Source organism: Fusarium sambucinum, chromosome II (assembly GCF_050947815.1).
Source record: "Fusarium sambucinum isolate potato_lamoka chromosome II, whole genome shotgun sequence".
NCBI lineage: Eukaryota > Fungi > Ascomycota > Sordariomycetes > Hypocreales > Nectriaceae > Fusarium > Fusarium sambucinum.
The window spans coordinates 2,256,017-2,740,801 of record NC_139293.1 but is presented as its reverse complement, the minus strand read 5'-3'; the positions used below and the strand labels follow the sequence as shown (position 1 = coordinate 2,740,801).

Here is a 484,785-nt window from a genome sequence, read left to right as displayed (position 1 = left end):
TATTATTATTTTAATCTTTAGCTTAAAGTATTTAAATTTATATTTAATTAGCTAATTATTATATTAAGCTTAAATAATATAAAGCTATTATATAGCCTTAGGAATTATAATAAAGGTATAATCTTAATATATATTACTATTAAAGTATTTTTATTAAAATTTATTAGGCTTTAGGCCTAATATTTATATTATATTTAATATAAAGGTTTTATTTATTATAGGTAGCCTTAGTAAAGGCTAAGTTAATTCCTAATATAATAATATTACTATTCTTATTAACCCTAGGTTAAGATAATATCTAGGTTAAAGTATAATAATTAAAGAATTTCTTTTTAAGCTTATATAATTCTAGCTTAATAATAATAGCTTAATATTAAGATATTACTTTATTATAATTATTATAAAGAATACTTTAGCTAATTAAGTAATTATATAACTGCTTATTTAAGGTATAATATAATTTTATAAGCTTAATATTATTATTTTAACTTAATTCTCTTATTATTATAAGCTTTTAATTAAAATAAATATAAAACTTAGTAAATTCTTTATTAAGGCTTTATTAGATATATTTAAGTTTAATTTATATAATTTCTTATTAATATTAATTATTATATATATTTTCTAAGTAATTAAAAAACTTCTAGGGGTTATAATATTAAGAAAGTTTATCTTTAAAGAAGGCTATTACTTTTTATTATACTTTTTCCTTTAAATTAAAGAAAATATAAAACTATTAATCTTTATAGTCTTTAATTTTATAAGCTAAAGTATTAATTATATATTTAATTATTATTTTTTATATAGGCTATATATTTTTATTTTTATTAAAGATATAAATTATAAATAATTACTTTTATTAATAGGTCTTATTAGTTTAAGGTATTATTAAGACTATTAGGTTTATATATTAAGGTATTAATATTAGTAAATATAATAGTAAAAAGGCTTTAAAGTATATCTCTAGGTTATTTATATTATTATAAAAGGCTTCTTATTAATTTTATATTAATTTAGCTATAAAGGCTTAGATATTATTAAATAGCTCTCTATATTTAAGTTTAGCTTAATTAAGTATTATATTTAGTATTACCTCTAGTTATTATTTTTTCTTTATATTAAAGTCTAGGGATATTTTAATTAAAGGGTTTTCTTAGCTTTAAATTAAAAGAAGCTAAATAATTATAATAAACTAGACTTAAGCGGCTATTTATAGGTATTAATAAATAATATTATTTAGCTTAAAGAGAAAGAGGGATTTCTAGATAGTTATTTCTTTTTCTTTCTTATATAGAGATAAGATAAGTTATTTAAATTCCTTATTAAACTAAGGTATAAGTATAGCTTAAGCCTATAATACTAATATATATTTATACTTTTTATAAGTATATTATTATTTATAAAGTAATATATAATTAATTTAATTTTAAAATTACTAGATTTATAATAAAAGTATATATAATAAAAAGATTAAAAGTTAATAATATTAATTAAATAAAAGTAAAGTAAAGTATTAATATATATATACTTTTAGATTATTTTATATATATATATTAATTATATATAAGAATACTTTAATAAAATTACCTTTTAAGGCTATTTTTTAATAAATTCTATTTTAAATAAAATTATTATTTTTTATCTTTATATACTATTAATATATATAAAGCTTTTTAAGTTTATATATCTTTAAAATATATATTAGATTTATAAATAGTATAATAGGTTATATATTATTTCTAGTTAACCTTTTATCTTATATTATTAGCCAGAGATTTAAAAGGTAATAAATTATATTATTTCTATTCTATTTACTTAACTATAAATACTTAAAGAGCTTTTTAATAATAATTAAGTTAATATTTATATATATTTACTTAAAAATATAATTATAATTTATAATTAGCTTTTTAAAAAATAAGTCTTTTTTTAAAATAACTTTAATAATTTAAAATTCTTTATATACTTATTTCTATAAGGCTATTTAAAAAAATATATACTTAATAATTAATAACTAGTAATTAGATTTCTTTTAATATTTATAGGAAAGATTAATTAAATATAAGCCTATTTAATTACTTATAATATTAATATTATATTACTTAATAAGAGGTTAAATAGTAATTTTAATTATAATTAAACTTGGAGTTAAAAGAAAGTATTATATATATATATTATAGCTTAAATCTCTATAGTAATCTTATACTTTACTTTAAGTAAAATATAGCTTTTATTACTTTTTCTTTTTCCTTTTTATATACTTTTTCTTTTATATTATTTTAATTTTCTTTTATATTATTAAGAAATACCTTAAATATAGGTATAATAATACTCTTAATATTACTTTTATTCCTTTCTTTTTTTACCTTTTAAATTATAATATTTTTATATTTAATTTCCTTTTTAATACTTTTTTCCTTCTTAAGAGGCTATAGAGCTTCCTTTTTAACCTTTTCTCTCTGCTTAATATACTTAGAAATACTACTTTTTACCTTAATTAATTTAATTTATTTAATTAATCTCTTTATAAAATAAATAATATTATTTTCTTTTAAATTATTTTATTTTTTAAAATAAAAGAATATAAGGCTAATAGAAATTTTAATCTTTATAAGAAATATAATACTTATTTATTTAAAAAAGTCCTATAGTTATATTATCTTATAAATAATTTTATTAAACTCTTAAGGCCTATATATATTCTTTATAATATAAAAAGAAAAAATAAGCTACTATTTAATAAAAATAAGATTTATAATAAAGGTAAAAATAAGATCTTTAATTATATTAATATATAATAAATATATAATATTTAATATAACTTTAATTTTACTTTTAAAGGTATAAGATATAATACTTTTAATTAGCTTATTATATATTAATAATAAAATCCTTTTAATAACCTTTTCTTTATATCTAGTTATAATATAAAATCTAATATATAATTTAATTATAAGAAGGCTATTATAGGCTATTAATATAATATTCCTTTATTAACTTTTAATAGCTATATTATAAGTATTAATATATATTAATAATATTAATTAAAATTATTTAATTAATATTATTATTATATTATTTTATATAAAGGCTAATAGAATTACTTAAAGGCTACTATTAATAAGGTTAATAACCTTAATCTTAATAAGCTATTAGCTATAAGATAAATAGAAATTAGCCTCTATAAAGCTATTAAGCCTTATATATATATTATTATAGTATTTATTACTTTTTAAATAGAATTTAATATATTATATAAAAGGATTTAAAGAAATTAATATAATTAAATATAAAAAGTTAAAGTAATATATTATATAGCTTTATAGAAAGCCTTATAAAGTATTTCTAATATTTTTTATTTATATAAAGTAATAGCCTTAAATATAAAAACTATAATAATTAAATAAATCTTTATAAGATAATAAAATACTATATAGAGATATATTTAAGCTAGTATAGCTATATTAGGGTATATATAGTAAATAAAATCCCTTATTTTAACTTTTAAGACAGTAAGCCCTATTGTCTTCTATAGAGAGTTGTCTCTGAAACCCTGTTGCTATTATCAATCGATTGCTTAGCACCCTAAAATTCTACCTAAAGTCAGCTATTTAAGTCACTGTCATTGAGCTTGTTATTTAGTACTAGACTTACCTCTTCATAATTAATGACAAATAACACAGCAATCTTTGCATTATTAGGCCATTTCAGACCTTGTAACCCTTTCTCTCTGTATCCTTTAAAATCGCGGGGGAAGCTGTAGTCACGATGTGATGCACATGTCTTAGACATTTCTTGTACTCGATACGTCGGTGTCGTTAGTGGATGTCGAACTGGATGATGTCGGACTGGAACTGTACAAATATTCTAGTGACTGTCTTATGCTTAGTTTTATCTCAAAACATATCCAGACTGTCTCCACGTAGTTCATGATTGCTTCCCTTTGCTCAACTGATCAAATCTCCAATTACCTTCCGTTTACGGCCGGTTCTGGAAAGGCGCTGTACACATTGAGTCAGGACTTGCATCAGACCAAATGCAAACGCCATTGACGATATAGAATGTGGAGTGAAATGCCTATTGACATTAGTACACATGTTTATACCCTGTCGTCTATCTCCCTTATCTCAGTTCTTATCTACTGATACGATAATGAAATATTATATTGATAATACTAAGCTTCAGGGTAACAACGAGGAAACTGAGGTGCAAAACAGACTTTTGCCTTTATATATTTTAGATTATTAATAGACTGTTATAAATGTCTTTAGGTATTTATCTCTTTTTCTCTTTTTCTTGTCTTATAGTTAAGAATTTTAAAGACAGTGGTAGTAAGAATTATAATAATAAGTAGGTTAAGAACTATTTTAGAAAGCTCATTGTAAATAATTAAGAATGAACCGAGAGTCTAGCAACCACATCGTTCTAGCCAAGGTACTTCCTTTTTAGTGGCCAGTGCACCAAGTCATAAGTACTGCGGGGCTAAAGGATGACACGACAGACAGTATGAAAACAAATCCCCACCACGCGTCATCAATTTCAGCTTCCCACGCGTCGCGCGTTGATTTTCATTCCATAACCTCGTATCTCGAAAAGACGCATTAACTACTCCGTACTGTTCTTTTCTTTGGCCACATCGAATAAAAAGGATAGTGAATAAATAACAGCACCAGGGTATAAATACTTGAGGCGCCGTACTTTGAGAAGACTCTCTTTTTACCAATGAATAGTATCTTATCAATCTCTCCAATAGACACTGATAGTCCGTAGTACCCTAATAGATCTCCCCATTATCGAACTCCACAATGTCCTCATCATCAACCCACTGATAATCCGTCATAGGTCTATGCAAGGGTTCTACCATCTGACTGAAAGTATACATGTCGTTCTTGGGTTCAGAAAACTCTATCCCTTCCAAAGTGAATCCCGGATGTGCACCGACCTTCAATGCCTTCTTCCCCTGAAGTATGCATGAATCGAAGTCAATAATAACAGCGTTGCCATCGTCATCCAGCATCACGGTAGAATAGTTGATGTTATTGTGACAGTAACCCAGACTGTGAAGATGGCGTAGACCATCTTCCAAACCTTGCAGGAAGTGTTCAACGTCTAAAGGCTTTTCTGCCCGCAAATGATCGTACAGAGTCATGGGCATATGAAGTACTTCGAAGGTCATGAAAAGGTGTAAAGTCAAAGAGAGACAAAGATGACAAGGACATCCTGATTTATGCTTCGAATTGCGTCGCAAATCACACCAAAGTCCCCTCAACATAGAGTTCAGCCTTTGTTGTCAATCACAGCGCACGTGTTCTTGTTGGGAAAGTTAGTCATTTATTGAGGAAATATGGATTTGATCTATTGGGTTTTTGATACGTGCACACGTTGGGTTTAGAGTTTAGTTAGAGTATATTGACAAGGACCAGTCTTGAAATTATACTTCGAATAAAAACATTCATCCAAGGCATCCAAGTTTATATTATCACTGACACATAATCGGGCGCCACAATAGGTATCCGGATAGATGGTCACCTCCTTCTGGACTGTAGCAATTAGCTCCAGATGTTATCTGCCATTTTGTCTAGGTACTCTGCCTTTCGGACATTGCTCCACTTTCTGCTCCCGAAATACGGAGCAAACAGGCCGAATCATATCCGACTCACAAATCAACAACAGCCACTTCTCCGCACTTGACCAGCAAAACATTGACCAACGATAAAATGACACCAAGAAAAGGACCATTCAGACTTGTCACAGTCAACACGGCACCAGAGCGTGCTAAGCGTCTCATTGGACGTCTTATTGTCGAGCTTCAAGATGATTACGAGATTATTCACGTTGACAACTGTCAGAGTAGGTTGGCTGGTGAACTGTGTCTTGTGACTCACTGACAAGGTGCCTAGGTATAGACGAGGTGATCCCTAAAGTGACTGAACATAAACCTGATGTACTGGTGAGTTGAATATCTGAGGCAGGGCAACTTTGACACATCTCTAATCATGCCCTTCTAGTTCTCCGCTTCCATGTGGTCACCAGAAGAGGCACAACAAATTCACGCAATGGCAAAGTCTATTGTACCTGACATTAAGCTTCATGCAATCCCGACTGGTCTACAAGTTGAAAGAGGACCAGATGCGATTGTTGAGTATCTCGTTGAGAAGGTCCCTGCACTGTTGGATAGCTAAATTTACGTCGGACTCGGAGAATATCTTCGGTTAAGCGCACGTACAAAGCATGAATTGAAGGACTTATAGATGCGGTATTGAAGTACATGATCTGTCATATTCTTATTCCCTAATTTATGGTGCTTGTACTTAAACTATTCTTCATTCTCAAACTTGCTAACCAGTGTTCCGATGAACGGCAAAATCTCGACCTTGAACTCGTCACCAAGTTCCAAGTTTTCTTTAGGACTCTTGCCCATTCCTACTCCAGCAGGGGTACCCGTAATGATCACTGTACCAGCTGGAAGCGTGGTGCCTTGTGACAAGAAACTGACAAGCTTGGGGACACTGAAGATAAGATCACTGGAAAATGTGAGCAAGTGAAGGAATATACAACAAAACGGGTACTCACTCTAAAGAGCAGTCTTGGAGAACCTTTCCGTTCTTCAAGCCGCGAATGTGTAACTTGGAAGGGTCTGGAACAGCTGAAGTTGAGACAAGAACAGGCCCTGAATCAATGGTCAGTCATCTGCCTTCGGAACAAAATGATGGAACGATTTACCAATAGGGCATGCTCCATCAAAACCCTTGGAGAAGCACCACTGAGACTGGTTAAGCTGCGAGACACGGCTTGAGACATCGTTGGCAGCTGTATAGCCAAAGACGTAATCCATTGCATTCTTCTCAGACACATTCTTGGCAGCTTTGCCAATGACTACTGCCAGCTCCGATTCGTAATCACCACTCCCATCATTTTGGGTGATTTTGGGAAGCAAAGTAGGAGCAGGCCAAGGATCACCCAAGGCTGTGCTAGGCTTCCTGTCATAAATATTTAGTTTGGTGTGTCTACTAACAAGGAATTGGGGACTTACAGGAACAGGGTTGGGATCTTTGGGATGTCCATTTTGACCTCATTCGCGTGTTGGACATACTGCAAAATGTCAGGTTTCTGTCAGTCTGTTCTGTTGTATTAGACCTACGTTTAATCCAATGCAGCGAATAGTTCCAACTTCCTCTTGTGCCAATGGTGACAAGATCCTTTCGATAGATTCGGCCCTGCCTGTTCGGGCACCAGGAGACAGGACAGAAGATCCCGTAAATACCTCGACAGTAACATTCTCCCCATCGCGAGTGGCAAGTCCGATGTCTAGATCTTCTTGTGATGGTTCACCGATTAGGATACTCGTAGAGTCTGACTTGGGTACAAATCGCACAAGACCTGGCAAGTTAGTTATATCGCAAGTAATCGTAACATCCGGAATGCTACTTACGCTTGAAAGTAGTAGGCGTCATTCTAGTTATTTTACTATGTGCAAAACGACACAGAGGACTGTCACTATAGGCCTCAATGTCTACTGCGTGGTTGATGCTTACTTCGACTGCTGACCCTCCTGTATCGGAGGTATTGGACCTCGGATATAGCACTTTGAATCCCCGCACTCGAATACAGCGGGGAAGCCAGCAAGAACGATGACAGCCAATCAGTGATCACCACTACGGACGACCGATACTGGATGTGAAAGATATATCCGTCCTCGATCGAAGACATTGCCTGATGACGACTTCCAAGACCCCCAGTCTTGGATTTAGATCACGTCTATCACCGTATCTTGAGTATCCTATGCTAAGAGGCGCTGCTGAACCTTCATCGTATTGACCATGTCTAACTCGGGCCATGTTGAGGGCTTTCGCCAGTACCTCCCAGATCTAAACCAACCGCGGTTCCAGGACATGAAGAAGCAAAATGCTTATGAGTACGCGGAAAATTTCAAGAAAGGCGGAAATCCCCCCTGGCTACACGGCTTGTATCTACACTGGCGTAAGCTATTCAACGAGCCTTATCAAGGCGTCACCTCCGATGGTAGGTACCCTGTTCAGGTTTCACATGAAGTCTCGGCTAACGATCTTCAGGCGCCGTGAGAGATGGCCTGTTCGAGTTACAGCATGAGGGAATTTCCATCGAATCTATAGTAGAGGCCGCGAATAGTCTTTGCAACAGTCTGAGTGAAGAGCAAAAGGAAAAGACCTTCTACCATATCGACAGTCCAGAGTGGCGCTCATGGTCCAACCCTGAGTTCTTGCTTAGTGATAAAGGCATTCGTCTCGACGAGGTCACAACTGATTTGAGAGAAAAGGTTCTCAAAGTCTTGGAGCTTACCCTCTCTCCCGAAGGGTACGAAAAAGCAATCGGTGCCATGAGGGTAAACCATTTTTTAGGGGAACTTGTGGAGTCGCCTTCCATCATGAACGAATTTTCATACAACTTTGCTCTTTTTGGGGACCCCTCCACGACTCGTCCTTGGGGCTTCTCATTCTACGGTCATCACCTCTGCCTAAACATCTTCCTGTATAAATCCCAAATTGTGGTGTCGCCATGGTTCACAGGCGCAGAGCCAAACTTGATCGATGACGGACCATACAAAGGGACACGAATTCTTCACCTGGAGGAAGACCTGGGTCTACAACTCATGCAAAGCCTATCGCCTGACCAGCAGAAGGCAGCTCAAGTTTATGAACTTATGAAAGACCCTACCATGTCATATGCGCGGTGGAACCACGATGACCAGCGACATCTGTGTGGCGCCTATCGTGACAACAGAATTGTTCCATACGAAGGCATCCTTGTAACAGAGATGACTGCTGAGCAGCAGAAATACATCCTGGACATTGCAAACGAATTCCTTCTTTATCTACCTGCCACAGCGAGGCAGGTACGTCTGGAGCAGTTTAAAAAGTGGTTTCATGAAACATATTTCTGCTGGATCGGCGGCTACAGCAATGAGGATCCATTCTACTATAGAATCCAGAGTCCGGTGGTCATATTCGAGTTTGATCACCACTCAGGCGTGTTCTTGAACAACCAAGAGCCCGCCAAGTTTCACATTCACACGCTGATGAGGACGCCTAATAGAGGGGACTATGGTATGGCATTGAGACCATTGATACCGGGAGTTGAGCAGAAGTATCTTTGGGAAGGGTAGTGTCATATAACAGATAGATGAAAATGCGAAGCATGCCAGTCTTACTTGGCACCGCGGATCACAAAATAAGAAATTGCTGCCCCAGTCAGTGCCACCGATGTCCATGTCCAAGCTGACAAACCAAGATTCTGGCTTTCTTGAAGTCTCGAGTTCCAGTCAAGCTGATACCCAATTCCTTTGTCAATTGACCTCTTCCACGCAGGTCTCGCCTCGCATCGCTTCAGCCATGCATTCACCCTTGGCCACTTGTCTATCTTGATAAGGTTTGGCTGAACTGCCATATCCAAAGCAATCTTGAGTGCCATGTCGGCCCGAGAAGGCGCAATGCCTCCCATAATCCATTCTCGACCTTCAAGCTCCATTTCCACCACTTTCAAGGCATTGTGGACCTCCTCATCCAGAAACGCTTTGTTGAGTCCATACCCAAGAAGCTTTATTACAGGACTTATGAAGAAAGGCGTTACAGAACCCAGTACCATGAATAGATGCTTCGTTCCCAATCGCGCGACGAGATCAGTCGTGGCAAGGCTAACGAGATAATCTTCACGAACTCTGTATCCAACATCGGTCTTGTGGAACGTCTGTTTGGTGTCATACGTGAGAAGGAGGTAAAGCATGCAAGTGGTCATTTGTGTGATAACCTGTCCATCAGGTAGGATGAGCTGTGGGGCGTGACCCTGTACATGTGTCTCACTGAGGCCGACTGGTCGCTTATCCAGAGGACGGTCGAATCTTGTGATGTCGTATTCTATTCCAAGTTCTTCAAGGAGCCAAAGCACTGCCTGTGTACTTGGAGAGTGCTAGGATGGTGGTTAGTGGCTACACTTTGCTTGTAAGTGTTTAACTTACTGCGAGATAGATGAGCCGAGGTTTCGATAGCTGTTTTGTCCCGTCCATCTTTTGATTCTTTAATGATTTACTGTATGTCGGTCGTGCGTAGGACAGTGAGAGTTTGTAGAGTTGTGTGAGGGGGGTACGCTCGCTTATATAGCATTGTGCTGACACCTTATACCCAGAAAGAGATATGACTGTGTCTTACCAGTTGGCTTATCATTCCAGTCTGACCTATCAATTGGACTCTCGATGGCTTACACCTCATCAACCTTAACATTTTAACGAACCCACTCTGTATCCCCGGCGGCAATTGGTTATCTATCGCATTTTTGATATGTTGATTCGCTACGTACTCGCGCTGAAATTAGTCACATAACCTACACCTTTGCATCGCACGGATGGTGGTGCACGTGAGTCTACTGTGCTTCACGAGTTTCCTGTATTTAAATACTACTAGATATACACTCTTTACTGCAAAGTAGAGGTATTTGGTGCAGAAAAACGAAGTTACGTCGCAACTCATAGCCTGGAAAAAAAGAAGCATGCCATCTGTGGAGACTGCCTGTGGCTAGCTAGGTACTAAAATACCACTCAGAGCTGTAACTAACCCTAGTTACAAATAATCGTCACAAAACCGGATTTCCAATGTGTCGCAACTGGAAGAAGAAATATGATCGGCGTCGTATGTAAACCAATCCACTGAATTACGCTGGAGCTCGGCAAATGTGTAGTTTAGCCTAGTCTAGGTTCTGTCTCCATGCCCCCTCATCCCAAGACCCCAGCACCAAAGTAACAACTTCTTTCAAGACAAAGAAGTTGGCAAAATACTCCAAGATGCCATCTTCTAAGTCTTCTATTGCAGGTCCAAAGACCCTGGCTTTATCTGCTTTCGCCATTGGTCTCGCTGTTCTCCTGGCCCGTCCAATTAACCGCTTCACCACCGTCCTTGGCGTCTTTCGCCAACCAGCCAACACTGTCGTCAAAGATGGAGATTTCGTGACAATTGAGGACACGATGCTCTGCGAAGACTTGCATCTTCACAAGTCTAGCGGCCTGCTATTTACTGGCTGTGAGGATTCTTATGAGTCGCGATTTTCGTGGTTTCCTGGACTTAGCGTGCTCCATGATCCCCTCACTGCGAGCAAGTCCCGTGGGTCTATCCACGTCATAGATCCTACAACATTCAAGTCGAAGAAACTCAATTTTGAAGGTTTTGCTGGCCCTTTCATTACACATGGTATCGACGTTATTTCGGATCCCGAGGATGCTTCCAGTGTGTATATTTTCGCTATCAACCATCTTCCTCATCCCGAATATCTGCAACATGTGGTTGATGGGGAAACCCATGATAAATATCCCGGAAACAAAGCGGCATCTCAGATTGAGATATTCCATCATCAAACAGGGTCTTCTACTGCTCGATATGTTCGCTCTGTCAGTCATCCGTTGATTCAAACACCAAATGATGTTGTCGCTCGCTCTCCGAGTAGCTTTTACGTTACCAATGATCATCACTACCGGGAAGGCATTCTTCGTCAGATTGAAGATGTATATTACGGCGCAAAGTGGTCAACCACTATATTTGTGCAAGTCACAGATGTGACATCCCAAGATGCTACTGCTGGTCTCAATGCGACTGTTGCGCTCACTGGGCTTCACAACAATAACGGTCTAGGTCATGGCAGGACACCGGATGAGATAGCAATCGGAAGTGCTGCAAGTGGAGATATTCATTTAGCAACCGTCAAAGGCAACCACTCCCTGGAGGTTTTCGAAACCATCGACTTTGACACGGCCGTGGATAACCCTTCGTGGTACTCGGATTCTTTCTCCAACGTGAACGGTGACAGCAGTGGTTATGTCTCCGCGGGTTTATCCAAAGCCGGGGATCTCGCAAAGTCAGTTGGAGTCGCATCCGGAACTGAACCCGTCATGGTTTGGCTAGCTCAGCCAAAGAATGGGGAATGGGAGAAGAAGCTTCTCTTCGAGGACGATGGAAAGAGGCTGCGATCGGCAGCTACAGCAGTATTGATCGGTATTGACCCTGAGTTGGAAGGTGGTAAGAAAAAGGGTTGGCTATTTGTGACGGGTTTCTATTCTCAAAGTGCTATCGCTGTCAAGGTCGATCTTTGAGGTGATCTGTATCTACGCATCGAGTGGCGAGTTGGCAATGGGCCACGGTGAAGGGCGAGAAGATAACAGGAAGCACATGTTAATAGGCGGACAATTGGCGGAGTAAAGGAAACCTCCAAAATGCCGACACAGGTATTGTAACGTCATTATATTAAAGGTCCGCCTACGTCATGGATATTAATCCATACAGATATATCAACACTCTAATTGTCTCAAATGTCGTTATTATCACTTCTTACTCATAGCTCCTAAAAACCCGATTCCAGTTCATCATGTTTGACGTCCAAGTTCTTTCCATCACCACCGCCCTTCTAGCATCAGGTGGCATCGCCACTTTGACATTCTTCGACATTCCCGAGCTTCAATCTCAACCAGCATCTCGCTCCCTTCCTGCAGTGAGATGGCTTTTCAGTCGTGGATCTCATATCTTCCCCTCCGCTTCCCTTGTCTCAACTATCGGCTTCATCTATTCCGCCTCAGCAGATAATGGAACCTTCAGCTCCCTCTATTCCATGACAAGTAATACTTCTAAAGTCAATGGGTTTCTACTCGCTGCAGCACTTTCATTTAGTATCGCACCGTTTACCCAACTTATGATCCCTACGAACTTTGCTCTCATTCGGGAGAATAATAAACTGGGCGGAGCTAGAAGTCAAAAGGCCGCCGCGCAAGGTGACGCCTCGATCGACAGAAGTGCTTTCGATTCTGTCAAGGGAAGTGGTGAGGGTGTTGAGTTTACCGATCTAAGTGGGCCTCAAGAACGTACAAAGGAAGATTCAGATCAAGAACAAGACGAAAAGGTGAAGGCGTTGTTGGAGAAGTTTCGTTGGCTCAACCTTGTGAGGGCTGCGCTTATTGGAGCTGGAGGTGTTGTTGGTCTTTATGCTGCCCTGAGCTGAGATGAAGCGAGGCAGAGACTGTTGATACCCATGCAAGAAGGTTATTGGAATTAATATTGCCGTATTGCGACTTTCTCGAGTACTGTAGAATTACTGATAGCACAACATGTACAGATGAAATGATCAAGGCGTTACAGTGTGTGAAATTAGGTATGGATGGTGCAATAGTCTTCCTCTATCGTGACAAAGCACCCAGTTGACTTATCCATGTTGACGTTATCATCTTATTAATTATTCGCCATTGGCATCAAACTGCCATTGGAGTTAGGTATTAATTCGAGAGGCTGTTCGCAATAACAGTATCAGTTGGTAAAGCAGCGAAATAGAATAAGATTAACTAATGATATTCCTTTGTCATGAAAAAAGTTCCTAGTTTAATCTGTTGACGAGACACCTACTAATTGAGGTAAGTCTCGGTGTTCGGCTCTTCGCTTGCTGAGAAATGCAGAAGACAAATCCCTCGGAACTCTCCAAACTTACGAAGACGATCTTTTTGCTTTTACAAATGAAGGAACTGATTGGTTGAATATGACGAAAAGATGTAGGTAGATCAACCGTCAGCACTAGCCCACTACATTTGTAATTGACCCAAGGCTTAACCCTAAAGCATGATTGGTTCAGTCAAGTTCCTTTCCAAATCAAGACTACGGATGTTAGGACTGGTGTGATGATCACGACGATATTGGTAAGTATTTAACTGCTTGAAATTACAACATATGGCTTTCCAACAAACACTTTCAGTCATAGCATCTTGATTCATCTCATTAAAACACCTACGTATCTTTTATCATGTCGTCTTATAAGAATATTGTTGTTGTCGGTGTAAGTCACTACAAACTCTCTGCTGGAACACTCACTGACATGGTCCAAAGGCTAGCGGAAGCACTGGCAAGATAATTATCGACGGCCTCACAGCAAACTCCAGTTTCAATATCACTGTGCTTTCTCGCAAGGAAAGTAAAGCAACTTATCCAGCGAATGTGAAAGTCCGAACCACAGATTTCACTGAAGAAGACCTATCAGAAGCGCTCAAGGGCCAAGAGGTTGTCATTTCTGCCCTCGGAGTCGAAGGATTCGATCAACAGCAAAAGCTAGTTGATGCATCTGTCCGTGCTGGTATCGAGCGCTTCTTACCTTCTGAGTTCTCATCTAGTAGCGAGGATCCAGTTGTTCTGGAACTACTACCATTATTTGAGGTCAAGAAGAATCTTATCGAATATCTTAAGTCCAAAGAAAAAGATGGATTGAGCTGGACTGGTCTCGCGACTGGTCTATTGTTCGACTGGGTATGATCCATTTTCCAGTTACAGAAAGAATCAATGCTGATTAGGAGTAGGGACTCGCAAATGGATTTCTTGGATATGACATCCAGAACCGAACCGCCAAAATCTGGGACGACGGCAACAAAAGGTTTACACTGACCAACGAAAAGCAGCTTGCACAAGCCGTCATCTCAACTCTTCAGCATCCTGAAGAAACTCGAAACCGCTACCTCTACGTTTATTCAGTTGTGACTACACAAAATGAGATTTTGAATTCCCTGGAGCAAGCCACTGGTGAGAGGTGGAATGTCGAAAGGACTACCACTGACGCAGAGGTCACTGAAGCGAGGAAGAGGTTGGGTGCTGGAGACTTCAGTGGTGGATTTATTCTTGTGCACGCGACTACTTATGGAAACACGTATGGTCTGAGAGCGAATTATGCCGAGGAAAAAAGTTTAGGGAATCGTGTGTTAGGTCTTGGGACAGACAGCGTCGACGAGATTGTGAGAAAATTGGTCAGAGATGCAAACACTGCTGTATGAGCATTGAGACAGCTTGAACATGAGTTTTCCTTTGCAACAGTTTAATGATTGAAGAAGGAAATTGAACCTCCATATACACGCGCATTAAGCACGCACACACCATAGAGGGTGTCGGTAGTAGATACTGAATCGCGTTTCTTCCTTTCATCTTGTTGGCTCTGTCCACGTTTACAAAATCTTCATGACAATTGGCATCAGAAGCCGTCCGTTCAGAAGGGCCCTTGACATATTTATATCAGAGTAAATGACGGTTTGTCGATTATCCTTTCGTGTAGTTTGTTGTAGTCGACTAAGCCAGTTTCTGGATAAGTGTTTCAAGCCCGCCAGGATCAGCTCCCCGGAGACTATCGAACTTCTCTCCTTTTTTAAATGCGGTGAATGTGGGCATTGCGCGAATCCCAAGTTCTTCCGAAACATCAGGTACCTCGTCCACATCTACCTTGGCGAAATAAATGTTACTGAAGGTTTCGGAGAGTTTTTCGAAAACCGGGCTGATAAATCTGCAAGGACCACACCATGGTGCCCAGGCGTCAATGATGACATTGTCGTTGTTTTCAATGATCTCCTTGTATTGAGCCAAGCTTGTGATAGCGGTGACGGTCATTTTGGCGGTGTTATTGATGTTATAAAATGTGTTTGAAAGTTGGGTAGGTAGGTAGGGAGAGGTGATTAGCATCGGCTACGAACTCATGATATGGGAATCCTCGGGCACTAAATACTCAACCCCTCCTCCGCCTCTGACATCATGCAGTTGATCGGCCGATACGTGTTCAGTGCTGTTAGGCTTCCGATCACATGATGGGCGCAAATTTAGAGACATGTCCGGATCCGCTACACAAGGCTTGCATGCTGACAGGCACTGATAATTGGTGATAAAGCTTGTTCGGGGAGTTGGAAATCAGTGGTGTCATATTTCCCTATTCTGCAGCTAACAAAAGGAATAACAACATTATTAAAGGTATGCTCGCGTCGATGAGGTTGTGAAAAGAAAGATTGGAGATGTGACTATAGTTTATTTTTAACTCAAGACCTCCTCCGCGTTCACTCTTCCATCGCGTGTGCCTGGATAAGCTTTGAAATAGCGGGAGGATTAGCTCCCATGACGTCACCAACTTTCTCTCCGTTTTGAAAACGATGATTGTGGGCATCGCGCGAATCCCATATTCCTGTGCAATATTGGGACATTCATCCACGTCAACCGCGGCATAAAAGGCACCGGGGAACTCTTCAGACCACTCCTCGAGCTTCGGCTTGATAGCGTTGCAAGCACCACAAGGTATTGGATCTTGAAGTTTCTTGTTTTCTTTAAGCTTTGGATTGCGTCCAAGGCGTAAACTAAGACATTCATAGGGACTGGGATCGGCAATGTGCGACTATCATCTTATGGGAATCTCTGCTACTAGGATGCGGTATTTATGATAAGAACGTCATCGATGAGAAGCCAAGGACGTGCTATGCATGTGATTGACGAATCTGTGCTCCATCGAGACAATTGAGTCGATTGTTCATTGTAAGACGGGGCGGCTGCTCGTAATAGTACCCAGGAAGGCTGTGTTACCATGTCAATGACTGACTATTGGCTCCTAACTATCGATCCTAGTCCAGAAATCACGAATCAGAGTTGCCACTTCATTCACTCTATCCCTTACCACTCCGTGACCTGCCTCAGAAACAACAAACACATTTTTGAAACCATGCTCCTCGAGCTGCTGTGCGTTCACCAGATCATCCATTTCACCCAGCACGGCAAGATTTGGTATCCCCAACTGAGACACTTTAGAAAAATGCACATGTGAATCCATCACACCACCGTCTCTGAAAATCGCTACCACAGAGGCCAGGTGCCCAGGATGCTCTTGTATTTGCCAGTGTCTCAATGCTTCAGCGACGACTTCACCGTTTGCAACTCTTTCTTTCCAATCCTGAGGCACGACAAGTTCACCGCCCTCAAGGAATTCCAAAATCCATCTCCTCGCTGCTTTTTCATCGTCACCTCGGATGTAAGATTGTTGCTCAATTGTGAAATCAGAGGAACGTAAAAGACCAGCTGGAGCAACAAGTGTGAAACTCTTTACACGAGTTGGTCTGTTTACAACATAGCTAACCGTGGTAGCTCCACCAAAGGAAAAACCAACGAGGTGAGCGGAAGACCACTGGAGATGATCAAGCAAGTCATCAATCAATTGATGGAACAAGGGCGGTTCATGAGGTCGAATAGGCGTGTCGCTAAGTCCATGGCCCCAGAGATCTACCAAAACCAGGTGCGCATGGGGGAAAGACTTTTCGAGAGCGCGGACGAGAGGAAGCATGCCTAGTGCCGGAGTCTGCACACCATGTATGAAAAGTACACGATCGATTGGCCCCTCGGACGCTGCAGGGAGGGTCTCATAATAAGCAACTTTACCGCGGCCAGTTTTGAGAAACTTGGCAGGCGGGAGGAGGGCTCCAAAAGCTTGGATGAAGGATTCTTCCGAGGGGCCTTGTACCGGCTCTTGGGATGAGGTTTCTGCACCAGGGCGAGGAAGAACAAGATCGTCTGTTATGGGTGCCATGGTTGGTGATGTTTGTAGAGTTGAGTTGATCGTCGCCTCATGAGCGATTTGGAAGTACTCGAGTGGAGACAGTTGTGTGGACCAATCGCATGATTGTACTTAATTCTGACATTATCGAGATAACTGAGGCCACGTATTGTGAATTGAAGTATCATCAGTAGCCCATAGTCCAAATCCTTAAATCAGGATGTAAACGATGTCTTCTTGCTCGCAAAATGCCGCAGTGACATGTCACATGGAGGAGCAGGAGGTGGAAAAATGAGGATCAGATGTGGCTCGTTAACACAATCACATAGACATCTCGTCAAAGCGATTTCATTCTTCACACGATGGCCGATACGTGTTTCAATACACGAGAATTTGTAAAGTTGAACCAACATGTGATGATGGCATAGATCAAATAAAGATCACACGAGCACTTGAGCTCACTTTGCCACACACTTGGAGGCTCGACGTGGTTGAAGGCTATCGCAGCCAGCGAAACTATCTTATGCCATGAATCAAGAGTTTTCAAGACCATGGAAATGGAAAATATATTGGACTTTGAGCTAAGTTTCAAAGCTACCAAGAATCTTTGGGCATGAGTCTCCCCACCTCATGTATTGCAAGGTATCTGAAATAGGTTTGATAGGGTCTTTGAGAACTTCCTATCCCACGACTAAAGGTTTTCGAAACTCGCACACTTAGATGTAACAATATATCCAATAGTAACAGAGTGTCAGTTCAAATCTCTACCTGGGCCCCATGCCTTTAAACTGAGAAACGTGTTACTACGCTCAATACGAGAAGGGCGATTTGTGACACTGGCTCCGGATACAACTCATGCATAGGCTTAATTGATAGGAAGGTGACTTGCTTGTCTGGAAGCGTCTCTGCCTTAAAACCCTATTATACAAGTGTATTCTGACATGTATATCCAATAACTATAACCGAAACGGAGGCTATAGCAATTCTACTATCACTATAGCTTCTTTCTGTCGTGCTTATCATCAATTCCCCTCCTACTGTCAACCTTGTGAACCAACACGCCCCGCGGGTACCTCAATGGAAACATCAATTACTTTCATTTCGCCCAGGCCAGTTACTGGTTGGGAAGGCTAGATGCCATATCCGTCTTGATTTATCTCATTCACCTGCCGCCGCCTTGTACCCTTCCTCTCTGGCTTTGTCTATTCTTTTTATCGGGGAATCTACTTTGGAGATTATTGACCACCAGAATTAACTGTGTGGCGTGATCCCCGTAGGCTGCCTTGGAGCGTGCGTGACGGCTGAACACCGACAGGGTTTCATCCTGCCTATGCGCCGCATAGGCAACGGTGTTTTAATTAACGAATGACTTTATGTAGTAGATAGCCAGAACCTCAGAGCCAACAGGAACTAAGCTAGCAGGGGTTGAATGCTACCTTGATGCGACACAGCCCGGGGCGCAGCTTCGAAAACAGGCCTGAACCAACGGTCGATTTACAAAATGAAATGGTTAAAAAGGTAGAAGAACCATTCAACCCAACGTAGATAGATGATAACTTACCCCAAAACAAAGTGCAGTCATATTGATTGTATATTTCGACCCAATGTCATCTATAAAAAACGTCGACACTGAGTTTGCTGAACTTACAGCATACGAAGAACCCAGCAGCTTCAGGAGGAGCTTCAAGACAACATCCATTGGGAGATCTACTGCTACGCTTGTTCCGGTCTCCGAAACCATCATGCCGTGCTTCACTTCCAGCTGGGAGCACTCCGACAGCGGAAAGTTCATGAGTTTTACCCTGGGTGTTTGTCCATCAGGTTGGCATTGTAATACTATCTCCCAAGTATCTCAATTGTCAACAGTGGTCACAACCGCATTGTGTTGTGCAAGGTTAGTGCACCATTCAGACTAGATGCGAAGCACACTAACACGGCAATTATCTCAGCGGCTATCAGCTAAGGTCGCTCAGTGAAGACCCCCATTCAACCAGTTCCGCAGTCTCAAACCAATGTGAACAATGGTTAAGAAGACCAAAAAGAAATCTCGCCAGTGCAACAGTCGCTTTACAGAATTGCGACGGAACACTCATGGTCCATCAGGCATGGGCCATCACTTGGCATCCTTCTGACAAGACTACCTTGTCCCCAAGGCCACCTACAGTGGGCAGAGAACCGACTATTGAATTTTGGGAGGCTCCCCAGCCTATGAACAGCCAAAAACTACTTGCAAGATATGAAGGCAATGATACCCCTTTCAATGATCCTTATTTTACTTTTCTCATGGTTGGCTTGCCTATTATCTTTGGAGCTATGTTCACCTGTCTCTTTTGCATGTGTTATTGGAACAGGAGGAAGATGAGGAAAGAGAGAAAAAAGGCGGAACAGACACAACTTGATTCTCTGCCACCATACTCTAATAACGACACTCCTCCTGTGTATTCGAGTTGATAAGACATTGAATAAATATAGTTGATACCCATTAATGTCTCATAAACACAGGATGATCCCCGTCTTACACTACCTGCTAGCCATATGTGCGTGTTCGAATATAATTCACAAGCTTAAGACTCAAGTGTATGTTTTGGGTTATTGTCGTCCCTTCCGTATTATAAAGGTTACGTCGGTTCTTCGTTTGGAGTACTGTAAGGCGTCAGAGGCTAGTGCCAAGACAGACAAGTGGTTGATTCGAGACTCATGATAGCAGAACTTGCTCTTTGAGCAAAGATACTATCTGCTTGGAAACGAATCATTTACTACTATCGTTCTTGAAATCATTCCATTCCAATTGAAGAGGTAAGAATTGGGTTCATCAATGTTTGTGGGGCTGTGACAACGAAGGATCCAAAGTAAGCAACATACCCCTCATACAGAATATTCATGAGTGGAGATTTAATGTTACCGTCAGACAGACAAGAAACACATTTGCCTTCTTCTCACATCTTTGTATATCAGGCTAATTGAAGCCTGTTCAGGTTGAACAAGACATGGACTCTGAATCTTTTGCGTACACTGGTATTCCACCCGGGCGAAACTTTAGGTTGCTCAGAATTCTCCCAGGCTCGTCTGATGATGCCTTGGCATGCGAGATTTTCGTGTCTGACCTGGACAACTCGACACCATACACAGCTCTCTCATATGTCTGGGGAAATCCAGACAAGGTTGCAGATCTGGAGCTATCAGGACATGCTTGCAAGATCACACGAAGTCTTTCAGATGGGCTGCGTCGTCTTCGAAAGCCTGACGAGATGCAGATTGCCTGGGCTGACGCAATCTGTATCAATCAAAATGATTACGATGAGAAAGGCCACCAAGTCGATTTAATGGGTGCTATCTATGACAATGCCAACCATGTGGTTGTGTGGTTGGGCCCTGATCCTACCACCTCTGCATCAGAGGCATTCCGCTGTTTGCAGACCATCAACTACAAATTGTATACAAAGACAGACAAGGAGTATTTCTACCCCGATGAAGGAGAAATGCCTACCGTATACATGAAAACCGAGGCCAATCCAGAACCTCGAGAAATGTCACGACCCGTTGGAAGGCGATCAGTCCATGCATCTGTACTGGGTGAAAAGGGAACCGATTGTGTTGGAAAACTATTTGATCTATCTTGGTTCTCTCGCGTGTGGGTTCTCCAAGAAGTTGGCCTCGCAGGTTCAGCAACAGCAATCTGGGGAGACAGTACTATTGAATTTGGCGAGATTGCTTCCTTCATATGGAACGTTTACTACACCGAGGAGCTAAGGCACGCATTGGGGGCTGAGATAACCCAAACTCTCTCGGGTGCACCCCTCTATGCTGTGTGGAACGTCTGGTCCACGTACGAAAAGACAGAGTCATGGATATACCGAACTCCATTGCTAAGGAGTTGTGCCGAGCTTATCGCCGGCCAGTGCAGTATCGACTTCGTCCTTGTTCTTGAGGCTTCACGTTATTTCAATGCCACTAATCAGCTAGACCATGTGTATGCCTTTTTGGGTCACCCCAAGGCTAGGAATCCTGTTACAAAGGCTCCATGGCTACAGGCAAACTATTCTCTGGACGTCCAAGAACAACACCGACTGTTAGCCGCTAGCTTGTCTCAAGACTCCTTGAATTTCCTGGTACAGGCGCACCAGACTGGAGAAAGCCTTAAACCGGGGTCTGGTTACCCAACATGGGTGCCAATGTGGAATAAAAAGACGCAAAACCACGCGGACGCTTTTTGGGAAGCATGGGACGCTAGTCTGCGAAAGGAGGAAGGGAATCCTGCCAAGGCTTCTGTTGATGGGAATCGACTCAAAGTATCCGGTATCATTATTGGGGAGGTTGATCAGTTCACAAGGACGATGGAATCTTCGGACTTCGATGTAGACAAGGAATTCGGCGGCCTGCTCGTTGACTTGTGCTGGGATCTAGCAGGACGGAGACCGCACCCATATGTACAGATAGAGGTACTAGCGGCGTTTGCATCGACACTTTCCTGCCACTACAAGATCAGGGGTAACCAACCCATGGACGGCCGCGAGCGGGTGGTCGAGCAGTTGGCTGGATATTGCATGCATCTGAACAATGGTTTCTACCAGGCCCACCTGGTGCCAAAACAAGGCGATGGCTTCTGGAACCTGAGCACTGTTTTAGAAGTCGGAAAGTCATTCACGCCTAGTTTCAAGTCTCATGCTGTCAACAGGCGGTTCTTCAATACGAAGGAAGGGTATTGGGGAATGGGGCCTTCAGCTATGCAGTCCGGGGATATATGTGCTGTACTTCTTGGTGCTGATGTCCCTTTTATACTGAGGCCCAAGGGGGATCCTGGGGAGTACCAGGTGGTAGGGCAATGCTATATGTACAAGTTTATGGACGGTCAGGCGGTTATGGCATCTCGAGCTCAGCAGGCCGGTTACGAAGAAAAAGAAATTGTTCTTGTATAGAGACATACTAAGCTACATCTATAGACTGACTATTTCTCTCCCAGCTCTCAAGAATAATTAACAATGTCTTTGCTTTGTCAAGAAAATCCTCTTCGCCGTCCTTTTCAAGCTGCTCTTTGCTTTTACTTTCCAGCGCTCGTACCATCCGTTCCACAGGAGGACGCATGGGGTACCAGGCCTTGCCAACAGGCACACATTCTGATACAAACTCAAACAAGTAGTGCTGATGCTCGACATCGTTGATTGCCATACTCATAACCTCAGCAGCAACAGCAGCAGAAACCTCGGGGAACCGCGCCAGTTGTTCACGGCAAGGATTAAAAGTCGGATGACATGCGTCTACTTTCCATTTGAACAGATCATGCATGTACGGTCTCATTTGATCCGCCGTATACACGCGCTCCCACAATGTCCTGTAAGCAATCTGACCGAATTTGTTTTCGGGGACCCAGACATCATGTGGTTTCTCTATAAATCGGTCCAGTAACCTTGCTTTATTGATCATATGCACAGTTTGCGCATAGTGGCTAGACCGGGACTTGAAAGATGATATATCGAATCCCATCAATGTTTTTATAGCGGGTCGATAAGTTTGCAATTGCTCGAGAGATAGTTTGGAAACGATGGGATAGAAAACGAGCTGGTGCATGTGAAGTGAAGTAAAATCGCCGTCCTCAATCGACGACTCGAGAACGGATGAGAGAGATGCTATGGCTGGGGGCTCTATCGCACGCAGCCTAATGATATTGAAGGATTCGTCTTTTGAAACATCGCCATCTTGGACAGAGTCCGCATAACAAGCTGCCTGGAGGATAGCTGGTATTTCTGCAGCAAATTCTTTTACTTCTAAAGTTGCCCATTCCTTCTTGACATCCATATCTCAAAATGCGGCTTCTCTAGATAATTAAAACGAGGGTTTTGCTTATATCGGACGCTATTTCTTTTGTCTTTCTATGATAGCTTGTCTGGATACCAGCCAGTGGTCTGTTCCCCTCTCTGAAGTTTGAAGAGCGTCAGCATGATTTTACTTCCATTTGCTGGCAGTTACCTAGATATGTTAAGGTTAGCGTGGAACCTAAACGAACTCGTAAATCCGAACCGCCGATCCTAACCGTCTGAGACCGGAATTGGGACCCAAAGATCCGGTCACTCTCCGAATGCCGACCTGATCAGATCTAGACTACCGTGCAGTTCACCGTCGCTGGCCTTGTATCTAGGACATTGCACACCGAACCAATATGGACTCACCGAGCACGTCCCAAGCCGACGACAAGAATGCTCCCATCAGTGAAGCAGAGAGAAAGTAATCAATAGCCCTTCCCTTCCCCGCATCATCGCTTGCTCACATTAAGTTTTGCAGGAAGCTCCGTAATCGGCTTTCACAACGGGCTTTCCGCCGGAGGCAAGCGGAATGTATCAGAGAGCTACGCAACCGCGTAAATGCGGACCAACGGCCTGATAGTGAGCGAGTGGAGGCGCTGCAGAGAGAGAACAAGATGCTGAGACAGCAATTAATCGAGGTTCAGGCCAAGATGTCTAAGATCTTGGCTTCTGTTCAGCTATTAAGTGACTCTGTTACTAAAACGCTGGACGACACCAAAGACGGGAGTCATTCATCGGAAGAGGCGGACCAGGAAGCAGATGTTTTGAGTCAAAAGAAAGAACAACATATATCAAATTCTTCGATGAATTCGTTGGATCTCGACTCTTTCGACCCGTCCATTCTTGACTTTGATGTCCCTTTTGTGTCAACAAACACTACGCGTAAGTGATGAAACAATTGACACATTAAGCGTAAGGCCTAACTGAGAAAATGCAGAATCAGCTCCAGAGCCAACAAATAGTCTCACCTCAGAGCTCATCAATGTCACAGGAACGAATCCGTTATACTCTCAGATACCCAGCATATGGAGCCACGAGTATCAGATGGGCCTGGAGCCGTATCTCACTGCCATCAACGCAACCGAAGAATCAAGTCTGGTATTGGGCAAAGATTACGCATTCACAAACTCTCCCTTTTCGGATCACATACAGTTGCTTCAAAAAATGTTGAAAACTAAGCTTACCACGCTCGGTTTTGTTCCAGAGGGTCATCATCCTGTACACAGGTAAACTCACTCTTTTAGATGTTGACCGTCAATTACTAACTATTGAAAGTGTCTATCAGCCGGTATTAATGGTTCTCTCCATGTTTAATAGTATGACTCGCCCAGACGTGATGGCATGGTATGCCAAGACACGCTTCTATCACATTATCGAACTCACCGCCTGGCAACTATATCCTTCAGCAGCAACTTTTAACAAACTTCATCCCCGATACCGCCCTACCAAAGCACAATTGGAAAATCCTCACCCTGGAATCATTGATTGGATACCTTTCCCATCGATCCGAGACCGGTTAATTCAGTTACACTCGGCCAATCCACACATTGACCAAATCTTCTGCGATGCAGTGACAGGCTACGTGGTAGAGGCGCTCATGTCAGACCTGATACTAGGTGCCCCGCCGATAATGGTGTACGTACGTGTTACAGATCTTATCAACACAATGGCTCGATCATCTGGAGATGAGTCCATGACTGCTGTTCTACCTGCTCCGGACATTTCAACCCTGTTTTCTTCGCCCGCATACGCAAGCGCAGCATTCAATAAACTGAATATGGACAAGGGAGCAGGTTATTACAAGATTGACCCCGCTTTCTTCGAAAAGTATCCGGAGCTGTGGGATCAAGCGGGAGACCTGACAGCAACTGGTATGCCTCTTAAGCCAAAGTATCAAAAGATACTTACGTATCCGAAACCGCTGGATCCATCTACAGTGGAGACTTATCGAAGCTTCATCGACTTTTCTCTCGATGCAGCGAGTACGATTTAGACGGGGCTCGCTGTATGAGTGAGGTCCCGTGGGCTGTTGTAACCGGGCCGGTTGTCGTCAGCAGCGCAATTGAAGAAATTCAAAGAGACCACATGATACGATTGGACGAAAGTTATTATCAATACGAAATACACGGTGAAGAATTCGGTGCAATAGTCTGGCAAGTGTCATGGAATGTTGAGTAACAATTGACCCACAAGTAACGGTTGACTAACAACGCCATTACTAACAACCCCATTCTATGCATCATCGAGTGGAGATGGAATAATCTATATAGAAATGCCACAACTGATTCATTAATTAGTCTGCCACACTAAGAGAGATCATCACATCTTTGGAACCTCAATCACATTCAAGATGCCTTCTCAACTACCAACCCCAATCTCTCGTTATGGTTTCATGGACGACTATAGCGAAGGCGCACATCCAGCCCTCCTCAAAGCTCTTATCGCCAGCAACACCACCCAAGAAACCGGTTACGGCAACGATACATACTGCGATCTTGCACGGAAGCGAATCAGAGCCCACCTCGGTCGCGACGATGTCGGCATCTTCTTCGTACCCAGCGGAACATCAGCCAATGCCATCTCCATTGCCGCATGCCTACGTCCCCACGAAGCAGTCATTGCCGCAAGCTCTGGACATATCGTGACAAGAGAAACAGGTGCCGTGGAAGCCAGCGGCCACAAGATAATAAATGTTGCTCCTGTCAATGGCAAACTTACCCCTCAAAGCATTGAGCGGGCGTTGGACGATAATTGGCATTTTCCTCATATGGCCAAACCCAAATTGGTATACATCTCGAATGCAACCGAGATCGGCACGATTTACACAAGGAACGAAATGGCTGCGATAAAGGAAGTTTGCGAAAAGAATGGTCTTATCCTGTTTCTTGACGGAGCCCGCATTGGAACTGCCCTTGCATCAAAATCCAACGATATGACACTACCGGATATCCTCGAATTAACAGACATATTCTGGATCGGAGGAACAAAGAACGGTGCTCTCTTAGGCGAAGCAGTCGTAGTCAAGGACGCCCGACTGGCTTCTGAATACGAGTTTTATGTCAAGCAACATGGATCGCTGTTAGCTAAGGGAAGGGTGATTGGCGCACAGTTCGCTGAGTTATTCGAAGGAGATTTATACTTTGACCTTGCGCGCAAGGCAAATCTGGCAGCTGAGGCACTTTCCAATGGAATCGCTGACGCTGGCTTCTCGGTATATGCTGCGACAGAGACAAACCAGGTGTTTGCGGTGCTTCCACTGGGATTGATCAAGATGCTGAAGGAGCATTTTAACTTTTATGTGTGGGAGAAGTGTGGCGATGATGAGGCTGTTATCAGACTATTAACAACCTGGGCGACTGATGTGATGCAAGTCCAGAGGTTCGTTGATATGGTGCATGGTTGGGCGAGATGAGAGTATTAAAAAGTTCAAAAATTTAGTTTGATATCAATCCATAGGGAAGTAATACTTGCTATTTAGATCGAAATGAATTATGAGTATGGCTCCGCAAATAATTGTAGTCTAGCATTTCATCCCTGCATTTGTTCCCTCGACATAGGGTGTTCTTGAGCTCCAGATTGATGACCTGTTGATAGATATCCCAGTCTCAAACTTTCGATATCGATTGCCAACTCACATGTTCATCATACTTAATCGCAATCTTGCCACATCGTGTCTCATGACTTGGGTAGGGTAGCCTTTCCAGCAGCCCGCGCTGCCTCGAGAGCACCATGAAGTCCATATTGAGAGCAAACCCCATCAATGCGATGAGTCGAGTTGAGGTTCTTCACCACAACAATTTGAAAGCATGTAGCCGATCCTTGACGGGCACCAATAGTGGAATAAGCCAGAAATATTTCCCAGATCTTGATGTGAACAATTTAGCAAGTTAATATCGTGAGCATGGTGTGATACTTACACGGAACCAGCGCTTTCCATACTTGGCCTCCACCTTGTCTGCGTTACCCAGCCAGTTTCTGTACCATCGCCAAATTGTGCCAGAATAGTGAACGCCAACAGTATCAACACTGGAGTACCTCAGTCAGATATCTCTCTTGACAACTGTTGTAACCACTCACCTTTTAATCTCAAAGCCAGCACTCTCAAGGCATCCGACATAATATGACAATGGCGTAGACGCATCAGCTCCCGGGAAGATATACTTGTTTAGAAAGAGCCCCCAAATAAAGTCTTCATACTGCCACGCCTTTCTGAAACCAGACACCTGAACATACATAACTCCATCGTTCTCAAGCATCTCATAGCACTGTCGGAAGAAGCCTGTCAGGCGTCGAACACCCACATGCTCAGCCATCTCCAACTGTGTGATCTTGTTGAACTTCTGCTCTTCGGGAATGTCACGATAGTCACAGCATAGAAGCTTGCTCTGCTCATCCGGCACACCGGCTTTTCGAAGCCCGTCGTTTCCCCACTCCACTTGATTGCCAGCGAGGGTCACGCCTGTGACATTCGCACCGTAGTTTAGGCTGGCAAATCTGGCCAAGGTACCCCAGCCGCAACCGATGTCGAGAAGTGTATCCCCTTCTTTCAGGCCGATCTTTTCGCACACGATAGCAAGCTTGTTATCTTGCATCTCCTCCAAAGTTTCCTCCCGAGTAGGATCTGAGATAATACCAGAAGTATAGATCATACGAGGGCCAAGAAACCAAGCGTAGTGATCATTTCCGCTATCATAGTTTGTACGCACCTGCTCTTCGTCCTGTGAACGAAGGTGAAGGATAACGTCGGGGAAGAAGGTAAACAAAATGTACCGAAACGTTTCACTAGTAAAATTAAATGTTGCCCAATCATGCCGATATTCAAACACCTCGAGCGCATCACCATTGAGATCCACTTGGCCTGTGAAGTATAACTCAAAGAATGTTGCCATTGGTATCTTATGCCTCCCCGTCCACCGTGCGCGATGCGAATCGCTCTTGAAGGTAAGGTAGAATTCCACAGGGCGGCCAGGTAATTTAACTTCGTGATTGATACGGGGACTGTAGCTAGACATAAATGTCCAGATCACAACTAAAATGGGGATAGTTGTGAATATCGAGAGGAAAATAGCCGTTTTAAAGCCGCCGCCCAGTTTCCATGACAGCCATTGGGGAATGCCAACGAGAGCAACGGCGAGGAAGATATTGGACCATTGTTCGTATCCCGGACCATCAGCAGGGAGAGGAGAGTTTTTGATGGAGGGGAACTATTGAATCGCATTGCCATGTCAGCAGATACATAAGATAGGTGGGAGAAACATACATTGGTCAACGGAACACCTGGGTTTCTACCCGTTGAGAGGGTTTCAGCGGGCGCTTTGGGAGTCTGGATAAAATTGATGTCGCTGCTCAAATGAGCTCCACCATTTTGCTTTAGAGCCATGGCTATAAGATAAAGGTGAGACAAGGCGCATCCGATGTGGAAGGGGGAAGTAAGGAGTATTTAGATGGTACATTTGATCAGGTGCTTTCTCCTGATCTGATATGATGCATTAAGCCACTCTGGATGAGGCCGGATACAGCGGGGTTTGAGGATGCATACCTACTCTCGGTAAGCAAATCAGCCGAAAGCTATCTCTCGTATCACTACTTGGCGTAATATTACTGCTGGGTGCGACGTGGTAACGGGTTTGAGGAACGAGGCCGCGCAATTGACTTGATCCATCCAATTGCGCAACGCTAAATATGATTTCCGATACAGCCTGCTTCGCATATCTTTAGACTTTACTCATCTTAATATGTACATATATACATTGCCATCTGTCTAATTACATGGTACGGGCTTCCAGACCATGCTTCAACAGTCAGATCCAGGATATAAAGGGACTGGTTTATAAATGCTTGGCGTGTTATCTGCTGTCGCGGGGCTTTTATATTTAAGACAATCCGGGATAAGAGCCACATACTCTCATGGAAGACCAGGGGAGCCGATTACCTGCTTTTATGCAAATCTTGAGATGGTATGGTGTAGGTATTGTAAGAAATAGATAAGTTCCACCTTTTTGCCCCTCCACTTCGTAAGTGCCACTAAAAATTACAACGACCTCAGGCAGTGCAGAGGCCAAATGTTACAGAATAGATCAACGACCATTTACTTGTAAGGGCTGGTAATTAATCAACCTACGATGATCTATATTTCCTTCGTTATATGTGTTTACGTGAGTTTCTCAGTTAGTAACGCGTCTGAATTACGCGTCGCGTTATACAGACTTTGCCTTGAAGTGATCGTAGGGTAAGTCGACACGTATAACAAGTTATCGCAACAGTATTGCAATAGTTATACGCTCAATTGAGAGGTATCAGACAACCCTACAGGTGCCCCCTGTGTTTAGTCTAACTATGCCCTTATAAGCGAATTTATAGTAGGTTATTATATTAATAACCTAGATAGTAATATAAGGCTATTTAATTAGCTTATTAAAAAGTTATAGTAAAATATAATATAAGTTTAGATTTTTAATTATAAAATTAATTCTAATTTAAATTTACTTTTTATATTAATAAATATATATCTAAAGCTATATTTAAATAATAATTAATATATTATTAATACATTAATTATTTATTTAAAATAGTATTCTTTAATTTTATTTTAATTTTATTTAAGTATTAATAATTATAAATTAAATTAATATAATTATTATAAAGTAATTTTATTTTAAATAAAAAAGAAAAATTATTTAAATTAATAATTAAGCTTAAATAAAAAGTAAATTAATTATTTATATTTTAAAAGTAATTATTAATAAATTAATAATATATTAATAATATATTATATTATAAAGATTATAATACATTAATATCTATAGACTTTAGCTAATTTATATATTTTAGCCTATTTAAATATATTATATAGATAAAAATATTTATTTATACCTTAATAGTATTAAATTAGCTAAAGTTATTTATTAATAAAATAGCCTATATTATCCTATTTATATTATTATTATTAGTAATCTAGGAAAATTTAATTAAGTAAATATATATTTTCTAAAGTAATTAATATATTATTAATATTTTACTAATATATTATAGACTTAATACTATATAGAAAATATATTTAAATTAAAGATATTATTTTTAAACGTTTTTAAATTAAAAGAAGTTTATTTCTTTAAGTATAAATATATAAACTTTATTAAAATTATTAATAGTATAATTATATAAGAATTAAAATAATTATATAATATAATAAGAGGTTTAATTATATAACTTAGTTTAATTAACTATAGTATTAAGTTTTACTTTAATATTTTAACTTTATATTAAACTCTTAACTATATATATAAATTTCTTTCTCTATAGACTTCAACTTAAATAGAGTTTCCTATTTAAGCTATTATAGCTAAATATATAAAAAAGCTATTACTTAAAATACTTATATTTATCTTTAATAGTCTAAATAAATACCTCTAATTCTATTAACTATAGCTTATATTAACTTATTATATTATAAAATATAATCTCTCTTATTATAAAGATATCTCTTTTTTTAATTTTATAATATAATATATAAAGCTATTGCCTTTTCTATTAAATTTACTATAAATCCCTCTAAGGGATAAGAATACTAGGGAATTATAAGACCTTATAGCTAAATATAGCTAATATTATACTATCTTTAATTAAAGGTCTTTAGCCTATAAAGATATATTTTAGCTTTATTATTATAAGGTTATATAGATCTTAAAATAAAGCTAGGCTAATATATAATACCTTAATAATCTTACTATATATATAGTAAAATTACCTTATATATTGCCTAGTTATAAGGCTATAGTTATAAGGTTAAATAATATAGTAATATAGTATTAATATTATAATTATAATCTAGGTTAGCTTAATGTATTAAATATTAAGGGCAAAATAACTTACTTTTTTATTACTATTTTTACCTTTCTTTACTAGTAGTTTTATTATATAAGGAAAAAGAAAGTATTTACTATTATCTTATTATTTTATATAACTTTATTTTAATATAAAGTTTTATTAAAAGCTTATTTAAAAATATAGCCTTATAGCCTTATAATATTATTAAATTATTAAATATTTACTATTTAAGCTATTTTATTTCTTTATAAAATAATTAAAAGTCTTAAAGATATAAATAAATAAATATATAAAAGTAAAGGTCTATAAATATATAATCCCTGAATTTTATTAATATAATTATATTAAGGTTATAAAGAATTAATAATTAAGAATATTATTTTTAAAGAATTAACTTTAATTACTAATACTAGAGAAAAAGGCTTTAATATAAATTATATTTAATTTATAATTAATATATTATTAATATATTAATAAAAACCTTAATATAATTTAATAATTATATAAATAGCTAAATTAGCCTATATATTAATTATATACTTAAGAAATATATAAACTTATACTTTTTTAGCTATTAACTTAGGTATATATTAATTATATATTATTAATATATTATTAATTATTTATTTAATTAATAATAGGTTATTTTATTTAGGTTATTTAATATATTAATTAATAAAAGTAAATATAATATTAATATTATATCTTAAAGCCTTAAGAAATACCTTATATTAATATATTAAAAAATACCTTATTTTCTCTTAATTAATAGTAATTACTATTTATATTAAAAGTCTACTATATTATTAATATATTTAAATATAAAAGAGAATATAGTATATTATTATTACTAATATATTATTAATATATAACTAATATATTATTTAGGAATTATCTATTTACTCTTAGGCAAAAGCCTTATTAAATATATTTATTATAATATAACTTTTTAAGCCTAGGTATTATAATCTGGAAATATATTATATATAATTTTATTTTCTTATAGAATTTATAGCTATTTACTTTCTTTATTATTAAAGGTATTACTAGATATTTTAATAGATATTAAATAGATTTTAATATAGCTAAAAAGAGCTCTCTAGATACTAAGTATATATATTACTAATATTTTATATATATATTACTAATATATTATTTAAATATATAGCTTTAATTATTAGCTATAAAAGGACGTTTTAATAAATATAATATAATAGTTCTCTTAGATATTTACTTAGCCTTAATTAATTTAAACTATTTAAAGTATTTTTTATAAAAAAATTAAATTAATTATTTTTTTATTAGTATTTTTTACTTAAGAGCTTATTATAAATATATAACTTACTATTAAAATAATTTATATAAAGTAAGACTATTAAGCTATCCTTAATATATTACTTATATATCTATAATATATTATTAATATATTACAGTATATTTATATCTTTTATTAAACTTAAGATAAATTCCTTATAATTATATTTTATTATTAATAGGCTAAGCTTTTTAAAAATCTAAACCTTAAATTATTTTAAATTAATATAAATTTTAAGTATATTACTGCTAATAGTAAAAAAGAGATTATTTAAGTATTATATTAAAAATATAGTATTATAAGTATATATTCCTTATATATTATTAATATATTAAGTATAAATTAATAATATAAATAGTTATTCTTTTTATTTAGGCTATTATTAAAGGGCAATTAGTAAATATATACTTTTTAATATTCTCTAAGGTCTTTAAGTATTTATTAAAGAAGATATTAATTTATATTAAATAGTAATATATTTATAATAAAGGACTTTATAATATTACTATTAATTAAAATATAAAAGTAATTATTAGTATTAATATATTATTAATACCTTAGAAATATATTATTAATATATTATATAAGATTTAATTATTATCTCTATAAAAGGGTTAATTTAAGTAAAGATAAACTAGAGTATTTAAAAGAATCCCTTTAGCTTTATTATATTTATTTTAAATAAAAAGTAAATAAATTATAATTAATATATTATTAACATATAAATAATATATTATTAATATATTATATTAATTATCTTTAATAGATTATTTATTCTTTAAGGATTAAATATAATATAAACTTTAACTTTAAATTACTTATAGATTTAATTAGAAATTCTTTTTTATAAGTAATAAATAGTTTTAAGTATTAGATTATATAAACTATATTAAATTAATATATAAGGTATTATATTAATAAGATAGGCAATATATTAATTTATTAAATGTTATTTTTAAGTATAATATATTACTAATATATTATTAATATATTGCTAATTTAATATCCTAGCTATAAAAAATATAATCTTAAGTTAATTTAAAAATTAACTATTTCTAATTACTATAATAATAGCTAAGGTTATATTAATATTTTAATCTAGGTATAAATAGAATAAAGTTAAAAGCAGAAATATATATATTATATATCTTTTATATATTATATATATATTAATAATATATATAGGAATAACTTTAAAGTATAATAGCTTACTTATTAATATACTATTAATATTATCTATATAAGGTAATAATAGTTTACTAATAATACTTACCTTTTTATTAAAAGCTTTAAGGGGAAATAATTAATTCTTTAATATATAACTAAGGGGAAGATTAAAATTATAAGTTAATTCAACTGGAATATTATAGTAAATATAAGTTATTTTTAATATATTAATAATATATTATTAATATATTAAAGTAGAAGTTTTTAATTATAGTATTTAATAATACTTAATTAATTAATTATTTAACTTTTTATTATATTAGCTTTTATATTAAATATTATACTATTAATTTAAGCTATTATAAATATAATATTAAATTTTAATAATTAGTCTTTAAAATAAGTTCTTTAATAGTAAAAGTAATAAATTAAATTAATTAAACTTATTAATAAGAGTTAATATATTAATAATTTATTATTAATATATTAAAGTCTCTTTAAACTATATATAGGTTATAAATTATAGCTAAAATAACTTTTAATTTTATTAATATTTAAATAATATATTAGCTAATATAATATTAATATATTTACTATATATTATTTATATATTAAAAATACTTTAATTTAACTTTTTATTTTAATAATATTATTTTATTAATATATTATAAATATATTAATTACTTATTACCCTTTAATTTTCTTTTTTACTTAGCCTTATAATCTTTCTTAAGCTATTTTTAAACTTTATAAGCTTTATTAAAAATTAAAGGTAAATAATCTAGTAATATATTAATAATATATTAGTAATATATAGGATATATATTAAGGATTAAACTTATTAATATTTATATTATAATAGCTATAGACCTAGGTAATAGTAAGCTTAAGCCTCTTTTCAATTAAAATAAAATTAAGCTAAATAGATTAGTAATATATTAAGTATATATTATAAATATCTTACTTTACATTTCTTAATAGAATAGGTATTACAATCTTAATTAATCTTCTAGTCTTTATTATATATAAAAAGGTTATAAATAAGATTTACCTTATTAATTTCCTATAGATTATAAATATATTAGTAATATATTATAAATATATTAATAATAACTTATAGATATATTAGTAATTACTTAATAAGCCTTCTTTATTACTATAGTATAGCTATCTGCAGATAGACTATAGAGAGCTATAGGGGGTAAAATAGGGGCTATAAGGGGCAGATTAAAAGCTATAGAGAGTATAAGTATAATAGCAGTAGCTTTAGAAATAAGCTTATAATAAGGCTATAGTAATATATTAATAATATATTAAGAATATATTAGTAATATATAGATTATATACTTTATATTATTTATATAGAGGATAAATAAGTTTCTCTTTAAGCCTTTCTTTATTTTTATTATTATTATTAATAATAATTAATACCTAATTAATATATTAATAATAAAGCTTTAATATAATAATAATATATTAATTATACCTTAGATTTTATATTACTTTTATTATATTTCTTAGGTATTATAGTATTAAGTTACTTTTTAATAAGAATAATAAGGTAAATAGTAAAGTTTAAGTTATTTGCCTTAAGCTAAGTAAAATAATTATTATAGAATTCTAAATAATTATTAATTAATATATTAATAATCTTTATTAAAATTATTAATAGTATAATTATATAAGGATTAAGATAATTATATAATATAATAAGAGATCTAGTTATATAACTTAATTTAATTAACTATAATATTAAGTAAATTTATTTTACTTTAGTATTTTAACTTTATATTAAACTCTTAACTATATATATAAATTTCTTCCTTTAACTCTAATTTAAATAGAGTTTTCTATTTAAGCTATTATAGCTAAATATATAGGAAAGCTATTATTTAGAATACTTATATTTATTTTTAATAGTTTAAATAAGTACCCCTAGTTTTATTAACTATAGCTTATATTAACCTATTATATTATAGAATATAATCTCTTTTATTATAAAGGTATTCCCTCTCTTAATTTTATAATATAGTATATAAAGCTATTGCCTTTTTTATTAAATTTACTATAGATTTCTCTAAAAGATAGAAATACTAAGGAATTATAAGACCTTATAGCTAAATATAGCTAGCGCTATATTATTTTTAATTAAAAGTCTTTAGCCTATAGAAATATATTTTAGCTCTATTATTATAAGGTTATATAGATCTTAAAATAAGGCTAGGCTAATATATAATACCTTAATAATCTTATTATATATATAGTAAAATTGCCTTATATATTGCCTAGCTATAAAGCTATAGTTATAAGATTAAATAGTATAGTAATATAGTATTAATATTATAACTATAATCTAGGTTAGCTTAGTATATTAAATAGATAATTAGAGATAAGATAATTTACTTTTTTACTATTATTTTTACTTTTTTTTATTAGTAATTTTATTATATAAGGAAAAAGAAAGTATTTACTATTATCTTATTATTTTATATAGCTTTATTTTAATATAGAGTTTTATTAAAAGCTTATTTAAAAGTATAGCCTTATAGCCTTATAATATTATTAAATTATTAGATATTTATTATTTAAGCTATTTTATTTCTTTATAAAATAATTAAAAGTCTTAAAGATATAAATATATTAATAATATATTAATAATATATTAATAATATCTTAAATATAAATTATACTCTTAATATAGATAAGGTTAATAATAAAAGTATTACTTTAAATATATCTTATAATTATATTAATATAATACTTTTTAATATATTTAATAAGATTTTAAAAAAGCCTTATTTAGCCTTATAATATATTAAATATTATTAATATATTATTAATATATTAGTAATATATTAATAATAATTTATATAATAATAAAGTATCTTTTTATTATAAATATAAGGTATTTAATAATAAACCTTTCCTTAAGGTATAATTATTACTTTATTTTAAATATATTATTAATATATTATATATATATTATTAATATATTAATTATACCTTAATATAATTAAATTCCTAGTTATTAGCTTAATATATTTTATTACTATTTTAACTAATAATATATTTAATAAAAGAAAAGTAATATTATAATTAACTAATAGTAATATATATAAATATAATAAATAAATAATTAATAAATAATATATTAATAAGTCTTTAATAATATATTAAATAATATATTAATAATATATAATAAAGTAATAAGAAATATTTTTTAAAAAAAGTAATTAAAAATAAGTTTAACTATATTTTATTATAATATATAATTAGTATTAGGCCTATTACTATCCGTATTACCCTTTAAAAGGCCTATATAAAATTCTGCTTATAGGGGCACCGTTGAACTAAACACAGGGGGCACCTGTAGGGTTATCCCTTACCACCTCAATTGACTGTCGGATACGGACATCAACCACCGAAGATGATCCCCAGTTTTTGTCAAAGCAATTCGGCAATCAAATGTGACCCCCACGCCCTTGACTTGACAGCACGCTGCTACTTTTGGAGATGGCTTACCCGAGTGAGGGGAAGCGTGAGTGACTCGGAAACGCACCACATAAAGTCTGTCCTCGACCCTCCACCTCAACAATACCTTGTCGTCATTGTCAAAATGAGTGATAAAAAATTGGAAGTGCTAGTCTACGGATTAGGAGCGTACGTGAAATCATTCACGTTCGAGTTGCGACATTGGTACTGACACCCTCGTGAAGCATCGGTTCCTTTTACGCCTTCATCCTCAGTCGCAGTGAACAAGTTCGCTTAACAGTCGTCGCCCGATCCAACTACGACGCCGTGGCCGCGAATGGAATCAGTATAAACAGCCAAAACCATGGGAAACATCACGTGAAACCTGACAGTGGTAGGTTCCATCAATTGACCAACATTACACATTACTAAATAGTCGATAGTCCTTAGACACGTCAAAGATGCTGGTCAAAAGTTCGACTTTGTCATCTGCACCAACAAGGCAGTTGATCAGGCCAGTACTGCAGCCGATGTTGCACCTGCCATTGGCGATAATACGACAATCATAATTATCCAGAATGGTGTCGGCAATGAAGACGCGTTCAGGGAGTCTTTTCCCAAGACAACCATTATATCATGCGTAGTACGTTTATGGCTCTATACTACTCTATGTATGTTAATCTATGACTAACAATGTATCAGACATGGGTGGGAGCAAGGCAGCCGCAACCTGGTATTGTCGAACATACCACATCCGAAGACATGCAGATGGGGTTGTACCCGAATAAAGCCGGCGACTCCGCTCTCGACAAAACTCATCTCTCGCAGTTCGAGTCACTGCTCTCCATTGGTAAAACCATCTTCCAAATCGTTCCGGACATCCAGGTCCAGCGGTGGGAAAAGGTTGTCTGGAACGCAGCTTGGAACTCTCTTACAGCGCTCACGCTCACGGACACCCATTCGTGGTTGAGCTCTTCAGATTTGTCGACGCCAATGACGCGAAGACTGATGAAAGAAGTCATTGATGTAGCTAATGCTCTCGATGTACCTCTTCAGTATGAGCTAATCGATCGGCTTTTGGAGAAGATTCTAGGTATGCCACCGATTGGAAGTAGCATGAGGACGGATTATGAGAATGGAAAGCCGATGGAGGTGGAGGTTATCTTGGGATATCCTGTTAGGAAGGGCAGAGAGTTGGGGATCGAGGTGACGACCATCGAGACTCTTTATGTTGTTCTTTTGGCCATCAACAAACGTCTCATTGCTGCAAACAAGTAACATAGCTAAGGTGTATATATCTATGCATGCAAGAAATTAGATCTCCCTTTGTTTGAACCTGTATCTCTATGCCTTTGTCCCTCTCCATCACCAACTTCGGTTATACCGGTAACAGTTCTCCGATCTGTCCCCCACACCCTCCGGCAACAACATGACGAACTTTAATCCCGGCATCAAAATCCGGGCTTCCCCGCAGATCGTGGGATGCACGCTTTAGGGCCGATTTCTTACATTAAAGAAACCTCAGAGTTGGCCGATTTGTTCCTGACTTGACCCCCACGTCCCCTCTCGGCCTTGACACCGAGGCCTTGTCGCGGGGTCGTGTGAGCTGTCTTGCCGGTGGCAATGTCCTCGTGAGAATGCTCAATAAAATGGGATTTTCACAGGTAATCCTGTTCTTTTGTCCATCTTATCTTTGTATACATAAATCCTATCTAAAATGTCGGGTGCCCGCAGTCCTCATCATGACTCAAGATCTCACGATCTGCATCGCTCTACCCAGTCAGCCTCAGCTCCACCAGGAGATGTCTCCCAACTTCCCAAAGGCCAATGCCGTTACATCCTCACAATACCCGAACTAAAAGGCCACAGATGCGGATGTATGGGGTTTCATCATAACACTTCCCTTCCTGGTGCAACATGCTACTGCGGCCATTTCGCATGCTTCCACTCTCCTCACTCTATTCAAAGGACGGGCGACGACTTGACAACTCTCAAAAAGAGAGTAAAGGACCTGGAATCAATGCTGCACCAAAAAGGCAGCTATCAACCAGAAAGCTTGGTTTGTCGGATCAGCGATCTCGAGGAAACAGTGGAGAGTAACGAAGAAGAATCAGCCATGCAAATGAAAGCTTTATATCAGAATAGCTCAGCGGCATGGGAAGTTATAGAAGCCCTGCAAGAGCGAATCAAGACTCTCGAGACATATTGCGGTCTGTATCGAGAGCAGATGGCGGCGACGAGGAACGAGTTGAAAGAGCTGTATAACAGACAGCTGGAGTTGATGGACGGTGAAGAGAGCTTGGAGGAGAGACTTCATAGGCTGGAGGATCCAGGTGATATACTACCGACGTTTCCAACTGCGAATATTGGCTCTTTACGTATGGATATCCGGTAGGATCAGAGTCAGATGAAGGTAATGTTTGAGATGAAGGTCTTTATTGATCATACTATCACGACTAGCATATAGCGCAGACACTGTAATTAACGAAGGAGTATGTAGTCATTTCAATTTTAGTCGTATTTCACATCATATGAATCGGAATCACAATATAAACATTTTAGTCGAATACTTATAGAATATTCTAATAGTTTATTATCATTACTTCTTAGTTGGCCGTAGCAGGGTCTCGTCTTTGTCTTCCACTGAGCTCCATATACGCATGGATACGTCTAGACCTGCGCGGTTTCAAAAATGCCAGCTCTCCTGACATTCTCCGACACAACAAAGGGTCATAAGAATCGAAGTTTTATCTGTCATGGTGCATTCAGAGCTTAAGAGCAGTGGACAACACCGTCGTCGTGAGTGTGGCACTCCTTAGGAGCCTCCTTAGTAGCGCTAGGCTTGGAAGAGTCGGACTTGGTAGCGGTAGGCTTCTCCTCTTCGTCATCTTCTTCAACCTCACCAGTGCATCCCTCACCGGGAGCAGCGATGTCATAAGCCCACACATCAATAGCAAAGTACTGCAGGGCGTCGCTGTCGATGACGCTCTTGGAGGGGTCGGACTTGGCAAGCGCGAGAGCATCGGTGTAGTTCTCGGCGAAGTGGTCAACGGTCTCCTCGCTGATGATAGGGACGTGCAAGACTCGGTGGAGAAGGTCTGTGGCCCAGAAAGTGTTCAACTTGGAGTTGGCGACAGTGTAACCCAGATTGCAGACAGAGTCGAGGTTGCGGCGGATCTCGAAGGAGAGGGGGCAGATGACTGTCTCAGAAGTGGCATTGTCGCCTCGCCAGTGTCCAGCCCAAGCTGTAACAGTTAGATCAATTGGTCAAAAGGATTTAATCATGATTTACTTACCGTCTTGTGTAGCACAGTTCTTGTCGGGGTCATCGCAACGGAAGAGTACGTCGGTCTTGTCGGCATTGACGACACGGTCGTACCATCCAATAGGCTGAGAGGTAGAAGCATTGCCAAAGTACTTGGTGAAGAACTCCGACTTGTGTCCATGTCGAAGAATGTGGTCCTTAGCATGCTGAGCAAGCTGGACAGTCTCATCCAAAGCGTTGGACAACTGGCGACGGAGCGTCGCGTTACAGGACTGGTGGATGGGGTAGTCCTTGGTCCAACCCTCTGACCAGTCATAAGCGCTGCTCTCACTTGTCTTGGAAGATTGAGAGGCAGACTTGGTCTGGCTGGCCTCGGCACGGCCAAAGATGGGAGTGGCAGTGGCAGCTCCAAAGAGGAGCATGGCCGCGGTGGTGGACTTGAACATCATCTTGAAGAATTTTAGTTGAAAGGATGTGATCTTTGAGAATTGTCGGCTCAAGAGTGGTGTTGTAGTCTAGATGAGGCTGAGAGGCTGGAGAAACTAAGATGCAGGAGGTGTTTGAGGGTATTTATACAGGTCTATTGACAGGCCATGACATGTTTATCGTAACATCCGGGTTCCCATAAGGTGGAAACAAGGACGGCCAACCACCTACCTAGAATGGCCGGAAATCCTTTCAATTCTAGCCGGTGAGAAACTGATATGCAGCGTTTTGTCTGTTGGAGTCGTGGGGCAAGGATATGAGCGACAGGGCTCAACCGTGCAGGTTGAGTTAACCCAAAGAAACATGAAGAGACCGAGGCTTAGTGGCGTCATCCAAGAACAATGGACGAATTACAGTTCGTTTGGCGCCGATAAATCTGCTGCTAGAAAACCCTTCACTGTGGTGTTTCTGGGATGATGTTGTCTATCCGGGTTCGCAACGTCCCACTCAGCAGTATCTATCAAGGTATCTTGGCATTGCGCATAACCTGTTCGAGCGAAAACGCCGCAGATCTAGTCTCCATTTATTGTTTTCATTTAAGGTAAAGTATATGCTTAACCAACTACTTACTTCTGGTAATGGCGCAAGGGCCGATGTTCTGGATCGTCGGCTAACCGTTGCAACCTTGTTGGGTAGGCCGCTAACAAACGCTGCGTTGATTTCAATCGACAATCGCTGTTTTTCAAAACCTTGCTCACTAGTCTCTATGAGTGCATCGGTTGAGGGATTTATAACAATCCTGACTGGCCGAACACCTCGAAGGTGAGCATGGACTACATCGGTGCAGGTCTTGACTAAGCTTCCTTGATGATTTTGTGCAAATATATCACAAACGCGTGAACACTGTAAGATCCTGGTTCGTAACGAATTTCTTCTATCAACAGAACAACCCAATAGGTTGACACCTATCAATGCTATCTTTACCATTCACGAATCCCACCATCTGGTCCATGAAACGTCTTGCACTGCCAAGGCTCAGTCTCCTTTGCAATCCGTATCACCATTTCCTCATCAATGTCAATACCAAGTCCATAGCCAGTAGGTGCCCTGATATGTCCACTGTCGAGCTCAAATACGCTGGGGTTCTTTAAGTAGGTAAGCAAATCAATATCGCCTGCCTCAGTGTTGTAGTGCATTCCCAAGCTCATCTCTAGGATCGCAAAGTTAGGCGTCGATAACGAAACTTGCACTGATGCTGCGAACGCGACTGGTCCAAGAGGGCAATGAGGCGCAATAGCGACATCGTATGCTTCTGCCATGTTGGCTATGCGCTTAGTTTCGGATATTCCGCCTGCGTGCGCGATATCTGGCTGTAGAATATCCACGCTTGAGTCTTCCAAGAACCGCTTCACGTCCCAACGGGTATATAACCTTTCGCCAAATGCGATAGGAATAACTGTCTGATCTGAAAGCTTTTTGATAGCCTCAGGATGCTCACAAAGAATTGGTTCCTCGATGAACAAAGGTCTATGGGGCTCTAGCGCTCTGGCAAGCTGTTTGGCCATGGCTTTATGACATCGTCCATGAAAATCTAGACCGACGTCAAGACCAAGTGCTTTCACTTGCTTCAGACGTTCAACAGTGCTGTCAAGGGCCGATGGGGAGTCGATCCATCCCAGGTCTTCGGTCGCGTTCATTTTTACGCACGTCAGACCTTGTTCTAAACGCTTTTTGCTGCCGAATTGTCAGATCAGATGAGTTTTGTAAGGGCGGAACAACTTACGCAGCTGCTTCAACGTCGGAAGGTCGGTCTCCTCCGATCCAACAGTACACTTGCACCTTGTTCCTCACCTTGCCACCCAGAAGTTCGTAAATCGGGACTTTAAGATTGCGACCTATCTGAAGTTAACATGTGAAGTAGAGACGAGGTTAAGTGCCAAACCTTTGAGATCCCACAAGGCAATGTCAATTCCTGACATGGCTGACATGAAGACCGGTCCTCCACGGTAAAAGCCATGGCGCCAGAACGTCTGCCAAATATTCTCGATGTCACTGGTTTAACGTCAGTTCAAGACTCTCCCATCTGTCAACCTGTTTCTTACGTTGCTTCCTGACCAATGATTCGAGGTATCATCTCATCAAGGCAACCTTCGACAGCAAGATCGTGACCTTCAAGTGTTGCCTCGCCCCATCCGTGCTGGCCATTCTCATCAACGACCTTGACCATCAGCCATCGTGGCTTCACACGGTAGTATACGATAGATGCGATTTTAGCCATTGTTGATAGGATTTTCAGAAATAGTTGAGTATTCTGGAACTGAATCAGGTGCGTTTGCAACGGTTAAAGAAAGAGAATATTTCTATGAAATGACTCGGCTTCCCCGCCGACGGCCTTGGGTAACGTAATCCTCCTCATGATCCATCAACTCCACTAAACTAAACACGAGATGGATAAACTGAACCCCCACGCGTCAACACCCCCACGTACTCGAAAATCCGGGGTAAGTGAAGCCGTCGTCGGGCCGCTTCCTTTAGTGAGAAAACTTTGTTAGCATAAAGTCCGCCGTATAACCATCTCTTCAGGCTTTTACTTAGACAGACTTCTCAGGTAAAGTGGGAATGTTTATCACTGTTCGAATGACACAACCCAGCCTACCGGGTAACTGATCAACATACGCATGCATTTGACGTATTCCAATTGTTATCTATGCGAAGTTACATTCACATTGGATTGTACCGATCTATACTGCAGCCTTATGGTAAGTATGTAGGTAGTCTAGAGGATGAACATTGGAGATGTATTTCGGTCTAAACACATCTTCACTCTGGTCCATTTTAATGTGCTTGCTTTCCCGCTAATTCATATCCAATATATCTACTTCGTCTCTTTTATTCTATATAAAAGCCTAAAGATGTTATTATTACTTAACTACTTGACTTTTATCAACAATATATAAGGCGCAAAAACTAGGTGACGATAGATCGTGGATATGACTGTTATCTGGAGTCGTTAAAAGGACAGCCTGGCTAAACCTTCCTGTCTCAAACTCCAACCCCCACGTTTTCATCATCGTCGGTATTCACTCCGTGGCCAAGGACAAAGGCTGTGGCATAGAATGCGGGGAAATCCTGATCCTGCTCTAAACCTTCAAGTAACTGACATGTCGGACATTAAACATGGGGGGAAGCGGCATACAAAACAAGAGCCCAAAGACAGAAACCCCCACGCCTCATCACCAGATCAAGAGACAAACAGAATCGGCCCTTTCAAAGGTTGACAGTCAACCTTCCCGCGGCTCACTTCCGGTCCGTTTCAAGGTTCCGTACTTAACCATTTTGGATTGCCGACATATTGTGAGCCCCCACGTCTTCGGCTATTGAAGAAGTGAAGCTAGGCAAATGACGTCTACCAAACCCCGCATGCATGACTCGCATCACAGCCCGAGGCCTTGAAGAAACTCCAAGGAAGTGAGTGTCTAGATAAGCAATGATCTTCATACTGGGTGACTCTCAACTAACCGCTCGCTAGTCAATTGATTAGGCCAACCCCGCAACATTTATCGTTCCACCTTGTTCTCCTCCCCCAGATTCCCCAGGCTTTAATATCGTGGGGTTTCTCCATACTTCTTGATTTGCTGCAAGGAACTTTAGACACCATTGAATACTGATTCCGACAGGCGAGGATAAAAGGACTGTGATTGCCACTCAGTTCCTATACTCTCACCTACACCCTCACCCTTGAAGCTATCGCTTCTTCGCCGCAGACATGCCACGAAACTCAAAGTCCGACGATGAACCCTGTCAACAACATACCGAAGACATCGAGTCTAATATCGCGAAGCCTGTCCCCGTATCCAACCATGCGGACCGTGCAGCTGAGATGATTGGTGCTCAGCACATTCAAGTCTCAGAAGAAGATGTAAATGCACTTCCTCTATTTCATCCGTCAGACCTCTCAAGTTAACCTGTTTTAGAACAAACGCCTCCGTCGCAAGACCGACAAGCACGTCCTCTCCATTCTAGTATGGGTCTACTTTCTTCAAATCCTCGACAAGTCCGTTCTTGGATACGGTGCTGTCTGGGGCATGCGCGAAGACACAAACCTCACGGGAAATGAGTACTCAATGGTCGGCTCCATGGCTCCCATCGCCCAACTCGTCTGGCTACCGTTTTCGTCCTGGCTCATGGTCAAAGTCCCGCACCGCATTTTTATGAGCACCCTTGTGTTGGGTTGGGGAACTGCACAAGCCTGTATGGCAGCTTGCACAACCTATGAAGGCTTGCTGGCCACGCGTTTCCTGTTGGGATTGTTCGAAGCAGCCTGCCTTCCTCTATTTTCCGTCATCACATCCCAATGGTACCGCCGCGCTGAACAGCCAATGCGTGTGGCGTGTTGGTATGGTACCAATGGTGCAGCCAACATGTTTGCTGCTGCATTGTCATTCGGACTCGGCCAGATCAATGGATCTCTTGCGTCGTGGCGTATTCTGTTCCTCTTCGCTGGTCTCATCACCGTCCTGACAGCACCCGTGGTATACTGGGCCCTCGACAACGACATTCCCTCGGCGCGTTTCTTGACTGAACACGAGAAGCTACAGACTATCGAGCGTCTTCGAGCCAACCAGACAGGTACTGGTAGCCGTAACTTTACATGGTCCCAGGCCTTTGAGGCTCTTATTGAGCCCAAGACGTGGCTCTTCATCGGTATGGCGTTGTGCCTCAACGTCACTGCTGCTGTGACAAATACCTTTGGACCCATCATTGTTGGTGGCTTCGGTTTTGACAAGGGTGTCACATCGCTTCTCAATATTCCCTTTGGAGCTGTCCAACTTCTCGTCATTTTCCCTGCGTCGTACCTTGCCCATCGCTTCCGTGTCAAGTCGGCCTTCCTAGTCGCAGTCATGCTACCTGTCCTCGCAGGCGCCGTTATGTTGCACCAGCTCAACCGCGACAAGACAGCTCCCCTGCTGGCAGCATACTACATGCTGGCCTTCCTCTTCGGTGGAAACCCACTTATCGTATCCTGGATGATTTCCAACATTGCTGGCACCACAAAGAAGTCCGTCATCATGTCGCTGTACAACATTGGCGTCTCAGCCGGTAACATCATTGGTCCGCTACTCTTCAGCTCTAAGGACGCACCTTACTACAAGCCCGGTCTTACCAAGACAATGGGCATCACTGGCGCTATGATCGGAGTCATCCTCCTTCAGCTGGTCAACTTGATGTTCTTGAACAAGTTGCAGGAGCGCAAGCGAGTCCAGAATGGCAAGCCTGCCAAGATTCGGGATCTCAGTATGGAGCATCGATATGTGGCTAATGCGGCGGAGGGTGAGGATGATCAGTTGGGACAGAATGCGTTTATGGATATCACTGATTCCAAGAACGATGAGTTTGTGTATGTTTATTAGGTAGTCCTGTGTTAGCGTATGTTTATGTCACACTTTTAATTTGATACCTTTGACTTTCATAATTTACCTGTGATTTACTTAAGCGTTTTAAGCTAAGATGGCTGGTACTACTAGTCATCACATTGCGATCTGGCCCACTTGATTGATACGAAACGGAGGCGAGAATGTTATGTATAAAACACTCAGAGCTCAAAAGGCTCTGCAACAACCGGGATCTCTAACCAACTGTTGTAATAGTGAATAAGAAAGGCACCGCATAAGTAAATTAATCATAAAGGTATGTCAATTTTAATATTTACTCAATGGAACAAGATACCATCATGAATACATCCAACCATACCAGACCCTGTTCAATTGACAAGGTATCGTCCCAAGCACCAATTCTCGTGATCATCAACATGCTCAAGCAGAGTCATTGGACTTATCAGCTCGCTCAATGATTCTTGGGGGTTTCTCAATCTTCTTACGGAGGATGTGGCGCTTGATAAAGTATGGCAGCCACACCTTGGTCTCGTAAGAGATAAACTGACTTGTCGGAACAGAAAAGACCTCTGCACAGAATTGTCAGTAAATGAAGAGTAAATGTGAATGGGATCTACTACTTACGGTCAAGTTCCTCAAGTGTGAGCTGCTTAGTTTCACGGACAAAGCAAAAGATCATGCCCCACGCAATAAGGTTCAGTCCTGCGTAGAAGCCGACTGTGCAGTGTTAGCAGGTGAGCAAACGAGTACGTTTGGAGAATCACTTACAGGCTCCAGTGGGTGTCATAGCAGCAGTCATTCGAGGAAAGGTTAGACCGAGGATACCAGCTGTAGACATGGTTAGCACATATAACTTTGTCTCATAGGCGGAAGTACTCACCAAAGGTGTTGTTAATGCAGACAGCCCAAGCCATACCCTGCTCACGCTGGATTGTGGGGAATACTTCAGCAGAGTATTGAAAGGCGACAGGACCTTCACCCAGGGAGTAGGCAATTGTGAAGAGGTAGACAAATCTAGACTCGGTTAGTGGGGATCTGACCAAGAAACAGGATGACTTACAGAACAACAGGTCCAATCTGTGCACCTCGGCTGCCACTATGATTGAGGAGAGACAGACCAGCAGCGAGCAAAAAGACACACATGAACGGGAAGGTCTGGAGGGAGTTAGTATCAAAGCCAGAAGGTGAATAAAAATACTTACGATGAGACATAGAGTTCTTCGTCCCTTGGTATCGATAAGGAACAAGGTTGGGATCGTTGCAATGACTTGAATAGCACCGTATCCTAGCGAAGCATACAGAGCTTGGACTTCGGTGTAGCCAGCATTGACGAAAATGGTAGAACTGTAGAAGGAAATAACTACAATGCGTTAGTCCCCTGTAGTTATGATTCAGATGTTTTGACTTACTGTTGATGCCACACATCTGCTGTGCAATCATGACAGTCGAAGCACCATAGTTGGCTCGTCTAATTCGTGGCACAGCAAAGCAATCCCACAAACGCTGGAAATATCCAGCGCCCCTTGCAACAGTCAATTCCTCCTCGTAGATAACCCAAGAATAGTAAAAGTCCCTCGCGGCGATAATGTCGTGCGCTCGCAGCTTTTGCATCGATCGGAACCCCTTGGCATGCTTGCCGTGCTTCATGAGCCAACGAGGCGACTCGGGACAGAACCAGATACCAAGGCCGAGAAGGAAGGAGGGGATAAAGGCAGAGCCGAGTTGCAGACGCCACGCGATTCGGCCAGTGTCCTTGACGATGACGTTGGCACAGAAGCCGAGGAAGATTCCGACGACGACCCACAGCTGCCAAAACATGACGAGGGCACCACGAATGCGTGCGGGAGCCATCTCAGCGGAGTAGATAGGGACGGTAGCGTTTTTGGCACCAATGCCGATTCCCATGACGAAACGCACGGCGAAAAGTGTTTGCCATGAGTGGGTGAAGCCGGAGGCGATAGGCGTGGCAGTAAGACAGCAAGCGGTGATGAAGATTTCACCTCGACGGCCGAAGTAATGATTGAGGGGATCAACGATGAATGCGCCAATGAGACCGGCGGTGAGAAAAATGATGGAATTGACAAGACCAACGATCCATTGGTCCCGAATACTGTTTTTCTCATCGAGACCAAATTCTTTGGGGAATGAGAGATTGGCACCGTTGGAACCGGTCTGATCCCAGCCCTGGGTGGCGGCGCCAATGGCGCAAAGAGAGATAGAATACCAGAGCATCCTTGGGCCGTGCCACTTGTGATCTCTCTCGTACTCGAGGGCTTGTCGCTCGTCTTCTTGGAGTTCTTTGACCATGTTGAATCGTCCTTGGTCACGGGCTACGAGAGCAGCGCGACCAAAGAGTTCTGCGTGTTCCGGCATACCGTGGTTCTGGGCGAAAATGCGACCATCGTGGGCGGCTTGTTCAGGAGTTACGCGCTGTAAGCACGATTAATGTTAGTGACCTGATGCAGTATTGGAGAGTTGTAATTGATGACTTCTTTTCTTAAAGCAGGGATCAGATCTGCCAAGAAGCTAGGCGATCTTCGCCAAGACATAAACCACGAGGCCAAGAGATATACCCGCGGCCAAGGAATCGCCAAGATGATTGACTTCAACGTACCTGCAATGGGTTTTCAACGATATTGAGAGCAGTTGAGCCGCGTCGACCTCCACTGGCGTGAGGAATGTCGCTATGAGCTCCATCAAGGGCATGCTTCTCGTCGTGAGACGCTTGAGGGACGTCGGGACCCAATTCTTTGTTATCCATCCTAGTATTCAGTGGTGTGAGAATGAGTAGAAGAAGGATTTGATGGATTGCGCTGGCCAAGAAAAAAGAAACAAGGAGGGATCAGCGCAATGTTAAATACCCTGGTGAGACAAATATCTTTTGCTTGCTACTGAGCCGAGGGGCAAGAGCCATTGAGGAGATTATTGAGTCAATCCTAATCCCCAGACTCACTAACATTTCCCCGCTTGTTTTTTTTTCGCAGAGTGTCTGGGGGAAAATGTTAGTCTAGTCCCAAGTAAGCATCAAGTTTGGGGAAAAGATTAGCAGAGATAGGGTCATGTCTCAGTTCTCATCCCCGACCCATCCCCGTACTCCAGTTGTTCTGAGCGTGATGGTGTGCTAGTTTGTAGTGAAAGAGAGCTTCTTAGTGGTAAGTTTACAAGGAGAATTGTGGAAACTTAAGGTTATGTTGAGAAGCAGGGGTCGTTTCTTGTCTTTTGCTGCCGTGTTCAAGGGATGAGGTTACACTGCGTGATGCTATGATGGTTGGACAAGTTTGAGGTACATTGTGAGTAATTGACATTAATGAAGCTGTAGCGGTCATGTCGACCTCTTTCATTTTCTGTGCAACATGTATCACAACTCAATTCATTTTGTTTTCGATGGCTGGTATTCGCCTCCAGTATCAAAGGCAACGGGTCAAACAGCTCCTCTTTCCCATGACGATCCGCTACTCCAAGTTGGAGAAGCAATCAATTCCCTTGGCCAATTGACATCAGCACAATCACACCTCTATTCATTAGTGCTCTACTGTAAAAAAAAAAGCCACTTAACACCTTGAATTTGGGTTTGGGTTGGGGTCTCCGTGAAAGACTGCAGGTAATCTCAGTACGTACCAATTAATTCGGCTGCCTAGATGTCACCGGATAAACGGCACAAATGACGTAGTGGAGCTGATGCCAAGGCAGCAGTATTCTGTACCTAATTCTTGGCGCTAAATCCCAGGCATCAGAATAAACCACAGACTACTCCGTAACAGTCTCTCCATTTGCTTCATATTAGACTTAGACAAGAATCTGTGGCTCCATCATGACAAAGATATCCCTCACTCTACTCAACGGGCGTCTGTGAGAACTAATTGACTCTGCGCTGTTACACAAACCAGGCCCTTCAACGTTGCACCACTCTCTGGCCCCTCCTCGAGACAATGAACTAACCTCGTCTTTCCCCGATCCCCCAGCTCCAACGAAGCCATCATTGACGCTCAGTCTTGCCCTTTTGGGATCTCTTACTGTAACATCACGGAACCATCGGGTAACCTTCTTTGTTTGGCTTTGCCCGCGTGATATCTTCGGTCCCGATCTGTTTCATTTGTTCCCAACTTTTACTCCAATTGAGTTTTCTACGCGACCTTATTTCAGCATGACATTTTTACCTACCTATTCAATCAATACGTACCCTGCACGTATATTTTCATGTAGTAATGCTAAGTTCTTAACCAATCTTCACGTTCACCAGGGTCAGCATGTTCATCGGGATGATTATCGTTGTAGGACTATCTGGTGACTCAAATCGATCCGATGCCGCTGAGAGCCCTATAGAAATCAGAATTATGGACCAGTAAATTGCTGCGCGGATAGGAATAGTGATTCAGGTGTTAGTCAGGCTTAATTATGGTTGCGGAATAGAACCAAGTACCGAAGGAACTTGGTTGTTTGCTGACAGCAGTCATCAATCCCCTGGATAATGTTAAAATGTTTCATTCCCTTTTGTTGGAAACTAAGCTATCTGAGATAAGGCTACTTACTCTAAAGAATCTGAGGACTCTTTTTAACAAGGTTATCGGTGAGTCCAACGGTCATGGAGGGAGGCTATCTTGTGCCGAACGACTACACTTACCACATTTTCCAACGATTTTCAAAAATGAAATCGATTGAAGCTGGGCGTCTCGCTGCCTTATTGGCTCTTCCATTCCTCCGTCACGGCGTCACTAGACACAGTAGACAATGATGGCGGCCAGGCCATAGCCAATGCCATTTCCAGTGGTCCAGGAGTGCCCGTGGTTAACTGGGACAGGACTACCGTAGCAGGGTCCGTAGGAACATTTACCGATGGTCCCTTCGGTATTGTAAATGGTGCTTTCCTAATTACAGGTCAAGTATCTGGGGCCTTGCCTGGTGGGGACGGAAGTTTTGATAATAAAGGCGGAGAGTCAAATGACTACTTTGGTACCGGTAGTAAAGATGCCGCTGTTATATATGCGAGTGTCCTTCTTGATGCTGGGTACAATGGGCTTCGAATTGAGTTGCTCTTTGCCACCAATGAGCTGATAGGTATGTAGAGCCATCTCTCAAGGTTGGCGCCGCAACTGACTTGGTCGATTTAGAATAGTGGCAACTCCGATAGTATCGACATTTTCGCCTATACAGATAAGTTTGAGCAATTTGCAAAGTTCAACGGTCAAGACATAAATTCGCAATCTCCTATCCAAATTCCCCCAATGCTATATCCCTATCAAACAGCGTCACAGGATATTTAGGATCGATGCCACCTCTAGTGGTCACTATACCGACGGTGCCCAGATCACAAGTCGACGTATTCATCGTGGTATGTGACCAGAGGGAGAGTGGAAATGGCTCTGCTTCCTTCATCAAGGGGAATGCTTACACCGAAGGCGAGTCTACCCTGATGGAGCAGAGATCAATTATAACAATCAGACCACGACGCTGAACGACGAGAGCAACCGTACACACAAACAATCCCGGCCTCGGATACAACATCGGGTAGATTCATCGACTTTGTTGCCTTGCAGAGACAACCACCACTACGGCTGTAGACACAACTACATCAGACGCCACTACTATTACCATTTTTGCAGAAGAGGCCACTGCCACAACTACCGCTTCTGTAATACTGACAGAGACAAATACTACCGATGAGTCAACAGCAACGAACGCCGAGACAAGTGTCGGAAGCACGACTTCAAGGGAAACAGACACCGCGGTCACTATTTAATCAGTGCAGCCACTGAATTCACTGCGACTGATGAGCCAACTATCACTGTCGAAAGCACCAGCGATCAAACTATAACCAAGCGCTCTCGTTGTCGAGCAAGAAGACATCTCCACTAGATAATTGACAATGTGACATTGAATAGAAGCCAGAGTACATGATATGGCTGAATTGGACCATAATACATATTTTATCATCTTCTGTATAATGCTTCCATTTCTTTCTTTCAGCCTTCCGATAAGTGTCTACAACGTTTCTATGCACTTGGTATTTCAGCTTTGATGGCTGTATGCTTACGACACCTACACCGAAACTCTGCGCGTTGGTAATGAAAGTACTTGTGATGGCTACTACATCCTATCTATCAGTCTCTTATTATATGGACAACGCTATTAAGTATATTGTGTAGTAGATATAAAATGTAGGCTGTTAAGCAATTGTAATAATACAAAAGAAATGGCATTCAGGTATTAACCCTAAGCCTCACGCTTCTGTGCGTTGGAGACGAATCATATCTCCCTAGTCGAATAGCTACGTTACATCTTACAATATATAAATATCCTACTGTGTCTCTTGATATCTCCATGCTAGGCATCAAAAGCCTTTGGTCGCCGTTCTTCCAGTTCAATATAATCATCGCTCACCTCCGATCTTGAAGGGACCTCTCTGACAGTGTGACGGAATTCTGTGACTGAGCTATCATCATTTAGGACCGTGAATGGGTTGGGATCCTTGATGGTACTCTTCTTAACGTTATCTGTCGCTGTAGTGCCGGTTGTCCTGAATCTGCTAGGGTTTGCAGGAGTGCCGTAAGATGTCATCTTAAAGGTCTTGGGCAGTAGTGGACGCAGCCCAGGGAGGCATGCGGAGATGATACCTGCCACTGGCTCGACGCCTGCAAGGCTCCATACGGTTCCTTCGTCGTATAGATTCTTCCATTGATAGCCATGTGTAAAAACAACCCGGGCAAGGGAGATGAAGCAGGTACTAGTCAAATGATGTTAATTACAGTTCATAGTTCAACGGCGCGCTTTTCCTGATGTATCAGGGATTGAAGGCAACTTACATAAAGCCAAAGCAAAACGATACAACAATGCCAATCTTTTTCGGTCGGTTCATATTCAGTCCCCAGATTGACTTAAGCGGGAGTACAAAGATCAAGAAGTCGGTAAAAACTGTCAAGCTGTCATAGGCGATGTTGATGTTTTGCATGGCTAGGAACTGTTCCGCTGTCGCATCGCCCCATGCCCACCATTTCTCGATCGGCCGTACCGCTGCGAGGTAACCGATGAAACTTCCTAAGAAGCATACCATGGTAATGGCTGATGCCGTGTATATAATAATTGTCATCCGGCCATTGAGACCTGTGAAGACGCGATGATATAGAAAGAGGATGGAGGCTTTGCATGCGTAGACTGCAAGTACAAGGACAATGTTGTTGGCGAAGCCGATCTAGGAAGCCCCATCCAAGTCAACTAAAGGGTCACTAAAACCGTTATCGATCTGCACGTACCTGATCGTGGATTAAAGACACGTCGGTTGGCGCCGTAGTGCTAGTATATGGATATCCAGGGACGCCGATGCCTCCGTATATAAGCACTGTTTTGCAGACACATGTGTTAGCTGTCGAGCTTTGGTAGACGTCCGTGCTTTCGTGTACACGATGGAAGGCCTACTCAGAAGAAGAAGAACGAAAAACAGGTCCGTGAAGAACTATAAAGAGATCAGATCATCAGTGTCACAAACGATGCTTCAGAAGACAACACAACTCACAAGAGATACTAGAATCATCCAGTCAGTCCAGCCATAAGCGGCCCTGGTCTTTGTCTTGGCATAAAACCTGAGCCCGACGGTGATCGTCGATAACATAGGCAGGATTATCCATGTTGCCGTCAGTTCTCTCTGTCTAGGCAGGTGGATGGGGAAAGCTTGAACCATGGTTGACAGCTGTCAAAACAAAAGTTCCTGAACGAAAGAAGGGAACTCATGGATGATGCAGATCGCATTACAAAAGTTCCATGCGCATTTATTTAGGGATGTGGTTTAAGCCCAAATAAAGACCAAGAGATCTATCGCTATCTCAATTCGAGTTAAGTGTACTCCAGTATCTTGAGTCAGTCGACGTCCGTTCACTGGTGTGGCGTTCTCAGGGAGAAGTAGTGAGGCTAGTGCTGAAGATACTTTACACTACGCATAATATAAAACAAGCGACGCGACATCTAAATGGCAGTTGAGCCTGTTCGATATGAACGGCTTCTCAAACTGCGCCTGGGATCGATTGATTAGACGTTAGGCCTTGCAGAATTGATCAGCCTAGCGTTGATTTATAACCGCTAATAACTCATTAGCAGTGTCTAAAGTCTGCTGTTAACACAGACTGAGCTTAGTATATTCAGCTCGTCGGGACTATCATGAACTAGATATGGAGCGATGCTATGAAGCGTAGATAAATCGCTCAAGGTAGAGGCTGAATGAACCATATCCAATATCATGAGGTATTGCAACACAATGCGAAAATTATTGTCAAGAATAGGGATATCACCTTTGATTCACATAGACAAGATGGCTAGGATGGTTTATATGACAGCATCTATCTTTTCTCATATTATCATCTCTTAGAGGATTGTATAGCTAACTTTTTGTCTCGGAGCTCTAGATAAGTTATAACAAAGAGAAGCCGTACTGGTTTTGGAAAGATAATTAAGGGGTAGCGCATCCACCATGCAGCGTTGAGAGTGCGTTTATTTAGGTCAAGTCTTATGGAGAACGTCGCCATCTCATTGTACAAATTAATCGACGGTATTTTACAGGATACTAGGAGATTTATTATAAAAGCTAAAAGCACATGTCATCAACCTCTGGAAGTTGAAAGGGGGCTGTAAAAGATAGATAAAGTACATCACCGCTGAGTGCGATTCAGTTCCCGGCCACATTTCTCAAATGAATGATTGGTTTGTGATACCATTCGTTCAGTTCAAACGCCAGCTACAATTTAGCTCGCTGTGTGTTTCATGGCGTAGTCTGGACTCAGGCTAGAACTACCGCGTATGCTGGAAAGTTCGAAGCTTTAGGCTTATTGGAGTTAGGACTCGGGGGTACTCGAGTCTCTGGGAGAGCGTTGGTCTGGGGTAATGCCAGCCTTATCTCACTGCCATAAATTAAGCAGTTTCCAGGCAATTTAGTTTGCAGCTAAATTCGCTTCCGCGTCCAATGGTAGAGACTTAAAGTCAATAGAGAGGTGATAGTTTCGACCCATTGAGTAGCGCTAGTCTTATTTGAACAATGTGCTGAGTCGTTATCTTTGGTGCATGTACGGCGCAAATTCCGTCATCCTTCGGTTAACAATTGCTATCACTGTTTAACTACAGAGTATGTCTATATCTCGATTGCCGTTCAGGAGGATCCCGCAGAGACCTTAGATTACACGACACACTTCAATGCCCTGACACAGGAATGGGTTTGACGAGAGATTAGCAACATCGCAATGAACTTAGCCATTGCAAGTCGTCTCCCGGGTGGGCTTTCCTTATCTATTCAACTGGGGTCGTTTTAAGTTGCACAGGAGAGCGGAATAGGACCGCTGTGAAATCAAGGACATACGGTACATAGCCAGTATAGGGGCTTAGACACAAGTGAAACTCCCTACTTACACTACAGTGCTGGCTACCACGACGACGCTATCCGATATTCTTGGCAACGTACAGAGTACTTCTCCTATCAACCTTTATATGCTTTAGATCTCTGGTCCTGGCTCTACCCATTGTTGAGTTATCTTACAAACTCAAGAGAAATTCCCGCTTGTCGAGGTACCTGGCATTGACATTCATCTTATCGCCCTAGAATGACGTTATGGGGTTGAATTGCGAAAGTCGCAGGGGTCTCAGGTCGGAGGGTTTTGTGATGTGCATTTTACTCGTAGCCTGGTATTCGGTAAAGGGGTTGGTAGTTGCACAAGACTGTCATATGTATGAAATACAAGAAAGGGATTGTGAAGAAGGCCCGAAAGTCTCCATAAAGCGGACAGAGCTATATTTAACCTTGAATCTTACTCAAATTCAGTATCGTAACTTTCTACACTCACAGTGCCTGGTCTCATCCGCGCCAACCTGCCTCTTTTAGGAACTTGATCTTGAGGTAGTGTTCTGTAGTTTGCACTCTCTTTGGACGTATTATGCTCCTAGTGGTAAAAATGAAGTCTCGTTAAGACTAAATCGATTTTTATTTTCCGGTAAAGTGACTTCTTCGCTGTCCTCTAAGTCGCTTCTTGGTGTTTTGATTGCCCAACAAAACACTTTGACTAGAGACATTGCCACACAAGATTGCAACGCAGTCTTATGATGATTTGTATATCGTTCTGGGGGATTGTATATTGTGTCAACAGTTTACCTGCGGTTAGTACGTTATAGTAACGACTTGGCTCCATTGATTAATATTATATGGTCTATGGGATGTATAATGATGGATAACTAATAATTGATATCACTAAACTGCAGTGCAGCCAATAGCAACTAAGCCACCCTGTAGAAATACAAGTCAATACCGTTTACTGAAACTTTACAAGGGAGAAAGTACTCACATGGCTGTTATCATTGCAACAAACTGGAATATTGGAACAGGCTGCGGGATTAGGAACAGATCGGCCTGAAAGGAAATGTCAGATGGCCGAACAGGACGATTGGAGGGGAAACTTACATGTCAGTCCAACAGGAATGCTCGTATCTTTGATGACAATACCAAGCAAACTCAGAACCATGCCGACCGGGCCATCGGTTGCCTTTCCAACACTCACGCAACATTGTAGGGACGCCGGCGCGATACATTGGCCAGAAGAAGCAGTCGTGGATGAGGCGGTGGCGGCTGATTCTGTTGTAGATGCCGGTTCGATCTCAGTTGTAGGTACAGTAGTGTTTGCATCGTCAGTTGTCAAAGTCGCGGTGGCAGTGGTGGCGCTGACAAGTTAGGTAGCTTCAACGCTACTCTCGGCGCTAGAGGGTCGACAGGGACCCGCCGAAGCAGCACCAAAAGCAAGAGGCAACAGCAAAGCAGTGAGTCGCATCTTGGAGGCTTAAATGAGTTTGACACTTGCAAGAGAACAATTGTGTTGAGATTGTGTGGAACAACAGAGGAAGAAATGCATATATTAGCTCAGAGTCAACAAGTAAATAAGAGCTGAAAGTAAAAATAGTTAGCCTATGCCGCTAGCTTTTCAATAGTCTGTAGGCTAGCCAAACGTCAACATTGAAGCGAGATTAGTTAAATGTCTGTCACTACGCTCTTTTCGGCCAAGGAGTTAATACAGGCCTTCGAAACGTCAACAGGCACTCAACGAGGATGGAATTGAGTGAAGGCTCGCCATTAACTTCATTACCTTTTGTCGTAGTGTTACTACCCTTTCGCGAATGTAGACCATAGCATTACATATTGTCCGAATCTAACTATAGGCACGATTATCTACTTGTCGAAACACGGTCTCCAGCGACACCGCTCCCTCATCATGGCCTGTTAATATTAACCGTCGTCTTCACGCAGCGTATATCTCGCATCGTTCAGAAAGTCTCTATGCTAATACTATAAGTTAAATACTCATGTATTTCTACCGTATCTGGAATGCCCTGTAGGTACTACCATTACCAGTCATCCATGATTCTCGAGACTCATGATATATGTGAGTTGTGATTTAGGGTAGGCTAATCTCCAAATGATTATCAGGAGCCAGTTCGGCCGAGTTGAAGCCCAGCTCGGACGTGAAGTTTATCACCTTATCTTATCTCTTATCTTGCTAATGAGATGATAAAGATAAGTCGTACATCACAACCTCAACCACTAACTAACCCTCCTAATCTTGAATCGGATCGGCTTCTTAGCCTTCAAAGTCAAACTCGGGTTCCTAAACTCGACATCCCTTTCATCGTCATACAACTCCATCTCAAAGTCCCTGATCAATCCCAACAATAATACTTTTGTATTTAACATGGCTAGCGCTTTACCAGGACATATCCGTGGACCATTCGAGAACGCCTCCATGGCATAGGGACTGGATGCGTTACTGTCCATATTTTCCCACCGCTCGGGTCTGAAGACATCTGCATCGTTGCCCCAGATTTCAGGATTGAGTTGAATCATGGCTGGTATGATCTGCACTGTTGTTCCTTTGGGAATATATACTCCAGCGATGGTTATGCCTTTCTGCGCTTCCCAGGGTATCATTAGCGAGGGCGAGTAGACGCGCAGAGATTCGCGGATCACGTTGTCAAGAAAGGGCAGTTCGTCAGTTTCTTTGGCGGATATTTCTGTGCCCAGTGAATGAATCTCTGTCCGTAGGCGGTTCTGCGATGCAGTGTCCTTGGCAAGTGCATATGCTGTCCATACTAGAGTACTCGCGGTCGTCTCATGCCCAGCAGCGATGACCTGCATGGTCTTAATCAAGAGTTAGCAAACTATACCAGACTTAAATCACACACTTCTCACAATATCGATTAACTCCTCTTTCGAAAGCCTCTTACTTTCTCCAGCGCTTGCCTCAATCATCCTGGTCAACAGGTCATCCGAAAGGCTACCACCACCCTCTTGTTGCTTCGCAGCCGCGACTTCGGCCCTGCGCTGCTCAATCAGACCTTCCATCATGGTCTTCAGAGCAGATTTGGCGCGAATAAAGTCCAGGTTAGCAGACACAGGGAGCCATCTCAATGGGATAAACGGGTTGATGAAGCTTATGATTTGCCCAGCAAGCGGCTGAACGAGGATGGCGTTGTAGCATTGTTCAAAGGATAGTGGTGATGACTGCGAATGGAAGTCACGCAGTTCTCTGCCGAGTAATGAGACGCCAGCGATGTCGAGTGTGACGCGAGTTATAAGGTCTTCAACTTCAAGGGGTCAGTGAGGAGTACAGATAGAGACATGGGATCGGTGGCAAATACTCTTGAAAGTTCCACCATTGATTTCTTCCAAAGACTCTCCAATCTCGCGATTTAGCTTATGAGAGTAGGTGACAAAAGTCGGAAACAGCTTTCGTATATTCGGCCTTGACAAGGGTCCTAAACAAATCAGCGTAAGCACGCACTGGAACCTTTCCGCTCTGACCTGTGATAATCCTCCTCAGCCTCTTGTGCTGATCTCCAGCACTAAACAGTAGCCCAACACCTAAGAACTCGCCTATCAGCGTGTGAAAGAAACCTGGCTTGGCGAAAGAATATATATTGGTCTGCAGTACATCGCGACACGCTTCCAAACTATTCACCAGCAGGATCTCTTCATTCAGCCACGAAAGAGTCCCGATGAAGGGTGCGTTAGGCCACTGTCGCATCCATTGCAGATACAGATCATGGGGACCTGAGGCACGAAGAATGCGTAAAGCATGGCCAACAAAAACTTGATGGCCCTGCATGGGAGGAAGTGTCAGTTAATTCTAGAACCGAATTGTAAATTGGATAAGCTCGACACTGTACCTTTGGCCGTGGGAGACCGCGAAACTTTGGAGAATGCCAGCGAAGGGCAACTGTGAGGATGCGAGGGGTGTAGAAAACCAAGACAGCCAACGCTGCATACCAACAAAGTGTTTTGTAAGAGGTCTCCATCATCTTCCTGTTACATATCATCTGCAAACTTGAAGACGAAATTTATTAAAGAAGTCTACCAGAACGCGAAAAAGGGTTCTCTTGAGCAGTACCTGTTTCATTTATCCTTCTTGTTATGCCCCTCACTTACTAAAAGCCGACTGGTTGAGCCAAGTCGTATGCAGGGATCCTTACCATTATTTCCAGGTCGCCGCTTACTCCAGTGTCTCTGTCAGCCATTAGCTGATTGGGAAATAATTGATAAGCTAAGGGTAGTTATGATTGGTGTTGGACATTGGAGCAGATTGCCATGAATTGTCTGTTTACGATAATGGTGTGGTGATGCTAGCTGGAAGACAAAGATAGGAATGAACACTGTGTCAAGATGTGAATCTCTTCAAGATTGAGTCTATGTCTAAAGCGTGAGACATTAAGCCGGTCAGGCACATAAAAACCAATAAAGCCTCTTCCATTTAGGCCAGCCTAACCGTTCTTCCCGCTCTTGCGCCGCGAAGATATGTACACGGAAATATCGTCGCCCCGTCTCAACATCCATTTCTTCTAGTCGCACAATCTGCGTGCGATACCACACCTTGTGGAAAATATAGAATAACATGATAATAGGAATGGCCAGAACCTTCAAGAAGAAGTTCTGCGCAACGCCAGAAGGGCCATCATCGGTGTCGGGCGCATAGACAGGAGACGCAGCTATCCAAATCTGCGACCCAAGCACCAGTATATAGCCGATCAAAGCTATCCATGCTCCTGTGATGCCGACGTGCGACTTGAACGGCAGCTGCTCGATCGTGTGCGCGTTGTAGCTCCAGGCTGTGCGAAATCGGATATAACACAGACAGATACTGCCCCAGGTGAATAAGGTGCTAAGAGCGCTAATGGAGAGGAGCCAGTTAAAAATGGCATCATGAGAGTTCACATCTGCAAGGAATGCTAGAACGCCTATACAAGATGCGAAGAGGATGGCCATGAGTGGGCGACCTTGTCGATCCACATAGGCAAAGATCTGAGGTGCATGAGATTGCTCAGCCAAAGCAGCTAATGTCCTCGAAGACCCAAAGACAGCCGAGTTGCCGACGCTGATGACAGCTATCAAGATGATGGCATTCATTATTCCAGGAAGAAGAGAAGTACCAGCCTTCTCTATCGCAATAACAAAGGGACTCGCTGTAGCGTCTGCGACGTTATCGCCGCCGACAAGACGTTTATCGTCAGAGGGTACTAACAGACCCACGAGCAATAGTGCTACTAAATAGAAAATCATAATACGCCAAAACACCTGCTTGATCGCTGTAGGTAGAGATTTTCGGGGGTTGGCCGTCTCGGCAGCAGCCAGGCCGATCAGCTCTGTCCCTGTAAATGAAAAGGCAGACGTTACCAACACACTGCAAAAGCCCTTGAACCCGTTCTTGAACGCGCCCGGGTTTCGCCAATACATGCCGCCTATGTATTGGCCCTCTGGCTCGCCGGCTATGTTGATCACAATAGCCAAGAGTCTGCGCGATCGTTAGTAAGAGACATCAAAAGTGAATAAGATTGACCAACATGAAGCCAACTATGGCAGTGATTTTGATGAGAGAAAAGATAAACTCGGCTTCTCCGTACGTCTTGACGCCGAATAGGTTGATAACGACTATGATAAGTAGAAAAATGGCGACAAAAACTGATCTGCTAATGGCTTCATTCCAATATCCTATTGTAAAAGCACCAGCGATTATCTCCAAAGGCAACACGAACAGCCATTGCAAGCAATAACTACATGTTGTCAGTACTGTTCGAAAAGACGAATGCTGTGACTCACTTCCAACCCATGGCAAACCCCCATGATGGATCCAAGAAACGCGTTGAAAACGCCGAAAAGGAACCAGCTATTGGAAAAGCTACACACAGTTCGCCTAAAGACTGCATTGTGCAATACTGCATTCCTCCGATAAGGATATAAGATAGTAAAAGGCTGGCTGGACCACCTCTGTATAATGAGCCGCCTGACGCGACGAATAAACCAGTTCCTAGACTTCAATTAGCCAACTGTTTCCAATAGCGGATGGACTTTGGTAGGTGAGAGGAATTGCATCTATGGCCGAGGACGATAGAGGTAAACACTTACCAATAGAACCTCCAAAAGCAATCATCTGCAAATGCCTCCCTTTCAATTCCCGCGCAAGCGCCGTATTTGCTGTCTTTGCATTGGCAGCTCTTATATCGTAAAACCTCTCGGGAGCATCGGTAGGCTCATATCCTGGCCTTAGATCGGCGCGTCTGAATCCATTGATCCAATTCCCTGCGCCGGAGAGTATCGGAGGTTCATGTTTTATACTATCACTTCTTGGTAGGGAGTCCAGTTCTATACGTGTGTTGTTCATGCTTTGTGTGTCGCGTTCCTTCATCGTGAGGTTTTTTTTTTGAGTTTGCGGTCCACTGGGATGAGTAAAAATGGGAAGGCGGGGGATCGGGAGATATGGAGATTTATGGTTTCGGAGGGAGAGTAAATAGAGACACTGTGATGGAGCTAGACATGGGGATGATGTTTGACTGAGATTGGGGTAACGAATGACGTTGTGAGACGAGAATGATCGTGTGAGTGTAGTTGCGTAACCAGATTGCGATGCAGATTATTCATCCTTGAGAGATAAGGAAGGGGAAAAAATCTGTTTATCGGCTTCTAGAAGCCTTCTAGAAGACTATTTCCGTCGATGGCTTGAATGGACGGGTTTGCCACGGGTACAAACGCGTATTCTTCTGTTTGGGTGGCAAATAATGGACAAGATCGTCAAAAGGTAATAATTGAGATACAAGGAGAGTGGGACACCATCAGCATTTGCTAGTGATGGAGAAATTATGTATGTGAGATAAGATGCATTGAAGAAAGTGAAATGGTGATGTGAGATTACCCGACTGGTGAAATTAGTGTACCCCGTGCAGCGCAGTAGTCTGGTCTGGGTGACAGAAAGTGGAGGAAGTCTGCGGGACGTTTCAACGGTGACGAGATCAGTAAGTTAGCTTCACAACCAAGATCAAGAGTTTATCACTTTATTTTCACTCTGATCAATGCTGACAGAGTCATTGAGTGTCCTACACAAGTCAAATCTCAATTCATGACCATCAATCAAAGGAAATCAGCAACTCTCTCCCCAAGATTATGCTTTCTGCCCATGGGGAGCACAGCCATCTCTTATCCACTCTGGGTCTGGGGTCGACCTGGTCCCTGAAGCTATCGTGGTGGGTTTGGAGTTACTATTACGTACATGAATTGGGTCAACATCACTAACCCGTGGGGAAATTCATCTCATGTTTGACAAAGTAAAGTTCATGATTATCGTGGTATCCCAAACAATATGTATGCATATATACAGGAAATGGTCCAGACTTAATTCAATCGCAAATTTCAACTGCTCGCCTGCGCTCGTTGCACTTGTCTCACATCTCCAGCAATCACTGCTGTTGGAGGTTGTTGGTATTTAAAACCATCTCTCGGGATATCCATCGACTCATCTGTATGATCACGTGTTATAAGTGAATCATGACTTTGAGTAGGACTCACAGGCCGTTCTCCAGAGGTTTTCGAGACAGAGTCACTAACATCATGCGACTTGGCCCAGATCCCCTCCGTCGTCCTCACAGGAATTTCGTCTTCCTCCCACTGACTCTGTCCATTCGTGCGTGTGAGTCTCGTACCTTGAGACTGTGATCTCGAGTTGGAGTATCCGTCGTAGCTCTCCGAGTCCTTGTACTTCTTGCGCTTGACACCGCTGTCGCGCAAGAATGACCCCAGCGCAACGATATTGCCGACGGCGGTTGCGGCGAGGATCTCGATGGACGCCCACATTGTGCGAAGTACTTGACTGCCGCCCGCTTCCAGAATTCGTGGGATGCGGTACAGAGTGATGCCAACTGTCAAAAGTCCAAAGCTGAAAAGCATAATAAGAAGAACCTTTCGCTTGGTCGGGATTTGAGTCGAGAGAATAATGGGAATGGGAAATGCGATAAGAAGAAGATCGGTAAGGGCGTTGCACGAGCCCATGGTGAGCATTTGCACAAATGCTTGACGGCATTGAGGTCCAGGATCGGGTGTGACCTGCCAGTAGTGAGGGAACGGTTGACACTCGGCGAGATCGCTTATGAGGACGGCAAGAAAAGTGGCAGCGAGGGTGCCGCGAATAATGTGAATCATTATACGATGTGACTTTCGTCTGGTGGCACCAGCAAGACGCTCAAAGAATTCAAGAGTGGTAAGTTTGAGAATCCAAAGCCTGGTTCTTGTTAGCAACATGGTCCGGTCCATCAACAGGTATTCACCTACACAGAAGCGTAGAATATCCTACTGGCCATGACCAAGCGACTTCCCAAAATTCTCTTGTTGATATCTTCATCACTCAGGTCCAAGCCATCCAAGTTCACATTATTCGTGCCGTTCTTGAGCACAAAATGTACGCACACGGCTCTTAGAACGAGTGGTACGAGTGCTGCCGCCACAATCTTGTCCTCCTTGAGTAACTTTTCGACGCGCACATATCTACCGGCCATTCGAGTCAGGATGATGGCCATGCAAAAGGCCGTGATCCACCACGAGACAAGCAGGGTTGGCTTGTCTTGATCAAAGGTCCGGGCATCGGGAGCGTCCGTGTAGAGCGACATGACGGAAAGGTCAAGGGCGGTACGCCCGGTATCAAGTTACTGGTGAGCCAATTCGGATTAGGTCGATATGAGTATAAAATCCTGGGATGTTGGTAAGTCGAGAAAAAAGCAAAGAGTGTAACGACGCGGGGAAAAGCAAGAAAATGGGAAACATGGTTCCTGCATTTGAGGGATGCGGGACATTAATGAGTTCTCAACAGATCAAGAGCTAAAGGAACCAGGGGCTTGATGGAAGAGACCCTGGTCAATCGGTCTAGACAAATGGTGTCAACGAAGCAGGACAAGACAAGACGTTAGCTGTGTTGGATGGTCAGCGAAAGCGGCGCAGTTCAGCCGCCACTGGTGATAGCGCACGTCAATGGCCAGCCGCTCACTAAAAAGAGCCGAGTCTAACTAGTGTCAGGGGCATGCCACCCATTCATTCCTCCTACCAAGCCTGTCAGGCCTGTAAGCAATAAAATGAGTTTTCCTTCGATTGGAGGAGCAAGGTTAATCTGATTGTAGTGGTTGCGGTCAGATATGCACAGTTATCAAGACTTCAATCCTTTGATCAGATAGAACTGAAGACTTTTCAGATGGGAACGACCCCCATTCCCAATGGCTTGGAGGCTATCCATGTCGCGATGGTATCATGAATGAGTGCGAAATCGGTACCGTTACATTGGGGGAGGGTTGACAGCCAGGGGTATCGTACTGTACCGTATTCTGTTTTACTCTTGGCTGTTGAGCTAACTGCATTCTGAATAAGGTGCAGATTGCGACGTCGGCGTAAAAAGATAGCGGTTTTGAGCGCGGAAAAGGTTGTTTTGCGCCGGGTCTTGGCCTGTTGAAGAAGTCGCCTAGAATGTGGCGCCAAGGATTAATCTCTAGAAGTGGTGTCATGTATGGAGTATTTATTGTTTGATGTGAAAGATAATACTGAGTGTGGACTGCTGTAATTTGACCGATAAGACGCAAAGGATGGGCTAATAATGGAGGTCATCACTTGTAAAGATTGTCCTTGTACAAGATTGGACCCCTTGTTGACCAATAGTCAAACATGTTGGCTCTGCCTGTTGATCTTGCACCGAATGGATTGCTACAGTGGTTGGCTCGCACGTGGAAATAGCCCCTAATCACAAGCTCAAGATCCAGTCCCGTCGCTAGTCCGAGGGAAGGATTCTGTCGCGATGCATTTCTCACATGTCGTCTTCGCAAGCTCTCGTATCAATTCTCGCTTGACAATCTCAAGTCTGGGGAAATAAACATTGCTCTCTAAAGCTAAACGAATTTCTATGTGTCGTGTACTCTGGGGAAAGAAATGTCGCCTTGTAAGGCCAGCCAAAGAAAGTCTTTGTCGTTACATAAAGGAGACGTAACAGTTTGAGATTGGGAATGTGGTGGCAGCGCTGGTTTTTTTCACCGGTCTCCCACTTTTAGGTCCCAACTGGCGTGTCAATATCCCTGCAGCACCAGAACTTTCAGGGGATCCTTGTTCTGACAGTCAGCCATTCCCTGGGTCTGATCATGGCTCCTTTCCACCGTATTCTCAATTACCTGATGTTCTCTTCCTGCCTGAATTAATCTAGACTCGATTTTTAACTTTGATCCTTCTTCTAGACCATCAAAAACAGACTTGGCAACTAAGGAAAATGTGGACTGCCACGTTTCTAGGCCGTTCTATCAAGACTACCTAGCCTCAATCGAGCCCATATTCCATTTCACAATTAGGTAGCATTAGACTCTCTATTATTATAACTCATTCGTGTATCAGCTGAACTCCCAAGGTCTCACTATCCATAAAACAGTATCCAACTCGCAGTCTCCACGTGAAATAATTCCGCATTAACATGTTCAATCTCCTTATCGACGTTGTGTCCTGGTACCATTCCACTGGGTCCCGGGTCTAGCGTCGGCCGTTCGGCCATTAACTTCCCTGAAGCGGTAGATCCTCCGAATTGGCGTCTTCTGAAATGTTCTGAACAAGACAGGCTTGCGATTCAAGATTTCACTATTGATCACTAGCGACGCCGACAACGGACTGCACTGCTTTATCAGATTATCAGTCGAGATGGAGTGTTGGCCGGAAATAGCACCTTGTCCATCAGTTAGCCCGGGCTTGTAAATAAATTGTAGGGTGGTAGCCGACGGCGTAGTCGTTCAAGGTGACAACGAGTTATCGAGCACTTCAACGCTCGACACTGCACAGTATCGGGCTGAATTCTTGCAGAGATATGTGATTTAACATATAAGAGCATAAGAATACTTCACAGGGAAAAAAAGAAAAAGAAGACAAAAAACATACAACAGTGAGGATTCCCCAGTCGTCACCGACCTGAGTACTAATTCACCGCTTCTCGGCTTGACTCTGGGAGAGCAGACGGGATCCCGTATTTTCCAAGAGCTATGGTCGTATGTGAAAGAATGACCAAGAGTTACAGATCATCAAGCAAGCGACTGGAGTTGTTGTGGCAGCTGCACTAACAAGCCTGGCATCATGTCCATCTCGAACCAGTCAGAGGCACAACGCCTTGAAACTCACTTTTCTCCACAACATCACGGAGACGCAATGAACTTGACAGATTGTTTTATTCTCATTGTACTCGTTACAATTTCTTTGTTGTGACCAGAGTGATGTATAGTCGACCTTGACAATCCGAGTCGGCCAGTGCGTATGCTCTTACAGCGAACTTTGAAGAACGGAGTGGACAATTCGAGCGATGGCCAGACATTTCTCTTCCTCAAACTTTCGTCCAACAATCTGAATCCCTACAGGAGCTTTGTCATAAATAGCCGGATCATCTACGGGAGTCAGCATAATCACTTGCACAAGATACAGAATAGCCAAAAAGCTTGCATTGTAGAGTATGACTTACAGGCTTTCCAGTTCTTGTTGTCCAAGTCACCCAAGGGTTTGTAAGAATCGTCAAAGACGTCGATATTCGCATCAGCTCGTATGGTGGGGATGACAACAACTGAATAGTTGGTCACATTCATTGCATCAGTGTAGGCTGTGGTTCTGTTTAGCGTCAAATTATGCAGCCAGAGCAAAGAACACTCACCTCCATGATAGAACTTTCCAGGTATAACAGCTGCATGTGGTGCAACAGGCATCAAAACGGCATCCACAATTTGGCCTACATATATCAGCCTCTGACTGGATACTATGCGTGTTGATATCTTACCGTCTTGACTTTCGGTTGAGTTCCAATAATCAGAATACTCTCGCTCATACGCAAGACCTTGCAAAGTCAAGTCTTGATACTTGAGTAGCTCTGCGGGAGTTTTGAGCTTGAAGCCGTCTTCAAGGTCTGGTATCAGTGGTTCACCCGATCGATCTAAATGACCGTGTACATCATGTGCTCCATCTGCACTAAAGAAGCCACCCTACAATGCCACAAGTGTCAGTTTGTGCATGTTGCTAAAGGAGAGACCAACTTACGATTATGGTCGTAGCTCTTTCTTGCGATGGTGGTTCCCAGTCTATCACCTGCCGCATGTCAGCAAAAATACGCACCAGTGTGAGTGCGATCACTCACCTTGTGTCCAGCCTTTTTTAAAGCTTCAACCACAACCCGAAGCCCACGAATAACAGGAGGATGAGGCCCAACCACCCCATCTGACCAAAGAACACCCATCTTCAAGGGCTTCCCGCCTGACTTGGCATTGCCCTTTGAGTCGGCTCTCGATAGATACGAGTCTACCATGTCCTTTCTGAAAGGGATCGGCAAGACGGCTGGATCCTTAAGCCATGGCTCTGCACCAAGAACAGATTTGAACACAATCTCGAGCGCATCAATGGAAGTGCCCATGAAGCCAAGCGATGACCGGTACGTGTCCTGTCCTGGATTCGTGTTCGCAGCATCGCGGTAAGAAAGTCGATTCGAAGTCGGCTTGATGGAATAGATGCCGCAGAAACCAGTTGGTATACGTAGTGATCCGCCGATATCTGTGCCAACTCCAACAGAGCTCCCTCCCAAAGCCATCAACGCAGCCTCTCCTCCTGACGAACCTCCGCAAGACAGATTCTGGTTGTTAGGATTCAAGGTCTGACCGATGATATTATTCTTGGTCTCTCCGAAAAGCAGAGTTTGGGGCAGACTTGTCTTGCAGAATAGTACCGCTCCGAGGGACAGTAGCTCTGTAACGATCTGGCTTTCAACCTTGTGAGTCTTGTCCGGGTCCGATACACCAAGGTTGCCCCCAATCCAACCGACGTATCCCATAGTTGTATCGACACCCTTCACGTGGAACTGGTCTTTGAGACTGATAGGTAGCCCGTGAAGTGGCCCAACTGGCTTGTTATGCTTAGCGAAGTAGTCATCCAGATATTTAGCGCGCTCCAATGCTTGATCGAAGAAAACTTCATGTAGACAATTATTCTAGACCTACAATTAAGTAAGGGTAATTGACGATCAAAGGACTAGATGAACTTACAATTTGATGTGCCATAGCAGCCCTTTTGCAGAAGGCCGTTGCGACCTGAACCGCCGACAACTTCCTGTCACCCAACGCCTCCAAAATGGGTGCGCTTGTCATTGAGGTAATGGAGACCTCGTCTTCGTTCAAGAACTGTTGAATGAAAGGGCCAGTGATATCGCGCTGTTGGCGGGCGCGTTCAAGGTCTTTTGGAGATAATCTCCATTCCGGATGGATCTTGTCCAGAGTCTCAGCGCGCTTCGTAGCGGCTCGGCTTTCCCAAGAACGCTTTCCCATTGTGAAAGATCGATAGACTTTTGGCTTTAGGCTATTCGCGATGATATGCATTCATGGATAGTATAGATTGGAAGTGTCGATGCAAAGACCTGCAAAATATAAAAAGGTTATAAATGCATGACGATGACATCTGATGTTTTTGTGAAAGATGAGACATGTGACCTGGGAGTTGCTTGGCAGTTAACCCAATTAGCCTATTCACAATTGTGTAAATCTATGGAATATTCTTTGTAGATCTTATCACATGCTGATATATTGAAACTCTCACTCTATGTTTGTGTGAAATCTAGTCTAGGTCCTAAGATAACGATGTGTTCGACCAACCAACGTTTTCTGTTCAAGATACATGATCGAATCTGTACTTCGACCTTCGTGCCAGCAAGCACCTCAGTAATTTTCTGAGTAATAGCCCCGACAGGATCCGTAGCATCCATATCAGCCTGAATGCTGTTCGCCCCCTCTGTATACTTGACATTCCACAATAACTTGTCAAACCCATCCCAAAGAGCTTCACTTCCTCTTCGTAGGTTGACAGCGACACTGGCCCACTCGATGATAGAGTATCTCTCTGGCTTATCCTCGCTGTTGCCTGCCACGACAAAGGGAATTCCATTTGCAAGACTGGCACGAACTCTTCCATGCCCACCATTGCCGACGAATACCGACGCAAGAGGGAGAATTTTACCAAAGGGATCATAATCTCATGATCTCCTCGGTCTCTTCGAAGTCGTAAGTTCGCCATACGAGCCACGATGGCGTTACCACGTCAGTCTTGCCAATACACCTTGGCTTCGTGACCATCTTTTTGAGGAATTCATGATCTTCCCCGGAGCGGACTATCTGGTCATGGTTATTGAGACCATTAAGCAGCTGGGAGCATCAGTTCTTTAAGGATCTGGAAGGTCTTTGGACTGGGAGCAAGAAGAAGTGATTGCTCGACTTGGCCAATCACAATCGTGACTTGTGGAGAGCTCTTGTTGAATAAACCGTCGAACGCATGCACAGTACTGTTAAGGCCCCCTTGAACTAGAGTTCGCGAGAGGAATTGGCTCAGAGCATCTTGACCTGCGTCGCCTGAGCCTCCCAGAAGGAGCTTCACAATCCCGATGGCCTGTTGAGCGGCGTCAGAAGGTAGCAGTCGGGTCACCATGAGCGACGCGGCATGGCCGCTGTCATCGGTAAAGACACGGTCCAAGCCACTTAAGCCAAGTTCTCTGAAGCTGGAATCCCATTGAGTTGAACTCCTAGACTGATCAAAGACATGACCATCCGAAGTGGCTCCATAAGAACGAGTCGACCACCAGGTTTCATCAAATTCTTGATGTGGCCAGACGCAGTGTCGATTCCAGTGGAATTGTATGAAACGTTGGATGAGACAACAAGATCGAAACTATTTCCAGAGAGACTCTGGGCGAGAAGATCTTGAGAGATGTCGAGCTTCTTGGAGTCAATCGGATAGGTCCAATCGCCGAATTTTCCGCGAGGTTATTCAATCATCTCAGGCGACATTTCTGTGTAGGTGTATATGGTGAAAGGTGATTGACTTTGCGATTTCATGGCCTGCTTCAATTCCGTAGTCGCAGCGCTGGGTCCAGTGCCAACCACCAGGACGTCCATGTTGAGGCTTTTGTAAGGAAGTGCCTCAATGTAAGCAGCGAGCTGGGCAACGAATCAATATCAATGTCCGAAGACAGAGACTTCAAGTGCTGATTGTTCATGAAGCCAATGCCTTGCTTCCAATTAGCACCATGTGACTTTGCTGTTGGCTTCATCGTCCGCATCACACTCTCCAACAGCCCGAGACCTTGCGTCGTTGCATGTGACGACCGGACAGTATGATCCATATTGCATCTTCTGGTATGCGTAGAAAGTACAGGTCGAATCACGAAGCGTATACTGCCAATACTGCAAAGCAACCACCATCTATGTGCTGGGCGCGCTGCCATGTGCACAGCGACAGAGATCTGGCCAAGATTGGTGGGCACAATTGGAGACACGAGACCCTCTCACCGGAAACAGACGGCTCGAGTTGGAAGAGCGAGTCGGACGTGCTGGGGTGGATAGTATGAGGCTGCATATCCTGACATGAGGCGACGCGAGAACCCAAGCTTGCGATTAATCACGGTCGATGTTCAGGATCCTATCCAGGCTTCCATTGACCAAGCGCAGGCCTAGAATATTATCAAGATGGTAGCAGACGTGGCCTTTACCTCTTTCTGGTCTTCCAACGGCCTTGACTCAGTGGAACATGATATGTCATCCGAGACAGAAATGCTATATCCCCAGAGTCATCCCCGATGATCGTCTCTCGACACACATCAACAGTCGCATCAATCCTCAGCGCGATATGAGCGGCGGCTCAGCTCTCTTCCCTTGATCCAACCTAGACAGTGGCATTCCTATCAAGCTCGATATCCGTATACCTAGGCTTCTCAAGACTATCTGCTTCATCGACAACGATGACCTACTCAATCCCCTCGGCCCAGATAAAGTATAGATTAAAGTTCGCGCGTATGTTGTCAACTTCAAGGACGTTCTCGTCACGTTGGGTCAGATGCCACCTGCGACACAAACAACGAGTGAGATTGCGGGTGTCGTCACTGCTGTTGGATCCAACGTTCAATCGTGTAAGATGGGCGACAGGGTCTCCGCGGTCTTCGTGACATATTTGGGCAACCAAGTCCGTGTCAAGCAACGTCGCTACTATTCCCGGCTCTATCAGCTTCACCGATGCTGCCTCCATACCTCCCATTTTTGTCACCGCTGGGTACTGCCTTAACCAGGTTGCGTGACTTGAGAAAGGACAAAGTGTCTTGATCCATGCTGGTTCAGGCGGTGTCGGACAAGTCGCCAATCAGTTTGCGTAATTGGTTGGAACCGAAGTTTTCATCACTGTTGGTACAAATAATACAAGCTCCCGAGAGGGCGCCCAGAAGCTAGCACTACTTGGCCTCCCGCTTGTTCCAGGCATTATCCAGAACGCGATGGGTCTTACGTGACAGGCTATTAGAGAATATGCAGGTTGATGACTGAAATGATTCTGTAAAGCCCAGGTTCAGGACACATTCAACATGAATTTATTCTGCTCTCCCCAAAGCACTGACTTCTTCGTCATGCTTTCGTCCGTGGCAAGTATCGTTGGCTACGCTTCGCAGAGTAACTACGCCGCTGGAAGCGTATTCCTTTAGGCCTTTACGCACATCCAGATACAAGCTTCACGAGGGATCACCATGTATGCGACGGTCAATGTTGGTTCTGTCGAAGGTTCTACACTGGTATCAGGTGTCCAGGGTCAAGGCAGTGGCATCACCAGCACCATCGGCTCTGTCTCATTTGATGGAGTCCTTGCTGCGCTAGAATACGTCATGAACCCTCAAGCTCGAAGTGACCCGACCGTGGTTCAGCATATTATACATTTCAGCCGTGGCAAGCTGGAGGTTTATTCTGGCCCCTAGGCATTGAGCGACCCTATCTACGACCATGTCCCCGTCGTGGCCCTCGGACTTGACTCATTGGTCTCAGTTGAACTGAAGAACTGGTCAGACGTTCAAGACACCACTTCAGATCTCAGAACTTACCAGTGCGCCCAGCATGCTTGCGCTTGCTAGACTGATCATTTCCAGTATGGTTCATCACTGCTCCTGTTGAAGCTGAGAAGACTGAGAGATAAGTCCCTGCTTCTCGGTTACCATTAACTGAGCCAGCAGTCTCATCTGAATCCTCTGATGCTACACTGAATGATGACGCGACCGATGAGACTAACCGTGTCAGCGAACTAGACTGACACGGGAAGACTCTTTGCAAGAGCTACACGGAGCTTCCAGTCATGCCTCTCCCTGACTTCGATAAGACACTCGATTACTGACTCGAGTCTAATGAACACCCCTTCAACGCCGAAAAATTTGAATCCATTGATAGAGATATCCGATCTATGCGTGCTACCGACAGCACCATCCGTCCCGTCCTGCGGGATCTGTACTCGAAGTACGTCGATGGCTAGATGAACACCTGGTTTACCGACATAGTCACTAACGTCCAGTTCCTTTGTCGAAGCGCCCCTGTCGCTCTATAGACGAGTATTGTGATTTCACAGTATGATAACCCCGGTAAAAGACACACTCAAATTGAGCGCGCCGCCATTATTACATTATCAGCTGTCTTATTTGAGTGTGCCATGAATGCTGGGAAGGTTTAACCTCTCGAAATTGCTGGTAAGCCAGAGCGCACTTGGTGAAGGGCATGACTCTTTAACTCAACCCGTGTGTCGCAACGCATCTGCTACAATTTCTTGACGGTTCAACCGCTACGGGACTGCTGGATCTCAAAAGCCATGGACACCCACATTTCTAGTCAATCGACTGGGCAACACTCTTCCGTTGATGTTCCAATTGAGGAGATTGTCTTACAAATGACGCCTGAGCTTGAGCAACGTGCAATTGCTCTCCTTGAGCATTACGTACAGGCTGCTTTCAGGTCAACACACGTCCTCGATTAGCACTGACTTCCTCCTTCAATCGTGTGTCCCCGTGAAGGGAGTCATCGATGTGACATTCCAGCTGGCCATCTGTCCCTTGTTCGGTAATAACATGTTATCATGGGAGCTAACCAGCGAATCACCATGCCACACTGGTTGTCCCGATGCCATGCAGCGCTCTACACTCGCCGTCAATGCCTTCTGCGACGCTGCTTCTGAGTTGTCGCAAGACTACACTCAACTTCGAGCTCTCTTGCTAGAAACCACAAAGTCCATCAATGCAGCCATAAATACACAGCCTCTCTGTCGCGGTTTGCAGCGCCTATTTGAGGTTATGTCCTACTCTTGGCCCGAGAGTGTAACCAAGCCTTCTCGAGTGTTGAAGGGAAGCCCGCTAACAGACGCACTAGATATTCAGGTACACCTACACGTTTTTAACCCGAAAAGATACTTCTAAGCTAACAAAAGTGATAGTGTCAATAAGCAGCCGCCTTGGTGACAAAAACAAAACAAACTACAATCAACTTACGATTTAAATGTCAATGTAGTTCATTTATCGACTTAACTAACTCGAATAAATATTTGTTTACTAATTTCTTTAGTCGCTCTGGTCGAGTTGTTTTCCTGTGATTGGATGCGGGACAGAATTTGGCTTAGTTTATCTTATCTTGTCTTGTCTTTTATCATATCTAATCTCTTATCGCAGATCAACTACCCTAGACATGGACTTAGAACGATACAATAACATTTATCACGACATCTTTTTGTTGTACAGACAGTTGAGACAGTGTAAAGCAATTCTTAGAGACACTTTTTCAGTGTTATTTGATATACCTCAGTTTTAAAAAAGGGGTGATACTTTACAATCTCCAACTCAGAGCGATATAGCCTATAACACGAGGCGATTATCTAGGTGTTACAATACATTTTACATCAGCTCCATTCCACAAAACGCCAAGAGGTGAAGAAACAAATTACGAATACAACCTCGTCTCCTTCTCCGCATTTGGCACGGGTCAGAAAGGAGACATTGTCGACTCCGAATTCGACGTACCATTTTCACTCAATACCCTGTAGATCTTGTAGATCCCATATCGGCAACGATTCGTCTAAGCCGCAATTAAAATTAACCTCTCGAGAGCCGAGCCCCAAGCACCAGACATTCATGAAGCGAGGCTGTCAGTGGCTTCTTCGTACAACAACGCCAAGCTGAGGCAACACCAAGGAATTTGGTGCCGACTTAGCCGCCTATTGGCCCCTTCTGACGAAAGACAAGCCTTGGCCAAGTGGATCAAGCTGACGTGGAAGTAATACAATCAACGGAAGCTGTCTTTCCAACAAGCAGTGGAGAAGAGGAGACATTCTTTTCCTTCCATCTCTCCTTCCATCAAAAGACAGACACAGCCTCAAGTCGTCAACAAGCTTGCTGTCAATCATTATCGCAGGTTGTGTTGTGCTGCTTCGGGTATGTTTCGCCGGACAAGGGTTATTTCTTGACTAGACCGCTCCAGAACTAGAACTAAGCCTAGAACTACCACTTCATCGCCCCGCAAGGATCTCATAGGCTGGAAGATGCCTTCCACAGGCCTTGAAGACAAGACGACATACAATGACAAGTATGTCGTTCTTTACGATTTCAGTGAGATAGGTTAGCAATTCCCCCATGAGGTACAAAGAGTAATACTAACAATGAGAACGAGACCACGATACTGCCGTCAAGGAAGTCAAAACCTTGCTTGAAGACTTGGAAGAAATTGGTCTCCATACAGAGGTCAGAGCAGGATATGAGCAGAGTCTCCTCGTCTTCATCAGAGCTCCCCGTGAGTTGCTAGGAAACTGGGTCTACAAATCAAGGCAAGTCACCTCACCGCCTCAATCAACTCACTCTAACTCAGGAATACAGGGTCAAAGATTGGCTCTACGGAATCGTGCCAAATCACCCTGGCGGTGATAAAACCACTGTTGTCGATGGAGCATACGAAGCCGAGGACATTCTCTCTGTCTATCATCTTGTAAATTGGTCAAAGGATCTTGGTGGTGCTGGCATTACACCCGAGAATGGGCAGTGGGAAAATGTCAAGGCCATTTTCCCTTTGCACAATCCCAAAGTCAACCAGTCTCTTCTCAGTTACCTGAGTAGGCGGTTCTTTTTGACACAAGATGATATTGACTCTATCCGAAATATCCACGGTTCAAAGGTATACCAACAATCTCTTCATTCCATTCAAGGCACTAACACTCCAAGGTTGCATTTTACTTTGCCTTCATCCAGGCATATCTTTTGTTCCTTACCTTCCCCGCCATTACCGGAGTCATCGCATGGCTATGGCTTCCACAGTACTCTCTCTTCTACGGCATTTTGACTAGTGTCTGGTGCACTGTATTCCTAGAATACTGGAAGATTCAGGAAATCGACTACAGTCTCCGATGGAACGTCAGAGGAATACATCACCTTAAAGTTAATCGCCCGCAATACAAATGCGAGACAGTATACACAGATGATACTGGACGCAAGCACTATTACTTCCCGCGCTGGAAGAAGGTTGTTCGGCAACTTGCCCAAATTCCCTTTCTTCTTTTTGCGTTTTTGGCTTTGGGCGTCACCATCATCGCTGTGTTTGCTATTGAGATTATGATCTCGGAGACATACGCTGGACCTTACAAGGAGTATCTGGTAAGTCCTTTCACCTTTACTGACCTATTTGTGACTAACTTGGCTAGGAATATCTCCCTACAATCCTTCTCGCCGTGTCTCTTCCTTACATCACTTCAGCCCTCGAAGACGCGGCCGAGCGAATGACCGAATATGAAAACCACCGCACAGCCGATCTTCACGAGATGTCACTCACTCAAAAAGTATTTGTTCTCAACATGTTCACAAACTACTTACCCATTTTCCTTACAGCATTTATTTACATTCCATTCGGTGGCGATGTGGTCCCCAGACTTGAAAGTATCCTCGTTAAAGCATTTGCCAGCGTTGGCAAGAAATTTGTACACCAGCCGTTCCATCTTGACGCAGACAGGTTGAGGAACGAAGTTATTGCGTTGACTGTCACTGGCCAGATCTCAGGATTCTTTGAGGAGAACATTGTCCCAATGCTGAAGCACAGACTCTCAGGATGGTACAGAGATTACCGACGATCGCGCTCACAAGGCGATATGCTACTGGCTGTTGTCAAGGATGAGCCTGAGGAATCAGATTTCTTGTCGCGTGTGCGCAATGAATCTATCCTTCCCAAATACAACGTTCAGGACGACATTGCCGAGATTGTGCTTCAATTTGGCTACTTGGCTCTATTCTCACCTGTTTGGCCCATCATTCCAATGGGTTTCTTAATCAACAACTGGATTGAACTACGATCTGATTTCGCAAAACTCTCTCTTGAGCATCAGCGACCTGCTCCTGTGCGATCAGACGGAATTGGACCTTGGATCTACTCTCTCGAAGCTCTTACCTGGCTCGGCAGTATCTGCACCGCCGCCATCGTCCACCTCTTCAGTAGCAACAAGATCAATGGCACATTCGGCAGCTGGGCCGCCCTCCCAGTAACCGTGTTCATCAGCGAACACGTTCTCCTACTCCTTCGCTCCCTTGTACGCTTCATTCTTCAACAGATCGGTTCCGAACGTATCAGAGACGATCACCATCAGCGCTACGCGAACAGAGTCAAGCATCTTGAGGAGATGGAGACAAAGAGGCAAACAGGTCTTGCGGTGCGTGAGGCCCACCGGGAGCGTCGAAAGTCAGTTCTTGTAATGGAGCAAGATCCATTCTGGACAAGGCAGGTTGAGAGCGGGGCAAGCGAGGTGGCAGGTATCACTTTGATCCAGCAGGTCAAGAAGAACGAGTCCTCGGAGGTTCAAGAGAAGACCGATTAAGTGTCGAACAGGTGCAAAAGGACGAAGGGCTCGATAGAAAATGATGATAGAACTGTACACTAGACTAGAAACTTTCCTATGTATGTAGAATAAATGTATTTACCGAATTGTCTGGATATTCTCATCAAGGCAAAGTGGATGTAGTAATTTATCGTGCCTTGGTATTGGTACATGCTCAAATTTCATCCTTGCCAGTTGCCGCAAACTTGTCAACCCTTGATCTTTATCATCTCACCCAGTGCGTGCTGCAGAGTCAAAGACTAGCGAATTATTGCCAATCATGTTTTGTAAAACATATATTTGATACAAATGAATGGTCACACTGCAGGCAGACCGAGTCATAAGCTGTGTCCCAATATTCAAATATTGTCGAAATCACTCTTACGAGAACACTCTGTGACAAATCTGTATGGAAATCAACCCTAATTCTTTCTCCTGATTTGATATCAGTTATCGTTCGCTGTAAAAATCACGATAATGAGTTGCTGCACAGAGGTTACATACGACTCAGTGTTGTACATGGCTCCAGTCATTGACGTAGGAGTACTGTTTGCAATATTTACATGGGCTATAAATATGCTTCTGTTGGTAGTCAGCTTCAAGCAAGACTCCATAGTCTTTGCTCTGTTCTTCAACAAACATGAAGCTTTCCGTTATATCCTCTCTAATTATTGCAGTGCCTTATGTGGCGGCATACGTTGCACAGCACCGCCTCGCACCCAACACTTCGATCGTTGACGAGAAACACGAGAGCAACAGTCCTCGTTGTGAGCTATCACCACTGGTTGATCCATCGCGCGATGGTTTGGCAAACTCTCACCAAATATTCTCTTGGGATAAGTCTATCGAGACAATGATCGATCGTCTCTAGTCGATTGTACGACTTCCCACAGTCTGCTATGATGATATGGGAGGGTTTGACGAGGATGAGAGATGGAAGCTATTTGCCAAATTTGCTGACGTTCTAAATGATTCTTGACTAAATATGTAAGTAGTTCATGTGTCCAGCACAAAATTGTGAATATTAACGACGGTGATGTAGACACAAGTACACAACTCCTGATGTCATCAACGAATTCGGCCTTGTGTACACTTTCAAGGGTCTGACAATGACCTACAGCCTATCCTCTTGGCAGCTCACCAAGACGTTGTCCCAGTGAGCGAAGATACACTTGATGATTGGGACCATCCACCCTTCGACGGCTACTACGACCAATGCAGCGGATACTTTTATGGTCGCGGTGCTGCGGATGATAAAGCTGCCATCACAGGCCTCATGTCCGCTGTTGAAGGTCTTCTGTCACAAGATGACTACAATGCTCGGCGCGCTGTTGTACTGGCATTTGGCTTCGATCACGAGTGTTCTGGCAATCATAGTGCCGGCGAGATAGCCAAATATCTCGAGCAAAATATGGAGAGGACGGAATTGCAGTCATACTCGACGAGGGCGGCGCAGGACTACAGCAAATTAACAGTGTCCTGTACGCTCTGCCTGCAGTTTATGAAAATGGTTACATGGGCATTTGGTTCAACCTGAGTGTTCCTGGGGGCGATAGCTTTACTCCACCACCCCATACTGCAATCGGCATCATTTCTGAGATAGTTACGACGCTGGAGCAGAGCCAATTTGACCCTAAGGTTGAGTGGAACAGCCCTGTTCATCAATGCTTGATGTGCTTTGCTCGATACTCACCTCTGCCTGTCTCGAGTTGACGAGATCGATTTCCCGGGAAGATCTTAACGGGCTGCTCAGTTCCTGGCACAACTTTCGCCCGAGACCCAGTATCTTGTTTAGACATCCCAATCCGTCGATCTCGTCACTGGTGGGAAAAGAGTGGACGCTTTACCCGAGCATGTGTCTCGTTGGGCGTCAGCCATGGCTTGGCGCCGCAGGATACGGTGAGAAATATCGAACACGGAGTCGTTCAATTGGTCCAAAGTATTGTGAACAAGTACAATCTCCGTTTTGAACCCTTTGAAGAAGATGATGACTACGACGATTACCTTTTGTCCGAGGGATTGGCTCGAGAAGCGCGCAAACAGGGGTCTAGCAGCGGCACGTTGAACATGGAAGCCATGAGGAAATATTTCCCAGCGGCACCAGCACCTACCAGTGGTCGTGTCTGGGATACATTTGCTGGGACGATAAGATATACATGGGGTACTCTGTAGAGAGTCCCCATACGTGGTGGTGGCTCCCGGTGCTATGACAGGCAATATAGATTCTCGTCACTACCAGAGTAAGTCGTTCAGGATAAATGTCAATAGATTGTCTGAAAGCTAATACGATCAGAATTGTGCAAAAATATCTACAGATGGAACCCAGGTACTCGAAAGTCAATTGCTCATGTTCATGATGTTAATGAACGGATGGCGATGATGGTTCAACTCAACATGGCCAAGTTCTACTATGACTTTATTCGCAATTTTGATCAAGCAGATATCTAACTGAACAATTCATGAGTAAAGGATGACCAGAAGACAAAGACAGGGTTCAGGGATGCTGTGGTGATAAAGAACGCCAAGACACTGGTATAGAGTGCCCAACCATCCAGAGTACCACCTAGCAAGACTTGTTTGTGTTAATAACGATCTATTATTACCCGATCGTCTGATCTTTTTGAATGTGCGTATAATAATTGTAATCAAGTAATGAGAGTGAGCGCTTCCTTCACCAAGACCCGCTCACCTGTTACAGTTCGCTAACCCTTGAATGTCTATCCTTGCGAATATCTATTTCCACCAATCAGATGAATCCAATGTCCGAAGTCTCCAATTTCCAATCTGTAGTGCATTCAATGTTGATTGACTTTTATCTCGTTTGTTAGACTGTACGATTGAGTTTACATCGTGAAAACTCTATGAAGAGCACAGATAGTATTTAATAATTGACAATACGAAATCAGCCTTATTTAGAAACGCCAAGTTTGTTTCTTTGAACAAGTTTCGTTTTCTTTCTTTCTGTATGATCGCCCCAAATATGTTTAGCCGCACCATGATTTGAGACGTCTCAAGTAACTCCCAGACAAGGATCCTTCCCACGTCAAACACAACACCCATGCTCAGTTCTGTCAGTTGAGCCTATAATTCTCCCCCGGACCCAATAATCAACTTCGGCGTCTATGTAAGGAACGGTTTCAGACTCCGGCTCACAGTCAATCATCGACAACAGTACCGAATTTTCCGAGGAAGCGAGATTCCAGCAATAATGTCTTCCGATTCTGACAGGCCAGGCCACGAAAAGGGGACCGTCCGGCGTCTACAAGTTTTGATATAAGGTCGACTTTCTTCCTCCATCTTGTATTCTTTTCTCCCTTCCTTCTCATCCCATTCTTTCTACTCCATTCAGAGACCTGATCCTTCATTCGCAGCTGTTGCTTGCGCCTTTCTTTCTTTTTCTCTACGAGACATTACATTCTTTGCAAGCCCTGGTGGTTTAGCTTCACTCTCTACCAAATTACACAAATACAATCCTTTTTTAACTCAAAAACAACAAAGCAAAGCAACATTCAAGATGCGCACTTCATTCTCTACCGTCCTGGCCCTTGCCGCCGCTCTCCCCACCGCCTTGGCCCACTACAACTTCGATGCCCTCATCGTCAACGGCGAGGTTTCTGAGCCTTACCAGTACGTCCGAAGGACCACCAACCAGAACAGCCCCGTCACCGATGTCACCTCCAAGGACATTGTCTGCAACGCTGGCGGTCTCGACAAGGACATCCGCGCCGCCACCAAGACCATGAAGGTCTCCCCCGGTGACGAGGTTGGTTTCACTGTTGCCAACGATATGGGTCACCCCGGTCCCCTCTCCGTCTACCTCAGCAAGGCTCCCGATGGCACTGAGGCTTCCGACTACCTCGGAGATGGCGACTGGTTCAAGGTCTACGAGATGACCTGGAAGAAGATTGGAGCTGAGGGTGTTGAGTGGGCCAACTACATGAACGGCCAGTCTAATGGTATCCAGAACTTCACCTTCACTCTCCCCAAGGATACCCCCAAGGGTACCTACCTCATGCGCGCTGAGCACGTTGGTCTCCACGGTGCTGGTGAGGAGAACGGTGCTCAGTTCTACATCGGCTGTGCCCAGATCACTGTTGACGGTACCGGTGCCGGCAAGCCTTCTCCCATGGTCAAGCTCCCCGGTGCCTTCAAGGCCACTGACCCCAGCCTTCTCCTCAGCATCTACTACCCTCCCGTGACCAAGTACGATGCTCCCGGTCCCCGAACCTGGCCTAACGCCTGCACTGATCACACCCCCAACTTTGCCGGTCAGGCCAGCGATGGTGACTGCACTGGTGAGAAGGCTGGCTCTGGTTCCGACTCTGGCAGCGCTGCTCCCGTTGCCAGCGACGCCCCTGCCACTGACGCCCCCGCTGCTTCTGCTCCTGCTGCTAGCCCTACTGCCGCTGCTGCCACCACCGAGGCTCCCGCTGCTGCCGCCACCACTGAGGCTCCCGCTGCCCCTGTCGCTACCAAGGCTCCCTCCAGCAAGTGCAAGGCCAAGCGCGCTGCTAAGAAGGCTGCCAAGGCCAAGCGTGCTCTCAAGAAGTAAGCTCATTCATCTTTAGCTGAATGGATGGAAGTTTTGAAGTCAAGATTAGATCTTGGATCTCTTCGTGGTTGAATGATGGATACCCAATTGTACCCCACGTACGATTTGTTCTTTGTACATATAGTTAGTCACTGTACTCAATACACCTACGAGTGAACATAAACAATTTCCTTCCCAAGTTGTGACAGTCTTTCAATGTCGATAAAAGTTGAGCTTACAACATTAGACAAACAGTCATGTCGGTTACTTATAATCGAAATGTCATGAAAGCAGAATGGAAAGAAATGTGATCCGCGAAATGTCCTTGATTTAAAAATTATCAACTAGAGAAGTAGAAATATATAAGGAGTGTAGAAGAAAGTATGTTCCATCGCTGCAAAAGTCTGCTTATGTCCAAACCAGCCAGTTCCGTAATTTTACTAGACCATCCCCAGCTGTTAACCCCCTTTCATCTCAATCATCCCCTACTCCTTGACATGCTACTAATTCTTTAGTAACCGCCCTTCTGGCAAGCACCCTTGTGCTGGTCGTAGTAGTAGCCCTGCTTGCAAGAGCACTTCTTGGAGTGCTTGTTAAAGACCTGGTTGTCCTTCTTGCAGACGCAGGCACCGTACTTGTACTCAGCCTCGTGGCCGCAGTCGTAGGCGCACTTGTGGCCGTTCCAGCTCAGGTCCTTGGGGCACTTGCAAGACTTGCTCCAGCGGTCGTAGTACTGTCCCTTGGGGCAGTCCTTCACACACTTGCCATAGACCTCAGAAGTGCCCTTGGCGCAAACGCACTTGTGAGAGTCCTTGTCGAAGTACTTGCCCTCGTCGCACTTGGGAACACACTTGCCGTACTTGAGCTCAGTACCCTTGGGGCAGACACACTTTCCAGCGTGGTTGTCGTAGTACTGAGGGTGCTCGCACTTAGGGACACACTTGCCGTACTTGAATTCGGTACCCTTGTTGCATTCACACTTGTCGGAGTGCTTGTTGTAGTACTGACCCTTGGGGCAGTCCTTGATGCACTTTCCGTACTCGAACTTCTCGCCCTTGGGGCAGACACACTTGTTGGCGTGCTTGTCGAAGTACTGGCCGTTGGTGCACTTGGGGACACACTTTCCGTACTTCCACTCAGTGCCCTTGTTGCATTCGCACTTGTCGCTGTGGCGGTTGTAGTAGGTTCCAGCAGGGCAGTCCTTGACACACTTTCCGTACTTGAGAGAGGTACCGTGAGGGCATTCACACTTGTCAGAGTGCTTGTTGTAGTACTGTCCCTTGGGGCAGTCCTTCACACACTTGCCGTACTTCTCAGATGTTCCCTTGGGGCAAACACACTTGCCAGCGTGCTGATCGTAGTATTGTCCCCACTTGCACTTGGGAACACACTTGCCGTACTTGGCCTCGTAACCATCCTTGCACTCGCACTTCTTGGAGTGCCAGTTGTAGACTTCGTTGTCCTTGCAAGTGGGCTTGACACACTTGCCGTACTTCTCAACATAACCGTTCTTGCAAACACACTTCTTCCAGTCCCAGTTGTAGTACTGGTTCTCCTTGCAAGAAGGCTTCTTGGCAACGCACTTGCCATACTTCTCCTCGTAGCCGTCCTTGCAGACACACTTCTTAGAGTGCGAGTTGTAGTACTGGTTCTCCTTGCAGGATGGGGGAGGGTAGTAGTTGCGCTCAGCGAGGAACTCGGACTCATCACGAGCCTCGATAGGAGCAGCGTCGTCGCGGGCCTCGAGACTGAAGTCGGTGTCGACATCAGGGATAGCCTTGACCGAGACGGTCAGAGCAAAGAGGCTGACCAAGACGTTTTTGAAATGCATGATAGGCGATTGTAGGCCTTTCAGCAACGAAAGTGATGATTAGAGTTAAAACGAAAGATGAGGAGCGAGTGAAGGGAGGAGGTCAGTCGAGGATGAGAGACCAGTGCCTTTCTTAACTTGAGAGTGATGAAGAGGATGGTAGATTCGATTTGGGGAGGAGATGATGAGGTTTAAGTAGCCGTCGTGAAGTTGCTTGAGTGCCATCAAGAACACGAGATCATGTTGACCAAGTGTGGGCCATGCCATGCCATGCTACGCTGATGCTCGTCCAGGTCATCCGAGCATCCAGATAGGAAGTCAGCTCAAGCTACTTTGGGAACGACGATGATCCCGATGTCAATAGTGTCAAAGCTAATTCTCCCTAGGCCGGGTCGTCGCTCGTAGCTCTTGGTACTTGGCAGTGTGACCTGCATGCCAACCCCAGCCTCAACTGGGGCTGCCAGTTGTCGAGCTTCAAGGTTGCATATACATCTCCCAAAGAACAGGGAAGATACAGCCCTGGCATGGCCATGGGTGCGGTGGTTGGGTTCAAGGCAAACCACAACATCAAAGAACAAGGGTGTTGAGGGTGAACCAAAGTTAGCCCAAGGTTATGCTTACTGGTAAGTGTGTATCCATAAGACGAGGTTGATCGTGATAGAGCCCAATCTGGACTCATTTAGATTTCAACTGTCACATAAAAAAAGAAAAGGAGACTTCCAAAACGAGCTTAGCAATATTCTAATTTTATGTTCAGAGCAGCTTCTTTGGGGAATGAGAGGCTTGAGTGACAGTTGATTTTCTCCGTGATTCGACGGCTGAGAAAGCCCCATCCGCGTTGTATATCGGAAAGCAACGACCCGGCTGAACTTGTGGTGGTAGCCTGTCGCACAAGATGAGTGCAACCTCTCGCAAAAGAAAAGTGACAGTTGTGACGCACAAGGCTTCGCGCCAGCAGGTACTTTCCGGCTGCAGCTGAAGCGCGAAGAGCGTGGAGCATCACACTCTGCTTCTGGAATACGAGGTTGCTCTAATGCAACCTATGAGGGGTACAATTTTCTATGGATAAAGTGGCAGATATTGTTGGAAATTCAAGCTTGTTCCAACTCTGTCTTGGATGGTGATGCTAGCTTCCCGTTGGACACCGTTCGAGGGGCCGTTATTAGCTCTGATAGCGGAGGCTCAAAATGAGTACAAGCTCGCTCTTCCTCTCTTCCTCTCTTCCTCTTGGACTAAAAACCAAGTCAAGCTATTTAGACGAGCTCGTAAGGCTGGCTAATGCAGGCCGATAATCTCTGGTCTGACCATACTTGGTAGACTCAACAGGGGGAGTCAGAGGAGGAGAGTGAGACAAGCATAATCCCTGTCATTGATTCTTCGGAGCCGTGCTCTTGGTTTCCTTCCCGTACCTTGCTAAGAATGCCTACAGCTGATCCCAACCCCTGAAAGCGTGAAGAAAAGAATTGCCGGTTATGTTTGTTTTTCAGCACCGTGATTACCGTAACCGCACGGAGGTACATACATGGTAGGTAAATCACTTTTCAATGTTGCCAAGGGTAAAAGAAAAAGCTGATATTGAGAATACGAGGAAGGGAAATGGATAATTAACCATTCATTCATAGAGGCGTCATACGAGAGACAAAGTGATTGGTAGTGAGGGCAGCCACGCAAAAGGTACGCCCCTTGGGTGTGAGACATTGTACCCTCGTTATATGTAAATATAGCACAGCCCGGTCGTTAAGGAAAGCTGCAGGAGCATTGACATTTGTTGGATGCAGCCACAAAGACCAGGGTAGTTAATTGGAGCTTGTCTTACTGTACGGGACGATACAGTAGCCAGTAGAACCAAGCCAAAGGTGCACAAACAAAGGTACGTATAGTCGTGCATCTGCAGCCATGCAGCCACATCAACGTGTCGTACCAGAGAGAGGGGACATTAACCGACCGACCGACCGATGGTCCCGGCCCCCCGAGACCCGATGCATACCGAGCAGAACAAAAGAAACATGCAATGACATGCCATGTAACGCAGTTTGTTGCTTTGCTTTGCTTTTCTCCTGCAGAGATCGAACAGCTCAGCGATCGGGTTGACTGCCTCGTGTAAGAGATAACATCAATCTTGCAAAGCTGTACTGTAACGAGACGAGATGAGATGAGAGAAGCCAAAAGAGACAAAAAAGCGAGAGATCCGTCGTGTCGATTCGATAGTGGCCACCAGTGCAGAGTCAAAGTCTCAGTTGACAGGGGACCCCTGCATCTAAATAAAAAGCCAAGCAAAGAAAAGGGGGGTCACCAAGTGAGCTCGATCGCGGGGAAAAGAAAAAGAGACAAGTCTGACACGGCACAAACAAGCTTGTTTAGTCTCGACTTGTTCTGACTTGTCTTGGACCTGTTTTTAGTGACTTGAGGACCTGAACAGATGCAAATATCGTGTCAAGTATGATCTCAGCGTTGAACCAATTGGCATTTATGATTGGCTCTATCAAAAACGGAACTTATTCTCGCCCGCTAGGATCAAGGTCTAAATCATTCCCGGCTAGAACCGTCTTGTTTTTTTTTTTAGACTTGCACTCCAACTACGATATTTTTAACTTTCATAGTCTCTCTTCTCCCCTTTCCAAACGGTAGGTGCATCTGCATGACGGTGATATTTCTTATTTTCTTTCGCAACAACTGCCTTAGATGGGGCATATAGAGAGATTCAGAATCCACACACACACGTCGCCAAGGGTGGTTTGATAAATACGTTTCATAATTGTGACGTGCCTACACTGTCAGCTTTGCTCTGCTGTTTGTGCGGGGAAGTACCTAGGGCTCGTGTTGCATTTTTCATCGCAGTCTAGCTGGGGACTTGGCAATCTCACCCGCAGCCTAGCATCAGGAGAGCGACCAGCTCATCGGCCGTAGCGTAGCGGACAGTGATCATCATGGTCAGGCCAGACCAGACTAGACCAGGGCACAGCAGGGGGATTAAAGTTGGGCCGTTGATTTGCGGGGGTTGATCTGACCTGAACTTACCTGATTATCCCCAGCATCCGGTAAGAAGAGGATTGAATGAGCTTGGCCTAATGATCCAGGGAATAACAAAGTCTCATTCGTCAAGAAAGATCAGAGAACAAACCAGAAAACCCCATCGACCCGGCTTGGCGATCGTACAATTGTCACTGTACTAGTCTAGTTCAATGGATCATCATTCATACTCGTCTCTTTTCTCTTATCCTTGTAATTGAATTCTCTAGGAATTATCTCTCCTGCTATTATTTGTAACTTTAATTAACGCCGTGCAGTCAATAGTCAATTCGCCACAACTGCAACATCCTTGGCGATAATTGTCAGCCCATGGGCCGCCGATGAGTCTCTAGACAATGCATGTTGGCTGGATCCAGTCACAAAACAAAATTCACGATCCTTGTTCTTCTAATGCAGACGAAAATGTGAATGCAATGTTCATCTTTTTCTCATCTGGGAGTTGAACTGAATCCTTTCTCATTACAACCACCCCGACGTTGCTTTTTCTCTAAAGTCCCATTGTATCCTAGTCAGGCCATCATTAACTGTCATCATGCATGGCCTGAACTTCGTGTAATTCTTTCCCCGCCTAGATACAGCAGCCCATTGTCGAATGTTGATCCCATAGGTTGACAGGCTATATCACTATCCGTTAAGCTTGAATGGAGAACTGCCTTACCGTACCAACACCTCTTGACATTACCTGGAATCGTACTTAGCCCACGTGTAGTAAGCGTCTTACACAACTGTCCAATAGCTTTAGCTCTCGTGTAAGACGGTCTGAGAAATAAGCACAACCTTCAGGTACTTCTCAAAACTAGCCACTCGCAACGGGAGTCGCTCGGAGCTACCTATATCCATGCCGTCATATTGTTCTCGCCCGACATCCCATTTCCATGCAGGACCAGCACAAAGTAAGCAGAAGAATCTCTTAGCAGTAACAATTTTCAACAGAATCTACTAAGAGCACAAAAAGCCATTGCATGCTGACCTGATCCAAAGTCTTACAAGCATGACAAGCTGGAAAAAAGAAATGAAAAAAAGAAAAGCCACCAAGCCGCGGGCACACCGGATGTAATCGTGTGGACTAAAAACTTTCTTGTGTGACATCGGGTCCTGCAAGCCTCTTCAATACTTTATTCTGATGGCCATGTTAAAGCTGCATGTGTTAGTTGGACTTCATCATACATTGTTGAAGGCTGGGGATTTCTGGGTATCAAGCTATGCCCCCTCAGATTTCATTGCCAAGTCAGAAATTCAGATCGAAATGCTATCAGGGTTGAGACTACGGGAATAGAGTTTGAAGAATACGAGCCTAGAGCTACCCGATATCTTGGTACAGTAGGTAAATCCCGTGAAGATGATTGTGTGCTAAGGGTCTCGTATATCGTCTCGTATCGTTGTGGAAATCCCAAAATCTTGGTGTCATTCAAACCTGCGGCTGTGTTTGTCCTCAGTGGTCACTGGCATTAACTACTGGAAATATGGAAGAATGATTTTGAAATGTGCCTTGCATATTGGCTGCATCACAACCAGAGTTTTGTGACCACCCTCCACCAAAGACTCACACAGGATTTTATTGTGTCCTGAAAACCCCTTCTTTCAACGTTCATTTGTGAAAGTAAAATCAGCCATAAGCACCTGCGCCTTTGATTGAGATGTCAAAAAGAAATGGCACGTTCCTGGCTGTCAAGATTAGTGCAATTCGATTCCGCCTCGCTCCAGATTTCGCGACGGCGCCAAAGTATCCAGCCACGGTGGAAATTGCCGCTTACTTTTGTTCTTTATTCTGGCCAAACTGCCGCTTCTGAAAGGAGAAGAGGGACCCAGACGAACAAACGGTACAGTACTACGCCAAAAGTCTAACCCTACCTAACCAACCACCCGATTACTTCGCGACTTTAATGCGATAACCCTTTCTAATTATACCACTATAATAATGTCTTAACGATATCGGAAAAAGCCCTTCTTGGAGATATTATTTATCTTAACCGAGGAAAAAATAAAGAATTTTCCCTGGAAGTAAAAACTGCAATTTTTGCCCTTTTTTATATAGGCATATTAAAATAGGCTATTGCATATAAGTTTAAAATAGATTATTATATAGTTAACTGTATTATTAAATAATTTACTAAAATATATATATTTAATAAAAATATATATATTAGGTATCCTTTAAAGCTAAATTAAGTAGAGAGAAGGAATATACTAAGGTATATTTAATAGGACTAGTTTATCTTATAGGATTTACTCTAAGAATTAATAGGTAATTCTATATTAGTTAAGACTATTTAATATATTATTTCCTTTTACTATAAGAGAAAATAAAAGTTAATAAATTAACTAAAGCTTAATAAAGAAAAAGTATAAATCTGGCTTTATTTTTATTAAGATTAAATTAATAAAATTAAAGAATTAAAGGAGGTATACTGTAAATTATAGGGAGGGTAGTTTTAATACTAATAGCTATATAGATTATTAACTTAAATAAAGTCTCTATAGCTAATAATAGCAGTAACCCTAATAGATATTATTTCTATTTCCCTTAGGAAAAGTATAATAAGGATCTTATAAATAAGAATAATTATATTAAATTAATAATTTCTATTATATTCTAGGCTACTATCTGGAAAATAGGAAGATCTTAAATTATTACTATAATAAGAGATTTATTAGCTAAGAAGAATAGATATAGCTCTTGGTTATATTAAAAAGCTCTCTGGGAAGGTCTCTTATCAATATATAATAGTTCCTAATAATTCTAGTAAGATAATGCAAGTATTTATACCTCTAATTCTACTATAGAATAGCTGCTTTAAAATGCAGTTAGTTAAATAGATTAGCTACTAAATTTGCCTAATTTAAGCCTAATTAAGAATATTTAAGCTATTTTAAAGAAGTAATTAAAGAAATAATTCCTTTTTTTATAAGATTTAAAGAAAAATAAAGCTTTAATTGCAGAATTTATAAGATGCATTAAATTAGCGTAGGAGGCTATTCTATAGGCTAAGATTCTAAAGTATATTAATTTAATAGAGAAAAGACTAAGAGTATATATTTAGGCCTGGGGTTAGTATATAAAATATTAAATGCTAGAATTAAGGCTTTCTAATAATATATAAATTATCTTAATTGACCTTCTATTAATAAATAAATAATATATTAAAATATTATATTAAAATTCCTGTATGGATAAAGATGGTGTGGTGGGGTTAGACTTTTGGCGTAGTACTGTAGTTACCGCATTCCAGTCCTTCCGATATCCGGGTTATCGGTTTGACTGGCATGCGGGAGTACATGCATGGCTTGATAAGAGATAACCTTTGTTTTTGATCATCACGAATCTGAGTTTATATTAACATGAGAACCCGTGATCTGTTTACGGAACCTCGCAGCACAGATATCATTCCCGATTGAATTGTGGTTGTAACTGCCGTTTATAATCAGTGTCTTCAAGTGTTCTGGTGTTTTGGTGTACGATGCGATGACTTCAAGTGTCTAACCTCACTTTACAATCTCACCACGGCACTTCATGAGATCCGGTGAATCCGGGGAAGTCGTATGTTTAATTGCCAAACTCGATATCGAAACGTTGAGGCCGGTACAACACTCCCTTTGACAGTACCCTATACTTGACAAGTAGATTCAATACAAAGGGGTCCAAAAGCAAAGTGCCCCGTTAAATCAAACCAGTAGATTGAAGGCTACAGGGACTTTTAACTGCAGTAGCTTTCTATAAAAGATATATGTAGTCTAGAACGTACTATAGGGAGTGTTCTCACGCCTCATTCAAACACAACTCTGGAACTTCGATCGTTGGTTGCGATCAGTATTTGCTGCAAGATCCAAGGGCTTTTCTATACGTATTATTCGTGGCTTATAATGTCTACATTGTGGCCTTCGTAGGTGAGATGGTGTAGTGTTTAGTTGTACTGCGGGTGTAAATTAAAGATTCCACTGAAATACTCTTGTAACGGCTGCCTCTTGACGCATGTATGTCTAGCAGCATCGTACAGCACGTTATTTGCTGTTTCTTTACTTTGATTGATAGGTTGCTATACCTGGAGTTCTCCCACTGTCCAGTCATGTCAATCACTCAGGACCAAGGTATTTCTAAAAGGTTTGTCCTTACTTTATCTCACCTGAATAAGCAACACACTATCATCCTTAGCTGAAAAGACTGAGCCTGTACTGTTTGGCTGACATTGGTATTTATTCCGAGATACTGTGTCTGACTTTATCTCATCATGAACTCTTATCTATATAATCAATATGTTGTGAAACCCGACAATCACAACCTTTTTCCCCATTCAGACTAATATTTAATAGACAAGTCCAATTGGTCGCAACATATTGCAACATGAACTACAAGATGACGCCATCACCAGCAATGTCGTAGATGCATCAGACGCGCGGCCATTGCAGCTACAAAGGAGTGTGCAGCCACCTGTGGGTGTGTTGAGTGCAGGATCTCGCATATTCATTTCTTTGCAGAAGATCATAATGACAGAGGCACTATATCGATGTGCTGGAGGATCTGTAAAACATGCATTCAACGGTTGGCGTAGAGACAAGGGTGTCAAGCAGCTTTCCGCAATGCCACCTAGGCGTTCTCCTTCTAACATTCTGAGATCCTTCTAGCTCATCGGCCTGTTTAGACTGTCATAACACAATAGGGGTCCAAATCCCAACATCAATAATATACTTCCACTTATGCGGGCTGTTTTACCACCCGTCGTTGAAATTCCCCCAATCACCCAAATTTATCAAATCAGTACGCCGAGACTTCGCATTCAAAAGACAATGTAACTGATTTATGAAGTTGTAGAATAACTAAGAACATCAGGGAAAGCTGCCCTGACTCATGGTAAAGTAGTGAGGCAGTAACATGTTTTCTCGGTGGACTGATGTCCCAGATCATGAAGTTGACAATACTATACTGCTGAGTCATCCAATTCCTCGATATCTTGTCACGATCAGCATGGTGTTGAGGAAACAAACTGCATGACAGCCTCACGGGTTTCAGCCTCGCGTGGCGCTATTGAACCTCGTTAACTACAGGTCAATCATTCCTTCGCTGAGGCTGTGCTAAAATTGAGAAACCCATCGACTGGATCGTTGTCGCAACCCTTGTTTCCCTCAACTTCTAAAGACATATCACAATTTCACGGACCTCAGGATTCGATTCATCTATACAAAGTTATTCCTCGTAAGGCTATGAATTTTACTCACGAACTATCGTGACGGTTCCCAAAGAAGAACGAGCTTTTCCACAGATGCTTCGTATCCTAAGAAATGAGACGTCTCAGTTGCGAGGTTTCTGGTCCTTCCTTCGTAGCAATCACTATTCATCTTTACGAAGGCTCTCTAACCGATCCGTGGTCTACCGTCTCATTGACTTTCAAGAACAAGAGAACAACACATATGCTCTGGGCAGTTATGAGTCCCAGGCTTCGCCCGACTGAGCACATTGTTGCACAAACATTCTATATTGATTGATTGGAAGGATGTATGAAGTAATATATACTTATTATGTTTGTTTCTAGGACTCTGTACCCAATGATTTGATAGACAACGTGTCTATAAATCACAAACTCAACCACATCCACTACACTTGAGGCTCTCGTCCCGGACGGGTTTAAACAACAAGCGTGCAGCGGTCTGTCACTCGGCCCGTGATCATGAGCCAAGCTAGTGCAGTGGTCTTTCGACTCTGTGTTGGTTGACAAGAAAGGTAATGCGATTAGTAAACACATCTTGACCTATTGCGGTCAAATCATGGATTACGTTTGAAAGCCACGTATCGGCATACAAGCTTTGAGTCAAATCATTTCCCAAAACATCCGCACAATATCGCAACTGTATTAACCCACAACGTCGACACGGTGGGCAAACAAAATGTATACTTCCAGCTGACAACACGGATAACGTCGTGAGATGTTGTCGCAGCGCCACTTGCACTGTGACAATGAGGGGTCTCGAGATCATCGTCAGACGTTACCCCGAATGTCTCGACATGACGTTGGTCAGCATCATTTCAGCCTTGGAGGATGGAAAGGATGACGACAATAAGAGCTGAGCTGTGAGCTTATATGAAGCGGTATTCCTAGGGACCCAAACTGAGGAGCTTTCCCGGTAAGCAACACCAAAATCACAATACTAAAGACAATACATTGAAGAACAAACATCATGCCTGAGAGACGAGCTTCTCACCCCAAAGCACCGACTGGTCTCAATGATGAGACAGCCGAAGAGGTGCACGACATAATTCACAACGCTGAATTGGAGGAACAAAAGGTTGGCAATAGTGGTCGTGGACTAGGCATGTAACTGACTGAGAATAGATGCATGGCAAGGATGCGCTGACACAGGAGGACGTTGGTGTTGACGAGGGTAACCAACAAAAAGATCAGTCGGCAATGGGCAAGGTCAAGGGAGCATTGAACCTAGGAAAATAAGTGTACATGCTTGAGGACGGATTGTCTTTTGTAGGCCGGCGTTGATACCAGATTGTCAGAATAATTAATTGATCTTGTGTTTCACCATTAACAGGTAATGCTAAGTGTATTAAAACAGGCATTGAATGAAGCATTAGGGTATCTTGACATTAACATCGACTTCGAACCATCCACCCCCAGGGCATTGATCGCATCGCAGAATACAAAAGCTGTCTATATGCCAAAGACAAGACAAGCCGAGAACAGAACCACCAATGCCAAAACGTTGCCGCTCGGCTGCTTCACCCCCGACGCGCCATCCTCGTCTGCAGGCTTTCCGTCTGCGGCGCTAACCTTTTCTCCACTGGGATACCGAATGTTGTATACCGTCTGGCCCTTCAATTCATCTGGGACGCCCATTGTATGCGGACACTCGGCCTGATTCGCGGCGGGGTAGTCCAATTCGCACTTCTCGTCGTGACCCAGCGTACAAATGGAGTCGAGTATGTTATACAAGACGTAGTTATCACCGACCCAGGTGCTGCTGTTGCGATCGAGGCAGCTTGTGAGGAAGTTCATGCTGTTGGCGGCGCTGAGGGGTAATTTGCTACCCTTTGTATCGATCAAGTGCTTGCATTTAGAAGCGTCGACGTTCTCGTATGTCATTTCGATGGGGCCGCCAGCTGTGGGCTTGTCGGTGGCGCTGTAGCCAGTGTAGAGATAATTCCACGCATCATAGCTAACGTCGTGCGCGCCTTGGGATTGATCGATGCGGAGGAGATGGACGGAACGGTCTTGGTAGGTCAAGGAGATGCAGATGTTGTCGCAATCGATGGAATTGGGCCAATAAGCGATGCGATTCGTATCGACTTTGCAACCGAGAACGCCTATTGACGACGAGTAACTATCGTGGGGCGTGGCCCAGACTGTGCCGCTGGTCGCGGCATATTGACTGGTGTTGTTGTTGTCGCGGGCGATGCAGAGAGGGACAAACAGAGAATGGAAGAGTAGCGATAACCTTGGCAGCATTTTGAACAATAAAGAGTGACTGATAACTGCTCGGCTTGGCTACAAAAAGCAATGAATGACTGGAAGCATCTTGCGACACGCCACGCGACAATGGAATGAGAGAGAGTGGAGGAGGGAAATTAATTAGTTGGCGAGTTATATTAGGGGTTCGCTGAAGAATCCAAGCTTGGCCCTGAGACTTGGAGAAATCGAGATTAGGCTCTACAGAACTAAACTTGATTGGGGATGATGCTGCGAGAAATGACATGGGGTAGTTTAATGGACCTGCCAGTCATTTGAGATGCGAACATATACTCGCAGTATCTTGCGCAATTGGGGTTAAACAGTGGGTTAGCTAACTGTCAGTTGATCTCCATAACTACCTACCTACTAAGGTAAGCTGTGTTTTATGATAGGTAGTTATGGAAAAGAGTCAGTCGTATACGCCTCCCTCAATGAGATGTGCAGTAGCATATCATGAAGCACTACCCCAAAGGGAGGGTTAGTTAGGAGTGCCGAATAAAACGGTTTCAGTAGCCAGGCGTAAGCACCAAACATCATCCAGCCAAATGATATCATTAGCTGTCGTATCTCGCGTTATGATCCCCATCCGAGCCACCTCCACAGTCTGTCCACACAGACCTGGATCAAGGTCAGGCTTGGCAGGGCTGAGCGACGACTAAACAAATAAACGAGCAATACGGGTCTTTTTAACTGGACAACTTGAGCAAATAATATCCACCGATTACCTCTTAGTCTCGGAACATGATCCCTTGTTCAGTGTCAGCTTGTGAGAAGTCTACTTCAACATGCGATGGACTATCATTTCACTGTGATGGAATGGGTATATAAGGTGTGACATTATCTGCCATCTTGATTCAAATCAAGTCGCTCGTCATCCAACTCATCATGACTCCCCTGTGTTCTATCATCATCTCAACCCTCTTCCTTCTACCTTCTGCCTTTGCAGGCCAATCCTGTAAAGCCTACCCTGGCACGCCAGATTGGCCCTCCCACAAAACATGGTCTCATCTCAACAGCACTCTCAGCGGGCGCTTACTTGCACCTACATCACCTGGCGCAGTCTGTCACAAAAACTGGCCTGCATACAACAAAGACACATGTGCGAATGTCGCAGCTGCTTGGAAGAAATACGACTTCCACACTGAGAACCCAGTCTCAGTGATTTATGATCAGTATCCCAACTGGACTTGTCTCCCTGATGCAGATTATCCTTGCAGCGACGCTGGATATCCTGCATATGTGATCAACGTCACCAAGGCTGAGCATGTCAAGATTGGTGTTGACTTTGGTAAATATGAATCAAAGCTATCTTTCAGATGGACATTGTTAACATCCAGCAATAGCCCGAAAGCACAACATCAGACTCATCGTCAAGAATACGGGCCATGACTACATGGGTCGATCAGTCGCACCGGGCTCTTTATCACTATGGACCCATCATCTCAAAGATTTAACCTACCACAAGGGGCATTTCAAACTCTATAACTCAAAGATCACTATTGACGGCGACGCCGTGACTGCGGGGGCTGGGGCTCAGATGTACGACGTGTATACATACTTGGACAAGTATGATCGTGTTGTTGTCGGCGGCGGTGGAAAATCAGTTGGTCTTGGAGGATACCTCACTGGAGGAGGCCATTCGCTCCTGTCGCCGAGGTATGGCCTTGCTGTTGATCAGGTTCTGCAGATGACGATTGTGACTCCCAGTGGGAGGATTCTGACCATTAACGAGAACAATCATCAAGATCTCTTCTGGGCTATGAGAGGCGTAAGTACCAATCTACATTTTGATCTGCAATTACTAACAACCCTTTAGGGCGGTGGTTCGACCTTTGGTGTTATCATCTCCATGACTCTCAAGGTCTATAAAACGCCAAAGATCTCTGCATCAGCTTGGACAGTCGGAACATCTGCCGAGGCACCTTTCAAGTACGATCTTCTCGCCTACATTCTCTCACAATTTCCATCTCTGGCGGATGCAGGTCTATCTGGGTATGCATCTCTCAGCCCGCGCGTTCCCAACCCATCTCCCGGCCCAGGCGCACCAAAGGAAGTAGCTGGAATATCAGGCATCTTTGCTGCGCAAGACGTACAAGATCCCAATTACATCCACAAACTTTTTAAGCCTGTCAATGAAACCCTTCAGAAGCGTTGGCCAGGCTTGGTCCAGTTCACTGCCACGTCGGAGAGTTACTCTTCATTCTTAAAGTGGTACGACGTCTACTTTGACCAGGGTGCTGCTGGAGAAACGAATTACATTGTCTCGAGACTTTTAACCAAGAATTCTCTCGAGGAAGATGAATCCAAGTTGAGCTATGCGCTTGAACAAGGTTGTGTACCATCTGGTGGGATGATTGCCCACCTAGTTTCGGGTAAGGGAGTTCACAATGCGAAGCCCAGAGGGGGAAGTGTTGCAGCAAACCCTGGTTGGAGAGACACATATGTCCATGCCCGTAAGTCGTATTCACTCCCGTATCAACTTCCTACCACTAACAACGACTACTTCAGTTGCTGGACATACTTTCGAACCTTTCAACCGTACGTCTGAGATCCAAGCTATCCAGAGCTTAGTAAAAACATGGGAGCCATTCCGAGAGTTATCTCCCAAAGCGGGCGCTTATATCAATGAGGTATGAGACATTGCTGTCATTTGTATTTCTTCGACTAACTTTTGGTAGGCACTTCCATTTGAACCAGATTGGCAGCATGATTTCTGGGGCAACAACTACAAGCGACTTTTATCCATCAAGAGAGCAGTTGATCCGGATGATGTGTTGTGGTGCTACCCTTGCGTTGGAAGTGAAACGTGGAAGCAGAAATCCAACGGTCGTCTTTGCAAAGTGGTTTGAGGTCAGTCAGCAGTACAAACATACTTCTTCAACACGAAGTATGTTTTCTTTGAGTTGAGACATCTAGAGGAGATTTCGTAAGAGATAGTGTCGGTATTTTTGGTAGAATGATTTACATCTGGAGCACTCAAGCCTTGGGCTCACAAACTGCGATCCACGGTGAAATAACACCTATAAACATTAGTCACATCCAATTCGTTGGTGGAGTCCAACTTACTGCTAAAGAAGAGTCTTCCGGTTTTCGCGTCATGCAAAGCTGTGGTAGCAGCCGGCAAGATTTCTCCATCCTTGTCCTCAAGTACCTTATCCACCTTCCACTCCCCGTCAACCTTCCTAACTCTCAAAACAGCGGATGGTGGGTGTGCATTGTACGGGTCTTGGTTAGCTTTGTAGATCTCAATGCCTACGGGGAAAGCAGCGATCCAAAGATCACCATTCTCATCGATGGAGACGTTGTCTAGTGCGTAGTTGAGCTTGATCTCGTCCACCTTTTCAAGGTCTTTGTTTGGCAGGATGTTGTAAATTGTGAGCGTTCCAGCCATCGAATCTGGCACGTAGAGGGTGCTCTCGTGGACAGCAAGGCCATTGGGGAATTTGAGGTTGCTGGATACTTCTTTGCAAGGGGTGTTGGGCTTGCAGACGTGGATGTCGGCATGGCCCAGGATAGCGGACATATGGTGACGCTAGATAGTTAGTCACTTGCTCAATACGGTAATAGTCACTAGTTGACTTACCCAGCCCATCTTGTGAGGACCATGATCGTTCGAGACATAAAACGTCTTGTCTTCCATAACAGCAACACGATTCGGTGTAACGATACCTCCATCGGCAATAGTACGAACATGCTTCAGCTCGTTCGCTCCAGCGACAGTCGTAAAATATTCAATCGTGGTGTTGGCCCCATGAACAAACTGATCGAGATACTTTCCGCTCTCGGCATCAACCGAAGGTCGCATGTTGGTCACCAACAAGTCAATGCTCCCATCAGCATTTTCAATGCCTGTAAAACCAGCGACATTGATAAGCCCATCACCAGATGTCCCGGAGAATCCTTTTGTCTTGAAAACGCGAGGCTCAAAGCTGCTACCAACGGGTGTATCAATGTCTAGAGCCACAATAGAGTCTCTCTGCGAACGACCCGAGATGTTAAGCGCACCAACACTGTGCTCACGTCAGCATCTACAATGAGGATCTTGGAGTTTCTGATTACTCACTGTGGAAACCAGGCACTTCGTGCCAGTGGATCCGAACAGGCCAGGAACAATTGCCTCGTAGATTGAGACAACCACATATCCTCGCACGCTTCCATGCGTGGATCGGCGATCTTGCGGCATGTATAAGGGAAGTCACTAATTGGCTGCATGACCCTTCCAATACCTAAACCAAGCCATACTGCCTCTTTGAGATAAACCTGGAAGAGAACAGCAAGAATAACAACGACCGAAAGGCCAATCTTGACAAGTATGTTAACCATTTTTGATTATCATGTCATGTTGGAAAAGAAACGGAGAAATCAGTGAGATATAAGCACAGTAGATATTTGGGCTATACTTGATCCGGTTAGAGACTTACTCAGCGAGCGGTGTGTTGCACTCGCACTCATAGTCGAGGGCTGAAGGATTATCCTACCTGTCAGTGTATGATTGAGAATGGGGACGTAGATCAAAATTATCGTACTCGTAATTATCCGACGCCCTCCATTATGCGTTCTATATAATCTCGGTCTGTCCGAGTTGCTGGACCAATGCGAGAGAGCCCTTTTTCTATTGATAGACCAAGGACAACAAGTAGTATAATCCAACGTCATCTAATCAATCACAGTATTTACGCACCCGCCCGTTAGACATGGGAACACTATTAGGCGAGAGGTCTCGAAGCCATGAGCGGAGTGACTCGATGTCCCATATCTCTCCAGCATCAGCCAGCTCACACAAGTTCTCGAAATGACTCGCCCTTTCAATCTTGCAAGAATACTTTGGACCACAATCTGCAAGTGCCCTGATACCATCCAAATCCATCTGCGCGTGAGTCGAAAATGGCTTCACAATGTCTTCCAGTGTCTCTGGAACACAGACGATGTCATCACCAAACCTCTGCTGTCGAAAAGTAGTGAAATTTTCACCTACTTCCCCCCTCAATTTCGACATGAACTGATCTTTAACATCGCTGAGGGTGGCTTTGAACACTTCCTTGTTTTTCCGATGAAAGTCTAGCTTATCGGCCTGACTCAAAAGAATACGCAAAGGGCGTTTGTCATCGCGATTGAGCAGCGATTTGATAGCTATGCGCAGAGCACTCTCTGTTGCCTCGGATCGTGTACGTTCCATAGGAATAACGATGATTACAATGGCAAACAGCTCTTGGTAAACGTCGGCCATATACCTGATCTGTGGTTTCTGGTCATCAAAGCCAGGACTGTCGAGGAATATCGCGCCTAGCTCGCTAGAGTTATAGGATTGAATTCCCAACGTCCTGCATAAACTGCTAGATCCTGGTTTGAAGTAGTTCTTTGACGCCCCAGTGAGAACCGTCAGCATCTGACTCTTACCTGCTTCCGTGGAGCCCTGCACCCCGATACAGATCTTGTCCAAGAGCTGAATACGAAGTTGGGCCACCTCAGTAACGGTAAAGAGCCATTTCGCCCAAAAATAATCAGGGATAATAGACCATTGGTTTTCCTTGGCCCCAGGATACTTTTCGAGGCCCTTCTCAAGTTCTACTCTCCATTTTTCCAGCGTCTCTGATGTACGTGAGGTCAGTACATCTTCCTCCAAGTGGTTCAGCAGTGTTTTCTCAACCATGTCGCCTGGCTTAGCTGGGGGAAGTCCAAGGGCTTGGAGAGTGGCAGCCAGCACTCCTGGAAATGACAAGTCGAGATACTCGCTGTGGAGATGGAGAAGGTGGTTGATAATGCGATAACTGTAGTACATGGCGCTCATACCTCCAGCCACAGCCAAGCTAGAGACAGACAAGGCGCTTAACCCAACGGTCTCCAACAGAGCTGGGGCAGAGCTCCATGAGAGATAGCTCGGCAGGATGCCCAATGCCGCCGAAGTCTTTTTGCGCCCTTCGGTCGATTTGCAGTACCATTCGTATGGCGCATCAAGCTGAGTGATTATGACCAGGTGACACAACTGGATGACTCCCATGACGTCTTGAAACTGGGAAATCGCCTGTTCCGTGCGCTTGGACGAGTCTGTTGGCCGATGATAGAGATCGTGACTGAAGGTTTTAAGTGCGCCGGCAAGGGTGGGTACGTTCGCGAATTGCTGTGTCAATGTCGGCCTCTTTGCGTTTGTCCAAGCCTTGAGAGAAGCTCCAGCTTGAGTGATCGTAGAGCCGTTTTGATTCTTGAACATGTTGGTAATGAGCTCCCTGAGCACACGCGGACAGTCGACAGGGACATCCCGAAGAAGCCCACTATCAGATTCATCGATCTCCCATTGCCCAGGGACAGAAACGATGTAATCTTGATCAGTTTCGAAATCTCTAGGCCAAAGAGCTTTGAGGATTTCGAAGGCGTGCCCCATCTGTTTGACGACAAGATGTGGGCTGGCGTCACTGACTAGGTTGTCGATACGATCCACCACGGCTCTGACCTTCTCATCCAACTCAATAACGTCACCAGGGGTATCGGCATTGATAGAGGCGTCCTGTGTCCTTATACTTTGCACCTTGGATGTCTGGGCCACCAGTGCACGTACCATGGCAAGTCGAATACTCTCGAATATTTCTGGCTGACTAGCCTTATCCAGACTCAGGTGCTTCACGCTACCAACTCTAACAGATGTCGATCGACCAAATATATCACGGAGCGTGATGCCTTGTTGAAGAGCGATGGATGCTTTTCCAACATGATCAAAAACTTTGTTGTCCTCAATCCTGTATTCTAGCACCACAGAAGCCTGATGTAGGTGGTCAGTTAGAACTCCTAAATTTGCATAGCGTGATACTCACTTGGCAGTGGTCTTCGGGATGTTGAATGCAGCCGATGACAGTAAGAGGAATCTCGTTTTTGCCCTTCATAAAGAACGCTTCTCTAAGAAGGTACTGAATGATAGCAGTGTTGACATTAAACGACACAGTAAGTCGATCATTCTCGACCACGCAGGAGCAGTTCGTCACAGTGGCAGGCATCGGGAGTATCATTGATGGAAATTCTTCGGGGTCCATATCACAATGGCTCTCTGAAAGAGTCTCCTGCGGTAGTCGAGCACCAATGGATCCCTTGACGCAATGAAAGTAGTGTGACATCTTGTGGTGCTCATCCACTTCCCTTGGGCCAGGGATCTGGGGTAGATCATCGACACTTCGTATTTGGAGGCAGTTCTGAATACCTGGTGTTTCGGTGGCGATGGAGTACATGCAGCCAAAGTGGCAGAATTTGCCCTTTTTCTCCAGAAGAAAGTCCAGGCAGTTTTCGAAAATCGGCCAAAACATTTTAATTGTAGGTGATATTGTCTCCAATGGTGTTCTAATGGCATTCAAGTTTTGTTTAAATCTCCTTGAGGCGTCATTGAGTGCAAAAGGGACGTAATCATGAGGATTGATGACATGGTGAAAGTTCCTACTGAGGTGCATCTTCCAGGAAGTCGAAGTTCCTTGAGGCTCAGCAAAATGACACGAGGGTGATCCGAATGTGATGACGGAAATGCCGTGTTGGCTATCTTCCCATGCATTGGGAACAGATTGATGGTCGAATACGGCGAGGTAAGATGAAGCGGTTGCTAGAGCACCCCTTCAACGCAGTCATTAGCATTGTCTATATTGATCATCAAGATGTGCTGGCTTGAGAATTCTTACCCGAAGCTGTGGCCACAGACAACCAATTTGTACTGTCGCGTGAGCCATTCAATAAGCGGTACAAACTCCCTGCCTCTGTCAATAAGGCCTTGATAAAAGCGAGAGCCAACAGCATCTGCCGCCTGAGCCCGAACATTCAGGTTCAGCTTGGGATCGTTCATATCGCGAGTACAACTAATGCCCAAGAAGACTGTTTGCAGGCGATCAGACCATGCTAGAATGGGAGGCGTTGACTTGATCTCCTTCTGCTTGCTGATCGGAGCAGTAGTGTAGACTTCTGAGATCAAATCGAGTTTTTTCACCAACTTGAACTCTTCTTTTTGTTGAAGGCACTCATCAATGTTGATGCCCTTTTCCTGCTCATCGCAGAGACGGCTGACTGCGGCAGCGGCGCAAAAAGTGAGCTCCTTGTTGATCAATTCTTGACCACTAAGACCGACATTCTGGTCATTGAAGTTTATGTAATCGCTGAGCAAAGTCTCTGTTTGCGCCATTTTGATGATAAGATGATGTATCAGCTTGACGGGTGGGTGTGTACAGAGCCACTGGATGTGTCCTAGGTAAGGTCTTCGATAGTTGATCGAGAAAATGAGGGGGTATCTCCAGAATAAATAGACAAGACTACAAACGAGGCTACGAGATACACTGTGGTGCGGTTCTGCATGGCAAGTCCAGCTTGTAAGCGCCAAGGGATCGCCCAAGGTCTTCTCTAATAGGTCATGTGGCAGGTTGAAAAGCCGCAGCGTCTGTGGACTGCATGAAACTATTGGTCGTGGAGGATTGTATCGAGTCTGAAACTGATAACGCTTTACCTAAAAAGCATGACATTGCATGAAGCGAAGTTGACTATGTGGAAATAAATGGCACAAGCAAGGCGACTAAGAGTGTCTTCCTATCCATGTTACCGTTTGGAGAAGACGAAAATATGAGGAAACAGATGGACTTCACTGTCTGTACCTAAGTTAGTACAGCAGGTCGGACAAGTACTACAATCATTATGTGAATACAAATAAAATTAATTTAACCATATCTACAGTTCAAAAAACTATGTATGCGCTCTAGCTCTTTCCCAAGGCCCTATTAAAAAGAAGTATTGTATAACCACTCATCATCCCTTTATAGGGCTGCAACGAAAGCACCCACAACAACAGCGGCGACAACAGGCACGTTCCAGCCTGATGCACCGTTGATGACCACAGGGGGAGTGCCTGCGGGCTCAGAGGGTCCACCGGCTTGTGGTGTGCCCGTGGGCTTGACGACTGTCGCAACAGTGTTGCTTGCGGGGATCTGAGGGTAAACGTTTGTGGGGAGATAGGTGTGAAGCTCCTCGAGAGGGTTGGGCTTGGGCTTGGGGGAGTCACCATTGGGCTTGCTAGAGTCACCACTGTGCTTGGGGGAATCACCACTAGGCTCGGGGTAGTCACCACTAGGCTTGTGAGAATCGCCAGTAGGTCTGGGATAATCTTGAGTAGGGTGAACCTGGGTAGGCAGGTCATAGCCACCAGTCTGCTTACCGGGGGCAGTGTAGCCGCCAGTAGCAGTCTCGTCGTTGTTGTTGTTGTCATGTCCATGACCCTTGTGGAGAGGACCACAAGTAGCACAGTAGCCAGGAACAGGGGTGGGCTTGGGAGCCTTAACGACGGGAGTGATGGTGATGGTGCGGTATCCCTTGGTGGTAGCCTCCTTGCAGCCAAAGTTGCCAGCGCCACACTGGATGGCTTCGGGAATGGTGAAGATGCCAGTGGGTTCTTCGGGTCGGGCAGCCTGTGTGTTGTGAACGATCTCGGTGATGACGTTGGTGTGGCAGGCTCCCTCTCCGGGGCAAGATGTGACGGTGCGCACATTTGTGGCAGTGACATAGGAAGTGAGGTGGACGGCGGTAGGATGGGGAGCACCCTCGCCCTCGACTGTGGTAGGGTGAGAAGAAGAATCGTCTGAACCTGGGCAGTAAGTCGTGAGAGAAGTGATGGTCTCTGTAGTGACTTGGCCGACAGGGCAGTTTGTGACACTGGGAGGGCATGCAGTGACGGTGTAGACCTTGCTGGTGACAACGGTGGAGGTGATGGTGGTGGAAGCAGCAGAGTCAGTGTAGCTGGGAAGCTCGTAAGACTCGCCTGAACCGTCAGTAGGCTTCTTGGTGGAAGAAGTGTCCTTTCCAGTGAAGGTAATCGTGGTGTTGGAGTAGCGAGTGGTGGGGAAGGCGGTAGTGGTATCAGCAGAAACTGTCTCAACAGAAGTGACGTCCCCGGTAACAGTCGAGGTGACAGCCTCAGTCTCAGACTCGGTCTCAGTCTCGGTAGCAGAAGCCGTCTCAGAAGCAGAAGTGGTGGTAGCCTCAGAATCAGAACCACACTGGCCAACCAGGTCAGGCACAGAGTCGGGGCCAGTACCAATGGCAACAAGGTTGGTGCCACAGTCCTCGTTGTTGGCGATCCAGACATTGCGGTTGTCCCAATCGTACACGACGTAAGCAGCGCGGAGGAAGGTGTCGCCAAGAACGGGGAAGTCATCGTCCTGGAAGACACCCAGAACACAGCGCTCGTCGTTGTGCCAGATGAAGTCGGCGTAAGGGACCTTGATGGTCTTGTCACCAAACTTGAAGTCGACAGAACCCTTGATATCGGCGACAGAGCAGTCAACATCGACGTAAGCGCCGCCGTTGGACTTTGCGGTAGGGAAAGCGGCGACGATCTTGTTGAAGATGGCTCCGGGCAGGGCGCTCACGGTGTAACCACTGTCGAGGAGGACAGGCTGGGGGGTTGATCCAGAGAAGGCAGCGTCAACGGAGCCATCCTCTTGAACGAGGCTAATGCCATCGAGGTTGACCCAGTATCTAGAAATGTTAGTTCATTGAACTTGATGTGGACACTGAAATAATTACCGGGTGAGGCCATCGGGGGAGGATGAGGCGGGGATGATGGGGAGCTTCTGGAGACGGCCAGAGTACTTGGCGGTATCAAGACCACCGAAGATAACGGCACCTCGGTCGCTGTCAATTGTGCGAATATCGAGCGACAAAGCACGGCTCTTGATGAGGCCCTGCTTGACCATGCTGTCAATGACCAGAGGATAAGGTGCATCCCAACCGTTTAGGTCAGGACCAGCACCCATGATACCAACACCAGTGAAGGAGCTATCGTATGCGACACCGAAAACTTGGTTGCGAATACTGGCAGCTGAATGTCAAGTCAGCAATAATTTCACCTCGAGTGGTTTGTAGATACTCACATCCAACAATAACATGATCGTAGCCATAGTTCCAGTACGCATAGCCGGTACCGTAGACAACACCACCGGTAGTATTCAAGTCGACAAAGGTGCTACTCTCTCCAAAATGTCCAAACTGGGCGCAAAAGGCAGGCTGCTGTGCCTTTTCGCACACGGGATTGACCCAAAGTTCGGCGGAGCCAGTGTCGAGGTTGACGGTGACCTTTTGGCCGGGTGTTCCCAGGGTAACGTCAATGCTGTAGAAGAAGCCATTCTGCTGACTTTCTAGGGCGACTTCGTTTTGTCGCTTGGTGACGCCCTTTACGACGGGTGCGCCGGTGCTGACTTTGAGGGGGAAGCGGATGAGGCCATCTTGGTTGTCGTCGTTGCTAACGGGGACGTTGGCGCCGTTGAAGGCGGTTACCAAAGCGGGGGCCGCAACGGCGAGGAAAAGAGTGGACAACATCTCTACAAATGCAATTGAGATATTCTAGAGATCAAATCATAGGGAACAAGGTAGATAGATAAATAGGCAAAAAAGGGAAAAAAGATCAAGAACTGGAAATAAGATATATTTTGTTAACCCGGCGTAGTGAGTGACCGGGATAAATGAAACAAATGGCAATACCCTCGAAAAAAAAGAATGAGGGAGAGGGAAAAGAAGGGTTGGGATGAGGGAAAAGGGAATGGCGGGACTGTTAGCAGCCAGTGGTTTCTATATAAAACACTGACACTGCAGCGTGCATGCATGAGCAGGGGGGTAGTCACACAGCTTGGTTAGCACAAGTCCACTTGGTAACACTCGCTAAAGCATCGTGATTTCTCACTTGTTCCTGAAGCTAGACTCAATATAGACGGCACAGAGTCTGAGCGGCCAGTGTCAAATGTCAATGGCATGTCAATGGGAAATAAATCCAAAGAGAATGGAGGATATGTCTTAAACATGGACAATCCATAAACAATGCCTTTTCTCAGTCAAAGATACTTGTGAACACCCCTTTCGACAAACTCTGCTGTGCTATACGGGAGACGGTAGTGAATACGAGGCTCCCTCATGCATGACAAGTTGTCACTCTTATTAGCTCTTAACCCTCGGGCCGGGTCAGGTCAGATGTCAGCAATTAATTGATTTGGCCCTTTCAGCTTACGTAGATCGCAACCAACTTGCTTTGTTTTAGCGCTCAACCCTCTACTCTCCACTCCTCAGTTTTCCCTCAAACGTCAATTCGCGACACGAGCACAAACACGAGCACGTAGCAGGTTGAACAGAAATATGGGGTTTGTTGTATTTTTATTCCCAGATCTGATCTTCCAAAGCTGAGAAGGAGAGGGATGTCCAACAAGGGTAGACCCAGACATGATTTGCACATTTTTACAGATGTTACATCCATCTGCGGTGCAACAAGGGTGATCAACCTCCTTTCAATCAATTAATTGATCAACCTCCTTCACTGCACCCGAGACATTGATTATCTCCTCGGCTCCCGATTCTTTTTTTAATCGGATGAGATGAGATCAGGTGAGGCGAGCGAGATATTCATTGTGTTTAATCTCGGTCGATCACTTTCGTTGCTGCAATTAACCGCTTGCTCCATGTGTGCTAAGTGTCTGAAACGTCACCAAGGCGCTGCCCAACCTGTCGTCCTTTGCCAGCCTACCTTGGTACACAGTGTTGTCGCCAACAGCTGTACCAATTATTCTCATCACGATGCGGCTTACAGATGTATCCAATTGACAGATCCAAATTGTCGCCAAAGTTTAACGGTCGGTGGCGGGTGCATTAGTTCTGGTGGTACAGCCATTTTAGATTGAATAAAGTCGAGCCAGCCACCTCAATACCTCTCGTTGTGTTACAATCGAAGACGAACTGCTCCTCTGAGAAACAATATTGGGGGCGTGAAGGTCGTCTGGGAATGAATTGGAGAGCCGATCGTGGGGTTATGGTTGTGCGATTGAGCCATGACGCGGTTGAACGTTGTTGATCAAGCCAACAAACAATACCAACAACAACCGCGTGTCAGCTCATCGAGTCTAGAAGTTAGATGTTTGTTTTTCGATACAGAGTTCTTCAAAGTGATGCATCTGATTCCTTGCCATCCAGTCGCGTAGCCGCGGAACTCTTGCGTTCCCAGCCCATACTCCAGTTCACCGATGCCTCAACTCCTACCCTAAACCACGGCGACAGCATGTTTCTGCCGTTGCTATAGCTAATACGTTGCCAATTGTGCGAGCGCAAAGTAAATGGCCGTGTCTCATTAATCGAAAAGTTATAGATATGATCGATGATTAACCTCCTAGAATTGCGCTGATTGCAGCAAAGCCTCATTTGGGATACTTAGACCGTCCAAACGTCACTCATAACTTTAGTGATGGTTATTTAATTGTATGCTCCAACGTATCAAGCAATTGTTCTTCATGTCACTCTTGGGGTGGGAAAACGTTGCATTCAAAATGATGTTCTCTCTAGAAAGCTACCTATGTTATGTCTATGGACTCCCGTTGAGGATTTAGTGATTTATTCTCCGTTCGTAATCTTGAAGATTCAAGCTTTCAAAAATGCATCTGAGGCTCAATATCCACCAGAGCTTCTTCCAATGGCCCCACTTTTGACGCCGGCCAGCTTTTCTGACCTGACGTAACAGACCATCTTGAATTGTAATTTCTCAATTATAACACAACAAAACATCACAGGCCAATCCATAATCATCTACAATGGACGGCCTAGACGAGTTCGAAAAGACACTAGCTGCTGAGAAAGCAGAGAGGGAACGCGCAGAGCGACACGACGACGAAAAGCGTCATCGCAAACACAGACACCATCATCGACACGATTCAGAACGAGACGGAGAACGCGATAAAGATAGACATCGACACCGACATCACCGAAGACACGACGACGACGACGACGAAGGCCACAGAAGTAAGCGATCGCGACACTCACGCGATGACGACCATGGTCATCGGTCGCGACATAGACATGACGATGACCGATATCGCAAGACGAGAGACGCAAAAGAGGATCTCCCCATCCCCGACGAAGAGAAACCTCAGAGCCAAGACACCGTCGATAGACCCAAGCCTACCCAGAGAGATGCTTGGATGACCGCCCCTTCATCTATCGAAGTCGATTACATCCACCGCCCAGACAAGAACAAGTCGCCGTCTCCAAAGCCAGAGCCGAAGCGTGTCGTATCTAAGCGCGAGATCAACAATCACATCCAAGACATCAATGAGGGAAAATCCCTTGATGAGCTTGATATTCCATCAGAACCAACCGTCGACTACAAATTTGGCGACGCTGGTTCTTCCTGGCGCATGACAAAGCTTAAAGCTGTGTACACCGCAGCCGAGGAAAGCGGCCGGTCAGTCGAAGAGGTCGCTCTCGAACGCTTTGGCGACTTGCGCCCCTTTGACGAAGCCCGCGAAGAAAAAGAAGAGATGGAACGACGAAGGATCTACGGCAAAGACTATAAAGGCCACGAGAAGCCAACCGGCGATCTATACCGCGAGAGAATCAAGAACCAGCACAAAGACTCACCACCTCCCGAACCCGAACAAGGCACTATCGTTCCAGACGCACACCCCCAAACAACAACCACTCCAGCAATGGACCAAACCGCTCTCAATCGTCTCCGCGCGCAGATGATGAAAGCCAAACTCCGCCGCGCCCCCAATGCTGCTCAGCTCGAGGAGGAATACAACAAGGCAGCAGCCATGTTCTCTGCCGCCCAGTCGAATCCCGAAGCTGTAGTCCTCGGCGTCATGGACAACCGTCAACTCGCTGGTAGGAGAAACGAGGCCAAGGTCATAACCAACAAACGAGGCCGCGAACGAGGAAACGTCGAGGAGAATACAGAAATGACGATCGACGATATGGTCCGTGAAGAACGCCGTACAAAGGGCCAAGCAGGCGGCGAAGGTCTCCGTCTGGCGGAGCGCATCGCGAAAGATGGCAAATTCGATAATGGGCTGGATTACATGGACGAGAATGCCGAGAAACTCGCAAAGCGCATCCATAAGTCCGACATCAACCTTAAAAATATGGCCGTCTCCGAATTCCAGAAGATGTCCCGCGCGCTGGATAACTGTCCCCTGTGCCATCACGAAGACAAGAACCAACCACCTCTTGCACCCGTTATCGCCCTCGGCACGCGCGCGTTCCTCACGATCGCTACAGAACCTGAGATCTCGTCTGGAGGTGCAGTAATTGCACCTCTTGCGCACCGATCGAACTTGTTAGAATGCGACGACGATGAGTGGGAAGAGATTCGTAACTTCATGAAGAGCTTGACGCGCATGTACCACGAGCAAGGCCGTGAAGTCGTCTTCTACGAAAATGCCGCGCAGCCTCATCGTCGCATGCACGCCGCCATGGTCGCCGTTCCCATCCCCTATGAAGAAGGCGCCATGGCTCCCGCATACTTCAAGGAAGCCTTCCTCTCAGCTGATGAGGAATGGAGCCAGCATCGCAAAATCATTGACACAGGTGCCAAAGCGCGCGACGGTATGGGACGCTCGGCATTTCGACGCAGCATTGCCAAGGAGATGCCCTACTTCCACGTCTGGTTCACGTTGGATGGAGGCTTGGGGCACATCGTTGAAGATGCGGGGCGATGGCCCAAGGGTGACCTTTTTGCGCGAGAGGTTCTGGGCGGTATAGTTGATACAGAGCCGCATATTATCAAGAAGCAAGGAAAGTGGATGAGAGGCGATCCAAGAGTAGAGGGCTTCAAGAAGGGATGGAGGAAGTTCGACTGGACGAGGATGTTGGCTGAAGGATAGTCATGCACAGCAGGAACTGAAGGTGTAAATGTGGTGGTATCATTATCAAGTTGTCATTATAGCGTCTCCGCCATGATATGTATAAGACATTACCAGGACATGGCGTCCTCAAGATTAATGTATCTAAGAAAATACAGAGATAACACCCCCACCCTGGTCCGGTATCCAAAACAGAGCAAAGAAGTCATCTCTGGGGTATCAAAATGACATTATCCAAATCACAAAAGAAATGTTCCCTTATCGCACAAGAGTCCCTCGCCGACCCCTCTCGCGATCTTTCCTCCCCTCGGTCCCTGTGACCTTCATCCAATCCTCCCACTCTTTACTCATCTCCATGAGCACTGAGCCCATGACACTCGCGCTAGCCATGAGTCCATGACCTTCACCCTCGAGGACTCTGACTTCGCAGCGACGCATAGTCTTGCCAAGCCATTTGACATTGTCAACGGGGACGCGAGTGTCTCTGCTGCCATGGTGAATGACAACTGGTCTTGTAATATCGACGTATCGGAAACCGATGGTGTGTCGTCGTTCAAGGCAGACCAAAAGGTCCACGGCAGGATTTGCTCCTGTTGTTGCAAGCTCCCAAATAGCATGGGTAAGTCGTAGGTCGTAGTTCATCTGACGTTCCTTATCCGCCATGGCGTCACTCGCCGCTGTGATGACATCTGATTCACCTCTTGTGCCTTGTGGAATACTCATCCTATCCATATCTGATGCAGCGGGATGGTCGAATTCTGTATCACCATGCCCATTTGTAGTAGCCTTGTTATACAAATTCTCCTTATCGATACTTGGTGTGACATTCCGTGAGCTCCCCGTGCTTTCGCGGCCGTTCTTTTTCTTTCCTCGTCGTGGTGTCTTTGGCAACGAGCTTGTGATGGAGCTGCTTGTTGCCGTCATGAAACTGCTATTGGCAGCCTTGAGGATGGGCGTGGGAAGAGCTCGAAGGATACGTTGGGCAGTCGGGATGGCGTTGGTAGGGGGCAGAGCCTGTGAAGTACCGAAGACGTTCATTTGGGATGGAGGAATCCACGGCGCAAGGAGGTGTATCCTGCCTCGAATATGTTGAGGCATTCGGAGTGCCGTGGCCAAGGCGTAAATGGCGCCAGCTGAGTGAGCGAGAATCGAGAACTTGGTGATCTTAAGCGTTTGGCAGATAGCGTAGACATCATCTATCATAGTTAGCACATAGTTGTGAAACGTAAAGACATGGACTTACCAGGCCAGCTCAGCGGCGTCGCAGTTCCATCCGAGTAAGCTTCACTATCACCAACACCTGGTCGATCCGGAGTAATAAGCCGCAACTTCAATGTCAATGCTAGCTCGTCGTAAAAGGCAGTGATGTATCTCGTCAAGCCCATTCCGACACAGCAAAAGACCGCAGAACCCTCAGAATCACCGACTTCAGAGAAAGAGATGACGCGACCCGTCTGGGGATGTCGGATCTTTTGCGACAGCCGTGGCGAGCATAAATATGAGTCAACCGCGCCATCGACAGAGTCGGCAGATTGAGGTCGATCGTGGTGGTTGTTGCGCGACTGGTTCTGAACTGGCGGCTGAGGACTAGGGGAGCGAATTCGGTCTTCCGATTTGAGGTGTAGAGGCTCAGATAAGCGCTTGAGACGTGAACTGCTACGCTTTATCTTGACCCCTTCCACTGGCGCTGGACTTGGCTGCCCAGATCGTCTCCGATCATTGCGGTCATTACTTGGATCTCGCTTTCTGTTCTGAGCAACGGCAGGGAAGGGTGCGCCTTCGTCTTCGTCATCGCTTAAGCCGTCGTCGTCTCGACTAATGTCAAGGAAGCTCCTACCAGCCACACTAGTGGTCTTGGAAGGGGAAGCTTCCTTGAGACCATAGACGGGAGATCTTGTGGACGACCTCGATTGATGCGTATTATGCGCCGGTCTCCTTCTATCCGTTTCCCGTTCTCGAGGTCGCATATGTTCATCTCCTTCTGGTATAACATCAGTAACTGCACCTTCCTGCCTTGACCTCCTCCCACTCGATCGCAAGGGCTGGGTGGTCTTTGCTAGACTTGAACCCCGCGTTGGGATAGCGCAAGGCCCATCCATTGGACGCTCGATTGGAAGATCGTACTGAGACTCTTCCCGAATGGCTGTTTCGGCGAAAAAGGGATCGTTGCGACCGTCGCTGTGAACACTCTCTCCAGCAAATGCACCTGATGATGAAGCTGAGACTCCACCAGATGCTCGTTTTCGCTCTGCCTCCTTCTCGCGTAGGCGTTCCCTCGAGCTCATGTACATAAGGCCCTTTGCACTTCTCGATGTTTTCTTGCCCCAACTGTCGTGCGACTGTTTGTGATTCAATTCGGGTGTCACCACACCGGAGCGTCGTTCGATTGAAAGGCCGCCTATACTCTGCGTATCATCGTTCTTGGAAGCTTGGGAGGATCCTTTGGACGAAGGTCGAGATGTACTATTCCGGATAAACGATCGCAGGCCACCTTCACGGCTCGGGCTTCGAGGACTCTTGGGGCTCTTTGTCGCGGTTAGCGCAGAGTATCCGCTGGGAGGTTTCGAGGTGCGAATAACGGGAGGTAGAGCGGCAAGTTCGTCGAGGGAGACGGGATCCTGTCGTAAGTCGTCGAGGCTCGGTTGGTGGAAAGCTCCGTAGTCGACGCCAAAGCTACCCTGACTGTAACCACCTGGACTCGCTGGCAAAGAAAGACTCTGAGGAGATGCCTCGAAGTGGGAGGTCGCGGGCGCGGAGATGACGCTCAGACTGGTGATCAAGTTTGAGATAACCTCGGGACTGGCGGGAGGGACATTTGAGGAACGCTTTGACGAGGGGCCTTGCAGTGAACGACGTCGAGAATGACTGTATCCATGAGCGTGATGGCCGTGGGCACGATGAGGGATAGGGGGGACATCAGCCGAGTCAAAATTCATGGCTGGGGCCTCTGCGTGCCACCGACTTGGGTGATTTAAAGTAGCGTAGTAGGGCGTTGAGTCAGTTGTGAATTTGAGAAGTGGATGTCAAGGGATGCTAGATATCCCAAAGGCTTCTTTGTGTTTCACAGAAACCGGACGGCGATGCGTGTCTCGCGCAAACAATGGGGTGGCACGCGCCTACCCTCTGATTAAAGGGATGAGATAGTGTAAAAGTTTCGGATCAAAGGCAAACGTCGTGGGATATTAGTTTGTTGGCGGGAAATGGTGATGGTGGATCAGTCCAGAGGCGTGTAATAACTAGGATCGTAGTAGTAGATAGGATATGGAGCTAAGTGGGTTCGTCGCGCGTAGAAGAAAATATGGAAGAAAGGAAGGGAAAGAAGAAGATGAAAAGGAAGGAAGAGACAAAGGAAGGGTCAAGGATTGAAGCGGTAAAGGTAAAAGGCAAGGCAAGGCAAGGCAAAGGAATTATTTCGAATGGCGCGCAAATGTGGTTGACGAGGAGAAGCGAGAGGATGGGAAGAAGGAGGAAGAGGGCGAGAAAGGATTATTGGACGAGAGGCTAGTAGAGAGAAAGTGGGCCAAATCAATTAATCTATCAATGAATAGCAAGGTCGCAAGTTTATTATTGAGGCCCAAAGTGTATTATTACTTTTTTCATCATAAATACGACAGACAGAGACGAGTACAGAGTAGTACTGGACGATAGAGATTGCAACGTTGACGGGTCGAGAATCTGGAGGAGGAATGGTTTCAATGTGCCTAACCTGAGGGGGCCTAAGATTTGTTCTTTCGCTATGTTACCGAGATCAGAGGCAGTTTGGGTTACGTTCCGATGGGAGACTGCAGTACCAGGACATGGATTGCAGTGAGTTTCCGACCAGCTTCAACTTCAGCCCTTTTGTCATTTGTGTTTCTATTTTCTTCTTCTTCTTGACGTTCAATTGTCACTGAACCCCTGAGCATTTAGTCTAGACCCCTGAAAATGCAAGTTAACTTTTTCCCCTGGATCTTGCGACCTTTCCCATTCGCTTAACTAGCATATCCCCTGTCTATTGCCATTCCACAGTTTTTGCATTCCATCAACAATTCCTTCTCATCGCAAACATTTCAGCGGCAACTAAAAGTTTAGCTGATGAATCTGAAAAAAAAAAAAAAAAAAAAAAAAAGCTTAACAGTGATACAATTCCAGACGGACTGTAGGCCACGAGCAATGGGCATTGTGCATGTAGATCCTCGTGGTCATGGGGGAGGGAGGGGACCAATTAATGACCCGAACTCCACAGACTCCCGAGCATGATCCACAGTGGATGGATGTGCGTTTTAGTTAAAAACTTGAGCTGAGAAAGTCTTGAGAGGGAGACTGCTGACTGGTTCAGAACAAGTCACATTGTTTATTTATTGAGGGGTCTTTTTCTTTTTCTTTTTGAATGGATATCGATCAATTTATTCCAGTCATGGCCAAGAAGATGCATGATGCATTGTCATGTCAGCGTCTGTACTCAGTTGCATGTACCTGCATTTAAGTTCATGCATTGTTCTGGTCGTTGTTCAATAGCTTTAAAAAGACAAAGTAAGCGTATTATTTTGTCTGCTTATCTGCGCAACGAAAAGTCAACTCTACAGACAGTCAGTTCTAACGAGATGAGATGGCACTTTTGACAGCTTGCAGGGTTCTTCTGTTTTGTGGCTGCAGTATCTCTCATGTGGCTGTGGGACCAGCGCCACACCTACGTCATTCTTCCCTATCGCAAATCTCACCCCAAGTTCAAGGTCGTGTTCCAGGATCAAGCAATTTTGCGACGTCATGGCATTGCAAAACAACTCTCCTCAAGATCTGCCAGTAAATCATAACAACTCGTGATAATCTCTGCATCCCCCTCTTTTTTGACTTTACATCCATGATGAGAGTGATGCGCCACTAGCCAACGCCAAGTCCAAAACACCAAAAACATCATCACCACTATCACCACTTTGTCTGTTGCTTACATCATGGACGTCCTTCTCTCCCTCCCCATCTTATCATACCTGCTGTCACCTGCTTCCGCATCATGGTCTACATCTCTCAACCTTCTCTTCTTCTACATGACATGGACAACTCTCGTCCTGTCCCATACATCTCTTCGCATTCGCGTCCTCGGCACACTTGCCATAAGAGTCGTCCTGTATCTTGTACCGTCTCTTCTGACCCTTCTTCTCGACGCCTCCGTACCTAGTGCTGCAGAGTCCGTCAAACTTGGTGGCCGCGCTTCACTTCCACAACGTAATGGCCGTTTGATCGTACGCCAGGTTGCGCTAGTGCTGGTGAACCTGGCGCTTGTGACTGCGGCTGAGGGCACGTCAAATCTAGGCTTCAAGTATATTCTTGGAGAGGATGACTTCAAAACTGCATCAGTACTTCCTTTACCATGGCAGTTGGCTAAGCATATTCTGCTGATGCTGACGGCGAGAGAGGTGCTGACTTACTACATTCATCGCAATATACTACACTCAAAAGGCGCAATTGCGAAATATCACAAGCAATATAGCCACGCGAGGTCAGCGGCGCCTTATAGTCTTCAACTATTTGCGGATCACCCAATCCCTCTACTTCTTCATCGCTTTCTGCCTATCTATCTGCCATCTATTGCCCTGCGCCCACATCTACTTACATACTTCCTCTTCCTTGCCCTGTGCACGGCTGAAGAGACTCTTGCCATGTCAGGATACAGTATAGTCCCTGGCATCATCATGGGTGGTATGACACGACGCACAGCGGTGCATTATGCTAGTAGAGGTGATTGCAATTACGGCGCATGGGGTCTGTTGGATTGGATGAATGGCACTGGTCGTGGGCGTGATGTTCTGGATGATGTGAAAGCTGAAGCAGAGAAACATCACGTCAAAGAAAGGTCTGCCAAAAAGTTGGATAGTGGTATGGGGGCTGTCAAAGGAGGAATTGACAAGTTTGCAAATGGCGACGAGGGTGGCAAGAGAAGGAGTTCGAGACTGCGATCCAAGCGAACTTAGTTAATGTCCATCATCATAACTTCATTCTTCAATTGATGCCATGACCTTCCCATCCCACCCAACCTAAGTGATTGTTCCCCATCTCTTCCCAAGTGAATGAAACCATTCTATGTAGACAAACTCCCGTTCCGATGATTGCTGCCGAGTCTATTTGTATCCCATCTTCTTTGCGAACCAGTTGAGCGTCTCGATACCGCTCTGCACCCTCATACCAATTCTAGTGTCGAGGACAAACGTCTCCCACACCTTGGCAATGTCCATCTGCTTGACACACTCGTCATATTTTCCCCGTCGGTACGCTGCAATCTCCTCGGGCGTGCCCTCTGGTGGATTGCAGCACTCGGACCAGGCGATGGCGCCCTTTTCGTATACTCCTGCTGCCAGGACGTAGTCATCTTTTGTCGGACCCTTGAATACAAATCTGGAATGGTTAGTCGACGTTCGTCTTCATAATTGATGCGACTTACCGGTCGTGTTTCAAGACGTGTGCCTCCAGCAATTCCCTGGCCTCGACAAACTTCTTCTGGTTCCTGTATAGTGACGCTGTGATGAGCGCCCATGATCCCATCTCATCAATCTCGGCCTTGATCTTCTCCGCCACTTCTGGCTTAGCAGTGCATCTGTCCCAACTCATTCCACCCACCGCCTTCTCAAGCTCGGCCGGGCCCATACGCTTGTTGGTGTTCCACATGTAACTCATTTCTGCCGCGGGACTCGCGCCAATAGCATCAGCAAGGTCCACACTTAAGCTCTTAGCGCGATCCTCCCACTTCTGGATCTTGCGCTGCACGAACACCTCAAAGGGCAACTGGCGCGCCATGAACCGTTTCTTACCCGCTACACCGGGCGCTTTGCGGAGGTACTCTTCAGCCTTGGCCTTTTGGCGACGGGCCTCATCCTCATCTCCCGCGGCTACGGCGTCACGGTAGAGTTCCACAGAGGCGATACCGGCCATGTAGTAGTACAGAGCATGACTCCAGTCGTTGAGCTCCAAACAACGCATGAAAGAATCCCGCATAAGGTTCCAGTCCTGCATGGCCATAGAGTTGAGGGAGAGCTCAAAGTTGTTGAGGGCGGTGACTTGCTTCATCTTGGACTCACCCTCAGAATTGAGGACACCAACAGCCTTGGCGACGTCACGCTCGTTGCTGTACAGTCGGGCTTCTTCGATGAGCCACAGGCGAGAGTCGGGGTATCGAGATCGCATGGAGGCAAGAAGCTTCTCGCATTTTGCGCGAGGAGGACCAACAACCTCGGCGCCTTCGTCAAAGTCCTTGGCATCGGGGAGAATGTCGACAGCGCCGAGGAGAGCGTTGTAGTAAGATAGCAGGATGAGACCGGAGATGGCACCGTTAACGTTGGAGTAGGCCGTAGAGCGCCAAAGCATACGGACACCACGCTCGCGGTCACCACGGAAGCCGACGACTGAGAGCAGACGGTTGAAAGCAGGAGGCACGAGGGTCAGCATAAGAAGGATCATACCAAAGCACATGTTGGCGCCAGAGTGGACGAAAATGTCGAGAGGGTTCTCGAGAAGAACAGAGTCGGACTCGGTGGCCTTTGACCTGGCTTCCTTGAGTGGTGCGCCTTCATCAACCTTTTCGTCTTCATTTGTTCCTGCGTTTGAAGAACTTGAAGAATCCACATTAGCTGGTGTTTGGGTACCAGATGCGGAGTCAATGTCGAGCTTCTCCATGCTCTTTGTGACATCGGTGACTGGCTTGGCGGATAGAGATGTTTGGGAAGTGGCTTGAGGCATGGTGGCTAAGATCTTTGTCTCAGCTTCAATGATGGCATCGAGAGTCATGAAGGCCTTGCGCAGCTTGAGGAAGCTCTTCATGGCATCAATGAGACTCTCGTGTAGAACACCAACGACGGCACCCATGAGCTGCGTCTCAGCACGAACAAGCTCAAACTCGGTACCAGGAGGGTACAATTTACTTCCTGCACGAGCCTTTCCGTGCTTCTGAGCCTTTTTGTAGTCTGCCCATGCCTTGGCCTCGCACTCATCTAGCTTGGTAGTGGTCTCTGTCATGACCGCCTTTTCGAAACCCAGGACTGAGCGCATGAAGATGGTGACAGCCAGACCGAGCTGATGGAAAGATGAGTCGCCCGTCTGAAGTCTTTCCCACGCACCGTCGATATCGTCATTCATAATGAGACCACAGGAAGCCATGGCGTCGTCAATGTCCTCCATTTCCCTAGCCATGTTATCCTTGGTGGAGATGGAGCCAGCATCACTGTTTGCATCTGTGGCTGGGGTCGCAGTGCCCGAGCGGAACCAACCAGCCAGACGACTCATTTTTGCGATTGAATTGAAGAGATGATGAGTGAGAGAGAGAGAGAGAGAGTGTTTAAGGCTGATGCTCCCTTGTATAGCGTCTTGCTGAGCCTCAAATGCTGACGTCTTAGGTCTTAGGCTGAATGAGATTGAGCCCCTCTTTGTGGCGTCTACCGTAGTCGTGAGTGGTTCGAATTGAAGGAGAGACGCCGCCAGTCCAAGATCTGGGGGAGGTTAGGGATAGTGAATAACCAATGCCAAATAAGAATGATGTCTTGGAAGTGAAAGATGAAGATCAAGACGAGTGAGATGAAAGGAAAGGGAAAAAACCTCTCGCTTTAAGAAATGGATCATCTTCAGGTCCATCATAGGTACGTTAGTTAGTGGGGGAAGGAAGGTAAGCTAGGGAGCTCCATAAGCTCCGGACCCGATATCCGCGGACTTTAGGCGGTCTTACCGGCACCAATCGGAGTAAGAAGCTGACATCATTAGCTGCCTCTACTCTTTATCTATTCAATTTAATCTACCTAGTAAAGTGAATCAATGTTTGGGAATCCATGGGCCGTGTTGAACAGATACCACCCAAGTAAATGTTTCCATCATTTTGAACAAGAACAAGATCAACCTGTCCAAGCTGACCAGGGTTGCACTGACGCTCTTAAGACACTGGTAGGCCTCGAGTTGAGTGCCAGATTGAAGAGCATCGCCAATAGATATAAGCGTGGAAGTAAATGAGACTGGTAATTGATAGGGGCATGTGACTTGGTTCTAGGCTAGAAGTAACCCTACAGCTTTACAGGGCATCACTAACGCTATATACATTGATGACTACTTTCTTTATTTCTTGTAGTTGTATCGGCTGGGTAATATCATCTTCTAAAAGATATATTCTAAATCTCATAACCTACACGCTCCCGTCAATGTATCCTAATGTTTCTGGAGATACCCGTATAATGCAGTGGTCTAACATTTGGCAGCACACTTTATACAGGTGTCTGATAACAAAAATGTGTGAGGCTTAGGGTTCTTCATACTCATTGAATCGATCTTTTCTTTATTCTCTTGTAGATTTTATGCAATAACCTGACTATAGAGATCATTGGAGCAAGAGGGAAGTGAAATGTAAAGCAGCAAAGGTGCACAGCAGCAGTACTAAACCATCACTCATCAGCCCGAGAGATAGTACTGTGTAGCCTATGCTCTTTTAAAAAGCTTACTGCTACCAAGCCCAGCGTGGCCAATCCTAGCCCAGTCAGGAATACTCCCCTCAGTGCAACGGCATATGCCTCATATACACCTTCATTCCACCCCTGAGGGAGGTGCTTCAGTTCATCTAGTGAGTCAAGGATTCGTTTTATAACATCCGCAGATCCCTCGCGGTTATCGAAACGTTGGTGTAGTCCTTTTTGGAGCAGGTTCTGATAGACTGTCGAGGCGATTGTGACCCCAATAGTAGAGCCCGTCGATCGGAAGGCGTAGTTGGCCGAGGTAGCAACGGCCTGCTCATCGTGTGATACGGCTGCTACAGTCGCCAGAAGTGCGACAGATAACATACCGCCATACCCAACTCCAATCAAGAAAACATATAGCAAGATCGGAAGGGTAGGGGTGTTGATTGTCACAGTACTGAGGCCTGTGAAGCCAAGAACAGAACCAGCAACAACAACTAGACCCAAAGTCCAGTATTTTCCTGTACGTTTCATGATATATCCACAGGTGAGAGAACCAATGGAAGCACCCACGCTCTGCGGCAGGAGACGTATACCAGAAGCCGTGGTAGACAAGCCGTTAACCTGAAAGAATATGGGTACATAGAATGTTGACATGAATAATACCATAGTTATGAGCCAGTTCATCAAGCAGGCGGAAAGAACAGTCCGATCAAGGAGCAGATGCATTGGGATAATGGGTTCTTTCGCCGATGTCGTTTCGATCAAAACGAATATCCCGGCGGCGGCGACCGATAGTGATATAGAGACCAAGACAAGGGGATGTGTCCATTCGGCCACATTTCCCCCAGAGTTGAGTCCTAGGAGAAGTAGAACTAGGGTAAGACATAACGTGAGGGCCCCCAAGAAGTCCACTCTTGATAATTTTGAGTCATCATTCGGCTTAGTCGGAGATGTTTTAATTTAGGGACCATTTCCCGACATGCTATCCTCCCAACTCAAAAGCGAGACGCCCTCTATCTGCATCAGATGCATGTTGAGACAAAGTTCGGGACCGACATGAACAGTCCTTACCGAACTTACTGGGAATTAAGCAAAGCAGCACTAATCACCGTTTAGAGATCGCTAGAAAAGAGCCCGATAAAATCCAAGACCTCTCATCAACCTTTGGTTTCAAGAATACAAGGTTCAAGGATCCTATCAACGACGTTTCAACTTCTAAAAGTGTCTTTCGAAATCCTTCGCGTTCAATGTCATTTGCCATTCATCACCAAATCAATGCAAGGATTTGGAATTGGGGACTTGAATTTTATTTGCGGCTGTGCTAACAGCTGTTGATGAGCTCGTTAAGCCAATCCGATGTTATGTCAGCCCTACTGTTGCGAATTCGGTTACTGATCTGCTGATGTTTCTGAAACAATATAGAATTGAATATTGTCGCCCAAAACATATATCTAGGGAAGCCTTCTCACTGCCATATCCAGTGCCTTTGCCACATACTCAACATTCTTGGTGTTTACTATGAAAGCATTAATTATACTTCGTCACTAATGTAAAGAGTCTCGTGCAACTTACGTCCTGCGACTGAGATACGACCCGACTTTAAGATGTAAACGTGGCTATCTTGTTGAATAGATGCAACTTGATCAGGAGTCAATCCGGTGTACGAAAACATGCCAATCTAAACAATCAAAAGTCAGCCTTGATCGACAATATGTCACTTCCAGCACAACGTATGAAGCTTACCTGCGAGACAATGTGATCCCAGTGTCCTGGCGTTCCAAGTACCATGAGGTTTTCATGGAGAGCCTTTCGCATCTCCTTGATCCGATTGCTCATTTCTTCAAGATCTACGATCCAATCTTGGAACAATTTGGGGTCTGAGAGTATGGTTGCTGCAATTTTCGCTCCATTCGTCGGGGGCTGAGAAATCTGACCTCGTTGGAGGCGGCAGAGATGGCCTCGGACCTTCTCAGCGTCTGTGGATGTTGCACAAAGCATATGCAATGCACCAACACGCTCTCCGTATAATCCCATGTTCTTGGAGAAAGATTGACAAACAGCGAGTTCCATAGTACCACGGTCGATAAAATGGCGAATGGCCCATGCGTCGTCATCAAGATTTCCAGTGGCGAATCCTTGACTTGAAAAAAGCATTTCAGCATAGAATCAGCAGTGGAGAGCTTGGTAAGACTTACTAGGCACAGTCAAAAAAGGGGAAGAGTTGCTTTCTTTCACAAACGTCGGCAATCTTTCTCCATTGCTCCTTGGTAGGGTCGACACCAGTTGGGTTGTGAGCGCAAGCATGAAGCAATATGACTTCCCCAGCAACAGCGTCAGCCTCAAGCTTCTCAATCATGTTATCATAGTCCAGCTTCTTGGTCTTTGCATTCCAGTAAGGGTATCGTTTCACGTTGACATTAACGAGTCCCCAAATGTTAGCATGATTAACCCAGCTGGGATCTGAAAGCCAGACAGCAGATGGCTTCAGGGTTTCAGCCAGGAAACGTGCTCCGAGAAAGTTGGCCCCTGTTCCTGAGATGGTTTGGATTGAGACCAGACGACTTTCCTTGAGACTCTGAGGTCCAAAGAGTACCTGTCGAGCTGAAGAAACAAAGGCAGGATATCCTGAAATAGGCAAATATTCATAACGTCCTGAGTCTTGCGTTGTTTTAACAACTTCTTCAGCCTAGAGATATTTATTTCATATCAGTTTCACGAGCAAGGCCAGTATAGTTTCAGGGGGTGAAGTTACCTTCTTGACTGCTGGGAGGACCCAAGGCTTTGAATTGTCGTCACGATATAAACCCGACCCAAGGATTACCTTTCTTGGGTCCTGATCGGCTTGGAAGGACTCTTTGAGGGCATAATGGGGGTCAAGAGGGATAGTATCAAGATTTTTGAATCTGGAAGTTGGTGAATAGGAACCCATCTTTTCTGGTATTAGACGAAGTAGTGGTGTAATGAAGCTGATATAAGTTGTTGAAGTTAGAGTGGGTAAGGTCTAGGTATATATAGTTCAAGACATACCTCCAGACACGCCATCTAAGCTACGTTGACGTTAGTATCCTAACATTAAAGATAGATAACCGAGGTATACGATGCCTTCGCCTTGGCTTGCCTAGCGTTGTCTCCATTTCTTGCTCATACGACCTGCCAGGCCGTCGTATCTTCACTTGATTTGGAAGAAGGAAATGCACTTGCTTACCCTCCGGTCTCTTGAGAATACTTAAATCTGACTAGTCGAATGTTAAGGGTTAAAGATAGCATCAGAGGATAACCGATTGGTGGACTTTTGACAACATCCGACATCATAGAATTACAAACAAGTTCTGAAGAATCATTCTGCAGGATGTGAGACAAAATGATGAATTGTTGTCGCAAGCCAGTGCCTAGAAAGAGCATGAGATCAACAAAATGAGTATGCACTTTCAGTATTGGGAGAAAATACGTGATATGTGAAAGCATACACGAGCTTCTTGGCTGCAGAAGGATTCATACCGCAGACTTGCTATAGACATTAGAAGTCATCACAGTAACACCTTCCTTGATCAGAATAGTCAACGAAATACTATTCTTCTTCAAGTATATAATCTGCAAGGTTGTCAAGTTTCAGACTCACTCAATATCCATCAGTAAGCAAACAAGCAATTTCCACAACTACAATCACCTCTCAGTACAGCACAACTATCACACAAGCAAGCCATCATGTCTACTACTTTCCGAAAAGTTTTCTCCAAGAACAATGGACCCATTCGCATCTGCGAGGTCCATGATCGTGCTTCAACTGAGCTCGTCCGAGATTCAGTCGCCAACAACGGCCAAGCTTTTGATGGCGTCTGGATCAGCGGCCTTACTCAGACAACCATTCTTGGACTACCTGACACTGAGCTCATCTCGCCATTGTCACGAGCAATGCTGGCTACACCCGTGTATAAGCCACTTCAGGACAATGGGCGACCCCTTTGTGCAGCCTTCGATGCCGACAGTGGAGGCGATGTCAAGGATATCCCCGCCCTTGTGTCGGTTCTGGCGCTTAAAGGTGTCTCTATGATCATCATTGAAGACAAGGCGGTTGGGAAGCCTGGAGAGAAGGTGAACTCTCTTCTTGCCACGTCTGGCCAGCAGGGCCAAGCCGATCCTGAGGAGTTTGCCAAGGTCATCCGTGCTTTCAAGGAAGCATCTCAAGACAAGGATGTCATGATCACGGCCCGCATCGAGAGCTTTACTACTCGCACCACCAGCAAGGAGACTGAACAGGAGAAAAAGTCAGTTGATGCTGCACTCTCAGATGCTTTAGAGCGAGCTAGGATCTATTGCCAAGCCGGGGCCGACGGGATCATGATCCACAGTAAGAGCAAGGAACCCAACGAGATCTTGAGTTTCCTGCGGAGCTTCCGCAAGAACGATAAAGAAACGCCCCTTGTAGTTGTCCCTACAGCTTATTCCGAGACTCATCGTAGCGTCCTGACTGATGCCGGCGCTAATGTCTTTATCTACGCGAACCACTTGGTCCGGGCAAAGATCAGCGCAGCGACGGTGACCTTGGAAGAGGCACACAGTCAGAAGTTGAACTTGTTTGACAACGACCATGATCTTGGCCCTTCGCGCAAAGCACGCAATTACGCATGCCTTTTGCGGAAGTTGGCAGAGCAGCGTTATCTAGGGGAACATAACGGGAGTAGCGAGATGCATCGTTGCGGACTCGAGGCCGAGAAAAATGCGCTGGAGAACATCCGGGCTACTATCATGGACCTTGCTGGCGGAGAGTTGAGTGGTTGCGAAGCCGACCATCGCATTATCCCAGTCAAGGAACTGCTTCATATCAACGCCAAGCAGGTATCTCCTCTCTGATCGGACGGGTAACGGTGTGTTAGATATCTTTCTTTAACAATGGAAACATGTATTGAGTATATTTACGTAAACTGGAAGTCATACCGCGTAATCTCACCTATATCTGCGAAGCCTGTCGTAGGAAGGATTCTATCCGTTCCAAATGAAGTCATATTGTTCCTTGTGTCGCGTGCCTGTTTACTCAAAGAAGAATAGACACGGCTCATCCCGCACGGGTAAGAACTTTTGCTTGTCGGTCCTGTCCTTGCAGATGCAGGCTGACACTTGGCTCTTGGCGGAGGTGAGAACTCAGTTTACCCCTCAGCCTTAAGAGGCATCTGTTGTGTTGCTCCCTGCCAGATTAGTCTAATCTAATCGCTCAAGCGAGGAAAGAGTAGTTACAAATGCCCGAGTTTTCCCCAGCTTGTTGTCTCTCTGGTTAACCCTGCCGAGAGAACTACTCCGAGGCATATGGTGTGCCATTTATGTCTCCCCTCTTCTTCCACAACCGACCTCAAATCTCTTCACAACTAAGCAACTTTACCAATGACATCCCCTGATCTTTATCCTGTTCTTGCCATGTCCAAACCGGATGATAAAATCCATGGCTCCGGCGAGAAGAATGCTCAGCCAGCCGGGATTGAATCTGGTGAGACCACAGATAATTCTGCATCATGTGAACTACAAGATCAGTCACAGCGTTTGCCTTTTGTTCGTCTCATGGTAGCTTATCTCTGCCTATGCCTTGCCTACTTCATTTCATATCTAGATATGAATTCTGTCACCACCTCTTTACCAACTATTTCCGAAGCCTTAGATGCCGGTCCTACCGTAACCTGGGTAGGAACAGCATATCTCTTGGGTCAAACAGCCTTTCAGCCTCTCTATGGCAGGATATCCGATATTACTGGTCGCAAGCCAATCCTATTATTCTCTATGGGTTGCGTAACCATTGGCGGCCTTCTTTGTGGTTTTGCCCGAACCCCAATATGGCTATATGCATGCAGGACGATCAGTGGCATTGGCGGAGGTGGTATCAGCTCCTCCATTGCTATTATAGTCAGTGACTTGGTCAGCCTTAGGTCGCGGGGAAAATACCAAGGATTTATCAGCTTGGCCATCGGTACTGGTGCTGCATCAGGACCATTTGTGGCTGCCAGTCTTATACAAACACGTGGGCACAGCGATGGATGGAGATGGGCTTTTTGGGTCCCTTCTATTCTCGCTGCCTTCTGTTTCACACTTCTCCTGTTCTTTTTACCACTGAAACCAGTTTCTGGTGGTTTTGTTGAGAAGATCCGCAAGATCGACTGGCTAGGTGTCATCACTTCGGTCCCTGCCATCGTTCTGGTAGTTGTAAGTACCGTTCCACCCTGTGATGATTTAGAATCAGTCTCTTCCTTGTTGTTGACCTTTGACGCTAAAAACTTTGCTTTCTAGATGTCAATAAACTCGGGCGGAAGTATTTGGCCTTGGGACAATATCAAGACCATCTTGATACTGTCTATCGGCATTGTTTGTCTTCTTCTTTTCATAGCAATTGAGGCTTTTGTAGCCAAGATTCCTATTATCCCGTTGCGATTGCTCAAAACGAAATCAGCACTAGTACTGATTCTTTCGGGCTTTCTTCATGACTTTGTCTGGCAGACAACGCAGTATTTCATTCCTTTATTCTTTCAAACAGTCTGCGGATATACACCGTTGGAGAGTGCGACGCTCATAGTATCCTTTCTCATTGCCCAAGGTCTGGCAGGTGCTGCTTCGGGACCTGTCATGGCTCGCTATGCTAGGTAAGCCCCATATGCATATATATGAGTTCGTAGAACCATTACTTATCCATGCTATAGGTATATGCCCGTGCTACGATGTGGCCTAGCAGTCTGGACCCTCGGTGCAGGGTTGAAGCTCCTCTTTGGTCAGAAAACTCATGTCTCCATCTATGTAGTTGTCTTAGCTATTGAAGGAGCTGGAGTTGGATGGGTACATCAACCAGGTACGTACGACAATTGATACGTCGTGTACAGCTTGCTAATCGTAGAGTAGGGCTTGTAGCGTTACAAGCAAACTCAACAGACGAAGATCGTGCTGTAGCAACAGGAACTAGAAATGTTTTCCGTTCCCTCGGCGGCGTGGTCGGAATAGCTGTATCTACTGCAACGTATTATGCAGTATTGAGTAAGTCACTTGGCGAAGCAGTCCCAGACTGGGTCCGTGATGCTGTTTTAGATGGAACCTGGAGAGCCGGTGACTCGGGCACCAGCGAATATGAGAGCGACATTTTGGATGCACGTATGGAAGGATTTCGAACAGTCTTTATTATGTCTGTCCCTCTTATGGCAATATGTCTCATAGCGAGCCTACTAGTTGCAGACATAATACTAAAGGGCGACAATGATAATGTGTCGGAGGAAACCAGGTCTCGTAATAGCGAGCAGCGGATTGAGGCACCTTGAGTCGCACTGCTGTTCTCAATCCTTTACCTAGATATCATATACTATCTTCCCAGCGAGGCTACGCATTATCATAAATATGACCCGAGGGATGACTCCATTCTACAATTCATGGTAGCACGTTAAATCGGGTCAACTACGTCATCCATATGAACCAGTTTTGACAAACCTTGACGACAACAAATCTATTAAAGTGCGCAACAAAGTGTACATTGGAACAAGGCCAAATATAATTCTAGTACTTTGGACTCGAGACGCTTGTGGTATCTAGTGACTGTTCGGTAATACCGCTCGAGGGATCTGAGAAATAGTAGAAGAAGAGATCCGAGATATCCGCAGATATGGCACCATCTCAGACGTCATTATGCTTTAGATCTTGCTTAAACCTGATGGACTAGTTTGATAATAGGTAATAGAAACGACACCAATGGCCGAGGGAAAAGCCGAGAATATTTATAACCAGCAGAGCCGCATTTTTCAGAACTACCAGACACAAACACACATCCTTGTCAGCAATCAACCATGACTCCTTCACCAAGCGCCGACGTTCTGGCCTACGAGAAATCAATCTTCGATGGAGGCCTCCACTTTGCACGACCTGCATTTACTTTCCAATCTTCACAATGGGAATCCCTAGCCAAACAGACTCTTTCAGCTACATCATGGGGTTACATCCATGGTAACGCTGGTAACGCCTCAACATACCAGAAAAACATTGATTCATTCTCTCGCTGGTCAATAATTCCAAACAGACTTGTGCCAAGCCGGAAAGACGAGGACGGAAACGAACAATTCGCTGATACCACAACAAAGGTACTGGGACAAACCCTTCCCTTTCCGGTGGCCATTGCACCAATTGGTGTTCAAAAGATCTTCAACCCTGAAGGGGAAGCTGCTGCTGCTAGAGCTGCCGCTTCACTGGGGATTCCCTACACTCTGAGTACGGCGTCCAGTACCAGCATCGAGGATGTGGCCGCAGCAAACGGTGAAAGCGCACCGAGATGGTTTCAACTTTACTGGCCAAGTCGGGAGCACGACGACATTACGATATCCATGCTCAAGAGAGCTAAAGCATCTGGATACACAACACTTATCGTCACGCTCGACACATACGTTCTGGGATGGCGTCCGAGCGATTTGGACAATGGCTACAACCCCTTCATCCACCCAGATCATATCGGTGTCGAGATTGGTCTGACCGATCCTGTTTTCAAGAAGCAATTCAAGGAAGAGCACGGCTACGATATCACAGATGCACCCAGTGGAGTATACCAGGCGGCCCAAGGTGGATCAGCAGGAGCCGGTCTGGGCGTTGCAGCTCGCGAGTGGGCCAAGATTGTGTTTCCCGGACACTCACATTCCTGGGAAGACATTGAGTTCTTGAAAAAGCACTGGGATGGACCTATCGTGCTCAAGGGCATTCAAAGTGTACAGGACGCTAAGAAATGTGTCGAAGTTGGCGTCCAGGGAATTGTGGTAAGCAACCACGGCGGCAGACAACAGGACGGCGGGGTTAGCAGCTTGGGTATGCTCCCAAGGATCGTCGATGCTGTTGGTGGCAAGATCGATGTACTTTTCGACATTGGTATCAGATGTGGTGCGGACATCATGAAAGCCTTGGCTCTTGGAGCAAAATGCGTTCTTGTTGGCAGACCATATGCGTATGGTTTGGCACTTGGTGGAGAGGATGGAGTGAGGCATGTTTTGCGAGCCTTGTGTGGTGATTTAACCATGAACATGCATCTGGCGGGCCTGAGAGACATCAGTGAAATAACGAATGATATTTTGGTAAAGGAGAGTGACTTGTTCTAGAGGAATGTGAGCAAAGTGGCAACGCATGTTAATATTCACCAAGATACTCAACTACAAAAGCACCCTCATCTTAGTTAATAGATACATAATTCTTCAAAGGCAGTATCAAACAGGGTATCATTCCGTATTTCTATCTATCCTGCCATAAATCATTTATGAGATCCGCCATTAATCAACTTTCGTGACTTTACTTTATCTTATTCAAACAGAAAGTGCAGAATCTTCTCAAACCAGTTCCTAAGAAACAGTTAGCAATATGAACCTTGAAGTTACAACCATATCGTACTTTGGTGGTTGAGAAACAAACTTCTGTTCGTACTCCTCGATAGGCGCCAAGTTATACTTGAGATCAATCTCGGTCGGTTTATGAACCTTGGTCTTGTGTACAATCTTCCAGCCAATGTACAGAACAGGGAACAATCCGACAGAGGTATACCTGAAAGCGTCAGCTCAAAAATCCATGGCAAGATAGTAGTGATTACTTACGAAAAGAGAAAGTTAGGGACATTCCACATGCCGGGCAGAAACACGGTATATCCTCCAACGAATACCATAATGAAGGTCGCCACAAGACCGATGTATGCAGCATACGGCATGAACCAAGCTCTATAAGGAAGCACTGAACGATCGAAGTTCTGTACCTTCATGGCTCGATAGAAGCAAAGGTATGTGAAACAAATGACACAAAAGTTGATCAGCTGCGATGCAGTGACCAGAGAAACAAACCAACTCAGGACAACCGCGGAGCTGTTTGATAGCTGGAGGAAGGATAGCAATGCGATGGCTAAAACCACAGCAACACAGTAGATAGGAACACCCGTTCTAGTGCAGGTCTTCAAAAATCGTGGCGCTTTACCCTCCAGGGCAAGACCATACAGAGATCTTGTAGCGCAGAAAACGTATGAGTTGCCAGCTGAGAACGCCGAGACAAGAATCATGGCGTTGACAATATGAGGCAGCACTCGAATACCGAGACGGTCCATGGCAATAACATATGGTGAAGCTGCAGCGCCAGACTTTCCATCTCTGAAAGCTGCAATCATGTTTGGGTCGTCATATGGTACAAGGATACCTACGCACAGCGATCCAAGAACGAAGAAGCATGTCAAGCGATAGAATACCGTTTTGAATGCTCGTGGCAGGATCTTGCGTGGGTTCTCTGCTTCTCCAGCAGCCATGGCAACATAGTCAGGGCCGGAGATGGAGAACGCGGCTTGGATAAGACAAGATAAGAAGCCGACGAATTTTCCAAGAGCACCATCATAGTACAGTGCGTTGAAAGCACCAGGACTCTTCCAGTATGTAAATCCGAATGCGTCTCCTTGAGGATTGCCGCCGACCATGACGATGAAAGTGAAGAAGATGAGTCCAACGATCAAAACCACTTTTCCAACAGAGGCCCAGAATTCTGTCTCACCAAAATACTGAATCGCCATGAGGTTGATGAGCGCGTACAAAACGATGATCACAGCGATAGTCGCCCCCACAGGAATTGCATCTGTCCAGAATTGGAGAATAAAGTGGCATGCTGTTACTTCGAATGGCACGAGGGCAGCTTCAAAGATGAAAAAGTTCCATCCAGAAGCAAATCCGAGAGCCTCATCCACGTAAACACCTGCGAATCGGACGAATGGAGATGAAATAGGCGTGTATGAGACCATTTCTGCAACGGCCATTGTTATTGTGAGGACGATGAGACACCAGAACGAGAACGCAATAAAGAGACTGCCAGGGCCGCCTTGCATAAGACCTTTTCCGATTTGAACCTATGAGATACACATGATTAGCCATGAAGCCATTTACAACTGATCCAATCGCACATGTAAATGGTGACGTTGGGACATACAAACAGGACAGTGCCGATAGTACCTCCGATACCAATCAATTGAATATGGCGGCCCTTGAGCCTTCGGTGCGTCTCATCACCAAAATCATTTCGCTGTGCGATTTCTCCATTCGTAGTATTAGAAGGAGCTGCTTTGGAAGACTTCTCTGCATCATGGGAATAACCCGGGGGCACGTCAGAACCTGCCATGATCAAGGTTTCCGGATAAAATGAATGCAACCAGGAAAAACACTCTTTTGGCAAACGAGAGAAAAGAGAATACTACCCCAGTAGATGCCGTCTAGGGTTTACGGATAAAATACCGCATTTCACAAAGCCGAGGGTGCTCATTCCCTCGGTCCCCTCTTGACCAAGACAAGCAATCGCCTGTGTAACTTTTGTGCCCCAGTTCCCCGTACGGAGTGAGCCGATAAGGGGATTCCTTGTGAGTGAAAATCTTTCCTGTAATTCATGTGATTGGATCTTGTCCCTTAAACCTTGCTTGGGTGGCGGGATTCAGTCTTAAAGAGATATAGCCTGCGGAGGAATAGCGGGTCAATGGTCGAGACCAACAACATATTGGATATAGGAGAATTTCACTCGTCAGCAAAGGTGCAATGGGCAAACTTGGCATTCTTGGAAGGTTTCGCAGGGTTGTCGAAGAAGAAAATTGTTTGGGTTGCGGTGTAGGGAAGGACGATTCTTGTTATGGATGAGTAGCCAATGATCCAGAGGATAAAGTCTTGGGGCCTATCAAGGACGTAGGACATTAGAACAGGTTTTTAAGGAAGGATTATAGTATACATCATTATGGAAATGTACTATTATTTTACTCAAATGAAGTCTTTACATATAGATAATATAGCGGGTTTTATTGTTCAATTCAGTGACAGTAACCTGGGCTGCTACAAACGACTGACCTTCCAAGACTTATATTAAACTTTGAAATATGGAAACATTAGGACTCAACGTACATAGTCCTGGTCATTTGTGGCAATATTAACTCATTGAATGACTACGGAAATGTAGAGTCTGGTGTCCAATTCTTATCCCGAAATATTCAATCGGTTGTGAAAACACATTCGTCTTGCTCTATAAAGACCCTTCAAGGCTCCAAGGACGGCAAAGCATTAACGACTCCGGCTCATTATGATCAAAGTCATAACAGAACTCCATACCAGATATAATATTAACGCATCGCATCCTATTGTCAGCATAGTGTAGTATAACTCTTCGCTGTTTCGAGCGTAATGCTTTAATGCCCAGTTTCCAGTGCACGGCTTGGCCATGCCAAATCAGTCTTGGCTTCACGGCTCGGACAATTAAGTCGACGGAGTTTAAACATGCCAAGGTGTGCCGTGGCTGACGGGAGATCTTCGCGCCTAGGCAGGAATAAGATATGTGCTTGAATACGAATAAGTCCTACCATCTAAAGCCAAGCGATCACAGACAGTTTATCTCGATGTATTCTAAGCTTCGATGTAGCAAAAAGAGGTGTGTACAAATAATATTTGCAGAATTTCGAGGCCCTGACGGCCGGTGCTCAACAAGGTAATCTCCATGGTGACATCGATTCTTCGGATCATTCGGATCGATGACTATGAACTGTCAAAATCGTGCCAACGTAGCATTACCCTACGGTTTAATGCGTTGATGGTGTTGAGCTCAGCTGCCCAGGGATATCAGATTGCTGAAAGGCCTCTTGAGTGGACGCCTAGATAAGGTCGCACATGTCAGAGTTGGGGGCGAAGACCAAGTCAACGCGTTTATGTATGGTTGGCGTTAGTTTGGAGTTCCATTCGCTTAACGGAAGCTACCGGTTTGGACAATCGGAGCGCTGTATTGTTGTGTATTTTTTGTGAATTTTCGATGGGGGTCTTCTCAAAGTCTAATAGATCTTATTGTTTGAGAATATTCCTCTCTTTTGATATTGTCACCTATCGGGCACACCACCAGACGGGCAGATTCATGAAAGTATCAGCCTTGCGAGGTCAGAGTGATGTAATTCTTAATGTTGGCGGACGACATTGGTTCTACTATTAGACGTTGAAAGGCTTGGGATGAGGCATATTTACATTGCTTCACAACGCAACGAGCCTTAGCCAAAATGATGTTTCGCAATTAGCTATGAGCATAAAATCACAAGTTTTCGCTATCGGGCTATACCTCCATTCTTACAAGGCTATTTTGAGCAAGAGTTGCTGGAATTTAACTGTTTCAGGATGGCTCAAGTTGTGGTCATTCTATAGGAATATTTTCATTGTTCAAGCTATGTTATGCTACAGAGTAATTCCCAGATCCGAAACCTGTATATCTACCGAATAGCCTCCAATATCAATGTTACTATCCTATCACTTTGCAGTCGACTGTGGCGATTCCCCACTCTGTCTTGTCTGTCTGGTGAAAGCGGTCTGTGGTAACAGACACGGCTTAGCCCTGGAGAGCAAGGTGGCCTACAATGATAGGTTTATTTCTTCTTGGCATGTTTTATTTTTGCATAGGCTCTTCATAAAATTTGAATTGTAAGCTTATCAAAAATGTGACTGTAGAACAAGGTATGATGGTGTTTTGCATAACCGACAACCCAATCTTGGCAGGATTTCCTCTCACACAAAAGAGGGGGAGGGGCAATTGCTGTGTTACTATCTAAGCAGTTCTATAGTAATGGCCACAGTGGAACGTCAGACAAGAGTAAAAGGCAAGATTTCCGAGACTGTTGAGAAAAAGACATTTCCTCACCGGAGTATTCTCCGTTATCACACGCATGTGAGTTGATGGGTTACAGCGGGTGTGGCTACCGGCAGATCATTTCCTTCCCACGAGGCCGCGATCTGATAAGGCTAAGGCTGCGGCATTGAGAGTAATTGAACCCTTATTGTGCTTTGGCTGTGGAGGAGAGTCAGTTGCAGAAGATCGTCGTGGTACAGAGTCTCAAACAACCCAATCATGGTGCACAAAAGTAGCATTACCGAGTCACGATGGCGGACGATAGGGAGTCGGATGATTAGAAGAAGAGTGCTCTATGGTAGCATCGCAGATCATCTACGGTAAAAAGACGCTGCCTCTAACCGTGTGTTTCTTTGCAACGTGCCCATGCGTAAATACTCGTTTAGGCGGTTTGAGCCGCCGATCACCCCAAGACCAATGCAGACGTCTCACACGTCATCCGCGGCGTGGCTTGAGGGGGTTCAAGCATTGGTCCAAGCTAACCCAACACTAACAACACTACCCTTGTCCGGTAGAAACTTGGCACGAGATCCAAAGGTCATTCCCTCGTCTCTCTCTCTCTCTTTCTTCTTTTTTCCTCGCCCCCATTCGAGAAACAATATTTGCCCTCTGCTATTGATTGAAACCAAGGTAAAAAAAGTATACTTATATGCTGTGAAATCTTCTCTTTTTCTCCTCTCTCCTGTGCTTGTGAGAACAATATTCATTCTATCTTGACTCTCTCTTCTCAAATCGTGCTTGGCGTACGTAAATCATCTCACGTACCTCATCCTTCTGTCCTCTCTTGGTACCACAACCATGAGATTGTTCAGATCCCCCCTCCTCACAGTCGCTTCAGCCCTGTGGCTAAGCCTCTGCACATCAGTCCAGGGACAAAATCCTTCAGCCTCGGGCTCTTTATCCCTCAACACCAACCAACCATCATGGACCTTTGACTACTCAACTGAAAATGCCAACGACCAAAACTGGATCGGTCTGTACTACAGCGCCGGTGGAGGTCCCGTCGAGCAGAAGAAGGGCTCTTCCAACTCCATCAAGTGGAAGTGGGCGCCTAACTCCCAAGGCTCCGTCCAGATCGATACCGGAAGCCTTGAGCCTGGTAACTACACGGCTTTCTTCCTCGCTAACAACGCTTACACGTGGCTGGCGGAGCCGCTGCAAGTCATAAAGGGCCGTGAGTTTGGTGGAGATGTGAGCTTTATTGTGGCTGATGTCTCACTACCTAATGCTCGCGTCGATGATAAGTACTCTCACAGCGTTCGCGGTCTTGTTCGCGGCGGTACCAGTGATGTGAGCTTTTCAAGCGAAGGCTCCAACGTCGACTGGATCAAGGTTAGCTCTGATGGTATCATCTCTGGAACACCTACCTCAAGCTCTGGTGAAGCCGTCGTTACCGTCCGTGCCACTGGTACTGATTCCGCCTCATCCGCTGTCTTCACCATCAATGTCGCTGCTTCCGGCAAGGCTCTTCTGAGCCAGCTCAAGGTCCTTTCTCTCAACATGTGGAACGGCGGTACCGGCGTCACAAACTACCACGACAAGCAGGTCAAGTTCCTCGCTTCTTCCGGCGTCGATATCGTTGGTATCCAGGAGGATCAGCAGGGTCGCCACGTCCCTCGTCTTGCTGATGCTCTTGGTTGGTACCACTGGTCCAGTGGTGGTGATGTCGGTATTCTGAGCAAGTACCCTATCACTGCCGACTACGGTGTCATCAGCGGGCCGGCCCGTTCTGGCGGTGTCAAGATTGCTCTTGATGGTACCAACAAGGAGATCAACTTCTTTGTCGCTCACTTGGGTTACACACCCTATGGTCCTTACGACACATGCTTTGACCACTATCCCGTCGACAAGATCATTGAGCGTGAGGCTCAGTCTGGTCGCACTCCTCAGATGAAGGCTACCCTTGCTGGTATGAAGAGTCAGCTTGACAATGCCGACGACACTCCCGTTTTCCTTGTTGGCGACTTCAACGCCCCCTCTCACCTCGACTACACCGACGGTCTTAAGGACAAGAACTGCGGTTACTCTGGCATCAAGTGGCCTACTTCTGTTCTCCCTGAGGAAGCTGGTCTCATTGATTCTTTCCGTGTCGCCCACCCCGATCCCGTCAAGGAGCAGGGTATCACTTGGTCTCCCATTTACATCTGGAACGGTGGCCGTCGTCGACCTGAGCCTCTTGACCGTATTGACTTTGTTCTGCACAAGGGCAAGGGCCTCAAGGTGACTGACTCCCAGACTGTGGTTGTTGGTGAACCGAAGCCTCAGCCCAACCACAAGGAGAATGAGTGGTTCTCTGACCACCGGGCTGTTTTGACGACTTATGATATCTAAGAATTGGACTCAACATCCATCTTGGAAACGACCTCAACGACGTTAATGAATAAGTAAAAAAATCAAATAAATAAATAAATATTCTTCAACAATGTTACATACCTGAAAGCTTATCTCTCGCTACCTTGTTATTCCTTGTGAAACGAAGGAGAGGTCTGATGGATAGTGCCAAGTGCCAGAATGTCTCACCAGGGATAGTAACGCGCATCAAAGTTCTCCGTGAATTCTCAAGTAAATTAATAGTATTCCACATTTTTTAAAGGTAATCATTTCTCATCAATTTTATTTCGCTATTTTTTAATTCCTACTATCCTAAAGAATGGACGTTCCGACGAACCTTGAACGGCCTTTGATATCTACCGTCTCCGTCGGCCAAGAAGATTCGCAACCAAAAGAAAACAGCAGTATTGCAATCGTCGTCATTATCTTACAAAGCGTAAACCCGGGCATCTAAGTTTGTCTAAGTTGATTTCGCCCGTCTTTTCCACGCGTTTCATGTCTCATTGACTTTTCTTTTTCTTGAAACGCGTTTGACGTTTAAGCGAAAGCACCAACGACGGACATACCAAATGCTAAAGTCCAAAGTTAGTGAATGTATAGACAAGCAGATCAAGAGGATGCTTACCTCCAAGGAAGATCCAGCACAGAGCAGCGATCTGGTCCTTCTTCTTCATGAGATGTTGAGCCTCCTCGGAAAGGAAATCCTCAGCTAAGAGGTTGATGAGGGCAGCGTAGATGAGAAGACCGGAAGAGCTACGTCGAGTAAGCATTTGTTCACAGAGATGAGCATGCTCAGAAACTTACATAGAGTTGAAAACACCGACCATGATCAAACCCATCTCACTCTCAGGATCATAAGAGTTTCGGCTGGCAATTCCAATAGCTTGACCAATTGGCGCTGTGCAGCCGAAAGCAAAGACAAGCAACCAAGGTCGGACACTGCCCCTGGGGTAGGGAACAGCAGCGATACGAGATCCAAGGCCGAGACCCTCAAACATTTGATGGAACATGATGGCAATGAGGAAAACGAGGAGACCGTCGGTGGTCATGGCAATGGTCATTCCGACAAAGACGGAGTGGAACAGGATACCACCTTCGAGAAGAGTGATGTTCATCGACATGCGCTTAAAAGTCTCTTTGTCGATCGAGTTGTTCTCCTCATCAAAGTAAGACTCGCTGACTTCGGCGTGAGACTTGGAGTCGATAGCAGCTTGCGAGTATTGAGACTCCTTGATCATCTCCATCATCTCGGAACGTTGTCGGACGTATTGCTCGTAAAAGACGACGAACCAGGCGGGCATTGTAGAGTTGCTGTCGTCGCGCGAGTAGGCGTGGGGTCGCTGTTCCTTCTCGTACATCTCACGAGCCATGGCCTTTTCGTATGAGACCTCATCGTCGGAGTAATCGCTGTTAAAAGAGTCGTTGCGGGCGTGGCCTAAGTTCTCATCGTTGGGGAAGGGACGTTGAGGGCGCTGAGGTCGAGGAGGAGGGTGGACGGTGACTGACGCACCCGTGGGACCACCGTGAGAGTGTCCACCGGTTTTGGCGTTGAGGTAGAGTTCGACCATGAAAAGCATGAACATAGAGGTCATCATGATAACACCAGGCATAGCGGGATAGATATCGGTAAAGAGTTCGGGGAGGCAGGGATTAGTGAGGGATCCGAAGGCTGTGGGGAGCAACTTCAAGCCGATTCGTTAGTATGGATCTAGAGATGATATCAGTTATAAACTTACATGAACGAATGCAGTAGCAACCAAAACGCCAGTACCGAAATGCTTGCAAGCGAAAAACACCTTGGGGGGCATCTTGAGCCACTTGATTCTCTTAGCGGCGACAGGAAAGCCAGCGCCCATGCAAGAAACAGCCAAAACAGCAACTATTCCACATTGTTAGTTTCCAAAGAATTGGGTCTGGATGAAAATCCGGGGTAATTAGTCAACGTACAAAGACCACCGACGTGCATGCCAAGAGGATATTCCTCCCCAGGGCCGTCAGATCCACATTGAGGTTTGGCTTCCTCCATTTTAAACGATAGAAACTAAAGAAATAGTCGAAAGGGAAAACTCGAGTATCGTAAGGATTGTCGTAAAGTAGTAGAAAGAGAAAAACAATTAAATAATTTTCTCAAGAAATAAAAAAGAACAGGGAAACCAGTTCCCTGTCTTGGCGTGTATAGTAAGAATGGAATTAATGGATTTCTGAGTAAACAGGAACCCAAATAGGAAAATTGACTAAACAAAATCCCTACAGAAAGGAAAAATGGAAATGAACAAAAAAGATTCACTCCAAAACACAAACAAGGAAATAGACAGTACAAAGGAAACAACCAGGTACCAGCCTAGGTGCAAAGAGAAAGCGTATGGAGAGAGAGAATAGCGAGTAGAGAAAGAAAAGCCTCCACTCTAGAAACCATAGGCGTCTATAAGTATTCTTGGCAATTCGCAGTGTTCAATCTGGTTTTGCCGTTATAATAAACTATTTTAAGGTTGCGAGGCAAAACGTGATACAAAACAGACCACGTCTTGTGTCAGGCTTCCAGCGACAGGGCCTCTCAAACCGATGTGACTGTGGTGTTTCAACAATCTCTTTTCCCCCATGACTAAATCTACGGATACAGAATAGTCAATAATTGCCGGTTCTGGACCTTGGGGAAGATTGCCAACCCTGGCTCTTATCTCGGAAAAATAATTGAAATTCCCTTAGCTCATTGGTTACTTTCGCGTCAGGACACAGCTACAAGATCTGCGGGTTTCGTGTTTTAAGCTTGAATAATAGGGAAAAGATCATTGTGAGCCGTAACAAGGGGCCTTGTATATATCCACCTTTTGCGTTTTGTCATTAATGCTCAGTGCGCGGATGGCAAGCGATCCGGAAGACCCTTTTTTTGTTGTTGTCTCAGTCTTTGGTGATCTTGCTCTTTTTTTCTCGAGAGAGTTCCTTTTGAGGACGTAATCGCACTGTAGATGCATGCCGGTAGTTACGTTGTCATCCCTGATTACAACGTAAATCCTCTATTTCCACTGAGATCTACATGGATTTGCCATCTTGCCGCTTCTCCGACCTCCACACCTTGGCGTCGAGGCAGGTCATATTCAGCAGAGAAACAAAAGCTCCATCTCGCGTAATAGCGCCCCAAACCGTTTTTGCGCCCCTGCGATTCATGTCTCTACAGTGATATTCACTATTATAACCCTTTCCAGTGCCATATACGGTAGCCCTACCCGCATATTTGTCTTGGCTTCCTATTGTTTTGTCTTATCATGCCTCATATATCGTTTCTACGAGATCTGATACTACGAAAAGGCTTGGCGTGACCGTCCGGAAATCCGCTTATCAAATCATGGTTGCCATTTGCCGAATAAACAATTATTGTTGGGATGAACTGTGATTTACTCTGGCAATATTTCAGAATATTGGTTACGATGGAAAACCCCCTGGATAGTCTGTGGTGTTTTGAACACGCCAAGACGCGATCCAACCTGGAGTAAAATGTCACTTTGCCAAGCTTCTCAAGTACCAAATTTAGAGCTAGCGAATTATTAGGTGGTCCTCTTCTGTGAGGACTTTTGTCTTTCTCTTGGTCGCGGAATTGACCCTTCAACTCCGCAGCGATTGATCCATATTTTGACCGAAACAAGTAAACATTCTCAGGTTTTACATGACCCTTCGGCTATCGGCTCGAGATCAGCTGAGTTCTTGTCTCACTTCAAACATTCTCCACGTCGCTACAATTGCGATTTCGTACCGCGACATGGCTGTAACGTACATTGTCAGCATTAAACTCGACCCACAGAAAGAATTACGCAAGGCATTCTACCCTGTGGTCTCCATGTTTTACTGCCGTCTTAACCGCCCTACTCTGAAAGAGACTACAGTGTCACGATAGACGCATTTACCCTAGAAGATCTGATAAATGGAGGGCTTTCAATTTCTAGACTAGTAGCCTGTTAGTGCAGGCGACATCCGAGATAATTTATACAGAACGGCTCTCAGTTATTGATCTACTGGTTCATATGTTAAGGAAATACTTCAGCAATTGTCGGGCCAATCGCTCTTCAGCGGGTAGTTCCTATAACTGACTGAAGAATAAAGAGCATACATAACATACCCTATAGTTCTCAAGACTGTGTCCCGCGGAGAGTGAGTCATTCTGCAATGGCATGTCATTAGTTATGAATCCTCATTTTTACGTCGCCGGCATTCGCCTGTTCACGAACAGCACGTCAGCTCTCCAACTCAGCCCACAACTTGCATCTTTTTGGACCCAACTACTTCAGTCAGCTCTACGTACCGGTTCATCTTTCAACGTGGCTGTTGTTAGTTTGCACTATCTATTTCCTATTTGAAGTTTGGATGTCTTACGGCCCCGCTCCTATCTTTCCAATATCCATCCACAACCAAGGACTGGTCGTAGATCTTTCAGCTGGAGAGGTCAAAGCACCACAATGAGGTCAGAAATAAGAGTTGATGTCATCCTGTCATTAAGAAAGTGCCACTCCATTGATTGAATTTTGACGTCTTGGGTCAAATTATATTAGAACGTCTCAATCATTCATCGTTTGGAGACGTCACCAGCTGGAATTGTGTTTATAAACATGCCCCGACCCTCTCCTCCTCTATCACATAACTTTCCTTTGATAATCCCAATATCGGTTCAGCTCTACTATTCCCACTCAAACTATTGAAACACCAGGCACCCAACATGAGCAACTACACCACAATTGAGGACGGCATAGTGGTGACCGATAATGGGGTACATTATGACTTCCCCAGTTCTTGCCGCCCAGCGTGACTGACAGAATACAGATCCCTCCCCCAGAGAACTGGGTGAACTCCTACGATGACATGGGAGGAGACATGCTTTGGGGTCAAGGTGGTCAAATGGAGGATGAGGTTCGTGGACGTGGCATTGACGGGGACATTAGGCCGCACTATGGCATGGCACCCTACACTGGAGAGGCACTTTACCTCTTTGAGGTCGGTAACAGCCAGTTCTATTTCTTCAATGCCATAGATGGGTCTATGTTGCAGATTAGGGATCAGACGGATCTGAGGAGCATCGTGGGTATCCTTGATGATGAAAACCGAGGCTTACCTGCACTGGATATCGAGGAAATCTAGATTTGCACTTGATACATTTGTATCTAAGAATATGAACAGATGAACACATTCTATTGCGCTTGAGTCTCGTCTCTAAATTTGTGGATATGAATTCTCTCTCTGAGTATCGCGCATTCATTTCTACAACACGCGGCAAACAGAGCAACCTTGATGAAACAAGGTAGATTGATACAGGTGCAGATGCAACTGTGATTCCATGTAGTGTTGAAAAATCCATTTGTAGTATCACCACCCATCGCTTAGAACAAGTTCTAAAAGTATTCAGATACTAACTATCATCCTTCTGCATCCGCGCCAAGATTCCGTTTCTAGATAGTTTCGCTTGGCATAAACACACCTTTTAATGGGTTGCCAAGTCAGACTCTTCACTCTTCATCCTGTATACTCCGCGTCAAACGTACAACATAGCCGCCCAGCTCAAACAAACACACCAGATCGTACATCCCTGCTATCTCCATGCGCCTTGGCGCCTTGGCGTTATATCCGCCACAGCAAAGGTCGTAGAATACCCTGTCACACTTGACACTTAACCTCACTATTATTAGATGGAAGAAGTTGAATTGACTTTCGGGTGTCTAATAGGTGTGTTCAAGATCTTTTGATTTCCGCTTACTAACTCAAGTAGAGATTGATTTTGGGTTTTTGAATGGGTGTACTGTCTCGGGAGATGAGCAGCCGTTCATAGATCTGTTACCGCGACCTAAGGCTGATACCCTTGACTCGCAATCGTGACATAGTGACTCAGGTCCAGTTGTTCTTAGAGTTTCCCTGGCGAACTTTTGTCTTGCATACGCCGACATAACTCCTCGATACACCTGAAAAGTGGTAATCCGTTACTACCCACTTTCTGTTTACAGAGGCTCGAGAGCTTAGACTCCAGCTGGGGGCGTAGCTGCGTACCTAGTCAAAGAGGGGTACAAGGAACAGACCCGGGCCATGCGAATGAATAACTCGCCCCCTGATTGATAAGACACAATGCTCATCCAATCGCAAACTAATTACAACTATTTCAACGCTCGAAATGTGGAATATTGACAAGGGTAGGTGGGTGGCTGACGATATGTCGTATCATCCACCCGAGCACGTATACTGAAACGTCAACTGCTTCAAAACGAGTCGGAGAATTCGGCTCACTTCCTCATCGATTTTTCTTTTACATACCTTCCTTCAAACTTACTTTCCACATAACCAATATGTCTCAAACATATGTGAATTTCGCCAAATCGATTTCTATTCTTTGAAGAGAAGCCATTCATATGCTATCGAGGAACGAGATCTTCACCTCTATGTCGAAATGAGTCTTACACATGCCTTTCGACTTTTATGTCTTGACATAGAACTCATCACTTGGCAAAGGTCCAGACAAAGCCCAGCAAATCCCACCTTCAATAACCTTATCCCAACGCTCTGATGCGGAAAGTTTTTCTTCATAAGATCGAAATCCATGCGGCAGTCCAATAAATAGATTAACGTCAGTCGGAACCCTACGACTTGTTAGCCACTTCACTCTCAACAAACACAAGCTACTTGCCCAACTTCCGTCAACATCTTTGCATACAACAACCCTTCATCCCTCAGAGGGTCCAATCCAACTATCCCGATCACGCTAGGGGGCATGCCTTTGACCTGTTCAGGTGTGGCATTGCCGGGATTGATCTTCAGATCATCAACACGTGGACTCTCTATCTTGAGAAGACTAGTGTACCAACGGAATTCTGCGAGTGAAAACATTGGTGCTAACTCATTCTGCTTGTATGATGATATCGATGGGTCTTTCATCTTTTCCAGTTGTGGTTCGTAGCAGTCGACGTGTGCCAAACATGGTATCATGAGGACTTGACCAGCAATAGGTGGTAAAAGATCTGATGTCCGGTTGAGATGTCTTTGAAGAGTGAGAGATGCAGCAACCCAGGCACCTGCTGACACTCCACCAAGGATGACTTTTCGAGGATCGCACTTGAGGTTGTCCATGTTGTCGTGCGCCCACTCGAAAACATCCTCGGCATCATTCCATTGTGTAGGATATGTATACTGTGGAGTATGTCTGTAGTCGACGTTGAGGACTGTGACTTTGGAGCCAATGGCTATCCGAGCACATACCGCATCCTCGGCGTCGAGTGTACCATACATGAAGCCGCCGCCTTGTAGATGGACGTATAAAGGGAGTAGTTCTTCTTTGGTGGCTGTGGTTGGTCTATAGCTTCGCACCTGAATACTGCTACCATCTCTAGAAGTAACTGAGTAGTTGTTTATCTGAACTTGAGGTGCCAGCTTTATCATGGACTGTCTCACAACGACTTCTCGTTCTTCGTTGGCCAGCCTTACCATGTCCGCTGTAGGCATCTCAGGCTCGGTTATCGGTGGAACGGTCTGCTGTAAGGCAATCCATTCTTCACAACTGCCTCCGTAACTCGAGAAGTCGCACATTTTAATCGGCAGAGCAAAAGAAAGTCAAGATCCAGGTATGCAAGAGTGTTAAGTTCTGGGCCGAGGGTATTTGCCATTGACCCACCCAGCCGATCATCCAAGTGGGGGGTTATAAAGGCCTACCATCTTCGCAGTATTGCAGGTCAGTTAACAAGCCAATAGGCTTTCGCAGAGGAAATATTAACTACCTAACTGTATGTATTGCAAAGATAACATCACGAAGTTCATTTACGCATTCACTCCAGCTACCTATGCAAGCTTATTATATTTACAACAGTAGTGTCTCTATAGTAATTAACTTGTAGAATGCAGTAACAGTAAAAGCACATACAATTAGCCAAAAATTATAGAGATGTCAGAAGATATATGGCAATTATATGGCAGTTATATGATAAGTTAGGAAAGCTGCTGGTTTATATTAGTTGTTGTTTTTGGTTTTTGGTTTTTATTTTATTTTGGATGTGTGTGTGTAAATACTGTCTTTTTTCCTGGTGCTGTTTGTTTCTTATATTGTCTGCTCTTTTAAATATTTTTTTTGTTTTGTGTTTTAATTCCTTTTTTTTTTTGTCCCTAGGTACTGGAGTTGAACCTGAACACTTGCTTAGGTTCGTTGACTTACCTGCAGAGCTCAGGATGTCGCCCTTTGCGCCATTCCATCACTGCCCTACGTTGAAAGGTAGTAAGTTAATTTTTTATCTAAGGGTTACTCCTCCGTCTTCTTTGGTATTGGCACGTGAGATGTGAAAGGCTGCGTGAAAGTTTGTTTAGTGTTGAGTTTGGATGCCTCACAGGTGAGGTTGGGTAGGTCACGAGACGTGGGTGGGTGTGCAAGTGCGACGTGCCTGAGTCATCTTAAAAAAAGATACGTTCCTTATCTTGATTGATGGTAGTGCTATATTCTTGCTGTGATTATTTACTTGAACTGTTCCAGACTAGTTGTCGTTCAAACGAGGAGTTATATCAGATGCCAGATACCAAGATAACGATTCAGAACTTTCTCCGTTTGGGAGATATTGCCATGGGAAGACCTCTTCCAACTTATAACAGCTCTAAGTGAGATGTCCGTAGGCAGCTTTACACCAACGTTCTGCTTGTTCCTGATCGTTCCCTCTCAAAGGCATAAGGCGACTGAGTTCTCGGGTAGACTCCTAAGTCTCAGGGAATAGAAATAAGTAAGTAGTCTAAGAACTATAGTCTAAGGATCATATAGTGACTTACTAGTTTCATCTCGTACTTCCAGCGGTCAAATTTTTCTGATACCCTGAGGGAGGGGTCGCTCTTTTCATGAACCGGTGGAGCAGGTTGAAAAACAACATCCTCCCACTCCCCCTTTGCATTCTTTTTCCTTTCATCACATCACCATTTCAACTCGGGTCATCTAGAAAGGCCGCAAATCACCAGCCAAACCATCTGCAGAAATGACCCTCACCAAGAGACACCGTCGTTCGTCTGCTAGTGATTCCGACAACGAACCCGGACGTCTCAACATTGAAACCAATGACAAGGCCTTGCGGAATCTTGATCAGCTAGATAAGCTGGATCGAGCACTTTACGGACGAATCGCCACCCGCCTTAGGCTGCTTTAGAATTGCGCCTGGCATTCTTGGCCTTAAAATATCCGGTATTCATTTGCCGACGCCATTTAGGAGTCTCGCATCACTAAGACTATGAACCCGACTAAGCACGTACTATGGAAAGATGCTGTAGCGGCCGACAATTTGGACTTCGACTGGGGCGTATGGCTTGTCCTACGAGCTGTTTATTATGATACTGATTCAACAGCTAACCGTCTGTCTTTCAAGAATTCGCTTGCGGCAAAGAAGATTACTGAGCGCTACCAAGGAATTGATGTTTTCTATGCAATTTTCCCCATCACCTATGCACCTCAACCAAGTAAATGGGGCCGTATTGCCAATCATCGCGCTTCGAATCCTGAGTCTCCACCAATCTGTCATGGTGACAATCAGCCAAGCACCATCAATCCTTCCATCCAGCCATCTAGTATCACCCACCCTGTCCCTGCTCTCAATCATTTCACGCCGATCGATCGACAACCCGACGCAGATAAGGCCGTTGCCAACAATCAGCCCGCTGGCGGGGTTACCGTCACACAAGTGCAGAATCCGGGATCTGGGGACTTCAGTTTCGTGGTCAATATCCAGGCTGAAAAGTTTTTGCAAAGACACCCACCATCGACCACCCACGAGACCGAACCCATCGTTGAACAGGCCAAGACGGAAATACAACCCTGGATCACCCGTCAAATCCAGTCAGCTATGAACACGGTCAAGGAGGATCTTATCAAAACGATCAGTGAGGAAATTGCCGAACGTTTCAACGAAGCCAAGACCGATCTAGAACCTTTGATCACCCAGAAAATCGAGACTACAGTCACCAATCAAATGAACCAGGAAAGGGCCAGGAAGGCTGATCTGAAGAGAAGCTTTGAGGCCTTCCAGAAGTCGCAACAAGACAACTAGACGAAAGTCGATGATGCTAGCTGACTGGTCGAAAGATGGAGACGCCAACTGTTTTCTTTTCCCATCCTCTTCCATCTTAGGCGCCAATCGGCAGGTTCACCTAGACCAATCGGTAAAGTCAACGAAGAGTACTTGCACGGTATTTGACGGTAATTTTTCATGGGAAATGCATTTTGGACGTGAGAAACAGCATCGCAATCGATGGTGAGGTTGTTATGCATGGGGCAATTAATAAACACAATGGGATGGGTGCATACGGGTTGAGATTACCCAAATAGTCATTCTCAATTGAAATCTTTCTTAATAATTCGTCTAAAATAGCTAAGTGATTCATTAACTGTAATTCATAGTATCTATTTACTTCTGTCTTGAGATATCGATCTATTTGCTCCTGCCCGGGCTTGTAAGCTGTGATCACATTCTGAGTCCCTCAATTACATCGATCAACCCATTTGTCGCTGTTGACAGTCCTAAGTCTTTCTAGATCTCCTGTCGCCTTGAGCTTTGGTGAAGGTGGTGGCGTGCTCCTCGAAAAGCTATACACGCATCGCATCATCGTCATCTCCATCGTCAAAAGAGGTGCTGGTTTGATGTTCCAACTTCAACAGGTATCGTGGACATATGTTGAAGTCAGACGGCATTCAATATTCTGACAGAAAGGAGCTCCCTGCGACCATACCACATGAGAGTATCCCAGGTGCTGCCCGAGGATCTGGGCCACCGAAAAGGGCTGATATGCCCGGTGTAGGTAGTCTACTGGCTCCAGTTTGTGGGACATTGCAGCTGTTGATCCCGAGTTCGCGCGGCTCAAGGCTAGCCAATGCGACAGAGGGCTTCATTGGACACTAAGCAAAGACGGTTCTTATTTCGAGCAGATCTGAAGCGGAACACCATGAAAGTTTACCATGTTAGTATTCTATCGTAGCAATTTGTTCCAGAGGCTAGGCCGTGGTTTGGTGGTGGTCAAGGGATGGTTGTTTGCCGAATGAGTCACCCTTGGCACTCTTCCCTGAGGAACACAGATTAGAAAAACCGCTTTCTGCCGTAATAACTTGGATGATGTTTTGTCCTCTTTCATACACGCCTATCCACCGTCAAAATGCCAGCACCGATATTCGTACTAGAGGCGACAGCCCTCAATGCTGTCAGATCGCTTCCGTCAGACGTCTACCTGGTCCACGCGACCAACTGTATAGCAGAGTGGGGCGCTGGCATAGCGGCTGAACTTGCACGAGTCTTTCCAGCTGCATACACAGAATACAAGACATTCTGCCGCGCCGACGCGTCTTCGCGATGGCCATCGCCAAAGCTCACGGGGCAGTGCTACATCATTTCACCACAGACTTCAGACGTTGCTAGCGGGGCGCCCAAGATACATATTGTGTGTTTATTTACCAGTTACGGGTACGGTAGAGCAAACGCGAGGACTGGAAAGCCGGGAAAAGATGCAGCCGGGAAGATCCTGAAGCAGACGAGGATGGCTTTGAGGGACATGAGGACACAGATTGATGCGCAGGCAGGGAAGCGAGAAGATGGGCATGTGACGATATATTCGCCCATGTTCAATTCGGGCGCGTTTCGTGTACCGTGGGAGAAGACGTCCAAGGTTATAGAAGAGGAGTTTGATGGGTTTGAAGGGTGTTGGTCAGTGATGGCACCACCATCCTCTGAACTGTGAGCAGCGTGAGCATCCACCTGAAGCTATAGGTTAATCTAGAAGGCAGTTCAGCGGGTGGCAGAAAGCCTGGCCTTTGAGCTTTCGGATATGGAAATGAAAACTATCCGTAAGATCTAATAGAAATAACAATCTGAGGGAGACATTTCGTTTCCATCGGCTATTTTTTCTGACAGTTGTTGGCAATATGAGCACTGGTCAATTGGGTCTACAGTGGCCGAGAAAGCACCTTGGATTGGTATTTTTCCTTCAGCCTTGCTTGAATCATGGTTTTTCTCACAAAGTATTGGCCATCCGCCTTTTTGTCGCCCTTGTTCCTCAATTATCATTTCCAAAGTGTTATCTGGTCCGTCCAACCTTTTCACTGCTGTTGCTCTTGTTCTCTGTTGTCTTGCCACGGATATCGCGAATCACATGACTGACCCCGTTCCCGTCCCAGTCTGCCATCGAGCTCCATTTCTCTTTAGTTCCTCACTTAGATGGATCTTTTTATTTCCCCGATATCATGAACCACAGTCAGCGACGGTGGTGTAGCGGTTAGCATTGGTGCCTTCCAAGCACTAGATCGGGGTTCGACTCCCCGCCGTCGCAGATTTTTGCGGGTAGAACACAGCGATTCTCTTTATGAGAGGGGTTCGATTCCCCTCGGTCGCATTTTGCCGTCACGAGCCTGTCTTTTTATTACACATTCATCTCCTCTTTGTTATTGTACTGTCCTTTTTGCCTGCTTTACAACAGTCTGCGAGCTGTTCGTTGAGGTGCGTTGTAGTCCAAGTTCTTGCCCCACAAGCCTTTGTCGGTGGATATTTCTTCCGTAGCATTCCCGCCAAACTACAGGCTACAGCTACCGCATCATCACCGCTGAAGGTCTCCACAACCCGTCTCTACCATCAGCTAAACACAACAACCATCATACCTCCAGTCGATCATACTACACTCTCATTAGACAACAAATCAATTACCACAAACACAAACTCCTCATCATGACGTCCACAGACCCCAAGACCACCGACGAAAAGCCTGTGGAGCAAAAGCCAGAGCAGAAGCCCACCGCCCTTGGCGAAGACGACGAGTTTGAGGACTTCCCTGTCGATGGTATGCCCGCATTCATCACGCTCTCTTTCCTAAATATAGCTAATGAATATACAGACTGGCCTGAGGACCAAACCGAAGCTGCCAAGGGCAGCGGCGAGACGAAACACCTCTGGGAAGAGAGCTGGGACGACGACGACACGAGCGATGACTTCTCACAACAACTTAGGCACGTGAACAGTCAATACGATACTTCTTCCATACAACAGCTAACCATTATACAGGGAGGAGTTGAAGAAGGTTGAGGCCAAACGCCGATAGATGACGACACCCACTGCGCGACGAGCCGGACAACTCCCGTGCTTTCGTCCACTGCGATAACTTAATGACGGAACATATAGAAGAGTATCAAAGGAGCGATGGCAATACAATGGCTAGGGAGCTATCATCAATGGAAGAAGGCAAAGCTGCTGGTACCATACCTGTACCCGAGAACCTTCTGTGTATGATGGTAGGATGTGGGCTGGGCAGTCTTGTGGAGACCAGTCCAACCTCCTCTGAGTGCGGGATGCTGCAAGGCAGGGCAACAACACATATATCAGTCAAACACGAATCATTATGACGACTTCGATAACACGGAAGCCCCAACAGCTGGTGAATATGTGACTGCCGCCGGCCAGGGTTCTGGCAAGCCACCAGAAGGTCCAGGAGCGTCCGGCTGCAATTGTGACTGCGAAGGACAATTGAGTGACTCCAGTGGACAAACGAATATGAGGGCCTCAGGTTATCCGAAAAATTGACCACTGGAAGCATAAGGGACAAAATCAGTAGTCACTTTATGCTCCTTAGACTATAGTTCTTAGGCTACTTATTTTATACCCCAAGACTTAGGAGGCCATTTTTCTGCTACCCAGTAGGAGGGATAAGTAAAACAGTTTGAGCATTGTCGTTCGGTAGTTAAGTCAATCAATAAAGTGCACATAGAAATCCTTTGGACGCGTGTGATGTTTTTGTTGCGGTTTTACGCCTCTATTGGTATTTGGTATTCAATTACTTTCTTCTGGTTTGCTACAGACTAGCCTTGCCTGCCCAACCTTTTTCCATTTTCATTCCCCGTCATCAACAGGTTCATATACTTCGTACTCCAACAGTATTGGATATTATTTACTTACTGGACAGAGCAGTAACACCGGGAAGCTCCTTGCCCTCGAGGAGCTCCAAGCTGGCACCACCGCCGGTAGAGACATGGCTGATCTTGTCCTCAACACCGTACTTCTTGGCGACGGTGGCGGTGTCACCACCACCGATGATGACAATCTTGCCGTCCTTCTGGACAGCGTCGACGACGGCGTCGAGGGTGGCCTTTGTGCCGCTGGCGAACTTCTCGAACTCGAAAACACCGGCGGGACCGTTCCAGAGGATGGTCTTGGCCTCGGCGATGGCCTCCTTGTAAAGCTTGACGGACTCCTCACCGCAGTCAAGTCCCTGCCAGCCGTCGGGGATACCGTCCTTGTCGGTAGCGTAGCCAGTGTTGGCGTCCTTGTCGAACTTGTCGGCAGTAATGTAGTCGACGGGGAGGACGAGCTTGACGTTCTTCTGCTTGGCCTTCTCAACGAGGGCACCGACGGTCTTGGCGCCAGCCTCGTCGAAGAGGGAGTTTCCGATGGAGACGTTCTCGAGGGTCTTCTTGAAGGTGAAGGCCATGCCACCGCAAATGATGAGGGTGTTGACCTTGTCAAGGAGGTTGTCGATGAGCTGGATCTTGTCGGAGACCTTGGCACCACCGAGGATAGCCAGGAAGGGGCGTTGAGGGTTCTCGAGGGCCTTGGCAAAGTACTCGAGCTCCTTCTTGACGAGGAAACCGGAGGCCTTCTGGGGGAGGTCGACACCGACCATGGAGGAGTGGGCACGGTGGGCAGTTCCGAAAGCGTCGTCTGTTGTCGTCAGCAATGTGCCGCAGTCATAATGGAGAGGAATTGGGATACTCACTGATGTAAACGTCACCAAGAGCGGTCAAACCCTTGCGGAAAGCCTCAACCTGAGCCTTGTCGGCCTTGGTCTTGTTGCCCTCCTTGTCCTTGGAAGAGCCCTCCTCCTCAATGTGGAATCGGAGGTTCTCGAGGAGGATAACAGAGCCATCCTCGGCCTTGTTGACGATCTCCTCGACCTCGGGACCGACACAGTCGGGGGCAAAGGTGACCTTCTTGCTGAGGAGCTTCTCGAGCTCGGCGACAACGGGCTTGAGGGAGTACTTCTCGTTGGGGGAGCCGTTGGGGCGTCCGAGGTGAGACATGAGGATGACGGACTTGGCGCCATTCTCGAGGGCGTACTTGATGGTGGGGAGAGCACCGACAATTCGCTGGTTGTTGGTGATGTTCTTGTCGGCGTCGAGAGGGACGTTGAAGTCGACCTAGGAGGGGTTCTATTAGCTTTGAAGATTTGGATGGCGGGGTATTGTATTGTTGAGGGTTTAATGGGAATGTGACTGAGAACAGGCGATTGTGTCAATTGCAGCTGTAGTTGAGTATTTATGGTACAGCTCGATGTCTATTCCATGAAAATATCTCGTCTGATGCTTATATCATCTGATGATGCAGTGCGGGGAGCTCAACCAAGCTCAACAATCATGATCGCGGGGTCAATCAGCGACTTTTTGCTGTGTGTACTTACTCGGATGAGGACCTTCTTGCCCTTGACGTCAACGTCAGCGATGGAGAGTTTGTTGGACAGCGACATGATTGCGATGTTTTGTAGGAAGTAAAAGAATTGAGGATGAAGGGTTGATGAGGGAAGAAGAAGAGAGGGGAATGACTGGCTGTAAATGCTGCTAGAGGTACAGGCACTGATACTGCGGCAGAGTCTCAGGTGGGGGTCAATCTCAACGCGATGACGCTGGCGGGGCTTTCGCGGCTGGACTCGCAGGTGGTGGAATGATGGAAACCCCTGGACAAGACGCTCCAACCGTGAATCTGGCGTGAGATGTCTTGTTATCTGTGACCTTTTACCTCTAATTCCCATGACAATCCTCAATCTTGTCTATGCCATGACATGACACGATCGGTGCCGTCTCGGTCTCTACAGTGAAAGAACCCACACATTCCCAGCACGGACTTCAATGTCCAGACAAAACACGGGACATCGTGTTTCTGTTTATATGTCGCCGGGTTACGGCGATTCTCCCGACTTCTGGCTATGCGGGTGCAGATATCCCCGGAGAGACGCGGACCGGCTCAAGATACCTTACGTTATATACAAAAATGCCGAGACACGCGCTGTTTGAGCTCTTACGTACAATACAGACCTACCTTGTCGGCCTGTGAATGCATAGTGAAACAACAAGACGATCAATCGGGTACTTTCAGAACATGATATGACCCCACCAAATTTACCCAGTATTACGATTAGGCAAGCCGTTGACAATAAACTGTTGGCATAACTGTAACGGTGGTAGGTTGAGCCAATGCGATGTGCATCAGATATGAGGTATAAGCTAGCAAATAGAATCTAGAAGAATCCCACGTTGAGAGGTGATCTGATAGTCTTAACTCGATACATCATAACCTTGACATCTACTTATTATGCTCTGCAACCCAACCGTCGCCACAGATTTCTCAGACCACTTACATCTCGGTCAATTGTATCAGGACAGGCCACGTCTTGACTCCTTCGCCTTGCCAGGTTCCCTTGAAGCGGTGGGATCGCATTTAATCGCCGAGTTCAATCCCAAATCGTTGGCCCTCTCGATTGACAAAACAGATCTTTTCTCGTGACAAGATCACTCTTACAAAACATCAATCACGCTTAACCGCGATATTTCACCATGACACGTCCAACGAAATGATACGTCAAAATATGTAAAAACGAGGCCAGCAATTGTTTTATGTTTTCTTATGACCATCCTAAACAAGAAACTCCTTTATCTTTTTTACCATCCCAGACAGATCATTTTACTTATTCATACATGTCATTTCGTCTATGACCTCTGAAGATCGAAGTGGAAAGAGCGGATAATTGAGTCCGTATCGTCAATAGCGAGAGGACGCACATCGGCCAGGTCCTTGATCTTGGCAGTACTATCAAGTGTGTCAGTATATTGTCCTTCAAAGTTCGAAATTGTTGACCTGTAAAACTTACACTTGCTTGATCTGGTCGTCGGTCATGTTCAATCCGAGCTGCTCAACACGACTCTTGATGGCGTTCCAGCCAGTCAATCTGGAGGCGAAGTGAACATATCGGGACATGCCGAAATCAGCAGGGTCGATGATCTCGTATGTGCTAGGTTGGTTGAGGATAGCCTTGGCGTGGATACCGGCCTTGTGGGTGAAGGCGCAGAAACCGGTGATGTAGTTGTTGAAAGGGACGTTAATCTCGACGGCCTCGGCGACGAGATCCTCAATCTCCTTGAGCTTGTGGAGCTTGTATCGGGAGGTGACGTAGTCGTGGCTGTTGACGATCATACGGGCCAAGAGACCTCCGAGAGGGGTGATACCGTTGCGCTCGCCGATTCCAAGAACTGAGGTGTCGATGTGGGTGGCTCCGGCCTCGAGGGCAGCGTGGGCGTTGGCAATGGCACAGCCAGTGTCGTTGTGGACTGTCGATGTCAATTCCTGTCATTCGGAACGTTGGTTTGGAAATCTTACAATGGCACTCGATGTCGCAGCCGACAACACCACGTAGGGTGCGGACAAGGTCATAGACCTGGCGAGGAGAAGCGCAACCGACAGTGTCAGCGACACCAACACGGTGAACACCCTCCTTGTCAACAGCCTGGTAAAGGCTGAGAAGGTCGACAAGGTCACTCTATTGTTTGTGTTAGCCACTGTTTTTGCGCATGAAAGTATAGATCGAGACATACTCGGAAAGAGTCCTCGGAAGAGAATCGGACCTCCTTGCCTTGGCTAAAGGGAGTCAGTCAGTAAAGTGGATTTTCGAAAGTACGGTGGTAAGACGAACCTCTTGATGTATCGGATGACCTCAATGGCAGACTCCTTGATGTAAGCCATGTCCTTTCCGTGAGAGTGCTCTCTCAAGTACTGAGAAGTGCCAATAACGACATCGACACCTATAGACAATCAGTTTTTGTGAAACAGTATGTAAAGCATTGGGATAATTACCGTCAACTCCAGTCTCGACAGCAACCTTGGCGTCTTCCATCTGCGCGATTGTCAATTCAGGCCCGGGCTGCCTAGCATCGAATGGTAACTTACTGTGCATCGCACGTCTAAGATGATGTTAGCAAATTGTCCAAAAGTTCATTCCTGTCGCAATTGAAACTTACGGGTGAGGATCTTGGCCTTGAGACCGAGCTTGCAGATCTCCTCGCAGTCCTTGCGGGACTGGGGAGAAGCGAGAGGGCTGGTGAGCTCAATGTACTCGACGCCAAAGTCAGAGAGAGCCTTGGCACTGTAAAATTGTTAGGATATCGATCGCTGACGGGGACATAGAGTGAGGTTCGTCGTACATCTTGATCTTGGTCTCTGTTGGGCACAATCATGTTAGTTGATCACGTTTCTCCTTTTGTGATAGAATAAAGGTAACATACCTGTGTCAAAGTAGGCATTGGCAAACTGCTCTCCCTCTCTCAAGGTACTCTCAATGATCTTGAAGTTGTTGGTGTTGGAGAGGAAGTCGCCGACGGACTGGTAAGGCAGAGCAGCATTGTGGTGAGGCTTGTGGACGGTGGGAGCAGTCCCGTTCTCTGTAACCTCGACGTTGGACATGATGGGCAATTCAGGTGTTATGATATGGTGTTCAAGAAATCTGGGGTATCTGGAAGAAGAAGGAGATTCCGAAGCAGAAGCTGAAAGGTAAGAGAATTGGGAAGTTGAAAAGTCAAAAGTTGGGGCCTCGTTGGGTTAAGTTATTTACTACCAGAAGAGGCGGGCAATGACTTGGGGACCTTGGCTTGGTTATTGGTTATTGGTGGGGGCGGGGACAGAAAAAAAGAAGATGTGTACCTGTACCAAAGCAGTATACTAATGGCTAAGCTCCGAATGGCGGAGGATGAAAAAGTTTCCAAAGGAGTGACGCACTTGAGCATCACACTATCAAATGATACGCCAGCAAGAGGGCAAACTTTGCTAGTACGGTACATACAAGACCCTGACCGGGATTAGTCCGATGGGAGTGCGGAAAAAGAGAAAGAATTAGGTACTCGCGGTTAATTATCAGGTAGTTGTTGCTGTTCAATTGAATCACCAATTGCTGTTGTCAAGTCAGACAAGGACGGATTACTGCTCCTTCAATGTACATGTGCAACACCACTCTGCTCTACAATAATTAGAATAAAAAAACCCTTCACAGTGCTATACTGTACTCCATTCCATTTCCAAGCTATGACGAACTCAATTGCCCTTGAACATTGATCAACAGTCTGATCTTTATTCCCCACTACCCTTGCCCCCTTGGATTCTTGAGTCAGACGCCGAATATCGGTCTCCAGCATCACTCACTCACAGGGGGTCCCTTGTTCTTTGCGGGGTTAGCATGGTCCGTATTCCAAATCCGTCTTTGACTGAGCTTCCCTTCCATTTGTGTAGCTGTAGCTGATGCTACTGCATCTATTTTTTCTTTCTGCAGTTGGTGTCGCGTGATTGTTTGCTTTCTCGCTGGGACTTTGCAATTTTCATTGTGGGAGGCACAAAGTACCAAGCCAGAGAAACTCTAACTCGCACGCCACAACGGTATCATCTACGAGCTATTGGTTTTGTCAACGCAAAAACGACGCCCAGATGCATCAATGGCTGGAGCTTGTGTGAGCATCGACTTGAGCTTGCGGTGCTCCCGTTACACTATTGAACATCGATTACACTTGTCGGCAAGTTATCGCACAGATGAATGGTTCGTCAAGCAGGCAGATTCGTGAAGAAAGACCAATTCATATCATTTAAAACATCTACCAGCCCAAAACTCCAAACGAGACGCAAGTTATTTATCTAAACATGGTCCGTAACCCAAACCCACAAAGACAACAAGATGCCATGCCAGGCAGTTCCTGCACGCAATACTGAGGTTCTAACCTCTCGCAAATCGCAGGGCTTGCAGTATATGAACAAAGAAAATCCTAACGCCGGTTTTACGTGACGACCTGGACGATCATCATAGACGATATAATCTGATACCATCGACCTGTAGCTGGCTCAACGCCGATTGGACGACGTTCGGAATACGTGATAAGTTTACTCAGAGGCAGAGTTGGTCAAGGAGAGGTATGCTGTCCAGGCAATACCGATGGTAGACACGAAAGGCTACAGAAAACGTTAGCGATCTGTTAAAGGTCATATTCAGCGAACTCGACATACCAGCTGGAACTGAACAGGCATCAAACGGAAGTTGACAATCTGCACAGCAGGCCACACAACGTAGTTAGCCTTGAGTGTAGGGATGTACATGTCTCGAAGCTTGTTGGACACAGCGCGACGGCCGCCGCCCTCAGCAATTGTCATGGTGGTGTAGAAAACAGCCAGACCGAATGGCGCAAAGATGAGCTGATCGAAAGCAACACGCTTCATGGCGGGGACGAAAGCGCTCGTCTTGGTAACGGGGAAGATACGCCCGAGGAATCGGAACCACTTGAACTGCACAGGAGCCATGCAGAAACCGTATGCCATAAAGCGCGTGAGACGCTCAAAGTCAAAGGGCGGGGGAAGGCCGAGCGAGTCGGGGATCAGGTCGCGCTCGTAAAATGGGTTCTTTCGGTCGAGCTCGTGGATCTCAATAGCGACGCCGTCATTCTTCTTAAGGCCGCCTGGCTGGCGGATAGCTCGTTCGCGGATGGCGGTGATGGACTGGGCAACTGTGTCTGCGACGCCTCCAAGGATGGCGTTTGTGACCATCATGGTCATGACTGCGAGTGTTTGTTAGCCATGCTATGCCATGATGTTGCTCTGGTCGACATAGGCGATAGTGAAAGGTGACATACGTGGTCGCTCATCATAGTAAGAGTTGAATCGCGCGGTAAGTCTAGCAATGAAAGCCATTTCGATTAAAAAGACAATGGTATGCAGTAGAGGCTGTCAAAGATGATGTCGTCAGCGTCAGGCCTAACAGCACAAAAGAGGAAACAGAGCCGCAACAAAGTTTAAAGGAAATAAAAGGGAAGTAAGAGTGCGCAATGTAACAGTAGCAACATGCGCATAAGAAAAAAAAAACGTCAACAATAAAAGAGATTTGAAGCGATGACGATAGAGCTGGATACGTAGTTGGGGAAAATACTGGGGAAGCTAAAGTGGCGACTGATCATAGAGTTGGCAGCCCAGTAAAGAGACGGAGCATCAGGTAAGAAAAAAACAGGGCGCGAATAAAAGGACTTACGATGCGACCGTAAATGTACTTTGAGTTGATGGAGCGGATAAACCGCCTCTGAGAGAGTTCCCATGTCATATTGAACAAGAGGGTATCGCGATAACAGATAAAGTAAGAAAATGAAATAAAATAAAAAGGAGAGATGATGCGATAGAGGAAAGAAAAGAGTGGAAAAGAACAGCTCAAAGGTGTCGTCAAAACCTGAGGTAATAGTAATGCAAGGTAAGACGAGGCGAGGAATGACGGTAAAATGTGGAGGGCGCGTATCAGGTCTGTTTGTTCTCAAGGGCGGGTTTCTTTCGTATAACAATATGACGACAGGTTTTCACACACAGTTTCGACGACTCGTGGGGCTGAGAGGACTTGGCGACGATTCAGGAGAGAAGAGACCTTTACTTCTGATGCCGCTGTTGATATGAAACGAATCGCACAAAACAAAAGAGTAAAGAAGAATGGGAAAAGAAAAGAAAAAGGGAAACAGGAATTGGAGAGGATCTAAAGTGTCAAGTCATGCGACCCAACCAACCTCTTGAAGAGAGGAGGTAATATTCAGCTGTCAAAGGAAGAAACAGTGCACCAACATTTCTTTTCAAACGGTGTCACATAAAGTGCACTTTACGCTGTTCTCCACGTTTCCCCTCTCATCTGGTATTTAACATTAGACACTGTATACTACCCATTGTTTACGCCTCTTACAACAACTAATTTGACAATCCTGTTGGTATCTAAATATTGAATTCTTCATCAGCTATTTTGCCAGTCAAGTTCTATTTCAGTGGCACTTTATACTTTTGCTGCCTGAAGGGTTGATATGTACAACGTCCACCCCTGTCATCCTACAGTGGACCATCTTCAAGGATCCTGCTGGACAAGAGCTTCACGGGCTCCCACCCGTTCCGAGGGTCCGTAGAGGTAGATCTGTAACAGGACCTCCTACCAAGGGACGACACATAAACCAAAGAAACAGCCAAGACTCGAGCATCTGTACATGTGGTCAAACAACATCAATAAATTCGGAGGTAGCACAATGTACCTAGCTTAGACAGTCTTACTGCTGAACGAAGAAACGGAACCAACCGCTTGCTGCGGGCACTGTTGTTACCATTACGTTTCATATCGAGGCGGTGCTACACTGGGCACTGGGCGCTGGGCTGCCCGCTTGGCAAGGCGTATCGCCAGCTTACTCTTGGTCTTGAAGCTTATTGTACCACATCTACCCTGTAATACGATGATTTACCTTCACGCTTTGACCTGTAAACATCAAGAGAAGCAAGTCTATGTCTGTGTTCTCACTTGCCGGCCCAGTCACATAGTAAACGTTCAGGCTTTAGTCGAGAGTATTGGACTAGCTTTGATGATTGGCGACTCAATTCAGTCAGCAAATACAACGCTGCTCGGCTATCCAAATTGCTGATTACTGGCTGCTCTGTAAACAATCGGTCGCTTCGGGTCAAGTTCAAAATTCAGGGTCCAGTGTTGATGCCGTGTTAATCCCGCTCACATCACTCTGTTCTTGCTTCCTCATAAACAAATAAGACAAGTGATTGATCACCAGGTAGCTCAAATCTCATGAACCGACTCACTCGCCAATAACCTCCTATGCTCTCAATACCCAGGTTTTCCAACCCAATATGACGCTTCTTTTTGTTATCCTTCTAACTTGAGACTGATGATAATGACGCGGTATAGGACGAGACCGTCGTTGGTGTGTAATATGAACTCGCGTTTGAGTATACTTTCACCACAACCTCAAGCCGAGCATCCGGATCTGACTTCATACGCTTAAGGCATTGGTACGCTTCTTCCTCGTCGACATTTAATGAAGCAAGCTTCTTTGCTGTTTTGACTGTTTTGAGATTGACCTTGGCCCCCGCGTCCACCATCTGACGCACACATCTCAGCACATTGTCTTTATGCTTGTTGTCTTCCTCATATGCAACACAATATCGGAAAGCCTGTGCCAAGATTTCTTCCCAGGGCGTCAACCGCTTTATAGTAATACCACCAGTACTCGAAAATTTTGCGTTTGGCTTTGCTCCTTTACTGAGCAAGTGTTCAATTATTGGTGCGCTGTTGCGTCCTGAGAAGCAAACAAGAGAGAGAAGGGGAACCCTGTTGTAGCCGAGCAATTTATATATCATCCGCCCGGCTAGCTGGGTTAACCCCTTTTGCGGCCGACTGGCCGTTGTGTCTAGTCTGACAACGTAGCCTCGTGGCTTTGCTCTTGCCCTAACATACTCTACCACTGACATTGAAGTTGCCAGGCATAGCATCCTTTCGCTGGGTCCCAGACCACTGAAGCCGTAAAAAGAGCTCAAGTGGCCCGTCCAGTGGTTGTTTGGGGCATCGTGGTTTATGTAAGGCCTGCTGTCACTCACCAGTTGCCATATGTCGGGAAGCATGAGATTCGTGGCGCTGGTCAGGTGGTCCAACAATCGTACAACTGGTTTACTTGAATCGGAATGTACAGCAGAAGCATGATCCAAACAGGCGATGAGATTTGTAGTCAAATGACTCCTTTGAGTGTCAACGTCTCTGGATCTGGCTTTGAGTTTTTTGCCATCCCAGTTGGCTGCACTCTTAGTCAAGACACCATACGCCGCCGCGATTCTGAGGTTGGCATCATATGGCTGTTTGAGATACTTCCGAAGCCTTCGTTGAGTTTTGCGGCTACAGACAAACTCGTACACCGTCTTGTGTAGATAATCAACAGTGCCTCCAAAACGCGAACTAAACGGGAATACAAAGCCCGGGATTGTGCCTTTGTGGACTTCCAGTAAGCCTTTGCATCGGCTGTTAAGGCGACGACGAATGTCTTCTACCCGTTCCGATGCCTCATCGCGCGATAAGTTGCCGGATTCCCCTTTGATCGCTCGGTCCATAAAATCCACCTCATCTGCGTACCAAAACAATAGTGGCGAAGGCGACCTCTTAAATGCCACCATCAGCTTGAGGAGCTGGGCGGTATGCTCACGGTATCCAGGATCAATATTCTCAAGTATCCTTTCGTAAAGGTTCTTGATTTCTGCCGGAAGTAGACCAAGCCGCTTCTGGAGATCTTCAACACGATCGCCTGCTCCTATGCCCGCCAGGAGGGAAGCTACAACGATGGTGACCCACAAGAACACGCCACTGGACTTCTTGACGATGGATTCAATGAGCTCCTTGGCGACACGGGCTTGCCTTCGCTGTAGACCTTTGAACTGAGCATCGGCTTCAAATTTCGCCTGGACGTAATCCGAGATATCCTGGTGAGTCAAATCCTCCATTTTAAGCCTCGGACAGTCCCCAAAGGCCCCCTCAAACTCTACCCAAGGACGGCTGGAGACGCATATCTTGATGGGGGATTCCACACAGCTCTGCACAAGTGAAATGAGATCATAGCAGTTGCCGTCAAACTCATCCAAGCCATCGATAAACATGGCAAGCTTGGCATGAGTACTGATATAGACAGTTGCTCGTTGAAACATATCGCCCAGCTCGATCTGGCTGAAGCTCTTGGGATCAAGGTTGAACAGGCACAGAGATTCCCATCGCAACGGAGCAACCACGGGAATGGCTTCTGGATGGGCACGGAGAAGTTGTACAAGTAGTGTCCGGAGGAGACCCTCTTGGGATCTTTGTAGCTTTGATCCCACGGCCCAAAAGTGAAAGGAGACGACTGTGAGCTTATTGTCATTCCCTGCCCATTGTTTTAGATGTTGCTCGCATCTACTATGAGGGAGAACTGCTCTCTCTGGGTCCATGGACCCTGTGGCTGATCCACTGTTGCCGTGTTGGTTTTGATCGACAGGTTGAAGTAGATATCTCATTAAAGTAGACTTGCCCGATCCTGGCTTCCCGGTAATCCAGTAAAGTGTTTCATCGGATTCGAGCCAGTCCTTGAAGCCGGTGATATCGTTATCCTCAAAGACCCAGCGAAATGTGCCCTCGTGGGCATCTTTGATGGTCAATTCCCTCTCTTGCATAGTGTCGTAGCAGAGTCTGGAGATGAATAGTTGCTCCAGCTTATTCCTCCTTTCATCTGGTAGCTGGATGTGAGAGGCATCGGAAATGCCCGAATACTCCCCTTCGAAGCTGTATATATTGGCAACCAAATCGCCAATGAGCTCTGACTTGATCTTATCATGAAGCTGAAGGCCGTTAGTCAAACACTCGACTATCGAAGCTCCATAGCCTAATGTCGAGTTAACTGAGCTTTCCACCTCCTCTTTCGAGTTCTTTGAGCCTGACTTGCGAAGCTCTCTTAGTATTTGGTCCTGTTTTTCCGCGCTGTCTCGTACGACCGATCTGCGATTGACTGTCAGCCGCACTCTACAGTGTGAAAGACGAGGGATCGAAGAGCTGCTCAACCAGAAATGACACAAGCCAGCTCACTGATCTCGTCTCTTATAGCGGCCAAGTTCCATGATCCTCTTAGGCTGGCACACCTAGGCAATCTCTGACTAGCGACTTACCTGAGGTCGACTGTCATGTGAAACGTCAAATTCAGTTGTACATCTCTCAGCCTCACTTCGAGGGTCTTGAGTTTTTCCTCCTTCCAAAGCGCTAGCCAGGCTTTCTTCAAAGTGCTCCTCCCGCGACCGATCTTGTCCATCGAATTCGTCATTTCTTCCGAGATCGCAATGCTTTTCTGCACCAGCGAGTCTATCGCTGTGCTCGGTCCCGGATTGGTGCTCTGCAGAGTGCGCTGAGCATCTCTAAAGTTTTTCGATGTTTTGCGTAGGTCGTCGAGACTCATGATAAAAGCGTGCTCGGATTTACTGAGCTGCCAGGCGGTAGCAATGAAGCGAGTGCCAAAGTCGATCACCTGCAGAATGCTGGCTGCGACTCCGACAGCAGCGAACTCGGCCATTGTAAAAAGGGTTGATGGAATACATAGACGTAGATACGCTCATTTCGATGTGGGTAGGCGACGCTTCTTCTATCTCGTGGTAAGCTTTCGGCTGCTTCTGCTACAGCTGAGAAATCAGGCTGCAGAGGCATGGCCACGCTCAACTATTCGCCGGGCAGCGCAGTATGTGGCGTACATGCTTGTATCTAAAGCCAGAATTGATGCATCCTAGTGATGATCTTGAAGTTCGTGATTGGAGGAGTAGGTTGGTTTGCAGGTGATGAGTTGTCTGATGTGCATTTGTCATTCTGCCTTTGGGGTCAAAACGCTCCGCCTTGCTGCCTTCTTCCGACTCAGGGAACGGAACAGAATTGCTACTGCGACAGGTCTTGATCAACTATCACCATTTCAAGCAGCTGCTGTCTTTGGGTGGTAGAAAAAGGTAACGAAACAAATCAATATTCTAGGCAAAGCGCAGGTATGAAGAAGACAAGAATGAATTATCGCCTGAAGCATTAAAAAATATCATTACACAAGGGTATACTCCTGCCAGGTCATCCCATACTAGACCAGATCTATAAACCGAAAACCAACCGACCGACCATCCCAGATATTAACTGCGAAATCACGCTAAAGCTTATAGATCCTATTCCAAGTCTTCTTCGTGTTCCCATTTCTTGGTTCCCAACTTGCGCATCTTCTTGGGACTGCCACTACCAACAGGTACAGGCTTTGCCTTTTCACCACCAACGCGCATGCGCTCCAGTTTTCGTCCTAGGTTTGTAACGCTATCACCTCTGGCATCGCCTCTTGGTGGTTTTGTGGCAGGGGCAGCAAAGTCCTCCCGCTCTTCGAGAGGCCTACGCTTTGTGGGACTACGGGAGGCGAGTTCGCGCTTGAGAATGCCGTTCTCGCGACGGAGTCTATCAACTTCTTCTTCGAGGTCTTCAATAAGAACATTCTCTTTATCACCATCCTCGTCGGTAGCCAGGCCACGTTCAAGGACTTCAATCTTGCGGTCCCAGTGCTCCTCAGTACGCTCCTGCTCGATCGACATCGAATTCTTCCAGCGAGCCATTTCAAGAGCCAGGCGTTGCTCAAACTCGTTAGCGCACTCTTCGCGAATAGCTGCTTCGAGGTCCAACATGCGGTCTTCCATAGATAGGAGATGAGCTTCAGCGGCGAATCGTGCTTCAGCTTGTCGATCGACCTCTTCACGCAATTGATCGGCCTCCTCACTAAGTCGAGCAATCTCAAGCGCAGCAACCTCCATGGTCGCACGGTCATCAATGTTCATCTGAGGGGTGTAATTTCTATACGATACATGATGCGACGGCACCATTGGGCGCAAATGGTTATGGTTGAGAGTCGGGCTAATCGAACGATTTTGGGTCGGCGAAACAATGGTGCTTGTAATGGAGGGGACACGAGGTACTGCCACCTCGCGAGCAAGAGCACTGTATCGAAGGATCTGTGATGTAGCGTTAAAGTCTCCCCTGGGGTCGGCCGTGACGATCATTACACCTCTTTGAGGATTACGACGAGGAGCTTGAGGCTGTGAAGAAGAGGATGAAGGAAATGAGTTGGAGAAGAGAAGCTCAGTGAGCTTGCATTGTCTGAAAGGGACGATGTTTGGCTATGGCATGTTAGCTGCTGTTGAAGATGGCTCTGTTGTTACTCACCTTGCTAGAGCTGGCAGCCTCGCTTTGCGTTTGAAGGCATTGGCCCAAGTACATCAAACTCTCGTTGATCTTGCCAGCCTCTACGAGTGTAGCACCAGCCGTCTTGGCCTCGCGTGCTCTCTCGCTACCAGCCAGATCGACAATCGTAAACTTGCTTCCTCCCCAGGGTCCAGGCTTTCTGCCACGAGCTCGCTTCTTGACTTCGAATACGAAAAATCCGTGGCTTCGACTCGAAACACTGTTGCTACCGGTACCAGTAACTCGGCGCTCCTGCAGACCAGTCTCGATGACTGTCAATGCCTCTGTATAGTTCGAGCAGATGACCTTTCGTAGGCCCGCAACAACCTTTCGGTCAGGTGATAGCTCCGTCGATTTGAATAACAAGGCACGGCGTCGTGGCTCTTTAGTGGTGGCAGATTTGACGGCCGGGGTCAGGAGATCATATATACGGTCGTTGTGGACTTCATACATAGAGATGACAATAGCATACTCCGCTGAAGGGTCGCAGGGAACATCTGTGTTGCTGACGTCGGGTTGATCGGGAAAGGCCGAAGGGCGCGCCGTCGCTCGTCGAGGGGGAGGAGGAGACATGATATTGCGTTCGCCCTTTAAATCTTGTTTAGCAATATTCCTTACATGTGTGGCAGATCGAAGCGACATGAAGTGCCGCGTAACCCGCTTGGGTGCGGCCGAGGTAGGGGAACAATTCATCATGCTTGCAGAAGCTACGATTGATCCAAGGGGTTGCCTGTCGCGGCCAGGAGAACGATTCTATCGCTCACTGGGACGCGTTGTGCCATCTCCTTCGGTGACAAGCCGTACACTTTTCTGACTTGGTGCGCATTCTGCAGACAATGTATTGGCGATATTCGCGACGTGTTGGGTTATGGGAGAGTTGATGTAGGAGAGGGCTGAGGTCGGGGGTCGTACAAGACCTGGCGTGGCGGCTCGTGAAGGCGCTCTGGATGCCACTGAGTCGCGGAAGGATGGACTTAAGAAGTGCGACGCAATGGTCAAAGACGATTCAGCCCCGTCGCACTCCTGAAGAGAATCCTGTGCTGTAAAGATATCGTTTCCGTCGATCATATTTTCGCCAATGGAGCGGAATAGAACGTCCATCGCAAGTTGGGTCATGCCGCGTTGGGATTTGCTGCCGAGTATGGTATGTGTCTACAGAGGTTAGTACAATCCTGCTGGCGTTAACGTGAAGCTTACCTTGCCAGAGCCAGTGACTCCTAACGTAGCAACAACCGCATCGGTTCCCTCACCACCTTCAGGAGCGAGAACCCCCTTCACAAAGGGGACGATTTCTGTGCCGTGGAACACATCGAGCTGGCTGGCTTCTTCCTCAAACACCTGTGTAAACGCGAACTTCTCGATAGCTCTTCGACGATCGGTAGGGGGGTTCAGGACGACATGTGTCGCTCTCGAGTCGTCCTCTGGAGATTCAACTTCGAGAATGCGCTCTCCGTCACCGTTTCGTAAGGGCGGCGGTCGTAGTCGTAGGTAAACCTCAAACAGGTTGTGTGATGCTTTGCGTGAAGACTCCATGTCGCTATGATCGCTGCGGTAGCTCTGAAGATTTCGCTAGGATGCAGGAACAGATGCAAAACAGAACCAAACGTGGAGAAGACGAGACGAGAACTGTTTAGCCTGGTGGATTCTAGATCTTTGACGTTACAATCCTAGCGGGAGCGTGTTTACTCTATTTCGTTGGTCCGGTTGGGCTGGCAGGACAACGGTAACTATTTTGGCTTTGATAAGATAAGATTAGATAGAGCTAAGCGCTATCCGCGCGGATGTAAGCACAGACCAACGACGGAAACATTAGGCCCCTCATAAAAAAAAGTTGAGACTGTGGAGAGGATTTCCTCAGGCCTTCAATTCTTCACGGTCGCCTCAGGGACCAGGATTCAAGCCATTGATTGAGTGGTGTCACTCAGAGTGGTACATCGTAAGACTTAGCATAACCGGCTACAGCTCGTCTGAAAGAACGGCTGTCACAAATTACAACTGAGCTTTGGAAGTTTGTTGATCAAAAGATTATCTTTGGCACTAAGTGAACCCGAAGCAACTAATAAGCTAGGATGCATTGATTCACATGTAAGAAAAGTTGCCAAAGGTTCGAAGCTTCGTGGCAGCTGGGATGCGTGGCAGCAAAGAGTCATCAGTAGCCTGGACTACGACTACCAGGGTAGGCAAAGGGGTGTGTGAGTGTGACAGCGGGACGAATCAGCCAATAAACATTTCTCTAGAGCTGCTGATTCCTGGGGGAGGTCATGACTGATTGACTCATTGAGTTCTCTGTGTGCTCCTTTTCCAAAAGTGTCATCTTAATTTCAGAACAAGGGAGCTGCGCCGCTTTATTCTGCGACATGCCTCGTTCCTGGAGATACCAAGTCAATGCCGAGGTCACGATTGGTAACTCCGCAACTCGAATCGAGAAGTCAGAAGAGAGAAAAGTTTGAGGATGATCCGCGAGAGGGGCGCCGTAATACTGAGCAATGACAATGCTGCGCTACGAGGATATTTTGACTCTAAAAATTTGGCCTGGCGCTAAAAGCTACGGATGACGGCAGTGCCTTTTTTTTTTTCGAAGAGGAGGGGGAATGAGGGGCTCTAGGTTTGGTTAAATTGCTGAGATGACGGTAACAATGAATAAGACAGCGTAGAATGGGTGCATTGGCTCAAGTACTATGTACATAGTAGAGACGCTTCTTGTTTCGAGTTGAATCCGTGTCAAAACGCAGAAGTTCTATGGAGTAGGCAGACATGGATGGACCTGAAGAACGATAGCATCAAATCTCGGTCATCTTGTCCCAAGTCAAGCTATCTACGTAACGTTCAACAAGATCGTCCAAATTCAGGCACAAAGACAGCGCGTAATGTCATTTATCCATTAGCTTCCCTCATCAGAAAAATTCTGTTTCAATTGAATGGATATCTCATTGCGTCGAGACTCTTGCGTACTGCGGGTTCTCGAGTAATTAGTCTTCGTCAACTCCGGTTGTCGCTTAAAAAGTTGAAGAAAAAAATGGTTGCCAAATCATCCATATGAACCCCACCAGTGTCCGTGGCAACATGGGGACAACGGTTGAAGCTTGGAAGAAAAGATTTTTCTTATTCTTTTTCGGCCTTTCTTACTCGCCTTTTTCGGCAGACGTCTAGTACCAGCGAGAAGTCCGACGATACTTCTCTGGATCTCGTCCGATAGATGCAAGCAAAAGCTCCTCTTTTTCCTTTTTTTCTGGGTCTCTTTCTGCAAGTCTTGTCTGGTCTTTTGGCACTTGAGACTGGGCCACTGACATAACCGCCTCAGTTTAGCTCAGAAGACCCCCTGTTTGATGGTGGAGATTATCGACTGCGGAGCTCCAAGCTTTGAGAAATGCTTGGCTTCGGTTGGAGGCAGCAAAACGAGGGGTCTTGATTTCTTACTTGGCTATCCCGGCTCCAGCGTCTGTTCTACCGTACCTGGATCAGGATGGGTCTCGATTGCGCGGCAAACCGAGGACTTCTCGTACGAGATGGGTCGTTGCAGTGGTGTTGTGCCTGTAAAGATTGGTTCCTGAAAAGAAGGCAAAGTCTAGTTATCGGCCTTCAACTTATGTAGGTTCAGACAAATATAGTCACGACGTGAAGCCACCTCACTCTTTATTTTTCCAGCTGTAGCTAGGATGTATCTTGCACGTAGGTAAAACGTCTACCAAGGACTGCACTGCTCCGCTATCCAATATTATTTCTTGCATTTCCCTAGTCGTACATTAGATTGATGTCCCATGCTCAGTGTCGTGCTTTCGCTCCGGGGTTTGACTGGTCCCCTAATTCGGACTTTGCTCGCCTCACGGACCAGGAGATATGGGGCATTTGTTTTTGAGGTTACTTGAGCTTCAATTGGGCTCAAAGCCCGAGCCATTGTGAGACCTACTCCCAACGCTTGTCTCTCAAATACCGGCTTGATAACGACCAAACTCGTTCAACTGCAGTTAGTTTTCCACATCGTATTATATGTAGCATGCCATGATACCACATAATAGTCTCCTTGCATAGTGTCTCAGTCAACACACCAGCGCTTCTCAGTATATACTCGTCCACGGTTGGGCTTCTACCTAATGGCTTCAAGTAGCGGTGACGGTTAATGGACACCCTAGAGTAGACTAGCGCATCGTGTACCTTCCTCCCGCACTCACACTCCCCCCCCGGTAACTTCAAGATCCACTACCCACTGGGGCTGCCTCGAGATACTTTGCCCAATCCCCAGGATAAGAAAAATCGAGCTGGAAGCCTGAGAAACGAAATGAGTAGGTCACTTTATGCCTGCTTGGTAATAGCTCTTAGACTGCTTTTTTTTATACCCCAAGACTTTAGAGGCCATTTTTTCTGCTACCCATTAGCCAATCAAGATTGACCCCACTTAGAGTGTGGAAAAAGTTTGGGACATTTCTCTCCTCCTCTCCCCTCGCTTCTTTTTTCATCATCAACCACCAAAACCAAAACTCAGACAACGAAGTCGACATTTTTACAATCACCCGGAAACATCCATACCAAGAACTAAGTCGAGTAACCATGCCTTCGGCCGTCGCTGAGCTGTAAACGCCCACTGCGGGCCGTGGCTGTCTTCCCTGTCGCGGCTCGCAGTCCAGCAGTTCTCCGAGTTAACCAGTCAATCTTCTCTCGACATAGTTCTTTACAGGCTTTCCCGCTCTTGAAGCTGAATGCTTCACCGAGAGTCTGTCTTTGAAACCAACAATTCTGCGATTTGCCCGATTGTGAAGGGCTTTTGATATAACCGATTATTAACACTCAGCCTACCTCGACACACCCACCTACCTCCCCTACCTATCCTTACCCAGCATTACACCACAGTATACTTGTTGTTCTTGATTCCTTGATCAAAAGATCAAGTCTACAGCTATCTTCAACCATCACCTACAACTGTTGCAGTTTTCTGAGCACCATAAACTCTAAGATCGAGTTGGCTCCATCTGACAGCACTAAATTTTTACAAACCATCTCAAAGACATTGTTGCAAGGCGTCTTCAAAAGAAGTAAGATACAACATCTTTAACTCCATCAACACAATGTCTCGCAATATCAAGCGCAAGTTTGCGACCCCGGTCAAGACCAAGACCGCCAACCGCCGCCGCCGGGTGTCTGACACTCCCTCCACATCTTCTTTGGATCTGTCCGACGACGGCGGATACTCTGCAGTAGAAGACATCAGCGACTCGTCTGACGACGATGAAGATGATGTAGCTGCGGCCGAGGAGGAGAACATTTTCGAGGAGGCTCTTCCCCCGACCCCTCAGCCAGCTCCTCGGCCGCAACCAACCATTGAAGAGGATGACGACGACGAAGAGGAGGAAAATGTTGTCGATGATGATGACGATGATGATGAACAAGAAGGCTTGGATATTGACGACGACGATGCTGGCAGCTGGGGAGGCATCGTCTCGGATGTTGAGGATCAACCCGATGTCTACCAAGATGCAAACATCTTTGGCTCAGACAACCCTGTTGAGCGCCACGTCCACTTTGACGTACCCTCAAGCGATTCTGATGACACCGATACTGACGACGAGATCGGGGGCTTCTTTCCTGACATCTTTGTTGCTCAAAATACACTGGATCCATCATTTCGCCGAGAGATCGAGAACGACCCCGATGAGTCTTCTGGCTCTGGATCCTTCTGGGACTTCAACAACCAATACGAGGAACAAGAGCAGGAGTCAGATACTGAGGAGATCTTTCGCCAGATTGACGAGACTCCACTTGCCACTCCAATGGCTTCCCAACCCGCCACTACTGCTACTACTCCCACACCCTTCTTTGAGGAGCCAACCGAATTGGACGGCTATGAGAGTAAGTTTTGCAGCGTGCCTTCATCAACCATTACTAACATTTTCAGCCGATGGAGATACCACCGAAGAAGACGAGCCCGAACCTCCAGTCCGAAGAAAGACTCGACGTCCTTCCCATCCTATGAGCGACATCTCCGACTCAGAAGCCGATAGCCCTGTCAAGGCCGAGCGTGGCCAGCCCCGATTGGGGCGTTACAACCTGGACCGTTCAGACAAGAAACCTATTGCTGTCCTCAACCCCGTCACCGGAAAAATGATGATCTTCACTCCTCATCGCCGACACCAACTGGATCTGTCGCCCGAACAGTTCAATTTCCCTTGGACAACAGAGGGTCCCGAGTCTCCTATTATGAGCAACTCTGCCAACCTCATGCTCAGCGCCATGTTCTCTTCCAACACTTTCGGCGACTTCTTCAATACGGCTCAGGTCATGGGTCCTGCTGAGGCCTTCTTCCCTTTCCCCTCAGAACCCAATACCGCCGACGAAAGCTCGACTGCACCTAGCTTACAGGATGAAGAGGAAGAAGACGAAGAACTGAACTTGGATCTAAATGACTTCATTGCCTGGGAGGAGAACGACTCTTCTGGCGAAGAGGATGGTGGTGACAACTGGGACCCCACCTCAACCCCAGGTAGACCCAGCACCGCCAACAGCGAGAAGGAGGTCCTCGGTCACCTTAGACCTGAGAATGTCGGAGCATTCCGTCGTAACCAAATCAACCAGCAGCTCATCCTGAGCAATCAAGCTACCCAGGACTCGCTCGCATTCAGCGGTCCCTACAACTATACTGCACTCAAGGGTCTCAAATCGGACCGTTTCGACACTGCTGCTATTCCCCTAACACCCGCTCGCCGTCACAAGCGACAGATGAGCGATACCACACGCAGCCCACTTGAGAAAGTATCTGCCAAACGCAAGGCACCTACTGAGGTTGGTGACAGTCACAAGAGGCACAGAAGCATCTCTGATGTGAACTATCTACAAATATGATGCAGTGCACTCACCTCCCAAAAACGTACGAGGACGGCATAGTTGCCGCTATCCCTGGCCTCGACACTACCTTCTTTTTACAACTTTTCCTTACTTGATTTCATTCGGGTTAATACGACCCATGTCTACAGCGTGCTCGGGAGCGTAGAGCCCCTCCCCCAAGGGACCGGGACGCATTTCTTATGGAGATGATACCCCACCAGCTTCAGCCTGGCCGAAAAGCCGGGTGAGCATATCGGAGGATCAGCGACTCACCTTTCTGATAATTGAAGACAGAGGGTGACGTCCAGGCAGCCGACGAAAAGTCGATGCCACTAATGTTTTGATGGTCTTGATGATGGAAACGGATTAAAAGTTTTTTCTCATGTACTTTCTTTACTGGTGTTTCCGTCCATGGGTCTAGAGGTAGATAAAAGCCGCAGCGACCAATTTCATTTACTGTTCAAATGATTTATCAACTTGCTTGTCAATGTGAAGTACGATGAAGCGGCGTAGACATCTGGTTCTATGAGACTCGGGCCAAAACGTCCGCTATCCTGGCAGGATCCTACGAAGTTGATGAAGCAGTCCTGTTTTCTCAGTCGACTGTTTTTGGCTGTAACTATTACACACAGTAGTTACACCAAGCATGTGCACTTCGGCCGCATACTTACTTGGCTTTCGCCACTTGTTGACTCATTGATCCCGTTGCCAAGGCATGTTTGCTTGGTGGTAGGTGACAGTCAGACTGGCCGAGTCGCACAGGTACCAGCGCTTGCGCCGCTTGGCTGGGCAACACACAATGCGATGTTTGTACAGGCTACAATGACTCACAAGTATTGTTGATAATATGTGATGTTTCCAGTCAACGTTATCTAGTTCTGCCTCTCTTTCCTGCGATTCGACAGAAGGGCGGGCTTAATGTCGAGTTTGTGTTTGGCATGTCACCAGGCGAACGACGTCTGACAAGGAAAATCGATGTATTGGAATAAGTCATAGTCCAACACCCAAATCTTTCCGTATAGTGTACAGCTGCAGTTGTCTAGCTGTTAGACATGAATGTCCAGTGTATGTGTCCAACATTTGGCCCCCGACGAAACTGCCACGATGACATTATCTTGATCAAGGCAATCAGGTCGATCCGATTCTTTGAGCTTGACAACAGGAAATCTGAGCGTGATAGAAACACGGTCATCCTCTATATTGCCAATTCACACGAGAGGGCCAATACAGATACGATGAAGCATAGGGCCGTTGCAACGGGAAGTTGACGCGACCCACCTGCGCAAATCCGTCTAAGATGATAGGCTGGAGGGCTTGACACGCCTGGGCTTTACCTTGCTCAACAAAGGGTATTACAGAGGCGGGAGGAGCTAGACTTGTCGTAAAATATTGACCTGAAGAGATTTCAAACTGAATTCTATTTAAAGGTTTGGGAAGTTTAAGATCTTCGATATGGTTGGTCATGGCCATAGGTTCAGTCTTGTCAAGCTACCTCAGTCAGTTTCAGGTCCCAATGAAAGATGCCAATGGGTTCCGAGACCTAAGTCAGCTGAGCCATTCAGTTTACGGCGCTTGCCAGCCAAAATTAAGGTATACTTTGCAGCAGGATGATAAGGAAAGGAACTGAGGCGCATAGTGACACAAGAACACATCCCTACCAGGGCGGGTACTGGCACATTAGGTCGTATCGGCCAGCCAAAAGACCAAAACACCGAGGCCTCGACAGACGTTATTGGAGCAGCTGTCTCGTATCTGATTCACATTGAAACACAAAAAAAAGAACAATGATACCCATGACAGGCATGCAAAACTTAAAGTAAGCTGCACCCAGGACTCGAACTTGGAACCTTTGCCACCGGAAAGCAACGCGCTAACCATTGCGCCAGCGCAGCGACTTTTATCAAACTTGCTCGAAATAGCGTGTTATATTACTTACCACCATAACAATCGTGACAGACGACTCCAGATTGCACAGCATACACGGTTTTATAAACCAAGAATGACTTAAGATTCAGTCCCGTATAGTTTGTATCGGTGTTCCTGTTTTTTTTCATGTCCAAGTTATGGCTTCAGCACTGTTGGCACGCGAATCTAACACCGGTGGTTGATGTGGTGTAGGGTATCCTGATAAAGACGGAATGCTTCCACCACCGACACAGGCGCCACGCATTCAGATCTTGACTTGTGGTTTCTTGGTAGTTGAGAGGCAATAAATCAAATCGAAAAAAAAAAACACTATCTTTATCAATGATGTAGGTGTGGTGCCAAATCCACATATATAGCCTCAAACTTGCAACTAGAGTGTCAAACCCATCATGTCAATCAGGTCTGAAGCGTCGTCAACACAACCCAACTTTGATGAATGGTACTGGCATCATTACACTTACAACTAAACTTTAAACAACGGCCTTCCTTGACCTTGACCAACGAAACGCCTGTATCAAGCTCAGGAAATTTGCCGAAACGACTTATCCTATCCGTGCACTCTATACGATAACGCAGCCTCAGACATAAAATTCGCTGAACACGCTTTGGGCCGAACTAAGTTGACCATTTCTAGTTCTTCAAGTCATATATGGGCACATATAAAATTCCTCGATTATAAGTAGGTATCTAATACTGATAAATTGAAATGGTCTTCTATCTCTTTCACTTTCCCCTTGTATTTAGAAGGGAATATGTCACAGCAAGCACTGTACTATTCTTGTTACTTAGCCCATGGCTATGGAGTATTTGAGGGTATCTGAGTTCATGAGGCATAGTGATCCCAACAGATCAGGCACTGCAACGCCTCAACGGAATCATGAATTGGGGGGGCGTGGAATAAATGACCTTGTCTAAAACGCCAGATCCGACGAAGTCGAGTGAGCTTCTCACTTCTTTATCACCTTGTATCCCCATTCTTTAAGCATATCGCTCTGCCGCAGGCTGAGGTTGAGTCATAGCCGCTGCCTCCTTGCCATTTCCAGAAGCATTCTGTGGTGGCGCCCAGGTTTGCATGGGAAAGCCCTGTCCCTGAGGAGGCGCGTAGTATTGCGGCATCTGCTGGAAACCCTGCTGTCCAGGACCCCAGTAAGGAGGACCACCCCATACCATGACGGGCTTCCTCAAAGCAGCGTTTCGCTTTTGCGTATCGATACAGGCACCAACAAAGAGAACGAACTGCCAGAGCCAGAGAAGACAGGTGAAGACTGATAGTGCCATAAAAAGCGCTTTCTTGCTGGCAACGCCTTCGTTACTTGTGCAAACATATCTTCTCTGTTCGCGATTGTATTCGCAATCCTCATCAAGGTAGTCAAAGGAGGAGTAGTAGGCGCTGAAAGTGCTCTCCAGTCCACCAACGATCGCGGCACCGAGCCAGAGGAACAGATGGATAGCGACGTGAGCACCAGGATGAATGCCAGCCTTCCACTTGCGTCCGAAGCGAGTGAGAAGTTCTGCAATATCCCAGACAATAGCCATGACAAACTTGTCGAGGTCAGTACACGATACGTCAATAGAAGTTATAGTCATTCATACCAGAGGGCAAGCACCAACCGCCACCAAGCCAAGGGTCTCAACGTTCTTCAAGGCACCTGTAAGGGCCAAACCAACAATACATGTAACGATGTCGATACCGTGAAGCGCCAATTTGGTGATCATCCAGGCCTTGGTCTCTTGAACTCGAGGAGGGACCCATTGTGGTGGAATAGTTCCTTGTTGCGGTTGCGGGTAGGGCGCAAAGGTAGGACCATAGCTTCGAGGGTCTTGCTGGAATCCGGCCTGTTGCTGTTGCGCTTGTTGTTGCTGGTCAAATGTCTGGACAGGGTGTTGCGCATTCGGAGGGACAGTAGGATTAGGCGATGTCGGCGGCGCGTTGTCCGTTTGAGAAGAGGCTTCGGGTGCCATTTCGAGATGTAATTTTCGACTCAATGTTAATCAGATCTGGATCGAATTGTTGTATGATGCGAGGAACTATCCCTCGTCGTTGTGTATCGTAGTAGTGACCCTTCCCTTGAGTAGCTTGAAACCTCACACTACGTGAGGTAATTGTCGTTTTCAACAAGCGGGCGTATTGTTTTTGCCTTGTGTAATTGTATAGTACAAAATGAATAAATAAGAGACAAAGCGAAAAGAATATAACAAAAGGTGGAAAGAACAAATGAGCGAACGAATGACTGGGTGACGGAAGAACCAAATAGGAAAGAGCAAAAAAGAGGTCCTCTGCACAATAAGACGGGTAGTAAAAGAAACTTATACCTACTAATAAACTAGTTGCTCGCCTACTCGCTCTACTAAAACCCAAGCGATGAAACCCCCCAGGCAGGCGACATTGATCAAAAAGCAACCGACGACATGACATTGCCTGACCCTTGCAGGGGCTGAAAACAGTGTTAGTTCCTGCGTTTCATTGGTCTCAAGGATGCGGTAGCGCGATGGATGGAGTCTTTAATCCCGGAGTGTTGATCTAAGGGGTACACGAGACACGCCTAAGCGCTGTTTGCATGAGGCAAAAGCTGTTTTTCTAGTCAATCGAGAACTTGCCCAGTCTGCGTTGCATCGTATTGTAGTGTTGCACGTTGTTCCTAAAGGCACAAAGACCCTGATGCCGCATAGCCATGATCCTAGTTGCTGTTGGTTTGGAAGATGTTGCATCCCTTTTCTTAAAACAGCCGGAACATGAAACATGGATCGACTCAAGAACTCGCGAAAACCTGCAAAGCCACTGCCGGAGATAAAGACCAACCAAAATCCTTCTAGAATAGAACTCGCTAAAAAGAGAATTACATAGTAAAAGGCCTTGAAAATTTCCATTGATCCTTGGCGGCCGCCGTTGAGATTCCTTTGGGACGATGATACCTTTAGCCCCTTTTGGTATCGGTCCATATGCCGCTGAGATTAGTCCAGGGGATGTGAAGGGGAAATCGCCGAGTCGAAAGGCTCCGATTTCATAGGGCTACAGCCTAATAGTAAAGGCTATTGAACTCAGCCAACCAAGAATGAGTCATGTATTGATCCAACACAGGTTCTGGTAGCGCTCTCACTAGACCTTTCGCGCTTCCTTTGCTCTATCCAAGACGCCTAATGATACTGAGAGAGGCTGCCAAGCCGGCGACCGGCCTACCGATATTGTTGTCACTTCGTCTCTGCCGACTTGGCACCACAATTTATCACGCTTTGATCCTTCATCTCTGTCCTGGTAGGAAATCACCGACACGTGCTTTTGCGACACAATCCTTGTAACGGGTATCAATCGGCTCTCTTCTTTGCTGGCATGGCACACTGACGACACTGTGACACTTCGCTTTCGTACAAAATATTCGGATAGTGTCCACCATATATACACCCCATCAAATTCTCCATCTTTCGTCTTAAAGGTTCTATTCTCGCTGTAGAACGACCAAAAGACCCATGATACCCAGCATCACCGTCTTCAACCAAGGGTACTCAGACAAGAGAATCGTCACATAGCCGACAAAGGGGATGTAGCCGACAACACTGCCAATAATATCCTTGCGTACCAAATAGTCCTGGTTTTTAGCGTAGAGCTCGGTGTCGTCTGAGAGGTTGTTATCGCCCTTGGTGAGAAGCTGTGCCTTGTCACTGCGCGCGTCGTTAGCTATTGTATCATTCCTTCTGTATCGAAAACGTACCCCTTGCCAAACTTGCGCACAACTCGGTGCACAATGGGGATGTCCTTGTCCTTGACGTTATAAACCACCACTTCGCCCACATCGGTCTCGGCCATCAGGTTTCGGTTCCAGAGGAAGAGGAGATCGCCTCGCTGGAAGGCAGGCTCCATTGAGCCAGAGAGGACGACGACGATCGGTGACGGCGAATCGCTAATGACGGAGAGACCCTTCCACATCTGCGACGAAGTTAGCATGTGTCCCAAGCATCAGAAGGAGCACGGGTTTGTACCATAAAGGCCGTGGACAGGATGAGCGCGAAGTTCATAAGCTGCGCAGCAGCCTGCCGCGGGTTTCCAAGACTTGACAACATCGTGACTGGTGTATAGCAATGGCGTGACTTGGAGCGATGTTGTTGGAGAGCTTGATAATTCCACGATGCAGCTTATGGAGTTCGCGCAGAGGACATGTGGCTCATGGGAGCTCGACAAGCACGGACCACCCACGGCCGAGACAGCTGGGGCGTTTGAGGCGGAAGATGTGGCTGCACTGGAATAAGGTGTACCCCATAATTCCAGGGACCTTGTCGCTATAAATGGCCTAACGCGGAGAGTGTCACGCTGAAAGAAGGTGATGTCATGACTACATGCGAAGCATGAGATCGATGTCATCGGCGTTGTAGGCGAGTAAGGAGCTTGGTATTTAAAATGGTTGCTTGGGGACTTGGTCCTCTATTCTAATCTTTCCTCAAATACTTCACTTTACAAAATTATACTCAATTTCTAAAGCAGAACCACTTTGCACCGTACAACCCAAACCACTTATACCCAAACATCCACAATGGCCGATAACAACAACCAGCAGCCCGGTCTTATCGGCAGCCACGCCCAATACGTCAAGGGTGCCGCAGAGGTAAGTATCCTTCCGTGTTACCCGAAGCTCCTTCTCACGAATCCTAGGCCACCATTGGTGTCCTCACTGGCTCTGAGCCTTGGAAGGCTTCAGGCGAGCAGGACAAGGCCGCGGGTCTTGCCGACATGAAGAAGGCTGGTGAACTTCGAGCGCAAAACGACCCCAATAGCCAGAACGGATATGGAAAGGCCGAGGAGCTTGCTGGCAAGCTCACTGGCTGCCAGGGTATGGAGCGCGAGGGTCACGCCAGCACTGCCCAGAAGAAGGATTGAATGGTCTCTTTAGCGTTGAACGATTGATGCCCGTACGATATATATACCTTGGACGAGTTCACCTCGATGACTTTGTCGATAATGCTAAATATTCATAAGTCTTGGTGGCCCAGACGCCAGTAGTGACCGTGAAGATGATGTTCTTGCCTCTGCTCCTTCCCTGTGTGCTCTTCACAGCATCTCTTAAGGCAACTGCCTCACTCAAAGCACACACTGGGAAGGGGCGCCTTCCTCATTCCCAACCCAGCGCGACTTCTTCGTGTATGCCATTACAATAACCTCCGCTGATTATACATCTGGGCTGTTCTGCTTCTCCATCCTTCATCATCACGCATCCTTGCTGTTTTGTTCAGCATCACCTCTTCGACGTCTGACCTCCTACGTATTTTGGCTTCATCAGACATCTTCACCCCAATACTTCTATTGCTATAACTAATCATCCGCATTATCTTTTACTATCACCCTGCCTCTTGGAAAGTTCAGCACTGATCTTTCGCGATGGACTCGGCTCCTCTTCTTCAGAATGCTGACGGCCTTCCAAGCCCCAATGTCATGCAAGACCATGTGAGTCTCATACACAACACTCTGCAACTGATATTTGCATCTAACTTGTGAAAGCCTGCCTTCCTCCGAGCATGTCATTCTCCATGGTCTTGTATACCTCAGAACGTTCTCGTCATCTTGCGAGGCCTGGTGTTGACGTTTCTCATCGCCGTGGGCATTCTCATCCTGAACTTCGAGCTCCATGAGCACAGCGAATACTCCAAGTGGCGCATAATCTTCGACTTCGCCAACATCAGTTTCTTCTTCATCTTTCTATACCAGCTCCAGACCTTTGTGAGTTACAGCAGAGCTCTTCTTCTATTCAACTCGCTGACTAGGTCTCTAGTCCTGGACTTTTACTCACCTGTACTACCCCCACCACCATGATCGACACATGGGCGGAGTGGAGGGATTGCTCATCAGATGCATGTCGCTTCCCAAGCACATGGGGAATCTCCGAAAGCAGTTTCACTTCACCTTGTTCTACACCATCTGCGTCGTTTTCGCATTCGCCAATTCGACGATTTACTTCTTCATCACCCGCCAGCAGAAGGGCGAGGGCTCCAGCGGCGAGCCTCAACCAGAGCTTCGTCTTCCCAATAGTACCGGCATACCTACATGGGCTGGATATGCTGAGGAGCATCCTAAGCCTCCATGTAAGAGAACTCCCCCTATGTCGCAGTCCAATTACTGATCATACAGTCACCGACATCTTTGGCGAAGGATGGTTCCGAGCCTTTATTATCCTGTCTCTGTATGCGTTTGGAACATTGATCATGGTGATTGAGATTCTTTGTCTCAATAGTATCCGACGTCCATATGTAAGTTGTTGTTGTTGAGCAGCGCAAGTCCTTTGCTGATAACCCGATGTAGGCCGTCGGACTGCACCTCATTGGAATCTTCTTCTTTGCTACCGCTTACCTAGGTTGGGCTGCCTTTGGCCGTCTGGTCACAGACTATTGCCCCTTCTTCTGGCTCGACAAGAACCAAGTTGGTTCAGATGAAGCGATCACCCTCTACTCGATTGGCTTCGTGCTGTTGATGCCCATCAGTAAGTCAGCACCACACTCAAAAGAACTTATGAGGCTAACAAGCACAATAGTGTATATCCTCATGCAGGGCTTCATCGCTTCCCGGGAGAGCTTTACACGATCGAAGAACGAGGCTCGAGCCATCGCTGCTGCACAGGCGGCACTCGACTCTTGAAGGGGAAATAATTGGGATTGGTGACTGGTACAGAGTGTGTCCTCTGAGTATGGGTTGTTGAACCTGAGACACAAATTGGAAGCATCTCAATTGATTTCAAGAAGCTTGACGAAAGTAGATTGTTACTGGACTGAGGCAGGGCCTTGGCATATTTTACCTGGCAACAACCTCATCGAACCTGGAATTGACCTAACTTCACGACGATAAACTTAAATGCAAAATGATTGATTCATTCACAACAGTGTGTAATACTATTTGCCAAGTCGCCTACCTGTCGAAACATCTGAGTTCGAGGCCATGAACCTAATTGACAGTTCGAATCATCAAGTATCTCGGTTGCACCCTTATCAACTGAATGTTGCGGCGTCGTGAAGCGGCGTGCGCCAGGGACTTGACAACACCATTTTGATGCAACCCGACCAGCCCCCGTTGTAGAAAGCTCACCAATCACAACCCAGGATCTGCTAGTACAGATGGAACGGCTCGGTAGCGTCTTCACAGAGCCTGACGATTGGGTACCAGACGAATGAGTTGGTGAGGTACAACGACAGGGCATTTTACCGAGTGACATTGCACTCTATGCTTGAGAGGGGTTGGAGTGGCTACAGCAAGGTGGAATTGATTGACGTAGAAGTCAGATGAGGCTTGTTTATTCAAGATCGTGCAAGTGATGACCAAGAAAACAACCAAGAAAGAAGCTAAAGATGACGGTGAGCTGTTGGGCGTTAATATTGAAAAGCACGGTGCAGCTATATCTAAGCTTAAGGTTTGTAAGAGCATTTACAAGAGGTACCTATGATGAAAGATGACCCAAATGCGAGCCTGATATTGCAACGTCCGCATCCGTTCAATGCAACAGAATCAGGCTCAAAAGTGACCAGGGCCTTGAAATAGATCATCAAGCCTATCAAATCGCAAATAACTCAGGTTGCAAAAAGCTGCACGTCGCTGGCTGCCTCACACTTATCCCTGGACCCCGCGGCGTTTAGACCCTATTAGGGCCTTGTATGAATGGCTAGCTGGTGATGACCTCTGCATTGAAATAAATACAGGTCTCTCCCCCCAGACCCCCGATCTTCTTCTCTCTTCCTCCCCCCACACACAACCAAAAAAGGGTCGCAAAGATTCACCTGGAGGATATCGTCTTGTCTTGTCTCCTTTGAAAGAAGGACATATTTCTCTGCCCGGACCCATTTTGTCAATCTTTTCTGTTGTGCGTCACTCTCTTTTTCTTCTTCTCTTTTGCTCTCTATCTCTACGCTCTTTTCGTCACTCTCTAGCCAAGTCCCACGATACATAAGAAAGCCCGGAGTCGTTATTCTCCCCGTATTTCTCTCGTCGAAATCCCCGTTACGAGTCCATTCTTTATCTACCGATTCCCCCCGATAAAAACCGCAGTCATGTTCAAGCGCTCGTTCAGGTCGCAAGACCCCGGCCGCGTTGACAAGTCTGCAAGATTGAAGAGATCGGGCTCCCACAGGGACCACACGAAGATGTCGAAGCTGCAAAGATCACTCAATGAGCAGGACTCGATTCCGCAAAAGTCCGCGCCCGTACCCCCACCCGCGCCCGCGCCTGCACCCTCGCCCATCGTCACTTTGACCGTTGGTCGAGATGGCCGGCTCTTTGCAGCACACGAGGAAGTGCTCCGCCAGTCGCCCTTCTTTGAGGCGGCTTGTCGCGGAAACAACTTCGAGACACAGAGCAAAAGAATCTCCCTTCCCGACGAAGAACCCGAGGTGTTCTCCGCCGTCCTCGAATATCTCTACAAGGGTGACTACTACCCACGTCTGCTTCACAACAAGCAGCGCAACTCTTGGGAACTAGAGGACCAAGGCCGTACACCTCACACATCACCCAACCCCGAAACTGGAGGTGGCCGCGCAGACACCACGTCTGAAGCCACTATCTATCTGTCGAGTCTCGACATGGCCATTCTCCGCGACACGGTTGTCTACTGCGCCGCGGACCGATACGGCCTCGAGGAGCTAAAGCGTCTGGCCTTGCGCAAGCAGGGACTGCAATCCGGCATCGATGTCGGGACCATTATTCGGTCAGCTCAGTACGCCTACGCCCATACCCCCGACTCAGACAGCCGTCTGCGCGCTCACTACCTCGCCCTGATCATCCGCTGCCGCAAAACCTTTAAGCGCAGCGGGACTATGCAGGCCGAGATGGAGGCGGGCGGCAGCAAGCTATTCTTCGACCTGTTTGTGGCTATGTGCAATCACCTCGACGACGTCATTGATGTGAGCAACGCTCGCACGCCCAAGACTGTCTGAAGCGATTCAAGCCAAGCTCAACACACACATATACCCACTGAGCAGGCCTCCAGATGCCTCGTGTGTTTGATCATAGCTGGAGGACATGTACTAAAAGGAATACCGCCAAAGCCGCGAAAAAGAACAAAAACCACAAAAAAAGTGATGCTTACAGGAACAGTTGGAATTCGGCGTTCGGTTGCTTTTCGTGCTCCATCATCAGATTGACGTCCTAAGGAGCTTTGTTTTATTACATGACTCCCCTTCTGCGAGGTTGGCCGACCGAGTTTTGATGATACACGAGCTGAGAGGATATAATCCGACGCCTATGAAGTCCTTCACATCCTCTGCTCATTTTTTGTGCGTTCTACTTGATCGCGAGTTTCCTGTTATTTGTCTTGTCATTTTACAACTCTGCTCTGATACCACACACCCAACAGCACTGGGACATTTTCTTTCCTCTACACTCTACTCTGGCGTTTTGTTATCATCCAAAAAAGACCAGGCTGTCTTTGGTTCAACACCAGAGTTTTGGAAGGAGAGATTTGGGAAGGATTGGAATGCTTGACTGCTTTTCCGCACCCGCGAGCAAATGCCCCCGAAATTGGCAACATGCTTGCATTTGTACCATCTTGGAATTTTTCTTTTCACTGAAAAAAGAAGAAAAAAAGGATCTCGTCTGGTTATGTTGGCTGTTTTTTTGGCTTTCACGTTTTTTTGACAGGCGTTTTCTTAGTTGAACAATGCTTAGAACGCGAAACGGATACAAAAACATCTCCTACTCTGGATTTTGCATTACGAAGGGGGCCTCGAGAACGAAAGGCTTTAATGACTTACTCTACCTTGATCACATACTGTGTGTGTGTCCTCGCCTTTACTAGTACTGAGGGTCCCCCCTGTTTGCTTTTGGTTCGCATCTTGAGACTGATACCTCGAACCTTGTCCTCTTTTTTTGAGCTGCTTTCTATGCTATTTTTTTGTTTGCTGGAGGAGATGGGAATTTTTGGAGATCCTTCCTGCATGGTTTATTTGGAGCGGCGAAACGCCGATGAAAATGAAGTTACGATCTTGATGATTATTAACAATTTGGGATCGTTGAACGGTCCTCCCTGGCGCTTTGCACCGTCAGGGTCGAGGTAATGAGAAATTCGGCCACCTCACTTTGTGTTCATTACATGTGATGTCTTATTGTGTATTGTCAATGCGTGTGAAACTTGTGAGTTTGTCTACCTAAGCTGTAGGCTTCTCCCATTCGACCTCCAACTTGTCGAATGTAGCCTCAAGATGCTCCTCGATGTTCTTGTAAGGGTCTGGTCTAGCCACAGCCGCTGAGACCTCGAGCTCCCATCCCTCACCACCTTCGTCACCGTATACCCAGTTTGTCTGTCTCAACGGTGTCTTTTCGCCATTCTCGTCAACCCTGTAGATCCAGAGACAAACACCCAGCGCATCCTCCACCTTCATCGCCTTGATAGTAACGCTCTTCTCGCCACTCTTAATACCAGCTACATGCTTGGGTCCTACCGCCTCAACGCTCCAGTCGGCCCATGAGTCGCATGTTACCGTTGAATAGCGAGGGTGCTCATTGTACAGCTCGATGCCCGTCTTGATCCACTTCCTGGGGGTACCTGGGGTGGCAGGCTTGGTGAAGGTGAGGAGAAGACAGGCTTGGTCGTATTGGTGAACGTAGGTTGTACGGAAAGTGATTGTTGCTGAGATGAAGTGCTTTAAGGGAGCGATGGAGTGAGGGCGGAAGGGAGCTATATGAGTCAGTATGATGTTTTGCATGAATGAGGGTGGTGATGGTAAGGGATTGAGAAGACGGACCCGTGAAGACGTCTGTAGAAGGAGGCTGCTTCCAGATATCAGTTCCCGGCTGAGCCTTGACAGTAAAAGGAGTCTCCATTTTAATAATCACAGAGAAGGAAGATGAGGATAAGATACTGTTGTATTGTATTGAGAAGGATAAACTGCCATCTTTATAGTCTTGTTGAAACGATGTCTTTCAATACAATCGCGGGGCAGTCGTGACGTAATTGGCCAAACACGACCTTCCTACAGCGGAGATTCCGCCATGCCTGTTAACGCGCAGTTTAGCTACTGGTAAAATAGCAATTATGTAAATCGAATGACTTTTGTTTACGGTTAATTATGGAAGTCCATGGTCTTGACAGGGAGTGGAGTCTGGGACGTGAAGCTGAAGACTGGGGGCGGGTAAAAGCTATGGTGGGGATGAGGATGGTTGAGTTGGGTTTGTTGCTGCTTTTGGAACGGGGTTTGTTGTGTTGCCTGAGTTGGCAGAACAGGCAGCGTGTAGTGGAAGATTAAACGGGAATTGTACGGGTAAAGAACCATAGGGATTTGCTTAAGAGTTACCAAAGCATTTATACAGGTATCTTAAATCTTGTACTCAATTTGGTCATCGCTGAAAGTGTATTTATCACAGCCTGAACATTAGTACCCAGTAAGCATTAACGGGCAACCATCCTGTAGACTTCAAGAAGAATAATGATTGAATGTTCTGGTCTATTATCCATTCAAGCAAAGGTTCACAGCTATCCATACTGGTTGGCGATTGATAGACAGACATATCCTGCTTCTCTTACCCTACGCCTGGGCCTCGGCATGTTCACCAAGCTCTAAGTTTAGGCAGGCCGAAGCTTATCGTGCGCGGTTAAATCACGGCACTCAGTCGTCACCAACCGCTTCAATGAAACCACATATTGTCGTACAAAGAACGATATCAACCTTTCCTTTCTATTTCTAATGGAAAAGCTGACTTTCGCAGTAACAAAGTGTATTGCAAAGCAGGAAATGGAAGGCGCAGAAAAACCTTGAAAAAAGACTAGCCACTGGTTTCGAACCAACACTACCCCGACCTCTGACTCAAGCGAAAGGGACATTATCCACGGAAGTGAAAACTCTTCCCCACTCGACCATCACTCTTCCTCACAAAAAAACCACCCCGCTTCACTCCTCAGTCACGATTTTCTTTGGCAGTATCCTCCCGACCGCGCCTGTTCTCACTGTCTCTTATCGCGATAATCTTTTTTCTTTGCTCGAACTGTCGAAGCTCGCGCTTCGTTCAAAAGCGCTCGATATCGCCATCTTGGCCTGATAGATTGGCCGCCTTGACGGTCTAGGGGGCGTTTGGAAGAAGGTATTTGCCTGATAACTGACTGACTCGAATTCCGAATTTCATCTCACTTACACTGCTACAATAGTGTTTACAATGTCGTCGTTTCTTACACCACCAAAATCGGGCCCTTCTGGGCGGGCGCCCGTCAAACCGCGATTCGCAAAGCCCAACCCTGTTCGAGCTATGCGCGAACGAGAAGAACGACGAGCTGCCGCTGCCCACACACAATCAAATAACCTACGGGTCGCTGCTGTCAATCGAAATGCTGCACTCGCCAGACCGAACCGCCCCCAATGTCCTAATAAGGCTTGCCCGAAACCGAACGTCGTTGATGGCACATGTCAAACTTGTGGTCGTATTTCTGACGATAGTAATATCGTGGCAGAGGTCACCTTTGGAGAGTCGTCTTCAGGTGCTGCTGTTGTACATGGTTCTTTCATCGGCGCCGATCAAGCCGGTGTTCGCAGTATGGGTCCCGCGTTCCGGAGGGTTGGTGGATCAGAGGACCGGGAGAAGAGCATTCGTGAGGCAAAGGGTTTGATGCAAGGTTATGCTCAGCAACTCAATGTCAGCGATAGTCTGGTCACTGCAGGCACACAAGTTTTCAAGCTGGCTTCCAGTGCAAACTTTATCCAGGGTCGCACGCTAGCCAGTGTTGCAGCGGTTTGCCTATACGCTGCATGCCGCGCAGAACCACCTTGCAAGGTCATGCTTATCGACCTGGCGGATTTGGTACAGCTCAACGTCTTCAAGCTGGGCCGAATCTTCAAGAAGCTCAACGAAGTGGTGCCAATTGGCAACGATGGTCTCATTCCAGTATACCCCGAAGATCTCATTTGGCGATTCGCAACAAAGATGGAGTTTCACCAAGACACGGCCAAGGTCGCCGAAGATGCCGTACGTTTAGTCAAGCGAATGAGTCGAGATTGGATGGTCATGGGTCGCCGACCTTCAGGCATTTGCGGAGCCTGTTTGCTCATGGCAGCACGAATGCACAACTTCCGACGAACAGTGCGCGAGGTCGTGTACATCGTCAAAGTCACAAACCACACAATTCAGAACCGTTTACAAGAATTCAAGGTCACCGAATCCAGTCGGATGTCTGTGGAGGATTTCTTGAAGCAGGACTTTTTGGAGAGCTCTCACGATCCACCGTCGTTTTACAAGCAGACCGCCGAGTACAAAAAGCAGCTGGCTGTTAAGAACAAAAAGCGAAAGCGACTCTCGACAGACGAAGACGCTGAGGCGGATGATGAAGATGATAACTTGGCCGACAGGATTGACCCGCGATTAATAGAAGGAGGCGCCGACCTTTCTAAGGCACCAGTTTACGAGTATCGTCGTGATGACGATGGATTCATCATTCCGCCTCTACCATCCAAAATCGCCAAAGACCCGTCGCTTGTCAGTAGACTGAGTGAGAATGCTCAAGATGAGGAGAACGACGGCGGGGAAGAGGAAGAGAACCATGTGGTCGGACTCGACAGTTTAGTCGAGGAATTTGGAGATGCTTTAGAAGAGGAGATGGCGGAGGACGGAACTCAAGACACCCGTACACGAAAAGGCGACAAGCCCCAACTACCCATCAACGAGGAATGGGAGCAAGATGAACAAGAATTAGAGGGTGTTATTGAAGAGATCTTCAACGACCCATTGACTTATGAGCATGCTATGGCCTACACGACTGCCGAGCAGCGAGCGCGGATACACACAGTCTGGGCTCTCCAGCAACGCCCTCAAAAAGAAGTTTCCATGTCAGCCGATGTCACAGAAGACGAATTCGCCGACGACCCTGAAGTTAATAATTGTCTATTATCACCCGAAGAGGCTCAAATCAAGGAAATGATCTGGGTGAATCAGAACAAGGAGTGGTTACGGAAGCACCAAGAAAAGGTGTTCCGGAAGAAGGTCGAAGCTGAGCGGCCGAAGCAAACACGAAAGCGACGAAAGCGCGCCCGAATGGGAGAAGGACAGACCAGTCCGGCTAGCTCAGCCGCCGAAGCAGCCGTCAACGTTGCCAAGGATCGCGCTTGGTCGAAGAGAATCAATTACGATGCTATTCGTAACATATTTGACTTGCCCAACATAGATGGGCCTGGATCAGAAGCCACAAGCCGAAAGACGAGCGCAGCGGGGAGCACACGAGGCGGCGAAGATATCACGGAGGCGCCCGAGGAAAGCGTCGCAGGAGATGAAGCCGAGGCACCCCAAGAGGATGAAGAGGAAATTTACGAGGAGGAGGAGGAGGAGGAGTATGACGAGACGCAGAATTATAACGATGGAGAAGAATTTGGTGGTGGAAATGAGGAGTTTGGCGGTGGCGGATATGATGAAGATGATCCAGAGATGGATGCAGAGTACGGGCTAGAGGAGTATGCCTAAAGGCAAGGCAATTGATACCCACATTAGACAGCAGGATTATTTTGTAAAGGGTTTTTTCATTAGCATAAGAGATGAAATAAATTTAGTCAAAGTTCAATCTGAGCCTTGGGGTTTCTCCCTCTGTCTTTCATGTCGCATGTAGTGAGACATTGAGGCGGTTACTCTCGGGTTAGGAGACAAATCAACAACAAAGATGCAACACAAACCGGCTTTGTTCACAATAATGAAAGCATTGCGTGTGGTTTCTCTACTTGTTTTAAACCCCGAGTATCGATTCTTCTCGTGTCAAGTTTCCTACCACTCCGATCCGAGATAGTGTTTTTGAGATTGCCAGGACCTTGTACGTTATTGTAGAAGTGAAATCGGAAAGAATAAACGCTCGGGCCACAAATCTAGTCAACTGTACTTGTGGTGTATGACACTTAGCTGGGCAGCTGGGAAATGGACGGACTTATTCTACAAATAGTTGCACTAGATATAAAGATAGGTCATTATTCGTAAGAGGTATATGAAACGTTCTAAGCCCGCGGGCTATCATGCCTGTTACTCCAAGCATCGGGAGAATGCAGCTCTGCCTCACTTTCACTCCTAAAGTGAGTTGACAGATTGACCTCCCATTTTATCTCCCTTCTGATGCCAGCTTCGCTATCGTGTAAGAACCTCGAGTTGAAGCCCAGATTTCTTTTATCTGCAGCTTCTGGGCGACTAAGAGACGGAAGCGAGAAAGCTTCACGACCCGAAAAGCGTCCAACAAGGTCTCCATGGTTTCCAGATCCGATACTGCGCTTGTGGCCAGATGTACTGAATGTTGTGGGTTGACTGGCAAGACCCAGATGATATCCTGCGAGTTTGAATAAAGGTCGTAGCGTTGCCAAGCTGGTAGCAGTTATTGCTAATCCTTGTTCAATTATTGACCATATTGCAACATCTATGGTATGCCCTGACAAGAGTTAGTAAATTGACTACCAGGAAGAAAATTATTGGGCACGGCTTTAGCTTAAACTTACAGAGCCAGTCAGGTTCCTTAAACCCAGCAAGATATGGGAACCGAGCTACCACAGCGGCGCTTGCACTACAAGTGGCATTAGTATGATAACGAGAGCAGGTGATTAGGTATAGAAAACACCTGTGGTGTTTGACTTACACACAGCCCATGGCCAGAAGAGGTATCAGGGAGTACTTTGTCCTCTTCTTCAACTGCAGCTTCCAGATGATAAGTCCTGGTAGAAGTGCAAAGATGAAATCGGAAACAACAGCAGTGATACTGTACATGATCGTTAGGGAAAGAGTGACGTGGAGGCCGATACATTTGCCTGTCTGATCTTTGTTCCAAGCAAAAGATATAGGCTGACATTGGAATATAGAGATAAAGAAGAAGAGAACCCCAGAGACTGTAGAGCAGAACATGGTTATGTAGATGATCCATCGGTGTAGTTTGCGAGTTGCTACATTGAGCAAGAAGAAGCCAATGGATAGTTTACAAGCCATCATAGTGAGCCTGTACCAGATATAACCAAGCCACCAGCACTATAGAGGCGTAGTGTCAGCATAGAGACAAATAGTTCGAGATCAAAGTGTCTTACCATCATGGTTTGGTGGATCTGCTCCAGACTTAGATCCTCCATATGTCGACCACTCCCTTGGGTAAGGCCGTAAATAAAGAAAGAGGCATACATAGTGTAAAACACCTGAGAAGATCTTAGCAAAATTCGGTATTAGCAATCCCTGCTAGGATCCTCCAGGCAGGGCAGGGCACAAATGAACATACCATAGCGACAAGCATTAACCAGTCATCCCCTTTGAACGCCTTGATCATGAAAAGTCGAACGTAAAACCGCAATGCACAAGAGATGAATGATATGGAAAAGAAGGTTACTATGATGGCCATGAGCTCTGGTACTCTAGTCTCAGCTTCTTGAGCCATGGTGGGAGATGCTGGTTTCTGCCAAGTAGGATGCTATGCTACTAGAAACACAAAAAGCAAACAAAGGCCCTCCCCTGTTGGCAAGATCTGGGGCGAGGTGCTTTATATCATAGTTAAAACGTTATTGCCTGGGACTGATATTGGCCCAATGTAGACATATGAGTGATAGTGGTTGCATTATGCAGGCACTATCTGCATGGAATCCATTTGCAACTGTATCAACCCCGCCGATGCTACCCAGATAATAGGGCTATATCCGATGCAGATTTCCTATGAGAGTGTTGGGGATGTTGATAAAGGCTTTTTGTAAAACCAAGGTAGTTGAATTAAGCTGGTGCATGTAAGTACTCTAGGACTTTCCATATTGGGGTTGCGTCCGATGTATTCGGTGAGATCTATGTTTCATCCAATGTACCTATCTGAGGACTGGAAAAGGCAGGTGGGCGTAATATGACCGCTACACTCTGCATTCAAAATGGGATCTGGACAATAAAATTACTGGGTTACTCTTGCTTGTGTATTTCTGCATATGGCTTGTTTGATACCCACCTACCAAAATGGGTTGAGTAAGGTAGTGGCCAAGACGCTTTTTGGTCAAATTGAGACTTTAGTCCGATTAGATGACACCTGCCCTGAATAAATTTAGACCAAGTCAATTACTAATCTGCAATGGGAATAATATCAGACAAAGGCTGGGTATTCCCTTAAGGCTGGGTATTCCCTTTCCAAGGTCATAAAGTCAAGACTACAAAGCTGTATACGAATTATCCAATCTTGATATCTTGGATAAAGATCTTGTATCCTTTGCGTGTTATATTCTTCCACTTAGATGCAATAACATACTGGAACACAATGCAATATATAAGCTACCCAACTTAATAAAATATAACTCCGACATGTCTTAGAATGATCATATACCGCATACCGCAAAGCCTTGGCCAGGAGACAATTGGTCACCTGCGTACCAGGGTCTACATATTTCTCGGCCTTTCTCTTTCTCCCCCACTCACTTGTAACTCGAAAAAAGTAACATTGAAGTTTCAGACTCTGGCACGGAGCTTTTGCCCAGTAATTAGCGTCGAGTCATAGCCCACGTTCTGATTAGAAGCTCAGGCGCTGCCAGCTCTATTGCACCCTGATCCTACGAGGGAAAAATCCACAAGGTTCCCCTCATCTTTGGGATTATCCTTGTACAACCAGTTACCTCTCTTGAAACAGGTAGCATCTTTATACTTGCATGCTTTTAGTGATCATGTCGGCCTAGATCTGCTGAGGGCGATTATATAATGCTGGCCAACAGATGATCGCAGGACAGCAATAGGGAACAAGTCTGGTCGGTGTGATGAGATGGTTTACTTGAAGAGAATTCATTCAACAATACTGACTGAGCTTATAAACCATCTATATTCCTATAATTCGTTTTCAGAACGAAGAAGGCGAGATCTCATAATCCGTTTTCCTTCCTTACCAAACCGACCTCAGAAACTGTCGCCCAAGTGGAGCATAGTTCATATCCTTTCAAATCATTAGGAGTTCCCGAGATAGCGTCTTGTTTCTTAGCAAATTTCAGTCACCGTTCACGCAGCCCCTGGCGGTAGAGCTGATGCAATGTTCACGCCTAGCTCGCCGAGGATCTCATCGCCACGCCTCTGGATACCTGGTGTTGATGGTTAGCAAATGTTGCACAGCTGGAGACATCGTATTCCTCATCACACTTACACTTCATGTTGAGGCCGTCAATCTGGTACACTAGGTCATAGTGAAATTCCCAGTACTTTCGACTGCCTCTTTGATGTCGCCCTTTTCCCTTTACGCGCTTGCACAGGAAAGTGTTAGCAAGATGAGTAACGTCTGCGTAAATGTAACCAATGAACTCAGCGTCTATTGTCAAGTATTAGATGGGCCGGTGATACACCATGATGAACACACACACACCTTGGTTGCGCTCGTGATCAATACTGTAGTCGTCTTCACTGGCAAAATCAGATAGATAAATCTCATCTCTGATTATGAATTCCTTTTTCCGTTTCCCATCAGAGTCGTGATAGGGAAATTGGCAGCAGCGGATGTAGGGATTCTTCTCATGCATGGGTGGAAGCACTTCACCCTGCTCCAGTTAGCCTTGTATGTTCCTTTTGACAATAGTAGTATTCACTGACCAGCTTTGAGACCCATTGAATAGTTTTGATCCATTTCTCACGAGGGTTCTGTATGCCATCTATGGGTTTTTGAATCCCATGGAGTTTCTTATCGTAACGTACGAAAACACCCAACCCGTAGGCGGTCTTGGCCACTCTGCTCGGGCCATCTTCTTTGTTAAGGGCTCGTAGGACGGCCCCTGAACCAACGGCATCAATAGTTGCCATCCTAGGGTTCATGTTAGACTTTGAAGTTTAGTCATATATTGGGTAAAGCACACCTGTCTTCATCAGCGTGGTTAACGATCCGATATGTGCGACGATGATCTTGGCCGAGGTGGTCCAACTTCACTTCGAGATGTTGGCATAGAGACATTGACAATGCGAAACCACCCATGAGAACGACTGTCTATACATTTGAATTAACAATAGACTCATTTGGTCACGTAGGTATCGACTGACATTGATGTTGATGCCATTGTTAAGTGCCGCTTCTAGTTGCGTGGCTATGATTTTGTAAACCTTTTTAAACACGCCTTGAAATATTGTTTGCATTTCATTACTGGAGAGATGTTAGAATGGTTTGTAGGGATGCGTCAGAATACTTACGCTGTGACGGTGAGTCTGTTAGGATGCCCCTTGTCGTGTGGAAAGCTCGGGTCGTATTTTATACCGTGAACCTCGAAAATGCAGTCGGGTTGTTCCATATCGAAAGTGTCCCAACTTTTTTTGATTCCGTTCTCAAAAGTATCAAAGGCCATCTTCTTTGCGATGCCTTCTATGGTGACACCGGGTTGATCCTCCAAATACTCGTGCCCATCTAGTTTTTTGAGTATAAGTTTGAAAAAGGCTTCGTTAAGGGCGTTGGAGCCACAAGAGTCTCCTTGATAAATGGTTAAGAATATGTAAAACATTGGACAGAAATAAAACATACCGCTATGACGGATGGGTTGTCTTTTGAGCCTTAGGGGATAGGTCTTTGTCAATTCGTACGTCTGTGCGTCCACAGTACCGCCTCCCTTGTCTACGATGAGAATTGTCTCTCCAGGCTATTTAATCAATGTCGATTAGTAAAGCCCCCTGGATATTAGAAAGAAGGGCGCTAGAATACTTGAAGATGATGTAAATATCTGGGCAGAATCCATGTAGCCCCAGCCTCTGGCTCTGCCATGATGAACACATTATCCATGGACTTGTTGTGTACTCTCAAGCCTGGGAAGCCAGATAGCTTTGCGGCAAGCACCATACACAATTGCATGTCACGGGTCGCCTTCTGACCCCAATTAACAGGGACACAGATGATTATCTCTGTGGAGACAATCGTGGAGGTGTTGCGGCTGTCGTATATGCGGCGTTTTAAAAACTCCAGAAGTTTGGTTAAGAAGTCAATCGTGACCAGCAGAACCATTTCGTTGACTGGAATTTCTTTCCGACAAGATCGATTCATGGAGAGTAATCGTAGATCCGACGAGAGAGATTGCTTGTGTTGCTTGTGGTTCTCAGATTGATCCATGAGAGTTTTGAAACGATGCACTAGGGTTCCGTCATGCTTGGAATGGGATGCCACATGGGACATGTGTTGGCTAACTTGATAACCCCAAAGTAGCCTGGAATCGCGCGACTGGCTCTTTATATTCAAAGTGTTGACAGGGCCTGGTGGCGCATCCCAGAGCTCATCCAGAGGCCGAAAAATCCAGCCCTTGGGATAAAAGAGCTGCGTGGGTACCTCTAGGCACATCGGGTCCCCTTTACCCAAATCGATTCCTGATGGATATCCGCGAATCGTTCTTATCCAGCTCGTCGGGATATGTTTGGAATCGACTGACATGGGGACCTGAACATGCGAAACTGCTGTGTTTGTTTCACCGAAATCTATGCCAATGAGCAGGTTATTGTCACCTGAATAGGTATCCATGTTTGAAGACTGGTAATGAGGTCAGGTCGAGTGAAGTGAGTACAGATAGTAGAGGGGGGACAAGGATATATGTAACGATGTGACGAATGCATTTCGACAGAACTGGCAAACACTCCAGGTCGCCCAACAGGATTTCTCATCAAAACAAGGGAAAAGAAAAGCAAACAGCCCTGGTTGGTTCAATGAGAGAAGTGACCAATTACGCAAGCCTAAAAAAGAAAAAAAAGTAAACAATACAAGCTCGCTTATGAGTTGGTCACTCCTCCCATCAAACCAACAAGTAGGCTAGGCTATTGGCTACATGTCTCGCCATTCGTGGACGGCAGACCCCAGCCTCGTTTCCTCGACATGCACACCCTCTTTTTATTAGCTTGATACCCATTCTGCTCCTTCTTTCACAAAAGAGAATTGTATGAATAGAAGGGGCTTGTCAATAGTTTCAGTTTCTTTCAACTATCAAAAGGTGGCAAGTCTCCTGCGTTCAATAGTTAACCGATTTGGATATATCAAGAAGAGGGTGTCGATATCTGGAGGCGTCATGTAGCCTTGGGAAATGTTGCAGGTGAGCCAACAAAGAGGAAAGAGGAAAGAGAGAAGTACTTTTGTAATGAAACAGCCAAGACATTAGTCTGGTAGTCAATCTACCTATAACACGGGCAGATTCCCGAGTACCCAGTCGGTGGCAGCCATCTCCCCTCTTCTCTCCTTTCACCTTCACATCCACTTGCAGCCTCCAGTTCAGCCTACTTCGGGACTTGGCTGCCTCAGGATGTACCTGTCTCATACAAACTCGCCCGCGGTAAAATCACACATCCGGACCCTGTACCGTCCCAAAATACTAGTCTACAATCTTCTTCCATCAACAACCTCTATCGTCACAATGCCACCCATCACTCGCAGCAAAAGTGTCAAAGTGGACGAATATAAGCCCAAGCACAAATTGGCAAATGATGAGTACTACAGGCTTCTTGCCTTTGTGAAATGGAGCTCCGAGATCTACATCAACGGTAACAACGGCATGGACATTGATATCAATAATGAGATCCACGACAAAGACTGCGAGCTGCTACCGTTCGAGCTAAACTTTGAACAAAAGGGTTTCCCAAACATCAATAGCGCCGTGTATCCGACCTACAAACAGGTTAGATCTAAACTTGAAACGGAGTGGAGAAATAGATATGCCCAAACCTATGGCCGCAAATTCGGCTATCTCTGCAAGTATGGGCTTAAAGCTCTGCAACTGAGTGAAAATGAGTTGGAAAAAATTCAGAGCTTTTACAAAGACATTCTAAGCCAATTCACACAAGATGCTGCAACAGCACCCTTGACGCAGGAGACTATAGAAGCAGCTGGTATCCCCCAGCCCGCTGCAATCACAGCATCAACCGACCTGGCTATCCCACAAAGGCCATCAACCACCCCGACTCCAATCAAGGACGAGAATACCCATCCAAAGATCGCAACGCTCAGATTGAAAAAAGAGTTAGCCCGCTTCAAGACTAGAAACTTCGATTTGGAAAACGAGAACGCCCGTCTCAAGAGCGAAATGGACAGACTTAGGCGAACCTGCTCGAACCCCTTTGACCCTGAAGAGATAAGAGGATTAAGGTACCAGGTGGAACTAGCTCACTGCATCTCACGGCTAGAGGTGGGATTTAATCCTGAAGGTCCTGGTATGAAAGCGGACCATATTTCTCGAGAGTTTCACACACTGTTTCAACGTGTTCAGGATACATGTACGGGTGTCGTCAGAGAAAGCAACGCTGATTTTCAGTCTGACTTTGAGGCGAGCGACGTGATCAATTCCTGGTCACTCAAGACATTCAAGAGTGGACTGAACGCATGGCTTCAAACACAGACTGGGGGGTCCATGACAACGGAAAACCTGCTTGTGGGAGTTGTGGGTGCAGCGGTGATCGACCTTGCTTTTCAGCCTACTTTCCCTAGGATTCTAAGCGGGGGGTCAACTATCGCGAGTATATACCGAGAGATATTTCTGCAATGGGGTAAGTCTTGTTCGTGTCTGCCATATTACCCCACGCTCATAAGCCACTCTAGGGGGACCAACATCTCTGCGCAAGGCAGATTTTCTCATGTTCTTTAAGCTTATCGGACCTCGAAAAAAAGACATCATGAATGACTGTGCGAAAGACATTGCATATCGCATCGCAGAAGAAGGACTACTACAATACTTTCGGCCCCATCAGCACCAAGAGTCAGAAGATTTGGCCCAAAATGATGACGAAGCAATAGAAAAGTCTGTCAAAGACTCAAAGATTATGTCTATGCTCACAATGGCCCTTAAGCTCAAGTTTGCTTTGACTGAAAGTATGTCACGACTTAGGTTTATATATTTCAACCCAAATGAGCATTACCACGACATGTACATGACGAGATGCATAGGCTCTGACCACGATACCTCAACAATCAAGGCCTGCATGTTCCCTGCTTTGTTCTTGGAACCACGCAGAGATGAAGCGGATGAGCCAGGGGGGGATTACTTTCTTCAGTACAACGCTGACTACAACACGTACTTTACCGAGCTTGTGGGCGAGATTTCTCCATCTGCATTGGTGGCTAAAGCGATGGTACTCACCTGAGTACACCGCTGGAGGAATAGTTAAATGGGCGATGATTTTATATGTATAGCAAACAAGTGATCAATGAATGGTGTTTATGCTTTGACAGTGTTCGGCATAAGAGTAAGAAAATACAAGATAGCTTGTGAGAGCATACAGTCCCTTACCAGCAGCCACTCTCGCCAACAGCCTCTTGCCGACAGCCTTTCTTACAAACAAGTGTCTTATTTACCGTGCGGCACCTCCTTGGTGCTTGCGTACTACTCAGTCATCGGACCCAGTGACGTGACATCACAGCCCTTCTGAATTAAGGTTGCATATGACTCCAGACTAACATCAAAAGGTTCAAATAGGTAAAAGTATCTTCTGCAATCATGTCCCTAATTTGAATGCCTGATATTGATATTTGCCTGATTAGCCATACGATGTTCCATAGTTATCCTATTACTAACAAAGTTATATCGTGAGGTAATAGACAAATTGTCGGAAGACAAAGATAAATAATGGTACGAAAAGGTTGTTGAGATAAAGGTTCAAGGGTTTAAAGGTTCAAAGCACAATGGCCACCACGTGTATCAGTCTGGCCCAGGTTTCAAAGGGAACATAGTTAGTAATAACTTTGGCAGAGTTCTCCTGATTAAAAAGTTCCCTTTCACCCAATTTAAATGCGAATTCACTCGTCTCTTTTCTTACTACTTGCTATCATCGCACTAAACAAGCTAGACTTGCCAAGGTCAGATAGATATACCATACCACTCCGTAATATCTTAACAAAATGGGAGGCACATAAACAGGGAAAAAGAAGCATAGGTCAACGCTTAAGAGAGAAAAAAAAGACCGAGAAAGCTTCCAACAGTGTAATAATGCCGCCAACGGAATCTTCAAGGCCTGACGCCGAAGAAGTCAGGACAGCCAACGAAGCCCAGGCGACTAGTGCTGCCACCAACACCAGAAATCATGCGGCAACTGTCAGAGACGTTCAGTGAAAGGATTTCAACAGAGCACAATACTGGGATCCTAATACTGTGTTTGCTCCATGCGCCATGAGGCAATACTCATGGCTGAAGCAACAGCATTCTGCTGCGGGCCAGATGAATGTTACTGGAACAAATAGTGTGAGTGGCTCTGGCGGCATTAATCGATAGAATAGTATTCCTTTACCTCATGGTACCCCCCGATATGAATCCTCAATCGATGACTGGTCAAGTATTACTAACATGTTAAAGCCGGCGTTTGACCACGGAACGAATATCCATATCTAGATTCCTTTCGGATGCAAGACTTGATGCTGGTGGTTCAATCTGGAGACACTGTTGGTTAATCAACATATGTGAGAATTTGATCGAGGAGTTTTCTACTGCCATTCTTCTTATATCGTACTTCTCTAATGTCAACGTCACTGCTTCAATTAGTTGATACAAAAGTGACTTGCTGTCGTATCATTATATCCAGGCAGTCGCCTTAAACCCATTCAATGGAGGCCTTCCTTATCGTTGTGATGTACTTGCATGGCCGTGTTACAGATGTGGGAAGGTATCAGCCAATCGACTTTGAGTGGTGTTCATCTGCAGCACTCAAAAACGAATACTAACGCAAGGCAGACACAGGTCTCTGGAAGTATCTGTGAGTGAGTGAATGTTATTGGATATGTGTGAATGATGTTGGTTATGTTTGCGGCTTGTTGGCCCATGTGGGAGGCCCGCCGGTCGCGTCATGGAGTGGTGTTGGGCGGTAACTAAACGTATTGAAAAGACGTGTGACAGTCACATAGATGTTGGTGAATCTTTCTTGTAATTTTAAATTCTTCTCCAATCTCTTTTGGAAACCTATCCATCGTATAACCTATAAACTGTAAACACTCACAACATGAGCTCGCGCTACCCTAGCCGTGATGGAGACTCGTCGTAAGTGACCTATCCTTTGATTGAGAGCATATCAATATAACATTTTCTCGCAGGCAATATAAAGAAGATGTCTACATGGCACACTTCCGAGATGGCGACCCTTCATGGATTCACGCCAGAGTCCTCGAATCTTGGCCGCACCTTGGGAAACGAGTTTACAAGAATCCAGATGAAGATTGGCCACTTTGTGTGGACTTCAAGGAATTTGATCACCATATTGGGCATGCTATCATCCACTATCTGTACACTGGCAACCACAGAAACGTCGAACATCGTGGCCTAGATTACCAACGTGAGCTTGCGGAAAGCATTCGGGTCTACGTTGCAGCAGCATCCATCAGTCTATCGATCCTAAATTATCATGCGGAGAAAGAGATTCTAAGACTGTGCGATCTGCTGAGCCTACAGAACATCTTTGATGTTCTTGATGACCTCAGGATTGAGCTTGACCAATTTGAAGCACTGAAAAAATACCTGCAAAACCGCATGGCGAAGGGAAGTTTTGGTGCACCAGGAGTTACGACGCAAGACGCTCTGCGTGACCTTCAGTCAGCAAACACAATCAGCACACTTGCCCTCAAGACTGTGGTATTACAACACCAACGCCGGATGAATGAAAAAGAAAAGAGAAAGAACGCAACAGTGGCAGATGACCATGCATCGATGCACAATCAGCCACAGGCACTTGATACTGGAGCTAAGTCGGCTCTACAGTTCATGGAGTGTGAGTTGGAGTCTCTTTTGGTGAAGAGGGCGGGAACGGGACGAAAGCTTGCGAAGTCTGACAAAGAACGTATGAGGTCACTCAAAGCAGAAATCAAAAGACTGAAAGATCTGCGCCACGTCAAAGACATCTCTGATATCGAGAGAAGTACCGATAACTCCGCGAAAACAAACACCCGAACCTCCTCGATTGAAGTAGCCAGACAAAGCCGAAACGAGAGGGCGAAGTCGTTTGTACAGAAACCAGCAGATACGTCTAAGAACAAACTAAATAGACTTGGTATGTAAACAACCATCCTCGACATTGAAACCATCCAGCTCACCACGCTAGCAGCAGGCCTGAAGCCAGACCATACCGGTGCGGTATGGTTGGGCCGCAAGGGCAATTCTAATCACTTTTATGTTGATGACTTGGAATCTTTTGAAGACGATATGTCAATCACGTCAGATTCAGTTCCATGGATGACGCCAAGCTCAACCGGTTGCTCTTGTGATGAGTGATAGAGAGGGTCTACTGAGTAAAGTTTGTTGTTTTCTTTGTCATAACGGAGCAGATTCATGCACGCAGGGTGTTTTGACTTTCCACTCTTTGAGGAAAATTTGTTGGGATTTAGTTTTGAGTTGCTTGTTGATGTGTGTGGATGTTTAGTCTAAGTTTGAGTCGCCATTATTTAGCCTACGCCCTGGAGGGCTATCATTGAGTAGCAAGGTTAATGAGATTAAACTGTGTCTCGTGGATTGTAAACTCTACAACATATGTGAAATTCAAAGCGAAACCTTAGCATCAAGGTGGTATATTAAAGGCCCCGTTCATAATTATTTTGCACTTCCAAGTACTTCACCATCTCGACTACAACTCCCCATCTTCCACGATCACAAAATACAACTACCATGACTTCCGACAATAAAACCCCGCCACATAACGCGTAAGTACCCTTACACCCATCATATCTAATGACCAAGTGAGGCTGATATATCTCCAGGTCGGCCGATGACGACGTCTGCCGAATTTACTTCCAAGGCAAAGGCCCTTGCCTTGTCCCCAGAAAGGCCATTAGCAAATGCCCGATATTAGCAGCACGAATGGCCGCAAAGCCCTTCTTCTCAAAATCTCTTGATAGCATTGACGTCAAGGAAATACCATATGATGTAGGAGTATCCGTCATCTACTTCCTGAAAACTGGGACATATCGATGCCTCAATCCCGAACTCGATTCACAGGACGCGAGGAACTGCTCGGATCTTGGAACTGCCTTTCGCGTCTACGCAGCTGCAACCATGTTTGAACTGGTTGGACTTAAGAATGCTGTTCAGAGTCGTATGGCGTATCTCGAGAAAAGGATGGACTTGGCCTTGGTTGCGCGTTCATTGCAAGAGACTGGGCTGAACTTGGAGGAATATCCAACGCTGGCGATGCATTTGTATTCGTACATCCAGATTTCGAAGGATATATCTTCAAAAGAAGATATGAAGTTGATGATTACCGAGCTTGGATTTCCTGAAAGTGTCAATATAGATTCTTTCCAGTCCTCTTTGGCATCGAAGGGGTTGCCCATGGAAGAAAGGGATGCCAAGCCGACATCTCCTCAGAAAAGTCCGCCAAATCCTGCGCCAAGGTCTATATCGGAGCCCGAACCGGAGGCTGCGCCAGAACTACCTTGTTTCTCAACGGACAAGAACAAGGTAGTTACTACTGTTGTCACGTCTGCCCCCGAGAAAGACCTACAGAAGACGGCCGCCACGAAAACTTGGATGAGTTTGTTACCAAAGATCAAGTTGGCAATGGTTTTTGGGCGAAATAAGGCCGCCCCCGAGGAGTCTATCGAGCTACAGAATACGAGAAAGCCGGTAGATGAGATAATGATGCCAGCTCAGGGTCTTCCAGAGGAGTCACTGGTTTTGGCACGAAAACTTGTTCTGTCAGTTGTAGGACAGAATTTGGAAGAGGGTGATATTGGTCTTCAGGAGGGCACCTTTCAAGTTCCACCCCTAGGTGAGTGACATGGTAATTATGAGCATGGATTATTGCTAACGCGAATTTAGTCAAAGATTTGTGAAACTGAGAGGAGATGGAAGACAGATCTTGACAGAATGTTACGCTATGGTAGCAAAGACGTATCCACCTGTAGATTGGATAGGATTAGTTAGTCTGAGACACTATAAACCATGGCATGGACTAAATAAACTCTTCGAATGCACACCGCTAATCCAATCGTGGATTTAACTCCGGCCAGCCACGAGATATTGACGTGGTGACACGGCCACTCCGATGGTCCCATTTAATTACTAATGTTTCTACTGAAGACGCCGAGGGATATTCGACGTCACAGAAAGACATAAAACCTTGGAGATTTGATCCTCTACTCTGGTCTAACTATCTGATATTCCCGCTTTCCATCTTGATCTTTTTTTTCGTTTATACAATTTTTCTATTTTATCTCTATAGCTAATCACTAAAAATGCCTTCCAACAACGCTGCATGGCTTGTCGCCGCAAAGACGTCACCATTCGAGGTCAAGGAAGCTCCCCTCCCTGAAGTCGCCCAAGGCCACATCCTCGTTAAGAACTCAGCTGTCGCCATCAACCCCGTCGACATTGCAAACCAGCATGTTGGTATTTTTATTTCCGAGTCTCAATACCCCGTCATCCTCGGAGAAGATGTCGCTGGTACTGTAGAGGCAGTCGGCTCTGATGTCACCAACTTCCAGCCTGGCGACAGGGTCTTGGGCTACGCCACTTCGCTCGCCAGCAAGGACAATGCAAACAGCGCTTTCCAGGAGTATACATCTATTCGAGCCGATTGCGCCTCAAAGATCCCCGAGGGCCTTTCTTTTGAACAGGCTGCTGTTCTGCCCCTCTCTCTCGCCACAGCTGCGTGGGCTTTATTCGGCGATGCCACGCTCAAGATGAAATTCCCCAGTCTCAACCCCGAGCCTACTGGTGAGACAGTCCTCATCTGGGGCGGTGCTGCCAGTGTTGGTGGAACTGCAATTCAACTGGCCAAAGCAGCTGGCTACGAAGTTATTACCACTGCATCAACCAAGAACCATGAATACGTCAAGAGCCTCGGCGCTGACCACGTCTTTGATTACAAGTCCCCACATGTGACCAAGGACATCTGCTCACTGCTCATGAGCAAGAAGCTCGCCGGCGCATTGGAGGCCAGCGGTAACGAAGAAGCCATGAACAGCGCCAGCCAATCCATTGCTCACGGCGATGGTCTGCGCAAGGTTATTTGTGTCCGCGGTCCTCAATCGCAGCTGCCGGAGGTTAAGGCTCAGCCGATCATGTCAACAAGCATTATTGGTACACCAGTTGCGAAGGCTGTTTTTGGAGATTACGTACCTGATGCTCTGGAACAGGGCAAGTTCAAGGCAGTTCCGGAAGCGGAAGTTGTTGGAAAAGGCTTGGAGTCTGTTCAGTTGGGTATTAATACTTTGGCCAAGGGTGTTTCAGCAAAGAAGATCGTCGTTAGTCTATAAACTTGAAATCGCTATAACAGAAAATTTATAGCATTCAAAAATCTATCCAAAAGAAATAGGAATTGTTGGCCAGGACAATATGCTCCAGTATCATGACTCAGCGTAACCTCGGGTACTTCCCCTCCTCCACCAGAAATGATTGACATTAGAACGTGGAATCGGCACCTTTCACTTTCAAATTATCTCCCAATACAACATCACATAATGTCAAAAGAACAAGAAACTATTGCACTCATTGGCTTGGGAACCATTGGTCTCTCTTTTGCCGCACTGCATCTTCGCTATTCAAATGCTAACCTAAGACTGTACGACGTCCGCAACGATCTGCAGCAACACATTGAAAGCCTCTTACCAGTGTACCTCGACTCAACTAAGAAAGAAGGCAACAGCACCGAAATATCTGCCAAACAACTGCTGGCTGATAGTCGAGTTGTGATATGTTCTTCCCTGGAAGAAGCTTGCTCAAACGCGACGATAGTTCAGGAGCAAGGGCCGGACAACGTTGACTTCAAGAAATCGACCTGGGCTCAAGTCATTGAATTCGCTCCGCCTATTGCAAATCTATGGAGCTCAACATCTGGCATACAAGCTTCGAAGCAGGTGGAAGACCTTGAAGACAAGTCAAGACTGCTCGTGGTTCATCCTTTCAATCCAGTACGTGCATGCGACTCACTTTCACACTCCTTACTAATGAGACCGAAGCCTCATATAATGCCACTGATCGAAGTAGTCCCTTCACCGTACACAGCACCTGAAAGAACCCAGTTTGCAATCGACTATTTCAAAAATCTAGGCTCAGGTCACCGTCCCGTGAGGATTAACAAAGAAACCCAAGGCTTCGTCGGCAACCGTCTAGCGTTCGCTCTTTTCCGCGAGGCATGCCACTTAGTTTCCAACGACGTCGTCTCTGTACAAGATTTAGACACCATTGTCGAGGCCAGCATAGCGCCGCGATGGGCTGTGGCCGGCCCTTTCAACACTTACAACAGCGCAGGCGGAACAGGCGGTATTGCGGCATTTTTGCATAATTTGGCTAATACTATGGAAACATGCTGGGATGATGAAGGCAAAATCAGTCTGAAGGGAACGTCTGTTACCAAATCGAGTGATGACGGAGATGGGAACGAGGATTGGACAGATAAGATTTCAAAGGAAACGGAAGAGGTTTACGGACGACCAACTGCGGAATCGCTAGCAAGGCGTGATCGCAACTTACAAAAGATTATAGCAGCTCAGCCTAACGAGGCTTAGAATAGTTAAATGATGACCACGTTGTATCAAGACCATGGGTTCATGGGTTGGTTATGGATTCAGCCTGAAGAAACCCCTGTACCTAAAGCTCAGCCACGAAATCACGAACCAAGTGACAAGCCAAGATCATTATCTTGAGAATTAGTTAGTTAGTTATTTGTTCGTCTTGTCTGTTTAGAGTGACACCTCCTCTCAACGTCTCATCTTAACATCTAAACAAAAGTTCCAATTGCCAGAGAAAGGTTAATGTCAACTTTTTTCTTCTTTAGCTGGATATCTACATCAAACAGAAAGAATCCAAGTCAAACCCACTGTTTGCGAGGTACTTGCTTCCTTTCTTTCTTCATGGTCTACACTGACAGTGACTGTGGCTCAGAAAACTCATTCGAATCTCATTTACACTTCACAGAAACCTAAACATGCCAAACACATCAGAAGGCGACGAGTCAGGCCTCAGAGGCATGGCCATTGCTTTGATGATCGCTCTTCCGATTATCATCATTCTACTCATGACCTGCGGATGTTGCTACTTATGGCGAATTCGGAAAGCAAAACAGCGAAAGAGAATCCAAAGAAGCATGAGACCAAGACCGCCGGCTTATAGCAAAGATCCTCCGATTAGTTTACCAGTATACCTACCTAAGAAACGGGAACAGGCCAGGAACGGGGAATGTGTTTAGAAGTTTCAAAGATGACCATCTACATCTTTCCTGTCGCTTTACTCTCAAGGATCCTTTAATACAATTTTTAATGTTAGTGGAAGTTAGTGCGCCTCGATTTGTTGGAGCTGAAACTCGGCGTCAAGTTGCAACCCACTAATTAGGTATTTATATCATGATGCTGAACCAGCTTTAGTGCTATTCAAGACATGCTAATATCAGATAATTGTAAGTTCCACCATACTACCCTTCAATAGACGTAGTCTAACTTCGTTGTTGGACCCATTCCACTATGGTGCCTCAGTGTAGAAAATAGGCCTTAATGATCACATACTGTTAATATTTCCTGTCAACTGCTTCGCAATAGGGACAACACTTTTTACGACAATGTCTTTGGCAGAGTTTCAGGAAATCACTCCATTAGTCATGTACTCCTCCATTGATAGAAGAAGATGACCTGTTCTCGGATTTATTTATTATCGTGATTTACTAAGCTTTTAATCTGTCCCCATAATCATATCAGTCAACAGTTCGAGGTACTGTGGAGATGTGACATTGGAATATACATGATCGAATCAATTATAGAGGGCGGTGAAGAAACAGGCGGTATGGATGGACTCACTAAAATGCTTCGTCAATGCCTGAGAAATCAAGCCTGTTTTCGGGCCAACTATTGCACCGAATCCCAAGGCTGGTTTTGCCACTATTTCTAGAGGAAATAAGACGCGAATAGCGAATCTGCTAAAGATCCTTCAAATTCTGTCCCGGTACATACTTGGAATGACGTGCTGATCTTTTGGCCTCCACGGCAATCGGCTGGCTTACAAATAATACATAAAAACAACGTTAAAACCGCACGTTTCATCAAAGTTAGTTTTGGGCTTTCGATCGTGTGGCTAAAATAAGTAAATTCTCCGTAAAACTAGCACGAATGATTCGTGTACCGAGGTAAAATGCTCCATTACAAACTCCGCAAGTGGGTATCGATATTGGTCTGTTCGTACGGGCTTTCGTAAGGGTCCGTGATGAATTTTTACGGGCATTAGTAAAGATCAGATATATAAGAGAATGCTATACCATATCGTTTTTCTTTTTCATTATCCAAATTATACCCTCTTACATCAATCGTTTTAATTATACATAATATCATAAAAATGGCTCCTTCACGATACGGTTCAGAGGTCGTTGACCCTTCTCGCCTCCTTGAACCTCTCGAATATGTCTTTGCTGGTCAAAAGGCCCCCAATCGCTTCCTCAAAGCTGCCATGTCTGAGAAGCTCGCTACATGGGACGCCAACGATGTCTCTGCCAGAGGATATCCCACACCCGAACTCATCACCCTCTACAAGAACTGGGGAGCTGGAGGCTGGGGTTCCATTCTCACCAGCAACGTTATCATCGATGGAACGAACCTGGAAGCTCCCGGTAACCTCATCATCCCCGCTGATGAGCCCTTTGAGGGTCGTCGCTTCGATGGATTCAAGGAATTGGCTACCGTTTCTAAGAAGACTGGTAACCTCTTGATCGCTCAGGTCTCTCACGCTGGTCGTCAGGTCGAAGAGTGGATTCAGCCCAACCCCATCAGTGCTTCTGATGTTCAGCTCGTTAGCAGCAGCCCCGGAAAGACATACGGTGTTCCTCGACCCGCTACCAAGGAGGACATCGCCACTGTTATCAACGGCTTCGCCCACGCCGCCGAGTTCCTCGACAAGGCCGGTTTCGACGGCATTGAGCTTCACGGTGCCCACGGTTATCTTCTTGCCCAGTTCTTGTCTCCTCGCACCAACAACCGAACCGACGAGTACGGTGGCAGCCGCGAGAACCGCATGCGTCTTGTCCTCGAGGTCATCGCTGAGATCAAGCGCCGCGTTAGCCCCAAGTTCATCGTTGGTATCAAGGCCAACGCTATCGAGTACACCCCCGGCGGTGTCGACGCTGAGGACGCCAAGGCTCTTGCCATTGAGCTTGAGAAGGCCAAGGTTGACTTCCTCGAGCTCTCTGGTGGCAACTACGAGAAGTTTGCCTTTGCTCACGTTAAGGAGGAGAACCGCAAGCGCGAAAACTACTTCCTTACCCAAGCCGAGGAGATTGTCAAGGGCCTGACACGAGACATGAAGGTTTTCTCCACCGGAGGTTTCAAGTCTGTCAAGGCCATGGTTGACTCCCTCGACATCATCGATGGTGTTGGTCTTGGACGCGCCAGTGCCCAGGAGCCCCGATTCCCTGAGCTCCTCAAGAAGGTCGCTGTTACAGGAACCATTGAGCAGTGCTTCGATCACGATGATGTTATGAAGCGATTCGCTGCTGCCGGTGTTCAGATTTCCCAGATTGCCAATGACCAGGAGCCCGTGGACCTGAGCAACCAGGAGAACACTGACGGTCTGTGGAACGATTTGTTGCAGTACTTCCAAAAGGCCGCTACGGATACAGAGCACAAGTCATTCAAGTGGCCTGCTGTCTCCCAGGTTGTTTACCCTTACAGCCAGGAAATTTAAGAACGGCAGGGATATAAAATAAAATATTATGATGTTTTAGCGCTTTATAGACAATAGAAATGATATCCAATCACTTGCACCTTGTACCTTTCGTATGATTATCGTATAATTTGTAAAAGACAGTCCCGCTTCTGCACTTTAAAGATAAGCTTCTCACATAAGCTTATCCCCTCAACTTGATCAATTTCGGCAGTTATCAACGCCAAGCCCTACCCTGTCGCGACCTTTGAGGAACGATTCCGCCTTGACTCTGACTATCCTCATTTCGTCTTTCTGTTACATAGCCGCCCGAGCTAAAAACGCCATTCCGCTGTGCCCTTCCCCTGTTGACCACTCACGACCCGCCAGTGAGTTCAGCTTGCAGGGGTGAAGCCGTTTTTTTCGATCATTCGTGTATGCAGGCCCCAGGGTACAAGAAATATTAACCGCTGGAAGCACAAAAGACGAAATTATCAGGTCAGCTTATGCTCCATATACTATAGCTTTTACACTACGTATTTTTGTATCCTAAGACTTGGGGCTGCAACTTTTCTTCTACCCACCAGGCAGGCTCTGAGAGAAAGAGATTAAAGCTGAATACATGGATACTTGATAGCGACAAGATCGTCCACAACTGGGCGTTTTACTGGTGATTATGTAGGATACTGTCTTGGCGGTGCTTCAGAGTAATAGTATACGTTAGACCCTACTTGACCGTTGTTCTGGGGGGGTTCATGCCAACCCTTTACAAAAGGGGACCTCGTCCTTGTGGAGGAGTCTAATCATTTTGTTCTGGTCTTGGCTCGTAAGGCTGATGAACACGATGAAAACCGTTCTGTGGCTTGTTTTTTGGAACTTGGGTACAGTAATCTATCGCCTGGTTACAATGGTTTGGATGTACTAACCTTGGATCCTCTCCAGGCCTTATCGCCCTTTCGATATGTGTTCTCGCAGGATGTAGAACATCGGCTGAGAAGAATTATGCTCTCGTCCAGTGGCCAAGATCAACAATAGCTCTTATATGGGGAGAAGAGTGTGAAGCAGCCACGGCCGATATCATACCAGACTGGTACAAGTTTGGTGCATCAGGCAAGCTTATCTCCCACACCTACTGCTATGGGGGATATTTGTTAACAGTTTATTAGGAGTGTGCAGAGTCACTGATGGACATACATCATGCAAGAGCAAATTCCCTCCAACATTCAACCTCGCCCAAGCCGTCCTCAAAGACCTCGAGGAAGTCGAAACATCAGACACGTTGGAAAAATGCAAGGAAGCCATTGACAAGCCCATCGATCACAAAACTCCCAAGAAACTCGGCGCAGTCATGGTCGCGTTCCTTATCACGTCCATCTTTATCAGCATCTTCTCCATCGGCATAGCAGCCGCGGAAGGCAGCGCCTGGGCCCTATGGACGACTGGCATACTAGCGATTGATATGCTACTCATATTTGCGAGTCTTATCCTTTGTGTCGCCATGATGAACTTCGAGGGAGGCGGATATCTTGCTGATGTTCATGCGCAGGAGTTTTCGGATAGAGCCATGATGGGGATTGCCCTTTGGATGTTGCTTGCCATGCTTATTGGACGGCTATTGTCGAATCCCTGGTTAATCTTCCTTTTTATCGCGATTCTGGTCACCATTATAGTGGTTTCGCTAGTTCTTATTCGAACGAGGGGCTTCTTTTACGTCGTTCGTACAATGGCTACAATGGATTAGGATAGCAAGCGAATGCAAAGGAGTTTTCTCTCCCTCGGGAAACTTTGCGCCACTTTCAATAGCATTGAAGTAACATGGAAATGGCTGAATGCACATTCTTCTATCCCATCACATTTCCCACCTGATTTGCCCTTTTAATACAGGTTCCAATAAACGCCACGAGATTCACTTTTTGTCCACGTTCCTTGCATTCAAGGGTAAGCCTATGCTTAATTTTTAACCTTTGTCCCCTGGAATCAGGAACAAAAGCTTAGTTCCACGAATCATCAGCCACAATTCCGTAAACTGCCTGATATTGGACACTATTGCCAACGGTGGCGCCGAGGAATCTGGTATAAGTACTGCGTTTGGCATAGTCTCGTTGTTTTAACGAACCAATTCGGCTGAGACATGTTCCAGATCCTGGACCATTGTTCACTACGAGGGAGTCTATCAGTCTAGACAATATTTCGTCCTTGTGATGGAGGGGTAGAAATGAAGCATATCGATGATGGGAAGACGAGGAAATGTATATAACTTTAGGTCCATTTCCTAATCTTTGGGGAAGGAATCTACTACAGCAAACCATTAATACTCTGTCTTCTTCGACTCTCCTTCAGTGCACTTCTTCCATCCCCCACGCGGAAGCACCGCTCAGCATTCCTTTACTCCCATTACCCTTCCTTGTAAAGTAACACCATCATGGTATCTTCTTGGCTTGTCGTCTACACCTACTTGCTCGCCGTAGCAGTAGCGGCAACTCCTCCAAGCTACACCGGCTACAAACGCGTCTGGCACCAAGGCTTCGAGGGTCAAGAAAACACTCTCCCCAGCACAAGCACATGGCACATTATCCAGCGTCAAAAGAACTTCAACAATGAAGTCCAAGCCTACGTCAAGAGCACCAGTAACTTGCGCAAGACTGGCAAGAACTCCCTCATGTTGATCCCTCGAAAGTCCAACGGAAGATGGACCTCTGCTCGCATCGAGAGCAAGTACACCCTCACCCCCAAAGCTGGCAAGATCACTAGAGTCGAAGCCAAACTGAGACTCGGTGGTAACTCTGCTAGGAGCAAGCAAGGTATTTGGCCTGCCTTTTGGCTCCTGGGCGAATCCATCCGCCGTGGTGTTGAGTGGCCTGCCTGTGGAGAGATTGATATTCTCGAAAACATCAACGGCGAGAAGATCGGTTATGGTGCGGTCCATTGTGATAGGACACCTGGGGGAATCTGCAATGAGCCTAATGGTATCTCATCCAACATTGATGTTCCCGATAGCAACTTCCACACGTGGCGAGTCCAGTTTGATCGCCGCAGCAGCAACTTCCGATCACAAAAGATTACCTGGTACCGTGATGGTAACGTCTTTCATCGCGTTACAGGTGCGCAGATTGGAAACTCAAACACATGGAAGACACTTTGCCAAAGTCCCTTATTTATAATTTTCAACGTCGCCGTTGGTGGAGACTGGGTAAGTAATACCTTCATACTGTTCAAGATGTTGGCTAATACGATGAATGACAGCCTGGCTGGCCTAACAGCAACACCAAGGATGGAATTGGAAACCACATGGAGGTCGCCTATGTGGCCCACTACGTCTCAAAGTAGATGTACCATATCATCATTTCCTATGTTATATACGTATATCAAGAATAACAACAATCAACTTTGCCCAAGCGTTCTGCATCTTCAATGTGAATACTTCGCAGTCATTTCTTTCCAATCGTAAATTCATAGCAAATTTGATGCCAATTCAAAGACCAACACATTGAAACCTAAATTGCGGAGCGGTTGTTCACATTTATTCACTCACTCGCTCTCCAACAACACTCAACTTTGGCGTCCCTGGTCCTGAACTGCTTCTCTTCTTCAACTTCTGCCTCTCAGTTCTTGGTGTCATGGGGTCCGCACCTGGCTGAGATGAAGCCCTTACGCTACTTTTGCCAAACAAACTGCCCAGCCTGCTGCGACGGCGGTCTCTATCATTGTCTGTCACGGCGGGACTTCCTGTTGTGTTGCCCATATTGAATGGCGGGTCATCGTACTGTGCGTCTGGGATGGGCGGTGCGTCACTTGAAGGGCCGTTGTCGTCATGTGGTCTTTGTAAACGGTATTGATTAGGGTGGTAAAACTTTCCCTTGTCGATCTCGTAACGGCCTGCTTCGATAGCGGCTTGGTTCTTTTCGATGGCTGCTGGGGTGCCACCAAAGTGTCTGTCAACGGTCGAGTTTAATGTTCCACGGAGTGTTTCACCAGCGCCCTGCATATGACGATTAGCATGTTGCACAAATTGATCTCAGTAGTCAGTGACTTACATGAATACCTGCCGCAGCGGTCCTGAGATTCGCAAAAGTGGATTTACTAGCAGGCCGGGAATAATTGACGGCTTTATTATCTTGTGGAGGTGGTGGTGGAAATGCGCCCTGGCCGATCTGCAACGGCGCGGGTACAAACTCGGCCGATCGTCTGACATTCCGCTCGGGAATTGCTGGCGAATTGAGATTGTCTGCAGATGAGGGTGCGATTGATGGAGGAATTGAAGCTAGTGAAGGAACAGGATCGCGAGGTGGAATAATTCGTCGACCTGGTGTTTCTAGACTCTTGCGACGGGCGGTGGGGGTGATTGGCGATGGCTCCACAGGCGTAGGTGTCGTCTGAGGCACAGACACAGAAATAGGGACAGGCGGTTCAACAGGCGGTTGATACTGTGGTTGCAGGGAGTTGTTTTGGGGTTCAGGAATTGAAGGAGGAACTGGTGGTTGCTGCTGTGGCGGCGGATGCGGGGAAACTGGGGTGGCGTCTTCATTTGCGACAGTGGGCAGTTCCATGACGGGATGAGGTTCTTCGATGGTGGAGGTTGTGCCATTTGAATTTGTTATAGTGGTGGTAGTAGTTGTAGTGGTAGTTGTAGTTGTTATCGTTTGCCCAGTATTTGGGTTGGTGACTGTTTCTCTCTTGATGGTCGGGCTAGTCCAAGACTCTGGGCCTGAGTTGAGATAGGAATTGGTGTTGGTGTTGGTGTTGAAGTTGGCATTAGCATTAGCATTGGGGTTGGGGGTAGGCGTTGTAGTGTCTGGCGTCTTGCCAGGGCTCAATCCGGTACTGTTGACATTGCTCCTTGTGTTGTTCAAATCGCCGCCATCTGTGGTGAGCGAGTGATTGGGTTCACTGCTTCCATACGTCGAATCTCCTGAGGTCTCGGCTGCTTCTGCTGCTGCAGCTGATGTTGTTGCAGCTGGAGGTGTTTGGAGGTCCTGACTTTTTCTTTTGTCTTTGTCTTTATCTTTTGAGGAGCTGAAGATCTTCCATTTCGAACGCTTCTCTTTATCCTTGTTGTGGTCGTCCTGCATGGTTGTATAATATCTGTCGACGTTCAATATTGGATTGAAGAATTGAATTAAAGTTGGAACAAGAAACCAAGTCTAAAATGGTCGGGATGTAAATCACAAGTCAAGTAAAATAATAAATCAGGCTTGGTTCTTGTGGGATTCGTGGTGCAAAATGACGATGATGATGAGGTCATCCTTCCTGGTCGCAACTTGGAATCCTCCAGCCACCGCCGATCACATCTTGGGAACTCCCACTAACGCGCAATGACTGTTCCATGACTTCAGAATCTGTGGCGTCAGCTCTTTTTAATATCTACTCAGCCACGCAAGTTGAATCAGAGCTGACGAGTCGTGGTTGAGTATGGATAGTATTCTAACATGTTTGCCCTCTAGTTGGGTGGACAACTGTTAGTAATATATCGCACAAACCTTGCATGTCGTAACAAACTTCGTGGAGAGGTCTCACCTACTTTCCAAAACCTACAAGGATAATGACACTACGATATTGACTCTAATAAGCTTGCAGACATCTTCGATCCGACCACGTTCGGTAACTGCCGTATATCTCGCCTAAACAGCCTGAAACTCTCTTTCAGGTGTCATTCTCACTGTTTTGGCGACACTACCCGGTTTACAAGATATTCGCCAAGAGTACCTAACGATAAGCCGTTTATGTAACGGTTCTTAGGCTGCTATCCAGTATTTTTAGTCTTTTGCAGTAGAAGATCAAAGTGGGACTTTCATCTGCGCTGTCAACAACGATAGAAATACCGCCAAAACGAAATAGACAAACCTCAAAAATATTTCCATGATACAATCTTGACTGCTGTTAAGCGCCCAAGAAAGCAGGGCGAAACATGTCCAAACAAGGGACAAAGAGACGGAAAAACCGTAGATATCTTCAACAGGCAGAGTGCATGTGAATCGATGATTTATGTGTATAAAGAGGGAAGAAATTCCCTCTGAACCCTCACTTTTTATCTCCTCCCTCGTAGAACACATAATTGATCAAACACATCTCTATACCGTCTTTCTTTTATAAAGGCATGCCCCAATCTACACTTTATCGCTTTCAGTTACGCTTTTGTCTCGGTTCAAGCTCAGGAGAATTATTACATTTCTTCGGGACATACTTCATTATTTTGCTTTCGGATACCACACACTGGCTTGCAGAGAACGGAACCGTACTGGACATCGACAGTGGCTCTTTGGGCTTCACCTTTGGCAAAATACTTCTGGACGGCTTCCGTGGAAAGGGCTTTTCTTCTTCTGAAGAGCTGGCCTGTGCCGTTGGAGTATAGTGCATCATTACTGTCATCTCATCAAACAGAATATGAAATAGCCACATATCGCTGCAGTCGATGGCCAAAAGGCAAATCGATTATGAGATGCAAAAGTTCCTTGCCCCCATATATCGGGCGGCCACATTGCGACTGTGCGTATTGATAACAACATACCCATCATTTCTGGTCACATCTTCACTGTGTTCATGCCATCAGCCGACGTTCAGCTCAGTATAGTCATCGGACCGATGACAAATATCATGTCTTTGACACAAGATCATTGTGGTATCTGAAACTACAACCGCGGCGACCTGCAAGCTCTCGTTGAGGGAGAGAGGGCCTGAACTCGAGACCACCGTCCCCCTCCACCAGGCTGACAGTTTTTGCTAGCGTGTTAATATTAATGGTTACGTAGCGAGTTAATTGCGCAACGTTGAGTTTTACCTTGACGAAGTGGAGATTATGTCGATGAACTTCCTCGCCCCGGCCGCGAGTTTCCTCAATGTGGCACCAACTGTAGACTTTGAGAGGATATTGGAGCTTGAGTGACGCTTCACGGCTTAAATATCTCAATATAAGTGCTGAGGTGTTGTCTGCATTGGACTGTGGGGAGACTTCTCATAGGGTGATCGTTTTCACGAGCAAATTTCAGAGAATCGGATGTTCCATCCACTCGGATCAATCTTGCAAACATCCTAAGGGAATGTGCATCGACAGATGCAACGAAATACACGTCCACCTGTCTGTACGCTGAATATCTTACTATCTATCACCAAGGTATCCAGGCGCGCCGGTATTGTTGCTGACGGCATACGGTCTTGTCACTGGCAAGAGGGCCCCACGGACGAGGGAAAGGTTGTCAGTGCCTGTCAGGTCTAAGTCTATGTTGCATTCAGTGAATTTTGGTTGCGAAAAGGCATGGCAGCATAAAGCAAAGCTGGACTCGAAGGAAGATGGCAAGTGACAAGAGAACATACCTCCTCAGCAAGAAAAACTCTATCGTTTGTAGCCGTAAAGGCTTAGCAATCAGATGGGCAGCAGGTTAGATTCGACATAGACTGTGTCACAGCCGCCCAGAATACTGGTTGTCAGGTAGATTACTTTCCTTTATACATAAAATTGGCGTGAAGTGAATGAGTTATACTCACCGATTAATTAATAGCTGGTCTTGGTGATCAGTACCGCTCGCGTTGACTGTAGAGAGCCACCAGAGAGGTTGATCGGCTGACGTAATCGTTTTACTCTGGTGGAGATCATCAAAGCACAGAATTGATCAAGAACTTACCCTTCTACGATTGTCCTGAAAATCAATAAATCATGTCAAAGCGAAATCTCCTACTATGCTTCGATGCATTCGGTACCCTTATAAGACCTGTCAAGCCAGTCGCGCAGCAATACGCACAAGTCGCTCGTCAGTGCGGTCTTACCGACTTTAGCGATGAAGAGCTGCAATCGACTTTGATATCGACCATCAAGCAAGAGTCCAAGAATAATCCAAACTTCGGGAAGGAAACGGGCCTTGGGGCTACAAAATGGTGGACAAATGTTGGCTTCAGCGTTGATGTCTAGCTCGGAACAGTGCTGATGTTCTTCAGGTCATCCACAATACATTCACACCTTTGTTGAAAGACGGCCAAACTCTCCCCCAAGATCTAGCTCCCAAACTCCTTCACCGATTTGCTTCTAGGGAGGGGTATGGAACTGAGACAGGCCTTATCGATGCCTTCAAAGGCTTGAAGGGCAGCCCATCTCGGCATTACGACCAACTTGTTGTCGGCGTCATCACCAACTCTGACGATCGCATTCCAAGCATTTTATCGTCTCTCGGCCTCAGCGTGAGCCCTTTGCGCTACGGTACCGACTCAGATGGGAACATTACCAAAAACAACATCTATGACATCGACTTTCACTGTATGTCCTACGATGTTGGTGTCGAAAAGCCAGACAAGCGTATCTTCAGCGCCGCCGAATCCATGCTTGCCCAAATCATCAGCGCTCACAGTGGGCGGAACTTGGACGAGTCCAAGGCAGAATTAAGTGGCTGGCGGAAGGTCTATGTTGGTGATGATTATTCAAAGGACGTGATTGGATCGACAAATGCTGGGTGGAAGCCAGTTCTTCTTGATCCGAAGGATGATTGCGAGAGTGTTTCCGACCTAAAGCGCTGGCGATTTTCTCCAGAGGGTGAATCTCAAAAGAAGGCCTGCAGAATCGAAGACAATCCTACGGAGACCGTTGAAGGGCTGTTTAAGGGCCACGACTTTGCAACCGTCCATTCAGTTGGAAATCTGTTGTCTTGGCTCAAGAACGGTACATCGGGTCCAACGGCATGATACTTTGAATGTTCTAGCATGTCCGCGCTTGAGGGATTTAAACACGTTGTCACATCGCAATTCAGTCAGATATCTAGGTAAGATATAAATACGCGACTTTTCCTTTATGCACGCCGAGATAGTAGGATTGTGGAACTATTACTTAATCGAGCTCGCCGAAATGAATCATCTTGAACCATCCCCGAAACGGTTGGGCAGGATCTTGTTTTGACAACACGAACAACATGTCTTTAAATACTGGTATATAATGCGCATTGTTGTGTTGTTACCTTGTTCCCGCAGAGTCTTTTCAGTACGCCGACCTTCAATATTCTGACATCCAACTTCAATCATGGCCCATCAGGATATATCAATCGTTGAATCAACACGACTCGTTGCTCAATGTGAAGAAAAAGCCGTCCCTTTATCTCTTCTCGACTGCACAGCCGCCAACTTTTCCAACACGACCGCGATCTGGCTTTACGAAAAGCCAACCCTACTCGCCCGTAACGAATACCTGTTTGGCCGTCACCTGCGCAGAGCATTATCCACCACTCTACAGTCTTACCCCCAATGGTGCGGACTTTTGAAGGCTGTTGAGTCTACAGACGGAAGTGTCCCACCAGAAGCTAAGCACTTCCCTCCGCATGCGCGACGCTTTGGACGCTTGTATGCGCACTTTGGAACCGAGAATGATCCCGGTGTGGAATTCGTCTACGCCAAAAGCACTGTTGCGCTCAATTCTTTATACCCCTCCAACAGAATCTCCAAACATCCCATTTGGCCCTGCCAGTCCACGCAGTTCCAACAATTCCTACCATCAGTGCCGATAGCTCAGCCACTAAATCATGTCATCAAAGATGAAAGCGGTCGATTGTATCCTCTCCTAGCAGTCCAGATAACTGAAATGACCTGTGGTGGATTTGTCCTGGCTTTGAACGGTTCACATCCTCTCGCTGATGCTACAACCTTCATGTCTCTTCTCAAAGATTGGGCCTCCGTCAGCCAATCTTTACTTCGCGGAGAGTCTACCATTCGGCTGGCACCCATCTTCGACCCTGCAATCGTTGACAAACTCGCCGCTGGAGATATCGATGTTGTACATACAGACGAAAATCTTGTAAAACAAGCCAAATCATTACCGATGCACAGATATGACTGGTGGGCTCCTGGTTCAGCACCTCCCTGGCCATTCAAGATTCCGGAGCCTTTCGACAAGCCCGATCTCGAACCAGTAGGTAACGTCATGCCTTGGGAGGACTGGGATATCACTTCTCCGGTATCCAAATGTGTTGTTCACCTCAGCAAAGAACAAGTCAACATTCTATGGAAGAAAGTAAATGAGGGCTCAACACAAAGGCTCAGCCAGCACGATGCAATCTTGGCTCATATATGGTCCTGCATAGCCCGCGCACGGTGTCTGGAGAACGACACGAATCCTTTCCACTGCGACCTCGTCTATGGTATCAGGCCATCCTTTCAGCTAGATAGCAAATTCCTGGGGTCGCCTATTGTTATGATGGACATCGAACTTCCTGCATCACGAGTCTGCGATCGATCCAACCCGACTGGGGTGGCCAGTCAGGTTCGCGATACCCTCAAGACAATCTCTAGCCCGTCAAACATATCCGCTCACCTCTACACACTCGCCTACGAGAAGTCTCCTCAGCGAATATGGCAAGCGTTCCTGGGTCGCCGTCATGTATTGGTAACGACTTGGGCACGAGCCGGAGTTTATGGAATCGATTTCGGGCTTGGCTCTACATCTGTCTATGCAGAAGGTATTGTACCTGAGATGGATGGCAATGTTTTGATCAAGGAAGCACCTGGCCCCCCTCCAAATTATTGGACTGATAATGGTGCCGATATATCAGTCAACCTCAGAACAGACGACATGGAACGCTTAATAATGGACCCCCTGCTGCTCCCACAGGTCACGCCTGATGAAAAAGACGTGGATTAATCGTAGCTTTGCCCAATAGACTACAATCAAGAAACGAGAGCCGTACTTTACCTTCTTCCTCTTGTTTGGAACGTCCACAGTGAAGCTGCAAACTTCTGCTCCATTCCGAGCAGAGCATTCATAAGAACGCAATATAATTGTTGAAAAGTTCATTTATGATTTGAACATAATGATACAAGCAACATATGTTCGTGGCCCGTCTTAGATGAGAGCAATGATGGTGCCAAAATAGGCTACCTTAGATACCTACCTAGTAGGTCGCGGTAAAGTGAACTCTTGAAACTTTAGGCTATAAGACAAACAGCACAAGAAGAATAGTCTAAGTAGCATGGGCTGGCCTGGTAATTTGGTCTCTTATCCTGACTGCCATCTCTTCTATAACCTTGGTGATAGGAGAAAACGCTGACCTTGAAGCCACCCAGGGGTGGTTCCATTCCATGATGATTCTAAAGACGTGCCATCTTTAAAAAGATTCGAAGGCTACCTGTACCTAGTTAATTTTACCCGCATAGGCATGCAGCAGTATGTAGATGATTGTTTGTAGCAAGCTAAACAATGGTGGGAATTGTCACTGCCTAAATGATAAGACGGGTGTTTCCACCTGCCAGCAACGTAGTACCAAACATCTTGTCCGCTGGAAGCATGAGAGATTAAATTAATAGCTGATCTCTGACACTGAGGCTACTTCTTACGTTATTTATTTTTATAGCCTCCACGTTCAGGGCAATTATTTCTGCCACCCACTAGTCTAGATTGCGTGCTTACACCTGCACCTGCACCTGCACCTGCATACACCATCTCGTCAACTCTACCTTCTTCACAACACAGAGATGAACGAAGAAAACTCCGAACTTCAACATTTTAGACGTCCACCCTTCGGATATCGCTTGTCACGGCGGCAAGGAGGTTCTTCGAATCAACCTCATGCCTAAGCTCTATTCCCATTACTCTCTAGGATAGCGCACCCCGTTCGTCGAGGATACCACGGATATGTCGCCGGAGGCATGGGGCTATCACTTTCATTCGGCATGCTGGAAGATGCTGATAGCGTTCCGACCACCAATTACACAACAGGATCTGCAATCGTTATTGAACCTTGGTCGCGCGATGCCAAAGCAGAAGGGTATGATAAACTGGGGCCACAACTACGGTGGGAGAGCAAGCCAAAGTCATGCCGAGGCACCCGGAGAAGAGAGCATTCTTTTGGCGCCGGTGTTTGTTACGGACTATGACTTTGACGTCGACCTTGGTGACATAGAAGTATTGCACCAAATCTTTGAGAATCACGGCTTCATTTCCTCACGAAATAACGATCAACTGAAAACCAAGCTACGACAAGTGACACCATCAGACGCTTTCGCCAATTTTCCGAACGAGATTCTATTCTTGATTGTCGAGCACCTTAATTTGGATGATGTCTCTCTACTGAGACAGGCCTCTCGTACAATAGCGAATCTTGAACTTCCAGCTGGCTTTTGGCGCAACATGTTTCAATTGGGACAAGTGTTTGATTACATCATAGAAGCTCAACAGTACTCGAAAGTCGATTGGCGATCCATATGTCGAGCGATCAAAACCGCGATAGACAACGGTATGGTTCATCACTCTGCAATCTGGCTAAGGAAACACAGCTTGGATATGTCCTGTTTACTCCACCAAACTCTCGAATCTATACATGACAAGAGTGCCTGTCTTGGGGACGTCATCTTTTCATTTGGCGAGTCGAATGCACCTGCAACTTCGAGCGACTGGTTCAGAGTACGCCGTCTACAAAGGGTTCCAGGTGATACTGTAGACCGAGGATGCATAGTGATTCAAAGTCGCGTAATTTCACTGCCTACTGACATCCGCGAGATTCATGTTTCTACAGTGGAACTATTCGGGCGACGATACATATGCGGTTTTAGGGTAGTAGATCAAAACAAGCACGGCTATCCAATTGGCTTCCAACACCCTAAATCAATTGAGGTTGTGACTGGAATCCAAGGGATCACGGGGTTTAATGTTGCTCTAGATCAGCGTGGTGTGAGAGGGCTTTCGGTGATCGATGAAAACAAAAACGAATCTCAATGGATTGGAGATCACGAGAATATTCCCAAGCGAAATCTGCGTTCCGGTTTGTTTGGAGATTTGGCTACAGACCTCAGCTGTGAATTTGACGTAAGTGGTCATTCTGAGCATTTTCTCCGGACAACACAAGAGGCAAATTAAGAATATCTCAACTGACATGGAAATAGGGTGTTAAGCTTGTAGAGCTCGGGGTCAACAAAGCCAATTCTTCCTACCTCCACAACGAAGGGCTGAAGTATCCGATTTTATGACACCCCAGAATTCCTAAGCCGGGTTTGATCTTCCCACGTGTTGATGGCTTTATGAATATTGACGCCGTAGGGGAAATGGAACTTCCGATATACTTCGCAACATTCGCGGAAGAGGACCCAGGAAAGGTTACCCGTATTCGGGTTCGACATAGAGTTCATCAAACGAATGTGTTGAAAGTCGAATCCATTGCAGTGGAGTCCTCAGGTGTACAAGAAGCCGCGGAATTAGGGTTGAGACGAACAGACGGTCTGTCTTATGAGCACGAAGAGACCTTTGAGATTGACGGGCAGGGCGGAGAACGGATTAACAGAACAATAACATGGTGGTTGGACAACATGACGGTGGGATTGACGGTAAGCCTATGATTCTACTTGTGAATCAGGAAGACTGACCTTTTTCAAGATACAAACAAACCGTGGCCGAGGACACGATTTCCTTGGTTTGATTGATAAGAACCAACCCCCTGATGGTTTGAAATCCTCTCCCGAAGAACCCGGCAATCGTACAGTCGTCGGCTTTTGGACAAGTATGGTAAGTTGCAAGAAATACGTCTGTTACCTCATATCAATGCTAATTCATACACAAATATAGACCACGGAAGAGGGCTTTGATATTTTGGGACTTGTACTTCGCTAGACAAATCTACACTCTAGCAATGATGGAATCGAGCAAGGCTGTTGTGAACAGACGTGGGATGATTATTACTGGCGATTAGGGCCATGTATCGCATTCGAATGTAGATATCTACGATTTCAATAGGTTAAAAGCCACCATACCGTTTCGGATAGTGTCTTACAAGGTGTCTCGTGGTTGGTCGTCCGTCACCACGTAAGCTTATGTCTTGAGAGTCTTCAAGATAGACATCTTTACACAATGTGGCTCTTTCTCCTCTAATTCAACAACAAGGCATCTTCAATCAATCTGATAGCCATGGATTTCCCTTCTCAACCAAATCAAACTGGACCGGACGGCTATTTTGTCATATCATCACGTGTTCACGGTCAGAGTCATCTCCCAAATCCAGTGTGCGTAGAGACAAGTCGTTGCCGAGCATGCCTCTTTCCTATAGAAATAACGAAGGAGTCTATCGTGGCTTGTAAGCAATCTCGGCTTCAGTTTCAATTTGTTCGCATGACACTAAGCGCAGTTGCAGTAACCCCGGATGGCCAAACATCTACGCCATTCCTCATGTACCAAGAAGAATGCTTCTCGCCTATCTACTTCGACAAAACTCTCAATACGGCGTTCCGATTATGCTCCCACCCTTCCTGCACTCACAAAAGGGGTCTTGCTGTCGCCTTCCATGCTGATTGTGCCCATAAAGCTGCTCGCTTCGGAAACCCTCTCATCAGATACTGTCCGTTTACTGAATACTCGTATCAACCAAGCAAGCACTATAAGAACAGGCGAAGGGAGACAATACGTATCCTGATCGAGAATGCCCTCCACAGAGAATATGGGAATCTGTCGCCAGAGTTGTGGCGCATTGTTTCCGATGATGATGAATTGATCAGACTTTACACCATAGCTGAAATCGCTTTGAATTGCCATAAGAGCGAATGGTCTAACAGCCTATCGACTACGGTCTGGGTCACCTATACCACTGTTGATGGTATAAGATACGTGAGCTCATTGTCCGGATCGCCTGTACCTGGAACCTGCCTAGCCTGGGACAGCATTTCTTTGCCAGACGCCCGGCATTTATACGTTTCCAGTGATCATCTCGGGATTAGGCAAGTCGTTCCCGACACTGCCTTGGCCCAAGTCAATGAATCAGTTCCTGCCTACTGGCAAACACTATCGATTGAGAGTCAAAGGCTTTCATTTACAGGTGATGTGAGTTTCAACAACCTAGAGAATAGTTCTGTGATATCTAACTCATAAAAGGGGTACAAATTACGAGAAGTGTCGATTCCTTCTCTTGTCCACTGGCCCCGCCCAATGTCGCCGTCCATTCTTGACTCTCTGGCCTTTTACTACGCTGGTTGGGGAGAGGGAGAGGTTATTGCAAGGATGAAGACACTCACTTTTAATCAGGAAGGGACGATTGGTTACTCTGTCTGTTGGTCTGGCAACGAAATGGTTTCCATTCATGCAAACCGGACTACCCAGAACGCCATCAATTACGATGCCATGAGCGACGAGCATTCCGAATATAACGAGTACAGCAATTTTAAATGGACATATCATTCTATCGAACAAGGCGAGTACATTCAGCAGGTCTGGTTGCGTGGGTCTACCAAGTACGATACTTCCAGTGCTCTTCCATGCTGGGGTGAAGGGGGTTTAGGGTTCCATCTATCTACGCCCTGGGGCATACAAAAATACAAGAGACCCAGCGACATTGCACTTACGGTAAGGGATTTGTCTTTTTTAAGCATCTCGGATTACTGAAACTTTCAAGCTTGTTACCAACAAAGGGAGGTCGATAATATCTGGAAGCTACCCAGATCACCATGGAAAGAACACTCCTTACTCAAGACACCGCGAGTGGCTGATGATCGCTGAAACGGAGACTCGAAAGCTTATCACGATGTTCTTTTCTCCTTCAAGTCATGGAATCCCTCTCATTGCTTCACCCAAGTTACAGGACAACAGCAAGAACATAACTTTACTAAAGCAAACCCCACTCAATCCCATGCCACGATTTAACCCTCTCCATACGCTGCACTATTCTTCAGCCTCTTTGAAAGATATCGTCAGTGTCACAGTATGCAGGGGCAAAAGCAAAAAGGACACAGGGATCATTCGAAAGTTTGATCTGGAGAACAGTTGTTTTATTGACACCAAGTACAGCAAGGTTGCAGGACTTCTATTTCGATACGGAAATGGCTACGAAGCCAGTGTTGGATGTTTTCGATGTGATTCAAGTGAAGAGTCACTCGGGACGACTGGGTCTGGAGGGTTATTTGTAGGAACTCGGCCTGGAACAATAACGCAATTACCACCCCATGTAGCAGCTGTTGGCTTTGAGCGCCCCGAAGATGAGGAAGAATGGACTTGGAGGGAACTACCTTGGTCTGGCACACTCGAATGGTGGTTTAATCCTGATAACCTTGATACCAGCATCAACCATGTTGGTTGAGTTGATCAACTCGGGGCGTTTGATGGTTAGTGTTTTTTGTGGCATGAATGTTTTACTGGCTTATTTCTCACTGTCATTTGAACTCACCATTTGTTTCCGTTAGTGAAACAAAATTGTGCTTGTAAATGGGCTGTTGGTCAAATTAACATCGGCCAACACGGTTTCGAATTGAATGGATTTACCAACAGCGTCAACCCAATTCCGAAATAGTGTTGACTCGTTTTGAACAATTTCCATGTTAAAATATCCCCTTTCCCTCCTGTAAGACACACCACCAGAACTCCTCTTTCCTTAACAATTTTATTCTTTGGCATATCGTTATGTCTCTCGCTCTTACTACATCTATCCCATGGCCAAAGAGCCTTCCATCTGGCTGTACTTTGACTGGAAAGGTATTAACTTAGTACTAAATCTTTCACGGCCACATATCTACTCCAGGCCAACGATGGTGGAGACGCAGACCCTGTCTCTGTTACCGTAACCGTTGAGCCACGACACACAAAATACAATTATGATTCTGTTTACACAAATAGTCATAGTCTCTCTTCATTGCATGAGCGATAGAATGGCTCAAGAATGCACCATCAGCGTCGGAGGAAATGAGTCAACGCAGGTCTCCTATACAGCTGGCGCGATGGATGAGATGCTCACAGAAACATTCGCTGATATTCCTATCATCATCACGGGTGGCATAAAGCATCTCACCGGAAGCCCATCGACCTCGGTTGCTGCCAGTGTTGCGTCCGATCCCCTGTCTAAGAAAGGAATGCAAAGCAACCCAACCGATGTTGATATTACAAGTCATGGGATTAGTGTTGGAAACGTTGAGATCCGGAGGGAGCAACGTCGATGGTGCCTAACTGCCCCTTTTGTCTTCGAAATAGTTTTTCTATGAAGTTTATTTGTCTTCCCAACAATGTTTGAATCAAATTTCTCTGCTCCATCGTTCCACAGCTACGTACCCCGGTGACATTATGATCCGTGAGGCGAAGGCTTTATTGAAAGTGACCTTTTTCAACCGTATCTGGGGTTGGTGGGTACAACACAAACATAGACTTATATCATTCATATGAGTCAATATGACTAAAGTTTGCTGGATGTGGTTTTGACGCAAACCCTTTTTCCCGTGAATATGATTATATACTGCACAAGACTCCCACTACCACAAAAACCTTTCTTTGTTGCTTCTCAATTCACAAAAAAACGCGGTAGTGGTCGTGAGGGGTCGCTTGTTCGGATGCATGTAGAAAACCTTTGTTCCTTCCCATTCACACAAGAATGAGTACGTTTAACGAACAAAAAATGCTTCACTGGAACACGATGGTTTGGCCTATATATACCTCCCTCCATCCTTTCCCATCTCTTTCTCTCTCCCAACAAACATCTGCCTGCGTATTTTGATCAACGCAAACAGCAACTCGTTCCCACAAAGAATCTACACAACCTGCTATCCTATCCTATCCTATCATGCCTTTCCGTGCTCGCAGCCGCCAACGGGTCCAGGACTCCGAGCGTCAGGTTTATGAATACCAGATAAATACTACTCTCGTCTACAATCTTGATCGACTACGCGACGGTCTTGAGATGAACTGCGGTCGTAACAATTTCACTGTATACGGAGACATCATGCAGCTTACCATTCGAGTTCACGCATACCAGGCTAAGAATCTGGTCGCGCAACTTCAGAGTGAAGGCGCTCTACGTCGCGAGGCAACAGAAGGGCTTCCCAAAGTTCTTAGAGAGAATATCATGGCCAACGGCTGGTACCAGATACAGCCTCATGATCGAGAGTAAGCGAAAAGCCCCGAATTGCGGTATGTCCTTTGTGATTGTCAATTTCTTAGCGACATATTTCGTTCCGAGGTGAGAGAGCTTCCCTCGTTGGATGCTTGACGTGAGTATGTCCTAACCATCGCAAGCTGCAGGCCGATTTGGCTGGAAGAGTCAAGGCCAGGGTGCAAGTAGACAATAGTCGCCCCCGGAGGTGAACAATCTCAGATAGTATAATTGACAATTGTTCTACTATTCGATAGTTCCCCAAATGCATGCCACGTTGTAATGTAAAGTGAAGTGAAACTTTTGATTCGAGGTGCTGTAACACAATGTTGTTTGTGACAGGATGCCTGCAGCAAGAGTAATGCCTAGCAGTGAGATAGAAGAATGGCCTATTATAGCATATGCCCTCGAATGGACTTCATTCCTTTGAGTGGATTGGTGCATTCTATCAAACTCTCTTCATATACACCAATTGGAGATAACCTGTCACTCCACGGTCCTATAGTTTAGTGGTAATGACGTCGGATTTTGACTTGCATCAGAAACCTTCCGAAGACCCCGGTTCGAACCCGGGTAGGACCTCACTTTTTGCGCTCCACTCTATAAATCCCTTTCTCGTCGCCATTCATTCTTAGGCTTCTATCTTGATATCCTAAAGCACTACAGGTCCTATAGTCTAGTGGTTAGGACGTTGGATTTTGATGACGCATCGAAACTACTTCCGAAGTCCCCGGTTCGAACCCGGGTAGGACCTCTCCTTTTTGGCTCTGTCCAAGCTTGTCCACATGATTCATTGTTCTCTTTCTCCGAGGTGAAACTTTAACGGTGTCGTGTTTGCCTTTTTGGCAGTGCAAAGTTGATCCCCTGTGAAAACTGGAAACAGTTACTACGTACGCTCTTTCGATCTAGATACGCAACATCGGATCAATTATAATCTACATCATGCATTTGACTGTCACAGTCTACCATTTGAGCCTGTACATATGACAAAGTTTAGTGGAATTCCACATTAAATTGTATTACAATTACAAGTATATACCAATCCTACATCCAAGCTAAATCGCCTTCAAATCCCTCTGTACGTATCACATAAGCTTAAAAGGGTACCGGGACATTACGTTCAAGATACCCAAGCCACTTAGGCAGACGACGCTTCGATGAAGCATCAGCGCTGTGTTGCAGGTCTTCAATGGCACTGGCCCACTTGATAAGCTCGGCTTCGGCCCAAGCAGTTTGCATGATGCCCAGGCCAAAAGGCATGCCGGATTCCTTTGAGTAGCCGCCAGGGATTGTGATGACCGGGTAACCAGCCTGGGCGGCAATCTGAGGGGCTTGAGCGACTTGAGGAGGTACGAGAAGACCAGAGAGCTTTTTGCCCTTGTATGAAAGGGCGTCGTTGATACCCTTGCGGGTCGACGATTGACAGAATTCGAGGGCCTGCCAGTAAGTTTCGTCTCTTTCCCCATTGGTTTCGAGCGAGGCAAGGAAGCCATCTTGGCCGGACGCAAAGGCAGGATGGCCTTTGCCGTCCTCATAGGGGTACCCACCCTCAGTTCCATCGTACTTCTTGTTGAACCTAATGACTGTTAGAGTTGTTGCTCAGTAGGTAATGAAGGGAAGAGTCACTTACTCAACAATGTCCTCTAGGTTCCGGATGTTGGTGTTTGTGACCTCGCTCAGGTAGGTTTTAATGTTGCGGTAAAAGTCAACCTTGATGTAGGTATACTCCGACTCATTAGGGAATCCTCGCGTGGTACCGTAATCCCAGTTCCAACCATCAGGGCTGACAATGGTCTCGTAATTGGTAATCTCGGTGCCATTGATGATAGTCGCACCAGCAGATTTGATCAAGTCAATAAGCCCCAGAAGCTGAGACTGCATGTCCTCATCGGCATGAACCCAGAAGCTCTTCCAAGGAAGACCAAAGGTAGCCCCTTTGAGGGCCTTCTTTTTGGACAGATACTGCGCATAGCCACCCTTGGGTGTTTTGTCCTTTTGCGCAGAGGTGTAGTTGTCGCGACTGTCAATACCGTAAATAGCATCGAGAACCAGGGTAGCATCCTTCACAGTACGCGCAAACGTTCCAACAGAGTCCTGGTGCTCACTCTCAGGAATGACACCAGCACGGGATGTCAGGCCAACAGTAGGCTTAATTCCCACGAGGGCATTGCGGTTTGCGGGGTTGATGACTATGCCAAGGAATGTCAGTGGGAATGTTTAAACATGGCATCTACCTGAAGCTTAACTTACCACTGCCGTCAGTTTCAGTACCAAGCGAAAAGGCAATGGCATTGGCTCCAACACCGACAGCGCTGCCTGTAGAACTGCCACCAGGATTGATGGTAAAGTTGTAGGCGCTGCGAACCTGGCCACCACGGGCAGAGTAGCCTTCTGAGTAGTCATTGCTGCGCATGTCGGCCCATTCGCTCAGGGCAGCCTTGCCGAAGAGTACGGCGCCTGCGTCGCGAAGCTTCTTGACGACGTGCGCATCGCGAGGGACGATGCTTCCAAGAAGTGCCCAACTTCCTGCAGTAGTCTCGAGACTATCTTTGGTTCCGATGTTGTCTTTGACAGTGAATGGAATACCATGGAGGGGTCCTCGAACTTTGCCCTTGGCTCGCTCGGCGTCGCGCTCAGCAGCAATTGCAAAAGCATCCGGATTGATCTGCATGATGGAGCTGTACGATGATTAGCTTTAGTAGCAAAGTGTATCTATGTTGATCACGACGCCATTCCCGAATTGAGACTTATTCATCGCGAACTCACTTGATGTACTCCTCAGTCTGGTATGTCCGGATGAGGTAGCATGTGACGAGCTGAACAGAGGTAAGCTTCCCAGCTTTCATGGCGTTCTGCATCTCTGTGGAGGTCGCCTCTTCAAGCTTGAATCCATTGCAATCTGCCATGGGGAAGAGATCAGAGGATCCAGCATTCTTCTCGAGCGGCAGCAGGTTGGCATTGTATGAGAAGAGAGGTTCGTTCTGTTGGTTTGGTTTGGCATTTGTACCATGATTGACAATGAGGCCAGCGGCCAAAGACAAGCTGAGGAGCTTCATGACGACGACAGTAATGAAGATGCAGTGAAGTCGAGGAAGCAAAGCAGAAAAGGGAGGATGCAGGCTATTATTATGTTTATTCCCTAGAGACGCAGCTATCCTTAGCTGGAAGGAAGCTACAGGGGTTTATCTCCGCTGGAGGCGCACCTTTCTTGGGGCGGAAAAGGCGGCGTTCTTCAGTAGCTGAAGTCCATATGGGAGAGCGGGCCGAGAGGCTATTTTGGACGCTAAATAAATGACATTACTGCATCAAATGTCATGTCACTAAGTAATCTTGACAAAGGAAAACATGGGTTGAAGAATTCCATGTCCTGGTTGATCCTCGACAGAAGCCCCGAAAGGGTTGGGCATTTAGTGAGTTAGGGCGGGTCTGCTCCCTGTAAACTTAGTGGATGTAAACAGTTTAGGGATTTACGGTAGGCCTAAACTCGATCGAGGCATTGCTTGACGGCCAAAGTATGATGACCTGATGGTCGCATTCTGTTTGAGATATCGATGAGAACTTGCAGATGAGATTCTCAGATTCACAAGCGTATGTAGACTATTGAATGAAAGATAATCAACCTTTTCTGAAGACAATTGCTGGTGGCTGGTATGACAGACAGATCTCATGCAACCATCAGCGCCACGAAGTATAAAACATCATCATTCACAACGTGCCAGAACCTCATAAATGGAACGGAACAAAAGCAATTTAAGGACTTGAAATTATTAAATGTTACACATTTGGTATAATTTAAAAAGATAGTATTTAGTATCTGATTCTAAAAGGGAATGTAAGAACTGCGAATAAGTGACAAGATGTACAGGACCTAAGTACTTCTCGTACAACCACAATTAGGTCTCATTTCCATGCTCTTTCTGCATCACTCGAACTATTCGCATCTTGTGTATCCTCCTTTAATCTGAAGTCCACCTGTACCAAAATTCCATCTGCGCTACTCTCGCTCCTGGTATCTGCTGCTGTATTACTCATTCGATGTACATTGGTTCCCTCAGCTGAAGTGTCGCGACTCGTAAGAACGTCGTGCTGGGGTCGGAAATTGAGTGATCGCAGCGCTGTGCCTCCCTTGGAACTCTGCAGCTTTGCCGATTTCGATTTGCCCGTGCTGTCGCCCTCGGTGATGTCTCGCCGCAAGACAAACTTGTCAAACAGTGGCTTGAAGCCTGGCACCGAGAGGGCAATGAGCGTTGCACCAATTTCACTGACTTCAATCACCAGCATGGGATTGTCTATGGAATGTTAGACAGTAGATAATCAGCAGTGTTTTTAACTTACAGGCCCATGACATGTCCATGTTCCATTGTCCTTCAATAACTAGCACCAGGCGTGCGATAGAGATGGCAATGACACTAATACACTATAAGTCTCCATCAAAATTACTCTTGGGGTAAAACTCACGAGATACCAGGCAGCAAAATGCATCCCAGCTGTATTTTTCTTTTCTTCGGCATCTCCAACACCCGAAGCATCACAATCGGGATACCGAACAACAAAAAGTCGCATATAAGCGACACTGATGAGTTGACGCTGTACACCAATCCCCATTGCAAACACGTATAATCCTCAAAGCCAGTCTGCCACTCATAAGGCCATAGTCCCGTAACAGGTGTGCAATGGAAGATGATAAGCAACAGCTGAGGGATATATCCAGCTATTAGAATGCCGAATACGACCCAGATAGCTAGTCGAAGACGATCATGGACGGCGCATAAACGATGGTAGAATGCAAGACCGGACATGCGACAGAGTAAAAGTGCGGTGGTGTATATGATGTGAGCTATAAAATCGAGGACTTCGGTGTCTTCGACAGTCGGCATGTCGAGAACATATTGGATGTAGGCAAAGTGTCGTCCGGAACCCAGCCGGATGAGTTCGATGCACAGTCCGACGAATGCAACGAAGCACATCTAAGCCGCATCATAATCGTTAGCCTTTTTGACGATGTTGCACTACTCAGTGGAGAGATCGGAGTGATCGACGTCCGCGATGGAGCCGCCAAGAAAGAAGGAAGAATAGAGACTCACCCATGATATCAACGTCAAGGCATCATCAAAGCCAAAGCGGTGCATCAAAAACGCTCGTGAAGCAAGGCGACCCAGAACAATAATACTGGTCAAAACCGTAACAAAGATAATACCCGCTATGGCCGATGCATCTCTCGTCTCGTTGAGATAATCGGCTGTGATGCCCTTGGGAACTCTGCCATCCTCAAAGGCCTTTGTAACTTTGGGGTCCGGCATGGCGAACAAACACAAAAGACCAAGAGATGGCTCTTGGATTGGGGTGAGCCTGTATACATTAGATCCAGGTATCAAAGATGCACAACACAAAATTGGTAGTGGAACATGTCCCTTATATGAAGCTGCTACCCAACGTCTCGACTAACAAGTATCCCTACTGCAGAGTGCCCTCTTTAGGCACACTTTTTCTGCTCCCATCAAACCTCGGGAAGAAAAAAGAAACGTAACCAAAAGCGGAACAGTAAAAAGCCGTTTCATTGTCTGCGTGTGTAATGCAATCGTCCTCAAGAGGTTTCTGCAACAGTAAATTAGCTATCTACCCTCCATCCACCTGCCACCCAACTTTAGCTTTCAGACTCAACCAAAATAGTCTGTCCATATCAGTTCTAGTCTAGTAGGTAGTCTCAACGTATCGGGTCACAGCGGAAAGTGTGGGATCAAGGAACCCGCGCGAGAATGACACAAATGGCGCTCAACTTGACTTTGGCAACAAGTAAAGTTTCGGAGTTGTAACCTAGATACATAGATAGCTGATTTGACCAGAAACGCTCCGATGTGTAAAGCCTGGTTGAGAATAAAGAGATAAATACAGAGAAAAAGTCCTCATCATCAATCACAATCTGATAGCGCCTTGAACTTTAATCTGTGGTGCTTGAGCCACAGCCATGGGACGATTTGTCCGACTTGCAGGGATCTCGCTCCCCTGGAAGCACATCAAACACCAACAAGCAACAGACAGAACGGTTAACTGTGCCGCCGCTAGCCCGTTCATTCCCATCACATATTCTCCTTGGTTGATCTGGGGGTGGTAAATTACTTCCGCCTTCCGTAGTTCTGTTGGTTTGCTGGAATGGTCCCTGACATATTATTGGCGTGCGCCAAGGAACATTCGCAGCCCCTTCTGGACCAACATGTCCTGATTAGACTAATTCGCTTGAAAGAAACACGCAAGACAAAAAGCCACTCATTCCTTTGTGTGCTGGTGGCTGCTCCCTTGCTGCACAAATGTCAAAACTACGTTTTGATCTGCGCCAAGACGATGCCGAATTGGCTTGTTTAGTCTCCCGCTTTTAGTCACCGGCATTTTTTATAGGTAGCGTACAGCCGTTGAAAGTTTTTACCTCCAGTTGTGGTTTTAAACTCTCCTTGTTGTACATCAATAGGGTCTTGTCCAAGATTAATAATCCCGATAGACCGGTCTGTAGATTCCAACAACGTCAACTCTCTTCAGGGTCTTACGTACCTCCAACTCGAGTTGCAATTCCTTCACAATCATAGGATCGCCATCCTGGATTTATGTCACCCTATCTAGTCCTAGAACCACTAGCTCGGTACTAACTTCAGCCGCAGTTTCGATTTCGTTGACAGCTTCTCTTCTTGGTCAAGTTCAACAACAGGGATTTGAGCAAGTATAGTGGATGGGACGGAACACTCGGAACTGCAGCAGACTGCATTCATGTGATTGTGGCCAATGCTTGCCAGTTTCATTTCAAAATTCTTCAGCTTCTTAAACGAGATTTTATATGACTAACGGGAAGAGTGAGATGTAAACCAATGTTCTTTTAACGTCTAGCGTGGTATCTTGAAATTTCTAGCGCCTGGACTAATTGCATTCTTGGCTGATCCTTTTGTAACGTAGCAGATTCTAAACAGCCTTACAACTAATAGTTCAACTACAGTGACTTGCTAAGATAATCTAGAAAATCTAGCCTAAAGCCCCGTGTATCACTGCTTGTCATGCGGTTAGGAACGGCCAGGCTGACATGTGAATATCCTTCCTGGTTAAGAGATACACAGGTAACAGAAAGGTTGGCCTCTCAACTATCAAGTGCAAGGTTATTTTAAGAATCCGATACAGCAGCCTGTTTTTTCGGGCAGTTGACAGGAGATATGGGCGTTCCGCTCTTAAACAAGGCCTTGATGTTCTCAAAGGCTTCCCTCTCTCCTCTCTGAAACGCCAAGTCTGTCAAACCAGCAACGTGAGGCTGAACGACTACCTTGTCACTCGTCTTGAAGTACTCTTTCAGGCCAGGCTCGTTCAGAAAAACATCCAATCCGGCCCTTGTAATCTTTCCGCTTTCTAAGGCATCGATAAGAGCTGTCTCGTCGATAATAGCTCCGCGTGCAGTGTTGACAATGAAGGCTCCGTCTTTCATGATCCCAAACTCTTTAGTCGATATCATATTCTCTGTTTCCTTCGTTAGGGGACAGTTGATAGAGACCACGTCTGACTGGCCGAGTAGCTCGTGCAGTGATGAGCAATAGGTTACCTGGTACTTTGCCTCATCATCTGCACTTAGCTGTCGGCGGTTGTAGTACTTGATCTTCATGTTGAACGCAACCGCTCGCCTAGCAAGAGATTTTCCAATGGCACCCATCCCAACGATTCCCAGTGTCATGCCCCAAGGATCCCTACTCGGCACAACAGGGCCTTGCCAGTTACCCTCTCGCAGCGAACGTTCACCACGGTATGTATCTCGGATAACAGCCAGAGTAAGGAAGAAAGCCATGTCTGCGGTGGCTTCGGCTACAGCATCAACACTGTTGCAGAGCCATATCCCTTGCTCAGTGCACCAACCGGCAGCTAAATCGTCGTAGCCGGCTGCTGACGATGCGATGATTTTACAGTGAGGGACAAGAAGTTTGAAGATCTTGTCGAATGGACGATAGGGAGGTCTGCCCATTCGAATTATGAAAGCATCTATGGGGCCATATTCTTTGAGCATGAGTGTTAATTTTTCCAGGGCTTCTTGGTGATTAGTGACATCAAGAATCTGTGAGGCATGTATCAGCATAGAAGCTAGAAGTTTGATACGCAGCGTCTTAAAAGAATTATGGAACAAGATAGTAGGTGACTAACATCATAATCAAAGTCTTTCTGGAACTCTTCGATATATTCTTCACCAATGAACTTGGGTCTTCCTAACGACACTACACGAGGTTTCCGACCCATGCTCACGTCTGTTGACATGGCCAAATAGTCGTTGGTTTGAGGCTGATATCTTGGATAGTGCAGACAAGACGTTGTGAAGACCGTTATGAATTACCGGTTGACAAGCTAAGGGATGACAGATGTAAGAGGCATTTATTGTTAGTCCCCAAATGAAGTGGAGATGCCCTCAGGACATCAGTTCTAGAGCCCGACGTCGAATATCACGTTGATAATCATGAACTTCCAAACCTACAAGATTATACTAAAAATCTACCAGAGTGCATCCATCCTTACTTACCTACTATATGTATTTTGTAGACCCTTCGAAGTTAATTTTCACTTGCTCGGTATAGAACAGGTATATAAACGGGAGTTGCCGAACTTCACTAGAATTCTGTAAGGATGTCTCAAATTGTAGCGGCACAGCGGTGGCTATGTTTATGCATAGAAACTTACATATAGTTACGGGACAAACATTGAGTGACAATCCTATTCAACGCCCCATTTCATTGAACATCTGGATATGAAGCCATGGCTAGTTCGAATACAAACTCCGTCTGGAAGGAGAACTGTTAGGTTTGCAAAAATAACTCTGATAACTGCTTGAGCCATCGTGTTGAAGAGACTGGCGAAGATGCAAGCGAGTCATTAATGGCTGAGCGGCACCAGAAGACATGAGACTGGCTGTACTCTAGACATCGCAACAGGGTTACCAGGGTCTGGTTATCTGGCGGCTTCCGGTTGCTCTTTGTCTATTTTTAGTTTCAAGATTGTCCAAAAATGATCTGTCATGCAAAGGTCCAGGGCGCGTCGATGCAGCCAAGACCGGGCCGTTGCGTAGGAACTAGTTATGTAAAGTTCCGATAGCCTTCGAGGCAGGGAAGTACAGAAACAGAGGCCTATACAGCGTCTATTTGTATCGGCGAGCTAAGTAATCAGAATCGATGATTTGTCTATTGTATTCTGAAGACATCTATGGCGATAAAAAGAATGCCTGGTCTATTTCCAGCTCCATTCGACGATGACGGCATCCACGGACAAATATACACTGTTCAGTCGTCTTTACCAAGCTGTATTCTAACATCACTACTCACTTCTTCTCATAAGGATCCTTGAAGAAAATAATCTGCACGGTAATGTCATCTCTCACATTTCGGCTCATGGGCGCATAAGTTGTCATCGCTCCAAGAAACAGGCCCCGTCTCGACCCTCCAAATGCGTTCTTCACCAAGCACACGGCCGCATTATCGAGATCTTCAATTACGTGATGCTCCGGCGTGGCCTGCCATCCATCTTCCAGCTTGCCCTCGAACTTGGTCTCCTTGAACGGCTCAGGCTTGCCGCTTTTCTTGGCGGTTAGCCAGCGCGAGATGCATGTCACGGCGTCCTCGTTGCTGATCATGTCCCAAAGACCGTCGGAGCCTAGGATGACAAAGTCTTCTGTTTGGATCTTTCGAGTGGTGACTTCTGGACGGGCTGTCAGGTACGGAGGTGTGGTATAGTTGGGCCGGGGTGGGGTGCCGTAGTAATCGTCCTGGACTTTGCGAATAACATCTACTGGCCATTTCAGTCGATGGTCGCCAAATGCTCTTGTAACAGCAAGTCCAAAAAGTCGGCCAGAGTTAAGGTTGAGCATGCTGTGAAGCTGACCGGGGTGTTCCTTATCAAGTCTCTCTACTTCAAGCTCGTTGAAGCCGGTCTGATCGATGCTCAGAATGTCTGTCTCGTACTTGTTCGTTTTGTTAGACCATGCACCACGAACTGCTCGCGAGTCGCCTGCTACAGCGGTGCGTAGTGTAGACGTGGCGGGCTCGTAAAGAGTGAGAAGCGCGCAGGACCCAGCAATGGCGGGTGCGACGGCCGAAATGACAGATGCAGTGCCTTGGTCCTGGCCCGATTCAACAGCTTTGAGGGCTGTGTCAAAGATGCGATCGTCGAGACGAACAAAGGCCTTTTCTATGGTACCGTTGACTGATTCGGTAGAACTGGTAGATGTGAGGCTTGACAGAGCGCCTGATACGTACGGAACGAGAGCGTTCCTCAACACTTGGGAAGTCGCCCATCCACTCGGGTGGTGTTAGCATGTCTCGCACAACTCCAGCGGGCTCACTCACGCATGTCCATCGTAAACACCAGCGTACAAAGTCGTCGCTCCCCCAACACCTTTGGCAATTTTAAGGTCCCAGTCATCCTCAATGGGATTATTGCTTCCCAGACGCGCAAAGTCTACGCGTCCCTTGACTCCTGCATGCCCCTCAAAGACAAAGGTATGGGCGTCCTCGCGCAGTTTAGCGTTGGCATCCTCGATAATGATGGACTTGACAGGCGAGTTGACAGGGATCTGTTCTTCTGTGAGGTAATCGCTCAAGCAAGGAACCTCGTTATTTGAGGCCTTCGCGGTAGTACTCTTGCCGCTGAAGATGTAAGCTCCAGAGCCAGCACCGAGGATGGCAGCTGCTGACCACAAGTATTTCGCGTTGCCAGACGTCGACGTTGACGTCTGCGTGGATGAGAAGCGCACATTAAATGGGACTCGCTTGAGTGCCGAACTTGGAGCTCTCAAACTCCTGGTGGTTACGCGAAACATGATTTCTTGTGCTGCTGTTGATTGTAGATGCTACAAACGATCAATAACTTTGAATAAGACAGGTGGCATGACCATGTGGCTCCTACCTTGACAATAGAGCCTCGAGGCTATTGATGAATGTCCCTTTCACTTGAAGCTTTCGGACTCGGGCAGGGAGTTGGGAAAGGGAAGAAAGAGCTGGATCAAACAGGGCAGGAAGAAACCTGAATTGTTTAATATCCGGGATCTATGATGCGATGTCGATAACAGGCTGTCTAAGGGCTTCTGTAGCAGCGGTATCGATGGTGAGCTTACCCTGAAGCGTATGGTGGATTTTCCATCAACATAGCGGGATATCTCAGTCACGACATTTGAGTATCGACACAACAGCAAGTCTCTCGCAGGTTGTAAAGTTTTGGGAACAATATAGTCTGTGTAGTTTCAATCATATAGAGATTAGGTAGGTAGGTATGTTTTGAGTTCTCGTGATGCGATTCTATCCTGACTTCAACGGTACTATACTTGTCACCTTATAAAGTGATTATGTGCAATTTGCAACGATGAAAACTTGACTAAGAACCGTAAATGTACCAAGGTATTCATTGCCCAATTCCAGATGTCACAGTACATACAACGCCAAACTAAAGCATGCAATCCTCAACCATCTAGTTAAATGCTTCCCACTCAGCTGTTGGCAATCTCCTCCTCCTCATCTTCCCACTCTCCATCCTCCTCCATCTTTTCATTGACCTTGAACTCGGCGTCACCAGCGAGCCCCTCGCTGTCAAACTCATCAACGTCCATATCACTATCATACTCAAACTCGTCCTCATCGTCCTCATCATCCTTGCCCTTGTTGCCATCATTGGCCTTGGCGGCCTTCTTGCGCTCAACGTTGGCTTGTTGCTCCTTCTTTCGCGCCTCCTTTTCTTGTCGGCGCTGCTCCCATCGCTTCTCGAGCTCCTTGATCTCATCCTTGTTCTTGTGGATGTACTCGTGCCACATGACCTTGCCGGATGCAAGACCCTCCTCAACCTTGGTTAAGCGGAGGCGCATTCGGGGACCAAGCTCGACAAGCTTGACAGCGCGACGTTCAACGTTCTCCTCTTCCGCTTCGGGCTCGGCTTCAGTCTGGGCTGCTGCTTGTCTAGCCTTGGCAGATAGAACCTTTCGGGTTGTGGAGTCCAAGATCTCAACCTCGGCGTCTGTATCCATCTCACTACCGCTAGTTACATCTGTCATATAACCATCGCCGTTTGCGCCTCCGATCAGGAAATCTGCGACATCCTCGAGCTTGCCCAAGTTGGGCATCTTGCCCTTTCGGCTGGTTTTTGTGGTAACAAATTGCTCGGCAGCGTTCAATCTCCTTAGAGGCTTGGAAACGGTGGTTGACTTTGTTGTGATAGCATAATGTCTAAAGTTGATGATGAAAGTGCCATCGTCTTCCTCCGACTGCTCGCGGTTCAACAATAGGACTCGTCGAATCGACTTAAGGGGTGTAGCTTGAGGGTTGATGGGAGGGAATAGGGACTGGAAGACCGTTGTAGCAAGGGACTCGAGATGTCTGGGAACTTTTGACTTGTTGTCTGAGTCTGGGCGGGTAAAGTTGTTCATGACCAACTACGAACGGTTAGCAGGATAAACTAGGAGCGATTGAAGAGTCTTCTTACCAGAGGGGGAGTGACAAACTCCTTGCCGCCACCCTTGGGGTGCTTCTGGGCTCGCTGAACATCCTTACATAGCGAGTACTTTTCCACGCGAAAGTTCAGAGTAGGTCCTCGAGGCGTCAAAGCCATTCGCAGGTTGGTGTTTCCGCTCTCTGATCTCGAAAACAGCATCAAATGAGTGACACCCAAAGGACCACACATGGCAGCGTAATCCTTTAGTCTGTTTCCACGTCTCTCCTTTAATCGACTCGCGGTACCAGGCTCCATGACCTTTCGCACGTCGGCCGCAAGCTGGCTAACGCTGGAACCAACTTCGCCAGCGCCGATTCGAATAACCATGCTCTTGGGGTCCTTTGCGGAAGCATGTCCGGCAGAGTCCACATCTGGATTGCTGGCACCCAGATGGGTTCTCTTCTTTGTTCGTTTGCGTGCCATTGTTGTGATTTTTTGTTGTTGAATGTATCTTTAAAACTTGCTTGAATCTGGCTGTCGCAAATCCCAATGGATAGCAGAAAGAAAAAAAGTTCGGCGGGGCCACGATAAGACTAGCGCACGTGCGATAAGAAGGTCTCCACTAAAATATTTTGAAGTCTTGGGGCAAGTTCATCTTTCCATGAGTTAGAGTTTCGTCTTTACACAAATTGCCCACCATGAACAGCGCAAAGAGAAGAAAGGTTGCGCAAGATGCGCCCAAAAAGACCAGGCCGGTGGCCGAGGAAAAGCCTGCCCGAGCTGAGCCCAAGCCTTCCAAAGACGAGGAATCTGTAGAGGAATCTGAAGAAGAATCTGCGACTCTAGAGGAGCCTTCGGCTGAGGAGACGGTTGTTGATGCTCCCAAGAAGACCTTTAAAGATCTGGTATGACTCATCGACTTTTGTTCAAGTCTAGATATCTAACAATTACCAGGGAGTCAACGATGCTCTCTGCGAAGCCTGCGAGAAGCTCAATTACAAGCACCCCACGCCCATTCAAGAAAAATCCATTCCCGTTGCCCTCGAGGGCCGCGACATTATCGGTCTCGCCGAAACAGGTAGTGGAAAGACGGCTGCCTTTGCTCTGCCTGTTCTCCAAGCCCTTCTCGACAAGCCTCAGCCTCTTTTCGGTCTCGTCCTCGCCCCGACTCGTGAATTGGCAACCCAGATTGGACAAGCCTTCGAGGCCCTCGGTTCGCTTATCTCGCTACGATGCGCTGTGATTGTCGGAGGTCTGGATATGGTTCCTCAGTCCATTGCACTTGGAAAGAAGCCTCACATCATTGTTGCGACACCTGGTCGTCTCGTGGATCACCTTGAGAAGACCAAGGGCTTTTCTCTGCGAACACTCAAGTACCTGATCATGGACGAGGCTGATCGTCTTCTCGACATGGACTTCGGACCCAGCATTGACAAGATCCTCAAGTTCGTTCCCCGAGAGCGACGCACATACCTTTTCTCTGCAACAATCAGTTCCAAGATTGAAAGCTTGCAGCGTGCCAGTTTGAGGGATCCTGTCAAGGTGAGCATCAGCTCCAACAAGTACCAGACCGTCTCGACTCTGTTGCAGCATTACCTTTTCATCCCTCATCTCCAGAAGGATGTCCATCTTATCTACCTGATCAACGAGCATGCCGGACAGTCTACAATCGTCTTCACACGAACAGTTTGGGAGACTCAGCGTATCTCTATCCTACTGCGAACGCTTGGTTTCGGTGCTATTCCACTCCACGGTCAACTTTCTCAGTCATCCCGTCTAGGAGCTCTCAACAAGTTCCGTTCCGGTACACGAGACATCCTTGTCGCCACTGATGTCGCCGCCCGTGGTCTGGATATTCCTTCAGTCGATGTTGTCCTCAACTACGATTTGCCGCAAGACTCCAAGACGTACGTCCACAGAGTCGGACGAACTGCTCGTGCTGGTAAGTCCGGTGTTGCCATTAGCTTGGTAACCCAGTACGATCTCGAGATCTACCTTCGAATTGAGGCCGCTCTCGGCAAGAAGCTTGTGGAGTACCCAGCAGAGAAGGAGGAGGTTATGGCTTTCCAGTCCCGAGTCGAGGAGGCTCAGCGACATTCCAGAGTTGAGATGAAGTCGTTTACCGAGGAGAGGGGTAAGAAGGGCAGCACACTGAAAGGCGGCCGCGGCAAGAAGGGTGGCAAGAGAGGCAGAGACGACATGGACAAGGAGGAGGGCTAAGTCTCTAGCTCACTGTTCTGGAGTTGCGGCGGTTTGGCGTTGTTCAGGTTGGGGTAAAATTGTCAATTTTCAAGGATTCTTTATAGGTTGTTTCAGTGATTGAAGTGTACAAACGGCGGTGTTTGCTAGCTGCGATCACCATTAGTACATATTGGCTAGACGAAAAGTACGTCGATGAACCATGCTCCAATTACTTAGATAGTGACTTATCTAGGTAGTCGGCTAGTTTCTCACTGTTTTAATGACCAAGACGTTATTTCGTATTTCCTTGTTTCAAACAACTTTCATTATCAACTTATTCATCATCTTAATTACTGTAAGCCCTAGCGAAGGAAGCATGTCTGAAACGCCGATGTTCAGCTGTTCCTCGGCAAGCGGCCGCCTTATACAGGGATATCGAAGATCACCACAAGTTTCAACCACCAGACTTAACCACGAATGGCTTCGCGGCATATCAGCTTGTTTCGCCGATTCTTTTGACGGCAATTTGTAAGTCCGATCCCTGTTACTTTAGCAGCGGCCGCTTGCTGGGAACGCATGAGGATGAGATGAAAGGACCCGAGTCTTGGGTAACTGTCTGGGGATACTTGCACGAGTGGCTTGGCTATTGTATATAAGTTGAGGGAGTGAAGTACAATGAAACAATCTTTTGGTCTCTATTCATTCTTTTCTTGTGCGTTGATTGCACTGTCCATTCATTCCATATAACTGACATTCATTTTACTTCACTTCATTCACCATGTATACTTCAACTCTACTCCTCGCTCTCGCTGCGTCTGCGAGTGCTCACATTGCCTCTTGGAACAAGGGAATGTATTGTAGAGTAAGTAAAGTCCGTTGTCTCCTTGATCAACACTAACTGTTCAGGGCGGCAATGACTCTTCGATCGACAACGCAAACACCAACCTCGCAGTAAACCCTCTCTACGACCTCCCCCAGTCCAAATGGTGGATGCAAGCCGACCGTGGCTGTGATGTCGTTCCTCCTCCCAAGGGCGAGTTCCTCGAGCTCCCAGCCGGAAAGTCCTTCATGACTGAGCTTGCCAACAACCGTGCCTTCACCACACTTTCGTACAATGGAGACCTGACCACGGATTGGCAGGACGGTAAGAACCGATCCATGCCTTGGAGAGGTCCTGAGGGTGGTTGTCTTATGGACGGCGGTGATGGCTCTGGTGGAGAGTTACACACCAAGAACATCGAGTCAACTGGTGGAACGGCCTGGGCCATTTCGTATGAGAGTGATATCAGCAAGGTCACCATGGACAACCTTGTTGTCTTTTCCGTGCGATATTAGTAAGATAATTCTGCTTCGGGTGTATAATTCAGTTGACTTACTCATTATAGTTCTCCTTTCTTCCGCGAGACTTGGTACGAAGTTCCAGCTGATATGCCAGAGTGCCCAGAGGAGGGTTGTTACTGTGCCTGGCTTTGGATTCCCGACGGCTGTGAGTTTCATAACAGTCCCTCCCACTTCAAGCCATTGCTAACTGCAGTTATAGGCGGCCAGTCAAACATGTACATGCAAAACCACCGCTGCAAGGTCACTGGTAGCATATCCACCAAGAAACTAGGCAAACCCAAGCCCGCCGTCTACTGTCGCGACAACCCCACCAAATGTGTGCCTGGACCTAAGCAGATGATGGTTTGGAACCGTAAGTCAACTACCCCTCGACAATGGTTTTGTCAACGGTATTCTGACTCTTTGTAGAAGCTGAAGGCAACAATGTCAGCCCTCCTAACGGCAAAACACCTACTTACAACCAACGAATGGGTTTCATGGACGGTGCTCAGGATGACATTTTTGTCGATGAGTCGACTTGATTTGACGGAGACTCGTGTTTGAGTAGTTTACTATACCTTTCTGGAAAGGCAGAGTTTCTCTTCTTAGCTGGGATGTTATATTGACTTTTTTCATATTGTTGCAGACCAAGGCACAGCAGTGTACTTTGTCGGTGTTCTATAGTGATATGACAATAGTCATTCCAAATCTTTACCCATAAACAAACCAGCAAAGTTATTCTCGTAACGCCAATTCGCTATTAACTAAACAATATCGTTCACCAGGACACAGCCTGTATAGAATCGTTCGCTGCCCAGCTACCCGATCTTCTGGGCTGCTCCTCATCTTCCTCATCATCGTCATCCACCAACTCTGTGTCCTCGGGGCCCAATGTTTCTTCACCTTCGGCTACCTCCTCGGCCTCTTCTTCGCCGTCGCTCTCCTCGGCTTCGTCGTCTCCTTCGCTTTCACTATCGGCATCTTCTCCGCTGGACTCCTCTGACTGATGCTCAAGGTTAGAGAACCGAAGTCCCGGAGGCACTTCATCATCGTAGTCGTCGGGCACGTCACTGAGGTCGCTCTCGTCATCAGCCGAGTCGTCGATACTACTGTCGGCCTTTTCCTCAGCGCCATGCTCTTCAGCATTCTCATCTTCAGCAGCCTCGTCATGCTCCTCATCATGTTCATCTTCGTGCTCTTCATCGTGCTCCTCTTCTCCATGATCTTCCTCATTTTCATCGCCAGCATCCTTCATATCCACATCAACATCATGGCCAGCCTCACGCCGGAGCTGCGTATCGGCTCCCTCTTCCTCACTGCCAGCATCACTTGCACGTTGATTGGGTGTACGGCTGCCACGCTTGCCACTTGAAACGCTGCCCACGCGACTCTTGCTTGACTTGGGTGCCTCCAGAGCTCTCACAACCGCTTGTTCAGCCTTTCGTAATACGTCTGGCCGCCTAACGCCGGTTTTCCTGGAGCGTGGCGCGGCCTCTTGTTTTTCTGTTTCCATGGGAGTCGCTGTGCCTGTGATGCTCTCCTGTCCGTTAGGGGCATTAAGGATACTAGCGAGAGAGCTCGTGACCTTGGTCTCTGCCTGTGCCGCTTCGAGTTGAGCTGCAACTTCCTTCGCGTGATGCCGCTCCTCCACAACTTTGCTGGGGTCAGGTCCAGGCAGGGTCTTAGCTATCTCGGAATAGATTCTAGAGTAGCAATCATTGAGAAGGTCGTCGATAGGTGCCACTTTCATAAGATTAGCATTAAGCTTCTTCAACTCGATTGTTTCCTTCATGCAGTTGAAAAGCGGAACTTCAGCGCCATCGCTTGCAGCCCAGTCGGCAATCCTCTCGCCCACAACCTCAAACTCTTCGCTCGACAGTGCCTTGAACGCGTCGTCAACGACGGGCGACACGCTGTAGCCCTGGCGCAGGAGCTTGAGGTAGGCCATGCAGCAAGATTGCCAGAGATCAGTGAAATGGTAAAAGTCGGCACCCTTTTTCCGGAGGCGTCTCAAGAGCTGTTCCAAATTACCCCGGTCGTTCATGATAACCAGCAACTTGGTCATAAAGCGCACGTATTGTTCTGTGTATACGTGATGACGGCCGGGTCTCTCCGCATCACACTTCCATACGTTCATGACCATAGTCTTAGTAAACATACTATCCCTGAGGATACCGAATGCAGCCTTCGCTTCCACGAGTCTATCGCCGCTTGGCGCTTCGGTGGCCTCTTCAAACAGTATCCTAGCGTGTCTGATGATGATTCGATGCTGCCAATTAGCCTTATCCTTCTCTTTGAGCTTAGAAAGGTTGCGAATAATATATTCTTCCCAATCTTCAGGTTCTACGAAGGAAGCAAAAAGATCATCAGGGTTGACTTCTAAGCCGAATGGCTGTGCGGATAAGATCCCAGCAGCCTCCTTTGCTGGCACATCACCTCGCATCACCAACTTGTGGAGAACAGAGACGATCTTGTAGTGTGGTTCAAAGATGGGATCCGTGTTCCTCCCTCTTCGAGCATTGTGTGCCACCTGCACGGCTTTCTTGAGGGTATCGATTAGCGTGCCTAAGCTGATCTTGGAGCCCACGTCCTTGACGTCGAGTTGGTCATCGGGAGTCTGATACATCTTCCAATAACACTTAGAAAGCATGTAAGGGTTTCTACTCATTGTTAGATGCTGCATTGAATGTTCTCAATAAACTTCACTTACTTCCAGTTGTCTGGCTTTCGGTCCATGGCCATCCTGAAAAGCTTGGCCGCATATTTCCAGACCTTGTACTCATTCATCTGGGAGTGTAGAATCCTCTTGAAGGTTCCTATACCCATATCCTCGATGAAATATCTCTCCTGATCAGAATGTTGAAATGGTTCCATGGCGAAAGGCTCTCGGCTTGATGCATACATCCTCATAGCAAACTTGTGGTAAAGATCATGCAGAGGATCTCCATCGTGGGTTTCAATGTCCACATTGCGAGAATGTGAAACTGCGAGTGTGTAGCAATGGATTGCATTTCGCTGGAATTTAACCAGCTCGGGGCGCTCTTTGTTCATCTTGTCGGCAGTCCAGAGAACCGCCTCATCCAGCTCGTAGTCAAAACATTCCGCTAGACGGAACCAAGCATCCCATCTGTCTGCAGTGAATTGAAGTTGAAGTCGCAGGAAGGTCGCGCCGATGCGCAGATCGTCGGTTGCGCCAGGGGTCTGACGACGGTTCAACTCAACGCCCTTGAACTTTGTCAATGCCATCATACCCAACAAGAAGAACCAGCCATGTGTTGCAAGAATAGTCTCGGGGGTGTTGACAGACACAGCGTCTACCGAAACGTCCCCAATAAGAGCGCGGTACAAACGCAGAGGGTGAATTGGCTTTTTCAGATACTCGGTAAAATTACGCAGGTTGTGATACATCTGCGGTGTTGACTTCGTCTGGCCAATTGTCTGCTGCATGTGATCAATCGTTGTCTTGAGATCTGATTTGAGGAGGTCTTTCATGGGCATGCGGTTGGCAAGAATGCAAACTCTCTCCACGAGCTGCATAGTCTGCCGTTTCTCAAGTTTCTCGGGGAGGCAAGAATGGTCCTGAACCTCCCAGACGCCTGCACCAAGCTTAAGACCGTGCAAATCGTATAGGACCTGGCCAAGATAATCTTCCCAGTTCTCGATGTTCTTGAGCTTGAGAAGTTCAACGCGCATGACCTTGAGGAAGATCTTATTTGAAGCCTTGCAGAATTTGCGAATGCCAATTACTTGGTGGATAGCAGCAAGATAATCAGCAAGGTCGGTCTCAGGTCCGATGATGCAGTTATCCTTATTAATGCCAGCCTTGAACATGGTGTATTGGAGACACCATGCGCGAATCTGCATCTCCTTCAGCTTGTTCTTTAGTGATTGGAAAGCAGCTTTAGAGGCGGCATTTCCAGTCTTTTCCTGCCTGATGCCGATTCGAACCTCATCTTCGCACAAACTGGCAACGTGTAGTAAACAGTTGACTTTGGCAAGAGCAGCCGAGGTGGATCTAATGTGGGCATCATCAATAATTTCGAATGCGGTATTGTCGTTCAGCGCAGAACCGAGAGCTGTGATCAAAAGCTCGTCTAGTGACTTCAAAGTACGCATGAAAAGCAACCGTCGAGATTCAGGTGGGGTGTTGGTATAGGTCTCGCCTTCCAAGTCTGAAACGATCAGCTCGATGCTCTTGAGGCAGCAAGAGAATTTCTTGGTTGAGTATTTGATAGCATCATAGGCATCCCCCAGACGTGACCACAGAAACAACCTAAGCTCTGTGCTGCTGTTGTGAAGGAACTTCCAGAGATCTTTCAGGCTTTGGCTTGCGCAATCAGATATGGACTTCTTTTGCTTCTCGTCGTCGGAGCTTGCGTCGGAGCTTTCATCGTTTTCGTTGCTATCATCACTACTATCATCACTGCTATTGCCACTACTCTCGCTGTCTTCACCTGACTCGGGATCGGTTTCTTGGTTGGGAGCGCACACTGTAGATGGGTTGAGAACAGGCTCCAGTGTGTCAATCACAAATACCGGATCGTCCATGTTATCTTGGAATAGTCCAAGAAAAAAGTCCATTGTCGTTAGTTTTGAAATCTCACGATCAGCAGCAACAGGAGAAATTGTCGGCATGACCACATTATTGGGAAGTGAGATGGCAGGGACCTTCTCATCTGCAAGGTGGTCCCGTAAAGATGTCCACATAAGGAGGATGTGTTCGCGTAGGGGCTGTTCCGCGTGTGAAGACACAAGAACCGAAGCCCATAGGAAACGTGCTATAAGAGGGTCGTTCGCTGGCCGGTCTACCAGTTGAAGGTAAGCTGAGGCAATGTCGAGCCACCGTCCCAGCCGATATTTGGTGTCCATTCGAGTCGCATAATCCACAACGCTACTAGGGTTGGTGATGAGTTCATAGATGTCGACATGAAGTTCGAAAAGCATAGGCACGATGGTCTCCAAATCTGCTAACCTCTCAGCAGAACCAGTAGCCAGTTCCATCTCCTCGGTGATCTTCCGATATAGCACAGAGTCAACTTTGTTGAGCATCTGAACCACAGATAGCTTCATTTTGTCTGACCACTTCGCTGTCGCATAGCTTTGGCTGGCAGCTCTGACCCATTCGTAGGCAACGTCTTCGGTTGTCATCCACGACCTACAACCTGCCATCTTTCTGGCAAATGATCTCAAACCTTGTTTTTCGTTGAAAGGGGGCATTGAAGGCTGATCTTGCGAGCCCGTTTTAGCGTGCTCAAGGAAAGATGATGGTCCGAGACTGGCTTGTTCGTTCTTGTGTAGGAAAACCTTAGCAACCTCTTCACGGAAATTAACAATAACACTACTCAAGTCGCATGCAGCAAGATTTGTTATTTTCCCAGGTCGGTCTTCAGTGGCACATGAATCAATGAGCTCGGCAATGAAATCGAAGGCTGATTTGTCCTCTACGCCCAGGTGTTCCAAGACGCTTTTTGTCATTTGGAAGAGGTTTTGATCAGCTCCTTGATAGGGCTGTAGTTGATTAGCAATTAGAGTGTTGGGGTCTGTCGTTTCCTCAGCTTGGAGAGTCTCTCTTCGTCGAACTCGCTTGCTGCGTTTTTCCGTCGCATTTTCTTCTTCCACGCTATCTGGCAGTCCTGCTACAGATTGCGATCGTTTCCTAGCTGATGTTCCATTCGACTCTTTCTGAGATTGGTCCGCAGCTTTCTGGCTATCTTCGGTCGCTTCAGACCCTGCCTTTTGCTCTTTTGGGGTGGTATCTTTCTCTTGTGGTTTCTCTGTTTCGGTAGGCTTCGGGGCTGCGACCTCGATTTCCGACGCAACACTGTCGATTTCGGTTGGGGGTGTTTCTATTGGAACATCTTCCAGGCTACTTTCGACGATTCCGTCGCATGTATCGAAAGCTTCAGCTGTAGTCTCGAGGCAGTTGATGAGTTTCGCACCAAGTTCAGCCCAAGATGACACAGATTTTGGCTCTGCAAGGCTAGAGTTATCTGCATCGCCCATTTCTATATCTTCTTGGGTCTGGTCCTCTGTAGCAGAAGCCTTTGGTGGTATTAATGATTTGGTTGGGTCGGGAAGAAAGGGAATGGGATCCAAGTGGCGCTTGAGGAGCGCAGGCATCTTTTTCTTGAGCCATGGCGCCATAATCGGATGTGACAAAGCCATGTCGTCGCTGAGGAGATTCAATTGATCTTTCAGCTGTTCACCCGCCATTCCCTCTGCTAATGATGGAGGGTCGAGTTCCATCACAGCAGGATCGTCATCCAACTCAATCGCAGCCTCGAGGCAGTACCGCTTAATGCGGTTGCTATTGATTGCGCCAGCGAAACGAGCAGTCTTTCTCCAAAGCTCCGGATCTGATGGATCTTGATCCAGTGCAGTCATCCAGCTATCCAGCACCTTGCGTCCATCGTCGTGGTATTTCAGTCGAGCCTTTTCCTTCCATGCTGTGTCTGAAGTCGATGAGTCCTTAAATTTGTCGACAAAGAATTGGCCATAGTTTTTGTAAGATAAGTAAAGTGCCTGGGCCAGGCTTGCTGCTACACCATCTGCTCCTCCAGCGTCCACATCTAGTCCTCCGTCTGTGAGGGAGGGGTCCAAGTTGGATACATCTGGTTGACCGTCTGCTTGTCGCTCTGCTCGCTCGTAGTCTGTTTTCGCTTCCCGGTACTTGAAGATTTCGGATTCGAAGAGTTCGTTGTATGCGGCTTCGGCGGCTTCGCGTGATCGAGGGCCTTGGGCATGGAGCTTCAATGCATGCTGAAATCGCTTGAGAGCTTCGTCGACCTGCAAAATGTTATTACTCGTCCCTTTTTGAGATATCTTACAGACACTCACATGAATCTCCTTGGTGGTGTCGATTTGCTCGTCGATATTATCCTCGGGTTCGAGGTTTATTGCTTGGAATGCCGGCTATCACACATTAGTTTGGAATTATTATAGGATGTCGACAATCTACCATATTGGCGGTTGCAATGCTCTCGAGGCGACGGCCTACATTCGTATTTGTAGTAAAGGAAACAGTCTACCTCTGTCTGATTGATTTGACGTTAGGAGTGAGTTTGGAGACACTTTACTTTCTTGGCATCCATTTAATTAATGAAAGCGCGTTCTCAGACGCGGATCAGTTCAGCCCCATTTAGCCACATGTTGGAGCTGTTCCTGAGCAGAGATGTGGCGGTGTTTTAGTAGAGCTGCCCAGGCCCGCATAATCCAGGGCAGTTTAGAGTACGTACATCCTGAACTGTACCTAGAGCTCCCTATCAAGGCCAGATCTTAGGGAGGGACCAGCATCCTTTGTCTTTGGCATCTCACTCGAAACAAGGGACCCCTCAACCGGTCTCGACTGTTTCTCTTCCTACACATCACACGAGGCCAATTCTGACGGCTCTCATCTGATATTCTCCCCCGATCCTCAATAGCGAGTACAAGGAGCTCGTCATTATGGTCGCGCCAGCGGTTCCCGAGTAAGGCGCAACACTACCGAGATGCTTAGCATCCACATAGCTAATCTGGGACCAGAATTACCGAGGAGATTCTCCACGAGTCGATTGACGCCCGAACCGAATCTCTCGCTGGCCTTCGAGAACTTGGCCCTCCCGATCTCGTTCATCTTCTAAAGCACGGCGTCCGAAACCCAGCCAAGCAGGTACACGACCTCGATCGGCGCAAGGGAGATCAATAGCTGACTTGTCCAGACTGGCGTCTACCACCATGTCACCGGTGTCGACGCATCTTCATCAGCTAGTCTAGCCGCGTATATCAATACTTTGACCTACAAAGAGTCAGGGCCGAATGCGACAAACAAGATTGTTGAAGGTGTCTTCTGGTACGTCATAACTCTTCTGCGCTTGCAAGAAATTGCGGAGGCTGACCTTTGACAGCTGTTACAATGCCTTTTCACGACTTGACATGCGTGTGCATGTATCGATTCCCGGAACCGTAGAAAGTTACTGCGTCGACGAGCGTGGCGAGAAGCGAAAGGCTTCGGAGGATCTCTGGTTGGAGACATACCTCTGCAGTGTTCTTCGAGCATACTCATATGCAGACGATGGCAGCGGCGACACGATTCGAAAGATTATGGGCGTTCGAAGATTCAATCCTGTCACAAACACTGAAACCGAGCATCGTTTCCTTCATGCCGCAGAACAACTCTTTTTCAGGGGATGGCAACTGGGTTCCGACTCGGTAGTTCAGGTGCCTACCAACGTATCTAACCACCTGACCACTGGCCTTCTAAAGTATCTCGAAACCACCGGTCGATATGCCTCTGGAATCAATCTCTTTGAGAAGCTCCGAACACAGAGTGTCGAGGTTTCATCTCTGTTGGCAAAGGTTATGTTCATGGGCCATGAGGAGGTTGCTGGCGTCAGAACGTTACACCAGTCTTTGCAGGAAACCCCTATGGACTATGTTATGCTCGATACTCAAGCTGAGTTTCTCTTGCACAAGGCCAAGGGCGCAGCTGCTCCTGAACTCAAGGAGGAGAGGCTCAAATTGTCCCTGGGTTGTGCGGATCGAGCGACAGTTGCCGCCCCGACTGAGTTCAGCACATGGGCCAGACTAGCTCAGGTCTATGTGGCTATGGAGGATTGGGACAATGCGCTTACCATTCTCAACTCATGCCCTATGTTCACCTACCAAGACAAGGATACTCCCTTGATGCCAGAGCCAAAGGAAGTCGTCCTGCCAACTCTTCCTGAAACTCGCCTTGATGAGATCGACAGCGAGCCTGAGTCACGATACTCGGAACAAGTTGACCCCAGTTTGCTCAACCTACGAGCCGCATCCTACAGAGGTACCTTCAAGAAGGCGTATGAGATCCTGACCGAGATGACTGCAAAGATTGGCTGGGATCAACTCCTGAAGATCCGCAGTAATGTATTCGTGATGGAGGATGAGTATCGCACAGAGAAGCAAGAATCTTCTCACCCAGGTGCCTCGAAACGGACCCCGAGCACCGATGGTCTGCGAGGTACACCCGATCAAACTGTCAACCGGGACAATGAGGCAGAGGGCGAAAGCTCGGAAAAGCCTGCTGAGGAGGTTCCCGAAGTAGTGGTCGACGCTGTTGCTGACGCTGACACTCCTGCCACCAACGGCAACGGTGAGCAGAGCAAAATTGAGAAGCCATCGAATGTTATCGATCCAGGAGAGGCAAAGACAGACCCTGAGGTAAGTTCTGTTGATATCATCTCTCGAACCAGCTAACAATTGCAGACCACCAAGAGTGACGAGAATCTGTCAAAGCTCAACACCAAGCGCCTTTGTGAACGCTGGTTGGATAGTCTCTTCATGGTTCTCTATGAGGATCTTCGTGTTTACACAATCTGGCGCACTCAGATGGCTCAGTACCGCGCCCAGCAGATGCAGTACAAGAAGTCAGCGGAGGAGTGGGAGATTCTAGGCTCTCTCGCCGAGCGCCTCCAGCACATGGACGAAGCCGTAGAGGCGTACCGTGCATGCCTTTCCATCCGCTTCAGTCCCAAGGCTCTAGCAGGAATCCTACGTGTCTTTGAGAAGACTAAGAGCACACGAGAGACAGTAGCTTCCGTCATCCGACTAGTGACATGGCAGTACCGATGGTACAGCGAGTTCAGTCCCGAACTCCTGCACACGATACGTACTCTGATCGAGGATGAGGGAGCAGTCAAGGTCCGAAGCATCATCCAGGCGACAAGCTTGCCTCAGAACGTTCTGGACCTGACACATCACTATGCTGCGCTATGCGCGACATTCAGGAGCAGCGGTACCGACGGTTAGTATCGAGCGTAATGATTTGTTTCAATGGTGTATTTGTTGTAGGTATGGTTAGATATACAACAGTGGATGTGTGGTGTAGCGGAGCAATTTAATTCAATGAAAGTCTCTCTCTTGGAGAGTCAAAGGCTGAGCTTTGAGGGTTTCTGTTCTAATGATTAGTTATTCATAACGTTGAAGCGATGTGATCCACGGTGCAAGCAAACAATCTTGATAAAAACATAATAGACATAAACGAGTGCATAGTATACAATCAGCAAATGGCTATCAGCCAATTCTTTTAGTATTGCATGCGGCCGACTGCAGCTATCCATCCATTCACTAGGTCTTTTTTCTCTTGTTGGTGTAAGTGGCATGCTGCTGTAAAATCTAACATGCAGTTGCTCTTTTGAAAGAAGATAGATAATCTGTACAACCTGGGTTTATTAGGTGTCAAAGTTCTTTTAGTTCTCTCTGCCCTGTGCTTCTTGTCTTGTTTCTGGTGTCTATAGACGAACATGTATGATGAGATAGTCCGCACACTCAAGCTAGCACGTTTGACATTGAACAATAGTTCCCTCCTGAAACTCAATCAATTGCTTCTCTATGTTTTTCTTTTTCTAGAGAGTAGGGAATCTTGGCCTACCGCAAATAAATTGCTTGCCGTTTCCTACCGTTTCATCGTGGTTTTGCCCCACACAAGCTGTTGTGTGATACACGCTCATGTTTATACAACAAAGAAGCTACTACCTACCTAGGTACCTTCGTAGGTATTTGGCCAGAATCTAATCAAATAAATCGAGTACTCAGCTCGATTGCATGATATCAGCACCTTCCTAAGAGTTTGTCTTTTGCTACTTCAAGTGGTACTTTCACGGGTTGCTGTTACCGCTGCTGCTGTTGCTGCTGCCTCCTGCTTCTTTATGCTCCAATACCCCACTATCGTCATACCCCTTCTAGTGGGTAGCAGAAGAATCGACTTCAAGCTGCAGACGACAAAAATAAATAGCCTGAGAAGTATGGTCTAAGTAGCACAAAGTGGCCTAATAATTTAGTCTCTGCTCTTGGCGGCCAACTTTTCTGGTACCCTGATGCTCTTCCACTCTCCAATCCCAACTTTCAACATACATCTGACATCGAACAAGCCTCTTTTTATCATCAGTCTATTGCACTTGTCCGTCGATCATCATCAACATCGTGGTTTAACAGCACATCATTAAATAACAAGATATTCCCGAGGAAAGAACTGCGAGCCATCCTTCTCCAGTTTCTTACTTAATTCTACTACACCTTCACAATGGCCAAGCGCATCACCAAGGTACGTCTTTCATTCTTGTCTATATTGCTCCTTCTCCTGTCATCTAACCCTTTTTCCCCTCTTAGGAATTTGCCGAAATTTCCCAAGATCCCCCTGAGGGCTTCTCGGTGGCTCTGCCTCCCAACGATACTATCCACACTTGGCACGTCACCTTGACGGCGCCCCCCTCGACCGTCTACCACCCAGGCAAATTCGGCATCCTCCTCAGCCTTCCCACCGACTACCCCTTCAAGCCCCCGGTCGTCAAATTTGTCACCCCCATCTACCATCCCAATGTGACAAACGATAATCTCGGCAACATCTGCTTGGGTCTCCTTAAGCCAGATGCCTGGAAGCCCAGCACCAAGCTCTACGCCGTTCTGGAGGCGCTTCGCAACCTCCTGGAAGAGCCCCAGCTCGACAGCCCTCTCGAAGATCGCATTGCGCAGCAATACCAGACCGACCGGGCTGCGTTTGATCAAGCGGTGAAGCAGCATGTCCAAAAATACGCTATGGAACCACCTATTTTCTCTCCTGCTGCTTAGAGGAGCAGTGTCACGGAGGAAAGCGAGGTCAGCTCTCCGGGCCCAATCTATTCTGACTGGAACTATTCACCAAGAACGGAAGATACATAGAGCGAAGGGTCCAACGATGGGAGTAGTTTCAGTGGTTAGACCTTCACGGCCGACGAAGGGGCTTGTGGTGAGCCTCTGGGCTAGACAGAATGGTGGGCGAGGAATGCCAGAGCATGGGCGACTTAACCGGAAAACTTATGAGATGGCACTAGCCACGAGAACACTTTCGTCTCGTGTCGGCTCATCTTCGTCTTGAGCTGTCAAGCTCTTACCCTGATACAAAAGTACATAAGTATTATCTAGGGTGTCAAATATGAAACATCTTATCACATGCAGGCTGCGTACGTTTAACGGTCGTGTAATTATCTTTCATTCCATTAGGGTATCAAAAGTATCCCCCAAATCTACTCCTCGGCAGGTTCTAACCAGTTCGTGCGTAATTTTCCCTCGCCCTTCTATATGAAAACCAAGCGCCACCAGGACCTTTTGCCAGTCCTTGCAACCTTGCCGTGTGCCTTGTGCAGTGAGCCATTCGCCTCTCGCAAAAGTGCTTTTGGGGTATGGTGGTGCGTTTTGTCTTATCGCAATGCAGCCGTAAACCATCGTCATTAAGTAAAACAATGTTCCTTTTTTGGTACCATTCCATCCTGTACATTCCAACCGTACCAACGCTGATCCCTCCTCGCTCCTTAAAGACGTACATAGTGAACAAACAACTCCCCATCGTTAGGGGCAGTTGAAGAATAATGAAAATGAGAATGAGAAAAGAAAGTTTTTGTGTTTGAAACAGAGTAAAGGAGAAAAATGCAGACACAATGCGGGCTAAATCGATAAATAGACCATGCCTTCCATTGAAACGCCGTTCCATGATAAAAGTCGGCGGCTTCCACTACCGTATTGGTGTGGGCCAGTGTGTGCCGAAATAAGAAAGTAGCTGAACAGTAAATGAGATGTTGAAGGAGTGTCGTGTTGTGGGTGTAAGAGATGAGAGGTTGTGAGGTATGTTGTTAAACGTGGCTTGGATATCTAATTTCCTAGTTGTTCCATGTCTTGCCTTGGCGGACTCTATCCAATTGTGCCTTGGCTCGACGTTGCTGACGTTTCTCGTCAATCTGGATCTGGCTAAGATGCCCGAAGCCATTCCGTCGCTTGAAGCAAGCCTCCATAAGAGCGTTGGCATCGATCAAGCGGCGTGGCATCGATTGCACCACGCCAAACATCTCCATGGGATCGCCCACAGATCGGATTTCGTTCTCGCCTAGCTTGAAGATGGCCAGTGCGATGCGGAAAAGAGTCTTGGAGCCCTCGTAGAAGAACACGTCCCATACGCGGAGGGTGGTTTCGATGGGTAGTGTTCCGATGAAGCAGCTCATAAACCAGGCTGTCATGCAAAGGGTGATTGGTGGGAGTCTGTCGGTGGGCGTTGACATGCGTGCCAGTTCCTTGCGACGGGAGCGAGTAAGACGAATCGACTTGCTCGTTGAAGGTCGAGAGTTGGGATCAGCCTCAAGCTCTCCGCCAACCTTGTCCCAGACAGCAGGCATGGAAGTGCGCATCTCAGTCATGAGCACTCCCAAGTCAATCTTGGAACCCTCAAGACTCATCTCATGAGTACCGGGAAGATAAATGCGCGTAATCACGTTGAGTAGCCAAAAGCATTGTTCCTCAGTGTCAACAAAAAGCAGCAGAAGACCAGCCAAGAAGTTCAAACTTTGGCAGTAGCCAATGCGAGGATTGTATACAGCGAATGCGTGAAGTACACGGCGAAGAGAGGTAATGATAGGTGTCTCGCCCTCGACGCTTTGAGGAGCCGGGCTGGAGCTGCGAGTGGAATCCGTCATTGTCGACTCTCTAGCGCTACTTGACGATGTTGTGTCCATCCCGCCGGGAGGCTTAAACTTAATGTTATCGGGGAATGTGCGATGTAGATCTCGCTCGATAGCCTCAGCATCAATGTCCTTAGCTCGCTTAGCTGTGAGCTTATCGTAGAGACCCGAGTGCTTGGCCAGAATAGCTGGTCCGCCAGCATAGTAGAACCAAGCGGCACCGCGCCATTCTGGGGGAATACCCTTGCGAACAAATCGTTTCGTCTTTGCGTTGGGGGCGGGAAACCGGTTCGGGTGGTCTGTCATCAGGGCATTGTCCTTCAGGTACTGGTTCCACTTCTTTCGTCGACGAGCGAGGTACTCAGTGTATCCAGTATTCCAGGTGTCATACTGCTGTCGCTTCACATACTGGTTTTCCTTCTTGAAACCGTATCGATCACGAGCGCCAGGATCTTCCGGCTCAACTGGCTCAGGGATAGCGACTGGGGGAGGTGGAGAAACTGGCTTGGGTTTGAGCTCAGCCTCGGCCGCTCTCGGTTCGGGCGCTGGCTCTGAGGCGTATTCAGAGTTATTCCTTGACTCGGGAGTTTCGGGTCGATCTTTTACTTCAAAGACGGGTGCCAGGGTGGAGCCAGGTGGTGAGAGAGGTGCAGCAAATGACCCTGAGCGCGCAGTGTCGGATTCAATAAGGGAAAGAGGTTTTTGGGATTTGACGGAAGGCTCTGAGTCTAAAGACTTGACCGAGTCTCGCTTTTCGGGGATTTCACAGCTGTAGTTTTCAACAACGTGCTTCTCGGCAATGTGAGGAACGGAGGATGTAAAGGCTGGAGATGTGAAGATCATCTTGGACATTCGAATTTCCATGTCAAGCGTTGAGGACTCGGGGACCTGCTCCTCAGGGAAATCCTCATCGTCGTCGTCTCTGACGCTTCGTCGCGGACCCATATCGGATGCTGATGATACTGGTCGAGCGTTGGTAGTATTGTTGTTCGAGTAGTTCACCTCGTCGTCGTCAGTGTCAAAGCCTTGCTCGTACATGCCCATAACATCCTCAAGGCTCGGCTCGTCGTGCTCAGCGTCGGGCTCGTTGTGTGTATTAGGATCGCGCTCCGCACTCTCTGGGCCAGCGTATAATGAACCAACGGAGCTGTCCTTTGTGAGGACACTGCTTCGCTCGGTAACAGCGGTGCCGGGACCAGTTGTGTCTGTGAATTGAGAGCGGAAGCTCGAGCGCGATTCTTCACCACTCATCCACGGGGCGATGACAGGGCTTGGCGAAGCTGAGCCGCCGTTGTAATTTAAAGGAGGTCGTGCTGACGATGTCGCACCAGCAGCCGTCCGAATGCGAGGCGCTCTTGGATCATAAAAATCGTTTCCAGGAGGAGAAAGTGCTGATTGATATGTAGAAGAAGATTGACAAGAAGATATCGAAGGGCCACGAGGTCGTTGAGGAGCAGGCCAAAGGGGATGTTGAGAAGATGTAACAAGCTCGAGGTACTGGTCGGCGGAATTGAAACCGGGGTTCGATGTTGCGGTCCCTGGGGCGTTCTGGGCGGGTCGTGGCTTAGTCGCGTCGGTGATTGGTTGGCGGATACTTTGCTTCCGCGGCCGCGAGAAGTTCTCCACGGCGGGTGGCAGGGTGTCGTAGGCGCGAAGGTCAGCCAGTGACGATTTGGATGTCAGAAATGTCGGAGATGTGTTTCGGGAGTCAACAGGAGTGCTTGCTGCTGTATCGTAGCTAAGAGGTGATGGCGAGTGGGGCGAATCGAATGGAGATGCAGCTCGTTGCGATATTGATTGTCCGGGCATGAACTTGGAAGGGTTGGTGACGGAATCCCATCTTGGCGAAATCGGCAAAGGAGGTAAATGTGACAAGGACTCGTCTGACGGTTGACGAACATGTCGGTACATGGCACCGAAAGGCTTGAGCTGCATTCGAGGCGAAGCCATGGGCGACATCATTGGTGAAGTCATGGGCGAAGCATAAGGTGATGCATCAGCTGTTGAAGTTCCCGGCATAAGGCTGTTCTCGCTGTCCCGTTGGCGATTACCATAAAAGGCAAATTTTGTTCGGGTTGCGTTTGGTGAGCCCGGAGCGTCGGGTACGGAGATGGCGAGTGGTGACATGGTGTGATGTACTTTTTGTGGTCGGAGGACTCGATTTGTTTCGGGGACTGCTGCTGGGCGCCAGAGACTGGCAAAAACTTTGGTCGCCCAGCGGGCAGGAGTATAGTCGCTTGCAAAATGAAGGTTTGTTCTGAAACAGAGGGTATCAAAGGTCGTTGTCGTCGTTTCGTTGCGTGACGTTCAATTTGTCACTTTGTCTGATCTGATGTTGCTTCTTTCCTGCAAGGTGAACCGAAGGCAGCAGCACAAAGTTGTGGAGTTGAAAAAGTTGGATTTGTCAAAACGTAGCAACAGCTCTTGGCCATCGCTGTCGGATCTAGAACAGAGGATAGGATTTGCGACTGGAATTTGGCCAAAGTTGAGCCAGAGCGAATGTAGTATCGATAAAACTTAAAAGGATCGGCGAATCGTGATCGAGGGTCGAGTATATTGTTTCAAGTCTAAGTCGAGCTGCACTACCAGCAAAAAGAAAGAAGGCGCTTCGCTTCAGTCAAAAGCAAAGTTATCTAACCAAGAAGTCGGTCGGTAGTTGGTCGGTGTAGAAGAAGACAAGCGAGAATAGTCGGTCTCGAGAATGGGTTTCCGGTGTGGTAAAGTAGTAGGTATCTGGTATGTAAAATGATGGGGCACAGTCGAGACCCCACGGACGGTTAAAGAATTGACGCCGAATCTCGTCTCAGACAGACAAGACAACCAGCCGGCGTCCGAGAAGGTGAGTTGATGATAGGAACAAATGATGGCCTCAGCCTGTGCTTGGAAGAGAACGAAAAAAGTTCGCAGCACCTACGCAAAGAAGCACCTTGCGCGCAAGCGTTGACTCTTTTGACTGGGAACTGGGACTGGGACGGGGAAGCCGGATTGGCAGGGCGGGTAGAACGAATTTCAATAACCAGGATGTTCTCGCAGCCTGGGCCAGAAAAGTACCGGGGTATCGTCGCCTACCAGGGGAGCTCGGGCGCTGCTGTAAGATGAATCCGTCTCTAGAGGGAGACAGTGGACTCCCAAATGAGTTATAGAACCGATGAATCGGAGGGTGCAATCGATCACAAACTTGGAAAGTTGACAGGCTAAAAAAGAGAGAAGCCTGAGCTTGTGCTTGAGCTTTTTTGGTGGTTTGTGTTGGTGTTGGTGATGCGCTGATGCTCGCTTGATAGTAAGGAGAAAAAATCTCTTGGACGCGGTTGACAGCCCGGTCTCAATTGATCCCACCTCAGGGACTAGAAATGAGACAAGGGAGAGCGACTGCAGAGTGACAGGAACTGTACTGTCTAGGGGGTTTAGCAGAAAACTAAGACCTGAAGCTCAGTATGCAGGAAACAAATAGCCTCAGAGCGGGTCTAATGTGGAATAAAGTGATTAAATTATTTTGTCTTTTTAGGCAGATATGCACCTACAAAGTACCTACCTATCAAGAAACCCCAAAGACTGTTGCAGGTGGCGCGGGGAAAAGAAGAAATGACCTAGACAAGACCCTAACCAGGACCAAGGCCAAGACAGACTAAGACCAAGACCAAGACTTGAGTGATACAAGAAAGCACGTCAAAAAAGAAAAAGTCCAATGTCCTCGAGATCCTTCCAAAGGGGGCCAGGAGGCTGACAAAAAGGATACAACAGATTCGCTTCAGTACAGGGACCATACAAACGAGGCCTACCAAAGATGGGTGACGGTTACAGTGCATGTAACCCTTAGGTGCTAATGTGTCTCGTGGCTTTCAACGTCCCCAGCAGGCGGCGTCTTTTCCGTTTGGCTGTTTGTTATTTGTCTTTCTTGAATCTCGGGAAAAGCCAGTCGACCTACGAGACCAACTTTTGCAACGCGATTGGCCGAATGAAGTCCCCCGGGGAAGCAAATGCTGGGTCTTTTTTCAGCTGGTGATGGCTCTTTTTGCACGCTAAATTCTTGGTTCAGAGGGGCCCGTTGTTGAGTCAGTTAACACCAGGACCAAGTAGCAGGGGTTCCAGGTGCCTACATAGGACAGTTCAAGAGCAGTTGCTCTGATTGAGAAAAAGGAAAGAAAAATACGAAAACTATAGATCCAGGTAACAGGTATTATAGAGATTGATTAGAGATGGCGCAGGTGAATGCGGTGGCAGATGGGTATCTCATCAATATGCTTATTCCATGGTGTTGCGATCTTGAGGGAATAATACAGGGATAGTAAAGTCTAACTGTGCCTTACACGATGGTGGACAGATGGATGTTTGGAACAAGGGAGGAGAGACGAGTCTCTAGATGAATTACTCTTAGCCAGCTGGCCATCGACACGGGATGCTAAGCCGTGAGACAAGTTTATCCCTAATGTGTGTGATGGATCTCACAAAAGGGCAAAAGATCAACAGAGGAGCCTTCTCACTTCAGGTACTCACTGTAGTACAATTCGAAATATCATGTGTACATACTACGCTATGATGGTCGACGATAGTCTTGACTATGGCCTAAAAGTCTAAAAGGCATCTTGTCAGATTAGATCATCCAACCAACGCAATTACAACATCATCCCTTAGGTTCGTCTCATTCCTTATTGGGCTTTTATGCGACCTTCCCCTCTTGAATATGGGATGCAAATTAAACCTGCCCCTCACGCCAATACTTTTCTGTTCGTCACATCACAGTCATAGTGTTTCACGGCGCTGTCGGTCCCATGTGTTACAGTGCCACCACTTCAACAGTCGCCACCTGAGACTGGACGAAAGTGGTTCTCGCCGAGAAAGAAAAAGAAAAATTCCTCAGGCGACCCTGATATTACCCATTCGACTTGACCGCGTAGAGTGTTGAGAGTGTCAGTCCGTTCTCGCTAATGAGTAGCCCATGCTCATGCTCCGGCAAAGGGGGGGGCATAGTTCAAAAAGGCGCTGCACCGTCTCTACGGGTTCCTCCCGTCAACGTTAACGTCCCTCCGCCGTTTCCCTAAACAACACAAGCGGCGCCGCGGCCTGTTCGCTGGGCGCCCGACTGGTGTATCTGCCCACATCGGGTAATCATGTCCCCCTCTGCTAGTCTGGCTAAAAGACTTTGCTGAACAGACAGACGGTGCGCGCTTCAAGGCCTCCAAGCACTGCAAAAGTCAACCCACCAGTTAATGGCGTCAAGAGACATATTGTAGTGGAGGGGACAAGAGAAATAACCAATTAGATGCATTTCGTTCCTGGATCTTACTGTGGCTGTTGTACCTGCATGGACATGGTTGCAACCCTGTTCTTAGGTCTTTTTTTTATTCTTTTTTTCTTCACTCCCATGCACAATTTAGCCATTGAACCAAACATTTGGAAATTAATTAAAAAGTATTTCCGCTCAGCTGCATTAATTACGTCGATGAACAGGAGAGACGTGCACTGGCGAACTTCCAAGGCACAAAAAGAAACATGCTTACCATTAGTAATTACCTACACATTGGCTCGCATCCATGGCCCCAGTAAACTTTAGTGAGCTGCTCCGAGAACAAGTTCTCTAGGGCCATGTTGTGTTGCATAGTGTCTCTGACGCATCGCAATATCAAAAACTGTGAATAGATCACAAATCTCGATTTACGATGCCAATTTGTTACTACTGTCCCAGCGATTGAATTTCGATTTTATGCGGAGTGGAAAGGGACGATCACCCAGGCAGGGCAGGATTCAACATCCTTGTTGTTGTTATTCCGGTGAAAAGCTTCTGGTTGACTTCGAATTCTGGTGATCTACAGAGAATCGAGATGACATGCAGGGATTATGTAACCGTCAACTCGTTTCGACTCGCTCCGGTCCCCGTGGTCATTTCGTTGTCGGTAATAGTTCTTGATGCCTTGAATTGTTATGCTCGGTGATTCTCTGCAGACTATCCACTCTGTTCTCGTTAATACGTAGTCAGGGGAAAAGTGACCTCACAGGCACACCAAATGCCGTCAGACGAAAAGGAAAAAACTCAACCGTGTTTACAAACTCCATCTCTGCGCCTTAGTCTAGATAGTGCATGTGATAAGCAGCCACTCACGCAGTGGCACAGAACACAGTGTCTAAGCAATTACAATTTCTACGTAGTTGAGTGCTACGCCGTAAGAAGGAGCAAAAGTTGAAAAGCAAACATCATTGTCCAGGTTAGGCCGCCTATGAGCAGAGTAGAGAGGTGAAATAATTAGTCCAACAGGCAAGCAACCAGCATGTGTCTCTGTCATTCTGGAAACTTGGTGAAGAACAAGTTAGCCTTGTCTTTCCCCCGCTTTTTGGTGGAAACCCTGCCATGACTTGGATGGGTCCCTTGAAAGGACGGACTGACAAGCACAAGGCGTTCAGTGACAAATGCTGAGCCGAAGGAGGCTTACTGGGAGATGATGCTGACGACGAGTTGTTGGCTCAGCGGGAGCGTCGAGTTAATTGCAGGATCGTGAGGCTTGGACAAGAACTCGTCATTATTCCGTGTAGATAGAACAAATTCGTGATATTGACTTTCACATTCCTGTCCAGAGACATGCGTAAATAGCATGTGCGGCTAGTTAATTAACTGCACATGCTATCTATGCATGTTTCTAAGATTCATGGGGTCCCTAAACTCATCTCGGTAGGTCGTCATCTTATTTATGCCCGCTCCGAGCAGCTGGGACGGTGATATATCCCCGTCGTCATTAATAACCGTTACCCAGGGAAAGTGACATATTGTTTGTATTCGAATACAAACAAACGCCACTACGCGTTATGGCTTGCGACTTTTGGTTAAGGCATAATTGATACCATGGGCCCGTTCATTCAATACACGCTAGCAATCCAGCCCGATGGCGCCTCGTTCAATAGAAGACAGTCAGTCTCATCTCAATTTTCGCGATTTAGCCCAAAGCTATTTCGCGTTTCGAGAAACGGTTCCCGGCTTGGCTGCGCGAATGTGGCAGACGGTGACTGAGATGTGTCTAGACTTGAGTTGGCTTGTAAAGGATCATGGCCGAAAGACAGGGTCTTTCAGCTTCAATTCCAACCGAGATAATTCGCTCAGGAACGCCGTCTGTTTCATCATTCTTGGAAAGCAAGTAGTTCACCAATGAAGGGTCTTCTTGATACATTTCCACTCATGAGAGGATCGTCGGTGGTGGCTTGGGTGTATCATCAGCATTCGATCCTCCAAGTACCGTCGTTTCCCTCCCTTCGGTGTTGATACTCCCAGTATACAATACAGTGGGTCTGACCCTGCATGAATAATTCATTGTGGTTTGGAAGAGCTGCGATGCTTCATTTCTTTTCGGGATTTCCATAGCGACTTGATACGACTCGTTCAATAGCATAAAGATGTACCCTCTTGACGTCAAATACTACAAGCTACAGATCAAGGGCGAACGGAAGACGGGAAGCAACGCAGGGAGGAATGAGACATCGAGGTCCGAGACTGTCCGTGTCAATGTTTCGGTCTCGATCGCCTCTTTTTCGCCCTTGATTTGGTTGATCCATTAAACAATCTTAATACTCTTTTTTGGGCAATATCAGGATTGTTATTTATCGTCGTCCAGCCAGCGAGGGCAGTGGAATTGACCACATGGTTGTAAGAAAGCAGAGTCGATTTTGAGCAGCGTCATTGGATACCACGACAACTTGAACAACACGACACGGTCAGTAAGGCAAATCAATAAATAAACCGAAATAAACAAATACTTATAACATCAACAGAGGGAGCATTTTCGTTTGACGTTGTGAATCCATCATCAACTTTCGAGGGATCCTACCCTAGACCATAAGTGTGCTGATTCAGCATCACGTGACTGAGAATTGACATCCCGAACTTCCTCCTCATACCTACCTAGACCAAAGCTCACAATCACATCACTACGCATCAATGACACCAGTCCTAATTGTGTTAGCCAACTTGTTCAAATCGGATGATTCAATCTCCGACTTCGGTTCGGCCAAGAAACGGGTCATTTCCGTCTCACTTGAAGCAAACAACAAAACAACGGAGAAACTTGTACCGTCTTCCGCTCCATCTTCAGGTTCAGCTCCAGCTCCAGCCTCCTCTAGTCTTAATGAGGGGCCCGAGCTTCCCCTTACCCCTACCACTCCCCTCAAGCTCCTGTTTCTTGGGGGGGGAAGTGAAGTGATGGACATGTTACAGAGCTATCTACAGCTCCGTTCGTCCTTGTTTCGAAAGTTGATAAGAGTTCGTATATCTGCTTTCTTACAAGGGGCATTTATCACAAACAATTATCTCAATTGTTGCTGCAGCTTCTGTCCGTTTATCACTCGCAAAGATGAACCTACCAACAATAATACTCAAAAGGTCCCAACTTCCGGTGATTACTTGAGTTTCCGAGACACTCCCTTCCAACTATGGTCTACAATATGAAAGTCCTACGTCACATATTCCGGGGACTGGGAGTAGTTGCTTGCCCAGCCCCTCGAGTGCCCGCGTTCCCAGTCTGGCTCTCTATGTACTGTACTGTACGTCAGACTGAGTTCCCCGCTCTCTATCGTTCTCTGTGCCTGGTCCCTTTCTTGTACGTACTTGGATGAACAAGCCGGGAAAGGAAACCCCAAAGTTAAAGTATTACTTTGATGCTTTCCAGGTACATGTACATTTAGCCAGGACCATATCTACATCTTGATTGGACAGAAACTACTTCTGGTCCATTGCGCGTCTTTCGTTGGCTTCCGTGGCCCTGATCGACCTGCCCTGGAGGCTGGACTGAACGGATGCACGCTGGTGGTGGTTCGCAAAGGAGCTTGTTGACCTGCCTTGCAGCGCGCAACGCAGCTTACCTCCGGGAAGCTTGTCCACACCAAAAGCTGGGCCGCCCAATCCGTCCTTAGATGGCAAGCTCGTGGGACTGTACCTCGACTTGTCGCAGGCCTTCCTTGCATCGCATTTCTATGTATTCGCTACTTGACTTTTGTTATGTATTGATATACCACCACCATACAATCATGGAGTGTATCCAGTGATGGGATGACTACGGCATCCGCAATTGGCTGGGCTGGACTGGGCAGCTCTCTGCCTCTCTATCGCTGTCGCGGTCATTGTTACTGTCGCCCTCCAGCTCCTCACGCGTAGTCTCTCTCCCGCCCTCTGCCCTCCCCTAGCTTTCCTCTGTCTCTCTCCTCTCTTCCGTTCTATTCTTGTTTTGTTTTGCCTAGCTCTCTGTATCTCGTGCTATATCTTGACCAACCTTTAAAACCCTCTCTCGCCCCTGAGAGAAACGCCTTGGCCCTTTGAACTTGTCAATCGCATCTTAAAAGACTCCAATACACCACAATTGCCATGTCCCGCAAGAGAAAGCAAGACGAAGAGGAGGAGCTCGTCTCCCTCCCCGAAGACTCCGATGGTGAGGAGGAGGAAGAGTAAGTGCTATTCGCTTTCTTACATGTTGTTTTCCGTGATTTGTTTGCGGTTGTCAATCACCCAATCGCACGTTTGTTGGCTACGAAGCTGGCGCGATTCGTTGCGCAGCTTACCAAGTATGCGCGCGCGCATCTGATGTCGCATGCCATACATTGAGGGGCGCCTCGACGCGATGCGATTCAACGCATGACACCCATTCATACGCTCCATTCGCGACTATCTCTGATCGCATTGCAACTTACTTACCGTCTGAATATGGAGTCGCTCCCTGCGATACCGGACCGGCATTTTGTTCATGACTGTTATGTTGTCGCGATGACGTTTGGCTGACATCAAGCGAATAGGTACGTCTCGACCGCAGACGAAGAGGAACAAAGTGAAGAAGACGAAGAGGTCGAGGAGGAAGAGGACAATGACGATGAAGAAGATAAAGAAGCCGACGCAAAGGGTAAGTCCTCAATGTGTAGATGTACTTGGGTCAGGCATGCAGTATCGACACTCATGCACAGTGTCTGACCTAGCCCATCTACACATTTCCGAATCAGTTTCGGATAGACAACTTCTTATAAAGAGCAGAATGCTGACAATATTATTCAGTCGAGCCTCCTGTAAAGAAGCGCAAGACGGCCGAGGCGGACGACCAAGAACTCAATGGCGACGCTGAGGACGATGAGGAGGAAGAAGAGGAAGAGGAGGAGGCAGAGAACGACGAGGAGGAGGATGCCGAAGGCGATGAGGAGACAGCTGATGTTCCTGCCTCAGCCAAAGAGACCGTTAAGGCCGCCGAGGCGCCTGCTGCCACCGAGACTCCAGAGTCCAAGGCGGTTACGGCCGGCGGTGACGAGTAATACTGAAGAGGTAGCTTATTTGTCGTATAGTAATTCGTTCTTTGTATTCGGTTCATCCATAAATATTCAGATCGTTGCTTCGAGAATCTTTTGTGAGTGATCGAGTTATCGTCATCCAGCTATGTCACCAGTTAGGTTACAGGATGAGTTGTCCGTTGTGGTGTTGGGGGGAAGCAAACCAGAGCTCGTCTATAAAGGGGGACATGTCAGGAAGTTCACTCTTACGTATCCCCTTTCCTTGACAGATCAGTCAACTCTTTTCTTCAAAGCACGTGCAATACGGCATAATACGGAACAGGAGGAGATCTGGCCAAGACAGATCTTTATCGTTGATCTTGATCTACCCGCGCAGTGTCCACTTACCGATCAACCGAAACCACGTTTTAAGTACGTAGATGCTCTAAAATAACCTTAGAATAAACGTTTCTTTCTATCTGGGGGAGGGCGAAAATAGGATGTCATGAAAAAAAAAGCGCGCAGAGAGAACCCCTGCCATGGTGTTGTTATTGGTGCAGATGGTTTTCGTGACTCCGCAACGGGTAGGGCTGAGGGAAGGTTGAGGGTTTGACTGAGGGTCATGATGTTTATTCTTGGGGTTGAAGTGAAAAGGGGGTGTTGTTGTAGAGGACGTATCTGCTTGGGGTTGTTTATGTCTGATGGGAGATGTGGTGAAGGACACTCAAGATGTTGACCTCGATATGGTAACTTGTCGATGTGGCATCTCAGCTAGAGTATGGCAGTTACACTGCCTGTATTAAGAGAAGGCGACATTATTTCGATATGTTAACTGCCAGCTTAGAAGTCTACTGTGTCTGGTACAGAGACGTTGAAGGACTGAGATGTTCCATGGAAGCCAAGGAACACCACTACCAATGACAGAAGACAGCAGATTCGTGAGGAGCCCCCCTACCCCGGATTCTTTCATCTTCTGGAAACCAAATGAACAGAAAAGGTAAGGTCAAAGCCTTTGCAGGGTGGTCTGATCTGATGCACGCCAATGCTCCTTACCACGCGTTCATCTCACAGAAAATAGCAAAGCCAAGCCTGACCAGCAGGATCTAAACATGTACGCACTTGGTACAGTCGTGTTGAACACATAAAACTTTTCACCAGCTTGACAGTGATGGCATGGTGACATAGTGAATACAACTCTTGTTGACGCAATTCTTGATTCCTATTACCCAAGAAGAACAAGAGAAAAGAGAGAACCAACACACACACACACACACACACAACAGCCGCGGATATGCCATGCTATCCCAATAGGTAAAGGTGCAATCCTGTTAGGTCCTCGTGACCCAACCTGCTTCAAAAAACCACAGGGCGAAAAGTAATTCTAAACATGGCCTTTTGCCCATCGTCGATCTGTATCATCCTCGGCAACAGTCAGAGTATTCTTTCTGTAACTCAACATCTCACTCCCCACGGCCTCTTCCAAGGCAAACGAGATTGAGGTTAGTCAACGATACCCCATCTTACAGGGGTGAGGATCCACTGGGCGCTCTTTAGCTCTGGGGATAAACTCATACCACCCCCAAGTTTTCTTAAACTCTACAACTACATTTTGCTCTTTTGTAGTTTAAGCAGACGACACGTCTTGGGTACCGGGTGGGTTGATTATACTCTTTTCCCTCCTCGAGAGTCACTCAGTCAAGGAGACTATATATCTTGTTACTATGTTTACACGATACAACACAATCTTTACTCGGACTTATCGAGAACCTCAGACAGTTCCTCTTACGTGGCTATTAGGTAGCCAAGTGCCCGGATTACTAACAGAATGCCCATCCTTGACAGGTGCCAAGCCCAGCTGGCTCTTGGCTATTGGCCTCCCGTAAACAAGACCTGACAGGCGTCAAAGTTCCCAGGTTCCCCTTCGCGGAATGCTTTACCGTACATACTGCTCCTTGACCTCATGCCATGCCCGTGTTTGTGCCTGTGGCCCTAAGTCCGAGCCCTCTAAGCGAAGGATAACTTAGCTTTTGCAAACTTGTGATGCATCACATTGGTCCATGTCCCATACATATCCATGCCAGGTCCCCGTCCCCTCCGGTCACGGCTTCATAGTCCGTGTGTCACGGCTCTTGGAGTTGCGTTGCAGCAGGTGTCGTAATGCGAATCGCTGTTGGGCCGCGCCCTTTCTCAATTTCTTACAGTCTTCTTACTTTGGCACCCTCCCCCCCCGCCAGGCTTGTTTTTCTTTGCTACACGACTCGTTGGATTTCTTATGCATGGAGGTGGTGGTAGTTTCGAGTAATTTGATCCTTGGCACTTCTATTTGGGCACCGGGTGCTGGGTCTGAAATAGAAAAAAAAATAGTAGTATATAAGGGGACCTTCTCAGCCCCAAGACTGAAGTTGTGAACCTGTCCTCTGCTCTGTAAACCTCGGGTCTTCCGTCCTACTTCCCCCCAAGCCAGCAAGGAGAACAGACGAAGAAGAACGAAGAAAACCGCACATACGAACCAGAAAAGAAGAGAAACAGAGTAGCTCCGTTATGGCTTGTGGTTTGTCAACAGTAAAAGACAACCGACCAGCCTCGAGACTACGAGTCTGCCGCCTTCTCAACTGCCTATAACAAGAACCCCCCCTTTTACTCTTTACCTCTTTTACCCAGAAGCAAAAGAAGAACACAGACAGCATAGAAGAAACCGAAAGAACCTCTTCGGGAATCGTTGTGCCAGAAACTCCCCTTCCGTGATGACGGGGTTCAAGGACAACCTCGTGCTAGTTCTAGTATTTGCGGGTAGCCGTTAAACAAAAAGCCAAAATGATGAGCTCAAATTTCCTCGAGACCGCCGGCGACGGAGACGGAGCAGCACGCTTTGGACGCATGCCCGATGACTGGATGAACGGCATCGATGCTGCCGCCATGCCCTTCTCCAGCCTGGACGCTTCATACGAGACTTCTACAGTAAGTACCCCGTTACCGACAGCTGAGTTCCAGAGACATAGCTAACCAACATGTCAACTGCAGAACCCTCTTCAGTCTCCAGAGACGCCCAGTCTCGATAACACCGTCTTCCCCTCCCCCCTGACAGACCTTGCCTACCTTGATCGTTCCTTTGGAGACTTCTCCTCCAACTATGCCATCCATCCTACAACGCCGGGACAATTCCCCGTCCACCCGCCTCATCGTACCTCATCCAGCTTCTCTGAAGGCTACGACCTGTCCTCTGCCAGTCCATCCCTTGGTCCCGTGTGGCCAGCTCACGTCTCGCCGGCGGCGACTTTCCTCCCCACGCCGCCCATGGCAGACGAGCTCTCGGCCGCTTCGTCCCCACCCGAGGAAGATAACCAGGATGATGATGACTACGACGATGACTCGTCAGAGCCCGCGAGCAAGAAGCGCAAGCGTTCCACGGCATCCAAGATAACAAAAACAAGGGGTAGCAAAGACACCCCCAAGCGCAACCCAACGCAGCTGCGCACCGCTTCTCGTGCTCCCAAGAAGCGTGGCGCTGCGGCTGCTCAGCCTAGACATCCCAGCGAGACGTCTGAAGAAGTTAAGGCAAGGGCTGCGCACAACCAGGTTGAGCAGCAATACCGCAAGCGCCTCAACACTCACTTTGAGCGCCTCCTTTCTGTCCTGCCTCCACCGGGTACAGAAGGCGGCATTGCCAATGACCGCCGAGTGAGCAAAGCCGAAGTGCTTGATCTTGCGCGCGAACGAATTCGTGCGCTCGAGAAGCAAACGGCTAGACTTGAGAGAGAGAGGAGGGAGCTCCGAGGAAGAATCGCTCCAGATGGAAGACGGTGTATGGTTTAGTTCAGTTTACTTCGGTTAGATGATGAGTTGATTTATCTTTGGTATGGTATGATTAGGAGTGAGGAATTGGAAAAAGGAGAGGATAAGGATTGGGGCGTATGGGAGGCAATACTTAACGGGCAACCATGATGGCGAATAAGGAATAAACACAAAAAAATGGCGAGAGTAAACAAAAAGATAGATAGAAAAGCACAAAAATAGGTTCAAGGGCTGGAGGGTTCGGGGATTTGTTATGGACGCACCATGGTTTAATTGGCTTGGAAGGAGTTGCTTGATATCAGTACCAGAGTTAAAGGATTATCGGAAAGGTTTATGTTGAATCAAAGTCATGTATCTTAATGGGAGGGAAACCGATTCTGCTATGTATGAGTAGTAACAGGAGCCCCAATTCGCGTGAACAAGTTTCTCAGTAACATATAGTTGCGCGACAATGAAATGCTAATAACTCAATCTGTGGCAATGCTGGAACTGTCTTGTCCAACGTCCGCATTAACTTCATTAACAGATTCGTCATAAAACTGTGAAGTATGCTCTGGTCATCGAAAAGAGGCTTGTAAAGACGTGAAAGGACCCTTGTTGGGTATACTAAAGAGTACCAGGGTGCCTATGCAGACCTTTATCGACAAAGAAACTAAAGTAGTATGACCAGGGGCGACAAGGTGTTGAATTATCTACAATGTTACTGATATTGCAAAGGTCGATGGCACGCTGTAGATATGAAAGAGTATCTTTGTCGATATCAATATAGGCTTGCCATACCACCTTGTCTTTCTAAGCAGGCGAACAAATCATTGCTCCCAACAAAGACTGCCACAATGAATGCCGAATGGATCACTTGAGGAACGTACCACTTGACAAACAAGCCAGAATACCAATGAATGAATGATAACTAGGCTGGCATGTCTATTTAAACTGATGGAGACCATGTTGCCCAGCTCAAGCTCAATAAAACAAACAGCAACGATCTATCGGGCCTGCACAAGAAGACTTACGTCCTTAGCAACAGACAAACGACAAAATTTGGCGAAAGCAATTCGAATACCGTCAAAATGGCCCCAGACGTGTAAGTCAAGTTGTACTGGCTTTGGCCAGCCTGCTGATATCTCACTTAGACGCACTTTCACCCTCAACACGGGTGATGAAATGCCTGCCGTCGGCTTTGGCACATGGGGCATCCCCCGTAGTCAAGCTGCAAAAGCTGTGGAAACAGCTCTCCGTGCTGGCTACCGTCATATCGACACAGCACTCGCCTATGGCAACGAACGCGAAGTGGGAGTTGGAATCCGCGCTTCTGGTGTCCCTCGTAATGAGATCTGGATATCAGGCAAGCTCCGAAACAACTGGCACAAACACGCCCCACAATGTCTTGAAAAGAGTCTAAAGAATCTTGGTGTGGGATATCTTGACTTGTACTTGATTCACTGGCCCTGTCCCAGAGATGCAGACAACCCGGCGGTCTGTTACGGGGATTGGGACATTGTTGATACGTGGATGGAAATGGAGGGATTGCTGCACGAGGGCAAGGTCCTGAACATTGGCGTGTCCAACTTTGGGATTCAGCAGTTGGAGAAGCTGTTAGAGAGCTGTTGGACTGAAGTGAGTAGAGTATTCTGGCCTCGATGAAGCTCATGGCTAACTGTGTAGATTGTGCCCGCTGTCAACCAGATCGAGCTACACCCTTGCAACCCATCGCCAAAACTTGTAGCATACTGCGCCTCTCGAGATATCCATACGGAAGGCTATTCATGCTTGGGATCTGGTCGCTCAGCCCTGTACCGCAACGAGACCTTGGTCGACATCGCCGAGACGAATGGGAAGACAGTACAGCAGGTGTTGCTCCAGTGGGGCATAGAGAAGGGCTGGGGTGTGGTTTGCAAGAGTGTCACTCCCTCCAGAATCAAGTCTAACATAGAATTGGACGGATGGGAGCTGATAGACGACGAGATGGAGGCGATCGATGGCATCGAAGAGCGGTTCAAGGCCGTCAGCGATGGGTTTCTGCCGATACGAGTGTTCTTTGGAGATGATGAGTGAGGTTTCAGGACATCAGTGTGTGATGACGATAGAAGGTGCAATTTGAGTAACTTGTTATAGATTGATAAACGGCAGAAATACTTACAGGAAGGGTATCAGATGAACGAATAACATTTGGAGAACATGCTTGACCAATGAGATAACACGATGTAGATCCTCAACTCAGAGTTTAGACTTTTCCTCATTTTGAGATTCATCTTCCTCCTCCCTCATCACAGCAGCGATGCTTTGCCTGAATTCTTCCGCCAAAACAACCGCCTCATCATCGTCCAACTCCTCTCTCTTTCCCCTTCCAAACATGGTAAAACTCTCACTGAAACGCCCACTGGCTCTAATTTCTGGCCGCGGGATGATATGAAAGTGCATATGAGGCACGACCTGGGCAGCAGCAGCGCCATTATTTTGCACCACATTCCAATCTTCTATACCAGTTGCTCGTACCATGGCCTTTGAGAGAATGCGTAGATAACGACCCAGGTGAGCGGACTCTGAAGCCGTGACGTCGCTTAGCTTAGGGCGATGCGGTCGCGTGCAGAGAAGAAGATGACCTCGGCTTAGAGGCAGGATATCGAGAAAAGCGACGAGAACAGGCGTTGAAAGAACAACGAAAGATGCTGGAGATACGAGCTCAGGATTGATGAGTGATGATGTTGATGGCGGCGGATTCAAGGGGTCGAATGGTTCATAGACCGAGGAGATCATGCAGAAAGGGCATGTTGCTGTTGGGGGAGGAGCTGAAGGGTCAAACATGGTTGAGTATGAAGCCAAGAAGGTGGACTATGAAGGGTTTCGAATAGAAATATGACTAGAGAAAGAATTGGTGATGTTGCAAGTTTGAGATCGGAAAGAAGTTTGATGAGATCTAGGAACCGAGGTTGAGATGAGATGAGATCGAACATGAATGAATGCAATCATGATTGACCAGGGATAGTCCAGGGATTGGGGATCGAGACCGGGGCTGATTTTAGTGTATTTATTAGTGGATGTGGTCGCTGTGGGGTGCTTGAACTATCAAAACGCTTGTTTCTTGATCAGACTGGCAAGGGACTATTGGAGATGATGAAATGTATGTGATGTCTATTGATTGAGGGCTTTTAGAAAATGCCTGTGATGAGATACAAGCGTAGTATCGACCATGTCTAGCTAAAAACTTGTCTAATAACGCTACTGAACTTTCTGTCGTTGGCCTCAGCTCGAGGCAACTTCAGTGTTCACTGGTTAAAGGGCTTGATAGTATTGACATATATCGTCGTGAAAGGAAGGGTATGTCGTTACTCAGAGGTATTCTGTTCTTGAATAGAGCTACAGGTGTAATTCACATGTTAACGTCTATGTTTTGCATATCTTGGCTGTTTTCATAGCATGTCGTCCCTCAATAGGAAGCATGACTCTGATGTTGTGCAAGACAAGAGCTTTCAGACACCCCATGCTACTTAGGGCCGAGTATTAGTTGGATTTCTTTCACCTTCTCAAACTCAGCTTTCGATAGAGTTGATCATATAGATACATACCCGCTAAAGCACTTCTTCACCGCCCAATTCTGCCGTCCAAACTTTCCCATCACCGCCTTCACGCCCAAAGCGTCTCTAATCTTTTCCTTCACTACCAAAAAACAACCTATCGCCCCAGCTTAATCAACAACCCACCATCACAACCACACAACCAACGTCACGATGCCTCGCGAAGAGTACCAAATTCCTACAGCCTCTACCGGCCAGCGTGGCGGTACACGCGACGACCACCAGGTTCGCCATGTCATGGCCTACATCTGCGGCGACTGCGGCGGCAGCGTCACCCTCGGCAAGGATGCTCTTGTCGCCTGCCCTCACTGCGCCGGTCGCATTCTTTACAAGGAGCGAACCAAGCGGTAAATAGCCCCATACTCTGTTCGACATATGTATGTTACTAACTGCGACGATAGTATGGTGCAGTTTGAGGCCCGATAGACAATAAACGACCTTTGATTACCAAGCGAAAAGAGGAAGACGAAGAAGACGACCTTGCAAGAGAACAAGCATGAGGTATATTGATTTCATCAAGATGGGAGTTTGGGTCTGGGAATTGCGTCGAACGAAAAATAAATAGACAATATGACACGGTTTGCGCCGCGCGACTGAGACTCAAGTCTGTGTGATTGATTACTTCTTGGTTTTGTCCCCCTCAAGCCTCAAAATCGGCTTGTAAATGTCTAAGCTGAAAATTCGAAAGTGAACATAATAAATCCTAAATTTACCCCCTAAACGCCACTGCATGCTTTTTTCTTCTTTATCATTACCTCTGGGTATGGAGGTACTTTGCGAAACTTGCGTCCGCCATGACTGAATCATCCTGATCACCCATGGCAGCTTCGTATCGATCTTGCAGACCTTGCTTTTGGACTTCCTCGTCGGAATCAGTATCATCGCCATCATCATCGCTGGCAACATCGGCATCGTCCTCTTCCTTGGCTACCGGTAGGCCACCGACTGACATGCCTTGCATCATCTTGTCCAGCTCCTTCTCACGGGTGGCCTTCTTTTGATCCTCGCGCTCTGCTCTCTTTCGCTCAAGCTCGGGCTGATAGTCGCGTAGGAATTCCTGTCTCTTTTCCTCGACAGCCTCGAAAAACTCGTCCACACCAGTGCCCAGTCGTGAACTCACACCGACAACACTGAGATGAGCGTAGAACTCTTCCAACATCAGACTCATCGAGTTGAGCAGACTACCCATGTATCCGCTGCCACCATGGCCACCGCCCTCAACACCACCCAGCTCATCCGACTCCTCATCCTTTCGTAGGGCCTCCTGGAAAGCCTCAAAATCGGTCATCCACTCCTTGGCAAACTCAGCGTCCTTGACATCAGTCTTGTTGAAGACTAGAATCATAGGAAGCTTTGTCTTGTAGAGAATAGAGCAGGCGTAAAGCATGTTGGACATGAAAGTCGAGGTAGACGCAGTTCGTGGAGTATCGATAACATAGGCGATAACAGTAGGGAAGGAAGAGGCAAGCGACTCGAGGAGAATAGTTCCAGAGGCAGACCAGACAAAGACCTCGATTTGTCCGGGTGTGTCGACCAGAATTCTATCAATGGGCTTGCGATCGGGCTTCTCGGGATCGGGCTGGGCGCGCTTCTCGAGCAGGTTGACAACTTGATCAACCTTTGTAGCAAAGAGGTTAAGAGATGTCAAGATTCCACCGTTGGGGCCGAGGTTGTATTGCTTCATGACCTCTTCGTAGTTGACCGAGTCGCGGATATCGATGTTGGACTCGAAAGGCACAGACAGTACGGCAGGATCGAGGTTGATGACATACGGAGGAGTGTCGTTCTGGTGAAGATGAGCGTTGATGCGTCGCATGAAAGTGGTCTTTCCAGATCCTAGACGAATGGTTAGATATGGAGATGCGCGACGGTCAGGACTGTAGCTTACCCGCCATGCCAACGCAGACGATGGCGACGGGAGGCGAGTTTGCCTTGGGGGCTTCGCCAGCGGTTGTGGATGATTCGGCCATGGTGTGTTGGTTTCCTCGTATCTTTATGGAGTGAGAGTTTATCTTGAGGCTGGTGGTTAGGACAGAGCTGGAGGTTGAAGGGAATGAATGGAAGAAATGAAAAGTGACGAAATGGAGACACTCAAAATTTTGGGCGCGGTCAACGTTGGAGTGGATGCCCCGCGCGGGGTCATTCGCTGGAAGCCAGTGGTTGCAGCATATAAATCGACTATAGCTGAATAAGCCTGAGTGTCTGCGGCGGAAATTAATATAGATCATTAATTATTCTACATCTACGAGTATTTTAAGTTGGATATTAAGTTTGTCTTGTGGCCAGTCAAGTCTTGTTGAGAACCGGAGACTGGAAATCGAACTTTCACAGCAGTACTGGACAGCTGTAAATTTTGTCAAAGTACACTTAGACAAAGTGTAGCTTATTCAACGGAATGAGATAGAACCATAGTACTCCTCAAGGAAATAATTATAAAATTCATCCACATCTTGATACAAGCTTGCTATAACAAACTGCCTCTTCTTCAATCTCAAAAAAAGTCCCTTGCAATGCAAGACCCAGCAAACCAGGCGGCCCCACTTCGAATTCTCGGTGAAGCCCCCACATGGATCCGGCATCCCACCCTTCACCTTGAAAAAAAGTTGTCCATCAATCTATAGGCGTTGCATCTTTTACATCTTCAACACCAACCAAACTATCAACATATTCTCTCGTTTTGACAACCCACCCCCTAAGAAGATATACTATAAACAACACATAGAGCCAAGTTAAAGAGCCATTGACGCTCTAGCCTTTTCAAAATGGCCTCTCAAGAATCTCAAATGCCATTTATTCGCAACCTCGCTTCAAGCGGTTTGTCTCTTTTTCCTTCTTTCTCGACGATTTGTCTAACCTGCTCTCAGATCGCAAACTCCGAACAGCTTCTCTAGAGACCCTCACAACATTCCTCGCCTCCCGTTCATCCCTTTCCGACCTCGACGCCCAGAAGCTCTGGAAAGGTCTCTTCTACGCCCTCTGGATGACCGACCGTCCCCTCCCCCAGCAGCGTCTCGCAACCGACCTCGCCAACCTCCTCTTCACTCTGAAGCCCGTCTGCGTTATCCCCTGGTTGCGCGGATTCTGGACTGTCGTCGGAATTCAGTGGACCGGCATCGACGTCCTCCGCCTTGAAAAGTTTCTTCTTCTCGTCCGTCGCGTTTTCGCCTCGCACGTGCGATTCCTGAGGGAGCGCGACTGGAAGGACGGTGACGTTGAGGCCATTGTAGGAGTTCTGGCCGAGTTTCCTTTCGATAAGGAGGGCGATTTGCGAAAGAACCCTGTGGGTATTAGACTGCATGCGCTGGATATCTGGGTTGATGAGTTGGAGCGCGAGAAGGCGCTGGAGCAGCCAGAGGCTGAGGCTTTTGTCAAGAGCTTGGGAGATGTCGTGATTGCGCTGAAGAGGTGTCCTGTCAAGCCTGTGAGGGCGCGCGCAGGTGATAGCTACGAGGATGAGAGATTGCCATGGGTCCAAGCTGCCAGCGGTGATGAGGAGAAGGAGGATGACGAGGAGTGGGGTGGTATTGACGATTAAGAGGCCGGTCTTTTGCAGGCGCATGGCGTTGGGTTATGGAAAAATGCATTACGGTTTAGAGCCGACTTCTTATACGTGGGCTAGAGGTTGATACCATCTGAAAATATCATCACCATCTATTGTCATTACTGTTAAACGAATTCGAAAATGCGACTTCAAACGCCTGCTTCCGGGATATATTTTTAGTAGTAATATGAATTGTCCTCGAGTACATAATGTACCAAAACTCTGATTAACGAGGATAGGTTGGTATTACCAGACCCTCTGGTCTCCTCCGATAGTTTCGTCCTCATCCCCTGAGATCTCATAGCCCATCTCTCTTGCTTCCTTCTGTCGCTCTTGCTCTCGTCGTGCCTGTCGCCACGCATCCCACTTGGCCCGTTGCTCTGCGGTCTGCACGCGAGGCTTCACGAGTCCCTTCTTACGAAGTCGTCGACGATGCTGACGCTTTTGTTCAAACGAGAGCCTGTTGATGTCGATATTGGTGATTTCGCGCTCGTAATACATGTCCTGCATGTCTGCGAACCAATCCTCAACTTCTTCCTTGAATTGCTCAGCAAAGATACGTCCGCGACCGCCTGTGGCCCATTGATCCAGCTTCACAGGTATAGCGTTGCCAAAAGTAGGATCGTTGACAGACCAGACGCAGGGTGAGCTGCTACAGCGAGTAGGACGGCAGAATTGGGCGCACATGGCGGACTCAGCAACATACCAGGACCCAAGGAGAAAAAGAACGAGCCCAAGAAATGTGAAGCGGAAGAATGGCTTGCGGCGGTAGAGTTGTGGGACGGGAAATTGTATGTACGACACTGTTTTGGCATCAGGGTGCGTGATGTAAGCGGGGCTTGTGCCGTGGCTGTCGTGCAAGGCAGCCATCTTTTCAGGGACCGGCTCGGGCTTGATGATATCGAGGAGATTCTTCTCGATCGGCTCTTCTTTCGGTATCTTCAGTGCTATTGGTTTGTCTTGAGCGGCAATTTCTTCTAATGCTTTGTCTTCGATAGCCTTCTCTTCTGCTGCTTTGTCGGCGGCCTTGTTCTTGGTGCTGACCTGGTCAGATAGACGTTCAATGCCCCTTGCTGCAGTGTGAATTCCGTAGAGGCTACTTTTGAGTGTCTTGTTCATGCGCGTGAGCCGATCCAGATCGGAGTTATCGTTATTCTGGGGGTCGATCTGGTTGGTGCGCGTGTTGAGTTTAGTATCAAGTTCCAGTTCGAAGTCAAAGTCGTCGTCAAAAGATGAGTCTTGGGGTAGCTTGTCGAGAAGCGCCTCAACTTGTCGAGATGGGGCCCTGCGACCAAGAATAACTTCTTCAAGATCATCCAATGTGGAATCCTCAATGTGGTGTGTGCGTTGGAGCTCTTTGAGATCGTCCTTGACTGTTGGAAGTCTTGCCGAGTTTTTAAGTGTGCCTCTGCGGCGTGAGAGAGAACGAGTGCGCCGCTTTCTCACCCCACTCGACGAAGTTTTGGTAGCAAGTTTGTCGTCTGTCCCCGGATCTGATGCTGTGTCCCTATCGCTGCCACTCATCGCACGATCCGCCCTTTTATCACGGAACGATGCAGACCTTTGTCGCAACGGCTTTTCCTCCCTCTTTGGCTTTTCATGTTTGTCCTTGACTTCAAATTTCTCAACCTTGACCGTCGCAGGCGTTTCCACATACGCGCCCGTAATCTTAGGGGTGGGCATAGTCAGGGGATCTGGCTTGGACGGCCGAGGTGTTACCTCAACATGCTTCTCATCTTCAGAGTCATCGTCAGAGTCAGGCTCTGGCGAAGGGGCTTTAACAGATCCCCTTTCAGAGTGATTATCGCCTGGTGCAAATAAACTGGCCTCCGCTTCGAGGCGAGCTGTAGGGTCGGCATCAGAATTCATGGATTTCTTGCTTTTAACAGAATCTGTAGAACGACTTCGAGGAAGACCAGTAAACCCAACAGTAGGTTTTGTATCGGAATCTTTCCTGCGTTGTTGACGACTTCGGAAGCCATTGCTGGTGGGAGGTTGCGGAATTGTAGATGCAGTGTCGGGTTTGGGATCCTGGGGTACAGATGCGGGTTTGTCACTGTCGGCCACCTGCCGCGGCTCAGTTTCTGGCGCAGGACTGGAACTGGCAGCCCTGGCCAAGCGTCGCAGTAGGTCTCGGGAATCAGTACGCATGTGCGACAGACCCAGTCGTGCAGGTTCTTGATCGTTATTTAAAACATCTCCTTCTGTTTGATGCGCTTCTACATTTGCTCGTTGTGACTTGTATATTGTTACAGGCGTGTCTGGAATTCGTTCACCAGCCGTTTCAAATGCAGACTTTGGCCGAGGCGGCGGTTCCTGGGTTTCGATCTCAACGTTGGACTTTGTCTCTGGGACCATCCCTCGGCTTGTCTGAGGTCGATTCTCTTCTGGTGAACGTGAGCGAGTCATTCCATTTTGCTCTCGAATCTCGTCCAACTTGATTGAAGCCATCGATCTTCTAGGGATACCATTAACCTCCCGTTGTCGGATAGCATCTAATTTGGTATTTCTCGGTCTTGGCGCATTGCGGTCAGGAATAGGTATTTGGTGTTTGACTTGCTCCTCACGCGCCCGTATCTCGTCAATTTTTGTATTGTGAGATTGCCATGGCTCAACAGGGAGATCACTTCCTGTCTTGACTTCTCGCGATCGAATCTCATCGAGCTTGGTGTTGCGCGCTCCAGGATGCGCCACCCTTGTCCGCGAGTTTATATCGATCTCACTGCCTTCGTCAAAGTGGATTCGGTTCGCAAATGGACGCTCGCCCATCCGAATTCTTGGACTATCCGACATTTGGAACTCCCCAGCTGTAAAATCGTCGTCTACCTGCCATGCAAAACTCTTTTCAGGGGACGCTTCGGCTGGCTCGGGTTTGGCTGGTTCGTTTTGAGCATCAGGCCCCTCAATTGATGGAAGTAGGTCCTCTATACCAGGGACGAGTTCTGGAATTCGTCCTTGTTTCGTCAAATCATCTTTCGAGGGCATATGCCTTAATCCCCAGCTTGAACTTGGTCGTGGTATTCCACTCGGGCTGGCTGATCGTCGTATTGCGGCTGTGCTTCCCGGCCGGCTCCCCCCCTGAACTCCATTGATCTCTGGCGTAAGCTCCTTATGCTCAAACGACAATCCCGCTCTCGACTTTCCGTAAAAGGTGCGCTGTCGCGGTGATGCGGTGCCAGGCGAATTTATCGCTTCAGGTATCCTTGATGCTGCGAACGAGCCTCGCGAAAAAGGTCGGTTAGGCGCTTTTGTATCCAAGTGGCTCTGGTTCTGGTTGTATACTTGTCGTAGCTGACTCTCGTTTCCCTGGTTTCGTTCACGCCAGGTTCGGGGCGCTGGGCTCGGCGATGCATCGACAGCTTGACTCCCTTCGCTATCCTCATCGACTTCTTTGGCAGCTAGAGCGAAAGCATCGGACATGGAGAGTCGTTTCCGAGCGGAAGAGGAAAATCTTGGTGTAGGTAATTTGCTGTCGCGAGATCCAACGCTGCCGACACTTCCCCTCCTATCGGCATCCGAAGTTATCGATCGCCTAAATCCATTGCTTCGTATACTATAGTCAAGCTTCGAATTGCTTTGCACGGCTTCTTCGTTCTCCTTATTCCTGTCGCTTCCCCGTGGTATGTTGCTTGCGAAAAGTGGTTTCCTCCCAGACTGCTTGACAACGAGCTGACTCGACCGGTCGAGCAGCGAACTTCTGTCGCGATCCATTGAGTGAGGCAGTTGTATGCGATTATATGTAGTAGTCCTAGCGTTGTCGATAGTACATTATCTGTCGTGTCGGACGACGTCGCGTTTATTGCATGGCGGCAGCGATTGTAGTAGAAGAGTCTAACGGGCAACCGGTCGCTGAAAGAAAAGGTTGTACAAAACGGAATGTATGGGTAAAGCAAGTAAATGTTGGAATGGGTATCGTATGTTTGTGCAACAATAGCGAAATAAACATCAAGAGCGCGCAAAAAAAGGGATTGACTGATTAAGTGTTTTTGTCGGGTTATGGATTAACGCGTCGCGGAAATGAAAGCGAGTGATGGTCCCGGACATGGGGGGTCCCCTGGTCATGGCGTCTGGTCCCTTTACCGTCTTTGATAGTGGGGTAAATGATAATCTTCCTGTTTTCGTCATTCATCATTGCTTGCATCTTTCCATCATGAATGTGTAGTTGTATAACTCTTAGTAGTAGGAAAGGGTTACTTATTTGTATATTCCAGAACTCTTACATTTTTAAACTATAGTCCCGATGTATGTCCATCACCTAGAATTTTAAAGCCAGCAGCGTCTCTTTCTTTTCTCAAGCCTCATCCTCAGAGTCCTCTTCATACAACCAGTGCATGCACAAGTCTCCCTCCTCATGTAATTGCTTCAGGGCAGACTCCAAATCTCCTCTCAAACCCTCCATAAGCTTTTCATCCACACTACTATCATTCCACGTTATTCCCAAAGTCAGCATCCCATTCTTAACGCTTACAATGCTAATGCTCATCGGATCGCTCGAGATCATAGGCCCGTTCGTAAACATTGCATGCAATATGGTCCTCTTGTCAGGTCCATTCTCGGCAGGTTCTGCCAGCATACCGAGATTGCTGACTTCCCATGTCCTTCTGCGCTTGCTACCGTCTCTTTCAATCAAGAACTCGGTCCAGTCTTTGATACTGCGGAGTGCTTTGAGGCCATCGGTGGCTGGGAGAGTAGATGTCTTTTGTTTGAGTTCCTCTTTTATCTTTCGTGCGTGTGACCAGACTAGATCATCAAGTGCCTCGCCTTGTGCGTTTCGAAGAGCAGCGAGTTCTGCAGAAAGGTGTTCGTGTGCAGTACCAGTCACACATCCAAACAGGGCTTCTTTCTGAGCAGGGTCAGCCGTGGGAGATATATAAGGACGCATGCTCATAGGTGTTGAAGACGTAAAACCTGGTGCGTCAGGAACACGTCGAGATAGTGATGCAAGTGCAAGAGCGTGCAGCAGGCCTGTAAGAGATGTTCTATAGGAACGAGTCGCCGCGAGGACACTCTTCATCACATCGGGAGGAATATCCACGACAGCCAACCGAGCCTTGTGAGGACGACTGAATTCGACAGGTTCAGCAGACCAAATTTCGTGAGTAGGCGTAAAAAAAGAAGGTCGCATCCAATTCAATAGGCCTGAGAATCGGTGAGACAGAGTGGTTGTATAGTCGATGACATTGTCTTGCGGTTCAGGCAGCACGGGGCATTCAGGAAAGGATAGGACCGCTGGCGGCGATGGGTTGGGAGGCAACGAGTTCAGCTTTGCGAGTAGTTTCTCATGGAACAACCTCCCTCCCATACCATCCATAAGAGAATGGTGAAAGGCAAAAACAACAGCCTCAAAAGCAGGAGATTCCCCGTCTGGTCGAAGAACAAACACCCTCCATGGTGGCCTCGTCTCAACATCCTGGAAGATTTGATCATGGCACCAGCAGTGCAAATGTTTCAAATCTTTACTAAAGCTAAGATCGGAAGCAGAAGTGCGGAACTCAACAAAGTCATTGAGCTTCATCTCGGGAATGTGAGTAAAGTAGGCGACAGTGCTACCCTCATCTTTGATGCCAACACGCAGCATAGGGTTATCATTGATCAAATCCCCCAGAGCTGCGAGCATGGCTTCTTTAGACTGCTCGCGTGAGGGAATACTGTACGTCGCAGATACTACCACTGAGCGATATAAACCCATGAGGTGAAAAGCAGCCGAGCCAGCCTCTCTAAGCAACACGTCAGTACTGCGGTCAAGTACTGCAGAGATGACTTACAAGAGACCCAGGCGTCGCACTGTTTGCATTTCGGAGGTCGTAGTCATTTTGATTCAACTCTAGGCTTGAGCAAAGCTGATACTACTGTTCACAACTCTGGCGGAGAACCTGTTCTTATGAATGCTTGAATAAAATAGTCGACTCCCGTATTATAGCGGTGTCGTCATGCACGGCACAACAAGTTAAGTAATGGGATGAGTTGTATATCAGAGATCTCATCCACGTAAGCAAGCGGGCATCTGTCTTTGAATGCATACTAGAGGCACGGTTGATGGGTCCCTTGCTTAGTTGGCTCCCCTCCTGGTAGCCCACGAGTATTTTCCGGGGTAGCTTATCAGTTTTGTCTCCATTAAAATGACTTGAACACAAAAATAGACCAAAGAATGAACGTCTCTAGTAGTGAAATGGTAAGGGCTGTTGTGAATTAAAAGCTATAATCCAAAAATGTTCTATTCATTGCAGATGTACCAGGTATGTACCGGATCATCTCATCTCGTAGCAATTTCCACCTCATTTCACAATTCCAAAGGGTCCCTGTCCCATTCTATCCAAACGCCGCGCAAATTTTATGCAATGAAAAGATGTGTCTTTTTGAATGAATATATATCTACCACCCTTCGCCAGGATTTCTCCTAGGGCGAGTGTTGCCACGGAAGTAGTCATATGATTGCTCAGCTTCGTGCTGCGAAAGACCGCTATAGCCTTGAGGCCCGCCGCCCATAGCGCCGACCGAAGGTCCGGGCGATTGTGCAGGTGTCATGCGGCCTGGAGTGTTGAGATTGCTGCTGTACGCTGGAGCTGCAGCGTTTTGGATGAGTCCAAGACTGGACGAGCTTCCATTGTTCTGGGCATACAACGGGCTACGACCTCGTGCAGGGGGCTCTTGACCCAAAGTCATCTGCTGAGTGAAGCCGGTATTGGCGCCTGGTCGGTAAGACGAGTAACTTGTGTCACCGCTAACGTTGCTGGCAAGAGACATCAATCGTTGCTGCTGGGCTGCTCCGCCGGCAAATGCAGCAGGAGAGGCAGAACGGCCGCCACCAACAGGAGTGCCGGGACGTGAGAAATCGCTGCCATCTAAAGATCCTGGGGTGCCAGGACGACCAATCTCTCCCGGGCGACCGTAAATTTCACCTCCACCGTGGTTCTCTGCAAACTCGGCTCGATTCTTGTAATACTCAAAGTCCATCTGAGTGTCGTTCACGAACTCGAATCCAGGAACATTGTTGGCAAGTTTGCCTGGTTTTCCGCCCTGCATAGGATCGAGCACAACCATGTCCGAGTAGCCACTCACAGTCATCATGTCACCGGAATCAACTTCTCTACCATCAGTCAGGCGACCCTTGTAAATGGCAGGAAGGAGGTTTTGCGCTTTGGCGTGCACCATGGGTGTGATGAGAGGTCGGTAGAGGGCAGGATGACCGAATCGGTTTGCCAATCGTTCACTTCTCATACGATTCTCCTTGGGGTCGACTCCATTCTCGGGCGACTTGGTAACGTCCTGAATGCTGTAGTATGTGATCTTGTCGTTGAAAGCCCGGTTGCAGTAGATCTTGAAGATGAGCATGATGAAAGGCAAAGGTACCACACACCAGAATTCGATGTGAGTTCCAAAGTTGCCGTGAGCCCAGCAAGTCAACATGACGACCAGGTTAGAAAGAATCGTGGCGAAGATGAAACGGTTAAAAATGACACGCCAGAACATTCCTCCAGACTCAGTCTTGGTGACAAAGCGGTAGAGTAGAAGGTACTTCTTGAGCCACGAATCGATGACAAAGTAAAGAGCTGTTGCCGGGAGGACCAGAGGCTGGATACCAGCAAGACACATGGTGACTGTGGCATAGTAGAGGAAATAGTTGTAGTAACTGGCGTACTCAAAAGGAGGTGGGGCGGTAAGCTCGATAAGCTCTCTGGGTGTCGGGCTGGAGAACTTCTTGAGGAAGAAGGCTTGAATGAGAGGCCAGGCCTGGGCGAGGTCGATAGCCGCACCGAGTTGACGCTGGAGTAGATAAGTGACCCAGAAGAGACTGTTGTTGCAAAGTGTTTCAAAAAGACCGCTAGCAATGTTCTGTTTCTTAATCGATTCCCAAGCATCCTCTTTCTTAACGCCAGTTGTATCTTGGACAACGCTGAAGACAAATGACCAAACTGTACTGAAAATGGAAAAGATGAAAAGGTTGTTGAAGACGAAGAAGAAGTAAAGCTTGGCCAAAACGTGCCTCTCTCGTCCAGTCTTGGTCTGGTCACCAGCCTTGACAGAAAGTCGACGGAAAAGCATAGGGAGAACAAGGTAGGTCAAAGACATGATAGCTGGAGAGAGAACACCCTGGATAGCACCCCAAACCTTGGGGTGAGCGGCGAGTTCTGTTCGGAAAGCAGGCCAGACCTTGCCCAGGTTTTCCAAGTTGACAAGGAAGATGGCGATACCCAAGTTAGGAACAATCCAGAAAAGTGTGAGGAGAGTAATCCACATGTTGTTGACCCATCGTCGTCGTCCGCGTGTGCTACTGTACAAGGGCATGTTCTCCCAGATGATGTCGTTCGGCCGAGGTGCAAGCTTGACCGTAGCGCCAACAGGCTTCTTCTTGCGACAGGCGTACGCAATACCGTGAGCCTCTGCGATATCCGCATAACTGGCAAAACCGTAGGGCATCGAACCTCGCTTATCAACAGTCGCACGAACTTGTTTGATCTGAACCTCGAGGTCACGAATTCGCTGAGTGTAGTATTCAATGGCATCCACCTTCTGTCCTCTGGGGTAAGTCCCGTATGATCGATCCTTCTTGGAGGGTTTGCACATAGGACGAGCAGTCGGAACGTTGCTGGGATCCTTAAGGTACTTAGCCAAGATCTTCTCGAGCTTACGAACGGCGTGGTCGTGCTGGTCGATGAGAGCTGGGAGTTCTTTGACGTTTCGGGCAACAGCGGTTCGAGCAAAGGATGAGTTAGGGGCGATCTGATCGATGATTCTGGCAATGCCTTCGTCAGAGCAGCCCTTCTTGGGAATATCAAAGACCTGCGATTCAGCGTGAGCAGGCAATTCCTTCTTAGTTGTTAATTTATCTTACCATCAATGTACGAGAGTGAAGACTCTTTTGGTAGTCTTCGCTCTCGAAGTATCTGCGCCGGAGCTGGTGAACTTTCCTGTAGTTGAACCAGAGGAAGCCAATGACAATGAAGTTGAAGCACCAAGCGATAACGACTTGAGACCAGATTGCGGGTGCATATACTGTGAGAGGGGTGATGCTGATGACCCAACTAGTCTGCTTGTCGCCTTGATAATCCTTGAATCTTGACACGTTGACAGGGAGAAGAATGCCGATGCCAGTGATACACAGAGTAAGGAACATGTTACGGCACATGCGAACGAAGCGTAGGAAGACGGTTGCATCCATGCCGATCAAAGGCAGAAGCATATCTTCGTTGGTTCGCCATAGTGTCGTTATCCACGACCAAGGGGCCTTTCCTATAGGTGGCGGTACGTGTTTCTCGTCGGCATGTTTCAACTTTGGGGCGTAAATTGCCTGATGGTATGGTCGCAAGATGGAGAAAAAGATGGCGATGCCAATTGTAACGGGAAGCGAGGTAGCTAAAGCAGAGTACAGCGAAGCAGCTTGAAGCTTGAGAGGAGTGTTAACAGTGCGCACATGGCATCGTCTGGACAGTCGCAAGTCATACCTGTCCACTGAAAGGGGATTGGAGAAGATCGAGCAGCTGGTGACCAGCGTCTTCCGGATCTCGGCCATGTAGGTGGGCTGAACCTTCCATGCTGGGCGCGAGGACTCCGCCAACGGGCGAAGACGTTGGAGCTTAAATCAGAAGAACAACGGCAGTCTGATACAGCGCGCGGCGGCGATCTTTGGAGATCTCAAAAGCCCGATGTTTATGAGCACGTATCGAGAGTAGATAATTGAACGACGTCGACGAGGGAAGAATCTCGTATAGATTCGCAGGGGGTTTGAGTCGCAATCGAGATGAGACAGCTGACGAAGCCCAGTCCGTGGAGGGCGACGGGGTAAATGTCCAGGCTGGAGGTAACAGATGTGTCGTTGGTAAACAAAGAGCTTAAGTGAACGAGTGTGTCGCTATAATGAAAGAAACGCTACTGGCCCGTGAGGTCTCCCAGAGGGTGAGGCGCGGATAAGGGGGCAAGGTGAAGCGAAACGATTCGGATGGCGTCACTCAGGAACAAGCGACGATGATGGAGAAAGGACAAAAGGGAAGGGACAAAGAATTGGATAAATCCGGAGAGATAGGATGTCCAAGTTCCGAGAAGCAAGGTCCGGGACGTACGTAGGTAAAAGGATAGAAAGATAAAAGTAGGGCTGGGGGTGTGGAGGTTCCTATTCAGACTAAGGAGGAGCCATGACATTGACATGGATCCCGTTTATCATGGGGGAGACTTTCACTTTTTTTTGTCTTTATTGGGGGAGAAGTCATCAACGGAGAAAGCTTGGCATTCATCTAAGGAGCCCGGTACTGCATCGAACCGAATCTAACCTACCAACGCCAATAAAAGTCCCCTGTTTTAGATGGTTAGCCTGGGTAATGTTAATGTTAATTGTCTTGTATAGAATGATCCAGACTCAACGGCATGTGACCTATTACGGGTATATGTGCTGCCAATGCTCTGCTCTCAAAATCAATCACAAGTACAAGTCACAGACTTTTCAACAAAATACCTGACACCCATCTTAGTGGCATTCACCATCCCATCCTGTCTCTTTAGTACACGTTCAGTGTCGGGCTGTCAAGAAAAGCACGCGGCCTTCGTGGGGATGGACCTAGCTCCAGATGCTATTTTTGACGCCTCTGGATCCGCCAAACAGTGGAGTCGCTCTTCATCCGTGAGTACAACAGCCAATCGTTACCCACCTTCCAGCTTATGCACTCGCCACGTCCACCTGGACCATTGCCCCTGCATGGATGCTGAATGGCCGGATCCCCTGGGAGAGCCCTTGGACGGGAGGGTTTTTTATTTTTCTTAGCGGTCCCGAACTCAATGGATACGAAGCATTCCAAGCGACGCTCTTCTACAAACGGAAATGATGTGATGACGCTCTAAAAACAAAGATCTCTGGTTCCAACGTGCTGTCAACCCGTTGTCGATCGATCTTGCGTTGCACATTCAGTCACAGTTTTTTGTCTTTCTTTTTAATATGTCTTTCCTGCAACGCCTTGTCTTGCAGATTATATGCATTGCCCTGGCATAAATAAGCAATTTTGTCTTGACACAAACGCCCCAACCGCCTTGCAATCTGTTGGCTGTACTGTGATTTGCACTGTAGTCCCCTTTTCCTTTGGTTCCCCGTAAACAAACGTTTGATGGATCCAGACCGGTACAAAGTACATTCATGCCTCAATGGTGCATTTTACTATCCGCTTCATTCGCCACTATTTTTTACCAAGTAAAATAGTTCATGCTCAATGACATATCGATAAAAAGACACGCAATCGATCGTAATCAAGAAAAACAAGCACTGTCAATCGGGAAGTGGTTTCGTGCGTTCGCCGATGGGGTAGGTACCAAAGCTTGTTGAAACTTCTGAAACAGTGAGTCGGAAAAAGAAAACACTAAACTCCATCACCACGCACTACCGCCCGAGGCATGACGACGAAAGTCTATTCGATTCTATCAAATTTTCGCAGAGAAAAATGTTTGTCAAGTGAATATTCTATCATTCCTTAGCAGTAGAACAGCCTAATTATAGATAGGTAGTTTTTTTGGTACAAGTCATTGTATCTATCCCGTCTGGGCAAGGCAAACATCACGTTGGTGAGTTTCAAGAAAAATGAACATAAACCTACATACAACCTTTGAGGACATTTTGCTTAAACCGAAGCATGTGTTTATTGTGCCGGAATAGATATAAGCTTGACTTGTCATACGTCTCAGCCAGCTGGGCTTATATTGGATCATCTTGGGGTCTAAGGCTGATGGCGCTGACCATCGTTATCTGTCTGATGTTTGTATGTTAATATTCTCACTTTGACAGATGACTGTAAAAACACATGTATGCTGTCAGCCACCAGCCTTCAAGTGTTCCTGAATGGTTGCTGTCGGACTTGTGATGGCGGAGCTACTGTACTTAATGTGGATGGATAAAATAGCAGTTTTGTAAATAGAAATATATCTTCGCATGTCTAGGTTTAAGCTCACAATACATATATCTATCCTAACTTCCATACTAATAGTTATGTGGACGGAAGCACCTTGGAGGATCAGATTGCAACATCAAAGGTTTGAAAATGCCCTCAAGATGCAACAGACAAGAGTCAAAAACTAAACAGACACAAAACTCTACACCGCAGATACATAATGACTTTGAGCGGATGCTGAGTTTCTGATAAATCGTTATTTTGAATCCAACACATTGTTTTATTCTGTTGCAGTGCGTTCCACTGACCCTTACTATGATGTTCTTATTAGAGCTGCTGCTATATTCCGTCCTTTGAACAGCGACAACCACTACCACCTCCAGTAAACTCATAGAGGGTGTGTCTTATCCATTTTAACATGGATCTTGGACCTGAATTATGTTCCCTGGAGTTGCTTGATTTGCTTCAGGGAGGTCGTTTCGCAACTCCATTATAGCACGGCCTTATCGTCTGCTGCTGGTACTACTTTGCAAGCATGTTTTATCGTTATATTTTAGTATAAACATGCGCGTCGGCTCATTTAGTTTACATAAGAAGTTGGAGATCTCTCAGATTCGTGGAAGTTATGGCTGCTTCAACAAGGGGTGTTCTACCGGGCCAATGTATTTGACGGCCAAGGAAGCCTGGAAGCAGAGGGAGACATGAGGCCCCATGGCTGGGTACTTTGCTTGTCAGAATAACCGATCTTTATGCTTTACCCAAGGATATTAGCTGTCTTGACATACACGGACCTACAGTGTCGTATGCATGTTTGTAGAAGTTGTGTCAACATGAGACCATGACTCTCTTCACCATGAACTTAATAACATCATTAGAACACACTCATCATCAATAACACAAAACCTTGTTGCCAAAAGTTCAACAACTAGAGTTGTGGGATTAGAAGGGCACACGGCAAAGAAATAGACTCAGGATAAACGCGAACCATAGTAAAGACTTTGGCGTTAGTTCTTCAACCTTGACCTCAGATGAGTATCTGTATAGAAACACACTATGAAAGCTTTGTACGTTGATATGCTCACAAAGTAGTTGCCAAACTATAAACCTTTTTGTCTTGTTGATTTAGAAAGTCCAACTCAATAAAGCAGCAACTGAACTCTATGAAATGGGTGATTGACAAAAGAAGCTGCTCCCCAGATATGTTTATAATGATCATTTATTCATCACCTTTCTTCAGCCTTTAGAATCAGGTACGCGAATAGAAGGACAATATCCGTTTTGAGAAGCCATTCCACTATCCCAACCCTACCAAACAACAACAATGGTCATCCCCGAATCGAGCCAGGCACAATTCACTTGTCACAAGGTTCTTGAGCTTGATCCCAGGCGATTCCCAAGGCTACTTAGTTACGACGCTCGTTGTTCTTCGCCGAGTGAATTGGCTGTTCTTATGCATTCTTCCAGGGGTTCTCGCTTCAAGGTCTCCTGAAGCTTCCTAAAGGACTTACCACCGAACGTAGATTTTTTATTTCCTGCTTTGATTCTTGTGTCAAATATGATCAAGATAATGGGCAAGATCACTAAGTTGTGCAATACGCATTGGACTTGCGACTTTTGTTATGGGAACTGAAGTGAGCGTACAAAATCCGCGGCAACAACTAGCTCGAGGAGCACCATTTCAATCCTTTCTCAAAACGATATGCCAGGACTGTCCATGCTTTTATTTTCAACGACCTGGTTCAGGTTGCGCTTCAGTTATGTGTTGTTGAGCGAGCGCAACCTATATCGAGAATCGGTTGGGCATCGCCATCATGGGTGAGAAGAAGCAGGCCTATTATTGAACTGTCAAAAGTGGTAGCAACGAAAAGAGACTAGGTGGACTCGTTCTTGATGCAAATTGTCGGATCCTTGGAAAGTGATTGCTTGGTTGGGTATGCGGTTGATATTGTTATGCTTGGGTAAGGCGCTGTAGTATTAGAATACCTGTACTAATAGAAATCACGCAAGGCCAGAGGCGAATAATCATTGTTTTACTACCTGACGCACAAATATACATGTAATACCTCCGATCAGGCAGACTTTGGGAAGCTGGTCCTGTTCCCATCACCGACTGTGCCGTTTTCGCCGTACCATCCTTGGAGCAATGTTCTGCTCAACACTCATAAAACGTAATGATAAAATAAGGAAATATTTATAAACCGCGCCTAGACTTCAACAGGGCCTTGACTTCGCGTCTTGCGTGCCGTCTTACCAACCGGAGGGACAACCTTCTTGTCTTTCTTCAGAGTCTTGCCATTCTCCTGCTTACCGTCTGGCGCAGCATCTTCGGTGGCTGTCGGCTCATCTGCGACATCTTCGACGCGAGCCTTCTTCTCAACAGGCTCTTCGGATTCAGGCTTATCTGATACAACGGGAGCAGACGCGCCGTTAGTAGCAGCAGGGGGCTCTTCGGCCTTGCGCTTCTCTCCAGCAGCGGCATCGGCGACGTCGTTGGTGCCGTTGACATCCTTTGGCTCCGAGACAGCAGGCGCCGAGGTTGTTTCTACGCCGGTGGTGATGAAAGCATTCTCGTCTTCGTTCTTTGGCGAATCCTTGGGCTCTTCTTCGATGTTGAGCACAGGTCGAGGAGTGCCGCCTGCTGGGGTCATGTTGTTGATGGGCGTTTGTGGAACCGAAGCAACCTCGACGGGCTTTGGCGGAGCGTGAAGACCGCCGGCACCACCAGGGGGCTTGCTCTCCTCTGATTTGGTAGGCTCTGAAGGAGCTGTTGTATCCATGGTGGGAGCGCCAGCCTCAGCTTCGGGAGCTGTAGGTTCAGGTGCGCCGACTAGAATGTGTCAGTTTACTCGAGGTATAGGTTGTATTGCAGAGCCCACGAGACTTCAAAGGCCACTACGTGTGCCAATTGCATAGCGCAAGACTATACGCGATGAACGCGAGGCCATTGAGATGGCTGGAGATGAAGCTTACCTTTGTCTATAGCTGGAGCGATTCCGTCCGACATGATGATGACGTAACAATTGTTGTCGCAAAGCGAGTCTGGTTTACAAGCGCAAGTGTGCAAAACGCGGTAGAGTTAAGAATGGATGGTATTGAAGTTTGTGATACTGTTTTGGAGTCGCAGGAATGAGAACGATGCTTCACGATGGAGAAGAAGGAAGAATTCAAGTTGAGGATGGGACACGGAAAGCTGGAGTGAGGTTGGCGGGAACGAGAGCACGAGGTCACGACGGTTCCACAAGCCATAGCTAGAAACAGAGCATAGAAGCAGAAAGAGACTGGGTATGGGTAGATCCGAAGCCGAGGATGCACAAACAATATCGAGGTTCCTTGCCCGCAAGAATTGAGGGACGAGTAACATGAACGGGATGGGGATGGGGATGGATGCATTGGGTCAAGGCAACGGTAAAGGCGTCTTGCGCCCACGCCAGCGCCCTTTCGTCACTGTACGGTAACTTGGTGGACTGTGAGATTAACCCAAGGAACACCCGTACTTGACGGTGTGAACTCTGCAGATCGGGACGGACTTGGTCGTCATGTTGGGATTGGATCCCAGTTCGATTCGATTCGACTTGCGCTGCGGTTGCGTTGCGTCGCGTTGCGTTGCGGGGAACGAGGAAAAGAGCTTGAGTGGGTCAAGCTCTTGCAGGCCCTACTAGGAGGTAGCAGAAAAAATGACACCCAAGTCTTAGCATATAAAAATAAATAGTCTGAGAACCATGGCCAAACAGGCATAAAGTGACCTACTAATTTCGTCTTCTAGGTTTTCATTGGTCAATCTTTCTGACATCCTGGGAAGGCACTAAGCCACTGATCTGGTTGTGAGACAGAGCTTTAGTACCGGTACTTGCTTAGAGTTGCTGGGGAAATCACTGAGAGAGTTTTGGCTAAGCAGAGTTTCGTGTCTTTAGCTGGGCAGCCAGTACGCGGTTGAAGCGGACCACGAATATCACTGTTTCTCATGCTCTTATGAGTTTTGAGCAATAAATGAGTAATCGGGAAATGATCACTGTCCCAGATGCAATTCCCCCTCTCTGAACTGGCGGGCATGACATGACGGCAGAACTGACGATCCCAAGACTGACTTGCATGTCAATGCTTCCCAATCCATGCTAGCAGATCGGCATCAGTCAAACCAAGAAAGCCCGTGTACCTCATTAGCCACAACCCCTAAAGCTCGACCGCCACACTTTCAGAATTCAGGGGCTGTTCAGTGCAATCTGGCTCTCCGCCATTGTAGGCTTAGTCATTCCTTTCATGCCCCCTGCTCCATCGCCAGCTTCAAAGTGTCTCCTAAAGTTAGAGAGTGGCTAGACGCGAATAACGACGAGATAATCCATCAACGCGATCCCCAATTTTCACGCTCATTTTTCCCTTTGCAGTTCTTCCTTGATCTGCCTATTCTCAGTTCATTTCTTCTCTTCTTTATCCCCCTTCTTCAAATCGATACCCCTTCAATTCCGCCCATCATGGCTCCCAAGGGAAACAAGTATTCGGTTATCTTGCCGACATACAACGAGCGCAAGAACCTCCCCATCATTACCTGGTTGTTGAACCGCACTTTCACTGAGAAGTCCGTACACATCAATAGTAACGATTGGATTTTGGAAAACTAACTATAACAGCAACCTCGATTGGGAACTCATCATCGTCGACGACGGATCCCCCGATGGAACCCAAGAAGTCGCCCAGCAGCTCGTCAAGGTCTACTCTCCCCACGTCCTCCTCAAGCCCCGCGCTGGTAAACTCGGTCTCGGAACGGCCTACGTCCACGGTCTCAAGTTTGTCACTGGCAACTTTGTCATTATCATGGACGCCGACTTCTCCCACCACCCCAAGTTCATCCCCGATATGGTCGCTCTCCAGGAGAAGGGCAACTACGACATCGTCACCGGTACTCGCTATGCTGGAGATGGAGGTGTCTTTGGCTGGGATCTCAAGCGAAAGTTTGTCAGCCGTGGCGCCAACTTGTTCGCCGACACTGTCCTGCGCCCTGGCGTGAGCGACCTAACAGGCAGTTTCCGTCTGTACAAGCGTGCTGCCCTGGAGAAGGCTATTGCTACCACTGAGAGTAAGGGTTACAGTTTCCAGATGGAGCTTATGGTTCGTGCCAAGGCCATGGGCTGCACTGTCGCTGAGGTTCCCATCTCCTTCGTCGACCGTCTGTACGGAGAGAGCAAGCTTGGCGGAGACGAGATTGTGCAGTACGCCCAAGGTGTCTTCAACCTGTGGCTCAAGGTCTAGAATGGGAATGATATGATCAAAAAGAACACATCTTGTTGGATGGGGCGTTTGGGGAAGTATAGTACCATTTAATCTAATACCACGTTTCTTCAGCCGTGCGATCTCAAGCATGACTTCGTCTCTCAATTACAGTATGGAAATGTTACATGTTACGTCCTCCGGTCACCATGATGGTCTGTCCTGTTACATAAGAAAACAACGGACTGGCCACAGCTAGGACAGCACTCGCAGCCTCAGTTGGGGTGCCCGCTCGTCTCAGGGGGATATCTGCGAAAGCAGCATCGCCTGCAGCCTGCTTCTGTTTGACCGGAATGCCCAGTGCGATCTTCTCACCATCTGGGCCCTTGACGAACGCACCCTCCTCCTTGGCCGCAGTCAATCGCGTGAGGATATGTCCAAACGCGACAGTGTTCGCCCTTACACCAAAAGCAGGACCCCACTCCTTTGCAATCGTCTTGGTGAAGCCAGTAACACCCGCTTTGGCCAAGGCATAGTTGAGCTGACCCGCGTTTCCATGCACGCCAGATGTAGATGAGATGTTAACAATGCAACGAGGAGCCCCATCGCGTACGCGAAAGTACGGCGCTGCAGCCCGGACAAGAGTAAATGGAGCAGTGCAATGAAGGGCCAGAATAGTGTCCCACTGCTTGTCTGTCATTTTATGAATAACTCCATCCCAAGTGTAGCCAGCGTTGTTGACGATTATATTGATCTTGCCGTCGCCAAAGTCAGCAGCGCTCTTTATCAGAGTCTCGATATAGTCTGCTTTGAGGATATCACCGGGTACGGCCTTGGCTTGGCCACCGTCCTTGTTGATACTTTCAGCGACAGCACTGCATTTTTCTGCGATAGTTAGGGTTATGTTTGATTGTCTCATAGTTCTAGAAGTTTCTTACCTGCGTCAATATCCGCAACAATAACCTTTGCCCCCTCTTTAGCGAACAACTTTGCTGCTTCTGCGCCTATTCCCTGGCCAGAGCCAGTGATAATCGCTAATTGTCCTGAAAGTAGACCCTTGGGGTAGTTCAGATGGCCTACGAGTTGACTAACACGGTCCGACATATTGAGCGATATGAATGGTATTTAAAAGGGCGCGAGGGTGAGGTTTGAGTTGAAGAAACAATGATGGTGTTAGAAATCATGGGGGGTTTCCCCAGACTCTGGTCTTTAATTATCCTCGAGATCGGCATGATCGACATGGATGTCTGTGCCGAGGCTCAACAGGTCGAATGTGGGGTAGCTTCAGTCGGTCTTGGAGCAAGAAACAAGATACTCTCAGTTCACTTGGAACATCTGAACTATCAAGTCATGTGGATGCATTAGAAAACACTGATAATCGAGATTGCTCGCCCTATCTTACAGGCCTTTTCAACAATGTACAGTAATAAAGCTAGGTATGTCACTCATGCGCTGAGAGCTCAATCGCTATGATACGAAATACATATTAAAATCCATTCAATCCCTTTCCATGCGTTTGATGTCATGCACGTCCCTTTGAATACCTCCAGTATGTCCAATACAGAGAAGGTTCTGATTGAGGTGGACTGCCCGGGTGGGTACGTTCATTTCGCCAAGTAATATATCCTGGAGCGTAGTTCTGAAGTGACAGATTCCACTACCTTGAACTGAGATCATGACAGCCAGTGATTATAGCTTGAAATCACTGTTTGTCTTCTCCCAGCCCGCTGCTGATGCTTCCATACCAGCGATCCGCTCCGTCAACTTGATCTTCATGTTCTTATGCCTCTCGGTACACAGCTCGTACATAGTCGATAAGTTGAACAATAGCGTATGCGACGACAGACCCGAGTCGACAAGCTCTTCCAATACCGCCCGTCCCTAACTGAGTTAGTACGTGAAAGCATCATCCGGGCACCAATTCTTACCTCTTGTATTCTTCCCAGGTATAACAAGCATACTGCTGTGTTGACACCGACCATCTCGTCATCCATAGTCTCCTTGAGCTCCTTCCACGCATCGAGCGCGCTTTCGTACTCAGAGTCCGCCATGTCACAGAGCGCTAGAATGAGCTTCTCTACATTCTCGTCACTGCCAACAGCCTGGCGCGCGCAATCCCTTGCGCTATCAACATCGCCTAGATGTAGCCACAGGAGTGCCTTTGTAAGTGCCATCTTGCCATCACCCCGGTCCCGCAGGGTGTTCAAGTGTTGCGCGGCACCCGTCAAGTCCTCAAGCTCAATGAGAGCACCTGCTACTTGAATGCCAAGATCGTGGAGACGGGCTTTCCAGATCTCTCTCGCTGAGTTGTCGTGTTGCGCAGCCGCTTTGGTGATGCGTTCTCGTGCTTCACGAGCGAGATCGTGGTAGCTCATGACAGCTCTGCGGTAATCGCCGAAACCAAGTGACTGGAGACGGATGTTGAGAACGCGGAGTTCCCATGGTACTAGGTGCTCGCCCGTCGTCTCATCCACGTACTTTCTGATGTCATTGAGATCCTCCATGGCTTTCACCTCCTGGGCGGCCAGGGGAGTTGCATCTATCAGGGTAAGACATGCTAGACGGGTGTAGAGAAGCTCAAAGATCCTCTTGGAGTTGGTAGGGTTAATGCCCCCGCTTGCTCCAGAGCCTGTAAGCTCCTGGACTGCTGCAATAGCCGCTGCTCTGAAGTGACCACTGGCAACAAGCTCCTCGATGGGCGCTTCGGGATTGGGCTGCCTTTGTGGATTGCGGAATGCAACAGGGACGTTAAGAGGGGTAAGAGGGTGGTAAATCTCTGGTCGTAACAGGAACGAAAAGTCTTTCGGTTTGGCTTCACCTAGTTGTGAAACCGGTGTTGCTGTTGATGACCGCGGATGCGGTGACGAGAGTCTGTTACGCTGTGTGGTTGAGGAAGAACGTTGAGGGGCGGGTTGAGGAGGTGAGAGTAGCGGGTCACTGCAACAAGATTTAGCATTCGCAAAACTCAATATTCCAGGGAACTCACTCGTCAAGATCGAGAGGTCCTTTAGTAGAGGACCTAGGTCGAGCTGAGGCAGAATTAGCACTGTTACGCCATTATCGCAAATATGTTAATGAAGCCTTAGGTTAGGCAGTGAGCGCGATAACGACCCCCATCATATGGCAACCTCAGCCAACAGCGGACATCTTCTGGGGACATACTCTTAGTGATGGACTTATTCCTTGAGTGTCCTTGACTTCCCGTTCTTTGCGATCCACTCATGGTCTCGTTATTGATAAGTTATTGATGCTCTTTGATGAAGTGTCGTGAGCTTGCGGCTTCATGGACAGCTCGGATAATTATCGGGTAGCAGCTTCAAGACGTCAACTCTTACCTAACTTCAGCAACATCGCAAGTTTTAAGAATGCCCAGGTTGCAAACAATGGGCAAGGGAATGAGTTTTTCGATTTTTCATTGAACCTTTTTGGTAGCTAATTCATAGCAGACGGTTTTCCTTGCAATAAACATTACCAATCTCGCACCTGCTGATGTAGAAACCACATCTTCTGATGCTTCCAAGGCGAGCATCACAAACTAATTGCCAAACGCCTTATAAACTACTAAGCCCAATATCACTACCAACACTCACCCAAGCAACACATTCAAGCATGATACTTGCGGTGCTTGCATCCCTTAATTCTGAGAGTGAATGCGACCTTTGACCGGCTAAAGCAATGCAGACATAAGCCCCTTGCCTTCGTACAGTGTATAAGCTTGTGGACGCGTTGTTCTTCGATTGCCACTGTCCGAAGTTAGCTACTGCAGTTTGTAATTTTTGGTTCTGATTTCCAGATCTCGTGCTTAGCTTACAACAAAGTCTCAACCCAAGCATTTTGTCCGGCATGTTATCAACATGACTCAGATGGGAAGTCTGCAGCTGTTTGATGAGCTTCTTGCTGAAATTAAAGAAGGCATCAGGGTTCTGCATCCAATAGGCTGCAGTTGTGAGTTGCCAGGTTTCTTCCGGGTCGTCCGTCCAGGAATACTTTGTAAACCAGTATGTCGAAGCAAAGGTGAAGCGCGGTATCATGTCGTACTTGTCAACGATGATGGTGATCTTGTGAATTTCAGCCGGTTCGAAGTCTGCTGTCGCAGGATCTGCCCCGTACAGAACACGTATAGTGTCACAAAAGGCTTGGGCGTTGTCGTCGGGTAACTCGAGCACCATTTCGGAGTCCTCGGGCTGTGTGCTTCGCAGACGATGCCCTTCTTCGAAGTTTGGCCCGAACATGACTGCAAAGACGGGCGATATCTCGCAAAGGAAACTCGAAGAAACCCCGAACAGTCTTCTTTTTGAGCCAACGGCAAGGATCAGGTCTCCTCCAGGAATGAGGTCCTCGACGATCTGTTGATCCGGGTTCTTGGCAAGAGGCTGGTTCGCCTCTTGCTTCAGGGGCTGGATCAAACCTAGGTTCATATTAGACCAAGCATAGCGTGCGAGTTGAGAAAGGGGGATGGATGCGTTACCCTGGTCGAACGGGCCGTTGACAGGACACATCTTGCTTGCGTGGGATACGGGTGCAGCTGGTTGGAAGCATCAAGTCCAGGGGCGACGTACATGAGTTATACCAGCAAGGTCTAATTTTTGCTCGCGATTAAGACGTCCAATTTCTGTTTGTGATTAAGACACGGTCGTGCTGATGGCTCACCGTCAGGACTGTGGTTGTCACATGTCCATTTCCTAGGCTCGACGAAGAGCCTGATGACTCTGATTAAACATTTGGATTTATTGCATGCGAGTATGGTAAAAAATCCCGAATCAAATGGATCGGTTCTTAGGCAATAAGGGGCTTAACTACAGAGAAATAGACGCAGTGATTTGGTTAGTTTAACCGCCGCTACCTTTCCAAATTCTTTCATTCTATATGCTTAGAGGCGGAGAATCAATCTCCAATTGCCTTTATTGCTGTTCCAGTTTCTTGTTCGCTTATTGCTTGACGTTCGTACTAGTATTTCCAAGTATTTACCTTTCCTGCACTTGTTGTAGACTAGAAGATTGCCAAACTTCGCAACCTTAGATATGTTTACTGCTGATTCTCCCACCAGCAACGATGAAAGTCCTCCAACGCGCACCCGTGCTGCTTGTCAAGGAAACTGTTTTTCGCCGTTTTGAAGCAGTCCAGGCACAATCCCATGCTGTAGTCTTCGTCGGAATTATCATCACGAAGCTCATCAATGGCCACTATCTATCAGTCAGTACACAGTTACTCCCAGGGAATAGTTTAGACTTACTTGCAAGTTTCAAGCCAAGAAGTTGGTCAGGTAAGTCTAGCGCCCAGTCTAGCAAGGCTTTCGTAGATTGAGATACGCGGCAACTGATTTGGAAGAAAGCCATACTGTCACCAAGCATATGGGCAATGACCAGTTTCTCCCAGTAGTCTCGGATGTCTACATCGAAAGGATGATCATCATCAATGTCCAGGCGTACCCAACCGAACCCGAAAGTCTTGAGTCGTTTAGTCATGTCATACTTGTCGGCCAAGACCAGAACATCATAAACGGCCTCAAAATCAAGGTCCATATCGTCTGCGCCATAGAGGATTCGCAGAAGTCTTCTCATAGCCAATGCGTTATCTACAGGAAGCGAGATTGTGATTGGAGAGTTGTGTGGCCTGTTTCGAAAAGCCTCCCCTTCTCTCATGGGGCCGTCAAGCATTGCTTGGAAAACAGGCGAAACGTGCTTTAGGAAGTCTGAGGTAACCTGAATCTTCGCTTTGGGACCGACCGCAAGGATGATATCCCCATTCTGGCAGATTATCGCGAGCGGGCCTGTTGAATTCAGAAGGTAGTAGGTTAGCATAACATAGGGGGCATAAAGATACGATCTGCACGTACATATATCTGCAGAGCCTTTGCTCGAGGCAGATGTCGAAGCCATCATCTTGAGGCAGGGATTCGGAATGCTTGGGGAGAGTAGTGGGAGAAGAAAGAAAGGAGGAAGAAAAAAGAGGAGAAGCCCTCTTTAGTAGTAGAACGAAGTAACGGCGAGTGCTGGTGGTGCTTGAGATGCGGCAGCTGCCAGTCACCGGCAGCACTAATAAGGATGCCCGCCTAAAATACACATTGGGGCACCAAAAGCCGGACGACTCAGCAGTAAGAGACAAACCCATAAATTTGTTTCATAAGGCAACCGTATCTTTAGCTATTACATTCTTGCTGTCCAGAACTTACTGGTCGCCCTTTAAGGAGCCTCCTATCGAATCTTTTAACCCCGGGGTCTTCTACTCTGCACACCTTCAGGTCCATTTCGTTTAGAAGCTTGCAATGATCTCCTTGAAGGACAAATATCACGGTTTATATCATTGCCGAAATAGTCCTGTCAACGCCGCTGCAAACTTCCATCGGGGGATGATCGAGACGTCAATTCTACAGGTCCTTTAGTAACAAGCCTCATGATCATAGCCAGAGAGTTCACCCTCACCAAAGGTGAGCGAACCAGCGTCAAAGAATTAATCGCGAGCCTTGACATCAGTAACTACCTGCCTCCCAAATTTCGTTGTTTGTATCTGTGATGGATGTCCTGCTAGTATGGCAGTAGTCTGAAGTCAAAATGATATCCAATACGCTTGATCTTTCTGCGGTTACTCCAAGCTGTTATACTGGTCGCCATGTTTGCTTAGAAGGTGGTTCACGTGTTTGCTTTCAGGTGCATCGTTGGCAGTACCTATGAGGAGACAACATTCATATCGTGCATACCAGCATGTATTCATGTCTCTTCTGGCATTCAATCATTAAAAAACGGTGATTGACATCCAGACATAAGTTCTTGATCGTGTATTATGGTCTGTTTGTGGACAGCAAGGTCTTCTAGTTCGCGTACTTGTCGTCCGTGTAGGACGCAACTCACCTCTTCGCTTCATGTTTTAAAGGCAAAGTGTTCCTAATAAGTGACAGAAGAAATCACTACAGTCGTAACTGAAACTGAAACTGAAGCTGAATAATATCCAGGGCTGTAGGGTTGAGACGGTGGATCTTTGCGAGTGTCATTGCAACAACGCTGAGGTTACTACTTAGGACAATTGGCACCTTGTTTCTACAATGTTTCTAATATGGGTAGGTGCCTAACCTAAGACACGATATCACATTTGGAAGTTTTAAGCAATCTTTCACTAGAGTATTATGCCACTTTAGTTAATTAGATTGTTTTTGGACAAGCAGTTAAGAAGTAACCTCAAGAAGTGTACTACTGTTAGTGCTGGGCAGTTGTAACAATGAATAGAAATTGTATACTGCTGCAGAATTAAGTGTATATTATCCATTCTTTTCTATATTCTTTTTTTCTCTTCACTATCCACCCACTCGACTAACTTCTACCGACCTATCATGACGGAAGTTCCAGCCAAACGCCAAAAGGTCGGCCACGACAGCCAGTCCCCTGACGACACTCCCTCTTCTGAAGGCTTTGCGCCTGATGGAGATGTTGTTTTTATTGTACAAGACAAAATTCGAGTGGGCGTACTTTCAGCTGTTATAAAATGTGCTTCCTCCGTCTTTGCTGCTATGCTGAGGTTTAACTTCAAAGAGGGTCGCGCTCTGGCTGCGGCAGGGGATGCACCTGTCGAGATTTCATTGCCAGAAGACGATGCCGAAGAATTCGGCTGGGTTTGTCGTGTTCTACATTGCCAAGCTCACACAACTCTCTGGAAACCGACCCTAACCCAGGTGTCATCGGTTTGGTCACTTGTCGACAAGTACGATATGAAGGACAGCATACAGCTTTCCTTGAACCTCTGGACAAGTGAGAGCATCAAGGAGCCCTACTCTGACCATTCTTTCTGGATTTTTGCGGTGGCATCTTTAAGAAACCAAGAGGCAGGTTACTTCAAAGATGCTACTCGTCAACTCATTCTGAACACTGAGATCCCATTCATAACAATCGCTTCAACTATGGAACAAACCACCCAAATGATTGCCTCTGAAAGTGTTGCCTACAAACTCGCAGGTACGGTTACATGTTTGTTATTTGTATTTGCGGCTCCAAGATAGAGTATTGACCTTTCTTTGTTTTGTTTCGTTTCTACAGGCGAGCTCCAAGCAACACGAGACAGTGCCATAATGGAATCAAACAAGCTCCTGTACGGGGATTTGCCTGCGACGGTACTTAATGGCTGTATTTCGTGCACAAAGACCTACTTGAAAAAGATCCACAGGCATATCAGAGATCGTATCTTCAAGCCTGCCGACTCGCGACTCATATGTATTCATGCCATGATTCTCGCAATCCACCAGTGGACTCAACAACCAGATTATTCCTGCCAAGAGTCACCATGTGGTATGAACATACGCAGCATTCAGAAGAGAACTTCCGAATTCCTCAAAGTCGAATTTGATGGGCTTTGTCTTGACTGTTTTGACGGGAAACCGTGTCGCAAGCATAAGGTCTGATGAGTACCCACCTAAGAGAAAGAGGATTATTTTCCACGTCAACAATCGGGGTCATTGAGCAGGCAAGGAGGGGGTTTACACTTGTTCCAACCCGACAAGATGGATGTATAAACATAATGAGCAATATTCGATATCTATCCATGGGACAAGCTGCAGATTCAAACAAGAGAATCTGAGAGGTTATCTAAGCTGTAATTAAATGACTGAGTCTTTCGTCTCGTATGCTGCTGAAATCAAGTTTTCTACCTACCTATGCTTGATAGAAATATCAGATCAGTTTTCGTGAGCATGTAGTCCAAGTGAACACTAACATTTTCGTCTGGTCTTTTTCCAGTCCCTATTTTTTACGACCCGCCTGCAACACCAAGTGCTGACCCACTAAAATTTCACCAGTGCACCTCACCTCAGTTCTTCAACTCGATAACACCCTCACACCTTCATCATGAGAACACGAAAATCCAATCGTACTAAACGGTACACGATTGAAAAATACGATTTCGAAGGTAGCTCAGACGAAGAAAATCTTAAGCGTGCTACTCAGAAAGCGGAACGTGACGGAAACTTTGACGAGAATGCTGCTGTTGAAGAAAGCGCTGAAGAAGAGATCGCTCTCGATCAAGAACAGGAGCACGATGAAAATGAAGATCCAGAATCTGAAGGACCTGTGAGCGAACCAGATGGAGTACCAGACAGATTTGCGCGACAGCGCCTGAAGCCGATCAGGCCATTTAATGTACGCGCCGCTGGCTTGATAGGATATCTCGGTTTGGAGCCTGTCGCAGACGGACGTATCGTGAGATCATACTGGGGACCTTATGATCGCGGGTTCAAGGGGAAACAGCTGGTCGAAGCATGGTATGGAAGACACGAAGATGGTGTCAATCTAGTCAAAGGAATGCTGGATCGTTGGATGGATTGGACCGTTCTGCCTCCCAAGATCCCGGGTGATGAAGAACAAAAAGACAGAGGCGTTTGGTCGCCTAGTTTCTTCGAACGGGAGGCCTATAGTGCTGAGCATTGGTACGAACGTGTTCGCGAAAGTCTTCCCGAAGCCAACGCCCAAATGCGACTATCAGTAGAGGAAGTCGAGTTGTATCGTTTCCAGAGAGAGCCAATGCCACTATTGCTAGGGCCACCAACATCGCAACAAGAGATCAGATTCGAGCCCGGAAACGCTTACTCAATATCGCAAGATGGTCTTCCATTACAAAATGACAGCACACCCGTGGGATGGGTGTTAGATGCGGGTGGTATCGTCACAGGAATGGACTGGGCGCCATTGCATAGTGTTAGGGCGCCGCAGCTGCTGGCCATATGCGTCATTCCACATTCTGACCAGGAGTTGTATGACTACGAAGAGCAGTCTCTAAGCCCTGACTTTCAGAAGTATGGCACTGTGCAGTTGTGGGAGTTTGTGGGCGAGAGGCAGGATGATGGCTTTGCACAACCTTCATCACAATCTCCGACACTACGCAAAACGATATGTTTGGAACATGGGCGCGCTCGAAGAGTGAAATGGAGCCCGGCGTGTGGTTTCTTGGCAATTCTTTGCGACGATGGAAACGTGTATGTCACTGAAGCTGGGGACGATGGAGAAGGAGGTTATGGTAAGTTTGGTCTCATCTCAGGCGATAACCCATCTAACATATTCGCAGAAAAGGTTGTCGAGCCAATAGCTGTGTTTGGCTTTCCAGATGAAGACGCAAAGGCGACATCCCTCACATGGGTCAATTTCAACAGGCTGGTGGTAGGCTACACTGACGGTTCCGTTGCTCTTTGGTCTCTCCGTCCCCATCGCCTCCTCTCTCGACACCCTGTCCATCACAACATCGTTGTCGATCTCGTCTCTGGCTATCCAGCTATGCCATATCTTATCGCTTCTACCCCGGTTGGTGGCACTGTCAAACTGCTTGACCTTCGTGGTCCTAGCTACGAATCTACCGAAGTCCAGAACCTCACAGTTGGAACGCAACCAAACCTCCTCGGATACAGCGACCATCTGCTTGGCTTCTTCTCCATGTACCCGTCCGCAGGTGTTCTCAACACTCATGTCGGTTTTATGCACCACTCGCAGTTCCCTGTCGCCCGTCGTGTGTTTACTGGCGAAAGCTACCCCTCGTGTTTAGCAGTTGGACGCACCCACCCGTACCTCCTTGTCGGGTCCTTGGACGGCTCACTGTGGGCTATCAACCCCCAGGTTGAGATTTTCACCACCAGACGTGAACCAACAGACCGGATCCGCATTTTCCATCACGAGCATCGGCCTGGAAAGTTGTTCTCGGCTGATTCTCCTGCTGCAGCGCGGGGCGTCTCCAGGATAGTATCGGGCTTCATCCTAGAGCGCAGCCTAACAAAGCATTCGGCCCATAAACCCCCTGTCAAGAAAGGGAAGAAGCCAAAGAAGAAAGAGACCGATACAGCTGTTGGCGATGATGAGGAAGATGCGAACGCGATTATGGATCCAACCAGAGCCATCATCTATGAGCCTTTGACAAGAGTCACAGTCGCCGAATGGAATCCCAACGAGGAGTACGGTTGCTGGGCCGCTGCCGCAATGGGATCAGGCTTGGTCAGAGTAATGGACCTCGGCTTGGCACAAACAGACGAGTGATCCGTTCAATCCATAAGGCACTGAGAGCCCATAATAGTATGGTGGTAGTCAAAAGCCTTGGCCATGCCATAAAAGTGAGTGACAGCTGCGAGGATAACAAAGAAGTGGAAGATCTGATGTGAACTTCCCCAGATGTCAAATGCGCCAGGGGCACTTCTTTCGGGCCAGCGAACCTGTTTTATAAGAGTCAGAACTCGAAGTAAGAAGCGGGAGTGAACATACTGCATAAAGGAAAGCACCAAAAATGTACATGGCGCCGTGGAGAACAACCCAACTAAGACTCATCCGATCTTCAAGACCTTGGAAGCCATAGATAAAAGCTCCATGGATGACAGGGACAACGCCTGAGAGGCCAAGTCCAACGAACATCATTGTACGATAGGGACGCCATGTCGGAGTACGGAACCGGTCAACCCATGAAGCAAAGGTGCAACCAATTCCAAGGATACATATCTGGTCTAGTTAGCATAAATCACCAGCATGAGCCTAGAATATCACTTACGACCCAGAGATATGCAGTCATCAGGTTGGGCAGACAGAAGAAACCGTAATACAGAGCTGGAACATAACTTCCAACAATCAAAGCCACGATGCCTGTGTAATCCAGCTTGTTTCCCCACTTCGCAACAGTATCGCTGTGATTCGACAACGTGTGAAAGGTCGCACTCATCCCAAGACACACCACAGCGCCCCCGAAGAAGCATGCAAAGACGAGAACATCGGCGCTACTTGCGCTCGCATATCGAGGCCGAACAACTCGGTCAACGTAGGCTGCGCTACCAAGAAAGATTATGGCGCCGATAAGATGAGACCAGATGTTGACAGACTCGTTGTGGAGGTAAAAGAGGGAGCGGAAAGAATGCGTGTAGGAGTTGTGAGATTGGCGGTAGCCAGAGAGTATGAATCCATTATCGCGACGCCAGGCAGGAAGGTCATCCCATAGAAGAAGAAGTGAATTCTCAACCTTTGATTCAATGTTTTTAGCGGCATCGATAAGGTTTTCTGTCGCTGAAGGCCGGCGATTGCGTACGTTGTAAGGCTGAGTGTCGGATGTCATGTTGAACGAAGCTATCCAGGTTCTTAGATAAATGCAGCTGAATACAGTATGCGGTGATTAATAGAAGCTTTGAATTTGCGTATTATGCTTCCACTTTTATATAGGTAGATCGAGTTCCACTTGTCCGGTAGCAATGGAGTCATTGACTGTTGTGTTGTTGACCGGCTGATGAACAGCAGAAAAATTGGCCTCTTGGGGTACAAAAATAAGTGGTTTAAGAAGTGCGGTCTACGTAGCATAAACTGACCTACTTATTTCGTCTCTTATGCTTCCAGCGGCCAACTTTTCTAATACGCTGAGTTGACTGGGATGATTTTGTTGGGACAAGCACATGGAAAGACGTGCACCGAGGCTAAAGTACTGTATGGTCAATTAATGGAAGGACTTTAGAAGTGTTGCAGAAGGCCCACTATAGCCGATGGTCCTATTTTTATCGTACGTGAAAGATTACATATAGTGTATCGATTTGTTGAATGGGAATGGATGTCGGTCACGGTTCACGGACTTCGATAACTTCTGTGGAAATCGACAAGCGAGCTGCACTAATACAGTGGAGGAAATACAGCAATAGCATGAATCGTCGGCCAGTTTTACAGTTACAACGACATTCAACCCTTGAGTCACTGAACATGCAAAGCGCCGAGGTCAGCATTTGTGTCAGCATAGAATTCATTTCTCGTTAGCCATCGCGCGATATATCGTATCGTCAGTAGGCAATGTCTAAAACGCCAAAAGCACGCAGGTTGGCTGATGCGCTCACACCATCCAGAGCCTCCACGACCCTCACGGGCCCTGTTCACTCGTCTCTAGAAAGTACGCGAGAACGTTTATTTCTTTCCGCTCTTCTTGATGCCCTGGCCACCAGTGTTGAGGGGGCCCTTGCCTCCGGCCTTGGCAGCCAACTCCTTGCGAGCCTTCTCATCTGTATTGTAGTCAGCCAGCTGTGTCTGCGATGTTTCTAGTATTCGAGAGTATGTACCGGCGCGCTTCTTCTCGAGGTAGGCCATATCGTCCTCGTCGAGGTCCTTCTGGGCCTTCTTGGCCTGCTTCAAGGGCTTGACCTTGCCGCCTGTAATGGAGGGGTTAGTTCTCTGTCTGTCGGAACATAGCTTGCCAAAGTGTGCAAACGAACCTTCTCTGTTGGAGCCGCCCATTTTGATGTGTGTATAGAGTTGTGTAGAAAAAAGACGGAAATGTGGTTGTAGAAGCAAAGGTTGTCGCGAGAAAGGAAAAAGTTGCCTCCCGCTTATTATTCGCTTTAAGTTTGTCTTCCAGGCCTTTCAGCGCTCCAGCCCACCCAACCTGCAGCGGTGAGCCCACTTGGACCGCGGGGATAAAGCTCGATAAGATGAATGGATAAGGGTCTTTCGGGAATTATCTAATCCGGAAAGGGTTCCACTATTGTAGCCTCCAACCTACTATGTACAGTTTCGCTGTTACGTCAAAAGTCTGGAGACTGAAGAACAGATGATAAACATCTGAGTTTGCGACATTACGATCTGTTCAGACTTCACAACACCAGCATCCATTCACCCATCTCCAATTCGCCCACATACTTCTTTTGATCTGGACTGCGCTCCAGCTTCCCCCTTAATTTCTTCATTACAATCGTCAACAACCTCACCATCGGCACTGAGCCTTGAGGAGTCACTACTGATCCGGTTGGGCTCTTTTCCCATTGCACACTACTTTCCCAAGTTCCCAGCGCTGACACTGCTTCTGTTTATTTCCACTTAAAGTTCTAAGGATCCAATAAACACCGTCGTCAACATGGCGTTGAGTTCGGACGAAGGCGAGATCGTCGAGAATTGCGCAGAAGATTTGAAGGCAACTTCACTGCAGCACACTGGAGGAAGCAGTGTTGACCGTCAAAACAGACAAAAAGATAGACTTTCGACTCCAGACCACGACACGGCTTCTAGATACAGCAACGGCTCACGAAGAAGCATTTCACCCCGTGGCTACAAGCGACCTCACGACGATAGAGGCAGAGACAGAGATTATCACAACCCCCGATCTCGCGACCAAGACCATCGAAACCCTCGCCATAACTACGAGGACCGTCGACGCGATGATCCTCGCAAGTCTCGTGGACAGTACGATGACCTCGATCGACCTGCACCGCGCACTTCCAACTACGGCTATGGTGGCCGCGACCGGAGCCGCGACCGAGACAGCTATCGCGATGGAGACCGAGATCGGTATTCCAATAAACGACCTCGAAACAGGAGTCGCTCTCCTCAGAAATCCCGACGCGCAGACAGGGGCAGATTTGATCGGTTTGTAAAAGAAGGCCAGCACGATCATCGCAACGATGGGCCGAGAGGACTCACGCACGATGATAGCTCACGGGATGGTGGTTCAATGTCCAAGAGGACGACAGTAGGAGAGGCTTCACACGCCCGAGGACATGATGCTAAACCTGAACAAGGCCTTACCAATGGACATGGCCCCTCCACGACTTTTCGGCAGTAAGCTTTTGCACCCTTGAATTTGATCGGAGTACTGACATAGGACAGACAAACCGAACGAAAGCCAGAGCCTGAGCCTGAGCCCGATTATGAAGAGCCTGAGCCTATTGACGAAGAAGCTGAGATTGAACGACGCCGCAAGCGACGTGAGGAGATCCTGGCCAAGTCCAGTTCGGCAACTCCTCTCCTGCTCCATGCTGTAGGAGCTGCGGCCAGCAAAGCACGCGCAGCATCTCCTGCAACCCCTGTGCCCGATACGCCCGCAAAGACTCAATCCGAGATTGAGAGCCCTCGCACCCCTCGATCGGGTATGTCAAACCCTTCTATAAGGCGAAATTTACTAACCAGGGGTGCAGACATCGCATCACCTCGCTCACCCGCATCTCATGTTGAAATGTCACCTGGGGGGATTAATCTCCTCGACGACAACCAACTGATGAATTCTCATGGAAAGGTTCAGGAACATGACGAGGATGGGCCATCAGCAGCTGACTACGACCCTACTGGGGACATGAAGGAGGACGAGCGACGAGATGAACTCCGACATGGACATGTTGTACTTCATGGTGAGCAGCACCCTATTGCAACAAAACCACAGCCTCAGGAAAAAGACCAAGAAATGCCAGCTGAGAATGCCGGCGGCGAAGATGATGACGACTTTGATATGTTTGCCGACGATTTCGATGAGGAGAAATATGCTACTAAGCCCGTCGAGCCTGTAGCGCCTATCGAAGGTGACGGCAAAGCCCCTGACATGCCAAACATCAAGGGAGGTATTCTTGAAGGCGACGACAAGGATGGATACTACAAGATCCGTATTGGTGAAGTCCTAAACGGTCGATATCAAATCCAAGCAGCACTTGGACGGGGTATGTTCTCAGGTGTCGCCCGTGCCGTCGACATAACCACAAAGCAGATTGTTGCCATCAAGATGATGCGAAATAACGATGCCCTGAGAAAGGGAGGCTACACTGAGATTGCCATCCTAGAGAAGCTCAACGAGGCTGACCCTGAAGGACGTAAACACATCATCAAGTTTGAACATTCATTTGACTACAAGGGCCATCTGTGTATGGTATTCGAGAACTTGAGTATGAACCTGCGAGAAGTTCTCAAGAAGTTTGGCAACAACGTAGGCATCAACCTCGGAGCGACGCGAGCATATGCATACCAGATCTTTGTGGCTCTGGCTCATATGCGAAAGTGCAGCATTATCCATGCTGATCTCAAACCTGACAACATTTTGGTATGTATCCCCAACCACGTTGTTGTGACGAGCGAATACTAACTCGAGCAGGTGAATGAGAGCCGTAACGTGCTCAAGATTTGTGATTTAGGTACAGCCATCGACAAGACCGATGCGGCGACTGCGCATATGGACATTACACCATATCTCGTCAGTCGATTTTACCGGGCACCGGAGATTATCTTGGGTATCCCTTACGACTACACGGTTGACATGTGGTCCATCGGCTGCACGCTGTACGAGATGTACACGGGCAAAATCCTCTTTGCTGGCGACAGCAACAACCAGATGCTCAAGGCCATCATGGAGATCAGAGGAAGGTTGACGCCGAAGTTGTTTAAGCGAGGACAATTGGCTCCTGTTCATTTTGATGACAAGGGCCAATTCGTCAGCGTCGAACGAGACAAGGTTTTGGACAAGGTATGTTATGATTCCATTCACTCCCTCCACGTTTCTGTTGTTTGTTGTTGTTATTGTTTTTCGCCATCCTCTACTCCTTACATCTGCATCCAAGCGCCATATGGCCACTGTATGTTTGGCCTCACACGCGATGTCTAAACTATTTTTGTCATGGTGGCTGGGGGCTGTTCCCATGGGGCTCTGCAAGTGTAAGCGCCGAACTCCCTTGCAGATGGAAGCGCTCGGGGTATGTGGGGGCACCTCACGACAAACATCACCCACACGAATGTCGATAAATCAAACCATGAGACATGTTGGATCTAAAATGCCCTTGTGGGGTTTCTAAGTCTAGGGAGGGATGTGTGAGACGGGATGAGGTGACTGAACGCCTCACGATCCTTTCAAGATTGGATCTGGCCATATGACATGACCATCTTTGTCTCGGTAGATCGCACTCCCTCTCAGCTTCAGCCACGATGACTTACATATCCCTTGCATACGAGTTCAACGGTTACTAAGGTCTGGGCAAGCGCTCAGCCCTTGTGGACATTCGCATTCGCATGCATTCTTTTTTTTTTTTTCAGTTTTAGAAGTGTTTGTCAGAAATCGACGACTAACAAAGTGTGCTTGCAGACTACCGTTAAAACTTTGGCTGTTGTGAAGCCAACGCGTGACTTGAGGACAAGACTCATGGCGGCGTCGGCAGGCATGAACGATGCGGAAACGAAGGACCTGAACCACTTCGTTGATCTTCTTGAACATTGTCTTGCGCTCAACCCGGATAAGAGAATCACACCAGCTGATGCGCTGCGCCATCCCTTCTTTGCGTCAAAGGCGGGACCTATACGTCGCTGATCGGGTATTCGGATAATGGAATCATGACGCAGTTTAGAAACAAAGCCATGCGGGCCAGGGAACTATGGATTGAGGAAATAGACTTGGCTAGACAAAGGAAGGGAGAATTCCGATTCTGGCCGGTTCAAAACATGTGGTTGTTTGATCGGTGTCTCTGAGGGTGTCACCGCCATCCGTATGTCATGCCTTGATGTGTCTCAGCCTGTCTATTATGCCTCGCATATGCGGTCGAGGCGTGGAAGTCTAGATTCTGGACAAGCAAGCTAGAAGTTGCTGGAGTCTTTTGGGAGTTTGTTGTGTTTGGACGTGGGTTTCTGGAACAAATGCCTACGATATTGTAATAACCTAGACTCTACTATGGAACCACTATTTGCGCGAATTGTCTGATGTTTGATCGCCGACGGGCGAGACGGAGTCATCTTTCCCTTTCACATGCGAAGACGTGATGTCGTACTCGTAGTTCCCAGCGCCCGGCTCGTACGGAGGAATCCGCCTGGCGAAGCTGGAATTGAGATGAGGCTTCCAGGCACAGAGTGGCGATACAGGCGCCAGCGTGAGCATGTGTCAGACAAGGCAGACGAACAACTGCCTAAACTAGGTAGTCGGCCAAGTCCACTGTGAAAATTTTCTAGGCAACTGTGATCAGGTCGGGTCATTCCAGGCTGAGGTTTGACAACCCGGTACAGTAGATTAAGACCGAGATGGGGGCGTTGGCAATCAAGGGAACTAGACGACATGTCACGGTGCTTTGTTGGTGTGTTTGATTGCTATATTTTCTTGGCAGCTGATGTTCCACAGGGGCTAATATGTTTGCCGCAGATGATGGTCTGTGATATGGGGAATACGGCTGTTGTGCTGTGACTGTGGCTTTGTGTAAGTCGCTTGGCTGGGAGGGAGAGCGGTTGGTCAGGGTTTGGAGAGACAGGGTGAAGGGTATTACTCGGGGAGTCCTTGTGTTGGGATTTTTTGACGTCAATGATGTCGGGTTGTACGGGTTGCTGGCAGTGTCACGGATTGGCAGGGCGAGCAGAGTTGTACGGTAATGTTACGAGCGTGATGATTGTTGATGATCTTTGTGTATTTACTGGTGACGATTATCATGATAGACGTGAGGCTTTTGATGATCAGAACTTTGAATGTTACTCTCGTCTCTTCGGTTCTGGCCGACTACACAGACCTTTCTAGTTTAGGTAGTTCGCCGATCCATGGGATTAATTGAACATGAGCAAAGAGCACTTTGCTTTGCTTTGGCTTGCCCTGCATTATGATGTGCAGTCGTATTCAGATTGGTACCGTACACCCTGATCGCCGTGCTCTTACACGTCTGTAACAGATCCTGTAACGGAGATTACACACAGGGCCAATTACCGACCGAACAGACGAAATTCCCACGAGTCAAGGATATCAAGCCAGGGAAGTGGGTTTCGCAGCCTCACTCGCTTGGGGTTCGGTCGGTTCGCTTGGGAAGAGAAGGGCCAAAACGGTGACTCTTTGGGCTGGGCTGGACAGGGGGCGGGAAGACGAACGGATCCTTGTAGCGTCGCCCTTGCTTGAACCTCTTTAGCCTCTGAGCCTTCACAAACGGTGAGGCAGCACAGCGAAGCACAGGGCAAGGACGGAGCAAGGCAAAGACATTATGACGAACGGTGGCGAAAAGAGCAGCAAGTGTGTCGTCAGGATCGGCATCGTATAAGCATCTTGGGCTCTTGGTTCGCTAAAGGTGTCAAGGGGCTCTGCTTTATCCTGGAGCTATTTGACGATGCTAACGGGATTGGTGGTTTCGTCCTTATTGCCATGTGCAGTTTCATCCATATCGAAATGATCCGTCCAGTTAGCGGCAGCTGATTCTGAATCCTGGAGTTCAGCTCTGGATGAGGATCATCATGACAAAGGAAAGTGTTGGAGATCTTCCAGTGACATGCGACACAATATTGATGATCTGGTCAATGCGATGATCATGATGTTTTGTGTGTTTGTACAAAGTTCCCCGATGGATCAGATGATGTATTCAGTTGCAAAGTGTGTAATATTGTCTTGATGTGTATGTGTTGTCTTCAATACAGGGTAACTGTGACGGTGCTCCGTGTCCTCTCTCGGGGGTCCGCTCCGTAACGGCATCCCACAAAGCACATGGCACGGGGTCACGGATGAGGATGACGGAATCAGGAGAGTATCGAATCATCTCTTTTGCCTGGACGTCTTCTCTTTCTGTTTTCCAAGAAACTCTATCGAGATGGAGCAGACTTTCGGTTGAGTCCGTGGGGACAAGCGAGAGTCAAAGTTCAAAGTGACGTTAGCTTTTAGATCGAGCTAGAGATCATCCATCCATCTTCAACTTAGTAACTAAACCAACAAATTAGAGTAAAGATGTGAATCACAAATTCATGCATGCACGCGACGTGATGGATTCCTTTTGAAGACTCAAGCAAGCCCCGGATGTCTTTCCGTCCACCATTTGTTTACTTCTGACCCTCCTTGGTCTTTAGACAATTACGCCGTTGAGGTTCGAGACCAGTGTCGCTTTAAACTTTTACGTAGCCAAGGCGACGGACGAACGTTGAATTTCTCATTACGGCAAGTTTCTGAGCTGATCGGCCTTGAAGTGCCGCAAGATGGTGTGGCAAAGATAGAAAGGAAAGTCAATTGCGATTGATAGCGGCTAGGTAATCTTGATGAACTGTTCGTAAGAGTTGGAGACGGGCAGACAAGACAGGGCGGGTTCTCCCCTTGTGCGTCGTTTCTCTTTGAGAATAGTTAGAACAGAATAGGAACCCCCGTGACAACCCATGTAAGTTCAACAGCGTTGCATTTGTCCCTCCTCCCTTGCATCCACACGCTACGTAAAGCAGCCCTTGCATACATCCAACGTTTGGCGGTGAATCTACAATGGAGAGGCTCAGTATCGCTATCAGGCCATCTTCGAAACGCAACTGCCCTAGTGCAGTAACAGAGTCGTGGACGTCCAAGACGGGTTGTGTTTATCCCACCACGTATGAGAAGATAGACAGTTGTTTGCAAGAATAACAGCTGGCTGATCAAGTATATTGCATGTGATACTGATTGGCAAGATCGATCTGAAGATCGTTATCAGAGCAGAGTCAAGTCCAAGCTTGTCGTGTTTCCATACAAGGACATGATTGAAACGCAGCGACATCTCAATCGGGCTAGAAACAATGGTCGAGATATCGCTCAAACCAAAATCAAGTGTGTCATGCTGATACATTGCTACCGCCGGTTTAAACAACAACTGCATCCGTGGTTCCGGGGAAGTGAGCCTGGCGGCACTTGATGGTGTCCAACAAGCTCGTGCATTTATTTCCTTTCCATCATCTCATGATCTACTAAGAACAAGAGGCTTGTTGATTTGCAGCTGTCCTCTGTACGACACGATAGTTGACGTCTTAACTGATGCATAGTCATGACTCAGAGCTCATCGTCGCTGCGCATAGTTTCCTCTAAGTGAGTGCATGACCGGCAGTGCAAAGGGTAACTCCCTATTGGATCATGGCGGGTGAAAAATTCTGGGAAAACCTTTTCCATCTGAACCTGCGCCGTTTCCTGGAACTGCACAGAGGATTGCCCCGATTTGCTGCTCTTATTTTCTATAGTCCACGATAGTCTTGGTCTCTGGCCAGCTCCAACGCTTAATGGCACCGCGTATGCATAATAGCAGCTGATAATGGACTGGGATTCAGCCTATTGTGCATTGCCGTGATGGGATAACTACTGGCTTATGGTCGAGTTTACAGCAGAGCGAGCAGGTTTCGACCAGCAGCCAAAACACAAATCAGACCATGCATAACATAGAGCATCGTACACCGAAACAAATGCCAGGGCCGGCGTACCGATTTGCTTTACCGATGCCCATGGCGGCAGGGCAAGAAGCTCGTCCCTCCTGGCAATCCTGAAGTCAGGACGCTACGCTTCAGCTACAGTAGATTGTGTATGATCGACGCCCCGGACTCAATTCAAGTCTGGAGATTGACTTGGGTAGACCACCGGGCACTTGTTCCAAGGGTGGTCACCACATTGGCATCAGAGGAATCAGTGCTCGCTGGCGTGAGATGGGTCGATTCTAGGGGTGATCCTTGCGACCCAGTGGGCAATTTTGTAGGCCGGCAGTGCCAAAGCCAAGCTCCAAGGATGGACATAGCAAAGCCAGCAAAGCGGCCTCACTCTGTGTTCGAGGTGGATCAGATGTTTGGTTTCTTGTTGGCCAACTAGGTCGCGCACAGAGAAACCGAGAGCACAGGGCAACAAACGGGGAATAAGGGAGGACCGAGATCTCCAACATCATCTCGGTGCTAAGCCCTGAATGGCTTAGATGCGCCCGTGGATTTGGACTTGCATCTTGGATAGTTAATTGGCAATCACGGTGAAGCGTCCTTTTTCGAACTGCCAGACCGCTTCTCTTGGGTCCCGTTCCCCATCGACCCCGTCTTGGATTGACAACTGTTAAGTAGACCATGAGACGGTAATAGCCTAGACAGTCTTGACTCCCCGATCTACAGGGGAGAAGGGCCATTGAACAACAATCAACTCAAATGGAATACCAGGGACCCTTGGAGGAATTTTAACTGTCATATCGACATGGAATAGGGTAGCCGAGACAGTTGTTGAATGGATATACGGAGTTACAGTATGAGTTCTTCCTATCTACATAGACTTCCATCAAAATTCACTCATATGCAAAAAGAAAAATGTTTGAGGAGTCAAAGTCATGCGATAGTGGTTCGTGGCTGGAACAGAAAAAGGTAGAGGTTGAAAGCAAGTGATCAAGATCTCAGATTGACAGACAAGGTGTAACGACCAGGCATGCCTGAAATCCTCATCCTTCTGTCCAAAAGGCTTTCAGATCCGGGGCTTGAGGGAGGCACAGTAACTGTGCGACACCTGTACGCAATTAATGACAGGAACCGACCTAGGTCTCGCTGTCACATTCTCATTCACACCGTAAACCCGTTATCAGTAAACAAAGTGAGAACCATGCATCCAATCCATCCCCTCTAACACAGCACAACACACACGACACGACAAAGATCACAGGTTCTTTGATAGAAGGTAGGCAGTGGGGCACATTCCCTTGACCGTGTATAGCCTCTCATTGGACGCCTCTTTGTAAACCGTTTCCCACAGTCAGCCTCACTATCCCGTCGTGGCCTGTTCAAAGGCCTGAAGGGGTCTCTTGACAGAAGAGCAAAGTCTTACCCGACAGGGGTGCAGGCACACAGCACACAGCCTGCCTGCATCTCACCGTGGCCTGGGACCACTGGGTGGTACTTGATGCACCCGGGCGAGGTCGCGCACAGGTTACATTACATTTTACAGCAGACAGAGAGTCGACACTTGCTCACTGCATCTGTCTACTTCGAGTAATACCGCGTAATCCAGGGTCTGGGTCTGTGCCAGTGACTGGAGCTGTTTGCAAACAGAAAACTTGCCAGCACGGGTTGAGGCCCGTTCGAGGGTACCCTATGTCGTTGGACGGATACGTGCAGAGACAGCCAGATGGATGGATACCATTAGGTATCTAATGAAATGAGTGACTGAGAGTGAGTGGTAGGCCTCGCTTCAGATTTCAGAGTCAGATGGGACAAGTCAGAACGAGACAAGACAAGACAAGGGCAGCACATAACATTACATTACAGTACTGGAGCGGCCAGACTGTAGCCTCATATTGCTGTTCATTCTCCATAGGACCGTGTATCGCCTGTGGATGAAACGCCATGTTGCTTCGTCAATCAGGACAGAATAAGCAAATCTGATTCTTTCTCATATCAGCCCTGTCGAAATGTGATGAGCGTGACATGATATCTCGATATCTGATACATTTTCTTGTTGCACCAATCAGAGCTCAAAGATGGCCGGGAACTTTGAGTTGAAAGTTCAACCATGGCTCAGTAAAGAATGTCGATCCTATCGCGGGGCTGCATAAAAATAAAATAGTGAAAAAAAAGCAAAGTTCAGGAGGCTGGCATAAACTTATGCAGCGATTAGCCGCTCTAGCCCCGATATGCACGATGCATCCATAGTTCCTTCCCTCCTCCAAAGCAGTCTTACTGGCTGGCTGGGAAGGAGCGGCCCCCATTAGTGATGGATCGTCACAGTTCAGCACCTGCAACTGCAACTGCAACACCTGCAACAGTGGTGCCAGTTCACACTTTTTCTTTTCTTTGGGCACATTTCAGCCCCCTCCCTAACCTAAACCTGAGGCACGTATGCTCAGAGTCTTGGGTCCTTCTGTTTCCATGACTTCATGCATTCCATTTTGTGCAAACACGTTGTCAAGCGCCACACACAGACGCCCACTCTATTCAATACCTGACCATCACGAGCCAATCGCTTGAGGTACGGTCGATTATCTGTTTTGTTCGTCGTGTTCAAGTACGAAGGTTTGCTGTTTCGTTCCAGTTGTTTCTCCTGAAGCAGGTCCGGCAAAAGGTAATATGCCCTGCCTGTTATGCGGGAGACACGGCTGGGGCAAACTTTGTGTGCAGTCAAAATAACTGATCATTAATTACAGCCGGTAACTGACGGCATGACATACATTGCACACAACAAACACAGGTACAGTGCAGTGCATACGATAGACACATCACATAGCAAAGCCGGCCTCCGTTACTGCTGTCCCCGCCCTACGCCGTGCCGGCCGGTGATTGCAAGAGACAGACGGAGCATGGCAGGCTAGGGAGGCAAAGCTACGCTATGCTACGGCACTGCGCTGAAAAACCAAACTGTGATTCATCACGGGGGCTGTTGATTATGACGATTCGCCCGACGGGTGGAGAGTAACCAGTCAAGTTACAGAGAGGACACGCAGCACAAAGACGGCTACGGCGCAGTGCACTCTGGGGGTGTCAGCAGAGCACACAGCACACGGAGCGCCGCCCTGGATGCTAGAGATCTGCCACCGCACGCTTGTGAGTGGTCGACGACGGGTGGCCGACCAGTGGGCCGATGGATGGCGTTAGTGCTGAGACTTGAGACTCAGACTCAGAGCGACACCCAAAGAGATGGTGGGCCCGCGCAGAACCTGAGAGGACCGTCGTGTGTCGTGGCCTAGAGGCAGTGACACAGAGGACCACTTTATTCAACTATTCTGACGGATCCCTGCCTTTTCGTATATTGCTCAGCGTCACCAAACCATACCAAACCTTTCCATGTGAAGCTAGCCGACGCCCCAAGCCAAGACGCCCCCCCTTCCCTTGGACTCTACGCCTAGACAAGAATAGAGCATTAACGCACAACGAGGCCAAGACAAGGCCCCCATGTCATTAATCTCTCCAATGGCCAGGGGTCTAATGAGGTGGTGGGTCTTAATCCACGCAATCCCAAGTCCGAGGCGTGAAGTGGAAAACTGTACGTATCTTTGTCTTGGGTGTGTCTCGCTCTGCACTCGTCCGCCTTGTCCTTGTCACTAGAGATGGCTTAACTTATCTACTGCCTCTGCCCATCTCCAAACTGGGCCGGATCTAATTTGAAGAACCTCTATCACCACTTTCACGACACTCTTTCCGGCACCTTCTCCCACCTTCGCAGACGTGACCATTAGGTCTCCTCTTGTCGACTACGGTACAATCACAATCTCCCATCGACAATCCTCGGAAGGCCGACAACTTCAACTCTACTCTCTATCTACTCGACCCGTTGATTCGGCTGTCGGGACCCTGCCTACAATCAACCTCTCACTCAACCACAACCCAGGAGCTTTTTAATCAACGACCCGTTTGGACTGGACTTTTGGATCAGGATCCTTTGCTGGCCGTAGGAAAATACTCTTCTGTATTTTCTTCTCATTTTCCTTTTCTGTCTGCCGTGCCATTTTGGATTATCTTTCCGGCTCTAGGATCTACTTCAACCCATATACCCATTTCTAGGATCTTGTTAGATACAATCAGATAACATGCAGCAACATGCCATTTTCGGTTATCAAACCCCTCCGCCTTCTCCTGGATTCGATCATCCCAAGGTCCCGGTTCAACAGCCCTTTGCTTCCTCTCGACATTTTCAGGCCCGATGTATTCCTCTCGCTCCGGAGGCCAGGCTCGGCCGCGTGCTTGAGGGCACTCTCCAGTTGACTGACATCCTTGGAACCGGCGCTTACGGCGTCGTCTACCTGGCTGTCGACCTTAAGACCGGAGGTAAATACGCTGTCAAGTGCTTGAGCAAGTTCAACCCCGATGGAACCCCTTTGGAACAAAGACAATTTGCCTACCAACAACGAGAGATCCGTCTACACTGGAAGGCGTCGGAGCACTCCAATGTGGTTCAGATGCTCAAGATTGTTAATGATCCTGACTGCATCTATGTTATTCTCGAATATTGCCCTGAGGGCGATTTGTTCTTGAACATCACTGAGCGTGGTCAATACGTTGGTAAGGATGAACTATCAAGGAATATCTTTCTCCAAATCCTGGATGCCGTTGAACACTGCCACAACCTTGGAATCTACCATCGGGATCTTAAGCCGGAAAACATCCTAGTGACAGACCACGGAGACACTGTTAAGCTGGCTGACTTTGGTCTCGCCACTTCTGATGATCGATCCGAGGACTACGGATGCGGTTCAACCTTCTACATGAGTCCAGGTACATATTATCTTTCCCCCCTCTTCCCCTTCGCAACCCCCTTTCGCTATGATATTATTGCCATGAACACACAACTAACATGATTTCTTTCCCCTCTTATCAGAATGCCTGGACCCTTCTGCTAGGAAGCCCTACTATCTATGCGCCCCCAATGATGTCTGGAGCCTTGGAGTTATTCTCGTCAACCTCACCTGTGGACGCAACCCATGGAAGCAAGCCTCTTTCCAGGACTCTACTTACCGTGCCTATGCCGGATCCAAGGACTTCCTGAAGACCATCCTCCCTCTTTCAGATGAACTGAACGACATCCTGGGACGCATCTTCGAACCTATCCCTGAACAACGGATTACTCTTCCAGAGCTCCGAACCAAGATCATGGCCTGCTCCATGTTCACCATGCCGCCCATGTCGGCTGTACCGACACCTCCGGCCTCACCAAACCACATTATCGAATACGTTTCTTCCGAGGATGCTATCATTGACGACTACGACTATGATTCACCTGCCTCCTCAGATGATGAGGGTTCGCTCACCTCGAGCGACTCTACTATTGATGACCTGGACGACGAGTTTGAACAGGAACGCCAGATGCCCCAGACCCCCCCTGAGTTTGCACCACACACGTTCGACCCTGAGGACCCCAAAGAACACCAACTCATCTACCACAGCCAGGAATTCGTTCCCCAGAAGTACTCTGGGCCCATCCCCGTGCCAGTGGCCGTTCCCCCTCAGCCCATGCTTTGCCAACAGGTCCCTATGCCAGTCCAGGCTCAGATTCCTGTTCAAGCTCCTTGTCAACCCAAATCATACTTCCCCATCTGGGATATGGTTAAATACGTTCAACAGGTGCCGATGCTTCAGCACCATGTACCCTTCCATCAACAGGTCCCCTTTATGCCTACGTTCCAAGGCTGTTATTAAGCTCGCGACACGAAACGTCACCTGCTTTCAACATAACAACCACTCCTATTACTATTACGACCTTATCTGGATGAGATACCACCAAGGCCTTAACCCCGCAGGCCGAGGACACTATTTGATTCTAACATTACTACCTTGGATACTACTCGACATTTTTAATATCGACCCTGGGCCCTGCAAGCCCACCACTGGGGGAACACCACCCACTGGAACCCAACCCAAAAGCCGTGCAAGGATACGCCTACCAAAAATATTTTACGACCCTATGAATGACAGTCCGGGATTGTTTCTTTTCGGCCTTGATTCCACTTCTTGGAGCAGCGTTTCCGGTTTTTTTTTTTTTTATTACTTTTTCCTTTGTTACAAAATTTTCTTTTTCACTTACAAAATACCTTTTAAAAAGCGAGGAGTTTTGTCTTTTCGAATCTTATGAGGATGGGCAAGATATCAGTTCTAGAAGCATGATGTTTGGCGCATCGAGATCTATGGGGGGAACCTTTTGTTTTTCTTCAAAGACAGAATTGGAAGATGGAGTTGTCCGATTCCTGACTTTGTCTTTGTTCTCTTTGCCAGTCAAGAATGGCCCACTATTGGAACCCGGATATACCAGAGGATAACGAACGTTTGCATCGGAAACGAACATTTGTGCTACTTTAACTCCTCGTTTTTGTTTGCTACTATGACTGTCTTGGAAAGGCGCTGTCTTTTTTTGATAGAAGCGGGAACAATAGCCATGGGTTGTGCTTATGTTGGACCAGAGATACCTCTTTCTTCACTTATTTTTATCATGACGGGTCGGATGAAGGAGTTACTTTTCTTTTTCCAGTGAGGAAGAAAAGAGATGAGCAAGATGTCTTTTGATACTTGCTACAAGATTAGAGAAGAGGATATGGCTCAATAGCCACAGCGCATAAAGCATAGTATTGTGTCGCGCAACATACGTTTACTGAGGGAAGACGGCACCTCGCACAAAAAAGATGCATCTGCCGATCATCCAATGAATGAAATACAAACATTTTGAGATATCTCAACTCATATATCATACTACATACTTTACTTGTGTCCAAACGTGATCGTTAGTGACGAATACTGGTGGGAAAGTGTCTTGGTGATTGCTTCAACGCTGTCGACCTTGGTTACTAACTAACGTCTCTTGGTGACAGCTCAAGAGTCTCGACGCCACCCTGACTAGGTCTGGTCTACCGCAGACGCTACGGCGCTCCCGTCTCGACCTGCAGGAGGGACGGCGCACTCGAACCGAAGCAGTCAAACTCAAGTTGAGTGATGCAGATTATCACTTTAGCAGCCCTTGTCTGTTAGCACAAGATTGGTCAGATTCTGCATGCTTGTGCATCGTGGGGCGGGCGTTACAATCAACGCTTGTGATAGAAAAAGAGAGAAGAAAAAGAAAAGAAAATGGTCAAAAAACAAGGCGAGAACGTGGCGTCCAATAAGCAGGGGTAGTCTCGTTAGGGCGAACGGCATTGCGTTGGAGGAGTTCTGGAATGGTTGTGTGGGGATGAAGACGGCGAATCATGGATCAGAAGAGAAGGAAGAAGCAAAAGGTGAGGCGGGCTTTGGGAGGGTAGTGTGATATGTCCGAGACGATTATTGGGGCGATGGATTCTTGGGCAATCTTACAACTCGACTTGGGAGGAGACTCAGGCTCACCACTTTTGGATCATGGTGGTGGTCTATGAAAGCGAAGCTATTCACGGAAACATGTTTGAGTCAAGGTGTGTTGTTGACTCTTTGGATGGGTCATCAGGCGATGGATGATAACTTGGTCTGTCAGTTTCTGAGCAGGCTTTGGGCTGACACGGAACTTGGCATAGTAGCACACTGCAAGTGACTGGTCAGGCAAAACTGCCGACTCGACTTTACTTTGAGGTGAGACAATTGGGCATGAGAATGGGACCGTTGACTCCTGATACTGTCGTACTGCATGCTACGGGATATGATATGCTCTACCGCTGCACTCTACTCAGTACAGAGTTAGTCCGTACGTACAGAATCAATAGTCTGTCTGAATCTGAATAGTTCGCATCTTGGTCTTTCACCGCTGATCTACTCTAGCCAAAACGACGACTTACATACTCAACTTGAACTTGAACTGCCCACAAGAGGAATGTCAGTCTTGGGCCCCCATGTTTCGAGTATATTAATACGCTCAGACTGTTCGTTCCTTCGTCTCGTGGCATCCTCATCCTACCTAGTAAGCAATTAATCTCCGAAAGCAGTTGAACATGGTCCCCAGAAATGTTTAATTGTCGTTACAGTTTATCAGACCAGGGAAGGGCAAGGGGGTGTGGAGGAACGAACATGCTGATCTGTCAGAAAAGACGAGAGAGTGAGAGAGCAGGATAGAGTCATAACGAACGGACCACTCGGTGCCCATTCCTCATTTTCCTCAACTAACCTGCATGTCAAACAATGATGAATAGGGATGTGACATGATGTGATACAACGGCAACTTTTCCATGGTAAGGAAGCGCAATCTTGAGCCCATCTCATTCCCGAGTTGTTGTTTCCGGGGGCGGGCAAAAGCAAAACAAAAAAAAAACAGCTAGAAACTGTAAGCCATGAGGTTTTTCGGTTTCGCTTAGCTTAATACAGGTTTACAGTTCAGTCTAAACGAGTCCAATTTCGGTGTCTTGTCCTTCAATGGATTTACTTCTTGGCAGGCAATGAGGTAAAGGAAAAGGACTACCGTACTGACGGAGCACACTAACAATCAACAAGTTGTCGATCATGGCCCGGAAAGTGGGCGTGTCGTTTACTAGACTGAAGTATAGCTAAATTAGTGAGAGGGCCCGTGAGGTAACGGAGAGTTTTTAATAGAGAAGCGAGAAACTTAGGCGATGGGTTGGGGGAGAAAAAGAGTCGACTGGAATGTGTGTTGAAGCGTGGTCTGCACGCAGTTTGTGCATGGCAGGTCACATCACATTAACGAGCCAGGGCTGAACTTTGCCAAGTTTTCATTTGTGCCTAGCCTAGCTAGCCGACCAGTGTTACTCTAGACTTGGGCTCTCTCAGGCTCTTAGCTCAGAGCCAAGTTGAATGCAGCAGTTGCAGTAGTTGGAGACCAACGTAGCCCGAGCCAACCGACCCCCTGAAGACAGACAACAGACATGTCAACTCACATCAAACTCGGTAAGCTAGGTTTTAGATTACGAGAAGAATGTTGTAACCAACAGCGTGTATCTATACACGCATAACTTTATGTCAAACATCTATGATACTATCATGCTCTGTTAAAACCACATAACCACAACGCCAAGAAACAATCTAAAATACCTTGACTTCTGATACTCGGTCCGAAGTCGTCGTCGTAACTGTAGATCTGTGGTGGCTACAGCCTCCCTTCGGATGGCCCCGAACATCAACATCATGATGCCCACGGACCTGTCTTGTCTATCAGACTAACTTCGCTTGCCTGCTTACTTGCCTTCCCGTCTCCCGTGCATTATCGTGGCTACAAGATAAATCTTGATCTTGATCAAAACGCCCCTCCCTCCCCCTCAAGCCTAAATCAAGCCCAAGGCGCGGATCCAAACTCAGCCTTCAAATTGTTAGTGTTCCAATCGGTAGGCATCGTCATTTGCTTCAGCTTTGTAATATATGGTTACGACTCATGGGCATGTAAGCGAGTGGACCAATATTCTGTTCTCGGCCCTGTTGGTGACCTTTCAATAACAAGTGCCGCGAAACTCCATGTTGGTTAGTTGGGCTGCCTAGTGAGTAAGCAAGCCTGTTTGCAATGATAGTCCACGTTAATAGGCTTCCTTTCTTTACGGACCGAAACTCTGTTTGCTCGATAGTTTTCCCAAAGGGCGGGGGGACGAATGTCGATGTGTCACGTTTCAATTACCCACGAGTCAAGCCCACGTCTTTGTCCAAAGCCAGAGTCAGGGATCGCCATTATAGCTAATGCATGATTACATTTGACTTTGGAGGCTATGCTATTATCGTGGGAGATTTGCAAAAGAGCTGAACAACAATAACAAGCAAAGAAAGAAAAAGGGTTCTGACTAAAAGGCTTGGACCATGTGAGCTACTCTATTGTGTCATAAAACTCTCTATGCTACAGCGTTACATGGCGTTCGGGTTACGATATCCGTCGTTTCAGTCGAGAGAAATACACTTTGCTTTGTTCAATGCCTTTCGATCTTCGGGGGAAGGGAGATTAGAGAATGCCTGGAATTTTAGAGTTTGTTTGTAGTGGTTGAAGCTTTCGGTAACTCGTGTAGACAGCGGCTGAAGTGGCTTAACCTGAGCCACTGAACTCGTTTACTTCAACTGAAACAGCCCAGATAAGTCCTTTTGATATGAGGCTTTGTGATGTTGTGTTATTGCCGAGAGTGGTGGTTGGACATGGTGTAAGTGTTCGTAGGTGGCTGGATCGCATGATGTCGAAGCAGATGATAATACGGAATGGGAGATTACCGTCTGCTCTCCATACTAAGCTCATCCTTGATGGGCATATCGGCAAGCGGAATCTCTTACACTCAGGAGTAAAGTTTGGTGGTGACATCTTTGAGAGCAAGGGAAGTATGCTCCCGAGTGCAACTTGTCAGGCAGCTCGACAACTCAAGCGCGAATGTCACAATTATTATATGGATTTGAACTAGGAGAATAAGATTGGTGAATTCATCTTCCTTGGGAGGCAATGGTTTGACCTACTCGGTGAGCTGACGACAGGTGGCCGTCACTTTTTACATTGCACGTAACATAATTGTGACGGACGTACATGAGCTCAGTCGTCCACATCTACATGAGGCCTCTGAGAACATGGATTGGAGCTTCGTATCTATAATTAGACTTATAGAGTAAGAATTAATGCTCTTAATTGGAGATGAGTGTCGACGTGTGGTGTAGGCACAGGTTGCGCTTCTTGCTCGGGCAACGATTAGGCAACTTAGTCGCATCAAAAAGGCACCCATTAAACCGAAACTCACATCAAAGAACAGCTCATAGTGATTGTGAAGCACTGGGTTATTCGTGCAGGCAATTTGCAGCGTAAATGTTCATCTATCGCTGAGTGTCCATACTATCTCACACGCTCGCGATGTGTCTGCATTGCTTCTACAGTAACCTGGGGTCTTTGCAGATACTCATATAATACTGCAGGCAGCTAAATGTTAATTTTTATATGAAGAATAGTGCTTAGTAGTGTCACTTTGTCTGCTGTTTACGACTGTCGATGAATGATCCAGTTCCCTCGCTTGTGTCGACTCAATAGAGGAACGCTCCCTCATTCATGGAGCTTAAGCAATCCTATGATCTATTGAGTACCGCAATACCACTTTCAGTAGGGCAAGGGTATTCTAAGAGTGTCTTATGCCTTGATATCGTGCGATATAAACATAAAACATGTCTGCTGTGTGATGATGTTGACCGTGGTGTTGAGCAGATGCATTCACCAAAACCTACACAAAAAGGAAATGAACGACATGCAGTCCCCCTACTAGTAGAATAAAAAATGTGATTGGCGATGTTTCTGAGCCTATTTAATTGCTTCGTTTTGTTCTATATGAATAATGGCAAACCTCCTCCTGTTTGTCGTCCCCTTGTAATTGTAGATATGACTTACCCACACGGCATAAGTTTCCTACTCGGCACATATTTCCCATTTAAACAAGTTTATACCTGAACGAACTACCAGATGAGATCACATATATGTTTTCTAACCATTGAGTTGTTCACTATACTTCAACAAGTCGGTGACCCTTGACTGTTCTCAAGATACCCTCAACTCATCGATGAAGTACAGGGTAGCCAAAAAATGTCGCGATAACGAAATCATTATCACCGCCTTCTAGAACAGAATAAACTTTTCTCAATTTCTTTAAATGGAGTCAAAACCCACTCCCTCAACCACGCCATGTATCAAAAGAGCAACTACATCCGCGAGTGATTTAAAATACAGAGAAAAAAGCTGCCGATATCCGTGGCTGAACCCCGGTCTGATTATGCTGTTCCAAAATTGCACCATTATCTCTTGAGATGGCGTCGATAAGAGAAAACGCCTTCTGGATCGCCAGCGCGCATCAATTCTTCCCTCGTTGATGAATGATCGATACAACTTACTAGCGACATACCAAATCTTCAAAGATCGGAGGCGTCAGAATGAACGCCGACATTCTTGCTGGCGCTAAGTCGGCCCCGACTAGTGATGTTGAAACAGCGGCGGTGCTACAGAGGAATCACGATGGAGATCTCGTTACAGCCACCGAAGAGGAGAATCTACAGCGCGGCTTGCACGAGAGGCATTTGTCAATGCTTGGTATCGCCGGCGCCATTGGAACTGGTCTTTTCCTCGGCCTGGGCCAGTCTGTGCAAACCGGCGGTCCTTTGGGCGCGCTGCTTGGCTATGCCACCATCGGCCTTGTAGTGTGCGCCGTGCAATTCGCCCTGGGAGAAGTCGCTGCGCTGTTACCGGTCACAGGAGCTTTTGTGCGACACGCTGAATTTCTGGTCGATCCGGCTTGGGGCTTTGCGATCGGATGGAATCTGGTTTACGGCAATGTGTTATCGATTCCGTCTGAGATCACGGCCATCTGCGTCTTGTTCGAGTTCTGGACCGATCTCAACCCATCAGTATGGATCATCATCTTCATCGTTCTCACGACAGTTGTGGGGCTCTGTTTTGTGCGTGTCTTTGGAGAGGTTGAGTTCTGGTTCGCCCTTCTCAAGATCCTGCTCGTCGTCTTTCTCATCATCCTGGGTTTGGTCATCAACTTGGGAGGTATTCCAGGAACAGAGCGCATTGGCTTCAGGTATTGGAAGAATCCTGGACCTTTCGTTGAGTACATCGCCAGTGGGAACTGGGGGAAGTTCCTTGGATACTGGTCTGTCATGACCAGCGCTGTCTTCTCCTTTGCTGGAGTAGAGTCAATCGCCATGGCAGCCGCGGAGACACGGAACCCACAGCGAGCGATCCCTAAGGCCTGCAAGAACGTGTTCATCCGAATCCTTGTCTTCTACATCCTGGCGATCCTCATTGTCGGAATGTTGGTTCGCAGTGACGACAAGAGACTCGAAAACCAGTCGGGTTCTGCGGGCCAAAGCCCATTTGTTATAGCAGCTTCTGCAGCCGGTATTCCCGCCATACCGTCCGTGGTCAACGCCGTCGTCATCACGTCTGCGTGGTCAGCATCGAACCAGAGTCTATTAGCCGGCACTCGTGTCCTCTATGGTCTGGCCCTTAAGCGACAAGCACCCCAGATCTTTCTCAGAACGACTTCGTGGGGTGTACCCTATGTCTGTGTCCTTTTCTTCACTTGCTTCATGTTCCTGAGCTTCATGAGCTTGTCCAACGGAGCCATGACCGTGTTCTGGTGGTTGGTTGACTTGACTGCGGCTGGAGTTTTGGTCTCTTGGTCATCAATCTTGTTCAATCACATTCGACTGAGGCTCGCCATGAAGAAACAAGGCATTCCAATCGAGAGACTACCCTGGCACAACTCATGGACCTGTAAGTAACCCTGACACTACAGCACGTTCTTTACTAACATTAATAGTATATTCTTCGTATCTGGGATTGTTCATGACATTACTTATACTGTTCACGGGTGGCTTTAGAGTCTTTACCACGGGTAACTGGGACCCTGTTGGCTTTGTGTCTTCCTATTTGTGAGTGTCCCGCTTGTTCTGAAGACGATTTGTCGCTAACATTAGATGTGAAGGGACATTCCTCTCGTTATTGCAGCGTACTTGATATGGAAGTTTGTCAAGAAGACAAAGGTTGTGTCGTTGTCAGACATTCCCCTACATGATGCATTCAAGAAGTCGGAAGAAGACCACGAGGTGGTATCCTAGAACAATTCCTTGCATAGCCTGCAAACCCCACACGGGGATTGAAAACAGTATAATAATACTAAGCCATAGTGAATTAGAAGTCATGTTAGCTGTGCCCAACCTACATGCTTAAAAGGATCCAGCCACCCCCGCCAATGACAACAGACACACCAGAGCCACCTGGCCCACCGGGATTGTAAAAGACACTGCCTTTGGATGGTTGTTTAGTTGCATTCGCCTTTACCAAGTCGAGCACAAGAGGTTCGGAGCTGTTTTCGTTGGTATAATCGAGGGGGACCGAGAATTTGGCACAGTTGTAACCTTTTTGAAGGGTGTGCAATTCTTCGTTATCCAAGTCCAAACTACACTGGCTCCAGATGATGGATGAAGTGTTCGAATCGTGGGTCCTCAGCGTTGCAGCTTGCACCGATTTCAGAAGCAGGTGGCCGAGAAGGATGTTTCGTAAATTCATGATGTACAAGGTAATGAATGATGTGAGGTTATAGAATTTGATGTGCTGGGTAAAAAATGCTGCTCGGAGGGCGAGTTGATGGGAAAATTCTGTGAATACGGTACGTTGAGTAAAGAAAGACATTTCAAGGCCCTCAAGGTACTAAGGTAAGTAGGTAACAACAGAAGCGGCAATATAAACAGAAAGGGCCAACCGGGCAGGAGCGGGCTTGGTACACTAGGATACCGTAGTAGGAAGGAACCACGGGCAACTCTTCCCCCTGATGAATTTCACAGCCAAAAGAAACAGTGTTGGTAAATCACGAACGAAAAGCCCTCCAGATGAGAAGGCATGTACCTTCACAAAAAGATCCCGTAGGTCATTCTCTTCACCTGGAATCGCCTTGCGAATCTCAGCTGGCACAAAAAGTTGTCTCTTACGTCTTGTTATTATGAGCGTCTTGTCTGCTCTACCTATCATTGCTGCTTCAAGAAAAACTCGTCTCTTCATGGTGCTTCGTGAACATTTGCAGATTCGCTCGATAACTCCGGTTTTACCACGACATTACTTGCTGGTGACGCTGGAAGCTGGTGGCTGTACTCGTATACACCCTGCTGCTGTGAGATAGGCTGCGGCTGAATGTAACTTTCGCTGGTCTGTTGACTCGCCGCAGCGTCCTTGGCCTTTCTTGATCGTTTCCAGAGGAAGAAGCCAAGACCGGCAAGCAATAGCGCACCAACAATGGCTCCGACGGTGATTCCTGCACCAGCTCCTGCGGAAAGTCCCTGACTTGCGAAAGATGGGGAATAATCGTCTTCACGGTCTTCACGGTCAGATGTGACGTTGAACATCTGAGAAATCGCAATAGGACTATCTCCTTGAACATCGGTGTCGTTGAACAACTGGAACCAGAAGACAGCGTCGTCATTCCAATGGTTACTATCCGTGTCGTGATTTTGAAACCCATTCCGAGCCGTAAACTCTGCCACCCAGTAACTGCTTCTGTCTGTCGTATTGTCTAAAATATCTCGATTAGGCACACTCTCACAAGTACAGTATAGACGTTACACCTACAGTTAAGCATGTATTGTATGTCCGATCCATTGGGAAGGATCTGAGCAACTCCCAGGCTCAATGATGTGAGGTCGGTTCTCCATTTGACAGGGATACTTTGTCCGGCAGTGTATCGCTGATTGTTGGATGGATCAGGCTGATTCGTCCCGTCGGGCAAGTTCCCGGGATAGACGAAGAGAGTCACGCATTGGGCGTAGGTGACCAAACTGAGAAGCGAGATAAGAGTTTGTGGAAGAGAATACATGGTTTAGTATCTACTTCAAATGATCGCGAGGTGTATCCGTACTCTGTACAGAGTAGATGAAGAGACAACCAAGCACGGACGCAAAGAAAAACCAGAGAATCAAGCAAGCGAAAGAACGAGCTCCAGCAAAGGGGGTCCTTTTGCTTTTTAATGACATGAGGCGAGCCCTGGTATTTTGTCGATCCTAGCTAGCTGTTGAGGTTTCATTTCCACCCGGAGGATCATCATCCCTGACAGAGTCGCATTCTGCAGTCGAGCTGACAATGGCAAAAATATTTAGGTCTAAAGGTCGGGGTACAAAAAAGAGAATAAGCACACGCTCTGACTTAGAACAGCTTGAGCTGACTGACTTATTTCTTCTCCTGTTCTGTTTGAGTCGAGTTTTTTGTTATCCCAAAAGAATCGTCAACCTTGTTACAAGCAACTCGTGGATATCACATCATATCGTATGGCTCCAGGGACAGAATAACGGAAGGCGATCTCTGATGAGCTAAAATGGCCGCAAAATGTCTATAAAGCTGAACTTGTTGAAGGGGGTTTGCTATTAAAACTTGAGGCAACTTGAACGCGAAGGAAAGCATCGTGATTTCTTGGGTCCACGCTTTGACATCTTGGCTTTGTGTGTTTTTAAAGCACAGCCTTTTCGCTTGCGCGTTTGAGTTCCGCAAAGGATTGAAATGCCTGCCAGACCTGAGGGTATCAGAAAAATTGACCACTGGAAATATAAGAGACGAAATTAGTGGGTCACTTTATGCCCCTTAGGCTATAGGTCTTAGACTACTTATTTTTATACCCTAAGACTTGGGAGGCCATTTTTTCTGCTACCCAATAGCCAGAAGACCAGATTGGAAATGGATTGCGGTGTGTATTTGCTGGGAATCCCTGGCATTGAATGAGATTACTTTCTTTAACTCAACTTGTACTTCATGTGCCATAAGTTGTTCAAGTCATGAGGAATTGCCAGTAGCCAGCTTGGATCATTGACCCAATTTCTCATAACCACAAGGTAGCCCAAGACGTGGGCCAATTCGCAAGAATACACAAAAGGAAATATAGCCATGACATGAGAAGAATTGCTTCATGCCGCCGCGACTGGGTAAATCTGGTGTCATCCGGAATGTGGTATGTCCGCCCACACAACCAGGCCATAACCTCGAACAAAACATCTCCAAGAACCGACCGCAAGACCAAAACAGAGCCAGCCATATCAGTCAACCTTAAACAACGGATCATTGTCCGGATCGTAATCAGGAACCCACTGATCAGCCTCAGACCCTGTTCTGGCAAGTTTTTGGCGTGCCTCACGCAAATCCCGGCTTGCACGTTGTGCTGACATATCATAGTACAGAATACAAATGATCAACCTTCGTAGGACTAGTTAGCTATCTTTCGTACGGGAGATAAGAAGGGTCCAACGTACATGCAAAATATGTATGGAATGAACAGATCTGGTCTATTCTGGCAGCAAAGCCGTGGTTCATCCATTCTCAGCGCTGTGATGGTTGATAGATGTTGTCGGAATACGCTTGAGAGATAGCCGTGTGTTTCCAGGTACCGACCGGGTCGAGGGAGAGTCGATGTCGAAGGATGTGATTGGGATTTAGAAGCGCTTGTGGTTGATGAGGAAGGCGACTGAAAAGGAAAAAAAAGTCCAAGAACTTTCTTTTTTGTACGTGTTGAAACTTAATAAGAAGTTGAGTTTGACGCATGGATGATATCCAGATATGCTTGGAAGTATATGAACATGAACAAACTTACACAACGAACACTCCAACAACCAAACCTGTAACAATGTGTTAAGTGCCCGGCGCTATTTCGAGGCTTAACGAAAAAACGAGTATCTCTAGTATGGTATGGTAATGCTAACAAAATTCTCGTATTCTGCTTTCTGAATGTATTGCAAGTAACCTATTCTATCCGTTCTGGCACTGAGAGCCTTCTAAGCATAATCGTGACCTCGCTATGCATTGACGAAAGACAAAACGAAACCATAACGCAAAAGAGTCCAACGAAACTATCCAGTGTTCTCAATAATCGACTATACAGAAAAATATCTATCGATGTTTCTACTCATGATGTTCGTGAGATTCGCGCGAACGCGTGCGCGTGGTAGACTCATCACCCATTGACTTTTCGGTCGGCAGGACAATGGCTCGGTCCAAAGCGTATGGGAGACCACGATGGCGCCCACGAATCATCATGGCGCAAATGACGAGTTTACTGAATGTTGTAAATTCGGTGCAAAAAGACGCATTAATTGTCGGGTATCCTAAACTCAAGCCGACATTACAACTGCGAGACAGTCAGCGCTGCAAGTCACTCAGGGGCGATCGTACTTACTATGCCGACACACCCTCGAACAAGATGGGCCACATTGCGAATGCCTGTTATCGTAAGCGCTACACTATATGTTGAGGCCGAGTCGGTACTCACCAAGTCGTTTCCATCCATAATCTTCTTGTGTTCTGCTATAGTAATGCAGAAAAGTCCAAGGCAGATATACCATAGATCAAAACTGAGCTGATTTCGTAAGTGTGTCACAAAATATGAGCCGCCATCTTCCTCATCCAGTTGCTGCTCATCCTCGTATATTCCAAGTGAGCGTTCTTCGTAGGTGTTTGAAGATCGAACCACAATAGAAATGGGATATACGGAAACGTACATCATGACCAACAAAGCCAGCTGAACTGCTGGGTTGACATTGGCCAGGTTAAAAGTGGCAGTACCGGTGTGCCGTGAACTGACTGCCTGGAAAACAGCAGCGCAAAATCTCTGCCATCCCGGGAGAACCGTGACAGTTGGGTTGTCTAAATCAAGAAGAATGATAAATAGGACATCGGCAACGTTGAGGAGAGTGAGAATGGCAAACAATGTCCAGGTAGGTCCGCTAGGAAATAGCAAGGTATAGCATCGACGCGGGTGGTTGAGGAGGAAGTGCAACGGCTCTTGTAGTGAAGACTGCTTTGGAAAGGCTTTCGACGCAGACCAGATGATAAAGCGTAGTAGAATAGGGTAGAATGTATGTCCAGCAAGCGCGAGGGCACTCATGATAAGCAGCGGAGCTGGGGCATCGTTGAAAGAGATCATCGAATCAGGGGTCAAGGTGAAACCCAAGTTGGCGACCATAGTCTGAGCGGAGAAGATGGCCCTAAACAAAGGATGAGACAAATTTGTTATCGTCAAATGGAGATGAGACTTACCACCAGAAACGGTTCTGACCACATTCGGCGATGTAGTCAACATACTTGCTGGGAGCGTGGTTGACCCATCCTATTAGGCAGACAGCACCCAGGAATTGGAGGAAAGCATAGTATCCTGTATACGTCAGTCTCCTTCTTGTAAACAGAGCACGTCAAAACTTACCGACGATGATCTTGAGGAGTAACTTTAAACTCTTGTACTCAATACCGCCAAGCTCATCTCGGTCCTCCGATGACAAGTTGTGGAAGATGGAATTGCGCCCAATTGTCACCTCACGCGACAAGTTCGGGAAATCCCCTACAGCAAGTGTCGGAGCCCTCGCCAACGGACGCTCCTTAGGGCCTTGAGCAGTATTGCCGATAACAAACAGCGAGGAAGCAACAGTAGCGACACGTTCTACCGAACGAACTTGGGACAGGTTAAGACCGGCACTGCGTCGACGGCGAAGAGTTCTGATGGAGTTGGAATAGGTACGAGAAACAGGCTCGATAATGTCATCTGGAGAGCGATCAGCACATGTGCGCATAAAGTAGTGATATCACCGCACCATCTCGAGTATCTCTACTGAAGGGACGACCGCTGTTCAGCTCAACAAAAGGCAATCCTAGAAATGTTAGCGGCGACCGGAGAAGAATTGACAGTGCATACCTTGATCACGAGCCCGAGGTCCAGGGATATAAAGAGTAGAGTCCTGGTGTTCACGCCGAGGATGATGATCGGCTGAAGGGTCAAATGTGATTTTCGTCCCGTGCTGGTTCAACTCCTGTTCAGCCACCTTATCGCCCTGGACAGTAGGTGCATCATCGTCTACAGAACGTTGCGAATTTTGATCAGGGGCTGGGAGCGTTTGACTACGGGCCTCAATCTGGGGAAGTACATCCTTCTCTGCAGTGTTTCTGGGAACCCGATCTGTGACAGCACGCGCAGTGCTGGGTCGGTTTTCAGGCTGCTCCGAAACGGGAAGCCCGGTACCAATCTCAGGATCTTCCTTGGGATTTGGGTCTACGGCTCTGCGCCGGCTTAACAGAGTAGGAGCTTTGGGCAGAGAGTCAGCAACGCTTTGTCAAGCATGGATGAGATGATGAACTGACCAGCTTTCTTAAGGTATTTCCGGAACCAGATTAGACGCGCGATGACAACCAGAATATTGATAACCACAGTGTTGCAAACAAGGGGAATAAAGTAGAGGTACAGCTGCTGGTACGTTCTGAGGACAGGGACATCGATACTGGATTGGTTAGTCCGGTGGGATAATTACGAGCGTTGCAGAAAGTGGCTCACGTAGTCAAACCGGTAACGGTCGAGGCGCTGACACCCAGGAAATAAGCATCGATAGCACTGAGCTTGCCGTTGGGATATATAAAAAGGAAGCTAGAAAGACCCATGCAAATAATGTATATATCTGCGTATCGCCAAGAAGTGCCGTTGTCAGCCGGATCGCATCTTTATAGTAGTAATAGGTACTCACAATGCAACTTGACGAAATTGAGATTTGGGCGCCACATGCTTCGTCTGTTTGGCGTCAAACGCCGAAGACGACTGAAAAGAAACCCGGAGAAGGACGTTGTCTCAGAGCGGTTCCGTTTGCGAGTCGTTGACGGGTATGAATTGTAGCGCTTTTAGCCGGAGAGAAAGAAGGAGTGAGTAGGTTGCAAACCAGCTCTTTTGAGGAAAGGAGAAAGCAGGTGGGCAGTGCTTAAACAAAAATTACCGCTAGGCCGAGAGGCCGGGATCCGATGACAGTATCAAAGACATCTGGGGGAAACAACAAGAAAGAGCACAAGCCCTTGAATAATGTGGATGTGTGGAGGTGGATGCAGCCAACACAGTACAGCACAGCACATCACAGAGCAGCACACTGAACGAAGCGCCTGATCTGACAATGTATCTATCCAGGAACAGGAAAAGAGAAATGAGCAAGACTGAAGAAGCCGTATCCGTAATCTCCATACTGGGAACAACATAAGCTTAAGCTGTTAGGCAGCGGACTAGCGGTAAAGAGACCCTGAAATGACCTACCTAGGAGGGGGAAGGATGACCTCGCGATTCCTGATTGGGCTTGGGTAATCATATTCCGCTGTGAATTGATTGATTCGGAACGTTTCGATAAGGCCGGCCCTGTTTAGACTCTACCTGCAGTGCAGTGACTCTGGTGAGTGGCAGTGCAGTCGGCTTTTGGAGATCAAGTTACGAGTCATCCATTTACGTCGGCAGTCGTGGATGAATTGACCATTCTGTTAGGTAAGGGATAATGGAGTATTAACGGTAATCGGATTGTTTAGATACTTGTCTTGTTCGTGACTCCATGTCTTTGATCTTTGAAACAGGACTTATCAAGATAAGGATTTGGTTCTGACGCTAACGATTGACGTTGTTTAGACTAGATACCTTGCAAATAAAACAATGTCTAAAATACCGCCAAGCTCAAATGCCAAGCGCCAACCCCAGATCAACTGCAAGTGCTCGCAAACATCTCCGATCAAATGTGGACGAATAAATTATGTCATAGGCTAACCAAAAATGGTCAAGTCACTATAATCGCGCGAACATTTAATAAACGTGACGTGACGTGACGTGAGCTGAGCACGCGTCGCAACACGGGTACAGGCTCACAATCATGAAATTCGAGTAAACAACAAATTCAATTTCCGTACCAGTTCCTTGTTAAAACCGTTCAATGTTAATATCACACGCATATCGTCTTTAAACATGGACTTTAATTTTGGCCATAGTGCCCCTTCAGGCTCCGCCTCCGCTTCTTCCTCCAACTGGCTCGGTTATGGTCAGCGCGTTGCGATGCCAAACTCATCTCCTGGTGCGCCAAATGCCATGGCAGACGACGATGTTTCTTTCGCCGATTCCTATCGTCCCGAGACTTCTCCTCTATTCAATCCGCTTTATGCACCTCGCGACAACGCTGCCGAGACCGCGTCTTCGACGAGTCCCGGACCTGCACCTACTTGGCCTTGGCAGCGCGATGCCTCGACTCTCGATAACACCTTGAACAGCGATAATTTCGGCTCGCCTGATGTATCCCCTCGACCAGTAAAGCCAGAACCACAGGAGCACCCCCCGATGTCGCCCGAACAGCCAGCCGTAGAGGAGTCTATTGTTCAGCAGGATACCACAGAGGAAATTGTCCGGGTCGAAAGTGATATCGACACTCCAGCTGTCGAGGAGTCGCGGGTCGAGGTTTACGAGCACACTGAAACCATTGTTCAGTCATCAGAGAAACAACCAGAGCAAACTTCCTCACAGAACGAGCGTGACAATGAAGTCACAACAGGCGAAACCGATCGTGTCGAAGAAACACCCACTGATGCACACACCGACCTGCTGAGCGATGCCGAGAAACTTGTCGACGGTCAGAAAACTCCTTTGCAAGAGCAGTCGAAGTCACCTGAACCCAATTCAGCTCCAGCGGCAGGACCCAGCAAACTCAGGTCCGCTTTGCTTTCCCTAGGTAGTGGAATAATGAAGCGCATGTCAGCACCGCCATCTGGAGCAGTCGCGACATCCGAACAAGATGATGCCCAGATTGGGCGAGCTGTGCCAACACAGCCTGAGCAGCAGGCCGAGACAGGAGCTTCAACACCATCCCTTGTCGTTGAACTCAAGAAGATGTCAGAGACCGAAAAAGCATCCTTCACCGAAGTATCCGATTCCGACGAAGAAGATATACCTGCCAAGGCTGTCTCTGCACCTTCCGCAAAGCGAGGTCGACCCAGAAAACAGAGTCTTGCTGGCAAGTCTACAGCATCTGCCACAAAGCCTGCTCGTGGGCGTCGCAGTATCGCATCTGCGCCCGCATCTCCTGCAGTTAAGAAAACCCCTGCTTCGGTCGTCGTACAACGCGCCCGCAAGTCTATGCCAGCAAGTACCACTGTTGATGAAACTCCCAAGAAGCGAGGACGACCGCGAAAGAGTGATGCTGTAACTACCCCAGCTCCACCCCCAAGCACTGCAAAGAGAGGCAGACCGAGAAAATCTGAAGCCACTCCAATCGCTGTCCCGAGCGCGTCGAAGCCTGTGTCTGCTAGAGGTCGCCGAGTTGCTAGTGCTAGTAAGGCCGCCGTCACGCCTCAAAGGCCTACCGCCGTTCGAACTCCCAAAACTGCTATTGGACTGCGGGCAGCCGTTACACCCACGTCAACCCCTAGACCACGTGGCCGACCACCCAAGAACCCCAAGCCGGTGGAAGAAACCGAGCCTGAGGTCGAGATGCCCAAGCGCGCTGGTCGTGCAAGCCGACCCTCCGACGTAACAGAAGACGCCCCTCCTAACACCACTCGTGCTGTTCCTTCTCCTGCCAAGCGTGGCCGACCAGCAAAGAAAGTTGCTTCTTCTCCTGCCCCAAAGACTGAAGTTCAAACAGCCACAAAAAGAGGACGCCGTGCTGATGCTGAGCCCAAGGAAGAAGCTCCTGCTGAAACACCCAAACGACGCGGCCGCCCTGCTGCCAAGGTCGAGGCACCACCAGTTGGAGAACCCGCCTCTGAGCCCAAGACTCGAAAGCGCGGTCGTGCAGTCGCTACAGAAGATGCTCCTGCCGAGGAACCAGCCCCTAAGAGACGCGGCCGTGTAGCCAAGTCGGCTCCAAAGGAAGAACCAGCTCCCGCTCCCAAACGACGTGGTCGCGCTGCTGCTGCTTCGGAGACCACAGGGGAGGCGGTAGCTGAGCCTGCGACATCCAAAAAGCGTGGAGCAGCCAAGACTGACACGAAAACCAAAGACATCACTTCTGAACCTGTGGCTCCAAAGAAGCGGGGACGGGCCGCTGCCGCAGCGAAGGCTGTTGAGGATGTACCAGCAGAGACCACCACCAAGCGTGGTCGTGGGAAGCGATCTGCGCCTGAACCAGAACCAGAGGCTGAAGCACCTGGGCCTGCGGCCAAGAAGCGACGTACGACAAGCAAAGCTGAGGAGCCTGCTCCTGCCAAGTCGACCAAGGCTTCTTCTGGTAGAAAACCTGGACGACCAGCCAAAGCTACGAAAGAAGCCGTCGAGGAACCAGTACCCAAGCGCGGCAAGTCCGCACGCTCCAAGGCTGCCGAACCTGCTCCCGTCGAAGAAGCACCCAAGCCTGCCAAGCGAGGTCGAGGTCCTGCAAAGAAAACGGCAGAACCAGCTGCTGAAGCTGAAGCTGAGCCTGAAAAGCCCAAAGCACGTGGACGACCTGCGAAGGGAAAGTCTGGAAAGGGCGAGCTTCCAAGCTCCAAGAACGTGGACGCGCCCGCAGCTAAGCGTGGACGTGGAGCTGCGGCGAAGACCACCGCTACCAAGGCCAAGACAACGGCTGCTGCTCCTACCAAGGTGACCAAGACAGGCAGGGCTGCACAGACCGGTGTCCGCAGAGGGCTACGATCGAGAGGCTGAGTTTATGATGGATGTTCTAATGCAAAAAGTCCTCAAGAAGTACTTGATTACTGGGCAGGCAGATTCTTGTCTTTTATTGTATTTTGTAGACTACGGCATTCGCAAAGATAAATATGGAACGGAATGGAAGGGCGGGACAGGCGTCATGATAGCAGATGTATTATATATAAGGAATAACTATGTTTACTCACTCTGTGCCTTTAGAGAAATCACTGTTTCATCGCCGATACTTGACCAATAACGTCTATCACCAAAGTCTCCAAGCACAGTTGGAAGCGGCCTCGGAGACGTCGTCATGAGTTGAATTACCGTCAAGTAATTCAACAAGCGGGTTTAGCTCAGTTGGGAGAGCGTCAGACTGAAGTCAAACTTCAATCATTACGATATCTGAAGGTCATGTGTTCGATCCACATAAACCGCATGTTTTTTTTCTTTTGGCTACCTAAATTAGTATGGAGCATTCTTTTTTGTACACCTCAACAAAGATCATCAGGTACCTTGGTAGTTAAGAAGACGTCCTCTGTTTGTGTTTTGGAGATAGGCAGCGACGGGTTTGGGAATAATCTTTTTGGTCTCATTTCAAAGTTTGGACCAAGATTCCTTTTAGCTACATAATCAGAACAAAAGGCGTGTGGAAGATTGTCTCTATTTCGTTCAAGTTACCTGCACTGAGCAGAAATGCCATACATGCACGTCCAGGTTACCAAAGACGTGGGATTACTGGCAAGGCAGACAGAGCCTATGGATCCTCTGCGTCTCCGCCATTTACGTTCGGGAACAATCCAATAAGATGGAAGCATGCAGTCGTGCAGCCAGCCGGCGGTGATTGAATCGGTCTTTATTCCCAGAGCAATGACCATGAGCACTGATGGCTGTGTAACCAGATCAATGAGACTAAGAGGTCATGAGATATAGTAGAGAATGTTCCATAATGCTTGTAGATACCGATAGATGTATGGGATAGTGAAGTGACGATGCAGCCTCTTGGCTTACACCGCGCTTGTCTCTGTGTGTCCATCAAAAGGAATAGTTATTGACACTCAAAGATCCGAGATATATAAAACACACGTTTAAGCAGGTAAGCTATGTGACCATATTAATATGATCTATGGAAAGCCTGAAGTCTACTTGCTTTCATTATTTCTGTATATAGCTTCTAGAATCACAAAGTGACACTTCACTGCAAGATACCGTGGTAGATAGCTTGTGCGCATCTGACCGCCTAGAACATTAAGGAAATGTCCCAGGCTACCATCCAGTTCATTTACAGAGAGATATGGTGCCCGCCTTAACGAAGAATGCCTGCCAGTGCTTGCCAGTGCCACCATCTTCACCTTCGTCTTTACCACCCTAGCAACCAAAGATCAAATCCCCAAACCGCACCAACGCACAAATTCTTCCTCTACAAAGAATTCTCCTCCTCGCTCTCTTCTTCACCGATACAACTTCAAAAATCTGACCGCATTTTTCATTCACTGTCTGACAGCGTGGCCATTTCTACGCCTTCAGCGCGGCTACCCGACGGGGACAAACCGACCGCTTCGCTTCCAGCCAGCTTCAACACCTCTCTCTCAAGGAAATACGCTACATGTTTGCGGTCAAGACAAATTCTGGTTCTCTTTGAAGAAGAAGCATTATAATCCAGCTTTTCTTCTTTCTTTCTTTCAATCTTTACCTTGTTTCATTTTGTTGCTTTACCCGCTTCACCCACACCATCGGCTTCTGGAATCAGTCAATGAATGAATAGAAACGACGCTGCATTGTTCATCTGATTTCACTATCGACTTCACACAGGGACCATTCACTTGGGACAACAGAAGAGACAATTCACTTCAATAACCACAGCTATAAATTGTTCTCAATTTTTCACCTTCGAATTTTGATCCTCTTGGTATCTCATCTTCCATTCATCACACGACTCTCAACTACACTTGAGCATTGTGTGTTATTGCTTTCTACTACTACAATCAATCAGACCTCATTATTTTACTCTTCTCATCTTGCTACGTCCATTCAAGATGGCATCGCCTTCTACTCCCGACTCTCACAAGAGTTCCAGCAGTCCTGATGAATCAGACATTACCCCTTCCCCTACTCAGCAGAGCACCCCTTTTACTGAGATGGGCACTCATACAAACCCCCGATTCAAAAAGACCATGGATTACTCTAAGCTTTTCGCCGAATCCAACGGCGCCCGCCAGGATCAAATCCCAGCTGTGCCTTTGAGCTATGCTCCTGCCCAGCATACGCCTCCTCCCTCGGATCTAGATCTCACCCCGTTGATCTTTTACAAGCGCAAGGGTGATCTTGGAAACACATTCAATCCTCACGGTGGGTCAAACAACTATATCGTCAAGCCATGCGCTGATGTCCTGGCCCAAACTCAACCTCAACTTCAGAACCAGTATCCTATGGTTATGAATCACATGACTGCTCACCCGTCTGTGCCTGTCAATCCTGTTCGCCAGCCTGCTATTCCTCCCGTTGACCATGCTTCACCTGTTAGAGACAGTTTTGCTGGAAATCTTGCCCCTTCTCCCGCTATCTGGGAGGGCCTTAAGGGTCAGTTCAACCAGTTCAATCTCGGCGAACACCAAGCTCCTACGTCTGCACCCCGTCAAACAACTCTGTCGCCTGACCAGGAAGTTCGAGCCTTCAAGCTTCCGAGCTACCTGACCTCGTACACCACTCGACAGCCCTTTTCGTGCAGCAATGCCTCTGTGACTTCGCTTCCCCAACCGGACAGCCCTACTCTTCGTCAACCTTCTACTCCTCGAGGTTTCAGACCCATGGCTGCCATCAACCACAATCGTGTCGCCTCCGGCACTGAGAACGGGCGAGAGGAACCCGAGGCCAACATTTTCTCCGACAACTACAAGGGTGAACACACTATGCGTAATGCGAGCGCCATGGAACTATCCCCCGAGGAGAACTGCGCGCTCTGGTTGACCAACCTGCCTCCGGACGTCACTCACAGCCAGCTCCTTTCCCAGATCCGCAACATCGGTCGTATCTGGTGCAGTGTTATCAACGAACCTGACTACGATCGACATGATACCGCCGCTGCAAAGGTTGTCTTCTTCACCCCTCGTCCCGCGCAGCTTCTCCTTTCCAAGTCCTTGACTCAGGGTCTTGAAGTCTCTGGTTACCCCGTTCGAGTTACCCACAACCGGGTCAAGTACGGCGAACAGCCCATGGTTGGAGCTGCTTCTCGCGTCTTGATCATCACCGGGAAATCGACTTTTGTCAACCCCGAGAGTCTGACTGAGTTCTTTAAGGAGCGCTTTGTCTTTGAGATTGACGAGATCACCCCGCTCATTGTCCAACCCGCGCGGGTCAAGGGTGGCAGATCTGTCATCGAGTACCGCTTTGGTAGCTTCCGTTGCCAGGCGCAGATGGGCAAGATGGCCCTGGAGAAGGACCGACCTCAGGGATTTGAGAAGGTCGAGTTTGGAGAGGATCCTTGTGAAGTTGGAGAGACCCTTGCTTCTTACGGCATTGCCGCTGAACGTATCCAGGGAAAGGGAATCTAATTCTATGTGATGTGAATTAAAGATGAAAGCATCTGTGTATTAAAATTGGTATTTGGATTGGGGGAAAGATGTTGCTTGTTGCTTGTTGATGTCGAGAGAGCTTTCTGTTACAAGCACCCCTAACCAAGGATGGATTAAGGATGAACAAAAGATAGACCCATGAATACACTACTGTAGATACTTCATTTTTGATGCCTGCCTGTGTCTGCCAGCCATGATGCCAATAGATGATGACCTAGATTGAAGCCGAAACGATTCCGCAGGTTAATGAACCATCGAAACAACCCAGCTTCATGCGTTTAGTAGTTGACGAGACCACCACGGACATGTCCGTGTGAATGTGGCTTCGCATTAAAGTTTGGGATGGACTATGTTTAGCTCCCTGGGCTGAGAGCTTGCATCAAATAAGGAGCTATCCCAATGATGTCCAAACTGGTGGCGTCTCTTAGTTAACGTTGGATCGAGGCGGGGTTGAAGGTCATACCACTTTCGTCTTGTCGATGTAACTAAGCTCTCGTGCTACTCTGTACCTACTCCACCATCCGAGTTGGTCGAGTATCCAAAAGTTCATACACAGAAACAAACAATGGTGTCATTTGAAGAAAATTAGCTCTATTTGAGTACAGAAGAAGATGCCGTTCGTGGTTGAACTCCCTCAACGCCGCCCTTGTCTAAAATGCTAGTAAAATATGAATAGTATACACAATTAGTTATGTTTATTACCGTCTTCTCTTCAGTGACTCATCCCAAGGGAGCCAAGTCTGCCGGTCGAAAGAAGGCATACACTTGACCTTCTCGGGTGGTTCGTATTGCCAATCAATGTTGGCCTTGCTCTCATCCATGTGCTGCACCACTTCGTTTGTGAAGCCCTTGAGCTTCTTGATGTCCTGGCCCCTTGCGTCTGTGTACTCCAGACTGACGCTGGGTACTACTGCGATCTTTCGGTAACCTTTGTGCCATAGATCTTTGCAGAATAGCTGTGGTTCGCCCTGGAAACATTCATCCTTCTTGGGATCTCGGAAGCGCAGGCCGTGAAGGATCGGGGCAGCTGTGAATGCAGTCGCGCCATTCCAGCAAGCGAACACCTGGAAAGGGAGATGAGCGTCGTATGCCATTCGGGCTTCTCTGTTTCCTCTAAACAAATCCCAGGCATTGTCCCATGATCCGTCTTCAGGGATGGGAAAGAAAGTGTCTCCGGCGAGTGTTCTAGCAACCTGCGAATGTTAGTCTCAGTTGTAGTCTCAAGAGCGTATTGTAACTTACCCAAACATCATAGAATGTAGGGTCAGGACCCGCGTACGTGAAGTCCATCGCGCATGTCATGTCTGCATTTAGATTGCGCTTCTGATGCACAAGCTCGAGTAAATCGTCGGGGCAAGCTGCGACGTCGTTGATGAAGAGGACAGTGGTCTCATCGGAAGCTGGCACCTTTTCCTTGAAGAGTGGTTCAAGTGCCAGGTTACGCAATTGAGCCAACTTGCGAATACGTGGTCCTTTAGACGGATTAATCGCCGAGTTGTTGTAAAAGTATCGTATTCCCAGTTCTTCCAAGAAGGGGTGTAAGGCGACCAGAACATCAGCCGTGCCGTCAGGGGAGTTACCCTCGACAATTGACAGTGCGCATCGCTCAGGCCCGAGGTACTTTATCGTTTCAACAATACTACCCATGAGACGGGGAAGAAGTTTGACGACATTGCGCAAATTAAGGGCGAAGTAAAAGTCAATGGGTCGCTCATCGTCATCGTTCTCGCGTGTATTTTTGTTGCTTAAAAGGCTCTTGTATCGCTTGGTGTCCAAGGGAGGACATTCTAACCTTGGGCGCTCTTTGGATGAGGGATCAAGAATGGCGTGGATGTAAGGAGTGAGGCGCTCGGTAGTTAGAACAGAACCTGGTGGAGGTTAGTAAGGGTCTTTCTCGGGTCGCATGTAGTAATACAATCTCACCATTTGTAATAGGGATGGATGATTTTGTTGGTGTAGCAGAGGGAGCAGAGAGTGGTATTGTTGAAGTGGCCTGCTCGATGGTGTTTGTTGTATAAGAGTCGATGGTAGAGTATGAAACAGGCTCATCAGCATAAACCGTGTATGCTGATTTCGACGTGGAACTTGAGGGAGAGGATATTATTTTTGTAGTATTTGTTGCAAGTCCTGGAGCATAAAGAGGAAGGTATGTTTCCGATAATCGGGTTATATGGTCGCGACCCAAGTATAAGCTGGTCGAGACTAACAGGAAGCAAACGAGAGGCACACACAGAACAAAGATTGTGCGATGCATTTTGAACTTGCAGCACCTAAAAAGCCATAAGAATAGAGAGAGAAATAATAATTAGAGAATAAAAAAAGGGCGGAATGAAGAGAAAGGTATCCTTTTTCCATCAAACGGCTGAAGGGCGAGGGTGTCAAGGGCGCCGATACCGTTTGTGTATTGGTCACTTCAAGGGAAGGGTCCCGTCCGGCTGACGGCAATCTGGTCCCCCCCTCCATCAGTAGCAGTACCAACGCAGTGGTGAAAGGCACGTTACAGTGGACTCAGCCTGGGAAGTCATGGCCTCTAATTCGCCAATGCCGCCTCTACCATACCTAAAAAGTCACTTTGGATTCGGGGACCTCGTAATTCAACGGGAGCTAGCAGGGGCGTAGTCTTGCAAACGAAGATAACACGATGATCTCACTGCTGACAATGACCTGACAGAGTATTTATTTAGGAATGAAGTTTTAGCAGGTGATGCTGGTACATTCCGAGACCGAGGTTTAGTTTAATGTTGACTCACTCACTCACTACCTAACCAAGGTCGTTCACTGACAGATGCAACTGCTCTAAGCACAAGTAATCCAACGTCTTCCAGATCCCAAATCCTTTCGTGTTCCTTTCATTTTATTTCATTTCCCACTCGCATGTTTAGGCTGAAAATGCCAATGTCCTTTTTGGTTTACTAATTAAATAAATCACTCAGCCTGCATCATTTGTAAGGTAGGAAGGATCGAGGCAGGGCTGCAAGGGTTGGAACTTGCCTTTTTGAGCCAAGACAGATGTCAAGCTTCTATCTAAACGAGTAACCAATCGAAACGTCGATGAGCTATCAATCACCTGCAAGGAACATGACAGTCCAGATTCCGACGGAAACGGTTCATCATTCACGTTTAAAACGGTACCCAATCAACAACCAACAACCAACAGTAAACAGCAAACACACCAGACCAGGTCATCTAATTGTCCAAAGCTTCAAATGCAAAACCAACAAAAAAGCAAGCAACCCATGACCAGTATTCACGTCTTGATGTGTTATACAATCAATTCAGCATGATTCTGTCCCCACAGTCACGCCCAAATCATTTAACCAGGTGAGTTCTTCTGACCGTCCATCCTCCATCTTCAACTCTCATTCTTTCCTCCCTTTAGAGTGAGACTAGGCCCTGTAAAATGCAGCTAACAATACATGCTATCTTATTGTTTCACTTTTATCGGGCCAATGCCCTTTACGCCAAGTTTCCCACTCCAACTGAGACATCAGCCCCCAGTCGGACAAATGACCTCCTTGCACAGCGTGGCGTCCCATCCGAGATGATAACCTGCGGCTACAAGAACACCTGCAGCTGATAGTGTATGTCGATTCAGTACGCAAAATGGCCTCTGGGGTATGTGCAAGAGCGGCGGTGATCCTAGCTGTACAATTGTCGGACGATGTCGTGATCACCACGACTGCTTTGGCGGCTGTGGAAAGACGGAGAATACAAAGTTTCTAGCTACGACATGGTAATACTGTTCCTTAAGGGTCATGTACTATCAACTGACACAGGCCGCTGAACAGCAAGAAAGAGCAATACTGCAGTTTTGCGTACTTGATCATGGACGAGGGAGACAAATACACTTACATGGCATGCGGTGCCGTCGCAGCGACAGACACTTTCTTCATGACCCCCAAAGTCCCCCAATTGACGAAGCCCGGCACAGAGACAATGACAGCTGAGACATCAGAATCCTCGACCAACACGGCAGATGAGACCACCCCGTCGGAAACTACCTCTGAGACAGCAGCTAAGGCCTCTGACGACAATGACCCTCACCCGAGTAGTAACGTGGGCGCAATAGTTGGCGGTGTTGTTGGAGGCCTGGCTGTGATTTGCGGAACTGCGATTGCTGCTCTGTACTTGCTACGGAAGAACCGCGATTAGAAGTCGGAGACTGAGAAGGGCACTACTAAAACCGCAAGGCCAGCAACACCTAACGATGGCCCCAAAGAGTTGGTAGGATCGAATCCGACAGAGTTACAAGGAAATGCCATTTCAACTACTCCTCAGCTGCCTCCAGTTGAGTTGCCATAAACAAAACACCAGTTGTTCAGTCCCAAATTACGAGTAGGGGTCAGACCGACGACCACAACTCTAATGTATGTTTCCAATACCAGTCCTTACTTAGAAGCACAGAGAGGAGTTCATGATGGTTTAGTTTCTCAATGTACACCTAATATCCTATTGGCATGGAAGGAGTTTCAAGGCCAGTAGAAATGATTGTTTCCGTTTTCCACATACTTTTGTAGAGTAGGAGTCTTGCATATTGGCGTTCATAGCATGAGAAACAGGCGGCATATAATGCCGAAAGCACTGAATTATACAATAACGTCACGTTTCGAAAATGACCCAACTGAAACTCGGCATATATGACGACTGTAGGCTTCGTTATACTCGTGAAAGAAGATTGGATTCCTGGAAGTACAGGCTAACCAGGTATATATGAAAACTGTCGTCAAGCTTTGCGCTGGTATCATGGTGAGTGTTGATTCTTCTAACCTATAATAACTCGAAACAAGTGGTGGGTATAACGAAACCATGGTACTAGTCCATTCATAAGTCCTGGCAAAATCCCCTCGCATTTTCTTTTGATAGCCAGTACCTCGGCGCATTGGGACAAGGCTCTAGACATCTGCAATGGAAATTAGTAACAGATCATTCATTAGAATCTTAGCTTGACGATTGTACATACATCACCATGTCATTCCAAGCCTTGCAGAGACAATCCCGATCAGCTTTTGGGCATTCATCAGGCTGTAAACAGGATGTAAGTAAGATACACATATGCGGAGCACAGGCGAGCATACCGTTATTGTTTCGAGGCATCTCTGGTAAATCCCAGAACATTCTTTGCTTCCAGCAGGTTTGGCAGATACTACGGCTGCAGTGAGAATAATGAGGCTGGTGATGAATTTCATGACGAGTTGAATGTTGGGTATGTTATATATCAAAGATGGATGATGAAAAGAAGCAGCATTAGAGAGAAAGCCAAGATTAAATAGTTATATGTACTCGAGAGAAATGGGGACTGAATTATAAGATTCACCCGATATCAGTTTCTTGCATGATGAGGAATGCATTTGGAGATCGAGACCCTGAAATACGATGCCACTATCCCCAGATCGTCGGTTTAGCACAAAACTAGACACTTGCCGTGCTTCCTATGTGGGGATGATCAGCCACGACATGCTTGTCTTGAAGATAAGTGCCTGGACTTTACCACATCGAGGCTTGAACTATTGCCTTGATTCTATTCTCATTGGTCTCGTTAATAAATTGCTTTTTGGTAGACGAGGGCCTTTGTTCTGAACTTGGGTGGAACTGTATGACGTTCTAGAATGCCGTTCTGTCTCGAAATAATCTGCATCAACAACGATCCCGTACCTGAGCATTTATCAAGAACCCAATTCGGACGAAAAAGTAGTTACCATTTCGATAAAGAAGGGCCTCGACGTCCAGGGAATGCCGACAATGTATGGTATTCTATGCAACAAGATACCTAATCCTCAAACACTCAAAGAGATGACCATGAATGAAAACAATTGATGGAGATATCAAATATAAACATGAATTCAACTACTTATTCATGCAACGAATGGAGGTTCTAAAGTAACTAACAATATCAAGCAAACCCGCCTACTGGCCTAAGCATGGCAACGACGTTAACCGCATATCTCAACCTCCATAGAGCAATCATCGAAGTGAAAACCCCAGCGACAGCACTCGCCAAAGATCCCTTGCCTACCATCTTTGCAAAAGCCATCCACCACATAATCCTATAGGCAAGGACAAACGTCTTCGAGTCATCGATCCTTGGAAACTTTCCATCAGGGACACTCTTGTCCAAGAACTTGCAAAGCGGTCCCCAGCCTTCCTCAACACGATACTCCAGCGTCTTATCTACAGGAGCCATCCTTCTGACCAACTCATAGTGATCATGGAAAGCCTGCCGCGCTGGTGACTTTGTTGAAAAGTCTGTCATCGTGCGGAAACTAGCCGGCATAGCTTTCTTCGAGAACTCCCAAAATGGTCCTGCATTCAAGGAATCCCAACCCGCCAGTGTATCCCAAAGAGGCCAGCGTAGAACACGACCGCCTGTCGAGTCCATACTCCGCAGCCAGTTGTCCACGTCGTATTGTGTGACGATGACCTTTGCTTCTGGGTACGCAGATACCAGTTCCTCCACGAAGCATATAGCCGGTATCTCGAGCACGGCGTCATAAGGACCAAGGATCTTATCAAACTCTTGTCGACCCCAAGGTTTGCCTCTGCCGTGAAATTTTGCATCAAGTGCTTCGCGCCAAAGACGAAAGTTTGTCCTTGGACTACCCATGGCGATAGACATGTGGTATGGGGTATAGCCTAGTTGCTCGAGGGCAGCGAAAAGGGTTGATGTTCCTGTTCTAGATTGCCCGAGGCATAGGACGCGCATGGGTTTCGTACGGGTAACTGGATAGGAATCGATAAGCCGGCCAGTGATGGGATGGGGTTTAATATTGTCAAGTTCGTTCATCTTGGGAGAACCGAAAGAGCCTGATAGCATAAATTCTCTACCAAAGTTAGAGTTGGACATAATAAGAGAGGCCTGTAGTGACTATTTGATCAAGGAGTATGTACTTGGAATAACTGAAAGGAATCTCTGATATCGAACCCAGCTTTGAAGTATCGAAAGTTGGCAAGTTGCTTTATTATGACTGTGTACGTGTCTCGAGATAAGTGCTGACACCTAAAAGCTATTATGATGAAATAGCCCCCAAGCTGACGTCTGAATCTGGTATTGCCCATTAGGTTTTATAGAGATGGTGTGAGACGGCGACCTTTCCATGGCTCGTAAGCAAGGGTAAAGGTGCAAGATTCATTTAACCATTGCCAAGAGTAAGTAATCCAACGAATGGAAATGGCCAAAGTATGACATTCAAAAAGTCTTTATCAAGGATGGTGAATAATCAATCTCGGGCTGCTCACCTAATCTGTTGATATTTGACACGTACCAAGTGGAGTATGTGAAGTAGGAAAGTATTCCGCGGACAAGCGGGAATGATATATATTTCTGTTGCTATATATACACATGAAATATGTACAATGAACTGCATAGTTCGTCCTCGTCATTGACGGAAATATTCCGTGTCTACCGGATCAGACATTGCGAGGTAGTATTCATTGTCCAGCTGCCATGGCAAGATTGTGGCATCTCTTTAGGGGAAGTTGGAAGCAGCCTTAAATTCCGTCTGAGGCTTGACACCAACACCCTTGACGATGATGGTGCTTCCAGTAGAGCTGGTGACTCTGACATCAACTGTCTCAGTTCTAAAGCCGCTGGGGTTTTCAAAGAAGTTGTACTCCTTTCGAGTGGTTCCAATCCATGATTTGCCATTGTCGGTGCTGACTTCGAGACTCTTGACAGGAAGGTTGCTGTTACGGACTTGCATAGAGAACCAATAGGCGCTCGTTCCTTACGATAGGGTTAGTCATGAATTAAACATTTATCTAAAGGAGATTCGTGATGAGTTGCATTAGGAGAAATCAATGACTTACCTTCTTTGTTACGCAAAACAAGAGGAGAGGTGATATCGCAAGAGATGGATCTCCAGCTGGTCTGAACAAGACCATTCGTACCACCCACAGCTGTGAAAGCGTTCTCGAATAGATCCAAGTGTCCCTTGTTGCACTCATTGCATCGATCGACGATCTGATAAGAAGTTAGCATCATAAGAAAACTCCAGATGGGAATTCATACCATAGCCTTAATTTTCTTTCCTGTTGGACCGGTAACTTCAATACAGCTACCGCAGACGCCCGCATTGTTCCAGTTGGGGCCAGAGAAGGCAGTTCCGTAGATGCCAGAAGGAATCGTATAGGCCACAAGGCCACAAGCGCCCCCTCCAACATTGCCGCCGTAGTGTGTCGAAGTCCCAGAGTTGACCTCATCACTGAGATATCGTCCTGCTACAAGAGCTGGAACAGCAAGAAGGATAGAGAGGAACTTCATGTTGAAGAGATGTGTGGAATCGGGTAAGAGGAAGTTTTCTGATGAGTGGCTTGGTGAAACATTGTCAACTGGCGAAACCATCAGCTCTTATATGTCGCAAACGTTTCAAAAAGCAAGTACCGACCTTTTCTCATCCCATAATCCAGTCCATGATTTGTTTTCGTCATGGTCCTTGATTTCCCTCCCCGGGACGCCCACGGGAACTTGCAGGGATACCTAGTCGATGTAAGGCCTGGACCTGACCGACGCAAGGAAGCCCATGAAACCGCCATCGGTGGCAAGCTGCATTATTGTTTCACCTATAATCGATCGATGTGCGTGAGAAGCAACCCATCATTCGACCAGTGTTTTGGCCATACCGTCCTAAACCTTGTTAGCCGATCTGTTTCAACGGATCTCAACAGCCGATGTACGATATGTTGTGTTTAAGGTTTCGTATTGATGTGATAGCTGTAGTGACTGGTGGAAATATGCTAGTGTACATATGATCCTTCATGACCCAAAATTTAATAGTGTTACGATAGTAGCAAAATAGGCAAGTCGGCAAATACTGGTCGACGGAGATACCGAGAACTGGCCTATTTGAGCTTTAAAGTTCCTGAGTCGAAGTCAGCGTACCAGCCGTCTTGCACGTTTCAAGGTGACATACCAGGGTTGCAACACTAATCTAAGCAATTTCCATCGCCAGCCAAGAGAATTTCAACCACATCCATGTATATCGTCATTCCCTAGCCCAGCCATAGCCCATAGTTACCTGATTTCTAGGTTATCGCGCCGACAAGGGGCACCAACTTGTTTTTCAGCGTGACTCTGCTGCGACTTGGCTCCGCTGTCATGCACTGTTGTCCCCTTTTCGGTGGATCCTTGCTTGTCGTTTTGTTCGTTGTTGTCATCCTTGTAGCAATCTTGAATCTCAGCGAGAAGTCTCGATTTCAAAGTCGAGTACGGCTTGAAGGCGAGCTTCTTCATCCGGATAGAAAGCTCTGAGGACATGGCACCCGTTGGCTTGTGGAGCGTGTGTGGATACTCAAATTTGCTCAAGAAAGCAAGGGGGATTTGTCCATTGTAGAAGTACATGAACTCCGAGTTCTCTTCGTCGACATACACAGCACAAGTCTATAGCAAAGTAGAGTTAGTTCTTGACCTTAACCGCACCCGACAACGAAGAGCATGTACCTTGAAAACGTGATTTTGACGAAACCTAGTTTGAGGAGAGCTTTTGTCTTCGGCCTGTGATTGTGCAATACCTATGAGTACAGCGAGGATGTATGGATCACGCCACTGATCTTCTGGTTCGAGTAGCTTCAAGCGCATCTTGCGCAACATCTCTGCCGGAGGATTAGACCGTCTTGGCCTAGGAGGTTGAAAAACGCCTTCTCGTTGGATCCGGATCATTCCTTTTTGAAGGAAAGCAAAGACTGGTGCTAGGCTGCCAGATGAACGCATTGAAAAGACTGCGCCATGCAGACGATACTCATGCTTCTTGCCGAAGCAGAAGTAACCAAAGGGTCTATGGAACGACTGTAAGAACGCCGGCGGTAATCAAATAGTTCTAAGATCATACCTCTGGAACCGTAGAGGCCCACCATCTTCAGAAATCAGTTTCTTGATGGCTGCAGTTTTCATTTCCGAAGTTGCTAAGCGCTCAGCTGTCCTTGCATCACGATCGACGGTCTTCTTACTCCCTGATGCTTCAGATGCACTTGTCTCCGAAGTTTCTGATATTTTATCTGTAGACTCATCTATGAAGGAGCACTTGAGCAGCTCCAAGTGCATCTGTATCCATTCCAGAGGCTGGACGAGAAGTCGCTCCCTTGGATGCTGGCGGATGATGTCATGGATAGATTTTGGCTCTTTCATTGCAACAGAAATGCTTAGGATAAATAAAAAACCGACTTGAGAGTTATGCTCGTTGTTCGATATCATGCGACCAATTTGTGGTTACCCAAACTGTTGGGATGGTAGTCGAGAAAGCGTGATACGGATATTCTTTTGGGGAATTCCAGGTTCCGCTGTCTCATATTTTCTCACGTGAGCCCCAACGCAGCAATGAAGAATATCCAAACGACAGTATTCAGGCAACAAAGCAAACACACATAAGACAGGAACAAGAGATTACTTTGGTAATCTCAAAAGGCATCACTGTAAACGGGCAGCTACAGAAACTAGATTGGAAGCTAAAATTCATGCAGTATAAAATTCTTCGCCAGTTGGTATCCTGTTTTAAATCCCGTGTCATATAGTTGACAAAGAGCACTTGTAAAACTCTTTCAAATCATCAGCTCTCCACTTGGTTTTCCATCCACTCTCCCTCTCGATTCGATCCAGCATGTCCAATATCGCCTTGTGCTCGCTTGGATGGCTCATACACCGTCCAGCAACCCATAGTGGCTGAACACTGTTCGTCCATGCCCCATGATGTTCATTCGACATACTTATACCGCAGACCTGCCTTGCATGCCACAGGATACTTCTAGGTTTCGAAGAATGGCCTAGCCGTATCATAGCTGGCTGGTTCTGAAGCATGAGAATCGATGCAGTGTGGTGCATTTGGTTTCCGGACATAGCCGCAGGATTTGAGTACAGTATGGTCGGAAAGGGCGAGGTTTCGTTCGATGGGATCGTCATGATAGGATATAGAGGTGCTGGTCGTTCTTGATACCACTCGCAGATGTACTTCCATAATTTGAGCCACTTGGTACGGAATTTGACTTCGTTTCGAGTCGGTTCTGATGGAGAAGGTGCTAACAGATCAAGCACTTGGGCTGTCAGATATACTGCATAGTTGGCCCATTCCTCGAAGTTCGAAGCATTCTTAAATAGCTCGACATCATTCTCTATTGAGGAGGTTTTTGACGCCCAGTGATTGATGGGTATGAGGGTTTTGACTGATGAGATCAGGCCGCCGCAGATATCCATACGCGCAAAGCACCAGAACAATGCTTGCTCTGTGCCTCCGACGAAACCGCTGATGCCCACGGCTTCCATGAGACTTGCGCAGCCATCTAGATGTCGTTGCCACGCTTTAGGGGAACAACTTAGCATCTCCAGCACACAAAGTATAACGCATGTAGCAATGACGGCTGTTCCACGTGTTGGTAGGTGTGGGAGCAGCAGATGTATTGTTTCTTGATATAGGGCAAGGCTACGACTGGTCGCAAGGGTATGCTTGAGCTCGAGTTGTCGTGCAGAGAGAGCCAGCATTGAGTATCGTAGATGGTCATTATCCTTGGTCATGGTAGGGATAATCTGCTGGAAGTGCCGGTCCCTGTCGAATTTGTCTAGCCATGGGGCGATTTCGTCAAAGTAGTTCTTCCAGAGGGCGCACTCTTCCTGTTGCGACAAGAGCGGCGTCTGGGAAGACTGAAAGTCATTTATGGGAAGCGTAAGCTCTGTGTCGTCTAACGCAGCACCTTCGGGTTCAGCTTCCACTTCAACATTTGGTGTGGCCGATCTTGTGGGCGCAATTGACCGCGTCTCCTGAATAAGATGGTTCCGCAATGTCGAGTGCAATTCATGATATGCAGAGCCTGGCAGAAAGATGCCATCTTCTGATACCCCCTCTGGCGTAAATGGTTGCAATTGATCGATGTACGGATATTCTGTAATTATGTCAATCGGAACTGTGTCCATAGACACGTGAATAGCAGGGTCAATCTCGACGGAGGGGTGAGATTGGCTGTTCTGGCTAAAATAAAGCAGGTCGGCAACAGCGTTATCTGTTCGTCGCTGCGATGTAGGTGACGAGATATCAATCACAGGAGGTCTTTGGATAGACACATAGCCGTCTACCGTGCTGGAGCTGGTATCTGATGGTCTCTCGGTGACGGCAAGACTCGACCGACCTATGATGTCGAGGGAATCAATACAAACCGTTGGTTCTCTCAGAACATCAGCTTACCATGTGTGCGACTCTTTGGGTAATTGCTAGTAAAATTGCTACGATCTTCCTCCCCTTCATCGGTCTCAGCTCCATTGTAATCACGGATAACTTCATCTGTGACATCTAAGATCTCGAACTCCTGGGGCGGTTTTCTCCGGGCCATCTTGCGCATCGAAGGATGACGTGCATTCAAGCACCGGGCATGTTCAGCCCGGAAGGCAATCTTGAGACCCCATTCGCAGGGTTCGTTGCGACGGCGACATGTACCGCAGGAGGGTCGAGCTTCGTCGCATTTGCGCTTCTTGCGTCTGCAATTGAGACATCCTGATCGCGTGCGCTTGTGCTTGGCAGGCTCGGCTGGAGAGGGACGTTCCATAAGTTAATTGTAGCCGGCGTTGGCAATAAGAACGGGTGAGTTATTGGGATGATGATGTGAAGTATTGGCGGTAAGGAGTGGGGATGGGGAAGAAGGTATGGATCAGGAAAAATATGTCCTAATTCTAGAGGATAACGGCAGTTGCAACCAGACTTGATGCCTGCCTGATGACATAAGGGTACAGGAATAAACAACTGAATCTCTAGTCGAAACAGAATAACCTGGCATGGTAATTTCGTCTCTGTGATTCTGCAACTGATAATTACTACCTAATGCCATCTCCAAGCATATCTCGAATAGGGTTAGTCCACCTCAGCTTAGACTTGCCCAAAGTATAACAACACTTATAGGGATCATCCAAAATTGTTTCATTGCAGATACTTTGCTGCGGAGTTGCTGGATACATGTTAGTGTCGTCTCTCGATCCCGGTGGGATTGCCGTCAGAATGTGGGGATAGGAACAATGCATTTCAGTTTGGTAATTGCAAGCGGACTTAACAAAAGACTAGAACCAGAATGTACCTGACTTAGCCGATGAAGTGGTTGCTTGAGTTGAAGTGTCTTGTCACCTCTCTTTGTCTATTTCGATTTAATTCTTGACTTGATCACTATGGAAGCTGTTTGTATGAACTGTTTGTATGTCTAGGTAAACAAGAATATTTTCATCATGAACAAAACAATTCTCAAAACTCAGTTGCCGTGTATTGCCGTTGTTACAGATAAAACCCCTCAGGATGCTCCCTTTATAGGTAACAATACGGCTAGAATCCACCTTTTGGAGAGAAAAACAAGGCAATTAGACGCTCCCCATCCCTGAATTCGGCTGCCTAAATTCGCCGAACCGTGGACCTTACCCCTCAAGATTCTACGCTATTGGAAAAGTTGGTCTGTTACAACAGACAAAATTAACAAGCCAGTTTATACTATTAATATAGAGCCTTTAGGTTATTTATTTTATACTCCAAGTCTTAGTAGTCTTCCCTACGGCGCTTGCAAATGCCTTCTATGTTAATCCGCCAAATAGAACCCCAGACAATGCTGAATGTTACAGTGACCTGACTCCCCACGGGGAAAACCGCACCAAGACCTTGGAACTAACCTTGCTTTACGCGATTCAATCCAACGGATTCTATTTCTTTATTGCGATGGTACAGTACAAAATGTTGATCGCGGTATATATATCAACATGAATTCGCCCCATCTTTTTTGTTCGAATGGTGTTGTTCTGTATCGGATAGCATCAGCAAAAGCCACAGCTGCTGGATAGCTTCAATTACATACACTCTTCACTTCTACCTTCTTTTGTCCCCGGTCGCCCACTATGACCATCCTCGTCGGAAAGCCCCTGGACTGGGCCATCACAGCGACTGCTGGCTCAGGCTTCCTCCTCTTTGGTTACGACCAAGGTGTCATGTCAGGTCTCTTGACAGGCACAGCCTTCACTAACACCTTTCCTGAGATTAACACGACCGAAGGTGGGAACGGAAGTTCATCTCTGCAGGGCACCGTAGTGGCCATCTACGAGATTGGCTGTTTCTTCGGTGCCATTTTCTGTCTTGCGTTCGGTGAATACTTTGGAAGACGCAGGTGTATACTGATGGGTTGTGTCGTTCTCAGCGTTGGAGCTGCTCTCCAAGCCTCTGCTTTTGGTATTCCTCAAATGATTGTTGGGCGCATTGTAGCGGGCTTGGGAAATGGCATGAATACCAGTACCATTCGTGAGTTAGTTCAATTCCGTCAACAAAGCCCTTATCTAATGTCCCACAGCTGTATGGCATTCTGAACTGATGAAGGCCAATAACCGTGGAAAGGGTCTTGCCATTGAACTCGCGATTAACATCTTTGGAGTCATGTTGAGCTACTGGGTCGACTATGGCATGTCCTTTGTCAATAATGATGCCCAATTCCGATTCCCTCTAGCCTTCCAGATCTTCTTCGCCATCCTGACCTTTATCGGTATTCTTCTCTTGCCCGAGTCTCCTCGTTGGCTCATCAACCACGACCGCCACGAGGAAGCCCGCGAGGTTCTTTGGTCTGTACGAAAGAACGCCAAGTCCATCTCAAAGGACGATGAATCCGTCAGTCGCGCTATCGCGGAAATCCAACATGCCATCAACGAAGAGCGAGATGCGGCCCAAACCAGTAGCTTCAAGGCTATGTGGAAGAACGGAGAGCAGAAATTCCTGTACAGAACGATGCTCGGTATCGGTGGACAGTTTATGCAGCAGGTGAGTCACTAGACAAGCCTTTTAGGACGACATGACTAACTATTCTTTACAGCTCTCTGGTATCAACTTGATCACATATGTAAGTATCTTCTTCCAGTGACGGTCAACATGAAGCCAACTGACAACTCCAGTACGCCCCTGTCATCTTCCAGGAGTCCGTCGGCATCTCGCACAACCTTAGTCTGCTGTTAGCTGGCTTCAACGGCGTTGCTTACTTCTTCTCTTCACTCATCCCAATTTGGATCATTGACCGCCTGGGTCGCCGAAAGCTGATGATGTTCGCCGCAGCGGGCCAGGCAGTCTGCATGGCTGTTCTAGCAGGAACTGTGTCGACTGGACAGCCAGGTCCTGGAATCGTCGCCATTGTCATGCTATTCCTATTTAGTGAGTTTGCTCCAAGCAAGAGACAGCTACAGAACTAACGAATTTGTAGACTTCTTCTTTGCTGTGGGATTACTTGCCATTCCCTGGTTGTGTAAGTTACAACAACTCATGCATATGAAGCCGCGAAAGAGACTAACACCATCTCAGTGCCTGCCGAATACGCCCCCTTGGCTATCCGCACTCGTGCCGCCGCCCTCGCCACCGCTTCCAACTGGATCTTCACCTTCCTCGTTGTCGAAATCACTCCCGTATCTATCTCAAGCATCGGCTGGAAGACATACATCTACTTCTGTATTTTCAACGCCTGCTTCGTTCCTCTTATCTACTTCTTCTACCCAGAGACTCGACTCTTGTCCCTCGAGCAGATCGACAAGCTGTTTACTGGCTCAAAGGTTCTTCTTCACTGGGATCACAGCATGGGTGTTCCTGGAGAGGCTTCTGAGAAGAGTGATGGTGAGACGGGTAAGGCGTCACATGATGAGAAGGCCGAGGCGGAAGTCCATATGCGTGAGTAGAGCATACTCAATGGGTATTTTTATAGGTTCCATGATAAGTTTCACCTGTCTCTTCTAGCTTGTAGAGTTCAAGCACGTTTCAATATATGTTCGTTCGACAGTATAAGGTATTATTTCGCTCTACTTAAATGGCATCGTGGCAAAGGAAATTGACAGTCCGATTATTCCGAAGCTCACTTCCATTTGAACCAGTTTGGTTTCTTCTTGTCAGCTTCCTGATTCTTCTTCCATTCCGTTTCCTCCTGAGCCATCCAAGCCTGCATCCTCATGCACTTCTCCTCCATTTGAGCATCTGTCAAGAAGCCCCGGCCACCATCCTCTTCAGTATCTTTGTCCTTGGATCCCACGTAGGACCCCTTGGTCACACCCAGTGTGTCGCATAACCCTTCTGACTTCTCCATTAACCATACACCATGTCTGAGACCGTCACGCCAATGAGGTGGAAGGGTCTTGTAGCCGAGCAGCGCCCCAAGAAGAGCGCCAGAAAAACAAGCATTTGTGTCTGCGTCTCCACCCTCCATGGTAAGGTCGGTGATTAGCTTTTCGAAGATAGCAAGCTGAGAACATAGTTGGCCCGATGACTTGAGCTGACGCAGTGCAAGGCGAAGGAGCAAAATTCCAGAGCCAAAGGTCTTGTAGACGTAGCCAATCTTGTAGCTCTCATCCAACTTGAGTTCTGCGAGTTTTTGAGCTGTAGCATGTTGTCTGAACTCAGCAAGATCTAGTAGCGGCTCGTCTTGTCTGTCGGGCTCTTGGAGCTCCTTTTCGCGAAGCTGGGTGTACCAGGTAAGACCAGTTTCGATCAAGTCATCAACATGTTGCTCTTGATATATCTCACCAAGTACAAGACCCCTGACAAGGGCAGTTCCAATCGCACAGGAAACCACACATCTTGGGTCCGCATGAGTAACCACAGAGAAATCGGCTGCGATCTGGAAGGTTTCCTCGATTGACTTCCCGAGACACATGAGTCCCAACGGATGCGTTCTCATCAAACTCCCGTTGGGCGCAGCGTTGTATTTGCCCGTGACCCAAAACTTTCGAGCTGTTCCTTCAGGGTCGTCCAGATAGGATTTGCTCCTGACTATACCACCAACGGTCCGTCCCAAACCAAGAGGCAGGGTATCAAGAGCTCTCAATCCCATGCGTACCCATACTGAGAGCCTTGAGGCAAAGTCTTGAGGGTCTAGTTTCTTTCCATTGCCATGGAGATATGAGAGCAATATCAAGATAGCATGGTCCGTACTGTGAAAGTGTGAGAAAAGTAGTTGAAAATAGAAAATTGAGGTTTCTTAACTCACTCATCTGTCCATTCTCCTTGTTGGTGAAAATTTCTGTGATGATCGCGACGAAAGGGAGTGGCTTTCTCAACAGGGAGTAGAGTAAAGGTGCGGTCGGGGTAAGCTTTTGAAGAGATCTCAGCAGAGAGAAATTCGGTGTACAATCCGATTGCGTCCCCTAAGGCCGAGCCAAATATGGTACCAATGATACGGTCTTGAAGGTGTAAGGGCTCCAAGGCCTTGTGTACATTTTCTGACAACGATATGGAAGGCATCTCTTGAGTTGTGCTGAATTTGATTCACTGGAGATATATCGAAGAATCAAGGGAGGAAATGCATGTTTTATTATATAGGTACGTTCACGTCCAGCTGAGGCAGCCAAATTAATGAAACAACCTCACAAGGCACCCACTGATTCGAGGTTTAGTGCCTTGATCTGGGCTAGGCGGTGGCAGTGAAGACGCCACAGTACGCCAGGCCTCTTAGTCTTAACAGTGGACGGGCAGCATATTTGATAGAACTTACCTAGATCACAATTCTAACTGTTAATGTTTATGGCAGCTTTCAAGTCTCGAAATCGGTCCATGTAATGAAGAAGCAAATCATCATTCCGATTATATACCTGCGTATAGATAACCTCCGCGACGATTACCGTGGCGCTTAGGAGGAGGACAGTGGCAACCCTGTCATGTCTTCAAGGCTCGCTTAACCTTCGCCGAAGACGCTGTTGCCTGCCTATCTTCGAGTCCTTCCATGTTGATGCGATATAACGACCGTCACTACGTTCCTGCTTTTGTATACGTTTCCGGAGCAGACCACCCGAATAGGACCTTCTTCTAGAATGGCGATTCCTTAAGATTGTTAGACACCCAGAAGGTCGATGCATGGGTCTTGCTTCTCAATGCTACTTTTGGGGACGACATGACCCTCGTCCTTCTTTCTTCGTCTCTCGTGTATGTCGTCGCAATTGAAATCCCGATGGAAGTTTCCGTTAGATTCAAGCCGATGCAGGAGCTCTGGCGAAGACAGGTACTACTAGAAATGTTGCAGCGTAGTACTCATTCCTTCCTCAATCAAATAGGTCTCGCCCAACATGAGGCTACGGATTTCGAGCTACAGAGAGCCTCTTACCTTCTGAGATGTGTTGTTACTCTTCTTTCTGAATCTTCTTATTTCACGCGTGTATCTAAAAGTTAGTGATCCTGTATCCGAGTTCAGTATGTAGTAGAACATGCTTCTATGGTTGTATGTTGATCTTTGTTGAGCTTCTGACATTAAAGTGTCGAGGTAGGTGTCACATCTTCGAGGGCCCTTTCCTTGTCTGTGTAAGTATTTCGCCTACCTAAATCACTATTCAAGTCTTTCTTTTGTCTGGCGTCACTGCTGTCCTTGACTCGATGCTCTTTCCAGGTTCCATTTCCATGGGCTTCAGTGGTCAGGAGCAAAGCACCCTTGCGGGATGTCTATAAAAACGCTCTGCCTTTCTCCCCCTCTTTTTCTTCTTTTCTTCTTCTCCTTTCCCCTTGAAATGAAGGGGGGTAGTTCTCGACTTCGACTGATCTGAAGCCCGACGTTCAAGGTGTCGGCAGGTGAAGCGTCTTCTAGGTTCCCCTCCCAGAGACGTAGTGGGTATAAGGTAGCCCCAGTCCAATTTTTAATTACTTTCATTGTGTCCCTGGTATTGCAATACCTCCAGGTGATGCACAATTTTCTTTTCATTGCATTCAACGGCTTGCCGGTGGTGCGAAGAAGAAAACTAGCCCTCCCTTCTGTGAACGTTGCGTTGACGCTGGGTCATATTTTCGGTGTGATGACTGGAAGTTGTGTGATGGACCCGACATGATGTCGAGGATGAAAACAATGAATGAAGGAGTTTAGTAGGCAACTTGTCTTATTTATGGTCCAAGAAAAGGGTTTGTTGTGTGCTGGAGTCTGTTTGCCACTTTATTGAACATTGACTCAATAGAAACTCCAATTCCCATTATCAAAGTCTATTCCTTTCAACTATGCAGATGCGCAGTGACCTCCATCCACGCGCAGATCCGTCCCTGTCACAAAAGAGGCACCCTCAGACAGCAAAAACACCGCTGGCGCTTTGAAGTCCTCGGGGGCACCCAGACGTCCCAGAAGAGCACCAGCCATCCACGTCTTCTCGACCTCGGGGTTCTCTTGGAGCAACTGGTCCGTCATGGCAGTTCGAATGTAGCCAGGAGACAACGTGTTGACTCGAATACCGTATTGACCCCATTCCTGAGCGACCGATCGACACATTTGCTGGACTGCAGCTTTGCTAGAGTTGTATGCTGTGCAAGAAAGACCCTGATTCTTGTTAGCACTGTTGGAGCTGTAAGGTGCTTGATTGACTTACTCGATTGGCAATGTTGCCTGACATGCTTCCGATAATGACAATGCTTCCAGGACTGTTCTTTTCTCGTAGTACTCTTGCAGAATACTTGCAAGTATTGAATACACCAGTGACATTGACTCGTAGAATTCGGTCAAAGTCGGCAGCAGGATAGTCAAGGGCTGCGATTTGTTGCTGGATACCAGCACAAGCAATGGTCCCCCAGAACGGCGCTCCAAACTTGTCGGCTTCAGCTACAATGTCCTTCATCGCTGTCTCGACAGACTGCTCTTCTGTAACATCACATTTCCGGTACGACACGGAAACTTTGTTGGCTGTGGCGAGTTTGTTGAGCTGTGCCCACTCTGCTTGCGATGGTTCTTCGAGAATATCTAGACAAGCTACGCTTCCACCGGCTTCGACCACAGCAATGGCTAGAGTGATACCCAGACCACGCGCTCCACCTGTGATAGCGACAGTCTTATTCTCGAGGGAGAAGAGCTTGTAGGTTGATGCTTTTGAGGCGGGTGTTTCTTGGGACTCGGGCACATTGGCCGGGAGCTCAATGTCTGAGACGATAGCGGGAGCCATTGTAATTTTGAGGGTGTTGAGGTACGAATAATTGAGGGACAAGAGTTGAAGCTGGTGAGAAACGAAATGTTGGAAAGACTCGTCAGGTTATACGATCGTTTAGAGTATCCATTTCTGGAGATACTAGGTTGGTCTGACATTTGTGAGTTGGCAGACCTCCATGGCAACGTTCGGAGGGAAATTGTATGCGAAAGATGATTTGTCGGAATTGAATTCGAAGGCCAAGATTGGAGTACATGGAAGGGGTTATTGTAGCCGGAGGTTGTCACATTGCCATGTCATGGAGATTGTTTGCGGAGCTATCTAGAAGGGAACAAAAAGAATCACTCAATCTGGCGGTTACTAGACACAAGCTCGGGTGCTTGTATTACCACATTGGCCCATCTAGTCGTCGACGTATTTTGGCCAGTTTCTCGTTGCGCAAACGAAATAGATTTTCTTTTTCTTGGTCATGATTCCCAATTATACCCATACAAAGAGTGCGCAGAAGTTGACCCTCGAGCTTTAACAGCGTACCAGCACTAATCGTCCCCCATGCTCTCATCGTTTGTCTTTCCCCGCAGAGTGACCCTACCATCATCAGCTTCCTGTTGTGTCATCTCAATGGCAGTTCTAAGCGCTTCCGATGGATCTCTAACCTAACCTGTAGGGGAAAAGCCGACATTTGGCTGCCTCCACTTTCCCCATACAAAAGCCTCACAGCAAGATGGCAGTCTGAGAGGATCCAATACTCCAGAACCCCACGGCGCTTTCTCTTACCTTGTAGGGAATATTCGCGAGTTGCAGCAGAACATCATCAACCTTGCGAGGTCAATCACGCGGAGAAGATGCTTTCAGAAATGCTTATATCTCAAGCGAAGCTGTCGACTCGGCAGCTCAGTTCATCTCCCATCCCCTTGTCTGAGAACAATCGCAATATCGACTCGAGATGGCACCCAGTGCAATTATCCCAGAGACACAAGATGAGCATACAGCTCTATCCAATGTTGTCAAGTTGATCAAGAACGATGACTCCAAGACAATCGATCTTGCTTTGCGACAATTCCGTTGTTTAATTGCTGATTTATGTGAGCAATTCAAGGGCGGCCACCCTGGGTAAGTCATGCAGCCTTTGACAAAAGTATCACATATACTGACCAGCTTTAGAGGTGCTATGGGAATGGCCGCCATTGGCCTCGCCCTCTGGAAATACATCATGCAGTACTCTCCCAACGACCCCGAGTACTTCAACCGCGATCGCTTCGTTCTCTCCAACGGCCACACATGTCTCTTCCAGTACACATTCCTTCATCTCACTGGTTACAAGGCCATGACCTTTGAACACCTCAAATCCTACCACTCCTCCAACTACGACTCTCTGGCGCCAGGACATCCCGAAATCGAGCATGAAGGCATCGAAGTGACTACTGGCCCTCTTGGCCAAGGCATTGCCAACGCTGTCGGACTTGCCATGGCTACCAAGAATCTCGCCGCCACCTACAACAAGCCTAATTTTGAACTCGTCAATAACATGACTTATTGCATGATAGGGGATGCATGCCTGCAAGAAGGTGTCGCTCTTGAAGCCATACAGCTGGCGGGTCACTGGAAGCTCAATAGCTTGGTGGTCATGTACGACAACAACCAGGTTACCTGCGATGGCAGCGTCGATCTCTGCAACACTGAAGATGTCAACGCCAAGATGCGCGCTTGCGGCTGGGAAGTGATTGAAGTCGAGGATGGTTGCTATGATGTTGAGGGTATCGCCAAGGCCCTCATCAAAGCCAAGGCAAGCACTGACAAACCTACTTTCATCAACATTCACACCGTCATCGGTGTTGGTAGCAAGGTTGCTGGCGATGCCAAGGCTCACGGTGCTGCCTTTAGCCCCGAAGGTGTCGAGGCTGTCAAGGAGCACTTCGGCATGGATCCTGACAAACATTACGTCGTGTCCGATGATGTCTACGGCTTCTTCCGTGACCGTAAGGCCCGCGGCGATCGCCTTGTCGAAGACTGGAAGAATCTCGTCGACGCTTACAGCAAAGAGTACCCCGAGCTTCACCAGGAATTCATCAAGCGTGTCGAGGGTCGTTTTACAGAAGACTGGCGAAGTATTATTCCTGCCAAGGAGTCCTTGCCTACTACTCCCACGCCTTCTCGAAAGTCTGCTGGCATTATCTGTAACCCTCTGGCTGCCAAGCTTAAGAACTTCATGGTTGGTACAGCTGATCTGTCACCCTCTGTCAACATGATCTGGAAAGACAAGGTTGACTTCCAACATGTAAGCAAGTCCTCGTGATTAAACAGAAATCATTAGCTGACACAGTCACAGCCCGGTCTCAAGACCACATGCGGCATCAATGGAGACTACTCCGGCCGCTACATCCACTGGGGAATTCGTGAGCATGCAATGGCTTCCATCTCGAACGGTCTCGCCGCCTACAGTAAAGGCACCATCCTCCCTGTCACTTCCAGCTTCTTCATGTTTTACATCTACGCCGCGCCTGGTGTCCGCATGGGTGCCCTCCAAAACCTCCAGGCCATCCATATCGCCACCCATGATTCTATTGGTACCGGCGAGGATGGTCCTACTCATCAACCCATCGCTCTTGCTTCTCTCTACCGCTCCATGCCCAACATCCTTTATATCCGACCTTGCGACACGGAGGAGACTGCCGGTGCCTTCATCACCGCCCTAGAGGCAAAGGACACCCCTTCTATTATCTCCCTCTCCCGACAGAACCTCGAGCAGTACCCTCAGTACTCGAGTCGTGAAGGTGCACAGAAAGGTGCCTACGTGTTCATCGAAGAGGAGAATGCCGATGTCACCCTGATCGGTGTTGGTGCTGAGATGGTCTTCGCCGTTACGACTCGCGAGGTCCTCAAGGACAAGTTCGGTATCAAAGCTCGCGTCGTCTCCTTCCCTTGCCAACGTCTCTTCAACTCCCAGCCACTTGAATATAAGCGAAAAGTTCTACAGTATCGCTCTAACGCTCCCCGTGTTGTTATCGAAGCCTATGCCGTTAATGGTTGGGAGAGATACGCCGACGCTGGCTATTCCATGTCAACATTTGGCAAGTCGCTACCTGGAAAGGATGCATACAAGTACTTTGGCTTTGACGAAACCGTCATTGCTCCACAGATCGCCAAACTCGTAGAAGAGGTCAAGAAGGAGGGCATCGAGAGTCTACGTGGCGAGTTTAGGGACCTTAACAACGTGGCACATAAACATTGATGGATCATTGAGAGATAGGTAGATGAACAGCATGGACTTTGGAGTTAGTGTCGGTAATTTAGTCACGATAATAGCAATGCGTGGAACAAAAGCTTTTTTTTGTTATACTATCCCAGTATCGAGATCACTCAACTCCTTGTGGCGTCCTTATATCCTCCCAATGGCATCCTGAACGTATTTATGCCAGCCCAGACCCAGGTTGCATTCTCCAAAAAATTCCAACTATCCCCAATGCTTCTTCGTAATAATCCAGTAGGACATCGTTCAAACGAGTCACAAGTAATGCTCACAGCGACTCATTCTGTACGCGATCTGCGCTACAGATTGACCAAGATCAAAGTCTCAAAATGACAAGATAATGCGCCCAATTCGTATGACACCGGCAAGTCATTTCATCTTCCTATAGCTTCTTAACCATATATCTGTCTTCCCTGTGGACGAATGATGATGTCTGAAGGTGGCAGTGATTGTACACCCTCCATTACAAACTGGCTGATGGTCTGAATACCGCCGTTGACCACCCTGGGCCATGTCGCCCATGACTCCTGGACTCGAACCATTACGCCCTGCCCAGCGTTCAATACCGAGTCCGTGAAACACTGCCCGGCTTGGCGAGTTTGTTGGGCCGTGTACACAACGCTCCCAGTCACATTGCTAACACTACTCTGCGCGAGATGTGTGGACGCTGAAAGAGCTCGTTGAGCGGTCTGTACTCCCGGGATTTTATGGAAAAGGGATAGTTGGTTGTCCACTCCGAGATTCTTTTCGTACTCTTCGGAATTGAAGGGACCGATGGGAACATCGTAGCCTGACAGGTTTGGGCGCTCCTGCTTAGCACGGTGTTCAAAGTAGTCCTCTTCCGGGTCACGGTCTTCTGCAGCATCAACCGTCTGCGTGTCGATAACCACGAGATCATCTTCGTCACCACTGAGTACGATTTCTTCTTCTATGTGGTCGTGAATAGGGACATCCTCGAGTTCGGGGGCATTCTCTTGACTTTCTTGGCGGGGTGTAAGGACCGAACTTTGAGTCCGCAGTGTATTGGCGTTCAGCTCAGAATCCGAAGACACGTCGTGATTGCCGATAACCATTTTACTTTCCCTCTCTAGACCAAATCATCTGGTTCCCTTTGACTAATAATGTATGTGCAGCCGACGAGGGAAGTTTGGCGGATATTCCAAGGGAAACAATAACTTTAAGGCGTGTGATGACAGGTGAGGGCTGTGTTTGCTAGAAGCCTCGGGACAAATATTATTGTGTTTGGGTAGGACTTGCAGAGGAAGAAAGGGAGGATTGTTAGGAATTATGTGGCCAAGAATGTTCTAAATAGTCGCGAGATGGAAAGCCTGGCACTGCCGCGACAGACCGGAGGTGGGTTGGGATGAAGGGTCACAGAGGACGTGAATCACAGTCCACTTTGCGCGGATTTGTTTAACTTTCTCAGCTATTCAACAAATCTAAACTAATTTTCTTTTTAGCGCAAAGTTTTTCTATCTTTTCACTTTGCATTCTTTCAAACAACAGTTTGGTGTACTTGCTTTCTCCTTATTGTCCTTCAGGGTCAATATCACCGTTTGATGTTTGACTCCTTTTCTAGTAACATAAGCCAAATAACTTCTACTTGCCGTAACTTTTAAAAGTATTTCTCTTCTGATGCTCTTAGTATCAAATGCAGTGGGCGCTTGGCCTTGACGAATAATCTGTTATAACTTTCCATTAAATCAGAACACTGGTGGCCAGCATTAACTTTATGACTCTTCAAACCATTTGTAGAAGGTAAAAGATAAATCTATCCGGAGGATTTACAAGAACGGCTGGGCTGTTTTCAAGGCCCAATCTAATTGGTTACCAGTGTTTAAACTCTGGCAAGACAAGAGGCAAAGGGAAGTAACTTTATAGTCATCTTCAAGGACAGCTCAAACTTCAAAACCAGCTGAATCTTATGAGGAGAATTACCTCGTAAAATGCCCTCAGTTCATGGAGAAAGTTCATGTTGCAATGTATAATCTATATACATAAGTTTGAAGAGTTGCCAAAGAGCATCTTCATCTTGTTCCTTCTCATCCTCTCGTTCAAATTTTCTTCCTCACTGCTCCCCCTCGACACTTCCCTCGAATGATTTGTATCTCAAATATGATGGTTCCAGGAGGCTTGTCCTGCACTGCCTGCCAACTTCTTCCCGAGGGTTATTCCCATAAAACGTTCAAGCACGCACATGGCTTTGAGGATGACTGGAACGCGCCAGTCGAGTCCGATGAGGAGCGGTACCGAATTCCCGAGACTCGTCGCGATAATGCTTTTAATGAGTACCTTGAACTTGCACGCAGGACTCGCCTTTTCGCTGTTCCGGAATTCATCAACGTTATGTCTTGGAGAGAGAAAAGGACCCTGCTGCGAAACCTCAAGCGTATCGAGCAGTACTATTCCCTCCTTTCATTGACCCAAGAGCGACACAGAGGCCGGCTAATCGACGATGGAACGGATTATTCTTACACTACGACATCAGTCAGGGCATGTGTGAATATCTTTGAAGAGGTCGGTGTGACTATACAAGTCTGCAGGGCCATGTCCGTACAAAATGGAAGATGGTATCTAGGACATTGTCCTGGCACCTACATCTTCAAGTATCGTGGCTCCCAGATAGCAGGATCCGACTCAGACAGTTTCATGAATGCTCGTGGCTACATCTCGAATAATTTTGAGTATGCAGGCCAAATACCCCGACTTGAAGAGATGCAAAAACAACGACTGGGGCTACTATTCCCCAAAATGCTAAGATTGTTCATCAGCGAACTTCAGGTTTTTGCAGGCTTACAACATCGAGAAACGTATCCGGAACTCGAGGAGATGCTCCTTGAGAGGGTTGAATCCGCCACGTCGTTTCATCGAGTCTGGAACCATTGGAGGAATGCCAACTTGAATGTCACTGAGTGGCCAGACGCGGAAGTGCAAAATTGTTTTGTATCCCATCCCAGAATACTGGAACTTGCTTGGATTCTAAACTATCTCAAACGCCGGCATTCAGGAGAAAACCAGCCACCAGAACCTCTGGAACTACTTATAATCTCTGCCACACAGAAACAGCTACCTGAGCTTGCAAGCTTATGGGAGGACAGGGAACAGGCAGTGGCTTGGAATATGCTCAAGTCAGGCAGACGAACGGGTCTCTTTGTATATGAAGTTACACGTGAAACTGAGGTAAGCCATTTACTTAGCCTAGATAGGATGAATTGTCATCGGATAATGTTTGATCCGCTCGGAAACTTGGAACTAACAATTTCGTCAGGACATTCACAACTTCTATAGCCAGGCACAGTTCAGCGACGACCCTCTCAACCCGGCCATTGCCCATTCATTCATACCTCTATCGAGCTACCAAGTCTCGGCTGAAGATTACCAAGTGGGCGTGTCGGAGGATCCTGACGCATCGTAGTCTTACGAGCACGACCGAATACTCGAGATCACATTCTAGTTTTTGCATGGTACCATCTCCGACCAATTGACAGCGACCCCTGTTGATTTGGTGGTAATTGTTGGAGATTGATTATTTTCCGCACTGGAATTCTATCAAAGGCGCCCGAAAGTTGAGCCGGCTTCTACTCGAATCCAACCCACCCTCGTCCCGATATTCGCACCAAGTACCGCATATACATACATTACGATGACTTCGATGTTCTCTCTCCGCGGGCTACTCAGCCGCCAAGCTACTCCCACTGCGCCTACAACTCGTCTTTTCTCTACGACAGCAAACATGCTTGCCCGCACACCTCCGAAACCCGTCGCAAAGAAGCCCGCAGCGGCTGTCCCACGACGAAAGCATGTGCAGCAAAAGTCCGAAAACTTCTACCGCATTCGCACTCTCCGCCAAAACATGTTCTCTCCTGCGCCCCCACCCCTGCGTATGGCCCGTCTTCGATATCTCCGGCATTGGACAATCCACCGTGCGTGGCAGCTGTTCCGTCGACAGCAACACCAAGCGACCGAGCGTGAGCGTCATCGTATTTATAGCGGCATGTACAACGCCTGCGAAGAGCTGCGCAAAACCGTTGGTCCTGGAAACCGAGATGAGGGCTACCTGTACCGGGTAGCTATGGAAAAGAAGGGTGTCTGGGGAACTGATGCTATACCGATTGAGTACGCACGATACCAAACAGACTTTCCCGCTAAGAATGCGTGGAACCACGACTGGAAGAGGCACAGCAACTAGGTGGGCCTGCGCGGTTGATGTACGAATTCAAGAAATGGTATGAGTCAAAAGTGTACTGTATGTATAATAGAAACAATTGCTAGACATCAATGGCTACAGCAAACCAGCATTCACCAGGCTCGCAATTGAGAATGACTAGTGTCCCACGTGAGTAAATCAGAGAGAATTAAATGTCAATATCGTCACTCTCATTAAGTAATCCGCTCCTCAAAGGACAGTACCGATCTTCCCAGTCTCAAGTATGCCATTAATTCACTCTCGCCCTTCTTATGCTCGACCAAGCCAGTCAGCTCTATGCTGCTGTCCCAATTATTAGATAACACATGGAGAAAATATGCATTGCCTAACCCGCTTGAATCAAAATCATGCAAAATATCAGACTCCTCCTATCCACACTCCTCCAATCCGTTCCGTTTTTTCGTACCCTCCTAGGATGCCATGTATTTAAGAAGACTTTCGCATTCCGCTTGCCATAAAACAAGGGATCGGAAGAAAGAACCAAAGATCAAAAGGTCGGGAACATGTTCAAGATCAAAAGGAAAATGAGGACGAATGCGCGGGGCAAGGCGACGAGATGAACAGCGTTCGGACATTCCGTTTTGTCTTGGAGAATGGTGTCCAAGAACGACAAATTCATATTTCTTTTCTTGTGTCTTGGATTGGGAGCATCTGTAAATAAAAACAACGGGGGAAATGCCGGTACTTGAATCGGTAGGCGGTTGAGGTGTTGCAGATGGAATGTTGGTGGCTATGAGTTTTGGTTATCCCTAGGCCTCAGTCGGCCTGTCAACTGAAAGACAAGACAGTGTGCCGAAAATTAAAGAAAAAATAAGTCCTCCTCCTAGAGCGCCGAGCAATAAGTCCTCTATATCCTGTGTGATTCCCTGGTGTCCAAAAAATCCTATAGTTGTCTCCAGAAGTCGGAAAATGTTCCGGTGTTGTGGCCGAGGCGAACGGTAATTGATCGCTTGGAGATATACCTGGGCCGGTTCGCAAGGAGGGTTCGCTGCTTACAGGTATAATCACAGGCCTGTGGTCCAGATGCCGAGTTCGCATCTGTGTCGGATTGTGCGCAGCTGGTTCTTTACAGCACGACACAGCAGCCGCCGCCCTCACCCTTTTCGAAAGTCAGCAGAGCAGCACGAGTAGCCGCCTCAAAAACATCGTCGACTCCCTCGCCGCTCAAGCTAGAGCACTCCAAATATCGCTTTGCGCCAATTTCTCGCGCGATAGACTCTCCATCGTGCTCTGAGACGAATCGCATCGACTTCTTGCGCATTTCCTCAATTGCAACAGGGTCTTCTCGAAGATCCTTCTTCAAGCCAACGAGAATGATGGGAACACCGGTGCACAGTCGTTGAGCTTCCTCGATCCACTATAATAGCAACAGGTCAGTCTTGAAACATCAGCTGAGCGCCGTTGCGCGTTGGGACCGTACCTTGTGCTTAACGTTGTCGAGAGAATCTGGAGTGTCGACAGAGAAACCTATCAAAATGACATGGGCCTTTGAATATGCAAGGGGTCGTAATCGCTCGTAGTCTTCCTGTCCGGCAGTATCCCAAAGAGCGAGCTGGACAGACTTGCCGTCCACTCTGCAATCCGTCACGTAGTTCTCAAACACTGTAGGAATCTATGTTTATGGTCAATATTCGTCGTCGCAGGGAGGATTGGATCGAGGCTCACATAATGCTATGTTGTTGTTAGTAACTCTGATGACGAGACGACTTGAGGTTGGGGAGCTCACTGTAGGAAAGTAACCTAGCGTAAATACGCTCAACAAACTGGTCTTGCCGCAGGCACCATCACCGATAATGACCAACTTCCTATAATCTATCGTTAGAAATCTTGCTACATGTGCTGAAAGAAGTAACCGTTGAGAATGCAAAGAAAGTTTTATGTTTGGGAAAGGGCGTAACCCTGTCAAAGTAAGGTTGGGCAGCGCGACAACAACTCGTACCTGCGGATAACGTTGCTTGGATTTGCGCTCATAATGAATCAATTATATAACTTCGAGATTGCTTGTGATCTCGAAAGCGATCGGAAATTATGTCGGATCTGGAGTCTGCTACGGGCCCCAGATCTGGGTATTGCGTCGGGATGTCGTTGTCGTCGATTGAATATGGGTGGAAATGTAGCGGGTTACAGCGATCGAGAGGGCGTCGTCGCGGTGATAAGAGCAGGAACAAGCTAAGTCAAGCCGATGGGGATGAGGATGGATTGAGTTCAGGAGAGTGACAATGGAGATATTTGGGGATTCGGTTCGGTGAGAGAAGTGTCGTTAACGAGATTTAGGACCCCTTATTTTTTTCGAACGGAATTTTTGGTAAGAGAATCGTTGAGCAACAAGGGACGTTCGGAGTGAGCGCGCGGACGAGACGTGGAGCGAGGAGGAGCAAGGCCAGGCAGTACGTAAATACGGAGCACGGTACGGTACAATACGGTTCGGTAGCCTAGACTGGGGTGTGGATGTTTGGTGCTGTAGTGCGAGCAGGGCGTTTTTAATGGCGGTGGGACGGAGCGTCAGGGCGTTCACTGGTGGTTCCCAAAACTCCAACGGGATGGGCAAGCTTCCTTATACGGAGAAGGGGGATAAGAAGAAGATGGAAGATGGTCTTTAGGGGAAATACGAGCCGACAACAGCGGATCAGGTAAAGGGGCGTAAACAGGCAAGCTTCGGGGTTGATATGATAGGGCAGTGAAGGATCAAGTTGATGTTCTTTTTTTTCTGATCGCCCGGGCTTGTTGCTCTACTAGTCTCGGACCAGGTTTTGAGCTGAGACGGATCCGGTTGGGCTGATAAAATGCTGGGAACTTTGGCCAGGTTTGGTTTGAAGGATGGAAATAGATAATCAGTTAGGTATACAGATCTTGAGAGAGTTAACTAAAGATAACCATCTCCGTACGTTTGGGTGGTACTAAGTTATAGATCGAGGCTAAGAGGCAGCCTCCTTCTATTGTTGGAACCGTCTGTTTACAGTAGTAGAGTTGGTAGTGACGGTGGTGGTGGCATCGGTGATAGTGGGGAGGTCATGGACGAGTTGGCTGGCTGGATGTTCGTGGGCTCTCTCCCGGCTCCCCTGGGTCTAGAGGTGGAGCAACAGACAGAGGCGTGGAAAACGGGTCCGGGGCGACCGTTTTAGCTGAGAATGAGGTGAGGTTGAGTGGAGGACGACAGCCCTGGAGGTCTTCAGCATACCGTAAGTTTGTTTTGCTGCAGTGGTGGGTTTATTGCCTGAATCAGTCTGGCTTCCATCCATGCCCATACCTTGATGATGACACAGGACGGAATATTGCTAGGTATTCATGACATGACATGGATCATGGGAGACAGAATGTACCGACAGTATGGATGGTTACAACGATCTATTGTGACTTTCTGCTACGTAACGTGGATAAAACTCACTCGGCAAGTTCAATTGGAAGCTTTCCACAACACAAACTCCATTCATGAGCATGGCATGGCATGGCATGGCATGGCATAGCCTTTGGCGCCCGTTTGCACTACACTTCCATACCCAGCAAGCCCCCTGTGGCGGAGCGACCACTAGACCTATTCAAAACAACCTACAGAGTACCTATGTAGAGAAGTGGACATCTAAACAAAGGCTGTTCGGTTAATTCTGACACTTCTCCGCACCAACCAGCTCACTGGACACGAATGGATGGGTTCGATAAGCGGCTTAACCATCTCCAACAGTTTCTACAGCTACAGCTATAGCTACAGCTAGGGCAGAACAAATTGCAGGACTCTTCTTCAAGCAGTATCAGATCCTACTTTCAATTAGGTAACAGCAAGAAGTCCTGTCATGGAACAAGCCTGTGTGAAATCGTACCTACCTAGGCTAACTAGTCGGTAGGTCAGCAATTGACACAGCAGCTTACCTAGGGACCTGTCACAAATTTCTTCAGCAGCAGTCTTTTCTTCAACAACCAATTTGGGTTTCTTTGTTTTGTTTCGGCTGTGATAGACAGGGCTTGTAACCTTTGCTTTCAATACAATGACGACAGATTCCAGATGCAGACAAGCATTTCGAAAGGTCCACATCAACAGCAAAAGATCCCCTTGTCATTATTCGGAGGATTAATCATTCCATTCTTGGCCTCTGTTTCGCTCACTCGTTAATTCTGCGGATTTCTGCGCCGTCCGTCATGCTTTCGCTATTTGAGGCTGTGCAGGTTGATCCACTCCCGTTCGCCGGTAAGCTAAAAACAGGAACCAGACCAGGGGGTTAGACGAACTGCCAGTCAGTTCTGAACTCTCATTAGCTGCTGTCGAGCAACGCATCATTTTAAGGTCCCCTAGAATAGACCACCTACCCAGCATCCGAGAAGTTCATGTTTGGAGATTCCACCTTCGCCTGTGGTCACCAAGGGCACATATCAGACCAGTTCCAATTGATTGACTGCTTCATGGATTACTACGGATGATCCCGTGCAATCTGTGCTCCGTGCCTTTGGCTCCCTCACGCTAAACCCCTGTACAACAGGATTTCGGTGTTTGTCGAGATGCCGACTGTCTCCATTGCTGACACTTTGTTTGCAAACAAGCAAACATTTGTTCTGGCAATTTTGATTCTTACCTGGATTGATTCTTTGATGACAGCATTAAGCGTCGGGCATTCCCGATTATGGCATCAATTCGTCTGAGTTGTCATGTGCTTATATATATGCAACGGCAATGTTTCGTAGATGTAACAATAACCATACCATACCTAGACTCTGCCCTACGAGGCCGTGGCAGTGTTGGGGATTTATGCCCAAGATCCTTCGTCTCAAGAATGCATGACCGAATAGTCAGGTACCTATTAAATCAGTGTCGTCTTACCTGCATATTCAATGTTGCACCCCTTTACATACTATCCTGTTCGCCCTGATGTGAGTGGTATTCCAAACGGCGTTTACGCGGTAAATCTCAGCATCTGAGACTCTTTTACCATGTTAGGTTAAAGAGCCGAGATATTTGTCCTCTGCCGTCGATCCTGTCCTCCGTCGTTTGCAACAGGGGGCTTCACGGCGATACCTCAATCTGGTGTTCTGTCACACCCTTGAGTTTGCACGGCGACGTAAATGAATAAATGCGGTGATATCGTCCCACATGACCTAAGAGCTACAGGTAGAGTCGAGTCAATATACCTCTAATAATTTTATTTTGCGCTCTCACACTTGTCATGTGGAACGTTGTACAACGTCGGCAGCTATTGTAGTGCACATGAGCAATCAGTCAGTTAGCCAAGTTTGCTCTGCCCATCAGTATCAGCAAGCTCCTGTCCAATTTTTTGAGTGGCTTCATTTGGTGGAACCTTTTGTTGAAAGACTACCATATAGCTCGCAATGATTGCAATGGTTGCAAACGCTAACAAACGCAGGGCGTTATTTGCTTGATTGACTTTGCCGTCGTTGGTATTTGTCCATTAGGGTACCCAGATTGGAATCCGTTGTTTGGCATAACCATGAACAATTGATTAGAATCAAGTTAGTCAAATGAGCAAAGGAAACTCACACCGCTTGCAGAAGATCTTAATTATATCATTAAAAAGTCGATGAATCGGTCCCTTCTTCTACATCTACAAATTACTTTGCATCTTCTTTAACCCCAGGTTCAGGGTAGCCTTCAGCCCAAGGGGAAGTGACGTTGACATCAAGGTACCTTATTGGATCTGTTCTACTTGTACCCCCACTTGAATTCAAGGCAAACGAACCAAATCGTCAGATCTCAGCATCACGTGCTAGATCATACCAGGCCACGCCAGGCTAGGAGATAGTGGGGTATAGGCTATAACCCAGGTAAGTGCCTGACCAGTAGCAACATCCATCACATACTGGGCTTGTTTGGCTGCATGAGAAGTACAGGTGCTATGCAACTCCACCAAAGAGTGACTTCTATCATCTTGTTTGAGCCTTGAGCCTTGAAGCCTCAAGCAATCCCGACAAAGATTCTACGGCATCTTTGCTTTTGCTCTTTTTATATTGAGTCTGGAATACTCAGAAAGAGTCTTAGTTACTCATCGCCTTTTTACATTCATTGACTTATTTATCGGGCTCTTCCCCGCAGGCGTCATCGCTGACCTAACCCTGATCTTGGCTGTTGCTCCGATTGTGAGTGCCTCATTTTGAGCCGCCCCCAGACCCTCCACTCGCAACGTTCGTTCCCGCAGCCGCCCAACAACCACAACCTCGCCCTCTCGAGACGCGCAGTTCCTGCCACTTTTAAGCTGACACGCACTCGCGTATTACAGAATTCTCATCATCTTACAGCGTCCTCCTGTCGACAGCCACGTGTCGCGCACAACATCTTCATGCCCTCGATTGCCCTACTCTCGTAACCTACCATGCCGGCCAACAATCAAAGACCGGCTACCCAAACTCCGGTATCGCCACGAAACACTGCGAAATACACCAACAAGGATGGCTCAAAGTTCATCACAGTCCCCAAGGGAACACCATCCGAGTCTTCGCTGCCTCCGACCCCCACAAGTGCCAAACCTAATGGACCCCCACTAGACGTTTCCAATGTCGATGATGGACCTGCTCCCGCCGTCAACCGCAAGAAACAGAAGCGCAGACAAAAGGCTGCTGCGAAAGCTGCTGCTCAACAAGCTGTCAACGGACACGACAGCCATGCGTCCGGACGAGGCGCTGCTGGGAGTCCCATGACAGGCCGCGGCCCCGCTGACCATGAAGAAGTCGAAAGCGACGATGAGAATGAGTACATCCTAGCAAGCGAATTGACAGAGCCGACTACGAATGGCCACCCACCTTCGGATTCCAGATCTAAGAAGAACCGAAAGAAGAAGAAGAAGGGAACAACTGCCGACCCCACGTCGCCAATTCCAGAACCTCTCGAGCATGAACCGCAGCCCAACTTGTCACAAGGCGCTGGTATGTCACGCGACAAGATATGGAGTACGAGCAATCAAGAAGAGCGCGAACGCATAAAAGCATTTTGGCTCGGGCTGGGCGAAGATGAGCGGAAATCATTGGTCAAGGTGGAGAAGGACGCTGTTCTCAAAAAGATGAAGGAACAACAGAAACATACTTGCAGCTGCACTGTGTGTGGACGAAAGCGGACTGCGATTGAGGAAGAACTGGAGGGTCTTTACGATGCCTATTACCTGGAGCTCGAACAATTCGCAAACCAAGGCGAGGGACCACCGATGCTGCCGTCAGCTCGGGATTTCGCTTTACGACGAGCAATACCTTCGAGTTATACCAACCGACCCCCATCACGAGGCCGAATAGTTGAACAATTGGGCGACGAGGAAGATGACGAGGAGGAGGACGAATTGGAAGAGGTCTACAGCGAAGATGAAGTGGAGGATGACGATTATAGCGACGACGAACCTCCCGAAGAATTCCAAACCTCACACGAGCGAGACGTCGCCGATTTCTTGACGTTTGGCAATAGCCTGCAAGTCAAGGGTACGCAGCTCCTAGAATCACTCCTCCGCAGATATGGTAACATGGACTTAGGTGGTATTCTCACCGTGGCGGATGACCTTCTTAAAAACGACGGCAAGCGGTTTATCGAAATGATGGAACAGCTTGCGGAACGTCGGATGGCAAGAGAGGAAGACGCTCGCGAACATTTTTCACGAGGCTACGGTCACCCTAATGGCTCATACTCCAACCCTCATAATCACCCACCTCCTGAAGAAGACGAGTACGATGAAGAAGAGGACGAGGAAGAAGATTATGACGATAGCCAGGACGAGGAGTATGAGGAGGAAGAGGTATACTCAAACCCCTCTGTGATGCCATCCCAGTCCCATACTGAGTGTTGCTGCCAGGACCAAATGACAGAGGAGCAACGAATGGAGGAAGGTCGCCGCATGTTCCAGATATTCGCCGCTCGCATGTTTGAACAACGCGTTCTCTCCGCTTATAAGGAGAAGGTCGCCAAAGAACGTCAGCAAAGGCTTCTGGAAGAGATTGAGGCAGAGGACCGAGAGTCTGAACTCAAGAAAGCCAAGAAAGCCAAGGACGCGCAAAAGAAGAAGGATAAGGCTGCTCAAAAGAAGCAAGCTTTGGCCGAGGAAAAAGCGCGTAAAGAAGCCGAGAAGGCCGCGGCAGATGCTGCACGGTTAGAAGCTGAAAGGCAACGGGTCGCTGAACAGAAAGCCAGGGCCGAGGAGAAACGAAAACAGAAGGAAGCGCAGAAGAAGGCCGAGGAAGAGGCACGCCTACGAAAGGAGGCGGAGCGACAACGACGACTCCACGAGCAACGCGAGAAGCAAGCCGAACAAGAGCGCAAAGCCCGAGAAACCAAGGAGAAGGAGAAGAAGCTCAAGGAGGAACAGCGACAAAGAGATAAGGAGGCCCGGGAGCAGAAGGAGCGCGAGGCTCAAGAACGCAAGGATAAGCAAGAGCGCGACAAGAGGGATAAGGAAGCTCGTGCTGCTAAAGCTCAGAAGGATGCTCAAGCGGCTCGTGAAGCTAAGGAAAAGTTGAGAGAGGAGAAGGCAGCTGCTCAAAAAGCAGCAAGTCACCCATCCCAACCCATCCAAATCCCGAAGCGTACATCACAGCATTCAGCGTCCATACCTACCGCCCTTCCACAACATGCTTCGAATCCGGCAAGCTACGCATCACCAAAGATACCAGTTGCAACTCCTGTGTTATCCAAGGCGCCAACCCCTATTCGTCCCCGAAACACGTCTCAACAGCAAGACGTGCCGCTGCCTTCAGCCACAGTTTCATCCAATAGTCAAGATCCCTCACCTCACTCAATGACGCCTCATATGAGTCCTGGTCCAATTGGCCAGCGCCATGGAAGCGCAAGTACGCAGCATTCTCACTCGGTCTCGCCTACAAATGGCCAATCAAGGATGCTCGGACAATCTCCTTTCCAGATACCTCCGATGGGAATGCAACCGCCTCCGGGATTGGCCCACCACCCACCCCCGCCAGGTTTTGCAAACCGCATGCCTCACGAAGCTATCTTTTCAGGTTTCAGACATAGTCCTGGAGCAATGATGCCTCCTCCTGGCATCAACGGACCACCTGGTCGCGGATTTTCTGTTCCTCTGCCCCCAGGCTTCACGCAGCCAATTGGCGATCAGTTTGATATGGGTGGGTTCCCATTGCCCACAGATCTCCCTCCACCAACACATCATCGCCAAAGTTCATTGCAGTTCGACACGCCTCCGACTCCATCACAGCCTATTGGACGACCTGCTCCCATAGGGCGACCCGGAAGCCTCAGCCAAAGTCGCGCGTCTGACGACCAGGATGACGAGACTGCCCATCTAGGCAGTCGAGCTCTTTTAGAGGATGATGAACCTCTCGCAGCTGAAGTCAACCCGAGTAGTTTACGAAACCAGCCTCCGGGGCCACGCGGTGATTTCACCACAAGTCCTTTCTTGCCTTCAGCATTTCCCCTGGCGCATAATCCCTGGGGTCCTCCCGCTGTTGGAGGACATCCTTTGCCTCCTCCAGGATTCAACAACCCCGGATGGGGTGCACCAAGCGTGCCTCCAGGGTTCGGTATGACATCTCCAATTGCTGGAATGAGCTCTATCCGAGCCCCAGCGCAGCCTAGGTATGTGACCGTCCGCGCGATGCTCTGCCAGGCTTGCAAGGAATTGGCTAGCTCTGGAGACTCGGAAGGTTACATCGACATCGGAACCCTCAAGTCGAGGATTGATGCGATGTCAGGTGATCACAGCATCTCAGAACTCGACTTGTTGAACCTTTGTGAGACGGAGGGAAGTCCGTCCAACGGAGGTGGCACGTTTGATATCCGACGTGATGCAGCAGGCCCAAGCAAGCATACCGTTCGATGGGAACCTGATCTCAATGATGGATTTGGTGCACCATATAGAGCAGTTGGTGCCCCAGGTGAGATCGGAAGTCCTTTGGTAGGCCAAGCAACTCTTCGTGGGGGATTGTAGGACAACCCTCGACGGGGTCGGGCAAGTCAACAGACTAGCGATGACTCCTTGTCCGTTAGAGATTTGGTGCGTGATAGCAGCCCACTGTGGGCAATTGGGAGCGACAGAGGGAGTACACCCTCTATGCACACAAGAGGTTCGTCGATCGTATCACACATCGACCGCCCAGACCTGCAAGTAAAAGGTCCAGTGGCTAAATAGTTTACCTGAACTGGAACGCGAACAACTCGTGTATGCACCTCTCATACGTGAAGCAAAGTTGAGCCATTCAACAAAGCCTTAAAACCTCGCCGTCTATTAAAGAAGCATGTTACTCACAATTCTGAGGGATTGTTGAAAGATCGGTCTTACATGGATACCCAGGTGCGATGTGGCGCCAGATGATGCAGCACGAAAGGGAAGGATCGGGAGACACGAGGAGCGTGAAATGACTGCTGATCTCAAATCAAAGAATCTTGTTCGAGTACCAGATAATAACCATTAGCCTCGGAGCGGGCTGTTGTAATGTATGCATTTGAAGTCGTGATTGTGAGACGTGTTAAATGGATTATCGCATGCGGCAACATTCAAGATGGAACTGTTGTAGGTATAATCGCTGCAGTTTGCAACACCGCCAACTGAACGGATGGATCTTGACTTTAACCGTGAGTTGATTGCCGCGTGGGACCGTTTTCGCAAAAGCCACGAGGCAACATCCAAAGACGCGGAGCAGGAGTACACGTAACACTTTAATTCAACGTCTAACCGTCCCCATTCATAAGGTAGATAAATAGATACATTCGCATACCAAAGTAGCAGACTTTATCCTTTCCCATTGCTCCGAAATACTCAAACATGTCATGTAAGGTTTGTTCCCCCCCGGCGTGATATCAAGGTATCAAAAAAGACGTCATCCATGGCTCTGAGGATTTTCCAAGCCTTGGATGTTTTTTCCTGCGCTGGTAATCACGCAGTATTATAAAAGAATAGAGTAAGCGCTCGAAACAAGGCAGCTTTTTGTCGTACACAGAAGAGCTCAGTATAGATATGGACCCTCCTCGGATACTCGCTGCAACTGTCTTGTTCCCATTGCTCTCCCCCGACGGGACCGGTCCGCCTAGATTCGGTCCTGGAAAGGGTTGCCAGCAGGGGCACCAGGGGCGGACTGGCCTGAAGCGTTGCGGATGAGAGGCTGACGCTGAGCAGCGCGCTGCTTCTTTGTGGCGGCACGGGCGAGAGCAACAGCCTCGGACTTGGCGACAAGACGCTTCTGCTCCTTGCGGTCACGGCAGCACATGAAAGTGAGGTAGCCGAGCATACCGGCGGCAGAGGCGGCAAAGACGATGGCGATGATGATACCGGCAGTGTCCATTTCCCTCTTAACCATGCAAATGTCCTCAGCGGCAGAGTCGGTGGTGCAGATAACATCGCTGCGGCATGTGCTGGTGCTAATCTCGGTGCTGTAGCAGGTAGCAGTCTGGGTCTTGTCCGAAACGGTCTCGAGATCGCACTGCTCAGTCGACTTTTTGAAAGTTGTGTAGCATTTTGTTCCCCTTGAAGTGTCAGTAGCACGCTTCTTGAGTTCACCACCGGTACGCTCGGGGCCCTTGGTGATGGTGCTGGCGGCCTCAGCGTCGGGAATCAGAGTCGGCATGGCAGCAGCTTCGTAGCGCTTCTTTAGCTCGCCGGCCTTGGCGAGCTCTGAGCATCGCTCGAGGGTATAGTGAGCCTCGCGGGCGGCATCCTCGTCGGCACAGCCAGCGGAGGTGTAGCAGGTCTTGAGGGCGGCCTCATCGGTCTCCTTGAGGTTGGAGAGGCAGAGAGAGAGGGCACCCTTGTTGGCACAGTCGGCAAAGGCAGCGAGGTCCTCGTTGTGGTTGGCGAGACACTCTTGCTGGACGGCAGCGAAGGCGTTGCCAGCGAAAAGAATGGCGGTTGAGAATCGCATGTTGGGCGGGTTAACGATGTTTTTTTGTGGGAAAAGGTTGCGGTCGAGAGAATGCCCAGCAAAGCTCTTTAAGTGTGTTGTCGGTAAGGAATAGTCTAGGGTGCTTGAAAGCCAAGACACGCACGCTCAATCCTAAAAAAGGGGAGGTTGTTTCTGATGATGATGGGGAATAATAGGTAAGAGAAAGAAACAAGGAGGAGAAGTTGGAGGAAAAGCGAAACGAAGCAAAGCAAATGGGAAGGGATTATCCGTCCGTTCTATTGGGCTGAACCTTGGAAGGAAAAAAAGTACTATGTAGACGAGACAGGACTCGCAAGTGAGAGGCAGGAGCAGGAGCCAGGAGCCAGGGGAGGTGAGGCGGCTGGGCTTTGCTTTGCTTGCTTACTGGGCCGAGCTGGGCTGGCAGAGCGTTACATACAGTACGGCACTGCACTGTTGTTATGATTATGGTGGAGATGCTCAGCGTGCTTGTGCTAAAAAAAGGAGAGTGAGGAGACGGATTTCTATGAGCCACAATGAACTAAGCCTGAAAGGGGTTAGATGGTAAGAAGAGATTGAGGGTCCTGGGTGGGTAGGGTTGAATTGCCATTACATTGGGGAATGGAGATTGGCGTCTTTAGATGTTAGGGCTGTGTTGGGATCTGTTGAGTGGGAGACCAATGTTCTTGACTACTCAGGTGCTCATGAACTTCTTGATATCGTGGTTGTAGGCATGAGAAGATGCTATCCCTCTCTCAAACCAAGCCAAGCCCGTGATGGCTGGTGCTGACTGACCTGCCATGCTAATGGTAGGCATGAGTGGGAACTGGGAACCAACATCCGCCATAGCCAGAAACCCACTAGCATGAACAGAACTGGCTTTGACAAGACAAAGAGAGATAGGTCGACGGAAAGAGAATATGAGGCATGTCTACAGGTCTTGATGGCATTCACTTCTTTACAGCCATGATCTTTAGTCACTCAACTGATGCAACCCTTCAAGACAGCATGATTGCTGTTCATCAACTTGAGGGAACGGACTACCCTTGCTCATACAAACACAGTAAGCACAAAGAAGCCTGCAAGCGCTGATGGAAGTGGCTGAAATGGCGGGCTTTCCTACTCATAAGGAGATGGCGGTGCAACGGCCAATCCAGAGCAAGGGTTTTACGGCTGGTGTGACGACGGTTGTGGGGTGAAGGAGAATGATAGACATTGTCAACAATTAGTTTCATTTCTCAATTGTTTCAGACTGTTTTTGGGTCGTTTCCTAGGAGTAATGGATTCCATTCTGACAGTCAAGTCTGGATTATTAGAGGAAGAACTTCTGTTGTATTGGCGGTCAGAAATTCCATGCTTACACTGCCTCTGCTTACATTAATTAATGGATTGGGTTCCATGGGCTGGGTCCAAATGGCTGCGCAAGCTGAGAAAAAGCCCCTGTCGCGCTTCCCGACGCCATCAGACGCCTCCGTCTCGACGTTAAAAGGCTTGTTCTGCCAAATCGCCAAATGCTGATATGGTACTGTCCGCTTTACTCTTCTGTTGCCATGACATGATGATCTATCGGAACATGCTCAACAGTGCAGTGTGTCACGATGTTCAGGGGCTGAAGATGCCCAGAAGTACCTAGGTACGCCCGCACTTTAGTGGCCAGTGCCCTCTGTACCTGAGATTGACAGCAAGCGTAGGTCCATTGAACCATAAACCTCGTGCCAAGACACATCATCACCAAAGACCCCCAAGAGATAGATGATCGTTAAAAAATGCCCGAGATCTGGATAAATAAAACTTAATAATCCTTCCCTCCTTTTTTTTTTGTACACGCACGTCATGCTTCATTTGTTGAGTAATAGAACGCGTAGCCAATCGAATGGAATTTAAGGAATGACCATGTGAGTCGACGTCATCAACTTTTGGCTTGCTTTTGTCTGGTACGTGATACAAAGACAAGCTTTGTGTATAAAAGCAAGCGATCCAAGATTTTGTATCATCCTTCTTCTCTTTATTCTGCAAATACACTGAACCTCTTCCACTCAACTTCAAATCACCACGTAAAAGAAGACAAAAACCGCCCAACATGCCTCTCGTCGTTCCCGGTATCAACTCAACTTCTGGCGACAAGGCCGAGGAGTGGCAGAACAAGCTCATCGGCAAGAAGCTTTCCGATGACGATGCTTCCACCGAAACGGTACGTTTGACTTACAGCTTTACGTTCTTCCTACACAGCAGCATGATGCTAATGCGTCAATAGGTGTTTGCCAAGCGAGATCTTCCCCAGGAAACGCGCATCATCGAGCCCGGAATGATGGTCACAAAGGACTTTAAGGAAGACAGACTCAATGTCCACCTCAAGGATGACGGAACTGTCTCACATGTCGTCAAGGGTTAATGGGGCTGCTGGTGTCGAGACAACCCCTCCATTCCTCGTTTGATGATGGGGCAATGATTAATGTACGATAACGATTGCCTACGATGGGAACAGGATCGCCCGTAATAATAAAGGCGCAAGAGAACAGCGCGATTATGACTTTTAACTATCAAGATCCAATCGTGAATTATTATTATTGCATTGTGGTGTCTGTAGAATGTCATTGTCGAATAGAGCTTGTAGTGTACCTCTCTTATTGCATCTCGAAACTTACCCCGCCACGTCTAATCCATGCCGCGGGGCACTCTCGACTTGACTTTTCCCAAACCTCCAACAGCCCACCCCCACCAAGATCCGACTCTACATAGCAAGACAACAGTTAAGCTAGTCACTTAATTCTTCTATCTCAAACCCTCTCAACCAGCACAATTGTATCTTTCCTCTCGGTATAGCCGTTAAACAGCCACCATGTTCAAGAAAGAGTACATGCCCCGCCTCCAAACCTCTCAGCTCGCAACTAACCTCTCGTCGCAGAATCCAGCCTTCGCCCAAGCAGAAGCTCAAATCTTCCGTCCAGCGAACCCTCCGCAAGGATTTACTCGACACATACCCTCTCCTCAACACCTATATCGACGAGATCATGCCCAAGAAGGCCACCCTTTCGAGTATGAAGCTTACCGACCGCAACACCCTCTACGTTCTCGACTCGACACCCATCTTCTTCCAGCAGGACCTGACAGGAATCCTTATTCCTCACCTCCGACTTGTCCATCGCTTCCCTCAAGCCTTCCCTAGCATTCGCATAGACCGTGGTGCTATCCGTTTCGTCCTCTCTGGCGCCACCCTCATGGCTCCTGGACTTACCTCCGCTGGTGGCAGACTGCCCGCCGACGGTTCGCCCGAGGGTGTGCCCGAGGACAAGATGGACCAGAAGATGGACGAAGATTTCCGATGGAGTAGAGAGTTAGTCAAGGGTGAGCCTGTTGTTGTCATAGCCGAGGGCAAGGAAGAGGCGTGTGCTGTCGGAACACTTTCCGCAGGAACCAAGGAGGTCAAGGCCAAGGGCAAGGGGCCTGTGATTGAGGACGCGCATTACTTGGGTGATGGACTGTGGATGATGCCTACTGAGTAGAAGGTCGCATCGTGTTTGGATTGAGACTGGAGCAGGAATCTTGTGATACCAATAAACGAATGGGAGAAGGCACAACAGACAGCGGCGCAGGTCATGGGTTGATCTTGTTTACCGAGCATATCAAAAAGTATCCAAAGCTAGATTAGCGATTTTAAATGGTGTACCATGAGCAGTGCCCAGACTTGCGCGTTTCGTTATGATATCTCGGCATTGACGATTATTTGCTATAATGCGATAGTCAAGATGCAGCCGAGCACTATCTATCTAGCCAATGCATCCAGGCCACCGAATTCTTTCACTCTACCAGTATTTCCTATAGGCTATATCCATACCATGTCTCGTACTTGGATACTCGTCCTCTGCTTTCTAGAATCTCAACCTCCAGATAACCCATCCAGCAAACCAAAGCCCTGTGATCCAATGTCCGACCGCCTTGTACCTGAGCTCGTCGCCTCCATTCATCCACACAACCAACCCATCACCAATTCTGACAACCGACAGAATAGCTGAAAAGGTTGTCACAGCACTCTCGTTACCCTGCCACTGCAACGCCATGAGTGTCATTCCGTATGACATCTCACGAATACCCTTGAAGTACATGAGTGGCGAGACAGATCCGGTCTTGCTGGATTTTTTGCCAGGTTCAAGAAGAAGTCCGACGTGACCATATTCTGCTCGTGGTGAGAAGAGAGCCATGATGCCACGCCCAACGCAGGTGGCGCCAAGAATATTTGGCGAAGAAATAGAAGAGAATGTTGTCATGATGTATGTAGGTATGTCGGATAATTGGATTTGATGTAGTAGCCAATCATGCGGTTTGGTGAGAGGATGAATAGTGTTCCTGAGTTGACATGTCAGCAATGCAAAGATAACTGCAGGAGTTTGCTTATCTAGGTACATATGGATCTAACCAGAAATCTTTAGCGAGGTAGTCTTGGCCTCATCCTCCTTCCTGTTACCCACACAGCTACCCTCGAGTTACCTGTATTTACATCGCGGATGAGTTTTGCTCTGGAGCCTGTCAGGCCTGGATGGGACACTGATTTCACGTGTGACGGGTCACTGGCGAGGAAAAGAGATGTGAGCTTAACGGTGGTACCCGAGAAGTGCAACAGTAGGTAGAAATAACAGTAGTCAAGTAAGAGGGTCTTACTTGTCGTCTCAGATGGTTGTTTTTCACGTGCGAAAGCGATGTCTTTCCTATATGACGGGGATCACTAGAAGAAAGGCAATGTGACAGTAATCTCGGGTTGACATGCTGCAGACATCGTTCTCTATTCATTGGAGATTTGAGATAAATATATAAAGCTCACCTATCAGGTGAATTATATGTCTACATTCTTTCTGAGCAACCATGAATCCTGAAGAGTTTGTCATTGCCGAAGGTTGGGAATGGCCAGAGGATAATGGCAGCATGGCTTTTGCTCCCCCGGCTCTGGAACAAAGGTTCCAGATGAGACTGCTCCTTCACGGGCCGTAATGTCTGTCTGGTGCCTTGACGTTTAAGTTATGGGATCGAGTTGCATGGACTAAGAAACTTCCGCGCGCATCTGCGCATCTGCGCACCTGAGCCTAAGCCTAAGCCGGAGCAAGAAGCACGCCGTATTCGGGAGGAGGGTCGTCAAAGGCGTGAGAAAGAACTCAACGAAAAACCCTCTTTTATGACGAGCGCGCTCTTGCAAACTTAAACAAGACTAATAACAACATAGGTGACCTATGAACGGTTTGGGTATTTTGACGACAATGAGAGAAAGTTTGTTATAGATCTGGTGAAATGCTTCTCTTTCGCCAATTCGCCAGAGTTCATCGGAAAAAAAGTAGGAGGCACGACGACAGCTTATTGAGATTATTTTCAATGTACTAAGATCTATATACTCAGTCTCTAATGTTGATGACTTTGGCTTGACTCTCTCACGACATGAATCATCCCATCCATGTTCTTGTGACTACTCTAGTTCCACAACTTGCGTAATTCGTATATATATTCCACTTACCCGATTGACTTCAACGACCCCCCAGCTACAGCAGTCTTAAGATTGTTCATCTTCCGTAGTATAGTGGTCAGTATGCAAGCTTGTCACGCTTGAGACCCGGGTTCAATTCCCGGCGGGAGAGATCCAGCCATCTGCGAAACGCAGATTTATGTTTTTTGCCTGTTTCCAATAGGCACGATAATCATTGGGGACTTTTCTTTTGTCAATCCTGTAACAATCAATGACAGCGGGTCTTGCGGCTCCTTTTTGCTTGGGATGAATGTCACTGATGCAAGGTACATACCCAACCTTTCCAGGGTCTAGACGCGCTAATTCGAACCGACATACCCCGACATTCATGCGTGTTGATTTCTGGAAGGAATTAATCTTTTAGATTGACTCTAAATTAACTTTCTGTGTAAAACCACCTCATCAGCCTAAAAGCAATTGCAAGTCTAGGGACAAGCGGAAAGGCAATCACATCAAATAAAAGAAGGGTAGACTGGTTTTGGGGCATAAAGATGCAGTTGTAAATTGTGTATGTACTCTATATGAAGGTTCGTAGAACCAAACGGAGACGCTAATATATATATATATGCATTGTGAATCGTTATAGTAAGATCAGATCTCATCCAACATGGTAGGTAGAAGGCAGTCTAGACTGAACCTTCTGGGACATCAGAATCCAGAATTTACTGGCCCTGCTGGGAGTAGAGACAGCCAACGGGCTCGCTGACCTCGCTGACGGCGAAGGTGACAGAGACACAGTCCTTGTTACCAGCGGGGTTGTTGACACCGGCGCTGGTGTAGACGGAGTAAGAGCCATCCTCCTGAGGGCAGGCGATGAAGTTGTCGCTGTCATCGTACTGGAGGAAGTTGTTCTCGCTGATGGACCACTTGTCCTGCTCACAGCGGTTGCAGAGAGGCTGGGCGCCAGTGCGGTAGCCCAGCATGCCCTGGCCCATGCCGGATCTGTCGGTCCAGACTTGCTGACGAGGAAAAGATGTAGCGTAAAGGAGCATCTCCTTAGTCTCGGTGTTGAGGGTGAAGGTAGCGGCATCCTCCTTGGCACCGGCGTCACAAGATGCACCCTGGTCCTTGAGCTTGAGGGCAAAGCCGTTCATGGAAGCCTGGAGGTTTGTGTGATGGATAGGGCTAGCAGATCGAAGGGCAACAGCCTGGAAGACCTTGACCTCAGGGTTGGGAGCAGCGGAGGCGATGCCAGCGGCGACGAGAGGAGTGAGGACGAGGTTCTTGAACTGCATGTTGGCGGTTGTTGTTTTGGTTGTTTAATCGAAAGATTAAAGAGTTATTGATTGTAGGAGTGAGAGTTGTAGTGAGAAGATGAGTGAGTAGTGAGTGAGTGAAGAGAAGTTGTTGAGAGGTTGATGGTGATGGTCTTATATACACATCTGGATCTCATTCTTGACATCATCACAACTCCCCTACACCCTAGTATCCGTATTTAGTGGGTAATACTTGGGGATCGTCGCCGGCAGTTGCCTCACAACGGTTGACCCAATGCGAGGTTCCGTGGTGCAAGGAACGGGGAGCAATTGCATGTTGTCTTGCGGAGAATAGCCATGAATACGAGTTGCTATGGGTCTGATGGAGAGCCTCCTGGGCCTGTGCTGCAATATCGAACTGGGGTACTCGGTGTAGCCAAGCAATAGGAGCTATCAATCAGTAGCTGTTACGGATACTCTACACAGAGCTTCCATGTATACTCCGTACGTAACAACCTAGACAGGCCATCATTGCATTGCACCGAGCTTCACAAGGCGGTATGTACCTTTGACCGAGGAACCGAAGGCGACCAGCCATAGCCTGCCCCTGGGCTGTGCTCCTTGGACTGCTGGTGGTTAAAACTGGGGAATTTATGCTCTGCCAGCCCCAGCTTTTCATGAAAACTAGCCAAGGTACCTATTCTTAGTTCATTCTTGACTTTTCTAGAAATGGTCCTGACTTAACTTAATTTAAGCTAGGCTAGATCTTCCCTTTTCCCTTATTGATCCGTGGTGTCTCTCACTTGGCTGAAGACGTCATAACAAGACAAACTAAGAGCTTTGACAAGATACTAACAATAACAAGTCCCGTTGTCGATTTCAACGTTGGCATTGACGTTGTTGGTGGACAACTGTACAATGGATCCCTTTGTAAATGCAACAGTCCGACTGTTTGCCATGACCGACAATCCACAGAGCAAAACAAAAGAATTGCAGACTGCAATCGGATGATCGATCGAGCCAGGTTCTCCTTTTACTGTGCATTTTTGACGATCCGGTTCTATCTGGACTCTAGCCGAAGTTAATACCCTGTGTTAAGGGTCCAGCATTGTACGGTGAAGTCGCGCACCCAGATGGAGCCCGCCAAGATGGATGGAATATCTGGACTCTTTCGCCTCCTTAAGACGGTCAACGGGAATGTAACAATGGTCATGGCCAAGGCGGAATTGAAGTCTTTGGGCTTCGAATTATGGGGTTGCATTATTCAACCAGAGAGCGGTGATTTCATGCTGGACAGAAAATACCTGACATACCTATCCTGAATTACAAGGGGAAAATACAAGGACGTTGATGGTGGGGTATACAGGGTTTCACTTATAGCATAGCATAACATGCCAAAATAAACCAAAGTCACTTGCCAAGCATTTGTACATCTCAATTTATGCAGGGAAATACTTATGCAAGTTACGGCCAACGATCAGCATACCCCAAGAAGTTTATACGAGATTCTGTTGTCGATCAGCCCGTATAACCAAAACCTGGCCTCATGACGTTGAAGTACTTCTTTTTGCGAATGTCATATTGATAGTCATATCATATACACAATTTGGGTAGTTGGTGTATGTAGGCTAGGAGCATGGAGACGAAATTAGTAGGCCAGTTTATGCTATTTGGACTATAATTCTTAGGCTGTTTATTTCTGTATTACCCTAAAGCTTAGGCAGTGTTGCTGGATAGTGGGCCATTAGTCAGTACAGGTAACGTTACTGGTCCAGCCCGCCATCTCGGAATGACCACATCTGTTCAACGTCTCCAGGATAGACGTTGAGAATGCTCTACTCCAGGGTAAGGCCACTGGCTTTGAGAGTTCTATACTTGACGAGTCTTCCATCGAACATCCTGAAGCCATGCTATGCTCAAGACATGGGCATAGCTCAGCTCACCCAATCAAACCCCTCATACAAATTCGACTCCAATTTCACAACATCCCCACCCCCAGCCTACAAGACTATCAAAGTCACAAAACGAAGTGACATTGAGAAATTATACCCTCTACTTCTATTATACATCACCGAGCCAAACAAGGCAGCCTTACTACGGGAGGTCATTGTTGACACATACGCTTGGCCAAACTTCTATTCCTGCTTCCACGACGGAGGCGACGATCCAGAGCCGCGCCAAGACAGTGGCGAGGGCCTAAACAAAACGCACCCCAATCGTCAAATCGACCAGGATCCTCATTCAGCTCTCGAAAGTCACGTTACATTTCTGGGTCTTGGGGACCAACTAACGGAAAAGATCGTTGGGGCTTTGGCATGGAAGAGGAAGCACTGGTCGGGTGAAGTCCCGGACACTGCAAGGGACTTTGACGACAATGAGAGGGCGTTTGCAACCGCTGCACTCATCATAATCTTCTCCCTCTGTGAACAGATCTCTGTGTTACGTATAGACGATTTCCCCACACTCCTCAAAGAGTATTTGCTCAAAAACAACTATGGGCAGCTCAAACGATTTGCCTTGCAGCAACTCAAAACTGTCGAGTTCGTCAAGGAATATCCCTTGGATAACAGAGTATACGAGGTAGTCGAGTTCTTCGAGTTTCTCAGAAATTTTGGCAAGCTACCGGCTATGGAAAACCTGACTATGGAGGGTGTTATGGAGATCGAAGTTAACAATTTAGTCTCGCCTGCCACTTCCAATATCAAAAATATACATCTCAGCCATTGCGACATTTCCGGATCTACGTTGAGCAAGATGATTCGTTCTTCCAAAACACTCGAGGAACTTCGAGTTTCTTTCGGTGGCTTGTGGCACATGGACATTGGTGCTTGGAACATTCGGCCTCAAACAGTGGGCAAAAGTATGCTGCAACATCGAGACAGCTTGAAAGTCCTGGATCTTGATATTGCAGATTTTGATTATACAGAAGTTGAATCTTGGGAAAATAGTGGGTTTGAGGAGCTTGCACAGAGTGGCGATGAGTATTTCGAGCTTGACAGAAAATCAAGCACACTCCCGTTCTGGCAAGAGGATATACCAGATGATCGACCTTACAGCCTGACGATCGGTTCTCTGCACGATTTCAACGCCATGACACATCTCAGCATCGGTCTGAACGCTCTGTTCGGCCCATCATATAGACGAAAAGAACCTCCGTTTCGACTCATAGATGCGTTACCTCCCAGTTTGGAGTATTTTTGCCTCTATGGTTATGTCAAGGGGGAATGCGAAGAAATTGATAGTCATATCAATGAGCTCATACAACATAAGGAAAAGCGTCTTCCTCGTCTGCTGAACATTCGGGGGGTGGACGAGACAGTCCTGGGAGTTTCTGATCTATATGCCAACGACAATTCCCAAATAGAAGATAACCTGTGGCAGTGGCCTGAGATAGAATTGAAGTGGGTTGAAGCTTAGGGAAGTTTTAGTATCCATTATGTTTTCTTAGGAAAGCTTTCGACCTAAATATGGGCTGAAAGAATAACTAGAGAGTACAATGACGAAACAAATGGGTTCGAGAAACCTGACAGACGAAGCGGCCCTTATAGCCTGGGTGAGGACATTGGAACTCTCTTGTTTAAAGGCAATTTGAGAGAGGAATTATGGTAAAGGACAATGAAATAAAAGTTTAACTAGCTAAGAGCAGGCAAAAAGACAAAACTTTAGTATTGTACATAACAATAGAACTCAATCTTGTCGATTCTAGACATACACCCTACTAGTTGTAAGATCAATTTCCCATCTAGGGCCTGCCACACCCAGTATCACGCTCCCATCCACCTACCACGACAATAGTAGTCGAGACTGGTGCCAGCCAAGATCTGGTGGTTTTTCACGTTTCCGAAGTCTAATGCTGCCTTTTCACCTTAGCTTTGAGTCATAAGGGAGAGCTCAAAGAAACAATCTTATCCGTGCCAGTCAAAACAGATCAGCTATTCGTACAGCTCGATCAAGTCGGTGAAGTTGTCAGCAGCAGAGGTAATGGAGGTCTCTCTGCGAACATGGCGGAGCTGACTATCAGCGTTGTCCGAGTTGCCTGGATTTTCAAAAGGAGCTTGGAAGATCGAGGAGGGTCCGGCGGTGGGAGAGTGCCTGTATTTTTCGCTGGTACCTTCAGAAGGAGGGGATTCTGAAGCCTTTTCCATCCAGGGATGCTTTCCAAAGCATGTGCGGGAAAGAAACAACTTGAAAGTCTCTTCAAACTTGTCCTGAATGTCTCCTTTGTATCTCCCGTATTCTTGTAGGAGATTTGAGTTGAACCTGTGTTCGTAGCCACGAACCAGATCGGGCCACCACTTGTACTGCACCATGCAAATGTACAAAAGGACGAGGTCGTCCGGAGTAAGGACTCTCTGAAGCCGTTCGTCCTTGGTCACAGCGATCCAAGCTCGGTAGATCTCTCCAGAGCGAAATTTGAAGTATTCCTTGCCGAGGGAGAAAGACTTGGAGTGGGGGTTGTGGTGAAACATTCGCGCGACGATGTAGCGGCTGATGGTGTTCTTCAAATTGTCAATCTCAAAGTCCAAGCTGTGATCAAAAGAGAAAGAGAGAGCAGCGAGCATGAGAGGAAGGTTGATCCCATCTTCATGGCCAATGAAACCGCTAGGACACAACTGAATCCCGAGTAGAAGAGTCAAGACGTCGGCGTCAATATCCGGAATCTTTGATCGCAGCAGGAACCCCTAGCCTGGCTGCGAAATAAAAATGTCGATAGGGATAAAGAATTCTTGACCATTGGCTCTGACTCGATAAAGACGTCGAGGCCTGTGAAAGATCTTTTGTTTAGAATTGTGCTAGACAATAGAAAGGAGTGTCCTCGACTTACTCTTGAAACAGCTCGGCATTGATTATACGGCCCTGAGTATGAATCAGGGGATACGATTCCTACGTAGAACGTTAGCGGAACTATCCACCGAACGATTCACATAGGCCTAGATGTGATCTTAAGGAGACTGAGGCTGTGTGTAAGCTTGTAAACTTACATCGCCGGGTAGGTACCAGACTGGATGATCGATTTCTTGTCCCTCGTCAGGGGCATTAGGGTGAGATGTAGCACAACGAACAACCGGAACTCTCACGGTCTCTTCTGGCGGGTCACAGTAGATAGTCGAGCGGTTGATAGAGTAGTCGATTAAGTGTTGGTCCGAAAAGCCACCTGCATCGAGTGGAATATGTGCTGTGCCAGCAGTCGAACGAGCACTAAGACGGCCACCTTCTCTCATGAACTGCCCAAAAGACACAAGAGACTCATCTACGTGGGAGCGACTGTCCAGAGTTTGGGATCGGCGTTGAGCGGCTGCGGCATCAGCATAACGACGAGGCCTCCGAAAATCTCGACGACGTGTCAGATGGTCCCAGACAGACTGCACCTGGTGAGAGAACGATCGTCGAGGCATATTGTGCCTACACGAGTACCGAAACTACTGCGGGATGATGGTTTGAGAGAGGAGAGGCTCGTCCACAGAATGAGATGAGACTGATAGGCGGGCACCTTGACGTAGGGATGATGAGTGTCATATCCTGAAGAGGAGGTAAGGGGAAATCAGAAAGAATAGTATCTTACCGGGCGAAAAAAGATGCAGAAGTGCTGGATTATTTCAGTCCTTCAATGAGCAGAGAGAAAATCTCGTATTAGGAGATGACGAGGACGCAAATGATGAGAGAGAGAGAGAAAGGATAGGAGTGCCAATAACGACAAACTGAGAGTGACCTCTGCAAAGCAAATGTTAGAGGGAATAACGGTCATAGAAAGGACATCAAATGCGGTGGAGGGAAGAAATGAATCAGCAAGAATACACCACTAATTCTGATGTATGGGAAAGATTAGAAGACTGTTTAGGTGGTGGGCAGAAAGGTAGGAGACGGAATATGGTGGGGGCAAACGTTTGCCAAACTCGAGTTTAAGCCCTGTAATAAGATAAAAACAAACATGGATTTGATTTCAGGAAACAAAGAAATATTTTTCACTTCGTTTTATCTTTTTAAGTCTCAGGTACGGGTCAAAAAGATTGATTTAGTAGATAGGAGAGGAGGTCTAATAGTAGTATACAGGGGAGACTACAACAGCAGCAAATTGAATAGAAGAAGAGGATAGCCTAAGTCTCAGGGTTTAACAATAAATAGTCTAAGAACTATAGCATAAGGGGCATAAAGTGGCATACTAATTTCGTCTCTTGTGCTTCTAGCGGTCAATTTTTCTGATACCCTGAGGCTCGTCCCGGGCCTCGGAGCCCAACTCCTGAACTACTCGGTGACCCATACTCTTGAATGCCCAGTAGGGCTTTCCCCACCATCGATGCATCTGCTTCTAAATCCCGTTCATGTTGAAAGCTTTATCGAGCCCATCTTTGGCAATACGATGAAGTTGCTTATCGTGGAACTCCTGGCTAACTACCGTAAATTTCTGTCAAATTGAACGGGTGGAGTAGAGCAGAACTAATGCAGCTTCTTCCTCCGCCGAATCCTCCCACTTATGCCTAGGACCCAATTCAGAGCCGGAGCGAGAAGCACGTTGTAGTAGGGGAGGATGACCTGTGCCGATGGCGACGCCATCCCAGATGACTTCGTCGTTTACGAGCTTCCACTCCTTACTAGGGAAGTCCCTGACACCGAATGCATAGTATCGTTCGCGAACAATCAAGATCAGGCGTGGATGACGGAGAAAGATTCCAGACATACATTGACGTCCGAGATAAACTCACTCTAGCTGATCAGAAGCATATATACTACATCACTGTCAGCTACCAGCTCATGGCGGATGAATGCCGAATGTATAAGAGAAAGTTCGACATCGTTCCTCCTGGCAAAGTTCCTGGCGCGCCCACCTGACGAAGTCGAACATTGTTTTCATTCGGTGGCGTCATTGATCTCTTTTTAACGTCTGGCATCCTTATCATGTCGTTCCCCATTATTTGAATCATCTTTTCAGCAGAATCTTCTCAAGCACTAAGGGATGTATGGTTGAGATGTCCAACACTTACAGTAAGAGTTTTGTATATTACATAGTGGAGGTAACGTTCAAAAGTAAACATTAAAGACATAAATATCGTAGGGGAAAAGTGTAAGAGCTTCTGCGATATCTGTAATCTTGCCAGGATCGAGGCCAGGCTTTCATACAATCTTGGGGCATATCGGCATAGTCACATCGTTGAAATTCGAAGCGAAAAACTTGTATTCACTAACTACTTGGTATTGGCCGTCATAACGGCAAGAGATCAAACATCAGATGTCGTTAAAAAAAAAAGAAATCTATAATTATTAGTATAGAGACTTATTATAGTAGAAGTGAAGTACTTACCAGGACCTTAGAAGCCTGCAGATCGATAACGCCCTCGATAGGGCCAAAATGGCGGACTAGAAGACGGAAGTGTCAGTCTATCTATATACCTAGGTATCATAGTATAAAAGTTTAGATGGACTTACGGGTTCTCTGGGATACCCCAGAGCCTGGGGCTCTACCCCGAGGCAGCTCTGCTGTTGTGGGCAGAGCCCCAGTGCGACTGACGCCTCGCCCGAGGGGCAGCCTAGGCCCCTCCAGGAAGTCGATCCCGAAGAGAAGGAACCTCGGGCGTGATAGCCCGGGCGTCCCGGCCCGGCTGGGCTTGCCCCCCCCTTGCCTGGGGGTTGTTGCGTCGCTCTACTGCCGCAACGACGTCGTTCTCGATGGTGCGGGCAAAAGCCCGGACACGGTCCATGTTGAACAGTCCGTTGGGAAGGCGTACGCTGTTAGGGGCCACAATGTTGTAGCGGGATGCGTCGACACGTTCGATGATGATCTCTTTCATAGCCTTAATGTGAAGAGCACGCATCTGAATAGCCTTTTGGTTCGTAGGCTGAGCGGGACCCGGGAAAATGTTCTTGATCTCCTTGATGATATCGTTCTTCTGCTTCTCAAAGAGGAATTCGCGGAGTCGTTGATGATAGTCCGATTCGATCTTGAAGGTTTCAAACGCTTTGTTCTTAACGCCTTCACGGGTGGTGAGAGCCTTTGAGTAGAAACCTTGAGAACGGCATAGAGGCTTGAACACATGAACCCAATGTGCGTAGACAGGACGCTTAGCTAGGCGTTGACGATCGTTAGATTTGGTAGGCTCGTAGTCCTCAGAATAGTCGGAAGGCACATAGAACATGGGAGACTGGGAGATATATCCGAACATGGTGTTGACATCCGCGAAGGGTCGCCAGTACTCTGTGGAGGAGACTCCGACGAATTCGAGGATTTGGTTGGGGACAGAAGTAAGCAGGATCTTAGCCCTTTTCTTGTCGATTCGTTCAACTTCGGGGATACGAATCCAGAGTCCCACGTTGTCTACGGTGAGTCCAAAGGGTTTGATGACGGATCCGAGGAGTTGCCAGATGTCACCGTGAGCTTGGTGGAAGCGTAGGTACTTAGCCTGCTTGACAGTGTCACAGTAATGGACGTCGACCTGAATGTAGAAGCCGGACTTGTCGCCATTGATCGAATCTGGAGTGGAAGATGCACCCTTCTTCTGAATTCCGGTTAGCGCTCTGACTGTAAACATATTAGGGAATATTACCTTAATATCCTCATCACCGGAACTGTCTCCAGAGTTCCAGCTGGACTGACCAAGCTTGCTGATAAGGTTTGAAAAGGATGAGAAGGAGCCTAGCCGGAAGGTGAGCCACGGTACACGATCAACATACTAAGATCTTGAGGTACTTACGAGAACGTGGGATGAAGAGCTTTTTGCCTTTGGCAGACCAAGAAGACTTTCTCCTTTTGCCGGAATCAGGGCTAGGAGAAAAAGTTCCTTGAGGGCTAGGGCTTCCAAGTTCCGAACCAGGGCTGTCCGCCATAAGGGCGACGGCAAGTCCGGTTTGGCGAGCAACGGCATGTGGAAGCTATAGTCGGTTGTTAGTGTCATTTTGTGCTTGTTAATACTCATTCGTATATGAAATTCAAGCTTACGATTGTTCGTCCTTTGTCTTGCAGTTCTTTGAGTGTTAGGGGTTCAGCGTTGGAATCGGGATTGCCTGGCGCGCCAGATTGAGGACGAGATAGATCTGAAGAAGAGGTACAAGCAGAGGAAACATCTCCAAGAGGAGTAGCAGAAGACTTGAGTTCGTTGGAAGTGTCGTCCTGAAGCGGATCATGGGTAACCGGCTGGGGAAGATGTTTGGGCCAAGGGATAGCAAAATGAGCGGCTACAGCGCTTCCTGGCTCAGTGATTTGAGCGTCGGCCTCGAGAAGATGGTTGATGAGAGTGAGGATGCTCTCCTTGCGCATGTCGTCGCCAATGAGACCGGAGACGATGATGTCGATGTCGCCAAAATCTTTCTTACCAGGACCTTCGATGGGAGAATCGATCCAACCAAAAGCAGGGGTTAGAGCGCGAATGACTTTGTTCTTTACCTCAAGGTAGACCTCCTTTGGCATGCGAGGGGTCTCCAGAGGAGGATCCGAGTGAGAAAAGGCCTTGCCTCCCATTGTGACGGGATTACAAAAGAAGTGTGTGCTTGTGGTAGGAAATCAAGAGGAACAAAAGAACAAACTTTGTGGTACGATGAAGCAAAACAGAAATGTTGCAGGAGTTTGGGAGGAGGTAGGATTTGGGTGGACGAGCATGCACTAAATATGACAGCAGCTGGGATCTGACCTAACCCACTTCTAGGCTGCCCTCCGACTTTCTCTCACTGAGTCACTGACAGACGCCAACACTGAATCACTCAAAATACACTCCTTGGTAAGTCAGTTATTCAGCCTCAATTTTCAACTTGATTCCTCTCAAATGTTGTCTCTTTTCCTTTCTTCTTTTATATCTACAAGCACTAATATCTTACAAGTCAACATCTTGTCATCTTCAGGTTTGGCTCATTGTTCTCCTCTCCTCCAAACATTGCATTAGGGCCAAGATCTGTTTTGTTTTCTTTGTTTCTGACCTACAATCAGACAGACACTCAAGCAGAACTGCAAATCTACAACCGAAAAACACTTTCTATCATCCCATTATGTTTACCGATCTTTACCGTATCGATTTACCAATGTTGACAATGAATGGACTTCTTCTTGTCCTTTGTATCTTCTTGTTCCTCATCTTTATGACCATGTTCGACGAGAATGATCTGCGGCGAAATCAAGTCCGCCACCATCGTCTCCATGATCTTGACCAAGGAGATGAAAATGAAATCTAAAGTGTGCATTTGGTAGGTATTACTCAACGGTCGCCGGTAAGTGGCCAGTCTTTCTCAGTTCTCAAGTCTCAACAATGTAGCTAACTTGAAAACTCGCAGGCATGCCTCTAGACGACTATAAAATCTTGGACCGTTTCGGATCACAAAGGTTACTATTGGAACGAGGGTTATCTGTATCGTTTGTTACTACCAACCTCGTAGAACAAGACTTAATATAATGTACTGGTATGGAAGCTAGCCCTTACAACTCAGCACGTTTAGTTTCTTACTTCAAGCCACTAGTCATTGCCAGCATATAGGCCCTCTTCGTTATACACCCAGATATAGTATCAAAAGGCAAATTGATAAATCACAATGGCCGATATAAGCCCATATTCTACACATTGGACTAGACGATTCACAAGCTTCGGAATTCAGTATTAATACCATACGATGATTTACCGCGACGACTTCCTTGAGTCCCGGCTAATATGCGATAAATGCTTAGGGACTATAAACTAAAAGAAAGCCTCCTCGTAGTTATACAAGTCAGCGTTGGCAAGGCCGGCGAGGCACAATAAGATATTGCACAACTGATAACCTAAACTTTAGATACAATCGAAGAAGCGAGGAAAGCGTTACAGGCGATACTCCTAGATATCATAAATACAGTCGATAATGATGGACTATATTGGACGCTATGGAACAGCCTGAGGTCTGTTTCAATTTATATCCCTTCATCCTGAATCAAAGCTAACTCGAAATGAGTCAATGAACCTATAAATTCAGAAACAGGTGCGTAACTCCCATACTGAAACCTATGTCAATGTTGTGAAGCCAACCAGTTCCCAACTTACCAACTACAACACTACACTACTGACTTGAAGGGCCAGCCACGACATCTGGCAGTTAATTCAGTCGACACCGCCTTTCCACCTATCATGCCATTGTTTACCGTTATGGTTACAGTATGTTGCAGCTATATGAGCACGACTCCAGAGGTAAGCCCATTGACGACCAGGTAATAATCTGCCTGCGCCCAGTATAAAGGAATCTTGAGTCTAATTAAAAGTAGAAAGGCACCACTGGTAAACACTAAACTCATCACCCTATGCGGAACGGCATAGTCTTTGCCTTTTGACCTTCAAGGCCAAGAAAAAGGAAACAACTGCATAAGACCTCACGCCCGCATGAGAAAGCAGAGATAAAAATATATCTCTGATATACGAAGTCTCCCCAACTCTAAGAAACCATCGGGGAGCTATCTATAAGAACAAGCTTCTTCCTAAAATAGCATAGCCTTTAGGACCTATTGCGGCTCTGCTCATGCTGCAGTCTGATTTAGCTCTACCGATTGCAGGATTTCCAAACCCTCAGCAAGGCAAGCAATACTTCTTGGACTAGAAAAGAGACTGTAAAACTTATTAAGTTTTCGACATTTGATAGTTGTTAAACGGAAACATTACTATCGAATAGTCTTTTATACAGCCATCATCCCTTTCGATTTACGTTACCAAACGGAGAAAGGTAAGCAAACGTAAGGAGTTGTATAAATTCCATACTAATATATTTTTCAACAGCTACTACGCAGCAGAGCTCCCATCATTATACCCATAGTGACTACAAGGACTATACTGATACCATTCAATAGACACCAATCGGCCAGAAACTACTAGCCAACCTGATGCGTCACCTGGAGATTGTTGATTCTTTATCCATACCTTGAACGTTCTAATAGACAAAATCATTTTACAGACCTGCTCATAAGTCGTGCAGTTGTATTTAATAAATCCAGATACAAGTGTCCTTTATTGATATTTAACATCTGGAAAGCACTTGGTAAAATGAAACTTGTGCTCAGAATACTAGAAGGATGTCTGCATTTGATAGCACAGAAAGATCAAGTGAAACGATAATAAAGTCTATACTAGAAGGGACCTCGTGAGAGCTTGCAGCTATCCATTGTGTAAAATTTGATACATTTTGACCCTGCCTGATAAACATCTTCCGGCCTATTGTCATAGTCCACTGGGTATAGAGTAGGGTCTCGATGCTTGCCGCGAAATAGCGGCATATGGCAGCTAGATTAGCCAGGCTTCTCTTGTTGAGATACTTGGGGTTCCTCGCTTCTCTTGTTGAGATATTTGGGGCTCCTCCCCCTTGCGATGTTACGTGGCTTTGGCACCAACCCGTGTCTCACGATTTGCATTAGCCTTTGGCCCAAGTACAGACATACTAAAGAAATGAAAGCGTCCTAAGCAAAATCTTAGCAGAGCATCATAAGGCCACAGTTCTAAGACTTTACTCAGAACGCTTCCATCTCTTTGACGTGTCTGTACTTGAGCCAAAGGCTAATGTAAATCGTGAGAAGGCCTAGGGAGCCAGCCTTGCAACTGGTGCTTCCGGCCGGTGCTCCCCGTGCACTTGTCGGCGGTCACTGTCGAGGGTGCTGGGCCCTTCGTGCCGAGTACATTGTTCAATATAGCTGTATTACGGGTAGGTTAGTTTTGATCAATGCTATGCATGCGTTCTTGGAGAATCAAAGGAAAGCTGAAAGCTGCGGTTCGTGGCTCCTCGGGCTGGTCTCAGCTCAAGTTACGTCGAAGTCGACGTTTACCACGCACCTTGGAAGGAAAAGACGGTACTCACGTTCAAGGACTTGTACCTTGATTTGTATCTTCGAATGATACTTTATCGTTCATAAAAAGCTGGTCTGGTGCCGGTGGGGGCAACTGTGACATTTGCTGGTAGAGATTGGATCATCATCATTCCTTGCAGGCATCGTGTTCTAGGACTATTGAAGTTCGTGTGGCTCGATCTATGAGCTCGGATTAGCATTTGAGCTGACTGACGTGATGAGTGTCATTCACTTACCTCGAAATCGCCACTTATGGCCCAGTGTGCTGGAGACGAGGAATAGCTCATGTATATTCCCTTGGGCGCCTCGGCAGGAGATTGCAGCAGAGTCAAAGGACTTGTGTAGGCAGCCACTGTCGTACAAAACGTTAGTATCAGTCCGACTAGAAATTCTTGTTGAGGGAGTGGATTTCACTCGATTGATAGATCGATATCGGTTTCCACGGCGCAACTGTGTGATTTTGTGCTCAACAACTCACCAGTAGGATAGATACGTCGATGATCAGGATGTATTTCTCCTTCGTCTGCGTCCAAAGATATAATATAACGGGCAAGTCGGGAAGAATAGAGGAATGGGTTTTGTGCTGGAGGTAGCAAGTAAGATGGGTGGTGTCTTGATGAAGAATGCAAACGATTAGATCAGGCGAGTTGACGTAGGAAGGAATCAGAATTTCGTCCAACCCCTGTTACAGAAGGGTTAAGTCAGTGGGCGTGTGGGCAGCCCTATTATCCATCCCATCCAAACCACGCATGCCCTGAGTACGTATCTTATCTGCCTGTCTGGGCCTCTACAAATTTCTCCTCTCCCTCTGTTCACTCTATACGTACCTCACCATTGGCTGTTGTTGGCAGTCGTGTTGCACTAAATTCATTATACCCATACCAACTGACACTCTGCTACAAACACGCATCAGGGCACACCGACAGCCACGGAAAACAGCAAACTAACAATTACCTAGGTAAGCAGTCTCATTACCCCCTAGAATGATTTGGCCTGAGTGTCAGGGACAGCTTTACTTTTAAACTCGAATTCTTGGAAAGGGCCTCTCCTGAATGCACGGAGCTTCCTTGGGTCATAACGAAAATAACGGCCTGTCCAGACAGGTACAACTGTGAGTTTTCATCTACACTACAGCAGTCTAAAGACTGCATGTTGTTCCTTTCTCAAAGAGAACTACGACTGAAATGAAGCCTAGTTGCCAACAAATACTTGCCTCGACATCCTCCTTGATAAATCCTACCAAAAACAACAAACCATACTGCCATGTTGACATCTAAAGCAGCAATTTTGCCAGAGTGTTACTATGGACCAGTCGAGACATGTGCACGAAACAGAATTGATTCAGATAGCCTAATCGTGTTCTCTTTCCTATACTATCTGCCATGCCTACACGTGGTTATACTTCGAGTCTTTGATAGGTTATCTATTAGATTCCAATCTATAGTGTAGCTTTTGGAGATCCTGTACCTCCAAGTTGGTTTGCTACTCCAGACCACCGGGACACTTGATTGTTTCTTAATCATGTTTTACCATAATGCAGCCACACAGCATGGCAATACATCAATGCATTTATTCCTACTAGCTGTACTCTTCCCTTGCTAATATGTTTGTTTGCTTGTTTTGTTTCATTCATTTTACAACGAGTTGATGCTTGGTGCCAGTGTAACCAAAACAGCGTCGTGCCAGAATGGTACCTTTGTTTGCTGACGTGTACAAATTAAAAGACATGCCATGTTACACTTGCAGCTCTTGTCTAACCCCATTCCTATGTGACAGATAATAGCCCTTGCATTGCCCAAAAATGCTTATTCTAGAAGCTTGATTCTCGGTGAACGCCGGGCTACAGGGTAACTTGAGTTCAACCAGTTGGAGGCATCACAATCAACATTCAAAGTCAAGTCGTCAGAGGCGTTGAACACTCGAAACCTTGGTAGGTATTCCAGGCCAAAATACCATGCTGTCGTATGGAAAATATGCATTCAGTCTTGATAGGTGCACTAAACCTCGCACTAAGATCCTGCAAAACCCCAACGCTAATGTATTGTTAGAACCTCCAGTACATTCACACTCAGCCTCAGTCCAAACTTGAGCGGGGAAGATATGACTTGACATATGTCAGAATGGAGGTAAATCGACACAATTGGCCTCTCACAGGCAAAATCCCTGCAAGATTACCAAGCCAGGGCAACCTCGGATGATACCTTGCGGGGTTGCAAGGATTCTCTTTACTTTCAACATAAACTAAGCCAACATTGGAAGCTCCCGATCGAGCATGTGTCTACCCCTTGTCGATTATCTCAGGTGAAAACATGGCTGGGAGATGAGATAAATACCCCGAGGTCCATTGGCCAGACCCATCTATTAATCGTTTCCTTACAGGCTCATTATTTTCTCGTCAAACTCTCCCCTCACATCCCCACCGCCATGCGTCCTTTCGCCCTCTCGACAGCCGTCTTTGTGACCGGAACCGTTGCTCAGAATGCCTGGAAAACTTGCTACGATGGACTGTTCATGATCGCTGCACGAGGCACGAATGAGGATAAAGGATCTGGTAGAATTGGAGACATTGCCGAAGCTGTCGCCAAGCGCATCAACGGTTCTCACGTCTACGGACTCGACTATCCAGCGACATTTCAAGAACCGGACTACGAGGAATCCGAGGCTGATGGCGTAAAGAAGCTGAAGGACATTCTCGGCAGCTATTTCTACCAATGCCCAAAAAACAAGGTCGCCGTCTTTGGCTACTCCCAGGTTCGCGGCAGACTTTCATTATGAACGACACGACAATGAGACTGACAGCAGAACAGGGCGGCCAAGTTGCCAGTGATGTCTTCTGCGGCGGAAGTGGTGGAGATTTCCCAACCAACGAACCCGTTACAGTTAAGGATGTCGAAAAGAACGGTGAGTCTTCTCCCTACGCTTCATTCGGCAATATACTGCAGATACTAACTACTCTAGTCATTGCTGTCATCACATTTGGTGACCCAAGCCACGTGGCAAACGTCTCGTACGACGTAGGAAGCAGCATTAACGACGGCGTAAGTCCACTAGCAAGTTTGCTGTGTCATGTTTCCCAACTCTAACGCTGTATACAGGTCTTCCAGCGTAACGACACTAAGCTGTGCGAGGACAAGTACAGCGACATCTTTCACGCCTACTGTGACACAGGCGATGTGTACTGCGACAGGGGTAACGATACGGACATCCATTCGAGCTACTTTAAGAAGTATGGAAAGAAGGTTGAGGATCTTGTCGTAGAGAAGTACGAGAGCGCTATGAGTGAGAGCACGACAACGCCTACCTCTGAGGCGACTGGATCGGCTACTTCTGCCTCATCTGAGGCGACTAGTGTAGATGCTCCAGGCAATGGTGCGTCTGGATTGGTACCTGGTGTTGTTTTGGCCATGGTTCCCCTGGCACTGAGTCTGTCACAGCTATTGTAACAAGGCAAAGAAACCAAGGATGCGTGTCTTTTTGTACGTTGTTCGATCAAGCTCAGCTCTCAGATAGAATCCTAGAAGTATGTCAAACTACGGCTCTCTTGAATGAAGTGGTACACACGCTTGGCATGAAACTAGGATCGAAGGCGGAATCTTCGTCTATCCGGCGGAGTATGGTTACAGTCCGAGTTTAAGGATAAGCAGTAGCTAGGAAAGAAACGAATATGAGATAAGGTTTAAGCACATCTTCTTAGCCTGACATGATATGATTCCAATAGTCCTGTATTGATCCAAAGCATCCCTTCATTCTACCCCCTTGAAATACACGTGATTATCAACATAATCCCTTATTACACCATGTTGATATTTCTCTGAGTCTCATCTCTCTCAGGCAAGAGACAATATGATAGGACGATCAGCATAGCAGAGAAGTTTTGATAGTAAGGACTACCTGAACCGACGACGGTGTGACGGAAGTCGACGCTCAAAGCTGGCGAGGGAACCGTGGGCTCCTGATATATGTAGAAAGGAATCATGAGTAGTTCCATCGAGTCGGCACTTCTTGTCGAAGTTAAGGGAGCTTGGCGTATTTGGCTTTTTTTTTCAGACTTGCGAAGGAGGGAGACGCAATTCGTGTAGAGTTGTTCTAGAAGTGATAGCTGGGTTAGCACATAGACAGAAACGGACTCTTCAGACGAAAATAATGGCTATAGATAATACTAAGCTGTCTCGGTATGTTCAAATCCTGGTGTCATCTTCTGACGTGCCGTTAAGCGATATGAGAGAACACTGTTCTTCCTGGTTGACCTTTGGCATAGAGTGTTGCCCAATAGATTCTTCGTCTTTAGTTTTCTGATAGGGGCGCTCAAAGTCTTGGGCAGTAGAATGCTGTACTTCAATACACCTAAGAGGGATCGTATACAGTTCATGCTGATAGCTAGTGAAGCTATAGTGCCAGATGGCTTGCACCTCGAGCGGTGGATTCCGATACTCAGGGGGCAAGAGCCTTATCTCGTTGTAGAATAAATTAACCGATGTGCCTCTTCCATGTATTTGAATTAGCTAAGCTATTCGATATCCGAGGGGCAGGTGAGCTTGTTCGTAGTGCCGTGTCGTGTATGTGGCTCTAATACTAAGCTTTGGAACGATCAGGGCGTGAAGTCAGAATAGATAGAACTTCCGTCCTGGATCAAGTGCATTCGACTTCGTGTCCTATACTACTCAGACTGTTAGCAGGAATGCAGCTTGTTGTCGGTTTGTGCTATTCGCAATCTGCTTGATGAATTCAGGGGCTCGGTGAATATCATTTTGATAGTTTGTAGGTACAACGAGGGACTAGTGACCGATATTTCAAGTGTTCTATAGGAGTTTTATTTGTTGTTTGCCTTCATGCTTGCTGGTGGATGAGTGACTTACCGGCTGGGTCCCCTGCAAGTCCAAGGGCCACAGGATGTACAGGTCAGCCAGAACATAACAAGACCAAGTTATGCCTACTTATCTCAGCCAGATAGTTGCATTGTCGGGGATTGATCTTGGCGAATGGGTTGTTTAGTCATGCACTTTGTGCAACGGGGCAGAGTACTTCAAATGGAATGCCCGACTGCCTAGGCGCACCAATACCTACAAGGAGCTCTATCACATCTTACAACTAATTTACTGCTGCACTCGTATGTATAGGTGTTAAGCTGTAATACTCCGATAGCCTATCCACTGTATCATAAGTCCACCCACTGAAAGATATGTTTGGCCAAACATCGATAAAGATGCGTGATTATGAAAACAAATAAACAATAAGTACAAGGAAATGCAAATTGCATCGTTTGATATTACAGATGTCTATCCGTTGCCTCTCCAGCACAAGTAAATCAAATGGAACATGCGGGTGACACCTGGCTCAGGGGTACACGTCATTGCCCTACGGTTTGGATTCCCGGGCTATTCTATTAGACCCGTGGAAGAAATTAGAAATGCCTAGAACCCTTCTTTGGTCCTTCAATGCAAAATAAAAACTAGGGCTTGCCACAGCCCTGACTTCTCATAAACCCCCTCCCACAATTTCCCCTTCGTCACAACATCCTTCTCTTACAATCACCTTCTCCCACCAGCTCCAAACCTCCCACATCTCTGTTCCAAACTTACTTGCCTCCGATGTCTACTAGGCATCTGGTAGGTGTCTATGATGCCATGTGCACCTACCACAACCAAGGTAAATCACGACGCCTTTTCTCCTCATCATCGTCATGGCTGACTCTCTAGCTGTTCCAAACACGCCTCCGGCCTTCATGCATACGACTATATCTTCTTTGTTGCGTGATACAATGGCAGTGTCTCCTGGCCTGCTTGACGTCTCACTCACCTGCGTTTTCGTTCAAGCTTAGTAAGTCATTCCTCCTCACTACTTATGCAGGAAATTCACTGACAAGACTGTGCAGTAATATTTGAGCTTACATGGCTCAAAGAAGTCGGGTACCGATGGCCGCAATACATGTATGAAGCCATATTCGCCTGGACTTGGGCTCTGCTGACTCTCTACAGGCTGAAACCCCCAGAGTGGCCATCGGTGCCCAGCCTCTTGCGTTTTCGTTCAAGTTTAGTAAGTCTCTTTCCATTCTCACAGGAAACTACTCAAGCTGACTGAAGCATCCAGTAATATTATGCCTCGGCGAACGCCGATCGCCCTTGGCGCGGGAGAGATAGGGATGACTTGGAGAATCTCCCTTCTCTCCCATCAGTGTTGCTTTGCCATTCGGCTTTGAAATGGTGGCTTAAAGGTAAGAATACTTCCACTGCAGTCAAAGGGACTCGTTCTAACATCTTATCGACAGCCAGAGGGGCACTCTTTCGGGCTCCTCAGTGCCGAACTCCCGTCACTTCGATCGTTCAGGGGATGAGAAGCTGGTTAGTCGGACTGACGCAAAGTCTCTTCATTTAACCTGCTTCTTCTTGTCTGGGCGGTCGAACTGACGGGAGTTTCTGGGGGCACTGAGGACCATGTTCCTCGGTGCCTCGGCTGGGAAGCTGATGCCGGCGGGGTAAAGGATACATGGATGATGAATCAAAGTACCTCTAGTATGGGTTCTTACAGCATATGATAGTTGGAACATGGATACAGTTGAAATTGCTGGAGACTCAAGTCTGTCTAGAGGAATATTTCAAGGCTATAAAGACACAATATCAAATTAAAAACCACAGTCTGCATCTAGCACGCCTTGCATATTAATGATGACAGCTGCGAGGCCAGTCAGCCAGAAGTAATTTATGTGATTCTCGACACTTTCTTTATGGGTTCCATTTGTAGATCTGTGACCTTTTTTTGTTGTCACTCCGATTTTTCGCAGTTAATTCAAGACTCATGTCCGCAAATTCACCTGTTACTTCGTGGGGAATGTTTGTTTTCATACTTGCCAAGCAGTGTAACTAATTGCGTATCCCGGCTGGCTATCTACAGAAGATACCCTTGCATCTGACACCAGCGACTTTCTGTTCAGCCATCAACGGCCATCTTTCTTGAGCGACTACCATACTACGAGCGCTCGCATCATTGATTCTCTCCAGCTTCCCACAAGGTCTTCGGCTCTAGTCAAAATTGGCAGGTTACAATCCCGCTACAGCTTGTTAATATCATAAAGCTCATCTGACACATCTCTTCCAGAATCGACAGGATTTTCGATTTCCAAATATTTTCGAGCTCCTTCACTCAGATCTTGAAATAGCTCTCGAATAATACCTACCAGTCAGCGAGGTACGAGCATATCCTCCGTATCCATACAATGAGGAATTTTCGTCTAAAATCTATGCCAAGTCGGACCATGCAGGATCCAGCTATCCCCCCGCCTTACCGACAACGTAATGGATCGATGCGTCTTCATCACTACTGGAACTCAGGCGCCCTCACTCTAGCTAGGGCCAGTTTTAAAGGCGATTCGCAAGCCGAATATGGTCTCCTTCTTACTCCCTTTATCTACAATTACTATGCCGGAAGAAAGACGAAGAATCGTTGCCCACCCAATAACCAAGTCCGTCGAGGCGCCTTTGGAGATGTTATTAGCTCCTCAGTTCATATTTAGGTACGATGATATTAAGATTAAGAGCGATATTCAGTGTTAACAGGAGTTCTAATTCATCCATCCAGTCATCAGGGTATCAGAAAAGTTGGCCGCCAGAAGCATAAGAGACGAAATTAGTAGGTCGGCTTATGCTTCTTAGATTACAGTTCTCAGGCTGATTATTTATATACCCTCAGACTTATGAGGTCAACATTTCTGCTACCCACTAGCCAGCCTACGAAAATCAGAATTTCTCAGCTTTGTAACAATGGTACTACAGATGAGTTGAACCATAGAACACGATACCACTCACAAGTTATCCTAGCTCATGTTATGGCATAGCACGTAACAACAAAATCTCTACAACTACAAGATTGTGATTTCTGCCTTCTTTCTATTGTAAACAACAGGTCATCTGGAGCGGCAAAAGGGGCTTGGTGTTCTGGGCATGCTGGAGGCGGATCACAAGCACCTACACAATGTTGTATGGTAAGACGCAATGATCATAGAGGCCTCCGCATACTAATTACACTATATAGAAAGTAATTTGTCGTCTTTTAAATGGGTGATTGGCGGAAGAAGCGATTCTCATGCTTTGCCATGTGGCCCTGTCATACCAGAGTGCGACATGCTGTGCCTTACCCCAATCTAGGAGAGGAAATCACCGGTTGGATGTTGGGTAAGTACCAGCAGTAATCTGTGCTGCATAGCCTCAGTCCGATCCAACCCAACAGTTGCGGAAGACCGTCCCGTCCAAACCATACCAAGACACTCGCTAACAACCTTCTTGGCATCCTGTGCATTAGTATATAAACTCGCTATTGGTACTGCGTTCTTGCAACATTCTGGCAGGCACTCCAAAGAAAACAACTGGTATCGCCTCGTTCAAGATGCCAACTGCCACGGAATTCTTTGGAATCACCATCACCAATTTTGGCCGTCTTACCACGACTTACACTCATCCACCCTCGTGTACCACAGCGACAACTGATCACCTCCTCTATGCCATTGAGAACGTCACAGGCCCCTACCATGGCTCCCCAAGCTGTGAGCAGGACTCAGTAGGAGACTGTATACCCGACGGCTCCTCCTATGATCTTCTGGTTAGCAAGGGTGTCAGTCCGTGGGAATTGGGCTCGTAACTACCATTCTCCCGGCATATACTGCCCCAAAGACTGGACTACTGCCGCTATACTCGCACATGGCGACAAAACAAGCGCTCAGGTGAGGAGTGGCGCCTTCACTAATACTTGACGCCTAGCAGCACAGGCTCTAGTCCACAGATCCTTCAACCAGACGAAATTTGGCTCTCTCTGTTGGAACCAGCCGAGACACTCGCTTTTTGTTGTCCAAGGTATTGTTCTCCATGTCATTTCCTTTCTTCACCGTACTGATGTTGGTCTTGCAGCGGGTGGGATGGCATTGAATTGGGAGTTTGCGCAACTTCCATTGAACATTTCACTTCATACAACCACAGTGGAATCTGTGTCCGAGAATAGACCCTCCCCGACATGAGGTTGCCACGGTCCACACAGTGGAAGGAGAGCCCGTATCAGGCAGCGCTGGAGTTCTCTCTGCAGCCCTTGGATGGGTACATGGTCCGATGAGCTGGTAACGATGACAGACTTTCTATTCGACCCTGACTTGGTGTCATCGTTGATTGTCGTCAGGACACTCCCCGCTGCTCCGTTAGTCTACAAATCCTCAGACTTTGAAGTTGCTGAGACTAGCACCGGAGACGATGGAGATAAAAGGGAGTCCGATGATGATGATGATGATGGCAAAGACGACAAAAAAAAAGTTGATGGGAATGGTAGCGGAGCCCTGCTGTGTCGTTAGCCCATGGATTTGCGCCTACTATTGCTATTCTAGCTGGATTGCTCACTGGAGCTGGGTTTTTGGTGCCTTGGTAGGCTGGGCGGTTCTCGTGGGACTTTTGTCCTTGAATCTTTGACTAGATATCAGTAGCCTTTGGGAGAGCTGCAAAACTATACCAAGCTGGATTGCACTCGATTATGGTGACAATTCGGCCTAGGATAGGTCAGGTTGCTGTTCTGTGCTATGCTGTTCTGGGATTCTTGATCGGTCGCTGTACTAATACATATGTCAGTCTTCATTACAGTTACGAATACTTGAACTTATGTTCAGATGTGTTAGAGTGACTTGTTGCGGATAGACAGCCAATGGCAGTCGAAAAGTTGGGGTGCTTGCATGTAATAGCTGGCAGTGTTGTAGCCTGGGTCCACGATTCCGACCCTCAGAGATCAAAATAATAAACGCGTTCTCATTCAAGTTTTTGTTTCTTGTTGATTTGCAGTTTGTCGACAGTCGGTACCTCGAAAAATCTCAGTAGCTACTCCATGGGTGATTCCACTGACGGCTTAAGTGAGCGAGATGGCAACGTCACACTGACTTTGCTTCATGGTCACTGAGAGCGCTGCATGTTGACTACCTTCACGGTAGTAGCTCGGCAGCGAACCGCAATTTTGCTCGAGCATCATCATGAACGGGGAAAGGGAGAGCAGAATCGGGAATATACCAGCCCCGTGAAGAACTACATAGCGCTATCAATACTTGTCAAACAAATCCTACTCCTTTTAGACCCTCGTTCTCTTGTGTTCAGTGCCTCCATCGCGGACCTGTCCTTTCTCGACTCAGTTTGCCGTGCTCCTTCCCATGCAGTCGGCCAAAATGTTTTCGTCATTCCCCCCATGAGTGACCCCCCAACAGATTTGCCCATGCCTTCCCAAAAGTCAAAGATATCCCAGTTATTCGTCATGTCACATTTTGTAGCAGTAAATTCTCTAAAGACATATCTAGAAGACAGCTTTAAACGATTGCCGCGGACAGATACTGGAAGTAAATAAATCATCACTTACCATGATAAACTCTCCGATCGCTAGCCACTTTCCCTTACTTGTGAGATTAAGACTGCCAATCGTATTTTGTTGGGTTCAGACCGTCCATATTCAGGGCCGTGATGGGAAGGAGCCAGCCTTGGTGCTTCCACTTGGACACGACGCACGCCGCTCACCCACGCTCCTTCCCTCTCTGTGTTCATGATGGACCATAAAATCCTTTCGTCCCCTCCGCCCGTCCAGACTTTCTTTTCTCCTTCTTCATCCTCATCAGCCATCACCTCACTTCATGTTCATCACCTTCTTGTCTCTCCTTTGATCAAGTGTTCTTCCACCCCTCAGCGACTTGTCGTTTCTGCACCAGCGTCTTCCTGTCTGTCACATCCATGTATCTGCTTTCCGTCAGCGTCTTTACCCTTTCCAGCGTCTTTGCCTTCTTCAGCGTTTTCCTGTTCATTCCTGTCACCGTCACTTCATGTTTGCTTTCTCTCTACACAGCCCTCTGCCCTCCATGCGTTCTCATGTCTTTGCCCATCTTGTACCCCGGAGACTCAGATTTGTTGACCTTTTGGTCGATGATCATCACCGTCTCACAAGCCCTAAGAATGCGAACAGCCCATTCAATGGCTGCTTCGTACCCAAAGGGGCGAGAGCAACTCAGGTGTCCGATGCTAAGAGATACGCTCATAAAACTTCTCCAGCGTCATAGATGTGACTGGCGGGGTGCTGTGTGGGGAGCACCCCCTTATGCCTTTCACATAGTGATATTGCCCAGCGTCACTCCGGCTTTCGCCAGAGCTGATACATTTTCCCCCAGTGAACCCTCTGAGAAATCCACTTGTTGACGTGAACTTCCAATTTTTGTGCCACTTGAAGGCTCAGTAAATTCCAAAGAATGTCCAACTTTGTGCTGTGAAACAACTGTCGACTGCATCATTGCCTGTGACATGCCCCCTCGTGCCAATGTGATATATCCATTGACGTCCCTCGTGAATCTGTTGCGTGAGGTCCCAGTGAGTGCCGTGTCCTGGCAATAGAGGTTGGAGTGACTTGCCTTGCCCAATCTACCAGAATAAACCCAAAATTGTAGTTGACACAGGTAGGGTCAATAACCCAGCTGCCACAAGATTCTGTTGGATAACATCCAACGCTTTTTCTCACTTCCAATTCACCTTGTTTTTACCCTCGAGGGAGAGATGGAGAAGCAGAAAGTTGGGTGGGAGAAAGGCCTTTATATTTATCGGCCAGTGGGTCCAAAGCTTGCCACTGCACGACGGCTGCAAGATGGAACTTAATATTTTACAGTTCGAATTCACAAAGTGAGCGCTAGTATACCTTTTATCAACAGAGAAGTAGAATGCCATTCCTTAGTCTTGAGTGTTTGGCGTGCCCCGATGCAGCCGACGACGTCGCGCATTGTTCATTACAGTACTCGCCAAAAATGAAGCTGTCTCCAGCTTCGATGATAGAATCAGGAACACCAAGACCAATGACATTTATTAAGCAGTTGTCAGCGATAAGATCTTTATTTGCTCATAGTAAATAGTGCTCGCTTTGGATACTTTATCATTAAAGTCTACCAGAAGACTCTGGGGCCTTTTACCTTGAAATTCTGAACCTTCTTTCATTTACTCTCAACTGCCAATCCCTCCCTCGAAACACAAATCAATGTCTTCACAAATTTAGATCGTGGATTGCTAGCATCGTTGCGTAAGGAGACGCCAGTAGCACAGCAGTGACAATACTTCTTTGAAGGACAGTTAAGTAGAAGCCATCACGGCAATTTCCACTATGTTCTGGTATACCTGGAATGCCTCTCAACATCCGGCTCTTGGTGTGGCTCGTTGCCTCAATTTTCTCGTCACCGTCATGTGCGTCTTGATCCTACACATTGAGGAGTTTCCCTGGTACACTCAACCCAACGGTAACCTAAACTTCCAAGCTTTATGGACTCTTGGGGGATGGGATGATGCGAATAGGTGCTCTTATCCGCCGATAGGAGCTAGTATACCAATGCTGACCCAGGCTGCTGTGGAGGACTCAGTCAGAGTCACGTTGAGGGAAGCATTACTCGATGTCAATAACAAGGGAATCGAGCTAGCCCTGGCAGCAGTATGCAGGCCGCACCTCATGTTACTCAAACCGCCGCATATAATCATAAAGCAAGGATGTCCCAATCGCAAATGACGGACAGTCTATTTGATGTTAGTCAACACCGGTGGCAGTGTGAATATTTCTTTTGCGGCTTCAACAAGCTTGCTGGGCCTCAGAGTATCAGAATCGGCCGCTGGAAGTATAACAGACGAAACAATTCGGCCAGACTTTCAGATTGTTTATTCTTGTACCCCAAGATTTAAGAAGCCAGCATTTCTGTTATACCAGGCCGCCTCGATCGGGGTCTAAAGCTTGACAAAACCCTGGTGCTTACTTAGCACACCTGTAATTACTAAAAGGCCATCCCTCCTACTCGTTGGTCCTGTACAGCCACACCTTGTGAACTTCATGGTCATGAACTAGACAGGTACGGTAGTTGACGTTGAGAGACATTACTGCAGTCTACGACAATGAATATATGACTGTGTATTCTACGTTGACTTCTAACCTACCTTTCTAGTGTTGTAAGATATAGCGAGCAAAAGGAAAGAGAAAGGAAACCGAAAAAAAAAATTGCTTCGTAGCAGCTACTGGTTTCGATCCAGTGACCTCCGGGTTATGAGCCCGGCTTGGATGAGTTAGTACTCTGGTATTGAGTTGCAGGTGGATTAAAGACATACCGCGCTTCCACTGCGCCAAGCTGCTTTTCTTGAGCTGTTGAATTTTTTTACGCAAATTTCAGATAAATCCCTCAAAAGGTGAAACCTGTAGAAACTTGAGACATGTCTGTGCTAGACAATTAAAATCCAACTCATGGATGGGAAAAGAACCAGTATTGACTTACAAATACTTGTCTCAAATACAGAGGAATTGGGGAATTTCATTTTTTTTAGGTCTGTTCTTTTTTCATCTGTCAATAAGTGATGGTTTGTAGTATTGCTTAGAAACATTTATTGTAGAATGTAGGAGGTCACCAACGTCTATAAAGAATCTGTCAAGAATAATGAATTTCCAAAGCTTGCGTGCCTCTCCAATAACGTCAGATTATATGGGAATTTCTGGCGTCTCTTTATGATGTCTGTGGCCTAGCCTTTTCTTTGGGCTAGGCATAAGCTTTTCCTTTTTAGCCTTGGGCTTTTTAGGACGACCTTTAGTTGTACGGCAGGCAGGCCATACCCATATTGCACAGTTCAGCCAGTATCGGTGAAGCTTCAGATGACAGTACTGTAGGCTGAACAGGTGGGAAACCATAGCTATCAGTAACTGATGACTTGTCTGTGGTGCCTATCATTATCGATAGATAGTCCGGTGGGTCGTTTGGTGCAAAGTACCGATTGAACCTTGAGAAGAAGGGCAAGGCCTGCTACTGCTTTTAATGATGGAAGAGACTTTGAAAGCAAAGGCGAAGCCTACCATTGTTGTGAGTAAATGTGTGGACAAGGCGGTGAAAGCAAAGGCGAGCCTTAGGCGGTCGTTTGCTTTTGCAGATGATGCGCTGCTGCGTCAAAGTATCGACGGCTTCCTTCAGTTTTGTCCCGGTCCCGGTCCGCCCCTCCGTTGCTGCTGCCGTTGTGGATAGAAGTGGTGTAAACGATAGCTTGAGAGTGAAAGCGAATAATCTGCTATACTGATCAGCAAATGAAAGCTTGAAAGGTATTGTTTAGCCTACTGCCGGATATGTGACCACAGATACAAATCACTTTGGTTGATACCACAGTTCATATCGGAGAATAAACTGCAATTGTATAATTGCAAATACCATAGCCCTTGCTGACCGCCACTGTTGTAGATGGAGATGTTGGAAGAGCCCATGAAAGCAAAGGCGAGCCTGCTCCCGTCACTGTTGAAGGCAGAAATGTGAGGAAGCCCTTGAAAGCAAAGGCGAGCCTGAGTCTCTTGAGGGAATGGACTTAAGAGACACTCTAAAAGATACCGCAGAGCTGACTGCTATTGTAGTATGGATGGTACAAAGTACATTCGAGGCGGTGGTAACCCTTGAAGGTGGAGACACAGTCTATAGTAGTTAGTAAGTGATCGTTGTTTGTGAGAAGATATCATCTTACCATTTGTCTTGGGGGAAACGTTTGAATGGTTCTCAAATGGTTTGGTAGGACATTCGTTTCGTTTATTGTGTCAGCTCCCGGAGGAGCATTGAAAGCAAAGGCGAGCCCCAAAAAACCAAAAAGAAGGCAGGCTCACAAAAACAAGAAGAAGGCGGGCGTCCAAAAAAAATCGTCTAGGGAGACGAAAGCAAAATCTTTCGGCCTCGGAGGCCGCGACGCCTCTTTCGAGGAGGCGAGGGAGGAGGAGGGGGGGAGCGCGAGGGGGGAGCGGCGGCGGCATTCTGCAGGCAGAGAGGTCCTCCTTTTCACCGGGGAAGGCATGGCGGCGGCAATGGTGATGGTAGGATCAAAAATAAAAGACGACACGAATTGTGGGAGACATGGTAGGCAATAGACTTAAGCTGTCTAAAGGGAAGGAGCAGGTCTGGGGGGAAGGAGCAGGATGTAATTGTTCAACTGGGAAGGCACCATGCTTGGTACGGACTGGAAACCAAGATGGGAAAGAGTCATGACTGACATTCTGTAAACGGCGATAGAGTCCCTAAATAATTCATAAACACTCTGTATGAATTGATCGTCTTTGTGAGATATATCAAGATACTAGAAGAGGAGTAATATTGATGGTAGATTGATAGTACATTGTCTCCGCATGAAGAACCATATCATACTGCACAGTAGTAACCTCAACAGCCTTCACAACACACTTACTAGATTAGTACCTAAGCACGTATCTAATAGGCATGAAGGCATGTATGTTCTTGCCGCTCCCCTTTTTCGTCTGTCATCATTGTGCGTTTCTCTTAACACCATAACCCATAGTCTATAAGAACTTCCGGCGTAGTAGCATGTGGGTGCTGTTGTTACTTTTGCTCAAACAGACAAGTCGTATAGATGAACTACCAAAGTGCAAGACGAGCAAGTTCTGTGCCTTCACACTGATCTATCCAACTTTCTCTCACGAACAGCTTGCATATACAGGCCAATGTTGTCCATGAAACGAGCGACTTCGAATTCGAGCCGAAATTCTCTCTTTTAAATCTCCAGAGTTATTTCTTATCCCTGTCTGTATATTTACTGGGCAATTGTTTATCCAAAGTTCTATTTATGTAAGAAACATACTTTCCGAGTAAGCTCATGGTGATTCTTTGATACGCATGAAGCTACTAACGCTATAGACCAGGTACGTTGATAGACATGATTGGACTCGAGTTCCCAGCCCCAGATACAGGCTAGCCATGGAATGTAGCAACATGCAATCCTTCCGCTCAGCCTCCTTGCGGCTCAAACGGCATCTTAGATCCTTGCAATTTTGACAAGTTCAAAAGCGGATCAATTCCCCAGAAATTGCTGGCCTGGCAGATAATTCCCCGCACTTCACTCGTATCGATCAGCATCTCAAAAACTTCAACCGCGCCGATGTATCAAATACAGTCACCATGTCGCGTTGAAGATGGGAAATATATCGCGCAAAGCAAAGTTGCTGCATTTTGGGATGAGTCTTGGTGGAGGTTATCGTGGACAGGTCGAGCGAAGGAATACATGGTTCGAGGCATTACAGACCGAAGCCCAAAGAACCTTCTTACCGACAGAGACGTACGGAGACATCAGAAAGCGGTTCACAGCGAGACAGGAGACATCGTAGGGTATGCGCGATGGATCATGCCAGAGTCGCACAAAGATTCTTGGCTCATCGCCCAAACACCAGACGTGAGCGCTGAGCAGAAAGAGATGTTCACAAAGCGTCATGCAGAGACAGAGTGGGATCCATGCACGGATAATGACGAGTTGGACGATCATATAGATGGATGGAGGGAGAAATACAAACACGCTGATTGCATGGGTGAGTACAGAAGAATACACTGTTTACAAAGACTTATGGTTAAGCAGAACTACATTACGTCGCTGTTCGTCCGGAGCACCAGAAAAAAGGACTTGCAAGTATGCTTGTTAGATCTGGTCTTGCGGTTGCCGACCAGTTGGGTATTGATGTCCTAGTGGTGGCCACTGGTCGCCGTGGCCAAGGACTCTATTCGAAACATGGATTTGAGATTCTGGACGAGAACAGCCAGAGCATGAGTAAATTTGGAGTCGATGAGCTGTATGAAACTTTCGTCATGATGCGTCCAGCTCAGAAATGATGGGAAGTTTTGTATATTTCGATACATTGCCTTAGCAAAGTCACCTACAGGTAATCAATAAACAAATTAGTATTGACTAATGAAATATTGTATAGAACTATTAATATTTACAGTGCTCGTGATGCACCTCGTTCAATAGAATCTATCTTGGTCGCAGCTCTGGCTCTTTCCTACCTGTTTGATTTTTGGTCACCATACCAGCATTCTATCTTTCCAGAAAAACAAGTCCAAACTGCCCCCGCGCTCTCAGTTCCCAGGCCTGTTCCTTCCACTCCCAAAGAGGGAGATTCCCGGATAGAAGTGGTTATTAGATGGTGAGATCGAACAGCTCAGGCAGCCCTTTCCCAGCAAAGGGGGGTCGGTGAGGCGTGAGAGGAATAGTGCGTTTTCTAGAGAAATATGGTATGCGGCCGCTCACTATTCATCCGTCAACCGCCTCTGTCAGCGCCACTATTACTACTGCTAACATGGAATATATGCCTCCCAAGAACTGCCTCCAAGCCTAAACCATCTCTCGATTGCGCCCTTGACCGCCAAAGTTCACCCTCCCCCTATTATCACGACATTGCAGTAGCTTTAGCAGCCCCGACAGCGTGCAATTTATCCTGAAGAAGCCACTACGCGCAAGTGAAGAACAATAGAAATAATTACAAGAGCTCTTACAGTATCAACAATGGAGAGAAGGGATGCGCTGAGTACATGAGATCCTGGATCTTCAAATATCCGAAAACCTCCCCAGAAGAAGCGCCGCAGCCTCTCTTTCTCCGCCTACCATCACCATCGCGCCTCCATGCCTGCCTGTCTGCCCTTTTTGGGCCACCTGAAATCCCTCTTGGCAAAGTTCTCGGCCACCTCGAGGACAGGACATCGAGGAGCGGAGGTATCATACGACGATATTAAGAAAGTGTTCGAGGGCTTCCCTGGCGACGAGGAGCTTGTGACCAATGAGATAAGTGGCCCATATTGTCCTTGCCGATGCTACCGATGCTGCCATCGCCCTCCCGCCTCCCACTATACCTCCTCGGAAGAGGCATCACGACCGAAATATTCTTCTTTCCTTTACGCGAGTTTTTGGATACTCACTGTCTTTCCCTTCCGTTTTTTCAGTTAGGCTCACTTTACTTTCAATGCTCACTGACCTCAGGGTATCAGAGAAACTGACCGCTGGAAGCAAAGCATAAGAGACGAAATTAGCAGGCCACTTAATGCTCTTTAGACTATAGTTCTTCGACTACTTATTTTTATACTCTAAGACTTAGGAGGCCATTTTGTTTTGTTCGATATTAACTTGGCAATCATCAACGCCCCTATCACAACAACAACAACAACATTCTTATTCAGCCTATATCTAGTCAGAAGGAGGCTCCACCTCTACTCTCAGGGTCTCGGTCCGATCAGAAACATGAAGCAAACCCTTTTTCCCGATCCAAACGCGAGCGGTATCGACATTGGAATGGACTGGTCACTTTTACACCCACACAGCGTCAACATGCTGCAGATGCTAATTCCATACGTCACATAAGAAATATTTCTAAGCCATCACCCGGTACAGTCATATGTGATCAGGTACACAGACAGAACTAGCCTTTATCAACAAATCTTCATTCTATAGACTTATCGGGCGCACAATCCTCCGCAACTTAAGCCAAACTTTACTATCTACAGCTCGGCGGACTTTCACAACTTAGACTTTATTTTCTTTGCAGCGTTCTCCATCTCACTGCTGAATCGATAAATGATGTTATCAAAACTGCTTTCTGGGAAGACGTAAAGCCATCTCAATTCATCATCGCCGCAAAATACCCCATGTTCTGCATCTCCAGGTATCCAAAGAAGGTTACCCTCCGAGACAGAGTGTCGTACTCCATCAACTTCTATTTCCCCTGTGCCTGAAAGAATGTAGTATATCTCAGCCTGTGTGTGTCGATGAAGTGCCAAAGCGCCGTTGGGAGGACATGTCGCGATACCACTGGTAAAAGAATTGCTGATGGTTCCTGGTTCAGACAGGAGTGTATGCCAGGTTGCATTTCCTCGTTCTTTGTCTATGAATGAGGACGGAGTGTCCTTTGACAAGGAAGTGGTATCAATGATTAGCGGCTTTCGTGGCGTTGGCATGTTGAGCGTGATATGATTGGGCTTTGGTGGGAGAAATATAATCATGAAACTACGAACTTGAAAACGAATAGAACCAAGGTATATAATGAGTGATAGGACTCAAGAGGACGTCAAGATTTTATACTTCTACTCTAAAGTTAGGAAGCTACGCTAGAGAGCATTTACTCCTTAATACTCGTCATTCATTGGGAAGAAAGTAGAAATTCTATACGACCCTAGCAACGAAATTGACAAAAGATGACGATAGTCTGTCTTAGTCTCTTGATAACAAATAGATGCACTATGCAGTTGAGGGGTTGGCCCAATAAGCATCAACCAAGTTGGGGTATTTCGTAGTGATAGACATAGTAGACTAAACTCAGAACTGGTATGAGATAGCAATTCTTGCATTTACCCTTGATAAAAAGTGGCCATTGATAATTCAGCTCAAGAGAGTCTTGTTGGCTTGTTCATGGTTTTTTTTTTAAATCCATGCTATATTTATTGAGATATCTTGTTTAGTAAGTAGCCCGGGCAATTTCCACAGTTTTACTGGCATGGCTGGTTCTGTTGCATGGCTAGTGTAATTTCTGAATCCTTCCCAGAAATAATACAAATTAAGACCGCTCCTTCCACAACAAGCCCAATCCCGGGTGACGCAATTGGTTAGCGTGTCAGACTTTTACAACTACTCTTGTAGATAAGTAAATCTGAAAGTTGCGGGTTCAAGTCCCGCCTCGGGAGATTCTTTTCATTTTTTTGCAAATTTTCCCGTGATCTCCGTGTCGAATGGAGTCGATTGATATATTTTTTGCTCATAGTTCTGCTGTTTCTGTAGCGCAATGGGTGGTGGTAGAATGTGCTAAACATATTAGAGGGCCCACTACTGTTGCACTCACTACGTTTGTCACTTCGCTTTTCGGTCAAGACTCTTAAAAACCTCGGATTACAGAGATAGTAAATAAAATCAAACATGATTTTGCAATCTCGAGCTAGGGCAATGGAGAAAGGACCGTCTGGATTGATTCATCGAAGCGAGATGAATAGCGGCTTTGGAGAACTGGACCGTGTCGGCCGGATGTGGGTCGGTTGTTATGCCGGGACCCCGACCGAGCGCAACAGCATTGGACCGAAAGCGAAGCAGCCCGGGGCAATGGCTGTGACTCCGGCCAAACTTTATAATGATAACGTGATACTTAGCACAGCAGCGAGAAATGACTTTGAAGCCATGTATCAGTTACATCTTGCGATTTGTCACTCTTCGGAGCTAACTGCTCTGCCTGTTACTTTGTGAGACTCAGATACGTTGTTTGTATTACATGCCATCGCTTATATCAACATCACCACTCTTCTGATACTGTAGATGCCCAGCTTCCTGGTGGTAGGCCACACTCATATAGCAACATACCCATTTCTTCATCTCTTGTATTTGTGTATTGGGATCTTTACAATGAGCTATCCGTTGATGGGTATCATATAGACGCACAATTACAAAAGAAATCCTTTATAGGAAAACTTACTAACATTCGGCAGAGTTGTAGAGCTCGTATTAGATCATCTCCTTGTCATTCTCCGGAAATCACATAACATTTGTTTCCTTTCCCCTACTGTTTACAGAGTGCTCCTGTAGTCATTAGGTACTTCGTATGACCCCAAACACGACAGCTGCCGCAAGTTTGCGCTGATAGGCATCACCGACCAGACAATAGCTACTGTATCTGTCTACTTGTTGTCACCCGTGGTTACCTCTCGCATTGTCAAGCAATGTTCCGGCAATACGTAGCCTGCCTAATTTCCCGACACAATGGTAAATGGAGTCACGCGAATCAAGAGCACACCGCAACAGTTTGTATCGTTGCGGGTGCCACTGAAGACCAAGCGGGACTAGTTGAGAAATCATGTCACTCTTAGCGAAGATGCAGTGGTATCCATTACATGCATGATTCCATTGAATAACAGGCAGAGACAGCTTTCTTGAAAGCAAGCGGGATAATATTGTCATACGCAAAGAGTGATGAGAGAAGTCCTGCATCGTGTTATCCACAGGCCATGGGATAACGGTAGGCTGAACCATTTCAACAACCAACTTTTGCTTGAGGTGGTTGGTTGTATCGAAGAAACTGAATTCCCGGAGGCGCCAGGGGCGTCAGCCAGGTAGGCATGCCAGTGGACGTTGGTCTCTTCAGGCCTTACGTGGATAGTTCTTCGTGTGCGGTACACCAAGCAATCCGAGGCCTCGTCGTACCACGACGTCCACTTCATATCGAATTTGGGGTGGCGAACGATCGGAGTATTCCAGTTCAGGCCATAAGTGAGGCCTCGGTTCCAGCCTGTTCTGTTTGAAACGACTGTCATGATGCGGGAGAACATCTGGCAAGCCTCGTGGTCAACCGAGTACGATCCGAAAGCGTTTGGTTCAAGTGGACGGCGGAGAGTCGCATACCAGCTACCCAAAAGGGCAACGACAGTAAACTCTGCGATGTCCAGAAAGCCGTCAGGGACATTCTGCGTGTCCTGGATGATAATCGGCACCATGCGAACTTGGTTCGCTTTTGCAGCCAGTGTGTAGTGAGTTGATCGTTCGCCATTGACGGCATGTCGCTGATGGGCCTCTCGACGCTTCTGGAAGTTGACAGACTGTTTGATGTAAATTGTGATGTGGTAGATCATATTTCCAGATCTTCGGCCACCGAAATCTCCATAGATGATGATGTAGACGCCAGCATGCTTAGGCCAACTGGGGGTGATGGGGGAAGGGTTCGTAGTTGTTCGACGTTGAAACTACCATTGGCCATGATTGCGCGGGCTTGTGGTACCATGCCTAGATAGTTCGTAATTAGGATCAATGTGTGTGAAGTAGTGCACGAAGGATACATACATTGGTACACTTCATCGCCGTACTATTATGCTCGATGATGGAAGAAGATGGCTTTACTCTCTTCGGACAAGCTGCCAATGACCTGAGTAATGGTCTCACGTTCTGCTGGGATCACTCGCCAGAGCTCTCGAAGAGCCTCCTGGAGTACGTTGTTCGCGGGTTGGGGTTGGCCCTCGACGTCCTGAGAAGTGATCGACTGGAATGCTTGGACATGTGCAGGAACGGGTGACAGCTCGAGCCATGAATCACTCAAGCTTGCTTCGTCTGATGATGCCTGATGCCTGTTTGTGACTGCTTTGTCCTTGGAAACGTCCACAATGATTCACATACAAGTTGTGCCCTGTGAATCATTGATGGCTCAGCAGGTCCGTATCTCGATTATAAATAACAGCTTTTGTCCCCAATCCTTTTCTTTGCTTCTCTTCTCTTCATCATCACCGACAACCCTTCAATCTATCAGCCTTTCATCTTTGACTATCTGAACCAACCTTCCTTCACTTCGACTCAGCGACACCATCGCAATGGCTACCTCAGGAGCCAGCGCAGGTCCTCCTACCCAGGGGCCGATCCCGCGTGCTGCCGTGGTGTTGCAGAACTGGGGCCACCCTGTTGGTAGTGATCTCCCGGCGAATCTTCCTACTTTCAGTGTCAAGAGAGGTGACAGGCTTTGGGTTTTCTCATGGAGAAACAATTATGGGCTCGCATCTCGACGCATCGGAGATAAGGACATTAGAGGTAAGTATTCCAAGCCTTTTCACTACCTTAACAAGTATCTAATAGTCTGACAATGTCAGGTTGGACACCTCAGAACGTAATGCGGGCTGGCGAATATCGCGAAGATCAACTAGACACTTTTGGTCGCTTAACTCAGTCGGACATTGCAAATCGAGACATTCATTCAATTCATTTACGGCTGTTGAGTGATATTGTGCCTCACGTTAACCTCCCAGTTTTAGGCTATAGAAATAAGTACCTACTAGTCTCGTCTCTTATGCTTCTAGCAGTCAACCTTTCTGGGTCCTTGATGTCACGGGTTTGCTGTCAGACTATGGCGGTGGCTTCTGTGCCCTGTAGGCTGGTTGGCATACAAGTAACATTTGTATTTAACCATGATTACTGAACATACCGACAATGTCGGATTGTGCACCTGATACCTGTGCAAAATCCAGAGGGAAAAATTGATGGCAACAGCAGCATGTTCAGCGCAGATATACAGAAGTGCTCATTTCTCGTTACAAACATTAATCCACGAAAATCATGCCAATACCGACATAACAGTCAGTCAATCGCAGTCCCTCCTTTGATCCATAGCACTCACTAACCGTGTACAGCCGACTCAGTAGTGTTAGTGTAAACGGTAAAAAACACGAGGCAGAATCAGAGCAGCTTGTAAATATTGTGCATTAGTCGCTGACATGCAGACTTCTTATCTATCATTTGTATACTGCCAAAGACATTGGGGTATCTGCCATCCCGGTATAATGACCCTCGCATAACCGCCCGAAAGATGCAATATTCAAGAGATAGAAAAGAAAAGGCAAGGTAAAAACAAGGCTGCAAACAATTCTGTGGCTTTTGCAGCGTCCATGACTTTGATTTCCTGTCTCATCCCATTCCATCCTTCTTCAACACCGTGGTATCACAAAACACAAAAACATAAAATGGCAGAGATGTACAAAAGGAAACATATGTTGGTCCCGAATGCTGAAATGTACAAAAAAAAAAACAAAGAGAAAAAAGCGAAAGTTCGTCATATGGTAGAGGATGGGGTATCCTGTCGTAAAGTTCCTCGTCCTCCACTTTGGACCGTGTGCGGAATGATTATTAGTACAGATATGTGGTAATGTGCAAAGAAAATGAAATCATGATGCTCAAAAAATGCTTTTCCGTTCCGAGATTCAAACGCCTTATAGTCTCATGTCGCTGTCATCCAAGTAGAAGCTTGTGGGCGAACCGAACTGCTGTTGCTGTGCTTGAGGCATGAAGCCAGGGTTCGATGTGTAGCCTTGTTGAGGGTGGCCCATTCGCATTGGCAGTTCGTAGCCCGCTGGTACAGACGTGGGCATCATCTCAGCGTACATGGCTGGTACAGGCGGGACGGCCTCGTGCTCGGAAGCAGGGCTACCATAGACGCTGGTCTTCTTCTTGGGGCGCAGGTTCTCAAGGCTCAGTCGCTTGCCCCAGGACCCGGGTCGTTTTGTAGGAATAGGAGTAGCAGGGCGAGTAGCGACGGGTTGTTGCTGGTTGGCCATGTAGACATTACCCATGACAGTGTCTTGTTGAGGGAAATGCTGCTGCATGCCAGTCATGTCCCATTGTTGGTGAGGAAGCTCTTGGCCTGGTAGAATGTAGGTCATGGAGGCATCCGCGAAAGTGTTCATCTGGTCGGGCGCAAATTTGGGTGCATCAACAGGCCAAACATGCTCATTAGGGATGGGGAATGGTGTTCCCGGATGAGGACCGGCTGTAAGATCATCACGAACCATAGGCTCAGGAATGCTGTCTACTGGTGTTGATGGTCGAGTCTCCTGCTTGATGCGTCGAGCAGGGAAGGAAGGAGGCTGTGGCGTTGCGGGAGGCTGCTTGGTAACAGTAACCATTGGTGTGCCAATGTCGCTGCTGCTATCCATCTTGGGCTGCATACCATCGGCGTGACCTACTGCATCCATCAAGCATTGTGATCGGAAAGGTAGGGAGAACTGCAGATCAATCTCGCTTGGTGGCGGTGTGGTAGGGTTGGTGAATGGTGATGTGCCAAGAATGAAAGCCAGGCGAACCAGAGTAGAAATATCTTCACCAAGGTGACGAGCCTCGAGCATGCGCTTGAGATCGCCAGAAGAACGAGGGCGCCATGTGAGCTGTTGTCTCTTCTCCTTGGGCCATATGCAAGTTTTCCAGATGGACTTGACCTTAGATTGTCGCATCAAGTTGTGCAGTTGAACCTTGTAGTCCCAGCTGTTCACATCAAACCCATCCTCGAAATGCTTGGCGATGTGCTCGAAGTACTTGTCGCGACTGCCAGTTGCCTGCTCGTTGGTGGACGCCTCAAAGATGCGGTCCTTGCAGTTAGCGAAACCACAGCCAAAGACGACCTGAGGACACAACTCAGTCTTTGCTGAACTGTTGGGAAGAGCATCCATGCGGTGTGTCTCCTTGGCGTGAGTGCTGTAAGCTCGCTCGGTAGCGAAGGACATGTGGCAACCCTTGGTCTTGCACAGCCAAGTTACGTCAGCACCGTGAAAGTTGTAGAGATGCTTCTTAAAGTCGCTCTTCCTTCCAAAACCCACGGGGTTGTTGTCTAAGAAACACATAGGGCACTGGTATTTCTTAGAGGTTGGTGTGACGTGCCGGGGCGACGGGTGAGAGGTGACATCGCATGAAGGAATGGGTGACTGCATGAGATTTGGCGAATCGACCCAAGTACGATCGGCAACTTTGCCGACTTCACCATCGTGAATCGAGGGAACGTCGCCGGCATTGTCCTGCCATGTTGATTGAGTTCGGATTGATGCGGCATCGGATCGCGCGTGACCAACATCAGAGTTGCTCCATGATAGTGAAGGCGCGCTGGTGTTGCTTGTGTTGCTGAGTAGTGTGGATGCTGAAAATGTGGAGGCTCGTGCTATTTGGTGTTAGGGAGTCTCCATTTTGATGTGTAATTGAAATCACTCACATGAAGCACCGAGACCGGTGAGGGCGCAGACAATGCTGGAGACGCCGTAGCGACGAGCAAGACCCAGGAGGATTTGCTGGTCCTCTTCGGTCAATGGCCTCACAGGCTCATCTTGTGCTGGGAATGGAAACATGTTGTCCAAGTTGTGATTATAGAGTGATCAAGTCTCAATTGACAGTGCGATAACGCGCACTCAGCGCTTAATTAACTATCGCTCGCGACTCGAGTTGGTGTGACGGAAACCAATGTCAGCAATAATAGACAGTCGCCGGTGGTGTGACTATCATCAAGTTTGAGTCGTTGGCGATTGAAGTTGTTCGTGTAAGATTGGCGATGCGCTTGTCCGAGAAAGAGAGTCGAGTCGAGTCGATCAAAGGCGAAACGAGGGGAAATCGACAGCCCGCGACGATTAGTATGTTATTGTTGGGTTGGATCGTTGAGTCGTGAACCAAGACAGTCTTGGAATGTGATGTGAGAGTGAGCGGTATCTTTGTGGGGATGAGGGCGGATTAAAACAGAGGCGAGACACGATCAATTAGAGTAAAAAGACAAAACAAGACCAGAACAGAGACGCGCAAGGGTCCTTGTATATGAGGTTGGGGATTAATAGAGTAAGTACTTTTTACTCGGAGGGAGAGGGGCGAATGTAAAGAAGAGGGAACGAGTAGCAGGCAGAGAGAGGCAGAGCGCAGGCAGTGCAGGGGAGTAGAGGGCAAAGGAGAGACAGAGATGGGTCGGAAAAGAGGGAGGAAAGCGAGAGAGAAAGAGAAAGTCCTTCTAGAAGCCTTCTTCGAATCCCTGGACTTGTATGAGACATTATAACGGGCTTGCCGGAGTGATCGCTCTTGGTTGACCCACGTTGGTTTGACCCATGTCCTAGTTAGTCTCGAGGCTAGTGACTCCGTCTATCAGGGGGGTCCCTTGTTCACCACCAACGCCGTTTCAGGAACGTCATTCGCTCGAATTCTGCCTCTTCTGCCTTTTCCGTTTGAAAACGAATGTCCCATTGAGTAGGCGGGTCGACCATCTTTGACGTGACGTATCTGTACCTGACCATGATCTACTACTCCGGCATTTGGACATTTCAGGGGAGAATGGATCGTCAGGTACTGTTTAACTCCAGGACCACGAAACAATGGGTTACTAAAAAGCCACGGTGCTAAGCTAAAGCCTCGATAGCCCTAGTTAACCGCTAACTTAGCACTTAGCACTTGGGCACTCTCTCCTACCAAGTCAGGGTACTTAGTGACGGGGCGATGGACAGACCAAGTCAAGTCAAGTCAGCGACACCATCAGAAAAGTCATCTCATCAACCATCTACTGGGTTGTAGCCAAAAATAAGGTCCTGGTGTACAGAGTAGCAAATTGCACTTTTGGTTCCCCTGCCAGGCTCGTCAGCAGCAGACTCGGACTCTAGCAGCATAGCTCCTACATGCAACGTAAGGGAAATGACCGACAGGAATCTGAAATTCTTCTGCCGTCATTCTAGAAACTGATGCATGCAGGGGAAATTACACTGTTCCATCCTGTTGCCAATACAACCATGAATTAGGGTTTTGTGGGCAACCTGACATGGAATGATACCCATCAGCCATTTCAACCCTTCGTCGATGATGTTATCCTATTATGAGCCTGGTTTCAACTTCCTCTTGTGCGAAAGCACCTCAATCAATACCCGTACGTAACGGAATATACGCCTGATCACGCCTAGCTTCTAGCTTGTGCCTGTGTCGTCCTTGTCGTGTCAGAAGCGGACAAGATTAAACTACTTCATTAGTCAATCAATTAATCCCTGGCCAACATCGAAAGGTTTCCTCTTCCGAGCATCGGCGCCGAAAAGGACAAAGAGCCAAAAACATCCAAACCTGGGTGAAACCTTTGGTTCTACAACTCTCCACAGTGGAATGGATCCCCAGAGACCTAAACGTGGTAGGAGTGATCAACCCGACTCAACTAAACTTTGAAGAGAAAAACAGTCCATGCAAAATGTTGCCCAAGACACACCAAGATCCGTATCAGTGCTAGTCTACGCGGGCCAGCAGACGACCCTGTTTCAGCGGGAAATGACGATGGGCCAATCTCTGGCTTCTGCTCTCCAACAAGGCTTCTGAATGGACTGCCGAGACTTTACGGTGCGGATCCTGGAGGGTCGCCATCTGATGACATTGGCTGAAGACATGGGGGGGTCATGACACGAGCCTGGTCAGGTCTAAGCCACTTGGAGGAGGAACCCCTTGTAAGTGACTGATGAGGTCAAGTCCCAAAGGCCCAAAGTTGAAGACCATGTTCAAGAGGTCAAAACATCAATTATCGATGTGGGTGTGACAGTGGCGCCTGCTTATAATACCACTCAATAAGTAGAAAGCTTTGTCTCGTTTAGCTCATCAACGGTGAGTCTACTTGGCGAGAGATGACACTGATTGCCCTCGATGGATACCATTATAACGGCTTCTCATAGCACAGCCTCGTGTACAGAAATGAAGAGATTCAACAGTTACGCCATCTCAGAAAGAAGAAAAGTGTCTCCAGTAATAGGCCACAAATCCTGGGCTCTGGGTTCTGTTCTGCATTTGCAAATCAGATGACGGAAAAAAGAAGAAAAAAGGTGAAGTATCACTTTGTTGCAGACGCTGGACTGGCTGGGCTGGAGACATGTTTGCTTTGTTTCATCTGTCTTACTGACCGCTCCCCTGTGGCGTTTGCTTTTTCTTTCTCCAAATTTTCTCAGGACAGCATGGAAGCGGTGGATCTCATTCTTCATGCCTGTATTCTATTTTCTGCGATAGATCTGTTATCTGTAAGATGAAACCGACGATACCGAGACTTGACAATAGATGCTGAGATTACTTTACGTGCAGTGAAATGCAAGCGACGTGTTTCGGGTACAACGATCAGCACTGTAGATCCTAGGCATTGCCACAGGGTTGGTCCATGCTTCTGTAGTGCTGATTACTCTTTGTCTTTGCTTGTTCGTGTTGTTTTTGCACGGCTGCGTTGCCTCGTGATAGCGAATGCATCCTTGTCAAGGCTGGGGTAGTGGAAAGATGGGATGGTACTCGTAATGGGACGCATTGATGCCAACGTTGGCTTACTACGCGTTTCTTTCTCCTCCTTCTGTTTCTGTCGTCTGTGAGCCATCCGACTCACTACCCTAGATCCCGGTCATCACCCTCTTGTCTTGTTCTGGGTTGGTATTTCTTGTACAGATCTATGATGCGCTTCATCACCAAGGCATGAATAACTACACTGTATCCGTACTTTATACTATTTATTCCATCACGAGCCTTGAATCAAGGCCTTGGTCACTTGATACTGTACTACGATAAAGCATCGAGGTTCCAGTAGCCTCGCATACAACGTTGAATGGTCGGTTACACTCATGATCAACATCAAACACAAAGTCCCAGTGGAGTGAAACCTCCCGTCCTCCCTCTTTTGTAACGCCTCTCCCACGTGGTTCCGACGTTGCCGTACTGTAGATCTTTTACTGTTCCTTTCAAAGTTCCTGTCACAACCTTAAAGCTTACCGACAAAGTTTGCTTGTTGGTTCTCGTCGACTCTACTCCGTACAGCTGGGTTAATTGATTGACAGGTTTCTTGTACTCTGTAGGCACGCACGAAACCAAAGTCTAGACCCAGACAAAAGACCCATTCTTATCGCAGTATCGCAAGGTGTTGCCCTTCTTGGTACGCATTCCACGTGGAGGTTATGCAGGTCCCCTATCTCCAACATGCCCGTCATCATTTAGGAGTTTCACCTCCATCTCCAAAGTATGTATCTCCAAGTTGGGCATTTTACATACATCCCCTGTCAGGGATGTGCTCTTGGACGGCTTGACGTTCGCTCTCATTCTACGACGCCATGTTCTCGAACGTCAAGCCACAATGCCCATCAAACACGGCCGTTCAAGCCGTTACTAAAAAAGAAATCAAGAGATGCTTTTGTACCACGCATTCATGCATTGTTGCCGTCTCTGCATGTTACCGTCATCTTTCTCAATCTGGGTTCATCGGAACAGTCTTCCGCAAGCCCCCAAAAACCTCTTCTCTCAACCGTGCTTCCACCGCTGCATCGTGGGGAGTGACCCTTGCGCCTCCGAAGGGCTCAGGCCTCTTTTTGCTCAGCGCCGATATCCTTCGCGTCCGAGTCTACGTTAGTTTTTTTAGCTGGTGCTCCAAGATGCCGTTCGGACTCAGTACTACGCCAAAAGTCTGACCCTACCTAACCAACTACCTAATTACTTTATAACTTTAATATAATAACCCTTTCTAATTATACTACTATAATAATATCTTAATAATATTAAAAAAAGCCTTTTTTAGAGATATTATTTATTTTAACTAAAGAAAAAATAAAGAATTTTCCTTAAAAGTAAAAGCTATAATTTTTACCCTTTTTTATATAAATATATTAAAATAGGCTATTATATATAAATTTAAAATAAATTATTATATAGTTAATTATATTATTAAATAATTTATTAAAATATATATATTTAATAAAAATATATATATTAAATATCCTTTAAAGCTAAATTAAGTAAAAAAAAGAAATATATTAAGATATATTTAATAGAATTAGTTTATTTTATAGGATTTACTTTAAGAATTAATAAGTAATTATATATTAATTAAAACTATTTAATATATTATTTCTTTTTATTATAAAAAAAAATAGAAATTAATAAATTAATTAAAGCTTAATAAAGAAAAAGTATAAATTTAATTTTAATTTTATTAAAATTAAATTAATAAAATTAAAAAATTAAAAAAAATATATTATAAATTATAAAAAAAGTAATTTTAATATTAATAGCTATATAGATTATTAACTTAAATAAAGTCTTTATAGCTAATAATAATAATAACCTTAATAAATATTATTTTTATTTCCCTTAGAAAAAATATAATAAAGACCTTATAAATAAAAATAATTATATTAAATTAATAATTTCTATTATATTTTAAGCTATTATTTAAAAAATAAGAAAATCTTAAATTATTATTATAATAAAAAATCTATTAGCTAAAAAAAAAAAATATAGCTTTTAATTATATTAAAAAGCTTTTTAAAAAGGTCTTTTATTAATATATAATAATTCTTAATAATTTTAATAAAATAATATAAGTATTTATACTTTTAATTTTATTATAAAATAATTACTTTAAAATATAATTAATTAAATAAATTAGCTATTAAATTTACTTAATTTAAGCTTAATTAAGAATATTTAAGCTATTTTAAAAAAATAATTAAAAAAATAATTTCTTTTTTTATAAAATTTAAAAAAAAATAAAGCTTTAATTATAAAATTTATAAGATATATTAAATTAATATAAAAAGCTATCCTATAGGCTAAGATTTTAAAGTATATTAATTTAATAGAGAAAAGACTAAAAGTATATATTTAAGCCTAGGGTTAATATATAAAATATTAAATACTAGAATTAGGGCTTTCTAATAATATATAAATTATCTTAATTAACTTTTTATTAATAAATAAATAATATATTAAAATATTATATTAAAATTCCTATATAGATAAAGATGGTATAGTAGGGTTAGACTTTTGGCGTAGTACTGTATGCTTCTTCATCCCTAACAAATAGGGCACTGATCACTTGCTGCCATTCTTAGCCTTACCAGATCGTACGATAGTCGAGTTGATTGAAAGATGTTTCAATCGTAAACCAGGCGTGATTTCGAGATTGCTAACCTTAACGGTGATAATTGGATTAGGTACGCCTTGGGTGCAAATCTTTGTCACGGACATAAAATTAAGTTCTGAGTTTAAGGCTGCTCTTGTGAACCATGACCCCTATCCGGCCTCATTTACACAAGCGATGATGTGCACTACACAGTCTCAATCCGACTTAGCAGAGTTACCCTGCACCGTAATGCCGATATGGAACGGCATCTTTGAGTAGCATCTGTAATTTTTTAGCGGCTAGTCATCATTCTCTGACGAGACCGTCTACAAACTCTATCGTAAATAGTTAACATTCACGGAATATAATAGCGCTCGGCAGTTGAAGTCACCACGATAGCGTGATGAACGTTGTTACCCAACTGTACGGATACAGAGTACACACTGGTAAGTAAACCTCCCGGTCAAGTCTGGGTATGCCACTGTTAGTAAACTCTATTTCGTCCCTGTGTCTACCCTACGATTTAGCATCGTCCTTGTTTCAGGACTATTTTTATTTGGAGGCGTAATATCTTAATCTCGAATTTGTTCAGACCCTAATGAAGCCTGGAGCCGTTGTTCGCGTGCCCCTTGCCGGTCGATCAGGGAAGTAGAGGAGCTTTGGCATCAAGTTACTAGTGACTGGGTCCAAATTGACCAACATTGTAATTGCACAGGTTGGCGGATAATGGTGGCATTGCATTAACATCAACTACTAAACGTGTATAAACATAAATCTAGACCGGACTTGGACTGAGACGTAGATGGACAACAGTTGAGGATAATGTTCCTTGTTTATTCAAGCTAGGGGTATCAAATCGAATGCACTCGTGACATGTTAACAGACCAAACTCCTACTACCTAAACCCACTTGTAACTAATCCCAGGCTTTTGATAACTGCATGTTCCTGAAAGCTCTACAGTACTCCCCATCCATGAAACAATCCAATGTAAAGAAATAGTCGCTGGTAGCAGTGTATCATGTCCTCTGTCCAACGGCAGGTACATATATATAGATCAAAGAAAAATATTAAGGAGTGTTTGCAATTAGTACTCCGCAGGTCATGATGACCTAAGGATACGCTGTGTCAAAGCCAAACGTTAAATGTTGGTTCATGGGATCTGTTGGGGCAAGACATGAACCATCAGAGGCAGAGGTAGTGATGCCTTGGGCTTCATAAGCACCTGAAAAGCTAGGTTGCTGCAGAAACGAATGATCCATCATGTCAGTATCCATATCAATGTCTTGTTCTGGTACACTGTTGGTCATGGATCGAAGACTTCGCAAGTCCTCGGCGATGATGCCTCCATTGGCTTGCTGCATCATAGCGAATTGTTGCTGCTGGTGCTGCTGTCGTGGATCAAACATGGGTATCATGTTGGGATACTGGAAATGGTGTGGCATCGGACCAGGGGCCGACGAAGTTGCAGGCATAGCTTGCCGCGGTGGCCGGGCAGAACGGCCAGAACGAACGGGGCCGGCTCTGGCTGGATATGCTCGGCGCTGCGTGGCCATGTATGCTGCCAAATTGGGGTTGTGGGTTGTGTTTCCTCGGGAAATGCGGAACTGATACTGATCTGCGCTGGGAGACGGGCCAGAAGGCGGCAGAGGAGGAGCCCGAGACTTGTGTCCCATGATAACCTGGCGACATTGATCCTTGACAGGATTGATAAAGTCGTCACGGTACTTTGTGATTGATGATGGCTCTGTACCAAGAGCAATAGCATATTGAACAAGAAGTTGCAAATCACCCAGATGCCTTGTTTCCAGGCGCTTTCGAAGAATGCCACTGGATTGAGGATGCCACTGCAGTTGGCTTCGCTCCTCCGCACCCCAAGACGAACCTTGCCAGGCACGAACAAGGCCTGACTGTCGAAGTAAGTTTCGCAACCGTCCCGAATAGGACCACTCTCCGCTGTTGGACCCCTCGTCAAAGTGTTTCACAACATGAGCCACAAACTCTTTGAACACGGTGTCGGCCTCGTCGTCGCTGGGAGCCTCAAAAACTTGAGTGCAGTTCTCAAACCCGCAAGCGAAAACAGTTTGGGGGCAAAGGTTAATCTTGGCTTCGTCAAGAGAAATGCGGGAGCCACCGTGGGCTTGCTTGAGATGAGTTTTATATGCCGTCTGCCAGTCAAAAACCATGTCGCAACCCTTTTGCCGACAAAACCACTGAGCATTGGTGTTGTGGAAATCTTCAATATGTCTCTTCAAATCATTTTTGCGTGTACATGTCTTTTGGATATCCTCTTCCCGACAGAAACCGCATGTAAATGAGCCTTTTTGTTTAGGCGCTGGTGTTGTTGATTCATTAGAAGCAGGTGAAGTTTCCTCTTGGGGTGTGATGGATGGGCGGGCAGCTTTGCGACCGAGCAGCTTGGCGGTACGAGCCGATACATTAGAGATGATACTGCCTCGAAGGGATGAATTGTCGGACGAATAAGTTCGTATGCTTGCGGCATCAAAAATGCTAGAAGTTTCCTCAGATTTGACCGAAGAATAAGTACTTGATGAAATAACGGATGCTGCATCATTGACTAAAGGTTACAGATGTTAGTGATGACCTACCAGCCAAATGAATAATTACTCACTGTTTGCAGCAGGCGAAGTAGCCTCCTCGTCCATCAATTGAGCAATACCATCGCGACCATAGCGTTGCATCAAATGACGCAGTAGCTGTCGATCAAGTGAATCATCTGGATGCGACATGTGGGAATGTTGCGATACACTGTCAGCGTCGGACCACGAGTCCGGAGACATGGTTGTGGTGATGATGGAAGATTTAAGTTATTGGGGCTGGACAGAAGAGCTGGACCCGATTGTATGGGTGGTGGAGTACAGTGAGCACCAAAATCAGCACGGTCAGCCCTGGAAGTGGAGGACTGGGCCTGGTTTCCAGGTGGTCAGGGCTTCTGTAAAGGCCCAAAACACCAAGCGACGCGAGAAGTGGGAGGCGAAGAGATATCGGAACAAACAGGTATACAGGTGAGACAGGGAATTAAAGCGACCAAAAAGAATGACAGATCGTTGGAGTTGAATCGCGAATGAAAAGCTGGGGAGCAGGGATCAACTGATAGCAGGTGAGATAGCGGTATGCGATGTAGTTGCTCTGGGGTAAGAGGAAAGATATGAGCGGGGCAGCCAAGACCAAAGCCGGACGAGATGGTTTGGACAATTATACAATATGAGATGGAGAATTGGGGATATCTTATAGAATTATCTTGAAGCCTCCCACGGACTGGTCTGCACAGGCCAGAGCGGGTAGAAAGTTTGAGTAGTAGTGAAGAGAGAGGGGAGTAAAGAGTTGAGATGAGCAAAAACCCGCTTCAAGGTCGATCGTTGGAGGGGAATCAAGACATATGAATGGAGGAGGAATTGGTCACTGCCTGCCTCTAAACCCGACTTGGCCTCTTCATTGGTGGCCCAATGAAATCCAGCAATTTGAGGTCAAACTAAGCCCTGACAAGACATTACTTCCATGATGGTGGAAATACTTTCGGTACCTGGAGATCATTTCAACGACAATAACAACAACAACCTTGAGATGCCCATTGCAAAATCCCTGATCCATACCGAGGGACCCGGCAATTGCACCGAGGAGAAGCACAACCCATGGTCAAACTTTGAATGAACCAATATACCGGCACTCAGTATCACATCAACGCTTTTGTGGAGTAGCGTATGTGGGCTGTGCCTGTGCGTCGTCACTTTGGATCAGAACTTTATTGCGCGACACTCCAGGGATGCTTGAATACGGCATTGTCTTTCTTCACCTTGACTATGATTGACAGCCAGGGCAACCGACGCCAGTTCGAGACTCCAAATCTTCATGCGGAATGAGCCGACCATACACGACTAGTCTCGTTAAAGAACCACATCGACTCTTTTATCACCAACTCCCGAACACTATTCAGCCCCGTTTTCATTTTATAAAGACAGGCATCCCATCACCAAACTCAGCCCAACTCTATACGTGGTTGGGCCCCAGCCTGACATGGACGAAGTAACGTTTTGTTCGCTCAGACTTCAGTCTCAACCGTCGTGGAGCCGACCATTGTCTTGAGCCGACGTTTTAGGTCGCAAGTTGATGTCCATGCCCCATTATCATTATGGAGACGGGGAGCACTGTGGAACTCCTCCGGATCCGCGTCGCGCGGCCCCGGATGCTTGGTCGTGTCACTGTAACGGCAGCGAACGGTTCCTCTTACAATTAGGTGAAAGTATCTCGTGATATGATCGCCGTGGGCGTGGGGAAACGTGGTGAAACTCTTTGCAGCAACCCCAGTTTTGGGCATCGAAGAGGGACCATAAGCCAATATTGCGTTTGGCTATAAACGAACCCAAATCGTTAACTGTCAAACATTCAATAGTCTGTATTCAGTGCCAGACAGAACTCTATAATCTTATCTCAGCCATCACTATCATAGTACCGCACCCTGCTGACACTCAAAACCCTCGGTGTCGCCTAGAAACAGCGATTTTGGAATTATGCTGCCAATAATAGACATGGCGTTCAGCCATTAATCACGCCAACTCAGATAAGATTGGTCTTCCTGCCTTCTGCCAAAGTTCCATTATCAAATAACGCCACAAACACAACAATGCATTCTAGATGGTTGATGGTCGCGCAATCTTTAGCCCCTGCATATCTACTTTTGCACACAAGGTTTGAAAATGCCTTTTTTTGTTTTGCTTTGCCGCAAAAATATGACATGAGGCTTCGACACCCAAAGCCCTTCCCGATTGCTGGTATGAGAATGAGGAATGATCCCCAGGGACCTGGTTATAATTTCCCTGGTATTAAACTCTTGCCACGTCACGCTTCCTCTCTTCTCGACTCCAAGCTCAGAGCCCTGGTTCATCCGCTTCCCCGGAATCAACTCTGCACGCACATTTCGGCTGATGTCCCCGTCCCGTCCAAGAGGTTAGACCGAGTCCCTTTTCTATGCATGACTTGAATTATTGACACATCCCAAGATAGCAGCATGTCTGGGCTTTTCATTCGGTCTGCTTCCGTGACTATTTGTTAACATAGCATCCAGCGGTCTGTGTACTTTGCGAACAAACTCAATTTGTCCCCAAAAAACCAGAAAAAGATCGGCCCTAATGGACCCCAAAGAGCATGATGGCATCAGTGTTGGCTTTGCGAATCCGAGGCATGACCCTGTCGACATGATTTTCTCAAGGGCCTACCTGTGACCCATGTAACAGCAGCATTCTTCCGCTTACTACTGATTTGGCAAAACTTCAAGGCTTAAACCTCTACGCCACTACCATCCCATTCTTCAATCTCCCACCCATGACAGCCCGACAGAAACCCAGCTTGTCCTCTTCCGTCCACACTCTTCCTTTTCGGAGAAACTGTAACATTTCGGCCATAGAAACCGTTTTGCTTCATTATCACCCCGGAGGTTTATCCTCATCTCGGCATTTCACTAGTTAGCATCCCGCCCGGCAGTTTACAACCTGACATCGCCTTTTATTCCACGTCTTATAAGACAAGGATAAATTGAGCCTCATGTTTGACCAGAATCTCGGCTAGTCGGATACTTGTTCTCCTTTTGGTCAATAGTTTGAGCAGAAATCCAAGGCCTGAGAGTCGCGTCACATCGTTGATGTCTCCCTGCAAGGACCGACCATGAGGTCGGGCCTTGCGTGGGATAGATGCAGTCAAATGCAATGCGTATTTGTAATTTACCCCTGAAACCCGGACCATGCTTATGATCGACTGAAGCCCCATTACTTTTAACTTTAACGCTTAAGATCTGTTGAAGCTGTAATCTACCATTGATTGCCATGATGCCCATGCACGTGTGTGTTCAGGTGATCGACCCTCAAGGCTTCACACCATTTTGGACGTAGTAGATGGCACTTCCTGTCGCTGGTCGACTCACCACCACAGCCCCCTTCTTCTGATCTTCCGTAAGGTCCTTCTTGGCAAAATACTCCTTCTCTAGAGCACGCGTCACTGCTGCTACTTTATCCGCTGGCACCATGTGCACACTGCAACCTCCCCATCCCGCACCAGTCACTCGCGCTCCGTAAGAACCTTCCCGAAGAGAGATGGCACAAATCTCATCCAATTCAGGGGAGCTGCACTCATAAAAGTCGCGGCATGATGCTTGTGTCTCGTTCAATAGGGACCCTAGTTCTGTGTTGAACTTGGTCGTATCCGAAGCGCCGGTGTGGACAGGGTTTTCGAGGAGCTTCATGAAACGAATAACTCGGTGAGCCTCTCTAAAGACGTGCAGGGCGCGCTGGCGGAGCTTGAAGCGTTCGGCACGTACGGGGAGCTTGGACATGAAGCGCTTCTCAAGATCCTCTACTGTAACGTTCAGTACCTTGGCAACTTCCTCCCTCGTATATCCCTCCTCTTGTGTAAGTGTCTTTTCGGTAATCTCGATCAGCTTTTCCAGTTCCTCCTCCTTGGTAAGCGTCTTGGCAGCGGAGTAATCTGAGCCGTTCAAGTGGTAAAAGAAAGTATCGTGGAAACCTCCGAGACTAACGCCCAGGGGCCCTGCATCTTCCGGAAGCTGTGTTCCGGGAGGGTTGAGGACAGCATTAAGGTAGGATGCGGCAATGCTACACTCGACTACGCGCAGGTTGTAGTGGATGGGGCCAGTGACCTGCTTGTTTGATGTGACAAAAGATTGCACAATGACAAATGTGATTTCGGGATTTGTAGGTGGGAAGTGGACAGGTTGGGCTTTGAGGCTCGGGTTGAATGAGACGAAGGTAGCCGCGCCCTTCTCAGAAAATACGGAGGCCGCTTGGTCCATGCTGTTGAGGTGTTAGCGAGATTCTGGTTACATGCGAAGACGAAATAACGTACCCTCCCGAGTTGACTCCCACAGCACGCTCATTTACAATGGCAAGCTCGGTCAGCTCAGTCTTGTCCACCGTCTTCTCACCATTGGCCAACATGATAGCCAGCGAGCTTGTGCTGACGACAGCAGCGCTAGAGCTCAGTCCTCCACCAACGGGGACGGTACCGTCCATAAGAAGTTCCATGTTGCATGGCTTAAAATCCTTGCCATACTTCTTCCTCAGCAAATCCATCACACCTCTCAGACCACTCTTGAAGTAGTTGGTCCATTCCAGCTTGGTCGCGTCAATTGAGACTTCACCATCAAAGGGAACCTCAAAGTCTGCGGCCTCGAACTTGTCGTCCTCCACGTTGGCGATGCGAATGCGGAATGACTTGGCGTCGCTGGCGGCAGGTGTGGCATATACAGCGAGGAGGGTGTCAGCAGTAATGGCCATGGGCAGCACTGAGTACAGAGAGTAATCAATGTGCTCTCCAATGATGTTCACTCGTCCAGGAGAGCGAGCGACGAACGAAGCAGCATGTCCGTAGATGGACTCAAACTTGCTGAGGAGGTTGTTCCATCGTGGTCCTTGCTCAGCGAGCGCATCCTGAGGATAGATGTCGCTCAAGGCATTGGCAACAGGGACAGAGCCAGACATGTTGAAGATTGGTATCGTGGATGAGGTATAACTTGCCGCTTGAATTTGGGTCTTTTGAAGTGAGAGTCACGCGCTTTTATATTTGTCGCAAACTATCGCGTGAGAAGTGTCGTTCGTCGTAGTGGAGGTTTCAATGCCCCGCTATCGACCCTTGGATCGTCAACCGGTATAGCTTCAGGGATGACGTAGGTACACAGCAAAAATGGTTCAAGTCTTGAGCGCAAAAGACATGAAAGAACTCAAGCTTATATATACATATATCACACTTCACTAACAAAGGGACAGTATATAGAAACAGGTAGGAATTTGAGTAAAATGTTGCAAAATAGTATCTTGATTTCTTCAACCCCTCATTCAACCCCGAATATATCCCCACCTATCGGCGCACAGCATTTCAAGTTCCCCAGAACTCGTAGCGCATGCTCGGCGCTTTCTAGCAGCCACCATATGACTTTTAATAACAGTGGGTGGTTCTGTTGTGGGGTTTCACTATTGTTATTTGTGCAGAGATAGGTGCGGCTGTAAAGTCCCTGAACTGGCTCAATAGTAGGCGGCATTAATTGCGTGAATTCGGAAAGCCGTTGCCTTGATAAACAACCCAAGTCCGCCCTAAGATAACATAAACTGACTAGGTAGGTTGCCAATTTCGTCTCTTGTCTCCTGTTCTTTCAGCGCCAACAGCTGTCAGTTGATCAGTTAATCAGACCACAGGACTCGTGATACAAATGAGGGCATGATCGATTCTGCTCTATTAAGTTTGCGGTATATCAGTCTGCGCTTGTCAAACCACACTGCATCTACAATATGTAGCCAAGACGTATTAATAAATAGGTAGGCACATCAGATGAGTAACTCCGCAATGTTATTCACTGCCATGAGCAGCTCGCAGCCTTTGTTACAGGTATGCGCCTGGTTATTGCTTTAGTGCATGCTAAAGTCTCAGCGCTCTCATACGAGACATGTTTGCCCACTTTTCGCCCACTCAAATGAAGCATATCCAGATCTCGCTTTAGCAAACCACAGCCTCACTCTGCGAACGCAGCAAACCCTCAAGATGACGACGATGATGGGCTTCCCGACTCAAAAACTGCAGCCCTACACGCTGTACATCACGGTCTCCGTTCCCGAAAACCCGCCTGAGCCACCTCAAGTCGTGGCTCGCAAGTATGACTACGAGATGAATGGTGTTATCGAGATTTGCGAGAAACAAGAAGCCGAGGGAATTGTGCGATATGTTCTCGGTGCAGCTGACTTCGACTGGGGAATCTACTGGCATCGCGATCTTGGTGACGGAACATGGTACACCTATGAATTCTGCGAGCCCGCCATGTGGAAAGGACCACCTGGACTGTACAAACGGTGGACATACCGCCGAACTGACGTGAAGCAATCTCCTCGTCTCCATCGCCATGTTGTCGGGCTCGTTCAAGTCATGCGCATTCCCGACATTGGCGAAAAAATCACTGGTTTTCTCGACTGGCTGGCGCCTCTCGTCGGTTCCAACACGCGAAGGGATGACACATTTGCGACAACCATTTACATCCAAACACGAATGTTTGTGGCTCATGAGCGCCAGATAGTCGACAAAGAAGTGGAACAGTTCGATGCCGCCAACTTGATCTATCGGGTGACACATAGCGCCTATCGCGAAGTCTGGTACTCCTTCGGTGGACATCTCCCGCGACCTATCTAGGTGTCGGACGTTGGAGTGACCAAGACCAATCGACGACGATGAGAGCTTCGTAAGCTACAAAGACGTTGGCGTTTCGACCCAAGTAAGTCAAGAGTCTCAGTTGTGTGGTGTAAGACTAACGGATAGGCAGTTTTTTCGTCATCGTCCCTACAATTCGTTCGGAGTTGAGGCAAAGCCTCGACCTGGAAACACGCAAGGATGAACCAATTTTTGGAGGAAATCATGAGGAAAACGGAAAATCATGAGAGGTACAAGGAACCGAGGCGGTCTATGCCCATGGTTTGGGCTCATTTCTCGGCACTCAGCCTTGAGAGCGGATTTCACTGCGGAAAAGAACAACACGATAGCTATCAATGAATAATTGGGTCATTCATGAAAAAACTCAGAGAAAATGAATATAAATCATCTTAATCCCTTCTTTGGTAGAATCGGAGCTTGTTTTGCAGGTGCCAGGCCACGACGGAAAACACCTAAGTATGTTGACACGTGATTAGATCCCCGAGCCAACCTCGCTGGCCTCCTGTTTCTGTGAAGCATTCCACTTCACCCTGGGAAATCAAAAACGTCGCGAGAAGAAATAACCGCATTTTTTGGAATCATTTTTTACAGGCGTACAATATGGGTCACCACAACCTTCGTTTTGATGACGACCCTCATTCGCTGAGTGGCGTTTGGAGTCCCCCAACAAGCAGAGCCAAGTGAGACGTCACCTCATCAGTGCAAGCGATGCCAAGCTAACTTTGCGGGATAGTTTTTGCGAAGAAGACTATGCTATCACATTCTATCTTGCGGAATTTATTAATGCGTTGACAAACGTTACCTACGGTAAGTCATGTGCGACATCGCTACAGATCCCGATGTCTTGGTCCCTTGAAAACTGACCATTTGGCCCTGCAACTTAGTATACTTGGCCCTGCGATCCATGTATGGCTCGCGCAGCCGTGGACTGTTTGCTCCAAACTGGGACTTTATGTCCTTTTCCCTCATGGTTCTCGGCATCGGATCTTTTCTTTTCCACGCGACACTTCGCCAGACGCTCGAGTTTGTTGATGAGCTGTCCATGATGCTGCTGTCCTGGTCCATGCTTCGAGCTCTTCTCATCTTGCGACAACCCCCCAAGAACATTCGCTACATCTCAATCATTCTGGCACTGTTCTTCATCTCGTTCTCAGTATTCTACGTCATGTCGGCAAAGATCATTTACCAGGTTATTGCTTTCTGGGTTTCGCTCATCCTCATCGGCGTACGCGTCAGATATCTGTTCTACTGGGCCAAACCTGCCTTTTCCGAAGAAGATGTTCGCAGGTGGGCTGTGCGAGTATGGACTGCGGCATTCACCTGCCTCTTTGGATACCTCATCTGGAATATCGATCTTGAGTTTTGCCACCAGTTGAGAGCCTATCGCCAGAAGATTGGACTTCCCTGGGCTTTCCTTCTCGAGCTTCATGGATGGTGGCATATTTTGACGGCTGTTGGAGCGAGTCAGTTCATGAACGTCTTGAGAGAGGTACGAGAGAAAGTAGACCGAGAGAAGAAGGAATGAGTGAATGTGTTTCGCAGCATGTGGTCGTGTATCTCGGTATGACACTTATTGGGCCATTTTGGCAGATCTCTGCCCCGTTCACTTGGTCTTGGTCATTTAGACGAGTCCTTTAGCATTTCTTTATATTAGTCTATAGACTGTAAAACGGCGTCTGAAGAGGATTTGAATATGTAATTTCCTTAATAGACAATTCAGTATCTTCCTCGCTTTGAATGGAAGGTGAAGAAGCTACTACCAAGACAGCCTTGTGACACCATCTTAGTTGTCACGTGTCTTAACTGTTGACATCGCAAAATCGGTTGTTTCTTTATTCAACTTTGATATCTGTAAGCAGATATTGCTGACCGGTAAAAGAGAACTATTTAATCATGATGTGATCAACTGTCACCATATTGTGAATTGGTGGCTCCAAATTGAGCATATATCTGATGTCGGATCTTTTTCTCATGAATCTGATGATGACCAGGATCAAATCTTGATGAGCAAGAATGCGCAGGATAGTGATATAGTAATATCTTGGACTGTGCAACTGAGGCGAATATTAAACAATTGAACGTCACATTGAGACCTGAGACAGGCAGACAGGTTACCCCTCCATAATCTACCCCGCCGACCTCCACGGGTTTCAGGGACCTACCTGACTGTGCCTCTGGGCTTTGGATCGGTATAAAGTATAAGATTGATAGAAAGAAAAGCAACGGATGCCTAACTAAAAGAATGAGATATACCGGATCATGGCAATACATGCACATCCTTCTAAAGTTAGAGTATTTCCCCTCCCGATCCGCAGTCGATGGATCTCGGCGTATCTTATTCCATCAATTCCGACACAAGCGACAAGCAAAGGAACCAGAGACTGCACCAATCATCAGCTACAACAAGTCTGACTCCCCACGTCATTCGGCGCCCCTTCGCCTCTGGCAAAAGCGTACCGGGTATCTCTCCTCTGTTGGTAACGGGTGCCGATTAGAATGGTCAAGCCTCATGAATTGAACCATTGAGAAGCCGCTTGTGGACGCTAAAGGGAAAGTCATGCTGGTGTTAATCATGGAAGAAGCTGAATTGTGACCCGCCCTTATGCTGCAGTCGGGTGCTGCTGCCACTCGGCCGGTCGTCGCCTGTCCGTGAATCTTGGCCCTGTCTTTACTCCTCTAGGAGGTATTTTAAGAGATAGCTCCCCTCCCGTCTGCCCACTGTTTTCTTCCTCTCTCTCTTTCGCATCTTTTTCAACTTCAACACAAACAAAACCAACCTTTAACAACCAACACCCTTTCCAAAAACAACCATCATCATGTCTGGCTGTGGATGCGCTTCTTCTGGCTCTTGCGGCTGCGGCTCTGGCTGCACCTGTGACGGCTGCCCTGTAAGTATTCCCTGTTTAGCCTCGGGCTGGCGCATGTCGCAATAGGAACGAGAGCTAACGAATACCAATCAAGCACAAATAAGCTATTTCTTCAACGACATTGACGGGAACCCTGATGGATGAAATGAGACATGGGGAAGCTGGATGTCTTTCAGGGTCTGACTATTCGGGGAAGATTGATCAGCAATGGATCCACTCGTTACTCCTTGACCGTATCTTTATTTGAGTATAGTCAGAATTAAATGAAGACACAAATTGCAGTCTCATCATAACTTTATAGCCCTTTTTGGTGTTGTGACTATGCTGCGAACCTGCTTGGACGACGAACCATCCACGACTGTTATGAAGTTAGGCAAAAGCTTCTGAGAGGACAGCTATGTGTGCCTATGACGATGTGGTTAGGTCTTGACTTGAATACATTTGGTATTGTGCAACTCTTAAACTTGGGTTCTTTCACTAGAACTATGACCTTGAGCCCATACAACTGGCAGTCTACATTTTGTTGTCAAACTTTATACTTCCTTCCAGCCAGCTCTCAAACATTTGCGCCTACCAACGGCTTTCTGAATCGGATGGGAAGAATGCTAAGACAGGACTTAAGACCAAGCTGTTCCTAGTCGCCTTTTGTTCCGATGATTCCCACTCACCGTCCGTGTATAAGCCCTCCGTCGATTCTGCATTGTCAGGATTCAAGACAAACTCTTTCGACCGATGCTGCTGTCCTCTTGCGTATGCCACCAAGACAATTTCCCTTATCAATCTCGCGCCGTATAAAATCCCAGCCATTACAGATATCGCAAAACTCGCCTGGGCGGTATGACAATATCCTTTGGTCCTGTCCCAACTGACAGAGCACCCCCTCGTGAGGTACCATGGATGGGGACTCGGGTGTTTGGGGTCGGAGAAGTCGCCCGATGTTTGTCCTGCAAGGCTTATAGCCCAAAGACTGAAGAGTATCATGTCGTAGATGATGTTTATGTGGTGGGGGAGGTAACGAAGGCGGGACATGATGGTGCGGGCGACAAAGACGACCAAACCAAGCACTGCGATGGCGAGATTCGAGGCGGCCAAACTAGATGTTAAATCAGCGTCAACATGTTCCTGATACTATTTCCTAAATAACAGTCAACAAATCTTACCTTTGACTCCAAATAAAAGGCACCTCTGGGGGCTCGATGTGGTTGGCATAGAAATAGATGCGTTGATTTGGGTTCGAATTGTATCCCAACTCACCACCGTTCTCCCAGAGTCTCGATCTGAAGTCCGCTGGATATTCAATGCAAAACAGGATCACGGCAGTGATGGAAACCACCGTCTCTGCAAGGATCAAAGTGAATGGCGTCTGTGTTGAGGAAGGCATCTTGCTTGGTAGTTGTTGCTGCACAACTTCTCGCTGGTAGATACTAAATCATGGGAAACGGCCCTTTATGTATACTTTCCCAAGGATCCAAGGTAACATGATGTCTTATGTTATGCTTGAGAATCACTGGATGAGCCATACCTACGGCTTGGTAGTAAACAACCCACTCCACAGCCGGGTAGAAACTTGCTCATACTACCGCACCAACAAGTTGCATCAACATGTAGGAAATTATTCTGGTCAGAACACAAGGATCAGATTCAAGACTCATTCCTATATGGGCAGCAAAGGAAACCTCATGAACCACGGAAGTGTTTTGTCGCAAAAAAGTTCCTTGTGATGGGGGGCTGGGGTCAACATACGCCACGATACTATTTCGTGAACTCAATTATTACTGTTGTAGCAACAGTGTTGCTGCATTAGTAGACAACACTACTATGTACTGTGCCTGGAAACTGACAAAAACGGTGTTGCATTTTTATTACAATTCTCCTTTCCCATCAAGTCTATTCTTCTTAACGGGAAAGTTCTTTGACTCATATGCCAGCTGGAAAGCAAGACCCTTGCAGCGCCCCATTTCAGCTGATCTACGATATCATAGGTGATCAAACATCCTTGAATAATAGCCTGCAGTGCATACATTCAGAGACAAAAACAGATATTTATATCATGTAGTGCGTGGGTACGTCTATATTGGTAGTCGTGTTATGCGTCTCATTATTTTGATTGGCCCTTTCCTCAGATTAATCAAGATCTATGGTGATGTCAGGCCCCACTTGAGCTAGTTCGAGCGGCCGCGTTCCGTGCCACATCTAACATCCATCATCATCATCAACAGCCAAGTCTGAGATAAGACCTCTTTTGTTTTCCGATCCCAGATCTGTTTACTTCCGTTGTTACAGTAATAACATGCGATAACATAGACTTTTACCATCGATAACTCACCTCTCGAATTCCACCGTTTTGCTCGCTCGGCACGCGATCCGAGGTAGCAATCTTCAACCATGGCGTCAGGAATCCAAAATGCGCCCGATACAGCCGCTATCCCACCGCAAAAGCCGACTGACGCTCCTCGACGATGCTTCATCTGTCTGACAGACGAAGAACCTTCAGACCCCCCGGGATCATGGGTCGACCCGTGCGGATGCACCCTCGAAGCCCACCAAGACTGCATGCTTTCATGGGTAACAGACTGCGAACGCTCCAACAAACCCCTCCAGTGTCCCGTATGCAAAGATCGTATTCAAATGGAAGGGCCCTGGGACCCCATAGTCTCTGTGACAGACGCCGTTGCAAATAGGTTTACACGCGCGAGTCCTTTCATGTTGCTCTCATCTGTTACAATTGGTGCGCAGTTCAGTCTCCAGATGTATGGAGTATCTGCAATGTGGGCGTTTGCAGGCCGTCAGGCTTTAGTCGACTACGTCCTCGGTCCTGAAGCTTGGGCGAATGGACAAGTCTCAAGAGCATTAACGACTGGGGGGCAAAGATTAGGAAAGGCACTGGTCCTAACCAACGTAGGACCAGCTCTCCTCGTCGGACAATTGATGCCATGGTTTGCGAACAAAGTATTCCTATCCACAGCTTCGCTGGTATGTTTAAACTTATTTTTTGATCCGAGTATAGACTAACAAAGAGACAGTATGGTGTCTACCACGTCATGCATGATGACAGCTTCTTCGATTGGCCTCCCTCGCCTCAGCTCGCGATGGCTGTGTTCCCGTACATTCGATCAGTCTATTTGAACCTCTGGCGCGAATTCGTTCTCCCGTACGAAGTCAACCTGAACCGACAGATAATGGGCCTCCCCCCAATCGAACCCCGACGAGATCAGCCGCCCGCCAACGAACGACAACCGGAGCAGCGCGGGGAAGGCGGCGTCTTGGGCTTCCTCAACGGTCTTATCGAGGCTCTCGAGGGCGATGAGGCCGACGACGATGGCGAGGTCGACGCCCTAGGACCAAGAGTGCCTGGGGATGCAGAGGGCCAGGGCGGTGCGGGGGTTGTTATAGAGCTTGTCATTGAGGACATCGACAATGAGGATAATGGTGCATGGGACCAACAAGCTGAGGACAATGAGATGCCCCAACTAGATCTTCTCAACGATGAGAACCCAGTGATCCTGCCAACTGAGGGGGATGAAGAAGACTTACCTCCTGCCCCGATCGAAGCACCTCAAGACCCGGCCGCAGAACCAGCTGTTGACTTTGAACCTGTCATTGTTCCCGAACCTGAAGCCGAGAACCAAGCTGCTCAGCAAAACCAACACGAAGCTCCCCAAGCACCGCCCGCTCGTCGTCCTGGCTTGGGAACGATCCTGTCCGGGGTATCCAACGCGATCGTTAGTGCTTTGATACTTCCGGGCATGTCTTATGCCATGGGCGAGCTTCTCCGCATGGCCCTTCCTAAACAAATGACTGCCACGCCGTCACTCTTCCGAGGAGGCTTCGTGCGCCCAGGTCTACTCCAACAGCAATGGGGACGAAGTCTTGTGGGTGGGTGTCTTTACGTGGTGATCAAAGACATGCTCAGACTGTACACCAAGTACCGTAAGGTGGCTGCGATTGGAAACCGACGGGTGAAGAACGTCGACAGAGCCAGGCGTCGAAAGTGAGAGGAGCTAAGATAGACATTGCTACTCCAAAGACAGGGCGAGGGATGGATAAAGAATACTTGCATTGAGATGGAGTTATGGTTTTACAAAGCGACTTGGGGATTTTGTCCTAGGAGTCGGGGCCCTACAAGGAGGGAGGTGTATCAGGAATAAATAAATCGCCTCTTTTACTGGTAGCTGGTGCAACCCAATAGCTACAAATTATTCACTTGCTTAACACAATGAATAAACGCTTTATTTTGGTGGACTCCTGTTTCAGTCATGGTCCTGCAAGGAGTTGATATACTGGATATTTAAATTCTGTATATTCATGTTTCATTATCCCCCCCCCTAGGCCTACTCAGGCGCCTATCTAGGTGCCCGTATTATCCCCCACATCACTGGATCGGTTGCTACCAGCCCCACGTGGAACCTTCCAGCCAAACTCCACGACGTCTTAACCGCGGGGCCTTTTAACACTTAATCTTGGGACTAACCTTGCTCACCTCCTCACCGAGTAACCTCCTTTGACTCCTCTCATTGGTACTTTGTCTGTTGGTTTTGTATTTCGAACCTCTTTCTTCTTTCCTCCCCATCCTCTCCACAGCCTGTTCTACAGGTCTTCTTCATTCGCCATGGTAAGCGCAAACACCCCGCAGTATCAAAAAATGCTGGATACTTGTCATGACTTTCGTGCTATGGACATGTGGCTAACTCTTTACTATAGGCCTCTACTCATAGCTCCAAGCAGCGCCTTGCGCTCGCTATCTGCGATTTCCTTTCCGCCTCAACAAACGATGGTACCCTTACCGCCGACGACAAGGACTCCATCGATGTTGCCATCAACTGTATCGCCGAGTCTTTCAAGGTCGACCCTACCGATACCTCTGCCGTCTCAGCAGCCATCGGATCGCAGAACCTCCTTCAAATTTACTCCGTCTTCGAGAAGGCCCGTGCTGATAAGCCCGCCGCTGCTCCTACTCCCGCACCCGTCGTGCTCACCGAGGAGCAAAAGAAGGAGGCCGAGGCTCTGAAGTCAAAGGGTAATGCTGCCATGGCCCAGAAGGACTACAGTGCTGCCATCAACTTCTACACTCAGGCTCTAGCCATCAATGCCAGCAACGCTGTCTACCTTTCCAACCGTGCTGCCGCCCACTCCGCCAACAAGGACCACGCTTCCGCTCGCTCCGATGCTGAGTCCGCCGTCACCATTGACCCCGCTTACACAAAGGCCTGGTCCCGCCTTGGCCTTGCCAGATTCGCTCTCGGCGATGCTCGCGGTGCTATGGAGGCCTACGACCGTGGCATCCAGCACGAGGGTAACGGTGGTTCTGATGCCATGAAGAAGGGTTACGAGACGGCCAAGCGCCGCGTTCAGGAGATGGAGGCCGAGGAGGACTCTCTTCCCCGCGCTTCCCCCAGCGCTGGTAATGATGCCAACGCCGGTGGAATGCCTGATCTGAGCAGCCTTGCCAGCATGTTTGGCGGTGCTGGTGGTGCTGGTGGTGCTGGTGGCGCCGGTGCTGGCGGTATGCCCGACCTTGGTAGCATCATGAGCAACCCCATGTTCGCCAACATGGCTCAGAAGCTCATGAGCAACCCTGACCTCATGAGCAACTTGATGAGCAACCCTCGTCTTCGCGACATGGCCGACCGATACTCTTCTGGAGGCGGCATGCCTGACATCAACAGCCTCATGTCCGACCCTCAGATTGGAGAGATGTAAGTCACGTATTCTATGTATCACATATCGCATGAGCTAATCAGAACTACAGGGCTCGATCCATGATGGGTGGAGGAGGCAACCCTTTCGACGGTGCTGATGGTGCCAACGGACAACCTGGACAGGGTGGTTCGCAACAGTAAGGAGGTGGATTTATGGGCAGATTTATTATACCATGGCCGTTAGAAGATGCTTGGGTGTGACGATTCATTGATGATCATGAAAACAAGGCTCGGCGGACGCTCCTCTATATTAGCTTTTACTGAATAGAACTGCAAAAGATTATTCTCGATTCCATTTTGCGTGAAACAGATGACACATCAGAAGATTTGTGACTCGTTCTGCCTAGGCTGACGTTAGGTGTCGCGCAAGACCCTCTCTAATAATGTTACAGACTGTTGGGGACTACTATAGCTTAAGGTCTAATCTCTATCAGGCACTCCCTTGTTTCAGCAACAAGTCGCTAACCCTTCCTCCTACGCTCCCACCGAATAAATGCAGGTTGAGCGGGTCGTGAGAAGAGGGAAGTATAGTCAGTTGCTGGGACTCCAGGCCTGCCATCAACAGTCGAAAGCCTGAAGTTGCGCACCAATGTAGCAACAATGACACCCAAGTTGACATAGGCAAACTTCTCTCCGATACAGCGATGTCTGCCAGCACCAAAGGGCAAGTAAGGGCTCTTCGTTCCTTTAGACACGGCTCCATATCCGTAATCGATAACATCGTCGGTGTCGACCTCCTCCTTTGCTCTATGGTCCCATCGATGAGGGTTCCAAGTTTTGGCGTTCTCAAAGTGCTCTTCACTCATTGCGGTGACTGTAGGTGAAGCGAGGATGACTTTGTCTGTAGTGATTGTGAAATGGGAATTGGGAACTTGCATGGGTGTCTTGACTTTTCGCAAGATCGAGTGAATGGAAGAGTGGACGCGGAGTGTTTCCTTGGCAACATTCTGGAGAAGAGGTAGTTTGTCGAGGTCAGAGTATCGAAGGGGAGGTAAAGCACCGTCAACGCTCAAGTTTACGAGTTGTTCCTGATAAAGTTCTTCGGTGATGTCGGGAGACGAAGCAAGATGAAGTACAATCCAAGAACTGGCGGAAGATGAAGAGTGCTGGCCTGCCATGAGTAGAGTGATCATCATGTGGGCGATTTCCTTGTCGGGAACAGGTTGTCCGTCCTTGTAGGTGCAGCTCATCAAGTTGGCTATCATATCTGTACCCTCTTCCGAGCCACTGCTCCCTTTTCTTCGGTCGTTGATGATATCCATATAAACTTCTCGCATCTTTGCATGAGCGGCATCTCGTTTTCTGTTGTGGGGTAATGGAAGCCATGGAAACAGAAAGTTGACAGGCCTAAATCCCAGGTCAAGATCGTGATACAGAGCAGCAAACTCGGCAGTGAGTTTCCTCCGAACTTCCTCGCCCTGCAAAGAACGGGACGCAGTAAAGATAGTTATCTCAGCCATTGCCTTGGAGACATCGATTGTACCAGTCTTCCCAGAAAAGGATGGATCAGTTTCGACATAGTCGAGAACTTCTCGCTCGATCAGCTGGACGTGGGACTCGAGGGCTTTTTGAGTAAGGCCAAACTTGACAAACTTCTTTTGTTCCATGAGCTTCGAGTTGGGACAATCGTATACGACATCGCTGCCAAAAACGGGGATCGTCAATGGACCATAGACTTCCTCTGCGTTGGCATCCTGGAGGCGACTATTGAGAACGAAATCGTTACCATCGACGCCGAGGCAAGCAACAATTTTTCGACCGAAGAGGATAAAGGTAAAGACATCGCCGTGCTACAAGATGAGTTAGCTAGTGAACAAAGAATAAACTACTATCTGTCTACCTTTTCCCGGCACTTCTCAAAGAAACCACAAGGATCCAGGCCGTAAGCGACTGCATTTCCAAAGAAAGGGAACCAGTGGAAAACCAGCGGGGGTTCGTGACGTCTCCGAGGAAGCTGCTGATACAAGAAGTTGGTGATTATGATAGCCAAGAGAGCTGCTAAAGCCCATAAGGGATATATGAGTAGAGTGGACATGGGAAGAGAGAAGAGATGTCGTGCTGCTAGTTGAAAAGATAGATCAAAGGGAACTGGAAGATTTTATACGAAAGACAAAAGCTGAAAGTCCCAAAGATAACGAGTCAAGCAGGGCGTTCTTCCCATAACCTAAGCAATATTACATCTCGATTTGCCCTCTTCGTAATTATAGCCAAGCCTCGACACGGGGTCAAAGCCATTGTTGATTGGTGCTGTTGCCGGTTATCAACATGTCGATACGCAGAAGGATTCGTCGACTTGTCTCTGGCCAATGATACTGCCAAAGATGTAAGCTTCTCCTGTAAGTTATGTCAGGGTTATCATATGTCTTGAGCTGTACTAGGAGCATATATCTTGCTGGAAGCTGTAACAGTGCCGAATACGCAATGAGGGTTTTCGCATTCGTATTCGCACTTGTCTCGGAAAGAGTTGAGGCTATCCTTACATTGCTGAGCTCCCAGGGAATTGTAAATCCACCAAGGAGAGTGGCCATGACACAGGTGTCTGCTTTCAAATAAGCAATTTAAGAAGAAAATGAAGTGGTTAGTATGTTTTGTTGTTATGTCCTGTGGTGAGTTGCTTGGTGTTGTATCCTTGCACTGCCCATTCCTGCTGTGAGTCTACCAAACCACGCCTATATAGGTTCTGTTTATTCAGTGGACAAACACATACGACCATAGCTATCAGACAACTCGGGATCCCGTCCGCTCTCCGTTCGATAAACTGATAAGTGCTGAATTAGTAGTTGGGTCGGTGACGACCAGCGAATCCTCGGTGTTGTATGTTTTTCTTCTTTTTCTTTTTGCATTTTACCATTAGACTGTCGGTGAAATAGAATATTAAACTTCTTGTTTAAGCTCATAGTGTTTTCATGGCCTTCTGAAGAGTGTATTCCCTTGACAATGCCCCAAAGTTGAACCAGCATAACTGCACCCTCTGGTGGCCAGAGACTCCCTTAACCAAGTTCAACCCCACAGAAGCAACAATATAAGATTTCATCCAGATTCTAAGAAGATCAAATTAATCTTACTTGGCTACCAAATCGCGAATACCATAGTTGGGCTCGGTTCTTATTACTGGTAATTATGTTAGAAGAGGCTCTCAGAGAACCCGAAAAGGACATGATACTGGTATTCTTACTGAGGTATTGTTTGAATTGATTATGACATCTCGAATAGTTTGTCAAAGTTCCAGAAGCCTGGCAGTGGCTGAGTTCATTTTCAATTATATTATTCCCAGAGGCACACATAGTACAAGAAGAGGTGATAGTGGACTTTGTGGGCCAATAGGAACAAAATGCTTTGTCAGTCAACATGCAAAGACAGATATGGCGATGCAAATTATAAAATCACTTCCGAGTTATGCTATCTAAGAGTTTATTCTGCTGATATGTGTGTTGACAACTGAATACCCATCGGGAAAGTGAATATCATGTATACCTAAAGAAGATAAAAAATTGGCACGGACTAAGGACTGCCATGCTTTCAGCTGGGTGTTTTTTTTGGCGTTTTCAACCACTTGAGTTTTCAAAGAGGTTAGCCGAGCTTCATGTGGCTGGCTGCAGATAATCTAGACTAGACAACTCATCGGAATGCCTGTTAAATCGGTCCCAAGCACGCGCTATTGGCTGTAGGCCGAATTGAGTAGACCAATTCCGTGAAGTTCAAGGTTAGATAGTCTCGGACACCGTCGCTCTATCAGCTTCTGGTTGGTGCCCGCTGACTAGTCTGCATATTCCATTAGGTGTTCGAATGCCCAAATAGTATAAAAGCTATATGACTCGCACCAACTTCAAGATATCGGAGAGCCTCTGCTTCTGAGAAACAATTTTTTACCACCAAGTCTCAACTAGTTCAGGTTCAAACTCGTTGTCTCTGATCTTGAACACATTATGTCCCGACTTCCGCGCGCTGGCAAGATATCTCTTGCTGCCCGCAAGGATAGTATGTTGGTGCCTTGTGTTCAATTTTCTAGAAAGAGTGGCTCACTTACGTGTATCCAGTTCGAGATTCATGGGAGAACAAGAAGGGCGAATACGAAGAGATGCTCTCTGGGGTACTTGGTCGGCCATGGACTGTTGCCGTTGATCCGTGGGCCCTTTATCCCTATGCCCAGAATTGCGGTTATGAAACCTCTGTCGGGGATCTCATTGCCAGGTTTGTTTTCAGAAATTCACCCTTATGTTGAAGGTTTCAGGGTACACAAGAGAAGTTTACCCAAGAAATCTGTCGGAAGCTTACTTATCTTTATACCTTGTCCAGATATATTGATGATATTTTATATCAATTGCGCCAGTTTGTTGACCGAAATGGAAACGAAGCTAGGGATGAGATCAATGAGATCTGTTCAGCCCATGTTATAACTATCGACTGTGATGACACAAAGACCATATCCTACTGTGCTGTCAAAGTATCCTCCGAGGGTCAGCTTGTCATCATCTTTAACGAACAAAACCTAGGGGTTAATACATCCGATGCTGCCAACAACAACAATCTCACCAAAGCGCTTAACGATGTCCCTTCACCAAGGCCCATGAGCTTCGTCGCAAGAACCTCAATCAAAGACGGCTATAACAATTCTATCGGGAAGATTCAAGAAAAGCTCAAAGAGATGCTAAATCAAGACATTTCTCTTGTTCCCAATTTTGAAGCAAATTTTGAGAAACTGAAAAGCAGCTCTGATGCTGATAGCGGTTGGGAGCGCAATTTCGGGGATATCCACCTCGCATATTTCGATGGTTTGGTCACGCAACTCGAATATGAAAAGTTTGGTGAGGACGATATGCTTCGAGATGGCCTTCTCGAGGGGATGGATAAGCATACCGTTTACATCCGTATCGTGGATCAAACGAAGAGATCATACAACGAGGTTGTTATTGAGAATGGTATTCTTTACCTTCAGGTATTTGGTTCAAGACATTTGGTAAAGAAGAAGTTTGAGCTAACAGATATGGCAGACTACACCCGCGGATTTTGGAGTCAACACTGCCCAGGTGGCTAGCGATATTGTTAACATCTTGTAAGGTTATTGGGTGATGGTGATATAGGTACTGGAAAGACAGCTCTAGCCGTGTCTATGGTAGTTCTTTCTATGTTTAGTTTTTCTATTACAGATGTCTCTTATATCCATAACCATTACCATCAGACAACTTAGTGATCGAGCTTTTGCAAGATAAATATTGAAAGTATACAACCATGCATGCGACCTCAGCCATACATCCTCTCAAGACGCAGATCTTTTCAGCTGGTCAGTAAACTACCTGGCCTCATGTCTGATTATAGGCCACGTTGAGAATGTAGGTGCTTACGTAGTGATATGAGCATGTTAAAAGTAAGACATGCACATTATCATCTATCTAGAGGCAGGTCAAGACATGACATAAAAAAGGATTTCCACGTCAAATCAGGTCAAATGTACGTACATCAAACCATATGAACGAGTTGATAAAAAGAGAGGAAAAGAGAAATATAATAAAATATCAAAAGGTAAGGACCGAACGTGGATCGAACACGTGACCTAGGGATCTGCAATCCCTCGCTCTACCGCTGAGCTATCGATCCTTAAGTTGTTTCTGAATGTAGTGATATTGTTTATGCATATATGTCTTAGATGCTACGTGGCGTTGAAGCACAAAAAAGGACACGACACTGAAAATTGTTGAGTGTCGGCAAAAGAGAGGACCGAGCGTGGTTCGAACACGCGGCCTAGGGATCTGCAATCCCTCGCTCTACCACTGAGCTATCGATCCTGTCTGATTGTTGAAGAGAGTCTAGTCATTTAGCCTTAAGTAGTCAGATATGTCAGATATCTTCTCGACCTGTCAACACGTCTTTGTCCAGGGTATCTAACAAGGGGACGAGTAGATTCAATAGCGAAAGAGCGAAATATTTGTCTGTCACAATCAACAAGGCAGGACAAGAAAAGTCAAAAAGAGAAATGGCTTGTGCAGTTGAAGGTTTTGAGTTGCGACCGTTATCTCTGGTGAAAAAGTCTGACATGAACGTCCGTTCACAAACGTTCTACCGGGATTTCCGCCGTAATCATGTCATTGTATTGACTCGTGATGAAATAACAAGCTCTCTATAATTGGTAAGTGGCTGGTGGTCAAGCCTCTTCCAACGAGTCACACATTTACTATTTTCCATGTGCGGAAAAGTGCTAGATCACTACCGGAACTGGTCAGAGCATTTCTATCCAAGTGGTAACTGAGGCAAGGTGATCAAAACGTCGTCTTTTGATGGTCCCTGCTTGGTAGGAGGTACAAGTAGTTACACCAAACCGCTTTGACGCTCTCACCAGCCATTATTGGGTATGGGTAACTGCTCAGACTTGGGAGCCATCATTAAGCCCAATCACAAGACAGTAAAAGGCTATTTGCTTGATCAATCGAGCGGCCAACTTCTGTAACAGAGACCCTGATCACATCGAATAGTGGTGACCTCGCTTACGTGACAACGATGGAAGAGTCAACGGTCAACCCGACAAGCGACGCAGATCGACAACACTCTGAGGCAGCCCAAACCCTCTCTTAACCCAACAAGAAGCATGTTGAATTGCGCAAAGACCACTCACAACTCGCGTCTTATGACTATCATTGGAGTAACGATCTTCACTTGTAAAATGAGATTCAATATTGTCCCAAGTTGCTGGATGGCAAGTCCAGTGACAGACAACCCCGGTCCATTTAATTGAAGGCCAGGAGAACCCTGCGACACAACGCGTCAATGACGTTAAACCGTGACATCGGATTTTGAGCCCCCGCTGGTTAGTTAGTGGTATGGTAGTATCGTCCCGAACGACTGGTGTTGACATTCTGCTCCGGTGTAAGTAAAAGACTCAAGATTCTATAACCGAGGGCTTCAGGCATGAACAGTCAGAACAGTGACTATGGGCGGTTGTCACATACCATGCTAGTGTAATGTGATAGCATGGACAGTGAACTGATCAACGATACCGGGTCTAGAGACTCCCGAATTGACGATAGGCATTCTACTTATGGCTAGTTATTGGTTTGGCGTTGCTGTCAAGTAAGTCCAGTGCTACCTCATAACTGACAGTATTCTCGATAATCACCCTTGGATGTCGCGTCGACGTGGCTGAGCTAACCCACCCGAACGTTGAAAAGACCCTTCCGATCTCATCTTCTTATGACGATGCGTATCGAGGGATATTATTGACAAAGGGTTCACTCGAGCCCTGACCGGACGAATTTCCCCCTTGACTTGCCGAGGTCACAATCAACAAGGGAGACTAGAGTGCCGACAGAGGAGTAACATTGCTTGATGGGTCATATGGGTTACTCATTTGGGCGACCTCAAACAAGAGGGTCGTGCTCTTGGCGGGATAGTCCTGACGATCAGTATAATGTACGGATACAAAGAGGCTACATAGCATGTAGACAAAGGCTGATAGCTGATGCTGATCACTGTGAGTGCCGAATCCGTTCCGAAACAATAACATGTGCGTTACTTTGGGTAGAAGCAAGCGCAAAAACTCTTTGTTCTAATTCGGATGACATGAGAGTTTTCCAGCTTGGCGTTTTGTCGGAAGTTTACAAAGCCACATTCCTTTCATTATCGGGTCTCACGGGAATTTAAGTTCTTTGTACTTTGACAAGTGACGAAAATGTCTACTCAGACTTGGTGTGATGCAGGCTGTATTCTTGTCGCTTACTTTTTATACCCTCAGCTCACATCCCTGGTTGCTTTGACTTTGACAGACGGCATTTCCACTTTTCGATCCGCCAAAAGATGGGTATTTTCTGGGGGCAAATTTTACTACAGGAGGGATTTGACAAGGGTTCATACGGGGGTCTTTTAGATGATTCTGACCATCGAAGGAAGCATCACCATTTTTTGACGAGACGTAAAACCACAGAAAATACTGTCAAAAAGATATAAAAAATCCTCGACACCAAAATGAGCAAGTGAAGAATTCTAGAATCCATTAGACCCTCATTCTGACTCGAGCCACAACATAGACTTTGTGTGTGGTGCACTTGGCGTCACCCATCTAGAGCCTCTGATTTGCTCGAGTGTCAGTGCGTGTGGTGGGTTGGAACGAAACCCGAAACAAACGGTCTGAAACGTAGTCTGGTTCTCTAACTTTTTTCTTTCTTTTTTCCCTTTTTACTCTGTACTTTCACATCATATCACCATCACGGGAGGCTTTGGAGAAAGGAATACGAGGAGGGGCAAAGGCAAACATGCTGTTGGCAGAGTACAAGACCATGCTGTGCTCTGTGCGATACAAAAGTCATGGTAGGTTTCATGAGCAAACACAACAACAACCCCGGTAAAGAAGCAATAATAGACTGTAATCTGAAGCAATCTGAGAGAGACTCACAGTTGGTGTGACGTCAGGCCAAGACTGAAAGAGAAAAATCCATCATCGTCTACGAGACTAGCCCCTGATGATCTCGAAGTATCTCCACCCAATACATCGTCAGAGTCTACTCTCTCGAATTGTGATGCGCCATCTCGAGGTTTCAACCCCCAAAAGAACCCTCGCGTAGGAGCTAGTGATGTGCATTGCATGTCCCTTTTTGTACAATGATGGGAGCTCCATCCAATAGTTTCTGCGTAGTAGTTAGATGTACTTTGTACTGTACATATTGCATCCCTGATCATCCGTTCCCTTCCCGTTCTTCCTTCTCAGCTTCTCTCTCGGCCTCTCCAGAATTTCCCCATATTCCCATTCCTATTCCTGCTAGTATTCCCATAATTATTTATCCTTCATCCTTCCTCGTTCCATCCTTAAGAATTTGTGCATCCCCTTTATTTATTATTCATCTTCCCTTCTCTTCCTGTCTAGAAGAGTAAACAGGTTTACACCACTCGTTTCAGCTGTAAAACCGACAACCTTGTAGAGGAAAGCTGTGCTCCCTCGCCTTTGCTTGCACTTGAGAACCATCAGTCAATCAATACCTCTTGACTCTCCTTTTATTTATTTGCTACTTCACTCGCATATTTATTTGTCTCTTTACCTGGCATTCCTTACATTCTATTGCTTTCTCTTGGCGTGTATCCATCATCGAGACCATCACTCGACGTTATCATCTACGACACTCTCATTTCCCTTGTCCTCAAGTCGTTACACTCTGGACACGAAACGCCGATCAAATTCCTTCGGTTTACAGAAACAATTATTCAATTATCGCCGACATCGCATAAACAACTCACCCGTTTTTATTTAATACGTCTTGGACATCCCATCTATTCGTCACCTTCCAGTCTCAACCTTTTGGACTGAAACGATCTACCTACGAATTGTTTCACTGAAACGCTGCGCATAAACATTAGAAACATCCAAACTTCATTTCTCAAATCGAGACCACGATCCTTCAGCTTGTTGGTTGTCAGCATCCTAGCGCGTTTCAACCGGGTTCCCGTTTTATTGAACCAAAGATCCATATCAATGCTTCAAGTCTGAGCCAAGCCACAATCAGCCCGTCATATAATTGAGCTTGAGCACTCTCGATAACTGATCAAAACTTCCATTTTGGAAACAATATCGACTTACTTGTTCTCATACACAACACATCATTCACAATGGCTGGACAATCTACAAGACGATGGCTTCAGCTATCTTTCCTTCTTATGGCTGGCACCGCTTCAGCGGGATCCCTCAAGCTATCAGACTTTGAGTCGATCAGCGACAAGTCTTTCCCATCAAACTGTATTGCAGCATACGATACGCCACTCGCAGACTGTACCCCCAACGACTTCACTGGTGGCAAGGCATGCAGTGCTGCCTGCAAGGACTCAGTTCAGCAGACTCAGGGCTTCATCATGGCTTCATGTGGTGACGTCTCAGCCGACTCCGAATCTCTTCTTAGCCGCGGCCAGAAGGGCAATCTCGTCGCTGTTCTCTGCCGAGATGTCGATGAGCCCCAATCCCAGTCTGAAGTTCAATCAGACGCCAAGTCTGAGCCCAAGTCTGAGCCTCAACCTGTGTCTGAGCCCGAAACACAAGCTCCAGCCACAACGACAACAGGATCTGCGTCTGCCACCAAGGTCCACAAGAACATCCTTATCGAGACGAGTGTTTCTTCCACGTCTACAAAGGAGAATCTGAACGGAGACCCCCTGTCCGACGTGGACGAGGACCTCGCTACCAAGAGCACCGTTCTCGCCATCGACACTGAACAACCCACAGGCTCTCTGCCTCTTCCCCAGGCTCCCAGCCAGATGGTCACCTCGATGACCAGATCGAGTGCTCCTAGCCAGACAGCCGAGGCAGCCAACAAGGAGCCAACTCCTACGCCCACGACGGCGGGCGGAGCTGTCCACGCTCCCAGCTTCAACTTTATGTGTGCATCTTTCGCCGTGTCCGCACTCATGTACATGGTCGTCAACTAGAAGTCAATTAGGAATGGATGCGACACTAAGATACCCAGGATGTATGAGTACTGTATTTTATTTGAGCGTGGAAAAGGTAGAATGCTGGGCAAGCATGACAAGATAGATAGCACCAGTGGTGAGAATATCCCACATATAGCAACAGAATTAAAGCCGAATATAAACAATACTCGTCAAATACAAACCTCGGTTGTAATCCATTGAACCCATTTCAGATGTTGTGCATAATCGATACTGAGTTGAATGATTTGAGGTTGGTAAGCTCGACCAGTCATATTGTCTGGTATTGCTATAGGAGGGCCGAGTATATAAGTAAGTAGTACATAGAGTGGATGACTAGCGTCCAGGTTTATAAGACGATCGACTTCTTCATCTAAGCCGTCTAAGTGTTGTTAGTAAAGGCATTATAAAGTAAGATGGAATAGGATGCTCGAAGTGACAATACGTTTGAACCTGGATTTTCCGGATTGCATCAACTTCTCAACTGATGAGTGATTCACTATGCTTCATTCAACCTGCACGTTCAAGGCTCGAACTACAAAGTAGTAATGACCCAACAGTTTCAACATAAAAGAATGAAGCCATCATCAAATTGAGTTCTGGCCATTTGCACCACCTGGTGCGGTTTTACGTCTTGGCGGCTCGATGTCAGAGCTCTTGGCCCTTGGCGCGCATGGGGTGCATCTCTGGGCATCTTGGCTGCACCAAAAATCCAGGGTTTATCAGATCTCCAAGAGATTTCCAAGACATTGAATATGCAACCTCAATTAACGTCTGTATCAAAAAGAAACTACATCTCAATAACATGCGGTATGTTGTCGGTGAAACGTGATAGCTTCATCGCGTAGCACAGACAATTCGCAGATCGCTCTTTTAGATAAAGCGGTGAGCTGACATTCCCTAGGATACGGAGTACAATTGATACTCCAGAATTATGTACAGAAAGAGTCCGGAGCATGGCTGCGATGAGAATAGTGTGCTGCTTGATTATCTTCACTGACGTCAGTCCGACCAAGAAAAATAGTTCAACTGAGTCATATTTAAGCTTGTGGATAATAGACAGAATGTGTACCATACAGTAACTGTGATGGGGAGAGATCTGAAGAACCGACAGGGCTCAAAACTTAAACTATCTTGGGCAGGTGAATACCGCAAAGTCTGGATTAATAAATGGATGCTCTGCCAAACCACTGGTAGTGCCCGCATTTCGCATGACAAAGAACAAGTTAAGCATAATATTGACCTCGCAGGACAGGCCTAGACCGGTGCAATTTAAGGTTGTTTAGGTTTATGGCCGTTGGGGCAGAAAAAAAACCCGAGCTTTGATTTGGCTAACGTCTTGTACAAGCCCTGTACGAAAAGGGAAAAAGATGCATAAGTCAAGTATCGTGGGGGTACAGACAGTACTGTCATTGATCTCACCGTGGATAAGTCTTGAAGTTACGAGAATTAAGATAAATGACTCGAGAAGGAAAGAATATCGTAGAACCGAGCTTAGCGCTGTGAACTCGTCATGGAGAAAATTGCGACGATGCCAAGAAAATGTGGTATTGGCTGTGCAGCATGGATGGTCGCCCGCAAAATTCTTGTTTACAGTTCTCGCTCGCAGAGAGATGCCGATCCACTGGTTCGTTTCTAGGAGGGGCGCATGCTATGATGACTGCTTAGAATGTTTTGTATCTTGGTAGAAAGTGCAGCATGTCTGTCTCTTGACATGCTGTGATTGACATCTCTTTGACATCTCTTTGACATCGTGGATCAGGCGTGGTTGGGTTTTATTATCTCTGTATTGATACAAGACATGCATAAGGATTTTGAGGCGCCGAGTGGAACCTAATGTTGTTGGCACTTGGAGGTAAAGTCTGGGCGTTGAACAAGGGAGAAGCATGTAATATGTGATTAGCTGACGAGCAAGACACAGATCTGGACCGTTCTCGTGAGACCAGCTGTTGTTGAGGCCCAATATTTTTTATAAATATTTCCAGGGGCATAAGCATAAACAATGCGTATCTATCTAGAGATGGGTATTGCAAACAATAACAAACTCAACTCTGCCGGTTTGTCCGGCTTGGGTGTTGTTGGTGGTCTGGATAAAAGCATCGATGCCCCCACAGAGGCTCTTGGCAGTCGAACCAAGACTAGGGTCCCTGCTGAACATTCCCTGTCCGTCACCTCGTGGTTGTGGTGAGATGAACCTGAATGTTGACGATCCCCTTGGCTTGACCAAGAGAAGAAGAAGGGCCTTTTTCGGCGACACAAATCTCCAGCCGGCGAGGTTAAAAACAACCTTAAAAAATGAATCTTTTTGATTTTATACCTTTTGTAATCCTCTCGTCATTATCGTTAACTTGTCCTCGTGACAGACAGAAAGATATCGCCATTTGAATATCCATCGCGCCAAGATATCTGTGGCGCTGCGTGGCGTACCATCCCGGTTTTATAGGTGCTGTTGCCCTGTGACGACACTGTTCAAGGCCTGTGCCATTTTACTTTTACTTTTACTTTCCACCCGTCCCTCGATCGCTTTGACGGGGATTAGTCTAAACGGTCGCTCTTGCTTTCCTTGTCTTGTTGAGATTTTCTTTTCTTCTTCCTTCTTTTCCTTCCAACATCCATTGGACTAGATCAGACCAGACCATCCCCTATATTCCTACGGTCTTTTGTCTTGTCTCCCTTTTGTCGCATTTCTGTCCGACCAATTTTATCTTGCCGATGCTGCGCTTCTCACACCAGACGAGTGCCGACTACAATTGACCGCGGCGGCGCCGCCGATTTTCGCCCTTCGCGATAACGTTTGTTGTCGTCACCTCCGAGGTCGCGACACCCACCGAATTCGAGATACGATAGCAACAAACAAATCGACCGATTTCTCGTATACTTAGGTATACAATTATCCCATCATGGCTTGGAGTCATCTCGACATCACCAAGCCGCACTTGGTGTACATTATCCTTGGCGGTTTTACTTCTCTTTTCATGCTATGCTCCTCTGTTATCAAGGAGCGCATGTACATTGGTGAAGCTACAGTCGCTACTCTTTGTGGAGTTATCTTTGGTCCTCATGCTGCCAACCTCATTGATCCTCAATCATGGGGCTCAACCGATATCGTCACCGTTGAGTTCTCGCGAATTGTTCTTGTCGTACAATGTTTCGCCGTTGGTGTCGAATTGCCAAAGTTCTACATGGAGCGCCATTGGAAGTCTGTCATCTTTCTCCTGATACCAGTCATGACGTTCGGCTGGCTCATTACCAGTCTTGTCATTTTCTGGATGATCCCGCCTCTGGATTGGCTTGACAGTCTTGTTATAGCTGCCTGCGTTACTGCTACCGATCCTGTTCTAGCATCATCCGTTGTTGGTAAGGGAAAGTTTGCTAAGCGAGTACCCAAGCATCTTCGAGATTTGTTGTCCGCTGAGTCTGGCTGTAACGATGGCATGGCGTTCCCATTCATCTATCTGTCTCTCTACTTGATCCAGTTCAAGCGTGATGCTCAAGATGTGAGCTTCCACTTCGTTGTATACGTCCTCCTATACGAGTGTATCTTTGGTGCTATCTATGGCTTCGTCATCGGCTATATTGCCCGCCACGGTATCAGATACGCCGAGAAGCGTGACTTGATTGATCGCGAGAGTTTCCTGGTCTTTTACTTCGTTGTTGCGCTCTGGTGCGCCGGCTCGGGTAGTATTCTGGGCATGGACGATTTGCTGGTCGGTTTCGCTGCAGGAGTGGGCTTCTCAAACGATGGTTGGTTTGGCGAAAAGACTGAAGAATCACACGTTTCCAACGTTATCGATCTTTTGCTTAACTTGACTTATTTCGTTTACTTTGGAACCATCATTCCATGGGAGCAGTTCAACAATGGTGTTTTCGGTTTGGTCGCTTGGCGTCTGGTGGTAATTGCCATTTTCGTGCTGCTGTTCCGCCGAATTCCCATTATGCTGGCTCTGAAACCACTTATACCAGACGTCAAAACATGGCGTGAAGCCTTGTTCGCTGGCCATTTCGGTCCAATTGGTGTAGGCGCCATTTTCGTTGCCATTTTGGCCAGAGCTGAACTCGAGCACGAAGAGCCAGTGCCTCTAGCTCAGTTGCCACCCGAGAACACTGAACACTATGAGCTCATCTATCTTGTGTGGCCTATTGTGAGCTTTCTGGTTGTTACGTCTATTCTCGTCCATGGATCCTCCATTGCTGTTTTCACCCTCGGAAAACGCATCAACACACTGAGTCTGACAATGTCATACACAGCTGCCCCTGAAGACGGTCCTACGTGGATGAACCGGTTGCCCCGAATTTCATCCCAATCTAGGTCTCAGGCGAGGTCCATGTCCGAAGTGTCTATCGACGAAGAGAAAGGACCACAGTTCCCTCCTGGCGCTGCGATTCCAAACAGTGGTCCTTACAGTCACTTGTTGCGCAGACAGCGAGATCAAAATGAAAGCCGATCGCCCTCCGTTGTCTCACGGAAACGTAAGAACAAGAACTGGGATGACGATCTTGGCCCTGGCGGTCCAATTGCTCAGTCTGCAATTTTCCCCCAGCGGCAATCATCCACTCTCATGTCCCCCAACGAACAGCACGATCAAGACGAATTCCCTTCACAAGACAACACCGAATCAACCCTGGCCGCCGATGACAGCTCTAAGGAAAGGAACTCTGATAGAATTGAACAGGCAGGAGAGAGCCCTGCTGGCAGCAGTGGTCAGAAGACTCCTCCTAAGCCTGTAAATATCTACGAGGAGGGTCATGAAATGATATTCGAGAACCAGGATGGAGATGTGCTTGACGTTGAGCCCGCGCCGGACTCTCATCGGGAGGACGAGAACCACGTGCCCATCACAGCTGTCAAACCAGGACATGACAAGCTGTGGACTGTTGCTGGTTTCAAGAAGAGAGTGGGTGAGGTCTACAATACCGAGATGGAGAAGCGTAAAGACAAGGGCCAGGATCGACGACATGAACCCGCCAGAGCTTACCAGTTTGGAAACACGGTATGTTAAAACTGAATACCCCAAAAGCAACACAAGACTAACTTATCACAGATTATTGTTGAAGATGCAGATGGTGAAGTTGTTAAGACCTACGAACTGCCTGCAGCCAATGGCGGGGACTCTGAAGCTGGTCCCAGCACATCTGGTGAAAAGCCCGCCGGTAAACATGGCTGGGCTAATTTTGGAGGTGTATTTGGAGGCAACCATGCAAATGAGCAAAATAGGAAGAAGTCGGTTGCAGAGACTCAAGCTGCTGATGACAAGGCTATTCGCTTCACGATTGGTGGTGTTGGTCAGCGCATGACCAAGGAGGACTTTATTCGCGAAGTGCAGAAGCTGGATTCACGAACAAGGAAGGAGGTTGTTGAGCAGTCGGATGCATCGCAGGCTCTCAAGAAGGTCGCCAAGCAAGACCTTCCTCCTGAGACAGCTGTGAAGGCCGCTAAGGCCGCTGAACACCACGCTCCTGAGAGCCGAAAGGGGCCTTCTGGCTCATCTAAATCTGCCGCAGTTCCCTCGAGCCCAGCCAGACCATCTGAACAAGAAGCAGAGACTGCCGTCGAGCGCAAGCGCCGTTTAGCAGCGCTCTCGAACCAGGAGGAGGAGACCAAGGAAGAGACTACCGAAACGCCAGCTGAGAGGCGACGAAGAGAGGCCGCGCTAGGTGTTGGCAACCAAGCTGACGATAGTGATGACGAGGGGACAGAAAGAGTGCCGCCTAACCGACGAGGCATTACATTTGCCGATTCGACAAGGCCTGGAAGAGGAAGAAGTGCGCAATAATGCATGGCTACATTGAGGAGCGGGTTTGTTTGAAAGCATATATGATGGTAATATTCCAGTATGACTTATACGGGACAAGATAATGGGCATGATGCATTACATAGTGTATAGCATACAAAATGAAGTCATGGTTCGAATTATAAATTTACTTTTCCTGTACATATTTTACTCAATCTGGGCTCACTCTCGAGCTTATGACGAAAATTTAAGCACAGAAGACGAGAAAGAGCTGTCATATCTCCCTGTCCAGGTGCTGTTTCGACTTCAATCTCGAACAAATCCTCAGTGGGAATTGAAGGACAAGACATGTGACAGATCACGTGTGCGGCTATATCCCCATTCTTCAAGGATTCGATCATGGCTTACTACTAAGGTATGCTGGAATACCGCGTCCATTCACATATGTTGTTTAGCAAATTGCACATTTCACGGCTGTCTTCTTTATAAATCGTTGCCAAGACAGTTGACGTCTACCCCAAAAACCCCCACCTTCCATATCGAGACCCAATGGACTCTGGCGATGGCCAGAGAGACTCGCCGCTTTCAATAACCTCCAATGTCGCAGGCATTTTGACCTTTGTCGTTGCCATTGCCGCAGCGTTCTACGCCCGCCTCACATATCTGCGGAACAGTGATGATGAGTTCTTCCGCGTCAAAACGTCTTTGTCGTGGTATAAAACCGAATCCACATGGTTAGCAGACCTTGTAACAGCCATCAATGCCCAGCATGAAGGTTTCCATTCGCATCAACCCGAATACCAGATGTATTCCTTCGTAATGGACGATCTGCTTAATCTTGAACAGCGCCTGCTTGACATAGTCGCTGAGACAGAGGCCAAGTCGACGATGAGCGATGAGGGTGAAAGTTGGACACTCATGCCACGGAGTTGGAGTGGCCGCACAACAGTAGCCATGGCTTGGCTGCGCGTGCGAACAAAGGCTCTGGAGTTGGTCAGACAACGGGAAGGTTTGACAGCGAGGGTGCAGTTTATGCAAATGAGTATGATCTCCTCTCGGCTGCGGGACCTTGAATCGCGGACGAAATGGCGAGAAATGAAGATGGATGAGAGTTCAAGGAAGCTTGAGTCTCTAATCGAGAACCAAAGGGATCGAATTCATCGGCTAGAAGACCTTGTAAGACAATGGTCACATCGTGATCATTCTAGTCTTTCGCGGGCAGGGACGTTGACAGGCCTCGAGGTCAAAGGTGTAGAATCAGAGAGTTTGGTTGGCGATGACGGCTCTACTGCAATGTCTGAGTCGACAGACTTAAGTCCATTGCGGAGGCCAACCAAACAATGACATGCTGTTCTATCTGAATCCGTATCCATTCTTGTATGCGTATGCGACAGCAATGCAAAGACTGGGAAAGGCCCAGAGAATATCCATCTCGACAACGGCCCAAACCCAAAGGCAACCCACAGGAGGAGCTTGCTTCATGACCGCTATATAACTGTAGTTGTTGCTGATATAGATGAGGTAGCAGCCACCCAGTGTGCTTGCGACGAAGAAGATGGCTTGGCGAATAGTCTCCTGATACTGTTGGGGGACAAGAGGAATAAACTGCTTCTGCGAATAATGCGGATGGAGGACGTAAAATAGAGAGATAAACACTAAATACCATCATGTTAGTAATGATGGCAACTTGGGATAGGTAGAAACTTACAGAGCCAAGCTGTGAGAGTTCGCTGGATTACAAGAAGCCAATCAAGTTCCATAGCGTACTGTCGTTGCACAAGCACGTCGAATGTAAAGTGAAGCATAGCGATAATGCCGGTCCATAGTAGGGTTTCGAGGATACGTTCTGTGCGAGGCGACAAGAGGGGTCCTTCGCCGTCGAGCTCGCGCTGTCGACGATCGGCTTCAGCAAAGAGATCGCGACCCTTTGCGAAATCGACAAGTGTCTCCTTGTTTGGACCAGAGCGATCGGGTTGTTCGAGTTTAATATCCTTGGCGGACTTTTCTTTGCGTTGGCGGGCCATGACTGGGTATGAAATGAATGTGCTATGTCGTGGTTGAAGCTTTCTAGAATAATAAAGATGCAAGTGGCTAAAGCTGGAGTTCAATTTAGCTGAGCTGTTCCTGAAAGACAACGTCAACAGGTTACTTGAACAGGCTTAGCGTATCCCACACCAATGGAAGCCTCGGGCCATGCCGCACTGCCTGCACTTTAATGCATGAAGGAGGGCGATTTCTCTATGGACAAGGGGGGCTTCAGCTGGGTCTAGTTACGTTCTATGAGATCCAGTGCTTTCTGTCTACCAAGGTTGTCAGGCAGTGAACCGTTGGTCGATTTTACAGCGTGTAGGTACTGAAAGGTCCCATGGGGTTGCCTTGGCGATTGGCATTTGCGCCCTCGTGAGCTCCTGCCCCTCCATACCTAAGTTTCACTTGTCTTTCCCACGTCTCGTGCCACTTTTTGTCTCAGCCATCCTCCATCACAACTTGTTTACGATTCGGGTCACGTCCAGCTTCCCAGAGGGGTTGAACTCCCTCTTTTAACAGTGCAATTGAACTCGGTGCAGCTTTTGAGCTCTGCTTACAGCTATATTAGGCTTTGCGCTGCCACAGTGATTCGTCTGCCACCCTCTAGAAATACCGTCCGTCGCAACCGAAGCCGAATCGCAATATTGTCTCCGAAACCGCCGACATGAACGTTCTTCACATCTTCGCAGGCCTCGCCGTCGTGGTGCCGGGCATTTACATGTTTACAGCGAACCAAGCTCAGTCGACCATCAAGAACAAGCGCGTTTGTCTCTTGATCGCACACCCCGATGACGAAGCCATGTTCTTCTCGCCTACCGTCCTCGCCCTCACACGACCCGAGAACGGAAACCACGTTAAGATTCTATGCTTGAGCACTGGTATGAGCCAACTGCAACGACCCGTGCTTTACAAGCGCATCATGATGATGATGATGCGACAACACAAAATTGGTTGAAAGCAGTTTTGGCTGATGGTGATTTTTTGGTGTGCTATAGGAGATGCCGACGGGCTAGGAGACGTTCGCAAGCAAGAGCTGGTCAAGAGCGGTTTGGCGCTGGGACTGCAAAACGAGGATGATGTCTTCGTAGTGGACAACCCGTACGTTGACCGCCCCACGAGCCACTGACTATCTAAGAAGCTAACGGAATACTTCACTTACAGCACCGACTTCCCAGACTCCATGACCAGAATGTGGGATAAGAACCTAATTGCTCGCCTACTAGGAAGCACGTTTGCGCCTAAATTCGGCCACGAGCGCAAGAACAACCTCAAGCCTACAGCCGCCATTGATATCCTCATAACCTTTGATAGCAACGGCGTGTCTTCGCACCCCAACCACATCTCCCTGTACTTGGGTGCCCGTTCCTTTATTCAGGCTCTCACCTCGACTGAGTCTGAATGGCCAAGCCCTGTCGATCTATACACCCTAACCTCGGTGGGCATTGTGCGCAAGTACTCGGCTTTCATGGACTTTGTCCCTACATTGCTTTCGTATCTGGGAGTCAAAAATGAGGACAAGGAGCGTCCTGAAGGTCTGGTCTTCATGAACCAGCTTGTTGGCCGAGGCGCATACGGCACTGCTTGGAGTGCCATGACTCAGGCGCACAGGAGCCAGATGGTCTGGTTCCGCTATGGCTGGATCACCCTCAGCCGATACATGGTCATCAACGACTTGCGTCTCGAAAAGGTCAAGGCACAGTGATCAAAATGAAGTACAAAGGAACCGCATGGCCAGGGGAGTTTGGAAACTACTTATCTTGTGTTACTATTTGTATGTACGACGTCGGCGTACGATATTCTTTTATACCTTGCTTGCATCTAAACAGGAATCTACGAGGGTTTGGCAGTTGCTGCTCGATACGGTTGACGATTAGAGACTGGTTGTACACAGCATGAAAATAAAAAATTGATAGATATACTATACGAGTTGTCGCCTAGCAGACTCTATGGTCCTATCTTCCTAAACGCCTTGATATAACATAAATCATTAGGTCGACTTGATGGGTTTCTTCTGCATCACCTGCTTGAACACCTGCAACGCTGTTTCGGGTTCTGTCGTGCTGTCAGTTGGTGTATATCTGATGTGGTATGAATAGGTACTTACGATAATATGGCACCGAATGTCCAGCCTCCCAAACCTTGAGGAAGGACAAGTTGTCTACAGTCTTGTATCGACCTTGAGCTTTGCCATTGACTGTGTAGTTGTCGAACGGCGCTGCTACGAATTCTTTCTGGCCTGGCCACTCCAGTGCATAGGAAGCCCAGAGTACGCCCTCCCAGTTGCAGATCCAGTCTATTGTGAAATTAGCATGTGTTCTGATAGCAACAGTAACTGTAGGCTTACCAGTATCTCCAGCCCATATAAGGGTGTTGATACCACGCTTCACAACATCAGCCAAAGGCCCGACATATGAACGTGCACCTGTTTCCATTGTTAGTAATCTCGTCCGTCATTGTGCGTGTAGGAGTACAAACCGTCTCCTGTTTTCGCCATGTTTGCGTAGACGGTGTCGCTACACTCGGCAAATCGGGTGTTCGCTCCGATTGCGTCCATGACCTCAGCTCTCGTGATGTACTCAAGGAACGTGTCTGGCGGGTCAACATCGTTTTGGCCGATGCGTACATCGTAGACGTTGAAGTCGGTCCCTCCCGCGATCACAAGATTGGTGAACATTTGTGTATTACAAGCATCATCAGCCTTTGCGCATTCTTCGTCCTGGCCTTCTAGTTCTGTGCAGTTTTCCATGGCAGGCAAGCAGTACTTGTAGTATGAATCGAGAGAAGTCCTCAGCTGTTTGTTTGTGAGGATCTTCTTGTAGGGGTTGCGGTTCGCATATGTTGCGTATGACTTGTACTGTCTCTTGGGTTCGATCCAGCCGTTGTTGATGCCCAGCGCGACCATGTCGATCTTGTGGGCGTCGAGGTGACCATCCTCGATCTGCTCGTTTTGATTGAGGAAGAAGTCGGCGAACTCGGGGCCGTAGTGTCCGCCGTATGATTGGGTAAAGAGACCAAACTCTCGCGACTTGTACTTGGGGAAACGGTCCAAGAACGCTTGCATGAACTTCCAGATATAAGGAGCTGCCTGCGCTGTTGAGTTGACATCTTCTGTGCCAGTGCTGAAGCCAGTGCCGATGGGCTGGTCGATGTAGAGCATATTTGCGTACTCGTTCCATGAGTAAGGGTTCAGAGTTGGCTCTGTGTCGTTGCCGACGAAATGGCAAGGTCCATGTTCAGTGAAAAGACCGACCATGGAAGAACATCCAGGGCCACCATTTAGCCAGATAGCAAGGGGTGCATCCTCTGGGTTATTACGGGCTTCGAAGAACCAAAACCACATGCTATGGTTCTTACCTGTGGCTCGAATCAGTATATGATGGTACCCCGGGGACGGGCTTACATACCAACGGACAAGTAACCCGAGTGTTGATCAACACCAGGCGTAGTCTCGCAAACCCCCGAGTTACTAGTAAACTCAAGGATAGAATTAGTAGCAGCATGCTGAAATGCTGTAAGGCCATGACGTTCTAATGTTCGGAATCTTGGACTATCAGGAGTAAGACCACCCCAAGCATTGACTGAGCCGATGAGGCTCAACACAGCCGCGGACACAAATGAGAAGCGCATCTTAGGTTGGATGGTGTAGAATCTGACTCTCCTGCGACCTGAGAAGGACGAAAAAACGCACTTGAGATTCTATTTATAAAGCATAAAGAACCATCGCACCTGTATCTCTTTGCAATGTGGGACGAGCCCATCTGATCCTGGTTACATCACCGCATCAAAGTCTCAGAAAAGGGAAGAAACGCATGCCTCTTCAACGAGCATTGATCGTCCAAACAACCATGTATGGACAATTTTAGGCTAGGCTGTTTCTCCGATTGATTGGCATGTTTCAACGCGCTTGGACGGATATGTCCAAGCAGGTCAGTTCGTTTGCTTCAGAATCCGGTGAAACGTTCCTCTTCAACAAGTTCATTCATCCCGGGTGTACTTCATACACTGGATTAGATTGATAGACAATGGTCCTTTTACGCGAATGCAACTTTACGATCCTCCAGGTATTGGTGGTCGTATGTCGGAGAAATGCATTTCTTTTGTCCTGGCAAGCGTGGGAATCAAAACTTCCCTATTGAGATTGATGATCGACAGGGGACTCACCAATTGGGACTTGTAGCGGGAGGATCTAAACGCGCGCGCTTCTCTCTTTGATAATCCAGTAAACCAGAACCACAATTCTAGCACAAAGACGAAGCACATGGGTAGACCTCAAAGTCGCAGAAAACTTGACACTATCTGCCCAAGAGTCGATACTTTTCGGGCCTACCCTTTGGCTATTTGTTTTCTATACTTTATGTTCACCTATGCCTTGTGTGTTCTAAACTCAAGTTTTCTACCACTTGCTTACTCTGTACTGCACTTACATATCCAACACACTACTAGGTGCGTGAGTGATTCCCCAGCGTGTAATAACAACAGATCAAAGGACAGTAGCGAAAAGGTTTAACAGCTTGAGCTTTTTTACTGATACAACTCACAGTCGCTAACTCCGTCATTCCACGTAAGTGTACTGCATAACTTCCCGATATTCTTTCCGCGTATAGAGCTTCTCGTTCTCGTCGAATCATGCGATATGAGTTAAGAGTTACTCAGATGAAAGATGCATCATCATCAATTATTCAATATAGCAAAAAGAGCCACGTTGGTAATGTCCTTTCTAGACATTGGGTGGCAGAAAAGATGGCCTCTAGCTGTAAGGTACAAAAATAAATGTCATAAAATCGTACCCTAGGTAAATATATAAGGTGATCTGCTAATTTCGTCCCTTATATCTCAAGCGGCCAACTTTTCTGATACCCTTCTACTCTTTCATGGGGTTAAGATGTTTGATGGCCCAAGTGTCTTAATGATAACCAAAAACAGTTGACAATAAGCCATCTCCTCTCAACCCGACAGTATTTCCTTTCCCCTCTTCAGCCATGAAATCACCTTTCACACACTTCTCCAACTCTGCGCTATCTAAACGCATCAGAAATACAACTCCAAGTCAAGATGTTCTCCGGTGATCTTGCATACGTTCGCTCAACCATCCCATACAGGCATCCAAATGTCATATCGATTCCACTTCGCAGCATGAAGTCACCCCCGAGCAGCCCAGTTGACAGCTACTCGTCAGATGGGAACAAAGACTTTGAGGGGAAAGTCTGCGAACGTTTACCAATTCCGCAAAACTACTTGACGACGAATAAAAAAATAACATGGCTACAAAGTCTCAAGACCAAGGCGACCGTTTCTCCCTAGTTCGGGTTGCGCAGGCCTCTTACATTTCATGTACTGTCGTCTCAGCATCAAACAATTCCTGCAATACGTTGCAGTCGGCCGTTCATCTCACGTCGCACAGAACAACACAAGCCTTGTGTTGCACCCCGGACCGCCGATTGTTGATGATTATGGCCGAGACAGGAAGGGTCGGCAGTATTCATAGGGGATGCAATAGGCAGAAAGCAGGGATTGGTTGATACTGGCTAAAACACCGGACAATCCAATCTCTCATAGAGCAAGTAGGATGGATTTCACAGTTCAAGGGATGCTTTTGGGGTGTTGGGTTTCCATAGCCTAAGTTTATGTTACTCATATTGATCTTAGGGTAGAAGATCAGTGAATCACAACCAAGTCTTTACCCTTAGGTAGTTTACATACCAGGCAGTCATACCTTCCCTATCGGCAACATATCAATACAACAAGTTTTACACACGATTGCTTCATATTCCTTGACATCACATCTTCGCATCACAATTTCATCGGATCAAGTATGAACAACTACTACAACCAGGTAATCCCGGGCATACTAGGTACCCTTGGCGTCTTGTTACTCGTCGGGTGTCTTTAGCATTTGCACCGCAGTTCAAAGAAAGACAAGGAGCAACTCCGCTACCTTCTGATCATGATCTTCATTTCTATTGCTTTAGTAAGTAGTTATTCGATCTAGCCCCATGCGAGACAATCTTCTGACTGACGTCTTCGTCTACCAGCTCGCATACATAGCTGAACTGATAATCCTCCATATGCTGGAAGACTCAGAGCAACCATTCGACACAATTACCGATAATTGCACGAAAGTATGCGAACATCAGCCCAAAACGTCGTTTGCTGGTCTGTGGTTTGCCAGTCTGACTGTCTATGCCATTCTCTACTGGTCTGCCAAGATGGCCGTGTTGATACGTCTTTGTCACCTGACGAAATCCTCATCAGACTATTGCAGTCTATGGCACATTCTAATAGTCTCTATTATCGGGACGTTGACCTTTGCTGCTCTTCTAGCATATCTGATTTATACAAGCGGCCTCATAAAGCCCTCGCCATGTAAGTTGTGTTTACATCACGTGACGCGAATTAATGATTTCTACCTAGATTACAGCACCCGACCCAATTACACGCACGACATTTACATTACGGCCGAGAACGCGTTCACATATATCATAGTCATAATACCACTATGTGAGCTCCTGCCAAAGGCAAATGTGTGGGGGGTGGTCTCGATAAGTGTTTTTTTAAGTGGCATCATAGCCGTCGTAGTGATTGCAATCCTGCGCTGTTCTCACGCCTACTGGACCCAAGGAATCATGGACGTCGCAGGCAGAGGCAGCAAACTTGCCAAGCACGTGTGTTTTCATGGGAGTAGATACTACAGCCTAAGTCTTAGGATATAAATACTAAGAAGTATGAATGGCAGAAGCTGACCTGCAAATTTCGCCTCTTATCTTCATCTCACTCCTACCTAGTCTGCCTGCTAGTCTAGTCACCCCGCGGTTTCCGGGTTCGGGGCGGGGGGAAGCATCCACATTGTGGGCCAGCCAATGGGGACATGACGTGTAAAGGCTGGGATAATTCTCTCGGGCCTTGAACCGATAGAAACTTGATGGCATTGAAAAGGAAGACATGAACCTTTTGGTTCAACGTGGTTGTTTCTCAGACTCACTTGGTTCCTTTTGTGGTTTGTCCGCTTATTAATTTACATGCAAACATTGATTGTCGCAAACATTGTAGACCTTCTTGGCATACCTATGGGTGGATAAGAGCAACCGTACAATATCCGTGACATTAAAGTATGGAACCGTTGGAGATTCGTAAACGTCTTGGCGTTTGTTCACCTTCTTGACCTGGATCTTTAGCGTCAATAAGGACCAGATAATAATGGCCGACGCGTTGAAAGGTACCTTAGTAGGTAGTTCAAGGGAGGGGATGGAGAACTCTTGCAGGAGTTCAAACAGAAGGGACACCCCAGATTCAGATGACAGACATCTCCCCTGCTCCCTGCTCTTTAGTCCACTCCCTGCCTCCTCCACTTGCGCTTGCACTTCTTTCCTTAAATGATGCTTAACTATTAGGTACTAGGAAGCCTTGTCAGGTTTATCTGAGCCTTTTTACAAGATCCCAATTCATGCGCACTCTTCTCCCAACCTCCAGTGTCTCCATCAATTTTCTTCCTTTCTGCAACGTAACGCCTCGGTTTAGCTTGATTCTTCCGGTGACAGATCTGACACCGACCTCTTCGCTTTTGTTTCTTTACCTCTCACGGCTCAAGGGAACAGATTCATCCATGACCGTCGGTTATACACAACCTTCACCTCTGCTTAATACTCCCGACGATACAATCCGCAAAACAGCCACACCTTCAGTGTTGGAGACATCACTCAGCACCTGCCTTATCCTAACAAGCCAAAAACACAAACTTTGAGAGACGTCGATTGTCGATCATCCCAACATCTCCACCTCCGTTACTGCCGTTCCGGCCCATCTTTCGGATCGTCCGGACATATGACCGACAGTTGCTGCTGCTCCATTACTTTCTCGAGTTTCACAACTCACTTCTGTTCCCTGGATCGTCAAAGCAAGCCCAAGAGATTTTAAGCTTAATCCTCACTCAATTTCGCCCCCTCACCTTTTGCGCTCGTCCGACAGCCACCATCCGGCATCATGCCTATATTATCCACATGGCATCTTGTCCCTCGCGGCGACCATGCGTCATCTCCAGAAAGTGACGATTCCTCGACATCAGGCACAACCGGGAACATCGTCCCCTCAAATGCATTCGGAGATGATTTGTTTCGCGAGAAGTTTATGGGCATCGCCAAAGGAGGTTCCAATGGGGAGAAAATCATGCGCGGCTTTCTGATCGGTCTGGCCATCGGCTTGGTGGTCGCATGCTTCGTTTGCTGCTGGTACCCCTGCTGCCGACCACGACTACAAAACCGGCGAAGGCGAAGACAACGGGCGCGCAGAGGACCTCCTGCAATAGACGAAGAGCAAAATGCTACAAGCCACGCGCCTCCCGCATAAGAAAATATCGCGGATCAAGCGATTGCGACGAAAGGGTACGGACGTTCACGTTCATACGATGGATGGGGGGCCAATGGCGATCCGTTTCTCTTGCAAAAGATTCTCTAGCCGAAAGACCCAACAAGAGGGTTGTGATACCGCATGAACATATGGATGACGAGCACGAACGAACATGCGCGGGAATTGGTCTGGTTTTGAGCTCTGCACAAAGCGAGTGGACACACAACACAGTATACAAGCAATTGGGGTCACCGAGGTTTTCTGTGGACTAGTTCACAGCAGAGGTGTTGCTCGTCAAGTGCAAAGCGCCAAACGTATTTGTGTGCATCTGCGATTGAGCACAGATGGCCATAGACAAGATCTCTTGGAGCATAGATTATGATATGAAACTTATGAGAGGCGTAATGGAAGGTACAAGGGGTATTTGCATTGGATACAAGGCGTTAACGGTACAGTGTACACATCCGGGGTCAGGTTGCAAAGTCTCACAATGTCGAGATTAGTCGAGCACCTGGGGATTTTATATTTGCGGACTGCCAATAGGTAGTTTCAAGTCCTTAGAAAAGCAAAGACACATCTTTTTCTGATGTTATTCAACTGGCATGGTGCATAGTGTTAAGGTTCAAGCAGTTCGTTTGTCATTGGCCGCGCGTCAGCAAGGAAACAAAATATGCTTAATATCTTGAACGCCACTCATTGGTAGAGTCGCCATTGGGAGACGATCATTCGGACACTGTCAATCCGACGACTCAACCTTGGGGTATGTGCGACAAGAATAGCAACTGCACAGCCTCTCTGGATAAGACGGCTGTGGCGTCAGTCGAACTCGGTACGTACTAAAGGGAAGGGAATGGTGATTTAAATAGGTACTAAGTAGATACCTAGAATAATGTTCTCAATAAAGTATAGGTAGTAAGTAGACTAAGTCTTTCGAGAACATCTGCCAAGTCATTCACACTCTTTCGTCGGTCAAGTTTTTGATAAAGCCCTTGTGACTCTCCTAATCAGTCACAAGTTGCATCGCATCGCAGCTGAGAAGAAGGTACTTCCCTGCTTCAAATCCAAATCAGCCCCGCCCTCACAAGTCTCAGCCTGCCGCGCAATTGTTTGGGCTGCCAGGCTTTTTCTTTCAACAACCTGTTCAGCGCCGAGTATTATTTCAACAACTGGTTTATAAATTTGTTTCTCTCCTTCTTCTCATATATATCGCCTGCGACATATCTTTCGTTACAAAATCTCTTTGCGCCTGTGTTACAGTCAATAGATTGCTACGTCATCCCAACTACAAATCAACTCCGCGACACCAAACAACACAACACTGCTCCAGGTCCTCGATTAGGAATCCAGTTCGCAAAATGTTGGACGAAAACCTCCCCACCTATCGATTCAAAACATCTTCAGAAAACCCGCTCAACAATATCCTCTACTTTTCGCATAATGGATCAGATCCGTCGCCTGAATACCTCGTGAAGCGTCCCTCACCCTCCGATGCCAATGGTCAATATGCGCTTGGCATGTTCGATTCCCTCAACACTTCGGTGATATATGCAGAAGTCGGCGTCAACCCCGACTGGGTAGCACCCACTCTATCCGCTGCCGAAATCCGCGCGCAAAACGGTAACCCGCCGCCCAAGACTCCCGCCACGCCGGACAACTTCGCCGTTTCGCTGTACAACCCCGACCAGAATATCACCGTCAAACAACATCCGGGAAGTTGGGGAAAGAGTGATATTTGGGAATTTGAACTCCCAGAGAGGTCCTTCAAGCTGCCGAGTGCCAGTCAGATCGACCAAGAAGACCGACCGCCCATTACCGAGCTCGTTCCCAAGGTAGTGTTCCGATGGAAACGAGATGGCCGATTAAGTAAGGACATGACATGCTACATGACTGGTAGAAACGTGGGTGGAAAGAAGAGCAAGGAGCCCGATATCACCGTGGCTTTTTTCCGAGCCAAGCACGACTCGATATTGACCATTTACGAACCTAATATGGCTCGGGTTGAGATTGAGGACCGAAGAGGTCTTGAAATCACTCTTCTAATGAGTGCAGAAACCATAAAAGATCTCTATATGAACCCAAGCCAGGATCCTTTCAACATTCTTACCTCGTCGAATGGCCGACGTCGCCAGAATTCTCGTCCAGCAGCAAACTCTTCCACCGGACCAACAATGACTGGAGCCTTGAACAACAATCGGCCATCATCACCTCCTCGTGCCCAGCCCGCGCAGCAAATCCCAAACAACGATGCCCAACGCCAGGCTGATGTTGAAGCCGAGACAAAACGGTTACAAGCCATGGTAGCGGAGGAGGAGCGCAAGAGACTGGCGCGTGAGAAGGAAGAAGAGGAGGAGCGCAAGAGGATCCAGAAGATGCTGGAGACTGAGGACCAAGAACGTCAGAAGCGGGAGGCCGAGGTTGATCAGGAGACGGAGCGCCTACGTCGAGAGTTTGGCATGGCCGGCCAAGATTTCGACAACCAAGCAGGCGCAGGTCACCCATCACCACCGTTACCCCCTCGACCTCAGTTCTCTTCCGGCGCATTACCCCCTCGACCCAACAGCGTTGGACCAACACCAAATGGTCGCCCACAACCAAACTTTGCGCCACCTCCTTCGCAGCCTCAACCTGGTCCCAGTGAGAATGGCAAGAAGCGCCATGGTCTAGGTAGTTTACTACAAGGACCTTATGCAGGACCTGCGGCGGCAAGCGTCAGTGGTTTCTTCAGCAGTCGGAAGGATGAGGAGAAGCGGAAGAAGGTACAAAAGAAGCGCAGTGTACATTTTTAAGTGTCATCAAGCATGGCGAGTTCTTGGGCTTCTATTAATTATGCGGTGTTGGAAACGGGTCACATGTACTACAAGGAGGATATACCATAGATATTGGAAACGGCATCAAATTTGCTTATGAAATGACATGATTTTTGGTTTGAAATCGATCTGTGCTGGAAGAGACAGGACTAAGGCACATGCCGGTTCAAACTCTGCCCCTGCTTTCTGCCTATTGCTATTAGGCAACCAACCCACCTTGACGCTATCGACTTACACAACCCGTGTGTATATAAACCATGAATTTGTTAGTCTTCGTGCTTGAATCGCATCTTTTGTGTCCAAGACTTCACTTCTTCCCAAACACGTCACTTCTTGTATTAGGCTATCTAATACAGTCCTACACAGTCATGACTGCAATCATTGGCCTAGCGGGTTCATCACCCAATATCACAACACGTCAAACTCGCAGCTCAACCCGCCAAGCTCTCTCATCGATTGCTTCACCCTTGAAGAGGGACAAAAGTCCAGACTCATCCTCCAAGAAGCCTCCGATAGGCCTCATACCATCAGATTCCTTCATATCTTGGATTCCTCTTCCTAGCGATGACCGCGATATCCTGGTCTCTAAACGTGACTGGCTCACTTCTCACACCATCTCCCTCCCCCGAGATGTCCTTGGATCTATTAATCTCAACCCTGCGACATACTTTAATCCTGTTGACGCAACTTACGTCTTTGCTCAGGCTCATGCTGGTACCGCAGTCTGCATCTCACCGGACGGCGTCCTCCTCACCTGTGCCCATTGCATTGCAGACAAGCCCTCCGAGCTTACCACCAAGCCTTGGCATGTCCTCATATCCTCAAGTGGGAGCGTTGTGCTGACAAAAGTAATCTCATGGGATCCAGTGCGAGATCTTGCTCTTCTCCTTATCGATCGAGCCCAGTCCCTCCACAGACCTTTCCCTCACATCCGCATCGCATCATCCCCTCCCAAGTTTAACGCCAAGGTCTTGTGCATAGGGCATCCTGGTTCAGATGACCTCGAGGTAGAAGATAGCGATGCGAAAACAGGGTACGACATATTGGTGCTTAGCGAAGGGACGTTTCGTGGATTAGCCGAAGATCAAGATCCGCAAGACAATAGCGACATTGGGGCTTTGAGACACACGTGCTGGACGTACTGGGGACACAGTGGTGCTGGTTTGTTTGATCGAGTGACAGGGAGTTTGGTAGGTGTGCATTCAAGCTGGGATGAGAAGACCGGTATCAGGAGAGGAGTGCCACTCGAAGCGGTGATATCATTTCTTGAAGAGTTTGAGACGAGTAGGCGAGATGCTTTTGGGAGGGAGTGGCAATGGTATGTACAGTGAAGCAATGGTGGTATAACTCAGCCTGAGAGACGGCTCCAACACGATTCAACAAGTGTACGCATCCTCTATCCTTCACAGGCATGCAAATAGAGACTTGAGGGAGACATTTTCGCTGTCCTTTACTTCAAATGATTTATGTATCTACGTAGTAGTACACGTGAGTATGATTTCACTATCGCCAATGTCATGTCCAATTCTCGACAGCCAGCATATCCTCCATGCAGGACAAAATACACAAGATTCGACTTGTACAAATCCGAACCCCCCTTGGCCTTTACATACATCTGATCCAATCCAACTTGCCCCTCTCGCTCATAATTATCAACCCTTCCTCCCTGTTCTGTACCGTGCTGTGCTTTGCTGAAATTAAGATGCAAGCCCAAAAATAGAACGATGATGGACATAACCGCCGTTTTGTTGCAGAATAACACCTGTTCGACTTTTCAAACGCCATAACCCGCAATATCCCCATGATGAATTGATGAAAAAATGCTGCACATGCTTGCCGCGGCTTGATCGCTTCTCTCCGGTATACTCTACCTCGGCGAGCGACCTTGACAAAAGCAGATAACTTCAAATCAGACTGTCTGAGAGCCAAGTCGCTCCAAACTCCGTCAGGTCGGGAGCTTCAGTTGCTCAATCCGACAACACTCTAAAACCCTTGTCGTCAAACAAGCCTCCTCTTTTAGTGGTTCAACTATGCCAATAACGTAGTTCAGCTCAACCTTTGCAGTAGGCCAGTGCAGTATCTAGCGTACTGCCCCATAATAGCCCGGTCATGGTTGGTGTTTCAGGTTCACCACCTCAGCTCAGAAACGCTGACCCGCTGAAACAAACATCACCAAACGTCATGCAAGCAACCCGACCAGTGCCAAATCTTGCCTCCCCCAAGTTCCAAGAAACGCATACAGACCTCAGAGTGGCGCCATGAGCCCATATAGGGGTAATGTGTACCAACCCTGCAAGTCTGACGTACAGCACTCGTCTTGTGCTCGCCTCTCGATTGTATTCGGGTTTTGGTAGGCGCCGCTCGAAATTTGTTGCTTGAGTAGGCCAGAAACTCCAAGAATAGCTTAAATGATGCCTCCTGGTGGGTCGTAGCCTGTCGGTGCTCCTCTCGAGGTACTGCCTAGCCCCGCACTTCCTGGCTCTCCGTCTAATGGTGCTGTTGTCGTTTTTCGAAGCATAAACATGGGTTTCTTGCCTTCTTTATCCAGTTGCTTAAACAGAATCAACGGCTTCTCCTCGAGACCCAGACAACGCTCCTGGTCTCCGTACACAATATACAGGGCATACTGATCCCAAGGGGCGTTGATCTGGTACTTTTTGAGCGCAGCAGGCAAGACTTTGTAGCAAGGGTCTTCCATACTAACGCGGAACGATTTGAATATCTCGACAGAGGCGTTACTTTGACTGGGCGTATCAGGTACAGGGGTCTCTCGTCTGCGGGGTGGTCCTTGCGGCGCCTTTTCGCGAGAAGTATAAGCTGCATTGGCGTGACCATCGTCGTTGAAAGTGGTTCGTGAGGAGGGTGTCGGTGCTTCGCTGCGGTAGGATCGAGAGGCGAGGGTAGCAGGCATGTGGGTCTGAGGGGACGTTGGAGAGGGAATGTTGGGCGAGGGATACGATGGCGACGATGCGCCTTGGCCACCTCCGTTCATGGCTGCAAGATGAGAAGATGATAGGACGGCCCGTTCTGCCGCGCTAGTAGGGTCTAATGCCGTCTCTGCTATTGACCTCTCATGCGTAGACTGCGTGGGCGATGCATTCTTGGGTGCTGCCCCGATCAAGATCTTGCGAGTTGAATATTGTCGCTTGACGGAGCCTATAGATTGACCCGAGCCCGGGGGTGGTGTTGGTGCGGGGGGCGATATGGTAGTTTCGTATCCATAGGCTTGCTGATTGCCAGACAGGTTGGGCAAAGGTTGCTGCGCATCCTTGACAAGTCGCAATGCTGGCAGCATGTCCTCCCGTAATCGCCTAAAATCATCCGTCATTCGTCGCAGATCCTGTTCGAGTAGGCTCATGCGTTCGTCGCGGAGGCGGAACTGTTCGACCAAGTGTTTGATATCCTTAATAGTTGCGGTAGCATATTGCGCTTCAGCGTCGGCGGCTGCAGGGGTTACGGATTAGAATCACGCCAGTCCGCCAAGGAGGGGAAATCGCAGATAACGTACATAGGGGTAGATAATGGTCGCTCTCAATGGGCACGTCTTGAGCCTTTTTGACATCATAGACGCTTTTGAGGATGGTAAGGCGATGTCCCACACTGGCGATACCCATACTCTTGAGATCATCATGTTGGAGCGCAACAAGAGCCTCACCCACAATCTCGTTTTCTACAAGCAATCAAGCGTCAGCTGTTGCCCTCTGGAAATTACCTGCAGGTTGTTCGAAGTCACAAGCGCCGCCATTCTCTAGGCTAGAAACGTACCTATGAAGCGATCGCCATATTGTGGGAGACCAATGGTGCCAATAAAGTCAGCACATTCCTCAACGGTCCACTCAGTGATGATGGTTTCTGGAAGGCGGTCGGCGCTGCTGCGGTGGCCGTAGGTAGTAGGAGTATGCTCCGCGGACGTGGAGAGCTCAGAGTCTATGGGAGAGTGTTCAGAATTGGTTATGGGAGAGTGGTCGCCCATGCTTCGCTCGTATTCGTCGTCAGCGTCGGACTCGGCGTAGGCTGTGCCACCATCAAAGCTCATCATCCTGATGGTTATGAAAGAGCAGGCGCCAACAGTTAAGGAGGTAGGTGAGACGAAAGACTAATTCAGGCGACTGAGGCGGTGGTGATGCCGCAAACAGCAAACAGATGCGCTAGATCGGGCACCGTCGGCTGAAGAGAAAGAGGAACGAGGTTTGGAAATTGCTGGTCGGTCGGTCGATGCTTCGTAAATATTTCATACAAATCGTGATCGGGGGTTCATTAAGGAAAGCAATGCCCAAAAGGTGGGAGAGGTTGAAGTCGAGGAAGTAGGCGCAGTCTGTAGGACGATTGGATGCGAGAGAGCGAATCGAATTGGATGGACACAAGATAGAATGGGCTGAGGCAAGGCAGAGCAACGTTGAGTTGAAGTGGGAAAAACGAGAGCTGATCCCAAGAGAATAAGTAGACCCGGATCCGATGGGCTCAAAGAGAACAAGTATCGTAGGAATGCGAAGCTAACAAAAGAGAAAAAAAGTCTGGTGGGAGGTAACCAGAGGAGAAGAGAGAGCGGCTGCTCGTGGTGATGATGACGGGGTTGCTTGTGTCTTGGTCTTGGTCAAGCCTGTCTTGCTTTGGTCCTGCTCGTGGAAGCGCTCGGGTGTGGAAAGAGAAGAGGAGGTGCTACCCAAGTTGGGATAGCCTCTACGCACAGTAACCACCTACCAACGCCCTGCGGAAAACAGCACTTCTGTTTTTAGGTATTGAGTACTTGGATCAGAACGCCGTCCGCCCCATTCACGGAAGTATCTCATACATATCTCTACCTTGGCCGTTTTTCTTAGTGGGGCATGCTGGGGCCTTGCTGGGCGGCCGAGGAGGGACTTTGAGCGACTGATCGTCCACTGAGAACACGGCTTGGCTTCCGTCCCGCTCCACTGACAGCATCCCCCTGCTATGCCCCGGCCAAGCCCTCACCCGCTATTATTATAGGTGCTGCTGCTACTGTAGCCCGTTTACCATCTCTCAAATCGGCCATTAGATAGGATATAGTCTTTGTTTCTTCAATAAACAAAAGAACAAGTTCATTCCTGTTTGTAAACATGAGCCTATGTTGACTAACAGCATACGTTTGAGAAAGTCTCAGCCACGGGTTCAAGACATATCCTAAATCCTGAAGTCGATTGCTGATATGTATCGAACTCCTAGTCCGCTCAATTAACCTCAGTTTGTCTCTCCTTCAAACACCATTAGTTAAACACCAGGGCAATAAGATATGAAGGGGACAATATAGAGGGCTGGGGCTCGTCGTGGTAATTGAATCGAGAGACAGGACAATGAGAGGTATTCCACGGAGACATGATCGGTTTGAGAGCGAGCCGTTAGCATTCCCGCTTGAACATTCAGGGATTTTGATCCGTAACCATCATGCACTCGTATCAATGACAGACAGATGACTTGGCTTCATTAAACAGCGTACTTTGGTGAATTGTAAGATTGCAGCAAAGGTAGCAAGTGAGTGCATAGTAACGAAACTAGTTATCATCACCGACGATGGCAGGGATAGGTCACAAGCGAATATATCTGATCATAATTTTGTTTGATTAATCGAAGGAGAACTATACGTTCCTTCTTATATACGTCGTCTAATAATTATTCTATATGCCATACTCTGCAATTTTAACCTCTGATCAAGGTAATTTGCTGAGTCTTCCTCGTTATACCCATTCCAAAAAATGGCCTTTACCTCAACACGCCTTCAACTCCCTCAACCCATTCCAAAACCTCTCATATAAGAGTACGTGTGCAAAAGAAGCGGTAGCTATACAGCTGAGTATTGAAGGGAATCAAGGACATTAAACGTCGTGCGGCGTCGTGTTCCTTTACAGGACAGATCTATGTAATTGCATGAACTCCTCTCAGAAAATTTCTGAGCATTTAGGTGGATCAAAAAGCATGTCAAACACCGGGAAAAAAAGATTCGATTAGGGCGAGTTTATTAGCGAAGGGGAAGCTTGGAATCCTGAACACCGTGTCGAATGACATCCTCCAATCGCCAGCGAGGGGCCTTGATAGGAACTCGGTTTTCTCTTCTCCATTCTTCCTCGTTTTCGGGTGAAACGCCTTCCGGAAGAGGGTCTAGACCGCCGGCTACACCAGTGGAAAACTTGATCTGCAAAGTATCGCCAACTTCGTCACATGCAGCCAACAGACGGTCCAAATCGTCCTTGTTGTGGGCAGCTGAAACACAGAAACGGGCTCGGGAGCTGATGAGTGGGGTGGCAGGATAACCGACGACCACGACGGAGATGTTGCGTCGAAGCATCTCATGACTGAAGGCGGGAAGCTTGGCGGGGTGGTAGAGCATAACAGGAATGATGGGGGAGTCGTCATGACCATAAACGATGAGACCAAGACGCTTAAGTCCAAGGCGCAGATATCGGGAGTTGAAGGCAATACGCTGCAGACGCTCTTCACCTTGACCAGGGCACAACTCGCCAGTGATGAGTTTCAGAGAAGCCAGAATCTGCATGAGGACGCAAGGAGCGGGTGTCTCGCCATACTGGGTGGCAGCGTTGGTGCTCTTGAGCTTGTCGATGATGTGTTTCTCAGCGGCAATATAACCACCATTGGCGCCAAAGGACTTTGTCAGGGTTCCCATAAGAATATCAATCTCAGCAGGATCGATGCCAAAGTAATCACAGACACCACGACCACGAGGTCCAAGAGCACCGACAGAGTGAGCTTCATCGATAAACAGGTAGAACTTGTACTTGTTCTTCAAAACGAGAATACCAGGAAGATCACACATGGTACCCTCCATTGAGTAGAGGCCTTCAACAACGACAAGAATCTTCTTCCAGGGGCGGTGAGTACGGGGTTGACCTTGAGAGATAGCCTCACGCACAACACGCTCGAGGTCGACCATATCGTTATGCTTGAAGGACTGGATGACAGCGCCAGAAAGACGAGCACCGACACGGATAGAAGCGTGGTTGAGCTCATCAGATATAATAAGACAACCCTTGGAGACAATGGCAGGGAAAGAGCTGGAGTTGGTAACGTAACCCATGGAGAAGACCATTGAAGCGGGCTTTCCAACAAAGTCGGCAACCTCACGCTCAACCTCCAAAGCAAGATCAGAGGTACCGGCAGCACCGCGAGGGCTGCAGAAGCTGATACCATATCGCTTAACACACTCCTCCACAGCATCGGCACAGGGTCCGTCAGACTGAGCAAAACCAAGGTAGTTGTAGGAACTCATGTTGAGGGTCTCTGTGTGGGTGCCAGTGTATTGATAGGTGCGGTTGAAGTCATCGGACTTGCGGTCCATCAGAGTGATAAATCGACCAGGGACACCAGTGGTAGGGCGAGCGAAGCAGTCATCCAGACGCATCTTGAGACGTCGGACATAGAAGTTGTCGAAATCACTGTTCAGAGCTGCGTAGCCATTGCTGGCCTTGAGAGCGCGGTAGTGCTTAGGGTTTCCGAAACGCTTGCCGAAGAAATCTCGAATATGACCAAGAACAATCAGAATAAGGTAGCTGATGTAGGTGGTCAGGATGAAATAGTAAGGAGGCTCATCTTCGACGGGGGGCTCAAGGGGCTCTCCATGAGACTGGCTAGTGTATCGATGACTTGACTGAAGGAGGGGGCCGAACTGGGCATCTGCTCGTTTTTGGCGGTCAATCTCCTCAGCAGTCTGGGGCTGGAAAATAGTAGTCGTCGAAGTATCGATGCTGTTGGGGTCGCCAGGGCTCGCAGTAGAGAGAGAAATGGTTGGCAGACCAGGGGAAGGAGAAAAGCCAGTAGCGGTGGCCTGGTTCTGCTGAACGGCGGCGAGAGCTTGCTGGGCGCCAGTAGACTTGGGACTACTGGAGAAGAAGTTGGTGATACGGTTGCCTTTTGAGGTGGAGGGGCGCCTCTCGCCCGACTTGACGGGTTGAGACATGGAGGACGAGGATGAAAATGGATTCAGCCGACGGGGCATCTCTCCTGGCAAAGGTGCGTCGATTGGTGATGCGCAAGCGGAAGGGAGGCTTAGTCGCGAAGAGGCCGACAGAGAGTACGGCACCGAGTTGGTTGCTGAAGAACAATGACTTTAGACTCTAACAGCGAGGAGCGAGTGTCAGCTTGAGTTTGAGCTTGGATGGAATCAACAACAAAGTTGGCCACAATGCATATTCTCGGAATAGGATATTATGAAAGGTTGGTTGCTTCCAATGCAATTGTGAAAAGAAATGCCAAGCAGTGCAGAGAACAAGATGAAATCAAGTATGCACCGTGGGCAGAACAAGCTGCAACACAAGCAATGGCGAGAAAGAATGTTGAGTTGAGCTGGAACTGTGCACGGTACAATAAATGTTGATGAAGGAGATACTTTTTGATAAGAGGTGACAAGCGAGTTTAAACTCTTGAGGTGTTAGGTAAGTGGTGCGTGGTCCAGGAGACGCAGCACAGGGGGATGCAGGAGGTGGCGTCGAATCAAACTGGGAAAGTAAAGATCCGCCGACTGCAAATTGCTTGTGGGCCTCTTAGCGGATCCAGCCGTGGTCCAGCCAGGAACAGCTTAAAACACCAGATGATCTGCTACAAGAATACCAGGGGAATAGCGGAATTGAGTTCCAAGCGAGACACTGAGTCGATCTCGGGTGCTAAAAGAGAACGAAATGCTTGCTGACTTACCCAGTGAGGTCAGTCACTGTTTAACAGAGAAACAGATTCCAGGCCCCAAGACAAGAGTTGAAGGTCCGACCGATAAAGATCGATCCAAGCTTGAATCGAATGGATCAGGCCGCAACGCAAGGGCGTCGTAAGTATCGCAAGTATCGTCAAGATTCGAGTCAAGTCGAATAGAGTAACCGAGTGTTTGAACAATGCAGGATAACCAGCATTGATCAAGATTGACGATCGAGTAATCAATCGAGCTTGAAGTACAGAGTACTGGTAATAGATGCAATGGTCGGCCGGATGGCTGTGTTGTCAGCCTCTTAATCACTCGGCCGAGACTTGTCTGCTGAAGAACAACGAACAAGTAGTAACCGAGCGGGTGGTGATAAAAGAATAGAAAGACGATAGAAAGACGATTGTTTAATTAGTTATTCAACACTGACGCGTAGTGAAGTGTGTCAGCGGAGTCAACGGCAGAAAATGGGAGGATCTCGGTGCATTAAAAAACAATCAAAGTCCAGGTTTTCGCTCCACGGGAAACAGCGGGGACCAGGTACCTAACACTGACCTCCATTAACTTTGATGCGCCTAGACTACTCAACAGATCCATTGGAAATCAAGGTAGTAGACAACTTAGTTTAAAGTTGCATTGTTTACGTGCCTGACTGGGCAGCTGACTGTGTCACCAAAAAATGCGATGTACGATGTACGAGAAACACACACAACAGAACAAGCCGAAGAGGACAGAAACAATAAATTCAAGGGGCCAACCAGCGGGGTCCTACAGTACCGTCTTTTTCGTTTCGCCTTTTTTGCCTCATCCCCTCTCCCTTGTTCACGAGAATTCCTTTTACAAGGGATTCGCTGCCTTCCCTAATCAGTCTTTCATGGAAGGTCCGGAGAGGCTCGAGAGTCCGAGATGAGGCGCGTGTTGTCAATAGTTTAGGCCCCGTGCGTGCCTGAACGAATACTATGGTACATACGAAAGTACAGAGTACTCTGTAATCTACCTTCGCACTCTGCAGTACGGATGAAAGCCATTGTATCCGTAATCATCAATATCATGGTTGGCTCCCTCTCTCCTTAATCGATGACCAGGTGGTAGTCGTCTAATGCCCTAGATCCCGAGCTGTCCGGCCTACGAATGGGAACACACGGGAGACGTTAAAGGAAGCGCCACATTTTCCATTCAAGCTCGGCTCGGACCAAAAATTATTTACTGAAGAAATTGCTAGACTCAAGCTATGTGGCGTCAAAAATAAACACACAGTAGCTCCAGCTTTAAGAGTGACCAATTGGCTGGAGTTATTTCGTTCCTCACACTCTCAGAGTCAAGTTTTCTGCCACCCCCAAGCTCGGTAGCGAATAGCAGACCTGTCAAGGGGCCGCGGTTCACCACCATCAGACCTTCAGCGTTGGTCATGTTGAAACTAAAAGGAAGTGAGATGTCATCATCCAGGGGCATT

General features: G+C 46.8%; 176 protein-coding genes across 176 annotated transcripts; 88 read left to right on the top strand and 88 right to left on the bottom strand.

The window, feature by feature from the left end:
- Positions 1-4,774: 4,774 nt before the first annotated feature.
- On the bottom strand, positions 4,775-5,176 carry FSST1_007709 (uncharacterized protein; the record flags this gene model as incomplete). The annotated part of the gene is made up of 1 exon (XM_083224519.1): positions 4,775-5,176. One exon carries the CDS (start codon positions 5,174-5,176, stop codon positions 4,775-4,777), a length of 402 nt encoding a protein of 133 aa, XP_083083670.1.
- Positions 5,177-5,717: 541 nt separating this feature from the next.
- Positions 5,718-6,182, top strand: FSST1_007708 (uncharacterized protein; the record flags this gene model as incomplete). Its single annotated transcript, XM_083224518.1, has 3 exons — positions 5,718-5,850; positions 5,901-5,950; positions 6,009-6,182. The coding sequence occupies 3 exons, from the start codon at positions 5,718-5,720 to the stop codon at positions 6,180-6,182; spliced, it is 357 nt and encodes a 118-aa protein (XP_083083669.1).
- Positions 6,183-6,316: 134 nt separating this feature from the next.
- FSST1_007707 (fumarylacetoacetate hydrolase family protein) lies at positions 6,317-7,454 on the bottom strand (the record flags this gene model as incomplete). The annotated part of the gene is made up of 6 exons (XM_083224517.1): positions 6,317-6,524; positions 6,574-6,670; positions 6,724-6,980; positions 7,034-7,092; positions 7,142-7,380; positions 7,433-7,454. 6 exons carry the CDS (start codon positions 7,452-7,454, stop codon positions 6,317-6,319), a joined length of 882 nt encoding a protein of 293 aa, XP_083083668.1.
- A 366-nt stretch (positions 7,455-7,820) lies between these two features.
- Positions 7,821-9,142, top strand: FSST1_007706 (DUF3500 domain-containing protein; the record flags this gene model as incomplete). The annotated part of the gene is made up of 2 exons (XM_083224516.1): positions 7,821-8,022; positions 8,073-9,142. The coding sequence occupies 2 exons, from the start codon at positions 7,821-7,823 to the stop codon at positions 9,140-9,142; spliced, it is 1,272 nt and encodes a 423-aa protein (XP_083083667.1).
- Positions 9,143-9,183: 41 nt separating this feature from the next.
- FSST1_007705 (glutathione S-transferase family protein) lies at positions 9,184-10,039 on the bottom strand (the record flags this gene model as incomplete). The annotated part of the gene is made up of 2 exons (XM_083224515.1): positions 9,184-9,942; positions 9,992-10,039. The coding sequence occupies 2 exons, from the start codon at positions 10,037-10,039 to the stop codon at positions 9,184-9,186; spliced, it is 807 nt and encodes a 268-aa protein (XP_083083666.1).
- A 771-nt stretch (positions 10,040-10,810) lies between these two features.
- FSST1_007704 (uncharacterized protein) lies at positions 10,811-12,109 on the top strand (the record flags this gene model as incomplete). Its single annotated transcript, XM_083224514.1, has 1 exon — positions 10,811-12,109. The coding sequence occupies one exon, from the start codon at positions 10,811-10,813 to the stop codon at positions 12,107-12,109; it is 1,299 nt and encodes a 432-aa protein (XP_083083665.1).
- A 272-nt stretch (positions 12,110-12,381) lies between these two features.
- FSST1_007703 (anthrone oxygenase family protein) lies at positions 12,382-13,008 on the top strand (the record flags this gene model as incomplete). Its single annotated transcript, XM_083224513.1, has 1 exon — positions 12,382-13,008. One exon carries the CDS (start codon positions 12,382-12,384, stop codon positions 13,006-13,008), a length of 627 nt encoding a protein of 208 aa, XP_083083664.1.
- Positions 13,009-13,797: 789 nt separating this feature from the next.
- On the top strand, positions 13,798-14,812 carry FSST1_007702 (aromatic alcohol reductase; the record flags this gene model as incomplete). The annotated part of the gene is made up of 3 exons (XM_083224511.1): positions 13,798-13,830; positions 13,881-14,294; positions 14,345-14,812. The coding sequence occupies 3 exons, from the start codon at positions 13,798-13,800 to the stop codon at positions 14,810-14,812; spliced, it is 915 nt and encodes a 304-aa protein (XP_083083663.1).
- Positions 14,813-15,101: 289 nt separating this feature from the next.
- FSST1_007701 (thioredoxin family protein) lies at positions 15,102-15,416 on the bottom strand (the record flags this gene model as incomplete). The annotated part of the gene is made up of 1 exon (XM_083224510.1): positions 15,102-15,416. The coding sequence occupies one exon, from the start codon at positions 15,414-15,416 to the stop codon at positions 15,102-15,104; it is 315 nt and encodes a 104-aa protein (XP_083083662.1).
- Positions 15,417-16,395: 979 nt separating this feature from the next.
- Positions 16,396-17,364, bottom strand: FSST1_007700 (Alpha/Beta hydrolase protein; the record flags this gene model as incomplete). The annotated part of the gene is made up of 1 exon (XM_083224509.1): positions 16,396-17,364. The coding sequence occupies one exon, from the start codon at positions 17,362-17,364 to the stop codon at positions 16,396-16,398; it is 969 nt and encodes a 322-aa protein (XP_083083661.1).
- A 2,954-nt stretch (positions 17,365-20,318) lies between these two features.
- Positions 20,319-22,247, top strand: FSST1_007699 (HET domain-containing protein; the record flags this gene model as incomplete). Its single annotated transcript, XM_083224508.1, has 1 exon — positions 20,319-22,247. The coding sequence occupies one exon, from the start codon at positions 20,319-20,321 to the stop codon at positions 22,245-22,247; it is 1,929 nt and encodes a 642-aa protein (XP_083083660.1).
- Positions 22,248-22,254: 7 nt separating this feature from the next.
- Positions 22,255-23,124, bottom strand: FSST1_007698 (uncharacterized protein; the record flags this gene model as incomplete). The annotated part of the gene is made up of 1 exon (XM_083224507.1): positions 22,255-23,124. The coding sequence occupies one exon, from the start codon at positions 23,122-23,124 to the stop codon at positions 22,255-22,257; it is 870 nt and encodes a 289-aa protein (XP_083083659.1).
- A 361-nt stretch (positions 23,125-23,485) lies between these two features.
- Positions 23,486-25,122, top strand: FSST1_007697 (bZIP transcription factor; the record flags this gene model as incomplete). Its single annotated transcript, XM_083224506.1, has 4 exons — positions 23,486-23,550; positions 23,608-24,011; positions 24,067-24,355; positions 24,405-25,122. 4 exons carry the CDS (start codon positions 23,486-23,488, stop codon positions 25,120-25,122), a joined length of 1,476 nt encoding a protein of 491 aa, XP_083083658.1.
- Positions 25,123-25,479: 357 nt separating this feature from the next.
- On the top strand, positions 25,480-26,541 carry FSST1_007696 (beta-eliminating lyase; the record flags this gene model as incomplete). The annotated part of the gene is made up of 1 exon (XM_083224505.1): positions 25,480-26,541. The coding sequence occupies one exon, from the start codon at positions 25,480-25,482 to the stop codon at positions 26,539-26,541; it is 1,062 nt and encodes a 353-aa protein (XP_083083657.1).
- A 263-nt stretch (positions 26,542-26,804) lies between these two features.
- FSST1_007695 (S-adenosyl-L-methionine-dependent methyltransferase) lies at positions 26,805-28,509 on the bottom strand (the record flags this gene model as incomplete). The annotated part of the gene is made up of 4 exons (XM_083224504.1): positions 26,805-26,993; positions 27,047-27,155; positions 27,207-28,333; positions 28,390-28,509. The coding sequence occupies 4 exons, from the start codon at positions 28,507-28,509 to the stop codon at positions 26,805-26,807; spliced, it is 1,545 nt and encodes a 514-aa protein (XP_083083656.1).
- Positions 28,510-37,054: 8,545 nt separating this feature from the next.
- FSST1_007694 (ketopantoate reductase family protein) lies at positions 37,055-38,187 on the top strand (the record flags this gene model as incomplete). Its single annotated transcript, XM_083224503.1, has 4 exons — positions 37,055-37,098; positions 37,155-37,303; positions 37,353-37,552; positions 37,612-38,187. The coding sequence occupies 4 exons, from the start codon at positions 37,055-37,057 to the stop codon at positions 38,185-38,187; spliced, it is 969 nt and encodes a 322-aa protein (XP_083083655.1).
- A 439-nt stretch (positions 38,188-38,626) lies between these two features.
- On the top strand, positions 38,627-39,304 carry FSST1_007693 (uncharacterized protein; the record flags this gene model as incomplete). Its single annotated transcript, XM_083224502.1, has 1 exon — positions 38,627-39,304. One exon carries the CDS (start codon positions 38,627-38,629, stop codon positions 39,302-39,304), a length of 678 nt encoding a protein of 225 aa, XP_083083654.1.
- A 377-nt stretch (positions 39,305-39,681) lies between these two features.
- On the bottom strand, positions 39,682-40,623 carry FSST1_007692 (putative peptidase domain-containing protein; the record flags this gene model as incomplete). The annotated part of the gene is made up of 2 exons (XM_083224500.1): positions 39,682-40,154; positions 40,206-40,623. The coding sequence occupies 2 exons, from the start codon at positions 40,621-40,623 to the stop codon at positions 39,682-39,684; spliced, it is 891 nt and encodes a 296-aa protein (XP_083083653.1).
- Positions 40,624-41,580: 957 nt separating this feature from the next.
- On the bottom strand, positions 41,581-42,878 carry FSST1_007691 (uncharacterized protein; the record flags this gene model as incomplete). Its single annotated transcript, XM_083224499.1, has 4 exons — positions 41,581-42,334; positions 42,384-42,495; positions 42,543-42,652; positions 42,703-42,878. 4 exons carry the CDS (start codon positions 42,876-42,878, stop codon positions 41,581-41,583), a joined length of 1,152 nt encoding a protein of 383 aa, XP_083083652.1.
- A 1,488-nt stretch (positions 42,879-44,366) lies between these two features.
- On the top strand, positions 44,367-46,011 carry FSST1_007690 (major facilitator superfamily domain-containing protein; the record flags this gene model as incomplete). Its single annotated transcript, XM_083224498.1, has 2 exons — positions 44,367-44,519; positions 44,575-46,011. The coding sequence occupies 2 exons, from the start codon at positions 44,367-44,369 to the stop codon at positions 46,009-46,011; spliced, it is 1,590 nt and encodes a 529-aa protein (XP_083083651.1).
- A 402-nt stretch (positions 46,012-46,413) lies between these two features.
- Positions 46,414-48,754, bottom strand: FSST1_007689 (and other transporter-domain-containing protein; the record flags this gene model as incomplete). The annotated part of the gene is made up of 8 exons (XM_083224497.1): positions 46,414-46,562; positions 46,618-46,710; positions 46,762-46,821; positions 46,874-47,007; positions 47,054-47,148; positions 47,196-47,353; positions 47,403-48,423; positions 48,608-48,754. 8 exons carry the CDS (start codon positions 48,752-48,754, stop codon positions 46,414-46,416), a joined length of 1,857 nt encoding a protein of 618 aa, XP_083083650.1.
- A 3,560-nt stretch (positions 48,755-52,314) lies between these two features.
- FSST1_007688 (uncharacterized protein) lies at positions 52,315-53,665 on the bottom strand (the record flags this gene model as incomplete). The annotated part of the gene is made up of 5 exons (XM_083224496.1): positions 52,315-52,714; positions 52,794-53,179; positions 53,241-53,326; positions 53,404-53,440; positions 53,501-53,665. 5 exons carry the CDS (start codon positions 53,663-53,665, stop codon positions 52,315-52,317), a joined length of 1,074 nt encoding a protein of 357 aa, XP_083083649.1.
- Positions 53,666-57,550: 3,885 nt separating this feature from the next.
- FSST1_007687 (cytochrome P450) lies at positions 57,551-59,304 on the bottom strand (the record flags this gene model as incomplete). Its single annotated transcript, XM_083224495.1, has 5 exons — positions 57,551-58,144; positions 58,196-58,590; positions 58,645-58,761; positions 58,808-59,105; positions 59,173-59,304. 5 exons carry the CDS (start codon positions 59,302-59,304, stop codon positions 57,551-57,553), a joined length of 1,536 nt encoding a protein of 511 aa, XP_083083648.1.
- Positions 59,305-59,719: 415 nt separating this feature from the next.
- Positions 59,720-61,682, bottom strand: FSST1_007686 (amino acid permease-domain-containing protein; the record flags this gene model as incomplete). Its single annotated transcript, XM_083224494.1, has 4 exons — positions 59,720-60,791; positions 60,841-61,050; positions 61,097-61,304; positions 61,403-61,682. The coding sequence occupies 4 exons, from the start codon at positions 61,680-61,682 to the stop codon at positions 59,720-59,722; spliced, it is 1,770 nt and encodes a 589-aa protein (XP_083083647.1).
- A 998-nt stretch (positions 61,683-62,680) lies between these two features.
- FSST1_007685 (uncharacterized protein) lies at positions 62,681-63,930 on the bottom strand (the record flags this gene model as incomplete). Its single annotated transcript, XM_083224493.1, has 2 exons — positions 62,681-63,545; positions 63,596-63,930. 2 exons carry the CDS (start codon positions 63,928-63,930, stop codon positions 62,681-62,683), a joined length of 1,200 nt encoding a protein of 399 aa, XP_083083646.1.
- Positions 63,931-66,589: 2,659 nt separating this feature from the next.
- Positions 66,590-68,625, bottom strand: FSST1_007684 (amidase signature domain-containing protein; the record flags this gene model as incomplete). Its single annotated transcript, XM_083224492.1, has 6 exons — positions 66,590-66,711; positions 66,786-66,920; positions 66,972-67,296; positions 67,352-67,399; positions 67,449-68,291; positions 68,347-68,625. 6 exons carry the CDS (start codon positions 68,623-68,625, stop codon positions 66,590-66,592), a joined length of 1,752 nt encoding a protein of 583 aa, XP_083083645.1.
- Positions 68,626-69,487: 862 nt separating this feature from the next.
- FSST1_007683 (uncharacterized protein) lies at positions 69,488-69,775 on the bottom strand (the record flags this gene model as incomplete). Its single annotated transcript, XM_083224491.1, has 1 exon — positions 69,488-69,775. One exon carries the CDS (start codon positions 69,773-69,775, stop codon positions 69,488-69,490), a length of 288 nt encoding a protein of 95 aa, XP_083083644.1.
- Positions 69,776-71,855: 2,080 nt separating this feature from the next.
- Positions 71,856-72,080, top strand: FSST1_007682 (uncharacterized protein; the record flags this gene model as incomplete). Its single annotated transcript, XM_083224489.1, has 1 exon — positions 71,856-72,080. One exon carries the CDS (start codon positions 71,856-71,858, stop codon positions 72,078-72,080), a length of 225 nt encoding a protein of 74 aa, XP_083083643.1.
- Positions 72,081-74,671: 2,591 nt separating this feature from the next.
- FSST1_007681 (calcium-activated chloride channel-domain-containing protein) lies at positions 74,672-76,981 on the top strand (the record flags this gene model as incomplete). Its single annotated transcript, XM_083224488.1, has 5 exons — positions 74,672-74,747; positions 74,800-74,953; positions 75,003-75,297; positions 75,345-75,773; positions 75,821-76,981. 5 exons carry the CDS (start codon positions 74,672-74,674, stop codon positions 76,979-76,981), a joined length of 2,115 nt encoding a protein of 704 aa, XP_083083642.1.
- A 640-nt stretch (positions 76,982-77,621) lies between these two features.
- On the top strand, positions 77,622-79,153 carry FSST1_007680 (uncharacterized protein; the record flags this gene model as incomplete). The annotated part of the gene is made up of 3 exons (XM_083224487.1): positions 77,622-77,765; positions 78,102-78,462; positions 78,735-79,153. 3 exons carry the CDS (start codon positions 77,622-77,624, stop codon positions 79,151-79,153), a joined length of 924 nt encoding a protein of 307 aa, XP_083083641.1.
- Positions 79,154-80,495: 1,342 nt separating this feature from the next.
- On the top strand, positions 80,496-81,533 carry FSST1_007679 (glycosyl hydrolase family 61-domain-containing protein; the record flags this gene model as incomplete). Its single annotated transcript, XM_083224486.1, has 1 exon — positions 80,496-81,533. One exon carries the CDS (start codon positions 80,496-80,498, stop codon positions 81,531-81,533), a length of 1,038 nt encoding a protein of 345 aa, XP_083083640.1.
- Positions 81,534-82,023: 490 nt separating this feature from the next.
- FSST1_007678 (uncharacterized protein) lies at positions 82,024-83,343 on the bottom strand (the record flags this gene model as incomplete). The annotated part of the gene is made up of 1 exon (XM_083224485.1): positions 82,024-83,343. One exon carries the CDS (start codon positions 83,341-83,343, stop codon positions 82,024-82,026), a length of 1,320 nt encoding a protein of 439 aa, XP_083083639.1.
- Positions 83,344-92,520: 9,177 nt separating this feature from the next.
- FSST1_007677 (uncharacterized protein) lies at positions 92,521-92,789 on the top strand (the record flags this gene model as incomplete). The annotated part of the gene is made up of 2 exons (XM_083224484.1): positions 92,521-92,628; positions 92,676-92,789. The coding sequence occupies 2 exons, from the start codon at positions 92,521-92,523 to the stop codon at positions 92,787-92,789; spliced, it is 222 nt and encodes a 73-aa protein (XP_083083638.1).
- A 213-nt stretch (positions 92,790-93,002) lies between these two features.
- FSST1_007676 (uncharacterized protein) lies at positions 93,003-93,797 on the bottom strand (the record flags this gene model as incomplete). The annotated part of the gene is made up of 1 exon (XM_083224483.1): positions 93,003-93,797. One exon carries the CDS (start codon positions 93,795-93,797, stop codon positions 93,003-93,005), a length of 795 nt encoding a protein of 264 aa, XP_083083637.1.
- Positions 93,798-94,685: 888 nt separating this feature from the next.
- On the top strand, positions 94,686-96,649 carry FSST1_007675 (FAD-binding oxidoreductase; the record flags this gene model as incomplete). Its single annotated transcript, XM_083224482.1, has 5 exons — positions 94,686-95,088; positions 95,144-95,568; positions 95,617-96,253; positions 96,309-96,430; positions 96,479-96,649. 5 exons carry the CDS (start codon positions 94,686-94,688, stop codon positions 96,647-96,649), a joined length of 1,758 nt encoding a protein of 585 aa, XP_083083636.1.
- A 127-nt stretch (positions 96,650-96,776) lies between these two features.
- Positions 96,777-98,123, bottom strand: FSST1_007674 (uncharacterized protein; the record flags this gene model as incomplete). Its single annotated transcript, XM_083224481.1, has 4 exons — positions 96,777-96,820; positions 96,867-97,332; positions 97,384-97,810; positions 97,864-98,123. The coding sequence occupies 4 exons, from the start codon at positions 98,121-98,123 to the stop codon at positions 96,777-96,779; spliced, it is 1,197 nt and encodes a 398-aa protein (XP_083083635.1).
- Positions 98,124-98,460: 337 nt separating this feature from the next.
- Positions 98,461-101,946, bottom strand: FSST1_007673 (uncharacterized protein; the record flags this gene model as incomplete). The annotated part of the gene is made up of 3 exons (XM_083224480.1): positions 98,461-100,554; positions 100,607-101,387; positions 101,453-101,946. 3 exons carry the CDS (start codon positions 101,944-101,946, stop codon positions 98,461-98,463), a joined length of 3,369 nt encoding a protein of 1,122 aa, XP_083083634.1.
- Positions 101,947-102,472: 526 nt separating this feature from the next.
- FSST1_007672 (aspartic peptidase domain-containing protein) lies at positions 102,473-105,125 on the bottom strand (the record flags this gene model as incomplete). The annotated part of the gene is made up of 4 exons (XM_083224478.1): positions 102,473-102,529; positions 102,596-104,285; positions 104,334-104,628; positions 104,681-105,125. 4 exons carry the CDS (start codon positions 105,123-105,125, stop codon positions 102,473-102,475), a joined length of 2,487 nt encoding a protein of 828 aa, XP_083083633.1.
- Positions 105,126-107,371: 2,246 nt separating this feature from the next.
- FSST1_007671 (CwfJ C-terminus 1-domain-containing protein-like protein) lies at positions 107,372-109,441 on the top strand (the record flags this gene model as incomplete). Its single annotated transcript, XM_083224477.1, has 1 exon — positions 107,372-109,441. The coding sequence occupies one exon, from the start codon at positions 107,372-107,374 to the stop codon at positions 109,439-109,441; it is 2,070 nt and encodes a 689-aa protein (XP_083083632.1).
- Positions 109,442-109,678: 237 nt separating this feature from the next.
- FSST1_007670 (alpha/beta hydrolase) lies at positions 109,679-112,356 on the bottom strand (the record flags this gene model as incomplete). The annotated part of the gene is made up of 2 exons (XM_083224476.1): positions 109,679-110,616; positions 110,664-112,356. The coding sequence occupies 2 exons, from the start codon at positions 112,354-112,356 to the stop codon at positions 109,679-109,681; spliced, it is 2,631 nt and encodes an 876-aa protein (XP_083083631.1).
- Positions 112,357-114,351: 1,995 nt separating this feature from the next.
- On the top strand, positions 114,352-115,368 carry FSST1_007669 (sterol desaturase family protein; the record flags this gene model as incomplete). The annotated part of the gene is made up of 1 exon (XM_083224475.1): positions 114,352-115,368. One exon carries the CDS (start codon positions 114,352-114,354, stop codon positions 115,366-115,368), a length of 1,017 nt encoding a protein of 338 aa, XP_083083630.1.
- A 147-nt stretch (positions 115,369-115,515) lies between these two features.
- Positions 115,516-117,670, bottom strand: FSST1_007668 (outer membrane protein Iml2/Tetratricopeptide repeat protein 39; the record flags this gene model as incomplete). The annotated part of the gene is made up of 2 exons (XM_083224474.1): positions 115,516-115,789; positions 115,836-117,670. 2 exons carry the CDS (start codon positions 117,668-117,670, stop codon positions 115,516-115,518), a joined length of 2,109 nt encoding a protein of 702 aa, XP_083083629.1.
- A 1,139-nt stretch (positions 117,671-118,809) lies between these two features.
- FSST1_007667 (uncharacterized protein) lies at positions 118,810-119,547 on the bottom strand (the record flags this gene model as incomplete). Its single annotated transcript, XM_083224473.1, has 1 exon — positions 118,810-119,547. One exon carries the CDS (start codon positions 119,545-119,547, stop codon positions 118,810-118,812), a length of 738 nt encoding a protein of 245 aa, XP_083083628.1.
- A 725-nt stretch (positions 119,548-120,272) lies between these two features.
- FSST1_007666 (uncharacterized protein) lies at positions 120,273-121,750 on the bottom strand (the record flags this gene model as incomplete). The annotated part of the gene is made up of 5 exons (XM_083224472.1): positions 120,273-120,337; positions 120,394-120,499; positions 120,565-120,961; positions 121,017-121,507; positions 121,574-121,750. 5 exons carry the CDS (start codon positions 121,748-121,750, stop codon positions 120,273-120,275), a joined length of 1,236 nt encoding a protein of 411 aa, XP_083083627.1.
- A 776-nt stretch (positions 121,751-122,526) lies between these two features.
- Positions 122,527-123,672, top strand: FSST1_007665 (phosphoenolpyruvate phosphomutase-domain-containing protein; the record flags this gene model as incomplete). Its single annotated transcript, XM_083224471.1, has 1 exon — positions 122,527-123,672. The coding sequence occupies one exon, from the start codon at positions 122,527-122,529 to the stop codon at positions 123,670-123,672; it is 1,146 nt and encodes a 381-aa protein (XP_083083626.1).
- A 525-nt stretch (positions 123,673-124,197) lies between these two features.
- Positions 124,198-126,104, top strand: FSST1_007664 (uncharacterized protein; the record flags this gene model as incomplete). Its single annotated transcript, XM_083224470.1, has 4 exons — positions 124,198-125,007; positions 125,092-125,441; positions 125,499-125,644; positions 125,695-126,104. 4 exons carry the CDS (start codon positions 124,198-124,200, stop codon positions 126,102-126,104), a joined length of 1,716 nt encoding a protein of 571 aa, XP_083083625.1.
- Positions 126,105-126,623: 519 nt separating this feature from the next.
- FSST1_007663 (FMN-dependent dehydrogenase) lies at positions 126,624-127,913 on the top strand (the record flags this gene model as incomplete). The annotated part of the gene is made up of 1 exon (XM_083224469.1): positions 126,624-127,913. One exon carries the CDS (start codon positions 126,624-126,626, stop codon positions 127,911-127,913), a length of 1,290 nt encoding a protein of 429 aa, XP_083083624.1.
- Positions 127,914-128,110: 197 nt separating this feature from the next.
- On the bottom strand, positions 128,111-129,948 carry FSST1_007662 (amino acid permease/ SLC12A domain-containing protein; the record flags this gene model as incomplete). The annotated part of the gene is made up of 4 exons (XM_083224467.1): positions 128,111-128,150; positions 128,200-128,349; positions 128,400-129,679; positions 129,760-129,948. The coding sequence occupies 4 exons, from the start codon at positions 129,946-129,948 to the stop codon at positions 128,111-128,113; spliced, it is 1,659 nt and encodes a 552-aa protein (XP_083083623.1).
- A 3,315-nt stretch (positions 129,949-133,263) lies between these two features.
- FSST1_007661 (Endonuclease/exonuclease/phosphatase) lies at positions 133,264-134,796 on the top strand (the record flags this gene model as incomplete). The annotated part of the gene is made up of 1 exon (XM_083224466.1): positions 133,264-134,796. One exon carries the CDS (start codon positions 133,264-133,266, stop codon positions 134,794-134,796), a length of 1,533 nt encoding a protein of 510 aa, XP_083083622.1.
- Positions 134,797-135,333: 537 nt separating this feature from the next.
- FSST1_007660 (Zinc/iron permease) lies at positions 135,334-136,822 on the bottom strand (the record flags this gene model as incomplete). Its single annotated transcript, XM_083224465.1, has 5 exons — positions 135,334-135,368; positions 135,422-135,549; positions 135,601-136,478; positions 136,533-136,675; positions 136,744-136,822. 5 exons carry the CDS (start codon positions 136,820-136,822, stop codon positions 135,334-135,336), a joined length of 1,263 nt encoding a protein of 420 aa, XP_083083621.1.
- A 2,679-nt stretch (positions 136,823-139,501) lies between these two features.
- On the top strand, positions 139,502-139,920 carry FSST1_007659 (uncharacterized protein; the record flags this gene model as incomplete). The annotated part of the gene is made up of 2 exons (XM_083224464.1): positions 139,502-139,552; positions 139,606-139,920. 2 exons carry the CDS (start codon positions 139,502-139,504, stop codon positions 139,918-139,920), a joined length of 366 nt encoding a protein of 121 aa, XP_083083620.1.
- A 1,321-nt stretch (positions 139,921-141,241) lies between these two features.
- On the bottom strand, positions 141,242-142,347 carry FSST1_007658 (Alpha/Beta hydrolase protein; the record flags this gene model as incomplete). The annotated part of the gene is made up of 2 exons (XM_083223864.1): positions 141,242-141,404; positions 141,452-142,347. The coding sequence occupies 2 exons, from the start codon at positions 142,345-142,347 to the stop codon at positions 141,242-141,244; spliced, it is 1,059 nt and encodes a 352-aa protein (XP_083083619.1).
- A 1,667-nt stretch (positions 142,348-144,014) lies between these two features.
- Positions 144,015-144,827, top strand: FSST1_007657 (uncharacterized protein; the record flags this gene model as incomplete). Its single annotated transcript, XM_083224463.1, has 1 exon — positions 144,015-144,827. One exon carries the CDS (start codon positions 144,015-144,017, stop codon positions 144,825-144,827), a length of 813 nt encoding a protein of 270 aa, XP_083083618.1.
- A 1,099-nt stretch (positions 144,828-145,926) lies between these two features.
- Positions 145,927-146,505, top strand: FSST1_007656 (ADP-ribose 1''-phosphate phosphatase; the record flags this gene model as incomplete). Its single annotated transcript, XM_083224462.1, has 1 exon — positions 145,927-146,505. One exon carries the CDS (start codon positions 145,927-145,929, stop codon positions 146,503-146,505), a length of 579 nt encoding a protein of 192 aa, XP_083083617.1.
- A 980-nt stretch (positions 146,506-147,485) lies between these two features.
- FSST1_007655 (proteasome regulatory particle lid subunit SEM1) lies at positions 147,486-147,855 on the top strand (the record flags this gene model as incomplete). Its single annotated transcript, XM_083224461.1, has 3 exons — positions 147,486-147,597; positions 147,652-147,763; positions 147,819-147,855. 3 exons carry the CDS (start codon positions 147,486-147,488, stop codon positions 147,853-147,855), a joined length of 261 nt encoding a protein of 86 aa, XP_083083616.1.
- Positions 147,856-148,698: 843 nt separating this feature from the next.
- Positions 148,699-150,552, bottom strand: FSST1_007654 (phosphoglycerate kinase; the record flags this gene model as incomplete). Its single annotated transcript, XM_083224460.1, has 3 exons — positions 148,699-149,468; positions 149,524-149,944; positions 150,205-150,552. 3 exons carry the CDS (start codon positions 150,550-150,552, stop codon positions 148,699-148,701), a joined length of 1,539 nt encoding a protein of 512 aa, XP_083083615.1.
- A 955-nt stretch (positions 150,553-151,507) lies between these two features.
- On the bottom strand, positions 151,508-153,254 carry FSST1_007653 (homocitrate synthase; the record flags this gene model as incomplete). The annotated part of the gene is made up of 10 exons (XM_083224459.1): positions 151,508-151,607; positions 151,669-152,125; positions 152,175-152,334; positions 152,390-152,432; positions 152,488-152,596; positions 152,649-152,688; positions 152,742-152,755; positions 152,813-152,937; positions 152,996-153,011; positions 153,077-153,254. The coding sequence occupies 10 exons, from the start codon at positions 153,252-153,254 to the stop codon at positions 151,508-151,510; spliced, it is 1,242 nt and encodes a 413-aa protein (XP_083083614.1).
- Positions 153,255-154,712: 1,458 nt separating this feature from the next.
- On the bottom strand, positions 154,713-155,916 carry FSST1_007652 (Mpv17/PMP22 family protein; the record flags this gene model as incomplete). The annotated part of the gene is made up of 4 exons (XM_083224456.1): positions 154,713-154,781; positions 154,836-155,380; positions 155,456-155,546; positions 155,848-155,916. 4 exons carry the CDS (start codon positions 155,914-155,916, stop codon positions 154,713-154,715), a joined length of 774 nt encoding a protein of 257 aa, XP_083083613.1.
- A 1,577-nt stretch (positions 155,917-157,493) lies between these two features.
- FSST1_007651 (uncharacterized protein) lies at positions 157,494-160,693 on the bottom strand (the record flags this gene model as incomplete). Its single annotated transcript, XM_083224455.1, has 2 exons — positions 157,494-160,128; positions 160,296-160,693. The coding sequence occupies 2 exons, from the start codon at positions 160,691-160,693 to the stop codon at positions 157,494-157,496; spliced, it is 3,033 nt and encodes a 1,010-aa protein (XP_083083612.1).
- A 625-nt stretch (positions 160,694-161,318) lies between these two features.
- Positions 161,319-163,905, bottom strand: FSST1_007650 (P-loop containing nucleoside triphosphate hydrolase protein; the record flags this gene model as incomplete). The annotated part of the gene is made up of 4 exons (XM_083224454.1): positions 161,319-162,308; positions 162,355-162,960; positions 163,177-163,524; positions 163,570-163,905. The coding sequence occupies 4 exons, from the start codon at positions 163,903-163,905 to the stop codon at positions 161,319-161,321; spliced, it is 2,280 nt and encodes a 759-aa protein (XP_083083611.1).
- A 3,527-nt stretch (positions 163,906-167,432) lies between these two features.
- FSST1_007649 (uncharacterized protein) lies at positions 167,433-169,203 on the top strand (the record flags this gene model as incomplete). Its single annotated transcript, XM_083224453.1, has 2 exons — positions 167,433-168,213; positions 168,260-169,203. The coding sequence occupies 2 exons, from the start codon at positions 167,433-167,435 to the stop codon at positions 169,201-169,203; spliced, it is 1,725 nt and encodes a 574-aa protein (XP_083083610.1).
- A 2,886-nt stretch (positions 169,204-172,089) lies between these two features.
- Positions 172,090-173,073, bottom strand: FSST1_007648 (uncharacterized protein; the record flags this gene model as incomplete). Its single annotated transcript, XM_083224452.1, has 2 exons — positions 172,090-172,653; positions 172,705-173,073. The coding sequence occupies 2 exons, from the start codon at positions 173,071-173,073 to the stop codon at positions 172,090-172,092; spliced, it is 933 nt and encodes a 310-aa protein (XP_083083609.1).
- Positions 173,074-174,545: 1,472 nt separating this feature from the next.
- Positions 174,546-175,167, bottom strand: FSST1_007647 (signal peptidase complex catalytic subunit SEC11; the record flags this gene model as incomplete). The annotated part of the gene is made up of 3 exons (XM_083224451.1): positions 174,546-174,768; positions 174,819-175,033; positions 175,087-175,167. 3 exons carry the CDS (start codon positions 175,165-175,167, stop codon positions 174,546-174,548), a joined length of 519 nt encoding a protein of 172 aa, XP_083083608.1.
- A 467-nt stretch (positions 175,168-175,634) lies between these two features.
- Positions 175,635-175,978, top strand: FSST1_007646 (uncharacterized protein; the record flags this gene model as incomplete). Its single annotated transcript, XM_083224450.1, has 2 exons — positions 175,635-175,706; positions 175,754-175,978. The coding sequence occupies 2 exons, from the start codon at positions 175,635-175,637 to the stop codon at positions 175,976-175,978; spliced, it is 297 nt and encodes a 98-aa protein (XP_083083607.1).
- A 498-nt stretch (positions 175,979-176,476) lies between these two features.
- Positions 176,477-177,727, top strand: FSST1_007645 (uncharacterized protein; the record flags this gene model as incomplete). Its single annotated transcript, XM_083224449.1, has 6 exons — positions 176,477-176,542; positions 176,597-176,815; positions 176,868-177,177; positions 177,224-177,342; positions 177,395-177,572; positions 177,624-177,727. The coding sequence occupies 6 exons, from the start codon at positions 176,477-176,479 to the stop codon at positions 177,725-177,727; spliced, it is 996 nt and encodes a 331-aa protein (XP_083083606.1).
- A 1,400-nt stretch (positions 177,728-179,127) lies between these two features.
- Positions 179,128-180,009, top strand: FSST1_007644 (BTB/POZ domain-containing protein; the record flags this gene model as incomplete). Its single annotated transcript, XM_083224448.1, has 1 exon — positions 179,128-180,009. The coding sequence occupies one exon, from the start codon at positions 179,128-179,130 to the stop codon at positions 180,007-180,009; it is 882 nt and encodes a 293-aa protein (XP_083083605.1).
- Positions 180,010-181,218: 1,209 nt separating this feature from the next.
- Positions 181,219-181,894, bottom strand: FSST1_007643 (uncharacterized protein; the record flags this gene model as incomplete). Its single annotated transcript, XM_083224447.1, has 2 exons — positions 181,219-181,748; positions 181,816-181,894. 2 exons carry the CDS (start codon positions 181,892-181,894, stop codon positions 181,219-181,221), a joined length of 609 nt encoding a protein of 202 aa, XP_083083604.1.
- A 1,326-nt stretch (positions 181,895-183,220) lies between these two features.
- FSST1_007642 (transcription factor TFIIIB subunit BRF1) lies at positions 183,221-185,509 on the top strand (the record flags this gene model as incomplete). Its single annotated transcript, XM_083224445.1, has 1 exon — positions 183,221-185,509. One exon carries the CDS (start codon positions 183,221-183,223, stop codon positions 185,507-185,509), a length of 2,289 nt encoding a protein of 762 aa, XP_083083603.1.
- A 518-nt stretch (positions 185,510-186,027) lies between these two features.
- On the bottom strand, positions 186,028-187,433 carry FSST1_007641 (uncharacterized protein; the record flags this gene model as incomplete). The annotated part of the gene is made up of 5 exons (XM_083224444.1): positions 186,028-186,449; positions 186,517-186,581; positions 186,654-187,036; positions 187,093-187,197; positions 187,278-187,433. The coding sequence occupies 5 exons, from the start codon at positions 187,431-187,433 to the stop codon at positions 186,028-186,030; spliced, it is 1,131 nt and encodes a 376-aa protein (XP_083083602.1).
- Positions 187,434-189,010: 1,577 nt separating this feature from the next.
- Positions 189,011-191,486, bottom strand: FSST1_007640 (Hsp70 family protein; the record flags this gene model as incomplete). The annotated part of the gene is made up of 9 exons (XM_083224443.1): positions 189,011-189,090; positions 189,153-189,314; positions 189,369-189,540; positions 189,593-189,800; positions 189,853-189,980; positions 190,034-190,133; positions 190,181-190,454; positions 190,506-190,620; positions 190,683-191,486. The coding sequence occupies 9 exons, from the start codon at positions 191,484-191,486 to the stop codon at positions 189,011-189,013; spliced, it is 2,043 nt and encodes a 680-aa protein (XP_083083601.1).
- An 880-nt stretch (positions 191,487-192,366) lies between these two features.
- Positions 192,367-194,086, top strand: FSST1_007639 (uncharacterized protein; the record flags this gene model as incomplete). The annotated part of the gene is made up of 2 exons (XM_083224442.1): positions 192,367-193,492; positions 193,545-194,086. 2 exons carry the CDS (start codon positions 192,367-192,369, stop codon positions 194,084-194,086), a joined length of 1,668 nt encoding a protein of 555 aa, XP_083083600.1.
- A 1,845-nt stretch (positions 194,087-195,931) lies between these two features.
- FSST1_007638 (uncharacterized protein) lies at positions 195,932-197,193 on the top strand (the record flags this gene model as incomplete). The annotated part of the gene is made up of 3 exons (XM_083224441.1): positions 195,932-195,969; positions 196,023-196,972; positions 197,024-197,193. 3 exons carry the CDS (start codon positions 195,932-195,934, stop codon positions 197,191-197,193), a joined length of 1,158 nt encoding a protein of 385 aa, XP_083083599.1.
- Positions 197,194-197,583: 390 nt separating this feature from the next.
- Positions 197,584-198,749, top strand: FSST1_007637 (uncharacterized protein; the record flags this gene model as incomplete). Its single annotated transcript, XM_083224440.1, has 3 exons — positions 197,584-197,618; positions 197,676-198,685; positions 198,736-198,749. The coding sequence occupies 3 exons, from the start codon at positions 197,584-197,586 to the stop codon at positions 198,747-198,749; spliced, it is 1,059 nt and encodes a 352-aa protein (XP_083083598.1).
- Positions 198,750-199,151: 402 nt separating this feature from the next.
- Positions 199,152-200,174, top strand: FSST1_007636 (chaperonin 10-like protein; the record flags this gene model as incomplete). Its single annotated transcript, XM_083224439.1, has 1 exon — positions 199,152-200,174. The coding sequence occupies one exon, from the start codon at positions 199,152-199,154 to the stop codon at positions 200,172-200,174; it is 1,023 nt and encodes a 340-aa protein (XP_083083597.1).
- Positions 200,175-200,378: 204 nt separating this feature from the next.
- FSST1_007635 (uncharacterized protein) lies at positions 200,379-201,425 on the top strand (the record flags this gene model as incomplete). The annotated part of the gene is made up of 2 exons (XM_083224438.1): positions 200,379-200,828; positions 200,877-201,425. 2 exons carry the CDS (start codon positions 200,379-200,381, stop codon positions 201,423-201,425), a joined length of 999 nt encoding a protein of 332 aa, XP_083083596.1.
- Positions 201,426-203,238: 1,813 nt separating this feature from the next.
- FSST1_007634 (NADH:flavin oxidoreductase/NADH oxidase family protein) lies at positions 203,239-204,579 on the top strand (the record flags this gene model as incomplete). The annotated part of the gene is made up of 1 exon (XM_083224437.1): positions 203,239-204,579. One exon carries the CDS (start codon positions 203,239-203,241, stop codon positions 204,577-204,579), a length of 1,341 nt encoding a protein of 446 aa, XP_083083595.1.
- An 802-nt stretch (positions 204,580-205,381) lies between these two features.
- On the top strand, positions 205,382-206,278 carry FSST1_007633 (uncharacterized protein; the record flags this gene model as incomplete). The annotated part of the gene is made up of 3 exons (XM_083224436.1): positions 205,382-205,418; positions 205,480-205,647; positions 205,704-206,278. 3 exons carry the CDS (start codon positions 205,382-205,384, stop codon positions 206,276-206,278), a joined length of 780 nt encoding a protein of 259 aa, XP_083083594.1.
- A 681-nt stretch (positions 206,279-206,959) lies between these two features.
- On the top strand, positions 206,960-207,864 carry FSST1_007632 (concanavalin A-like lectin/glucanase domain-containing protein; the record flags this gene model as incomplete). Its single annotated transcript, XM_083224434.1, has 2 exons — positions 206,960-207,727; positions 207,781-207,864. 2 exons carry the CDS (start codon positions 206,960-206,962, stop codon positions 207,862-207,864), a joined length of 852 nt encoding a protein of 283 aa, XP_083083593.1.
- A 193-nt stretch (positions 207,865-208,057) lies between these two features.
- FSST1_007631 (uncharacterized protein) lies at positions 208,058-209,606 on the bottom strand (the record flags this gene model as incomplete). The annotated part of the gene is made up of 2 exons (XM_083224433.1): positions 208,058-208,516; positions 208,572-209,606. The coding sequence occupies 2 exons, from the start codon at positions 209,604-209,606 to the stop codon at positions 208,058-208,060; spliced, it is 1,494 nt and encodes a 497-aa protein (XP_083083592.1).
- A 2,579-nt stretch (positions 209,607-212,185) lies between these two features.
- Positions 212,186-213,201, top strand: FSST1_007630 (uncharacterized protein; the record flags this gene model as incomplete). The annotated part of the gene is made up of 2 exons (XM_083224432.1): positions 212,186-212,413; positions 212,464-213,201. 2 exons carry the CDS (start codon positions 212,186-212,188, stop codon positions 213,199-213,201), a joined length of 966 nt encoding a protein of 321 aa, XP_083083591.1.
- Positions 213,202-213,532: 331 nt separating this feature from the next.
- Positions 213,533-215,143, top strand: FSST1_007629 (uncharacterized protein; the record flags this gene model as incomplete). Its single annotated transcript, XM_083224431.1, has 1 exon — positions 213,533-215,143. One exon carries the CDS (start codon positions 213,533-213,535, stop codon positions 215,141-215,143), a length of 1,611 nt encoding a protein of 536 aa, XP_083083590.1.
- Positions 215,144-217,539: 2,396 nt separating this feature from the next.
- Positions 217,540-218,101, top strand: FSST1_007628 (uncharacterized protein; the record flags this gene model as incomplete). The annotated part of the gene is made up of 3 exons (XM_083224430.1): positions 217,540-217,818; positions 217,868-217,996; positions 218,057-218,101. The coding sequence occupies 3 exons, from the start codon at positions 217,540-217,542 to the stop codon at positions 218,099-218,101; spliced, it is 453 nt and encodes a 150-aa protein (XP_083083589.1).
- Positions 218,102-218,395: 294 nt separating this feature from the next.
- Positions 218,396-220,550, top strand: FSST1_007627 (uncharacterized protein; the record flags this gene model as incomplete). Its single annotated transcript, XM_083224429.1, has 4 exons — positions 218,396-218,561; positions 218,619-219,301; positions 219,353-219,820; positions 219,870-220,550. The coding sequence occupies 4 exons, from the start codon at positions 218,396-218,398 to the stop codon at positions 220,548-220,550; spliced, it is 1,998 nt and encodes a 665-aa protein (XP_083083588.1).
- A 1,467-nt stretch (positions 220,551-222,017) lies between these two features.
- On the top strand, positions 222,018-222,344 carry FSST1_007626 (uncharacterized protein; the record flags this gene model as incomplete). Its single annotated transcript, XM_083224428.1, has 1 exon — positions 222,018-222,344. One exon carries the CDS (start codon positions 222,018-222,020, stop codon positions 222,342-222,344), a length of 327 nt encoding a protein of 108 aa, XP_083083587.1.
- A 1,077-nt stretch (positions 222,345-223,421) lies between these two features.
- Positions 223,422-225,382, bottom strand: FSST1_007625 (amidase signature domain-containing protein; the record flags this gene model as incomplete). The annotated part of the gene is made up of 4 exons (XM_083224427.1): positions 223,422-223,902; positions 223,957-224,515; positions 224,577-225,004; positions 225,093-225,382. The coding sequence occupies 4 exons, from the start codon at positions 225,380-225,382 to the stop codon at positions 223,422-223,424; spliced, it is 1,758 nt and encodes a 585-aa protein (XP_083083586.1).
- An 844-nt stretch (positions 225,383-226,226) lies between these two features.
- FSST1_007624 (uncharacterized protein) lies at positions 226,227-227,626 on the bottom strand (the record flags this gene model as incomplete). The annotated part of the gene is made up of 4 exons (XM_083224426.1): positions 226,227-226,615; positions 226,662-226,735; positions 226,785-227,293; positions 227,411-227,626. The coding sequence occupies 4 exons, from the start codon at positions 227,624-227,626 to the stop codon at positions 226,227-226,229; spliced, it is 1,188 nt and encodes a 395-aa protein (XP_083083585.1).
- Positions 227,627-229,467: 1,841 nt separating this feature from the next.
- FSST1_007623 (D-isomer specific 2-hydroxyacid dehydrogenase) lies at positions 229,468-230,597 on the bottom strand (the record flags this gene model as incomplete). The annotated part of the gene is made up of 2 exons (XM_083223863.1): positions 229,468-230,400; positions 230,487-230,597. 2 exons carry the CDS (start codon positions 230,595-230,597, stop codon positions 229,468-229,470), a joined length of 1,044 nt encoding a protein of 347 aa, XP_083083584.1.
- Positions 230,598-231,648: 1,051 nt separating this feature from the next.
- On the bottom strand, positions 231,649-233,145 carry FSST1_007622 (phosphatase 2C-like domain-containing protein; the record flags this gene model as incomplete). Its single annotated transcript, XM_083224424.1, has 2 exons — positions 231,649-232,624; positions 232,673-233,145. 2 exons carry the CDS (start codon positions 233,143-233,145, stop codon positions 231,649-231,651), a joined length of 1,449 nt encoding a protein of 482 aa, XP_083083583.1.
- Positions 233,146-233,808: 663 nt separating this feature from the next.
- On the bottom strand, positions 233,809-235,226 carry FSST1_007621 (Brix domain-containing protein; the record flags this gene model as incomplete). The annotated part of the gene is made up of 2 exons (XM_083224423.1): positions 233,809-234,744; positions 234,795-235,226. 2 exons carry the CDS (start codon positions 235,224-235,226, stop codon positions 233,809-233,811), a joined length of 1,368 nt encoding a protein of 455 aa, XP_083083582.1.
- A 215-nt stretch (positions 235,227-235,441) lies between these two features.
- On the top strand, positions 235,442-236,963 carry FSST1_007620 (RNA-dependent ATPase RRP3; the record flags this gene model as incomplete). The annotated part of the gene is made up of 2 exons (XM_083224422.1): positions 235,442-235,648; positions 235,698-236,963. 2 exons carry the CDS (start codon positions 235,442-235,444, stop codon positions 236,961-236,963), a joined length of 1,473 nt encoding a protein of 490 aa, XP_083083581.1.
- Positions 236,964-237,702: 739 nt separating this feature from the next.
- Positions 237,703-238,786, top strand: FSST1_007619 (uncharacterized protein; the record flags this gene model as incomplete). Its single annotated transcript, XM_083224421.1, has 5 exons — positions 237,703-237,786; positions 237,831-238,258; positions 238,310-238,410; positions 238,465-238,617; positions 238,674-238,786. The coding sequence occupies 5 exons, from the start codon at positions 237,703-237,705 to the stop codon at positions 238,784-238,786; spliced, it is 879 nt and encodes a 292-aa protein (XP_083083580.1).
- A 236-nt stretch (positions 238,787-239,022) lies between these two features.
- Positions 239,023-245,205, bottom strand: FSST1_007618 (uncharacterized protein; the record flags this gene model as incomplete). Its single annotated transcript, XM_083224420.1, has 4 exons — positions 239,023-240,904; positions 240,955-245,030; positions 245,082-245,156; positions 245,203-245,205. 4 exons carry the CDS (start codon positions 245,203-245,205, stop codon positions 239,023-239,025), a joined length of 6,036 nt encoding a protein of 2,011 aa, XP_083083579.1.
- Positions 245,206-245,687: 482 nt separating this feature from the next.
- FSST1_007617 (Chs5p-Arf1p-binding proteins-domain-containing protein) lies at positions 245,688-248,006 on the top strand (the record flags this gene model as incomplete). The annotated part of the gene is made up of 5 exons (XM_083224419.1): positions 245,688-245,710; positions 245,766-245,892; positions 245,942-246,072; positions 246,128-247,418; positions 247,464-248,006. The coding sequence occupies 5 exons, from the start codon at positions 245,688-245,690 to the stop codon at positions 248,004-248,006; spliced, it is 2,115 nt and encodes a 704-aa protein (XP_083083578.1).
- Positions 248,007-249,279: 1,273 nt separating this feature from the next.
- Positions 249,280-249,824, top strand: FSST1_007616 (ubiquitin-conjugating enzyme/RWD-like protein; the record flags this gene model as incomplete). Its single annotated transcript, XM_083224418.1, has 2 exons — positions 249,280-249,300; positions 249,366-249,824. 2 exons carry the CDS (start codon positions 249,280-249,282, stop codon positions 249,822-249,824), a joined length of 480 nt encoding a protein of 159 aa, XP_083083577.1.
- A 1,064-nt stretch (positions 249,825-250,888) lies between these two features.
- On the bottom strand, positions 250,889-253,807 carry FSST1_007615 (uncharacterized protein; the record flags this gene model as incomplete). Its single annotated transcript, XM_083224417.1, has 1 exon — positions 250,889-253,807. The coding sequence occupies one exon, from the start codon at positions 253,805-253,807 to the stop codon at positions 250,889-250,891; it is 2,919 nt and encodes a 972-aa protein (XP_083083576.1).
- A 7,210-nt stretch (positions 253,808-261,017) lies between these two features.
- On the top strand, positions 261,018-261,946 carry FSST1_007614 (uncharacterized protein; the record flags this gene model as incomplete). Its single annotated transcript, XM_083224416.1, has 3 exons — positions 261,018-261,097; positions 261,443-261,546; positions 261,696-261,946. The coding sequence occupies 3 exons, from the start codon at positions 261,018-261,020 to the stop codon at positions 261,944-261,946; spliced, it is 435 nt and encodes a 144-aa protein (XP_083083575.1).
- A 2,769-nt stretch (positions 261,947-264,715) lies between these two features.
- On the top strand, positions 264,716-265,714 carry FSST1_007613 (uncharacterized protein; the record flags this gene model as incomplete). Its single annotated transcript, XM_083224415.1, has 2 exons — positions 264,716-264,859; positions 264,923-265,714. 2 exons carry the CDS (start codon positions 264,716-264,718, stop codon positions 265,712-265,714), a joined length of 936 nt encoding a protein of 311 aa, XP_083083574.1.
- A 1,049-nt stretch (positions 265,715-266,763) lies between these two features.
- On the top strand, positions 266,764-267,748 carry FSST1_007612 (uncharacterized protein; the record flags this gene model as incomplete). The annotated part of the gene is made up of 3 exons (XM_083224413.1): positions 266,764-266,777; positions 266,827-267,310; positions 267,359-267,748. The coding sequence occupies 3 exons, from the start codon at positions 266,764-266,766 to the stop codon at positions 267,746-267,748; spliced, it is 888 nt and encodes a 295-aa protein (XP_083083573.1).
- Positions 267,749-267,910: 162 nt separating this feature from the next.
- On the bottom strand, positions 267,911-268,498 carry FSST1_007611 (HIT-like domain-containing protein; the record flags this gene model as incomplete). The annotated part of the gene is made up of 1 exon (XM_083224412.1): positions 267,911-268,498. One exon carries the CDS (start codon positions 268,496-268,498, stop codon positions 267,911-267,913), a length of 588 nt encoding a protein of 195 aa, XP_083083572.1.
- Positions 268,499-269,421: 923 nt separating this feature from the next.
- FSST1_007610 (DNA-directed RNA polymerase core subunit RPC10) lies at positions 269,422-269,694 on the top strand (the record flags this gene model as incomplete). The annotated part of the gene is made up of 2 exons (XM_083224411.1): positions 269,422-269,615; positions 269,670-269,694. 2 exons carry the CDS (start codon positions 269,422-269,424, stop codon positions 269,692-269,694), a joined length of 219 nt encoding a protein of 72 aa, XP_083083571.1.
- Positions 269,695-270,019: 325 nt separating this feature from the next.
- Positions 270,020-271,238, bottom strand: FSST1_007609 (GTPase NPA3; the record flags this gene model as incomplete). Its single annotated transcript, XM_083224410.1, has 2 exons — positions 270,020-271,104; positions 271,157-271,238. 2 exons carry the CDS (start codon positions 271,236-271,238, stop codon positions 270,020-270,022), a joined length of 1,167 nt encoding a protein of 388 aa, XP_083083570.1.
- Positions 271,239-272,030: 792 nt separating this feature from the next.
- On the top strand, positions 272,031-272,803 carry FSST1_007608 (nucleolar protein,Nop52-domain-containing protein; the record flags this gene model as incomplete). The annotated part of the gene is made up of 2 exons (XM_083224409.1): positions 272,031-272,082; positions 272,133-272,803. 2 exons carry the CDS (start codon positions 272,031-272,033, stop codon positions 272,801-272,803), a joined length of 723 nt encoding a protein of 240 aa, XP_083083569.1.
- Positions 272,804-273,055: 252 nt separating this feature from the next.
- FSST1_007607 (uncharacterized protein) lies at positions 273,056-276,520 on the bottom strand (the record flags this gene model as incomplete). The annotated part of the gene is made up of 1 exon (XM_083224408.1): positions 273,056-276,520. The coding sequence occupies one exon, from the start codon at positions 276,518-276,520 to the stop codon at positions 273,056-273,058; it is 3,465 nt and encodes a 1,154-aa protein (XP_083083568.1).
- Positions 276,521-277,100: 580 nt separating this feature from the next.
- FSST1_007606 (alcohol acetyltransferase) lies at positions 277,101-278,621 on the bottom strand (the record flags this gene model as incomplete). The annotated part of the gene is made up of 2 exons (XM_083224407.1): positions 277,101-278,526; positions 278,575-278,621. The coding sequence occupies 2 exons, from the start codon at positions 278,619-278,621 to the stop codon at positions 277,101-277,103; spliced, it is 1,473 nt and encodes a 490-aa protein (XP_083083567.1).
- A 560-nt stretch (positions 278,622-279,181) lies between these two features.
- Positions 279,182-282,342, bottom strand: FSST1_007605 (uncharacterized protein; the record flags this gene model as incomplete). Its single annotated transcript, XM_083224406.1, has 3 exons — positions 279,182-281,590; positions 281,643-282,194; positions 282,253-282,342. 3 exons carry the CDS (start codon positions 282,340-282,342, stop codon positions 279,182-279,184), a joined length of 3,051 nt encoding a protein of 1,016 aa, XP_083083566.1.
- Positions 282,343-286,877: 4,535 nt separating this feature from the next.
- On the bottom strand, positions 286,878-287,677 carry FSST1_007604 (uncharacterized protein; the record flags this gene model as incomplete). Its single annotated transcript, XM_083224405.1, has 2 exons — positions 286,878-287,500; positions 287,644-287,677. The coding sequence occupies 2 exons, from the start codon at positions 287,675-287,677 to the stop codon at positions 286,878-286,880; spliced, it is 657 nt and encodes a 218-aa protein (XP_083083565.1).
- A 1,465-nt stretch (positions 287,678-289,142) lies between these two features.
- On the top strand, positions 289,143-289,917 carry FSST1_007603 (dolichyl-phosphate beta-D-mannosyltransferase; the record flags this gene model as incomplete). Its single annotated transcript, XM_083224404.1, has 2 exons — positions 289,143-289,246; positions 289,299-289,917. 2 exons carry the CDS (start codon positions 289,143-289,145, stop codon positions 289,915-289,917), a joined length of 723 nt encoding a protein of 240 aa, XP_083083564.1.
- A 142-nt stretch (positions 289,918-290,059) lies between these two features.
- FSST1_007602 (SDR family NAD(P)-dependent oxidoreductase) lies at positions 290,060-290,979 on the bottom strand (the record flags this gene model as incomplete). Its single annotated transcript, XM_083224402.1, has 2 exons — positions 290,060-290,760; positions 290,814-290,979. 2 exons carry the CDS (start codon positions 290,977-290,979, stop codon positions 290,060-290,062), a joined length of 867 nt encoding a protein of 288 aa, XP_083083563.1.
- Positions 290,980-291,564: 585 nt separating this feature from the next.
- FSST1_007601 (tetratricopeptide repeat protein) lies at positions 291,565-293,098 on the bottom strand (the record flags this gene model as incomplete). The annotated part of the gene is made up of 4 exons (XM_083224401.1): positions 291,565-291,756; positions 291,804-292,812; positions 292,862-292,904; positions 293,038-293,098. 4 exons carry the CDS (start codon positions 293,096-293,098, stop codon positions 291,565-291,567), a joined length of 1,305 nt encoding a protein of 434 aa, XP_083083562.1.
- Positions 293,099-293,478: 380 nt separating this feature from the next.
- Positions 293,479-294,374, bottom strand: FSST1_007600 (uncharacterized protein; the record flags this gene model as incomplete). The annotated part of the gene is made up of 2 exons (XM_083224400.1): positions 293,479-293,618; positions 293,687-294,374. The coding sequence occupies 2 exons, from the start codon at positions 294,372-294,374 to the stop codon at positions 293,479-293,481; spliced, it is 828 nt and encodes a 275-aa protein (XP_083083561.1).
- Positions 294,375-294,900: 526 nt separating this feature from the next.
- On the bottom strand, positions 294,901-295,757 carry FSST1_007599 (BTB/POZ domain-containing protein; the record flags this gene model as incomplete). The annotated part of the gene is made up of 3 exons (XM_083224399.1): positions 294,901-295,058; positions 295,109-295,645; positions 295,712-295,757. The coding sequence occupies 3 exons, from the start codon at positions 295,755-295,757 to the stop codon at positions 294,901-294,903; spliced, it is 741 nt and encodes a 246-aa protein (XP_083083560.1).
- Positions 295,758-297,199: 1,442 nt separating this feature from the next.
- On the top strand, positions 297,200-298,261 carry FSST1_007598 (uncharacterized protein; the record flags this gene model as incomplete). The annotated part of the gene is made up of 2 exons (XM_083224398.1): positions 297,200-297,818; positions 297,900-298,261. 2 exons carry the CDS (start codon positions 297,200-297,202, stop codon positions 298,259-298,261), a joined length of 981 nt encoding a protein of 326 aa, XP_083083559.1.
- Positions 298,262-298,703: 442 nt separating this feature from the next.
- FSST1_007597 (transcription factor TFIIIC subunit TFC6) lies at positions 298,704-300,872 on the top strand (the record flags this gene model as incomplete). The annotated part of the gene is made up of 2 exons (XM_083224397.1): positions 298,704-299,868; positions 299,917-300,872. 2 exons carry the CDS (start codon positions 298,704-298,706, stop codon positions 300,870-300,872), a joined length of 2,121 nt encoding a protein of 706 aa, XP_083083558.1.
- Positions 300,873-300,877: 5 nt separating this feature from the next.
- On the bottom strand, positions 300,878-301,929 carry FSST1_007596 (hemolysin-III related-domain-containing protein; the record flags this gene model as incomplete). The annotated part of the gene is made up of 3 exons (XM_083224396.1): positions 300,878-301,045; positions 301,095-301,325; positions 301,375-301,929. The coding sequence occupies 3 exons, from the start codon at positions 301,927-301,929 to the stop codon at positions 300,878-300,880; spliced, it is 954 nt and encodes a 317-aa protein (XP_083083557.1).
- Positions 301,930-302,756: 827 nt separating this feature from the next.
- Positions 302,757-303,083, bottom strand: FSST1_007595 (translation machinery associated TMA7; the record flags this gene model as incomplete). Its single annotated transcript, XM_083224395.1, has 1 exon — positions 302,757-303,083. The coding sequence occupies one exon, from the start codon at positions 303,081-303,083 to the stop codon at positions 302,757-302,759; it is 327 nt and encodes a 108-aa protein (XP_083083556.1).
- Positions 303,084-303,699: 616 nt separating this feature from the next.
- On the top strand, positions 303,700-306,900 carry FSST1_007594 (kinase-like domain-containing protein; the record flags this gene model as incomplete). Its single annotated transcript, XM_083224394.1, has 5 exons — positions 303,700-304,400; positions 304,449-304,708; positions 304,757-305,646; positions 305,698-306,066; positions 306,679-306,900. 5 exons carry the CDS (start codon positions 303,700-303,702, stop codon positions 306,898-306,900), a joined length of 2,442 nt encoding a protein of 813 aa, XP_083083555.1.
- Positions 306,901-308,332: 1,432 nt separating this feature from the next.
- FSST1_007593 (uncharacterized protein) lies at positions 308,333-308,712 on the bottom strand (the record flags this gene model as incomplete). The annotated part of the gene is made up of 2 exons (XM_083224393.1): positions 308,333-308,614; positions 308,668-308,712. The coding sequence occupies 2 exons, from the start codon at positions 308,710-308,712 to the stop codon at positions 308,333-308,335; spliced, it is 327 nt and encodes a 108-aa protein (XP_083083554.1).
- Positions 308,713-314,803: 6,091 nt separating this feature from the next.
- FSST1_007592 (kinase-like domain-containing protein) lies at positions 314,804-316,409 on the top strand (the record flags this gene model as incomplete). Its single annotated transcript, XM_083224391.1, has 2 exons — positions 314,804-315,488; positions 315,592-316,409. 2 exons carry the CDS (start codon positions 314,804-314,806, stop codon positions 316,407-316,409), a joined length of 1,503 nt encoding a protein of 500 aa, XP_083083553.1.
- Positions 316,410-322,538: 6,129 nt separating this feature from the next.
- On the top strand, positions 322,539-324,230 carry FSST1_007591 (amino acid permease/ SLC12A domain-containing protein; the record flags this gene model as incomplete). The annotated part of the gene is made up of 3 exons (XM_083224390.1): positions 322,539-323,886; positions 323,933-324,044; positions 324,098-324,230. The coding sequence occupies 3 exons, from the start codon at positions 322,539-322,541 to the stop codon at positions 324,228-324,230; spliced, it is 1,593 nt and encodes a 530-aa protein (XP_083083552.1).
- A 100-nt stretch (positions 324,231-324,330) lies between these two features.
- FSST1_007590 (uncharacterized protein) lies at positions 324,331-324,681 on the bottom strand (the record flags this gene model as incomplete). The annotated part of the gene is made up of 1 exon (XM_083224389.1): positions 324,331-324,681. One exon carries the CDS (start codon positions 324,679-324,681, stop codon positions 324,331-324,333), a length of 351 nt encoding a protein of 116 aa, XP_083083551.1.
- A 485-nt stretch (positions 324,682-325,166) lies between these two features.
- FSST1_007589 (uncharacterized protein) lies at positions 325,167-325,978 on the bottom strand (the record flags this gene model as incomplete). Its single annotated transcript, XM_083224388.1, has 2 exons — positions 325,167-325,678; positions 325,735-325,978. 2 exons carry the CDS (start codon positions 325,976-325,978, stop codon positions 325,167-325,169), a joined length of 756 nt encoding a protein of 251 aa, XP_083083550.1.
- Positions 325,979-328,044: 2,066 nt separating this feature from the next.
- FSST1_007588 (cation transport protein-domain-containing protein) lies at positions 328,045-330,684 on the bottom strand (the record flags this gene model as incomplete). Its single annotated transcript, XM_083224387.1, has 10 exons — positions 328,045-328,270; positions 328,319-328,362; positions 328,412-329,126; positions 329,179-329,293; positions 329,342-329,677; positions 329,727-329,783; positions 329,828-330,214; positions 330,271-330,407; positions 330,461-330,581; positions 330,648-330,684. 10 exons carry the CDS (start codon positions 330,682-330,684, stop codon positions 328,045-328,047), a joined length of 2,175 nt encoding a protein of 724 aa, XP_083083549.1.
- Positions 330,685-331,888: 1,204 nt separating this feature from the next.
- Positions 331,889-334,555, top strand: FSST1_007587 (uncharacterized protein; the record flags this gene model as incomplete). Its single annotated transcript, XM_083224386.1, has 1 exon — positions 331,889-334,555. One exon carries the CDS (start codon positions 331,889-331,891, stop codon positions 334,553-334,555), a length of 2,667 nt encoding a protein of 888 aa, XP_083083548.1.
- A 2,018-nt stretch (positions 334,556-336,573) lies between these two features.
- FSST1_007586 (uncharacterized protein) lies at positions 336,574-338,088 on the top strand (the record flags this gene model as incomplete). The annotated part of the gene is made up of 1 exon (XM_083224385.1): positions 336,574-338,088. One exon carries the CDS (start codon positions 336,574-336,576, stop codon positions 338,086-338,088), a length of 1,515 nt encoding a protein of 504 aa, XP_083083547.1.
- A 719-nt stretch (positions 338,089-338,807) lies between these two features.
- On the bottom strand, positions 338,808-340,363 carry FSST1_007585 (cryptococcal mannosyltransferase 1-domain-containing protein; the record flags this gene model as incomplete). The annotated part of the gene is made up of 3 exons (XM_083224384.1): positions 338,808-339,302; positions 339,352-339,977; positions 340,033-340,363. 3 exons carry the CDS (start codon positions 340,361-340,363, stop codon positions 338,808-338,810), a joined length of 1,452 nt encoding a protein of 483 aa, XP_083083546.1.
- A 1,571-nt stretch (positions 340,364-341,934) lies between these two features.
- On the top strand, positions 341,935-342,261 carry FSST1_007584 (uncharacterized protein; the record flags this gene model as incomplete). Its single annotated transcript, XM_083224383.1, has 1 exon — positions 341,935-342,261. One exon carries the CDS (start codon positions 341,935-341,937, stop codon positions 342,259-342,261), a length of 327 nt encoding a protein of 108 aa, XP_083083545.1.
- Positions 342,262-343,999: 1,738 nt separating this feature from the next.
- On the bottom strand, positions 344,000-344,950 carry FSST1_007583 (P-loop containing nucleoside triphosphate hydrolase protein; the record flags this gene model as incomplete). Its single annotated transcript, XM_083224382.1, has 1 exon — positions 344,000-344,950. One exon carries the CDS (start codon positions 344,948-344,950, stop codon positions 344,000-344,002), a length of 951 nt encoding a protein of 316 aa, XP_083083544.1.
- A 622-nt stretch (positions 344,951-345,572) lies between these two features.
- FSST1_007582 (RlpA-like double-psi beta-barrel-protein domain-containing protein-containing protein) lies at positions 345,573-346,366 on the bottom strand (the record flags this gene model as incomplete). The annotated part of the gene is made up of 3 exons (XM_083224380.1): positions 345,573-345,829; positions 345,913-346,066; positions 346,115-346,366. The coding sequence occupies 3 exons, from the start codon at positions 346,364-346,366 to the stop codon at positions 345,573-345,575; spliced, it is 663 nt and encodes a 220-aa protein (XP_083083543.1).
- Positions 346,367-347,116: 750 nt separating this feature from the next.
- On the bottom strand, positions 347,117-348,226 carry FSST1_007581 (uncharacterized protein; the record flags this gene model as incomplete). Its single annotated transcript, XM_083224379.1, has 3 exons — positions 347,117-347,482; positions 347,543-347,876; positions 347,931-348,226. 3 exons carry the CDS (start codon positions 348,224-348,226, stop codon positions 347,117-347,119), a joined length of 996 nt encoding a protein of 331 aa, XP_083083542.1.
- A 375-nt stretch (positions 348,227-348,601) lies between these two features.
- On the bottom strand, positions 348,602-350,625 carry FSST1_007580 (Dak1 domain-containing protein; the record flags this gene model as incomplete). The annotated part of the gene is made up of 2 exons (XM_083224378.1): positions 348,602-350,211; positions 350,268-350,625. 2 exons carry the CDS (start codon positions 350,623-350,625, stop codon positions 348,602-348,604), a joined length of 1,968 nt encoding a protein of 655 aa, XP_083083541.1.
- Positions 350,626-351,946: 1,321 nt separating this feature from the next.
- FSST1_007579 (general substrate transporter) lies at positions 351,947-353,752 on the top strand (the record flags this gene model as incomplete). The annotated part of the gene is made up of 6 exons (XM_083224377.1): positions 351,947-352,343; positions 352,393-352,853; positions 352,906-352,932; positions 352,985-353,237; positions 353,287-353,328; positions 353,385-353,752. 6 exons carry the CDS (start codon positions 351,947-351,949, stop codon positions 353,750-353,752), a joined length of 1,548 nt encoding a protein of 515 aa, XP_083083540.1.
- A 173-nt stretch (positions 353,753-353,925) lies between these two features.
- FSST1_007578 (ADP-ribosylglycohydrolase-domain-containing protein) lies at positions 353,926-355,307 on the bottom strand (the record flags this gene model as incomplete). The annotated part of the gene is made up of 2 exons (XM_083224376.1): positions 353,926-354,997; positions 355,054-355,307. The coding sequence occupies 2 exons, from the start codon at positions 355,305-355,307 to the stop codon at positions 353,926-353,928; spliced, it is 1,326 nt and encodes a 441-aa protein (XP_083083539.1).
- A 1,729-nt stretch (positions 355,308-357,036) lies between these two features.
- Positions 357,037-357,967, bottom strand: FSST1_007577 (uncharacterized protein; the record flags this gene model as incomplete). The annotated part of the gene is made up of 2 exons (XM_083224375.1): positions 357,037-357,351; positions 357,401-357,967. 2 exons carry the CDS (start codon positions 357,965-357,967, stop codon positions 357,037-357,039), a joined length of 882 nt encoding a protein of 293 aa, XP_083083538.1.
- A 928-nt stretch (positions 357,968-358,895) lies between these two features.
- On the top strand, positions 358,896-361,181 carry FSST1_007576 (Transketolase, thiamine diphosphate binding domain-containing protein; the record flags this gene model as incomplete). Its single annotated transcript, XM_083224374.1, has 3 exons — positions 358,896-359,062; positions 359,114-360,227; positions 360,279-361,181. 3 exons carry the CDS (start codon positions 358,896-358,898, stop codon positions 361,179-361,181), a joined length of 2,184 nt encoding a protein of 727 aa, XP_083083537.1.
- A 410-nt stretch (positions 361,182-361,591) lies between these two features.
- FSST1_007575 (uncharacterized protein) lies at positions 361,592-362,272 on the bottom strand (the record flags this gene model as incomplete). The annotated part of the gene is made up of 1 exon (XM_083224373.1): positions 361,592-362,272. One exon carries the CDS (start codon positions 362,270-362,272, stop codon positions 361,592-361,594), a length of 681 nt encoding a protein of 226 aa, XP_083083536.1.
- A 1,024-nt stretch (positions 362,273-363,296) lies between these two features.
- On the top strand, positions 363,297-364,614 carry FSST1_007574 (uncharacterized protein; the record flags this gene model as incomplete). The annotated part of the gene is made up of 2 exons (XM_083224372.1): positions 363,297-364,379; positions 364,468-364,614. The coding sequence occupies 2 exons, from the start codon at positions 363,297-363,299 to the stop codon at positions 364,612-364,614; spliced, it is 1,230 nt and encodes a 409-aa protein (XP_083083535.1).
- A 228-nt stretch (positions 364,615-364,842) lies between these two features.
- On the top strand, positions 364,843-365,388 carry FSST1_007573 (mitochondrial 54S ribosomal protein mL40; the record flags this gene model as incomplete). Its single annotated transcript, XM_083224371.1, has 1 exon — positions 364,843-365,388. One exon carries the CDS (start codon positions 364,843-364,845, stop codon positions 365,386-365,388), a length of 546 nt encoding a protein of 181 aa, XP_083083534.1.
- A 1,084-nt stretch (positions 365,389-366,472) lies between these two features.
- On the bottom strand, positions 366,473-367,377 carry FSST1_007572 (P-loop containing nucleoside triphosphate hydrolase protein; the record flags this gene model as incomplete). The annotated part of the gene is made up of 5 exons (XM_083224369.1): positions 366,473-366,763; positions 366,827-367,018; positions 367,072-367,077; positions 367,133-367,211; positions 367,346-367,377. The coding sequence occupies 5 exons, from the start codon at positions 367,375-367,377 to the stop codon at positions 366,473-366,475; spliced, it is 600 nt and encodes a 199-aa protein (XP_083083533.1).
- A 4,340-nt stretch (positions 367,378-371,717) lies between these two features.
- FSST1_007571 (salt tolerance down-regulator-domain-containing protein) lies at positions 371,718-375,278 on the top strand (the record flags this gene model as incomplete). Its single annotated transcript, XM_083224368.1, has 1 exon — positions 371,718-375,278. One exon carries the CDS (start codon positions 371,718-371,720, stop codon positions 375,276-375,278), a length of 3,561 nt encoding a protein of 1,186 aa, XP_083083532.1.
- Positions 375,279-376,374: 1,096 nt separating this feature from the next.
- Positions 376,375-377,205, bottom strand: FSST1_007570 (uncharacterized protein; the record flags this gene model as incomplete). Its single annotated transcript, XM_083224367.1, has 1 exon — positions 376,375-377,205. One exon carries the CDS (start codon positions 377,203-377,205, stop codon positions 376,375-376,377), a length of 831 nt encoding a protein of 276 aa, XP_083083531.1.
- Positions 377,206-379,264: 2,059 nt separating this feature from the next.
- On the top strand, positions 379,265-379,576 carry FSST1_007569 (uncharacterized protein; the record flags this gene model as incomplete). Its single annotated transcript, XM_083224366.1, has 2 exons — positions 379,265-379,375; positions 379,439-379,576. 2 exons carry the CDS (start codon positions 379,265-379,267, stop codon positions 379,574-379,576), a joined length of 249 nt encoding a protein of 82 aa, XP_083083530.1.
- A 447-nt stretch (positions 379,577-380,023) lies between these two features.
- Positions 380,024-380,687, top strand: FSST1_007568 (translation machinery-associated protein 20; the record flags this gene model as incomplete). The annotated part of the gene is made up of 2 exons (XM_083224365.1): positions 380,024-380,037; positions 380,090-380,687. 2 exons carry the CDS (start codon positions 380,024-380,026, stop codon positions 380,685-380,687), a joined length of 612 nt encoding a protein of 203 aa, XP_083083529.1.
- Positions 380,688-381,053: 366 nt separating this feature from the next.
- FSST1_007567 (DUF4267 domain-containing protein) lies at positions 381,054-381,449 on the bottom strand (the record flags this gene model as incomplete). The annotated part of the gene is made up of 1 exon (XM_083224364.1): positions 381,054-381,449. One exon carries the CDS (start codon positions 381,447-381,449, stop codon positions 381,054-381,056), a length of 396 nt encoding a protein of 131 aa, XP_083083528.1.
- A 1,903-nt stretch (positions 381,450-383,352) lies between these two features.
- Positions 383,353-383,925, bottom strand: FSST1_007566 (uncharacterized protein; the record flags this gene model as incomplete). The annotated part of the gene is made up of 1 exon (XM_083224363.1): positions 383,353-383,925. The coding sequence occupies one exon, from the start codon at positions 383,923-383,925 to the stop codon at positions 383,353-383,355; it is 573 nt and encodes a 190-aa protein (XP_083083527.1).
- A 1,791-nt stretch (positions 383,926-385,716) lies between these two features.
- Positions 385,717-387,303, top strand: FSST1_007565 (uncharacterized protein; the record flags this gene model as incomplete). The annotated part of the gene is made up of 1 exon (XM_083224362.1): positions 385,717-387,303. One exon carries the CDS (start codon positions 385,717-385,719, stop codon positions 387,301-387,303), a length of 1,587 nt encoding a protein of 528 aa, XP_083083526.1.
- A 515-nt stretch (positions 387,304-387,818) lies between these two features.
- On the bottom strand, positions 387,819-388,448 carry FSST1_007564 (uncharacterized protein; the record flags this gene model as incomplete). The annotated part of the gene is made up of 1 exon (XM_083224361.1): positions 387,819-388,448. One exon carries the CDS (start codon positions 388,446-388,448, stop codon positions 387,819-387,821), a length of 630 nt encoding a protein of 209 aa, XP_083083525.1.
- A 120-nt stretch (positions 388,449-388,568) lies between these two features.
- On the bottom strand, positions 388,569-389,282 carry FSST1_007563 (uncharacterized protein; the record flags this gene model as incomplete). Its single annotated transcript, XM_083224360.1, has 3 exons — positions 388,569-388,650; positions 388,712-388,770; positions 388,869-389,282. The coding sequence occupies 3 exons, from the start codon at positions 389,280-389,282 to the stop codon at positions 388,569-388,571; spliced, it is 555 nt and encodes a 184-aa protein (XP_083083524.1).
- A 2,127-nt stretch (positions 389,283-391,409) lies between these two features.
- On the bottom strand, positions 391,410-393,334 carry FSST1_007562 (uncharacterized protein; the record flags this gene model as incomplete). Its single annotated transcript, XM_083224358.1, has 4 exons — positions 391,410-392,375; positions 392,424-392,512; positions 392,571-392,748; positions 392,816-393,334. 4 exons carry the CDS (start codon positions 393,332-393,334, stop codon positions 391,410-391,412), a joined length of 1,752 nt encoding a protein of 583 aa, XP_083083523.1.
- A 5,745-nt stretch (positions 393,335-399,079) lies between these two features.
- On the top strand, positions 399,080-400,098 carry FSST1_007561 (cutinase-domain-containing protein; the record flags this gene model as incomplete). Its single annotated transcript, XM_083224357.1, has 4 exons — positions 399,080-399,406; positions 399,463-399,556; positions 399,614-399,693; positions 399,751-400,098. The coding sequence occupies 4 exons, from the start codon at positions 399,080-399,082 to the stop codon at positions 400,096-400,098; spliced, it is 849 nt and encodes a 282-aa protein (XP_083083522.1).
- Positions 400,099-405,031: 4,933 nt separating this feature from the next.
- Positions 405,032-405,640, top strand: FSST1_007560 (uncharacterized protein; the record flags this gene model as incomplete). Its single annotated transcript, XM_083224356.1, has 3 exons — positions 405,032-405,279; positions 405,403-405,495; positions 405,550-405,640. The coding sequence occupies 3 exons, from the start codon at positions 405,032-405,034 to the stop codon at positions 405,638-405,640; spliced, it is 432 nt and encodes a 143-aa protein (XP_083083521.1).
- A 118-nt stretch (positions 405,641-405,758) lies between these two features.
- On the top strand, positions 405,759-406,054 carry FSST1_007559 (uncharacterized protein; the record flags this gene model as incomplete). Its single annotated transcript, XM_083224355.1, has 2 exons — positions 405,759-405,954; positions 406,014-406,054. 2 exons carry the CDS (start codon positions 405,759-405,761, stop codon positions 406,052-406,054), a joined length of 237 nt encoding a protein of 78 aa, XP_083083520.1.
- Positions 406,055-412,572: 6,518 nt separating this feature from the next.
- FSST1_007558 (acyl-CoA N-acyltransferase) lies at positions 412,573-413,294 on the top strand (the record flags this gene model as incomplete). The annotated part of the gene is made up of 2 exons (XM_083224354.1): positions 412,573-412,996; positions 413,044-413,294. The coding sequence occupies 2 exons, from the start codon at positions 412,573-412,575 to the stop codon at positions 413,292-413,294; spliced, it is 675 nt and encodes a 224-aa protein (XP_083083519.1).
- A 3,826-nt stretch (positions 413,295-417,120) lies between these two features.
- On the bottom strand, positions 417,121-418,058 carry FSST1_007557 (uncharacterized protein; the record flags this gene model as incomplete). The annotated part of the gene is made up of 2 exons (XM_083224353.1): positions 417,121-417,480; positions 417,582-418,058. 2 exons carry the CDS (start codon positions 418,056-418,058, stop codon positions 417,121-417,123), a joined length of 837 nt encoding a protein of 278 aa, XP_083083518.1.
- A 233-nt stretch (positions 418,059-418,291) lies between these two features.
- FSST1_007556 (uncharacterized protein) lies at positions 418,292-418,617 on the bottom strand (the record flags this gene model as incomplete). The annotated part of the gene is made up of 2 exons (XM_083224352.1): positions 418,292-418,540; positions 418,597-418,617. 2 exons carry the CDS (start codon positions 418,615-418,617, stop codon positions 418,292-418,294), a joined length of 270 nt encoding a protein of 89 aa, XP_083083517.1.
- Positions 418,618-418,787: 170 nt separating this feature from the next.
- FSST1_007555 (uncharacterized protein) lies at positions 418,788-419,051 on the top strand (the record flags this gene model as incomplete). Its single annotated transcript, XM_083224351.1, has 2 exons — positions 418,788-419,001; positions 419,047-419,051. The coding sequence occupies 2 exons, from the start codon at positions 418,788-418,790 to the stop codon at positions 419,049-419,051; spliced, it is 219 nt and encodes a 72-aa protein (XP_083083516.1).
- Positions 419,052-420,173: 1,122 nt separating this feature from the next.
- On the bottom strand, positions 420,174-422,072 carry FSST1_007554 (uncharacterized protein; the record flags this gene model as incomplete). The annotated part of the gene is made up of 2 exons (XM_083224350.1): positions 420,174-421,888; positions 421,940-422,072. The coding sequence occupies 2 exons, from the start codon at positions 422,070-422,072 to the stop codon at positions 420,174-420,176; spliced, it is 1,848 nt and encodes a 615-aa protein (XP_083083515.1).
- Positions 422,073-428,698: 6,626 nt separating this feature from the next.
- Positions 428,699-430,387, bottom strand: FSST1_007553 (uncharacterized protein; the record flags this gene model as incomplete). Its single annotated transcript, XM_083224349.1, has 2 exons — positions 428,699-430,164; positions 430,219-430,387. 2 exons carry the CDS (start codon positions 430,385-430,387, stop codon positions 428,699-428,701), a joined length of 1,635 nt encoding a protein of 544 aa, XP_083083514.1.
- A 3,074-nt stretch (positions 430,388-433,461) lies between these two features.
- On the bottom strand, positions 433,462-435,094 carry FSST1_007552 (galactokinase; the record flags this gene model as incomplete). The annotated part of the gene is made up of 2 exons (XM_083224346.1): positions 433,462-434,407; positions 434,460-435,094. 2 exons carry the CDS (start codon positions 435,092-435,094, stop codon positions 433,462-433,464), a joined length of 1,581 nt encoding a protein of 526 aa, XP_083083513.1.
- Positions 435,095-436,157: 1,063 nt separating this feature from the next.
- FSST1_007551 (uncharacterized protein) lies at positions 436,158-436,787 on the top strand (the record flags this gene model as incomplete). The annotated part of the gene is made up of 1 exon (XM_083224345.1): positions 436,158-436,787. One exon carries the CDS (start codon positions 436,158-436,160, stop codon positions 436,785-436,787), a length of 630 nt encoding a protein of 209 aa, XP_083083512.1.
- A 618-nt stretch (positions 436,788-437,405) lies between these two features.
- FSST1_007550 (ceramidase) lies at positions 437,406-438,330 on the top strand (the record flags this gene model as incomplete). Its single annotated transcript, XM_083224344.1, has 3 exons — positions 437,406-437,485; positions 437,539-437,612; positions 437,690-438,330. 3 exons carry the CDS (start codon positions 437,406-437,408, stop codon positions 438,328-438,330), a joined length of 795 nt encoding a protein of 264 aa, XP_083083511.1.
- A 1,912-nt stretch (positions 438,331-440,242) lies between these two features.
- On the bottom strand, positions 440,243-441,053 carry FSST1_007549 (uncharacterized protein; the record flags this gene model as incomplete). The annotated part of the gene is made up of 2 exons (XM_083224343.1): positions 440,243-440,765; positions 440,833-441,053. 2 exons carry the CDS (start codon positions 441,051-441,053, stop codon positions 440,243-440,245), a joined length of 744 nt encoding a protein of 247 aa, XP_083083510.1.
- Positions 441,054-442,057: 1,004 nt separating this feature from the next.
- FSST1_007548 (uncharacterized protein) lies at positions 442,058-443,667 on the top strand (the record flags this gene model as incomplete). The annotated part of the gene is made up of 2 exons (XM_083224342.1): positions 442,058-442,645; positions 442,696-443,667. The coding sequence occupies 2 exons, from the start codon at positions 442,058-442,060 to the stop codon at positions 443,665-443,667; spliced, it is 1,560 nt and encodes a 519-aa protein (XP_083083509.1).
- A 614-nt stretch (positions 443,668-444,281) lies between these two features.
- FSST1_007547 (uncharacterized protein) lies at positions 444,282-445,512 on the top strand (the record flags this gene model as incomplete). The annotated part of the gene is made up of 3 exons (XM_083224341.1): positions 444,282-444,284; positions 444,374-445,368; positions 445,422-445,512. The coding sequence occupies 3 exons, from the start codon at positions 444,282-444,284 to the stop codon at positions 445,510-445,512; spliced, it is 1,089 nt and encodes a 362-aa protein (XP_083083508.1).
- Positions 445,513-445,832: 320 nt separating this feature from the next.
- FSST1_007546 (cytochrome P450) lies at positions 445,833-447,406 on the bottom strand (the record flags this gene model as incomplete). Its single annotated transcript, XM_083224340.1, has 2 exons — positions 445,833-447,161; positions 447,212-447,406. The coding sequence occupies 2 exons, from the start codon at positions 447,404-447,406 to the stop codon at positions 445,833-445,835; spliced, it is 1,524 nt and encodes a 507-aa protein (XP_083083507.1).
- A 1,891-nt stretch (positions 447,407-449,297) lies between these two features.
- On the top strand, positions 449,298-450,428 carry FSST1_007545 (uncharacterized protein; the record flags this gene model as incomplete). Its single annotated transcript, XM_083224339.1, has 4 exons — positions 449,298-449,349; positions 449,409-449,562; positions 449,668-450,307; positions 450,363-450,428. The coding sequence occupies 4 exons, from the start codon at positions 449,298-449,300 to the stop codon at positions 450,426-450,428; spliced, it is 912 nt and encodes a 303-aa protein (XP_083083506.1).
- A 4,528-nt stretch (positions 450,429-454,956) lies between these two features.
- FSST1_007544 (uncharacterized protein) lies at positions 454,957-455,766 on the top strand (the record flags this gene model as incomplete). The annotated part of the gene is made up of 1 exon (XM_083224338.1): positions 454,957-455,766. One exon carries the CDS (start codon positions 454,957-454,959, stop codon positions 455,764-455,766), a length of 810 nt encoding a protein of 269 aa, XP_083083505.1.
- Positions 455,767-458,666: 2,900 nt separating this feature from the next.
- On the top strand, positions 458,667-461,540 carry FSST1_007543 (alkali metal cation/H+ antiporter Nha1 C terminus-domain-containing protein; the record flags this gene model as incomplete). Its single annotated transcript, XM_083224337.1, has 2 exons — positions 458,667-460,757; positions 460,809-461,540. The coding sequence occupies 2 exons, from the start codon at positions 458,667-458,669 to the stop codon at positions 461,538-461,540; spliced, it is 2,823 nt and encodes a 940-aa protein (XP_083083504.1).
- A 507-nt stretch (positions 461,541-462,047) lies between these two features.
- FSST1_007542 (uncharacterized protein) lies at positions 462,048-462,842 on the top strand (the record flags this gene model as incomplete). The annotated part of the gene is made up of 1 exon (XM_083224335.1): positions 462,048-462,842. One exon carries the CDS (start codon positions 462,048-462,050, stop codon positions 462,840-462,842), a length of 795 nt encoding a protein of 264 aa, XP_083083503.1.
- A 9-nt stretch (positions 462,843-462,851) lies between these two features.
- FSST1_007541 (uncharacterized protein) lies at positions 462,852-463,522 on the bottom strand (the record flags this gene model as incomplete). Its single annotated transcript, XM_083224334.1, has 2 exons — positions 462,852-463,153; positions 463,207-463,522. 2 exons carry the CDS (start codon positions 463,520-463,522, stop codon positions 462,852-462,854), a joined length of 618 nt encoding a protein of 205 aa, XP_083083502.1.
- Positions 463,523-464,190: 668 nt separating this feature from the next.
- FSST1_007540 (N-acetylglucosaminylphosphatidylinositol deacetylase) lies at positions 464,191-465,228 on the top strand (the record flags this gene model as incomplete). The annotated part of the gene is made up of 3 exons (XM_083224333.1): positions 464,191-464,404; positions 464,522-464,624; positions 464,688-465,228. The coding sequence occupies 3 exons, from the start codon at positions 464,191-464,193 to the stop codon at positions 465,226-465,228; spliced, it is 858 nt and encodes a 285-aa protein (XP_083083501.1).
- A 285-nt stretch (positions 465,229-465,513) lies between these two features.
- FSST1_007539 (Alpha/Beta hydrolase protein) lies at positions 465,514-467,153 on the bottom strand (the record flags this gene model as incomplete). Its single annotated transcript, XM_083224332.1, has 5 exons — positions 465,514-465,578; positions 465,631-465,819; positions 465,871-465,948; positions 466,002-466,880; positions 466,931-467,153. 5 exons carry the CDS (start codon positions 467,151-467,153, stop codon positions 465,514-465,516), a joined length of 1,434 nt encoding a protein of 477 aa, XP_083083500.1.
- A 4,350-nt stretch (positions 467,154-471,503) lies between these two features.
- Positions 471,504-471,866, top strand: FSST1_007538 (uncharacterized protein; the record flags this gene model as incomplete). The annotated part of the gene is made up of 1 exon (XM_083224331.1): positions 471,504-471,866. The coding sequence occupies one exon, from the start codon at positions 471,504-471,506 to the stop codon at positions 471,864-471,866; it is 363 nt and encodes a 120-aa protein (XP_083083499.1).
- A 1,355-nt stretch (positions 471,867-473,221) lies between these two features.
- FSST1_007537 (uncharacterized protein) lies at positions 473,222-474,652 on the top strand (the record flags this gene model as incomplete). Its single annotated transcript, XM_083224330.1, has 1 exon — positions 473,222-474,652. The coding sequence occupies one exon, from the start codon at positions 473,222-473,224 to the stop codon at positions 474,650-474,652; it is 1,431 nt and encodes a 476-aa protein (XP_083083498.1).
- Positions 474,653-475,041: 389 nt separating this feature from the next.
- FSST1_007536 (trypsin-like cysteine/serine peptidase domain-containing protein) lies at positions 475,042-476,004 on the top strand (the record flags this gene model as incomplete). Its single annotated transcript, XM_083224329.1, has 1 exon — positions 475,042-476,004. One exon carries the CDS (start codon positions 475,042-475,044, stop codon positions 476,002-476,004), a length of 963 nt encoding a protein of 320 aa, XP_083083497.1.
- A 1,073-nt stretch (positions 476,005-477,077) lies between these two features.
- Positions 477,078-478,712, bottom strand: FSST1_007535 (uncharacterized protein; the record flags this gene model as incomplete). Its single annotated transcript, XM_083224328.1, has 3 exons — positions 477,078-478,117; positions 478,182-478,343; positions 478,439-478,712. 3 exons carry the CDS (start codon positions 478,710-478,712, stop codon positions 477,078-477,080), a joined length of 1,476 nt encoding a protein of 491 aa, XP_083083496.1.
- A 1,935-nt stretch (positions 478,713-480,647) lies between these two features.
- Positions 480,648-482,600, bottom strand: FSST1_007534 (serine C-palmitoyltransferase LCB2; the record flags this gene model as incomplete). The annotated part of the gene is made up of 1 exon (XM_083224327.1): positions 480,648-482,600. The coding sequence occupies one exon, from the start codon at positions 482,598-482,600 to the stop codon at positions 480,648-480,650; it is 1,953 nt and encodes a 650-aa protein (XP_083083495.1).
- Between the last annotated feature and the right edge of the window lie 2,185 nt (positions 482,601-484,785).